The 576716-nt window shown below is 38.9% G+C and overlaps 3 protein-coding genes across 21 annotated transcripts; 2 read left to right on the top strand and 1 right to left on the bottom strand.

Annotated features, from left to right (window-relative positions):
* The first annotated feature begins 116037 nt into the window (after positions 1-116037).
* On the top strand, positions 116038-358338 carry SPAG17 (sperm associated antigen 17). Its single transcript, XM_057703738.1, has 49 exons — positions 116038-116124; positions 148846-148986; positions 149586-149669; positions 178111-178242; positions 189989-190175; positions 191693-191887; positions 193612-193793; positions 197861-198022; positions 199188-199311; positions 199492-199604; positions 203686-203823; positions 203915-204028; positions 204629-204779; positions 208161-208388; positions 208484-208699; positions 222801-222862; positions 223419-223532; positions 232053-232207; positions 243796-243977; positions 245556-245659; positions 253975-254211; positions 255721-255832; positions 257809-257967; positions 265099-265212; positions 272049-272224; positions 274123-274246; positions 277438-277610; positions 278190-278349; positions 289804-290021; positions 293795-293939; positions 296265-296419; positions 305351-305539; positions 308046-308191; positions 308293-308423; positions 310196-310323; positions 312065-312247; positions 313160-313273; positions 313799-313844; positions 316068-316167; positions 316416-316463; positions 319054-319153; positions 319880-319982; positions 321642-321773; positions 329090-329226; positions 336711-336895; positions 338893-338953; positions 341622-341766; positions 344480-344626; positions 358272-358338. Exons 1-48 carry the CDS (start codon positions 116038-116040, stop codon positions 344617-344619), a joined length of 6732 nt encoding a protein of 2243 aa, XP_057559721.1. The 3' UTR covers positions 344620-344626; positions 358272-358338.
* WDR3 (WD repeat domain 3) lies at positions 356763-396279 on the bottom strand. 5 transcript variants are annotated; one of them, XM_057720707.1, is made up of 27 exons: positions 396243-396279; positions 386597-386804; positions 385406-385615; positions 382959-383077; positions 381287-381365; positions 380008-380103; positions 378990-379103; positions 378733-378834; positions 378197-378294; positions 377179-377286; positions 376414-376644; positions 373978-374071; positions 372001-372102; positions 370667-370752; positions 370366-370501; positions 369576-369632; positions 368457-368557; positions 368123-368234; positions 367843-367977; positions 367506-367556; positions 366907-366972; positions 361361-361453; positions 360848-360895; positions 360117-360160; positions 358346-358474; positions 357787-357880; positions 356763-357486 (listed from the first exon to the last, which is right to left on the bottom strand). In XM_057720707.1, the coding sequence occupies exons 2-27, from the start codon at positions 386765-386767 to the stop codon at positions 357331-357333; spliced, it is 2832 nt and encodes a 943-aa protein (XP_057576690.1). In that variant the 5' UTR covers positions 386768-386804; positions 396243-396279; the 3' UTR covers positions 356763-357330. The 5 variants fall into 5 exon arrangements, with proteins under 5 accessions (XP_057576690.1, XP_057576683.1, XP_057576686.1 ...); XM_057720700.1 differs by having other exon boundaries at positions 395947-396278; XM_057720703.1 differs by having other exon boundaries at positions 396154-396266.
* Positions 396280-396401: 122 nt separating this feature from the next.
* On the top strand, positions 396402-506923 carry GDAP2 (ganglioside induced differentiation associated protein 2). 15 transcript variants are annotated; one of them, XR_009051223.1, is made up of 16 exons: positions 396411-396576; positions 404972-405214; positions 406627-406766; positions 418824-418977; positions 419351-419439; positions 425507-425583; positions 431452-431611; positions 433665-433821; positions 441290-441366; positions 442126-442202; positions 444780-444919; positions 445220-445274; positions 456293-456436; positions 480354-480404; positions 480501-480575; positions 481279-485447. XR_009051223.1 is itself a non-coding variant. In XM_057720658.1 (15 exons), the coding sequence occupies exons 2-15, from the start codon at positions 405039-405041 to the stop codon at positions 481387-481389; spliced, it is 1608 nt and encodes a 535-aa protein (XP_057576641.1). In that variant the 5' UTR covers positions 396411-396576; positions 404972-405038; the 3' UTR covers positions 481390-485447. The 15 variants fall into 15 exon arrangements, 10 of the variants coding, with proteins under 10 accessions (XP_057576649.1, XP_057576641.1, XP_057576645.1 ...); XR_009051222.1 differs by having other exon boundaries at positions 480354-480575; XR_009051225.1 differs by lacking the exons at positions 480354-480404; positions 480501-480575 and adding an exon at positions 460538-460759.
* Positions 506924-576716: the final 69793 nt, after the last annotated feature.

The following is a 576716-nucleotide window of genomic DNA, read 5'->3' as shown; positions in this document are numbered from 1 at the left end:
GTCGAAACTATTATTCTACAAAGTTGAATGATCTCACACTTTACTTCTACCAAAGTATTCCTCCTTGTTTATGATGTATAATTATGTCCCTGAAGTTTCTTTTCTCTGCACTTTCTGTTCACTTGCCAGAAGGAAGAAGCATTGCCTTTCCCTAAGTTTAGTATCCTATGAATTAACCTCAATTTAAAACAAAGTGACCTTGATGACTCTTTTCTTTTCCATTCATTGTATTCACACCTCCACTGAAAGAATAGACCTTGTATTACCACAAAATATAAAACTTTAGGCTACTTTGTATACTCAAGAAATGCAACTGATTATAATGGTGAAGATTCTTACATAGCTTATCAAAATCAGTAAAATCTAAGGCCAACATCTCTTATCTATTAATATTAGCACTTAGCATCACTTCCAAAAATAAAAAAATTTTACTCTAAACGTCCTGCTTTCTGCAGTTAGAGAGCAAAGTTCTGAGTAATTGGTTGCACTGGTTAAAACAAATTGCATTTTGCAACATCTGAATCACTGATTTTCAGGAAATTGCAATATAACCAAATATTCTTAATACTTAAAGCTGTACTGAAATTTTTAATTTTTATTATCTGTTATAAGTAATTTGGGATCTTGTGGTATCTGAAAGTATTATGAATTTTAGTTGCCATCTTTCTGGGTAGTAGATAAGAGTACCATCATGTCAGTCAGAAGACCAGGAGTTCTAGGCCTAAGTTGGCCAACTAACAGCTCTCCCTCTGAGCCTTCACTTCCTGAGCTGTAAAATGAGACAATTAGACTAGATGATCCCTTAGCTTAGGTCCACTCTAGCTCTAACAGTCTATGCACATGTTATTACATACTGGGAGAAGTAATTGTTTAACCTATTTCCAACTAATGGAATGCCAGATTACTTAAATAACCCCAAAGATCATAACATATGTAATCTCTTAAAATATAAATCATTAACAATAATAGTAAAAAATCTAGGTACTTGAAGCCAAACTGCTTTGAAAAAGCTTTGAATCAAAGACTATCTGCATGACATACAGACTTCTATTTGAAGAAAAAGTAAGTTCTATTCAACATCTAATATTTACATACATAATTGAAAATTATTCACTAGAATCCAAGGAAAACTGGATTCTTAAAGCATATTAATGAGAGATGTTGTTATGATCATCCCTGGAGAAGTAGGTCTGTCTAGACATCCATTCAGACCAGCTATGCTGTTGAGCAAAAGACTGAAGGACTTCAAACCTGAAAAGAACCTTAAAGATCACCAAACCCAGCCCTGACTTTAACAGATGTTTGTGTCTGAAGTCTAGAAAGATGGAGTTTTTATTCATTTTATTTAATAAAGACATATACAGAAAGTTTCATTCTAGTGCTTTACAAATTCTAAATCATTCTTATAGGAACCCTATACACAGATACTGCTATCATCTTCGTTGTACCGATGAGAAAGCTAAGGCACAGATATTTAAGGCACAGAAAGGTTAAGCAACTTGCCCAAGATCACACAGTTAGTAAGTTGGCAAAGCCAGAGTTTGAATTCAGTACTAGAATTTTGCTTATGATTATGGGTAATGCATTTTGATAGAGAGAAAATAAAGTCTTCAGTAGCTTTCCAATAAACTTCAAAGTTAAGATTGTGAAAATATCTTAAGACCTCTGGTGACCATGATCTTTTTTTTTCCTCTATTGAGGTATAGTTGATTTACAATATTATATTAGTTTCAGCGGTACAACATTATGATTCAAATTTTTATAGCTTATACTCCATTTAAAGATATTATAAACTATTGACTATATTCCCTGTGCTGTACAATATATCCTTGTAGCTTGAGTATTTGATACATAGTAATTTGTACCTCCACTCCTACCACTATCTTGCCCTTCCTCCCTTCCCTCTCTCCATTGGTAACCACTAGTTCTCTATATCAGTGAGTCTGTTGTTTTATATTCATTCTTTTGTTTAGTTTTTTTAAACTTCACATCTAAGTGATAACATACAGTATTTGTCTTTTCTCTGTCTTACTTATTTCACTAAGCATAATACCTTCCAGGTTCATCCATGTTGCTGCAAATGGCAAATTTCATTCTTTTTTTATGGCTTAGTAGCATTCCATTGTATATATAAACCACATCTTCTTTATCCATTCATCTGTTGATGGACATTTAGGTTGCTTTTATTTCTTCGCTATTGTAGATAATGCTGCGAGGAACATTGGGGTGCATATATCTTTTCAGATTAGTGTTTTTGTTTTCTTTACATATCTACTCAGGAGTGGAATTGGTGGATCATATGTAGTTTTATTTTCAGCTTTTTGAGGAACCTCCGTAAGGTTTTCCATAGTGGCTGCACCAATTTATATTCCCACCGCTACTATACAAGAATTCCCTTTTCTCCACATCCTCTCCAGCATTTGTCATTTGTGGTCTTTTTGATGATAGCCATTCTGACAGGTGTGAGGTGACATCTCTTTGTGGTTTTGATTTGCATTTCTCTGATGATTAATGATGTTGAGCATCTTTTCTTGTACCTGTTAGCCATCTGTATATCCTCTTTGGAAAAATGTCTATTCAGGTTTTCTGCCCATTTTTAAATCAGGTTTTTTTTTTTGATATTGAGTTGTATGAGCAATTTACATATTTTGCATATTAACCCCTTATTGGTCATATTATTTGCAAATATTCTCTGCCATTCAGTAGGTGGTCTTTTTGTTTTGCCAATGGTTTCCTTTGCTGTTTAAAAGCTTTTAAGTTTAATGAGGTCCCATTTATTTATTTTTGTTTTTGTTTCCTTTGCCTTATGAGACAGATACAAAAAAATATTGCTCTGATTTATGTCAAAGAGTGTTTTGCCTATGTTTTCTTCTAGGAGTTTTATGGCTTCTGGTCTTACATTTAGGTTTTTAATCCATTTTAAGTTTATTTTTGTATATGGTGTGAGAAAATGCTCTAAGACCTTTGCTGGGGAGTAAACAGCAGACATTGGCTGATTGAGTATATGCATTTACTGTTAACCAAAAGACACAGTGGGTAAGTAATATGAGTACTTCCATGTTCAACATTGTGTATTGAAAAAAAGAGACTAATTGCAATAACACAAAACATGATTTTAAAAAAAAAGGGAAAGGGAGAAGAAAGATGGCAGCAAAGTAGAAGGACATGAAATGCATCCCTCTCTGCAGATGCATCAGGAATACATCAAAAGATGCAATAATTCCCACAGAGAACCAGCTGAACACCAGCAGACGACCTCGGACACCAGAAAGGACCGCGAAGATCCTGACATAACTGCGTGGGACAGAGGGGAAAAAAAAAAGGAGAAATAGGAGGAGAAGAAAGGAAAGGGACGGGTCCCACACCCTGGGGTGGGGGGATCTGAAACAGAGGGGAGATTGCCGAATTTGGGGAGACGTCCCTTATCTGACAGGGAAACCCCTTCTCCAACAGGGAATTTCCCTGGGTCAGAAGGGAAGCATTTGGGACTGTTCAGAGAGGGTGCAGCGGCTGATCTGTGCTGCAGACGGGAAAGAGTGAGAAACACATAGAGGGTCCATACCATGGCTCAGCGTGTCCAGACTGAGACGTCGGTCCACAGCTGAACAGGGGGTCTAGGAGCTGGAACGTGGGAACCGGAGAACTGGTTCAGGATGAGAAACATTGTTGGCAGTGGGGAGACGGACTGAGAGGACAGGAAGGAAGAAATCCACAGTGGAGAGTGCCTGCCATGGAAAGCTGCGCGTCCATAGTGGCGGCTCAATACTGCTGATTCACAAGCAGTGGGGAGGAGCCACAGGTGTAGCCTCTCTCTCGGTGCCTGCGATGGACCAAGGAAGGACCACTCTGGGCCTGGCTAATGCACTCAGGGATAACAAAGGCCCCCAGGCGGGGCTGGCCTAGAGTGCCTGCAGCTGAGAGCCAAAAGTCTGCAGAGTGGCCCAGCTCTGGAGACTTCCTGTTTACACCTGAGTTGCCGGCATCCCTCTGCAACAGACACTGCCATGGCCAACTGAGCCACCGTTACCCAGGCAGGGCACCCCAGCGGAGTCATAGCAGTGGGGAGGAGCCGCAGTTGTAGTCGTTCTCTCAGCCTGAGCCACCGGTGTCCCTCTGCAACAGGCACCGCCTGAGCTGCCCGAGCTGCTGTGACCTAGGCAGGATGCCACTGCTCACTCACTCCCAGGGGAAGGAGCCACTTTTGTACCCTTTCTCTCCCCACACACCGGAGCTTACAGACTAACAGTGAAGGAAGCTCTGCTGGTTTCAGAGTAACACAAAAAGCCCAAGGTGGGTAGAAGGACACTTACAACTGATACCCCAAGGAAACAGAAATATTATTATTAATTCTATTGATCTGGTCCATTCTGGGTATTTGTTAGGCTCAAAATTCTACCATTAGTCTGGGGCTTGGACAGTCTTCTTTAAACCCCTTTATTGCTGGGACAAGCAACCTCTGAAGTCTGGACTACTCCACCAGAAGTCAAGTAGGAGGCTCTGGGGAGGCAGCACTGAATCCAGGATGCTAGACTACTAGGGAGTCCTCACACACAGGGAAGATTAACTGCAGAGAACTCTCACAGAGCCCTGTATCAGAGTCTAAGACCCGACTTTGTCCAACTGTTTGCAACTGCCAGTGCTGGACACCTCACACCAAACTGCAAACAAGAGAGGAACACAAACCCACCCATCAGCACACAGACTACCTAAAGCCATATTAACCTCACAGATACCCTAAACCACACCACCTGACCCAGCCCTGCTCATCAGAGAGAAAAGGCACAGAGCCACACACCAGAAAGCAGACACCAGATCCCCCCACCAGGAAGCGTACTCAAGACACTGGACAAACCCCACCACAGGGGGCAAGGGCAGAAACAAGAGGCATTACTACTAGGCAGCATAGGGAAAGGAGACAGCAAATCCTATAAAGTAGACAAAATGAGAAAACAGAGAAACCATGCAGGCAAAGGAACAGGAAAAAAACCCACAGGACCAAATAAATGAAGAGGAAATAGGAAAGTTGCCTGCAAAAGAATTCAGAGTAATGATAGTAAAGCCGATCCAAAATCTCGACAACAAAATAGAGAAAATACAAGAAACAGTTAATAAGGGCTCAGAAGAACTAAAGAGCAAACAAACAGTAATGGACAACAAAATAACTGAAATTAAAAACACTCTAGATGGTATAAACAGCAGAATAACTGAGGCAGAAGAATGAGTAAGTGAGTTGGAAGATAGAATGGGGGAAATAACTGCCACGGAGCAGTAAAGAGAAAAAAAGGATAAAAAGAATGGAAGACAGTCTCAGAGACCTTGCTGTCAACATTAAGCACACCAACATTTGAATCATAGGCATTCCAGAAGAAGAAGAAAAGAAAGGGTCTGAGAAAATATTTGAAGAGGTTATAGAGGAAAACTTCCCCAACGTGGGAAAGGAAATAATTAATCAAGTCCAAGAAGTGCAGAGAGTCCCATACAGAATAAACCCAAGGAGAAATACACCAAGACACATATTAATCCAACTAACAAAAATTAAACACAAAGAAAAAATATTAAAAGCAGCAAGAGAAAAGCAACAAATAAATATAAGGGAAAACCCATGAAGATAACAGCTGATCTTTCTGCAGAAACTCTGCAGGCCAGAAGGGAATGGCAGGATATACTGGAAGTCCTGAAAGAGAAAAACCTACAGCCAAGAATACTCTACCCAGCAAGAATCTCATTCAGATGTGACAGAGAAATCAAAAGCTTTCCAGACAAGCAAAAGGTAAGAGAATTGAGCACCACCAAACCAGCCTTACAACAGTTGCTAAAGGAACTTTTCTAAGTAGGAAACACAAGAGAAGGAAAAGACCTACAAAAACAAACCAAAAACAATTAAGAAAATGGTAATCGGAGCACACATGTCAATAATCACCTTAAATGTAAATTGATTAAATGCTCCAACCAAAAGACACAGACTGACTGAATGGATACAAAAACAAGACCCTACTATATGCTGCCTACAAGAAACCCATTTCAGACCAAGGGATACATATAGACTGAAAGTAGAGGGATGGAAAAAGATATTCCATGCAAACAGAAGTCAAAACAAAGCTGGAGTAGCAATACTCATATCAGACACATTAGACATTCAAGTAAAGACTATTACAAGACACAAGGAAGGACACTACATAATGATCAAGGGATCCATCCAAGAAGAACATATCCCAATTGTAAATATCAAATGCACCCAACAGAGGAGCACCTCAACACATAAGGCAAATGCTAACAGCTATAAAAGGGGACATCGACAGTAACACAATAATAGTGGGAGACTTGAACACCCCACTTTCATCAATGGACAGATCATCCAAACAGAAAATAAATAAAGACACACAAGCTTTAAATGACACATTAGACCATCTTGACTTGATTGATATTTATAGGACATTCCATCCAAAAACGACAGACTACACTTTCTTCTCAAGTGCACACAGAACATTTTCCAGGATAGATCACATCTTGGGTCACAAATAAAACCTCGGTAAATTCAAGAAAATTGAAATTATATCAAGCATCTTCTCTGACCACAATGCCATGAGATGAGATATCAATTATAGGAAAGAAACTGTAAAAAACACAACCACGTAGAGGCTAAAAATATGCTATTAAACAACAAAGAAATCACTGAAGAAATCAAAGAAAAAATCAAAAAATATCTAGAAACAAATGACAAAGAAAACACAACAACCCAAAACCTGTGGGATACAGCAAAAGCAGTTCTATGAGGGAAGTTTATAGCAATACAGTCCTGCTGCAAGAAACAAGAAAAATCTCAAATAAACAACCTAACCTTACACCTAAAACAATTAGAGAAAGAAGAACAAAGAAACCCCAAAGTGAGCAGAAGGAAAGAAATCATAAAGATCAGATCAGAAATAAATGAAAAAGAAATGAAACAGTAGCAAAGATCAGTGAAACTAAAAGCTGGTTCTTTGAGAAGATAAACAAAATTGAGAAACCATTAGCCAGACTCATTTAGGAAAAAAAGGGAGAAGGTGCATATCAACAGAATTAGAAATGAAAAAGAAGTAACAACTGACTCCACAGAAATAGAAAAGATCATGAGAGACTACTACAAGCAACTATGTGCCAATAAATTGGATAACCTGGAAGAAATGGATAAATTCTTACAAAAGTACAATCTTCCAAGACTGAACCAGGAAGAAACAGAAACTATGAACAGACCAATTACAAGTACGGAAATTGAGACAGTGATTAAAAATCTCCCAACAAACAAAAGCCCAGGGCCAGATGGCTTCACAGGCGAATTCTATCAAACATTCAGAGAAGAGCTAACACCTATCCTTCTTAAACTCTTCCAAAATATAGCAGAAGGAGGAACACTCCCAAACTTGTTCTCCGAGGCAACCTCACCCTGATACCAAAACCAGGCAAAGATGTCACAAAAAAAGGAAATGACAGGCCAATATCACTGATGAATATAGATGCAAAAATCCTCAACAAAATACTAACTAACAGAATCCAACAGCACATTAAAAAGATCATACACCATAATCAAGTGGGGTTTATCCCTGGAATGCAAGGATTCTTCAATATACGCAAATCAATCAACGTGATACATCATATCAACATACTGAAGGATAAAAACCATATGATAATCTCAATAGATGCAGAAAAAGCTTTTGACAAAATTCAACATCCATTTATGATAAAAACTCTCCAGGAAATGGGAATAGAAGGAAGTTACCTCAACACAATAAAAGCCATATGTGAGAAACCAAATGCCAACATCGTTCTAAATGGTGAAAAACTGAAAGAATTCCCTCTAAGAACAGGATCAGGACAAGATTGCCTAGTCTCACCATTATTATTCAAGATAGTTTTGGAAGTTTTAGCCACAGCAATCAGAGAAGAAAATGAAATAAAAGGAATACAAATTGGAAAAGAAGAAGTAAAATTGTCACAATTTGCAGATGGCATGATATTATACATAGAAAACCCTAAAGACTGTACCAGAAAACTGCTAGCACTAATTGATGAATTTAGTAATGTAGCAGGAAACAAAATTAATGCACAGAATTCTCTGGCATTCCTATACACTAACAACAGAAGAACAGAAAGAGAAATTAAGGAAACTCTCCCATTCACCATTGCAACAAAAAGAATAAAATACCTAGGAATAAACCTGCCTAAGGAGGCAAAAGATCTGTATGCAGAAAACTTTAAGACATTGATGAAAGAAATCAAAGATGACACAAACAGATGGAGGGACATACCATGTTCCTGGATTGGAAGAATCAACATTGTGAAAATGACTGTACTACCCAAAGCAATTTACAGATTCAATGCAATCCCCATCAAATTACCAATGGCATTTTTCACAGAACTAGAGCAAGAAATCTTATGATTTGTATGGAAACGCAAAAGACCCCGAATAGCCAAAGCAATCTTGAGAAGGAAAAATGGAGTTGGTGGAATCAGGCTTCCTGACTTCAAACTATACTACAAGGCCATAGTGATCAAGACAGTATGGTACTGGCTCAAAAATAGAAAGGAAGATCAATGGAACAGAGTAGAGAACCCAGAGGTAAACCCAAGCACATATGAGCACCTTATCTTTGATAAGGGAGGCAAGAATATTCAATGGAAAAAAGACAGCCTCTTCAATAACTGGTGCTGGGAAAATTGGACAGCAACGTGTAAAAGACTAAAATTAGAACACTTCCTAACACCATACACAAAAATAAACTCAAAATGTATTAAAGACCTAAACGTAAGGCCAGACAGTATAAAACTCCTAGAGGAAAACATAAGCAGAACACTCTATGACATCCATCAAAGCAAGATCCTTTTGGACCCACCTCCTAGAATCATGGAAATAAATTCAAGAATAAACAAATGGGACCTTATGAAACTTAAAAGCTTTTGCACAGCTAAAGAAACCACAAACAAGACAAGAAGACAACCCTCAGAATGGGAGAAAATACTTGCCAATGAAGCAACAAACAAAGAATTAACCTCCAAAATATACAAGCAGCTCATGCAGCTTAATACCAAAAAAGCAAATAACCCAATCCACAAATGGGCAGAAGGCCTAAATAGATATTTCTCTAAAGAAGTCATACAGATGGCCAACAAACACATGAAAAGATGCTCAACATCACTAATCATTAGAGAAATGCAAGTCAAAGCCACAATGAGGTATCACCTCAACCAGTCCAAAAATCTGGAAACAACAAATGTTGGAGAGGGTGTGGAGAAAAGGGAACTCTCCTGCCCTGTTGGTGGGAATGTAAGTTGGTCCAGCGACTGTGGAAAACAGTTTGGAGGTTCCTTAAAAAACTAAAAATAGGACTACCATATGATCCAGTAATCCCACCACTGGGCATATACCCAGAGGAAACTATAATCAAAAAAGAAACATGTACCATAATGTTCATTGCAGCACTGTTTACAATAGCCAGGACATGGAAGCAACCTAAATGCTCATCAACAGATGAATGGATAAAGAAGATGTGACCCATATATACAGTGGAATATTATTCAGCCATAAAAAGGAATGAAATGGAGCTATATGCAATGAGGTGGATAGACCTAGAGTCTGTCATACAGAGTGAAGGAAGCCAGAAAGAGAAAAACAAATACTGTATATATACGGAATCTAAAAAAAAAAAGAAAAGAAAAAGAAAGAAAAAAAAGGTACTTATGAGCCCAGTGATAGGGCAGGAATAAGGATGCAGATGCACAGAATGGACTGCAGGACATGGGGGTGTGGGGGTGGGGGGGGCGAAGGAGAATCTGGGACGAAGTGAGAGAGTAACATAGACATATATACACTACCAACTGTAAAATAGATAGCTAGTGGGAAGTTGCTGTATAACAAAGGGAGATGAACTCGATGATGGGTGATGCCTTAGAGGGCCAGGACAGGGAGGGTGGGAGGGTTTTTCAGGAGGGAGGGGATATGGGGATATATGTATAAATACAGCTGATTTACTTTGGTGTACCTATGAAGCTGGTAGAAAAGTGTAAAGCAATTATATTCCAATAAAGAGCTTAAAAAAATAGGAAAAACAATAAGACAGAAAAAATGGTTCTAGCAGGGTGAGAAACAAAAGCATAGACATTAATGTAATTATTTCCTAGAAACTGATTTTTAAATCCCAGACTTGGTCTGTATAAGAAACAGCACAGACAATAAGGCTAAAAGTGATATAAATTTACATTGGAAAGGGAACTGGGTGATAAAAGAAGCACAGAGTACCTTGTAGCTCTGCCCTTTCTTATAAGGGTGGGCCCTTATATGAGTCACCTGATCTGTCTGGACCTCTGTTTTCAAAGCTATGTACTCTGAGGACAATGGTATTTACATTACTTCTAACACAAGTTGTCTAAAGCTTTAGCTCTCATCTGTACATGGCATCAGAAGTAATTTATAGTGTCCACCTCATTGGCAGCTGATTGACTTGATCAATAAAAGTTGTACACAAATATGAGATGATAATTACAATAGCAGAATTATTGAACTTTTTCTCAAGATTAACAAACATTCTTTATTTTGGATGCCACTTATGGTAATAATCCTACTCATGTAAACATTTTGTGAAAGGGTGCTCTCCAATCTCTTACCCTCAAACACACCTTCACCAAGCCATTCTTTTCTTTCCCCAACACTGATAAAGTCATTTGAATGCTAAAATGCTAAGTTTAGGCCAAGAAAATCATATACTTTTGTGACCATGTTATTGAAAGTTATTGTCCAAAGAGCCTGGATTGGCTGGCCTACTAATTTATTCTCATAGCATAATTGTATGATGCTTTATAATTTGAAAAAGATAATTTTTTAATATATGGCTCCATTTTAATAACACAAGGATTCCATAAAATAGATATAATCCACTCTATTTTACCTTTGAAGAATGTAACGTTCAGAGAGATTTAGTCGTTTGTCCAGCTTTCTCATCAGTCAGCCAGACTCCCACATCAAACTCATTGAATTCCCCACTCACCAAATTGTCCCCAAGGACAATTAAATACAAAATCAAGAAATGAAAATCCCCAGGTGCCAGAAATAATGAGAAAATTTCTTGATTGTCTTAAATTTTAAAAGTGGTACAAATGCTGAGGGGCTTGCGAAATTCACAAAGAAATGCACAGAATAGAAGAGTTCAGGAGTCTGGCCCAGGGAGGGAATGAGCAACAGGGGAGTTTAGAATCCACTTAGAACCGTAAGTAGGAAATATATGAGAACTGGAAACCCAGGCTTATATAGTATGTAGGCATGAGGTTCATGGAACCATATGGCTAAATTTACCCAAAAATGAGAAATTAACTTGAAAACTAGAGTGAGTCCAGGGAAGCCATAGGGCTCCTGCTGAATAGTTTATAGAAGCATTCCCACATCCCCAGACACACTGAACTCCAATAGAAAGCATTTCCTGAAGATGATGTTAAAGTACAATTGCAAATCTTGTGATTAAGTAAACTAGCATTCAGGAGAGACAACAGACACTGCAAGAGGGGAAATCTGCACACCATAAACTAGAGACCATATAACATTCTGAAGGGAACTCTAAGTATATGTTAAATGGTCACAGATATAAAGAAGTGAATGCAACATAAAGTTGAAACAGAATATTTTAAAAAGAAAGAAAAAGTTAATTTGAGAAAAAAGTAAAAAGATTTCTATAAAAGAGAAATATAGTCATTGATATGAAAAGCAGAATGTATGGCTTAAATAACAACTCAATACAACTGAAGATAAAATTGGTGCTTTAGAAAGCAGATCTAAGGGCAACACATAGAAAATCAGCAGGGAAAGAATAATGGGATAGAAAATATAAAGGAGAAATTGAGACAAAGAAGAAAGAAGACAAATTGAAATTCTGTGTTTTATGCAAGTTCCAGAAGGAAACAAGAGAAAGAATAAAGAGAAAACTTTGGAAAAGACAATGGATATGATTTGCCAGAATTAAAGAAAGATGTAATTCCATAGATTGAAGAAGCACACTGAGTTTTGAGCATGATAAATAACTCCACACCTAGATAGGTGTAGAGCATTACAACCCTCAAAAGTCTATCAGAGACAAACAACAAAGGAATGGCAATAGAGGGACAGCAGAATTCTCATCAGCGACAGCAGATGCAAGTTTGAAGTGGAATAAGTGTATCAGAGGGGCTGAGAAAGAGTATAATCCACCAAGAATTCCATAAACAGCTTAAACATCCTTAATGAGCACAAAAATGGCATTCTCAGACATAAAAAGCTGCAGCTACTATTCCCATATCCATGCTAAGAGAATTATAAGCGGATATAGTTTAACAAAATGAAAATTGAATGTGAAAGGAAAGAATAGAAAAAAATAAGATGTACAAGTAAGCAAAGAAATTGCTAAACATGCTGCTAAATTGAAATATTTGGTATCTGTTTTAAAAATTATAATCGTCAATGGGGATTAGGTTTAAATCAATTTGGAACTAAAATTCTAGGCAGTAATAATATGAAAGAGTTAAACTGTCCTAAAGTTCTTCTGTTGTTTAAAAACACATGTAAAGATATTGGTTAACTTTATTCACGTTTAAAATGTAAAGGCATAAATGTGCCAAGATATATGCATCCAGTTTATTGTTGATAGATATTTAGGTTGTTTCCTGTTTGGGGATGTCATGAATAACACTGCTGTGAGTATTCTTGTGCATCTCTTTGGATGCACATATGACACTATATGGCAGTGGGAATGAATGGAATACATTTCACAACAATGTAGATTAACCTCACAAGAAAGAATATACACTCTACTATCTCATTTTTTAAAAAGTGCTAAAACTATCAAAACGAATTTGTTAGTTTTTTGGAAGTTACAGGTGGTTACCTTTGAGGAGGAAGGAAGGGGTAGTCCCTTGGAGGGGTGCCTAGGGGACTTGTAGGGTATGAGGAATGTTCTATTCCTTGATGATAGTTACTTGACTATTACATGGCTGTATTCATTTTATAATACTTCATTTCTTGTATAATTAGGACATGCATTTTTCTGTATGTGTATTATAGTTCAGTAAAAAAGTAGTTTATGTTTTAATGTAAGTTTACCACCAAAATAATATAAATTGTATAATTTTTAAAACCAGTAAAGGAGGAAAAGGAATAAAAAAAATATGATTAAACAACAGAAAGTGGAAAAGAAGAAATAAAAATAGGATAGAAAAAGAGAGAATACTATGGCAGAAATAGTTCACATAGATCAAGAATCACAAGAAATGTGAATGGAATTACATAGCTACTAAAAGACAAAAATTATGAAATTGATTTTAAGAAATTAAGTATTGTTTACAAGAAACAGTTAAGATGAACAGAATGGTTCAAAATGAAGTTGTTAATAAGATATATATTTGTTCTCTGTTGCTGCTGTAACAAACTACCACAAATTTAGTGGCTTAAAGGAAAATGACTTTATTATCTAACAGTTCTGTAGATTAAAAGTTCAACATGCATCTTAGCTAAAATCAAGGTGTAGGCAGGGCTACATTCCTTTCTGGAGGCTCCTTGCATTTTCCAGCTTCTAGAGGCTACTCACACTCCTTTGGTCATGGCCCTCCCTCCCTGTCCTCAAAGACAGCATGGGTGGGATAGGGAGGGTGGGAAGAGGCTCAAGAGAGAGGGGATATGGGGATATGTGTATAAATACAGCTGATTTGCTTTGTTGTACAGTGGAAACTGGCACAGCAGTGTAAAGCTATGATACTCCAATAAAGATCAAAAATAAATAAATAAAGCAGCAACACTGGTTGAGTCCTTTTATTATCCCATTATGATGACTTTACTTCTGTCATTACATCTCTTTCTCTGACTCTCTTCCTTGGCCTCCCACTTCTATACTTAAGGGTCATTGTGATTATACTACCCAGGATACTCTCACTATTTTAAGGTCATCTAATTAGCAGTCATAATTTGATCTGCTACCTTAATTTTTCTTTGACTTGTAATATAACATATTCACGGGTTCCAGGGATTAGGACAGAGACATCTTTGGGAGATCATTGTTCCTCCTACCACAGATATATTTGGCAGATAGCAAAGAAAACTGGTATCGTGATAGTTATTACTATCTGGCATAATAGTATATAAGTCAAAATATGTTAGTAGGGAAAAGGGAGAAACTACATAATGATAAATCTACCAAAAAGATATACAGTGTGATTGGTCCAGTAAGGATTAAACCCAGGACTTAGACTCAAGTTCTGTGTCTGCTGGTCCAGTGTTCCTACTAACAAAAAGTCTCTAAAGAACACAGACCAATAGAAGGTTGTATTTGAAGCCCACTGTGCAAGTACTGGTAAATTTCTTGCCCCAAATGAAAATAATAATTACGACCTAGACCACAGGGCTGTTGTAAGAAATACCTTAGGATTGAGGCACACTGCAGCTATCATATAAATGTTAAATAAAAATAATATTTCCTATATCCTTACTAGGGTTGGGCAATCCAGATGTATATTGTACTTTTCCCATATTTCAAAATATTTTCAAATGTTTTGGTTTGGGTTCAATAAAAACCTCAAGTACATTTTGCCAAGTGCTTTTTCCATTAATTATTCAATCCATTTGTATTTCAAGGGAAATTCAGTCCACATGTTTCTAATTCATTTAGCACTAACTCATCAAAATATTGTTTCTCTCAGTGCTATTTTCTGTCCAAAAGGCTTTTCAAGCCCTCTCCTCCTTTTTTTTTTTTTAAATTTCTTAGAAACAAAAAGATACAGTTTTCCAAGGGCAAATCCTAGTAAACTATCAAAAGATTTACTAAACATTGCAGCTAGAATTCTTTGAGTTTCAAAGTCCTCTGTCAGTCTGCCCTGGTCCATGTCACCTCTCTCAGCTATTCCCTGATTTCCTTGCCTTTTTCTTTCCTTTGATCAGGTTTTTCTTTGTTCACATTGACCCTCCACAGATTTCAGGTTTTCTATCACCAAAGTCCATAGGTCTCCAGACACCTTAATCCTCTTGGTGAACCCCTCCCTTTTAATGAAAACCTTCCAAGGCTGGAGCCAGTGAAATAATGGATTCATACTGCTTTCCAGAATATCCTCGTGGGATCTGTGGCAAACTTTAAAAATAGACTCATTTTAAAAATCTGATCTTTTTGAGTGTGTACTTTGTGTGTGTTTGTGTATGTGTGTGTGATATCTTATGTGCAATTAATGTTGTCTTAACAGTGCCTAAAGGGTGAGGAACTTGATTCTGTGTTCATTGTGAGTGCTCCAAAAACAGCAAGAGCTGTGCTTTAGAGTGAGTTCCCACATCACTGGTGGAGCCTTCGTACCAAAAAGGTTTCACCTGAATCTAATCATAAGGAGATTGTGGGGCATTCTACAAGACAGCTTCTCTGGATTCTTCAAATATGTGAATGCTATGAAAGATAAATAAAAGCTATCAGGAAATTCTTCTAGATTAAAGGAAATTAAAGAGACATTACAGCTAAATGTAGGATGTTATAGTTGATTGAATTCTGGAATTGAGATAAATATCTATAGGGACATTCTGAGCCAGCTGTAGAAATTTCAATATATCACATTTCTTGGGTGTGATGATGTCGTGGTTATATAGAAGTGTTCATATTCATATGTTTATACACACATTTGTGTGTATATGAAGAGAGAGTAAATATAGTAAAATGTTATACTTGATAAATCTATATACACCTGCCCACATACACATACCCACCTACCCACACCCACAGCTGTACATATACACACCCAGATACCCACACACACAGGAAATATATAGAAGACTCCTCTCTGCAAATTTGTCCATCTCAAACCAGAAGTCCATTTTTTTTTAAATGCTCCTTTTTAAAAAAATGAAGTATCGTTGATTTACAATATTCTGTTAGCTCCAGGTATATGACAAAGTGACTCAATTATATATATGTATTTTCAGATTCTTCTCCATTGTGGGTTATTATAAGATATTGAATATAGTTCCTTGTGCTATGCAGTAAATTCTTGTTGTTTTTCTCTCTTCTGTATAGTAGTGTGTAATCCGTTAAGTTTTCTATGAGTCTGTTTCCATTTTGTAAATAAATTCATTTGTATTTTTTTTTAGCATCAGCATATAAGTGATATCATAAAATATTTGTCTTTTTTCCATCTGACCTACTTCACTTAGTATGATATTCTCTAGGTTCATCCATGTTGCTGCAAATGGTATTTCATTCTTTTTATGGCTGAGTAATATTCCATTGGGTGTGTGTGTATGTATATATTCCCTACATCTTCTTTATCCATTCATTTGTTGATGGACATTTAGGTTACTTCCATGTCTTGGCTATTGTAAATAGTACTGCTCTGAACATTGGGGGTGAATGTACCTTTTCTAATTAGAGCTTTCATCTTTTCCAGATATATTCCCAGGAGTGGGATTGCTGGATCATATGGGAACCCTATTTTTAGTTTTTTAAGGAACCTCTATGCTGTTTTCCACAGTGGCTGTACCAATTTACACGCCCACCAACAGTGTAGGAGGGTTCTCTTTTCTCCAAACCTTCTCCAGCATTTATTGTTTGTAGACTTTTTGATGATGGCCATTATGACTGATGTGAGGTGATAACCTTACCATGGTTTTGATTGACATTTCTCTAATAAATAGCAATGTTGAACATCTTTTTTCACATGCCTATTGGCCAGTCTTCTTTGGATAAATGTCTGTTTAGGTCATCTGCCCATTTTTTGACTGGGTGGTTTGTTTTTTTTTTTTTTGATATTGAGTTGTATGAGCTGTTTATATATTTTGGAAATTAACCCCTTGTCAGTCGCATCATTTGTAAATGTTTCTTCCAATCTGTTGGTTGTCTTTTCATTTTGTTTATGGTTTCCTTTGCTGTGCAAAAGCTTTTAAGTTTGATTAGTTCCCATTTATTTTTGTTTGACTTTTTAAAAAAATATAAACATTTATATCTTTGAGGTTGAATGTTTCACCACATTATGCCAATTTTAATATGTGTATATGTTATTTATAATTTTGCAAATGTGTATTCTTGCTCTGTGTACAGCAGGAAGTCTCAGTGGTCAATGGAGTGATGTGCTTTCAAAAGACTAAAGACCACCTGAAAACATGTGTACATACATTTTTCCTGTTAGAGTATGCATAATTTTGATCAGATGTATAAAGGAAACTTTAAGAGAGTTTTAACTGCTTTAAGAAGTAGCTAATTGAGAATTTTGCTTAAGACAGACCTCAGACAAACCACTAATTTGTCATTGCTGATAATGCCTGTGGTATTTTATACCATGAAATTCACAGTAGCTAGTAGAAGTCCATCAGTAAAATTAAAGTCTCTTCACCAGCTACACACATTAGGTGTCAACATGCATAAAGACTGCTTCTTGAAAAGCTCAACACATTGGTAAGATATTTAAATAATCACTTTATGAGCTAGAAAAAGGAAAGAAAGATAGTGGAAAGTTAAGTGGCCAAGCAGTGGCTGGGCTTGTACATTTTAAAGATTGCAGCATGCAGCCCCCCAGAGTATGAAAGGAGAACTGACTGTGCCTTCTAATTAGAACAGAATTAACTTCAGCAGTGTGACTTTTGTTTTGGAAGGGGATTTGGGACATCACTGGTTTATGGGACACAATTGTACACCAGGTGGTCCTAGTTAGGTGAGAGACTTTATGTGAAAATAATCCTTCTTTGGATTTATTCAACACAATAAAACCACTAAGACGTTTTCCCATATGAAGTATTTCTACAAGCACATTCAAAATGTTAATCCCCATTTTTATATGCATTTTTCATGACTCCTAAGAAGTTTACCAGGTTAGGAAATTTGCAAAAAGTGGTCCCTTGACAAACTCATGGGATGCTTTTTACCATAACAGGTTTGTTTTGTTTTCATGTGAGCCCGAAGTACTTTCGTAACACCTCTCACTGTGGCATCACAAATAGGATCAAATATTGTTATCCTACCCTTACAAATGAAGGCAAGGGTCTCATGGTGACTTTTAAAGGCTATCAAATTCTGAGTTAGTACTGCACCTTCATTCACCTGGGATGAGCAGTCTAGGATTTTATCCATGCTGAAAGTTCTTTGTAATGCAAATTCTATTAACAAAAGTAAATAATAAGTAGTTATGCTGCAAATATAAAATCATACAATCCATATTATACATATCGATGTACATGTGAATGTATTTGTAATACAATGCTTGACATTTGGAGCAGTCACCTGAGGTCCTGAGCATTTCTAAACTGTCTGCAGAATCTTCACTGAAAGATAAAAGCCACGCCCAGGAGAGTTTAACTTTCACAGAGCTTGGTGGGGTAAAAAAAAATTCAGACTGGATTTGAATTCTGAAGTCATCTTTATTATTTATGTGACCTTGAGAAAAGTTATTTAGTCTCTCTGAGCTTTATCTGTTTCCTTCCCATGTTTTTCTGAGGACTAAGAGAGACATCTTTGGATTGCTCTTACTCAATTAGATTATTCAGTTAATCTTTTTCCTAACATGCCTCACAGTAGAGTTCACCTACATCCTGGCCATTTAAAATAGAAATATATATTGATACTTTCTTCTCTATTTCACATGCCAATTATCTGTACGAGTATATATGGGTATTTTAGGCACAGCAAAAAGAATGAAACTACAGCTTTTGTCCATGTCCTATACCACATTAGTAAAAGTGTCAGGAAACGGTACATATGATTAATGCTGCTGAAATAGGCAGGAAATTATTCAGGTGGATTCAATCAACTCAGCCAAACATATAGGTAGCTTATTAAAATTTAGACAAAAGTCTACAGGCACTTAATACATAACGATGACTCTAGACCTAAATTAAGAGTGCTCCCCACCCCCATATACCCCAGCCACTTCAACTTACTACCTAGGAGCAGCCACTCCTCTTACAGCTGAGTTATTGACCTGCTTTTCAGCTTTTTACCCCTCGCTGAAAGTAAGACACGTGACCCTTCTAAGCCTTAACCCAAAGCCCTTGCGGAGACTCTGTGCCATTAAGTTCGCCCTTGAGGCTGTCTCTTACCAAAGCAAAGCAGTGTGAGACTGACATGCTGCTGCTCTCAGCTACCCCCTCAGACCTGTGAGCTCTTCCACACTGACCAGGGTTTTGAAGAAAAAGAGACACAATATGGACTTAATGGGGCTGGAAAATGATAGTTTTCTAGACAAAGGATCCCGCATCTGGCTCACTGTAGTGAAACTACACCTTGGATATTTAAAGTAGTCACTTGAGATAACACAAGTTAAAGTGCTTTTTCAAAGTTAAACTTATCGTGGTTACGGTTATTGCAGCAATGGTATGGCCTCTTCCCTTCCCACTCTATAGGATCACTTCACCTAGGTTTAAGAGAGACAGGCCTCCTCTCCTAGCTAACCCCAGCCTGAAATTCCCTTAATTACCACAAAGGGGTTCACTGCTTTTAAAATCAGCTCAGAAAGAAAACTTAATGTGTCAGTAAAAGTTCTGTCTCAAGTCCCAGTTCTGTGATTTACCTGCCATAGGGCCTTAATAATAATAATAAAATAACCTGTCTGTAGAAAGCACCTCCCATTCAAAGAGTAACAAATATGTTTGTGGCAGGTAGGACTTTTGAGAACTCCAGAAGACTAAAGATTTTAACTAGAAAATTCAAGAATAATAGTAACAATATTGATGGACACACCCATTGTAGATGTAATGACACATCTATTGTAGATTCTGTGTAACAATAGACAGAGTCTGTGTGAGAAGATAGACACAGTCTGGTGCTATGGGAAAATGCAATAGAGTTCTAGCCCCAGTTCTTGCACTTACCAACTGGTTGCTCTTGGGCAAGTTATTAGAACACCCTAGGTCTCTTATCACACTAGATCAGTGTTTCCCAGAGTGTGTTCCTTGGAGCATTCTATATGTTTTGCTCCCCTACCCCCACTTACTCCCACCTCCAAAAAAAGGAACAATCTGCAGTGAAATCCATTCAAAAACAGTCTTTGTTGTACAAATTTATTTTGTGAACCTCCAAAAGGGGTATTTATTGTTCCGCATTTTCCAAAATATTTTCCCACAGTATTATTTTCTGAAAAGGAAAGAAAAAAGTATTTAACCAGCAACATACCTATATCTAGAGTGAGACATTTTAAACTGGGTTTATTGTAGCATTATTTGGTTGCCAGGTATACTGAAAGTAGAAAAAGGGGCAGTTTCAGCTGACTGCATTAGTTATTTTTTCCTCGGTTAATAGCAAGTCCTATTCCTCCAAGCTGCCATTTGGCTTCAGAGGTCTTCCTGAGTCATTCACCAATTGTCTCTGTTAAAAATAGGACCGTGTCATGTGGGCAAGATCACCAGCAAGAGCAAGGATGACCTTATTTAACATGACTCTCTCGCCTCAGACGCTTCTTTCTCCTAGATGTCTTTGCAAAGTCCACCAAGATCTAGATATCAGTCTTGGTAGTATATATATGTCGTTTTCAAGTAAGACCGGAAAAGACCTTCCAAAAGACAAAACCAAACAGACATTTTAAAAACCTCTTCTAAGTCCTGTAGAAAATGGTGAGGAGGAGAAATAAGGTTGTCTGGGGAATTTTTTCTTTTTAATTTGTTTCTTGTTTGGTTTTGTTTTTAAACTCAGAAGGAGTTTGTATAACAAAAACCAAATGCCATTCTTTCATAAAATAGTGTGGTGGTCCCTGAAGGATGGAGGAAGGGGGCTTGTATTCTGCTGGCTTATCTAGATTCCTGCCTCAATTTTACTACTTGTTCACCGGGTGACTGTGATCCAATCACCTACTTTAGTGTGTGTTTGTGAATATGTATACATTTTAATTTTAAAGTGAAAGTACCACAAACAACCTGTGAAGTTTAGGAATGAGAGGAAAGAATAACTCATAATACCACCATCTGCACACTGGAAATATTTTTGTGGACGTGCCTCCAGTCTGTTATAAACATGCTTCTTATTTATGGAGTGGTAATTCTAATGTATAAAAAATTTTTCATTTAACTTGTTTTTTTTACATTACTTCATAAGCTTTTTCCCATGATGGTACCAAACTTCACATCATTTTTTAATGGCTATCTAAAATTTCATCAGTTTATTTACTTCACTGTTCCTTTATTGTAGGACTTCTAGTTACTTCATATTTATAAATTACTCTGCAATAAACATCTTTGTGAAGTTATCATTTTTTCAAATTTCAGATAATTTTTAAGATATATTCACAGGCGTGAAATCACTGAGTCAAATGAATTGTTTAGGGGTCTTGATATAAAATACTAAACTGCTTTTCAAAATGGTTGGGTGATTGTGATCTCATCAAGTGTTAATAGTCTTAGTTCTTAACATTAAAAAAATTTTTTATTAACTTAAAATTATCTTTATTTTCATTCTCATTTCTTAATTACTAATAAAGATATACTAACTTTGGAAACCAGACTGTAATCCTCTCACTGAAAAAAAAAAAAAAAAACAGTTCTCTGATAATACCTGCTTTCTCCTTAATATTTTAATAATTTTCAAGTTGGTAGACTCAGTGCTCTAACCCTTAGGTCAAAGTCAGGCCTCAAGTTACAGGGCAATCAATCATGGAAAGTGCCACTCTAGGCTTCCAGCCCTGCCCCCTGCCAGAACAGAAGCAGAAATTGCTCTTTTCAGAGATTGCCCTGGGTTCCCAGCTGGGTGTTATGCAGCTATTATTTCCCTAAATTTGAGTGTCTCTCTCTGCCCTTGTTATAACACTTCTGTTCTATGGGCTAAATATTCATGGGACACCTATTTGAGGCTAAATAATGTCCTACAGACTCAAAAATGAATAAAAAACAGGCTTGTTGAACAAGTTTAAAACTATCACGGTGGTTCTGGAACCTGGCTGATCATACAATCATCTGGGGAACTTTCAGGAAAAGAAGTTTCCTGGATTCACCTGAGACCTACCAAATCAGAGGTTTCAGGCTTCTATATTTCCAATAAGCCACCTGAGGTAAGCCAGGCTCAATTACCAGTGGCCGAGAGTCTGCTTCTTGGTGGTCTTCTCCAGATGACAAAGTTATAAAGCAGTAATGTAAACAAGCAATTGTCTGTGGGGAGATATGTGAAGTGAAGAAGGGGGAAATCAGCCTAACCCTGCGGGAATGAATCACCCCATCAGCACAAAGAGCATATTGAACAAAGTCCATTAAACTTTACCTTCAAAAACAGCCCTTTCAAGCCAAAGGTGATATGTTCTTATTTTTCTATAGTGAAAAGAGCCCTGGGCTTACCTTTTGACTGGGTTATTAGAATTCCCTGCATTTAATTTCTTCCCTTCACTTATAATCCAGCTTCCACATCAATAGAATAATCCCCTAAAATACAGACATGCTCCCCATTGTCAACCAAATACCACCCCCCAGCTTCTTAACATGACAGTCTAGGTCCTTTATCAGCTCTCCCAGACTACCTTTCTATCTCACAGTGGTGAAATCAATTGGAGTATTATTGGGTAACTTATCATTTCCAAACTGTGTACCCTACATTGCAGCCCCTCAGTCTGAGTCTCAGTTTCTAAAGGTGCCCAGCGTTCTCTCATCCCATTCCATACCACTGATCATGCCGTCTCTCTCCATACCTAGTCCAGCTCAAATCTTACATCTCTCCGAAGTCAAGTACCTCTTTACTCCCCCCCCTTTAATTTTACCTGCCACTGTTAGCTATCATTTATTGAATATTTGCTCTGTGCTAGGCACTCTACTAGAAGTTTTACACATACAGTTTCACCTGTATACCATAAGTTAGGTATGCCATTTGTCAGATAAGGCAAGTAAAGCTCAGAGAAATTAAATATAGTATATAAGTTACCTAGCTAATGGGGGACAGAGCATGGAACCAAAACCAAATCTAACAACAAAGCCTAAACTGTATTTCCTCTTTGACACCTCAGGCCCTGAGACCTCCCACCGCTTGTTATTTCTTTGAGAATCATCACTTTCTGCCTTGTGTTACAGCTAATTCTAAATGAGTTGAGCTCTATCACTGGGGAGCAGTTTCTCAAGAGCAGGGATCTAACAGGTGATTAGTGCTTTAGTATCTTAAGTTGTGTATTTCAGTAAATTCTTAATGAACATGTATAAAAACCAAATGAATGTAGTTGTCGTCTCACTGATGAATATTTGTTATGAAATAGACTAATTTTCTATGGAATCTCACTATTATATGTCTAGTTTATCACACTGACTCAGACATTCTAGATATATTTGCCCTTAAAATACGCAAAGCCAGAGGCAAAGTCTGACACCAGAGTCAGCTTGCAGGTGGTTGTTAGTCTTATCCCTTAACATTGTAAACCCACTGGAGTAGCACTTAAAATGTCAGGCATTTAAAGCACTTTAATACTTTTTAAAAAGAGGCCTTGGCCATGATACCACATACATTATGGTTAATAAATAGGAAAATAACTATGTAAACCACATGTGAATATTATCTGCTATGAACACTGGCATGAAATTGAACAAAATAAGTTATGTTTTCTCTCCCAAATTAAGGACTCATATCTCATCCTCTGCATGTCAAATGTGCCTTGAAGGTGCAAGATGATAGACTCCCAGGGCATTTCAGGGTCGTCTCATTCTCAGAGTGGCCCCTTATTCTGTGTTCTCCCAAGTACAATGCTTTCAAATGTTTTAAAATTTTGTGTCGTGTGTTTCTGAACCATAAACATGACTTTGCTTTTGTAAGAAAATAACTAAGAGAGTCTGTTTTTAAAAAATCCAATTCTCAGAGTCAAAGAAAATTCCATCAGTACAGGGGTTTCTTATGAAGGGAATACTGTTAGGGCCAAGATGGGGTTAACCCTGAGTCACTCTCCTCCCACCTTTTCTCGCAGCCTCCCAGATACCATACAGCTGTTGAAAAGTATCTGTCAACAAAACTATTACTGTCTTTCCTGGGATCAACACTATGTCCTGGACCCTCAAGGTCAGCAGAGCTGCCTTCAGAGCAGGGAGAGGCGACAAGCAGAAAGCTTGCAAAACCAGTGAAACCCCAAGCGACACTGGCAGGTGAAGGGCTTTCCCCAACTGCAGCGAATTCTAGAGGGAAAGGTCGGGTTCAAAGGGTAGAGGCTGCCTAACAAGATAAAGACATATTTCCACACCCTAAAAACTTTTCTGGAATAGCCTAAGTCCTTCATCTCCCTTTCTACCTTCTCGCCCCACCTCACACTTCCGTTCACCGTTAGGAAAAAGAGTTGTAAGGAACAAATGACAAGATGTAGTATAATAAAAAAATTGGCTAATGGTTAAAAAAAAAAGCTACTATATGTCTGCTGCTATGTTAAGCCCTATCTGTATATCACCTTCATGAAAAAGACAAAAACACCCTGCAAGGTAGAATCTGTCATTTTACAGATGAGGAATCAAGTTAGGAGAAGTTAAGTAACTCACTCAAAGTTGTTGAACTAGTAGGTGGTGGAGTCAGAGTTTGAACCAAATTCTAATTCTTAAGTCTGCATTTAATGAATGAGTGTGCCTCCTGCCTTCCTTTAATTCTCTTCCACCGTAGGAGGAGAGACTGTCCTAGAGAGGATCTAACACAGGCAACCCTAGTCTCCTGGGAGTTCTCATGTGACAGATTTAAGTTGCCAGAAAGTCGTCATCAAGAGTCATGGTATTACTGCTGGTAGGATATAAATTATACAATCTTTCTGAAAGGCAGTCTCTCAGTAGCCATCAAAATCCTGAAAAATGTGACACACTTTGACTTCCCAATTTAAATAGATGAGCATATTCACAAAAAAGTGGGCAGATATATTCATTGATGCTAACATTAAAAATTAGGGGAAAAAACCCTTGTGTTAAAAATCAGGATCTTGGTTAAATTATGAAATACATTAGAATACTATAAATCCATTGAAAACAAAATTATGGAATAAACTGACATGGAAATGCAGTCATGATTAAAATGTTTACAAACAGCATTTAAATATGATTCTATTTAAATGCACATGTGTATATAATATATTTATATTAAAATTATATACCAACCTAACAGCAAAAATGAGTGGGTGTAGAATTTATGACCATAGAATCATAAAATCTTGTGATTGGAAGGACTCTTAAGAAGTGTTTTTTTCCAGAAGGGCCTATCCCAACGTGCCTGACAGATAATACCCAGCGTCTGATCCTGGGCGTCTGCTGTCAGGGAGCTCATTAACACTTCCTTTGCCCAGTGTCAATGAATGTTTGTACAGCAGGTGTAGTTAAAAAAATCTTCTATCTGCACATCTCAGACCTGTGTCAGCTTGCTTTAGTAGAAACAGGAGGGGGCACATTTGATCATTAGAAATGATTCTCCGCTATGAAGCATTTTCTAACATAACTTCCTCTTCAGGGGAAAGATGTTATGTAAATCCAACTCGTAAAGCATATAAAATAATTTGAGCTTTTCCCAATCACCAGTGATAACAGCTCCAACATGTATAGCCAGCATCGGAATCTGTAACTAGTTCTGATAAGTGCTTCCAGAAGGTTTTATTTGTTTATGTTAGTGGTACTTCTGGAAAATTCTGCCAGTGAAAGCCAGGGTCCACAGGAGAAACAGAATGCAAAAGTGAGAAACTTACTGCATTGTATGTAAAACCAACAGCTGAGCTAGGTATTCAGGGTATGTTTGAATGTTCTTGAATTTTCTAACTTTTCTTGGCTTACCTTCTAGGCATCAGCAGAATGTAGCAGAGTGTTAGCCAAAGTCAAGAGGTTTTTCTGAAACTGGACATCCATGTGATGAGGCAGAGAATTATTTAATTTGGAATAGTAAGTTAGCCATGGAAAGAGTGTGTGTGTGTGTGTGTTTATGTGTGTGCTGGAGGGTGTTGGTAGATGTAATTCATTCACTTACCCATTATTCATCCATCCATCTCTGTGCCAGGCATTTAACTAGGTGCTAAGCAATAGGGCACACGACCAACAGTTCCTCACTGCATGGAGGTTCCAGTGTAGCCCAGTAACTACTATGATAGCAAAGCCCCGAAGGATGGAATGATACATCAGAGAGAAAAGAGGGGGACTGTGAGTATTCCAGGAAGAGGAAAGAGTATATGTAAAGAATCAGTAACCTGAAGTAACAGTTGAATAGCCAGAAGTATAGTCTCGCTGCAGAGAGAGAAACTAGCCAGCTAAGCAAAGATCAGATCATGAAATTTCTTTTAGGTCAAGCTTGATGTCTGGATTTTATGTTCAAGCAAGGAGAATTACCTGGCAACACAGTACTTATAGCATCGTGGTTAAGAGCCTCAATTTTATTTTATTTTATTTTATTTATTTTTATGTAACCATTGCTTTAAGTTACTCAGTGTTGTACCCTGGTAATGCACAGTTGAAGAGCCTCAATTTTAAAATTGACTCCTGAGTTTGAAAACTATCTCTGCCTTTACACTTATCTCGAACAACGTGAAATTGCCAATTCAAGCACTCTTGACCTTCAGAAATGGCAGTTTCATATGGTTCAGCCTAATAAAAAATAGAAGAATTGGTTCTCCTCTCTGAAGTATTCAGCTGAAGCCTGCTGAGGTCCCATTCATTACCGCAGGGAGTGAGAGAGCCCGTAAGGAGTCCAGCCAAAGGCCCGGCAGGTCTGCTGACTCCTGTGAGAAGTGACACCTGCCTCAGCTGGCAGCACGGGGCAGGCCGCGCCCGGGGAAGGCACCGGTCTTCAGCTTGCACTCAGTGTCCTCAAGCCCACCTCCCCTGCAGGGCCTGGCCCTCGCCTCTCCTTTCCCTGGTTTTGGTCAGAAAATGTATCATGCGCAGGGCCTGGCGCTGGTGTCCCCCCTCTGCTGTCTGACGACGCCGGAGGAGTCCCTGGCACACCAGGCCCTGTGCACGCACGGGCCTCTCTTGCTCTTGCTTATTTGCTCCTCTTCTTTGGCTCAGGAATCTGCCTCCTCTGGTAAGGCAGGGATGAGCTTTCTGAATTGTGTTTATTTGTTGGCACTCGGGTGTGAAAGCGCTCCCCGTCAACTGCATATTAATCTTGTCAGCAGTTTGTGTCTATTTTCCTCTGCCTCGCTCCCCTGGCCTAATTTATGGCTTTCCTTTCCCTTGCTTCCTATTGTCACAGTGGCAGGGAGCGCTCCGTTAGGGGTGCTCAGGCCTTGGACAGGAGCAAGGCCTGTCCTTATAAATGAGCTGCAGAGTGACGCGCTATCCCACAACTTGTAGGGCAGGGATAAAAGTAGACCAAGTCTTCCCTCATTTATGGACGTCCTGCCACATGCTGCATGCTGTGCTTAGTGCAGTCAGCAAAGAGAAGAACTAGGAAAGCCGGCCCCTGACTTCTAGTGGAGAGGGCGCCTGGGGCGGCAGGCAGACAGTGCAGCCAGTATGTGTGTTTTCATTGCTCAGCCACAGGTAGTCGTAGCACAGACTTGAGCATTCAGACAAAATGGGTTTAAATTCCCGTTCAGACACTTTACATGTGTGTGACCATCTGTGTGTCCATTTGTAATGAACATGTTAATTATCTTTCTTTAAACCTCAGTTTCCTTGTCTCTGAAATCAAGGAAATAATATCCACTCCGTAGCACAGTTATGTGAGTTATATGATAGAGTGAGCCTTAGCTCCTGTTATAATGGGTGGCAAATACTAAGCATTCAACTTATGAGATATATTTTTATGTATTATTACTTAAAAGGAGCAGGGATGGAGAGGCAGGAGAAGAAAAAGAAATTCATGAAATGGTGAACTTGTATGATTAGGAAAGAGTTCTAATAACATTGTTTTTGAAGCCCTGTCAATTAGCCTTGAGCCTTATGTTAATACTGAGTTTCTTATATAATTAGACCCTTAGTAATAGACTGTATGCCTGAAATCTCGATAAACCTAAAGCTGGTCCATCTCATCCTGACACTGCCCCTGGTATAAGACCAGGGCTCAAACATTTAGTGCCTCTAAATCCTCAGGTGCTGTCTTTGAAGACTGTATATCCGGAGTTGCAATTTCTTTATAATGTTAAGTGGCTAAAATGAGCTGTCATGAGCTAAATCTTATTCCATGCCTGAATCATGGCTGCTCTTATCATCAAAGTCAACCTGTGGCTATTTTTCTAATCCTCTTCTATGGCAGAGGTCATAGTCACAGCCCTGAATTAGACTCAGCCTGACATGCTGAGTGCTTTGCTTTTATTGAAGAAAAAAGTGTAGCCCAATGTGGTACAGAATAAAACCTCACCACATAGCCTTTCCTGCGGTGGGCCCCAAGATCCTTCCAGAAACTTGGTGTTCCATCCCCCCCAGATAGCAATTCCAAGCTGAGGTTTCTTATTCCTCTGTGGAATTTCCCCTTTCCTCAGTGTTTTTGTGAAATTCTTAGAGACCATAGGAATTCTGATATTCCTTGAATTCTGATACTTCTTAATTTAAAAAGTAAAAAAAAAAAGTTAAAAGCAAACCCAATAGATCCTCTGCTACACTCGTGTACAAGTGGTGGACAGACAATAAGACAGCTAAGCTGGGTATAGCACGCCTCCCTCTGTGGAAGGTCTCTTTTTAAGTTTAGATGTATTTTGGTCAAGGAAACCTTCACTGACCAAATTTGTGCCCCTGAGCACCCTCTGCTTTCCTGATCCCATCACTTACCACATTGTATCTTAATTCCTCCTTTGTCTCTTTCTCCCAGTGGCAGCAGGCACCATGCTTGCTGTGTTCATTATTTCCTGCTGTTCCCTAGCTTGGTGCCTGGCCTTAGGTGTGTATTTACTGAAGAAAGGAAGAGGGAGGAAAGGATGCAGTATTACTGGATACACAATGATCTGGCCTAAATAAATACAAAATCAGCTTCTTCAAATTCTGGTCTGGAATGCTAACACCAAGTGATGGTTCCTTTCAAATCAGAGAAGCAATGGAATCAAAGGGTCTGAGCATGAGCTCTGCTGGACAGTGACGTGAAGGACTTTTGAAGTTTCTTTGTTTGTTGTACGTTTATCGTTAATCTTAGGTTGCTCCTAATTTGCATATGAGCTTTTCTGTTGTCCTGAGGCCAGAAGTCTCATTTTGTTTTCTAGCCAAAATTTTAGTCTCAAAAATTACCATTATTTTTGATCCAGTTCCCACTTGTAGCAGGACTCACTTATGACAGAGACAAATAAGAACTAAGATAGATAATTTTTTTGATGTGTTGAAGAGAAATATTTGAGAAATAAACTAGTGCCCAGGAAATAGGTGCAATTTAGAAACACTCAAACTCAAAAATATGTCTCTCTCATTCACATGTACACACAACACACACACACAAAGTGGTATATTAGAAGCTGAAAGCCTTCACAGGAAGGACAGAAGCAGACATCTAGTTTCAAACTTACTAATTTTATGCCTCTGGCAAGTTACTAGATCATACTGTGTCTCAATTCCATCGTCTATAAAATTGGGGTAATAATGCCTATCCGATAGGATTGTGTAGCAGATTAAAAATAATATCTGTAAAGCACCTCACACATAGTAGGCACTCAATAAAAGACACTGATGATGATGATGTCTCTGGTACTTACAGGGGAGGAGTGAGGGGACACCGAGTTCCCTGGGAAACCCAAACCCCTTGCAGCTTACAGGAAAATCCTAGGCTGGATTCCTGGGATGGTATCGTGCAAACACCATGGAGACAGCTGATTACATGACTTAACACAGATTTATGGAACTTGCAGGCTATCCAGGACCTGAGGGCCATCTCCAGTCCAGGGCATACCTGGCTGAGCACATTGGTGGAAGCTTCTCTGTATGGTGACATTTCAGGAAGCAAATCAGCTCTGAATGCACCTTATTAAGTGGTAAATCATACATTTCCAGGGAATTCTCAGCTCCGGCCAAATACTTTGGTCTGCTCCATTTTGTCAACCTGTATATTAAAAACTGGTGGCTTTTATCATCACACCTAGCCAAGGATGCAGTAACATTTTCTCTTTCAAATCCTTGACTCCAGGGATTGTTGGCCTGCCAAGTCTCTGAGCCATGAAGAGAGGCAGTCTCTGTCCTTTTCTCCTCTCAGGAACAGGATGCACCTAACCGAGGTCTCTAGAGTCCTCAGTCAGGTGCATCCTGTTCCTGAGATCCTCTCTCTCATTTTCGTATGCCCTCCAAGAGCAATCTCTCAGGCTCGGTTGATTTTAATCTATCCTGCCAAATGTCTGTCTATATAAATATTTACAAAGTTGAAGTCAGAGTGTATGTACCTATTTGAATTCTACTGTTTTCATTTAATATTATATGAAACATACAGTAAACATCTGTATCTTTAAAATAACTTTTTTGGTAGATTCTATTTTTATGGCAGCATAATATTTCATCCTATGAAGGATCAAAATCTACTCAGTGTTTCTCTACTGCTATATATCTAGATTGTCTCTCCCCCCCTTTTTTTTCTCCAATATGCTTAACAAAATGGTAACTCCACCTAGAAGAGGTAAAGGGGGAAAACTCACAAGGGTCCCTGCAGTTGAGGGGCCTGTCTCTGGCCAAGGCTTCGGGTCTCACTTGCTCCCAGCTTTGACAGATGATTCCCTGGAAGAATGTGCCCCCTACATGCCTGATCACAGGAAACAAATAAATGGACTATCAAGAAGACTGTGTTGAGCAGCATTTCTTTCCACCTGGAGAGTCTGATGAGAGAAGCAAAGGAGGCATCTCCCATTCAGGTGTCCAAGTGAAAGCACTAAGACCTCTCCCCAGTAACTGCAGGACTCACCCCTAGCTCTAACCAGTTCCATCTCTATCCACGTTGAACATACTGTTGCTGTTCCTACCTCTCTGTGCCTTAGTTCATGCTATGCTTCTGTGTCAGGAACACTTTTCCTCCACTCTCTACCTATCCATTCTTCAGGTTCCAAGTTGTTTTCCATGCAGCTCCTTGAATCTGTTTCTACTGCATTAGTCATCACCAAGATCTTGCCTCTCTGAACTCTTCCTGAAAGCAGAAAATCAAAATTTTGTACTCAGTCGTCCTAGGCAGTCTTCATACAGAATTATCTTCCCCCTTTACGTAGGTCACAAGCTCCTTAATAAATCTCACCTTCATTTTTGAAAAACCCACAGCTATTGTGGTTAATATCATAACTGGGGACTTGATGGGTTGCAAAGACCAAGTGTACTGGTGGGTCTGAAGATGTGTGAGACCAAGGATGTATTAATTCGAGGACATAAAAATGGGAAACCAAGTCCCAGAAGATATGGAGATCTGAAGGAAGAGGAGAGGTGGGGACTCTGCAAGGCTTTGAGAGCAGGGGAGACATAAGTGAGGGAGGGTCAATAGGTGAACAGACAAGTGCTGTTAGAGAGGTTAGGTAACAGCTGGCAGGAAACTGAGGAGTAAATACATCACGTATTTCCACGGTCATGGCCGATAGGAGGGATCAGGATGTCAGACCCTGGAGACCTGGTTGATTACAGGGAGCATGTGGCCAGGCTGAGACTGAGTCCAGAAACTACCTAAGAAGTGTCCTGGCCTACTTGGGGGCAGTCACTCAGCAGAAGCTTTTACAGTAAAGGCTAAAGATCCCTTTTTCTTATTTAATACTAAAAGAGAGACCTACTAAAGCAGTTCTTGTATGCCCTCTCATCCCAGGCCAGATTTGTCTCAAGTATGGAGCAAGGTCTCATCTACAGATGAATCCTAAGTAGAAAAAGTTATATTTAGAGGCTTTTCACGGAGGGGAGGCAGACAAAACTGTTGTTGCTATTCATATACCAGGTACTCAATAAATAATTACTGCCTGATTAGCAAAAAAAGTTTTTGATGTTTTTTCTTCGTTTTTTTCCTTTTGGTAGTTGTGGTTGCTATTTACATGATGACAATGGCTATTCTTCTAGAGCCTTGAAACCATGACAGAGGGGACAGTTGCGGAAGGCGGCCGAAGAAAGGCTGGTAAAATAATAAAAATCCTTAAGTACAGCTAAAACCACTGGCTCCAATCTCCTTCCTGCTGAGAACTCTAGACAACCACAGCAAATAAGGAATTGCACAGACAGGAGAATGGCAAGTTGGCTTTTGAGATCTCCCAAGAGATTCTAACCCTCTGAATAAGGATCCTAAAATAATGTTGGCGTAACTTGCAAGATCTGAGACAGTCATTTCAGGCTTCTGTCCCCCAGCCCAGTGTTTCTAAGCTGACCACAAAGTCTCTGCAGAGAACAAAGGGGTCATGAAATAAACACTGGTGTGTAAGCACCGAGCAGGAAAGGATTTCTCAAGGAAGACAACTGATTTTGTAAAAACTCAGATAAAGTCTTGAATGCCCTAAGTTTACCTCCCTGTTATATAAAAATCAAGGGTCATTTGATGAAGTGAAGAGAACCCCAAAATTAAAATAATTAAATAAGTCAAGCAAGCTCGAGTCAGCTGATGTGATTTGCTGCCACTGGGGAAGTCCAAGTAAAACACTGTACTAGAGTTTGAAAACAACGGGGTCATTTAAAGACCATTCCTTGCATTCATCTCCGGTCAAAAGAGGATAAAGATTAGAGCAGTCAGGGCTGAAGTTTCAGGACATGATGTGATTACGATGGTGTTCACTCTGTCATGTACAGCCTTCCCAGCTGCCATGGGGCATTTTGAAATTCCCTGCCCTGGGCATGTGGAACCTTCGCCACATGAGAGATTGGTGGGGACATCCCCACTGCGTGACCTATTACTCTGTGTTCTCATAAAATCAGGATGGAGTTCAACAGGCCCCCTCCCCTTGGCAGAAGGAAAGTCTCACCCAGACACTACCGGGGCTGCAAGGTACTGAAGGGTGCAAAACAGAGATCTGATGTGCAGTTTAGAATAGTCTCCTACCAAATTCCTTAAACAAATTAGGACTGGTTCTGGCCCAGATCTCTCTCTGCCAGAAGCAGTAGAAAGAGAAAATAAAAAAACTAAGCCTGCTAATCCTACCCAGAACTGCCCAAGACTACTTTGGGCTGGGGACACACACGCTCAGCCTTCAGAGCTGCATATGGATGCATTTTGTTAATCCCCATCACTGCGTGTCAGGGATAACTGATCTATGACTAAAAATAGTGTGAGGACAGCAATACCAGCCATTTGGGGCTGAACTGAGGACACGGTGGAAAACTTGACGGCAGCACAGTAGAACCTTCCTGGCCCAAGGCCACAGGCTCAAGGGCAAGTGCTCTGGGCTCATCTGCTGGGTGAGCTTGATTGACAGGCTCGCCTCCCAAGAGTGAGTTTCAATGGTTGTAATCTTCTCACATTATTGGGCACCTCCTGAGTGCAGGACAAAGTGCTAGGAATGGGGGATGTAATGGTAGAAGACATGGTTCTTCTCTGGAAAAAGCTTACAACTGGGTGATACCTAAGAAGGATAGGTAGAATAAGACGAAAACGGTTCTGCTTCACTGCACTGACTTTAGTCTGAAACTGTCTCCAGCAGCCACACTAACCAAGGAAGAAGTTGAGACTGTAAGAGCAGAGGTTCAAGCCCATTCTTGGCCCGGGTATGATTCATTGGGTGGAGGGAGAAGGAGAGAGGCAGAAAGAGACCTTAAGGTCACATTTACCAGTTTATTCAAATTAGTTGCATGTAGTTAGTATCAAGTGTTACTGGTAATGCTTTCTGTATCCTAAGGAAATCTGTCTCCAAACATTAACTTTTTAAATTATAGAGTCACTGAATCTCAGAATTTTTCCCCTACATAATTATCACATGCCTACTGTAAGCCAAACATGCAAAGAAGCTTTTTAAAGATTGCGTTAAACACTTGTTATTGTCATCTTGTCTAAAGTATATTTCATAGAAGAGTAGTTCTGAGGAAAATGGCCAGGTACTGTTGAAAAAGCCACATGCTATGTGCCATTAGGGTGTCAGTTGCCACCCGTGACACAAGGTCTCATCAGCACGCTCTTTATCTCCTTCAGAGAGCCAGACATTATCGATAGTGACCAAGACATTCATTTCATTTCTTAGCAGATGCAATGCTGCATTCTTAAAGGAAGCATTCAGTGGAACTTTTATCTCCTTTACTGGCTTCAGGCCACAGGCTTTGTAGAGTGGACTGATAGCTTACTTAAACAAGTTCAAATTCAATTAAATGAAAAATGGCACTTTTCAGTCACCAGTCAAACATCAGGGGAGAATTGTAATAAAGCGTGACTCCATTTTGTAATGTTGGACTGCTGACAGCATTTAAGCCTCACTTCCACCTCTCCCCCTGTGTCCCACTTCTGGGCAAGCTGATAAGAAAGCTGGGTGCCTCCTCCTTTGGCACCAGTGGGAGATGCAAGCTAGGCAACCCCCCGTCTGAACACAGGAACCCTCATTTGGGGCCCCACCCCACAACCACCTATTTTACTTATGAGAATTTACCCATGGGAGGCACGTAACACAGCTCCTGGTGAATGTTAAGGGCTACGTAGGTATTAGTCGTTGTAATTGCTGTCATTGTTGGTGGTATCATCACTAGAGAAAAGGACTGCAAATCCTCCTAACTTGTGGCTTTCACTTCAACTCTGTCCTGGAAAGAACCCAGAGTGATTTACCTTCCCAACCTCTACTTTTCCCTAAAGATGAGTCCCTTATATTTGATGTGGTTGGTCACTGATTCTTCTTGGGGACAACAAATTCCTAAACCTCTTGGAAACAAGGGCCTAACTCCATGCCAAGCCCTCTGTGAAACTTTTCCCAATTTGCCCATGTAGAGTTCATCACAAGCACCACTTCCAATCTGTCCTACGGCCTCACTCCATCAAAAGCATCTGCCACACTGTACTGGAGTCTTTATGTACGTGTCTGTTGTTCCCACCAACCTGTGAGCTTCTTATGGGCAGGACCTGTGCTGGCTCATCTCTGTAAGCCCTTCCTTTTTTTTCACTGTAAAGGAAAGCAAAGAAACAGAAAATTTTATTTTTATGCATGTTGAAACTGAAAGTTTTAAAACGTGAATATATATATATTCACGTTTATATATATTTATATATATAATACATATTATGTATATATATTCATCAGAAGTTGTTAAATCAGCTAGAGTATGGAGAAGGTCAGGGCTAGAGATACACATTTAAGGGTCATTTGCACATACTGATATATGAAATGATGAGAGTGCATAAGGTGAAATTTTACAGAGAGAAGAGGAGGAAGACAACGAAACAAACTTGGGGGATTTGTACTTTAAAAATTTTTGCCCTTCAAGTGGAGAATTCGCCCCCCACCCCCCCACCAGAGATAAACCCAAGACACGTCATAATTAAACTTCCGAAAACTAACTACAAGAAAATTCTTGAAAGCAGCCAGAGATAAATGACACATTACTTATAGGGGAACACTAATCTGAGTAACAGAGTATTTATCATCTGAAATCACAGAGGGCGGAAGGAAGTGGCACAGCATTTTTCAAGTGCTGAAAGAAATGAGTTGTCAACTATGAATTCTATGCCTAGTGAAAACGTCCTTCAGGAATGAAGAAAAAGACATTTTTAGATGAAGTAAAACTAGAAATTTTATTCTAGCAAGCTTATCCTTAAAAATGGCTAAAGGAGTTCTTTAATCAGAAAAGAAATTAGAGAAAGGCTTAGAACCTGAGAAAGGAAAGAACATCCAAATGGGTAAAAATAGGGATTAAATATAATAGACTATCCGATTTTTTGTGAGTTTCTTAAATCATATTTGATGGTTGAAGCAAAAATTATAACACCATCTGATGTGGTGGTTATATATGTAAAGGAAATATTTAAGACAATTACATTTAAAAACTGGGCAGTGTATAGGGACGTAAATGGAAGTAAGGTTCCTATGCTTCACTCAAAGTAAACTTTGGTAAGTTACCTATGTATATTGTAGTTCCTAGAGCAATCATTTAAAAAAAGTATAAAAAGTGACATATTAAAAAACATTATAGATCAACTCAGTGCTTGGTGACGACCTAGAGGGGTGGGACAGGGAGGGTGGGAGGGAGGCTCAAGATGGCGGGGATATGGGGATATATGTATAAATACAGCTGATTCACTTTGTTGTACAGCAGAAACTGGCACAACTGTGTAAAGTGATTATACTCCAATAAAGAGCTTAAAAAATGGTAGAGATGAATGGAGAAAAAGACAAAAATAAATAAATAAATAAATAAATAAATAAATAAATAAACAAACAAACATTCTTGCCCTTTATCTCCACCGTAGAGCCAACTGCTCCTTTCTCCCATTTCCAACAGGTTCAATCCTTCTCTAAGCTCTGGGACCAGTTTTGGCTTTAGGGAAATTTAAGGAGCACTGGATCTTTTCTAAGCTTTCATTCACCTCTGCAGTTAATCCAGGATATAAACCAGGCCTGAGAAGTGGGTCTGTGCCTTTTCATCAAGGCTTCATCTTATGATAATCTTCCCAGAATCTCAGTTCTAGTCTATCGTGTCCATGAGCTACACATCAGTCACAATAAGTGTGCAGGGTTGAGATAAGAGTAACTAAATGAGATGAAGGATAGATTGGTGATCCAAAAAATAAATAAAATATTAACATGATATCAAACCTTAATACGTGAATCAAAAGCAAGGTCATGGGTATAGAAAGCAGTGGCTGATATCAGTTCCTGAGTTACCACAACAGAAGGAACAAAGTGCAAGTGTAAGAGCGCATGGGAGCTCGCAAAGTCAAGAGCCAGCAGAATTTACCAGTATTAACAAAAACCTGAGAAACCAGGCACTCATTCCCTACTAGAGGAAGTATATCTTGATATCAACCATCTTGGAGGACAATTGGGAAATATATTTCAAAAGCTTTAAAGAAAAGATACATATGTACTCCTTGACCCTGTTGTTCTACATCCAACCATTTAATCCATGGAAATAAAGAATCTTCATCATGGATACTGAATTTATAGGAATGATGACAGAAGATAAAATGGAGAGGAAAATGCAGCCTCCCCATTAGTAAGCTTCCAGAATTATATGCACATGTAAATTATGATTCTGAGGCTAAACTTTTGTTAAAATCTTGGTAAACAACTGTTGTAGTTCTGTAGAAGAAACTCCAACAATCTGTGTAGAGAAATAATCCCCATGTAGGGAAAGCCTAGTTGGTTGACCATTCAGTCTTGTCTTTTATGCTTCCTATTTTGTGTGGAGGCATTAAGAGCTTTAAGGTGGGTGTTTACAACTTTGTTAGAAGCAGAGGTCTTTAGGGTCCATTTACTCTTTTTTTAATTATTTGTTGGTTTTTTGTTTTTTTTATTGCTGCATTGGGTCTTTGCTGCTGCTCACAGGCTTTCCCTAGTTGTGGCGAATGGGGGCTACTCTTCATTGCTGTGCTTGGATTTCTCATTGCAGTGGCTTCTCTTGTTGCAGAGCGCAGGCTCTAGGCATGTGGGCTTCAGTAGTTGCAGCGAATAGGCTCAGTAGTTGTGGCACATGGGCTTAGTTGCTCCGCAGCATGTACAGTCTTCCTGGACCAGGGATTGAACCCATGTCCCCTGCATTGGCAGGTGGATTCTTAACCATTGCGCCACCAGGAAAGCCCCCATTTGTTCTTGAATGTCCAGAACCTAATGGATTGACCTTCTAAAAAGATCAATTCAAGCCCTGGCTGACCCACCCAGTTCAGGCATCAGGTGACTGAAATAACCAGACCTTAAACTGTATCATAGCCATCTCAGCAGTAAATTTAGATCATCCAACCATTCATTGCTCTGCAGTTGCCCATCACAGAGGCTTTGTAAAAATGATGCAGTTTACTCACCTGGGGTCAATTAAATCATGGCACACCATATGTGTAGTGATACGTTATTTCCCAGTAATCAGTGATACATACGAAAAATTCAGTTTACCTGCTGTGCTTCTAAAATATTAAGAGGCACAGAAAAGCCTAGGTGATCAGTTTGACATGCAAGTTTGCTGGAGAAAGGCAGAATTTTACAGATCTGAATAATGTCAATTTGTACTTGCCTGTCATCAAAATTGGTCCCAGAGAAAGACACATCAGAATGTGTCAGCACTCCATGTAAGAAGACTGCCAGCTGCCCAGAAGGAAGAGAGAGGATGAAAATTGCTCTAAGAATAGTGCTTTACACCTTCTTTGGTGTTTCCATCTGGAAAATCTCAAAACATTTGACTAATTTAATTATATATCTGTAATTATGCTTTTCTAGTTTCCTTAGAAAGAAGGAAATGAGCATTTATTGAGTGCTTTTCTGTGCCAGACACTGTGGTAGCTATTTGATAAATATAACAGGATGGTAAAATGGAGCTTGATACTGAGACATCAAGAAACAATTAATTCCAATTTGCACAATTGGCAAAGGATATCTTCAAAAACTCTTATAGGATTCAGTCACTCACCCACATCAAGGATATAAAAGGTCAAGAGGTACACATTTGAAGAGATTTTCTTTGGAGTGAGCAGTATTGTGTGTCTCCAACCCTGCCGCTCCAAGGGAGAGAGGGATGAGAGTACCACCTCCTAAACTCAAATCCTGAGAGAGGAATTTTGAAGAGACCAATTCAAGATCCTAATATAATTCCTATGAACTTTGGGGGACATAATGGTTTGGTGTTTGAGCCACATCTGAAAAGTATAAACAAGCAGAGGCTGGCTAAAACAGAGTAGGGGGCTGAAGTATGAGAATTGAATACGCTCCCAGAGTCAGGGCAAAGGCTTTGTGCATTTCCTGTGAACCAGATGTTTGGAGAGAACTTCCTGGAGGGGCAAGAGGACCTGCGGCAGGGAAGCTGGAGGTAGCTCCTGGATGCCTAGAGGCTATGCCAGAAGTCAAGTATTGATGCACAAGAGAACTTCAGGTGAGAGAACCCTAGTGATGGCTGAGGGTGCGGTCACCAGAGACTTCCCAGAAGCCTCCAGGAAAGGAAGAATCATTTAAATATCTATCAGGTCCACAGACTGCTGACTCTAGACCACACCATACTTCCTGTTTTCCTTACCTCTGCCTTCTTCCCCCTGCTGTAACCCTGGGGAAATCAGAAACACTGATTAGAAAATAAGAAGACTACAATGAGGAAAGAGAAAAGTAGCCAGTTGTACCTTCTTTCTAGGACTAAGTGCAAACTTCTGCTCAAAGAGGCACTACAGACAGAAGAGCAGAAGCATCAAGTTTAAATAAAATTCAGCTTTATTACACAAAAGTACATTTTTTAATCCCTGAATTGAAATTATATTTGTGACATGAAACAATGTAGCACATATATTACCTGAGAGCAACTGGAGAAGTAATGGGATATGGTAGGGTGAATGGCCTCCCAAAGATGTTCACATCCTAATCCCTAGAACCTGCGAATCCATTTCCTTAAATGGCAGAAGGGACTTTGGAGATGCGATTAAGTTAAAATTCTTGAAATGGGGAGATTAATCTGGAGTTTCCAGGTTGGCCTGATGTCATCCCAAGGGTCCTTATAAGAGAGAGGTAAGAGGGTCACAGACACAGAAGGCAATGTGATTATGGAAGCAGAGGGACACAGAGAGAGAGAGGGGTCAGAAGATGCTACACTGCTGGCTTTGAAGACAGAGCATGGGACCAGGAGCCAAGGAATTAGGCAGCCTCTGGAAGCTAGAAATAGTGAGGAAACAGATTTCTCCCCCCAGGGCTTCCAGATGGAACACAGGCCTGCTGACCTGTGAGGACGTCTAACCTCCAGAACTATAGGATAATAAATGTGTTGTTTTAAACCACCATGTCTGAGGTAATTTATTGCAGCAGCAATAGCAGACTAATACATAGGATGTGTTCAAGTTTTCGTAGAGGGGCGGGGGGAATCTTGCCTCACTCATTAAAATTAAAGAGACCAGAGAAAACAAGGGGGAAAGGGGCTGCTTTTTGATTTTGTATGTTACAAGGCAAGCTTGTTCATGGTTATACTTTGTTATCTTGATTAATATGCACAATAACTTTATGAATAGCTATTATAGCCCCCATTTTAAAATGAAGAAACTGAACATCAGAGGTTAAGAAACTTGCCAAAGGTGACACAGTAGGCAAGTGAGGCCAAAATAGGGAATGAGTCTGGGCTACAGGTGACAGGCCACTTGGTACAAGGCTTCTCATCTACCTGGCTGCAAAGCACTGCACCATCTTTTGTGTGTATCCCTCTCATTTTGAGATGGGTCATAAACTGAAACACCTTTCATATGTTTTGTGCCTCCTACATGATGAGCTCCCCCCGGGGATTCAATGCCAGGTTCATCCTAGTTAGCCTCCCTGACACTCTTGAGTTGATGGTGTTCCAAGTCTAACTCTATTTCTGACCTCTTGTGACCAGACTGCATTTGCTAAGATGCTTCCCTGATTCAATCTTCCTGAAAAGAATCTTGTCATTTAGGAGTTAGGTCATCATCTGGACCTGCTTCTCTTGATTTCTAATTTCGCTTAACATTACTACCATTTCCCCAATCTTTCAGACTGAAAATTTAGGACTTATCTTAGGCTTGTCTATCTCATTCTTTAACCATGAGGTTAAAGAATGGTCACAGGTGATGTATTCTATCCAGAATGAAACTCAGAGAGAAAAAATGATTGAAACAATGAACAGAATATCAGGGATCAGTAGGATGAATTCAGGTAGCTTCATATTGGAGTGATGGCTATGTTCGTGATCTTGACTACAGTCTTGACGACAGTGATGGTTCCATGGATATACGCATATACCAAAACTTTTAAAATTGAGAACTTTATGGGCAGTTTGCTATGTCAGCTGTACCTCAATAAAACTTGAAAATGAAGAAAAGTATATATTCAAGGGTAATCCAACACCAGTCCCTCTGTCTTCTCCTTTCCCTGCCCTATAGTCCCACCCTCAGGCACCTCCTGCTCTAGGATTGACAGCCCACTCCGAGCTGTGTGTTTGCTCTTTTCTCAGTCTTTTTCACTGCAGAAGATCCCTTTAATATGCCCTCGCTCCCGCCAGCTACAGCCAGGGACTTGGCCAGGAACAAATTGAACATTCCCCAGCACACTCCTACAAGCACAGAATAAAACTCGATGTGGATGGCCAAGAGGCACATGAAAAGCTGCTCAACATCGCTAATTATTAGAGAAATGCAAATCAAAACTACAGTGAGGTATCACCTCACACCGGTCAGAATGGCCATCATCAGAAAATCTACAAACAGTAAACGCTACAAACTCTTTTGCACTGTTGGTGGGAATGTAAATTGATACAGCCACTATGGAAAACAGTCTGGAGGTTCCTTGAAAAACTAAAAATAGAGTTACCATATGACCCAGCAGTCCCACTCCTGGGCATATACCCAGAGGAAACCATAATTCAAAAAGACACATGCACTCCAGTGTTCATTGCAGCACTATTTACAATAGCCAGGATATGGAAGCAACCTAGATGTCCATCAACAGATGAATGGATAAAGATGTGGCACATATATACAATGGAATATTACTCAGCTGTAAAAAGGAATGAAATTGGGACATTTGTAGAGACATGGATGGACCTAGAGACTCATACAGAGTGAAGTGAGTCAGACAGAGAAAAACAAATATCGTATGTTAACAGATATATGTGGAATATAGAAAAATGGTACAAATCAGCCGGTTTGCAAGGCAGAAATAGAGACACAGATGCAGAGGACAAACATGTGGACATCAAGTGGGGAAAGCGGGGGCCGGGGGGATGAATTGGGAGATTGGGATTGCCATATATACATTAGTAATAAGAAAAAAAATATCAAATTGTACACTTCAAATATATGCAGTTTATTATATGTCAGCTGTATCTCAAAAGTTCTTAAAAACTCAAAAAAAAAATCTTCAAAGAAATTTCCAAAAGCTGTTATGAATTACTATAAATATTATAAATAGGTTTTAAAAGCCAATAAATCTAGTTAATTAGCAATTCTGTGAATTAGCCACTTGGCTAATTGGTTTTCAGGGAATTGTCCTATGGTGAATTGACTTTAAGCTGCCTGACATCAACGTCTTTCCTTTATTGAGGGAACCAGATGGACCAGAAAAAGTATTGTTCTTACATAAAATACAATAAGAATCGGTGTGTCCTTTCTAGAGGACACACTGTACATTTACAGAGGAGAAGAGAATATATAATTGTCTGCAACATTCACTTGCTTAGAAATTATGCTTTCTTGATTTTTAAAGTTTCTGTCTTTAAAGCTTTGACTGGAGAGCCAAAGTACAGAAATTCACAAATCAGTGGAATGATATTAGAGTTCTGGCCAGAGCTAAATATAAAGACATTAAAATGTCTTTATAATTATGACCATAACTGGTCAAGAAGATGAAAAGAATGAAGAATTCAAGTATACATCAAATAAATTAATTGAAAACAGTCTGGGTGGGGCTTTTGGAATTCTGTCTACCTAAATCAGGTAATAAACTTTGAATATAGTTACAAAACTAGGGAGAAAGCTAATTTGAACCTAGGGACACAAGACATGAAATTGACTCCATCTAAGAATATAGACTTGAAGTCTTGTTGAGTAAGAGTCCATAAAGGAGGCCCAGCAGCCCATCAGTGCCTGTGGTAGTATCATCTTACACATCATAGTACAGAGGTCCTATGTACAGAGGCCTCATTTTTCTGCTCAAAAAATCACTGTAACTTGGTTTCATGTGCTTTGATCCAGTCATGGCTAATCTCCCAATATGGCAAAATGATGACGTCCTATAGTTTGTTCAAGATCACCTGTGGCACCAGTAGACTCATTCTAGGTATTTACAACCCTAAGTCCCATATTCTTCTCTTGAATCTGACCCAGTTTTGAAACTTCAGCTTGCTTAAGATAGAAAAACTGTTCCTTATCATAGTGAAAGTGCCTGTTCAATTCTGGGAATTATTAGAATTTAATGTAGAAATGATGAAGTAAATCAATGCACATATTAATATTTTGTTATGTTTATGAATACTATGATAGGTATTTATTATTTAAAGTCTTAATATTCAAGAAAATCTGACACATTAGTCAAACAAAAATCTAATTACATGACAAAGTAGTAGTACTTTTAATAATAACTCTTCATACTGCTTAGACAGTTTGCAAGTGCAAACACAAGTCCTATTTAACTTTTCACACAATGGGCGATTAAAGATGAATTATACCACACTATTGCTTTATTCTTCTGCCAGGAGATTTTGGGTCTTATACAGCTAACAACATAGTAAATCTAATTGAAGAAGTAATTATAGACTGAGAAAATGTCATACAATTGTCACTGACAATGGAACAATCAGGTGAAGCAGTTTAGGAGTCACAAACATAGGATGTTTTATTCACACCCTTCAACAGGGTGTTCAGACAGAAATTACAGCAGAGCGTAATGTAACAGAATCACAGACTGACCCAGAAAGACAGTGGGTCACTGTTATCAGCTAATTGATTTGATAAGTACCTTGTAATATTAAAACATGTTGAAATAAAATGAAATCACAAGTACAAGTTAAGAAATCTGTTCCAATAACAACACAAGCCTGAACTTCGTAATTTGTAAATGGCAGTACTTACATAGCAGAACTTAGCAAAAACGAAGGTTGCTTAAAGAAAGTAGTTTGTGGGAGCCTGCTGCAAACTCATTGACTGATGTGCCTTGAGTGTTCAGTATTTCTTTCATGAGCCTCCTATCACCCAGCTCAACTGTGATTTTAACATTTGTATGCATGCCAAGAAAGCAGGTATAGGTGAAAAGGCAGAGCCATGAGATTATCCTGAAATCTAGTTATACAGCTCCATTGCTACAATAATAGATCAAAAGAAAAAAATCTTAAGTAATTGGGAAAAGCAGTAAGTGATTGCAGAAGTATTAGAGTTAAAATGAAAAACAAGAAGAACAATTTAAGTCTACTCCTGAAAATATTCAGGAAGTATCTTCAAGCAGTGCACAAAGCTTCTGCTGGAGAGTGCTTCAACAAGTCTGTGTTCTAATCATGGGCCAAATCTTCAAGTTCAGGAGATAAAGAAAAGGTAAGTTTCATCTTAGTTACTATTAGAAAGATAGAAAATATTTCTTAACATGAGCTTGGCAAACAATATTTTGCTTTTCCAACTGACCTTAGTTAATAGTGGTTACCTATATAATGTCACAAATGAGCAGTATTACCTCGGGAGTAATCTAACAGCAAATATCTCCAAAAATAGGTTGTTCTTACATTATAATGTCAAACTTTTAACTCCCAACATTTTTTATCATTTAGAATGTTTATTTATGCTTATTAAAATCAATTTTAGAACAATTTAGACATAGTTTTATTGCCGTCACAGCGGTGCTTACATAAAAAGGAAAAAAGCAAAATAAATTGTCACCCATGACTTTCGGAGTCCGACTCCTGTATATAATTTTTCATCCAAATTTTTGCAGACAATATCATCTTTTACACCAAGAGTGTATATAATACACTATTTCTTAAAAGAATGCTTCATGATGCTCTTCTGTTCAGTCAGCAGGAAGTTTATGACAAATTGATGTTTGATGCCTTAATGACAGGTTTGTTCCAAGCATGAAATAGTTAACCATCCATCATCTTGTTGCTTTGAATTTTCTATCCTCTATTCCAAGGATCTGGAGACTTCTCCTTCAATTCCACTGCTTCGAAAGTCAGAGGCAATCCTTTTGCACATATCTGTTTAACAAATGTAATGCTCCCTTCACCTTCTTGTGGGTATGAGCCAGTAATACTGTAAATAATAAATCACAATAATCTTTGAAGTTTTTCAATTTATTCTTATCCCAAAAGTCAATTTTATAATGGCAACATTTGACTTAAGCCTTGATTTTAACCAAATATCTACTTTAACTCCTGACCATTTGGCATTCTGTTAAAATGTGTATTTGGTCCAGCTCCACTTTTTAGGGACCCTCTTGTTTGCCATCTCAGTAGCTCCAGAGTATCTATTTTCACCACTCTCTTTTATTTATTCCTAACTAACTAACTGACTCTATATACACATGAACTAGGTTGAAGTCTTTCTCCCTCGTGCTGCTAATAAGACTTAGGGGAAGCAGTCTCCACTGTTAGTTTCAAGGATGGGTCTGATGCCCTTGCCAGTGACTGATTCAGAAATGAATATAGTACCTAATTCTAGCCAATGAGATGTGCTGAAAGGCTAATTTGCTGAAAGTTTGGGGAAATTTTTTTCTTCTGTCTTAAAAGAAAGCCAATGAGGCCTTTCTTTCTCAGCCACTAGATGTGGAAAGGAAAGTAGACTCAATTGCTACCAGCAGCCATTCCATTGCCATGAAAGAAACTAGACTTAAGATGAAACTGACATGGCCAATAGTTCAGCAGAAGAGAATGCCCAGAATTCTTCATGACAACTTTGAGCGATTGGATGAACCAACTGCGAAATCCGCACTATAATTGCTCTTCCATTTATGTGAGCTAATATATTTCCTTAATAATACACAGATATTAATATACTTGTGGCTGAACACATTCTAATTGATATAAATCTATTATTGTTGGCTGATCAGAATGAAACTTTGGACTAAGTCCCTTCATTGACTCCTGTACACTAAAAAAAGTGAAATTGTCAGCAAGACATCTTAATCAAAAATTTATCTGATGTCTTCTCTAGTTTTAGCAGGATGAGATCTAGCAGACATCTGGATTACTGACATCTGCCATCAGTATTTTATCTTGGCTTTGCCAATTAGATGATCTTATTCAATACAGCAAATTAGTCCCTCGGTCAGGGTGACAGGCTTAGCCTAAACATGCTTTGAATTTGAGAAGTTTATCTTCACCTGGTGAAACCGTTTGCACTACGCTGCAAGTTGTTGTGGCTCTGACTCCAGAGATGTCTGTGTGTAGCTTAAATAGTTGTATGAGGTGATACTGCCTTATCAACTTTCAGATCCAAAAGCATTATGTCTTTCCTTATAATACATGCAAAATCAGCTTTTACTTTCTGATTAACTTTGAAGCAAACATAGCCCTGTGATGGAAATAATTTTTCATTCTTTTGTCTCTTTTCCTCTGCCTTCCTTTTCTTCTCTCTCTAGTTGTTTCATAAAGCAAATAGTTACTGATATTCTACTGTGTGTCAGACATTCACTGGGTGAAGGAAATTCAACGGTGAACAAGCCCCATAACCTACTCTCAGAGCTCTCATGCCCGAGGAGTGTCAGGCAGGCCAGGAGAAAAGCACAGTGAGAGGGTGTAGGCCATGTGCTGTAGAGGAGGAGGGAGCAAGTCATTCTTCCTTATCCCATATAAAGTGTTTCCATAAGTCACTAAACTCCTGCTTTAAGATGGGTTTTGTTTTGTTTTGTTTTGTTTTGTTTTGTTTTGTTTTGTTTTGTTTTGTTTGATTGAGGGTTTATTTACATATTGTCCATCTTCCCACACCAGTTCATTTTGCAGTTAGACAATCTCAAAAATGACTCCTGCAAAAATGACATGAACACATAATAAGGATTGTGATTCTGTCTTGAGAAAGAACTCCCTTCGTCTCTTGGCCTTCTTCCAGAGGCTGGGGGTGTGGGGTTCGGTAAGAAGGTAGAAAGTGGTCAGAGAACTCTGAAATTATGAATCCTTAGTGTTTCCTGGGCCAGTCTCATAGGAGTGGACTTCTCTGCTTTATGGCCATGACCATGTCTTTTTTTCTTTTTTCATCTTGAAGATGAAAACTATGAGAGACCAATTCATGCTCTCAATACAGGCAAAGCCAGTGTTTGATTTTCTTCTGCGCTGTTCTCAGAGTTTCCTCAACTGAAATAAAGACATGGAGTTTTGATTTCTGCTCTATACAAAAGTGCATGAAAATTAATTACTCTTCCTGGTAGAATCTTATTCTGACAAACATAATGGGGAGATGATTCTTGTTTTAATAGGGACCGTATATCTTGTCCTAGTAAATGGCCTGGCCTCCAGAATCCTTTGAGCTTTAACAGTAACTAATTCTTACTTGCTCTTTTAAAATGAGTCCTATGCTTTGGGACGCTGCTTCACCTTCTATTCTATGTGCCTGTCCTTCATTGCAGTAACATTTCTCTAGTTGCCTTACCCAGGAGTGAGCAGTCTCCGCAGCACATGTGCTTTGCTAGCCAGCAATATTAGTGCCCACTTCACATAACAGGATACGTTGCTCACTCCGGAAAGATGGGACGATCTAGTGACCAAGCATAAGCAAGTGTTCTAGTAAGCAAGAAGGGGTGATCATGGGGTGCACATTGCCCTGGCGGATACAGAAGACCAGATTGATAAGGGGCTCTGGATGCTGTGTCATTATAGTTTCTGACCTCCTGGGACTACGATGGCCTTCTGAACTGATGAGAAAAGCACGGATTTCCCTAACTGCATAAAGGAGAGAAAAAAACAAAAAAACGCAGCTAACATTAATGAGCCCCGCACTATGTGACATTTTACGTATTTATTCATCCTCGAGGGCTCCAAGGGCTCCAAAATGCTTCCCAGCTAGTTACTGGCAGAACTGGGAATCAACCCAGAGCCCTCTGACACCAAACTTACCTCTCAATTGGCCTTCCTAAAGTGCACCTCTCTGCTTGTTTATCCTTTTCCTGAACCTCAGGCAGCCATGTTTATCCAGACCCCGCAAGTGTAAAACTGATGACATAATCATGCGATGGTGTCTATGGGACTATTACAGGAGGATTAGGCTATTATCAACAAATCGGGGACTAGTATTGTTTTATCAGCGTGGGAGTGTTTTCAATTAACTTGTAATTAAATAAAGGAAGCAATTTACTGACTCTTGGAAGAGTCAGGGCTGGGGAAGGCTTATCTCATCAGTCTCAGCTGTGCATTCCTCTTGCACCGGCTCATTGTTTAGATCACAGCAGTGATACATGATCTGACCTATAGGAGTAATTCAATAAAACATCAATATTTTCCTTCCTTTAACCCACGGTGCTGTGACTGGAGAAATCTGCCTGGAATGGCCTCCACCATGAGCCCATCAAGAGCTACACCTTTGGCTTTACTGTTCGTTCAGCTATTCCTGCCAAAGAGCCTGTCTGTGTCAGAAATGACCAAGTTAGTTTTGTCCAGGTGGAAGACAAGTGGCCTTCATGGATTCAAACATGTTTTAAATGTCTTTGCATCTAGATGTTGTTAGCACTGTGTTGGCCTCTTTACAACTATGGTCTGATATAATCCCTTTTTAACCATCTTGCAAAGTAGGCACTGTTGTCCCCATTTTATTGAAAAAGCAAATTGAGGTTAGCTGGTGGCCGAGTCACGAGAAGCATATAGTTCCATGGTATTCTCAGGGCCCAGAGCTTCTCCGCCTACACTACTCAGCCCAGGCTCATGCAGACTGTGAAAAGTCAAAAAGTGGCTGGTCCTCCCGCACAGCCAGGGGATATTTCTTGATAGGCTTTTCTTTCATTCCTAGTTTCTTAATCATCATCCAGGTGTCTGCAGGACTTGGCACAGGTATTTCAGTAAATGTGTGCTAAAAATAATTATTATAATAATAACAATGGCAATAGGAACAATAAATACAGACTTTGTTGCTTAGTAGGTTTTAGGGACTCTAAATGCTTAACTCATTAAAGCCTTATAAAAATGCTATGAGCTAGATGCCTGTTATCATGTATATGTCACAGGTGAAGAGACAGTGACAAAAGAATTAACGTACCATGGTTTTACTCTTACTTGTGATGGAATAGGATCTCAAAACCAGGACGATTGCAGTTGTGTATAGTAAAGTGGGATATTACTAGAAAGTATTAAAATGCATCATTACATTTATTATTTATCTAAAAGGTATTATTATATTTATTACTTTTATTATTTTTAACATTGGCACCTACAATTCCAATATGTAAAGGTTTTTCCCCACACCAAACAATTTTCCAATACCAGCTGGGTGTCCTGAAATTCATCTCACTTTTAGCGCTGCCTACCTGGAGATAGTGTAAGATCCCACTGGTTAAGGGCTTAGTCCTACAAGATCACTGCCTGCCCCCCACTTCAGATGCCAGTCATGATCCAGGTTATGACCTGTGCTTCGGACCTACCTGCAATAGTTTGGAGGTTCCAGCAGCCCCCTCTTGGGGTTCCAATAATGTGCTAAAGAGGCTCACAGAACTCAGAGAAACATTGTATTTACTAGATTATCAGTTTATTATAAAGGAATAGAACTCAGGAACAGCCAGATGGAAGAGATGCACAGAGCAAGGTGTAGGGGAAGGGCACAGAGCTTCTGTGCCCTCTCCCAGCATGCCACCCCAATCCCCAAATCTCCATGTATTCTCCAACCTGGAAAATCTCAGAACCCTGTCTTTGTGGGTTTTTATGGAGACTGTTACATAGGCATGATTGATCAGATCATTGGCTAGGTGATTTAACTCCCTCTTTAGCCTCTCTCCCTGTGGCAGAATCTGAGAATAAGGAGTCTAGGTCTACCAAATCCATCCCAACTTACTTTAATAAAATAATAATATGTCATTGAAAAAAAGAAAAATCTAGGATAACTGCTAGCCCAGATAGATGCTAAACAAAAGGTGTCACCTGGGACTGTCCCAGGCAAACCTGGATGCACAGTCACATTCCTTTTAAAGCCCCTTCCAAGCCCCCGTGACTCCAATCTGATGATAAATGCTCACCTCACTGTAATCCCAAGACCTGATGTCTACAGTTGTTGAGTCTCACTCATAGCCAGCTTCCATTTGTTCTTTCAATATTTATTAAGCACTTGATAAGTGAGAGACACAGCTATTTTCTAGCCGTCAAGAAACTCATAGCAGAGTAGGAAAATCAGGAAACAAAGCCAGCAATTAGAGTATAGCTCGCTGGATATCATCACCAATTCTCCTTCCATGTATATATATATATATACGTGATGTCTGCAAGACTCAGCATAGTACCTGGTATCTGATAGTCATTCAGTGATATTAATTTAAGAAATGAATGAACAAAGTGCTGTGAAAGAGGTAAACCTGAGTGTCATAGGATTACATGGACAGGCTCTAACTGAGAAAGGAGGTCAAAGAAAACTTCTCAAGGAACGAAAAGGTGAGCTGAACTTGAAGGGCAAGGAGGGCCCAGCAAGTTGGGTAGGACAGGAAAGGGCCTTCTTGGCATGGAGGGAAATAGGAAAATATATGGAAATGAATAGGCATGGGAAACAGCAGATGCTTGGAGCACTTCAAGTTGCTCTGAAGGATTGGGGGGTAGGGTGGAGGCATGGCAAGAAATGAGGCTGTGGGTGGGGCCAGCTAAAGTTTAGGAATATGGGTCACCCTTAGTGGTGAGAAAATTGGGGTTGTTTTAGGACACCTCTCAGAAGTTTAAATTGCCTTTCTAAGGGTCTGAAGCTCCAGTTACACCTAAGATTCCCTGGTCCTGCATAACAGTGACACAATCAGGAGTGGAATCCAGAATCAACTTGGCTATTAACTCTTGGGAAAGAAAGGATCAGTCTCTTCCCAAGTGCAATGGTAGTAAACCTTTTATAGGAGCTCAAGGCCACATTCACCTCAGCACTGCTATTGCATTTGGATCAGGGTCATGGAGGGCCTGCTTCACAGTACTCAGCCTCTGTCTATAAAAAAGGAAAGAGTTGAAGTGATTAAGTGACTTATTAAATTTAGAAGTAATAAAAATGTATCTGAATTCTTTAGATTTTTCCCCAACATATTCCCTGCATAAATACTTTGATTTTCCACTTTACTTTGGGAATAACCATCACTTCCAAGGAAGAAAGTTTGGCAGCTTGCGAGCAACTAGCTTCATTGCTGATTACAGGCAATGGGAATTATTTGCAAGTTTGTGTGAAAGTGTACGTGGGGATGGAAGAGATGCGGAGGAGGTAGCATAAGGCAGAGACTGAAAATGTCTGATTTTTTGACAATACCTTCGTTCACATTTCTCTGAAATATTGCTAGCATGTTTTCCTAGAGTTTTCCTTGCTTAGACTATTATGGTAGTTCCTTTGTTAGAATTTCCATCTCTAGTGTCTAACCATCGTTATGGGGTCAGTTCCCATAAAGCACAATCCCATTACCAATCCCACTTTCAGCCTTATCCTCTATCTTCTTTCATCTTCACCCAACTTCCACCCAGCCAGACTGACCTAATTACTGTTCTCCAAACCTGCACTTAAACACTTCTATAGCTTTGCCCTTGCAGTTCCCTCTGCCTGTATGGTCCAAATTTGGCCCACTTCAGGATGCAGTTAAAACATTTTGAAAGTTTCTCTGATCTTTTTGCTAAAAGGAACCCTTCCCTCTTCTCAACTCCTATAGCAGTTTACTTATGCTTTTTTTAAGCACTTAACACTTTCACCTTCTATTAGGGCTATTTATGTATCAGGCTTATTTTGCTTACCTTGAAGTCTGTGTATCACCCACGTTTATATTTCTTAGACTTCCTATCACAATGCCTGACTCATGGTGGGAAGCCAGTTAATGAATGAATGAGCCCAAGGTGTCTGGAGACTTCCCTATGCCAAAGAGGTGTTTAAAGCTGATGGCATTTCTCAGCAGAGATAGTCAAGCTACAGTGTCTCTTTCTCCCCAGCTGCTGACTTATGTGGTACTCAAGTCCCCAGCTGGGGACAGCTGTGCCAGTTAGGACCAGCTGAGCATTTAGCTACATCCATAGAATGAAAACACCCAGGCAGGGGTGGGGCTTGTCTTACTACTAACTTTGCCTTAAGTAGTTGTAACCCTGGGAAGTCTACCCACATTTCTCAGGATTCTGGGTGGGCTTCTGGGTATTTGTACCACTTATTAGTTACAGTCTGCAGAAGTGCTTTGGTCTTGTTTCTTTGTTCCGTCAGTAAGGGAAATCCTGCATCTCTAGGCCCTTGGATTTTCTGGATTCTCTGCAGATAGTGGCTGGTGTTGTGATAAGCATAGGGGGAACACCTGTTATAGTAAAGGATTATTATTTATTTAAACTCTGCCCTATTCTAAAAGGATTTTAGGAAGACCATAAAAAGATAGTTTTTAAAGTGAGAAAATGAATGAGAAAGCAAAAGGGATGTAGAACAAGTAATGATTAATGATTAACATAGAAAATAATATAGAACATGAAGACTATAAGATCCTGTATATTTGCTGCAAATCTGACTCTCACCTTCCTAGAAACCAGAAGGAAAATAAAAGAGGGAAAGATAATGAATTACAGGCATCACAGTGTCTGTAAGATCAAAACAAATCAATTGCCCAAGAGGAGCATCTCTCTCTCTGTGCCCTAAGAAATTTTACTCTGTGCATTCTATAGAGATGTATCCTGCATGATGCAAACAACAGTGTCCTTAAGAACACTGAAACACAACAGCAGAGTCTGGGCTTTATATAATCCGGTGATAGGCAGCATATCCATATGATAAGGAACTGCTGTACTAATCAGTGATTTTCTCCTACACCTTACAACTTGAGCCCGACAAAGCTTTCTAGAGCTAATACTCAATGTCAGCCAGGAGTAAATGTTTCTAGGAGACAGGCAACAGCACAATATACTGAAATCTAGCAGATCTGTGGTCCTTGTCCATCTGATATCAAAAAAGGAAGGAATCTCAGTCAAAATCTTGGCTATTATCACTGGAACCAGAAAATCAGTGCAATTCAAACATAACAGGTAAGGAAGGAAGTCTTGTAAAAGCTGTTTCTTAAACAGCTCTAGTCGATGTAGCCACCATTCTGGTTATCAAGGCCAGGCCAGGCGCACTGTGCTTCCTGTTCCCTCCTTCTCCTTGAATAGAGGAAGTGGGCTTTGCTAACAAGAATGAGATTCTTAGATGTGGAGCATCTGAGAAAGCCATGGGAAGACTGTATCTTACCCCAGGCAGAGCTGTATGGCCACGATGGCTTTGGCGGAGTTTCCCAACTGCCCCTAACAGACTGTGAGCTTTCTAACACTGATACACAGGTTCAGTGCTTTTGTCCACCATTCCCCTCCTCTTCCCAGTTTGTGCACAAGAGCTCATAAATGTTTGTTGGGAAAGTAATGATGTTATTGCTAGATAGAGGGACTGCCCTATTTTGTCACAGTGTAACTACCTTTTAATAAAAGCCTTTCTTAATTTTACTTTGGATTCAATCATTTGGAGACTACCAAGTGTGGTTCAAAGTATAACAACCACTGTCATTGTATTTGCACTACAACAAGATGGTACCCTTTTCCTCTGTGTGATCAGAATGTACCTCAGTCTTGGGCAAAGGGCCAGAGTGCATTGTTGAGGCTGTAGTTTTGGGTCTCCAGGATAAATTCAAGGTGCGCCTGGCCTGGCCTTTGTGGCTGGAAGAGAGTGAGGGGGGCAGAGAGATGAGAAATGAAGCCAGAGAGATGGCTGGGCCAGATCACAGGGGCCATGGAGGTGAGTATAAGGACGTTTACCCTCAGTGAGATTGGAAACCACTGGAGGATTTGGAGCTAAGGAGAAATACCTAAGTGTTATTACTAAAGGGTGCCTCTGTGATATCTGAGGCTACTGTTTTGAGTATTCACTGTAGGAAGATAAGGGCAGGATCAGGGAGGGTGGTTGGGAGTGATTTGGGATAATTCTGGTGAGACTTGAGAGAGGTTAGGGTGGCCATGGTAAGGTACAGTGAGAAGGAAGAGTGCAAAGGATGTGGGCACAGAAATGATCAGAATTGGGCTTCAAGAAAATTGATCTGGCAGTAGAGATGGAAAAAGGAACTATTGATAGTAGGAAGAAATTGGAAATCCTGAGACAATATTTCTCGAAGGTGGGCCACAAACCACCTACATTTGAATCATCTGTAGAGCTTGTTAAAATACAGATTCTTGAGTCCCTGACCAGATCTAAAGAATTAAAATCTTGCAGGAACCTTTGTGAGGTCTTCACTAGGTTATTCTTTCCAATACTAGAGTTTAGGAGCTACAAAGAATCTAAGTCCTTAAAATTGAAAATAAACAGAATTTCAAGCCCAAAGAAAACAGATGAATGAGTATTAGAGGTTTTTTTCCTCTAAAATAATATTACTTAATAGCAATGCTAGAATCTACCATTTTGGTACATGTACTGTGTGCTAGATACAATCCTAAATAATTTACCCATGTGTCAGGGAAAAATTGTTTGTGTCTAGGAAAGTGTTTTGCAAGCAACAACCCCATGCCCACTCCCATCCCTCCCATGGAAGATGAGTGGACCCTAAGAAGGGTCCTTAGCTTGCAGTGAGCAGCCATGGGTAAGGAGTTGCCAATTAGAAGCTGAGAAGATATGGCAATGCTCTGTATAAGAAAAGGATGGGGAGAAAACCTGGGATGGTCCAGGGTAGGGTTGGAGCCTTGGCTGAGAGTAGGAGCCAGGGAGGAAAGGGAGAGGTAGATGCTGGCCCTGAGGAGGACTGCAGAGAGAGGAAAGAGGAACTGACAAAGGCCCAGAGGGGACTCTTGGGAATTGGCTGAGATGTTTAAATGGGATTTTATGAAGCTTTGTCAGATAGTCTGTGACGCAAACTCTCTTTCCCACCACCTCCCCCATCACGTCTTTACCAATATTATCCATTGGATTTCTCCGGGGCCATGCTGTGATTTTCTGGGCTCTGCTGTGAGGGGGCACAGAATAAGAAAAGAGGCTGCCCAGTCACCTCCAGTTTGCACCCTCATCACCTCATTCAAGCTAATGGCGCATCACAGAGGTTGTCCGCTTTGCCACCCAAGACCATCTTGCTCGCCTTCAGTCTCTCTCCCACATGAACCCCTTGGGCTTTTACAGAATCTGTGTGGTAATTTATTGTCTTGGTGTTTTCCAGGCAGAGAATCTGGAATTAGAGTGACCTTTCGCCCACAGCAGCTGCTGATTTATTACAGGATCTATTAGAGTCTTGTCCAGATGTTGATGTTCCTGACATGAAACTATTTAATTTGAAATTGGCTCAGCTGGAAAATTAGGTTAAGGGTTTTTATAGCCATAGTACAAGGCAGAAATTTTACTCTTTTTTATAAACCCAGGGTGCTAGTGGTACAAACCACAATTCAAAGAAGTTTCAACTCTGGACCAGGCAGTGTTACACTGTACCTGGAGAAAGGCTAAAAGGTGGGAGGAAAGTTCAGTGTTCTTACCCAGGGAGTCACCACTGGGGCCTCAAGAATGGCTGCTGGAAGCTGTAAAGAAACTACAGATGTGTGGGAGCCTCAGCGAAGCTCAGGTGAGAAAAGGGGGCAAACTCCCCCCCCCCCCCACCACAAAGAGGGAGCACGGACATTTGCTTCTCAACTCTGCCCTCGGCGCCAGGATCATTGCTGCTGATTAACTGCCTGCCAGGTCAAACTTTCCATCATTAGGTGGTCCAGGTACCTGTCAGAGCCCCTGACCTATTTAGTGCTGTGTAAAAGTTTCAGAGCCCTCACCTTGTGCTGGAGCCCTGCCAGGAGAGGCTGGGTGGTAGTGGTGGCTGCTGTCTGAGGAGCAGTTAACTGTGGTGGAGGGAGGCAGTACTCAAGTTTCTGCCCGTCTCAGAAACTCAGGCCTGAGGATGAACTCGGAAGTGAAACAGAGACCCGGGTGGAAGCCATCTCCATCTGGCCAGTGAGGCCGCCTCCCACCTTGGTGGTGTGCTGCCGGACTCCAGGCAGGCAGTCAGTGGCTGGGGGAGGGAAGCCTCGGGGAAGCTCAGCCCTGCCTGTGTTTAGTGCTTTACAGGAAACACAAACAAACTGGAAAACATTCCGGGAAAAACCTCAGACATCATGATAGGAGGGGCAGAGATGGCTGGAGAAGAGAAATCTTGGTTGAAGTTTCAGGACAAGTGGGTGGTCAGGGGTAAAGGATGAGACAAATTATTTCAGAAATCAATGATGTAAAAAAGACAGCCTGATTTGTCCCGGGGCTTCAAGGAGGAAGTCAGGGTTTGGGAAATGGAAGCCACAGAGAGAGAGATTCTTGGGAAAATTGAAAATAATAATAAGGACATTCCCTGTTTCTAGAACTGCCTGGATACCCCTCAACAAATGTGCCAGATAGGGAGCAGGTTGAAGCATTGGATGGGGATTTTCCTTAAAAGCCCTTTAAAGTCCCTGAAATCTATAATCCTAGACTCAGGTCTAGTCTTCAAATGTTTTCTACCTTTTGTGTGAAACTGTCTAAGCCTCACTCTAGTCATTTGATCAATTAAGATAATAAAACTCTTCACTGGAATATTAAGAGAATGTAAAAATTTTCAGAATGACAGTGTCTAAGTGTGAATATGTGTTTCTTATTTAATTATATTAAGGGACAAGTTAGTCAAGTTATGCAAACTAAAAGAATTGGATAGTGTGGATATCTAGAAGTATTTACCACAGTTTTACAGCCAAGGAAGATTCAAGTTCCTGATTCTTTCTACATTGAATTTTTTTTTTTTGCATCTGGACTTATTTATGCTGGGATAGATGCCCACTTTCTAACCCACAATTCTTCATGGTAACAATCCCGTTGCATCCACGCAGGACAAGCGACTTCATCCCAATCTGGACAGACTAGTGAGTCAGAAGTTCTTTTCACACAGGGACTGAGTCTACCAGAAACTACCATTCTCTACAGAGTACACATAGTCAAGCTATGTCTTTATTTATTAAAGCATTAATAGGAAAATGTTGACTCTAGGGGGAATCACTCATTATCTAGAAGTATCATCCACACTCGCCAAACATCTGGATTTGGTGGATAAACATCTGAGTGGTTCAATTGAATTTTTGTTTTTCATTTGGTTGTTTTGGTGTTATGTAGACTCAGCCTCAGTCAAGACTTGGAGGAAAAAAATTGGCAGAAAAAAAATCAGAATGGCTTAATGCTAGTATAACCGTCTAAAAAAAATGAAGACTTTTCATTTATGATTGTCATGTTGTGAAAAGACACTGGGAAAAAAACCAACATTTTTCTAAATAAGTCAGTGAATAATGACCAGGCAACAGAAAATAATGAACTAAACTCTTAGAGCTCTTGCACAACAGGCAAATGATTGATAAGCTAGGAAGCCAAAAAGTGGTTCAAAATAAGATGAATTGTAAATCATTTTTGCGGGTTATTTGGAAATCCTGAAAGCACAAAGATTAGCAGAAAACAATAAACTACAATGTGAGGCATGGAAACGTGTATGAAAGAAACAACTTATAATATTTTGAAGGCTAATGAAGAATGGAGAAGAATCCCAAGAATCTTTCTAAAAATAAGTACGATTAGACCAAGCTGGGAAAGGAAGAAAGGGATTTTAAGCATTATTTCTCATTAGAACATGGCTCTGTAACTGTCGAGGATGGATAAGCCCCACCCTGCTGCAGGCCTCTTAGAGGCTCCTGGAAAGGGAGAGGGCATAAATGCATGCACCATGAATGCATCTTGGGGTGAATGGGACTCCCAGGGCTCAAGAATTAAATTGGCACCACAGCTGTGAAGCTCTACTCAGAGTAAGGGAATGTACAATGTTATTCCTTCTTCATTTGTCCCTCTTTCCTTGTCTTTTCTCCCTCACCTTCAGGATAGTGTGGTCCTTTATGTGTGCTCTCCACTCTTGGTCTGGAAGATAGGAACCTTAAGCGCTGGTTTCTTCCATACCCTGCCCTGCCAAATGCACATTTAAATTCTTTGGGCCTGTTTCTTCATCTGTAAAGTGGAGGTATTGAATAATATTGTTTTAATAATGTCATCCAACTACAAGGTGTTAAAATCCACAGGAACTGAGTAATTATTAGATAAAGAAGCAGCATTTAAATTTTTAAGTGCACTTGCAAAGTGATGCTTCTCACTAAAAGGCAAAGGCAACCTTGGATCTGAGTGCCAGAGTAGGCATTTGCCTGTGAGGTAATAGGTAAAAGACATGGGGAAAAGTATTAGACCCAGTGTTCTTTAAAAAAGATTAATAGAGCATGCAGATGGTACCAAGCTAGAAGAAGCAGACCCTGGTGTGGGTAGGCACTGAACACATGAATGATATTAAGAGATTATAGAAATATGGGTAGAAAACAGTAAAATAGGATTCAACTTTGAAAAATGCAAAGTAATGCATTTGGGAGCAAGTAACCAGAAACACATGAGTTTGCAATGTTTTGTGGCAACCAAATTAACTCGAGACAGAATCATCATGCCAGTGAATAGAAGATGGATGATCTCTGTACCCCTACGGGAGGCCACACTTGGAATTCTGAGTTCAAGTCTGTCTTTGAAAGTAAAGGATGAGAAAGAAAAATGAAGAAGAGGTCAGAAAAGTGCAAAACTAATAATTAGGTAATTAAAGGTGGGTGATTTAAGATAAAGATTTTAAAATTTCCTAGAATGGGCTGACTGGTACCCAGCTCTGATAGGAACATAAAGCATGGTAGATCCCAGTTTATAAATTTTCATGGAATCAGGGAATTTAGAGGAGGAGGGGTCTTAGAAACCTACTCATCCCTCCCCCATTTTACAAATGAAGCCAAGACTCAAATAGTTCAAAAAAGGGTGTAGTTGATTAAAGTTATTTCTCAAGTGGTAGAAGTAAATTTGAAACCTCAGGAGCTCTTGGTTATTAAGCCCTTAACCCAGCCATCTCTGAATGTGGCATCACTTTTAATGTCTTTTTGTCTTTGAGCATAAATTCATTCTTTGTTCTGGTGCCTTTCCCCCAGGTTCCTCTTCCTGGTCTAATGAGTACCCTCCCCCAGCCCACATTGCTACTTATAATATGTACCTCTTCTTTCCTCACAGGGGAGATATAGAGTCAGCCCCACTTCCAGAAACCTCTCTCCATCAAACATAATTAGTTCTCCCTCCTGTCTGTCCTCTTGGGCCTTTCATTTCTAAGCTTCCACTAAGGCAGTGATCATACCATATTACAAGCCCCTGTACTCAGCTCCTGCAGTCATATCACTACATTGGATAGAAGAGGCAGCGCCTTAGTCATCTTTATGTCTCTGTTGCTTATCACAAGACCTAAGATAAACAAATGTCTTTCCATGAATGTTAAATGAAGAAATGTTTTGTTTTCTCTCCACCCCTCACTTCCAAAGTTTCTGTCTGTTTCAAGGCAGAGTGATTTGGGGAGGTGATGTATATGGTCTCTCCACACTGTTAGTATTGGTGTTAAAATGCCTCACTTGCTTCACTAAGACACGTGATGCTTTATCAGTAGAAGTCTTTTCCAGAAATCAGATCTACCCAGCCCATCAAAATGTAACCACTCTCCCATCAGCACAACTAATTGGCTGATTCTGTCATTCAGCTTTTACTCAAATGTGTTTTGTGTGACACTATATTTCATTATATCTCTCTGCTAAAGGAGGATTCCATGGTGAAATAAATGGGAAATATTTGGTTAAACAAAAGTAACTTTCAGAGTACCAATACTCATATCAGACAAATTCGACTGTAAAGTAAAGACAATTACAAGAGACAAGGAAGGACACTATATAATGATCAAGGGATCAACCCAAAAAGAAGATATAACAATTGTAGATATCTGTGCAGCTGACATAGAGCACCTCAATACATAAGGCAAATGCTAACAGCCATAAAAGGGGAAATTGACAGTAACACAATAATTGTGAGCGACTTTAACACCTCACTTACACCAATGGACAGATCATCCAAGCAGAAAATAAACAAGGAAACACAAACTTTAAATGACACAATAGATCAAATGAACTAAATTGATATTTATAGGACATTCCATCCAAAAACAACAGAATGCACTTTCTTTTCAAGTGCACATGGAACATTCTCCAGGAAAGATCACATCTTGGGTCACAAATCAAGCCTTAGTAAATTTAAGAAAATTGGAATCATATCAAGCATCTTTTCTAACCACAGTGCTATGAGACTAGATATCAATTACAGGAAAAAGCTGTAAACAATACAAACACACGGAGGCTAAACAATATGCTACTAAACAACTAATAAATCACTGAAGAAATCAAAGAGGAAATCAAAAAATAGCTAGAAACAAATGACAATGAAAACACAATGACCTATGGGACGCAGCAAAAGTAGTTCTAAGAAGGAATTTTATAGCAATACAATCCTACCTCAAGAAACAAGAAAAATCTCAAATAAACAACCTAAACTTACACCTAAAGCAATTAGAGAAAGAAGAACCCCAAAACCCCAAAGTTAGCAGAAGGAAAGAAATCATAAAGATCAAATCAGAAATAAATGAAAAAGAAATGGAGACAATAGCAAAGATCAATAAAACTAAAAGCTGGTTCTTTGAGAAGATAAACAAAATTGATAAACCATTAGCCAGACTCATATCAGGAAAAAAAGGGAGAAGACTCAAATCAACAGAATTAGAGTGAAAAAGGAGAAGTAACAACTGACACTGCAGGAATACAAAGGATCATGAGAGACTACTACAAGTAACTATATGTCAATAAAATGGATAACCTGGAAGAAATGGACAAATTCTTAGGAAAGTACAACCTTCCAAGACTGAACCAGGAAGAAATACAAAATATGACCAGACCAATCACAAGCACTGAAATTGAAATCATGATTAAAAATCTCCCAAGAAACAAAAGCCCAGGGCCAGATGGCATCATAGGCGAATTCTATCAAACATTTAGAGAAGAGCTAACACCTGTTCTTCTCAAACTCTTCCAAAATATGGCAGGAGGAGGAATATCCCAAATTCATTCTATGAGGCCACCATCACCCTGTTACCAAAACCAAAGATGTCACAAAAATAGAAAATTACAGGCCAGTATCACAGATGAACATAGATGCAAAAATACTCAAGAAAATACTAGCAAACAGAATCCAATAGCACATTAAAAGGATCATACACCATGATCAAGTGGGGTTTATCCCAGGGATGCAAAAATTCTTCAATATACACAAATCAATCAATGTGATATACCATATTAACAAATTGAAGGATAAAAACCATATTATAATCTCAGTAGATGCTGAAAAAGCTTTTGACAAAATTCAACACCCATTTATGATAAAAACTCTCCAAAAAGTGGATATAGAAGGAAACTACCTCAACATAATAAAAGCTATATACGACAAACCAACAGCCAACATCATTCTCAATGGTGAAAAACTGAAAACATTCCCTCTAACAATAGGAACAAGACTAGAGGGCCCACTCTCACCGCTATTATTCAACATAGTTTTGGAAGTTTTAGCCACAGCAGTCAGAGAAGAAAAAGAAGGAATCCAGACTGGAAAAGAAGTAGAACTGTCACTGTTTGCAAATGACATGATACTACACATAGAAAATCCTAAAAATGCCACCAGAAAACTACTAGAGCTAATTGATGAATTTAGTAAAGTAGCAGGATACAAAATTAATGCACAGAAATCTCTTGCATTCCTATACACTAACAATAAAAAATCAGAGAAATTAAGGAAACAATCCCGTTCACCATTGCAACAAAAAGAATAAAATACCTAAGAATAAACCTACCTAAGGAGGTAAAAGACCTTTATGCAAAAAACTATAAGACATGGATGAAAGAAATCAAAGACTATACAAACAAATGGAGAAATATACTATCTTCTTACATTGGAAGAATCAACATTGTGAAAATGACAGTACTAGCCAAAGCAATCTACAGATTCAATGCAATCCCAATCAAATTACCAATGGCATTTTTCACAGAACTAGAACAACAAATTTTACAATTTGTATGGAAACACAGAAGACCCCGAATAGCCAAAGCAATCTTGAGAAGGAAAAATGGAGATGGAAGAATCAGGCTCGCTGACTTCAGACTATACTACAAGGCTACTATGATCAAGAGAGTATGATTCTGTCACAAAAACAGAAATATAGATCAATGGAACAGGATAGAGGGCCCAGAAATAAACCCATGCATATACCAGCACCTTATCTTTGACAAAGGAGGCACGAGTATACAATGGAGAAAAGACAGCCTCTTCAATAAGTGGTGCTGGGAAAATTGAACAGCTAGCTACATGTAAAAGAATGAAATTAGAACACTTCCTGACACCATACACAAAAATAAACTCAAAATAGATTAAAGATCTAAATGTAAGGCCAGACACTACAAAACTCTTAGAGGAAAACATAGGCAGAACATTCTATGACATAAATCACAGCAAGATCCTTTCTGACCCACCTCCTAGAATAATGAAAATAAAAACAAAAATAAACAAATGGGACCTAATGAAACTTAAAAGCTTTTGCACAGCAAAAGAAACCATAAACAAGACAAAAAAGACAATCTTGAGACTAGGAGAAAATATTTGCCAACAAAGCAATTGTCAAAGGATTAATCTCCAAAATATACAAGCAGCTCATGCAGCTCAATATCAAAAAAACAACCCAATCCAAAAATGGGCAGAAGACTTAGACATTTCTCTAAAGAAGAGATACAGATGGCCAACAAACACATGAAAAGATGCTCAACATCACTAATCATTAGAGAAATGCAAGTCAAGGCCACAATGAGTCAAAATGGCCATCATCAAAAAATCTAGAAACATTAAATGCTAGAGAAGGTGTGGAGAAAAGGGAACCCTCCTGCACTGTTGGTGGGAATGTAAATTGATATAGCCACTATGAAGAACAGTATGGAGATTCCTTAAAAAACTAAAAATAGAACTACCATATGACCCTGCAATCCCACTACTGGGCATATACCCAGAGGAAACCATAATTCAAAAAGATACATGTACCACAATGTTCATTGCAGCACTATTTACAATAGCCAGGACATGGTCACACCCTAAATGTCCATCAACAGATGAATGGATAAAGAAGATGTGGCACATATAGACAATGGAATATTACTCAGCCATAAAAAGGAACAAAACTGAGTTATTTGTAGTGAGGTGAATGGACCTAGAGTCTGTCATACAGAGTGAAGTAAGCCAGAAAGAGAAAATACCGTATGCTAACGCATACATATGGAATCTAAAGAAACGGTACTGATGAACCTAGTGTCAACATAAGAATAAAGACGCAAACATTGAGGATGGACTTGAGGACACAGCGGGGAAGGGGAGGCTGGGACAAAGTGAGAAAGTAGCATTGACATATATATACTACTAGATGTAAACTAGAAGGCTCGTGGGAGGCTGCAGCATAGCACAGGGAGATCAACTCCATGCTGGGTTATGACCTAGAGGGCTGGGATAGGGAGGGTGAGAGGGAGGCTCAAGAGGGAGGGGATATGGGGATATATGTATAAATACAGCTGAATCACTTTGTTGTACAGCAGAAATTGGCATACCATTGTAAAGCAATTATACTCCAATACAGATCTGAAGAAAAAAAGAAAGTAACTTGCATTCTCTTACTGTCCTGTGTATCATGAATCTCAAGGTTGGGGATCTACCAATTTGATTTCAGAACACTTTTATCATGAGGCACCTTCAAGGAATCATGTTTTGTGGAAAATTCTTTGAGATATGTTGAGCTTCCAGACAAGGTGATCATGCCACATAGTCTTGTAGTGCTATAAACAGCCAGTGCTTACTGTGTGTCGGACACTGTTGCAATGCTCTGTATGTATTAACTCACTTAATTCTCACAACCCCATAAGGTACAATTATTATTCCCACTTTACAGATGAGAAAATTGAGGTATAGAGACGCTAAGAAATTTGTCCACCATCAAACAGCTAACAAGTGGCAGAAGCAGAATTCATTCCCAGACCTGACTCCAGTGTCCTGCTCATGAAGCTAAAACCCCACTCTCTGTAATTGCAATCCCATGTTGACTTCTGAGTGCTACAGTGTGAGTCCCAGTTCTTACAGCATGCAGACTCTTGAACTATTTGAAAACAACTAACAGTCTTTCTGAGGCCTCTCTTCTCTGAATCTTCCAATTCTTCAACCATTCTTCAAGTGACAAGGTCTTAAAGTTCTTTTACCTTCTTGATGAGTGGCCTCTGCACCACCTCTGTGATTCTATGTCCTCATTAACTTATGCCTCAGAAGTAATCCAGCCAGCCTGATGTCGTTCAACCAAGAACAGCAAACTATTGTCCCTCCCTAGAAAGACATTTCATTTGGGGAGTTTTATTTGGTGTGTTTATTTGGGGTATCCATACTGTGCCAGTGGTCCATGTTTAGCTAAATAATAACTAAACCTCAGAAAGCATGGGTTTGGGGAATATTTCATGAGATCCTCTTATAATTGACAGAAACAATAAGAAAAGAATGCCCTCCGCTAAAACTGTCCCCAAATCTGCAAATATCACGTTGGCCCCACACAGGGCATTTCCTAAACCTCCCATTTGCACAGTGAGGAACCTTCATTGACCAACTGGCAGCTGCAGCCAGCCTTTCAGAAGGGAGTCATGAGGAGGTTCCAGTGACAGCCTAGGAAGTGTGCCTTAGGAAGAGGCACTTCTTTTAATAATGTTTCCATTGACAATATTAAACGCAGTGTGGGAAAGAAGACAAGAAGGGAAGAAAGGATTTTTAAAGTTATGCATCAAACTGTATTGATGCAGAGAGATATGTGTCCAGCCAACTGGACACTTGGGAAGGTAGCTCTCTCATTCCCTTAGAATTGCTTAGTTCAGAAGAGCAGACCATAAGGGGTCTGTCACCTAGATGGAGTGGTCAGGTCTCACTTGAATGGGAATTTCCTCACTTGACAGATGGGGATTGAGTGTCTGTTAGCTAACATTTTTCCTCTGATTACTAATTATACCAGAGAAAGGGGCTTTATGGCCAGAGTCCTGGAAATGTGAAATTTGATCAGTAGAGATTTGCAGTAAAGATGGAAGATTGATGTGTGACGTCAGACAGCTGGCACGGAGGCCCATCAGGCCAGGAGGCCAGCAGCTGCTCCCAGCGGATTTGAAAGGGCTGGGGGAGGACCCAGGAAGGGGGGATCAGAAAAGGATCTGGGAGAGGAGAGAGAAGGAGAACCATGTTAGCAGTTTTGCTTCCCCCTCCTCCTCTTTCTGTCATTTCAGATAAGAACATATTAATCCCTTGAGTGCGAGGCCATAGCCAACAGGTGGCAAGGCCCAGCTCTGCACAGAAGGCAGCTGCTGGGAGCGAGAAAGGGTGCCAGGAAAAGGGAGCTTCAGGTGGGAATCCGCACAGAGCGATTAACCTTCACCCTGAAACATGCCCCACTCCGCTTGCACCACTCGCATAGGAGACCACGACCCCATGGATCATACACTCAGAACATTCCCTAGAGCAGTGATGCTAAAAGGGTCATCCAGGGACCAGCTGCAGTGGAATCTCCTGACCTCTGGTTAACAACACAGATGCCTGCACCCTACCCCCAGCTGCCAGAGTCTGAATCTCTATGTAGAATAGTCTACTTTCTCTCACATTATCCCGTGTATGGTCTTCTTTGCACATAAGCAATGATCTGAAATGGTACCCTCCATTTATTTGTTTCTCGTCTTCCCCATGATAGATGTTCCAAAGGAGCAGGGGTTCCCTGCTCAGGACAGTGTCTGGACCATAGCAGGGGCTTCATAAATATTTGTTGAGGTGAACGGAAGGCAGATGGGGAGAAAGAAAGAAGGTTTAGAATGCCTTCCCTGGTGAAGAAGCCCAGCTGAGTCTAGTTCCTGTGTCTGAGATTCTCAGGCAGTATCAGTGAGGGTGGCAGCCAGGGGACAGAGAGGTTTCTCCCCACTGGGGTTAAAACAAAAAGACAATGACTGAGGCTCTAACAAAAGCAATGAGCCATGCTGAGCTCACATGTAACAATCTCATGCAGGCAAACATCTCCCCACAGCCAAACATATGGACCCCACCAGCCCTCAGAACAGAGCATGGACCATCCCTTTGCACCTTTATCTCAGAAAAGCCCTTAATGCACACCTGTCATTATTCTTAAATTGTCCCTACAATATCAATATGAGGACAGCATTGCCACCCCTACTTTTAGAGGCACAGAAATAAAGGCCATGTAAGTAATGGCAACATGCTGTAAGTCACAAAACAGTCAGAAAGGGGGAGAAGAAAAAAAAAACTAAAACCTGATCTTTCTGCCTCATAAACCAACAGTATCTCCCAATTCAGCTGCTTCCTACATTTTCTTTGATGCTTATTCCTGAAGCCACTGTGGTTTTTCCATCAGGTAAGAAGGGAAGACATTAGTATATACCATTCTGAGTAAAGCACATTGTACTTAATTTACCTGTGACCCCCATTTTTCCCACTTTGTGAATAGTGATAATACTGTCTATGAAGATGACTAGAGTACTCACCACTATAGCCTATTGAATGTAACACCTTTTTTATATATGCTTTCTTAAAATCATGTTCTATTAAATCAGTCTTTAAAATCCCCATTCCACATAATAACCACAGTCTTCTCCTGGTTTGAATCTTACATACATTGTTAAGTTAGAGAATCACAGACTTTAGATCTAGCTCTGAAAAATCATGTAATCTAAGCCCTCTCCTCCTTATCACATCATAAATAAGGAAGCAGAAGCTGAGGGATTTCACATGGCATGGGGTACGTTGTGGGCAGCATTCCCATTTCTTGCTTGCAAGGCTTTGTGGGAACCCCAGCGCTTAGCATAGCTTTGAATACCACAGCAGGGCCTAGCTGGCATTACCTGATATTTGCTCTTTTCACTATTCACTGATTAGACACAAAATCTCTCTAGCTCTGAGGCTTTGGATGGCCTTAATACTGTCTGCATGTTCTTTTGCCACTACACCGTTGTGCCCTTGATCCTCAGGGCAGCTATGCCACACTGAGGCAGTGAGTGTCATGGCACCTGTAAGTTCATGAGGGCTATATGGGGGACTCTCACTGGGGAGGGTGTTTAGAGCTAACTGAGCAGCCCAGCGCACTTCTAGTAAGAAAATCCTACTCAGTGCTCTATAGTGGCCTATATGGAAAAAGAATCTAAAAAAAGATGGATAGATGTATAACAGATTCACTTTGCTATATACCTGAAACTAACGCAATATTGTAAATCAACTATACCCCAATAAAATTTTTTTTAAAAGGCCTCCCACTATAATGGTGGGAGAAGGAGGCCCCAGCCTCGCTCCTGGGAGGGAGGTGCTCACCCCTTCGGCGCTGCACAGGTCTCTCCCACAGCAGCTCTGAGAGCCATCGTTGCCACAATCTGTGTCAGTCCCAGCGGCAGCATGAGCCAGGAGAGGATGAAGAAGCGGGCTGTGAGCGGGTCTTCTTTCCCTGGCCAAGGGAAAAAAGATTAACCAGCATTTCCTGGCACAGGGTAGAGAAACCTCCAGAAGTTCTAAAGACTAATATGGCATCATTTTTCTGGTGGGGCTTGAGTGCTTTGGCATTCATGGAGGAGTTGGACTCCCAAGTCTTCTGTGTTTTATGTATCTGTTGTCAATATATCTCTGAGAGGTAAGCAGAATCAGACTATCATCCCTTTTCAAGGATAGAACAAAGAGTGTCTGTCCCCCTTCTCCACGCAGGGAATTCCTCATCCCTCAAAATTCGGCTCCCCGGTAATACCTCTTGGACATCGTGTCAAACTCCCCTGCATAGTCTTCCAGACGCAATGAGTCTCCTTCCTGTGGGCTCCTGCAGTATCCTGCACACCCCTCAGTGACAGGGGCCATGGGGCTCTAATTATTGACGGTAAAGTCTATTTCCACAGTAGATTGTACTCCTCTTCAGAGCAGGGGGCAGGTTTTCTTTATCTTTGTAGACCCTGCTCCTCCCCACCTATCTATACTCTACCCCACCCCAAGTCCAGTGTTAAAGATTGGCACATCAAAGATACTAAAAGAACAGAAAAGAGAAAATAAAAGGAGGAAAGTTAAGTGGCTTACCCAAAGTCACACAGCAATTCAGCATCAGAGTTCTGACATTTAGTGCAGTATTCAATTCTAAATTAGGCTGTCATCATGCTTATTTGGTTGTCCACAAAGAGTGACACATGTTTTTAAGAATAATTTTACTGCTAAAGGAATGAAGAACATGCAGCCCAGGCCAGTTAACTCAAGTATGATTAGACGATGGCTTATGGGCTCCATCTATGTTTTAAATCAGGATCATTTTCAGGTCTAATGGAAATTACATGGTGGTTTAAGCTTCACAGGGAAGGAACTCCAAGCTAATCAGCCTTGGGAATGCCACCATCTAAGATGCCAAGGCAAAAACAAAGGAATGCAATCGATTAAGAGTCTCCCTTCAAGAACGTTCTAAGGCTGCAGGCTGCTGAGATGAGATGGGACTGGAATGCTAGCCACAGGCTTAATTGCTTCACAAGAGGCCACAGCTGTTGCTGTGAGGAAGAGCTGGGTAAAATCCTGTTTTCTTACTTTCAACTTTCTGCTGACCTTGTTAGAGATTGTTTCTGAGCTGCCTGGTGCCCATGCCTGTCCCAAAAGGTCCTTTCTCTAGTATTCTGTGTCGTCTTTGCTTTTCATTATATTCCCAACAAAGTCCCTGGAATATGGTAATTGCTCAAGTAATATCTGTTTGGCTAATTAAGGCACCAAAAGTAGAGCCTTAGTAGGAAATGACAGTTCTCCGGGACACAAGAGAGATGCCCCTTCACTTTTTCAACCAAGCTTTCCTTTGTGCCTTTCACTAGAGTTTAGAAACATGAAGAAAAGAGAAATAGTATGAAAAATATTTTAATTTTGTCCAGCCTATGACTATGTCTACTCAAATGTTCCCATTAATATTCCATGACCAAATCAGCTATTGGGGGCCTGTTTCCTTGTTTTTTTTTTTTTTTTTTTCTATAATGACAACCAATTTCTGAGTAATTAATGACTCACCACACATTTGCAACCTCTTCTGTCCTCTGAAATAGCTAAAATGGCCTAAAGCCTAGCAGAAGAGTGGCACACATGGGTTTTGCCAGAAGTTGGGCCCATGGGGTAAGATCTAGAGAGTTATTGGCTTAAGTGGTGTTAGGCAGTGCCTGTGATTGGAAAATGAAAGGAAATAGAATCCCCTCAGAGAATCAAGAATAGATAGGCCTCGCCCTAAAATAAACAGGCTAAAGAAGCATGGGTGGCCATGGGTTAATCCGCAAACCTGTTCTCCCCTTTTATTTCACGTAACGTTTTCAAACATTTGTCTCTGCCTCCTCTCTGCAGCCTTAGACCCAAATATGTTTTTAAGACTTTAAGCAATGTAGATTTGTCGACTTTTTCATCTTCAGAGAAGAAATGTGGTTTCTGTATGTAGTTCATAAATTTTGGCAATGAAAAAGCCCAGGAAGTTAACCCCCTGACTGACCACCGTCAGTCTTTCTTATTAGTGTCTACAAATTAGACCCTCTCCTAGTGACCACTTAGTTTCCAAAGTCAAAGCCTTAGGGTTGCCCATGCTTTTTTGTGAACACTTTACTGATTACAACCAAGGGGTTACTTTATCCCTAGGAATAAGTTTAGGTTCTTTCCATGTTCTTCAGATTGTTTTCCCTTGGTTTTTGGATCATTTGAAACTTATGTGCTTCAGACTCATTTACACTCAACTCGTAGGTCACTCAATAGGGGCCAGTTGATGTCCACCAAGTCATTTTAGGAAGAGCGATTTGCCTTTTTGCCAAGAGTATGCAAACCAGAATACCAGAAGGTTTGAAATACAAAGCACGAGCAAAACTAAGCAAAATTTCTCTCCTGCTTTGCTTACTCTCTTCCCCTCCTCCACACTTGCAATAACTTATAGTCATGAGGCTGTTTATCTTGTGCCATCTACTCCCAAGCTAAAATATGGGTGTGATATTTTAGCCTCGAAACAGCCATTCAGCACCCAGAGTGAAGACACAGCTATAGGTGCGTATCTACCAGGTGTTCTGAAATATTCATCTGCTCAGTTGCCTAGGGCCAGTGTCTTTCAGAGTGAGGAGAAAAACAGCTCAAGGAAGTGAAGTTGAAATTGATTGAAGTAAATTACTCCTAAAGCCTTGATTCTCCCCTCCTTTGAAGGCAGTGGTAAATTTGGTTTCCTTCATGCAGGTGGTCCTCAGATGTCCTAAATTAAAACATAGTGAGAACGGGTTTTTCACAACAACTCTACCCTGACCAGTCTACGCAGGTCGCAGTCCCTGTGTTGTGTTTCACCCAGTGGAAACTACGGGGGCAAGCCTGCAATGTTGAAGCACAGTTTCTTTCTCCCTGTTGGAAATAGGCCAAGACTGTGAATGTTAATCACCCAATTCTTGTAAAAGGTACCAGGGGGCCTTTAATAAGCACAAATGGCCGGAGCCTCCCTTTTACACTTCATCTGTGAGGCTTTGTCAGAGGGAGGTGGAAGTTCTAAACGAATATTTATACAGTACCACAAGCTAGAAGTAGAAAGTCAGAGCTCTGCAGTTGTTGATCTCAGAGACTAGAAACTTGATGAAAGACAGGATCTGAGCAATGGTATTCTATCACTTTTGAGGTCAGATCTAAAAATCAAACATTTCGGAGAGCAAATACTTGTCTTTAAATATCTTCCCTGCCCAATTCATCCTCTTTGCTCTCATGCTGCTGTTACCCCAGGATTTGCAGTTCCCATCTGGGCTTCTGTCTCCAGAATAAAGTCTTTCTTTTCCTTCTACTTCCTGCCTACTTTGAACACATTGATGGAAACATAGGCCTAGGACTTATAATTTCTTGAGCTACTTTACAGTAGGTGGGAAAATTATAGGAGTACAACCTCCACAGGTAAACAGAATAAGTATAGACCGTAACGTTGATCTTCTTAGTTGTGTTTCTCTAACAAGTAGTTTAAGCTTGCAGAACTTATATTTCGTTGTCTGTAAAATGTATCTAAGCCATACATCATATAATTCTTATGAAGATCAGTTGACAAAAAGTGAATGATGGACTTTGTAAATTATAAATATTGTATGAATGTAAGTTATGTATTATTATTATAGCAATTTATTATTATTTATTATGCAGAAGAATTCTAGGAGAGTATACTTTTAAGGAAGGTATTCCTTTTTTCCAAGTTTCTATTGTTATTATGTCCAAGAAAGGATTAGGTGCCATTGCAGTTTCTGCAGCATTCAGAGGAGCTTGGTGAATATAAAATATTCTTGTATTGTTGGTGAAGTGATGGTGAAAACACTATTTATGCATTATAATAAAAATTTTAAATATTTTTTATTTACAAGGAAAATGTGACCCCAAATTCCAAATTTTTTAAGGGGCAGAAATCTTTTAGCAACAATAATCAAAGTCATCAAATTTTTTTTTTATGAACCAGAGCTTTATCCTACTCTATAGCGTTTTAAATAGGAATTCTGGAGGTTGGTTACTATTAATGTTTTATTAAAAAGCACATTAAATCCTAAGGTTTTTCCTTTTTTACAGTTTTATTGAGGTATAATTGATGTAAAAAACTCTGTACATATTTAATGTATACAATTTGATGAGTTTGGACATAGGCATACAACTTTGGAAAATAAATGGTTACTAGATGAAATTTCAATTTGGTTTTTCAATAAAAAGACAGTAAAAATGACTAATGGTGATTAGTCATAAGGTTAATCCTGGGCTTTTTTTGTCACTAATATTTATGACATACGTACACCAGGCTCATTTCTTCTCTAAAGATAAAGTGGACAAGTCCACATTGATTTTATCTCCATTAACAGCAGTTTTTGAGAAATCCCTTAGGAGATGATATCTACTTTCCTCTATAAGTAATTTTGTTCCCTTACTTAGTAATTTCTTCATTTTGTTATGAACCCCCAACTTGAAATGTTCCTTCAAGTCACTTTGCAGTGAGTTTTCACCAAGCCTACAAAAATGATATTCACTAATTTTATTTTGGCCTTGCCTACATTCACCTGTAGTAGCTGTTGCTACTACTACCACTACTACTATAAATTTCTACTCCCCTGTCCAGTTTTTTAAATTGCAGATCTAACAAAAGCAAGCATCTATCTATAAAACATTCCCTATAGTTATAGATTCATAGTAAAAACAAATCCAGGAAGATTTAGAAAGCAGTGTAGAAAATATTGAGCAGCCGAATGAATCCTAGGAGACATTACTGTTATATTTCGTTTTCACTATAGACTGAATAAAGGTCTAAAGATTCCAGTTGTTTCCTGAATATCGTTAGACCTAGTCTTCTTTCTGCATCAATGTAAGCCTTTAGCTTTATATTCCTTGTCATTCAAGTCAGTGTTAAATGTGTAGGAGTTTGGCCATAAAGAAGGAGCTGTGTCCCCTTTATATTTCAAAATAATGTTTTTACTAAAGTTGGGGAGTGCATCCAGGGGCTATTTTTCCAAGCACAAAATTCTCAGCAAACATTAACTAAGGGAAATAAGAGTGCAGGAAATTTTTCTTCTGTTTATAAAGTCATCTGAAATAAAGATACCAAAATTATTTACATAAATATCTATGTTTTTTATTTAGTCAATAAATACATACATTAAAAGTTTGATGATGATGGGTCCTATGAAGACAGAGAAGGGTAGAAAGAGAGAGGGAAGGAGGGAGGGAGTAAGAGGGAGAGAAAAGAGAGAGGAGAGCAATTTTAGACACAGAGTATAGGGAAGATCTCTCTTCTAAGGACACAGTTGAAAAATAAAGACCTGAAAGAAAGGTAATCAGCACAAGAGCATTAGAGGGAGATGAAGTAGCACCTGCAACAGCCCTGCAGCAGGAGGGTTTGTGGCATGTTGTAGAAATAGAAAGAGTCCATGCAAAGGGGAGCCTGGGAGACAGGGAGTCAGAGAGGTGTCAAGGGGCCAGATCACATCACATCTTTAGATTGTGGTAAAGATTTTGGATCTTCTCTGAGTGAGCTGAGATGATAGTCAAGGATTTGCCAGGGCATGGGGGGAGACAGACCGACAAGTTTTAAAAGTACCATTTTGGTTACAGAACTGATCATTAGGGGCAAGGATGGAAGCAAGGCAAGCTGATAGAAGACAACCTCTGTAGTCCAAGGGACAGAGGATGATGGCTTGGACCAGAGGGGATGCCGTGGAGGTGCTGAGGTATTATTGGGTTCCAGGTATATTTGAAGGAAGAAAATTTAGGAAATTGCTTTGAATTAGATGTGAGATGTGATTGAAAGAGAGAAGATAAACATGATTCTGAGGTTTCTCCCTGAGAAACTGGAACAATATTTATGAGATAAGGAATAATCTAGGAGAAACAAGATTAGAGGGAAGTTCAAAAATCAAGGTTCTGTTTTAAGCAACTCAGGTTCAAAATGTTATGGACACCCAAATTGAGAAGTCCATAGTTCAGGGAAGAGTCCAAGTTACAGTTACAAGTTTGGGAGTCATCAGCATAGAAATGGCTTTTGAGGCTAAGACAGTAGGATGACATTTTACCTAAGAGTGAGTGTAGTCAGAGAAGATATCTAAGGACTGGGCCTTGGAAACCATAACATAAAAAGAGGAAGCAAATTTAGAAGAAACAAGCAAAAATACAGAAAAGAGCAACTGGATAGAGACCAGAATAACCAGACCAGGGAAAAAAAAAAAAAGTACCAGAAGCCAAGAGAATTCTTTCAAAAGAAATCATGTCAGATATACTGATAAGCGATAAAGATGAGGATTGAGAAGAGTCCACTTATTTTGGCAAGGTGAGGTCACAGCTGAACTTGGAAGAGACTGTTTTGGTGCAGTGATGGGGCTGAAAGCCCAACTAGAGTTGGTTGAGTGGAGTCCGAGAGGAGAATAAATGGAGGAATTGAATAGGACAACTCCTTTGAGGAGTTTTCCTGTAAAGCAGCAGAGCTGGAAGTCAGTGTGAAGGATTTTGTTTTGTTTTTGACAATGGAGTACAGTATTTAGATGGTTTGCGATGTGAATAGTTTAGTAGAAAGGAAAAAGTTAATGATATAGAAACATACAAAGGATTTCAGGAGGGATGCTGTATTACTTTGCCAGGGCTGCCATAACAAAGTATCCAGACTGGGTGGCTGACAACAGAAATTTACTGTCTCATTTATGGAGGCTAGAAGTCTGAAATCAAGGTGTTGGTAGGACTAGTTTCTGCTGAGGACCTCTTTTCTTGGCTTGTAGATGGCTGTCTTCTTCTATTGTCTCCACATGATCTTCCCTCTGTGCCTGTCTGTGTCCTAATCTTCTCTTATAAGGACACCAGTCTGATTGGATTAGGTTCTATCCATATGATATCCCTTAAACTTAATTACCTCTTTAAAGACCTTATTTCCAAATACAGTCACATTCTGAGGTACTGGGGGTTAGGACTTCAACATCTGAACTTCAGCAAAACACAGTTTAGCCCATAACAGATGCCTTTGGATAGGTGAGAGGGGATGAGCTCAAGTGCATATATAGAAGGTTGTAGCATGTCCATAGTAAGAGGCTGGAAGGGAGAAATTGTGGGAACAGATATACAGAGTTTCCTTGGTTTAGTGTTTTCTTCATGAAATAAGAAGCCACATAATGGCCAAGAGGGAAGTTGCGGGAGATGTTGGAGGTTCGAGAAGAATGGAAAAGAAGTAAAGCAGTCATCTGGGAGAGTGGTGGAGTGACCAACCGTAAAGGGAAATGGAGTAGACTTGCTGGGCAGCACCAGGGCCCACCTGAACTAAGTGGCCATGGCTTAAATGTGAGCTCCATCCATAAGGTTGAGTGCTTTTTTCCCCAGTTATGTTCAGCTTCTTGGGAATGATGTGGAGCAGTCAAAAGATTTTGGTTTAATTAAAGTTGTGGTTTTGCTAGATGAGTATGGTGATGGGAGAGAGGAATGAAAGAGCTGAGTTTGTGTACAAGATTGTGATTATGATGATGAACCATGGGATCAGAGGTGGGAGGAAAAAGAGGAGATAAGGAAGGATGACTGATAGTGCAAATGGAGTAGGAGCCATAGATTTGTAGCTTTCTGTGGAGTTGGGGAACTATTGGAGACAGGAGACTAGATAGGATGAGTTTAAAAGATAGGAAATGCTAGTCATGGAGAGGAACGCTTGAAATGAGATCTGGAGTAGCTGCAGTTCTTGGTCATGACTCAACTGGGGTAGAACTCCAGAATGAGAGTAGAACTAAGAATGAGTGGTTTAGTAAGAGTAGGAGGAGCCAAAGAACAGATCGTTCAGGGCATTCATCACCCCTAGGGATTTGAAAACATCATGAATTATTACAGGAATTGTTTTATAGAGTAGGGCATCAGCAAGGTGCTGAAATATTCAAGGGATAAAGGGGAGTGACCTAAAGGTCTGTAGCTGACTGCGGCAAGAAAAAGTAGTAGACAGTAGAGCCTAAGAGCACGACAATAAGCTGTGCAGGGAAGGGGTTAGAGAGGGGGCGGGAGAATGGTCTGGAGGAGACAATGAAGGCCAATGAATGAAGAGTAACACGAACACCTCAAGTGCTCCACGTAGGGGAAAGAAACAAGCGCTGCCTGAGAGGGCTATAGAGAAAGTACCCTCAGGGAAGAGCCACGTTTGGGTTAAGATAAGAGCAGGAAAGAGATGAGGATTGGAGGTTTTTGCTGAAGGCAGACAGTGAGTTCCTGGTGAATATGTCGGGGGTTGAAGAAAGCTGTGCCAATGGGTCAGTTTAGGGGAAGAGAGTCCAGTGACAAGGAATGACCTGGGAATCTTGGACACCCCATCTGACTGGCACATTAAAATGATGTTATGAAACAAAATCATAGATGGATGAACTTTCAACTTAGAGATGGATAATACTAGTTGAGAGGTTAAACTTCACTTTGCCCAGCCTAGGAACCCATTGCTAAGTGGTCACTCTGTCCCTCAGCTGGGAGACCTCCAAGACTAGCTGGATCGGCTTTCATCCAGTAGAGGGCAGTCATGAGGGGCACATGTTAGGTACCTTGGGATTTATGAATAGGAGAATTTAAGCTGCTCTTCTGCAGCATCTTCCAAGAAAGGTCCCCTCTAAGAACTGACTTTTCTCTAGACGTCTTGTTATATGTGATAATGAACATTTGAATTGGTTTTTTAAAAGATAGCATCAATCAGGTGCTTCCCTCAAGTTGGATTCCTTTAGTGGGACTACCTTAGCAAGCTGTTGCACACATGCATGCATGTGTGTGCTTGTGTGTGTCCGTGTGAAACACACAACTACTACTCAAGCAGCTCTGACAGTCCTTGGAACTCTTAAATGAAAGCGTCCCTCTAGGAAGTATTTCTCAGGCAAATGGGTGTGAGGAACACTGATAATTTAACCTTTGCCTCACCTTAAATGATCAGCAAAGTATAGAGTGTTACTTCTGTATAGAATTGGTTTTGGAATGATTGTGATCCACCTTTTGATATTCTGCTTGATGTTTTTCTCCTACAGCCGAGAACCGGGAATTCTAAGCACCAAGGAGAGAGAGGGAACTTCGATTCTCCTTCAAAATTGTTCTCTAGAACAGGCCTCTCTTAGTGTAGCTACGTCCTACAAACCTCCCCAACATCCAACAGCTCTCCCTGAAAAAGGAAAAAAATGAAGTGATTTAGATGCTTATTCTGTGTTCTTGGATATCCTGCTAAAATAAATTCATTGAAAGCATAAAAGACACATTAGTGTTTTTGAAACCCCCACATGAAATGCTTAATAAGTATTTCTACAATATGATCCACTGTAAAATGTTGGTCTATCAATAGAGAATCCTTTCTGTTCTTATCTCCCTAAAGAAAGCAGTGGAAATCTATAGGGCCAAAATTGAAACAAGCCAAGTGTTAATTCCTCACAAACCCCTGGCTCCTATAGATTCCAGAACCTGCTGTCGACCAACTTTGGCTATTAAGCTTTCCCAGTGGAGGCTTCAAAAACACTAATGAGTCTCTTTTGCTTTCAGTGAGTTCATATTTTAGCAGAAAATCCAAGAGCACAAAATAAGCATCTAAATCACCACATTTTTTTTCTTATTTTTTGGTGGGGAGGGCAACATCGGATGTGGGGGGAGCTTTGCAGGATGTAGCCTTGAGTGGATACGTTGAGCCATGAACAGTTAAGAGAACTGCAGGTATGTATTCAAACAGATATTTGAATAATGCTTATTAATTTCCCAAGTTTAATAACACACACTCACACATACAAATATACAATGAATATACATGCTTCTTATGTCCTCAAAACCTGGGAAGCAGGTTGCTGTAATGTAATCAGTCACCTGTGGTTGCTTTGTGGACACAAACTACCACACTTCACAAGAACTCACTGGACATATCTAAAAGTGTCAGAACTGAGAGTCACAACTAGGAGCCTTGAATGTTTAGCCACCGGTAAAGACGGCTCATTTCAACCCCACACTCACCCCACCCCGTGCCACGTCCCTGGAAGGTGCGATGAATTTCATGCAGATGTCCATGTCAGCAGCTCTCTGTGGGCCCTGCTGTCTGTCTGAACAAGGGGCAGAAATTCTACCGTCTTCTTCCAAACAGGCCAACCCTATCCCTCATCACAACTGGTATGGGGCTGCCCCCTGGAGGTTTAAGAAAGCCTGTTCCCTTAAAGGCAGGCCAGAAGAGGCATTTCAGATATTGAATCTGGAAGAGATCATCTGACCCGTCACATTGAAGATAGAAGGGTTCAACACTGGGAATCAACTAGCAGATGCAATTATTTTCAGAGATCCCTTCCAGCAAGGCAAGACAGTGGCATTCACAGTCAATTTCTCATCAGGGAACTTACTTCAGCTTTTGAAACTGGGAAAAAGTGCTTTAAGTTTATCCCTTAGTATCCAGATTATTCAGGAAGATAATTCATGTGTTGATGGCTCTTACTGGGTATCTGCTGCAGACGAGACAGTGAGCATTACCCATTAGCATTATCCATTAGTCATTTGCTTTTCCATCCCTGTAACTAACCTGTTAATCCCAATGTACCTAAATTCAGAAAATAAATTATCCAAAGTAGCTGATCAACTTTCTGGTGCTATGAAAATGATTGTATTTAAGAGCAGTAATCCTCTGACCTCTTTATTAGCAGGCAAATGCAAGTAAACAGGCTATGCTTTCTGTGTCTCTGCATAATCAATTGCAGTTCATTAGAACTGGATCCCCCAAACTACACACCGTGGGGTCAAACAGCTCGTGCTGAATATGTAGGAATGAGTGTGTGAGACTGAGAGAGTAAATAGTGATGAGCATGGACCAGCCTGAGTTATCTCAGTCCAGGTGAAAATCTGTGCAATTTGGGGAGGAGCATGTGGAAGCCCTCCTCATTATAGCTTCCTGCTAGTGATAGAGATAGTTAGGAGTCAATTAAACGTGACACAAAGAGGTGATCACACTATGTTATTTATTAGGAGAAAAGCAGGTCACAAAGCCGTCTGATAATATTTGAGAAAGTAAAAATATGTGTCTAAGCCTAAAGAAGCTGGTTTGTTGGGATATTAGTGATTGTCTCTGGCTGGTAGGATAACGATGGATTTTTCTTTTCTCTGAGAAAATTAATTAAAGAAAAAGAAAAGGAAAAGAAATACAATGCTCTTGGAGTTCTAGGAGGCAGATTCCAATTCTTCTCAATTGGTGAGTTTGAAATCAAAACAAGCATGAAAGCACAGGGAAAAAAAAGAAGTGCCAGCCTGTAACTGGTGCATGTAAGATTTTTGCTCCCCTACAGAGGAAAAAAATGATTAAAGATTTGTTATCATTTCTTTTCTAAGCAACAAGCATACTCTTGAAGCAGTTTGGAAATAGCAAAAATGTTTTTCAAGGTGTAAGCTGCTGAACTCTATTTCATATTGACTAAGCTGAAAGTTGTCCAAACTCCTTTGAATAAGAGATTTAAGGAAGAGGGCCATACCACTTTCAGAGGGAGATTTCCCTTCTCAGTGGAGCTCAGCGGTGTTTCTAAAATATCTGGCTAGATCTTAAAAGTCATTCGTGACAGGTGATAATTGATTACATATTGAGTTTTGCCAGAAACTCTAATGTCATTGGCATATAGAGGCATAGCATTACCACAGTGTGTATGTGCAGAGAACTGGAACACAAATAGAGAGCTTCATAAATTAAATTTAATGTTTCGTAGCTCTTCTCTAACTAAACAAAGTAGGTGTGGAAATTATTTTAAGTTAAAATTTATTTCTGTGCAAAATAAAAACCAGCCTCCGGGTGTATATGTGGGACAAGAAAGCAGAATTTAAGATCGTGTGTAGCCCTAATTGAACATTAAAAAAAAGAGAAGATATTTTCATATCATAAGGACAAACTCAAATACTGAAATTTCACATATTTTCTAACATGAGCTGTAGACAAAATAATAATGATGATGACAACAGCAGTTAGATCCACACACCGTTGAATGGGAAAGTTGTCAGTGAGTAGCTTTTAATTGGATAAATTGATCTGTGCATCTCATTGAAAACAATAGTCATTTCTGTTTTATTAAAAGGTCCTATTCCTTTGATCACTGCTAATGTGCCTGAGGAAGCAATTGAAAGTAGGTGAGGAAACTCAATGACTGAGTGAAATTAAACCCTCACATTTAAGACACGTGTGATTTGTTTAAAATTTCTGAAACTGCACGCTACCTTCTAGAGCAAAAAGTGACAAATCAACTGACCATTGGTCCCGTTAGGCCAGACTAGCTTTCTTTGGCTTACACAGTACATTGTGTTTTATTTTGCACTTGTTTTGCTGTGGTTATGGTGGTTCCTATCTTTAAGATATTTTAAATATCCTTACAAGGGTCATACATTATATCAATGTATCCACAGGCTAGCTATTGTCATACCCGGGCAAATTAACACATTTATAGTAACTGGTTTATTTTATTTGTTTTGTTTTATTTTGTTTTTGCTTTGATCTCTATTCCAGAGCAGTTTGTTTCTTAAAATGCCAGTCTCCAGTCATGAGAGGCTTTGAACTCTATTCAGTGGTTCTGGGATCAGCATTGTTTTCCACAGACTAGAAGAGATAGGAATTAGCAGTGCCTCACAGGTATAAAGGTAAGCCTGTTTTATAAAACTTCCACCTGTGTGCGTGCCTGTGTGTGCACGTGTATGTGAGTGTGCGTGCATGCACGTGCGTGGACTACATGTACATATTTCAAATGCGCTTGTTGTGGTGGGAGTCCAGAAAGTCTGGAAAACACTGCGCTAGGGAGTATCTCAGAAGGATTAAGATCTTCCTTAAGATTATATTCAGATTACACATTCCACAAACATAATTTATGTCACCTACTATATCTGTTCCACAAATGCAGATTATATTCATTTGACAACTGTTTATTTTCTGCTACTGTATGTATCAAGAATTTTTCAAATTCCTCTGCCTTCAAGGAGCTTACATGTATAATGTTGAGGACACAGGCTTAAAATATTTGATTACCTAAAGAATCCTTTAGATCTTTTCTCTTCCCCAGTCCAAACTCAATCCACTTCCTACTTACCTGCCCGTCAATTCTTTCTTGATCACCCTGGCTGGAAGTGAAGAACTAAATCTCTTGCTACCCGCCTAGGCCACCCATTTGGCACTAATTGTGTAGGATTTTGTGGCATTTCTTCTGTTGTTTTAATAAGCAACATTTTTAATGTTGTAGATGAACACAAAAAACCCCTCAGTATTGAGAATATTTCCCTCCCCTCCCATCCCTTCCTCTCCCTCTCTCCCCTCCCCTCCCCTTCCTAGGAGGATCCTTAATTGCATTGCTTGACTGTTGAGCCCTTACTGTGCTGAGCACTGTCACAACAGAACTTAAAAAGCGGAGAGATGCTATTGGTCACGCTACATAGGAAAAAGCGTTGTTGCAGAAATTGGTCCGTCGAGAAACCAAGCACCATACTTGGAAGGTTGCAGAACTCAGGTTTATTAAGCTGGTGGCCCCAGACAAGCTAACGCTCCAAAGTTCTGGGCCCTGAGCTCAGGGTGAGCTTTACTTTTATAGTGCACATGTTTACAGAGCATGGAAGTTTCCAAACAGAAACTTACAAGAGCAAGTGCAGAACATTCCATTTTTTTAGCAAAACATCTTAAAGTTACATTGGATTGTTAGGTCATCCTGTTTTTCTCCGCGCAGCAAGCATATTTCACAAAAGCAAAACAAGCATGGAATTATTTTTAGCTGAGTGTAAGTTTCTAACTTTCCTCTTCACATTATTATACCCTGAGGACACAGGGAAGATTCAAAAAGTGGGAAAAAGAGGGTGAGAAAGAGGGGCTGGTGATAAGTTAAATAGGAGAGCCAGCTGGTCTAAAGTTTGATAGAGATAAGTAAAGGAGGTTTTAGGAAGTTTTCTGAAATTTAAAAAGCAATCTCCTTTGCTCCTGTTCAAGAAATCTTTGGTAGAAGCCTCCTGCTATATTTCAGTGTTTTATGGGATCTTATTTGTGGCATTTAGGGATATTGCACTGTGCCTCTGGGTACCCAAGTTTACTTGGATTACAGCTATATTATTTAATACTTCCTAGGACAGTGCTCAGCCTTCCCAGTCAGATTGTGACATTTGAAGAAGGAGCTCTAGACTCTTTTGCTAACCCCATGACACTGAACTTGCAAGATTCACTCTGAAGGGCTGGCTTTTATTTGTCCTCAGCAGTGACGACTCAGTGCCTTTGAAGCTAATTTTCCACCTACCCAAAGTTCAGGGTTTGGACCTTTTGTCACCTTTAAAATCATCAGAAGAACGATATCACACCTATGTACTTGTTGCATAACTTGCCTATAAAGATTTCAGAAAGAATCTATAAAGGTCATCAATAAGATATTAGAGAAACTACTCACAGCAGCGGGCACACTACCCTTTCCTGTCTTGCAGTTTGTCAAAGAAAACTAATATATTTGGATGTTGTATCAATAAAACTGAAGTCCTCTTATTATTCTGACCAATTTTCTGACCTCAGACTTGAAGGTCTTTAACTCTGCCTTACATGACATCAGACAGAATCACTCTGAGAATAAGGCTATTCCACTGCTCCCTGCATTAAAAAGTGGCATGTCGCATGATCACTTTCCCTCTGCAATCCCATGGATCCATAGTTGTGTGTACACAAATGTGCTGGGTCATCACCACATGTTACCTATCAACTCAGGAACAGTAATTTACCCAGTGTGTGCCGTGCTATGTGAGAAAATCTCAGAGAGCTGCTCTTATCTCCACATTTGAGGAAACTGTTTTCCTGTACACAGAACCAAACGTTTAGTATTTCTGTGTCTTAAATGCATTTTCTATGGATGCCCTTTATTAATCTGAGCACTAACTACCTACATTGTAGTCATTTATTGTTTAAATAATATGTCTTGCTTTGAGGATATATTTTATATGAGCTGACACCTCTGGACCATTAATTTCCATTTCTATAAGTTGTTTATATTATGCAAGACTAGTCAGTCACTAAGATAATGAGCTTTTCTTTGATGTACCTCAATCTGCACATCTGCTTCAGTTCCTCTACCAGATGTTCATACTTATTTATATTCTTTGCTTAAGTTTTTGAGATATTTCTGCTCTGGGGAAAGACATGTTAGTACAATAAACTATGTTACAAGCAATGTCAAAATAGTGTTCTCACCAGAATTGAACATAACAAAAAAAAGTGATATGTTCTATAATTTCTTAAATACGTACTTATAATGAATACTTAAATCCTTTCTTATTTCATATTCTAAGTCTTAGTAGTCTTGAAGTATCCATTGGCACAATGCAAAGTAGCCTTTTAAAAATTGTTTCATTCCTGCAAGTTGTCTAATATAGTTAAACCAATTGTATCTATCTGTGGCCATTTAGTGCCTGTAACGACAGTCCTCACTCAGTATCCAGAGAGATTGGTTCCAAGACCCGTCATGGATACCAAAACTCTCAGATGCTTAAGTCCATCTTATAAAATGTGGTATTTGCACATAACCCTTCCCACACCCTCCTGTGTACTTTAAATCCTCCCTCAATTACTTATGACACCTAATACAATGTAAATGTTAACTAAATAGAAGCTGGTATGCAGTAAATCCAAGGGTTTTGTTTTTTGGGTTTTTTTTTTTTTTTTGAACTTTCTGGATTTTTTCCAAATATTTTTGATCCAAAATTGGTTGAATCTGTGGATATGATCCCTGAAGATACAGAGACCAGGCTATATGTCTGAATTACCTCTAAAATGATTTCCATGGCATAATTGTTTATATATTGAACTCTTACTATGTGACAGGCATATGCTGAATACTTTACAGACCTCCCGTTGAATCCTCACAGCAACCCCAGGAGTTAATTGTCACTATAATGCCCATCTTACAGATGAGGAAACAGAAACTGCATGAGGTTATATACTTGGTAAATAACAGGGTAAGTGATCAAGGATAGGACTGCTTAACTCTCTCCTAACTTCTGTGCTACACCACATTAATATCAAATAGAATGATTTCATCTATAAATCAGATATATTAATAGACACAATCAGAAAATAAAGACCTCACCATGTGTCCATGTAGGAACTTGCTTTAGGTTAATGTGTAGAATTTCAAGTAGAAGGAGACTGGTTGAAGATTCCTCCAGGGCCCAGTTTCATTGGAGACAAAATGGTGCATCTTCCTGGGGAGCATTATTTTTTACTCAATGACAAGCAGTTTAAAACAATAATTTTTATTAAAACAAACATGAGTGTATTATGGAATGAATCCAAAAAGTTCCGTTGAAGTTTTAAATTAAAAGTGAGATTTACCCTTTCTGGGAGAATTGCCCCAAGTCTCCTGAGAGTCAGGCATGTCCTCTCTTCTGCATTCAAGGTATATAAACCCATAGCAGTAGGAGCAGGGGAGCCCTGGCAAAGTCTGGAGCAGGTTCTGAGGGGCATTTCATTCTGGCAACAGCTTGGAAAGTGGATGTGAAAGAAGCAAGACGAGAGGGAGGGGAAAATTTAGAAAGCCTGATCATAAGGGCAAAACACAGGTAAAGGATAAGGAGCAACACACGGCATTTCACACACACACGCGTGCACACACACACACTCAGAGCCTGCAAAATGAAGATGTAAATGATTTAAAGGGCGTGTGTCCAAATATCTCCCTCCACTTCCCCTTCCCAGCCGCTCTCTCTTCACGTGAAACGTTGGCCACATCTGTATATGCTTGGCCTGGTTTGCTCATTCAAACTGCTTTACCCAGCAGAGCCCTTCCAGCAATGACCCTGACTAAACATTTTCACACTCTGGGCAGTTTGCCATGGTCATTTGGTCACAGCCAATTATGTTTCTGGGCAAGTCCTGAAGAAGTCTGAGATATCTGCATAATGGTGCTCTCTATAGTCCGTTAGGGACACGTTTTTGGAGAAAGAGGGTTTCATGGTGGGAAGGAATGCTTTATTTTTTTCTCCTTTTCAGCTGACGAGTGTTGTTTCAGGATGTAGCGCCTTCCATTGGTGAGAGAGATTTATTACTTACTTCCTGGAGAGAGCAATTTTCTCTCAAGTGTGAACATTTCGACGGGGGCATCCAAAAAAGTCACTAATTTTGTGCTTTTGCAACTTAGAGGGAAAGAGAAATTTAAATCTACCCAATTTCCCCCCTCTCCTCAGGAATGAGCAGTGCTGTGCTCTCCAAAACCACAAGACAGAGAGGGCCCCCCGTGCTCCTTCTTTGCAGGGAGAGCACAGAATCACCAGCTGCAGCAAACGGTCTCTATCTACAAACTAGCACCACATTTTTAGTGGCTTTGGAAACCCACTGCAGCAAGGGCACAGCAACACAACTGGTTTCGTGACCTGTCCTCCCTCACATCCCAATAATGGCTCCGAAGATGCGCTTTTATCAGTAGTTTGTAATGGTTTTCCTGAAGGGTGGCAGGGAGGTCTCAACACCCGCTAGGCCTAATTTTCTCCCTCTACCTTCCCTCCCTGGGCAATTTCATCCATTCCCATTGCTCTCCTTATCACTATGAGCAAATGACTGATCAGTCTCTATCCACACCCATGTCTGTCTGCTGAGCGCCAACCCGTACAGCAACCACCTAAGCTCCTCTCCTCCCCTCAGATGTCAAACCCCACAAGTCAAAGCCCGAGCTCATCACCTTCCCTCTCAACCCAGTTCATTCTGGTATACTCCATATTTCAGTGACCAGCGCCATTTTACACTCACTTTCTCACACCAGAAACCCTGAGCATCCTATGTCTCTCCCTCTTTCGACACACAGCTTATACCATCAATCATCAGTTCCAGGTGTTTCTAACTCGTAAGCGCCTCTAGAAGCTACTTGGTTTATTTCTCTCCATCCTCTCCTCTGCCACCACCCAAATGGTCCGTCTGCCCCCTGGTCTTTTCCCCTAATTCTCCATCCCTGTTTCCATGCTGCTGCCCAAGAGCATATTCTAAAAAGCATGTCTAGTCATATTAATCCTTTTCTTTAAAATTCCCTGATGGATATCTGTTCACCTAAGAAGAAAGCTTCAAGTACATTAACATATTCTGTTGATACAAGATACTTCATGAGCTGGCCATGTCTACCCCTTGTCTCTCACATCTACAACTCTTACATCTAAAACTCTCCTCCCAAATCCAGACACACTAAGGCATTTGCAGTTCCCTATATTTCTGTCTCTTGCCCCTAAGCCTTTGCACATGCTGTTCGCTTTGGCTGGAACAGCTTCTACTGTCTTCCCATGGCTAAACTCAGGCATACTGTCAGAGCGAGTGCGTGTGTGTGACCCCAAGAGTGGGCACCTGCTTTAATTTTACACCATAGGTGCCTTTCTTGCCCCACCCTAGTTCCAGCCCTACATATGCTTAATGTCACTTTCTTCCTGATCCCTTTTATCTTCTTTCCTCAAAATGGATTAGGTGCCTCTCCTGTTTTCTGTTTGCATCCACTGTTCCCCCCTACTGTAGCATTTATTCTGCTGTATTGCAGTTGCTTTTTGCTTGTTTTTCTTCCCCATTAAGCTCTAAGTGCGTTGAGGGCAGGGACATTTCATAACTTTCCTTGTCACCGTGCTTGCCAATAGTAGGCAGTTAATGTGTTTTGCATAAATGAGTATACTTTCAGCCCCATATGTCTCTGATATGAGAGAATACCTATAGAACCAAAGAAAATTTGTTGAGAGGAACCCCATAAATCATCAGGTCAAATCCTTCATTTTACAAGTGAAGTTGAGGTCAAGAAACTCAGGGCAAGACTGTTTCTCAGAATGACATAAGCTGGAAAAGTATTCTAGTGTTTTATTTTTAGCAGATATGAGTTGCTAGTGCAGTGAAGCATAAGCTATTCACTAATGATATTTAATATTCAAGCCAAATAATGTAATATGGTGATCAAAATGATCTTATAATTCCTTATAAAATAAAATAAATCAAGTTTTCATGAGATATTTTTCTTAAGTCAGTATGTTAGCTGCCACCCTCCAAAGCACCCACATTTCACAGTTGAACAACTGAGAAAATGCCAGAAAGAATAAGTAGAAATGCAACTGGAAAGAAAAGTGTTTACTAATTTGTGGTACTATGTAGCTTACTAAGCAAGACCTTTCCCTCAACTTCTGAAGAGGAGGGGACAGATGGCGTTGCCAATCTCCTGAACACCTCCACTAGAAAGTTCTTAGAGCCATGAGCATTGTAAGGAGTGGGGATTGTCTTGAATGGGCAGTCAAGGCAAGGAGTTTTTTTAGGTGGTACTTATTTCTGTACATGACATTATAGATAATATATTGAGGAATTCTTCATACTTGGAGCCCTCAAGCAATTACGCTAAACACCATTTAATAAAATGATAATTCATTATGTTTTGAAGTTTAATAGCAAACTCCAAACAAATCAAACTTGAATTTGTTTTGTATTCATGAAGAAGGAGAGCAGTGAGAAAGAAGGAAGAAATACACAAAAAGTACATGAAAGAAAAAAAGGTAAGACAGAATGCTGGAGAAAAAATAATGCTGAATTGCGAACCTTCTCCAGGGTACATGCCAGTAATTAGCAAAGCCATGATAGAAACTTCTTTACCAGCTGCTTCACTTGAAAATCTGAAAGACAGGATCCTGCTATGTGTTGTTGATTAATGGTAAGAGATGACCTTGGCATTTCTACCCTGTGCAAAGGGAGCTGTGGATATAAAATGAGCTCAGGATTTTTATGCTGACAAAAACTTTATTTTACTGTTTATTATATGATTTGGAGAAAACCGTATCTAGCAGAGTATCTCTCTACCAAGTTTTCCCTTTACAGAAAGTGTGAAACAAATAAGGACCTTATTTACTGATCTTCCTGTTCCGTGTCCTACTCCCATCTTGAATCTCTCTGTAGAGACTCGAAACCAGGGGTGTGATGGTAAATGTTTAACAGCCAGTTTACCAGGGGGAAGAAAATGCTATGATGTGTAGTATTTGCCAATTTCCGTGGTGTAAATACTCCCACCACGGCCCATTACAAGTTGCCAAGGTGATGTCATTGATCACAGAGTTGGAAAAACGTGTGCACAGTCAGCTTTTCAAAGCCAGTGTAAGGCAACTTCACCGCACCACTGCTTGAAACCCTAGGGCTGCCTGATCTCAAGAGAAGCCTTCTGTGTCGCTCCTGCCAGAGCAGGTCTTCAGGGCCTCCTTGCTTCCAACCCAAGTTCCTGCATATGAGCCATGGTTAGCAAGGTTATACTGCCCAACAGATTAGCCCTGAAATCCCAGTGGCTTAAAACAGCAAAGGTTCATGATGCCATAGGTCCCAAAGTGGGAGGGTACTTTGCTTATCAAAATTATGCAGGTTCCAGACTGATGGGGCTTCACCATCTGGACAGTGCTGGTGGCAGTGAAGGAAAGCCTGGAGATTTGCACTGGGCTTTCATCATCTGGGCTCATGTTTCATTAGAACTAGTCTCACAGCGGCACCTACATGCAAGGGATTTGGCAAGCGTGAGGGAGCAGATGGTATGCTTGGTGAGTACCACAGTCTCATCACACCCATGGTGGTTTCCGCAGGCATCAGTGTTTCTTGATTGTTCAGGACATACCATACTCAGGGGACCCAGGAGGGTTAAGGAGAAATAAAGGACCTGACTTGAATGCCTTGGGAAAATCACAAGCTCAACGAGAATCTTCAAACAATTTTTTTATTGTTAGTAAATACTAATGTGCCAAACCAATAGTTCTTCTGTGACCAGGGAGGACACTTACAGCTCAACAAAATCCCCAGGCAGGCTTTGCTCTGTCCTCTTACACTTGAGAGATGCGGCAGGTTGTTATGAATTTGTCCAAACAATAAACTAGCAATTTGAGGTTTTTCTGCCAAGTCTGAAGCCCATATCCAGGAGCACAGAGCATTCCTGGGAGGAGGTGGGTCCTCAGAGTCCAAGTCTCCTGGAGAAAGGGAACATCTAAGACTAGGGGGACCCCCAGGGATCCCTTGCCTAAAACCACAGCGTCTCACTTTGCTTCAACAGATGGGGATTTTGTGCCCAGGGAAAACCAGGGGTGGAGGTCTCCCCCAGGGCTTCTACAAAGGGGAGGGTGTCAGGTTTCTGGAACCTCCCACTCCTTCCTGGATCTGTCTGAGCTGATCTGATGCAAGACCACTTTAACCACCTCTCAAATATCTGTGCATCTAGGGCTGGGAAAGAACACTGAAATGGGTACCAGAAGAATGTGATTTCAACCCTAACTCAACCCCTAGTGAATTACCGGCACTGAGCAACTCTCCTCATCTCTAGCTCTCCATTTCCTCATCCACACATTGAAGGAGTCAGGCTGGAACTACAGTGCTCACACTTTCTTTGTGAAGCCTTCCAGGACTGATTTGCACAAGGGGAGTGCCGCTAGTGGGCAGGGCCCCAGGACCCCATTCTCACTTCCAACCAGAGCAGATATATATTTTTTTAATGTATCAGATTTTAGAGCAGATTTTTGGCTTTCTTTCCCAAAGGGGTGCCATCACTTCATAAAAGTTCTTAAAGATGTTTCTAATACTTTTTTTTTTTAACTTTTCAAAACTACTGGCCTCATCTGACTACCTGAGTGAGCTGGAGAAAGTAACATGGGCGGATGACACTTCTGTCCCCGGAGGTAAGCCTGTGTGATGGCCCGAGTGCCACTTGGCTAGGATGCTTCTCTCCCTCACAGGTTGTTAGCCAGCCTTCTCTAACTGCTGCCTCTCCCTCTAAGCTGCCAGGACATTGCAAAAAGCTCAGAATAAGTAAGCCATATGCAGAGTCGTGGAGAGTAGGACTTCCCTGAAATGAAGGTAAAAGACCGCAGCCTGTTCAGAGAGTATGTGGTTTGGCGTATTTCCAGAGAATATTGAATCATACAAGAATTTTCACTCATCTTCATATTGGAGGTCACAACATGACTCTCCTCTAATGAATTCTTTATATTGGCAGCTCTTCTGTTTTTCTCCCTTCATCTCCTGGTTCCTCACTCCCGCCTCCACCCTCCTCCCCACCTTGCCACGAGCAGCCCTCTCTCCTTTAGTCCCTGTGTGGGAACATGTGGTAATACTTTTCCTTGATGTAGGCCTTGACTTTGGGCTACACCTGTGTAGGCCTTCAAGGAACGGCTCAGCGGGTGGTTGGGCAAGGTTTGCGCTCTGTGCAAACACTTGGTCGCTTCCCTGGCAGGCCGACCAGCACCTCTCCTTCCCCCAGCTGCAGGGACCTCCAGATGGTGCTCCCAATATGCTGGTTTACTGGTCAAGGTCCCTGTGATATGAGATCCCGCCTGAGGGTATCCTTTCTCATGAAGCAGAGGGTTAACGTACAAAAGCATGCAGCCTCAAAAGAAAGAGAACAAAGAGTGAGAGAGAGAGAGAGAGAAATCATTTGTACTGGGAACTTTTTTAATGGCAAGCACTATCCTACCTTAATATGTGGGTGTTATTGTTTCCCTTTTATAAGTGAGAACACAGGCTCAGAGAAGTCAAGTGAGGTACTCAAGGTCACAGAGCCAGGAAGTGGCAGAACCAAGATTTAATATTTATTTATCTACTTGGTTGCACTGTGTCTTAGTTGTGGCACGCGTGTGGGATCTATTTCCCTGACCAGGGATCGAACCTGGGCCCTCTGCATTGGGAGCACAGAGTCTTTTTATATATATATGTATATATAAATATACATATATATATTTAATTATTATTTTTTTTATTTTTATAAATTTATTTATTTATTTAATTTATTTATTGGCTGCATTGGGTCTTCGTTGCTGCACATGGGCTTTCTCTAGTTGCTGCGAGCGGGGGCTACTCTTCATTGTGGTGCACAGGCTCCTCGTTGCAGGGGCTTCTCTTGTTGTGGATCACGGGCCCTAGGTGCTTGAGCTTCAATTGTTGTGGCTCATGGGCTCAGTAGTTGTGGCTCATGGGCTCTAGAGCACAGGCTCAATAGTTGTGGCGCACGGGCTTCGTTGCTCCGTGGCATGTGGAATCTCCCCAGGGCAGGGCTCGAACCCGTGTCCCCTGCATTGGCAGGTGGGCTCTACCACTGTGCCACCTAGGAAGTCCAGAGCACAGAGTCTTATCCACTGTGCCACCAAGGAAGTCCCGAGAACCAGTATTAAAAGGCAGATTCTTATTTCAAGCCCAGCATTCTCCCTGATTCATCAAGCCCTCATTTTTTGTTTTTGGAGCTATGCACCACATTATAAGTATGAACCTGGGCACTATACTAGGTGCCCCATGGACATTCTCTCATTTTTACAGTTGCCCAGCAAGGTAGGTTTTAGTATGGTTACCTTGCAGATTTACAAGCCTCATTACAGAAATGAGGCTCATAAAGGTTACATTGCCCAAAATCCCATAGTCAAACCCAGAAATGATTCTGATGCTTTTTGCCCCAAATCTGTCAGTTACTTTCCATGACTTCCCAGGATAAAGAGCTCCTCAGACATTTCCATGCTTTCAGAATAAAAGTGAATCCTCATCGTCACACACCAGGCGCATCATGGTGTGGCTCCTGCCCCCCTTTCTTACTGCTCCTCCATGGACACCAATCTCTCCTACCATGTGGAGCTTTTCCAGTTCTTCAAGCCACTGTCTCAGCCCTGTGTGCATCATTTCTGCAGTTCACTCCTCCCGTCTTCATCTACTTTTACCTTCCCACAACTCAGTTTGTGGCCCCTTTTCTGGGAAGCACCCCACCCCAACATGTCCCACCACCAACCCCCTCATCACAAAATCAGGTTTAGTTATCAGTCCTCTTGCTCTTGCAACACCTGATGAATTTCTAAACCAAAGCACTGAGCACACCATCGTGTTATTGTCTATTAGGTAACTATTGCCACCAACAGACCCTATCCTTCTTGAAGGTACACAACTTATTTTATATAATCTTGTATTCCCAAAGTTAGCCATAATACCTAAAACAAAACAGCTGAGAAAGTGTGTTGAATAAGTGAAAGAATGAGAAAAGTAAAAGAGAAGGGGAGGGGAGAGGAGAGAAGGAGTGAGGAGAATAAAGGGAGAGGGTAATAAGGGCTGAGCTCAGATCTTTCTGATTCCAAAGTAGACAAGACTTGTACCATCCATACTCAATCCAAGATGCTCCCCACTCTGTCGAAGATGTGATTGGGCTTTCGTTCTCCCTTTTTTTTTAAAAATCGAAGTTTAGTTGATATACCATATCATGTGAGTCTCTTCTCTTTTTACTCAGGCACTGAGAGCCTCATTCTCTTCTATGGCTGCCACCTGGCTCTGCTCATGACACCAAATAGCTCCCTGCTAGGATTCTTCAGAGTTCTCCATGACTTCTCTCTGTGTATTTGTCTATTTGAATAGCTAATACGTCCTCCATAAATGCTGTGAGCAAACACTGTTCTAAGCACTTTATGTGGATGAATTTTAACCCTCCAGTCTCATGAGATTGGCATAATTATTATCGCCACTTAACATATGGGGAAACTGAGGCAGGAGAGGCTGACTTGCCCAAGGCCACACATATATTAAGTGGTAGAGCTGGGATTTGAACCAAAGCAGCCTCTTTTTTCTTTTCTTATTTACTCAGAACTTGTCAGCGTGCTAGTTTACATGACAAAGATTAATTGTTTGCAGATGGAATTAAGGTTGCTAACAGATCACCTTTAAAAGGATAGGAAAAACATACCAAGTAAATAATATTTCAAAGAAAATTAGACTGAGTATATTAATACACACAAGATTTCTATTTTTTTATTTTTATAAATTTATTTATTTAATTTTGGCTGTGTTGGGTCTTCGTTGCTGTGCCCATGCTTTCTCTAGTTGCGGCAAGTGGGGACTACACTTTGTGGCAGTGCTCAGGCTTCTCATTGTTGTGGCTTCTTGTTGCAGAGCACAAGCTCTAGGCGAGCGAGCTTCAGTAGTTGCAGCATACAGGCTCAGTAGTTGTGGCTCACGGGCTGAAGGGCACAGGCTCAGTAGTTGTGGCACGTGGGCTTAGTTGCTCTGCGGCATGTGGGATCTTCCCAGACCAGGGCTTGAACCTGTGTCCCCTGCATTGGCAGGTGGATTCTTAACCACTGCACCACCAGGGAAGTCCCACACAAGATTTTTAGAGTACAGAAAAGTATCAGTGAAAAAGAAATATTTTGTAACCTAATTTTATAAAAGAGTTAAATCATCAAAATTAGAGAAATCTTAAATACAGATATGCCTAATATCAGAGCTTCAAAATGCATAAAAGAAAAGCACAGCAGCCTAACTCTTAAGAATGTGCTTTAAGATGTACTGCTTCGCCCACACATAAACTTGAGATCAGATTGTACAGTGTTAGTAACTTGCTTTTTCGTAGTTAATAATATACCTAGAGAAGTTTTCATGTAATTTAATACTCTTGTGAAACATCATTTTAATAGGTGCATAATAGTTCATCATGTTGATGAACCATTATCAATGAATTAATCAATTTCCTATTGGCATAAATTTAGATTATTTTCCAACCTACTATAAACATACTGTGATGAACATCATAACTGGTTTTTCGTTTACAACTTAGAATTGAAGTCACTTGGCCAAAAGGTAAGACACTTACACATATCCGCCATCCACACCCTCTAGTGTAGCTCAGACATAAAAGGATTGCACAGTAGATCCCCCCTCATCCGTGGTTTTGATTTCCAGGGTTTCAGTTACCTGCGGTCAACTGAGGTCCGAAAACATTACATGGAAAATTCCAGAGGTAAATAATTCATAAGTTTAAAATCGTGGGCTGTTCTGAGTAGCGCAGTGAAATCTCATACCCTCCCTCCTGGGGTGTGAACCATCCTTTTGTCCCATATATCCCACTCATTAGTCACTTGGTATCCATCTTGGTTATCAGATCAACTTTCCTGTATCACAGTGTTTGTTTTCAAGTCACCCTTATTTTACTTAATAAGAGCCCCAAAGCACTAGAGTTGTGATGTCAGCAACTTAGATTTGCCAAAGAGAAGCTGTAAAGTGTTTCCTGTAAGTGAAAAGGTGGAAGTTCTTGACCTTAAAAGGAAGAGAAAAAAAAGTCATATGCTATGGTTGCTTAAGGTTAGTTAGGCTTGAGATTAGTTAATATGGAAAAGGCAGTAAATTTGTACAAAAAGGTATTTTGAGAGAGAGAGACCATATTCACATAACTTTTATTACAGTATATTGTTGTAATTGTTCTATTTTATTATTAGTTATTGTTGTTAATCTCTTACTGTGCCTAATTTATAAATTAAACATCATAGATGTGGATGTCTAGGAAAAAGCATAGGATATGCAGGGTTTGGTATGACTCATGGTTTCAGGCATCCACTCAGAGTCTTGTAATGTATCCCCCCATGGATAACAGAGGACTGCTGTATCTCAGTTGTTGATCGTTAGAGATATTAAGTAGAACAGCTTGCCCTCTGGGGCTTTTCTGCCAAGTTCTTCCCTATTCTTAGACCTGATCATAATAAATGGAGGAAAAACAAACAAACATCTTAAGCCAGGCATGTGCTGTTGTCAAAGATTATCCAGATACTTCTCCTTGAACCAGTGCCACCACCTATTGCTCAGGTGCACGGCTCCCTCAGCCTTTCTCCTCTATCAACACCACATCAGAATGAGTCACCATTTGCAGTTCAGCAGTTGGTCTCACTAACGTGGGACCCTTCCCATTTGGGATTCCTACCAAAGGAATGACAGCAGGACAAGGGAGGTGCAGAAAAGTCCTGTAGGGAGAGGTGTAAGAGGGACCCCTATAAACTAACCTGCTCATTAACCTACATAGCATCTCCCTGGAGAATTCAGGAGAGTTGATAAGCAAAACTGCTCTTAGAAGGTGCTGAACCTCACTTAGGTTAGGGAGACCATGTAAAATAATCCAAGTAAGAAAAAAATAGAGATAAACAGGAAAGTAAGCCTTAACTGTTTATTAACATAATGAAGATAGCTGGAGAACCCTTCATATGCTACTTAAAGTGAAGAAGAAAGAAATTTAGAAAATACATTAAGGACTGCGAGAAAGAACGCAGCAAATACAGATGACGTGGCTGGTATCCTGTGAGTTTTCTGTCCAACCGTTTTGTCGTGAAGTTCAGAGCCTCCTCATCTGGGTACCACACGAGGAATGATGAGTCATTCTCTGACACATTCATTCAAGCATGTTTTATTGAGCCCCTAAAATGAACTAATATTTACCAAGTACTTTATAGTTTATAAAACTCTGTTTGTACACATATCACATCTTATCCTCAATCGTGTGGAGCAATTATTATTATTACTTTATTACTATTTGTGAGTAAATTGAAGCTAACGAACTTAAGTAGCTCACCCAACATCATACACTGTGATGGTTAATTTTATGTGTCAACCTGACAGGGTCATGGAATGCCCAGATATTTGATTAAACATTATTTCTAGATGTGTCTGTGAACACATTTCTGAAAGAGATTAGCATTTAAATCAGCAGACTGAGTAAAGCAGATTGCTCTCCCCAGTGTGGCTACCATTTATTGATGTTTACATGTGCCAATCATTGTGCTCACATTGATTTTACGAAGACTTCTTATGCTCTGCTGTTGGTACCATCGAGTACATGACATTTTTCAGAGTATTTGTGGGAATAATTACAGAAGCAAGAGTAATGTTGTCTCATTTTTGGTGATTGTATCCCTCTGCCAACACAAAAACGTCTCCTCATTGTAACTATCAACCATGATCAAAATTATTATTTTAATCAGAATCATGGTGACACTATGTAACGCATGGGGAGGGGATGACTCACTCTTGATTTCAGAGCCACAGCATTCTAGATTGGATATTTGAGCTGAACGTAAATATTCTGAATTTCTGCTAAGTTTCAGTACATGTATTTATTTCAGCTTGAATTCCAGTCAACAAGGATCATGTTGTGTAAAGTACATGTCATCTCTTCAGACAGATGCCTATCTTAAGGTTCCAATGAAAATGAAAAAGATAAGTAACATAAGAACAAAATTCTACTTCATGTAAAACTGAGAACATTCTGAATTTTAACTTAGGAGATCTGGAAAATATCTACCCCTTCTCCTTTCCTAGGCTGCTAAATAGAATTTAATTAGCATAAAACTCTTCTTACTATACTTGTGATTTTCACGTAGATTATTTCCCGAACAGACCCTTTCACATCAGCCTTTCAGTGGGCATTGGAAATGTAACTCATTCAGAAAAGTCATATTTTTTCTTTAAGGAAGTTTGACAGGAAGTTAAATGTAAAGATCTTCCATTATTCCATATTGTCACTGGATATAAACGTGAGGGCGGTTGCCATTATAAAGGGGCTCTGAATCGAGCCAAAATTTCTTTCCCTTTATTGAACCAAAGAAAATCCAAACAAGCTCCCCAGACGTCTCTCCATCTGGCTGCCACAACTAGTCTTTCTGTTGAAAACCTAAGCCTTGTGCCTTCTTCCTCGTGTTCTTTGTGCTTTCCTCTTCTGCTCCCTCCCACTCCAGAATGCTCAAGAAATGCAATTCACAGAGCCGTTATACTGCCAGCAGCCCACTCCATCTGTTTCCATCCATAAAACCCCTCCTTAATATTTCTTAGTGCATTGTTCATTTCCCAAGGGCAATATAGGGCCTCGTACACCAGGAAAAGAGGAGTAAATGCAGGGTGTGGTTCCATTCAAATCTGCATTTTATATCTATGCTGTTCCCCCCAGTAAGTGATTTTGTACAGTTTGTTGCCTATTAATGTGTAACCTTTGACTAGAGGATTTCCTATGCTCTGCATATGTGCATGGTATCCCTCTCATGTGGTAGACAATGCCTTTGATTGCAATGACATTTATTCCATGCTTGGAAGATTTATTCAATCTCACTCTCAGAAGATCCTTCTGTTGCATTTTTGGCTTACGCTAGTTTGCAAAGTCTTTGGCGGGGGTTGGGGGGGTGGATTAGGGTAAAGGACATTATCTTTGGCTCTTCCTGAGAATATTCCAGTGGTCATATTTTTGAGAGATTTTACTACCTCACATAGGTTCTCTCCTTTATATTCAAGTGTTTCTATCATTGAATAGGTTTAGTTTGTTTTTGGTACATAATAACAAAGATTAAGTACCAATTTAAGGAAAATAAATTCTTAAAACTTGTTCACATAAAAAATATTCTCCCTGGAAGATACTAGTGAAGCTGCATATGTTGAAGCAGAATTACCAGACGTCCACCAGCTGATCAGACAGGAGTGCTTAAGTGTGGGGATAATTTAAGAGGAAAGAGGTTACCTGTTGCACTTTCACTTTGAGAGCTGCCTTGTCTAAAATAGACATTATTTGAAAGTGAATTATAATACTTCTGACAGTACGATACACTAAATACAATGAACAACCTTCTTCTTACAAAAAACTTAAAGTTATGACTAAAGTTGTATTTTAAAATATATTAAAGTATGCTATTGAGCTGATAGGAATGTACGAGAAATCCTCAGAGGCCAAAAACAAAGCATCAATAAAAGCAGGAAACCAGGAAGGTAAGGAAGCAGCAAAGTGTCCATGTGTTTCCATTCTGACATCCCTTGAGGAGTGGAAGGACTAGAGAGAATGCCTAGGGCTTGCTCGAGGTGGGTCATTGATATAGTAGGCCCCCACATGAAGCTGGACACAAAACTTCAAATCTAGAAATAGCGTACACATGCTTATGAGAGAGAGATACCTTCAACCCAGGCCTTAAGTATTTCAGTAATGTGTACACAAAGAAAGTAAAATGCACAAAGAAACAATGCTCCAAAGTGACAAAAGAGGTATTCAGAAACACTAATTCAAATGGTAGAATTATCAGGTAAGAATATAATATAAGCATGCTTACTATGTTAAAAGAAATAAGAGTATTGAATAGCTCAAGGAATAAATAAAACACCAGAAAAAAATTACCAGGCCCTATTTGAAAAAAAAATTCACATAGATTTTTTTAATGAAAAAAAAGCATAATTTTTTTCATTTTCATAAAAATGAAATATTAAGCAGCAAGTTAGACATGGGTGAAGAGAAAACTAGTATATTACAGATATATCTGAATGAATTACAGAAAATTTAGTGCAGGTATACCTTGTTTTATTGTTCTTTGCTTAATTGTGCTTCTCCAATACTGTGTATTTTACAAAATGACAGTTTGTGTCCACCCTGTGTTGAGCAAGTAAGTGTGTTGGCACCATTTTTCCAACAGCATTTGTTCACTTCCTGTCTCTGTGTCACATTTTGGTAATTCTCACAATATTTCAAACTCTTTTTTTATCATCTTATTGTTTTGATGACCTGTGATCAATGATCTCTGATGCTACTATTGCAAAAAATTACAAATCACTGAAGGTTCAGATGATGGTTAGCATTTTTTAGCAATGAAGTATTTTTAATTTTTATTGGAGTAGAGTTGATTTACAATGTTGTGTTAATTTCAGGTATACAGAAAAATGAATTCGTTATACCTGTACATATATCCACTCTTCTTTAGATTCTTTTCCCATGTGTGTCATTACAGAGTACTGAGTAGAGTTCCCTGTACCTTACAGTAGGTCCCTATTAGTTATCAATTTTATATAGAGTGGTGTGTATATGTCAATCCCAGTTTCCCAATCTGTCCTTCTCCTGCCTTTCCCCTCAGTAACCTTAATTTTGTTTTCTACATCTGTGACTCTGTTTTTGTTCTGTAAATAAGTTCATTTGTACCATTTTTTAGATTCCACATATAAGTGATAACATATGATATTTGTTTTTCTCTGACTTACTTCACTCAGTATGGCAATCTCTAGGTCCTTCCATATTGCTGCAAATGGTATTATTTCGTTCTTTTTTCATGGCTGAGTAATATTCCATTGTGCATATGTACCACATCTTCTTTATCCATTCCTCCATCAATGGGCATTTAGGTTGCTTCCACGTTCTGGCTATTGTAAAGAGTGCTGCAATAAACATTGGGGTGCACAGATCTTTTCGAATTATGGTTTTTGCCAAATAAATGCTCAGGAGTGGGATTGCTGGATCATGTGGTAGCTCAATTTTTTCTTTTTTAAATTTTTTATTTAAAGAAAATTATTTATTTATTATTTATTTATTTAGCTGTGTCGGGTCTTGGTTGCAGAACACTGAATCTTCATTGCGGCATATGGGTGCTTTGTTGCGGCTCACGGGCTTCTCTCTAGTTGTGGCATGTGGGCTCTAGAGTGTGAAAGCTCAGTAGTTGTGGTGCACCAGCTCCAGAGCACATTGGCTCAGTAGTTGCGGTGTGTGGGCTAAGTTGCCCCACGGCATGTGGGATCTTAGTTTCCTGACCAAGGATCAAACCTGCATCTCCTGCATTGGAAGGCAGATTCATAACCACTGCACACCAGGGAAGTCCTGGTAGTTCTATTTTTAATTAAGGTATGTAAATTGTGTTTTAGACATAATGCTACTGCACACTTACTAGATTACAGTATAGTGTGAGCACAACATTTATATGCATTGGGAGATTTTAAAATTCATATGACTCACTTATTGCAATATTTGCTTTATTGTGGTGGTGTGGAACTGAACCCACAATATCTCTGAGGTATGCCTGCAAAGAGAAACAAAGATATGGAAAATATAAGACAAGTAATAAATGTAACGATAGAGTAAGAAGATCAAACATACATCTTGGAATTTCATATGACAACAATACAAAAAATGAATGAGAGGAAATATGTGAAGTCATACCTGCTGAGAAAATTTCCATAATTTATTAAAGACATTAATTGACAGATTCAGGAAGCAGAATGAATCCAAAGCAGAATAAATAAAAAGCAATCATTACTATATACATCATAATGACACTGTAGAAAACCAAAGATGAGAAGATCCTGATAAAAACAGAGAGAACATAACAGCTATGCACAAAGAAACAAATAATCTTACTGCCAATTTGTCAGCAGCTGCGGAAACCAGAAAACTGTAGAATAATTTCTTCAACATTCTGAAAGGACGTTATCATCAGCTTAGAATTATATGTCAAGTGAAATTATCTTTTAAGAATTTAGTAACGTAGGGGCTTCCCTGGGGGCACAGTGGTTAAGAATCCGCCTGCCAATGCAGGGGACACGGATTCGATCCCTGGGCTGGGAAGATCCCACATGCCACGGAGCAACTAAGCCCTTGCGCCACAACTACTACTGAGCCTGTGCTCTAGAGCCCACGAGCCACAACTATTGAGCCCATGTGCCACAACTACTGAAGTTTGCGTGGCTAGAGCCCGTGCTCTGCAACAAGAGAAACCATAGCAATGATAAACCTGTGCACCACAGCAAAGAACAGCCCCTGCTCGCCACAACTATAGAAAGCCCATGTGCAACAAGGACCCAGTGAAGCCAAAAATAAAATAAATAAATAATAAAATAAATCTAAAAAAATAATTTAGTAACATAAATATTTTTTCATACAAATAAAATCTAAAATATTTTATCTCCAACAGATTATCAATAAAATAAATTATAGGGGTTGAACTGCACAAAGAAGGGAAATTATAGAAGAGGAAAGGTCTGAATTGAAAGAAGAAATGATGGGCAAAGAATAACCCAAATAGCAGATAAATCTAAGTATCTAAGCAGACAAACATTGACTATCTCATTGGGCAGAGGATAAAATGGAATGAAATACCGCCCAACAGTAATGTACAAGTGGCAAGGTGTTGGTGAAATTTAAAGCGGTCTAAAATCCTTGTTTTGCTAGGGAGGAGACTTTGATAATTCAAGCATGCGTGTGAAAATTTTTAAGGTGACCTTTAAAAGAATAAAAATGGAGTGTATAACTTGCAAACTAGTAGAGGGTAGAAATGAAACAGTCAAGAAAAGCCTCAGCAAATAAACATAATAATAATAAAATGGCAAGAAAGGAGGAAAAAAAAAACACAGCTAGAAAAGCAGGACAAAGAGAAATACAAAATAATATGGTAGGGCTTGCCTGGTGGTGTAGTGGTTAAGAATCCGCCTGCCAATGCAGGGGACATGGGTTCAAGCCCTGGTCTGGGAAGATCCCACATGCCACAGAGCAACTAAGTCCGTGTGCCACAACTACTGAGCCTGTGCTCTAGAGCCTGCAAGCCACAACTGTTGAGCCCATGTGCCACAACTACTGAAGCCCACACGCCTACCGCCCATGCTCTGCAACAAGAGAAGCCACTACAATGAGAAGCCTGCGCACCACAACAAAGAGTAGCCCCAGCTCACCACAACTAGAGAAAGCCCATGCACAGCAACAAAGACCCAACACAGCCACAAACAAACAAATAAATAAATAAATAAAATACAGTAAAAATAAACCTAAATAAATCTATAGTAATATTCAGTGTGTATGCTCTAAAATTAGAGACTTCTAGACTGAACTTCTTAAATGATTATTTGCTCTAAAACAAAAAGAATACAAAAAGCTTGAAAAGGGTGAAAATAGATAAACCAGGCAAACACTATCCAAATGAATGTTTGAGTAGAATTACTAATAAGAAATAATAGACTTTAAGGCAAAAATCATTCTCTGAAAGCAACAGATTCACTACGTGATGATAGAAAGTTTCATATCACTAATATGAAAATAATAAGATATAATAATTCTAAACTTGTATGTCAAATGACATAACATATAAAGCAAAATTTGATAAAGCTTCAAGGATGAATTTATGAATTTACCTTTAAGGAGAGAGATTTTAACATCTTTCTAAACAATTGATAGATTAACCAGGCAAAAATATCAGCAGGAATTTTGAAACAAAATGAAAATACAAGCTTAATCTTATCTTTACATAGGATATTATTTCCATCAGTTGAGGAATTTAACTACACAAAACATTTGCAAAAATAAAACAGATTTGACTGTTAAATGTGTCAATAAATTTCAAAGGATAAATATCATTTAGTACAGAATAATCTTTATACAATTCAGTTAAAAATAAATATTAAAGAGAAAAATTCCATACATTTGGAAATATAAAGTCACATTTCTAGTAACTTATGGGTCAAAAAGAAATTACAGTGAAAATTAGAAAATATAACACAGCAATAAGATACTAGTCAAAACATGATATAAATCTAAAATAATACTTAGATGGAGATATAAGGGCTTAAATTATTATATTAGTAAGTAGAAAAGGTTAAATTAATGTACTACACACTGAACTTTATAAATTTGAGAATAACAGCATACAACATAGAAAATAGAGGAAATAACAGAGCAAAAATAAAAAAGAAAACAAATACAATAGAAAGAATAAAAAATCTCAGAGTTGTTCTTAGAAAAGACTAATAAAGTTGGCAAACCTCTGGAAAGATTACTCAAGACAAAAGAAAGCAGGCATGGGACTTCCTAGGTGGCACAGTGGTTAAGAATCCGCCTGTCACTGGACACAGGTTCAATCCCTCCAGTAAGATCCCACATGTCGTGGAGCAACTAAGCCCATGAGCCACAGCTATGGAGCCTGTGTGCGACAACTACTGAAGCCCACATGCCTAGAGCCTGTGCTCTGCAAACAAGAAGCCACTGCAATGAGGAGCCCTCACACCACAATGAAGAGTAGCCCCCACTCACTGCAACTAGAGAAAGCCCATGTGCAGCATTGAAGACCCAACACAGCCAATAAATTAATTAATTAATTAATTTAAAAAAAGCAAGCATACCTATACAACCTTAAAAATGAAGGAAGAAATATAATTTCTTTCAGTAATAAAAATAATGGAGAATATTATAACAACTTTATATCATTTATTTTATTCTATTTATATTCAGTTTTTTTTATGTTATAGGGGAAAATGTGATTTTTTAAAATCTTTTTAAACATTTTTAAATGCAGACAACCTAATCTTAACTGATATATAACAAATAGAATGTAAGTTTCTTGAAAGAAGAGGTCTTTTCCATTTTGTTTAAAGCTTAAGATATAGGCAAGTGCCTAATAGAGGCTAAAAAATATTTGTTAAATCTGAACAACTAAATCTAACCCTTTTCTTTGTGTATTGTTGGAATAACCCTCCTATCTCCTCTTTTCTACTTTTCCTACATAATTTCCCAAATTATTTCCTCTATTGTCTTTTCATTTACTCTTCCACCAATCTTTGTTCCTAAAATTGACCACTATAGTTATCTTGTCACTTCTTGTTTAGATAATAGTCTGTCCCAATGAGAAATGAGCAAAATATAAATCCAAAGGACATAACAATTCTTTGTTATTTTCTTTCAAATTTGGTTTAAATAGAGATCAGGATGATGGGCCACTGTATCATTCTTTTTTTTTTAACCTTTATTTTATATTGGAGTATAGTTGATTTACAGTGTTGTGTTAGTTTCAGATGTACAGCAAAGTAATTCAGTTATACATATACATATATCCATTCTTCTTTATATTCTTTTCTCATAGGTTATCACAGAATATTGGGTAGAGTTCCCTGTGCTATATAGTAGACCCTTGTTGGTTATCTATCTTATATGTAGTAGTGTGTGTATGTTCATCCCAAGGTCCTAATTTATCCCTCCTCCCCCATGTTTTCCCTTTGTTAACCATGTTTGTTTTTGAGATCTGTAAGTCTGTTTTTGTTTTGCAAATAAGTTCATTTGTATCTTTTTTGTTAAATTAGATTTCACATATGAGTGATATCATGTGATATTTATCTTTCTCTGTCTTACTTCACTTAGTATGATTATCTCTAGATTCATCCATGTTGCTGCAAATGGCATTATTTCATTCTTTTTTATGACTAATATCCCATTGTTCATATGTACCACATCTTCTTTATCCATTCCTCTGACAATGGACATTTAGTTTGCTTCCATGTCTTGGCTATTGTAAATAGCACTGCTACATTGGAGAAGCAGATTATGGTTTTCTCTGGATATATGCCCAGGAGCAGGATCATGTGGTAGTTCCATTTTTGTTTTTACTGTTTGTTTTATTTTTGACTGCACTGTAGAGCATGTGGGATCTTAGTTCAATGGCCAGGGATCACCTGTGCCCCCTGCACTGGCAGTGTGGATTCTTAACCACTGTACCACCAGGGAAGTCCCTATTTTTTAGTTTTTTAAGGAATCTCCATACTGTTCGCTATAGTGGTTGTACAAATTTACATTCCCACCAACAGTATAGAAGGGTTCCCTTTTCTCCACACCCTCTCCAGCACTTACTATTTGTAGACTTTTTGATGATGGCCATTCTGACTGGTGTGAGGTGATACCTCATTGTGGTTTTGATTTGCATTTCTCTAACAATTAGCAATGTTGAGCATCTTTTCACTCACCTTTTGGCCATCTGTATGTCTTCTTTGGAGAAATATATATTTAGATCTTCTGCCCATTTTTTGATTAGGTTGTTTGTTTGTTTTTTTTGACATAGAACCACATGAGCTGTTTGTAAATTTTGGAGGTTAACCCCTTGTCAGTCACTTCATTTGCAAATATTTTCTCCCATTCTGTGGGTTGTCTTTTCATTTTGTTTATGGTTTCCTTTGCTGTGCAGAAATTTTAAGTTTAATTATGTCCCATTTGTTTATTTTTTATTTTTTTAATTTATTTTTAATTTTTTTTAATTTTATTTATTTTTATTTTATTTATTTTGGCTATGTTGGGTCTTTGTTGCTGTGCAGGGCTTTCTCTAGTTGCGGCGAGTAGGGGCTACTCTTTGTTGTGGTGCACAGGCTTCTCATTGTGGTGGCTTCTCTTGTTGCAGAGCACAGGGTCTAGGCATGTGGGCTTCAGTAGTAGTAGCACATGGACTCAGTAGTTGTGGCTCACGGGCTTTGTTGCTCCACAGCATGTGGGATCTTCCCAGTCCAGGGCTTGAACCTGTGTCCCCTGCATTGGAAGGAGGATTCTTAACCCCTGTGCCACTAGGAAAGCCCCTATTTGTTTATTTTTGTTTTTATTTTCATTACTTTAAGAGGGGGATCAAAAAAGATATTGCTGAGATTTATGTCAAAGAATGTTCTCTCTCTGTTTTCCTCTAAGCGTTTCATAGCATCTGGCCTTACACTTAGGTCTTTGATCCATTTTGAGTTTATTTTTGTGTATGGTGTTAGAGAATGTTCTAACTTCATTCTTTTACCTGTAGCTATCTAGTTTTCCCAGCACCACTTATTGAAGAGACTATCTTTTCTCCATTGTATATCCTTGCCTCCTTTGTCATAGATTAGTTAACCATAGTTTATCTCTGGGGTTTCTATCCTGTTCTGTGATCTATATTTCTGTTTTTGTGCCAGTACCATACTCTTTTGATTACTGTAGCTTTGTAGTATAGTCTGAAGTCTGGGCGTTTGCTTCTTCCATCTCCATTTTTCTTTCTCAGGATTGCTTTGACTATTTGGGGTCTTTTGTGTTTCCATATAAATTTTAAAATTATTTGTCCTAGTTCTATGAAAAATGCCATTGGTAATTTGATAGGGATTGCATTGAATCTGTAGATTGCCTTGGGTATTACAGTCATTTGGACAATATCAATTCTTCTAATCAAAGAATATGGTGTATCCTTCCACCTGTTTGTGTCATGTTTGATTTCTTTCATCAATGTGTTATAGTTTTCAGAGTAGGAGGTCTTTTGTCTCCTTAGGTAGGTTTATTCCTAGGTATTTTATTCATTTTATGCAGTGGTAAATGAAATTGTTTCCTTAATTTCTCTTTCTGACATTTTGTTGTTAGTGTATAGGAATGCAAGAGATTTCTGTGTATTAATTTTGTATCCTGCAAATTTACCAAATTCATTGATTAGCTCAAGTAGTTTTCTGGTAGCATCTTTAGGGTTTTCTCTAGATAGTATCATGTCATCTGCAAACAGTGACAGTTTTACTTCTTCTTTTCCAATTGGGATTCCTTTTATTTCTTTTTCTTTTCTTATTGCCATGGCTAGGACTTGCAAAACTGTGTTGAATAAAAGAGGTGACAAGGGATATCCTTGTATCATTAATTATAAGACAAAAGAAATAAAAACATTTTTATAAAAGTATAACTGGATAAAACTAGCTCAAGAATAACTAGAAAACCTAAATAATGTTAAAACCACTAAGGAAATCAAATCAGTAGTTAAATAATTTTTAACAAAAAAAATTAAAATCACTGGGCCCATATAGTTTTGTAGGTGATCTCTTCTAAATAATAGAGGAATTGTTCACTCCAATCTTATATAAGCTCCATCAGGAAATGGAAAAAGAGATTATACTGTTCAGTCCATTTTACAGGCTAGCATAAATTTCTTATCCAAGTGAAACTAGGACAGTATGAGAAAGAAAATTACAAGTAAGCTTCCTTCATGGATAGAGATATCTTAGTTTCCTTCAAGTGTTAATGAGGATTGGGTTGAATTTAACATAAAAGAATTAAAATATTTACTGAATATAACAATGTGTATAAATGTCAATGACTTTTTTTTTTAGTAAGCAGCAAAGAAAACCACTAAAATCAGCAAGCTATAATGTTCTGCATGAGTAGAGATCCTCTACCTGCACAGTAGAATAACTCATGGCCTCCAGTTTCTGATACCAATAGATGACATGTGGGGCCTCCTCTGTGAAGCATCCCATACAAGTTCATACATGCCAGTAGCAATCAGGAGTTTCCACTATAGACAAAGCACCTCAGCAATAACCTTATCTTCTTCAAGGATTTCTTTTTTTTTTTTCAATTGGAATATAATTGCTTTACACTGTTGTACCAGTTTTTGAGGTACACCAAGGTCAATCATCTGTATTTCTTGTAGTCAAAAATGAGATGTGAAAGAGCTTTGGAATGGAGGTAATAATATGCTTATCATATTACAGTCAGTTGTCTGCTGGAATGTGTTTTACAAGAGATGAAAAATCCCAGAGGACAAGGAGTTGAGGGAAGAGAAATGAGGGTAGAGAGGGAAATAGATGGTCAATAGAAGGTAGCACTGTCTTGGAAGTGGGGAAATGAAGTTTGGTGGAAAGAAACAGGGATATGAAAATAGACCACTATAAGTGATGTCAATCCTTAGTAGTACCAAAGAACTAAAGTAAAAATTTAAGCTGTCACCTAAATTCTAAGCCACATGAGAGTAGGGAGAGCATCCACTATATTCTCTGTTCCCCAGTCCTGAGCATAAGGCCCGGCATATAATAGACATTCAATAACATTTGTTGAATGAATGAATGAGTAGCTAATAAAATATTAGCAGGCTAGAAGGAACCGTGTGGTATTGGATTTGAGTGGTAAACATCAGTATGAACTTATTTACCTTAACAGAGACACATATGTATTTACAGAAATAATTGTGTACATATACATGTGCTATTTCTTAATTCTTTCTACTGAGAGAGCCTAGAAACAAAAGACATTCCAGTAGCAAAGAGTATGCCAAGTGCCCAAATCTGGGTTTTTAATAATATAATTCTTCAATAAAAGGAACCAGGGCTCTTTAAAGAAATGGCTGATTCTAGGGCTGGGGCAGGAATATGCAACATGAGCCTGGAGCATCTTGTAATGCCAGGAAGTAAGGAAGTACTCAAAGGAAAAAGCAAAACAATGAGGGGGTATGCCAAGGGGACCCAGGAGCCAATTGAAAGCGCACCCAGTGGTCAAAGCTGGAACAACTGAGTTAAGTGCCAAAATAAATACAGTAGTATTGGATTATAACCCAAAAGATAAAATAAGTATTTATGATCCTTACTAATATAAATAAATGATTGATTGAATAAATAAGTAAATGAGGGAGAGTAGAAATTTTCTGATATGGAAGAATTTCAAATATTTATGTAGATACTGTCCCCCTCAAGGAGGTGGAACATAACTTCCCATATTTTAAATGTGGTTTGGGGCTGCACATAGTGACTTCCTTGCAAAGAATATAGTATGGAAAGTTGAAGGAGGGAACACTTTATAGTGGAGAAACCTGAGCCAAGTGATCAAGGTTAACATCCTCAATGAGAAAGCATATTGAGAGCAGGTACTCTTGATGTGATGTGATTCTCACGAATGGCACCCGATGTCTTCAGTCTTTCTCCCCAGTCCCATGACTCTTGTCTAAGTATACGAAAAACATCAGACAACCCAAAATTCGGGGACATTCTGCAAAATATCTTACCACCCCAAATTGTCAAGGTCTTCAAAAACAAGGAAAGTTTGAGAAATTGTCACAGTTTAGAGGAGCCTAAGGAGACATGGCATCTCAATGGAATGCAGTCTCCTGGGTAGAATCCTGCAACAGAAAAAGGACAATTAGGTTAAAACTCATTAGTTAATAGTAGCACATCAATGTTGATTCATTAGTTGTGACAAATTTAACATGCTAATTTAAGATGTTAACAGTAGGGAAAGCTGGGTACAGGGTAGTACACAGATAGTACAGTGTGCACTATCTGTGAAACTTTTCTGTGACTCTAAAACCACTTTAGAATAAAAAGTTTATTTGAAAATTACTAGCTACCATATATTGAGGGCACAGTATATGCCATGAACTGTGCTAAGCTGTTACATATACTGTTTTAATCTTCACAACAATCCTATAATGCAAACATGATTATCCTCATTTCAGAAAGAAACTGAGGCAAAGAAGGGTTAAGTAATTTGGTCAAGGTTGTCACACAGCCAGGAAGGAGTGGAGCAGGGAATTGAACCAGGAGAAAGAATGTTGTGCTCTCAGTACAAGATGATCTCTGGAAGTGCCTCTCAGCATTATAATTTGATTCTCTGATTTGTAATAAGCCTGTGTTGTATTGAGGAAGGAGGGTGTGGCAAGTCAGAAAGCTCACGTGGAGGAGTTTGGGAAACTATAATAATGAATAGATTAATAGGGTTTCAGACTTCCATCAGAGTGAAGGGGGAGGGAGAAGAGACTATGGGCATACATGTAAGTAACTTAAGCTTTATAAAAACAGTTTCAATAAAATGAGGAATTTATTTAGTGGGATAAATTGGCAATGGTTATTACCCAAAAGTGTAGTAGAGAAAAACGGTCACACTCTAAAGGATTAAGACAGCTGGCTCAGGTGGAGTGCATACCATTAGGCAAAAATAATCATAAAAGTTTTAAAATGTGGATGATTGACAAATTGTATAACTTGATTGTGAACACAAATAGAAGTTTAGATATTAATAGCCAGCCTAAAGGGGGAAAAAAACTATGGGAACATAAAGAAGGCACTGCTATGCACAAAAGAAAAAGTGAAGTGTAACAATCAAAGCATAACAAAGAATGAGGTTTTGTTTTGTTTAATATAGCAAAGAGTTGAAATATAAGAAAGAGTCAATGAAACCATTATTTTGGTAGGTGAACTTAGACGTGGTTGATTCCCGTAAAGGAAATGGTGGAAGAACTGAATAGATTCATTCAGAAATGGAGTGAGGCAGAGAAAGCAGCCCCTAATATGACCCTTAAAAGCAATATTTGTTCTGCTGATTGACTTGCGCATCGGCTGAAATTATTTTATTTTTGAATATTTTCTTATCGTCTTCCTTTTCTTCCTAATACCTGACTTCAAATGTTTTCTTTTTCCTCATATTCTTTCCTTATATCCACTTCCATCAGCCATATGGTGGAGCTTTCATTGGAAGTGTTCTGAGAATATGTACTTGGAAGAGAATAGAAATTGAGTGTAGGACCTTTTCCTTAATATCAAAGCATCCTCCTTCCTTTTTCAGACTGACATCTTCCCAAAACATAGTTAAAGTAGATTTCAGTCAGATGGTGTTCTTTCTATTAAATTGTTTTTTTTTAATTTTGTGGGGGTTGAATTTTATTTATTTTTATACATCTTTATTAGAGATTCACAGCAAAGTGAATCAGCTATATGTATACATATATCCCCATTTTCCCTCCCCTCTATTAATTTCTTATTAGAAAGAATCTTTAGGTTTCAATGAAATCCCCTTTTAAACTTCTTAAAAACACCAAAGATGCCAGTGATGTAAAGATTTCTTTATACTTCACATAGAAGCCAGTCCTAATCAATATCAAAAAAGAGGTCAAATAAAATGCACACAATAAAAGCTGTGTATTGATATGTACTTTTAAAGAACTCTATGCATATAAAACTATAGGAAATATAACTTTTAAAAATGCACTCTTAAAGGTTAATATATTAGGGTTCTTTAGAGAAACAGAACCAATAGATGTATATCTATAGATAGATAGGTAGATAGATAGATGATAGATAGATATATAGATAGATAGATAGATAGATAGATAGATATAGATAATTAAAAAATGAGAGATTGGTTCATGAGATTTTAGAGGCTGAAAAGTCCCATGATCTGCTGTTTGAAATCTGGAAGCCCAGGAAAGCCAGTGGTGTATAGTTTCAGTACAAAACCAGACTGAGAACCAGGAGCACTGACATTTGAGGACAGAAGATGGATGTCCCAACGCAGGCAGAGAGCAAAGCTGTCTTTTGTCTGCTTTTTCTTCTATGTAGGCCCTCAATCAAGTGGATGATGCCCACAGCATTGGTGAGGACAGCCTTCTTTACTCAGTCTACCGATTCAAATGCTAATCTCTTCCAGAAATAGTCTGACAGACACAGTCAGAAATAGTATTTTACCAGCTCTCTGGGTATCCCTTAGTCCAGTCAAGTTGACATATGAAATCAACCACCATAAATAGTTTGACCCAAGAACAGTAAGAAAAATTACCTGCATAGGAATTGCAATCAAATGAACACTGCTGCTAAATATTTTCTTGTTTTATATTGTGATATAATTGACATACCATATTATGTTAGTTTCAGGTGCACTACATAGTGATTTGATGTTTGCATATATTATAGAATGATTACCATGATGTCTAGTCACCATCTGTCCCCAGACAAATTATTACAATATTATTGACCATATTCCTTATGTTGTATATTATATCCCTCTGGCTTATTTTATAATCGGAGGTTGATACCTCTTAACCACCCCTTCAGCTGTTTCACCCCCTCACCTTCCTCCTCTCTGGCAACCACCTGTTTGTTCTCTGTATCTGCTAGTGTGTTTTTGTTTTGTTTGTTTTTTTAGACTCCACACATAATTAAGATCATAAGGTATTTGTCTTTCGCTGACTTACTTCACTTAGCATAATACCCTCTAGGTCCATCCATGTTGTTGCAAATAGCAAGATTTCATTTTTTTATGTCTGAGTAATATTCCATTGTATCTACCACATCTTCTTTATCCATCCCTTTGTCTATCAATGGACTTTTCCAAAGACTTCAAAGTAAAGCAGGTAACCTCTTTGTTCCTACAACCAGCAAGCATTTTTCAGACTTTCCTACCTTACTTCTCCGTAGCATTCAGGACTACTGGGCACTTCCATTCTGGAAATACCCCACCCTTTGGCTCCAGTGACACGAGCCCCGCTGGTATTTCCTCCTCCCTCTCTAGCCACACCTCGACTCCCAGGCCTATACTCTTCCTCACAGCCATTGACTGTTGGACTTCTAAAGCTCAGCCCTAGGCCTTGCTCCCCTGTTCACTGGGTGGTCTCTCCAGGCAGACTCAGCCACTCAAGCTTAATTGCTACATATAAGTAAATGACTCTCTATCCCTGCTCTGAGCACCAGGCCCACATATCCAGTTGCCTGCTTTACGTGTATGGATGTCTCAAGTGTATACAAACTGAATTTATCTAGAAACCAAAGTCCTAATTTGCTCACCAGCCCACTCTCAGACCCTTCTTCTGGTATTCCCTATCCCTATAAATAACAACACCATTCAGCCAGGGAAACAAAATGATATTTAATCAGAGAAATTCATGTTCTTTCACAGAGATGGATATGGTATAAAATACTACATTTGGAGGGCTGAAAAAACCTGGCACACTGAAAGTCATTGAATAAACAAATGATCTACGAGTTTGAAATATAAGAGGAAATGAAGCAGCTTTGTCGCACTGAACAGCATCCTTTTTCTCAGTTAGTGGAGCAGTATGGTATCCTACAGATAGTCTTAATTTGGGTTCGTTTGACACCAGAATGTTACACAAAAGTTGGAAGCCAGCAAAAGCAAAATTTTAATTCATGGAAACAAGGATTGGCATATATGAAATAGAAAAAGGCAACTCTGTATAGTTGCATTTAAGATGTACAAGATCAAAGTCAGAGACAAACGTCCTTGGAAATCATTCAGACAACTTCCCAGTGGTACCCTGCAGTTTTTAGGAAGGTTGAAGGAGAGTGTCAGACTGGAAAAGAGAAAGATATAAGTTGAGGAGGGGTAAGAAAGGTAGCAGACACCGCTGTTTGTCTAAACCACCATATATAATGCTCCCAGCTCCTCATAACCCCGTGACCAATCATCTTTTCTCCCCAGAAGATTGCTCCATGGTTTGGCATAATACACTTTGATGTAGGTTCCCCTCAGAGATTTTGAACCTTGTACACAATTTTAAAAAGTTATTATTTAACAGTGCAAATGTATAAGTAACAGACATCTGATAAAACATTAAAAAATCAAACATTTAGCTAAGCATTTAGAGAAATGACTTACCAAGAGTTATGGATTTTGAAATAGTCCCCAAAGGATTTACAGCAAATCCCTTCACTGAAGGCATTTAAAATTAGATTCAAAGACTAACTTGAGTGAGAGAATACTCGAGTGAAAACTCCCACACTAACAAATATGAAACAGATGAATTTTAGCTTTTTCTATTTTTAATATATACAACTGTTATTTATCGGATTCATTAAAAAGTAGATTGATATTCTAAACTCTTGGCCACAAATTACATAAAATAGCATAAAAATTAAATCAACAGCACTTAATTATGGTTTCAGAGACCTGTAGTTATATGACAAGACATTCAAAGCCAAAACTGTAAACTTTGAATATTGCTTTTATCATTGACAGAAACAGGGTTTCTAGGGAAGTTCTTCTTTAGAAAGTGATCTACTCCCAGATTTCCCACAATTCACTGGGGATTATGAACTGCAAGCACTGCAGCTGATTTTAATTGCCATGATGATGCATAAGGAGAGATGTGATATCTGGAGTAACTGGCTTCTAAACAATGAGGGGCTTTAAAGATTACAGTCAACACTTTAAATTGCACTCAGGACTGAATAGGAAGCTAATGCTGACCATTGAATGCAGGTGTAATATTCTCCATATGTTTTGGACCTTGTAGCTGAGAGATGAAGCCCTCTGCATCACACACAGTAAAACCTCCAGGACAATGCACTATAACATTCTATTTGGAAGGTTAGAAACACACTGGTCATGAGGGTAAATAGCACAACCAGATAGTGAAAGGTATTCTTAGATGCAGGATGCCAATCTGAGAAACCAGAGGACATCCACGAGGCCTTCTGAGCCAAAGGCAAGCAGGTTGATGTAGCTAAGTGTACTTTGAATACCTGCAGTCTTGGCCTAGAAGTGAATTGGTCCATAGCTTCTGATGTTACCTGGTAACAGTGGCAACAATGAACACATCAATAGTTGGCAAGAACCTTTCACATATGAGAAGTCATGCCTCAGACTTTACACGTAAATAAGAGTTCACTGAGCTTACTATAAGATCAAAGTATAACACTTGAAAAGAGTAACTATTCTATAATCATAGTATCCTAAACAAACAGTGCATCCCTAAAAGTAGACAATCCTTGGTGAGCTAAATAATGCAAAACCTTACCAGAAAAACTAAAACAAACCAGGAGTAACTCTACCAATGAGAAAGAAAATTCTCCAAATAGTGTAGTTTTGGTTCAGCCACTGACATATGGGAAAATTTATGTAGTAAAGTATATGCTTATAAAGTTTCAACTTATATTTAGTGGGGGAAACAATTTATTATACCAAAAGAGCATAAATGTATGACAGATGGTAATGCTTTTTTTTCTCTTCTTGGCAGGGTCCCCTTTGAGCTGAATGGCTTTTGCTTCTTAAAACTATGAACATTGTCATTCACACCTATTTTCTGAAATTAAACAGACCAATTCTAAGATGCAACTCCCTATAAATTTGGTTACTATATAATGTCTTCCCCTTTTGTATCATAAATTATCTAGAGTACCACTTTCTCTAGAATAATGAAACAGGCCAAAACTAGGCAGAAAGCATGCTGTAATAAAACCCTTATTTTCAATTCTCTAAATCAGTTTTGGAAAACCTATATTTAAATTTATCCTGGTAGGACTTTACAAAGGGATCTATAAAAGATTATACTGGATGTGCATTCTTCCAGCCTGAAATCTTTATTGTTTGAACTTTAAAATGTTCAATTCTTTAAAATCATTTGCTAAATTACAATTTGTGTGTATAGATGTGTAGCAGTGGATCTTGAAGGTTTATTTTCTGAAAAATGGGCAAATACTTTCATGTGTGTGTGTGACACGGGCAGACTAGTCTATTATATTACTCTAATATGCAAATTACTTTTTCCAAGTAAGAAAGGTATCTACTTGATAAAGAAGTGAAAGAATGTACTGTGTAAGCATGTGGAAGTCAAGGTTAAAGGGTGAGATCTAGTTGGTAATACTAGATGCAGTTTCCCAAACAGCAGGGATTAGAACTTTGTGCTACTCACAGTAGCCAGTTTGCATCCTGCCTACTTGAAAGTAACAAGGCTATTTTCTCACGCATTTAGGGAAAGCTAGCTACAGCTAGATTCATGAAAAGCTGATTCTCAAATAAAAGTAATCAAAAATGTTAGAGTAGTTAGGGTAACTTTAGCTGCTACAGTAAACCCCATTTCATCAGCTTTAGAAAATAAAAGCCTATTTCTCATCTCCTCAATAGTCTCAAGCAAATGGCTCTGGTGGAGAAAGTAGGGTGAAAGTCAGGGGAAAGGAAGACTTCGGAACCTTTGTGCCACAGCAATCATTCAGAGATTCAAGGCTTTCATTCTCACGCCAATATCCAGGCAAGTAGGGGAAGGGAATGAACAATGCTTGGAAGATGTAACTTACAACTATTAAGTCGTAAATTGTAACTTGTAAGGCAAAGCTAGTGATACTTTCTCTGCAATTATAAAATAACAATTTTACTTTTTTCTCCTTATTCCATTTTTTCTCCTTTGTTTTTCTTTCTTATCTGCAACCTATTTTGTTAATCATGTGCTAGTGAGTTGGCTGAACTGATTGTACATATGTTTTATTTTGAAATATGCATTCACATTCAAGAAGAAAGAAAACTGGTAACATAGGATGACATGGATAAACATCTAGTTAAATTTTTTATGAAGCATAACTGGAAGGCCGACAAACTTTTACTGCTTTTCTAGTAAGAAACATAGGACTTTTTTTTCCTAAACAGTATAAACATATAGGAAAAATTATGATCAAAATTCAGAATGATGTAATCAATGATTACTTAAATTTTTTTGTCTGTAAGAGATTCATCTTTATATTCAAGACATAATCCAAAGATAATTTTCATCTTATAAAGAAAATTTTAGTGAAGAACCAAATTTTGGAGGAAATTCTATGATAATGAGTCCATGGCAGCCTAAGTGGTTGCCATGGAGACCCTCAGGAAAACCCCTTTCTGGCATGATCCCTGGCATGGCTATGCATCAGACGTTTTACTCTCATGATAAGAAGAGAGGGCTTCGAGATGTGACGTGTGACTGCATGGATCTATTCTCTCCAGAAGATAAACCATTCATACTGCAACAAGAAAGGAAAAGTTGAATTTTTTGGTAAATTTCCTGTGAAAAGACTGTTTCTAGAAATTATGCTTTCTCTTTAATATCTGTTTTAAAGAATTGGGGTAGGAGGAGAAATTTTCCCTTCATTGGTCCAAATTATGAACAACAGTTGAGAAGAAGCATCATCTTTAAACCTGTCCCCCAGATGAATTAAGACAGTAGTGAATGGGTATCATTATCCCACTTGAACACAGTTTCTTCCTCAAAAAAGTAATAAAAAGAATCAGAACACTTCCTCCCTATGGAAGATCATCTGGAAGGTTGTGCTGAATGAAGTTAAGCTGCAGGTCACATGCATCACCTTAGCCACCCTGGCCCACTGGGATAATTGAAACACAACTCCAGGCAACATGCAGGGCTGGGAGGAATGGGTAAGCACTGGTCAGCACTGCATTATACAGGGATTAAAGAGATAGCAAGATACCTTTGGCTGAGCTCTGCTTCTAGTTGTCCTCAAATTTGTCTCATTGCAATAAAAAATAAAGTAAGTCTAACCCTAAAAGAGGGTGATCTCGCATTTTAACAGGCCTAACACAATGGTAGTAGTAGTGTAGAATTTAAGCACACTGGCGTTGGGAATCAGATAATCCTGGGTTCCAGTTCTGATACCATCAGTGATACACCGTGGGACTTGGAACAAGGTTGTTTTAAGAATTAAATAATGTAACTATGTACAGCATCTAACCAGTGCTCAAGAAACAAGAGCTGTTATAACCATTTTTATCATTACTATCATTATTTGGGAACTCTGTCTGATCAGGATATTTTAGATTATTGGTGCTGCAGGTGGGCAAAGAGGGAAAAGACCCTACTTAGCCCTGGAGGACAGTGTAAAAGAACTGGGGCTAATCAGGCAGAGGAAACGGTTTAGATAGACACTAATTCCAACTACAGACATATAATGGATCCTGTGGAAGAGTGACTGGACTTGTTCATTAAGGCCCTGGGTGGCAGAACCGAGACCAAAGCAGAGGATGGAGGTCGGGAGACAAATTTGGCTCACATAGTGCAGCACCTTGGGCAGGTTAGAACGGAAGAGAAAACTGACATGGGTTGTCTTCTGAAGAGAGTCAGTTCTTCATTCTAGGTTACCTAGGGTGGGAGAAATCTTGGTGAAGAAGTCCTGGAAGGGATTCCAGGGATTTTGAATTTCTAGACAATGCCTCGGGCCAGAGAAGGCTCTAAGGAGAAGCAGAGGTAGAAGTGAGTAAAAGAAAGTAGCTTGACCAGCTCAAGGCCAGCCGCATCCAACCCCCGCCCCGCCCCCGGCACATTTCTCCTGCTGGGAAATCCTAAAATTTAACCAAGGGGACTGGAGTCCCGCCCACAAGTTGCCGCTAAAACTCTGGGAAATTAGGTTGCCATGGCGACGGAAGCGGTTGACCGGAGGAAGAACAGGTTTGGCCGAGGGGAGCCAATTCCTTCAGGAACTGGGCGTGGCTTCGGTTACTATGGCAGCGGGGACGCTTAGTGCGGGCCTGAGGCCAGGTTAGAGGCCGCTGCTCCTGCCGTTCTTTGCATGGCACCCAAGAAAGAGAAAGGCGGGACAGCGACCATCAGTTCTAAGATATGGGAACCTTCGCTCATCGCCACACCCTTCAACCAGGTATGCCCAGAACCCCATAAATCCTCTCTGCCCCCCGGCAATGCTTAAAGCCCGACCAAGACTGTCCAGGCAACGCTGCCAGGCTCTCCTCCTCTTCCAGACGCCACCACTCTCGTCTCCGAAAATTGTACTTGGTACCACTCTTCCAGGTCTGACGGTTTGGCACAGAAGGACCCACGGTCCCATCCCCAGGGAGTGCTTGACCGAGTGAGCGCTAAGGGAAGAAGGAAGGGCCGCGGATTTCAAATGGTGAAAGGTGCGGTGAGGATGAGATGAGGTGTCGCTTTTCAGTGAAGTCATCCAGATGGCACTCCACAGCTTTACTGGAGTTCTTTATGAACTGCTCGCTCCCTCCCGACTTCTGGCACATAGTAAGGCTTCACTAAATGCTGTATGAAAACAGACATGTAGTACCTAAGGTATCAACATATTTAATGCAAGTGAGCATTCTACAGATAGGAAAGGATGAGTTTCTTATGCAATGCTTTGATACCACAATATCAAAAGTTTCGATGTATTTTGAAGGTTCTGTAGGAGAGCAGAGTAGTGAGGGGTTGGCTGCTAGACTCATCTACAGGCTGACACAAAGGCAGTCTGTAGCTCACCTGCCACGTGACTTCAAATTGCCATCCCTGAACTGACTAGCTCCCTACCTCACTCACAAGCACCCACCTCCAGTGAGCTGGGCAGCCCAATAGCTCCTGTCATCTGCTGCCGGAAACTCACATCAACACTACGTTGTTTCTAAGTCTAAGGTAACATTTGGAGGGAGGACGCTAGATTCTGGGAATTCCAGCCTGCCATTCCAAAACACTTTAAAAACTAGAAATTTTTTTTTCATTTTCTGTGTGTGTGTATGTTGTACTAGAGAGTTAATATCTAAAGGAAAAATACATCTAAAGTCTTATATGCCCTCATGAGAAATTTCTACCTATTTGTCCTTATTTTCCACAGTAATTGTTTTTGCCCTATGAACAGTAATTCTGTCTGATATGAAATTCTACCAGTTGAAGAATTTCATGAAAATAGTTAAGATACTGCCGATGCTGACATGATGTCATGGAATTTGGGGGTTATTTCTATAACCTTAGGAATGAAGGATGTCAACTCAGTAATTCCCAGTTACATTCTCAAATTCTCAAAGGTGTTTTTTGAAATACTCTATAAAAGCACCCTGTCTTTTGCTTTCATAAGTTAGCACTAGCCAAAATAATTTTTTCTTCATTTTTTTTGAGAGGGTGTAGGCCAAGTTTGGGCTTGGAGTGAACATTTCTGCTTGAATTATAAACTGCTGAACAACAGAGTTTGATGGAGCTGCTGACGTTGCATTAGCTTTAGTGTTGCAAATATGAAGCTATAATTTTCCCAGTTGAGTGAAAAACCTAAAGGCACTATTTTTCCTTATGGCTTGAAAACCTGAAATAATATTCAGCTTTCTTGTTCCTGCTTAAACAATATAATTTCAATAAATCTTGTATATTAACAGAAAGAATTTGAACTCAAAGCAACATGTAGTTTTAACTACAACGAGTAAACTTCTTCAGTTTGTTGAAATACGGGTTCTTTATTGCAGGGGGAAGACAACTACCCTCCACCTTCTCTTGTACTTTTTTCTCAGCTTGATATCATGTCTTATGCAAGAGGAAAATTCCCAGATTAAGCCCCAAGTCGAATGCCCAGAGGCATGCCCTAACCACCAGTGTAATAGACTGAATTTCGGTTAAAGATGACTGTAGATGTGTGAATTACTTATTCATAGGACTCAGCAAAGTGCTTTGCACATATTGGGTGCTCAAAAAATGTTACTGCCTTAGTTTCCAGAGTTTCTTTCCATAGAGTTGCTACTTCTGTGCAAATTGTGCTCCAGTATATGTGGTTGAGTATGTGTGTGCTACAGGGCGTGGGTGTGTGTGTGTGTGTGTTGAGTGTGTATTGGGGGTTGGGGAGAGGAAAGTTTTCCTCCCAGTCTTCCATAATCCAGTTTAGTAATCCTAATCAATAGTGGTTTTGAACTCATGTTTGTACTGAGCTGCACTACAATTTACAGAGGATAAACAAGTTCACAATTTGGTTTTAGTGAATTTACCATGTGTCACTGTTTTGGGCTGTCCTTTCAGGCAAGAATAATCATCAATTTTTCAGTACATTTCAGTTGGTTCTAAAACATAAAATGATAGCAAATAATACAAGTCAGTCTATTACTAAGCACTAAATGATTTATATAGAGTCTGGAGGTTAGGAAGATGAAAGTGGGTTGGGATAGCCAGTAAATGCTATATAAAATACTTTCCTTTAGCTGAGCTCTAAAGAATAGGTAGAATTTGAGTGGGTAGAAGGAAGGAGGACAATTATTTTAGGAAAGGAGACCAGTATGTCTCTTAAATAAATCTGAGACACTTAAATTGAGAGAGAGAGAGAGAAATGTAGGTTAGACAGCTCTTGGGGGTACATTGCTCATAAATTAATTCTGTCAATCAAATGATCGTTTACTAACTTTACTATCCACGGACCACATATTTAGCTTATTATTGTGTATGTGAATATATAATATTATTATATGTGAATATATTGTATTATTAATATATGTAAAATATCCCCTCAAATTAGATAGGAAATATTTAGGGTACAAGATTATAAAAATGCATCTTAGTGTGGGCTTTATATGACATAGACATTGTATTTATGACATCTAGCAGCATCAAGAAGTTAAGGATGCTGTGGTGTCATATAAATGAAAGTCTTTTCATGAAACTGTCCAGGCAGCTTCTGTTGGCCACAGTGAGAGGAAGCAGTATTAACCCAGGTGCTCAGTGACAGAAGATGCTATATGGAATCATTTTGGTGTAAGATATTTTTATTTGTATTTTTGTACCGTGGTAAAATATTCAGAACATGAAATTTACCATTTTAAACACTTTTAAATATACCATTCAGTGGCATTAAGTATCTTTACACTGTTGTGCAACCCTCACCACCTTCCATCTTCAGAACTCTTTCATCTTCCCCAAATGAAATTATATCTATTATATAATCCCCCCCACCTCCCTCCCCTAGCACCTGGCAACTCCCACTCTACTTTCTGTCTCCACAAATTGAACTACTCTAGGTACCTCATGTAAAATGTAAGCATACACAATTTGTCTTCTGATGACTGGGCTTATTTCACTTAGCATAATGTCCTCAAGCTTCATTTAGGTTATAGCATGTATTAGAATTTCCTTGTTTTGAAGGCTGAATACTATTTCATTGTATGTATAGACCACATTTTATTTATCCATTCATTCATGGATGGCCATTTGGGTTGCTTACAACTCTTGGCTATGGTGAGTAATGCTGCTGTTAACACGAATGTGCAAAAACCTGTCTGAGTCCCTGCTTGCAATTTTTTGAGTGTATACCCGTAAGTGGAATTGCCAAATCATATGGTAATTTTATGTTTAACTTTTTGAGAAACAGCCATACCATTTTCCATAGCAGCTATACCCTTTTTATATTCCCACCAGCAAAGCACAAGGATTCCAGTTTCTCCACATCCTCACCAAATGCTTTTAAAAGTCTATATTTTTTGTTTAGATTATATATAACAGCCATCCTAATAGGTGTGAAGTAGTATTTCATTGTGGTTTTGATTTGCATTTCCCTAATTATTTTTGATGTTGAATATCTTTCTGTGTACTTTTAGGCCATTTGTGTATCTTCTTTTGCCGTTTTTTTGTTTGTTTGTTTGTTTGGCGCACGGGCTTAATTGCTCCGCGGCATGTGGGTTCTCCCTGGAGCAGGGATCAAACCCATGTCCTCTGTATTGGCAGGCTGATTCTTAACCACTGCGCCACCTAGGGAGTCCCTTTTGCCCATTTTTAATCAAGTTGTTTGGTTTTTTATTGTTAAATTGTAGGATTTTTAAAATATATTCTGGATATTAATCCCTTATCAGATACATGATTTGCAAATATTTTATCCTGTTCCATGGGTTGCCTTTTTACTCTTTGTGTACAATGATGTGCAAAGTTTTTCATTTTGATGAAGTTCAGTTTATCTAAGTTATCTTATGTTGCCTATGCATTTGGTGTCATGTCCAAGAAATCATTGCCAAACCCAATGTCATAAAGATTTTCCCCTATGTTTTCTTCTAAGAGTTTCCTAATTTTCTGCCTTCCATTTAGATCTTTGGCCCATTTTGAGTTAATTTTTATTTATGGTATGAGGTAGGAGTCCAACTTCATTCTTTTGCATGTAGATATCCAGTTTTCCCAGCATGAATTATTGAAAAGACTGTCCTTTCTCCAGAGAAAGGGTGAGGCAAGGGGGAGTAGAAGTGCCACAAAATTTCCTACCATATTGAATGTAGCTTTTTCTTGATTGGGCATTCATTTGGTTGCTTTAGATGTTTGACTAGTTTCAGAGCTCCTGTAAAGTTATTTTAGTCAGTCTCTGGTTGTCTTTCTAATGTTTCTATGAAGGACAGAGGGCCTAGAGCTTCCTAGTTGGCCATCTTGCTGATGTTACTGTGGTCTGAGATTTTGTAATCAGTTCTGATTTTTTCCATTTCTTACCAGCCCATATGACAGGTTATGCTGGGAAAGGGGAGATTAGTAGAAGCTTTGCTCGTGAAAATTTAGGAAAAGTTACCAAAATTGTTTAAACAGCATAGCCATTCCTTCTAGGAGCATACAGCTTGTCACGTGGTTTCACAGTGAGTGAACTGTGCTTCAAATGGAATTTTGTGTTATGATCAAGACTTTTGTGTTCACACAGTGGGGAAAATCCTCACAATGTTATCTATGTTGAGTGACAGCATGATACCAGTATAGAGAATATTCGGAAGCCAGATACAAATCCCTTTCTTTTTCTTTAAGGTATTACGGACTTTTGTTCCCAAATATGTTGTTCAGAATTTGAGAGTTCTCCAAAAGTTTGTTTGAGTTGATTTGGTTTGGGATTGTATTAGTTTTAATTCTTAAATATTTCCATATTTTCAGATTATCCAAGATGGTTATTTCTTTTCATTTGTTCCAAGTTTAAGGACTCATTTTTAGGTGTAGCAAGAAAGCAGCCATAACTTGTGAGACCAACTATTGGCATAGCAATTATTTCATTTGCTTACTGTGTCCCACCATAGAAAACATTAAAAAAAAAAAAAAAAAGAAGAAGAAAATTTATGGCCATGTACACATTCCTTAACTCAGCCAGCCTCACTATTCCAATTCGCTGATTTCATTTTGTAATGATGATTTTAGGTCCCTAATACCCAACTTAAGGGAACGGATATTTATTTTCATTTTCATTTGCTGTGTATTTATCATTAAGATTTTGCTTCTTGATTAAGCCTTCAACTCTTCTCTAAATATAAATATCCACATATTTTTAAATATTTAAAAACATCCAGTGTGATATATTGAAGTCTTTACTGAGACTCATGAGGTCTTGCTTTTCATTTCTGTATTTTCATTTTCAATGCATGTTTACCTCTTTCAAATAAATAGTAATATTTGCATCAAAGACACAAATTAATAATATATATGGTCATGCTGCCCTTCACCATACCCATTCAGAGGTGGAGACTCCCAGGGTATCTGGGATAACCTGCTTCTTTTGTAGAACTGGAGATCCAAGCATTTTAAGGTCTGGTCCAAAATCATGCAATGATTTGGCACATGAGGGACCAGACTGAAGATTTTCTCACTAGTCCATCCTTCCTCCTTAATAGAACTATAAGTTATAATAATTATAGCATTTTTATATAGACATTGTAATTTAAAAAATACATATTTTAAACCAAAATTTTAAAACAAGTTTAAAACAAGTATTTTGTCTAAATTTCAAGGTCTATATAAAATGCTGTTTTTTTTAAAGTGCAGAAGAAGGCTCCTTCTGCTACCTGGAAGTGTGCTGCATTACCTGGTTGTGCCTTTCAAAATTTGTGTCATCAGTGTCTCAGACCACCTCTGTCTCTCAGCTTCCCAGCTTCTGTCAAAGTCACTATCATTCTCACAGTCACTAAAGTTCACTGAGTCATTGGTCTTGGTATTCAGCTGGCCTCAAAGTCCTCTTAATTTTTCCTTTAATATTTTCTCACTTTCATCTTTTCTTTCCTGTTCTCATGCCTTCATTCTAGCTCTGGCCTGTATCTTTAGATCCCTGAATTTTTACATGTGCCCCTTACCTCTAGTTATTATAAAATCATCTATTCCTGTTTGTCAAACCAATGACCAACATCTCCTTCCCGAAGACTGCTCACACCATGTTCACTAGCCCCTCAAAAACTATCAGTGGCCCTCTATAATCTCAAAACCTAATCATCCTGGCTTCTTCAGCTCTCTTTAAACTGGCCCCCATTTAACCATCAAATGGAATTGCTACAGGAAAGGCAGTCTCCTCCTTAAAACACAGACACATAAAGGAGGCAGTGAGCTGCTGGAGAAAGCCCCAGCTCTCGGGCTGATTGGACCTAGATATCGAATCCTGACTTTAAAAGGCATAGTGGGTGGCCTAGAGCAAATGTCTTACTGTCTCTGAGTCTCACTCTCCTTTTGTCATATGGAGATAATAATATGCACCTCAAAGACTTGCTGTGAGGAGTAAATGATATTGATTTCATTTCATAAATATTTCATCGCACCTGGCATCTAATAACCCTTCAGTAAGAGAGTTCACTCCCCTGCATCCTGCTTTTTCACTCATATTTGTCTCTTTGCTTGAAATGAACTTCCACATCCCCTCTCCTTGTCAGATGCATTCTTTGAGGATCTCATAAAGCCACGTCTTGCAGTAAGCTTTCCTAACTACCCTAACCCACATTTACCTTCCTTCAGACTTGGCTCTAGGCTCTGTCTTTTACAACTCACTCCTTGGTTGCAAGAATGCCTTGAATTATTTGCTATCATTTCATGTTTTATAGAGAAAAATCATATCTTATACTCCTTATATCTACTCCACAATGACTAGCATGTTTCTAGGCATGCAGAACCACACTCATACTCTGTATGAAATTAATTCACTGATTTACTTTGAAATATGAAGAAACCTTTATTGTAGAAACCATGACAGTTAGTAGACTGAGGAGATGTTTTCTAAGAGAAGAGGAAGACACAGAAAACATCTGTATAAAAAAGCGTCATAGCAGATAAATGAGCTGATCGTAACAGTACCCCCAGAAGAACTATGCAATGATTCCATTTCACTTCACAGAGATATTTCATCTGCCAACCAGGAGGCATTTAAGTGAAAGCTCTTTGGAACATGTAGTTATCAGTTTCTCCACATCATTATACTTCAGCTGAGTAATAATGTTTTTCTCTTATTAAATGTAGCTTAGTGACAATAGCTGAGTTGTAACACGCTTGAAAACTAGTAATAGAATTTCCTTGGAGTCTTGAACCAAGGTTGTATGTTATAAAGGTTTGGAAAGTAGATAAGGGTTCCAGATAGGTATTGCTGAAATATTAATATTCCAGACCTCTTAAATAAAGTTGTAAAGTATATAGATACTAGGATTATAATAAACAGTCTAAGTAGGTTTGGGAAGAAAAACGTTCAATTGCATTGAAACCACTATAAATGCAGTTTATCAAAAGAGAATTACATTTTATCAGACAGAACCCTTGAATAATTTTTGAGAGGCAGTGAAGGATTTTTCAACTTTTTTGATCTTAAACAGTAAGCTATTTCTCATATTAATGTGTATTTAAGACTTACTGGAAATACTTGTAATATGAGCTGAAGACTGATGTCTGGCAGCAAGCGTATTTCTGAAATTGGGTTGGTTTTTATTACTATATTTTCTGAAATATGCTTTCATTGATATTTACAAAACAAATTGCCAGTTCACACAAAGGTTGTTTTAATAAAAGCCAATGAAAACAACTGAGTTCCTAGGAAGAATGTTAAGAGGGAAGTGGACTTTTCATAACCTCACATTATAATTTCTCTTTTTGGACAAAAATGTGTTGTTTGAATGAGTTTGGAACCAAAGGGAGCTTGCATGTCAAAATATCTGCCTAGATGTTATATGTGATCATTTTTATTGCAAATGAAAAATATTAAATACAAGTAAAATGTAAGTGTTGCCAGTATGAGCTTGGCAACATACTAGGAAAATGTTAGTTAAGAAATGGTGAATGTTGGCCATGTTTCAGCTCTAGCCATAGAGACCATCGTTGGCTCCCAGTTACCCACAGGATAAAATCCAAGACGTTCTGCCTGGCTTTCATGGCCCTGCCTAATTTGCTCTTTCTCTGCCCATCCGTCTTTATCTTCCTTTACGCCAGCGGAGTGGCCTCTGTAGCATCCCCAGGCACATTCTGACTTTCCCCATCTCAGGCCAGTTTCCTGGCCTGAAGATCCCCCTGCCTGCATCCAGCTCCTTCTCATTAAAACCCTCTCTTATATCTTCCAGAAGGGAGCTTAATCACATTATTCTGGTCCTTACTGACTTTTCTCCTTCCACTAAATTACTTCAGTGATTATCTTTAATGCCATCCTACTTTGAGCTGTGGTTCAACAATTTCAGTGTTACGTACTATATCCATATTCTCTTGCAGTCTGCAAATTCCTGGAGGGTAGCAAAAGGTTAATATTTTTAATTCCCTCGCTCTTGCTCACAGCACCTAATAGTGATTAGTGTATAGTGGTCTTCAACAAAGAACTACTGAATTAAATTCATTGACTGTGTTTTACTGCCTTAATTTCCCAGCCTGTTTTCTTTTTTGAGCTCCAGAATTAGTCCCAACCCATTGGTCATGAGAAACTCTCAAAGCCTTAGTTTTGGTATCTGTAAAACAGAGTGGTCATACATCCTTTGCAGATATTAAAAAGATTGTTGAGAGGATGTAAAGACATCTAACACATGTTATCTCAGGCTTCACACATCCAAACCCAAACTCTGAATTTTCCCTTTCAAACCTGCTCTCTGCCAAGTCTTCACCTTCTCATTGAAGGTTGCCACCATTGACTCAGCGAGTCAATAGGACCAAAAACTGCATTCGTTCTTTTATCCTCCTTTCCTGTATCCCATAATCAAGCTTTACTGAATCCTGTTGGCTCTGCCTTTGAAATAGATCTAACGTCTATTCTCTTGGCTACCCCCAATACAGGGGGGGTACCCACTGCTACCCCATAATACAAGCCGTCATCGTCATCTCTTGCTTAGCTACAAACAGCTCAAGAGCTTCGGAACTTAGCCTTTCTCCCATTCTTGCTGTTCTGGAGTCTTATCTCCATAGAGCAGCCAGAGTGGTTCTTTTCATACACAAGACTTTGAGTAAAATTCACATGCTCTATCACAGCCTGTGTATCCAGCCTCCGCCAACCACTTCACCTATTCATATGACTCACCCTTCCACTCAGTCTTCTGTAACCATGCTGGCCTTTAGCCAATCTTCAAGTCCATCAGAAAGCACACTGCCACCTTAGAGCCGCTGCTCTTGTTGTGCCTTCTACCTAGAATGACCCTTCTCAAGATGTTCACATGAGCCACTCCCACTGTCCTTCAGGGTTCTGCTCAAATATTGTCTTCCCTGACCTCCCTGTGTAAAGTGCATCATCATCTTTATCTACTTACTCTGATTCGGTTCCCTACTTCACATTTATTTATCTCAATGTTGTCTGTTTCCCCCCCGTGTGAATGTAAGCTCCATGAGGGCAGGGATTTACCTCACTTGCTGATATATCACCAGCACCTGACATATAGAGGGGCTCAAATACCATTGAGGAACGAATAAAGAACTAGTAGGTGCTCAGTAAGGAGAAGCTCTTAGCAGGAGTGGTATTACTGTGTTTATTAGAGTGGTGTGAAAATCAAATGAAGTATATGAAAGAGTGTGGAATGCTGTTTAGTCTGATGTAATAGTTATTATTATTACTCTTGTATGTATTTCCATATGGATGTTACTCATGGTCTTCAAATTCTGCACGTTCAAAACTGCAGCTCTCCTGTTCATTGAAGTTTGGCATCGTCTTTAACTCTCCCGACATCCAATTTGTCAGCAGTTCCTATGACTCCTACCTCTTTACTTTGGTTCCTTCTTTTGCACGTCCTGTAATTTCTAACACCATTACAATAGCCTTGTAACCTCTCCTTTTGTATCCTTCAACCAGGGGTGAAAATTTAAAATATGTTAATAACTCTCACAGTTATGTGTAAATCAACATATAAATCAAAAATTGTAATCACCTTTTTTATTCACAAACAAAACCATGTGTACCTTATAAAACTCCTTGCTAGATGATATAATTTTTAGTACATATCATTCATCAAATTTTTCTAATGGTTCCAAAATCGTTTGTTGGTTTCGTGTTGATTTCGTGTGTGGTTTTCACTCTCTAAGTGTTGCCCTTGTCTGAGCCACGAGGTGACGTGGGGAATGTCCATAGGCTCTTCCCATAACTTTCCTTTTAAACTTAGTCATCATGTAATTTGTAGTTCTCTATACATAGAGAAATTCTCTTAATATCAATAATATTGTTCACTATACTAAAAGCTCTTTTAGCTTTTGAACTTTTAATGATTATTGAAAAATTTTCTAGCCTTCATAATAGTGCATGAAATTTTTATATATATATCTTTATTAACAATTAAGCCACAAAACCATTTCTTAGAACATCATATTTATTTAGTTGGCTTCATTTTACTAATTTTTGATCACTCTAAATCCACTTTGTTTATAAACATAATGTGACTAAACTTTAGGATTAAGTAGAAAGAAGTTAACAATTCTTTTCATTTTTGTCATAAAATAACCCATTTCTACATAATTTATTAGACATCTAAAATTTTTTTCCTATAATTGATACTTTTTTGTTTTACTTCAAACTGTACCATTTATTTCTTTGTTTCTATACATCTTCTGCTTCTCTTTCTTAGTTTGCTTTATTAATTTTAAATGGGCAACATATTTTCATTTATTTCTTATAAAGCTAAAGAAAGTTGACATTTCTGTTAGAATAGCTCATTAAAGCCAAATCCCTAAAAGTTAATTTCATTTTCCAAATGCTTAGCTTCTCCCACCTCACAATTCACATTAAAAGGAACATACAAGGCTTGGTATGGTTTCTATTCAGTGGCTGCCGTCCTACGATACAGATTGCCCGTTGGGATCCTAATATTTTTCCCGTGTTCAATCCCGAGGTCCCTTCAGATGAATTACTTAATTGTCTCTGGTGTATATTTAATATATGGTAATGAATAGAAAATTTATCAAGAAAATATTTATATTGATTTGATATACATCTTTTATTGCATTAGCTGGAAATATTGAATACAGTGAGTTAGAACCAAAACAAAACATTTGGAACTTTTTTCAAAACTGTGGGCTTTAACTCCAGACTCTCCATGTCACCACTCTAGCACTGTTTTCATGTAAGTACTTCTCAGGGAAGCCATCTTTCTTGGTACCGATTCAAATATTATAGTTTCAGCTATCACAGGTGCTGTTCTACCTAGTGCCACCAGATCAACAAAAAAACATTTAACTATCTTCAGCATGTCGAATTTTGCAACTAAGGTTTTATTAAAACACTTTGACATGAAACATTTAAAATTTTATCAATAGTGGTTAAATTTTGCTACTTTGACTTATATGTTTTCCAAAAGGTTGCTTTCTCGTTTCAGTAGATAAATGCTTTGCCATAGTCAAAGGTATAAATCTACTGTGCAGTGGTACACCCATATATTATTTTTTGAAATTCAACCACGTATTTTATGTCTAAAAATGCTCACTTATGTTTAACTACATAATAGGTTATGTTAAAAGCTCTGATATATTTAAATGTTTTGCAGTTACTTTATTGACACATTTTGATAGAAAGTTTTTATTTCAGATATTTTAATGCACGAAACTGATTATATTATGTTCTTCAAATTTTCCATCATTAATGATTGCACAATTTCTTTATTGGATTCATGAGCTTTAGCAAAACATATTTGCCATTCTGATTAAAAAGTGTGTTTGCCTGTTCAACTTTTAACAACACAGACTTTGAGCTCCACTTCCATCCAACATTTATATCACTTGCAATAATAATCAAATTTAATTAATCAAATTTTTCTGTGGAATTATGTTGCTTTGCATTTTAGAAATACAAACTTATTAATGTCATAATGATTTTTGCACAGTATCAGAACATATTGATTATACTTTTCTTCTTTGACCTCCTGAAAATTCAGAATACTTATCTATTCATGATAGTTGGAAAAAAAAATTTAGAAATATATCCAAACTTGAAGTCTCCTCACTGTCAATTTCCATTTTGCACATTTTATATTATAAATTTATATAAGCATAATTTGTATCTTATAAGTATTAAAAAATTACACACACAGGAAGTGGACTGCACTATAATTAAAATAAAAGTAAAAACTAAACAAGTCAGAAGTAATAGTTTGAGCTTGAGGAAGATGATTCACTGGGGATACTCTGGAAGCCCAGAGTGCTTAGGAGAAGATGAGCAATGAACCTTTGCAGCCTATCAGGACACAGACTAGACCACAACCCATCCTGCAAAAGTTCCCTCGATGCTACAATGCCAGGAAGCCCAGGTATCAATGATCAAAGCAACGTCTTATAGTGATCAGTTTGTACTAACAAGTTTATATTAGATTTTTCATTCCTAACTTAACCAGTTTTATTCTGTCTACCAGCCAGCGTGCATTTCAGTCCAGCCACCAGATTGGCATACCTGTGTGTATCCAATGACTATCAGAACAGCCTCCTCCCCTCCCCTCTATGTACCCTTTGCATGGCCACCTGGCTTGTCCTTCTATAACACCCATGCAATCATGTCACTTCCTGCTTCAGTCTCAATGCTTACGATTATTTACTTGGCCCTTCACAATCTTCCTAGCTCCATTCCAGCCTCATCTTCCCTCCCCTATCCCAGCCCCTGCCACACCTAACGACTCAACTCAAACCTGCTAGGTAATTTTGTGCCTTCATGTATATAGGGGTTTTTTTAGAATGCCCTTCAAAAAAAAAGTCATATACAAATCAGATGTACTTCCTCTGTGGGACTAAGCCTGACTTTCCATTTCCTGTGTTCAACTCACCATGTTTCCACAGTACTTATACATACCATGATGATGGTACTTACCACGTTTTTTAGCGTTTCTGGTGGATCTGCTCTCACTTGACTGTACACTTCTCAAGGACAAGTAGTGAGTCATGTTGTCTTTGGATCCCCTCTCTGGAATATACTCAGTCAGTCATAATTGGAAGAATGATGAAAACAAATGCAGTTGTTCTTCCTGCTGTTTGTACCAAAACCACCCTCCTTTAAATCATGTCCATCCTACCCTCCATATTTTTTATTGAGGTAAAACAAACAGTAATATTAAATGTTTAGTCTCGTGTATTTTGATATGTACACACCCAGATGAAGATACAGAACCTTTCAGCCCTACAGAAGGTTCCTCAAGTCTTTCCCAAACAAGACCTACCCCGCCGCAGGGAATTAACACTATTCTGACCTCTACCATTATCGGTTACTTTGCCCATTCTTGAACTTTATTTAAACAATACATGTACTCTTTTTGCTTAACACAAAGTCTGTGAAATTCATACATATTGTTGCATTATAAATAGTGTGTTCTTTTTCATGACTTTGTAGTATTCCACTGTATGAATGTACCATGATTTATTTACGTATTCTCTTCTGATTGACATTTGGGTCATCCCCAGTTGGAGATATTACAAAATTCTTATACGGATTTTTCCCTTGGACAATATGTACTCACTTTCTTGAGTATATGACTAGGAATGGAAATGGGCAGGCATGTGTTTAGCTTTAGTAGCTATAAGCAAGGAGTTTTCCAAAGAGGTTGCACCGATTCACACCCCATCAGTAATGTATGTAAATACAAGTCACTTATCAGTCTTTTTAATTCCATGATTTTTTTTGTTTTATATTGCTACTGTATTCAACCCCCCAAAGTTATATTTTGAAACCAAATTCCTAATGTGATGGTATAGGAGGTAGGGTCTTTGAGAGGTGATTATGTCACGAGAGTGGAGCCCTCATGGATGGGATTAGTGCCCTTAAAAGGACACCCTAAAGAGAGCCCTCACTCCTTCTACCATATTAGGTGATAGTGAGGAGAGGACCATCTATGAACCAAGAAATGAACTCTTACTAGACACCAAATCTGCAGGTGCCTTGATATTGGACTTTTACCTCCAGAACTATAAGAAATAAAATTCTGTTGTTGAAAAGCCACTAAGTCTGTGGTATATTATTATCAGCCCAAACAGATCAAGACATACTGTAATAGTTCCCCCTCTCTATCCTAAATTTGTTTTAGTCGGTCCTCCCATTGAAGTCCCTCCTTCCCTATGACCTATTTATTTGCCATTTTGTGGCTCTTGCCAGCTATTCAATCCCTTTTTAGGTTTCGTGCCTAAAACGCAGCACAGTTTTCCAAGTACAAAGACACTCTGGTTTTGTACAGTTGTAGGATTATGTTTTCTATTTTATTCCTATTTTTTTTGTAGATCTGGTGAGCTAAGGCCTTTCAGTGAACTGCAGCACATTAAGCTGATGGTTATGGGAAGCATTACATATAGGCACCTTTCCTATAATTGACCATCAAAGCCTCTAAACTTCTTTTTTAATTGAAGCATAGTTGACTTACAAGGTTGTGTTAGTTTCTGGTGTACCACAAAGTGGTTCAGTTATGTATCTGTACTCTTTTTCATATTCTTTTCCATTATGGTTCACTACAGTATATTGAATATAGTTCCCTGTGCTGTATAGTAGGACCTTGTTGTTTATCTATTTTTTATATAGTAGTTTGTATCTGCTACTCCCAAGCTCCTAATGTCTCCCTCCCCCACCCCTTTTCCCCTTTGGTAACCATAAGTTTGTTTTCTATGTCTATGAGTCTGTTTCTGTTTTGTAAATAGGTTCCTTTGTATTATAGTTTAGATTCCACACATAGGTGACATCATATGATATTTGTCTTTCTCTGTCTGACTTACTTCACTTAGTATGACAATCTCTAAATCCATCCATACTGCTGCAAATGGCATTATTTCATTCTTTTTATGGCTGAGTAGTATTCCATTATATATATGTACCACATCTTCTTACCCGTTCATCTGTCGATGGACATTTAAGTTGCTTCCATGTCTTGGCTATTGTAAATAGTGCTGCAGTGAACATTGGTGTGCGTGTATCTTTTCGACTTAAGAGTTTTCTCTGGTTATGTGCCTAGGAGTGGGATTGCTGGATCACATAAAGCCTCTAAACTTGTGACTAGAGTTTAGATTGTTTTCTTGAATTCATTTATGTATACCTTCCACACTGAATCTCATCTGACATACATGCTTGCTCAACTCAGAAAGCTTTGTAACGTCTCCCTGCAGGTTAATTATCCTCTTGGCCCAGTTGTCATTGTCACAATAGCTGCCAAAGAAGGCAAGGCAGGGCGGCAGAGGAAGGCCCACTGTCTGGGAATCAGGACATGCCTCTTGCTATCTGTGTAACCTTGACCAAGTCTCCATGTCACAGATTTTCTTTCCCATCTGCAAAATGAAAGAATTGGACTAAATGGCAATGTAAGAAATCGCCTAGCAGTAAATTCTGAAATTTTAGGTTTCTCTGTAATCTATTTACATATCTTGTATAAAGACAGGTAAATAAGACGTATACAAGGAAGGTTCCCAGGGCTCCCCACTGGTAACACTTCTCCATCCAGAGACGCGTCCACTTAACCTCACCTTTGTTTTTTAGCCAGTTCTCTAACCGCGACAAAACATTTCCTCTACTTCCATGGTAACTCAATATTTTCAGCATGAAAACTTGTGAAATCCTTTCTAAAATTAAACAAAGTCTGTTTCCTGGCTTCCCCTTGTCCTCACACCTCACAGTCATGTGTCTTTGTGTTGTTCTTTTTGTATTTCTGCTAAATATGACTGTAGTGTGTGGCCTCGAGGGGTACAGACAACATCACAGTTTCTCAGGCAAGGTATGTTGAATAGAAATGGAGAGGAAACCCCCCAAATTATATAAACACCAGTGAAAAATCGTGTGATCTCTAAAATTATATATGACTCCATGTATATATTTCATATTTGAGTTTTGGTTAAACTAGTTTAAGGTTAGGAATATTGACTTCATCTCTTTTTTTAAATTTTTTTGAACAGATAACTTCTTTTTAATATTTATTTATGTATTTGGCTGCACTGGCTCTTAGTTGCAGCACACGGATCTTTAGTTGCAGCATGTGGGATCCAGTTCCCTGACCAGGGCTCGAACCTGGGCCCCCTGCATCAGGAATGCGGAGTCTTAACCGGTGGACAACCACGAAAGTCCTTTTTTTAAAAGAAAAATTTTTATTGAAGTATAATTGATTTGCAGTGTTGTGTTGATTACTGCTGTACAGCAGAGTGACTCAGCTATACATATGTATATATTCTTTTTCATATTCTTTTCCATTATGTCAACCACCTCTGTCTCCACATCAAGTATTTAGACAAGTGAGCAAGGATAGAGAGTTTCATTATTCCCACTTGTTATTGTAATCATAAAGGTGAAGCATTAGAGAATGTGTATTGTTTAACTTGTCATGCATATCTTATAAACTTAGCACCAACCTAGGAAAATGTTTGTGAAAAGATGATTTATTAGGACCATATTTTCAACCTTTGCAATAAAAATAACTGTGGTGTGTTATTTTATTCTTTGATGAAGGTGTCACTTTTGCTCAGAAGGGTATATGCTTTAAAATATATTTAAAGCAATGATGATCTGTTTTTCTGAAGAAACTTTTTTTGGTTAGTTCCTCTTGTGTTGAGTAATTAAAAGCAATCATGTCTAGAGACTAAAGGTTTTGGTCGTGTGGAGCAGAATTTGGGGTCACGTGAAGTCCATATGGGAACTGGACCCTGGCTTATTAGTACTGTCTTCAAAGCAGCTGAGGAAATCCGCTCATCCTACACGGTGTATACCACACGGAGTCCATTGGTGGCTTCCCTGGAAGTTTGCTCTCAGCCTTCTTGACAGCATTCTTTCTTTAGCTTTATCTCCTTGTTGACCTCATCAGAATCTCTAATTACTTTTATTTTATAGAAGCCAGTGTTCCTCCAAAATCAAGGAGGTTGAAAGTTTCCTCTCTACTTTGAATTTTAGCTGCTAGAAAAAATATTTAAAATCACCCCACTTAATTTGGTCAGTGGAAATTTTCGGTCAAACGAAGAAGCATCTTGAAACAAAAAAATTGTACCCGACAGTGTTTTAAATGAATTCAGTACAAAAGATTGTTCATCTTGGATTGTTTAGTTTAGATTGGAAAAAGTGGGATTAAAATAAAATCAAGCTAGGAAAGGTGGATGCCTTCCTATTGTCTTCTTTATGTAAGTCTTTATAACAGACATTCCCCGCCGGTCAGTTCAAGCCCTAAACATGAGCAGCTGTGAAGCAGGAGCCTCTTTCAGCAAAAGTCTTTAGCCCAGGAATAGTTGAGTCGTGGGAGAGATAGGGGGAGAGTAGGCAATTACTGAGTCACCAGCCCTTATCTCCCCTAGGTTTGGGAATGAAATTATCCTTTTAATATCTTCTGAAAGTTCTCCCTATTTTTCATCCTCTGTCTTGTTTCGTTATGGACACCTTCCTTCTAATCCCCCTCACCCCCAATTCATCTCTAGGCTTCAGAGGAGGCAGAGAGTGGTCCTTGACACAGAAACATACTTTAATAGGGGAATTACTTAAAGCATTACACGTTTCCAGAATGTAAGATGGGCCCATCCCAAAATATAACTTTAAAAATGCATTCCACATATGGACACTAAGTGGGGAAAGTGGGGGAGGTTGGGGGGGGATGAATAAGGAGATTACAATTGCCATATATACATTACTAATAAGAAAAAAATATCAAATTATACACTTTAAATATATGCAGTGTATTGTATGTCAATTGTACCTCAATAAAAGTTCTTAAAGAAAAAAATGCATTCTAGAGGAAAATAGAAACAATTTCCGTATACCTCTCTACTAACATGAAGAATTGAAGCTTGAGGCTATATCTATTATACTAGCGTGTTTTTTTATACACAAATAATGTGTTATTTACCTGCCATCACTAAGACATTCTCTTTTAGTAGTTTTTTAAATATTGGAAATGGTTTAAGACTGAGTACAACCAGCTAGTGAACATGAGGTCTGACCATAGCTTCAGTAAGTGATTAAATCCAATTGAGAAACACTTGCTGCTTTTGTATTAAACTACTGCCCTGCATCTACCTGGGATGTATAGAAAGGGGAGGATGGGTCAGTGGAAAAAGGAACAATACAGCTTTTCTGCCACCTAGAGCTAATCTGAGAAAACATACACACCAGTGATTCTAAAAGTGTAATCCCTGAACCAGAAGCAACAGCATCACCTGGGAACTTAAGAAATGCAGATTCCAAGGTTCTACCCTAGACTTACGGAATCGGAAACTCGGAGGGGAGACTAGTTTGTACTTAGATTTGTACTTTAACAAGCATGTTCTGGTGCACACTAAAGCTCAAGACACACTGATATCATCACCTCAATGTAGGTACTATATTACTAGTTTAGTGCTGATAATGAGTTTTCACAGGCAAGCAGAGGACACTGTTGGGCTGGGATGTGTAGTGAAAGAGCCACAGATGAAGCAGGAATTTCACCTGGAAGCAAAGGGATTCTGCATAAAAGGACCATGCTGAGCAAACAGAGAGCTGAGAAAACACACCACATGTTTGTGATACACGATTAACCACCAGATGCTGGATCAGGTGCTTTACACACACTATCACGGTTCACCCTCACAACAGCTCTAAAAATATTATTCCCATTTACATGGCAACGTTAAGGCTCAAGAATTTACACAGTGCAATTTGAGAGCTGTGAGAGTTTAGAGGTAATGGGAGATACAGTGTTTAAAATATGTGGGGAAGAGAATGTAAAGGATTTTGAATTCTAGTGAGATAAAGTTTGGACTCTATCTTATCCCATTAGAATCTGAGACAATTAAAATACTTTCTGTGAGGGAAGCATGAAATGATTAAATTAATGTCTTAGAAGAAATTAATAGGTTAGAGATGGAAGAAGCTGGAGGCTCGAATAGACCCTGTAGAAGGTATTTTCAATGGTCCAGGTATGAGGTAGTTATAGGTTGAACTAGAAGAATCACCACGAGAATAAAAAGGAAATGACAGATTCAAAAAATTCTAGAAAGAAAGTAACTGTAATCGTATATACAAAAGGAGAAACGGGGAGGATTTGAAGTATGATGACTGGGAAAAATGGAAAGTCTCAGAAACTGACAAATTCAGCTAAATGGACTTAGATGATTTTTATTGTTTGTGGTGGGGGATTTTTGTTTTGTTTTTAGGGTATATACTGAGGTAAAGAACTCAGCTTTTAGACATTCTGAGTTTGAGATGATGGTAGAACATCAAAGTAGAAATTCATCAGGAAGTCCAAAATATGGACCATAACTCACAGTCCGTGGTTGGAGACGTCGACTTAGGGATTGTCAGTAGAGGTGTGTAGTGGATGCCATGGGAGTGGCTAGAATATCCAATAGAGAGAATGTGCCAGGAGAAGAACAGAAGCTTGAGCACAGAGTTCTATGGAATATCTACAGGTCCTCGTTTATGAGATAGAAAGAAAGGAAAGAGCCTGCCGGTCAGAGAAGAAACAGCCAAAGGAATAAAGACACAATGAGAACAGGGTGGTGTCACAGAAATCAGGTTAGGGAGAAGGGCACAAGATGGCATTTGAAGTCCCCACCTGTGAAGATCTAGGGAGAACAGGCAAGGCAACTATATTTGGTGGTGAGGATGCCATGAGTGATCTTCAGGGATGCAGTTTCAATAGAGTGCATGGTAGTGGTGGTGGGGGGGGGCGGTGAGAGCAAGACTGTAGGCATGTGGCTCATCAGGATGCAGGGCCTCAAGTTTGAGGAGTTTGACTATGACGTAAAGAAGATCGTGTGGAATTGGTTAGTGGGGAGACTGGGATTAGGTGGATACAGCTATGCATTTGTGAAGTGGGATAGAGAGGAAAGGGGAGGAAGGGATTGAAAACTGGAGGGGGATAGATAGGATTGAAGGAACAAAGCTCGAAAAACAGGTCAAAGAAAGCAGATCATTTGCTCTAGAACAAAAGAGAAAGGATCAGAATCTTTCCCTCAGCGCAAGAAAAAGGAGCAAGTTCTTGAGACTGGTGAAGGACGGACTGAGACGAAAATGTGAAAATGCGAAAAGAAGCCGAAGCAAGAGAGCACTGCTCTTGTGAGGAGGTGGAAGTGGGGCCACTGTGTAGACAGAAGGTTGTGACGAGCAAGAGACATAAACAAGGAATTCCTTCTGCTGTTGATCTTCAAGTGGCCTCTGCCCATGAGGCAGGGAGATAAGACACAGGGAGAGGTGTGGTCTGTAGGAAAACCCATGTCATTTTACATTATGACTGTTCACACATCCGCCTCCCTTACTAGAATGTGGGTCTTCTGAGAGCAGAGACTTCTTTCTTTCTTAATGCAGGAAAACACAAAGGGTAATATAACAAGGACATTTGTAGCATCATGACAATTGCTAGTTTCTTTTTTTAAAAAATAAACACTGGAAAAAAAAATGGAAGAACACTTTGTGCTTACCCCCAGCCCCTGTTCCATTCCTTTCTCTGCCTTCCTAGAAACAAACACTATCATGAATGCATTTCCTCTCAGCCTATCTATGTATCTATTTATTTATATCCATGAGTATTACGTAGTACTGTTTGCTGTGTGATTTTTTAAATTTAGACAATGGTTCCGTATTGTCCGTACCAGTTCTGCCATTTATCTTTTTTTTTAATTCAGCATTATGTTTTGAAGTTTCACCATGTTGAGAAATACAGATTTAGTTCATTTCCTTTAATTTCCCTTGTCCTATTAATCTTTGCATCCTTCATTTCCAGGTAGCATAGATACCCAGGTAGCAAATGTTATTAGTGAGTAAATTAGGATAAACAATATAATAAAAGAAATAGATACTTTGTACAGCACTTTCTTATGAAATACTCTTAACTATACTCTCTCTTCTCTGTTATTTGTGGATTTTTCTTCCCCAGGCTGATGCTATTTCAGGGTAGTGATTATGCCATATGTCTATGCATTCTATTCCTAATGCCCATTTCAGGGCATATTTAAATATACCCTCATAAATATTTATTAAATGAATGAATGACTCTCTACTGTAAGGATTATTTTGTTAAGGTCCAGGTTCTGAGTACATGAGTGTTTTTCCAAGACCATGTGGTTGGAATCAGGACTAATAATCAGGTTTTCTGATACTAAATCCAGTGGTCTTTTCATTATACCATTGAAAGAGCTATTGTAAGGACTATATCAGGGAATCAATAGGAAAGGAATAATTATAATGAATTATTGCCCTGATGTAACCAATAAATAGACTCCATGTACCTATGTAATTGGGAAAAATTAATAACCATAACCAGGTCTAGGGCTTGAAATTTATCATAATCATTAACTTAGAATATTTTGTCATGTGGTCCTTAAACCATGTGAGGTTCATATAGTAAAGGAGATACGTGAATTATGAGGGTGTATAGGATTGCAGGAGTAAAGGAATGAGGAGGAAGCAGTTTCACTCAAGTAAAACTGCATTTGCTAGGGTCACTGGTAACTTTCTAGTTGCCTTTGACGACATACACCACTGCTCTTCTGGCTTCAGTGACACCTCCCCTCCTGGTTCTCCTCCACCTCACCTTGTTTACCTCCTAAGAAACCTTTCCCTAAAACAGGGACAGTTGAGTGGAGATCTGAAGGAAATTATAAGCATTCTTGGAAAAAGATCTCAGGAACTGCCTCAGATACCCAGGCCACACTCCAATCTGCCCTCCGGCTAGGGTTGATTGATATTGATCAATACTTTTAACGTTTCACTTGGCAATTTGGAGGTTTTACCCCAGTTTCCTCACTCAGAGGCAGGTGTCTATCACCTCTTGCCTTGCTGGAACAACTCTTGGGTCCTGGACAGCTAGAAAAGTCAGGAGTGCTGCACAGAACAACGCGCTGTAACTCCTTTGACAGGCCAGGCATAGCAACTGGGTAGTCAAGTAGCCTGCACAATGAAAAGGCCTTTTAAAGAAATTATTTTGAAGTATAAGTACTGTTTGCTCACTTTCAAACTCCTATCTTCGTCATTTTTGTGTATCCTTTACAATTTGTTACATCATAGACATTTAACCATAGTAATTTAATAAATGCTTGTCGAGTTGAACTAACCTCTTTTTTTGGTTGAATGGAGGTAGGGCACAGAATCTCTACCACACTTCTTGCTCAAGGTACATACACTCTCATAGTTTTTCTGACACCCTCAGGGAGTGTTTGGATGGGCTCATCATTCCCTACTAACATGACACAAACTCAGGTGTCTAGAAGGTCTGGTACTGTCCAGCCTCATCCTTGGATGTCCCTTCTTTCCCACATCATAATTTGAAGACCATAGTTTTATTTTTGTTGCTGTTGACATGCTTATTTATTTATCTCATAGAAATGTAACCATTCTGTATAAAGTTTACAAAATGCTTTTTTCACATAATTTATCATGACTATAGTTCCATGATAATAATGGCAGCATTATCTTAAATTATAAATTTGCCTATCCTAACATTAGATTAACATTTTCTGCTCCTATTGGCACTGAAACATAATTAGGTATCAGAAATAAATTTAAGGTAAACCTCTTTTGTTTATTAAAAAAAAAGTTGTATAAACCTAAAAGTAGATAAAGAAAGAATAATGGCAGCAGTAGATTTTCTCGAAAAGGTTACATGCAAACCTGATTAATAGATAATAATGGTGAAACAAACTTCTCATGATTTTAAAACCAGCCATTTCAAAAATCATGTATCAAGTTCAGTGTTTATTGTAGTGATTCTCAACAAGACTACATTTCTTTTAATTAATGAAATGTTAAATATAGTTATTTTCTGTACTTTTTTTCAAGGCATTATGTAATCTGTATCTTTGCTTTTATTGATTTTTTTTTTCTCTTTTTAGTCTTCATTACTCTCTCCTTTCTCTCAATCTGGTCCATTTGCTCTACTTTTCTCCATTTGGTTCTGCCCTGAATTCTCAACCACTATTTCCAAAAGGCTTCTGAGGACCATAGTTTTAGACCAAAAAATCAGAGTGGGTTGTCAGACAAAGAATTTTTGTTCTGCTTTCAGGTATTAGAGATTGTATGGGGAAATGAAATTTGATTACCAAAATATTGGCATTTTTTAGACATTTTATTGAATTTTGGGGCAAATAGGATAGAGTGCTTGTAATCAGGACAGTCTTATATCCTTGTGGGAGTCAGAAGTATTCTTGGGTGTTCTGCGCTCACTCAAGCTGGATGTAGAAATTAAACTGTAACAGTGGCTTTGTAGTGAACAAGTGATAAGTAACTAATCAAGCAACAGCTATGGGGCATGGCTGGCTCATTAGAAAGAGCATTGGTTGGTTATTTTGTTTCCTTTGTGTAGCCCTAGTGCCAGAGCCATACAAGTTCATGGACTACATCACAATGCTTAGAGAATAAATGGCATTTAATTAGACAAAGGGGGGGGGGAGGAAAAGAAAATGGCTAAACTAGTTTAACTAATGAACTCATATTGAGTCTTGAAAATACATCTTAATTTTTAATGTGGAAGATAGTAATTCAACACTGAAGAGACTCGAGGAAGGCACAAAAGGGTCTCATGTCTGAAGAGGGAGTTGATGAAAGGTTGTAGCCTTTAATATCTGATGATGAAAAGAGATCTCCTTTCTTTGGGATGAGTCCCTGATTCCAATTTTACATTCGTGGAGCAATTAGCAGGACTCCTCTTGGCTTTGCTTGGTCCCCTCCGTTAGAAGAATGCCTCTTATATTGTAATGTTTGTTTGAAAGCCCAAAGAAGCTTGTTTCCTTTTGAGGTTTGCCTTACTTTTTATGTTCTGAAGTTCATTTTGGACCTCAGATTTTGCTCCAAGCAATAAAACTGGTTGGATTGTACTAACATAATGGAGCTGTAATTTTAGCCAACTCTGGGGGGTGGGGAGATAGTTAAGGTGTGTAGTGGTTTCTGTGGTTTCTCTGTGGAGTAGAATTCCCTGCAAAGCTTTTCCATGTGGCGGTTTAATAGCTGTCTTAAAACTCTCTGATGCATGGAGCAAAACTGAATTAGACTCATGTGCTAGATTGCTGGGATGGGCCAAGAACCCCGAAAAACAAAAGAGAAACAATCAAACAGCCTAAGCTCTGAGGTGAAACTGTCCAAAGGAGATCCTCAGGACATATCCAAATTCAAAATTACAGAAATAATCCCCTGTTTTAACCCATTTTCGCAGAACTTTCTAAGGAAAATTGGAATCTTTTCTTTGCATGTATTAATATTTTACCTTTGCATGTAGCTTTACAGTTTACAAAGTGCTTCAATATATATATTTATTCATTGGAACTTGCAACAACCTGTGGAAGTTTGTATTATTAGACCCAATTATATAAATGAGAAAACTGAGTCACAAAGATAGATCCAAGGTCATTTGGCCAAGAAACTACAGAGGCAGAATTTGATCCCACTTCAGAGCTCTGCATCTTTACACCAGAAATTCAGTAATTTTAATTATAGATCACGTTTAATATTCATGAAGACAAGGACCACCAGACAGGTAGTGTGTGCATACGTGGTAAAGATGTTTCTAGGCTGCTGAGTTCTCATCAATGAATATAAGACATTACAGTGTTGTCTGAACATCAAGAGAATATGCTTTTCCCTTCGTTCAAATGCTCAGTGATTCAGAGGCATGGTTCCTTCCAAAGCGCTGAGTGTAGCTGATAAAATGCCACATACTTAGTTGGCGTTCTCATACTAAGCATGTGTAAAAATTCTCTTTAGTGTGTGGTTTTGGCTGCTAAGTTCCAGAAACATTTATTGAATACTACTGTATGCCAGGCACACGGGCAAAGTAGGAAGTGATGGAGGTGGTATGATCTGGGGGAGCCTTTTCCACTGGCCCAGTCCACTGCCTGTAATACCCTCCTTAGCAGGGCATCCCTTTGAGTTAGTCCAGGAGTCACTGGGATTCCTTGTTGAAAATGAAAATAGCTTGGAAAGAAAAAAAAATACTTTTTAATTTTAAAAATACTTTAAAAAGTATTTTAGTAATTTTTTTAAATACTAAATTTCACTAAAGCCTTGGGATGTATTTATCCATCCAGTTAGCAAAATCAACTATGAAGGCCATGAGTTGAATAGGAGGTGATGTGAGTAAATTTTATTCTACCCAGGAGAAGGGGATGGTGAATTCCAGAAATTCACCTGTAAGGGCCCAGGGGAGCCAGAATATAGCAGCAGCAGGTCAGGGAGCCCATCTTATCTGGAAAAGAGGGGCGCACTAGGGCTCTCTGTCAAGAATAAACTTCAGTCACTTTGCTTTTGTTTTTAAGAACTAGCCCTACTTGATATATTTCAGATCTGGATCTATAAAAGTAACCAGATCAATTTTTGCAATCGAATTAGCAAACACCCGATCCAAGTTCTTATTTTTTTTTAAAACCAAGTAAGCAGGTCCCTGTCTCTAATGAAAATGAGCCTGATAGCCAGTCCTCTGTGTGGCTGCCTCAGAACTCATCTCTCCTTAGTCAGCTTCTGTACTCCTCATTTAACTCTAATCAGTGTCTTTTCGCAGTTGGTGATGGGTTGACGTCTATGACAAACCTGCACCAAGTGCAAAATGATTTAAAGTTCCCTCCTGCCTCATTCTCACATTCTCTCCCCTAGCTCTGATCCTGTGTTCATGATTTTTGGCTTCTCTTCCAAAGACCTAAAATATTTTAAAAATATATTAGTCAACAAGTTTATTGTTACCAAAGAGAAAATTATTTTACAAATTGACTGTAACTCATGAAGCAGCTATTGATATTCTGTTTGATTTTTTTTCTTCGTTTCACCCATAAGCTTTTCACACTTGAAACAGCGTGTATAGGACAATCATTTTTGTTCTAATGACTAACACAAGGAGAAGTCGCCAAAATAATATCCATCGTGATGGGTATGATTGTTGCTAAGTGCTGTGCCCAGAAAGCCTCTCTATAGATTTTCTCATTCAGTCTTCACAACAACCCCAAAAAGTAGGTACTGTAGTTATCCTCATTATATACATGGGGCACAGAGAAGTTAAGTGACTTTCCCAAGGACACACAGCTGGTTCGTTGAGATTCAAAAACAAGCATTCTGTCTCCTGGGTCCAGGCTCTTGATCACTATGCCACAATGACCTGTGCTTCTCCAAGGGGCCACCAAAATATGAGGGCGCCTCGTCACCTATGGGCAAGGGGTGCTGGGGACCTCCCACGGCAATGCCTCCAGTGCTCAGATGCTGAGTGTGGAAGTAGAACCCTGAGATGGCCAAGAGGAAAGGAGAACCTTGGAGTAGGTTGGCCCTGCTCCTCCCACAGTGGCCTCTCTGTCCTTACCTTGTCACCCGTTTTTAGAGAGCCCATTTTGAAGGATAGTGCTTAAAGCTGGGCCACACCTGAAACAGCATCAGCAGATGCTTAATTATGAATTTGCACAGCACACCGCTGCACAGTGTGTATTGGGGGTGGGAGGGAAAATAGATGGAGAGAATCTGCTTTGCCCTCAGTATTTTCACAGAGACAGCCTTGGACTTTTAAATCAAATTTGTCTCTAAGTCAGCCTTAGACCCACAGGCCTTCCTAGGACGGGGGCCCTGAATGTACTCGTAAACTTTTAATAACCTCCTCTCCAGGAGGAAAGCTCTTATTGGTAGCATTTGCCATTGCCTTGTTTAAATGCTCCCACCGCAGCAAATTTCGGTTATCAACACAGCCCCGCTGAATAGAGTCAGGAAGAGCTGTGGGCAGTTAGATACAGCACACTCCTGGACAAGGTCAGAAGATCAGGATGGACGGACCTGGTGGTGGTGTTGCTGCAGGAGGCAAGTGTCAGGTTCAGATTCTGGACCTAGATGACTCATTCTTTTGTGTGGTTCCTTCTCTCCCCACCCTACCCTGATATCTTCCACCATAAAATCAAGCTCTAAGAATTTGAAAGGCATCTTGAAAGAGAAAGGAATCATAGAATTTGCAGCCCGCAGGCAGTAGGTGGAGGGGAAGAGGGAGCAGGCCATCATCTCTTGATGGGAAATGGGAGAATGAAGGAAGAAGGGAAGAAATGGGAGGAATGGTTTTATAACCAACACGTGTGTATGTGAGTCTTTGGCTTTTCCCTACTACCAGGAAGAGCTGTCTCCTTCCGCCGGTTGCCAGTCTGGTTGCTAGTCTGAGTCACTGCCAGGAAACATGTCTTAGAGGAATGGCTTAGCAGGGTCTGAGTCCTCACACCCTTGTTACTGACCCCTGATGTGAATCATGTTAGATCAGATACAGTCTGTTTCCCTCTCAAAGGACTTCAAGGCTATGGACTGTATGCCGTGCTCGGTTTCCTGACATCCTAGTGCTTTATGATTCCCAGGGTCAAAATTGTCATCCTAAGCATCTTCTCTGCAGCTCAACAGATGTTTACATAGAGAGCCCTGCTGTTTTCCATTCACTGTTGGACACTATGAGCTGCAAAACACATAAAACAATCTTTCCAACCTAAAGAGCTTACAATCTCGTTGAGAAAATGTGACAGCCATGTGAACTAATTCCTAAATAAGGAGCGCTTACAACAGCATGAGCATGATATGTCAAAGTATAGTCTTCATAATAAATTGTGAGGAACCTATAATTAAAGAAGAGTCTATAATGAGAACTTATTTAGTAAAGACAGTCAAACTGCATATCCTGGTCCTGTATATTGTTCTTGTTTGTTATGTAACAATGTGTACCCATTTTTTAAACTTATATTTCCAACTCATTTTACAGTTAGAATCCCTTTTTAACAAATACGATTATAGCAGCCAGTTCAATGTAATAAAAATATTTCTTCTGCTGGCCAACAGCCCATACTAACACTCCTTTGCTGATGGAGATCCAAGACTCCTTTTGAAGGAAAAACCTGGTATGAGAAAGACATTCACAAATCCCTGTCCATTTGGCAGTAAATCTACTTAACAAAAAGGTTATCCTTTCAGTAGAGAATTGACATAAAGTACGGGTTTGCATATCTGCACGGTATTAAATAACTCTTGACAAAACCTGACTTTTTCAACATTGCATTGATTTTATGTGGGGCTTTTATAAGGGTTTTTGCCTCCTAGAGCTCCATAGGCTCTGATCAGTTCAGGGTAGAGAACGGTGGGAATCTCACCTCTGATCAACCAGGGCAACAGACCTCCGCCACGCCAGCAAAGGCAGCAGAGGAGAGCACGCATGCGTGCCTGCCTTTGTCGTTCCCTGCACCAGCTGATTATTTGTGCTAATATAAGGAAGCAATCTCACTCTCATCACCCGAAAGCTACTTTTCACTTGTTTTTTTCTCAATTTACTTTATTGAAGTATATTTGATTCACGATGTTGTGTTGTAATTTCTGCTGTACAACAAAGTGATTCAGTCATACATTTATATACATTCTTTTTCATATTCTTTTCCATTATGGTTTAATCACAGGGTCTTGAATAAATCTCCCTGTGCTATACAGCTTTTCACTTATTTTTCAGGGGGTGTTGGTAATTATATTAGAATACAGGAATGCCTAAGTAAAATTTGGAGAATTTGCAATATATGAAAGAAAAATAGTTATGAATCTACCCTGTGTCTCTGGGACAGTGGGCTTATGTGAGCCAGCCAGATTCTCTGCACTTACATGAGTACTTTCTTGCCGTAGAAGCCTAGTGTGTAAGTGTTTGGGTTAGGTCGCCCTCCTGCCAGGCTTCAAATTAGGTGAGGCTGATAAAGTAAATAAAAGGTAATGGATTGTGTCCATACATGACTTCACTCCATCCTTTGAATGACTTTATCAATAACTGCTGGAGGGCAAGACTCAGCAATAACCACATACAGTAGATGTCTGCAGGTAACAGAAAGCTGATTTTGTATCCTAAGGTGTTTGAGGCGTGCCAGACTAAAGCCCTCTTCCTTCACGGATACATCTAGTGTAGTTTTCCTGACATGATTAATGTTTCCTTTCTCTAGGCTTATGCTCCTAATTACACCCAAGCTTCTTGAACTGTCTTAAACAAATTCGCACACAGGTAGGAGCCCTACAGGACTCATGAGTGTGATGAATCAGGTTCTGCGCCATATGCTTTCCTTTTTCCCCTCTGGTCAACATTTGTTTTCTCTGTACTCATTTCTCTTGCTGCCCTGTGAAGTCAGATTTAAGGGCTGTGCTTAGCTGCATGTTGGGGTGAGATATGGGTGGAAGGGTGTATTTTAATCATATTTTGCCAAATTTAAATTGAGTTGAATGTTTGCCAAAATAATTTCCTATTTCTAAAACTGCTGCCAGTTAGGAAAGATTTGGAATCTACCGTTATCCTGAAATACTAAGAAAAAAGTTCAAGAGTTATATTTGCAGAGCGTCATTTATTTAATGAGTCTCCCTAATCGGACACAGAGAAGTGACTTTGCTCTCCGTTATGAGGATGTTGTGCATTTCCTGGCATCTCACTGCCCCCTAGCGCAGCATGCCAGTGAGCACATCCCTCTCTGCAAGCAGTCTTTGCATTATTCCTGTCTGATCAGTCCATTTCATACTTTCCTGAATTCTGGCAATGTGATTAAATACTAATCCATGACTCCAACAAAGTCCTCCATGGGTCCTGTTTTGCCAAATAGATCCAATTTTTGGAGCAGGACTTTAATGGGCTAGAGAGTACAGATGGGAAAGTGGGCTGGGCTCTTCAGACTCCTTCCAATGAAAAGACATGGCCCAGCTCCCAATGGGCCTTGTAGAGAGCTCTGAACAGCTCTGCAAATCCTGACCTGCTCTAACTCGGGCAAACTGTCTCAGGATGATCGCAGGGAGCCCAGAAGTTTCAGTACAGTGCCAAGAATCAGAGGAACAGATCTTGTGTTAAGATGCACTCCTAGAGTACCAAGTAACAAGAGCAACGGACTTGAAGAGAGAGACAACCTTGGGAGATTTCCTCAAACTCTTTTAGCCTTTGTAAAACGATCATTGATAAAAAGTAATCTTAGACAGTTTTAAGGTTTTAATACATCATCTATTTCTGAAGGCTCTATACACTTTAACATGTGATATAAATCTTCATCTGTTAGGTTCACTGTGGCCAAAATACCTATTAGGTGCAATTTAAGGATTACGGAAAGGCATTCTGACCCTAAAGTCTTGCTCTCAAAACTATTCTGAAGTGATCACAAAATTGTGAGCCATGTATGTGGTCTCCATGAAGTTCTGCCAAAATGACTTTGAACAAGTTGTTTAACTTTGTTGGGCCTCTGTTTTTCCATCTATAAAGTATTAGTGCCCCTATTTAAAGGGATTACTTAGGGATTCAATGAGATAACATATGCCTGGCACATGGCAGATTTCAATAATTATTAGTTCCTCCCTCCTCCCTCCCCCTCTCTTTTTCTTGTCTGAAATAGTCAACACCTGTCTTGGATACCAGATACTGATGGGTAAATGGTGGGTTACAATGCCCTGTTTCTGAATTGTCCTCCAAAGAGCTGAGAGGCAGTCATTTCTGGTCACCATTAGCTTTTGAATATTGGCAAGGAAATCTGCAAGAAGGGGTGGAATAAGCGGATAGAGAGGTGGTCATTAACGTCTTCAGTGCTGGAGACTGTAACTGACAGGATCCTCAAGGTATTCCCTGGTCGGGAACCACACCTACTTTATTGTGGAATGAAAGATGTTTCTTCTTTAATGATGATTATAATCGCAGTTGTTTTTTTAGCTCTTTATTGGAGTATAATTGCTTTACACTGTTGTGCCAGTTTCTGCTGTACAACAAAGTGAATCAGCTGTATTTATACATATATCCCCATATGCCCTCCCTCCAGAGCCTCCCTTCCACGCTCCCTGTCCCACCTCTCTGAGTCATCACCCAGCATCGAGTTGATCTCCCTGTGTTGTGCTGCAGCCTCCCACGAGCTATTTTACGTTTGGTAGAGTATATGTATATATCAGTGCTACCTTCTCACTTTGTCCCAGCTATAATTGCCGTTTTGACTGAGGGAGCAGACAAGAGAAAAGAAAGGCATCCAGTGTAGAGAAAGGTCATTTTGTGATCGAGGAATTTTTTTTCAGAAGAACGTGTTATAAATATCATACTTGCTTTTCAGAATCAGGCTCTTTGAGAAACAGATGCTCCGTCTTCCTATGGCAAATTAGTAAACAAAAGAAGATTTTAAACTCAGTATAACAAAGGGAAACACAGAGCCACACCTACAAGCATGCGTGTACATGTGTGGAAACACAAACACATATTTGTAGATTAAATGACATTTTTATGCTTTTATGTGTGTTTTTTGTCTTGGTGATAGCATTGAAAATTGTGTGGGTTTTATTAGGTAGGTAAGGTTAGTGAGTTTCCATGGAGAGGAGTAAGAGAAGTTTAAGGACAGTCACTCTTTGATGGTAAGGAAGAATTTGTGCTAAGGCCTTTTCTCCCATCTATACTCTAGTTCTGTCATTACACTGACTGTGAATTGGACAGAAACCAGAGAGAACCACATAAAATTATGCATTTAATTAAATTTGTGTAAAATCTTTCCACATCTTCTCAGACATTGTTTTGCAATCGATCAAGGGGGAGTTTGACTCCATTTGTATCAGCTCTCTGGAGTGGAACTAGAGGGAAGCTTCCATATTGCCGTGCCCAACCCCTTTATTTTTTAAATGGAGAACCTAAGGTCTGAAGAGGCCACAGGGCCAGCGTGCCCCCCTTACTCTTATCTCTCTTTCTTGACATCTGTATCATATTTGCTTGGCCCACCTCCCCATAAGGTGGTGAATGTTCAAAAGCACTAGACCTGATTTGCATGAGTTTGGCCCTCCTCAGCACCACACAATGGGAGAATCAGTAAACTCCATTCTTAATCTCCTCCAAAGAACTGCTTCTTCCCAACAGAGATTATAATAGAGAGAAAGGGATTACTGAATAAGAATATTGTTTGTTAGTAACTTATTTCTTTACATTATTTGATAAAGAATTTCATGTTCAGGCTTAATATTGCAGCCTATTTCTTGAGGGTGGAATGGACTCGTTATGTGAATTAGCAATGAGAATCTTGTGTTACATTAGGAGGAAAAGATGTTCTAGTTCTGTGCTTTACAAAAACTCTGAGATTGAATTTTACCTCATATATAAAAGCCCATTTGGCAACTGGTTCAATATTACCCAACAATCAACAAATATTTATCAAACTGCTATTATGTTCCTAGAAGTATTTAGAGTCTTAAGATGTATCAGGGAACAAAACAAAGATTCCTGCCTTGGAGGTTGTATTTTCATGTACATTTGTATACACTTGTAACATATGAATGAACTATTGCTTTCCAACACCAAATTATTCTTGCACAGCATTCTAGCAAAAGTGGCATTTTTTTTAATTGTCTTCCTTAAAAGACCTCTCAAGAAAATTGCTTTTGGGGCAAGTTGCATGAAATTTGGCACAATACTGCCTCCTTGCGGCTACTTGAATCAGAAACCCACACACACTATAATGTCAACTCTGTCTTTAAAGGTAAGGTTTATAAGACAGTTCTCCTGTTTTTCAGTGGAAGGCTTTGATACAAAATTACCTAGCCAGGAGTACTTAGACTAGAATCTAATTCCTTCTGATTTTGCCACAGAATGACTGGAAGAGCTCCATCGCTTTTGTCGTTGGAAACCGAATTGAGGATGAACTTCTCATTCGTGCCCTCACCCTCGCTGTCCAAGTCCCTCAGCGCAGACTCTTCAGTATGGTTTCCTGGCAAGACATTCTCCAGCAGGTATCTGTCTCTTCCTGCCTCTAAGCCCCTTGGAGACTTTTTTCTTAACATAATAGAATAAAATAATGAAATAAATAAAACCATTATCTTCTTGGGCTGTTTGGTAAGTTTTGGTGCATTACTTTGCACAAGCACTTAGCTAGAATAAAGTTGAATCTTCTAATCTGGAAGGGTTATTTTTTGCCAGTGAATGTTGCCCTTTCAACATTCATTCAACAAAAATGCCTGAGGTCATACTAGGCTCCGTGCTAGGTTCTGTGAGGAATTATTTAATAAAAGACTCGGGAACAATAAAAGACAAAACTATTTAATGTTCCAAGGAAGCCCATAACTAACTGGAAAAATGAAGCCTCCAGAGAATCCTAGCCGTCAGAGGTTAGAGGGGAATGATAACACAGAAAAGTTCTGTCAGATGCCACATCCTCTTACAATTACTAACAGCTTAAAAAGTGGCTATAAATATTTGAACTAATTGATGGCTATCTCTTCCTTGCTAGGTTCCCCGACCCCTCAAGTCACCTAGGTACTTGAAAGTTACATATATATAAGTATTCTTTAAGTAAGCCTTTCTTTTTCATTATACATGAATTTTCTTACAGATCAACGGAACAAGTGCACTTTTTGGAAGTACATCTAAAAAGGCAAAGAAGCCTCTAGGCGGTGGTACTCCCTTATATTATGAGGTAGGTGAATGTATTGATTGAAGAGATTTTTGTAATGTTTAGAAAACAAGAATTGAAGTAATAATTTTATAGTCACTTTAAAAAATTTAATTCATTCTTTGAAAGCAAATCACCCACTGCTCACTGTTGGAGCTGTTTTTTCCTGATGGCGGGCACGTAAAAAATCTGCTTCCCTTTTAACAAGATCCCCCTTTAGGACCAAAATTGTCCCAGATTGTCCACACCATCACTGTATTCAACTGAAGAATATAAATCAGAAATGTGTATGTACGAAAGTGTTGGGTCATACTTTTTCACGGTAATTACTGAGTATGTGATGCTATTAAAGGGGGTTGTGTTATTAGCGTATTACAAAGTGTTAGTTTCACCAAAGAAACAATATAAAAATGCCCCAGAAAGTGCTTCCTGCACCTGACAGAGAAACAACTGGGATAATTTTCCATCCACTTGTGAACTTTGTGTACATTTTACTTTCTGCTTTAATCAGTGTGAAAACAAGGATAATCTTCAGATTAATTGTCCACACCGTTTCTAGCAGATGCAGAAGTCTGGCGAGGCTGACCAGTGGGTTTGTGCAAAGGCCTTAGAACTCAGGCTCGGTACAGGGGCTTTCCTCTTGCCCTGTCTTGTTACTATCCAACTTACAGCTTACAAGAAACCATAAAAATCCAGTGATTAATTAGAATATCACTTAAAATTTGTCAGGCACTATTTTATGAATCTGCAGACTGAAAGCATAAAGATTTTGGGATCTTTCAAGACGAACTTGTTTGCACTTTATTCCAGTGATGTCTAATAAAGTTTTTATGTGTCTCGGTTCTTGGATGATTTCATAACGGGCTCTGTAGTGTTGCCCGAGTACTATCTGAACAAGTTCCATTGGATATATTTACAACGGCCAACACTGTGGATTTTATAACGTTAACTCTTGCTTACACTACTCTCGCTATCATGGAAAAGTCATCCTGCACTGTTGAAGTCACATAGTGTGCCTTCTAGCTTCTGCTATGACGTCCTGCATGTGTGTGCCCTAGTTGAAACACTACGTGATACCTGGATTTAAAATACTGGAAGTTTTCTTCTGAAGTACCCATTCTGGAAATCCACGTCCAATTCTCAGGCCTGGGATCAATTAGCCCCCGCCCCTGCAAAGGACTCTTTCTTCTTCAGAGATGCTCAGTGAAAAATCAGAGATGATAAGGGGCCAGTTTGGACGTCTGAGGTGGACAGGCATTTTGACTAGGATGTGGGGTAGGCCGATGTTGCAAGTCCAGAGTTCGGTTAGAAAGCCGTTCCTCTCCAGTCTGTGCTGTGACTCCTCATATGCTTCACTCAGGGGAGGTCCACTGCACATCCAGCTCCCCTGCATTCTTCCAGTGGAGCTTTTGGGCAGCAAGCCTCCCACACCCACTCACATACCCTTTTCTGAATGGTTCCAGAAGACAAGGGAAGGCAGAATGAGCACCATGGAGGTGGAGCTGAGGTTCACCAGCCGTGCATTAATGTCAATCACTGTAGCAAAAATGGATCAAAAACATAAAACAGATTTGGGCTCCTGGGCAGCATCAGGCAAGGCCAGAATGCACATCTGGAGCAGAAGGGCGTGTTTCCAACCTCAGTCCCTCCACACTGAGGATCTGTGCTGGTCCCTCTTCCCGAGGGAAGTGAAAAGCTACCAGCAGTGCCTACTGAGAGCCCCAAGGCAGTTAGGAGTGTGGCCATGAAAGAGGCCCAGAAGCCAAACTCTTCGGGGACCTCTGGACTTTCCAGGCACGCAGGCAGCCTGCTCTTAACTCTGTTTCTGCTCAACAGTCTTGCATGGTCTGCAGCAGCTAGGACAGTGGCCACAGGTGAATTCCTCAGGAGCCTGTTTAGGAAGTCCGATATCTTCCTTCTCAAAACTGTGCGATGGGGGAAGAAAAGATAATCCAACGAACTTTCTTATGTTACGTGGGAAATTCATAGAGTTCTGTTTTTTTTTAGACCTCTGTTTTGGAGGAGAGAGGACTCAAAATAGATACTATAAAGCCCGTGCATTTACACTGACTTCTATTTGTAGGATACCCTCATTGGCCTTGAATCAGAGCGCATCATTCTTACTTTAAACACAATTCTAACCGATTTGGCTTTCTGGCTTCCCAGTCTGCGGTGGATTAGGAGCAGAGAATTCAAGTGAAACTTCACTCTAGTGCAGTTGATCCATGAGTAGTAAAAGAATGTCAGAACCACGTTACATATTTCCAATAACGACTTGAAATGTCTGGGCTAGCAAAGACCACATTCCACAATGATTTGCTCAAGCTTTCATTTGGTTGGCTTAGTGCTGTGTACACACAGCCTCATTTTGAAATTGTGTAATTTCCCCTGAAACTTTAGAATTTCAGCTAGCCATGGTATTGAATATATGAGAGTCTTTATTTATAAATGACAATTCTTTGAAAGCCTGCTTAGATTTGCGCTAATGTGATTCCACAGAGACATAGCTACCCATGTGTTCATTCACCTTCTCTTTTTGGAAGCAAGTTTTGCTCTAGCAGGAACTACTCCAAGGACCTATGTGGGAATGGGAAGAGGATTTTCCCCTTTGCATATAGCCTCAGGAATGTTAGCTACCACTTTATTATTCTCGTAGTAGTAGCAGTAGTAGTAGTAGTATTTAATAATGAGGGTGAATACGATATGATCCCATATGCTGGCATCACTTATAAGCATGATTTCCACCCTGTAGTCCTTTTTGAAGATGCGTACATCTATAAGAAGGAATATACAGATACTGCCTGAATTATTAGTGACCCGTTTTACCAAATACCAAACAATCGGCAAGTCCATTCTTGTTCAAGCACTAGGTGTCAAACACCATCTAGACAATGGAGGGAGGGGAATATAAATATTATAAAGACTATAACCTCAAGAAGCTTAAGGACTAGTTAGGAAAAAAAAAGAAAAAACGTGTAAATGCCTGACACGTAGTAGGTATTCAATAAATGTTTGTTAAATTGAGTAACACAACACAGAAAATAGTCAGTGAAGTCTATGAGAGAGAGGTGGCGTGTTCTGGGCGTTTAAAGGAAGGTGAGGTTACTGTTAGCCTGGATGGGTTGGGGAGGGGTGAGATCTAGAGGCGCTTTTAGAGAAGGTGGCATTGGAAAGGAAGAGGAGCTGACAGTTTTTATCTTTTAAATATATTATCCCAATTGACCCATATCACAATTCTGAAAGGAAATATACATATATATGTACATAGATATAGACATATATACATTTATGTATATATACACATATATATATCCTCACTTTATGCAGAGGGAGATGGAGACATAGAGAAGGTAGGATGCTTACTAATTAGAAAATTAAAAAACTTGGATTTAACCATAAATACATAGCGTCAGATTTTTCCACTTTACCGCAAACCCAGTACTCTTTCACTGGGCTCAAAGCTGTCCACCCTTGGACGGATAGGTATTGACTTTCAAATGTGGGAGAGGGCATTCTCTGAGAAGAGAACAGCTCAAGCAAAGGCATAGGATGGGAGAGAAGGCTGAATGCATATGCACTAAATTTGTAGTTACGTGGTACAATACGTACGAAATAGGAAAGGTAAACCCCGTATGTATCTTAATTACAACTTTAAGATCCTAAAGCTGGAAATCTGTGAGAGACCATTTCAAACACTGGGGAAAAGTCCATGCTTTCAGATTCATGCCTGCACTTAAATTTATTCACTAAACATGCACACGTATTTGTGTGTGTGCTTTATGGTCCACATAGAGAACCTCACCTGTTCATCTGCAGGTATACTCAGTCCTGACTAAAACCAAAAAGGAAAATATTAATGGTGATTCAAAGCCAACTGAAGTGTTACCTATGAGAGAGGTCTATATACATCATACATGCAAAGACTGTCCCGCTTGTGATTAAATCTGAGGCACGGTATACGAGCATTATAAGAGAAATGTAAAATTTTCAGACTTTGACACTGTGACTTTGATAAGTTAGACAGAAAAAACTGGGCAAGGGGGTTGTTTATCCAACTTATCTGAAATCAGAGTCAAGTATCTTCAAAGTTGTATATTCCATTCCATAAGGGTGATCATCAGGCCTCCCTGTCAGGAAATGAGCCTCTGTCCGCACGTAGGCTGTGGTTTATGTGCCTGTCTGTGACTTATTCGGAAAAGACAAATTGGGTCACTATACAAACGAAAACCCAATAGTCTGCTGAAACAAAAATCATCTATAAAGAATAAAGGTTTTTATGTCCTCATTTATGTCTCACTTACTTCAAAGAATAGTCAATTCTATACAATAAAGAACTTGGACAACCCTAAAGATCATGTGATACACTTCAATTTTACAAATACAAGTAATTATTAATTTTCCTCTTTATTCCTATCAGTAAAAAATAAAACTTTGTATTAAAATATTAAAATATTATATTAAAATGGGCTTTTCCATTGGGATAATTCTGGGAGACCATTAAATGCTGAAAGATGTTTGTGGTATTAGATATGAGAGTAATAAACCAAATGCAGTTAAAACAGAGACAGGATGCAAATTTTATACCTTCAGATCTAATTAGTTTCACCACATTTTAAAAACACTTTGCTAGTACATTGGATTAGAATTCCCAGATGTAATAGTTCCATTTTGGGTTCCTATTCCTGGGTGTGTAGACATATTTCTCACCTCTTTCCCCCAAATGTATTTATTATAACTCACAAGTAAGAACACAGACTTAATTGTTATCTGGTTGCCTCCCTTTTCCAGATTTCTAATATGAAACGTTTCTTAAACAGTGCCTCGAATTAATAATCTATTCCGTAGAATTGTAAGCCCTTATTTTGGGGGGTGGCCCTTGTCAAAATGAAAAATGGACAACTCATGCTTCAGAGATAGGAAATAATATGTGAACACATTTAAGAGGCTTGAAGTTATTAAAATGGCAGATCTACTGGGAACAGAAAGAGCAGGATGTCATGGAAGGAACGAAGGGAAAGCGAGACAGGAAGCATTCTCTGGCCTTTTCAAGCCTGTGTTTTAAAACAAAACAAAAAAATTTGGGAAGAATTGGAAGGTAGCCAACCTAATGCCGTTATTTCATAGAGCTTAGGGACACACCAGGAAATTACAGGCCAGTTAGTTTAACTTCACTTGTAGGGAAAGTATTAAAAACTGCTGCAGGAGATCAAGTAAAAGGATGCTTAGAAAAGCACAGCTTGATTAAGGCAAGCCTGGCCAACGTGGTTTTCGGAAAGGGAAGGTCATGTCTTAGGAACTTGTTGAAATTCTTTGAAGCTATTATGGCCAGTACAGTCTTCAAAGAACACAGCGAGGCCCAGGGTCTGTGTATCTCTTCTGTTCCACATCAGTCCTTCAGGGATGCTTGCAGAACGTGGTCCACATCAGGGCCTTGGCGCTCCAGGTTTAGAAACCACTATCAAAATAGGAGAAAATAACCTCTGATGGAACATTTTTAAAGCTGGAACCAATTAATACAATGTGATATTTATAAATGTAAAATAATGACTTGGAACAAAATTTAGGAATATTGAGCTGTAACAAAGAAGTACTACATTGGGACTATAAAAACAATCTAGGAGTTATTGTGCCAAAATCTGGGCTTTGGAGGCATTTCTCACCCAAAGAAGGGAAAACGAGGAGAAATCACTGTGCTAGAAATGTTCGTAAAGGGTTATGAAGAGTTGCAAGCGAATGAATTTTGTCAAAATGGGAAAAAGAGAGTCAGATGGGTTATCAACCCTGAGCCTCCACCTTCTGCAGGAGGCCAGAGCAGCGCAGCAGAGAAAGTAAGGTCAAGCTAGTCACTGAGGAGCAGAAGGGCAGGGCTCCTGGGAGGCAGTATGTTTACTTCTCACGTCAGAAACCTGCAGTTCTGTTTTCAAAGAAAAGCACAGCTCAAGCAAAGGCACTCAAAGGCATTCAGAGACATCCAAATCATACCCCCCAGCTCTTTTCCACCCTGGGGTACAGGCCCACGTGGCAAGTAGTCAATAGTCCAGGAGGAGGCAGGTAGTCACTGGGAAAGAGTGGTACCCAAAGATGAGGACTCTGGGATTCATCAGCACAAAGTGTCCTCCATGCAAGGATTGGGGTGCTGGCTAGGACCTTTGACCAGTGGGAGAACTGCTGGGCAAGGCAGGAATCTAGTCAAGAATTCCAGGACACAGAGATAGCAGTGGAGAAGCAGCCACAAGAATAGAGCAAGTTTCAGCCAGTGAAGAGTGGCCATCACTGCCTGAGCTGGGGTGAGTTTGGAGCCTCTCATGTGCCATATTACACTACACACTCACCAAGATTGGGAGGATATTCGAGAAGGAATCATGAGGACGATCTCATCCTATTCCTGTATCTAAGACTGTGAATAACCCCTCTTTATAGATGGTAATAATAGTTACCATTCATTGAACACTTAGTTTAGTCCAAGTTTTGTGTGCTGGGTGCTTTGTATGTATTAGCTAACTTAATCTTCTCACCAACTTGCCAGTAGATAATTAACAAATGCTGAAAGTGAAGCTCAGGCAGGTTAAGTAATGCCTTCATTTGGAAGCCTTTGTTCCTCTTGCTTCTCTTACACAAAAATTAAGAATAGTTTAGATTCTACAAGTAGTGGTTGTGGTTTCACATTTTTTGAATACACGCTACTGTTAGTAATTAGAATTAAGCTTGAAACCCCTGAATAGTTCTGTGATGTGTTTATTACTTTTCCTACTACTCAGGCGACAGCAATGAAGGTGTAGCAGCAGATAATGAAGGCGATGAACAATTTTAGTTATTTTTGAGCCACGTTCATGAGTGGCTTCTGCTCAAATGTTTGGATCAACGGGACTTTTTAATTATTACAGTTAAGATTTATATGGTTAAGGTGACTTAGTCTTTTCCTTGGGAGAAGGAAGAGAGAAAGATGGGAAATGAGAGGGAAGTTAGTATATATTCATCAGAGATGAAGGTGTAGAAAGAAAGATCTATCTGAAATCCTAAGCTAGTCAGTGAGAGCTTAAATTCATCTCCAGAGTCCTTCTGCTAGTTCGACGAGACCTAGACCCAGGAGTTAGATGTGCTGATCCAAACCAGACTGCCTGGGCTCATACAGTGATTCTACTACTTACTAGCTGTGTAATCTTAGACAAATTACATAACTCTGCTGTACTTCAGTTCTCTTTGTAAACTCAGCATTGATAATACTATCTACTTCATAAAGCTCTAATGCTGATTAAATGAAACAGTAAATACTATAAAATACTTAGCATAGTACTTGATCTAGAGTAAGTATCCAATAAGGTTTAGCTATTATTGTTATTTTTATTACTTTTAATTTCTATTCTCAGTCTCAGTGATTGTTGCAGTTTTGTATTTTAGGAAGCATGAAAGAATAGAAATGTCTGTGAGCAGGGTTTTTTATTTTTAATTTTTTATTGTGGTAAAAAATACATAAAATTTACCATCTTAACAATTTCAAAGTGTGCAGCTCAGTAGTATTAAGTATATTCACATTATTGTGCAGCAAATCTTCACAACATTTTTATCTTACAAAACTGAAACTCTGTCTTCAGTAAACAATTCCTCATTCCCCACCCCCCAGCCCCTGATAACCATCATTCTACCTTCTGTTTCTAAAAATTAGACAACTCTAAATACTTCCTAGAGGTAGAGTCACACAGTATGTGTCCTTTAGTGACTGACTTATTTCACTAAGCATAATGTCTTCAAGGATCATCCACCTTATAATACACATAAATTTCCTTCTCCTTTAAGGCTGAGTAATATTCCATTGTATGTATCTACCCCATTTTGTTTATCTATTCAGTCATCAGTGCACAAGTACACAGATTTGGCTAAATGATCAAGTGACAATAACTAAGGTTTAAGAAATGCTTAATTTTCATGCATTATACAAATATCTGAATGTCTATCACATACCAAATCTATGGTTGAGTTTATCTTAGTGTATAAAAGAGATATAGAGACATCCCTGGTAGTGCAATGGTTAAGACTCTGCTCCCAGTGCAGGGGGCCCGGGTTTGATCCCTGGTCAGGGAACTAGATCCCACATGCATGCCTCAACTAAGGAGCCCGTGAGCCACAACTAAGAAGCCTGCCTGCCGCAACTAAGAGCTGGCACAACCAGATTTAAAAAAAATTTTTTTTTAAACCACAGTTATAATTTCCTGCCCTCATAGAGTTTATTTTGAATGGGGAAAGCAGACATTAAGCAAAAATCAGATAAGCAAACAAATATATACACAATTATATAGTGCAATAATTGCTTTAAATCAGAAGGAACTACATGGGAAAATACTTTAGACTGAGTGTTTGGAGATAAACTGAAAGATGGAAAAAAGCCAAGTGAGAAAAGTGGGGGAAAACATTCGGGATGAAGGAACAGCATGTGCGAAGAATCTGAGGCAGGGAGGGAAGGACGTCAGCCTCTCAGAAGAATGAAAAAAGCCAGTGTGCCTACAATTTAATTAAAGAGAGAGTGTGAGACAGAGCTGGGCAGAGGCCAGATCTGCAGCAATTGCTAGGTCCTTGTTAAGAAAGAGTTTGCATTTTTACTTCCTAGTAAATAGGAAGACATCAAGGCTTTTAAAAGGGAAAGTGACAATCTGAGTTCTCTTTCAGAATGTTTTCCTACTGCAGAGAGAAGTATAAATTTGGATGGGGGCAAGAGGCAAACATGGAAGTGAGGGGACTAGCTAGGAGGTCGTTGGGGTAGCCGAGTGGAGAAAGATAGAGGAAGCAGATTCAGAGCATATTAAGCAGGAAGAATCAGCAGACGCGCGCCACTGTGAGATGTGAGGGCTGAGGGAGAAGAAGAGAGTTTCAGGAGTGATTCTAAAATTCTAACTTGAGAAACTGAATACAAATATCTGCCAATAGAAAAAAACTGAAGAAGATTAAATTTGGAGGAAGTGCAGAAGTACAGTTTGGGATGGATTAAATTTGATATGTCTGAGACACACTAAGAGGAGATGTCAAAAAGGAAATCAGATTTTTTAATCTTTTTCATTGTTTGTATCTTTATGTGCCTGGTGTGGTGGTGGTGCATAATAAGTATTGAAGAGGTGTTTGTTGTCTGAAAAAACTAACTTATGAACAAAGGACTAGTGAGAGTTACTGATAAAGGCCACAAACAGGACACATCAAACCATTTCAACAATAGCAGTTCATACTATTTCCTGGGTACTAGCAGTTTTGGTTCCTTCCATTTTCTCTTTTTTGGTTCCATATCCCCTACGGTGGTTTTCTTTTAATTTTACTTATTTATTTTATTTTTCGGCTGCGTTGGGTCTTTGTTGCTACACGCAGGCTTTCTCTAGTTGTGGAGAGTGGAGGATACTCTTCGTTGTGGTGCACGGGCTTCTCGTTGCGGTGGCTTCTCTTGTTGCCAAGCACAGGCTCTGGGCGTGCAGGCTTCAGTAGTTGTAGCACATGGGCTCAGTAGTTGTGGCTTGCGGGCTCTAGAGTGCAGGCTCAGTAGTTGTGGCACACGGGCTTAGTTGCTCCATGTGGGATCTTCCCAGACCAGGGCTCAAACCCATGTTGCCTGCACTGACAGGTGGATTCTTAACCACTGCGCCACCCGGGAAGCTCTACGGTCATTTTCTGATTGTGGGTAACAACCCAGTGGTTTACACAGATATTTAGTTGGTGGCAACTGTGTTTGTATATTTAACATTTTTTGCTACAAATATAGGTCCAAAAAGGTTTGAAAAACCAGTACCTTAGAGTCCTCTAAACCTATTTTGTGTCATCTTCCTTTTACATTTCCCTGGACTAAAGGATATCGTAGACAACTCATCCCAGCTCAGTCCTCACTCAGCAGACATTTACGGAGTTTCTGTTACAGGCTGGATAACGGGCACCAGATTCAGTTAGACCTGGTCTCTGCCCTCAAAAGCTGGTAGTCCATTCTGTTGTAAACAGTATGTTTGTTTCCTGCTATTTCATGACATTTTAGTACCTTGTAGCAAGTCTGATATAAAAGGTATAGATTTAATCCGTGGTTATAATTGAGTCTGTTCTTCATTGAGCCCTGTGGCTGACCTCACTTATTGTTCACAACTTTCGGCCAAAAGGGTAATGGTCCCCAGACAGGGTATGTTGGAAAGAGGAGAGAGGGAGGGGTAGAGCCGTCACCAAAACAGTCAAAGATGCAACAAAGATATAGAAGGCCTTGCTTCCTTAGAGGGAGAGAATGTGTAGCTGGAATTGAAGTATGGTAACAATTTTCATGCTTCTACATATTTTTAGTGTGACCTCTATTTCTGAAATTCTAACTCATTCCTTGATCTTTGGTAGCAAGGAAAGGAAAACCAAATGCCAAACTAAAGGTGAGAGAATTGGCTCTTAGATACAAATTCATTTATATTTACTGAGCAGCTACTGCGCATATGAATTCACAGAATATTAATTTGAATAAGTGAATTTCAGATAGATATTTTTTATTAACATCCATCCACGTTTCTATTTCGCAAACGTGATTGGCCGAAAAACCCCTCAAACCCCGTTAAGTAGCCTGATGATGTAAGTTAACTAAAACAATATGATCTCTATATTGCTTCCAAAATATACTAAAATATATAATTACAGGTTTAGAGGTTTGAAAAATAGAAAATCAGTCCTATAAAAATTCTTACCCAGAACCAGGGACGTTTTCAGTTCAATAAAACCCAGCCTTTAAAATCGCATCTTTCAGCTGCGTACTTATTTGGATCACAATGCTCATGACCATCTGAGATCCTTAGAGGGCCGACAGTGAGCAAGGCCAAGAGGATGCCCTGCGGAGTGCCCTGCACTACATCAGACATTCCCAAACGGACCCGTTTAGCGTTCTCCGTGCTAGCCTTTATCAAGAATTTGTATGGAAAAGACAGACTCACGCTGGGCTCACTCACTCGTTGGGAAATATTTAATCAGATTATCTTCTCCAGCGGAAGGAACCTGTAATTAGTTTAGGTATTCTCAAGTCTTAGAATATTATCCTTGATCGCTGGAGCTGCAGAGAAGCAGAGCAGAGGCTAATAACATGTAACATAGTCACAGGCCACCACTGCTAAGTCCTGCGAATTTATGAAGAGCTAGTCTTGTATTACATTCTCGAAGATTCATTTTAAGAATATCATTGAGAGGGGTAAAAAAAAAGAATAGATCCTATCTGGATTTAATGCAAGGGGCTAATATATTACTTTTTGTAACTAATAAAATTTCAAGGACTGACAGCAAATTTCTGATTTGCTTTTCCCCTAGTAAAATGTCTGCTTTGAATTATGCAGAAAGAATTCTTCTTCCTGCCAACTTGTTTCAATTCCCTGTGCAAAACCATCCACAGAACATTGTCAGGGGTTTCCTATAGAGGTTCATTTCAGGATTCCTCAGTCACTGGAGGAAGACACACACACACACACACACACACACACACACACACACACACACACACACACACATTCTTTCCCCTCTTTTTTGGAGAAAGCAAAGGAAAATAGAATGTCTTGAATTGGTAAAATCTGTGTATGGTGCTTTCCCTTTCTGAAAGCAGAGACAAGGATTAGTCATCAGATGAGAGAAAAGTTTTTAGCCTCCTGTTTTATGTATGCAGGCCCGCCCGTGTGTAGGTGGAGCAGGCAGTTGCCATGTGATGTGATTTAAGAGGTGCTGGAAGTTCTGCCTGTCCAAAAATAGCCCCCGCAATGCCTGAGTTCAGGCACAGTGTCCGTAAGACCCTGGTTCAAATGAAATGAGACTGCATTTTCAGAATGTTAACCCGTTATATTGTTATCCTATCAGCATGTGTCTATTTATCAGAAATAAAAGCTGGACCCTAGAGGGGCTGTTCTTTTGTATAGGGAGAGTGGGGGAAGGAGTTAGCAAGATCCAGGGCTTGGGGTAACGATGCGATTCCCCGGAAGCAATTTCTGCATCACCGTTGAGTGAGTTTGTTGAAACTAAACCTCTTCCACATTCACTCACTCGGTCAGTCTTTTTGGAATCAATATTTTATGGTACATGACATTTTCTCAAACAGGCAGTGCTTTTTGCTGGGACTTTATTAAGAAGAAGAATAACAATGACAACTCACATTTGGAAGATGCCTCTTAGAGTATAAACTACTTTCACACACAATGTCAGATTTAATCCCAACACCCTTGGGAGGGTGACTTACATCTTATTATTCTCATGGAGCAAACAAGCAGAGAGTCTCACAGAGGTTAAGTGACTTGCCTTGCACCCACAGCCGATAATGTCAGAGCCCCATGTTGGAACCCAGGCTACAAATTCAGGGTTCACCCTATTACTTCAGGCTCTTTGAGTTACAGTCTCTATAGTCAAGTTTAAAAAGTTAAGTTTAACCCGCTTAGTAATTCATCTAAACAAAAGAGCAAGCTCTCTGGGAGTTTTCTATTACCAAGGAAGCATTTCCACTGGTCTTAAAGTTTGTAGAAGAACTGTGTCAAACACAGGCTTCTGCAGGCACACATTTGGCCTCAGACTCTGGGTTAGGCTTTATCAGCCATTCACATCATTCCCAGGGCTAAAGACATTCCCCACTTAGAATACTGACCCCTCTGCCCAAAGTTGTAAAATACAGTAAACAAAATTAGGGAAAATAAAAATACAAATTGGCAGATATGAACTTGGGATTTTCTCTAGAGCCCTTGGGACCTGGGGATTTTTGAGGGGATAACAAGTTGAGGTGGAACTTGATCAACATGATGAAGTGACTGTGGATCTAGAATTTCTATGTCAAATTGCATCTGCCTTGCACCGTAAGTAAACACACAGCTCCATCCCTTTAAGATGAGGAAGCCACAGTTTTGTAGCAGCTCTAGCTCATCCCTTTTTACCCCTTTTGCACTTCACTCACTTTATACTCCTTCCTCAGTAAGTGCAAAGTGCAGGGAGTGAAATAGAACTCTGTAAAACTTAGACTTAATGTTCCCATTTAGCAGCCAAATAACCCTGTTCAAATGCCATCTCTTTTGTGAAATCTTCCTGGATCCCCTTAGGCAAAGGTCATCTTGCTGTTACATTGTGGTGGTTTGTATCTGCCTCCCCCTACTTTGTAGTGAATGGCATGAGCATTAGAGGACATGTGTTATTCATCACTAAACCCCCAGTGCTCTAGGCTAGCAATCCCAAGTTATTTTGATCACATATCCCATCAGTTAAAAAAAAAAAATTGAGCATTTATTTTGTGTACGTTGTGTATGTGTGTACACAGAGAGAGAAGTATGTACAAAAATACAAACATATTACAAATCATAGGACATCCTCAAAAATAAGAATTAAAAAGGACAAAATAAAGGCAAATGTCAACAGGGGTTTTGATATGTCCCCCCTCCTGGTGGATGGTCTTGTGCGTGCTCAGGGGTGCATTTGGAGACCAAAACCACTGATCTTTGCACTTTGGCAGGACACAGTAAATGTTTGTGCAATGGGTCTGTGGAATGAGTTCCTGGCACATCAGGCACTTCCCCTGACACCAGTCACTTTCTCAATTAGTGAACTAGCGCCAAGTGTTTTCCCCACCTCTGAGCACACTGGCTTGGCGAGAAGAAGGCTGGCTGGATGTCAGCCACACTGGCTGTCGCAGGGTGCCCTTTCACAAGGGACAACCCGCCTGCTATTTGTGAAGGGCTGTGTGATTTGTGTGCTGATTCTCTCATTCAGCATGTATTGTACTGGTTGTTTACCATGTGCCCATCACAAAGTTAAGTCCAACCTTCATCCTAAAAGACAGATATGGAAATGAGCAATTCCATTACCATGTGATAACCGAGAAGTTGTTACAAGTGCATTGAGTGCATGGAGCAATGCCTAAATCTTTCTAAAGTTTTGAGGGAAAAGGTTTTAGGAATATGGCTGGAAAGCTGAATGGGGGAATTTAGGAAGTAATGAAGGAGGAGGGGAAATTCTAGGGAGAGGAATCAGTCCAGGCAAAATCAGGTAGACATAGACAGCACGGCATAACCAAGGAACTCCAAACAGTAGGCATCCCTGAGGAATAGGCGGGAAAGTGGAAGAAGCAGCTAGGAAGCGAGGACAGGTGTGTGCAGGCCAGGTCATAGCGGACTTGGTGTGCCCTGCTAAGTGAACACTTTATCCTTTTGGTATCGGAACCATTGAGGAATTCTGAGCTGGAAAGTAATATGAGAGGTGAATGGATTAGAACCAGCATGCAGGAAAAATTCCGAGGGAGGATGGAGGGGGTGGCACTGTTAAAAACAGTCCATTGCTGTGTAGCATTTACATTGTATATTTCATTTATTAGCTGTTTTATTATAAAACAAATACATGTTAATTGTAGAAAATTTGGGAAATGTAGAAAAAGCATATCCCATATAGTAGAAGTACTTAAGTATCTGTAAACTATTCCACCATTCAGAGATGTATGCTTCTTTTTAAAAAATAGGAATTACATTATATATGCTTTCTATCATATCCTTTTTACATATTATGACATTAGCCTTTTTCTAACTCCATATCCAGTGCCTATATAATAGAAAGCATGTCTCTATTCAATTATTCATTTAACGACTCCTTTTGCTAAATTTAGACTGTTTACCAATAGTTAGGACCCTGATTGTTTCCTTATGAAAAATTTCAAGAAGTGGAATTACTGAGTCAAAGTATATAAATCTTTGTAAAGCTCTTGACACACATTGTCAAAATGCATTCAAGATAATTTGTGCCAATTTACATTCCTTCTAACAGTTTCAGTTTAACCACACCCTCTTCAACATTGTATTTTTTTTATCTTCGTCAATTTATAGCAAAAATTGTAAGGTTGAATGTTTAATCATATTTTTATTGGCTATGTTTTGTGATTATGGAATTCATTAAAGCAAAATGATTATGTAATTTTGTTTTCAGATTTCTCATGATATTGGGAGGGGATCCGCTGTTGTCTAAATTCAGAACGGGGAATATTTGCTTTAAGTGATTTCAAAGCAGATTGTAGATGCTGTGAGGGATACAGGAAAGAAGAAGCCATCATCAGGGCCCCGCACAAGCTCAAGGTGCATTGCAGGAGAAGGACACACGTGCAAGACTGCTAATACTGGCGCACCTGTGGGAGGGGCCAAGGGCCAGGGAGTGGGACCAGGGAGAATGGTCTTAGACAGGGAAGAGTTGTTGCAGGAAGGTCTTTGGTGTGAAGCCTTCCTTCCTCCTTGTGTCAGTGGTCCTCACAGTGGCAAGTCTCAAAATCACCTGCAGAGCTCATTTTAAAATGCCTATGTGAGGTCCCAGCCACAGTGATGGCTATCAGGGGTGTCTTCGGAAAAGTGCAGGAGCACACCTCCTCCACAAGCATCCAGGCACTTCCAAGCCTGCACTTGGAGAGACGCAGCCACACCTATGTCCACGCGCTGCTCACAGGGCCAGGAGAGGGGCCATCTGCCCCAGAGGTGACCTCTCCACCTGTACGCTGGCTCCCCTTCACACCACCCAGAACTGGACAGTGGCCCCATGTACTCTCACGCCTCCTCACCTTCTCCATTGCCCTGTGTTCATCCACCATCCATTCTTCCATTTTTGAGCACTTGTGTCAGGCACTGTTCTAGGAGCTGGAGGGACAGTAGGACCATCAAAGGCCCTTGCCTTCAGGATATTTACATTCTCCAGTCTGTTGAGCTCTGCCAAAGTAACAGTGATCTGAGAAGGGCCAGAGAATCTTCATGCTTTGCTCCTTCCCCTGCTCTTCAGGGCAGACGGTACTGCCTACCTGCTCACTTCTCTGTCTGTAGCCTCTGAGCAAATCTGAATACCTTTGGTCAGCGTACATGCCTCCAGCACTAGGGGCAAATGACAGTCAAACAAAGCTGGAGGGGCGGGTACAGAGTGTAAGCCCTGAAATACACATCCAAGGCTTTTAAGGTTTGCCATGCGTTACCAAGACATCTAAGAAAGCCTGGGGGTTTTGCTGCATAAGAACAGTCACTGAAGATAAATGAAATGCCAGGACTCAGAAGGAGACCTCGTCATGACTCTTACCTGCTTAAAACTCTGTGTTGCCTTATCACTTGCAAGATAAAATCCAAATTCCTTTAATATGTTACTTAAGAACCTGGTAGCCTCACCCCTGGTTACTTCTTCAATGTCAAGTTTCCCCCAATTCTCTCCCCTTCCCTGTCCCCCCACTCACCACTCTTGGCCCCCCACACCATTGAGTGCTTTCAGTCCCTCTCAGTTCCTGAATACACCACGCTTCTATGGGCTTGAAGGACTGGGGAGAGCAAATCAAGGGATAAAGTCAGACTAATGACACGATCACCTTAGCTCTGGCAGCCTCAAAATGGTTCACCTGGAGAACGTGCTATCTTAGGGTGACCAGCTGTCACCCTAAGAGACTTGCAGTTTTAGCACTGAAAGTACCAAGCCCTGGGACACCCCTCAATTAGTCATTCCAGGGCCAATATGTAAATAACCTTTGTCATAGTCCTTAAACTCAAGGAATCCCTAGAATGCTTGTCAAAACTTTATACTCCTAGGACCTCACCTCCAGAGGTTGATTTGGTGGTTCCGGGGGTAGAGCCCAGGTAATCTGTATCTGTAATTAGGGTCCCAGTGATTCTGGGGCAGGTGGTCACACAGAGGAACTCTTACGGGAAACTACACAAGAGTTTGCTCACAAAGGGCTCTCCCAGTAGCCAGCCAGGAGACCTCATACCCTGTATGCTTCCTCTATAACTAACGAGTCTAGGAGATTAGGAGAGGACACGGGAAACTTAAAAAGCAAGCCTCCTTATGGGACAGGTTTGGAATAGATGGAAAGTTAGGAGGTAACAATAGCCTTGAAGAATACTGTCCACAACCAAGCTAGAGAAACACTCCAGCTTTTTTATAATTGTGGAGGAATAGAGTATTGTGGGGGAAGGAGGAGAGAGCTGACACACTGAACACAGTCTTTACCCAGCAGGACATTAGCAGAAATCCCATTCCAGGCTGTCCTCTGAAATGAACTGCTCGGTTACGCTATAAAATAGATGTAAAAAATGAAGCAATATAGATGCACATAACTAGGAACAAGGGACACAGGGATGCTGATAATATGTGAGTTAAGTATGTACGTATGAAAGGCCACCAAAGAAAACTGAAAGCAGTGGCTCTCAAAACTCAAGTGCATCACAATCACCTGAGAGCTTGTTAAACCACAGACTGCTGGACCCACCCCCAGAGCCTCAGATTCAGCAGGTCTGGGCCGAGCCCAAGAATTCGCGTAACTAACAAGTTCCCAGGTGATGTCGTTGCTGCTGATCTGAGAGACATAATCACTGGGTTTTGTTTTTTTTTTAAGTCCATTAATTTGAAGGCATGAATCTCACCATATTGGTACCAGCTTGGTCACCTTACTTCTAACTTCAAGAGAAAAAAAATTAAAACTGGCTTAAACAAAAGGGAGTATACTGGCTTGTATAACTAGAAGTCTAGACAGATTTTGGGGTCAGCTTAGCCCCCAGGCTTCAGCCCCACTTTCTCCATCTGTGTGGCGGCTCCAGCTTCTGATGGAGGTGGGAATGCTGCAGCCTCTTTCCAAAGCTCAGTCATGACTGAGGAGGTGGGATCTGGCAGCCCCAGGAAACCACTCCTCACATACCACTGGCCTGAACTAGGTCACAAGCTCATCTTGAACCAATCCCGGACCAGGGAGGTTAGGATTATTTCTAATGTAAAGGGGTCCACCCCTGTAGCTGCAAGTCCCTGGAGGCACATGAGCCAATTGGGAGAGAGGTGAATGCCTGAAAAAGGTCAGATTCTCCTAGAAAGGAGGGAAGGTGATGGGTGGCCACCCAGCAACCTCCAGACTGGGAGGTGGAACATAGAATCCTAACTAAATGGCAAATGATTATTCTGGTGGTCTGGTGTTGGGGTGCGGGGAGATCGGGGACCAGCTGTATTCAGATATCTGGGCCAATCAGCGACAAGCAGGGTATCAGTCACTGGACTCCAACTGAAGCAGAATTTTCGGAGAATGGTTTAGGTTTGAAGGAGAAGAAGACTAGGATAGGAAGGTGGCTGTCAGTCGAAGTTTCTAAGTTTCTAAGACACGTGTTCAGGACACGGGACAAAAGACAGATGAAGCTCTAGGGGAGGTAACTTTTAACCTTTCCCCTTTTAGGGTTCTTCTCGGCTGGGTCTGCAAATTAAATTGGCGTTGGACAGACGGACAGGAGAAAAGCATACAAATTTGCGTACCTTTTACCTCATACGGAAGCCCTCCTAAGGAAACGAAACCCCACTCCCAAAGCAATGGCAAAAACCATGGGTCTTTGTATTGGGTTGAACAGAGAAAGGCAGTATGGAAAAGTCGCTAAACTGTGGGGAGGCTAAAAGAAGTTAAGAATTATGTTAGCAAGGTCTTCCTGTACAGAATTCTCTGTGTCAACTTGTGGTCCTCAGTGACGATATTAATTTCCTCCTGGTGCAGGGAGGACCTCTTTCACATGGAAGCCTTTTATCTCGTTTTCATGAAAGGGAGATTAGAATGCCCTTCTTACATCTGCTGTTTTTTAAGTGCCTTTAGTTCAAAATAATCCTTGTGCCATAGTGCATATTCTGCCACCCTTCAGCGTTATTTTAGGACTGAGGGTTCTCAGATCCCCAGTAGGTCTCAGGATAAAAAATAAAAAAGCAGCACAGCTCTTTAGAGTGGAGGTACCAGGTAAAGACAAAACTAGTAAGTCAAGAGTATTTAAACGTTTTTTAAAAAAAGCTAAAAAGCTCTATATCCTTCCAGCCAAGATGGGGACAGGGTATAGAGACTGGGGAAGGGCTGGGATACTAGATGGGAGTCCAGTACTCCAGCTCAGGGGTGAAAAGGCTTCTGTGAGGCCACAGAATATGGTGAAGAGGAGCAGGACCTTGGAACCAGGTGGCCTGAGTTTATATCCCACAGCTACTACTTACTTGTGCTCGCCATGCCTCTGTTTCTTTATCTATCAAATGGGATGATGAACCTCACCTCAAAGGGAAGGTGAGAGTTAAATGAGTTAGACTAAAGTGCAATCCTTAGATTATTTTAGTGCCACTGTTGGAATCATCCTTACCTGGCACGTAGTGTGTGCTGTGTAGCCATCTGTGTGTTACTTATTTGGCCTGAGAACCTACTGCGACTTGCAATCTACTCCTAGAGCTTTGTGATGGTAGCAATGAACATTTGAAAACACTCCCCTTCAAGTCAAAAAAAAAAAAAAATAACTCCAAAGACACCCTTTTAAATTTGTTGAGTGACATGTGCATTGGATTCTGTGAGGGGATGGAGAAAGATGATTCAGATCAGAATCTGCCCTTCCAAGCGAGAGATTAATTACAAAGCCTGCACACAAATAATTCCAATACAAAAGAGCCGACTCCTTTAGGGAAGATTCAAAAAAGTGGTAGGGTTGTTCAGCTGTCGCTTTCACAACTGGCTGAAAGAAGCAAGAATGACTTCAGAGGGGTGGGGGCATCTTGGGACTAAGGAAAAGATCTGGATCTTAAAAAAAAAAGATTACCATGATAATAGAATCATATGTCACTAATACACACCTAAAGTGAATACATATCTGAACTTTCTATCTCATCCTTCCCCATATTATCACATTCATCTTCATGCACCTTTATTTTGCAGGGATACAAAAAACCCAAACACTCCTTAATAAAAAAGGAAAGCTTTGCTTTTCCCTCCCTCGGAAGAGTAACTCCAACAACCATTTCTAAGTTAAGTCCTGTTCTTTTTGACATGTGCATATTGGATGTTCAAAATGCACCTCTCCCCGGGGAAATTCATCACATTTCAAATTATACACGTCTGTTAAAGCATAGATCTGTTCTCCCTTCCGTGTATTTGTTATTGCTGCTTCTGAAACTTCCTTACTGCCCCAAAGAGGTCTTAATCCCTGTCAAATGTTATTATGTTACCGACTTTTATGTAGTCTTGAAAGGGGTTGTTTATTTAGTTTCAGTGACTCCTTGTTACTGCCAAATATTATTTCATTTCAGCACAGATGTAAGGGGTCCAGTGACTGGAGTGATTTTACAGCCCTGACACTGTCAAGAGATGGGTACCAGTTTAATTACCGGCAGCTGAAAATGCTCCAGGAGGCACCTGCTACGGATATTCACCATCATTTAAGCACGCCTCACCATGCCGTGGTCCCAGCCCTCTCACAACGTGCCATTTACGTTAGACAGACAGGATGATCTATATGGAACCTAGATCTTCCATCACCTTGAAATTTATGTAGGGACAGCTTCATATTGCTTGATTATTTTCTTTTCCTCTGCTCCAAGTGAGAAAATATGTTTCAGTCATTCCTATTTTTTCTCTTTCCTCTTTTTCTGTCTCTCTCCCTTGCCTTCTCTCACTGCTACCCAGCTCCTTCCAGCTGTTTTTCCAATTATGCCTCATTGGAAATGATTCATTACTTAAAGAATGTGAACTGGATAGACTAGACACGTAATCAAGTAATGCAATGACTGCAGTATAGCTGGCGCCCAGTAAATGCAGGAGGGAAGAAGGAGGGAAGAGAGCAGAGGGAACAGGCGCGGGAGACCGAGGAGTTGCAGAACACTTAGATCGTTCCTCTGTCTCCTTTAGAAGAAATTAAGAATAACAGACTCCCTCCTCTCTCCGTCTCTTTATATGCTGCACCATAACGGAATCTGTTTTTACACCTTTTTATCTCTGCTTTCCCTAAGTGGATCTTGATCTGTCCTTGTCTGAGCAGAGAAAGGGTTAAATGAAAGGAGCGACCAGGTTACCAGCAGCTGATAATAAAGGTTCCCCTTCTGCCTGCCCAGATGCACATTGCTCCATTGCTTTGTTCTTTCCCCCAACCTGAGCTGAAAGGTCTTCAAGAATTCCAGTCCTGCCCAGGATGTAAGCATATCAACAATAAGAGCTCATTTTAGTGAGGGTTTACCGGGCATATACCATTCACCACGCTAAGTCTTTTTATGTGTTTTTTCATTCAGTGCTCGATACAGTCTTGTGAGATCAGCACTATTCATATTCTCTTTCTGTACATCAGTGGTTCTCAACCAGGGACAGTTTTGTCCCCCAGGGAAATTTGGCAATGTCTGGAGATACCTTTGGTTGTCACGGCGGGGTAGCCAGGGATGTGTTAAAAACATCCTCCAGTGCATGCGAAAACCTCCTGCAACAAAGAATTAGCTGGCTCAAAATGTCAATAGTGCCACTGTTGAGAAGCCCTGCTGTAACTTAAAAAGCTGAGGTTTAAAGGAGTTGAGTAACTTTCTGAAGGCTACCCAGTGGCATTTGAGAAGACTGGAACACAAACATAGCCTTGCTTCTGCGTTACGCTGCCCGTGAGGAGTTATGGCTTCAGCAGCTGGTTCATCATCCCTTGTACCAAAGGAGCTAAAATTCCCAACAGGAATCTTTTCTTATGAGGGCACCTCCATATAAGTGGCCCTTTGCAGTCATTTGCAAATCACCTGCTCGTCCATCCTCTTCATCAAATATGCAGAATCTGTCCCACCTAAAGCAGCCCTTCACTCTAAGCATTGAAAATTTTGTGAAATGCACACACATACATACACACACACACTGGGCCAATACTCCCTCTGACTTTGTCATTTTATAAGCGGATATAGCATATATGACAAAAACAGAATGCATAAGCAACAGACTTTGAAAATGGCACATCTACAGTTTACTTTGATGAATAAATAATACACATTTAACCTGACATGTGTTTAATAACATAAGAACTTGTGTTCTGCAGGATAATTAGCTAAAAGTGGTAAATAGCAGTATTACTTTTAAGGTGCCAATCAAAGATGTTGCCGAAAAATATCTTCTCTTTTTATTGGTTCTTCAGTATCTGCAGTCTCAGGTTTGTCAATGTTTTTAGAAACTGAGTATCTTTTAATAATCTTAATCATCCCCAAAGGCAGCTGCGCACCTAAACACACGTACTCTTGTGGAGACATGCACACACAGGCACATGCATGCACGCAGACCGTGCATGCACAGACCCATGTACACGCACACCGTCACACACCACATGTCCACACATACTCAGACACAGTCACACACAGACAAGTCCCAGGTCTTACTCCCCAGAGTGGTTTCCTTTGCCTTTATTCCTCCCTCACAATACGGAGCTGCTGTCTCAGCAGTTTTCTGCCCTACCCACTCAGTCACCCTCCCTGATGCTTCTCTGACCGTGATCTGAGGGGTGTTTCCATGTTCCCTTCAGAGCCCTTCCCCTGACTGACCTAGTCCTGGAGTATAGGAGCAGCTCCAGGCAGTGAAACTTGAGGGTGGGTGCATGGGAAACCAGTCATGGCCGCAAGGCTGCTGTCAGCCTGTAGCCTCCCAGCTCCACAAAGGCGAAACTATACTTGTCTTCAGAGGCAGCCTTGGGCATTGCAAGGCTTTCAGGTTAGAAAGAATAGCTACCTCCCACCCTAAATTCTCAACTGCCACACCTATTACTTGTCGCTTGAAATTATATCATCAGTTGCTAGTCACTTTCATTCTATAAATAAGGGATAAAATCTTGTAATGCAGCTTACTCACTGGTATGAGTAAAATTCATTCAAAGTGAGTTGGCACGTTAAATCTTTTCTATGTTAGTGGCAGAAGGGATTTAGAAAGCAAAAATGCACTCCGTATCTTTCCGAATTTTGCCTCAGACCAGGTGTTTATCCTCACCTGTACAAGGGCACCTTTCTTAAATGACCAGAAAAAATGTCTTAGCCTGGAAGTCATAGAATTCCATTGCCTTTCACTGTGTAATATCTGAGTGCACCATTAGTATTTAATAATGTGTATAAGCATGTCCTACATTAATAAACTTTGCTAAGGATGGTGCCTAATAGGAAACCTTTCCCAGTGTTGGGGTAAAATCAAAGGGACAAAGTGATGGGATGATTAAGTAAGCATAATTTTATTTTGTTTTATTTATTGAGGTATAGTTGATTTACAATATTGTGTTAGTTTCAGGTGCACAGAAAAGTTATTCTGTTATACTGGGTTGGCCAAAATGTTCATTCAGGATCTTAAGAATACGAACAAACATATTGGCCAACCCAATGTGTGTATATATATATTTTTTCTTTTTTTTTCAATTTTTTTCCGTTATAGCTTATTACAAGATATTGAATATAGTTCTCTGTGCTATACAGTAAATCTTTGGTGTTTTAAACAAGCATAATTTTAAATGAAATACTAATTTTTCCAGTATTCACTGTCACACTGACCTGTCCTGACAGAAAGAGTAGCCACATGTGGCTATTTAAATTGTAATTAATTAAAAAATAAAATTAAAAATTCAGTTCCTCAGTTACACTAGCAATATTCAAGTGCTCCATAACCACGAGTGGCCAGTGGCTACTCTGTTGTACAGATAGAGAACATTTCCATGATCACAGAAAGATCTGTCAGTATTGATATAGACAAAGAAAAGTTGGAGGCTATCCAGTGTTAATGAGGGCAGTGGGGAAACAGACCCTTTCGTAGAGTGGTGGTGGAGACAAAACTGCTGCTGACTTTTCAGATGTCAGTTTGGAAGTATAAACACATATTTAAAATACGCATGCACTTCATAGGAGAAAACCCTGAAATTGCCTAAATGTACCCCAACAGAAAAACTGGTAAAATAAATGACCAAACACTCATACAATAGAAGGTTATATGAATAATTTAAAAATCCATATGTAAGTAAGACATGTCACCAAAAAAACTGTCCTGGATAACTTTGGATGTAAAAACACAAACCAGTTGACAATATGAAAGTGTGATGTTACTTGTATTAAAATATAAAAAGATATAATTGTATGTCTATATATGTATAGGAAATTACATAAGGATACACAAGAATTGGTTAATGGAATGGAGGAAATTGGGGAAGCATTTTCTTTTCCTTGTACGTCCTTCTGGTACTGTTTGGACTTTTTACCATGATGAGGAACTATTGCACTTAGTCATAGATTAAGGAAATGAGAGAAACAAAAGAATGCGATACCAAATGAACAAACCAGTGAATGAACAGACTAACAGAATTAGATCTGCACGTCAAAAACCTGTTTGCTCAGCCATGGGCTAGTCTGGAGTGAGCCAAGTTTCTGGATTCTGCTCCTATTTGCTGAGGTCTTTACATATCCAAACCAACCCTAAGTCACTGACCCAAGAATAATGGGTTAAATGTGAAATCATAGTGTATGCATTTTTACAGCTACTGTAACAAATACCATGGACCCTCAAGGAGGGCCCTGAAACCAAAACATTTTTAGGAGAAATGGTGACTATTTGGAGCTCCTGGAGGGAAAGACTTCCCTCAGCTCATCCCTTTCCCATCACCCCTCCCTTCTCTGCCCCACATAACCACACCTTTCCCTCTCCTCCACCACCTCCTTCCCCTGGTTTGTTCCAGGCAAGAGAAATGCAGATCCAAAATCTTTACCCTTCCTCGGAACTCACCTGGATTGAACATGCAGCAAGTTAAGCAAAGATTCAAGCTGTTCCTTGTGCCTCCTTGTAAGCACACCAGGGAAGCCAGGCAGCAGACCTGCAGACCTCACGGAAGTCCTGCCTCTCTGTCTGTCTGTCTGTCTGTCTGTGTATCTATCATCTATCTATCATCTATCATATACACACATGCATGTATGTGTTTATATGTGTCTGTGTCTCCATGCACTTGCACACACACACACATTTGGTTTTCATGGGACTTGGTGGAGCAGTTCTAAGTGTTTGTCCCGACCGATGCGTGCTTACCACCAATGTGGGGAGGATCCACAGAGAGGAGGGATGGAAGAGGGGAAGGGAGGGCACTCGTGTCTGTGGGTGGGCCTGCTCCCCAGGCAAGGAAAGAATTTGGCTCATTTGGTGTATTTTTGTTGCATCAGATCATCAGATAGTAAATATGACATAAGTCTTTGAATCAGGTCAATGATAAAGAGAGAAATGTTTTTGTTAGTGTGCTCAGAATCACAAACTTCCTAACAGACAAAGGGCATCCACCCTCAAAATAAGATCTTCACACAGGAAAACACAGACATGTCTTCCTGCCTCAGCTGCACTCTTCGAAGCTAAATTTCCTCCACTAGTCCTTCCCAGAACCGAGCACCTCGGGTAGCTTGGCCTGGACGTGTCCTCACCCCCACCCCCGCCCTGGCAGGCCCCGACGCCTGGCCTAAGTAGGTCCAGGAGACACGTACAGGCCTTGTCTGGCAACAGTTTTTCTCCATTTAATAAGTCTCATTCGCCCATAAGACTCATTTTTTAAGTTTCTGACTCATGCCAGGCTCATTTATTTGGTATTTTGGCTTGATGAGTACCCAGGTTTTTAACCCACTTAGAACTGTTTTTCTGCCTAGTTCTGGAAACTAAGGGTTTTGTCTAATTACTCCTCAACCCTGATCAGCTCATTGCCCCATTTTTCTCTTGTATCCCTCATCCTCCCAAGACCTGCAGCCCTTGTTGGCTTGCCTCCTCAGTGCGCGCGCACGCGCGCGCACACACACACACACACACACACACACACACACACACACACACAGATACACGCACAGACACACAGATATACACACACAGACACACAAATACACACACAGAGACACACACATTGACTAGATACTGGACAAGGAACACTTACAATGCTGGAAGGTTGAAGATTTGATTATTATTTCAGTTAATACAAGTGAAGCAAGGGAAAGGAAGCCTTTCTGGAATGTTACGTGAGAAACTGCACGACCTCTTAAAATCTGTGTCTTCTGCAGATTTTTTTCCTTCCCTCAAAGTCTTATCCTTCAGACAAAGGTCCTCTAAGGATTTGTTTCTCATCTGAGACCAAACTCCTGACTGCTGATTGGGTGGAAGTGTGAACTATGAGGTGTGAGAAGAAAGACTTTTCAGTAGAAATTCACTTATAAACATTTTTTCTTTTTCTGCTTCTCCTGGGGAAGACCCACTTACCATACACATTTTCAGTCTAAGATGTTTTTCAGCAGAGACTTTCATTTACATTAATTCTCCCAAGGGGTCACACCACCATTCCCTTTGGGGGAAGCACAGAAACCTGGCTCGTGTAGGAGCCGGATCTCCTCCGAGCAACACCCTCTGGGAAGGACAGGCGTGCCGGTTTCTGCCCTTGCCGACAGTGCCACGTGCCCTGCTGTCGCCTTCTCCGGGAGCGCTGGCATCAGCACTGAGTCTGCCTCCGATTGGGCTGTCCTGGGCTGTTCAGGGAGGGGGACGCCTCCTCCGGGCTGGCCCTGCCACTGCTCTTATTGGCTCTGTGTCCATGAGAACACGGGTGCCCAGCTATTGCTAATCTCCCCATTTCATAGTAGGATATCATTCTTATTTTGAGGCTGTGCCAGACTTTTGTTTTAAACCCAGATCTCTACAGACAGTTTTTGATGGACCAGAAATAACGTTTACGGCCTGCAAAATACCTTCCTCTTGGGACGTTTTGTCGTGCTTTGAGTACATTTTAACACAGTGAGGTAACATTCGTAGCCTCGTAGGGACACGGGGAGAGAAAGCAACCCCAGAGACATCCCATCCATCACCATGACGCCAATCCGGCTTCACCCACACCACCCCAGACATAGGTAAATATCCTGTTTTCACAGGTCATCAGGAAAAGAGACCCAGTTCAGTGTTGACGTCCCTTCAACGCTGTCATTATATTTGTATCACAGGGAAACGCCCCATACTAGACTGCTATGAGCTTTAAAAACCCACAGTTGTATGTTTTGAACCAGATGTCCCAAAGAAGCCTGATTTTCGGCACACCTTTTAGCTGGTATTGAAAAGTACCATTTCAGACCGAATACACCTACCCTTTGAGGCTGGACCCAATCGGACAGCTTTCATTTTACGTGGGACTGTCCGTCCCCTTAGGATTTCCTTCTCTCTCGAGTCTGGTCATCATTAAATGGTGAGGTTCTGCAGGTGTACCCTTATGTTTTCCAGCTCCCAGAAATCACAGTCATATCGTCCCTTTCCCTAAATCGTGTTAGCAGGAGCAGAACTGCCATAAAAAGCAAAGAGCTCTGTTTCATGGAGGGTGTTTGCTTTGACACATGCAGAGCTTTCTGACATTTGGTTTGCTCCTTTGGTTTTTGGAAACAGCAGCTTTAAAGGAGTCCTTTCCCTGGCTTTCCCCTCCTGCGTTGCAATGCAGGAAACCCCGATGTGGTCTCAATTACATTTTGGCCTATGATAATCCACAGGGCCATCTGCAGTTGGAAGCAAAATAGCCATCCTCCTTTCTTTCAGCTATTTCCCTTGGCAAAGTGAAAAGTCATAAGGAACCGGATCGGTCAGGAAAGCCCTGACCAAGGTCTGGTATGAACCTCAGACACGATGCAGCCTGATGAGATGCTGTGTGCGCCATCATTGTCTGAGAGGGAGGCTCTGAAATTGACACCATATGCGCCCGGAGGAGTAATTGCACCAAGGGGGGAGAAAAGCAACATGTCAGAACATTTTAGTAACACCTAATTCATCCGGAGGTTATAAATAAATCTGATGCTTGCTTAAAAACAAAAGTCAAAAAACACTTTGACTAGATTACTTTTGTGACAGTGCTTCCGGCTGAGGTGAACTTTATTAGGGAGACAACATGAAGAAAGAGAAACACATAACAACTTTTTATGGTATATTTTACATGATTTTATTTTTTTTGCAGTAAATAAAGTGGTTATAGGGCTCCAAGGAAAAGGGCCCAGATGTTAGAGAGTTGTGTGAAATTTAGGGGAAACAAGCTGTAAAAAGCGTAGTTATAAAACAGGCTGTCAGTGCCACACATCTGGACAATACAGCTGTATGTTCCTAGTGGCTGTCGTCACCCAAAGAAAACTCAATCACCTTATTTCACCCCAATTAGGCTGCATACCAACAGGATCAACATTAAATTGCAAGAGGGTGGGGTGGGGGTGGGGGAGCCACAGTTGCATGGCGCCTCTGTGTCACACAGCTTTTATCTTCCATTCGCATTTAGTCACCAAGAAATAAAAGACTGCTCATGTAGCCATTTCCGTTATTATAAAACCCTCTTTAATTTATAGCGTCCTCATAAGTCAAGGTTGGACAGTTTGGACGATTGGCTGTGCTAAACCATAGACTTTCTGTAGCATGAAACTGACCGATCGGTCATCCTAACACGGAGCCCCGCCTGTCTTTCCTCCACCTCTGTTTGGGAGTCTGAGTCTAGCACCATCGTGGGAAGCACTTATTGGAAAAAGTTCATTTTCAGACAACCCAATCTATTTAGAGTAGAGGGTAAATGCCTCACTTTATGGCATTGGGGCATTTTTCCGTAATTTTTTTGGCCAGCAATGAGGCACCTTTGCAGTAAGACAAATATTACAAAACTCAAAATACCATTTCATCTTTTCATCACTGAGAGACACGCCAAAGGTTATAAAATGCCACTTTCCTAATAATTGTGTTTCTTCATAGGTGTTAACGGCAGCAAAAGCAATTATGGACAGCGGAGAGAAATTAACCTTACCACTGATAGGGAAACTCTTGAAATTTCAGCTTCTCCAGGTTAAATTGAAGGACCAACTGCGACGGGAAAACGAGAAGAAGGTACTAGGCGGGTGATGGTGGGTTTTCTAAAGACGGCAAGAAGTGTGTGAACTGCAGCCAGGTTCTCTGGGGCACTTCCTCTCTCCATAAGCCTGCCATGAAGTGTTACCTAGCACATTTAACTGTCGCCTCAACTTTTTAAGGAAAAGCCTATTCAAAGAGCTAATGGAGGAATTACATTTTCTCAAAGACAAACCCATTAAAAATTAGTTCCCCTATGCAGAAATGCGACAATATCCCAGGGCTTGTGGCTGAGATTGTTTTTATGGTAGTCGATTTATATGCTAGAAACAAATTAGGGAACCAAAGGAGAGACACAGAGTCAGGAGAAGTAAATATTAGAAGGTGAGAAAACCCCACAAAGTCAGGGTCTAACTGTTTTAAATATTTTACATGATATTCAGTAGGAGTACCTATGAAAATAATAGGCTACATCTGCACCTTCCTAATAATCTAAATATTTCAGCAGCAGTCCATCACTTCTACTCCCATATTATACACATGATTATTTCTTCACGTGTAGATTTTTCATTTAATTTGGAAATCAATCTGTGTGTTTTCCAAAGGTATGTATTTTTCATCTGAAAAAAATATTTTAAAATACTTTTAGCAAATTGATGCCAGTTTGAAGTCCATTTGCTATTTAACCTTAATCAAAATGAGAGATGTTTTTCTTATTTTCCAAATCTTGCTGAAATATTTTCGGAAAGCCAAATGCTTCTGTACGTACATGTGTAATGTGTATTGTGCACGTGTATGTATGAAATAGATTTATAAGTAAATTGTTTCTTTATGCCTCTAAGTGGGAGAGGCAAAACCAAGTTCATGGAATAAGAAAAAGTGAGCATGTTCCAATAATACCTACTTCCCCTTTGTAAGACCCCCCAAATCTGGCTTTCCTATTCGAATTGAACTCTTGACAGGATAATTGTAGAAAAAATAATAATGCCACCTTATATTTGTAATATAGGTCTTTATGTTTTTCAAAGAGATTCCGCATTTAGCATCTTACTAGGGTGGTGTATATTGTCCCCAGAAAAATTCTACTTATATGAACACTGTTGATGGTATAGTTTTCCATCTATATGAAGCTCTTTCCATCGTGTACAGGAGATTTGTACCTTAAAAATTACTCAGGGACGTTAAGACTTGGCAGAAGGAAAATTGGAAAATTTGAAACTAGTATAGAAACATCTTTTCTTGTCTTTTTAAAATTCCAATGTCACATGGCAATCAGAATTATAAAAAGTAGACTGTGAGTCCTGCAAAAATTCTTGCACCTTCTGTTTGCTTTGTACTTTCCCACAGCACCTACAAATACACGTAACACGCTAAGTGTCAATTCACTTCTTTGCCAGCTTTTTTAAGTCAGTAATTGTTTGTAATAGGAGTAGGTTTTAGATTTCAGTTAACAAATTTTAAGTAGCAATATATGGAATACCCTGGCACCCGAGGAAGAGTTTTTAAAACTAACAGTATAAAGATATTTCTGAACGGTTAACTTTGCTCAGTATTTTTTTTGAAATGTGAACAATATAATAATACAGTTATGAGATTTTGATGATATGGAAATAATCTTTATTTGTTGGAAATTCAAGAGTCTTAAGGAACTGAGGGGTTGAATTTTAGGTTTATAAAAATAAAAATGTAATAGATGCATAAGAGAACTCTTTGCGCAATTAAAAGCCAGCAAGTACATAATATAGTTTGATGTCTTCATTAGATTGGGTTCCCAAAACACCAGCCCCAAATCTCTGAGTCGCAACCACACGCGTCAGTGCTAAATAAATTGATGAAAACTGATTGGAAGGGAGTACTCTCCAGAAAAATATTCTTGGTAAAGGCAAGACTAAGGGAGTTGCTGGAGGGATGATATAATCTATGTTCATTTCAACAACACTGCCCAGCAGGTCATTTGGAACAACTGAAGTTAAGGCTTGTTGGCCAGGGAGTTTAGCAGAAAGCAAAACAAGTATAGAGTATGTAAAACTGACACCACGTTGTGGATTAGAAAATGAAAAAAAGGAAAGAGGACTTTACCCAGTTTCTTCTTCTTTCTGAACCCCGGGTAAGAGGCTGAGGTTCCTGCAAGGGGAGTGATGTCTCTTCAGCTTCTTAACATCAGCATGCAATACATGTAGCTGCTTTCTCTCAAATGCTAGTTACATGTTTACATCTACACAACCCCAAATGTCTTGTATCTATGTTGAATTTTTGGAATTGCATTTTACAAAATGAATACTTGAAAAATATTCGTAGCCGTAATTATAGAAAATACTAGGGAGATGGTGTGGACAAAAACAGCTAATATAGTTATGTCCCTGTCGTTTTTCCCCAATGGAAAAAAATGTAATGTATACTACATATTTGATTCTGTTTTAATCATCAAACGTTTCTTAATAATATAGTTCTCTAATAGCCAGATACAGTAAAAAATCATTATTTTAGATTCCACTAATTTTAATAATTTATAACGCTTTAGTCTGGGCTGTGCTTAACATTGCATTTGCTTTGCCCGTGAAGAAAGTTTGCTGGATAATTAATATTATAGAAAATAACACAAGGAAGATATTTCTTAGAAGTACAGTTTAAAAGCCTTTAGCGTGTGAATTTCTGGGAGGCAAACTCCTGCCTCTAATTGTAATGTATACTTCAAAACTTTTATATATTTGGAAACATCTAGTTAATTACTTCCAAATATACATATCATGAAGAAAATACACTTTACTTCTAGAAATGTATTTTAGCGTTTCAGAACTTCTCAATATGATTTTTTCAGATAATTAATCCCAAATTAGATTTTATTGTATCTTAAAATCTGAATAAGGGAGTGTTTTGTTTAGAAATGAATTTTCCTTGCACACATCATTATCTCAACATTTATTCTGCATTTTTAGTTATATCATTATCAGTTTGTTATTAATTCATTAACTTAAACATTGAAGCAAACATTTAGAGAAACAATGTATTGGGAAAACATATTTTCACAATTTTAGTTATAATTTTAAAATAAATTGCTTGGTTTCTATTCTGACCCGTGTTTTAATGCAGTCATTATCTGCATATTACAGTATTATTCACATTTTTACTTCTTTTTAAGTCCAACTTTTATGTTATATATTAATTATAGACATTTTTTAAAACCAAAACACTTCATTGTGAATCAAAATATGTAAACTATATTGAGAATTCAGCTAAAAGAAAACATTTAATCATCAAAAAATTTAAAATGACTATACTACCAACAAAATTAACCCCTTTAAATAATCAGCTAAACTAAATCTAGTCTGTACCTCTGAGTTGAGTTCAGAACATTTGGATAGGTTTTAGGGAAAAGATCCAAATATATTCTAACTGTGTTTTTAATTTGTGAATTCAAATCACTAGTCCATATTTTCTTGGATATTTTTAGCACAGCTTTTGTATAAAAGTAGAACAGTTCTTTCTCTTTCTGGCTTATATACTCAGTGCAAGTTGCCTTATGTTTCAATGTCCTAGAATTGAAGAGAAGGAAGATATGGACAGGTGGTGTTGGTAAACTTTTCTTAAAACATCTCAAAATTAAAAGCACCTAAATTTGATAAGATATAATGATGAAGCCCAAACAACCGAGAGCCTGCTCCAAAGGACCGACGAAGAGAAATTAGGGTAACTTTCACAGACATTTTCCAGCTTACTCCAGTTAAAACCCTGAAACACTGGAAACCAGCCAATGTAATGCCATTTTGTATGTGTGTTTTGTTTTAAAAGAAAGGCCATAGGGACATACCAGGAAATTACAGGCTGGTTAGTTTTGATTCAGTTGTGGTTAAAATCTTCAGAAACTATTTTAAGAAATCAAACAGAGGAAGAGCAGAAACTCAGTTTAGAGGGACCCATGTGGTTTCAGAAAAGGAATAACTTGCTTCACTAACTGGATGGAATTTTTTGAGGCTGGATTATTGAAATGAGGATACTATCAGCAAAACTGTTGGATCAGAAGAGCTAAGAAATTCAACAATTCAGGGTAAATCACAAGTGATTCCCTGGCTGGCTTATCTGTAAACTTGAGCAGTGCTTCCCTAATTGGGATGCTATCAATTAATAAAACCTTTTTATCGACTTCGGGGGAAATATAAAGAAACACATATTTAAAATAGAGTAGTATTTTGAAATACAAATAGCTACAGTCACAGCAGCTAATAATAGTAGTGAGCTGCCATTACTGACTGCTTGGCACTATACTAAGCTCGTCACATATGTTATAACACTTAATGCTTTAAATGACTTCGTGAGGTTCAGAGTATTAGTCTCGATTTGCAGATGGGGAAACTGAGGGTGTGAAAAGCTAAGTAACTTTCCCAAGGCTAGATAGCTACTCTGGGTTTAAATCCAGAACTGTCAGACTCTAAGATCATATTCTTAACCACTGTACATACCCCTTCTGAGTGCATCTCAACAATTGTGCACAACAGCACTCTTCTCACCATCAGTAGACAACTTCCCAGAGCTGCTTCCTCCGACTCACTGATTACATTGCATACAATATCCTTAGGTTAAGTGGTGGGGGTGGGGAACGACTGGTCAAGGAAAGGAACAAAGCTCACCAAAGACAAAGGCCACTGAGCTAACCAACCACCAATTCCCAGGGGAATCCTGACTTCTTATCCAGTCCCACCCTGCCCTGCCCAGAAATGAGCTGGTCTCTGGGGGGAATCTCTTAGAATTGGACTTCCTGGGATTATTTCAAACCATCCTCAGCCCTTCTCTCTGCCCTCCTGGATGTTGAGGTAGAATAGCATTGGCTGATCCAGTGCTAAAACCTTTAAGTCACATAGGATCCTGCAGGAGACAGACATCAGACCCACTCCCTCACCACCACCACCGCATACAGACATGGCCACGTTCTGATTCTGTGGATGAGGAATTGCACCCTGAAGATGGCAATGTGGCACCCCAGGACTTTGTGCAATCTTTCTTTAGATTGCATCATTTGGTCAAGTGAAAACAAATCTCTTTAATATTGTTTAATCTTTTATCTCTCAAACTTATTTGACACCATACATTTCTTTGAGTCCATCTATTGTCCTCTCGTCATCTGTGACCAATAGATTGTTTATGAGATAGAGTAAAATCTTGAAAGAGAACTGAGTAACACACAGAAGATAGACCGTTTCTCATAAGCCACATGATGGTGGAGTGACTTAGTCACCTAACTTCGATGACATCTATATCCTTAATAATATTATTGTGGGAATCTTATGATAGAACATATATGAAACACAAAGTTATACACAAATATGTAGATGTGCTATTATCTATAACAGTAAGATGAAATATAGGTATTCACCATCATTTCCACTGACTTTTACCACTTACTTTCCTTTCGTTGTCAAGAACAACAGAATGAATACCCGTTGAGGTATTTGAATTTTAGTATTAAGAAGTAATTTAGAAATAAAATACAGTCTAAAATATTTTTGAAGTGTCAAATAACTAGATTGCCCAATTCAAGAGAGGGAGAATTTTGTATTTTTCCCTTAAGAAGTGAGAATAACAAGATTAAGGATTCTAGGTAGATGTCACTTGAAACTCAACTGCATGTGTGAAACCCTAATACTTTTTTTGGTTGTTGCTAAGACAAGAGCCTCACATATGCTATGTAGCTTAACTGGTAAGAAATCTCTATGCCTACCCAAAGCCTTCTCACAGTAGGAGGCATCCAGATGCTTTTGTTACACACTGCATTTTAGAGAAAATGTACTCTGTAACGAACTCAACTCTCCCTTCACATGCTGGGGAGCATGAGTTCCCCAAACGCGGTAGAAAGAGGGGCCTGTTGGATACACCCCCTCCTAAAGTTTTGTCTTGAATTGGCAAGAGTTTCCTCTGAGTTCTTTAAGTTGTTAGCAGATGACCATAGAATGGGAACATGCACGTTATGTTATCCAAAAGCAAGAAAGGCCAAAGAGGTTGGTGTGAACAACTTCTAGCTTATGATTTAGGAGGGGGCTCAGCAAACCTGGTTCACTTCTGCCCACTCCCACCCTCAAATCCAAAGACATAAACCCATAGTGGGGAGGGGCTTATTCAGAATGTGAGAGAAGAAAAGAAAAGGGAAAGAGATAGGAGGTGATTTTCCTGTGATTGGGGCTTGGTAGAAAAGGATGGACTTTTTGACCAAGTAGACTTCTAAGGGGCCAAGTAGTCAATCATTGTTCAGAACCAGAGGGACAAAGGGACCGTCCTGGTTCAGCTCAGGTGTGGAGGGTGGGAGATACAGACTGGATACTGGAGAGCAGTAGGTAGACCACCACTAGAGTCAGTCATGGGGGAGCAGTAGAGACTGGGTAGGGCAAAGAACACGTTCAGAAATTTACCAAGGACTTCTCTGCCTGCCCCTGGCACCCAGGAGGACTCAGGCGCTTCCATTTGCTTCTGTTCTCTACAATTTAGTGTCTCTGCACACCAGGAAATAGCATATATAGTTGCTATGAGAAATAGTTTACATAGCAATACTTCTCAGTATTCTACCAAGTGAAGATACGTCACTGTTAAATGGAAAATGCAGAACACTAGGTTGTATAGAGGCAACAATATAATTACATTAAAATGATACCTAAACAATTTGAAAGAATGCATTAATAGCCTCTTCACTCATCTTCTCTAGATGGTGGAATTATGGTGATTTTTTGTAAATTCTCTATGTTTTTTCCAATTTTTCAATGATTATTTTTATAATTTAAAAACATTACTTAAAGAAATAAATCAGGATTTAGAAGTACTTTTTAAATACTTTTGTGAAAGGAAGGAGATCAATATTGGTAATTTCAGTGTTAGTGGAAATTAGTATAAAAGATGCTTGTCTTCAGGGTACAAAGTTTGGCCTTGCTAAGGGAATGCAAAGGCAAAAAGAAAGAAAGAGAAAGAAGAGGGCACTGAGCAGAAACAGGAGCTGAGGGAGGTGAATCAGGCAGAGAAACAAAAGAGCATTCAGCTAGTATTATTCAGTTGTTGGAAAGATGGAGTAGAGAGAGGGCAGGCAAGCATGGAAAAGAAAGTGTGAGGGTATCAAAGGTTGAGGCTACAGGAGAACCATGGAAATAAAATGAGTTTAAGGTTTGAAGTCAAACCACCTTGTGTCTCTACCACAGCTGTGTGTATGAGGGCAAGCTGTGGGTCTTAATTTATACAATGGGGACAAAATTTTGGCAAGTTGCTTTGTGAGAACAAATTAAAGACGGTGACGTATAGAAAGCACGTATCATACTATATAATTCTGTCTCTGCTAAGTTACCACTTATTTTGAACTTTGGGTTGTAATCAACCTTGCTTTCTCTAGGATCCTAAGAAACCTTACAGGAGAAAGCTCTCAGGGAGTTCCCTACCTTATAAAACCCCAACGTTTGCCAGAGGGACTCCAAAGGGATAAGAGCTATGTGTCTGCACAGGTTCTACACGCCACCTAGGAGAGCCTGCAGGGCTAGAGGGCCCTTTTACTGTCTTCAGGGGACACAAATGTCCACTACACTCAGGAAGTGATTTTGGAATCATAGAATATGAGTGCATATGTAAAGGTGGATGAAATGAATGAAGGTGAACTTCAGAATAATTTAACCTTAAGCAGTTTTTTCAGTTCTAAAGATCACTCTACAATTTTATTTAAAATGATAGTTAGAGAAGTTTCTGGTGGATTTTGATGGCCAAGTTGGGACTTCTCTGTGATGAGGCTAGCTGTCCACCTCAGAGCTGCACAGGAGTTTTTCACTCTAGTGGACTCACCAAGATCCAAGGCGTGGCTGGGAGAGCGCCTGCTTGCATGAGTCTAACCAGTGCCTCCGAGCTGATTGGACTCAGGGGCGCTGATTTGGGCTCTGATTTCATTTTAAACGAACATTCTCAAAGTTTCCAATAATCTCTCCACATTGGCAGAGAGTTCTACCGTATTCCTTCATAGCTTGCTCCCCTGTTTTCTGAGATGACTCACATTATCTTCTCTAGTCCAACCTCCTACCTCGTACCTGCCCATCCTGAGTTGATAAACTTGCCTCATCCTTCACTTGAAAACACTGAAACATTCTGCTAACACCATCAAGACCTCTCTTTCTTGAACCCACACCCAGCCACTCATCCCCTCTTTGCTCCTTTTATTAAACTGAGAAATTGCCTTTCTTCCTATCAAAGTCCAGTTATTGACCCATTCTCTTGATCTTATCCTATCTTGCCTCCTCAAGGACTTTAGTCTCCCCCATGTCTTCAGTGTCTCCCTCTCTGCTGGATCATTCCAAGAGCCTGCAAACACATCTCCTGACTTTACATACACACATATATACATGCCTACCTTGACGTTATACTCCCCTTCTATCCACTCATCCACTGAACAGTCTCAAAGCTCCAGTTCCCCTTCAGAAGCAAGCTTCTTTTTATTAGGCTGTTCTCTTTTTCTTTTTCTTTTTTTATGCATTTACAATAGTTTTATTTTTTACTTTTTTATTGAAGTATAGTTGGTTTATAATGCTGTGTTAATTTCTGCTGTACAGCAAAGGGATTCTGTTACACATACATATATACATTTTAAAATATTTTTTCCATTACGATTTATCATAGGATATTGAATCTAGTTCCCTGTGCTATACAGTAGGACCTTGTTGTTTATCCGTTCTATATATAATAGCTTACATCTGCTAACCCCAACCTCCCACTCTATCCCTCCCCATTGGCAACCACAAGTCTGTTCTCTACATCCGTGAGTCTGTTTCTGCTTCATAGATAGGTTCATTTGTGTCATATTTTAGATTCCACATATACGTGTAGCACATGGCATTTGTCTTTCTCTTTCTGACTTCCTTCACTTAGTATGGTAATCTCTAGGTCCATCTGTGTTGCCACAAATGGCATTATTTCATTCTTCCTTACGGCTGAGTAATATTCCATTGTGTATATGTACCACATCTTCTTTATCCAGTCATCTGTTGATAGACATTTAGGTTGTTTCCATGTCTTGGCTATTGTGAATAGTGCTCACAAGGAAACTTCTTGAAATAGTTGTCCACACAAGTGGTCACCCTACTGTTCCTGCCTTTCTGTTCCCTGCCCCCACACTCCACCATAACTGCTCCCATAATTTCACCTGCCCATACTTTTCAGTCCCTTGGTCCTCTAGCTGCACAGTCTGTATTTTTTCCTGCCTTTTAAGCCATTTCTTTCTCTCTTTCACCAACATCCCCTGCTATACCCAGTTGGTAAGTATTAGAGTTTCCAGTATGATCCCAGGTTCAATTCTCATATTTCTTGGGACCTCTTTTCCTAGGGGGTCTTATCTCTTCCCATACAGTTACCCACATCTGAATTCATAACTCCAGCCAACTCTCTCTTCTGAGGGAGAATGTGTGTATTCAGCTGTCTCCTTGTCGTCTCAGGAGCATCTCAGATTTCACAAGATCATTCTGAATATGTTGTCTGCCCACCTTAAGCAAAAATCATGTCTCACCCCAACACTTCTGTCTCTGTGAGTGGCACCATCAACCACCCTGTGATTCAAACTAAATCCAGGCCATCATCTTTGTTGTTGCCTCCTCCTTCACACCTCGTCTCTGATCTTTCAACCCCTGTAATTTCAACATCCACAATAGATCTTAAATTCATCTACTTTTCTCCATTCTGCCAACACCTTAAACTGAGTCACTGTTGCGTCTTATCTAGACTATTGCTAGAGTTTCTTTACTGGTCTTCTGATTTCCTATCTTGCAAAATCACAGTAGTCCTCCATTTAAGATGCTTCATGGTCTTTCCAGTGCATTTTAATAAAATATAAACTTGTGACCCAACCCCCCCACACACACACACAAAGCCCTGGATGACCTGACCCATGCCCTGCCTTCCCAACCTCATCCTGGCCACTGTCTCCCTTGCCGACTAGTTTCCTGCTATACTCACCTCCCTTTCAATCCCTTGAGCACACCCGTCTCCTTTATGACTCAGGACCTTTGCCACACACACATCACCTTTTCCCTTCTTGTCACATGGATGACTCCTCACGCAGCAGGTCTTCACTCCTTCACCCCCTCAGAGGCCTTCCGTCACCAGCTTACTAGAGAGTGGTGAATTGTGTGTCTATTACTACGTTGGGTTTTATCCTTCATAAAATTCGTGAAAATTTTCAGTTATACTTGTATCTCTCTGTTCATGTGCTTTTTTTCTCTTTTTCCCCCAGTAGAGTAGGAGCTCAAGGGGATAGAGCCCAGCTCTATTTAATGGGCCAGTTTATATCTGGTGCAGAGAGAAACGCTGGGGCTTTTCATACCTCTGTACTCTACCTTGTGCTTTCCTTGCTGCCTCTCCCCAAGGCTCTTAGTGACATCAGCAGCCTCTGCTGATGTTTCCCTCTGCGGAGGAGCAGGTGGTGCAGAGGTCGAGATCCCCACTGCTGGAGCCACAGATGCTAGGCATGCACGGAGAGTCCGTGGGCACCTCTGACACCTCCGGGTGCTAAAGCTCAACTGGGTTCAGGACTTCCCTGGCGGTCCAGTGGTTAAGACCCCACGCTTCTACTGCAGGGGGCGTAGTTTTGATCCCTGGTCGAGGAACGAAGATGCCACACATGCCACATGGCATGGCTGAAAAGATGAAAACAAAAACAAAAAACAAAAACTGGGTTCTCTGGAACCATCAACATCCAGAAGCCACGTAAAGGAGGCAGATGCTCCTGTCCCCTCCTGTGCTACCTTCTGTTAGCTGGGTGCCAAGGTAATATGTCTTTCAATTTCCTTGTCTCTAATGTCTTAGGACAGAGTTCTTCAAGTATGGTTTCGCAACCTCAGGAAAATACAGAGCCCCCAATAATTTGTTTAGTTATTTTTGTGTCCAATTTTGTTGAACACAAGATAAATAAATAACATAAGCATATACCAGATCTTCCGTGTGATCTGATACTACCACACTATTTCAACAAACTCAATCTATTTGTATTTATAACACAGGAAAGGAAAGTGTAATTACACGATGAAATAATGTACAAAGCTTTTGGCAATTGTTTGAAAAGAAAAAAAAAATGGTAGAACAATTGGGTCTTTACTTGGTATTTGACAGTCTTAGCACACCCCAGAGCAGCGTGTAAAGAACTAGCATTGCCAACTGATGTTTTGTGTTGATCCCTTCTTTGAACATATTAAATAGCAACCATCGATTATATCTATACATTTTTGGTGGCATTATTCTAAAAATAATTTGTTAGTGCTAGGTTCCCAAAAGAATCTTTTAATCATTAAAAATGGTTCATACAGTACTTAAACCTGGAAAAATTTATATCAAGGAGATTCCAGAGAAAAGTGTTCTTTCTGTTTTTTATTTTAAGTTTTTATTTTGTTTTGTTAACATCCCCACCTCTCTGTAAGACCCAGATAGAGACCCCTGGGTTAGGTGACTTGATAAACCCTCGTCCCTGCCATCACAATGTACACAGAATCCACCACTCGCCCTGCCCACCACCATCTGAGGTTGGTTATTAGGCCAAGCTTGGCTCTTTTAAGATGAATTCCCTTCCAGAAGGATGTGTGTGTGACAGTCGCCTAGCATCCACCCCTCTAGTCTTTGGCTTGATGTGCCTTCTCACAGCTAAGGCTCAACCTGGAATCTCTGCTATCCTGGCTGGAAGAATGTATACATGAGTAAAGGAGTGATTGAATGAAATAAGGACTTAATTTACCTGACAGTAGAAAAGCCAGTGCCTGCTCACTATGTGGTTTTATGAAAAACATTGTCTTTCCAGGTGATAGAAGACAGGTTTAAGATAGAAAATGATAAAGGGAAAGCAAAATCTCCCAAGGAGAAGAAGTCCCCAGTTGCCAAAGTTGCCAAAGGAAAAGGAAAGGACCAGCCCGAGGCAAACACAGCAGTAAAGAAGACCACCCAGTTAGTAAGAAGAGGAGAAGAGGATGACACCAAACATTACATTGGTCAGTAAGATACTCCTTTCACTTCTTGCGTTATGACCTACAAACTTGAGAAATCATTCCAATCACTATGCTTAGTCTTCCCCAGCCTTTTCACTTTTTTAAATCCATAAATCCCATACTCCGCACGACACCCTAATAGAAAAATATTTCTATTTGCAATTCATTTATGTTTTCAGCCCATATTTCTTTAGCATGTGTCTTGCTATAGGCACATTTTCATAGTGCAGATAAAAGATGAAGTAACTAGCTGATTGTGCCACCGAGGAGCTTACTATCTTCTGGGGAATGTTTGAGAAAGTCAGAAACACAAGGCAAAGTAAAAAGTGATTATTGTCACGACTGAAATACAGTGGTGATAAAGTCAGACCCATTAATTTGTGACTCACGCAGAGCACGTAGCTTCCTGACCTCAGCTTCTCCCACTCTCTGTTTGTCCTAGATAGAACAACCAGAATTTTCTTTCATTTAGATTATTGATATAAAAACTGTTCAATTGGGCAGCTGTAAGTAATTCATTGCCACCTTCCGATGAACCCAAGTGGAGCTGCTGGTGTTATTTGCATCATATGTAAATGGGATGGCAGCTCTTCACATCCTTTACCAATTTGACCCCCCTAGTATATCTCTGCTCTAAACCCACTAGACTTAGAAGCAATTATTTATGGATTCCATGGGCAGTATCAATACCGATTTGTTTCAGTAACTGAAGAAAAATCACTACTTAAAGATCAAAAGTTTGTGTGTCTGTTGCTCTATTTTTAAATTGATCTTGATGAACCATGGTGAGATGTAATGTTTTCATGTACCATCTAGTATTGATATTAAAGTACAACGATTATTCTCACCCCTTAGAACCTCACGTTCTATTATAAACTCATGTTTTAACACTTATAGAGCAGTATAGCCAGGAAAAAATCAAGGAGAAAAATTTTAGAAAAGTGCACAATATACATTTTTTAAATTGAATGCAATAAATATGTAGTTGCTACATAACCCATACTCAGCATCCACACCTATTGACATAAACACACAGAATGCTTTGGTAAGGAGTATGTTCATATTCAATATTTCCCTCTCCTGTAAACACCTCTCCTTATAAAATATCACAAAGCTGCAGCTACTCGTAATTCAGGAGTAAAGCCAGATGTTGCTCAGAAGAGATTAAAACCAAGAAAAATTACAGCCTAGACTTTCTTTTTTTTTTTTCTTCTTTTCTTTACAAAAACCCAAGCACACATTTTCCATGACGACAGGCCCTCTGTATGTTTGTCCTCCTATTACGCCTATGTCTCATTTGCAAAAGTGATTTAATATTTTGTAAAATGGCCACAGCCTTCTTCCTGGAAGGGCAATAATGAAAACCAGTCAACACAACTGCATTCCAGCCAACTGGACTGCTTTTGGAAAGCCTGAGGGATGATAAACGTATGCATAATGTATAGAGCCATTGAACTGGCTGAGTGCAACCTGTTCTCTTTTAAAATGACGGCTGCTCTTCTCTACGGTATTTTGCACAGACGATGAGCCAGATGACGGTGCCCAGCATTACATTATAGTTGTGGGCTTCAACAATCCTCAGCTATTAGCGATCATGACTGAGCTTGGCGTTCCCATAAGCAGTGTGATTAAAATATCTTCAGAGAATTATGAACCTCTGCAGACACACCTGGCAGCAGTTAGCCAGCAGCAGGAAAGTTTTCTTCAGCCAGAAGGTATGCAGTCTGCTACACAACTTACTGAATCCTTCAATATTACCCTCTGTCCTTAAAGTACAAATACAATCTTCTGTCCAAAACATAGTCATACAATACATACATCATTAAATCCTTTCGAGATTTTGATTTGCTATTTATGCTGCTTGCACTAGCCAGGTGTTGTAAATTTTGCAAATTCAATTCATACCTTGTGTTTCTAGCCCCGTGTAGCCACAGAGAACATAGACTTAGTTATCCAACTACATTTCTCAGGAATTTTGATCTATGACTTTTACCTAAAGCATGAGCTGGATGGATCCCCTGTAGATAATCTGTTCTTCCAGAAGCCACAGTCACCAAATGGCCCAAGGGAGGTCATAGCCTTGGATTCTTGCTCAGCTTTGCTACTGGTTTATTGTGATAAATCAGAGGGGACACTTATGTTCGAGGCCTTAGACCAGGAAGCTGTGGGATGAAGTCCCAACTACACTGCTACTCAGCCATTTGGAGCCTCAGGGTCTTCATCTAAGGGAATTGTTGTAGACAACCTCTGTGGGATGGGAACAAAACTCTACTGTCTACTTTAGTTAGTAAAATTAGGATTCACTATAAGCCCACGTGACCTGGAAGTCCAAGCTCTCTTTGCCATATGCTGTTGTGCTTTTTTGTTATTTATTAGTAATATCCTTTGCACAGGGCTTTGTAACCTATACAGCCACATCCCAGTTTCTGTAACACACATTTTTAAAATTGCTGTTTCAGGTTAGAAATGGCTAGCCCTGATAATAATAATAGCTACCATTTATTGGGCACAGGCCTTAGGGCTAGGCTCAATACTAAGGGCTTTAAGTGTGTTGGTTCAGGTAGTTTCCATGACAACTCTCGGAAGTATGTTTTATTATTTCCATTTTACCAAAAATAACTCTGTCTAGAGGCAGCTATTAAGTAAAAGAGTTGAGATTCAAACCTAGCTCCTCCTATCTCAAAGGCTAGTTGTAACATTAAATAACTTATCATTGAAGCCAATGAGAAAATGCTATATAAGCTTCCATAGTTTCTCTATTAAAAATACTTAACTTACAAAAATAAAATCGTAGGAAAAGAAACTTTACCGTAGAATAAGGAGATCTTAGTAGTAGAACCTATTTAATTACAGATGGGAAAACCAAACTATGGCAGACAAATTTTCAAGTGTAACTTTGTGGAAAACTGTCATTAGTTTACAGTCAGAGCACAAATGCCCAGGGAAGCCAGTAGCTATTTCAATGTGACCAAAAGTTAACTGAAGCAGAAATCATGGATCCAGTCTATTTTTAGCCATGTGGGAAGGAGAACTGATCAACTGCATTTCTAACCAGTTATGCGGTAAACAAATGCAAAAATAGTCAAAAAGTGATTTGGCAGAAAAACTGCTCCTATATATTTACAGCCTAAGGGTGATGGAAATATTGACCATATTTAGCTCCCAAAATGTGTGACATTATCATAATCTTTCTGGACCTCAATTATAAAATAAAGGGGGTGGGAAAAGCTCATATTTAATAACACTTTCAGAAGTAAAATCCTCTGATATTTAATTACATAGTCCAGGTCCAAACACTTCTCAAAATTACGATTTCTTTACTTGCATTTCCTGATAACCATACCGATATTGTGCAATACATATGACTTACCACAATTACTTAAAGTGGAAAGAAATTCGATACTCTCATTTTGTAGTATAAACCCGTTGCTCTTATTAGATATAGAAGCTGAAAAATTGAAGAAAGAGAATGGCATAAAAGAACTTGAAATCTTCTGGAAGTACTTGGAACCAATTCTGAATAATGAGAAACTGGAAACAAATCTCTTTGATGTCGCTCGGCTTGCATATACAGTCAAGGCTGACAACTTTCCTTCCGACTGGTCAGACAGTGAGATGTTGGTTAGTACACTCAGTAGTGAGAGTGACTGGTTTGAACATGTGATATTGTGCTTCCATTTACCCCATTCATTTATCCCATAGATATTTTATTGGTTACTGTCTACAGAGAAGACTTTGTGCTAGGTTCCTTTATCTTCAAGACAGTGATCACACTGAATGTCCAATAATGGCTATAGCCTGATTCTTCAACTTTTAGTGTATGAATTAATGACAGAAAAATAAGATGTAGATGAAGGTAAAGGGTGGTAATTATTTTATTTGGTGACATGTGGCTTTGCTTCATACCTTGATGTTCTAGGCAGTAGAGTCTTAATATATTTTGTTATGAAAATAGTAAATTTTACAGTTTGTCAAATTACATTGTCTTTTTATATATCAGGTCAAAACATTGCTCTTCTAGACCCTTGCTTTTATTGCCAGAATAGTATTTTTAATGTATTTTCCTAACAAGGCCTATCTTAATAGAATGACTTGACCCCAGCCCAATGATCAGTAGGCATTTCCTGAGAGTATTTATTGGCCCCTGCTATTGAAGTGCTTGCAGAGAGGCAAGACCAAAACCATGAAACAGAGAAGCAGTGTTCAAGGTGCCATGCACCCATATGCTGTTATGTGAAACACCCTAAATTTCCTATTAATTCAGAAAAAAGAAGAAATGGGATGGTTTGAAAAGCAACAAATGCTAAATACATGAGGGTGTTTGTAAAAAGAATGCTGAGTAACTACTTATCACTGATGTTGGGGAAGATATCCAGGGGTACCTGTTATGAAAAAGGAGACCTCTCAGGTCTCTTTCTGGTTGACCCCCTGTCCCAATAAACAGGAGCCCAAGAGTGTTGAATCCCTTGCAGGGCAATATATATCAGCATTAAAAGGAGTTGAACTGCAAGCAGAGTCCTGGAGATGGACCACATCAGGTATGCCCTGAAGGGAGCTGGGAAAAGCAGGATAGAGGAGGAGGGTGGGTGTCTGTGGACAGTGACTGTGGGCAGCTGCCAAACAAACAGCCAAACCTGACTGTCTAAGAGGAAGAGAGTGACATCAAAGCCTGGAACAGGTTCTGCACCAAAGGGTAGGCTGCCCATGGCCATGGACTGGAGCGTGGACAGTTCTCACTATGAGAGTCCCTGATCTTGTTACCTTCACATGGATGTGCACTGGGTGAAGTGAGTAAACACTGAGGAGGGAAGCCTAGATCTGAACCTTGAAGGATGGACAGGATTTGAATAAGTAGCAATGCATAGATCAGTTTAAGTTACAAAGACTGTCAACATAAGGCATTAGATGTCACCATGTAGAAACAGAACTCTTAAGTCTGATACCTGGGCAACAGTAAGAATAAATATTAGCCTTGACCTGTATGTGGAAACAGTGCTGAACATAGAAAAGCTGTGGCTGAAGGCAGAGCTTGTTGTAGGCAAAACTGGTTACTGTGGACTCCCTTTGCTCTGCATCATCCCACTCCTTCATCTAGATATCTTCGTCTTTCCTGCTTTGTCTTTCACTCCCCTGTCTCCTAAACCTGAGCTCGGAAAGGAGTCCATCTGTCCTCTACTACTTGGTGTTAAGTTGGACCATGTTTCTCTATCCTGGAGATACTGGCATTCCAGGTACTCTGGTGCTATGAATATTCCATCCTATTTTATTGGAATTCTAGATTATGCCCAGCAAATGTGAGATGTGTTTGGAAAAGAGGTTATATCCCTGGGATCCTGAAATACCATCTCAAAGACAGCTTTCTACTCTTTCTCTACAGTAGACCAGCTCTTCTCCCAAGAACATTAAAGAATCTATGCCTAACTGAAAACCCACATCCACAAATTTAAGTTTTGTGGAAACAATCCTCATCTCACTTGGGCCAAGTTCTGGCCACATACCCTGAAAAGAATTTGTGTGCAATTTTGGTTCAATAGGGCGTAGGAGATCCCAGCCATATAGATCTTGACTCATAACTCAGAGGAGGCAATACCAAGAGTCTTAAAGACAGCCTCAAACCAAGAACCTTTTGCTCCTGCTCTGGCTAGAACTCCCTTCCGTGTGTCTTATTTACTCCCCAGGCATAGGCTGAGAAGAGCTGATGCGCATTGAGCCCAAGGTAAAAGAAGTTGCATTGCATCATCAGTACATAGATGTGACAGCAAGGCACGCAGTTGCAGCTCCAAGAGACCCAGCACCATTCCCAGCATCCTGTTTCTTCCTCCAGTGTTAACAACTCTCTGTTCATCAGAAGATTTTAATCACTCCATTTTTAAATAAAGTGGATGTGACTGTATTTTCCTTTTCAAAAATGTAGAGTGGAAGAGTTTAAATGGCAATTAAAGTTCGGAAATTTCCTGTTGAAAAAAAATAGTTATTGACTTAGTTGAAATACTGACTTCAGAACTAGAGGATTAATGTCTAGGGTCTCTAGTTGGATCATGAAGGTAAGTGAGGAATGAGAACATTTAGCTGTGCTGCCCAACTGGACACACCGATCTTCCATCAGTCACTTTGCGAGTATTTATTGAACATCTTCATGCCAGGACTGCGGTCTGGGTCCAACTGCAGGAAACATTTAGAGCCAAGGCATGCCTCTGTAAGGTACAGTTTGTGAGTGAACAACCTAGCACCGAGGATGATGGGGAAAGCAAGCCTTGAAAGCAGTTCAGTTGTAGAGTTGGGTTCCAGAAGAAAAGGCCATTGGATTTAATACTGAAGATCAAAATTCATTTTAAACTTGGAATGACTTAAGAAATATAAAAGGAATAAACCTATTTCTAATACCAGTAGCCTAAATACATGGTGTAGATACATGGTATCCCACTCTCAGCTGTATCTGTAAGTTGATGATGGCCTCATATCCAAGCCAGAAGCCAGCCAAGTAGTCGTCTTCCTCTCTGGAAGAAGGAAAGCATTAGTACCTTTGGCTGAAAACAAGCAAGCTGTATTTCTGCTGAACCCAGGTAATGAAAGCTTTATATCAAATAAATTCCCATCAAGAAGTGCTAACTGCCTATGAACATCTGCAACATCTCAAGTTAAGCCCTTGGTTGCTGAAATAATTTTCTGGCCTTTAGCATGCGAGTTGCTATTTGATTTAAAAAGAAATTAGCGTGTTAAGCTAAGGGATAATTGGGCAAAAGTTTTTACTATATTTCTTATAAATACAAACAAACAAAAATGTGTTTATATGCCAGAATGTGGGCAAAGAATATCAGGTTGAAGCTTAATTGAAGAATTCTCAGTCTTAGAGGGGACACGTGAAGCCCAGACTGACAGCTGTACTGTGAGGATGGGCGAGGCTTGTCCCTTCCCTGGACTCCTGCCAGACTGATTCACTGGCTCCCACCAGCAGCTTTCTCACTCTACCTTAGCACTTCAACTCGGACATGGGAGGAGCCTGTTTACTCCTTTGCTTTCAAGCAGACACACCTAGTGCTAACAGTGCTTTTCCACTTCTGGAAATGAAAGCCCAGGAAACAGAGGTATTCGACCTGTAACCTGCTTGCCACATCATAAAACTTGTGGGTATTATAGTAGTACTAGTCTATCAGATGTCTTAGGGTTTTTTCCTTAAAGGCGGCACAGGTGAGGAAAGGAAGAAATCCTGATTGCACGCATACCGCGTGTACCTGTGTGGATGGTGTGCAAAGCCAAGTGGGTGATGTCCATTGCAATTCTTCTGTCACCAAGCAAGAGCTCATCCCCAGCTTGTCTTGGGCTGGGGATACGGAAATTACCTTTCTAATGAGTTGCTTTAGGAATGGAGACACCTAGCAAACAGGCCACACTGCTGAAACAAATGAATAGGGTATTTTTCACCTCGTTGAAGCATTAATTAGGCTCTTACAATGCTAGGCAGCCCTCCAAACCGAACAGTCTGCTTTGTAGTGAACAAGAAGGGCCAAAAGGGTTCAACAAATGAAGACTCAGTCACCACGGTGGGGATTCAGTGATTTGGGGACCAGCTGGGGACAGGCTTCCCTGTAAAAAGTGACAGGTTTGGCTATAAGGGAGAAACAAATAATACATCCGATTCCAACAGTATGAAAATGGGAACTAATTGTCATGAATTCTCTCACCTGTAGCTGAAATTGGGCTCCGAAATTTTTGAGAATATTGCCTGTTTGATGTACGACAGCCTGGATTGGAAAAGGCAGCACCAGCACTACTTGGAAAGCATGCAGCTTATTAACCTCCCGCAGGTGGTTAGTGAGAAACCTATCTTAGAAGCAACGTTGATTTCGGAGGTAGGCACACGTCTTTAGTTGGCTGAATGATTCACTGAACAACTTAATTTTCATGTTTATAAAACATATAAAGAAAAAATCATGTAAATACTGCTAGCAAGGGAACACTACTCATTGGGATTTAATGGCTGAGGGTGGGGTCAAAGCCCCCAGGCATAGCATTAAAGGGCATCCATGTGGTGGGGGCTTTATGAAACTCCCCAACTCCCTGCCACACACAGAGGGGATGAGAGAACCCACTTTTCAGCCATGGTGCAATAAATAATATCTGGAACAAAGAGGGCTGTTGCTAACTTAATCAGTATGTTTATTTAGCACCTACCGTGTGCTGGCACTGTACCAGGTGCTGACAATACTGTAATGAACAAGACCCGTTCCCCTGTCCTCCTGATGGAGGTTAACCTTCAAAGGGGATGGCAGTCAAGTCATTTAGCATGAGGAGGACTATGAGGACAGTCAGCTGAGATTGCAGGAGAAGCTATAAATGTGGCCCTTAGCCTGCCCCTGAGCAGAGGAAGGTGAAGAGACGGGAGTCAGGAAGACCTTATCAGGCAGGGTAAGTGATGTGCTGAAGGCTGAGGATGAATTGCCTGGGCAAAGCCTGACTGGGGAGCTGGAGGGACGGTGTGGCATTCTCAAGAAAGGGGCAAAGACATAGAAAGACGTGGATGTCAAAGAAAAGAAGTATCATGGCCAGGACCACACCACGGGGTAGGGCAGTGCTCCCGGGCCATACGTACAAAGTAGAGAGCAGCAACAGGTGCTGGGAAGGTGGGAGACAGAATATTCTTTGCTTCTGAGCTCAGGAGTTTGGGTTTTATCCTGAAGGCAATAGGGAAGCATTGAAGGATTCTCAGAGAGAGAATGGCATGATTCTGAGTCACCCTGGGGAAGAAATTCTTTTTGATTTTTGTGCCCCATCTTCCCATCCCTTTCCTGGCAATTTCTCAGTGGGCTCGGTTATGAAAAACTGAAAAGTGTCCTGACCCATTTACTTCTTTCCTTCCTCAGACAAAACTCGTTTATTTGATCCTAATATTAGCAAATAATTTTGTGGTGTGAACAATCTCAGAATCCTGTCAAGAGTCCCATCATATCAGCATTGGATGAAAGCATCGCTCAGCTGGATATTTCAATTGTTTCCTTTTAATTTTTCTTATTTTAGCCCCCACAAACTGTTGCCGCAACCCTTGGAAAGAAGAAAACACAACAATACGAAGAGCCGCAAGTTCCAGCTCCACCAACACCACCACCACCAGGCATGTATGAAACCTATTGCTGGAGGATCAGTGCCGGGAACTGGTGCTTTAAGGAATAACTGTCCTCGGTGTTGCTTTCACATCTCTCTCCACCCCCAGATCCTACATTTATCAGTGCATGATCAGAGTTTGAATCTGTGGATGAAATTTTGATGGAAGAAATGGAGAACACATCTTAATTGAAAAGCGATTATTTTGTATATTTTGCAGTGGCTTCTGTCATCACAAATGAAGTAGACATGCGATATTACAATGACTTGCTGAATCCAATTCCAGAAGAATTCATTTCTGTGCCCTTGATACTGCATTGTATGCTGGAACAGGTAGGTGGATACACGCTGAAGCTTTCTTCCCAGGTGGGCAACCTTGAATCAATCACTTCATCTCTCTTTGCTTCCTTTTTTTTAAAACTATTTTAAAATTATGTCATAATACCTGTATGCATTCTCCTTTATAAAGATTAGAACATTTGGATAAAGCTAAAATTTGCTTTATCAGCTTCAGTCCTCTCTTTTGCTGTGTTTTGGAATGATCTATGTAACATTCGCTGAAGTTTTGGTAGGCATGTCTTTAAAACTATCAGGTGTTTTAATGAAGGACAAAGGAGTTGGGCAGGTGGATGGGGTGGTTAATGGTCTTCAACTGCATTTAAAATTTCTTTTACACTTCTGGATTTAATCAGATTTTTCTATTTCTGAGGCCAGTTTTAGTCATTCATATTTTAAAATAAATATGTCCATTTTATTTGTGTTTTCAGTGTTATAAAAGTTCTCCATTCACTAATATACATTTAAAATTTTTTCCTCTGTATCTAGTTATGTTCCTTTCCTATGACTGATGTTATTTATTGGTGCGCTTTTTTCTTGATCATGGATGTCAGTAGTATATCCATTGTGGGTCTTTTCAAAAAAACAGCATTTTGTTTCATTGATCCACTCCTTTTTACTTTTTATTTATTAATTTCTTTATTTACCTTTATTATTTACTTCTTTCTACTTGGTTTGAGTTTATTTCATATTTCAGTTTAATTGAAAGCTCACTTTGGTTTATTTTCAGTCTATTTCACTTTACCTAAGGCTGTGCGTTTCCTTTTGAGTATTTCTTCGGGTGAATCATGACGCTTTCAATGTATTCAGTTCTGCTGATAAATCTTTTATTTTAATTTCTACTTTTTATTGTCCATTTCTAATTTTATTGCATTATGGTCAATAAACATGGTCTGGATGTTAAAAATATTTTTTAATTTCCTGGGCTTCATGTGTGACCTGGTACACATAGTCAGTTCTTGTGGGTGCTGTGTATGCATTTGAAAAGAGTTTGCTATTAATTAACTCATTTAATCCTTAGAACAACCCTATGGAGCAGGAACTATTTTTTTATTCCTCATTTCACAGATAAGGAAACTGAGGCAGGAAAAGGTTAAGTAATTTGCCCAAATAGTAAGTGACAGAAACCGCTTTTGAACCTTGTCAATCTAAGTGGAAAAGTATTTTGATAGTGTTGCTCTATTGTGGTCTCCCTTCTAATGTTGCTGATGAGAAGTCTGATGTCAATCTGATGCTTTTTCCTTTGCAGGTAATCTATTTTTTTCTTTCTGGCAGTTATTAGAGTTTTTTCTTTATAATTGATCACAAGGCTACATATAGATATGGCTTTGTTTTATCATTGCCTTTGTGATCTAAAGGATTACAATCTGGGTTCTGATCACATTCTGAGTTAAGTTGAAATTCCTTATGCTGCTCCGCAAAGACCCTAAAAATATGGTTCTGAGGTGTTTGTCACCTCATCTCCTGCCCCCACCTCTCCCTCTCTCCCTCTCACACACACACACACACACACACACACACAGAAACACACACACACACAGACACACGCAGACACAGACATGCACAGACATGCACACACAGACACGCACACACAGACACACACACACACACACTCGTACTCTTGGTCATCTACGTAGACCTGGTTTTTCCTCACATGCACTAATTACATCTTAGTGTTTTACTCCAGCTTCTCTTCCTGTCATTCAGGCCCCAGTGCAAGTGGCGTTCCTGAGACAGGCTTTCTCTGACCACCTGACCTGAAGAAGGCCCACAGCAACACAGAGTGCTCTCTACTACTTCACCTTGTTTTATTTTCTTGTCAACAACTGCTTTTTTAAAAAAAAAAATGTTTATTTACTTCATGTCTTACCTTCTTCTCACTAGAATGTAAGCTCCATGCAAGCAGGGACCTAATCCAGTCATGTTCCTTGCTCTCTGCTCAGGACACAATAGCCATACCTAACCCAGGGTAGACCCTGGATATGTATGTGTTAATTAAATTATATCTTCAAATATATTTCTTTTGGTTTATCCTAATTATTATTAGATGTTGGAATTTCTGGGTGTTTTCCTCCATGTATTTTAAATTTTCTTTCCACTTTACCCCTTTGGGAATTTCAGCTTAACTTGCAGTTAATTTATTCTTTGATGGCGTCCAGTCTGCTATTGAAGTTTTGTTTCAACAATAAAATTTTTAATTTATAATTATCTAATTTTTTTTTTATAACTGCCAGTTCTTCATGTTTCATGTATGTAACACATTCCTTTATCTCACTGAATATTAAAAGTTTTAGACTCTATCATCTGTTACCTCCAGCATACATTTTTGTTTGTTGACTGCTTTAGTTTTCTAACCAATTAGATAAGCACACTCATATTTGCCTTTAGTTACCCTGTAAGGCTTTTGGAAGCTCAGTAGTTTTATTATATTAATAAATATGTAAAAGTTTAACAGACCTATATGGCTTAGAGTATCATTTTATTTATCTGTCTTACTTGTTTTTTTCAACTCAAAGTAACAGGTGTTTATTAAGCATCTACTATTTTCTGGATACCACAAGGGACAGTTGATGAGCTCAGTGCCTGACACATAGAAGGCTCCAATAAGAGATGCATGTTGACTGAATAAGTGCTTAATAATAAAGGGATGAAAAATTGAAATATAAGAGGAATCGGGTGGGATTTTGCAGGAGGGGATATTAGAGTTTAACATTTCAGAGATGGAGCAGTTCTGCATGGTCTCTTGTGATTGGAGTGCATCCAAGGGATGGTAGGAAGAGAGAAAGTGGAGACAGGAGTGACTCTTTAAAAAGTAAGGTGTTGATAAACAATAAAGAGTATACAACTATTTTGTTATTGTTCTCAACAGGGAGGTTTGCCTCCCGGGGTACATTTGGCAATGTCTGGAGATACTTTTGGCTGCCACAATTGGAGGGGTACTACTGGCATCTAATGGGTAGAGGTCAGGGTTGCTGTTAAACATTCTGTAGGGCAGAAGATAGCCCCCATGACAAAAATCATCTAGTCCAAATGTCTTAAGTTTCAAGGTTGAGAACTCCTGTAGAGGGGTGTGAAATCATAAAGGGTGATTTCAGTATTTAGGATGAAGAGAACACTTATAAACTAGGTGCATATCTTGATTATATTGCAACTCTTTCTTTTTTTTAAACTCTTTATTGGAATATGTTTGCTTTACACTCTTGTACCCATCTCTGAGGTACACCAAAGTGAATCAGCTGCATCTACACACATATCCCCATATCCCCTCCCTCCCGCGACTCCCCCCAACCCTCCCCGTCCTGGCCCTCCAAGGCATCTCCCATAAAGTTGATCTTTTGTTATACAGCAACTTCCCACTATCTATCTATTTTACAGCTGGTAGTGTAAATATGTCTATGCTTCTCTCTATCAACTCTTTTTGTTTACCATGTAAAATTGAACAAGGCAGTTCATCTTTCTAGACTTCACTTTCCCCATATAAGGGGGAATATAACCCTTTACTGATCTCACCATATATAACTTTTCTGTCTGAAGAATTTGATCTGAACCCCAGTTGCTCCCACTAAGTAGCCTTGGAATTGGGCCAGTCACCTAATTTCACTCACCCTAGCTCCATTTCTGTAAAACGGGAAATAGTATCTAGTCGGCAATATTGCTGTGAGGCTTAAGTGAGATAGTATGTGTGAGGGTACCCCACTCAGTGCTTGCCATGTGATAGGCACTCAATAAATATTTATTGAATCCAAAGATATGAGAGCAAGATTTTGCGTGCTTTAAGAGAAAGAGTAAAGAAAAATTATAGTTATTTTGATTTCTACCTTGGTAAGTTTTCCTGTTTACCATTTGCATTTTGTGTTACCTAGTCTAACACATGTATTAAAATTACATATATTTTAATGAATGGATTATAAACTTTTTCCCTTCTATTTTAGTAGTCACTGGTAATTATACTGCTACTTTGTATAATCACCATAGTTTTGGTGGAAACTGCCTTGTTTTTACTAAAATCAATGGAAATATATGACTATCAGTACAGAGCTGACCATGAAAGTGATTCCTCTCAACTCTATTTCAACAGGTTGTGGCAAGTGAAGAAGACCTTGTCCCACCAAGTCTGGCGGTGCCACCTCCCAGAGCAGATGGGTTGGACCACAGAATCGCAGCTCACATTGTGTCCATCCTGCCCTCTCTCTGTCTGACAGAGAGGGAGAAAAAGGTCAGATGGTATACAAAAATCCAAAATGTGTGCATGCTTTGAAAAGTATGAATTCTCTTTTTTAAATCAATACTATTTTAATTTTGAATAGAATCTCCATGAAATATTCTTATCTGAAGAAGAAAATGAAAGCAAACCAGTGCCCAAAGGCCCTCTGCTACTGAACTATCACGATGCCCTTGCCCACAAGAAATACATGCTAAAGGTAATAATTAACCAGGTTACGCTGAGGATCACTGATGCAAGAAAGCTGATTAGTAATTATTCAGTTGAAGAAAGCTTAATTAGATAGCTTTATCAATGCTAATTAAAAGTAATGTGCAAAGTAGATACCTGCTTGCAAAGTGAGATCTCAGAAAATGGAAACGAATAAAGGAGAAATTACATCAGCAAAGAAAACTGGCCTAAGTATAGAGGTCCAGTGAACCATTAAATTGATTGTGACTATACCACATTTGCACTAAAACCTTATAGTTATTTGCTTTATATATCAGCTAATATGAGAAAACTAGTGGAGGCCAGAAAAGGATCTCAGAAGGGAGGGAGGAATATATTTGAGCCTTTGGCAGTTTGTCACTGTGAATGAGGAATCCATCATTTCTGTGCACCAGGAACCTCTGGCAAAGTGAGAACTAGCTTTTTTGACCTTCAGCAAAATACCAACAGTTTGCCTTCCCCAATTACCATTGATTTCCCCTGTTCCCAAATAACGGGAGTGAAGGTATCGTGTTTTGCCTTCTCCATATGCATAAGGCACTTGACAGCTTATTTTAATGTCTTCTGTCATGTTGCTCCTTTTCATCAGGACCTAAAGAATTTTGACCCCGTTCAAATTGAGCACGAGATGCAGTCCAAGTTGCCACTGTGGGAATTCCTTAAATTCCCTCTGCCCCCACCATGGAACAACACGAAACGTCTAGCTACAGTTCATGAGCTCATGCACTTTTGTACAAGTGGTAAGTACATTGTCATAGCTTAAACTCATTCGTCTGTGGTCACGTGTGCCTCTAACGCGTACACCCCCATCTGCAAAAAGTTTTTTGATTTTTGACTTTTCAGAGGCTGGGGTGGGTATTTTGACTGACTGCAGTTTTCTTATCTTGAATAATGTCATTAGTAGTAGGGGGATAGCTATGATGCATAACATTCTTCAATTTGATGCCCTGGGTTTTCTTTCCACTGTGTTTTCACGACAAAAGTAATCCCCTTCCTTCTTCCTCCTTCCCGCCTCCCAACCCCATATCCCCTCATTGTTGGAGCTGACATGGTAGTTCCCATCCTGGTTAAGAGGAGAACTTAGAGCACCCCTGTGGGTGTGGTACTGAAACTGTTAATACCAGTTCACCTCTTCTCACAACAGGAAGGGCCATTTTCTGCTCTTTGAGGACAGTGGAAAAAGAAGGGTCATTAAAAGTATCTAAAATCAGCTTCTCATTGCAGAGTTCACTGGGATTTTAGACAATAATTTTCTAAAACAAATCCTCTTTCCTCTTGAGGCAATATGTAGTTACATTCCTGCTTATAAGAAGAAATATGAAATTACGTAGACATCTTGATTAGACCTAGAAAAGAAAAAAAATGTGCAGATTCTTCCTTCTCCTTTCATTTCTCACTCTAAGCAAATTATGAAATATTTTCATCTTGATTTCTTTTTTCATTTTTTTAGTAGGCATGGTAATAGAAAAACACAAAATTTTTGATACTGTCATGCCTTCACCTTATGGAAATGTGTGATGTAACCTCGTGGGCCTGGGTCTGTTGTGTCTGTTGTTTACATAGTCACCCTCTTCCTGGTGTCCTGAGACCATCTGGCCTTTACCTCTGTCCTGCCACACTCCTCTTCCTTCTCTCTCCAGCTCAGTTCTACACACAGCACAGGATTCTCGTTATTTTCTTTAAATATGAACAAGTACGTTTGTTGAATCATTTTTCACAGTAGCAAAATACTGGAAACAAATTGAATGTCCATCAAGATCTCATTAAAATAGCAGACACCCATGTGGTACAAAATCATGCAAGTTAACAACAAAGTGGTGTATCTATATCATGATATGGAACAGTCTCCCAGATAATTAAGTTAAAAAAGAAAAGGAAACAAAAGATAAAAAGAGGATGATTAGTATGCTCACATTTGCTTTTGTCTTTTATGGGAAAATATGCACAAAATTTCTTTTTATACCATTTTTAAAGGTCACACTCCTCTATAGTTATTACAAAATATTGGCTATATTCCCTGTGTTGTATAATAAACAAGATTCTTGTTTTTGTTGCCACCACTGAAACTGCCCGCATATCCTGCTCACACGACCCGTTTCAAACCCTTGTTCCTCTGCCTTTCCTTCCTCTTTTCTCTTTCCTCACGCTTAACAGGTCCAAAACCAACCTCTTGATTTCCTCGAAATTTGTCCCTTCGTAGTCCTCCTTATTTCAGTAAATGGTGACTATTTTCTACCAATACCTTGGAGTCATCTCTGGTTCCTCTTTTTGTCTTATGCCCCACAGGCAATCCCACCACATCTCTCACTACCAGCCCAGCCCAGTCCAGCACCATCTCTCACTTGGACGACTTCAGTAGCTTTCCAGTTGGTCTCCAGGCTTTCTGCTTTTTACCTACAGTCTTTTCTTCACACAGTAACAGGAATCACCCTTCTAAAATGTTAGTCAGATCATGTGTCTTCTTAACTCAAAACCTGCTAACGATCTCCCGTTTCCCTCAAAATATTAATAAAATCTAAACTGTTCTGCCGCCCACATTTTGAGCTCATCTGTCAAGCTCTCATTGTTCTACTCCACTCTTTCTAGTTGACCTCACTGTGATTCCTCAGACAAGTCAGTCACACCCCTGTCTTCATCTTTGCACTTGCTATTTCCTCTAACTTGTCCCTCTTCTCCCAGATATTGGTATGGCTCCCGTACTTCTTTCACATTTTTGCTTTACTTGTTCAGAGGGCTTTTCTCTGACTACCTTATATGAAATAGAAGCCCCTCCCCCAGCCATTACCACTTACCCCTCACCTGGCTTTATTCTTCTCATTGTCTCTGATACACTGTACACTTTCCCATTTATTCTGTTTCCAACTGCTGCAGTGGATACTCCATAAAATCAGGAGTTCACTGATTTGTTTCCCACTGTGGTTCTTTTACTAAAGTCACTGACAGCTAGTAGGTGCTCAAGAAATATTTGTGAAATGAATGAATGAACAAACTCAGTTCTGTCACTTTTATCTCCTTCCTTTCTTTCTTCTGAATGTCCCTGTGTTTTTTCCATAAGGAACCTTCCCGCTGTCCTCATCTCTGTTGGAAAGGAAGTGGACATGACCTCTGATTCATTGATCTGTCACTATCATTTCACTTTCCCTCACTGAATTCCATGATTATTTGTTAATGCCTACCTCCCATCTCCCTATCTGGAACTTCTAAAGCACAAGAACCAGATCTTTTCTTTGTATCTCAGGCAAAGAGAAGAACAGAGTACAAAGCCTCATACATAGAAATCAAAAACGAGTGAGTTAGTGAGTGAACGCATGCTATAAAAGAATAAATCCACAAATTAATATAGCCTCTTGAAGGCTGATAACCTGTGAAGTAAAAAAGTACCACACCAGTTCATTGGGTGGAAAGAGACCTTTTCTAAGCCTGAGTGAACAGAAAAGCCTACCCAGCATAACAGCCTATGTTAGACATGAGTGAGTGATTTCTCTGTTTTATATTACAATAGCAGCAAAAGGTGCTTTTGCTTAAAAATGTTCTCTTTATTTATTGAAGTATAGTTGACATAAAGTGTTAATTTCTGCTATACAACAAAGTGACTCAGTTATACACATACATACATTTTTTTTACTTTCTTTTCCATTATGGTTGATCCCAGGATATTGAGTATAGTTCCCTGTGCTGTGCAGTAGAACTGTGTTGTTTATCCATTCTATATGTAATAGTTTGCTTCTACTAACCCCGAACTCCCAGTGCATCCCTCCCCCACCCCGTCCCTCTTGGCAACCACAAGTCTGTTCTCTATGAAAACTGACAATTTTAAATATATTCAACCAATATGGTACCCTGGAAAGTCCATTGGGCACCTTATATTCATTCAGCTGTGAAGCAGTTTGTGGGCATTATCTTGACAAATTTTATCTTGATTGTGTAGCTTTCTTATTATTTGTTACCTTTGGTATTTGTTGTGGAATTGTGGAGCCCATGTGTAAAGTCAGGTCAACAACCATCATGGCGTGACTCCTTTGTCATTTTAGTGGACTGACCCCCTCGTTGCCCCTCTGTTAGCCCTGTACCATGTGGTAATAAAGAGCATTCCTAGCAGCACTGGTCCTGCTTTCTTACAGAAGTCTTGAGCTGGAATGAAGTAGAACGAGCCTTCAAAGTATTTACTTTCGAGAGCCTGAAACTCTCTGAGGTTGATGAAGAAGGGAAACTAAAGCGTTCTAGGATGATGTATGGGACAGATTCTGAGATGTTCAACATACCATGGGACAACCCTGCCAGATTTGCTAAACAGATAAGGCAACAATACATCACGAAAATGAATTCCCAAGAGATCAAACAGCAAACAGGTACACTGCCTGGAAGGAACAAAAGGCATTCTTGCATTGTATGATTTTCCATTTGTCTAGCATTATATCTCATGGATCCTCTTTACACTGCCTAGATAATGGAACCAAGGACAGAATTTTATTTCTGCATCAGAAGTGGTCAACATCTATGCAAGATGATATTAATGATGAACCTTCAGATCCTCGTCAGTCTGATACTAGCAATATGAAGTATTCTAACCTGGATAATAGGAAATCCTTAGACTCTGATTGTAGAGAACCATCAGAGCAGGAGAGCAGCTTGAAGTCTCAGCTCCACCCTGAGCCTTTGGGTAAGTATGCGTGTATATGTGTGTGTGTGTGTGTATAGACACTGTTAGAGAATGTATAGATGAGAAAAAAAGATTCAAGATGCGTCATTTAAATGCCTCCCTATTCCAATTGAAAAGGTGTTTAATATCTAAATATTTGGTTAATTCAACTTTGTTACTGAGTGTTATTCAGTAAGTCTTCATTATTTAAAAAAAATTTATTGAAGTAGAGTTGATTTACAATGCTTCTGATATACAGCAAAGTGATTCAGTTTATATATATATATATATATATATTCTCTTTTGTATTCTTTTCTGTTATAGGTTATTACAAGATATTGAATATAGTTAGTAGTGAGTATCTGTTGATCCCACACTCCTAATTTATATTCCTCCCCTCTCAAGGTTTGTTTTCTATGTCTGTGAGTCAGTTTCTGTTTTGTAAATAAGTTCATTTGTACCATTTTTTAAAGATTCCACATAGAAGTGATATCATATGATATTTGTCTTTCTCTGTCTGACTGACTCCACTTAGTATGATAATCTCTAGGTCCATCCATGTTGCTGCAAATGGCATTATTTCATTCATTTTAATGGTTAATATTCCATTGTATATATATACACACATATACATATACCATGTCTTGTTTATCCATTAATCTTTTGATGGACATTTAGGTTGCTTCCATGTCTTGGCTATTGTAAATAGTGTTGCTGTGAACATAGGGGTGCAGGTATCTCTTTGAATTATAGTTTTGTCCAGATACAGTAGATGTCCAGGAGTGGGATTGCTGGATCGTATGGTAACTCTATTTTTAGTTTTTTGAGGAACCTCCATATTATTTCCTATAGTGGCTGTACCAATTTCCATTCCCACCAACAGTATAGGAGGGTTCCCTTTTCTCCACACCCTCCCTAGCATATATTATTTGTAGAGTAAGCCTGCATTATTTCAACCCTTGTTTTTTAAAATATCATAAGCCTTCTTAGTCCACTCTTAACTTCATAAATGTAGTACAGTGAACATAATTAAAACTTTCATCATTAGTATTTCACAGGGTTATTTGATTATATACAAAAATTATTAAAAATTACCTGCAATGGCATAATGAACTGCCCAGTACAAAGATTGGTACAAAAATCAATGCTCAGTGAATATCAGTTCCCTTCCCTCTTCCTCATGGCTTAGGTAATTACCCTCATTCTAGAATAGAGCATAATAAATATTATCATATTGGGAGATATAGAAGCATAGAAGCATATTAGGCTGAATTTTTATTAAGCTCTCTTACACACAGCTCTCAGATTAATTATTTAAAATACAGTTCTGTTATTTCCCTGCTTGTAACTGTCAATGGCTCCCTATTACCTACAAAATAGAACCCAACTTCTTGTCCTGATTTATATGCTTCTTCAGCAGTACCAAATTACTTTTCCCAAACCCTTTCCACTTTCCCCCTTTTGCTCGCTTATCCCATGCTCTAGCCAAACAGAATTAGGCCCTATTTCCTCTAGGCAGCCTGCTCTTTTCAATCTCTGTTACTTTTCCCCACAATACCCTCCAAGTAGAGTTCTGTTTTTGATTATTATTAGGTTCGAATGGCACCTCCATGAAGTTTGTTAGATGTGTTCATCTGGAAATGCTTCCCTTACCACTTCCATGGTCATAATTAATCTATGGCATCAGTTATCGTTTCTGACTACTTATTAGAATTGTTCATATGCGTATACCTCCTTAATACTATAGCTTCTTAGAGGTCGTAAGTATGTTTACCTTAAAAGTATTAATCATGTACTACATCAGGAAACAAGTCCTAAAACAAATTTTCACAGAACAAAACTACAGAGTATGTTCTCAAACCACAAAGAAATTATGAAAAATATAGATGCAATAGGTAGAACAAATAAAATGAAAAAGTTTAGTTCTTTGAAAAGATTTTTAAAATTGAGAAATTTTTTTTTACAAAACACTGATCACAAAAAGAAGCATGAATAACCATATTGGAAATAAAACCATATCAGGAATAAAAATCATGAGGAATAAAGAAATGGACTTCCCTTTGATCCTATAGAAATGTAGATGATAGTAAAAAAAATATAAACAACTGTATTCCACCAAGTCTATAAATGAAAATAGCAAATTACTAGAAGAGTGTAACTTACCAACATTCACTCAAGAAGAAATAGAAAATCTGAATAGTATTATAACTATTTAAATTATTGATTTAATTTATTTAAAATCTTCCCAAATAGGACATGCTAAACCCAAATAATCTCATTGACTAGTTATATTAAACAATGAAAAAAAGAAATCATTCTAATCTTTTTTTTTTATTTTTTTTTATTTTTTGGGGGTTACACTAAATTCAATCATCTTCTTTTTTTTAATTTATTTTAATTTATTTGTTATTTTGGGGGGGTACAACAAGTTCAATCATATGTTTTTTTTTGTTTGTTTTTTTATTTTTTTTGGGGGGTACACCAAGTTCAGTCATCTGTTTTTATACACATATCCCCGTATTCCCTCCCTCCTTCGACTCCCCTCCACTCTCCCTCGAGTCCCCCCCACCCTCCCCGTCCCAGTCCTCTAAGGCATCTTCCATCCTCAAGTTGAACTCCCTTTGTTATACAACAACTTCCCACTGGCTATCTATTTTACAGTTGGTAGTATATATATGTCTGTGCTACTCTCTTGCTTCGTCTCAGCTTCCCCTTCACCCCCTGCCGCCCCCAAACCTCGAGTTCTCCAGTCAATTCTCTGCATCTGCATCCTTGTTCTTGTCACTGAGTTCATCAGTACCATTTTTAGATTCCGTATATGTGAGTTAGCATACAATATTTGTCTTTCTCTTTCTGACTTACTTCACTCTGTATGACAGACTCTAGGTCTATCCACCTCATGACATATAGCTCCATCTCATTCCTTTTTATAGCTGAGTAACATTCCATTGTATATATGTGCCACATCTTCTTTATCCATTCGTTTGTTGATGGGCATTTAGGTTGCTTCCATGTCCTGGCTATTGTAAATAGTGCTGCAATAAACATTATGGTACATGTTTCTTCTGGGATTATGGTTTTCTTTGGGTATATGCCCAGGAGTGGGATTACTGGATCATATGGTAGTTCTATTTGTAGTTTTTTAAGGAACCTCCAAATTGTTTTCCATAGTGGCTGTACCAACTTACAATCCCACCAACAGTGCAGGAGAGTTCCCTTTTCTCCACACCCTCTCCAACATCTGTTGTTTCCACATTTTGTGATGATGGCCATTCTGATCGGTGTGAGGTGATACCTCATTGTGGCTTTGACTTGCATTTCTCTGATGATTAGTGATGTTGAGCATCTTTTCATGTGTTTGTTGGCCATCTGTATGTCTTCTTTGGAGAAATCTCTATTTAGGTATTCCACCCATTTGTGGATTGGGTTATTTGCTTTTTTGGTATGAAGCTGCATGAGCTGCTTGTATATTTTGGAGGTTAATCCTTTGTCCCTTGTTTCATAGGCAACTATTTTTTCACATTCTGAGGGTTGCCTTCTAGTCTTGTTTATGGTTTCTTTCGCTGTGCAAAAGCTTTTAAGTTTCATGAGGTCCCATTTGTTTATTCTTGATTTTATGTCCATGATTCTAGGAGGTGGGTCCAAAAGGATCTTGCTTTGAAGTATGTCATAGAGTGTTCTGCCTATGTTTTCCTCTAGGAGTTTTATAGTGTCTGGCCTTATATGTAGGTCTTTAATCCATTTGGAGTTGATTTTTGTGTATGGTGTTAGGAAGTGTTCTAACTTCATTCTTTTACATGTAGCTGTCCAATTTTCCCAGCACCACTTATTGAAGAGGCTGTCTTTTTTCCATTGTATATTCGTGCCTCCTTTGTCAAAGATAAGGTGCCCATATGTATTTGGGCTTACTTCTGAGTTCTCTATTCTATTCCATTGATCTTCCTTTCTGTTTTTGTGCCAGTACCATACTGTCTTGATCACTATGGCCTTGTAGTATAGTTTGAAGTCAGGAAGCCTGATTCCACCAACTCCATTTTTCCTTCTCAAGATTGCTTTGGCTATTTGGGGTCTTTTGCATTTCCATACAAATCGTAAGATTTCTTGCTCTAGTTCTGTGAAAAATGCCATTGGTAATTTGATCGGGATTGCATTGAATCTGTAAATTGCTTTGGGTAGTACAGTCATTTTCACAATGTTGATTCTTCCAATCCAGGAACATGGTATGTCCCTCCATCTGTTTGTGTCGTCTTTGATTTCTTTCATCAATGTCTTAAAGTTTTCTGCATACAGATCTTTTGCCTCCTTAGGCAGGTTTATTCCTAGGTATTTTATTCTTTTTGTTGCAATGGTGAATGGGAGAGTTTCCTTAATTTCTCTTTCTGCTCTTCCATTGTTAGTGTATAGGAATGCAAGTGATTTCTGTGCATTAATTTTGTATCCTGCTGCTTTACTAAACTCATCAATTAGTACTAGCAGTTTTCTGGTAGAGTCTTTAGGGTTTTCTATGTATAATATCATGTCATCTGCAAAGAGTGACAACTTTACTTCTCTTTTCCAATCTGGATTCCTTTTATTTCTTTTTCTTCTCTGATTGCTGTGGCTAACACTTCCAAAACTATGTTGAATAATAATGGTGAGAGTGGACACCCTTGTCTTGTTCCTGTTCTTACGAGGAAATTCTTTCAGTTTTTCCCCATTGAGAACGATGTTGGCTTTTGGTTTCTCATATATGGCTTTAATTATGTTGAGGTAATTTCCTTCTGTGCCCATTTTCTGGAGAGCTTTTATCATAAATCAATGTTGAACATTGTCAAAAGCTTTTTCTGCATCTATTGAGATTATCATATGGTTTTTATCCTTCAATTTGTTGATATGATGTATCACGTTGATTGATTTGCGTATATTGAAGAATCCTTGCATCCCGGGGGTAAACCCAACTTGATCATGGTGTATGATTTTTTTAATGTGCTGTTGGATTCTGTTAGCTAGTATTTTATTGAGGATTTTTGCATCTATAGTCATCAGTGATATTGGTCTGTAATTTTCTTTTTTTGTGACATCTTTGCCTGGTTTTGGTATCAGGGTGATGGTGGCCTCATAGAATGAGTTTGGGAGTGTTCCTCCTCCTGCAATATTTTGGAAGAGTTTGAGAAGGATAGGTGTTAACTCTTCTCGAAATGTTTGATAGCATTCGCCCGTGAATCCATCTGGTCCTGGGCTTTTGTGTGTTGGGAGATTTTTAATCACTGCCTCAATTTCTGTACTTGTGATTGGTCTGTTCATAGTTTCTATTTCTTCCTGGTTCAGTCTTGGAAGATTGTATTTTTCTAAGAATGTATCCATTTCTTCCAGGTTATCCAATTGATTGGCATATAGTTGCTTGTAGTAGTCTCTCATGATCCTTTGTATTTCTGAGGTGTCCATTGTTACTTCTCCTTTTTCATTTCTAATTCTGTTGATTTGCATCTTCTCCCTTCTTTTCTTGATGAGTCTGGCTAATGGTTTATCAATTTTGTTAATCTTCTCAAAGAACCAGCTTTCAGTTTTATTAATTTTTGCTATTGCTTCCTTCCTTTCTTTTTCATTTATTTCTGCTCTGATCTTTATGATTTCTTTCCTTCTGCTCACTTTGGGGTTTCTTTGTTCTTCTTTCTCTAATTGTTTTAGGTGTAAGGTTAGGTTGTTTATTCAATAATTTTCTTGTTTCTTCAGGTAGGACTGTATTGCTATAAACTTCCCTCTTAGAACTGCTTTTGCTGCATCCCATAGGTTTTGGGTTGTTGTGTTTTCATTGTCATTTGTTTCTAGATATTTTTTGATTTCCTCTTTGATTTCTTTGATGATTTCTTGGTTGTTTATTAGTGTGTTGTTTAGCCTCCATGTGTTTGTATTGTTTGCAGTTTTTTTCCTGTAATTGATATCTAGTTTCATGGTGTTGTGGTCAGAGAAGATGCTTGATATGATTTCAATTTTCTTGAATTTGCCAAGGTTTGATTTGTGACCCAAGATGTGTTGTATCCTGGAAAATGTTCCGTGTGCACTTGAAAGTGTATTCTGTCACTTTTGGATGGAATGTCCTATAAATATCAATGAAGTCGAGATGGTCTAATGTGTCATTTAAAGCTTGTGTGTCTTTATTTATTTTCTGTTTGGATGATCTGTCCATTGATGTAAGTGGGGTGTTCAAGTCTCCTACTATTATTGTGTTACTGTCAATGTCCTCTTTTATAGCTGTTAGCATGTGCCTTATGTATTGAGGTGCACCTATGTTGGGGGCGTAGATATTTACCATTGTGATATGTTCTTCTTGAATGGATCCCTTGATCATTATGTAATGTCCTTCCTTGTCTCTTTTAATAGTCTTTACTTTAAAGTCTAATGTGTCTGATATGAGTGTTGCTACTCCAGCTTTCTTTTGACTTCCATTTGCATGGAATATCTTTTTCCATCCCTTTCCTTTCAGTCTATATGTATCCCTTGGTCTGAAGTGGGTTTCTTGTAGGCAGCATATAGAAGGGTCTTGTTTTTGTCTCCATTCAGCTAGTCTGTGTCTTTTGGTTGGAGCATTTAATCCATTTACATTTAAAGTGATTATTGACATGTGTGTTCCAATTACCATTTTCTTAATTGTTTTGAGTTTGTATTTGTAGGTGTTTTCCTTTTCTTGTGTGTCCTACTTAGAGAAGTTCCTTTAGCACTTGTTGTAAGGCTGGTTTGGTGGTGCTGAATTCTCTTAACTTTGCTTGTCTGGAAAGCTTTTGATTTCTCCCTCAAATCTGAATGAGATTCTTGCTGGGTAGAGTATTCTTGGCTGTAGGTTTCTCTCTTTCAGGACTTTCAGTATATCCTGGCATTCCCTTCTGGCCTGCAGAGTTTCTGTAGAAAGGTCAGCTGTTATCCTTATGGGTTTTCCCTTATATGTTGTTTGTTGCTTTTCTCTTGCTGCTTTTAATATATTTTCTTTGTGTTTAATTGTCGTTAGTTAGATTAATATGTGTCTTGGTGTATTTCTCCTTGGGTTTATTCTGTATGGGACTCTCTGTGCTTCTTGGACTTGGTTAATTATTTCCTTTCCCATGTTGGGGAAGTTCTTCATTATAGCCTCTTCAGATATTTTCTCAGACCCTTTCTTTTTTTCTTCTTCTTCTGGGATGCCTATAATTCGAATGTTGGTATGCTTAATGTTATCACCGAGGTCTCTGAGACTGTCTTCTATTGTTTTTATTCTTTTTTCTTTTTCCTGCTCTGTGGCAGTTATTTCCCCCATTCTATCTTCCAACTCACTTATTCATTCTTCTGCCTCAGTTATTCTACTGGTTATACCATCTAGAGTATTTTTAATTTCAGTTATTTTGTTATCCATTGCTGTTTGTTTTTCTGAGTTCTTATTAACTGTTTCTTGTATTTTCTCTATTTTGTTATTGAGATTTTGTATCATTTTTACTATCATTACTCTGAATTCTTTTTCAGGCATTTTTCCTATTTCTTCCTCATTTATTTGATCTTGTGGGTTTTTTTCCTGCTCCTTTGCCTGCATGGTGTTTCTTTGTTTCCTCATGGTTGTCCAAACTTTTGGGGTTGCTTGATCCGGCGATAGAGGTGTTTATAGAAGACTGTCCAAGCCTCAGACTAATGTCCGAGTGTTGGGTTAAAGAAATACTACGTCTAGGAAATGCATACACGTATAAGACGCACAATAACTGAATCCATTAGGACATAAGGCTCTGGAAAGACCTGACAGAAGAACCCCAGTATGCTATCAGATATTCAAAGAGAAACCCAACAGAAATTGACAACCAAAGCAGAACAAATCAGAAACAAAAGGAAAAACAAACAAACAAACAAATAACACCTTACACATACAAACACTAATCCAGGGAGATTTTGTAAGCTAGGATCAAATATAGAAAAGAGCTAGAGTACCACCAGACAGAATGGAGATTCTCAGAATGAAATTATACAATTGTACTAAGAACTAAGATAAAGACAAAAACCTAATATTAAATACCAAGGCGGTGTGTCATCTGGAGAATAGAGCAAGGAGTCTGAGCAGATCAATAGTGTTGCTTATAATTATGTTAAGATAAAATAAACTAAAAATGGATGGAAGAAAGAGGAACAGAAGAGCATAGTGTGATTGGAAATATGCAAATAAAAAGAAAGGAATAGAAATGTATAAAAGATAGTGATGAAAGGAAAGTATGAGAAATATATTGTCCATACTACCAAAAACTTAGCTAGAAATAGTAGTATATAAAAAGGCAAAAAAATAAGAATAGAATAAAAAATAGCATTAAAAAATTATGTTATAAAACTTGTAGATCCCTTAGAACTAAGACCGTAATTAATTAAGGAAAAAAGAAAAAAAAACATCCAGAACTGATCCAAGAATGGACCAGTTCAATAGGATTGATACTAATATTTCTGTTTCCTTAGAGTCTCAGCTGTAAGTGTCCTCCTACTCGCCTTGGGTTTTTTTTCATTATTCTGTGGCCAGCAGAGCTTCCTTTATTGTTCATCCATAAGTGTTGGTGTGTGGGGAGGGAGAGGGTACAATAGTGTCTCCTTCCCCTGGGGGTGAGTGAGCAGTGGCACCCTGTTGTTTCAGTCGTGTTTGGAGGTGCCTGTTGCAGAGGGATGTCGGTGGCTCAGGTGTAAACAGAAAGTCTCAGAGTTGGGCCTCTCTTGGGTTTTTTTTTTTCTTTTTTCTTGGCAGCCTCCCTGCTGCCAGCATTCCAAGGGGTTTTAATCGAGCCCCGCCCGAGGGCCTGAGCGTACTTGTTATCCCTGAGCGCCTTAGGTGGCCCGCAGGGCATCTCTCCACTCCCCCTTGCAGGCACAGAGAGAGAGAGAGAGAGAGAGAGAGGCTATGCCCGTGGATTCTCCCCACCGCCCGCGAGCCTGCAGCTTCTAGCCGCCTTTATGGCCAGGCAGCTCTCAAGGGTGGGCACTCCTCTCCACGGACCTCTTCCCTCCTGTCCTCTCGGTCCGTCACCTTACTGGCAACAATTTTTCTCACCCTGAACCAGCTCTCTGGTTCCCATGCTCCCACTCCCAGACCCTCTGTTCAGCTGTGAATTGACGTCTTGGTCCACGAACTCTGAGCTGTGGTGCGGACCCTCCGTATGTTTCTCACTCCCTCCCATCTGCCACAGCTCCGCCGCTTCACCCTCTTTGAGCCGTCGTAGATGCCTCCCTACCGGTTATGTCGGGATCCTTGTGTCGTTTTTGGTGTCCAAGGCTGTCTGCTGGTGTTCAGCTTGTTCTCTGTGGGAATTATTGTGTCTTTCTGTGCATTCCCAATGCATCTGTGGAGAGGGATGCATTCCACATCCCTCTACTTTGCTGCCATCTTTTTCTCTCCCCTCATTCTAATCTTAACAAAAGTTAATTCCAGGAAATATAGAAGAGATATTCTCTCCCACTCATTTTATGAAAATAACATCAGCCTTATAATAAAAACTGTAAAGGACAGTACAACAAAAGAAAATTATAAATCAAAGTTATTCATGAACATACAGACCAAAATCTTGAATAAGCAAACTGATCTAGCAATATACAAGATGATAATCAAAAGCAAGTTTTTATACCAATATTGAAGGAAAAAACATACATTGTAAAACCAATCTAATTTATTGATTAACACACTGAGAAAATATTTCAATAGATGCAGAAAAAGTACTTAAAATTCTATAGCAATTTATGAAATCAATTTAGCAAACTAGCAAAAAGAAAGAAAATTTCTCTGCCTTATAAAGGTTATTTTTTAAAATATTATAAACATATATCAAGATGAAAAGTTGAAAGATTTCCCTTGATCAGGAGGCTATCCACTATCACTCATATTTAGGATTACATTGGAGATGCTAGCCAACTCAGTAAGGCAAGAAAAAGAGATAAAATTGTAAAGGTTGAAAAGGAAGAAACCAAACTGCTATTATTTATAAATAGTGTATATGTAGAAAACCCAAAGTAATCCACAAAAAAAGCAGGAATAATGTGAAAGTTTAATAAAGAAGTATGATTGTGAAAGAACATGCATAAGATGGCTGGCGTGCTGGGACTTCTCTTTATCGTTATTCATTATACCAAGCATTTATGTTCTTTGTACTTTTCTGTATTGTTATATTTCATAATTTTAAGAAGATTTAAAAAATGGTCAGTGCAACAAAAGAATAGATGTTAAGTCAGTATCGACTAAATGGTCATCTTACCATTTTCATTTACTTAAATGAGGGTAGAAGAGGTAGTCATCAATGGAGTGGAATTAGGGAAAATCTGCTTGCCTGTTAGTAGAGCAGATAAGTGAGGGTGAGGGGGACAGAGAAGGGAAGGAGACAACATTTATTTAATGTTGCCTACCATATTCCAAGCACTATGCTATTTTACCTATATTAACTAAACTTCATATAAACATCAAGCCTATGAGGAAGTTACTATTAGCCTAACTCTGAAGAGAAGGAAACAAAGACTCAGAGGGGTTAAGTAACTTGTTCAACCACGTACAAGCAGGAAGTCAGGATTCCAAAGAGGGCTGTCTAACTGCAAACAAGTGCTTCCTCCACTGTGTCTTGTGGCTTCCTCAGTTCCAGAAATTCCTTGCGATGCATCTAATGGTTTAGCCATATTCATAGTCTCTTCTTCATGATGATACTTACCCTGATTTTGTTGCCTTCATGTCTTCCTAGGGCTGGTTCCCTACCATTAGGGCTGGTTCCCTATTTCTCTGTTCTAAATACCCTTACGTATTAGCCTAGCTCACAGAAAATTAAGCCAAATAAGTTAGCCTGAGATGTTATGGCATTCGTGAGTCATATGGGAATATAAGTGTATGACAAAGAAGTCATTTAAAAATTATGTTTATTTATGTATTTACTTATTTATTTATTTATTTGGCTGGGCTGAGTCTTAGATGTCGCATGCGGGTTCTTTGTTGTGGCATGTGTCTCTTTAGTTGTAGCATGTGAACTCTTAGTTGCAGCATGTGGGATCTAGTTCCCTGACCAGGGATTGAACCCAGGCCCCCTGCATTGGGAGTGTGGAGTCTTAGGCACTGGACCACCAGGGAAGTCCCAAAGAAGTCATTTTGAGCTAATGTAGAGCCAGAATAAGCCAGGAGAAATATAAGACCTGAGGGGTTTGTTTTTTGTTTTCTGTTTTATTTTGCTTTTTTTTTTTTTTTTTTTTAAAGAGCAGTTGGTATATAGTTTTCCTCAGGCAACTTTTGCCACCTGGTGGTCAAACCACATAAATTGGTGTTCTGGATCCTGGTGCAAAGTAAATGTTTATAGCAACTCCCTATAGCAGCTCCCTAAATCGTGGAGGCTGAAAGTGCTATAATGGACAATGTATCCTAGAGCCCAAGCAATCTTGAGAGCTGAACCCATGGCCTGTAAGGGATTCTACGGGGTATAAGCTGGCCTACATCAAGGAACTGTTACATTTGGATGGAGGAGGGCAGCTGAGCCTTGGTACCTCACTGTAGCTGTTATATGTAAGGGAATTTGTTGTTGTTGCTGCTAATTTTTTTTTTTTTTTTGCATTTTTCCCCTAACCCTGAGTCACGCTTCTAAAGCAGCCACTTTAAATCTCTTTAAACAAAGCAGAAATTGTTCATGTATTTCCTGCACAACCATCTTAGCATCAAATACATGCAAAAGCCTGTTCCTTGGACATGAAGGGCTGAATATTTGTGCTTTTCTCAACCAAACACTAGATTTCCATCTGAGACTGTTTTTGAACTTGACAAGCCCTATTGGATATTTATGAAAAACCTGAGAGTTGATAACCGTGAGGCTATAGGTTTAGATATGCCCTTTATGCTTGTTGGGTGTTTTTTTAATAAAGTAACTGCTTTGCAGAGGGATCTTGTTATCTCTAAAGTAAAACAGATTAGGAAAGCTGTTTTTCAAAGGGATGAGAATGCATCCATTTCCAGATGTGTCAGAAACTACTGAATCACACTGTCAAGGGATTATGTGCTTGAAGGAAGAAATCAGGAAGAAAGAAAAAGTGACTTTTACTCTACTATTAAATAGAGAGTTCAGATCAGTCTTAGAATGTTCTCTCCTTTGACAAAATAACCGATACACAATGTTTTAGAACATATTTTCTAAACTGGAGACTTTTTTTTCTGCTGGATCCTTAGACACAAGAGGGAATATCAAATCTCCCGGAAATCTGGCAGCCCACAGAATAGAATAATTTTTATTCCACAGATTTCATATCAGTTGCTTCAAGGACGCATGGGACATCATGGTCTATTTAGAGTTATAGTTGGCCTGAGTTTTCTCTTGAGTGGCTGTATTTATATAATTACTGAACTGAATTGTCTTTATAGTTTTTTTCTAAATCAAAATGGAACATTCATGCTGTCACCCTCACCAGTCCAAGGCGAGATGGAACTAGTAGCAAAAATATAAGTAGCTATGCTCCTAAAAGCAAGGAAAACATTGGTCTATCCTGCTTAGACGGAATTATTCCCTCTAGAAGCCCAGATATGGTTCTCTTTGCCACAGAATGAAAACTTAAATCTTATAGTTACCCCCAAATAAGCTTTTCTTGGAGGATTTCTTCCACATTTCTGCTCTCTATGGCTCTATATTTATTTCCAGTTTCAATATATGGTGTAGAGTTCTCCCATTCAATCAAAAAAATATATATTTACTGAGTGCCTACCATGTGTTGGGTGCTCAGAGTACAGTTAGAGAAAATAAGATAAAATTCTTATTCTCCAGGAATTCACATTTGAGATGGAGAGACAGACATAAACAAATATTATTAGGCACTGATAAATGCTATGAACAAAACTAAACCAGGATAAGAAGCAGAAGGCTCTTGGGGAGGTGACATTTGAACAGCAATACAAACGAAGTAAGGGTTTAAACGAGATAACTATCTAAAGCAAAGTATGCCAGACAGAGAGAAAAGCAAGTTCAAAAACTTAAGACACAACAAGCAAGCCAGTGAGTCTGGAGTGGGATGAGCAAGGGAGAGCGGAAGGAGATGTGATTGGAGAGTTAAGCTGGAGCCATTTCATATATGACTTTGTAGGGATTAATTGGCTATTATTCTAAGGGTGATAAAAAGTCCAGCTGGCTATTATTCAGCAGCATGACAGACATGTTACGAGATTCATCCCTCCACTCTATTACTTTGGTCAAAGTTGGAATATGCTGTGTACTTTGTCCATTTCTTTGTTAGAGATTCACAAGAGCATGTTACAAATTCTGAGACATTTACAGTAAATATGTCTGTCCACGTGAAACTCATATATCATGGAACTCTTCTATGTAACATTCGTTAACTTTAGGAATTACTTAAAGCATGGTAATTCAGAAATCAACAGCATGATTCTGTTTCCTTTCTGTCCTTTTATACAGCTGTTTGCTTGGTACTCGAGGAGGATATCACAATCCCAGTTATCATATAAGTATACTCTTTGGTCACAGGGAGAGCTAGTGTGCATGACTTACATTGGTCCATGGTATCAGACTGTGAAGTCCAGCTCCGGATTCATTTAACTAACTTTTTAAAAGTCTGTAAATCTGCAGATGTCCATTAAATGGGTTTAAAATTAATACATGATTAATGAGTGGAAAAGCTTTACAGGATGGTGTATAGTATTATTTTTCTAGTAGGAGTTGCCTTTATCTAGTAGTTATCCATCCCATACATCCCCTGCCCCAGTCCTAGTCTGTCACCCACAAGATATGACCATCAACTTTGAAAAGGCTTTGTGATAGTTGCCAGCATGACAAGACACAGCAGCATGTAGTGAGCAGTTGACATAGTGTAAGCAGTAAATATTTGCAGCTTGTAAGGTAAAGGTACATTATTGGAAGTGAGCCATGCAGTCTGAAGGCAGAATATCTAACATATGATTTAGGAATATATTGTATAGGAAGCTGGGTTCTTTTCAAAGGACTTAGCGTAACTTTTCTAGGTAGACACTATTTAAAATTATTGACACAAACACCTTTTTGGAGGCATGAAACATGCCTTTCAGGAATTACCTTTTCAGCACAGAAACATAGATCATATGGCAACAAAAAGGCATAGCATTGACCAAAGCGAGAACAAAGCCCAAACACAAATGGATGTTGGTGTCTTTGATTTACAGAGCATACCATGAACAATGAGATCAAAGATGAAGCGGTCACAAATGCTGAGCCTCTTGAAAAGGTAGGAAATTATTATCCTAAAAGTGGAGATGCAAGTAAGACGATCTGAGAAAAACCATGAATTAAAAAAAGAGAGAGAAGCTTAACAGGAGAATGATGATACTAGAGGAGGAGGGATTATTCAGACATCCCCAGACCAGCCCCAACTGGAGAGAAAGGAGTTAATTTCACTATCCGCTCAAGCAAAACCTCCAAGTTCCATGCTCCTCTCTAGACAGTGTGGCTTGGCAACCTCACGAACACCTGCTGACCATACAGCCATGTAGAGCTAATGCTGTCTTGAAGTGAGTTCAGAAAACCTGCCTGTAATTGCTAACAGGACTCAGAAGAGTATAACCTAACAATAAAAATATTTAGATTATGTTGCCCATAAAAAAAAAAGTCAAAGGCATATTCTTTCTGGGAGCAGTTCTCTTAAAATGTTGCCATATGGATTTATACATATGCAGATTTCCCCAATTAGATGGAGTGCATGCTGGTTAGTTGATGGAGTCCAAGAGGGCTCCATTTGGACTTAAACAGATTAAAGCTGAAATTGTATTCCGGTGATTTTGTAGAAGCCCAAGAAGATGACTGCGGAAGCAGAGTTAGAAGACATAAAGAAAACGCAACAACGCAATCTAATGGACTGGAGTTTTACTGAACATTTTAAGCCAAAAGTTCTGCTTCAGGTATTAATGGGCTGCGAGTCTCTGGAAGATGGCTGGATGGGTCTGGGGAGGCACAGTGTGATTTAGAACAGTTCACTTCTGGGTCACTCTCAGATCTAGTTCAGATCATTATTCCCATATATTTCAGCTAAAAAGGGGAGTTTATTCCCAGATTGAGCTATGCATGCCCAAAATAGTTTAAAATATACTTTCTAAAAGGATGTTTTTTATAAAGTCTTTTAAGGAAGAAAAAAAGATATGAGCATGACTGTTGCACATGTTTTAAAAAAAAAAAACATAGTAATAAAAGTAAGACATTGGGAAGCAACTTTATTTTCCCCCATATTGCCTGTCAGTTCTCTTCACTTTTCACAGCTTTTTCCTAAGTATTTTTTGATGCAATTAACGGGTCAATGGAAGCTGTGATAGCTAACATTTATTGAGCACTCACTATATACTAGTCAATGATTAATATGTATTTTTGGCTTATTTAATCTCTTCAATGATCCTATGAAGTAGGAACTGTTTAAATAGTAGGAAACTGAGACACCTTGACCAATAGTAACTTTTGTCCAAGGTCACATGGCTGATGAGTGAGAGACGCAAGATGCGAACCCAAGAAATCCGGCCCCAGAACCTGTGCCCTTAACCACTATGCAAAATAATGAGTAATACTAAAATGAACTCTTTTTTTTTTTTGCTTTTACATTTTATGCAAAAAACTGTACTCCTTTTTGTTTTATCTTTTTAATTTCAATTTTACTTTTATCAAAGTTTTACGTCCACACATTGTTAAAGCCAAAAAGTTGTAGAAAGAGTGTTTCAAAAAGTAGCAACTCCCTCCCACACCCATGCCACAATTCCCAGAGGTAAAAATCTTCAAGGTATCTACCTGTTTCTTTTGTTACTTAACTCAATTATCTCTAAATAACAAGTATATTTAGTTTTAGCTTAGGGTATCATCATTGACTCCCTCTTGAGAAAACAGCCTGCCCACCCCCCACATAACACACTTAGACACATACACACACGTGCACATATACTTGCTCATGTGCTCCTACACTCACAGAAGCATTTCTCTTTGCCATTCTCCAACACTATTAATTATATCAGAATTTTTGGTTCGATTTCAAGATTTACATTATTTCAATTACATAAATACTATTCACAACTGAACTGTGTAGTACTCTATGATTACATTTCCTTTTCATTTGTTTAGTTTGCTATGCATTTATCACTACTCACCCCCAGACTCTCTACCAAAGAGTAAATCTCCTCTCAGTACATTCAAACCTAACCAGGTATTCTGTCAATTTTGTTGTCTAAGCAATGCCTTTCCTGTGTGCTCTGAAACTTTGCTTGCCCTCTACTTGTTTTCTGTGTTCATAGGGTCACACATGATAGGAATTTTGCCCAAGGAAGGACCAGAAACTGAGTCTTACCCATAACTGATTTAGAAGATATTTAGATAAAATTTGGGACTTAAAGTTGATGCTGGAAAGGGTTAAAATTGTGGGGGATGTTGGGATTGGGTGAATATATTTTACACATGGGAAAGATATAATTTGAGAAGACACAATGTGGACTATTGAATAGTGTTGAACGGTGTCCCTGAAAAGATTTTTTTAGAATCTTTACACCCAGGATCCGAAAGTGTTACCTTGTTTGGAATTAGGATATCTAAAAGACGTAATCAGGTTAAGATGAGGTCATTATGGTGGGCTCCAATCAAATATGACCAATGTCCTTGTAAGAAGAATAAAATCCCAAGTAAAGGCAAAGACACACGGGGAGACTGTTTTGTGACCAGAGAGGTGGAGATTAGAATGATGCAAATGCAAGCTGAAATACACCAAGGATTGATGGCCACTGCCAGAAGCTGCAAAGCAGCAAAGAAAATGCTCCCAGTTCTCAGAGAGAGCCTGCTGCTCTCTCTGTGGTCCTACCATCTCCCTTCACTATCATGGCCACATCTTTGGCCTCTATTTCCAGTTAGATACTCTGCCTTCTGAATCCCATGTTGTCCTTGGGTTACTCTCTTTTTGTAGGGGACCATCTCTTCAAGTTGCTTCCTGAATCAAGATAAATGGCAGGTAAATTTTTGAGGCATTGGATGTTTGACAGTATCTTAATTCTGTCTTTACATTTGACTGCCAATTTGGCTTTATACAAAAAGCTAAGTTAAGAAGTATTTTCCTTCAACATTTTGAAGGCATTCCTCAATAGTCTTCTAGTTTTCCAGATTGTCCTTGAGAAAAAACAATGAAATTCTGATTCCTGATCAGTTGAGTCTGGTTTTTTGTTTGTTTGTTTGTTTGTTTTCCTCTTTGTAAGGTTTTTAAGGTTTTCTCAGGGTATGTGCCAAGTAGTGGGATTACTGTGTCATATGGTAGTTCCATTTTTAGTTTTTTAAGGAACCTCCAAACTGTTTTCCACAGTGGCTGTACCAATTTACATCCCCACCAACAGTGCAGGGGGGTTCCCTTTTCTCCGCACCCTCTCCAGCATTTATTGTTTCTAGATTTTTTGATGATGGCCATTCTGACTGGTGTGAGGTGGTACCTCATTGTGGCTTTGACTTGCATTTCTCTGATGATTAGTGATGTTGAGCATCTTTTCATGTGTTTGTTAGCCATCTGCATGTCTTCTTTGGAGAAATGTCTATTTAGGTCTTCCGTCCATTTGTGAATTGGGTTATTTGCTTTTTTGGCATTAAGCTGCAAAAGCTGCTTGTATGTTTTGGAAATTAATCCTTTGTTCGTTGCTTCGTTGGCAAATATTTTCTCCCATTCTGAGGGTTGTCGTCTTGTCTTGTTTATGGTTTCTTTTGCTGTGCAAAAGCTTTTAAGTTTCATTAGGTCCCATTTATTTATTTTTGATTTTATTTCCATTATTCTAGGTGGAGGGTCAAAAAGGATTTTGCTTTGGTTTATGTCATAGGGTGTTCTGCCTGTGTTTTCCTCTAAGAGTTTTATAGTGTCTGGCCTTCCATTTAGGTCTTTAATCCATTTTGAGTTTATTTTTGTGTATGGTGTTAGGAAGTGTTCTAATTTCATTCTTTTACATGTAGTTGACCCAGCAATCCCACTACTGGGCATATACCCTGAGAAAACCATAATCCAAAAAGAAACCTGTACCATAATGTTCATTGCAGCACTATTTACAATAGCCAGGATGTGGAAGCAACCTAAATGCCCACCAACAGATGAATGAGTAAAGAAGATGTGGCACATACGTACAATGGAATAATACTCAGCCATAAAAAAAGAATCAAATTGAGTTATTTGTAATGAGGTGGATAGACCTAGAGTCTGTCATACAAAGAGAAGTAAGCCAGAAAGAGAAAAACAAATACTGTATGCCAACTCATATATATGGAATCTAAAAAAAAATAGTACTGATGAACCCAGTGACAGGGCAAGAATAAACATGCAGATGCAGAGAACGGACTTGAGGACACGGAGGGGGTGGGCAAAGGGGAAGCTGGGACGAAGTGAGAGAGTAACACTGACATATATACACTACCAGCTGTAAAATAGATAGCTTGTGGGAAGTTCCTGCATAACATAGGGAGATAAACTCGATGATGGGGGATGCCTTAGAGGGCCAGGATAGGGAGGGTGGGAGGGAGTCGCGGGAGGGAGTCGCGGGAGGGAGAGGATATGGGGATATATGTATAAATACAGCTGATTCTGGGGGGGACTCGAGGGGGGGAGTCAAGGAAGGGAGGGAATATGGGGATATGTGTATAAAAACAGATGATTGAACTTGGTGTACCCCCCCCAAAAAAAATAAATAAATAATACAGCTGATTCACTTTGTTGTACACAAAAACTGGCACAACGGTGTAAAGCAATTATATTCCAATAAAGAGCTTTAAAAAAAAAAAAAGATCTGACACAGAGCTTGCCAGTTGATGGTGAACATCAGATGGTGAACAGTCAAAGTTCACATAGCGTAGTGGTTAAAGGTACAGACTCTGGAGCCAGACTGACTGGGTTTGAATTCTGCTTAAAAGTTATGTCATCTTAATGTTTCTTTGCCTCAGTTTCTTCATATATGAAAGGAGTACATTACTAGCACGTACTTAATAGAGTTTTTGTGAGGATTAGTTTAGACCAGTCCCTGGTACATAATGTGTCCAATAAAGTTGCTTATTATTATAAAAAAAAAAAAAGATTTTCTCTTTGTTAGAATGTTCTGGATTTCCTGTTGATGTACCTTGGTGTATGGTTATATTCCTAATATTGTACTGGGGAGCCCAGTATAATCCAGAAACTCCTGTCTTTATATTCTGGGAAACGTTATATAATCATCACTCTAATAATCATCTCCCCTTCATTTTCTTCAGTCTTTCTTCCTGAAACTCCTGTTATTCTGGTATTGGACTTCTTGGACTGAACTTCCAATTTCCTTATCTTTTTCCTCCTAGTTTCCAATACCTTTTCTTCTTATTCTAGAAATATTGCTCTGCTTTCATCCAATTTTTCTATTGAGTCTTCTATGTCTGTTATAATGTTAATTTCCTAAAGTTCTATTTATATTTACAAATTACCTTTATGGAGCACACTGTTCACATTCTCTGATACCATATCTTCTCTTACCTCTGTGAGGATATTAAAGTCCTTTGAAGTCTTAGTATCTTCTTCCTGCATCGTCTCTTTTCCTCAAATTTTTTTTAATTTGTTTTTTTGGGGGGGTCTTCATTTTTCATATTGGAGAATAATATCTAGTGATACTTGCCTCTTTGTTCATATTAGTAATGAGATACTGAAAATATGATAGGAAGTGCTACAGGAGGTCAGGGTGAGGGGAAGTTGTCAATAACTGGACTTCATTGTTGGATCATCTGGCTAGGGGTTTTCTTGGGAGACCCATCAGTGTTGATGTATTAGTTCTGTACTCTTGGGCCATTTAGAGTCTCCAGGAAAAAAAAAATCTAATCTCCTATCTTCAAGATATAACTTAACATTCAGGGTTTTAGAAGCTGAGTGATGGAGGGAAGGAGTTTAAGGTTTCTTACCACTTAGTCTCTAGATCTGCATCGTCCAATGTGGTAGTCACTAGTCACATGTAGCTTCTGAGTACTTGAAGTGTAGCAAGTTAGAATGAGATGGGCTATAAGTATGCTATACACTTTATAAGTATAATTATATAAATGCTATGCACACCAGATTTCAAGGACTTAGTTGAAAAAGAAGGTGATATATTTCATTAGCAATTTTTATATTGATTACATATTGAAATGATAATATATTTTTGACATATTAAGTTAAATAAAATATATAGTTACAATTAATTTTATATTTTTTTAACTTAAAATATGGCTACTATAAAATTTTAAATTACACATGTGGCTCACATTTGTGGCTTACCTTATATTTCTATTGGACCATGCCAATTTAGACTTTTACAGAAGTCTTTTTTTTCTGTGGTATAGCTCCCCCTCAGTGGTGCCTAGGGTCCCTCTTCTTAGAAGCCACAGGGTCACCTTCTGTAGGTAATAATCCTCCCTTCTGCTGAGGAGGGAGATAGACAGTCCCCTGACTGCTCAGAACTATTGAGGCTTCTTAAAAGACTGATGTTCCTATTTTCAAATCCATTTTCACTCCACTTCAGAAAAACCTCGCTTTGCCATTTCCTGAGCCTTTCTGTATTTCTGCACACAAAGTTCTGTCTGGTCTCTCTTAAAACTAATCGTAGGATTTGGCTTTACATGTTCTGCTAAATGAGTTACCACTTATCCTTCTGCTTTCTAGCTTCTAAAATGTTGTTGCTTTTGTCTCCTATTCTGTAGCCTTCAACTTTGTGACATTAAAACTCAAAATTTTTACTATTCCTTTAATGAGGGGTTATAGAGTGCATGTGTTTAATCTTCCATTTTTAACTGGAAGTTCATTTCAGACTTTTTTTTTAATAAATTTATTTACTTTATTGCCTGTGTTGGGTCTTTTTTGCTGTGCGTGAGCTTTCTTTAGTTGTGGTGAGTGGGGGCTTCTCTTCGTTGTGGTGTGCGGGCTCCTCATTGCCGTGGCTTCTCTTGTTGTGGAGCATGGGCTCTAGGTGCATGGGGTTCAGTAGTTGCAGCACATGGGCTCAATAGTTGTGGCTCACAGGCTCTAAAGCGCAGGCTCAATAGTTGTGGCACACAGGCTTTGTTGCTCCGCAGCATGTGGGATCTTCCTGGAGCAGGGATTGAACCCATGTCCCCTGCATTGGCAGGCGGATTCTCAACCACTGCACCACCTAGGAAGCCCTCATTTCGGACTTTATTTCGATTTAGCTCTGTCCTCCCCACTGCATGAAGCTTCACTTTTCAAGGTCACACATAATTGTCCTGCCAAACCTAATGAACACTTATCTTTGTTCATCTTCCTTACCTTTTCATCACAAAGCTGATCACTTCCCCATGAAACGCTCTTCTCTCTTGGTTTCCAAGGCACCATACTGGATTCCTCCTCAGCACTCCATTTGGAATTTTGTTGAGTACTTCTCACCTAATATCTAAATACTGAAATGCTTCGTCTCAGTCCTTAATTGTCTTCTCTCCTCTGTAAACTTTCTTTTAATGACTTCATCTATTATATATGTCTAATTCTAATGACTTATAAAATTTTATCTTCCAAATTATCTCTATCTTGAGCTCCACATTAGTGTACCTACCTCCAAATTCTACTTGAATTATTGATATGCATCTTAAATATTTAGTGTCCCACATGAAGAAAATAGTTTTCCCACCTATGCATGTTTCTACCCTCATCTATCTCAGAAATTATCACCATCAAGTCAAAAAGCTGAGTCATTCCTTACTTCAGCTTTTCCCTTGTCCATCATGTCTGAACCATCATCAAGTTTTGAGGTTATAACCTCACTATATATCTTCAAGCTCTCCACCATCTCCACTGCTGCTACTTTAATCCAACTACCATCCTCTCCATCTACTGCAATATCCTCCTAGTCACCAGCCTGTTCCACTCTCAGCCCACTCTAATGCATTCTCTCCATCTCAGATGTTCCATCAACTGCATCTTCTTAGACACGTCTCTGAACTCCAGAATCCTCTATAAAAATCTTAATCAGATTTTAGAGAAAAATTTTACCTATATTATTCATTTTATTTTTCCAGAACCTACACAGTGCCTGGAACATAGTAGGTCTTCATTTTTAATAAAAAATTAACTAGTTAATGAGAACAACAATATTAGTACAGAATAACAGGTAAAAGCCAAGTTTTGAAAATTTATTGAAGTATAGTTGATTTGCAGTGTTGTGGCCAAGTTCTTAAAAAGAAGAAATAAATTGTATGAAAGTTTATTAAATATTGATTGAGAACAACTACAGCTCTGAGAGACTTAAGTGCTGTCTATCCCAGTAGCCAAAATAAATGTGAAAATACAAAGATTGTGGAGCTCTCTAATAGAAGGAAGGATGCATGTTCATCAGAATTAAAAAATATTTGTTTTTTAGATTTAAAATCTGAAAGGAATTTGCCAAAAAAGTAAAATAATGGATAGCAATCTACATAGCAAAAATTTTAAATGCAAAAATATTTACCATGTGTGTGTTTCTTGTATTGGCTTTCAGGGAACAGATGTAAAAATTTGAATGCCACTTCATAAAGACACTCATACAGGGGACTAGACTGGGGAAGTACATGTATTATTTTGGTTATGCTACCAGTGTGAAATTTAAAGCAAAAATAAAGCAGTCCTTTCCTGACATAATATGCAATTCCATGCCTTCAGATCATCTGAATGGTAGAGAACAGAAAGCTGCCTCCATTGAACTGATATGGACAAGGAAAACAAAAACAGAAACCCACAGCTGACTAAAAAGCTTTCCCTATGGACATATTTATTTATGTTGATTGGCATAAGGCAATAGGACAGTGAGCTGCCCACTGTGCCCCTCTATTTGTGGCTGCAATTGCAGTGCTAAGGATAGAATGTTTTGGAAAGGGCCAGGGATAGAACTTGTGTAGAAACACTATGTTATCAAGAAGGCCACTCAGCGCATGTCTCTGTACTACAGCGTGGTGTAGTGGAGAGCACTATGTGGAGTATGAAATGTGATATGCAGAGTCAAAAGACTGATATGAGCCCTGGCACCAGAACTTAGGGACTCCATATTCTTGGACAAGTCTCTTATCCTCTCTTGGCCACACCTGGTGCTGAAAAATGCCGCTTTTAATGTTTTGAAATGGGAAAAATAATCCTACCTATTTATCTGGGGTTTTTATGATGATAAAATGAGATGATCTATATGAAGGCATGGAAAATGTTAAATAAATAACTGCTAGACCTATTATCTCCCAGTGTGGACGAAAATCACTTGAGCAAATGCCTCTATGCCTGGAGCCTAGGATTTGGTTTTTTTTGAGTTGTTAAAGTGCTTCTGAAAATGTCTGCCATCTCTGCTCTCACTTTGACTAATGCCATGGAGATAAGTGGAGAAAAAGAAAGGGGTAGAGAAATGCCCTAGCAGGAGACCCTTCTCTTGGGGAAAAAAAGACACAACAATGGATTTGTTTTCATTTTTCAGGTTCTTCAAGAAGCCAGTCAGCAATACAGGTGTATTGATTCTTATTACCATACCCAAGATAACTCCTTACTGTTGGTCTTTCATAATCCAATGAATTTACAACGTCTGCACTGTGAACATTGGAACATTTCTCTTCACTCCAATGTTGGATTCAGGTAATCAACTTAGATAGTTTAGTTAGTTAGTTGTCTTAGCTTAGTTAGCTTGTTACTTAGTTTTTAGTTCCTTAGCCTAAGCTGGGTGGTTCAACTTGATAAAACCATCTGTGGGATCTGTAGACTCAACTCAGCTCACCAAGTTAAATGCTGTGAGCCAGGCACTGTGATAAAACGTTGAAACTATTCCCCTAAAGAAGACAGACACCATTCTTTATCCCATTGAATCTAGTGGGGATATTATTAAATTACATTTGATTCATTTAGGCTCCAGTAAAACAGCCTCTGAAAGATTTAAAGTAGGCAGTACAAAACATAACATTCTGCATGCTGGTTTGGGATAACTCCAGTTGATCTAGAGAAGCCTCTAAAGTAGGGCAACTGAGTAACATATGCAGTCAGGTTCCTAGCAAACTGAGACCTCTAGAAATCAGCGATTTTTTTTTCTCCCCAGTATTGCTATCTTAAAATTTTGCTCTCTCTTCTCATTAATAATGAGGACTTTTCATTGTTTTTCAATACTGGTCAATGTATACTCAGTATTCGTTGTTTATATAGAATTGTTTTAGTCCTAAGGGATACAGAAAGAGAGGATGAACATGGACTTACAGAATAATTGGGGAAACAGGTTGTGTCCATACATATACACATATACAGGAACACACAATTTAAAGTCATAGGATGATTTTTTAAATTAAGGCATGTAATAGGTGTACCAAGATAATATCGTAAACTGTGCTTTTCTTTGTTTTGTTTTTCATTGCCAGTAATTATACTTTTCATTTCTTTGCTCACTAGGACTTCCAATACAATTTTGAGAACATCTTTGTCTTGTTCTAGGTTTTGAATATTTATCAATTAAGTATGTCTGTGTTTTTGTTTTTGTTTTTTTTGCTGTAGGGTTTATGTAAATACTCCTTATTAGGTTAGAAAAGTTCCTCCTGTTATTAGTTTGCTCTAAGTTCTTAATCATAAGTGACTATTAAATTGTATCAAGTGATTTTTTTGCATCAATTTAGGTGTTCTTTTTATTATTTAATCTGTTAAAGTGCTAAATTTTATTAATAGATATTCTAGTGTTCAATCTTACATCCCTGTGAAAATCCAATTTGTCCATATGTTATCTTTTTTATAAATTGCTGCATTTGATTTCCTAATATATTGTTTAGAATATTTGCATCTGTATTCATGGGTAAGACTCAGCTATAATTTTCCCTTCTTTAAATGTTCCTGTCTGGCTTTGGTATTGAGATTTTATTGGCCTCATAAATTAATGGGTGTATGTTCTCCCTTTTAATTTCTATGTTTTGATTTTCTGAAAGAATTTGTGCAAGGCTAAGATAATGTTCCTTTGGCATGTAGTAAAACTTGCAAATAAAAACATCTGGACCTGGAAAGATGTTTAATTACTGATTCAATGTCTGTCATCGTTATCAGATTCTTGGGTTTTCTATTTATTTTTGAATTAGATTTGATAATTTATACTCTAGGAATTTGATCATTTCACCTGTTTTCAGAATTATTGGCATAAGATTGATTACAATATGCTCTTGCCTCTTTGTTTTACGCATATATGTATTCCTTTTAATTGCTGCTATTCTTTTTGTTTTTTGTTTTTAAAATTTTTATTTTATGTTGGAGTTCTGTTGGTTAATAATGTTGTGATAGTTTCAGATGTACAGCAAATTGATTCAGTTATACGTATACATGTATCCTTTTTCAAATTCTTTTCCCACTTAGGTTATTAAAGAATATTGAGCAGAGTTCCCTGTACTATATGGTAGGTCCCTGTTAGTTATCTATTTTAAATATAACAGTGTTTACATGTCAATTCAAAACTGCCAATCTATCCTTCCCCCCACCCTTCCCCCCTGGTAACCATAAGTTTATTCCCTAAGGCTGTAAGTCTGCTTCTGTTTTATAAATAAGTTCATTTGTATCATTGTTTTTAGATTCTGCATATAAGTATGATATTTGTCTTTCTCTGTCTGCCTTACTTCACTTAGTATGATAATCTCCAGGTCCATCCATGTTGCTGCAAATGGCATTGTTTCATTTGTTTTAATGGCTGAGTAATATTCCATTGTATATATGTATCATATCTTTTTTATCCATTCATCCATCCATGGACATTTAGGTTGCTTCCATGTCTTGGCTATTGTAAACAGTGCTGCAGTGAACATTGAGGTGCGTGTATCCTTTCGCAGAAAGGGTGAACTTTACATCACTTTGCTTTCACTTCCTCGGGATAGGCAAGGTCAGTAGGGGATGGCCCGGGCAATGCCTCAGTTTCCTTTGTTGTGGGAAGACATTCGGGAACCTTTCTGAAATCTTGAAAATGTTAAAGTATGTGGGCCGAGCGATGGGATTCAGAATGTCCTGCTTGAGCAGTGGAGGAACTGAGGGTGTGGGGCGTGAAGACTAATATTACCCTGTTTGGTCCTGAAGGATGGCTGGTTAGCCAAAGACGGGTAAGATTCCTCAGAGGAGGAACAACCTAAGACAGGCACAGCCGCAGAGGGGCCAACAGGGGTGGTGCATAGAGCCTTCCTTATATCACCCTGTTTGGCCCTGGAGGATGACTGGTTAGCCAGAGACGGGTAAGATTCCTCAAGGGAGGAACAACCTAAGACAGGCACAGTCACAGAGGGGCCAACACGGGTGGGGCACAGACCCCCAATATCTGAGAGAGGTCTCCTGCCCCCAGGGCTGTTTTGCTCTCCAGGCCCAGCTCAAATCCACACCTGCTCAACTCCGACCCAGGAAGCAAACAAAGATAATTGCCTCAGTCATGTGAGGCCTTTGATTGTTTATGGGTGTAACCTGAGAATGTTAGTGGAGAACTCAATAAAAGCAACCTGGGATGAGTCAGCAGGGCTCTTGATCCGAGAGGTCTTGAGCCCCCCGGTCCCACTTTTCTCTTCAGTCTGTGTCTGTGTCTTCAAGCTTGCGGCACCCGTCACTCACCTCGAGTCGCCGAGCTGGTCTTGGCCCTTTGTTGCCTTTTCTTCCATGGGATTCCTACTGTTTTTAATCTGTAATTTCTGTATATTTCTCAGGACCAGTCTTGCCAAAGGTTTACTGATTTTGTTAAATTTTTTAAAAAATCAACTATTGCTTTTGATCTTTTCTCCTTTTTATTTTTTAAAAATATGCTCTCACCTTTATTATCTTTTTTATTTCCTTTCTTTTAATTTCTTTGGATTATTCTGAGGTTCTTTAACTTTATAAATTAGAAACTTATCTCAAGATTTTGAGTTGTTTGTTGCTTTATAAGCATTTAAGGCAAAATCTGTTTCTAAATATCAGCAGCACTGCAAAATATCTGATTGATAGAATATTATCTTTCATTTCTAATTTCCATCATTCTTTCTTATTTGACCAATAGAGTTTTTTTACATAACTTTATTCATTTATTTATTGGCTACATTGGGTCTTCATTGCTGCCCAAGGGTTTTCTCTAGTTATGGAGAGTGGGGGCTGCTGTTAGTTGTGGTGCACGGGCTTCTCATTGCAGTGTCTTCTCTTGTTGTGGAGCACAGGCTGTAGGCACGTGGGCTTCAGTAGTTGTGGCATGCGGGCTCAACAGTTGTGGCTTACGGGCTCTATAGCTCAGGCTCAGTAGTTGTGGCACATGGGCTTAGTTGCTCCCTGGCTTATGGGATCTTCCTGGACCAGGGATCGAACCCATGCCCCCGGCATTGACAGGCAGATTCTTAACCACTGCGCCACCAGGGAAGTGCTGACCCATAGATTGCATAGAAATGTGAGTTTTAATTTTAAACATTTGGCTGTGAGTTACATTTTTCCAATAGTTTATAATTTCACGATATAGTAGTCAGATGACATGTTCTATAAAATACTTATGCTATAAAATTTATTGATCTGCTTTATTGCTTAATATGTGGTCAGTTTTTATAAATACTCTTAAGTTTGCTTGATAAGAAAGTATATTCTTCAGTTTTTGATACAGGGTTGTATTTTTTAATCTTCAGTATTCTTTCTGATTTGTAAAAGCTTAGTCAATTAATGAGAAAATGATTTATTAAAAAAACTCACTACGTAATGTAAATTTGTCAATTTCTTCCTATAACTTTATCAATTTTTGATTCATGCATGTTAAGATTATGTTACAAGGCAAGACAAGAATAGAATTGTCTTCCTGATTAAGCTTTGACCAATATGCAATGTCTCTCTCTATCTCTAGGATTGCTCTCTGCTTTCAAGTTCATTTTGTCCAATATTGATATATCTGAACAGATTTTATCATACTTTTTTTGTCTGATAGTGATAAACTTTACAAGCCTCTTTAATATTTTAACCAGTATATCCTTTTCTATCCATTTTACCTCCTGTAAAATGTACATAGCTGGATTTTTAAAATTCGTCTGATAATATTTACCTCTTAGTTGAGCATCTAGTCCATTTATTTGGATTAATTTCAACCATTTAATTTTGTCCTTTTATTTGCGCTTTTTTCAGTTTCCTTATTTCTCCTTATTTGGTCTGAATTAATTTCATTTTTATTACTACTACCAGAATGACAGTTATATACTAGATCTCTTAACTCATCCTCTAGAAATTGTGATATACACTTTTAAATTAACTAAGTCTGAAGTCAGTGCCTTTACCTTCCTACCAATCATATAAGCAAAGCAGAATGCTTCAATTTCTTATATCTCCATTTTATATTTTCTATTATTGTAGTCTAAGACTTTAGTTCTATCTTGATGTTTTTACCCTACAAATCAGTATCATTATTATTTGCTTTTATATCCAATGTTTGTATAAGTTAACATATGCTTGCTATTTTCCCTTCTTCCTAAAGAGCTTTAAACATTCTTATAGTGAGGATCTTTGGTAGTAAAATCAGTTTTATTTATTGAAAATGTCTGCATTTTAGCCTTGTCCATGAAAGGTAATTTTGCTCAGGGTATAGTTCTTGATTAACAGGTAAATTATCAGCACATTGAAGAAAATTATCCCATTGTCTTCTGAATGCCTTTGAAGTTATTAAGATGTAAACATCGTTCTTAATGAAAAATGTTACAAGCATGCTCTGTAAAATAGGAAACAAAACAGAGATAACCGCTATCACCAATTCTAAACAACATTTAATAAAGATCTAAATCAGAAAAATTATTTAATAAAAGTATCTTAAAGATATAAGAATTGAAACGGAAGAGATGAAAATGTCATTATTGACAGTTGAGGTTATTGTCTACACAGGAAAATCCCAAATGATCTATAAAAAAATGTGAATTAATAGGAGAAATTACCTGGAGATCATATCCTTTAACTGCATTTTTGTTCACCACAAGAAATTGTTAGAAAATATCATGCTTAAAAAAGGAAATGATAGGGGGCTTCCTAGGTGGCGCAGTGGTTAAAAATCCACTTGCCAATGCAGAGGACATGGGTTCAATCCCTGCTCCGGGAAGATCCCACGTGCCACGGAGCAACTAAGCCCGTGTGCCAAAAAAAAAAAAGGAAATGATACCACTGACAACAGAAACAGAAACTATAGAGTACCCAAGAAAGCCAAACCCTAGGGTTTGTTATTTACACCTATACTTTTACCAAAGAAAACCGTGCCTTTTCCCTTTCCTCACCCAAATACAAATGTTAGATACACTTTGCTTCAGAGTTCACAAATTAAGTAATAAAACCCAACGTATTGATTTACTACGGAGATTTTATAACTTAATTACTATCTACAATTTTTTTCTCTCTCAGTAACCTGTTTTATAAGAAGTGCTCTGTAATTTACTTGTCAGTGATGTTTATATTTTTCTCCCAGATGTGCAAACTATGTCACTTAGAGATGTATCAGTGCTCTGCTAACCTTGTGGATAACATTGACAATTATGTATATTTTTTATGACCTAATTCTCCAGGATGATTGTAGGTTCAAGTCAACAACCAGAATCACGTGATAAGTAGGCTTTAATCCAATTCTGTGTTTACTTAACTTTATGAAAGAATACAGGGCAGGAAATACAGCATGACCAGCGTCTTCATGTTATTAGGGGACTCAGCAGCTACCCCGAGGCACCTCTTCTTTTGCTTCTCTCCCCACACTGGTTATATATGCCTGCTGAAATGAGCAGCAGGGTACTGTGTTTCTCCCCTTCACCCAGAGAAGCCACAGCCTCCATTTGCCACCAAGACCTACATGCCAACTCCCAGCTGCCTCATTAAGGTGCAAGCCCACAGATCTCAGGTTTCACAGCACATAAGGCAGACAAAACGTTCCATCTTTTTATTAATTCTGCAGTTTCCAAAAAAATTAAACAATACCGTTAGAAGTTGGACTACAAGTTCATTTTCCAAGGCTCTGTTGCTAACCCTTTGCTTATACATACAGTAGCTTCCATAGGGTGGTACCTGATTTTGCGAAGGGTAAGAATACTTCACGTGGAAAACTAGAGTTAGTGGATCCCTAGGGGCTGGATGGCAGGGCCCAGTGGGAGAGAGAGCAGGGCAGAAGGATGAAGAATAGATTATCTAAAACCTGTTCAGTCCTTCTGAAATGAATTCTCTATTCAGATTTTCTATTTCTTCTTCAGTTACTTTTGGTAATTTTTATTTTTCTATGGAATCATGCATGAAATCTAAATTTTCCAGTCTGCTAGGATACAATTAAACAGTATTCTCATAATAAATGTCCATTTCTGAGAGAGATGTATTAATGTCTGCCTTTATGATTTTAGTTCTATTTCTCCTTCCTGTTAGTTCTGCATGTGCACTGGGTGTATATGCATAAAGTTATTTTCGAATCTCTGTTTTTAGGAGCATCCTTCTTAGAGGACTATAACTTATCAACATGATCATATATCTCTCTGTGTTCCCTTTAGTGGTTTTCACCTTGAATTTAACCATGTTTGATAATATTATTGGAAATTCTCTTTTATATAACAATTTACTGATAGAACTTTCTTAGTCATTTTACATGTCAACTAAGCATGGCGTTTCACTACATTCATGGAAACTGACTACAATGGTTAAACTAATAAGGGAATTATTTTTCTCCTGTAGCAAAAAAATCTATAGTTGGGCACTGTCTCAAGGATAGTGCAGCTACTCACAAAAATCATCAAGGATCTAGACTTCTTCTGGCTTCCCAGACAACTGTTTGCCATCTTTATATTTTTCTGCATCAGTTTGATTTTTAGACATATCTCTTAAACATCAGCTTGAATTTTTTTCAGCTGCTCAGAGAACTTCTGTCTTTTAAAATATTCTAATAATAATAACAATGTTAAAATTGTTATGTTTTAATTAATTTAATCTATTCACTTTTATTGATAATATGTTTGGCCTCATTCTTACCATTAAATTTATATATACACATTTTTACTTCAGGATTAATCCCTTTCCTTCCTTTTGTTAGATTCAGTTTTCTTAGTTCATTCTTAGCATGTGATTTGTGAAAAGTCATACATTCTCTTTATATTATTCTAGAAGTTACATGTATCCTTTTAAATCACATATTTAAACATTTTTACATAATAGCTAGTGTTAATGAATATTAATAGCATTTCACAGAAAATGTTAAAACCTTTAGCATATTTTCACTTACTCCCAATGAACAGCCTACCTCCCATTTAGAAATTGCCTATAAATTTTATTTCCAATTGTAAAGCAATATTTTTAATAACAAATACATAGCATAAATAGTTACCTACATTTAATTGTAAATTGTATTGTTTCTCAACTCTTACTTATATCCCATGTTGTCTTTCTTGGATTTATTTTTAATGCAGCTGGAATATATTTGTGAGTAATTCTTTCAGAAAGAATGAGTGGGTGGCAAACTTCCTGAATCATTGCATGCTGCAGTATTCCTTATTTTGTGATCTCATTTGAAATATACATATCTGTGTTCCCTCATCACAGATCAATAGTAAGGATTCTGGGTTTTGTTTGAAGCAGATTTATTGAAGATCCTGAGCATGAGAGGCATAATCTGACTTAAGGATGAAAGGGCTCTTCCTAGTTGCTGTGTTGAGAATAAACTACAAGGGGTCGAGGGCAGGAACAAGGAGACTTGTTGGGAGGCTATGGCCGCAGTCCTAGTAAAAGGTGGTAGTGACAGACCAGGACGACAGTGGTAAAGGGGGTGAGAAGTGATCAGATTTTAAATATATGTTTTAAAAAAATCATTTGGATTTCCTGACAGATTGGAACAAGAACATGAAAAACAAGAGTAGTCAGCGATGACTTTAGGGTATTTGAGCTGTTCAACTCAACCTGATGTCAGATGTAGACTTGCCATCAGCTAAGAGACCAAAGGCAGTTGAAGAGGCAGTTTGGAGTGGAAGATCAGGAGTTTGTTTTGGGGCATGTTGAGTTTGAGATATCTTTTACCTTCCAGATGAAGCTGTTGTGTATCAATAATTCATAGTCTACAATTTTCAGTTTATTTCTTTTTTTTTAGGCTGATAGGATATCTTATTTATTTTTTAAAGTTTTATTGAAAAATAGTTGATTTACAGTGTTGCATTATTTTCATATATACAGCAAACTGATTCAATTATGCATATATATATTATTTTTAGATTCTTTTCCATTATACATTATACAAGATATTGAGTAGAGTTCCCTGTGCCTTACGGTAGGTCCTTGTTGGTTATCTGTTTTACATATAGTAGTGTGTATATGTTCATCTCAAACTCTGATTTATCCCTCCCTTGCTCCTTCCCCTTTTAGCAACCAGAGGTTTGTTTTCTAAGTCTGTGAGTCTATTTCTGTTTTGTAAATAAGTTATTTGTATCATTTTTTAGATTCCACATATAACTGATATCATATGATACTTGTCTTTCTCTGTCTGACTTACTTCTCATAGTATGATAATCTCTGGGTCCATCCATGTTGCTCCAAATGGCATTATTTCATCTTTTTTATGGCTGAGTAATATTACACTGTATATGTGCACCATATCTTCTTTATCCATTCCTCTGTCAGCAGACATTTAGGTTGCTTCCATGTCTTGACTACTGTAAATAATGCTTCAGTGAACACTGGGGTGCATATATCTTTTCAAAGTATGGTTTTCTCCAGATATATGCCCAGGAATGAGATTGCTGAATCATATGATAACTTTATTTTTAGGTTTTTAAAAAATACTTATTTATTCATTTATTTATTTATTTTGGCTGTGCCAGGTCTTGGTTGTGGCACATGGGCATGCAGACTTTTTTTAGCTGCAGCATACAGACTTCTTAGTTGCAGCGTGCAGACTTCTTAGTTGTGGCACGCATGTGGTATTCACTTCCCCAACCAGGGATCGAACCTGGGCCCCCTGCATTGGAAGCTCAGAGTCCTACCCACTGGACGACCAGGAAAGTCCCTCCATTTTTAGTTTTTTATGGAAACTCCATACTGTTCTCCATAGTGGCTGTACCAGTTTACACTCCCACAAACAGTGTAGGAGGGTTCCTTTTCTCCACACCTTGTCCAGCATTTATTATTTGTACACTTTTTGATGATGCCCATTCTGATTGATGTGAGGTGATATCTAATTGTAGTTTTGATTTGTATTTCTCTAGTAATTAGCAACATTGAGCATCTTTTCATGTGCTTATTGGCCACCTGTATGTCTTCTTTGGAGAAATATCTATTTAGATCTTTTGCCCATTTTTTGATTGAATTGTATTTTTTCATATTAAACTATATGAGCTGTTTGTGTACTTTTAAAATTAATCCCTCTTCCATAGCATCATTTGCAAATATTTTTTCCCATTCCATAGGTTGTCTTTTTGTTTTGTTTATGGTTTCCTTTGCTGTGCAAAAGCTTTTAAATTTCATTAGGCCCCATCTGTCTATTTTTGTTTTTATTTCCTTTACTCTAGGAGAAGGATACAAAAAAATATTGCTGCAATTTATGTCACAGACTGTTCTGACTATGTTTTCCTCTAGGAGATTCATAGTATCTAGTCTTACATTTAGGTCTTTAATCCATTTTCAGTTTATTTTTGTATATCGTGTTAGAGAATGTTCTAATTTCATTCTTTTACATGTAGCTGTCCAGTTTTCCCAGCACCACTTATAGAAGAGACTATCTTTTCTCCATTGTTATGTATATTCTTTCCTCCTTTGTCATAGATTAATTAACCATAAGTGTGTGGGTTTATTTGTGGGCTTTCTATCCTGTTCCATTGATCTATATGTCTGTTTTTGTGCCAGTACCATAGTATAGTCTGAAGTCAGAGAGCCTGATTCCTCCAGCTCCATTCTTCTTTATCAAGATTGCTTTGGCTGTTCGGGATCTTTTGTATTTCCATACAAATTTTAAAAAATTTGTTCTAGTGTGAAAAATGCCACTGGGCATTTGATAGGGATTGCACTGAATCTGTAGATTGTCTTGCTTAGTATAGTCATTTTAACAAAATTGATTCCTCCAATCCAAGAACATGGTATATCTCTCCATCTGTTTGTGCCCTCTTCAGTTTCTTTCATCAATGTCTTATAAGTTTTTGGAGTACAGTTCTTTTGCCTTCTTAGGTAGGTTTATTCCTAGGTATTTTATTCTTTTTGATGCATTGGTAAGTGGGATTGTTTACTTAATTTCTGTTTCTGTTATTTTGTTGTTAGGGTATAGAAATGCAATAGATTTTTGTGTATTAATTTTGTAACCTGCAACTTTACTGAATTCATTGGTGAGGTCTAGTATTTTCTGGTAGCATCTTTAGGATTTTCTATGTATAGTATCATGTCATCTGCGTAGTAAAACAGTAACAGTTTTACTTCTTCTTTTCCAATTTGGGTTCCTTTTATTTAAAAGGGATCAAGAATTAAAGAAAATTGTGAAGCAACTTCAGTATAGAATTCATCTAACTTTATTTTTTCAAAACTTTAATTCTCACTTTCACACAATTTGACAATAACTAATCTATATTGTCAAACATAAATATTTCAACATTTTTCCCCAGCAACAACTTTCTTTGGGTAGTCATATGTTGTAAGTATATGTAATATTTAGTTAAAATAATTATAATAATGAGTATAAATAGAATAAATGGAATTGGGGGCAAATATTACTGAATCCTGGTAAGCAATAAGATGCTGATGTATACATAAATGTACAATACCCACATAAATAAATACGTGGGTATTCATAAGGCCAGTAAGTTTTATAGCAGGACTGCAGTGTTTCAGCTAATCCAGTGAGTCAATTAGCTGGTGGTCAATTAAGATAGTTCTTATTGTGCTATAAAATTGCCCTCAAAAGAGATTTTATCATATTACTCTCCAATTAACAATGTTGACAATGACTGTTTCTCCAAACTGTCATCAACTCTTCACATTATCAAGCATTCTAATCTTTGGTTTGGGTGGAAATATCTAATTTTTAATTTTACACGTCTTTAATTGTGATGGAAGTTGAACATTTTTTGTATGTTCATTGAATATATATGACTACTTTGTACAAAATATATTCTAGGATCTATCTCTATTACATTTGTTACATGGGCAATTTATAATCAGTTCATTTTTCAAAAGTTCACTTGCATCATCAGTATCTTAAACACTTGTTGACTTTAATATTGACTCAATTGTCACCTGCTGTTCCTCGCTTTTTTTAGGAATTATTTGGAACTTGTTGCAAAATCCATTCAAGATTGGATCACAAAAGAAGAAGCTCTGTATCAGGAAGCTAAAATGATTGAGGAAATCAGTAGGACCAAGAATGAGCTGGAAATAAAATCCTCTGCTGGTACCAAAATTTCTTCTAGTAGCAAAATTTATTCTATTAAAAAAACTAAAAGTAAGTAACCGATTGAACTTATACATAAAGTCCAAAGACATTGTGCTATTTATTAATTTAATCATGAAAGTGAATATTTCAGGACTAAAAAGAGTTGTCAACAAAATTTCTGTGACTCTTCACTTTCCCTAAAAAATAGAATAGCTGCATTCTAAATATGATGAGAATATTTGTCTGATATTGATTGATATTTGCCTTATAATGATTCGACTTGCTGGCAGATCTGAAAGATTCAGTCTTTTCAGATCAAGTGTTATGTTAGGGAAATGCCAAATGCTTTGTATTTTGGTGGGATTGGTAGGTTCACCTATCTAAGATTTGTTGGCAATATACGAGGTAAATTCAGAATCAGTATGTCTCCATAAGAATAATTATGGCTTCCAAGGTGAGATTAAAACAAGACTTTCCTTAGAAGAGTAAACAGAAGAGTCCTGAGACTAACTGGGTGTTAGAATCAAAAAATGAAGGAGAAAGGGATTCTTGGGGGCCTGTGACATGGACTCAACAGGATGTTGGGTCAATGCATAGTTTTAATTTTATTGTTGTTAATTTTTATGGCTTTGATGCTGTCAGGCAGAGAGAAGAGGGTGACAAAAAGAGGAAGGATACTTGATAAATAAGTGAAATGTTGAGGTAATTAATCTGGAAAATAAAGATATTTTCACTGGGTTCATACAAAGGGAATGAACTCTGTGTGAATAATATTCATTATTTCTGATAACCAAGTTGAGAGTAATTCTTGTAAAGAAGCAAAACTATGTAATTTCCAAAGTTTTTGCAACCTTTATAAGCTACTAAAGGAATTTGTGCTTGGCTTGATTCTAAAATAAAACTTGGAAAACCAAGTCAATGATGAAGCATTCACCTTTCATCAAAATAGTTACATAATCCATCCATCAACTCGACCTTCCTCCTGATGGGGTGCAGCAGGACAGCACTAGGTAGCTGGACTACTAGATGGGACTGTATAAAAAGACAGGTAGGGGGTGCCATCTCACAATTGTGTCTAGGCCATGTTTGCCTGTTAGTAGGAAAAATTGTGAGTTGACTGCCTTTTCTTTATTCTGCTTCTGAGCAGAACCAAAAGCTTAGTACTTATCTGGGTGTTTGTAGACCAAATTCAGAAAATGGTTGATTTGGAATTGGGATTGGAATACACCTGGTAAGTATTGCATTTAGTTTGAGGCCTTTCAAGTCAGGACAAATGTAAATCTTCACAACAGAATAACTATAATGGCAAGAGGAGGGCTTCAGTATGGGAGGAAGTTAAACTTGTTCTGTGTGGTCTTAATGGGTTAAATTAGGATTAATTGGGTTAAAGCCCTAGTGAGAGAGAGTCCAGTTCAATAAAAGCTTCAAAATTTCAACACGTTGAGAATGGAATGCATCGCCTCCACTGCTGGTGAGTTGTTCATCCCTGAAAGAGCTCAGTTCCTCTTCAGATGTCCACTCTAGAGATGGCAGAAAAGGAATTCAAAGGTGAGTGAGTGGGGATCCCCTACAACCCAGAGGTTTGGTCTTCTATGAAACTTTATTTTAGAGAATTTTACTAAGAAGTTTCATTTTCTCTGGCTGTAGGTAACAAAGGAATGAGCAAAACAGAGATATCAGATCAAGAAAAAGAAAAAGAAAAAGAAAAAGAGAAGGAAAAGATTCCTTTTATTTTAGAAGGCTCTCTCAAGGTAATTGAAGGAAAGACAAATGGCGTTGACAAATCACACACTGAAAATTATTTTGTGCCAGAGAGTTTTTGTGGTATAACAGGAAATTATCTTTTTTGCTAAACTTTTGGAGGTAATCAAACCTGCAGTGAAATGATAGTCTCTCCACCAAGCTGTCTCCTCCACCAGATGATAAACCTTTAAGGAACTCTGCCAAAATCCAGGGCAGTGTCTTGTTCATAGTTTGTATACTCTCTGCTTCTGCTGCCAGGGTTTGGTTTTATTTGCATTTTTATTGGGATTTTTAATTTACAAATCTAATACATGATTTTATAAGAAATCAAACTTAACCTGGCTGTCCTAAGCCCCTGAAATCAGAAATATTAACAATTTGGTATGTTCTATGCTCATACAAGCATACATGCACAAATATAAAGAGTTTTCATGTTTGGTTTTGGTTTCGGTTTGCTGTGTTTCTTTTTAACTCTGCCATATGCTTTTTTCTCTTAGTAGCATACCATGAATATCACTTCCAGACAATATCTAGAGATCTAACTTATTTTCATAGCATTATATTAGTCTATGATTTGGTCTTAATTAGTCTTAATTTATTAAATAACTTCCTTATTAATAAGTACCATTTATTTTTTTCTATTTATACAGAAATATTTAATGTTTATGTAGTCAAATCAATCACTTTGGGCCAAAATTTAAAAGACACAATGCCAGATTTTGGCAAGGATGTAAAGTAAAGCAAATTCTCATACACTGCTGACTGAAGTATAAGTTGGTACTTCCACTATAGAAAACTGAACATACTTACTAAAGTTAAGCATATGATTTCTCTTTAACCGAATAATTCCACTGCTAATTATATACCTAATATAGTTACGCATGCATGTGTTCACCAAGACACGTGGACACAGTTGTTCTTGCAGCATTATTTTTAATTCTCCCAAATTGGAAACAATTCAAATATTCATCAGTAGAATGGCTAGAATAGTTTACTCATCCAATGAAAGGCTGCAGCTCTGGAAATAACTGACCTATAGTTACACACAGAAATATGGATGAATCTCACAAACAACATGTTAAGCAAAAGAAGAGAAAGTTAAAAGACTATATATCTTATGTAGGATTCCATTTACATAAGTTTTTAAATAGGCAAAGCTAAACTAATATATTAAAGATTACGATGATATTTGCATTTGGTGCAGTGCAAGTGGGCAGTAATTGAGCATGAGGAGGACTCCCGGGGAGCTGGAGATCATCTATTTCTCAACCTGGTGGTAGTTTTACAGGAGTGTTTACTTGGTGGTAATTCATTCAGCTGTTCACTTAGGACTTGTGCTCTGTTTGCATATATGTTACAGCTTGTCAAAAAAAGAGTTTTAAAAAATCTGTCACTTTTTTTAATGTTTTAGAGCTTCTGTGTTTTTGGTTCCATCAAGTTGATTCCACCTTGAGTTTATATGCTACTTTTCCTGCACTCTCTTAGAATATTTTCATAGATATGCTTTTTATATTCAGAGATCTAATCTACCTGAAATACATTTTTTGTAACATAATGTAAGGGTCTTACTTTTCCTTTGCCCAGAGGGACTGTCATTTTACTAGTACCATTCAAATAAATGTAATATTAATCCCTACCCCTTAAACTAAATTGGAATATTGATATGTCACATATTAGGTACCCAGTTATTTTTTAATCCATTTTTAAAGATCCCTATAAAAATGATAAAAGAGATATTCTGAACTCTTCTGAACACTATAGTGTTTACCGAGTGTCTGTGTCCTTCAGTATTCATATGTTGAAAACCTAATCCCAATGTGATGGCATTTTAATCCATTTTTGAATGCTGATTCTGTTTCAGTCACCCACTTAATTCTTCCTATACAAGTACCATACTATTTTAATTACAGTAGATTTGTTGTAAGCTTATATATTGGGTAGGCAGGAGCTGATTTCCCCACCTCCATTAGTATACAATAACCCTCAAAACAGTGTTGGTTAATATTGGTGAGACTCCCTGTCTTCTTGGTATTAATGGTAAAGATAATTACACGGCAACTCTTTAAGTTTATTATTATTTGCTGCTTAATCTTATTAATTTTTAAAGTGTCTGTTGGTATTGAAACTAATATCTATTTTCCCTTTATTTGGGAGATATATTGAATTATGGAAATTGATTTAACAATATGAATAACCTCTGTATTTCTACAACAAACTTCTCAGCGTTTCCTAAAGTTTAGTCCTTTTCACACAAAACCACATATGCCGTGATTGCTTAGGTATCTCTGGGGGAAGGAGAGACTTAAAATATATATGTTTTCATTCCATCCTAACTGATCTTTGGAAATAGAACCTAGGAATTTTAATTTTTAGTAAGCTCCTGGGTCCATCTTTATGTACATTATTGATGAAAAATTATAGCACCATTTTTTCATGGTATGTTATTCTTTTAATAAACAAATGGGTTTGATCAGATAGTATTTTATCTAGAATTTTTGTGTCTGTGATGAAAGAAATGATAGGCTTTTGTGTTGTTCTTTTTTTAATAAATTCATTTATTTATTGGCTGCATTGGGTCTTCATTGCTGTGTGCGGGCTTTCTCTGGTTGCAGCAAGTGAGGGCTAGTCTTCATTGCAGTTGCTTCTCCTGTTGTGGAGCACAGGCTCTAGGCATGCGGGCTTCAGTAGTTGTGGCACATGGGCTCAATAGTTGTGGCCCATGGGCTCTAGAGCACAGGCTCAGTAGTTGTGGTGCATGGGCTTAGTTGCTCCACGGCATGTGGAATCTTACTGGACCAGGGCTCGAACCCATGTCCCCTGCGTTGACAGGTGGAGTCTTAACCACTGTGCCACCAGGAAAGTCCTTTTTTTGTTGTTCTTAACAAGCATCACTATTAAGGTTAGGTTGGCTATTTTTTTAACTGAAGTATAGTTGATGTACAGTATTATATATGTTATAGGTGTTCAATATAATGATTCAATATAATGTTCCATATAAATAATAGAAAATTTTAAAAAGACAGTGATGGCTGCTGCAAAGCCTCCCACAAAAGCAACACCTAAGAAAAAGATTGTGGAGCCTGTGAAAGTTTCTGTGCCTTGAATTGGTGGAAAACGCTAAGTTGGCAGATCAGATTTTTAAATAAAGATCTGACTATAACTAAAAAAGAATCACTACATTTATAGCTGTTACAAAATATTGGCTATATTCTTCTGTGTTGTATAATATATCCTTGTGGCTTATTTTATATCTAACACTTTGTATCTCTTAATCTCCTAATGCTATATTTCCCCTCCCCCCTTCCTCTCCGCACTGGTCACCACTAATTTGTTCTGTATATCTGTGAGTCTGTTTCTTCTTATAATAAACACTAGGGTTTTTTTTTTCGTATTTTTTAGATTCTACATAAATGTGATATTATACAGTATTTGTTTTTCTCTGACTTATTTCACTTAGCATAATACCCTCCAAGTCTATCCATGTTGTTGCAAATGGCAAAATTTCATTCTTTTTATGGCTGAGTAGTATTCCATTGTATGTATGTGTATGTGTGTGTATGTATATATATCTATCATATATATATGTGTGTGTATATATATATCACATCTACTTTATTTATCTGTTGATAGGTTGCTTCCATATCTTGGCTATTGTAAATAATGCTGCTATGGAATTGGGGTGCATGTTGGCTTTTAAAATGAATTAAGGAAGTGCAGCAAGGTTGCTGTATACAAGATTAACGCAGAAAAAAAGCACTGGAGTTCCTATTCACCAGCAATAACCAATTAGAAAATATTATAGAAAACCAGCATCATTCATAAGAGCAAAAAAAAACTATAAGGTGTGAAGAAAAATAAATTGATAAAAGATTTTTCTTTATGGAGAAAATTGCAATATATTATTGAAGGACAATAAACACCTAAATAAGTGGGAAAATATACCATGGTCATGGATGGAAAGACTCAATTTAGGATATGAAATATACTATAACCTTGGAAAGCTCATTCTAAAATTAATAAAGAAAAATAAAGGGATAAGAGCTTTCTATCAGATAGTATTTTACTGGCAAATTCCATCTCTTTATTTTCACCTTTCTGTGGCTTTATAATTTGTGTGTCTCTTGTAAGCAGGGACTATAAACTAGATTTTTTTAAAAAATAATGACTGATTTTTCTTTTAGTAGAAGAGTTGAATCCATTTATATCTATTCTGATAAACTGTGTATTAAGATATGTAGTTTATTTTCTATTTTCAATCTATTTTCCTACCATTTCTATGATCATTTTTTTCTTTTTTCTTATTTTCTTTTGTATTGAGGGTTTTTTGTTTGTTTGTTTTTTACTTGCAATCAGTCTGATGATAGGGAACACTAATTTTAACTCTAATTAGGTCAAATTCCATCCTCCCTACCCCACCCCCAAAGAATTCTATTTTTCTTATTAGTAGACTGTATTATGGGGGGAAATTTTACTCAATGGTTTGTTAGTAAAATATTTGCAGAAATTACTTTTTTTTTGCTTGTTACATAAACACCTACACAATGTCCTTGATATTGTCCTTTGACCCCAAAAGCCTAAAATATTTACTATCTGGCCCTTAATAGGAACAGTTTATAATGTATACATTCTATTTCTATTCTATTAGTGGTTGCTCTAGAGTTTCAACTTGTATATATAATTTAATGAAGTCTCAATAAAATATATTTCTTCCAATACAAAAAACTATTAAAATTATTTAAAATTGCTTCCTCTCTTCGAGCTTTGTTTTATCTTGATTTTCCTTATTCCCATAAATTGTGCATCATTGTTGTCCTTGCTTTATACAGTCAGTGCTGTTGAGATTTAGCCCCTTGCTTACCATTTGTTTTGTTGAGCATTTCTTCTCACATCTTCTATTTGGGGAGTATTGCCTTTTATTTATTTATTTATATATTTATTTATATATTTATTTATTTACAACAAGCTAAAATATTTTCTATTGAAGTATGATTGATTTGCAATATAATATTTGTTCCAGGTATAAAACATAGTGATTCAATAGTTTTATAATTATACTCCATTTAAAGTTATTACAAAACAATGCCTATATTTGCATATGCTATGCAATACATCCCTGTAGCTTATTTTTTTTTAAGCTCTTTATTGGAATATAATTGCTTTACACTCTTGTACCAGTTTTTGAGGTACACCAATGTCAATCAGCTGTATTTATACACATATCCCCACATTCCCTCCCTCCCATGACTCCCCCCGCCACCTTCCCTGTCCTGGCCCTCTAAGGCATCATCCATCATTGAGTTGATCTCCCTTTGTTATACAGCAACTTCCTGCTGGTTATCTATTTTACAGTTGGTAGTATTTATATGTCTGTGCTACTCTCTCACTCGTCTCAGCTTCCCCTTCTCCCCCCGCCCCCCCAAACTTGTGTCCTCCATTCTATTCTCTGCATCTGCATCCTTATTCTTGTCTTGTCACTGGGTTCATCAGCACCTTTTGTTTTGTTTTGTTTAGTTTCCATATATATGAGTTAGCATACAATATTTGTTTTTCTCTTTCTGGCTTAGTTCACTCTGTATGACAGACTCTAGGTCTGTCCACCTTATTACATATAGCTCCATTTCATTCCTTTTTATAGCTGAGTAATATTCCATTGTATATATATGCCACACCTTCTTTATCCATTCATTTGTTGATGGGCATTTGGGTTGCTTCCACGTCCTGGCTATTGTAAATAGTGTTGCAATAAACATTATGGTACATGTTTCTTTTTGGATTATGGTTTTCTCTGAGTATATGCCCAGTAGTGGGATTACTGGATCATATGGTAGTTCTATTTTTAGTTTTTTAAGGAAACTCCAAACTGAGTATTGCCTTTAGAACTTCCTTTAGTGGGGCTTTGTTGCTGTTAAACCTCAGTTTTACATGTCTGAAAAATGGTTTTATTTTACCCTTATTCATTAAACATAGTTTTAATTTATAAAATTCTTGGCTGACTTTTTTGTGTTCTATTAGTACTCTCAAGATCTTGTTCCACATTTTCCTAGCTGACGTTGTAGTTGTTAATACTGGGTTGGCCAAAATTTCGTTCAGGTTTTTCCATAGGATGTTTTGGAATGAATTTTTGGGCCAAACCAATAAATTGTGTCAGTCAAATTTGTCATTCTTTTATAGACAGTTCATCTTTTCTCTCTAGCTGCTTTGAAAACACTCAGTAGTGTGCTGGTAAATGTTTAGCATGAGCTCTCTAGGAAGAGTGTGTATAGATAGGTAAGTAGATAAAGTTTATTCTAAATTTTACTGATACATGGTATGTATAGCACACAATTCACAAATAATAAAACGTGTAATACTCTATTGCAAATTCCATTTAGCCAGTTGAGTCTCACAGAAATTGCTTTCATTGATTTTTACTAAGCTCTTACATCCTTAGCCAGCCTGCAGTTACAACTGACAAACGTGCAGTTCCACAGTGAATGCTGATTGATATTTTCATTTACATGAACGAGTAAGACAAAAGTGAGCAACAGAGGGATATGTCTCACTTATTCATCAATGACATTAGCAACTTATTTGCTGAATCAGATAATAGTTTTTAAATACTGGAAGAATATTTTCTTAATTTCTTTTTGTTCTAGTTACAGTGTAACAGCTCCAAACACAACACACTGCATTATTAATTAACATCTTCTCCATCACTTTTTAAAGTGTAGATAATCAACCAGTAGGCAACAAATCCCTAACTTGTAGCATTTGCTGATCTCTGTAGTGTAAATACTCCCATCATGGCTGACTTCAAGCTACTGATATGATGTCACTGAATGCGGAGTTGGAAACAATAGCAGTAGCACACCATTATAGCTCTACCATACAGAAACAATTTACATAGATAACCCCGAGGGCATAGATAATAATTAAATGCAACAAAATAATTAGGAAAGTGGTGCATCTTAGTATTTATTGCCTTTGTTTTTAATGTTATTTAATTGTGCATATATATCATTTGATTTTAATAATGGATGTGGTTAACAACTGGCTTGCAAAATTCCTGAAAATTTAACAATGAACTCTTCCAAGTCAATGTAACTCAGGTCCAGCACACCACTGTCATTTCTTGGTTTTGATTCACTGGACTTCCTAAATCTTAGGATTGGTGTCTTTCATCAACTCCAGAAGTGTCTCATACATTATCTATTCACATACTGCCTTTTCAAAAATCCTATTCCATTTCCAAGAGGGCTTTCAAACTCACTAAGTTTTGATACTCTCTTGTTTCTTACTGATACTTATGATGCCTCCTTTTCTTTCTTTAAGCATATTAAAATCCTTATTTTATATTCTCTGTTTGATAATTCCAATATCTGCAGTCTTTGCAAATATAATTTCACAATTTATTTCTTGAGGCTTTTGATTTTGACTCAGTTCCTCACGTTTTGTGATTTTCCTTTGTGAGCTTACATTAATGCACAGTTTTTTCAGAATACTTTTAAGGTGATGTACATTTTGGCCACAGATCTACATCTTGTGGTTAGGAGTTCTCAGAGCCAATGTCCCCACACCCTCTCTGCTCGTATTTTAACTCAGGGCCAGGCAAACAGACTAGAATTCATGATCTTATTCTATGGGGCAAGATTTTTTTTTCTAGTTCCCTCAGTTAAGGTGTCATTTAGGAAAAATGTCTGTGCTAAGCAGAGGCCTCTGATCTCCTGGGTTCTGGCTCTGGTCCCTGTAACTCCCCAAAATCCAGGTTCTTGGCTGCCAGGGATGGGCAGATAACCCTGGGAAGCTACTATTTTCAGTGCTTCCTTCCCTCATTGGATTAGTGCTTTCTTGTATTTTTTACTTTGCTGCCAGCCCTGCTACATATTTATAATGATGATTCGATATTTTATCCATTATTTTTTGGAATACTTGATGTCGGGAATGTTTCTTTGGACATCTAGTCTACCATGCTGCTGATTAACTGTGTTTAGAACCTCAATTGGGGATTGGACTCATGTGGAAAAGTATGGGAGGCAGGGAGACTAGCTAAGAGGCTGATGCAATAGTTTAGGTTAAAGATAAAAAGACCTGAAGTAAAGAAAATTTCCACAGAAGGTGAGAGAAAAAGCTGCAGTGAAGAGAAATCTCTGAAGAGGATTGGCAGTGTTTAGTATACAGAAGTTGGGAGAAAGAGAATCAAGGATGACACCAGATTTCTAGCTCAGTGTTTTAATCCATCAGAGATACAGCTTATAAAAATCATGTTAAACATTCTCCAAAGTGAACCTGAATGGGATCAGATTTGTTTTAAAATCCTATTACATTTTTTAAAATGTGTTTACAGGCGTGGAAAGAAGAACAAGATCGGTTAGCTGAAGAGGAACACTTAAAGGAAGAAAAAAGAGAAAAGAAGAGTAAGGAATCTGGTAAAAAGAAAGGCAAGGAGAAACTAGAGAAAGAAGATAGTAGGACTTTCAAGAGAAAATCTTTTTTAAAGGAGAAATCGAAAGAAGAGCAAATAAACATCCCAGACATAACAGAGGAGCCCCTCCAGGAACCAGAACCTGAGGCAGTTTACCCGGTAAAATCAATTTTGTAAATGCCCCTTTGGGTCATTCCTAATTGTTTGGGGAAAAACACAGCTTCTGTGGAAACATGAGGTTTTCAGTCTTCGCTGCCACCACAGAGGCCGTGGGGTTTCTTCTAGTATAGATGATCTCAGACCTGCAATCCACCCTCTGATTCCTAGGACCTTCTTTGCAGCTGATCACCAGGATAGGAACCCCCTCAGGCCAGTTTTTCTTGAGTATACCTAGCTAGGTTTCTAGGGGTGGTAAACATGGAAATTTGACACAAGAACATTCACTTAGGTATATGTAAATAACCAACTATGATAGGTCAAAATGTTACGAAACCAAAGCTGGATCTGCTTGCCTGCACACAGTAAAGCCAATCTACTGACCCTGGGTTGTAGTGAAGGAAAGTGCAGCATTTATCACAAGGCACCAAGCAAGGAGTCCTGGGCAGTGAGTGCTCAAAACAATCGACTTCCTGGTAGGTTTCAGGAAAGCATTTTTACAGGCCAGGTGAGGGAGGGGAGTTGCAAGGCAGTGACCAGCTCCTGCAGAATTCTCTGATTGGTTGACGGTGAGGTAACAGGGTGGTGTCACAGGGGTTAACATTATCAATCCTCAGGCGCCAGTCGGTCTGGGGGCTACAGATTTCATGGTCATCACATATAACGGTTCATTTCTTCTATTTGGTGGTGGTTTTAGCACCTGTAAAGCAACTCAGGAAACCTGCATCAGATACTATTATCTAGGTACTTCAGAGGAGTTAAAGCAGAGGATATGGGGGAGGGGGTCTGTCCAGGGAAAGCCCCATAGTGTCCTGCTCAGTTGCAATAGTGGACACAGAGGCTGGCTTTATCTGTCTCAGATGATGGGACTTGCTGAGTACATTGGGTTGTCTCTCTGTAGGCACCCATGCTTCTTGCCTGTATGCTTCTGTGAAAACTTCCATTTGCCAGTCTCCCTCTTAAGCAGTTTTATCAGAAAAACCTAATGGGAAAAAAATAACAGCCCTTGTCCTTTCTACTTACTGCTCCGAGCCAGTAGTTCTCAAGCTTTGACATGCATCAGTATCACTCAGAGCTCTATTAGTGACACTTAGTGAAAAAAGAAAAAGAAAAAAAAAGAAAAAAGGTTTTTTAACACATGACCTTCTAAAGTGTAAAGTATCAGTACTCCTCAATATATCAGTTCACTTTAAACAGAAAATTAACAGCCAATGAAAGAGAAATAGATTTCTTCTCGCACTGCCTTGGCAATAGTCCAATGATTTGATTTGCACTGGATTATGAGGATGCTTCAGTGAACGGAGTTTAAGGTCACGGACCTCCTTTAATTCTGCCTGTCACTGTAACACCACAGGAGGTGCCAAAGATCAGATGGACACTAGCCTCTGAGTCTACAAAGTGACAGACAAATCATTTAGCAGAAATTAGGCTTATGGCAACTTTGGCTCACACAATGACCTAATTTTTGTCAATTACCTTTTCACACTCAAGGCATGATGTTTTCTCTTCTAGTTTCATGGATACAACATGGGAGAAACACCTGTCCAAATCTCAGGAACAAATTATTATCTGTATCCTTCTGATGGAGGGCAGATTGAAGTAGAAAAGACAACATTTGAAAAAGGTACGTTTTGAAAGTGGCTGCTTAATGGCTTAGAAGATACTAATACATATCAGATCATCTTGGGAACTTGTACTCCTTAGTGTGATGGGTGAGAGTAGTAATGTGTCCCCAGTGATTCACTTGTGCACCATGTCCACCATTTTCAGACTTCACACTCTTCTATTATAATAGACTCTGCAAGGCACAGGCCAGCTGCAAGGTTAGCTGGGCATACCAAGACAAACATTCCAAAATATGAAAATATTCCTATAGGATTGGAAAATAGTATGATAGTAACTGCAATAAGCAAATTGTTACTTAATAATGTTAATTACAACACATAATGTTATCTCAGAAACCAAGCACACACTGTGGATTTAGAGCAAATTCCTGGTTTGGTTTCTGGAGCACAGAGCTTGGGAGCTTGCTGCCGATATCCAGTTATTTTAGTTATAGAGAAATTGCCTCTGGAATCAGAAGTTGTTAAGTGGGAGGGAGGTCTTGCAGATGAGCTGAGGAGGACCTAGTCTGGAAAAAGGAAATGCTTCATTCTCCCAAAGGGAAGAGCAGATCTGGGCTCTAGGGAACTTATCGGGGACATCTTGTAGAGCTTCTCTTTTCACTAAGCTTTAAAGATTTCTTAGGATGGGTTTGAGGACCTGGGCTTTATTTGACAGCTTATTGTCTAGTAAGGAGCAGTGGTCGCTGAGAACTGGGAAGACTCAGTAGGGATGGAATATGAACAGGATCCTGTTTAATGTGCACAAGATTATGCAACCCAACAAACGACACCAGGGCTCCTCCCACCCACACTCTGCCTGTGACATCAGCAACCCCCTCTCACTCCCTACCTTCCTCCAACCCTCCCTTCCTCTCTTAACTTTCCTCCCTCCCTCTCTTCCTTCCTTCCTTCCTGTCATTGAATGACCATCAATTTAATGAGGAAATCATTACAGGAGTGAAAATGCTATTCCCTATGTGGAATTATGGCTCAAGCATCATTAGACAGTAACTGCCACAGCAAACAAAAGATGATACCAATGATTTTTAAAATAAAAAGACCTGCAAGTTATATGGTTTGTGGTGCAATTTATATCAAATGCTAGGCTGTTTTATTATATAAGGTTTTTTAATTTAAAATATTAAAGGGATTTTTATTAAAAGATACATATGCATATGTATTTATATTACCATGTTTTAATATTTAATATTTTGAATATCATCCCTGGGTGTAGGATACAATTAGTAGTAATTAAAAATGAAACTCAGAATCACATAACTGAGAAAAGCACTGGATTCAAGTTTTATAATGCTATGTTCTATGTTCAATAACTATTCTTCATTCTTATCAATATTTGCATATGCATATAATGTATATGTTTCAGATGGTTCATAGTAAGTATAATATTTTCATCTTAATCCTATCAACTTTGAGAGATGATCGTTCAATGAAAGTTGAAAAGAAAAGGCTGGATTAAAAAGAAAAAAGCTGGAAGACGAGGTGAAGAATGAGTCAGAACACTAGAAGAAAGAATCTGGGAAATTCTTATGTGTTCCTTCTTACAATAATAACTACTGTAACATTTATGCAATTCTTTATAAATTACAATATCTTTTCACATTAATCATTGCATGTAATTGATCATAAAGTTGAGTATAAGTATACCTTAGCTCAGCCAATTTATTCTCCCTTCTGTAATTTGATTTTAGGTGTGAGCAGAAAGTCTGCAAACATCTCCCTGATCCACCTGCTATTTCTTCCCAGAATTCCACCATCACTTTATTCCTTTAGGTCTCTTTTTATACAAATGGTGACATCCCTAGGTATTTCTAGTCCCAGGCTTAAATTCTATGCTGCATTCTTTTTTTTTTTTTAATTAATTTATTATTTTTTTGGTGGGGTACACCAAGTTATGCTGCATTCTTTAGGGGTCTTATTATGGAGCTTAATGGGGCATCACAGTCAGCCCATTTTCTATCCCATGATTCTTCCCCAGGCCCAACTTTTATCAAAGTAAAAGTGAAAAAGGACAAGCACAGTTTTTTAATTCATTTAAGAGACCCTGAGAAAATTGTGAAAAAGGAGAAAAAAGAAGAGGATTATCCTTCAGAAGATGAGAAAGAAGAAAGAGAAGGAGAACAACATTTTGAAACAGGTAAGCAGCTGCATCTTTGTGGTAGTGGGTATCAGTACTTCAGCAATAGGTCAAACCCATCCACCTAACGGAAACACATGCATCCCTGGCAGGTAGCATGTGTAATTTTTCCAGATGATAACTGAAGTGTTTTGCCATCCTGTTTATACACATTTTTCCTAATGTAATGTGTGTATGCATTGTATACATAGCCCATGCATAGTGGGCTGCTTACTTGGTTTTTGCCTCCCTTGAAACCCAGCTCTTGATTACAGCTCACCTGCAGAGTCTACCTCACCTGCCTACCCTTATGTAGCAATGTTGAGTTTGCAGTGTCCCTTCTGGCCTGAATTTTGCTTTATGCACTATACCAAGTGCAATCTCTAAGACTTAGGTCCTCAATAATTGATTCCTACTGAAGGTTTGGCTTCTCTCCAATATTGACTGCAAATGATGGGGTTTCCATCTATGCTCTATCACTTATATCTCCATGTAATATCAATTTTCTTAAGTTGCAAGAACAAGAAAAAAGTCCTAAATTTGGCCATGAGCATCTCTACCTGCTTGTAGATGAGAATTCCAAGTGGATGTCCATTGAACATACACCATAAAACTTCCTGATAACACCATTTAACATCTCCCAGCAATATCAGCTGGAGAAATTAATTGCTTCTTGCCCAGTGTGAGTTATACCTGCAAATAGAGATAAGTTAATTAATAATATCTTTGGACTCAGTTAGTAATGTGATCAATAACTAAATCTTACTAATAGATTTAGTTATGGTCACAGTGTTTTCTTTTTTTTAAGAATTTTATTGAAATATAATTGACATACAATAAACTGCATATGTTTACAGTATACAATTTGATTTTTTTCTTATTACTAATGTATATATGGCAATCCCAATCTCCCAATTCATCCCACCCCAACCCCCACCCCTGCTATCCCCCCTTGGTGTCCATATGTTTGTTCTCTACATCTGTGTCTCTATTTCTGCCTTGCAAGCAAGTAGATCTGTACCATTTTTTTAGATTGCGCATATATGCATTAATATACGATATTTGTTATTCTTTTTCTGACTTACTTCCCTCCGTATGACAGACTGTAGGTCCAACCACCTCACTACAAATATCTCAATTTCATTCCTTTTTATGGCTGAGTAATAATCCATTGTATATATGTACCGCATCTTCTTTATCGATTCATCTGCTGATGGACATTTATGTTGCTTCCATGACCTGGCTATTGTAAATCATGCTGCAGTGAACACTGTGGTATATGTGTCTTTTTGCATTATGGTGTTCTCTGGGTATATGCCCAGTAGTGGGATTTCTGGGTCATATGATAATTCCATTCTGAGTTTTTCAAGGAACCTCCATACCGTTCTCCATAGTGACTGTATCAATTTACATTCCCACCAACAGTGCAGGAGGGTTCCCTTTTCTCCAGGATTTATTGTTTGTAGATTTTCTGAGGATACCCATTCTGACTGGTGTAAGGTAATACCTCATATAGTTTAGATTTGCATTTCTCTATTAATTAGTGATGTTGAGCAGCTTTTCATGTGCCTCTTGTCCATCTAGCTGTCTTCTTTGAAGAAATGCCATTTAGGTCTTCTGCCCATTTTTTGATTGGGTTGTTTGTTTTTTTTTTGATATTGAGCTGCATGAACTGTTTATATATTTTGGAGATTAATCCTTTGTCTGTTGATTCATTTGCAAATATTATCTCCCATTCTGAGGGTTCTCTTTTTATCTTGTTTATAGTTTCCTTTGCTGTGCAAAAGATTTTGTTTCATTAGGTCCCACTTGTTTATTTTTGTTTTTATTTCCATTAGTCTAAGAGGTGGGTCAAAAAAGATCTGGCTGTGATTTATGTCAAAGAGTGTTCTTCCTGTGTTATCCTCTAGGAGTTTTAAAGTGTCTGGGCTTACATTTAGGTCTTTAATCCATTTTGAGTTTATTTTTGTGTATGGTGTTAGGGAATGTTCTAATTTCATTCTTGTACACGTAGCTGTCCAGTTTTCCCGGCACCACTGATTGAAGAGGCTGTCTTTTCTCCATTGTATATTCTTGCCTCTTTTGTCATAGATTAGCTGACCGTAGGTGCATGGGTTTAACTCTGGGCTTTCTATCCTGCTCCATTGAGCTATATTTCTGTTTTTGTGCCAGTACCATACTGTCTTGATTACTGTAGCTTTGTAGTATTGTTTGAAGTCAGGGTGCCTGATTCCTCCAGCTCCATTTTTTGTTTTTGTTTTTGTTTTTTCTTCAAGATTGCTTTGGCTATTTGGGGTCTTCTGTGTCTCCATACAAATTTTAGGATTTCTTGTTCTAGTTCTGCAAAAAATGCCATTGGTAATTTGATAGTGATTGCATTGACTCTGTAGATTGCTTTGGGTAGTACAGTCATTTTCACAATATTGACTCTTCCGATCCAAGAATATGGTGTATCTCTACATCTGTTTGTGTCATCTTTGATTTCCTTCATCAGTGTCTTATAGTTTTCTGAATACAGGTCTTGTACCTCCTTAGTTAGGTTTATTCCTAGATATTTTATTCTTTTTGTTGCAATGGTGAATGGGATTGTTTCCTTAATTTCTCTTTTTGATCCTTCATTGTTTGTGTATAGGAATGCAAGGGATTTCTGTGTGTTAATTTTGTATCCTGCAATGTTACCAAGTTTATTGATTAGCTCAAGTAGTTTTCTGGTGGCATCTTTAGGATTTTCTATGTATAGTATCATGTCATCTGCAAACAGTGACAGTTTTACTTCTTCTTTTCCAATTTGGATTCCTTTTATTTCTTTTTCTTCTCTGATTGCTGTGGCAAAGACTTCCAAAACTATGTTGAATAGTAGTGGCAAGAGTGGACATCCTTGTCTTGTTCCTGATCTTAGAGGGAATGCTTTCAGTTTTTCACCATTGAGAGTGATGTTTGCTGTGGGTTTTTCATATATGGCCTTTTTTATGTTGAGGTTGGTTCCTTGTATGCCCACTTTATGGATAGTTTTTATCATAAATGAGTGTTGGATTTTGTCAAAAACGTTTTCTGCATCTATTGAGATGACCATGTGGTTTTTCTTCTTCAATTTGTTAATATGGTGTATCATATTGATAGCTTTGCATATATTGAAGAATCCTTGCATCCCTTGGATAAATCCCACTTGATCATGGTGTATGATCCTTTTAATGTGTTGTTGGATTCTGTTTGCTAGTATTTTGTTGAAGATTTTTGCATCTAAATTCATCAGTGATATTGGGCTGTAATTTTCTTTTTTTATGGCATCTTTGTCTGGTTTTGGTATTAGGGTGATGGTGGCCTCATAAAATGAGTTTGGGAGTGTTCCTTCCTCTGCAATTTTTTGGAAATGTTTAAGAAGGTTGGGTGTTAGCTCTTCTCTAAATGTTTGATAGAATTTACCTGTGAAGCCATCTGGTCCTGGACTTTTGTTTGTTGGAAGATTTTTAGTCACAGTTTCAATGTCATTACTTGTTATTGGTCTGTTCATATTTTCTCTTTCTTTCTGATTCAGTCTTGGAAGGATATACCTTTCTAAGAATTTGTCCATTTAATTCATGTTGTCCATTTTATTGGCATATAGTTGTTTGTACCAGTCTCTTATGATGCTTTTTATTTCTGCAGTGTCCATTGTAACTTCTCCTGTTTCATTTCTAATTTTATTGATTTGAGTCCTCTCTCTCTTTTTCTTGATGAGTCTGGCTAAAGGTTTATCAATTTTGTTTATCTTCTCAGAGAACCAGCTTTTAGTTTTATTGATTTTTGGTATTGTTTTCTTTGTTTCTATTTCATTTATTTCTGCTCTGATCTTTATGATTTCTCTCCTTCTACTAACTTTGGATTTTGTTTGCTCTTCTTTCTCTAGTTTCTTTAGGTATAAGATTAGATTGTTTATTTGGAATTTTTGTTGTTTCTTGAGGTAGGATTGTACTGCTATAAATTTCCCTCTTAAAACTGCTTTTGCTGCATCCCATAGGTTTTGGATCATTGTGTTTTCATTGTTAATTGTCTCTAGGTACTTTTTGATTACCTCTTTGATTTCTTCAGTGATCTCTTGGTTATTTAGTAGCATATTGTTTGTCTCCATGTGTTTGTGTTTTTTACAGTTTTTTTCCTGTAATTTATTTCTAATTGCATAGCGTTGTGGTCAGAAAAGATGCTTGATATGATTTCAATTTTCTTAAATTTACTGAGGCTTGATTTGTGACCCAAGATATGATCTATTCTGGAGAATTCCATGTGCACTTGAAAAGAAAGTGTAATCTGCTATTTTTGAATGGAGTGTCCTATAAAATATCAATTAAATCTGTCTGGTCCATTGTGTCATTTAAAGCTTGTGTTTCCTTCTTAATTTTCTGTCTGGATGATCTGTGCATTGGTGTAAGTGGGGTGTTAAATTCCCCCACTATTATTGTTTTACTGTTGATTTCCTCTTTTATAGTTGTTAACATTTTCCTTATGTATTGAGGTGCTCCTATATTAGGTACATATATATTTATGATTGGTATATCTTCTTGGATTAATCCTTTGATCATTACACAGTGTCCTTCCTTATCTCTTACAACATTCTTTATTTTTAAGTCTATTTTATCTGATATGAGTATTGCTACTTAGCTTTCTTTTGATTTCCATTTGCATGGAATACCTTTTTCCATCCCCTCAGTTTCAGTCTCTGTGTGTCCCTATGTCTGAAATGGGTCTCTTGTAGACAGCCTATATGTATATACACACATATATATATGTGTGTGTGTGTGTGTGTATATATATATATCTTGTTTTTGTATCCATTCAGCCAGTGTGTATCTTTTGGTTGGAGCATTTAATCCATTTACATTCAAGGTAATTATTGATATGTCTGTTCCTATTATCATTTTCTTAACTGTTTTGGGTTTGTTTTTGTAGGTCCTTTTCTTCTCTTGTGTTTCCCACTTAGAGAAGTTCCTTTAGCATTTGTTGTAGGGCTGGTTTGGTGGTGCTGAATTCTCTTAGCTGTTGCTTGTCTGTAAAGCTTTTGATTTCTCCATTGAATCTGAATGAGATCCTTGCTGGGTAGAGTATTCTTGTAGCTTCTTCCCTTTCATCACTTTAAATATATATATATCATACCACTCCCTTCTGGCTTGCAGAGTTTCTACTGAGAAATCAGCTGTTAACCTTATGGGAGTTCCCTTGTATGTCATTTGTCATTTTTCCCTTGTTGCTTTTAATAATTTTTCTTTGTCTTTAATTTTTGTCAATTTGATTACTATGTGTCTTGGCATGTTTCTCCTTGGGTTTATCCTGCCTGGGACTCTCTGTACTTCCTGGTCTTGGGTGGCTATTTCCTTTCCCATGTTAGGGAAGTTTTTGACTATAATCTTTTCCAATATTTTCTCAGGTCCTTTCTCTCTCTCTTCTTCTTCTGGGACCCCTATAATGCAAATTTTGGTGCATTTAATGTTGTCCCAGAGGTCTCTTAGGTTGCCTATATTTCTTTTCATTCTTTTTTATGTTTTGCATCAGTGATTTCCACCATTCTGTCTTCCAGGTCACTTATCCATTTTTCTGCCTGAGTTATTCTGCTATTGGTTCCTTCTAGTGTATTTTTCATTTCACTTATTGTATTGTTCATCTCTGCTTGTTCTTTAATTCTCCTAAGTCTTTGTTAAACATTTCTTGCATCTGCTCCATTCTTTTTCCAAGGTCCTGGATCATCTTCATTGTCATTATTCTGAATCCTTTTTTGGAAGGTTGCCTACCTCCACTTTATTTAGTTGTTTTTCTGGGGTTTTGTCTTGTTCCTTTATCTGGTACAAAGTCCTCTGCCTTTTCATTTTCTCTATCTTTCTGTGGCTGTGGTTTTCATTCTGCAGGCTGCAGGATTATAGTTCTTCTTGCTACTGCTGTCTTCCCTCTAGTGGATGAGGCTATCTAAGAGGCTTGTGCATGCTTCCTGATGGGAAGGACTGGTGGTGGGTAAAACTGGGTGTTGCTCTGGTGGGTAGAGTTCAGTAAAACTTTAATCTGCTTGTCTACTGATGGGTGGGACTGAGTTCCCTCCCTGTTGGTTGTTTGGCCTGAGGTGACCCAGCACTGGAGCTTACAGGCTCTTTGGTGGGGCTCATGGCAGAGTCCAGGAGGGATCTCACCAATGAGTACTTCCCAGAACTTCTGCTGCCAGTGTCCTTGTCCCCACAGTGAACTACAACTGCCCCCTGCCTCTGCAGGAGACCCTCCAAAACTAGCAGATAGGTCTGGTTCAGTTTCCTGTGGGGTCAGTGCTCCTTCCCCCTGAGTCCTGGTGCACACACCACTTTGTGTGTGCCCCCAAGAGTGGGGTCTCTGTTTCCACCAGTTCTATGGAAGCCCTGCAATCAAATCCCGCTGGCCTTCAAAGTCTGATTCTCTGGGGATTTCTCCTCCCATTGCCGGACCCCCCAGGTTGGGAAGCCTGACGTGGCACTCAGAACCCTCACTCCAGTGGGTGGGCTTCTGTGGTATAATTGTTCTGCAATTTGTGAGTCACCCACCCAGCAGTTATGGGATTTAATTTTATTGCTATTGCTCCCCTCCTGCTGTGTCATTGCGGCTTTTCCTTTGTCTTTGGATGTGGGGTTTCTTTTTTGGTGAGTTCCAGTGTCTTCCTGTTGATGATTGTTCAGCAGTTAGTTGTGATTCCAGTGCTCTTGCAAGAGAGAGTGAGCGCTGGTCACAGTGTTTTCTAAGCTCAAGGTAAGAATACGTTTAACAAGTTTGAATTAACCCAAAAACTTAAAAACAGAAGTTTAAAAATTACTTTTCTTTGTTTTACTGATATAAAAATATATAGTTTATTATAAAAATTAGGAAATATAGGAGTACTTTAAAAAGATGTCAGTTGTCCATAATTGTACCACCCCAGCAGTAACCACTGTTCCCAGTGTATTTCTTTCTTACTTTATCATGATGAGCAGTTTTGTATTCATTAAATATTCTTTAAAAACAAGATTTTTTAAAGATTTCATAATAATTCATTGGTATATGTATGTATCATAATTTACTTAATCATATCCACGTTTTCACATATTTGGGTGATTTCCGCTTCATGCTGAGTTTTGCTTGCATTTCTTTTTGATAAAATGAAAATGTCCTGGATTTGATTTTATCTTTTAGAAGAGTCAAATGCAGAGACTAAAGCTGTCAGCAAGTTTGGATCTTTTTCTGCCACCTTGGAAAATGGAATCTGCCTCTCAATAAGTTACTATGGATCCAGTGGAATGGCACCAGGTGAATTAAACACAACAGAAACGATAAGTGTCCCGTGACCAAGGGCAGCTGCTCATCCTCCATCTGCTTACTTGTTGGTAAACATGTTCTAATTCAATGCCCCTCAATTCCTGAGCAGTGGGAATATATGTGTTTATATATATGTGTGTGTACATATGTAACTTTTCATACATAGAAAATAACAATAGTTTTCCATTTTAAACAGCATTTTTCATACATATAATCTCATATATAACCACATGTACATACATATACGTTATCTTTGTTAACTAACCCATGAAAATAAGTCTGTTAGTTGGTGCCAAAAAAAGCATGATTTGCCAAAGAATCCGCTTGATTTTCTACGGAATAATATTTCTATGAATCCTGCGTTTGTGGAACTCCTCAATGTGCTTCAGAACATTAATCTTAAAGGAGCCATTCATTGCACATCTTGAAGGATTTGTTTACCCTACTCTTAATAAACAAATTCTCCAACTGGAAGCTATTTCCTTACAAACCACAAAATAACCTGTCACTTTACCAAGAACCAATTAGGAAAGTTTTTGGGTTCTTATGCATTTTACAGGGATCTAACCACAAGAGGTTAAAAAAAAAAACTTTATAAAACCAAAAGGTTATTCCCATGCTGTGTTGCCTTATACTGTGTGTGAATCATGGTGATCAAATTATGTGTCCTACAACGCAGTTCCTTTTCTCTACAGACAGCATTCCCATGGGTCATTAATCCATGTTTCTTACCTTTTGCCAGATATTGTAGTACTTTAGTGAGCTAGAGAGCCCATTAAATTTGTTAGTAGTTTTGCTTTATTTGGGGTTTTGACTTTTAATTTTGTATTTGATTTATTTTTAATCCAGCACTTGGAAAAATCATTTGGTGTCTAACAAATTAAGTATTAAATTCCATGATCACACACAATCACTAACAAACCATATCCCTACTGAACAAGGTTATCATTATTTTACATTAACATATTTACACTCTACTCTCTGTGTTGCTGCTGCTTCCTAAGTGATTTCCTTATTCTTGATCTAATCCTTAAATTAATATGTAATCTTTCCATTTAATACAGATGTTCCTAATTTCAGTTTATAGGTACTGCATTTGAAAATGTTTATAGTGTAGATAATAAGTAATGTTTTACTTCCTGTATACTAAAGAAAAGTTGAAAGCATGAGTCTTTGTAAAAAAAAAAAATATATTATAAATTCCTTAAGGAGGCGTATGACATTAATATTTAAGAACTTTTAACTGCTAATGGCTAAACAAATTTCCAATCCAATTCTCCCCTCTTAATTCAGTAGGTACAGCTCTCTGGAGCTTATTGATCTTGCTTAACTGAAACCTATACCTATTGATTATGATATTACTTTATGCTTCTGATTTCCTTCTCTCCCCAGCCCCTGGCAACCACTGTTCTATTCTTTGATTCTATGAATTCAGCCATTTTAGATCCCTCACATAAGTGGAATCATGCAGTGTTTGCCTTTCTGTGACTGGCTTATTTCACTTAGCACAATGTGCTCAAAGATCATCCACATTGTTGCACGTTACAGAATTTCCTTTTTTTTTAAAGACTAAACGGTATTCCGTTGTATGTATACAGCACATTTTATTTATCCATTCATCTGTCAGTGGGCGTTTAGGTTATCTCCAGCTCTTGGCTACCCTTTTCTTTTTGTGCCTTTCAGTTCCTTGATGAACTGTGCTGTGTCTCCTCTCTGACCATTTGCCCACGCTCTGCTCCTTGCTCAGAACTCTTTCTCTTGCTACATAAGCGAGCACTTTCAACAGTGAACTTCCTCCCACCCTTCAGGACTCAGCTTACAGGTTACTTGCTCTGAGAAATGTTTCACCCGTGTGAACTGGGTCTTTGGAGGTGAGTGGAAGGGAATTCTATACCAGAAATAACATGCACAAAAGCTCAGTAGTATAAAAGCATGACATGTTTGTGGAAAAGCAAACTGCACAGTACAGTTGGTCCCCTGTATCCCATATCCATGGGTTCTGAGTTCACAGATTCAACCAACCTTGGATTGAAAATATTCTTAAAAATTCCAGAAAGTTCCAAAAAGCAAAATTTTGCCCCTAAATTGCCACATGCGAAGCATTGTGCTGAATCCACATGAATGGAGTGATGTGTGGGCACATTCTGCTTTGGCCTCCTGTGATGTCACAGACCCACGCTCTCGCCAGCGCTCATTGTCTGAGCATTGTTTGTCCAGCATCTCATTCATTTGCTACTTGTGTTGTGTGTGCATGCTTGGTTTCTGTGAGAAACGGCTCCCAAAAAAGCAGTTAAGTGGCCAAAACAATCCCTCAAAGGCCAAGAGAGAGTAGAAAGTGCTATCTATTGACAATAGAATACAAATCTTAGATCTTTTGAAAAGTGGCATGTAAGGTCACTAAGAACAAATGAAACATTCTCACAGTAAAGCAGAAAGAAGCTGAAATTTGTGCAAGTGTTAGAGCTGCCCCTACAATGGCAAAAATGGTATTGCAGGTTCATGACAAAGTACTTGCAAGAGACTGAGAAAGTATTTTGTATGTGGCTAGGGGACATTTCCCTGTGGATGGCAAAATTATGCATAAAAGAGCACTTAGCCTCTGTGAGCACTACTATGAGGGGGTGAGGACAGTGAGAGGAAGGAGTTTAAGGGTACTTAGAGGCGGCTGGTTAGCTAGTAAAGAGCTACACCTTCAAGAACTTAAAGGTCGTGGGAGAATCGACATTGGCCGATGCCGAGGCAACATCGGTGTTCCCAGAAGAGCTCAAGAAGAGAAGGGCTACCTTCCAGAGCAAGTCTTCCATTGTGATAAGACAGGCTTGTTCTGAAAGAAGATGCCCAATCATGTGTACATCTGTAAGAGTGCCAAGCAGACCCTGGGGTTCAAGGCCTGGAAAGCTTGCCTTACTCTGGGGCTGTGTGGCAATGTAGCAGGTCACATGATCAAGCCTAGTCTATGAGCAAACAATTCCCAGGCCAGAAGGAACAAAAACAAAACTTGCCTGCCCGTGTTCTGGCGGTAAAACAGGAAAGCTAGGGTGATGCCATGTTGTTCTTGGAATGGCTCTACCAGTGTTTCATTCCCGAAGTGAAGAAATACCTCAAAGAGAAGGGGCTGCCCTTCAAGGTGCTCCTCATAACTGACAGTGCTCCCAGCCACTCCCAGTTTCTCTGCCTCATCGGCGAGAAAATGGAAGCAGTGTTCCTGGCCCCTGACACGGCGCCACTGCTGTAGCCACTCAGTCATGGCATTGAGTACGTTAAGGCAACTTAGACCCGCCTCACCTTCAGGGAGATTCGTGCCGCTCCTGGTGTTATGACTGCAGCACTGTGGATTTATGGAAGAGCTTCACAGTTGTGGTCGGAACTGTGCTTACTGCAGAGGCTGTAAATGCCCTGAAGCCAAGATAGTGGATGCGTGTTGGAAGCCATCATGGAGTGAGGTAGTCAGTGATCTCAGGGGTTTCCCCACTATTGGTGCAGAAATCAAGACTTTGTCGAGTGTTGCAAGGGAAGTTGTGGGGGGAAGGCTTCTCTGACATGATCTAGGATGACATCGAGGAACACATAGAAGACTGCAGAGGAATCCTCACCAACAAGGAACTTAAAGATCTGCCGAAGTTGTCTACAGATGATTATGATGACACAGAAAATTTAGAGGAGGCAGAGCCATCATTTGGACACTTGAAAACAGGGCAGTGGTTTTTCAATAGGCACAAGCGTTAAAGGATATGATCCTCAAGTACAGTCCTTTGATGGACTGAAGCCTCTGTGGCCCCCAAGGTATAACAGCATGCCTACAACCCCTGCAAGACTTGTTTGATGATGCAAAGAAAAGGAAGAAACAGCTTCCTATAACAGTGTTTCTAACTAAAGCATCTGTAGTTGTGAAGCTTAGAGCTTCAACTGAAGATCCTCAGCCCTTGATCTCCAGAAATCTTAACATTAGTATTATTAAGCCTCCTCCAAAGTGTCAGCATCTGCAGTTGGAACCCAATAATCCTTCTGATATCCTGTGAGAAGGCTTAATTCAGCCTGATGTCTCACCACTTACCTGCAGTGCCACACATTTTATCGCCTCACCACATCAGTACTGTAGACACCACATAGCAACTGTCGTCATTATCATCCTCTAAGGGTAATCAAGACAGGAGAACCAGGGTTTTGGTTAGTGTTAACACTGTGTGTGTATATGTGTGAGAGAGAGAGAATTAATATTTTCTCTATTTATAATTATATTTACTATATGTACTTGTATTTTAAATATTCTGTGTTTTAGTCTATGTAGTTTTCTGAGTCATTAAACAAAGGCACTCTGTAAGTGTTGAAAGAAAATGTTGTATTGTTGCTGACGTGTACCACGTAGTTAAGTCTGTGATGGTTGCATGGTTGCGTCTGTACTGAGCAGGTACAGACTTTTTTTTTTGTCATTATTCCCTAAGTTATACAATATAATAACTATTTACATAACATTTATGTTGTATTAGGTATTATAAGTAATCTAGAAATGATTTAAAGTATATGGGAGAACGTCCATAGCTTATATGCTAATAAAGACTACAGCATTTTATATAAGTGACTTTGAGTATCCACGGATTTTGGTATCCATGGGGTGTCCTGAAACCAACCCGCTGTGGATACTGAAGGATGACTGTATAAAGTACAGCTTGCATGGAAGTGTTTTGAGTCAAATGCCGTTCTTCTGGGTTCCCATGGCGCTCTGTACTTTCCCTATCACAGACTTAACACACAACACTGAATACCTGAGGTTCTCTTCATCTGAACTGCCCATTACAAGTTCCTATTGTCTCATTCATCACTGGTTACCCAATTCGTTGTACATAGTAGTAGGTACTCAATAAATATTTACTGATTGAGTAAATGGATGGGGATGAGAGGGAGGAGTTTCCAGCTGCCTCTAACTAAATGCCATTCACTGTATTTTGTTCTTCCTATGAGTCAGACATCCTGCTGGCACTCAGTCACTAAGATGAATAAAACCATGTTACATCTACTCAAAGAACTCATTGTCTAATGGGAAGAGAAACCATAAATAGTGAAATAACTGCATAAGTGCTAGAAATTATATACAAACCAAGTACTGGGGACAGCCAGAAAATACTTGAGAGAGAAGGCATAGCATCTGAGATGAGACTTTATAGATGAGTAGGAACTATCCTGACAAAGCAACAAGGAAAGGGAATTCTGGACGGTAAGACCCATTTGTATAAATACACAGTTGTGTAAAAGCATGACATCTTTATAGAAAGATAAGAAGTTGAGTGTGGCTGGAGTGGAGGAGGGTGAGCATTGTGTGCCCTACAAGATTAGTGAGCTCCAGAGGTTTTTAAGTAACAAAAGAGAAGTTACATGAAAAGATTTTATTTTAGGACTATAATCACAGCGATAGTTTGCAAAGTATACTGAGGTGGTGCTATTAGGAAACAGCTACAAAAAAATCAAGCATGCGAATGAGAATATGAACTAAGGTGGCAGGAATAGGTAGGAGAGGCATGATTTAAGAGAAATTTCTGAGGGCTCCGTGACTGGTTGGACGCATAGGGTGAGTCAAAAAGCGAAAATGCAAATGATCTCAATGTCTAATTTGAGAAACAAAGTGCGTGATTGGTCATGGCATTGACTGAAGTTGAGAATGTAGGAGGGAGGTTAATCTGCTTGGAAGAGGAGAAACTTACTGATTTTGAAATGTCTTTAGTACCATAAGCAGGGGGAGATGTCTAAAAGCAGTTGGACATGTGCATCTGCGGCTGAGAAGAAAGCTCGTGCCTGGAGATGTAAATTTTGGAGTCATTAGCATGTAGATGACAGCTGGAGTCCCAGCAGTGAACAAGATACTCAGATCTAATATAGATAATAAAGATTCTCAGCCCTGACTGTATATCACAATCACATGTGGTGTTTCACAACCATAAATGCCTTGGCCTCATCCCCAGAGAGTCTGACTCAGTAGGTCAAGGTGGGAGCCTGAGACTTTTTTTTAATTCTGTGAATAATTATTATGGGCAGCCAGAGTTGAGAACATCTGTTGTGTAATGAGAAGTGGGAAAAAAACTGGGACCTACCAACATTTAACAAAGAGGAAGAGTTAGTAAAGGAGACTGAGAAAAATGATCAAAGAGGTAAGAGGAGATCCAGGTTGGAGTGTTAAACCCTGGAACCAAGAAGACAATATAACTTAAGACATAAGGGATGCTCGGAAGTTTCCAACATAATTCCTCCATGGATTGGCTCTCCTATTGGAATTCTGACAAGCCATTAAACCCAGAATAAAATCAGTGTTCTATAAGAAAACTTATCATCCCAGCCAGAAATAATCTATTTCTTTTCTAAATTTCCTTGTTTATATCCCTTATTATGTTCCTATTTAATACCTCCTTGTATTGAAGCTATTTGAATATTTAGATCTTTAAATATGTAGACTATTTTGACTTTATAAGGTCCTTTATATTTTGTTCATTATTGTCTACTGCTCCACATGTTTTACCTGTAAGAGCCTCTCAATAAATATTTCTCAAATACATGAAGAGAGGGTTACTACCCTGTCATTAGGAGTTTACAGTCTAAATGTGAAATGATGACTCAATCAAATATATCAAAATATCAATATTAAGTGCCTCAAATTTTTTAACTACAATTCTGATTTCCAAATCAACTACATTACCCCTGAAACCTGTCCGACTGATAAATCCTACTCAGCAAGGTAAAAATTACCAAGTTGTATAAATGTTTAAGATGTAAATTTTATTTAACAAACATATCAAATATAAATGTCTAATTTACTTGTTTTCTCCTCTTTCTCTTTATAGAGGATAAGGATCCTTACTTGGAAGCAATGCTAAATATCCCATCAGTGCATACTCCAACAGTAATTCCTGTTATAGTGAGTATTCCTCAAGGCAAAGGAAAAGGGAAAACAAAAGGCAAAGAAAAACCCAAAGACTCTCTTAAAGAAGAGGAGCATCCAAAGGAAGAAGAGAAAAAGGTAAGTGGACCTTGCCATGGATTCCCAAACTCTGCTTCTGCCTCAACATTAACTTTTTTTAATCATGAGTTATGTCAACAATGTTATTCACAGTGCATATATTTTACAGTGCAGATTCAATAACATTCATTGTCCTTTCAATTTTGAATGGACAAGAAGAGGTCTGCACACAGGAGTTGAACTCCCACACCGGAAGACATATTGTCATAAACAAACTGCCTCGGGCCATTCATTCCAAACTCAGAATAATTAGTTCAACCATTTTCCCACATTGGATCTTGGGTGTTCTTTGCTTTTGGATGGTCAAGTTCCTACCATTCCTTAATTTCAATGCTGTGTTTAGTTCCATTGAGATAGAAGAGGAAGATCGCTAACTAAATAGTGAAAACACTTCTATTTGGTATATTTGGGTGTAGATATTGATGTGCTAAGAATTCAGCAAGGCTAAAGGAAAACCCACTTCCAGTTAAAGAGTAGCCCACGCTCTACCTCCAACCCTTCACCATATGCAAGCGCATGCTCACGCACACACAAGTGCACTTGAGAGCTCTTTGACTCAACACTTTCCTGATAGAAGTATACAGATCAAAACTACTGATCAAATCTTGACCCTTTTGGTTTTAGTAGTACAGTTGTACAATTTGTCTCAACTTATTACAGAAAAAAGGTGTTAAAGAGTGATCAGGGACCTGAATTTCAGAGCCTGACCCTTTGAAAGTTACGGGGTTTGAATATTACTTAGCCTCTGCACCATATTTACACAGCTTTGTTAGATGAGTTTTCTCAAGCTAGGACACTTGACCCTTAAGTAAAAACATTCAAGTATTGAGCATAATAGCCCTAGGTAAGTCATTAATTTAGCTGAAAGCACCTTGGTGGCAAACCAATCAGTCCACCCAATTTTTTTTTTAATTAATGATAATGAAAGGGTGGAAGATAATTACTGGTTCTGAGTGTAATGATAGATTTGTCATGGCATGTTTGTGTCTCTGAGCAGTATTGTTCATTTTACAAGATTTCATAAGCTTTTTCCTCTTAATTTTGCTTTGTGCTTTTAACTGATGTTCGGCCAACGATCCAGATTTTATTCTCTATTGGTAACAAAGAAAGAACAACCTGAATGATCAACAATAGAAAACTAGGGAGAATAAATTGAAAATCCAAGACTGGGGGATCAGTTGAAATGATTTCAGCGGTGAGCCACTAAGTGAATCCATTGGAAAAACTGAAATGATTATTGTTAGGGATGGGTTGGAAGTAACTAAATAATTTTCATCCTGGAGTACACGTAACCAAGCAAGGGATTCAGGCACAGTTAGCATAAAATTATTTAGAATTTGTTAAGTTGACATACCCAAACCCTCATTAAAACTTATAATCTTTTTTATTGTCTTTTATTTTCTTTTATTTTTTTTTAACTTACTACAATGCATGCTCATTATAGAAAACTAAAGACACATTATGCTAATAGTATAATGTGTCTAGCATCCAAACTGTAAGAATCACACCAGGAAGGTGGTGGAGATGTTGGGTCAGTCCTTACACCTACATGTCCAAACTGAGGCATCTTTCAAGGCCTAGTTCAAGCCCCAACTCCTCCGTGATCCTTTCCTAATTAGTCTCATAACTTTGATATCTCCTTTTTCTGAGGAAAGATGTGCCAACCATTTGGTACTATTATTTAGCTCTACCACATGTCTGTGTGCCATTCTAGAGCAAACTATCTACCACACAAAGGTAGAGACCCATGCATAGGCCCTTATAGGCTCCATTGCAGGACCCACTAGTCTTGGGCAAGTCGTAGTCTAAGTATGCAGCAAGTCCTTGTTTAGTCATAATAAGTCAATAAGTCATTTCGAAAATGACAGGAAATTATTCACACGTTGAATTATTTGCAGGAAGAAGTAGTACCAGAACCTGTTTTACAAGAGACTCTTTATGTTCCCACCTTCCAAAACCTGAACGTGTCTTGCCCCAATGGGCTCCAAGTGACCTTCATTGGGCAAGAGTCCCCAGGTGAGTGCTGGCCAGCGGGCTCAAGGAGGCGGGGGGAAAAAGTCGTATAGAAAACAGTTAAATCACCATTGAAATTGTGTACTTTCCTACCAGTTAAATAAACTTGTTGATAATGAATAATAGGCTTATGGTAATAATGTCCACCATTTTTGAGCACTTACTACGGGCCAAGCACTATCTAAATACTTAACATACATGACAAAATACAACTACTGTAAGCTAAGTCCTAATAATTTCATTTCACAAAATAAAGAAATCGAGGCATCGGATGGTTCAGTAACTTGCCCAGGTCACTCAATTCCTAAGTGGCAGAGATGAAATGCCATTCTTCATCCAGTGGTGGCAAAGCCAATGCTCTTAATAACTACTGTGTGGCCCTGTGTTCCTGCCTCTACAAAGGGCCACAGGTACAGAACTTTGCTGGTCTGATCAAAAAAAGGATAGTGAGCACAGAGTAGGTAAAGATAAGTGCAGGTCAAATGGATGAAGAAAGCCAGTCTCATTCCCATGTGTCAGTATATACTTTTATACGGTCTGTTACTTCTATTGATTCTGTACACAGCTCCTAACCTATTAAGACGAGTAAATAAATACAGTAGGACTCCTTTAATTAACCTGATGCAGGGGGGACATCCACATTGGTGATTGATTTGAATATCATTTAAATGGAGACCCACTCTTGCAGTAGAATTAGGAGAGGCTGGGACTTGAGTTCTAATTAACTGTGTGACCCTTTCAATAACTTACTGCCTCTGGATCATTTTCTTCATCTGATAAATGAGGAAAATTTATATACATTATATCAATGAATCCTATTTTCACAACCGAATATTCTCTTCATTATAGTTTCCTTATGTACCCCATATTTAAAAAGTGTATCAAAGAAAAAGAGTATACTTATTGAAAAATAATTCAGTGTTGTATTCACTTGCCAGCCAAATGAGAAGAAACTTAATGTCATAGTTGATCCATTTTGTTTCAATTTTCTTTTCATTGGGCTTTCTGAATTATTAAAAATAGACCATGAACACTTTTTTTCTATTTCCATGGATTCCTAGTGGTCCAGATTTTCCATGATGGGACCAACTGTGTGTGCTACTAAGACTGAAGGCCGCTGAGAGTCTTCCAAAGTCAAAGATGCTATGAGTGAACTGAGAGGAATATTATTTTCAAGGACAAGGACCTATTTGTTTGCGTGCTTATTTTCTTGATTCTGCTAGCAAAACACAGCTTAATACTTGTTTTACCTGTATTTTCTGTTTCATTTCCTAGTCTGATGTTTTCATCTTTATGTCAGGGTAGCAATGTGGTAAATAATAACTCTGCCTGGAACACATAATCTTTTAAAAACCTTCCATATATTCTGAGTTTCCTAATTCAAGTCTCAACATACTTACAACATAAATATCAAACTAGCACCGTCTTCATCGGGTCAGCCTTGGACAAGGGAGAGAAGTTCACATAGTATAAGAAGAAAGAGCCTAGATTTGAGGTCTTTCCAGCATGACCTTGGACAAGTCATAACCCCTTCCCACCTGAATTTCTTCGTTTATAAAATTATGTCATCTACTAAACAGAGCTGTTGTTCATATTAAATGAGAAAGTATTTTCTAATCTGGAAAATATTATTCCAATGTTAGGTTTTTGTTTCTGTTTTTTTGCTCGTGGTAGTAGTGGTTGTTATTACAGCATAAGGAAATAGTTAAGCACAGAGAATTGGTTCAAATCCCAGCTCTGCTCTTAGCAGCTATGTGACCTTGGAGAAGTTAGCCTCCATTTATTCATCTGAAAACTCTGGCAAATGAAAGTATCTATCTTAAAAGGTTGTTGAGGTGAGCTGAATAAAATACATATACAAAGCTTTTAACATACAGGGATATCTCAACAAATGTTTATTATTTTATTATTACTTCTGTGACTTGAAGGGTGCCATGAAGTGTGCTTATTCCAAAATATTTTCCCATCAGCCTGATGTAGTTCTTTAACTACCATCATCTCATGTTACTAAACCACTTTTTTTCCTCCTGAACCAATACCATTTTACTTTAACTTTTAATACAGAAAAATATAATACATAATATAACAAGTATTGATGTGCTGGACAGACAAAATAAAGATTTCTTTTCATCGTACTTTAATCAAAAATTTTTTTTAAATTACACAGTTGGAACCCCAAATTTCCTTCTACAGTCTATTCCCTCTCTTTCTCCTGTAGTGAACACTAACAAGATTTAGATTTTTGTGCAAATAGGTTTGTACAAATGTACTATATGTATGCCTTCAAAATAAAGAAAAAATTATGTTGTGGATAATGCAAAATTTACATAAATTATATTTTATTATAAATCATTTTTTGCAGATAGCCTTTTTATTCAATCTCTGTTTTGGATATTCAAGATGATACACATTTATCAAGTGTATTTCTTTTAAAATCTAGATAGCATCTCATCAGATGAATAGACTGTAATTTTTAATAGGCTCCATCACTGATAGACATTGGATTTTATGTTAATAAACCACTTTTTAGATGGAAAAGAGGAAATTATTCAGTTAGCAAAACCTGAGTAGCTGCTGTGTACCAGAAATTCTCCAGCTATTATTGAACTCTCTTTTGGAGGAATTTGTTAGGTACTTTTCTCCTTGATTGCCAGCTAAGAATAGAACTCTGAAAAAAAATCTGGACTTAGTTAGAGATGAGGGGGTTGTGTTAACTTTGAAAGATGATAAATGATTTAAGAAGGCCAAGCCTGAGTGAGTGACTTCTCCAGGGCTCCAGGGTACTGGAGGATCCCAGGAGAACATCATGCATCCAGGGTGAGAGAAAAATACCAACAGGGAGAAAAGGCAACACCTAAGACAGCATAACTCTCTCCTAATTTTGCCCTGAAATGTCCTGGACATCATTAGAGAAAATGGATTATACATGGAGAAAGTACCTATTAAGTAGCTGTAGATGACCTTATTAACTACATGTGACTGTAAGAAAGGCAGCAAAGAACCAGTGCTCTGGGCCATCTGTCATGACATGAAAACTGCCCTAGTGTCCAGATGTAGACAAAAGAATTAAAACAATTAAGCAAGAAGATAAAATCCCAGCCACGCAGCATTGTGGTTCCCAGTAAGCCTTTTCTTTTTATTTATTTTTTCTTTTTTTTTTAAGAACTTTTATTGAGCCTTTGTTTCTTTTTAAGATCAAGACGTAATAGATGAGGAACCCACTTGGGACATCATGGTCCGACAGAGCTACCCCCAGAAGGTGAAGCACTATGAGTTCTACAAAACGGTGATGCCACTGCTGGAGCAGGAGGCATCGAGAGTTATCACCAGCCAAGGCACCGTCGTCAAATACATGTTGGATGGATCCACACAGGTAAAAGAATGTGTTAGGTAAATTACTCTTTCCTGCTGCAAAGTAAAATACAAACAAGCTAAAGGTGAGGAACAGTACTATGACAGGGAAGAGAAACAACTCATTTGAAAATGAATGATGCCTTAAAATGACAGAATAATGTAGTTGGAAGAAAAAACACTATCTTAGATGCTATACATACTATACATACTAGATAGATATTGATAGAAAGTAAGCATTTGAATATGTGATAACGTTTTAAATGTAGTCATTAGAAAAATGGAAATAGGGTGAATAATTTCCTAATTACATAGGGAGAGGGTGAAGAGTGGGAAAACATAAAACAAGTCAATCTTATAAAAGGCAGGAAATGAACAGAAACAAAGTAAATGGAAAACAAAGTAATATTATCGTGCTGGTTATTAATCTATTGTCTCTGAGCTCCAGATCTACTCTTTATAGCATGTTTTATGCTGCTGAGTGTGATAGCCTGCAAATAGCATTTTTTTGAATTATTTGTAACCTATCTCAGTTTGACACAGTGTTATTAACCAGTTCTTCCCCGTTTCTGAGAATGCTGAACTTTTGCTTTTTCTTCAGATTCTCTTCGCAGATGGTACTGTGAGCAGTAGTCCCGATTCAGGTCCTGTTGGTCTTGCTGCTGACGTGCCAGCAAGCCTCCACAGTGGGGACTTGATGGACACAGTTTCTCAGCAAAAATCAGAAACAGCACTGTCGGAGACTGTCATCACAAAGAAAGGTAATAACGGAAGCCTCTCAATTTATAACGGGTTTAGTAAATCCAAGGGCTTAATAAATGCTCAGTGTTATTATTATTACACTTTTCATTGAATATATGCAAATTTCAATGGAAGTCACAGCATTACACATTGTTTAATGAGTTGCTTTTACCTCTTTGTAATAAATAGCAAACATTTTCCTATGTTATCATGTACTCTGACATGACATGAGCTCTAACACCTGGGCTACTGTTTTAGGCTTAGATGAATGATCAGTGATATCAAGGTTCTGTGTTGGCTTCTCTGTCCTTCTCTATTCCTCGAAATCGCATGAAGGCCACCTCAGCTCCAGGCATAAGGTCCTCATGTCGTAACTTCCAAAGCAGAAGGGAAAGAGGGTGAACACAAGAGCTGTCATGTGTCTCTCTTTATCAGGGAGGAAAATAGCCCCAGATTCCACCGGTCTCCCCCACCCCCAGGGAGTCTCCTCTTATATCTCATTGACTAGACCTGGCTGGGGACCTAGGCTGGGAAAACAGCATCTGGCACTTCTGGCTTTTTTTCTCGGGAAATGAGCACTACTAGAAGGGAAAAGGGAAGGTGGAGAAGAGTTGAGTAAGCAATCAACAGCATCTGCCATAACCTAAATTACAGACTTGCTCCCCTCTGAGACACTTGCAATTTATACCCCTACCTCCAGCACAGTATGAAAATGTCTGCTTCCTCATACCCTTGCCAGTGCTGGGTACTGTCATTCTCTTCATCTTACGCAACTTGATAGACAATTAATGCATCTTATTATTATATTAATTTGCATTTCATTGATTACTGGTGAGATGAAACATGAAAGATGTTTGTTGCTTTTTTTTCTTTTTGTTAATTTTCTATTCACATCTTCTTTTTGGTTTACTACTGGGATGTTCCTCACTTTCATTTTAAGAGATTTTTATATATAGGAGATGTGTGTTTGTGTCCCGGGCACAATTATGACTACTTTAACGTATTAAATCAGTTAATCCTCACAGCAACCCTATGAGATACATATCTTAATAATCTCAATTTACAGATGAGGAAATTGAGACACAGAGAGGTTACATAACTTCCTTGAGGTCTCTCAGCTACTAAGTGGTAGAGCTGGGATTTGAGTCTGAGCAATTGACCCTTAAACTCTACTCTCATGCATTACAAATTTTTCTCAGTTTCTCATATACCTTTAATGATCTGAGACCAAGACTCAATCTTTTTTTCTCACTTTCACACATCTCACCACAGTACGCAGTAACTTTGTATGGAGGCAAAGTGAATTCCTTTTTTGGTAACTCAAAATTCAGTGAAATACTGGGTCATATGGTAGTTTTAGTTTCTTGAGAAACCTCTGTACTATTTTCCACAGTGGCTGCACCAATTTACATTCCTGCCAACAGTGTGCAAGGGTTCCCTTTTCTCCATATCCCCTCCAACATTTGTTATTTGTGTTGTTTTTGATGATAGCCATTCTTACAGTTATGAGGTAGTATCTCATGACGGTTTTGATTTGCACTTCTCTGTTGATTAGAGGTTGAGCATCTTTTCATATGGCTATTGTCCATCTGCATTTCCTCTTTGGAAAAATGTCTGTTTAGTTCTTCTGCCCATTTTCTAATCAGGTTGTTTTTTTTGATGTTGAGTTGTATGAGCTGTTTATATATGTTGGATATTAATCCTTTATCAGTCATATATATCATTTGCAAATATTTTCTCCCACTCAGTAGGTTGTCTTTTTGTTTTATCAATGGTTTCCTTTGTTGTGCAAAATCCAAAAAAGAAAAAAATACGAAAAAAAACAAAAACACTAATTCAAAAAGTTACAGGCACCCCAACGTTCATAGCAGAATTATTTACAATTGCCAAATTATGGAAGCAACCAAAATGTCCATCAACAGATGAATGGATAAAGAAGATGTGGTGTGCATATGCAGTGGAATACTACTCAGCCATGAAAAAGAACGAAATTTTGCCACTTACAACAACATGGATGGACTTGGAGGGCATTATGCTAAGTGAAATAAGTCAGACAGAGGAAGACAAATACTCTATGATGTCACTTATATGTGGAATCTAAAACATATAACAGACTAGTGAATTCAACAGAAAAGAAGCAGACTTACAGATACAGAGAACAAACTAGTGGTTACCAGTGGGGAGAGGGAAGGGGAGGAGGGGAAACAAGGGTAGAGGATTAAGGGGTACAAACTATTATGTATAAAATAAGCTACAAGGATATATTGTACAACACAGGAAATATAGTCAATATTTTATAATAACTATAAATGGAGTATAACCTTTAAAAATTGTGAATCAGTATGTTATACACCTGTAACTTATGTAATATTGTACAGCAACTATACTTCAATTTAAAAAATTTAATGCAATAGATTTTCCTTGGGTAGTAGCATAAAGTTCCTGGTTGGAGAAGTGAATGAAAGTATCCCTATAGCTTTCCAAACTTCGCAGCTCAATGGCACTCTCTCTTGTTGATTACAAGAGGACTTGATGTAAGGGTGGTCTTCATAGCTGCCTCTGTAATTTCCTAACCTGATTCCAAAGGGCTTATGCTGCCTGCATGGTGTGTCCAGATTTCTTCACAGCCCTTGCCTCTAAGGTGATGTAGTCTCTTCTTTTTAAACTAACAGACTTTACTTTTTAGAGCAATTTTAGTTTTACAGGGAAAAAAATAGCAGAATGAGAGAATTCCCATAGTCTCCCTTCCTTCAAGGCCCACAGTTTTCCCTATTTTTACCATCTTGAAAGTGTGGTACATTTGTTACAATTGGTATGTTACATTAATACATTATCATTAACTCAAGTGCATAGTTTACATTAAGGTTCGCTTTTTGTGTTGTACAGTTCTGTGAATTTTGCCAAATGTCTGATGTCATGAGTCCACCATTGCCATATTATACAGGATAGTTTCACCATCTTAAAAAGACCCTACGCTCCACTTACTGATCCTTCTCCTCTCCCCTACCCTGAACCATCCCCACCTAGAACACCTGGCAGCTGCTGATTTATTTATTGTCCCCACAGTTTTGCCATTTTGAGAATATCACATCATTGAAATCAGTAGACAGCCTTTTTAGATTGTCTTCTTTCACTTAGTAATATGCATCTAAGAGTCCCCCATTCTTTTCATGGCTTGGTAGCTCATTTTTTATCATAGAATAATATTCCATTGTATGTATGCGCAACAGTTCATTTATCCATTCCCCTACTGAGGAATATATTGGTTGCTTCCAGGTTTCTGTCAATTATGAATAAAGCTGCTTATGAATGAACATTTGCATGTAGGTTCTTGTACTGACATGTTTTCAGTTCACTTAAATAAATACTTAGGAGCATGATTGCTGGAATATATATGTTCAACGTTGTAAGAAACCGCCAGACTGTCTTCCAAAGAGGCTGTACCATTTTGCACTCCCACCAGCAATGAATGAGAGTTCCTGTTGCTCCACATCCTTGTCAGCATTTTGTATTGTCAGTTTTTGGATTTCAGGCATTCTAATCGGTGTGTCATGGTATCTTGTTGTTTTAGTTTTAATCCCTAATGATACATGATATCGAGAATCTGTTTTTCATATGCGTATTTACCAACTATATATCTTCTTTGATGAGGTATTGATATCTTTTTGCCCATGTTAAAATTGGGTTGTTTTCTTAGATGCATTCACTTTTAAAGGTTGTATTTTACTAGTGCTTTCTGAACCTGCCATGAAAGGACCACCCCTAATCTTATCCCTGGCACAGTCTAAGCCTTCCCTCCCCATTTCATTCGGGATTCTACTCTATTCATTTTAGAGACTGCCCACACAAGTTTCTTCCAAAATAGAATCCTGTCCTTTGGGAGGATTTTTCTAGTGGAAAATTCTGAGGTCTCTGAACAGCTACATTTACCTACATCCTGTTCCTTCCAGTAGCACTTTTAAATCTATCCCCATGAGCCTGTTCTTCAGCTCTGCTTTTGGCAGCACCAATGTTCAGTTGGAGCTTGAGAATTTCCCTAGTTTTTCTGCAAATGGGATTTCTGGATTTTTTTTGTTGCTGTTATTACATCATATGATTTCCATAATGAGAAGCGGGTGTTATTACATCATATGATTTCCGTAATGAGAAGAGGGTGTTGTTACATCATATGATTTCCATAATGCGAAGAGCCACAACTATGTTGCTGCTACCTACCTGGCAAAAGCAGAAAGTCTCTCATGTGTTTTTATAATTGCTATTCTTTTTTATCTAAGATGGTTCACTAATTTTTAGGCTTTCTTCTTTCCTAATATAAGCGTTTGTAGCTATAAATCTCCTTCAAAGCAGTGTGTTAACTTCATTTCCTAAGTTTTATTTTAATGCCAGATTTATTGAGATACAGCTCACATACCATAATATTCAAACCTCCAAGTAATCAATTTTAGTATATTTACATAGTTGTGCTACCGTCTCCATCATCCAATTCTGGACTATTTTCATCACTCCCCTCCCCAAAACCAGTACCCATTAGCAGTCACTCCCCATTACCCCTTCCCCCCAAACCAGTACTTTAGAACCACTAATCTACCTTTTGATTCTATGAATTTACATATTCTGGACATTTCATGTAAATGAAAACATACAATATGTGGCCTTTGGTGACTGGCTTCTTTCATTCAGCATAATGTTTTTAAGGTTCATCTATGCTGTAACATTTATTGGTGCTTGGTTTTTATGGTCAAATAGTGTTTCCTTGTATGGATATGCCACATTTTGTCTATCTTTTCATCAAGTGATAGACATTTGAGTTGTTTCTACTTTTTAAAAATTACAAATAAAGTTGCTATGAATATTTTTGTACCAATTTTTATGTGGACATATATTTTCATCTCTCTTGAGTAGATGCCTAGGACTAGAATCATTGGGTCAGATAGTAACTCCATGTTTAGCATTTTGAGGACCTCACAAACTGTTTTCCAAAGAAGCTAAACTATTTGACATTCTCACCAGCAATGTATGAGAGTTCCAATCTCTTCATATATTTGCCAACACTGCTATTGTCTGTCTGTAGACATTCCACTGGGTGTGAAGTAGTGTCTCATTTTGATTTTGATTTGCATTTCTTTAATAGTTAATGATGTTGACCATCTTTTCAAGTGCTTGGTGGCCACTTGTATGTGTTCTCTGGAGAAACATCTATTTAAATTCTTTCCCCATTTTTTAATTGGGTTATTTGTCATTTTATTGTTGAGTTGTACGTGTATGTTGTATATTTTGGATACAAGCTCCTTATCAGATCTATGATTTGTGACTATTTTCTTCCATTCTGTGGATTGTCTCTCCACTTTCTTGGTGATGTCCTTTGATGGTATCCATTTTTATGAAGTCCAGTTTACTTATTTTTTCATTTGGTTGCTTGTGCTTTTGGTATCATATCTAAGAAACCATTGCAAAATCTAAAGTCACAAATATTTATTCCTATTTATTCTTCTAAGACATAGTTTTAGCTCTTACATTTGTTTTTGTTAATCCACTTTGATTTAATTTTTGTAGCTGGTGTGAGATAAGGGTTTGAATTTGTTCTTTTGCATTTGTTAAAATGACAATTATTTCCATTAAATTGATTGACACCCCAGTCAAAAATCAATTGAGCGTAAATGGAAGGGTTTACTTATGGAATTTCAATTCTATTCCACTGATCTGTATGTATATCCTTATGCCAACAGCTCACTGTCCTGGTTACAGTAGCTTTGTAGTAAGTTTGAAATTGGAAAGTGTGATTCATCCAACTTTGTTTTTGTGTTTGTTTTGGTTCTTTTTAAGCTCTTTATTGGAATATAATTGCTTTACACTCTTGTGCCAGTTTTTGAGGTACATCAAAGTGAATCAGCTGTATTTATACATATATCCTCATATCCCCTCCCTCCCATGACTCCTTCCCACCCTCCTTATCCTGGCCATCTTAGTCATCACCTGTCATCAAGTAGATCTCCCTGTGTTATGTAGCAACTTCCCATTAGCTATCTATTTTACATTTGGTAGTGTATATATGTCAGTGCTACTCTCTCACTTTGTCCCAGCTTCCCCTTCACCCCCTCTCAATCCTGTGTCCTCAAGTCTGTTCTCTACATCTGCATCTTTATTCTTGCCCTGTCACTGGGTACATCAGTACCATTTTTTTAGATTCCATATATATGAGTTAGCATACGGTATTTTTCTCTTTCTCCAACTTTGTTTTACTTCTTAAATATTGTTTTGATTATTCTGGGTCCCTTGCATTCTTGTATGAATTTTTGGATCAGCTTGTAAATTTCTGCAAAAGAGGCAGCTGGAATTTTTATACGATTCCATTGAATATGTAGGTAAATTTTGAGTCTGTTGCCATCTTAATGATATTGTCTCTCAACTCATAGTAAGTATGGGATATCTTTCCATTTACTTAGGCCTTCTTTATTTTTTTTTTCCAGTGCTGTTTTGTAGTTTTCAGTGTACAATTATTCACTTGTTAAATTTTTCCTAAGCATTTTCTTCTCAATGCTGTCATATACAAAATTTTCTTAATTTTATTTTTTGATCATTCATTGATACCAATACAATTGATTTTTTTTGTATATTGAACTTGTACCCTGAAACCTCTCTGAACTTTTAAATTCTTATTGTTTTTGTTTTGTGGCAACTCTGGAAATAAGATCCCCACCTCCAGGGTTTGTTGTTGTTGCTGTTATGGCTATTTGTTTAGTGACGTTCCTAAATAAAGTCTGTTTCCTTTGTCCTGTGTGGTCAGTGAGGTCTATGCACAGTTAGCTTAGTGGTCAGCTAAGGATTGGACAGAGATTTCCTTAAATGCCTCAAACCAGAAAGTCTCCCAGCATTTGCCAAGGGGCTCTGTGTGCTTTTGGGGGCACACCTTTATTGCTTTGGTAGTTTAGAGCCTAGCCTTAGCCTCAAAGTCAACCAGAAGTGAGAGATTCTGTAATTCTCAGATCTTTCCTGGGCATGAATATAGTCCTGCATGTACATGTGGCCTTCTAGATTCTCAGACAAATGTCAGAGTTTTTCAGAGATCTCTATGGATGTATCATGCTCTAGCTTTGCCTGTTAAATTTTTTGGTCAGCCTCTTGTTTGCCCCCACTATTGTTACTGCCATAGGCAGACACATTATAAACCAGTGGTCCCCAACCTTTTTGGCACCGGGATGGGTTTCGTGGAAGACAGTTTTTCCACAGACTGGGGGGTAGGGTTGGGAGCAGGAGGAATGGTTCTGGCAGTCATGCTAGCGATGGGGAGTGGCAGATGAAGCTTTGTTCTCTTGCCCACTGCGCATCTCCTGCTGTGTGGCCCCGGTTCCTGGCAGGCTGCAGATCCAGTACTAGTCCTCGGCCCAGGGGTTGGGGACCGCTGATGTACATGATGGTCCCAGATTGTTTCACACCCAGGTCCTAGAAAAAGATTATTCACAAGTGAGTTCTGACTCGGGTCAGTGCGAGGATTTCCAGGGAGTTTTCAGACAAGGGGAACAATGACAGTTCTCTGGGAATAGGGATTTTAGGGAGAGTTCCAAACCCATCTGCTCCCTCCAGTGGCTGCTAGGCTGTTCATTTTCATAGCTACTTGAGTTCAAGGCCATTGTTTTTCAAGGTTCCTGTGGACCTGGTGATGGGGAAGGTTGGAGGATGGGAATAGGCTAAGTTATAACACCGCAAAGCAGTTGTTCTTATTGCAATTCAGCCATTTTCCTTGAATCGTTCCTCAAATTGTTGCAATTCTTTGGTTTATTTCCAGAGTTCTGAAAAAGTTGATTTTGAATTTTTTTCCAGTGTTCTCACTGATTTTATAGAGGAGTAGATTTTCAAAGATGCTGACTTGCCATCCTAGAAGTGCTTTTGCCATCTCACAGTAAATAATATTTAGTATTTTCATTATTTTTCACTTCTAAATATTTTCTAATTTCCATTATAACTTCTCTTCTGACCCACAAATTATTTGAACTCGTTTCTAAATTTCCAGACCTATAAAGTTTTTCTAGTTTTTTTTATAATTGAATTTTAACTGATCTTTTGAAATCTGTTGAAACATGATACATAGCCAAATTACTGACCAAATTACTTTTCCTTTTTTGAAATTCAATTTTTATTTCATATTGGAATATAGTTGATTTACAGTGTTGTGTTAGTTTCAGATGTACAGCAAAGTGATTCAGTTATACATACACATATATCCATTCTTTTTCAGATTCTTTTCCCATTAGGTTATTACAGAATATTAAGTAGAATTCCCTGTGCTATACAGTAGGTCCTTATTTGTTATCTCTTTTCTATATAGTACTGTGTATATGTTAATCCCAAACTCCTAATTTATACACCCTCTAGCCACATTTCCCCTTTGGTAACCATAAGTTTGTTTTCCAAGAGTGTAAGTCTGTTTCTGTTTTGTAAATAAGTTCATTTATATCATTTTTTTTAGATCCCACATACAGGTGACATCATATGATAGTAGTCTTTCTCTGTCTGACTTAAATCACTTACTTTGATAATCTCTAGGTCCATCCATGTTTTTGCAAATGGCATTATTTCATTCTTTTTTATGGCTATTTAATATTCCACTGTGTATATGTACCACATCTTCACACCAGTCAGAATGGCCATCATCAAAAAGTCTACAAATAATACGTGCTGGAGAGGGTGTGGAGAAAAGGGAACCCTCCTGCACTGTCAGTGGGAGTGTAAATTGATAAAACCGCTATAGAGAACACTATGGAGGTTCCTTAAAAAACTAAAAATAGAATTACCATATGATGCAGTAACCCCACCCCTGGGCATATATCTGGAGAAAACCATAATTTGAAAAGATACATGCACCCAGTGTTCAATGCAGCACTATTTATAATAGCCAAGACATGGAAGCAAGTTAAATGTCCATTAACAGGGGAATGGATATGGTCAAATTTTTTTAAAAGTTCTGTGTTTGAAAAGTTGAAAAGTGCATATGTCTTGCAGTTATAGAGTACAGAGTTCTCTTTATATCTATTAGATCACATTTGTTAGTTGTGTTATCCAATTTATATCCAAGTTCAGCAAACTTCTCTGTAAAGGGCAAGGTATGAAATATTTTAGACTTTGGGGGCCCCATGGCCTCTGTCACAACTACATAAAAGTAGCCTTAGACAATATATAATCAAATGAGCATGCTGTGTTGTGTTCCAATAAAACTTTATATATGGTCACTAAAATTTGAATTTAATCTAATTTTCATACATAACAAAATATTATTCTTTTGATTTTTAAATTACATAGAAATGTATAAAGAATTATTACTTCACAGCTTGTACAAAAACAGACAGTAGGCCATATTTGCCCCACATTCGAACTTTGACAATTCTTATTCTATATCATTACGGACTTTTTAATGTACAATGTCAATTGATTCAGCAGAGGTATGTTTAAATTTCCTGAAGGAGTAAAATAGCCTCTTCACTCCTTATAATTTAATCCTTATTTCTTTTTTATGAAATAATTATGTCTTTTTTATAGTTCTCAGATTTGCCTTTATATATTTTGAGGATATGATTTTAGAAACTTACAAATTTAGAATTGTTTTATCTTCAGGGGGAATTTAACTTTTTATCAGTGCACAATGACTTTTTTCTTGGACTCTTTTTTGCCCTAATGTTGATATTACTTATATTATTATAGCTACATCAACTATCGTTTAATACTTTCCCAGTATAATTTTTTCCACAGTTTATTTTGCTTTCTGTGGTTTACATTTAAAAGAACAGCATGTAAGTGTATGTTTGAAAAATTAGACAATTTTGTGTTTTAACTGGAAGTTTTAGGCTATTTATTGCACAACAGATATTTTCCAAAAATGTCTTTATGTTGTCCTCATTCTTGAAAGATAATTTCACTTGATATAGAATTTTAGATTGACAGGTGTTTTTTCTCAGTATGTTGACAAAATAATTCTTCATACTGTTCTTTCTTCCACTGTTGCTGTTGAAAAGTTGGCTGTCAGTCTGATTGTTGTTGCTTAGAAGACAATCTAACTGCCTTTAAAATATTTTCTTTTTTTTATTACAATATCAATATGATTTAGCTAGGTGTGGATTTCTCTTTATTTACCCAAATGGGAATACATTGGGCTTCTTGAATCTGTAGATTAGTATCTTTCATTGGATTAGTATCTTTCATTGGTTCTAGAATTTTCCCAATAATTATCTGTTCAAATGTTGTTTCTGATCCATCTCTTTCTCTCTTCTTCTAGAATTCCAATTAGATGTGTATTAGAGAGCTTTTACTTCTCTTTCATTACTTCTGTCACATTGGCTCTTAGAGTTTCATGCTAAATAATTTCTACAGATCCACTTTTCAGTTCTCTTTTAATGCTCTGGAAATACAGATAGGTCCAAATTAAATCTTAGGGCAAAAAAAAAAAAGTAAAAAAAAAAAATCTTAGGGCAATGGAAAAACTTAACTAAATATATCTGTATTCTTTAGTTCCCCCCAATTAGTTGAATCCACATCTTACACCAAGATCCATGCACATTTCATGGTCTGAATCTAAAGGAGCTTCCTGGAGGCAACAATCCTTTACTGTCTTTTTTGCAATTTTTTTCTCAGTCTGAGTTTGTTTCATCACTGAGGCTTGACAACACTGGCAAATCTTGTCTACAGATTACTCATTATTATTCATACAAATGAAGCAAATCTACCTTGATAGAGGGATTGAGATAATATTTACAGGATTCCATGTTGGTTTTCTTCAGTTCTATCTTCCTGTTTCACTTGAATGCTGGTGGGGAGGGGTTGTGAGGGGGATGTGTATCAGATGATTATCAGTGTAGCAATTAGACTGTACAAATCCTCTCCATATGAGAGGCCAAGCACATGCTTGATTGGTGATGTTCTCCAGATATATGGCTGAAGAAAGATGTTTCCTGTGACTGAAAAAATGACAAAATCAGGGGAATGAAGAGTTAAAATTATACTCTATTATACTAGAGTATATTAAGTCAAAAAAAGGAATCTGAAAGTTTGACAGATACACAGGAGAAGATGTAGGCTTTAAAAACCAGGGTACAGGACCCCAAATCTGGAATCTAGGGAGATGTAAGCAAGACTTTAAAGTGTACAGAAGTTGACAAGGATGGGTACTGTGCCACAGAGAATGAGCTGTGTGTGCATGTGTATGTTTGTGGGAGGTGATGGGAATCCTTCTAAGGTTCAAGTGCCAAGATTAAAATATTCATAACCTGATATTTCCCCTTATTGAGAAATAATTGATGAATACCACTTAGAATTTCTGTCACGGTTTCTGAGGTAGCCTATACTGTATTAAATCTTAATGAATAATTCTATATAAGTGATATTATAAGTTATATTGCTGTATTTGATTTTTTAATTTAAAAAAAATTTTAAATTTTTATTGGAGTATAGTTGATTTGTTGTATTTGATTTTACTTTTACTTCCACAGGGAAAAGTCAGAAAAATCAGTCATCAATGGCACATAAAAATGAAAGCCATGACCCTCCTCCAGAAACAGTTCAAACAGTAACTCCTGTGGAGGTTCACGTAGGCACCTGGTTTACAACTACACCTCAAGGAAATCGGATTGGCACCAAAGGATTAGAAAGAATAGCAGACTTGGCCCCGTTTTTATCCTTTACAGCCACAGATCCTGTCAATGGAACGGTATGGGAATCTATTGTGCATTGCAAATTTTTCTAAATCATTAGAGTTCTGAAACAAATATGGAGGAATGCCTGCAAATAATAAATTTTCAATAACTATTTGTTAAGTAGTGGATGTATGGATGAATGGATGGGTCCATCTTTCCAAATCTAAAAATACTGTGCGGTTTATTTGACCAGCGTAGTATATCATGAAATACTAGTTCTCAAAGTGAAAGACAGATCATGAATTTTCTATTCCACTTTTAAGACATATGATTAACAATATCCTATGTTTCTTTATGTTGAATGCATTTGTTTATATATCTTATCTTCTGGAAGTGAGGGGCTCTGCCTTATTCCTACTTCTTGTGTGTACCTGACATGAATTATAGAAATTTGTTCATAATCCTTGACTTCAAATAATTTATGATATATTTAATGAGATGTCCACATTAAATAACTCAAAAATTCAATGACACCACAAAGCAACTACAAAAAGCTTTTATTTATAACCTAAGAAAAAGTGACGCACGAGTGGTATAGAAAAGAGTGGTTTTGTTTATCTGTGAAGCAGGTGTGAAATTGAAAATCCTGGGATGCACAATAGCATTTTCTATGTGCCAGGCTTTCTGTTAGGGGTTTTGTGTACATTCTCTCATTCAGGCCTCACACTAATGTATATTATTCAGATGAGGAAGCTGGGCCTCAGAAAGTGAAGAAATGTGGCCAGGATGTACTAGAGCCAGGTTTAGAACCAGTCATTGGGACTAAAAACTGGAGTCTTTCCATTCCTCAGCTATTCCTCTAACATCTCATGTGGAGCTTTGTAGCACCCTCTAAATCTAAATAAGACAAAGAATTTCCTTCATGCCTTATCTCTGGTTTTTGAACTTCCCACACTTGTTTACAACCACATGCTGCTAGTTGAAAGCAAAATGTCTGCTTGTTATTGAGATGAATTCCATTGGCTAACCAAATGTGTTTTCCTATCTTCTTCAGCCTACTTAATTTCATAATCTCTTACCTTGTTTGCTAGTTCTTTTTTGTGAAACTCAAAATACAAATCATCTCAGGATGGTTTTTTTGGTCACTTCAAGTAACTCTTTTTAGTTCTGCCCTGATACAGATTATTTGACTTCATATGCAACTTTGATCAATATTTCCTCATTAATGACACTCAGTTTCCTTTACTGATACCTAGCACCATTACGGAAGCACAAACCAAGACCCAGGAGCCTGGATTCAAGCACAGACACCCAATAGTCAAATAGCAACGATAGTAATAATATTTATTGAATGTTCACTGTGTGCTAGGCCCTGTTCCCAGTGCTTTCCACATCCTAACTCATTTCATTCTCACAGCAAACTATTGTTTCCATTTTATGTATGAGACAACTAAGCTATAGACATGCTAAGCAATTTTTCCAATATCACACAGCAGGTGGTAGATTCAGAATGTGGACCCGAGGTTGTATTCTAGGTCTCACGTGCTTAACCATTTTGCAAATAAGGGGCAATGATCATATGAAACACAATTGAGAATGGCTATGTGTTTTCATGATATCTGACATGAAGTATCACATTTTAGAGGAGTGGGACTGACCTTGTTGTGAGACAGTCATGGATTTGAACCCCAGCCACACTTCTTTTTAGATATGTGACTTTGGATGTTTCTGATCTAGGGGTTAGGTTTCTTTACTTCTAAGATGGAAATAATAGTTGTTACCTAAAGTAGTTGGGAAGATTAGTACCAGGTTTATTAGCACCATCAGGTGTTCAGTGAATATTCTTGCTATTATATTCTTGCCACCACTAAGAATAATGATTATCCCACCCTATGGTGACCAGAAAATGTCAGTGTTATGTAGTCTTATAAAATGTTTGAGTAATTCTAAATAATAATATGTAAATATACTAAAGAACTAATATTTATCATTGCTAACTTGATGACCAATGAAGTGTTAATCACTTTACCAGCATTATCTCATGTAATCCATATAACATCTCTGAAGATACACTAGTGTTGGCTCCATTTTGCAGATGAGGAGACCAGGGCCCAGAGAAAATAAGCAACTTGCGTAAATCACCCAGCCAGCTGTGGAACCAGGGCTTGAACTCAGGCAGCTTAACTGCAGAGTTCATGCTTTCAGTCACTGCATTCTACAGCAGTATTTCTCATTATACATATTCATTAGATAGATAGGTAGGTAGATAGATGGATATGGATATAGATAGATATACATATCTATATCTATCATTGGCTGAGAGTGCCAGAGATAAGAACTTAAAATAATGCTCAACATGCACTTCTCTCTTAAATGTAGTGATTTCTGTTCACTATAAAAAGATAAAAATGTAATTATCACCTACTGCCAGAAGCCCAAGACACTTGAGTCAAAAAACAGCTAGCAAACTCACTCTCATATCCGTATGGACACTTCAGTGAAAATTGTGTCCCTTACAGTTAAGACAGTACAAGTTAGAAAATACTCAATGATTTAAAAATATGCATTATATAATTGTAATACATTGTAATACATTGTTGCCAGTGGGGGCCTCCAGAAGCAAGCACTGAAATGAAGTCTGTGGTACAAGGTGTTTGTAAGGGACACCATTTGTGGAAGGAAGGGGGAGAACGTAGGAATGGCCAGGGGGAGAAGCAGAGCTGTGGTGCAGAGCCCACCGTGCCTCAGTCAGCTGGCAGGCGCTCAGAAGCCAGTATCGTCTGTCCCCAGTGTCCCGAGCCTGGGAGCAGGAGCCAGAGCCGTGTACCCCTGCCTCACTTAGTCCCTGGACGCGGCTCAGCTGGAACGGTGTGAGTCAGGCAAAGCATCTCTCTGCAGCTGAGGCAGACGCTGAAAGGGCAGACATCTGGAGGCTGTGGGCCAATGTCCCTCCCCACAGCTGAGGAACAAGTCCTGTCTTGAAGGGAGATCTGGGCCGTGCATCAACATGCCCGCCACACCTTCACACACACACAGGCAGCTAGGGGTTTAGAGCTTTACAGGTGAACCATTTAGCTACAGGATACAAAGGTCTGATTGTTCTTTCAGACTGAAGCATTTGCTAGGACTAACTGAATTTTTTCTGTGATTCCTACTCTAGTCTGCATTCTTAAAACCCTTCGCTGCTGCTTTTCCCCACCCCGCCTCGGGATAAATACTGAGTCCTTAGCATGGCTTAACAGTCTTCCCAGTTTGCTTCCACCTTCTAGCCTTGCTGTCACCACTCTGCCTGTTGCTCGCTGGGGTCCCTTGTGACTAGCACAGCTTTCACCCACATTGCTCCCCTGCACCGACACACAAAATCCAAGCTCTGGCATTGCCTCCTCAGGGGAAGCCAGACCACATCAGAACCCTCACCACGGACACCAGTGGTCCCTTGCTTGTCTTAAATATGTAGTTTCCAAGGGAGCAGGACTCGGGGTCATTTTCCTGGACATACCTGGGTCAGGTCAGTCCTGACGTTAACTTTTTACTCACAAATGTGTGACCATGGAAGGAGCATCAGTTCTGAAGTCAGGCAGTCTTCGTCCAGCATCAGCTCTGGCACGTGCTGAGTGACCTTGAGCAAGTTCCTTAACTTCTCTAAGCCTGAATTTCGTCATCCATAAAATGGGGATATCATTTCCTGCCTCCCAGGATTGTTATAAAGATTAGATCAAGTAGATGAGATAGAACTTTTACTTCTGAATAACTCAGGATTTTGATGGTAATCAATGGGGTGTAAAAACAAGCACACTGGGGATTAACCACCTGACCAAACAATGGTGCTCTACCTTCATATGTTCAGGTTATGACAACTCGGGAAGACAAGGTGATTATCGTTGAAAAGAAAGATGGTACTCGGATAGTGGATCATGCTGATGGTACCAGAATCACAACCTTTTATCAAATTTATGAAGATCAAATTATTTCTCTGGATGATCAAGAGACAGGTAAAATTTTTCTTTTATATTGGAGTATAGTTAATTAACAATGTTGTGTTAGCTTCAGGTGTACAGCAGAGTGATTCAGTTGTACATATACATGTATCTATTCTTTTTCAAATTCTTTTTCAGGTAGATGACAATATTCTGTGTCTTTTAATAAGATAGCTAGACACATCACTCATTTTTGAAAATACACATAAGAAAAATAATTTTTTGAAGAACTCAGGTCAACCAAAGAATACTCATGCTGTCCAAATGAAGCCCTTTATCATAATCTTTATCTTCAGTTGGCATGGGAGTGGTAACAGCTCTAGTTGGCCGATGGATAGTAATAGTGTCTTTTCCATTTTTACCGCTAAAAACCTACAGCCTGGATTGGTAGCACCTAGAAGTTAATAATTATGACTCAGCTGTCCTGCACATTAGATCTCAGACCTGTTCTCTTTGATGCTTAAGGAATCTAATTTGCATACGTAGGTGAGCTCAGGTAGGTCCTCCTTCAGTTCTTTCTGACAATTCTCACTATCAGAAAGGTGGTGTAAGAGAAAAGCAAGTGGTGGCTGCTGATGAAGCAGAGTCTGTTCATACTATCTAAAAGCCTACCACCCATCCTAAACTACATTTAAATAGGAATTTTAAATAAAAATTATTTCCTGACTCATTTTCTTGAATTCCAGAGTTTGTTTAATGCATTAAACACTTTGCCAAATTAAGGGCAACAAAATGAGCATATGATTGGAAAAAGAGGAACCTTTCCACCCTGCTAGTTACAGTGAAAATTAAAAGAGCCACTTGGGGGGGCAACTTTTAAATATCTGGTAAATTGAAAATGTACGTATCATATGATACACTCAGTCTATTTCTGGGTATATATGGAAAGATGCTCTTATACATTCACACAAAGAAACAGGTATGGGGTGCTACTTGCAACACCAAATTTCATATTAAAATATTGCAAAAACATAAATGTCCATTTGAGACGGAGACAGATGGGCCTCCAGGGCAAACAGTCTGAGTTTTTTCCCTGTGGACCGATACTCTGAGACAGGAATATTAGGACAATTGGGAGAGGAGGCTGGGCCCTGCCCAGATAGAAGATAAGAGACCACATATTCCTCATTCTCAAAGTCAGGGGACCTCCCCTGACTACGCATGCACAGAAAGGCTCCTTGGAGGTCAAAAGGGGAGTGATGTCGAGTGGCCAAACCTAACCCTAGGCCTCGTCGGTGGAATCCATCTCGGCTAAGAGATGCGCATGCACACATGAGAAAATCCTGAGATACACCAAATACGGACACTGAACCAGGCAAATCAAAATGGTCAAAGGAAACATGGAAGAAATGCCCCATACAAGTGATTCAAACTGCCACATGGGCGCGACTCTCTCTAAGCCTACCCATGTGTCTATCCACACATATTCTACTCTTTTTTTCCTAATAAATATTTTACTTGTTTCACTACTTTCCATCTTTTTGGGAATTCTTTTCTGCAAAGCCATAGGGCCGGGCCTTGTCACTCACCACTGGTCTAGTGACTAGGATTCGGTACTCTCACGTCCTCAACCCGACCTCAGTCACTAGGTGGGAACCGAAACCCTGCTTCAAGCCACTGTGGGCCCAGGCCACCCGAAATCACATCAGCAGTAAAATAGAAAAATAAAATGTGGTATATTCTTACAAAGGAATACTATTGATATATAGCAATTAAAAGGAATGCCATATACACACACATGCACCTATTCACACACACACACATATGTGTCAAGATGGCTAAAGGTCTCAAAACATTGTTACATTAAAAATTCAGGTGTAGAATGATAGATAGAGTAATATATAACTTACACAAATTTAAAGCACACAAAATATTGTACGTTGTTTTGATACATACATTTATATAAAAGCATAGAAATGGATTGTGAGAAAAAGGAATAAACCCAGAGATAAGCAGAGAAGTGCACTTCAGCTTTATCTGTGATTTTTTTCTTATGTACATATTAAAAATGAAGCAAATATGGCAAAATATTAACAAGTGTAAATTTTGATTGGAGAGCATGAATGAATTATATTTTGTGCTTTTCCGGTTGTGTTCAATTTCTCAAAATAAAAAGAATGGTGAGAACAAAAGAGGACACTAAATTAAGAGAGATTCTGGAAGAATGACTCTGCGTTGACATAGAGAGTAGCCCATACGCCAGCCCCGTGGAGTGAGTTCTCAGCACTGGACCTCGACTTCGAGTCCAGGCAGCCAGGAGGCAGGAGCACAGTCAGCAGGCAGGTGTGTTCCCCAGGCGTGCGTCCTATCAGACCTGCTTCCCTTGCATTTGCCCCACAGCCGAAGGTCCTCAGAGGATCACCAGGCAGGTGAAGTGCATGCGGATCGAAAGTTCGCGCTACGCCACTGTCATCACCAACTGCGAGGACAGTAGCTGCTGCACCACCTTTGGGGATGGGACGTCCATCATCGCAAAGCCACAGGGAACTTACCAGGTAGGTCTGGGGGAAGTAAGGGGCACCAAAGGTAAGTGTCCTTTCGACTAAGAAAACCCACTCCTGGGGGGCCGTGCACCGTCCTGCCACGTGCATGGCTGTTACTGTCTTGTCTCAGCTGATCTCAGAACACACTTCTCAATCTCTTTTCATTTATTCACTTTCTTTTTAAAATCCATTCCAGAAAAACATTGTCCTACTTGTCTTTCAATTCTTTGGTGTTTGGGGATCAAGGTTGTAAACCTTGGGGATCCTTTATGTGGTAGATGATGGGCGCTGTGGGTGTTAGAAGCACTCAGTGCTGGCCTGTCCCAACCAGACCAGCTTCACCTCCTGCCACCTCTTATTCATTCTCACTCTCCTGTCCTTCCCACCTCCAGTCTGTCCCCACTATAGCTCATGTCCCTACAGGATGGAAGGGCGCATATGCTCTGTGTGGTCCTGGGAGGGCAGCTAGCCCAGCTGAAGCACAGCTTTGTCTTCGGAGGTTCAGGGAGGAACACTGTTAGCAACTCTTCTGCCTCCTTGCATTTCCCCATTAAACACAAAACACTGGTTCAGCCTGTAGTCCTTTTAGTCTTACAAGGATTTGCCTTTGCCTTTCCATTTGCTGGAGAAGGAACACAAGTGCCAAGGTGTCACATCTAAGGTCACAGGATACTGAGAGCTCAAAGCCAGAAGATGATGGACGAAGGCCTCAGTGATAAATGTTTGTTACTGTGAAAACTGCTGAAGCCAGTTTATCCCTCCCATCTCTCCTGATAATGTTATCCTACCCCCTCTTTACCCTGTGCAGATCCTTGTGAGGCAAGGAAGATGCTGGAACTGAGAGATGACTGTGAAATATTGCCGTTGGATAAAGGGGTGCTTTTTTTCCTCAATAGCATTCAGAATGTCCAATTTTTGCGCAGCCGCAACATGCTGGTACCATGTGTCCTGCAGATATGATGAGACTCTCCTAAGATGCTGTGATGAGGCCTATTTTTATCTTAGCCCCAAATTCTGATGGTTACAACACGGGGGCAAAGGAATTTTAGCACCAATGACAGTGATCACTGAACGGAGAGACATAACAGAAAAGAGATCCAACTTGGAGACATTCAGTGTCTGCCACTGTTGTAAAGCCGCTTTTGACCCAATCTCCTGAAACACAGACCAAGGAAGGATCAACCTTGATTGCTTCTTACTGAGAAATATACATATCTTAGTTCCCAACTAGAAAAAAAAGAAAAAAGAAACCTCTAAATAAGTTGAGCTGCACCTATTTTGTAGTTCTGTGGTTTTGCAGAATTGAAAGCTGGCATTCAAAAATACATTCTGCCTGTCCTCTTTTGGCCTTGCCACATTTGTCATTACTTCCTCGCTCACCAGCATGAGAACATTGGGCAGTGTGATGAGGGAGGCTGGATTGTAGGCAATGTATGGGCCACTGTTGTACCTCGGTAGCACTAGAAAGATTAATTGAAACATCAAAGAGGATGCGGGTATAACCCTTGTTATCTTTTATGCTGATAATGTGTTACAGGTGAGGGTAGGAGCATCTACCCAGGTAGAGAGTTTCAGGAAGACAAGATGACAAATAATGAGTCCGTTATCTCCCATGGGAAATCTTTCTCTGTCCCTGGGTTTGGGAACTAAAACCTGTTTGCCTAAACCAGACCTACTGTCTCTCTGGAGTAGGCTGTGTGTGTGCATGTGTGCGTGTGCGTGCTAGAATAAGCTTTTGACTACTCTTCTATACCAGTCTGATCCTGACTGCTTTGGGGGAAGATATAGAAATGTAAGAAGCATTCTTAGGAATACTACTGAAAAGGACTTTGAAAGTCCTTGTCTTTATCAGTAGTAGCATAAACAAACATCATTACGGAGGGTGCCTTGTCCTCTACTCAGTGTGTGAAAGGTCATTTGAAAGGTGCAAATTTTACAGTGAACTCTGAGCAGTACAGGAATGTAAAATCATGAGAATTCTATTTGCTAACACACTTCCATATATACATATAGGTCACTGCTATATTTGTCGTGTTGAGTCTCTATGCGTCAGCATAGCTGTTTCTCCAATTAACTTCCTAGAAGGCAAGCCATCTCCTTTTGTTTTTGGCTCTTCTAGATGGTTGCTTTCCCTATGGTATGGGTCTTAATTCTGGAAGTTATAGGCCATCTTTTTCTGTCCAGAGCTGCTTTCAGTAAATTACAAAATCAATCTGACTTGACAGTTTGGATCCATTTTGATGAGGACCTGTGGAGGCTGGGGAAATTGCAACTGTAACCAGCCACGAATGCCTGCTCTAAAATGTGCCTGCAACCACAGAGAAGCCTCAGAACTCATCAGGGTCCAGTGGAGTTCTCTGGGCCTGAGGAGTGGTGAAGAATCAATCTGAGAAACTTCCAGAGGGTGGAGTAAGGACTTCTGAAAATCTACTGCTCCCAAAAAGCAACTAGAAACCTGGAAGTATCATCAAAACCAACTTTTTCAGAAGTCTAGAAATTAACCAAAGGACTACAATACTCTGAGAACTGTGTCTTTAAAGACAAAGAAAAAAGAAGACTGAATCTCGGGAAGAACCGCCAGAACCGCGGTGATTTCACTTGCCGTATTCCCTCCCCTTCCTCAGCTCCATGGTAGCCTTAAAAATCAACACTCTCACATGCAAAATAGCAGTGAAAGCCAGCAGACCAACAGCCACTGAAAGGAGAAGAACAGATTTAGAGCTCCCCAAAAGCTCTGTCACAAAGTATTATCAGTGTTTGACCTGTCTGGCCATTCCCTGGAAACCGCCACTCACAGGGATTGTCTTTATTTGATCTGACTCTGAGCTCACTCTCTACTGACAGCCTTTTCCCCAAACCGAGGTAATTATTTTACATTATAGCTATCAAAGTAGCAATAACAAACAAGAGGCTGAACAAGAGAGTTAAAAGGAAAAGAAGGGGAACGAGAAGTCCATAGAGGGCTTTGAAAAGTGCTGACATATTCCCTGAAATCTGGAAAGCCACCCTCACGTGCAGGGCTGTGTGCATGCCCATGAAAGAACTCAGAAAGCCCTGATCTTTCACTCTTGCTGCTCAAGACACTCTGCACAAACAGAGAGTGAAGCTAAGGTGAATTACAGACTTAGAGCATTAAAAAAAAATACCCCAATATGCAAACAGGGCCCCCAGTAGAGGCTGAAAGACCTGTTAGTGTAAAGTACTTAAGAAAATATCTGCCCAGTTATGAGCAGGCCTCTAAGCAATCAAACCAACACGTTAGGCCCACTCATGACAATAAATGTAAACTTTAAAGAAATAGTTCAGGGAAATCACTGAACAAACAACAACAACAAAAGCGACAATAGCAAGCCCTGGAGCAAGGATCTAATTTCCAAGGTCATACATTATAGTATTTAAAATGTCCAAGTTTTAACAAAAACTTATGGGACATGGGGGAAAAAACGGAAATTATGACCCATAAACAGGGATGGAGAAGGAGGAAGCAATCAATAGAAACTATCCCTAAGGAAACCCAGACTTTGCACTTAAATAGACAAAGAGATTTAAGTCAGTTGTTATGTTTGAAAAACTAAGAGAAACCTTGTATAAAGAACTAAAGCCAAGCATGAGAGTGATGCTTCACTAAGAATAGAATATCAATACATAGAAATTATTTTTTAAGAAAGAAAGAACCACATAGAAATTCTGGAGTTGGAAAGCATAGCTGTAATGAAAATCTAATGAGGCTCAACATCAAATTTTAGCTACAGAGAAAATAGTCAGCAAACTTGAAAATAGGTCAGTTGAGACTAACCAATCTAAGGAAGAGAGAGGAAAAAGAATGAAGAAAAATGAACAGAGCCTCAGAGACCTGTAGGATACCATCAGGCATACCAACATAATACGTAATGAGAGTCTGAGAAGGAAAATAGAAAAGGGTAGAAAGATCGTTTGAAGAAATAATGGCTTAGGGCTTCCCAGGTGGCACAGTGGGTAAGAATCTGCCTGCCAATGCAGGGGACATGGGTTCAATCCCTGCTCCAGGAAGATCCCACATGCCATGGAGCAACTAAGCCTGTGTGCTACAACAGTTGAGCCTGCGCTTTAGAGCCCGTGAGCCACAATTATTGAACCCATGTGCCACAACTACTGAAGCCCACACACCTAGAGCCCATGCTCTGCAACAAGAGAAGCCACGGCAATGAGGAGCCCGTGCACCACAATGCAGAGTAGCCCTCACTCACCACAACTAGAGAAAGCCCGTGTGCAGCAACGAAGACCCAGCACAGCCAATTAATTAATTAATTAAAAAAAAAACTAAGGCATTATTTGTCTTTAAAAAAAAAGAAAGATATAATGGCTTAAAACTTCCCAAATTTGATGAAAACTATCTATGAATGCAAGAATCTCAACAAACTTCAAGTAGGATAAACTCAAAGAGATCCACACCTAGACGCATCATAATCAAACTGTCTAAAGACAGGAACAAGGAAAGAATCTTGAAAGCAACGAGAAAAGACTCATCAAATATGAAGGATCTCCAATAAGATTAATAGCTGATTTCTCATCAGAAACCATGGAGTCTAGAAGGCAGTGAGATGACATATTCAAAGTGCTTAAAGAAAAAGATCATCATCAACCAAAAATTCATTGTTCAGTAAAATTATCCTAAAATGAAGAAATTAAGATAGTGCCAGAAAAACAAAAACTGAGAGAATTCATTGCTCTTAGACATTCCCTAGAAGAAAACCTAAAGGGAATCCTTCAGGCTGAAATGAAAGAACATTATACAGTAACTCAAATATACACAAATAAACAAAGAGCACTAGTAAAGGTAACTACATAGGTAAATATAAAAGACAACATAAATGTATTTTTGTGACTTTTTTTTTCTTTTTGACTTAGAAGGCAATTGCATAAAGCAACAATTATAAAAGTATATTTATATGCTTATAATGTATAAAGATGAAATTTTTTTTAAAAAAGATGAAATTTTTGATGATAATAGCATGAAGGGAGGAGGAATAGAGGCATATGGAGCAAAGATTTTGTATGATATTGAAATTCTTAATATTAATCCAATCTAAATAGTTATAAATTAAGATGTGACTTTACCCAAGAAATACTAAGAAAATAACTCAAAAAAATACATAAAAGAAATAACAAGAGAATCAAAATGGCATACTTGAAAATATCTATTTAAAACAAAAGAAGGCAGTAATGGATGAATAGAGGGGAAACCAGAGACATAAGACATATAGAAAACAAATAGAAAATTGGACTGTGCAAATCTGACTTAATCAGTAATTACGTTAAATATAAATGGATTAAACAACCCAGTAAAAATGCAGATATTGGAAGAATGGATTACAAAGCATGATGCAACTATATGCTGTCAACAAGAGATATACCTTATGGTCAAAGATACACATAGGTTGAAAGTAAGAAGATAAAAAAGATATAGCTGCAATAAGTAATTGGAAGGGAACTCAAGGGGCTATACAAATATCAGAAAAAATACTTTACATCAAAATATTACCAGAGACAAAGAGGGTATATTATGATAATAAAAAGATTACTCCATCAAGAAGACACAACAGCTATAAACGTATTATACACCTAAAAACAGAGCCCCCAAACACGTGCATATTTCTAGAGTTATGCACATGCAATTTAAAATGTCTAGTTTTAAATAGTAAAAACTGACATAGTTAGAAGGAGAAATAGACAACTCAACAATAATATTTGGAGACATTAGTACCCCACTTTCAGTAATGGATAGAACATAGATAAGGTCAAGAAAATAAAAGACTTAAACAGCAGAATAAACAATGTAGCCCTCCTAGACAAGAATAGAACACCCCACTCAACAATAGAATACATTATGCTCAAGTGTGCATGGAACATTCTCCAGGAAAGACCATGGGTTACACCACAAAACAAATCTCAGTGGATTAAAAAGGACTGAAATCATTTAAAATATGTTCTCCTACCACAATGGAATGAAACTAGAAATCAGTAACAAAAGGAAATTTGGGAAATGCACAAATATGTGAAAAATAACACAAAGAATAAATCACAAGAAAATTTAAAAATACTTTGAGATGACTAAAAATAAAATTAACATACCAAAACTTATGGGATGTGGCAAAAGCAATAAATAGAGCAATATATATGTGTGTGTGAATATATATACACACACACATATATACATAGATATAGCTGTAAATGTCTAAATGCCCATATTAAAAAATGAAGATCTTGCATCAGTAACCTAACTTTCCATCCTAAGAAACTAGAAAAAGAAGGCAAACTAAACCCAAAGCAAACATATGGAAGTAAATAGTAAAGATTAGAACAGAAATAAATGAAAAAGTAGAAAAGAATAGAGCAAAATCCACAAAACCAGAAGTTGGTTTTTTGATTAATCTTTAGCTAGATTTACAGGGAGAGACAGACAGACAAGCAGAAGGAGAAAGAGGGGGTGGGGAGAGAGGAGACTCAAATTACCAAAATCAGAAATGAAAGAGAAAACACTACTACTAACCTTACAGAAATAGAAGGGATTATAAGGAAATACTATGAACAATTATACATCAACAAATTAGATAACCTAGATTAAATGGGTACATTTCTGGAAAGGCACAACCTACCTAACCTAACTCAAGAAGAAATAAAAGATCAGAATAGACCTAAAACAAGTAAAGAGATTGAATTAGTAATTTTAAAACTTAGCAGACGGCAAAGCCCAGGCCCAGATGGCTTCATTGGTGAATTATACCAAACATCTATTGAAGAATTAATACTGAACAGTCTTTCACAAAGTCTTCCAAAATATAGAAGAGACCAACAATAAGTGTCAGTGAGGATGTGAAGAAATTAAAAACCCTTATTAATTGCTGATGAGAATGTATAATGTTGCAGTCACTTTGGAAAACAGTTTGGCAGTTCCTCCAAAAAAGAGAAACAGTTATCATATGACCCAGCAATTCTACTCCTGGGTGGATATCCAAAGGAAATTAAAACATTTATCCAGGGACTTCCCAGGTGGCGCAGTGGTTAAGAATCTGCCTGCCAATGCAGGGAACACGGGTTTGATCCCTGGTCCGGGAAGATCCCACATGTCGCAGAGCAACTAGGCCTGTGCACCACAACTACTGAGCCTGTGCTCTAGAGCCTGCGAGCCACAACTACTGAGCCCACATGCTGCAACTACTGAAGCCCACATGCCTAGAGCCTGTGCTCCACAACAAGAGAAGCCACCACAATGAGAAGGCCAAGCACCGCAACGAAGAGTGGCCCCCGCTCTCCACAACTAGAAAAAGCCCGTGTGCAGCTACAGAGACCCAATACAGCCAATAAATAAATTAAAAAGAAAAATAGGCAAAGGACAAAAAAAAAATATCCACACAAAACTTATACACAGATGTTGATTGCAGCATTTTTAGTAATAGCAAGACTGTAAAAACAACTCAAATGGGCCTCAACTCATGAATAAACAAAATTTGATATATCCATACAGCAGACTATTATTTATCCATAACCAGAGTGAAGTTTTTCTTAGATTTTATTTATTTTAATTTAAATTTTATTTTTTATTTTCTATTGGAGTATAGTTGATTTAAAATATTGTGTTACAAGGAGATTAGCTCAGTGCTGTGTAATAACCTAGAGGGGTGGGATAGGGATGGTGGGAGGGAGGCTTAAGAGGGAGGCGATATGGGGTTATGTGTATACATATAGCTGATTCATATGTATATATGTATACATATATTGCTGTATAGCAGAAACTAACACAACACTGTAAAGCAGTTATACTCCAATAAAAATGTATAAAAAATAATAAAATATTGTGTTAGTTTCAGGTGTATAGCAAAGTGATTGTTATACATATACATATATCCATTCTTTCTCAGATTCTTTTCCCATATAGGTTATTACAGAATCCTAAGTAGAGTTCCTTGTGCTATACAGTAGGTCCTCAGTTTAATATATGTAGGCTTGATTTCAGTTTTAAATCTCCCTAAACTGCCTAAATTGAAAAAAGCTTGAGCTCAGTGACAACAGAATCTATGGCGGTCTGGATATGTTAGCAGAAAAACTTTCAAATCTCACACATCTAAACTTAAGTGGAAATAAACAGAATGAAGTATTGATACACACTACAACATAGATGAATCTTGAAAACGTTATGGTAAGTGAAAGAAGCCAGACACAGGAGGCAACATATCACATGCTTCCATTTATGTGAAATGTCTGAAATAGTCAAATCCATAGGGACAGCAGATCAGTGGTTGCCAGGGACAGGAGTGATGCAGAGTGACTGCTAATGGCATCAGGGTTTCTTTGGGGGATGATAAAAATGTTCTGGAATTAGCGATAATGTTTACACAAGTTTTTGAATATATTAAAACCCACTGAATGTACACTTTAAAGTAGTGAATTTATGGCATGTAAATTATATCTCAAAAAAAGTCTATCTGAACCACAAGTCATTATACAAAAGCTATTACTTAAGGACTGTGTCAGCCACCAGAAAAATGAGGATAAATAAAAGCTTTCAAAAACATTTGTCCCATAGTTTTTAGCCCCTTGGAGATGCTTCTTGCCCAAGAAACGTAAAAGGATTCCAAACATTTTGAATAGGGCCAAGTGTGTTTACTTAAGTTAAAATATATTTTTAGTATTTTGTTTTCAATATCTGAAATAAGAAGGCACAAAGCAATTACTTGGTAGAAGTATTAAGTGAGTAGATAAAATATGAGACACAGGAGCAATTATATCCTAATCATTGTTTAGGATCAAGTAGTCCTTCCAAAACTGAATCCTCTCTTGTTTTCTTCCTGGAAACACAGTTTATGTCTGGGATTTCCGGATAATTTTTTTCTTTAAATGATTTTCTGTATCCCTCAAATCAAAAAGAAAAATTCAATAATTTCTCTCTTGCTGTTACCCTTCCAGGTGTTACCTCCGAACACAGGCTGTCTTCATATCGACAGGGACTGTTCAGCTGTGTATTGCCATGAATCAAGCAGTGATATATACCATCCTTTTCAAAAACGTGAGCAGCTGAGAGCTAGCAGGTACATCATGAAACACACATCGGAAGTTATCTGTGAGGTCATGGATCCCGAAGGAAACACCTTTCAGGTAAAGTGCATCATTAGTATGGAGAGAGAGGTGATGCCTTTGCTTTTGAGATATTTCACCCAAGAGAGCTCCACATAGCGTTTTATCTTAACTGCCTTGGGATTACTTATCTACTTACTGCCAGTACTTTGGGCAGCAGCAATAAATGTCAATATCTTTAACTCTCAGGCATACTTCATTAGGGATAGCCAGCCCAACAGTGAGTATGGTTGAAATGTTAAAGCCAAATACATCATTAGAACAAAAGGGAAAAAAGTTACTAACCATCTAAAAATGATGCCATCAAAGAGGAATGAGAGAAGAATGCGCTGTATCTGGGTTCAAGTGAGATAAAACACATGGGGCAGCAGGCGAGTCTGCTTGACTAGGCAGAGAATCCACAGAGAGAATTATCGTTTAGTGTGAGGGTTCCAGGAGGGCTGAGGATGCTGGGGTGGGAAGCCTGGAGAGGTGCTTAGCTATTCAGTGGTAGAGCTCCATCTTCTGTTTCTCTGTCCTTCCTCTTATCTCTAAGCCAGGCATTGGCAAACCATGGCCGCTTGTTTGCATGGGCCCGTGAGCTAAAAATGAAGAGTGACTATATTTTACAATTTTATTTTTTATTTTTTTAATTAATTAATTTATTATTTTTTGGAGGGTACACCAAGTTCAATCATCTGTTTTTATACACATATCCCCATATTCCCGCCCTTCCTCAACTCCCCCCCACCCTCCCCATCCCAGTCCTCTAAGGCATCATCCATCCTCAAGTTGAACTCCCTTTGTTATACAGCAACTTCCCACTGGCTATCTATTTTACAGTTGGTAGTACATATATGTCTATGCTACTCTCTCACTTCATCTCAGCTTCCCCTTCACCCCCCGCCCCCCCAAACCTGGAGTTCTCCAGTCCATTCTCTGCATCTGCATCCTTATTCTTGTCTTGTCACTGAGTTCATCAGTACCTTTTTTAGATTCCGTATATGTGAGTTAGCATACAATATTTGTCTTTCTCTTTCTGACTTACTTCACTCTGTATGACAGACTCTAGGTCTGTCCACCTTATTACATATAGCTCCATCTCATCCCTTTTTATAGCTGAGTAATATTCCATTGTATATATATGCCACATCTTCTGTATCCATTCGTTTGTTGATGGGCATTTCGGTTGCTTCCATGTCCTGGCTATTATAAATAATGCTGCAATAAACATTATGGTACATGTTTCTTTTGGGATTATGGTTTTCTTTGGGTATATGCCCAGTAGTGGGATGACTGGATCATATGGTAGTTCTATTTGTAGTTTTTTAAGGAACCTCCAACCTGTTTTCCATAGTGACGTATTTTACAATTTTAAATGGCTGGAAATAAATCAAAAGGAGAAGAATATTTCATAACACATAAAAATTATAGGCAGCTTATCTAAAAAACAGAAACAGAATTACAGATGTAGAAAACGAACATGGTTACCAGAGGGTAACGGGGGAGGGAATGGATCAATAGGGAGATTGGGACTGGCACATACACACTACTGTATATAAAATAGATCACTAATAAGGACCTACTGTATAGCACAGGGAACTCTACTCAATACCCTGTAATGACCTATATGGGAAATGAATCTAAAAATAGTGGCTATATGTATAACTGATTCACTTTGCTGTACACGTGAAACTAACACAGCATTGTAAATTAACTATACTCCAATAAAAAAATGGAAATGTGAAAATTAAAAAAAAATTATAGGAAATTCAAATTTCAGTGTCATTATATACAGTTTTATTGGAACATAGCCATGCTCATTTGTTTACACATTATCTATGGCTGCTTTTGCATATAATGGCAGAGTTGAGTAGTTGCAAGAGAAACTCTATGGCCTACAAACCCTAAAATATTTACGATGTGGCCCTTGACAAAAAGAGGTTTGCCAACCCCTTCCCTAGGCATTTTTTCTTTTTCACTCCTCACCCAGCGGTGGAATTTCATGTGTTGGCTAGCGGGTGGCAAAGCTACTTTTTAGATTTGGAACCCTACCACAGAGTCCCCCGCTTTGTTTGGGATGCAAACAAGCCCTGATCCAACTTCGTTTTTCTATGCTAAGTGAGACTCTTCACAGCATGAGTTCAGGCTGCTGAGAGATTTCAATTTGCAATGAATTGAAATCGAAACCTAAAGCCCACTCACATAAACAGCCTTTCCTCCATGTGTATATTCCCAGTTCCTTGAACTTATCCTCAGAAGATATGGTTGTGAGTCCCCTTCCATCCCAGTCACATTCCTCTGAATGTATTTTGGTTTGTCTTCCTGTTTATTTTCATAGTGTAAGTGTGCTTTGTAAGTGGAGATGTGCTGCTAGGTTTTCACTTTTATTAATGCAATCTATATTTAGTGCACAATACCTTACAGAGAAATATCCCTGATTTTCTGAGTATCCAAAACATCACCTGCTTTCTCAAATGAGATCAACAGAAATGTAAGCTTTCGGGCATTTTTTTTCTTTTAGTTGCTTATATACTGTGTCCCTTAGGTCATGGCTGACGGTAGCGTGTCAACTATCCTACCTGAAAACAACTTGGAAGATGATTTAAATGCAAAAGTTGAAGGCTATGACACATTATCATCCACTCACCTTTGTAAGAATCATCTGCAAATCTATGGTGAACATGTCCCCAGGTAATGTGATAATAACATCATGACTTTTCTTTTCAATTCCAAGTTCAAGGAGCGTTTTAGCTGACTATGTCAAGGCATTAGATTTTTATTTCTTCAAATAGGTTTTTTGTTATCTATGCTGATGGATCAGGAGTGGAACTTCTTCGGGACAATGACATAGAAGAATATCTCTCCTTGGCATATGGAGAATCAACTACCGTAGTTCTTCAAGAGCCAGTACAGGAACAGCCAGGTAGAGAATCCAGACTGGAACTCGCTGTGTCCTTTTACCAGCTCTCAGCCACCTTGTCCAATCTACCCCAGTGTCATCTCTGCTTTTTTCCCTTTGCTTGCTTTTCAACTCTACTTTTCACCTGGCCATATCAACCTATTTATACAGTGATTTATGTTTGTACCACGCTTTATCTAAGCATCAACCTTTATAAATTGTGTGGTCCCCCTCCTACCTATAAGCAGATTTGTATCTGTGTTTAGGTCTGTTAGGTATGTTTGGTTATGTACCTAGGTTCCTATTTATGTGTTTGTTTCATCTTCTTAGGAAAAACCAAAAGTGAGGTATCTTTTGTAAGTTCATTTTTTTATCATTTTGAATGTGTTGCCTTGGTGAATTTAGTACAACAGAAGAAAGTACATTTGATGCGTCAGTTAGAAATCCAACCTGAAATACAGGATAAGTTATATATTATATTCATTGAGCATTTACATGTTTTCATCAATTTCAATTAGTGTGTGACTAAAGGTTAGAGACATATATTGTGTTAAGTAAAAGCCATTGTATATGTAACACATATATTTAAACACTGAAAAAAAACTTTCATGTTATCTGTGCACCAAAACAATGTGCCGTGTCTAGGTCTATGTGTGTGTTTCCTTTTCATCTTTTCTCTGGTTGGTGGGATGTATTTTGTGCTCATTTATGAATATGCCTGCGTCTATGTGCAATTGTATCTTTGAATGTATCAATGTACATGTGTGTAACGTAGTAAATTTGCTCTTTCTCTGTGAATATGGAGAGTGGGTAGCTCTGACTGGTTGCGCAGTGTGTGTATGGAACTGTAAGAGAATTAATCTCAAATTGCTTTGTTAATAGTTTAACAAGCATCTACATGAAAACCCCCCATGTGCCAAACACTGGCTGGGTGTTAGGAGTATAATGGTGAGCTAAGACAGCAATGGACCCTGCTTTCACAGAGCTTTGACTTTGACAGAGATGGGCATTAATTTTATAGTCACACAAATAACCGTATCATTATAAACTGGGGTAAGATCTATGAAGTAAAGGAATATGGTTCCATGAGAGCATCTAACAGAGGAGCCTGACATAGTCTAGAAGGCTTCCCTGAAAACCCTGGAGCCAAGAGCTGCTGGATAAGTAGGCATTAATTAAAATAGGAGGAGGAGCTTTCTTGGAAGAGAGAATACAAAGCAGGAAGCTTGAAGCTTTGGAGAACAGGGGAATAAAAGGGTACAGTAGCCAAAGTACAGAAGGGAAAATAGCACAAGTTGAGGCAGGGGTGAGAAAACATAAAGGCCTCTGTTTTATCCCATAAGCAACGGGACGTCCAAGAAGAGTTTACATCCTGGGCTAACGTCATCAGTCACCCTGCCTGCGGAGGGAGGTTCATTCACAGAGCAGATGTGGGCAGCATAGTTAGTCGTCGCTGTGGTCCAAAACAGCATCACTCTGAGGAGAATAGTCTAAGGTGGGGTCACTCGCGGGGAAAGAGGTAGGTGAACTCAAGAAATGCTTAGTGGTGGAACTGGCAGGACTTGGGTGTGGTTTCTGAAGGACAGTGAAGTGTCAGTGAATGCTTTCAGGGGATCTAAATGCAGCTTTTAGGTGTTACAGTGACTAAGGACTTTCCTGTTAGACTGTGAGGTCCACAAGCATTATCGCTGTGTCTGGCTTATCAGAAGTGTTGGTTGGCTTTGGTGAATTCCTGTTGAATTTCTCAGAATACTTCTGATGGAGAAATGATCCTCTGATAACTCTCTGTGAACCAGGTGCCCTGAGCATCACTGTCCTTCGCCCTTTCCGTGAAGCGTCACCGTGGCTAATGAAGAAAGAATTAGATACGATTGTTCCTCCTAATCTCCAGTCAAGGACATGGGAGACATTTCCCTCAGTTGAGGTATAAATTTTTCTGCTATAAAGTAACTATGTTTGCTTATCCATCCATCCCTGGACTGGATTTCAGGTCTTCTGTATATTTACATATTTTCATTCTTATGTAAATTGGTAATGGGGTCAAGTGGTTTTGTATTGGAAGATTTTAACCATTTGTAGATCTTAGAGAAATATACCCGACTAGTTAATCTCCGTTTTATTTCTTTTTGCCTAGACTGCAGGCTTGAACACCTTCCTGTAAGATAAAAACACCCGCTTTGAGTAACCCATTACTGATATTATGCAATACAGAAGCTTTCCCTTCTCCCAATATTTGTTAGTTTTAACACCCACTCTTAGGTCTTCCACTTTCCCTTTATTCTTAATTTATTAATGCACAAACTGAGTGTGTAAGCATAATGTGAAATATTAAATACAGGGACGTGCAACTGCAGTGTTACAAAGTAAGCACTGTATTGAAATAATTGTGTCAGCTTAGAGAGGCCCCACCTAAGGTTTTTTTTAAAGAATGGAAGAAAATATCTTGAGCAAGCATCATAACATCCGGCATCTTCCCAGAATTGCCATTTCATTTTGAAAGTAGTTTGTGTAATATGTCCAGCACATCATCGTATGTTAAATTATTAAATCAGCGAAGGTGTTGGTAACATGATCAGAGAGACAGTAGTGTTAAGTGAGGAGGATCGTGTTTTTGAGTTATGATGGTCTTTTCTTCACATAATCTCATAACAGCGGAGGCACAGATAATGAACGCTTATGATAACAAAGATGTCCTAGCCCTGTATTTCAGTCTGGTGCCTGTAATCAACATGGTGAATGAAGATGATCTGAATTTTAGTCTTGACTCCGTTGATTATTAATGTGGGATATGAGACAAGTCACACTGGATCTCTACCTCCTTATCTGAAAAATGAAAAGGCCACACCAAATGGTTTACTAAGGCTATCTCCAAGTTGAAAGTACTGCATTATGAGAAATAGTATACCACACCTGAGATTAATGAAGGAAGTTCATTCTCTTCCTCCACAACTCCTATAGCTATGACCTTCTATGCCCAGTGGAGTATACGGCCCAGGCAAGCCCCTGAGTAACACTGCCCAGGTATTTGACATTGAAGAGCAATTAAAAATGAAACACATCAAAGCACACCACTCCCGACAATCAATTACAAGGAGAACACAGAGATGTGAGTCTACTGAAGGCACACATTTCTGCCTAGGAGATCCTGGGAAGATTCTGGTGGCATGCTTAATCTAGAGTGAGCTCAGAGACTACCCAGAAATCATCATGGGATGATTTCTCTCTCGAAGAATCTCTCCAGGTCAACATGAACGTGGAACCAGAAAGTTAAAGCTTGCTTCATCCCAAATGTCTTAGGCTCCCTGTGGGTGTTAAGGAATGGTCGCATGCATTTGGCATAAATGAGGCTGCTGCTGCACCACCATGGCAACAGCATGGTTTAGCATCCCCCTAAATGCTATCCAGTGGGACATCAGGCAACAGGATTTTAAAATATCCTTATTCTTGGTAACATATATAAGGAGGGAGACTTGCCCAATTCTGTTCCCAGTTTTCCTTATATTTGCAAAATCTTTTGCCAGCAGGGATCATTTTTTTCAGTTGTTTTCCCTAACGAGCAGTTCCTAGCATATAGTGTCTACATAAGTGCTCAGTGAAAAAAAAAATTCTAATGGTAAAGTGTTCTCATTACTTTAGCGGTTGTTTTGCTTTGTTTTTTCTAACAGAAAAAAACGCCAGGGCCTCCATTTGGCACTCAGATTTGGAAGGGCCTTGACATTGGGTCCAGACAGTTAGTGAGTGCCCCAGCCCCCATCCTGAAGAGCCCCAGTGTGCTGCAGACACGCCAGTTCATTCAGCACGAGGTCATACGGAATGAGGTGAAACTGAAGCTGCAGATTTCCCTGAAGGTAATGGAATTCAGGTAACCTGACCCAAAAGAATCAGGAATAGGGCAATCATTCCTCTTGGTTTCCTGAGGAACCTGAAATTATGTAATTCTACCAATATTTATCTAATGCAGCGCATGAATGTCAATCTTCCAGAGGGCAAGAGGTTGAAAGGCAGAAAGTACTTAATGGTTCCCATAAGGTCTGGGAAATACTGAGGCCCCACAGACATTGAGAAGATAAGTAACCTTTATATGTGATTGCAACATCGTCCTCCTGCTTTCTCACTATATGGAAAACTGATCTAGTCACCTCTGGAAAAAGGTAGAACTGCATATTAGCCTGATACCTGTCAATGGAAGAAAAGCATTGTTAACTGTATAAGCATATCTATAACATCTCGCTGTCAAGTGTGTCAACTCTCTCAGAACAGGTATCACATGTGTTTTGTTTATGGTTATGTACCCATTACCTGGCATACGGCAGGGGACAACTATGTATGGAAACAGATCAAATATTTATGGAAAAAGTAAAGTATGTTTCTCTTGGAAGCAAAGGCACAAACTGAGCAACTTACATTCATAGATCTCATCATAAAGGCTATACCTGGAAAGGACTCTAGAAATCATCTAACCCCACTCTGTCCATTTTATTGATGAGGACACTGGAGCACTGAGTGAGAAGCTGGGCCTCTCTGAGGTCCTCAGACAGTTCTCATGTCCTGTGGCTCTTAAAGCTTTGCTTTTGGACTTTTCAGGTCTTTTTTATTAACATATTAAGGAAAATCCTTTCCAGGTTGCTTGACCAGTAACGGGCTGTTGAGTGAACTTACATATTCTTAACCTTTTTGCAATATTTCAAGTTGACGTTGACTATTTTGTGTCTCTACCACATTTTTGCATTTTATTGATTTCTTTTATTCTACTGATTTAGGATTATATAAACCATATTCTAAAGAAAGAAGATGAGCTACAGAAAATGACAGTTAAAGATTCCAGAACCGAGGAGGAGAGAGGCAATGCTGCAGATCTCCTCAAGCTAGTGATGGTGAGAAGGAAATGATTTTACCCCAGCGTTTTTACTATAGTTTCAACATTAAATGCTTCAAGACAAAATATATTAAATAATAGCTGTCTCTGCCACTTCTATTCTCCTCCCTATAATTTCTCATTTCTGTAGAACTCTGATTCCTTATATATATTGAATTTTCCAATTGCTTTATAGGTACTTCCTTAAATCATAAATAATTCTGAAGGCTCTTAAATAAAAGTTTTTATTGTCTTCAGAGAAACTGACACTCATTGAAATGTTGTATGAGTTAATGAGTGAAATAGGAAGAAGGAAAAAAAAGCAATTTCTACCCTTAAAATGATTTCCATTTTTAGAAATTTGCTGAGTGAAAGAAACAACTGAAAAAAATCAAATCATTTTAAGTATTGGCATTAAAAAACTAATTCATTTTATAGTAATTTCCATCAAAGATCAATCTGAGCTCATAAAGAATCCTCTAAACAAAGTAAATTTTGTATGTAACATAATCATCATCATTAAGGAATTCTATCTTCATTTCAGTCTTTCCCTAAAATGGAGGAAACTACAAAAAGTCATGTTACTGAAGGTAATTACATTTAATGTTTTTCTGCAAAATACTTACAGATTTCAGAGGAACAATCTTAAGTACACCTCTCAGTTGTTCTCTCATCTGATAGCAAAGTACCCTGCTTGCTATTGGCCATGTTATATTGTAATGATTTATTTATATATTTTTTCCTGCCTAAATTGTGATACCCTTGAAACCATTATTGCCTCTAATTTGTCTTTAACTATCACATGTTGAATGAAGAAAGTTGACATTGTGTTTAGAACATAGCAAACATATAGGAAGGAAACAGTCAACCAACCAACACTGTACCCCCAACACACACACACTCATGCCCGCACCACGTGCACGCACGCGGGCACACAGAACTTTGGAACAACTACACAGGTATCACCAAAACCTTGAACTGTTTTGCACTATATGTAACCCAAGCAGTCTACTCTTGGAAAGCATGTTTCTTTGGGAATATATGCAGCCCCAACAAACTTGGTTATATGGTTTCACAGTTCACAGAAGACAAGCAGTGGGGGATTTAATTTGGGGTTTTCTTTTCTATTTTGGTCATATGACAAAAGTCAGAAACTGGCAGCCCCAGGCTCCATTCAGCCCACAGATGTGTTTTGTGTGTCCCCTACCATGTTGGCTTGCACAGTTGTTTCTGTTGTTTTTTTATCAATATATCTGAATTTTCCTTATCGTGACATGTCCCACTACCCCACAGTGACATGTCGCTGAAGACGATTAGCAGCTGCCCCTTTAAAACTGCCATGAAGGAAAGAGTCCATCACAGCCCCAATGTCTCCCTCGCCTTACACTCTGTCGTCACTCTTTCATCTGGGTGGCCTCTTCCGTTAGGGTTGTCAGATTTAGCAAATAAAAATACAGAAGGCCTAGTTAAATTTGAGTTTCAGACAAACAACAAATTTTTTTTATTATAACTGTCCCAAACTAACATGGATCATACTTATACTAAAAAAATGTGTGCTGTGTATCTGAAATTCAAGTTTAACTAGATGCCTTACACTTTATCTGGTGACCCTACATTGTAGCATTTGAATTTTTAACCTCTGATGTGAGGGAACAATCACTGTACAGGTAAATGCACAGGTTGCCCATTAGTGAAGGACAAACCAAATGTATTTTTCAAACAGACGAACAAACAGATGCAGGAATTAAACTGGGGCTTGCATGTTTACTGCTGCCCTGACACATTAATAGTGGTGGTCCTAAGTCAATGCTCCCCAAAGTACTTCCTAAAACACTAGTCTATGAGATGGCTCCAGAAAAAAAGATGTTTTATGATAAAATAAGTTTGGATACTGCTGCATATTGCTTTATTTTCTTAGACAGCCTCAAGGTACGTGAAAAGTCCTACAGTAATGAAACATATTTAACCTTGTGAAAATCAGTGTTTCTCAAACTCATGTAACCATGGAACATGGAACCTTCTTTATTATTTTTTTTTATCTTCTGTTAACATCCCACTGAGACCATGATGTTCTGTGGAATAACCTCTGAGAATCACTGCCTGAATTATTAAATAACCATAGTATTATATTCATATCCTTAGATTCAGATCTTTAGATATCTTTTTTAGAAAAATAATTTTGGTAAAATGTTTTATTTTTTTGAGCTTTGGTGCTTCAGATGTGAAGAAATTCAGTTGGTAGAACACTGACTCCCCTGATAATGAGGGACAGATGAGGTGTCAAATTTTACATTTTTTAAAATTAATTTGGCTGCGTTGGGTCTTCATTGCTGCACATAGGCTTTCTCTAGTTGTGGAGAGGGGGTGCTACTCTTTGCTGCGGTGTGTGGGCTTCTCATTGTGGTGGCTTCTCTTGTTGCAGAGGACGGGCTCCAGGCATGTGGGCTTCAGTAGTTGCAGCATGCAGGCTCAATAGTTGTGGCTCATGGGCTTAGTTGCTCTGCGGCATGTGGGATCTTCCTGGAGCAGGGATTGAACCCATGTCCCCTGCGCTGGCAGGCAGATTTTTAACAACTCTGCAACCTAGGAAGTGCCTACATTTTACATTTTGACACTAAGATGTATGTTCTCTAGAAGAATATTTCATAGAGATGCTTGTTTTCCTGTTATAGCTTGGTCGTGGAAATTCTAGTAAACACTTGACAGACTCGATATAGACACTTAAAAAACATCTCAGATGAGTAATTGGGTACTGATTGTGTGTTGTGCTGTCAAGAAGTGAGGATAAAAGTTAAATGCATCTATTTTTAAAGTTGCAGCCCACCTAACTGATTTATTCAAGCAGTCTTTGGCTAATACTGCACAACGTCCACCAGAGAACTTTGAGACAGATTTCTTTGAAAAGAAATGCAGGTAAGCTGATCCAATAATGTATTAGTATGTAATTAGTAGCAATTTACTAATGTAAATCAGTATTAAGGAAATTATGAGACATGGAAAGGTGTGGGTGTCATACAGTGAGTGACTACATCAAGGAATTCTTAGCCTTTCATCTTCCACGATTTTAACAATTTATCACATAGGGGTGGGTTTTCTTTTATCGTGTGTAAGCTGAGAGCATTGCTCTTTTTCGTCATATTTTTTCCTTTCCTTTTACATAGGCAAACAGAAACAACAAAGCACTGGAAGGAAAAGTTAGCTCAAAAGAGGTAATCTTATCCTGAATTATACTTTAAATAAGCATGTGAAAGGCCCAGTTTTGTGGAGTTATACAATTTTAGAATGGGACAGGTTGCAAAGTCCTACCATCCAGGCTCCCCACTGTTCTTTAAATTCTGCTCCTTTTGTGCCCAGCAGTCATTCATCTTTTGTGCAATGACGTTATTTTTTGATGAAGGCCATTTGACCATTAGGTAGATCCCCTCTCTCTCATAAGCAAGAAAGCTCTCAGGTATTCTCTGTGCTTTGGTAATTCTAATATACTATTAAATATTCTAGAACTTAATGCAGAGCATGGTCATAAACATGCAAGGATTCTTATATTGCCCATGAGGAACGTGCTGTACACGTTATGTGCTCTGGTTTCCTTTCAGTCCTAGCTGAGGATTCCAACCCTAGCTCTCTTGCTGTAAAGAAAGAAGTCAGATATATTTATTGAGTGTATAGCAGTACATATGGTACCACTGTACACATTGCATGGCTCCTCTCCAGAACGACTCCCAGGATGGATATGCTTCTTAATAAAAACGTCTGTGTTACCTTGTGGAATGTGTTAGAGAAGTGGTGAGATAAGACCTTAGGTCTCATGGGCCATCTCTCTATACAAGGTCAAACTAGAAGGTACATACTGTCCTAAAGAATATCCCTGAAAGGATTTCCAAGAACCTGGTGACAGTGAGTGCCTGTGGGGAAGGAGACTGTGAGGTTAGGGGCAGTGTGAGGTGGACTTCCTTTTCACTATGTGCTCTTTTCTGCTTTTTGAATTACGTACATGTGCATGTGTTACCCATTCACGTTTTAAAAATTTTTGAAACATTCACAATTTTGAATTTGAACCCATCGGTAGGTAATGGCAAGACGACAAAAGTTTTTGAAGAAGAAAGGGAAACACTTCATTAGATATGTGTCCTAGAAGAAGGGCTGGCAACATGGAAAATGGATGGGGGAGGAGGACTAAGGAAGGAGAAAGTTTCAAGGAAATAGAAGGTGGACCACAGGTGTCAGATGCGGTGGAAGAATCAGAAAGGAGAATGAAAAGAGGAATGTGTGCTTATCAATGGGAAGGCTTCTTGGTTTCTTTTGTGAGAGCAGTTTTAGGAGAGTGGTAGGCAGTAGCCAGACAGCCATAGATTGATGAATGACTCCAGTGAGGCAATAGAGATATTTTAGTGAGAAATTCAAGTTGCTTAAATAAGACAGTTTTCATTCAGCCAGCATTTCCAGAGAGGCCATCTAGTATAAGAGAAAGAGCACTGGTCTTAGAGCCAACAGTGCTAGAATCAGCTCCAATTTGATTAATTGCAGACTGAATGATTTCAGCTGGTTGTTTTACTTCAGTAAAATTTTCTTCAGGAATTCAGTTTGCTTATCTATAATGTGAGGATAATTGGACCACTTAGTATCCAAGATCTCTGTCAGTTCACTAACAGCTGACTTGTATATGCACTTCTCAAGATCACGGACGTGGGGGCAGGCAACCTGGGTTTTAATTCAGACTTCACCTCTTACTAGTTATGTGATTTAGGGTAGGTTACTTAACTTCTCTATGCCTTGATTTTTTTGACCAATAAAGTGGGGATAATACTAGTAACTCATAGAGTTATTGTAAGATTAAATGTAAAGTTTTCCTGGCGAGCAATAAGCACTTGAAAATTACTTCAGACAGGGTTAGGTTCAGCTACATTTAACAGACAACCCCCAAATCAGTGCTTTTACAAGAAAGAAGTTTATTTTTCCTAGTGTAAAGGAAGTCAGAAGTGGGCAGTCCTTGACCAGCAGTGCTGAAGCATCATCAAGAACTAAGATTCCTTCCTTTTTTCTGTTCCATCATTCTTAGCACATGATTTCCAGCCTCAAGGTCTCTTCATAGTTGCAAAATGACTGCTGCAGCTATGGCCATTTCATTCATATTTTAGGGAATAGGAAAAGAGATGAGGCAAGGACAAAGGGAAAGCCTTCCAGCTGACTTAGCCCTCTCTAAAAGCTTTTTGAAGTCTTACCCAATGACTTCAGTTTGCATCTTACTGGCTATCCCTATATATAGGGAAGGCTGGGAAGTGTAGTTTTTAGCTGGACTATTGCCTCCCCAGTGCAGGTTCTAATATTGGAAAAACAGCCTAGCAGGATTATTATGGTTGTTTTTATTTTACTTTGTGATCATTAATCGCATTATTCATAAGCCATTCATTCCCTGGGTTTTAGTGTTCGTTACCACTGCTACTGAAATTTTGGAAATCAGTAGAATCTAGCTGGCAATTAAACCTCAGAGAAATGGAAAGACATGCAAAAAGGTCAGCCGTGTGCTTTGTAGCCTTTTGAGATCAACTGTAAAACGAAATTACCACCAGGGATCATTATTTCCTATCTTGTATGAAAGTCTACTTTCTGAAGTAGGAAATGTGACTGATTCTAGAAGGAGCAGAAAATGAACAAAACAAGATGACAAAAAAATGCCCAATTCTTAGCAGTTTTGGTGTTAGTGATCCCCATTTTCTATGGGATTTAGAGCTAAAACACAAGCAAATAACATTTTAAAATGTTCTGTGTCTTCTTTTGCATTGTTATGGAAATATCCACCAGGATGGAAATTGAAAAAACACAAAACTATCTAAAGGAAATTAGGAACAAAGTAATATCACCCTACTTCAAATCTGAACTGAGCAAGTTATATCAGTCTCAGGTAATTGAATGTAATTAACAAAAATTGAATAAGAGTCTTCATAAAAGTTGACACAGTGCCTATGCTATTAATGTAACCTACCTATCCTGATGTTGTTTCTATCCTGCTTCAACCATCAATCCAGCTGACTAACCCATACTCTTCAAATCCATGTCCTCACAAGCATATGAGAGGGAAATTCTTTGCCAGTGTATTCCTACAGCTCCACCTCCCTACCATGCATATCACTATTAATTACCATCCTCCATCTATTTTAACCCATTTTAGGGGGTCAGATTCTCTCTATTGATGACTATCCTCTGATAAATCCCATTTTGAAGTTTTTATTCTATTAAAATGTCCTCACCCATCAGCTGCTGAGGCAACACTGAGAGATTGTGAGTTCTTGGAAGCCCATGAAAGGAGAGCATGCCTCTCCTTTTCTATGAAACGTTGAACTCTCAAGCAAAGGAAGTATTTTCATGTGTTCAGAACTCTCTGTGCTTCTGTGAAAATTCCAGGTGCTGTTATTGACTGGAGGCTCCCTGATAAGAAATTATGGAAAGTATGACTAATTAACAAAATCTAGAATTGAGTTAATCTCTTGAAAAACTTATACTTTGCAGACTTTCTTTTCAGGGCCTTAAAAAATATGCTTTTATCACTGATCACCAACTTAGCATGCTTGTAGCAGTTGCCTTTCAGTCACGTGTAAGTCTAAAATAAGTCTTTGGTTTTTCCTTTAAGTTTAATTATCTGGACACCCTTTCCAAAAACTTGCCTCCTCTTACAAAGAAAGACGAGGATGCAAGCAAAACAGATGTTCAAAGTACATCCAGTCTTCCTCCAGGTAATGTGTTCATGTAGCTCTTATTCCTGTTAATGTAGAACATAACTAGTTCCTACCACTTTTTGTCTCAGAAATAGCTAATGACAAACCACTGTGACCTATATATTATAGATTTGGCTGTTATATGAGGAAACTAAGATATAAATAAAATTTAGTTTTCATCCTGAATGCTTAAAATTTACCTAAAGGCATTCAGAAGACCTAGTTTAAAAATGAAGGGAGTAATGAAAGGTTGTTGGAGAACAGGGCATTCACGTGGTTTCTAAGTATCACCTCACATATTACCTGCTAATTATGAGGAGGAGAATATGCCTTTACAATGGAGGGAGATGGCATTTTCCACCTTAACCAAGTGATCAAACTTCTACCATGTGTGAGACAACCTAGCATTAGGTGTTTTCTCATATAATGCAATATGAATATTGTTTCTAGGACCTGTGTGGAATTCTTGCCCAAAATCCTTAACCTGAATTTAATCAAAAGGAAACAATAGACAATTTCAGAATATAGACATTTTATAAGACAACTGGCCTGCATTGTTCAGAAAAGTCAATATCTTTAAAAAAATTTTTAAAGATGTGATCGTTCTATACTAAAAAAGATAAAAGAGGTATTAAAACTACTTAAAATACAAACATTTGGGATGCTGAATTGAGAAAAAAACAGCTACAGATGATATTTTAGAGCAATTACATGAGTCTTATTTGGGGACTATATATTAGAGGGCATTAGGGAATTACTATAAGTTTTTTTGGATGTGATGATGGTGTTATGGGTGTGTAGGGGAATGTCTTCATTTCAGGAGATGCATGTTGAAGAATATAGGGTTGAAATGGAATTTACTGCTTCTCTTTAATAAACTGGGTAGTTAAAATGCCCAGAAAGAGGGACTTTCTACTGCACAGCACCATACCACAAGTTCAGCTGCCTGGAATGAGCACAGCCAATGACCATACAGTTTACAAAGCAAAGACTGAGGCTGGAACAATGACTTGTAGATGTGATGGGGCCAAATCAGGGATGAAGGCTGATGCTGCTGTGCTGCTACCTGCACCCTGGGCAGATGACACTAACCAATCAAGCCTACTGGCCCCTCGACAGGGGGCGGCGCCACAGTGTTTTCAGCACAGTCCTCCAGGCAGCCACCATCGTTTAACCAGGGTGGGCGTACACACAAGTTGAAATGTATAGTGCATCCCCAGCCCTTGATATATTTATTTAAAATTTGTTTCATATTGCACTGATTTCTTAGAGTACATTTTAATAAACCATTACGTTTTCATAGTAATAAATGGATTTAAGAATGGGAACTTTAAAAATCACATTTCAGTTACTCTTGCCGGGTAAAAGTACGTAGGCCACATTACCTGGTCTCTGTTTCATAACCCAGCAAAATCACAGCTACTATGTGGTCATTAGGCCGGGGAAAGAAACAGCTAGCTCCTTGGGAGTGTGAGTCTTACAGATACTATCCTGTTCATTAATGGCAAACGTATCATATGATGAAGAATCCGGGTCTCTTAATGGCTTGCTTCTATTTAGTCTTTCTAAAGAGGGTTGTGGGGAAAGGCAACTTGTTCATTGTAATACAAACATTAGCAGTCATTGTATCATCCAGAATATCACTTTAAAATATTTGTTTTGGGTTTTTTTTTTTAGATTCCCAGAAAAATAAAGTTCCAGAACAGGAATCCTCAGATACGCTTAGTCTCCCAAAATCGGAGAACTTTGTAGATACCAAGGAGTCTGCTATCCAGAAACAAACTGAAAATTTAACAGTATCTCCCAAAGGTATGGCAGTCATTTGCTTTAATTCACTGTTTCTCAAAACTGAACATCATGCCTTTTTGGAGTACGGGAGATGGCCCTGGGGGCTGAGGGCATGGTTGGCAATTACAGAAAAAATCCTAGAGAGTCATGGGTCATGAACCTATGGGACTTTGTAAGACTTCTTAGCATGTCAAAGTATCTCAATAAATATTTTGAGAATGACTACAAGTCCCAGATAAAAGGAAAGAAACGACAAAAATTTTTTTAGATTTGTTATTTCGTTATTTTGTTTCTTCATTTTATTTTATTTTGACTCATTTATTATTTTATTTTATCCCTCATGGTTCTAAGAGCTTGTATGATTTACTGAAAGTCAGGAACCTGGTCGCTTTGTTTGAGTAGCCAGTGATTTGGTAGTTGGACTTAGATCCACATATTATCTCAGTACTTCCTTGGTCTGCAGGTTCTGGAAGAGAAACATAAGATGTAGTCTCTGTCTTACATAGCACATCATCTTATTGGGGTAGCAGAAACTGAAGCGTGGAATACTACAGAATGATACCTAGTTCTCACATGGAGTCACATTACAGTGATTCCACTGAAGCTGATTCAACTAAATGTGGTTGGTGAAGGGAGAGAGGGAGGGAGGGTAATTTGAGTTGTGTAGATACATTTGCACCCCTTGATTCCTGTGGGCATGTTCCATATTGGAAGTGAGATGGAATCTGCTGGTGGGTCTTAGTTACCTCTTATAGAGGGAGCATCTTGCCACACTTAAGGGTGAATTAAGAGATGTACCTTGTACAAGCCTTTTGCCTTCCTGACTTTAATCTTATCTCTCCTATAAGGTTTATTCATTTAGAGGGTGATTTACTCAATGCCAGGCATTGTTCTAGGCATGGAAATACAGCAATTAAGAAGCCAAAGTCATATGCAGCTGAACATGCTACTGGCAGACCTAGACAATAAGTAAGAAACAAATAAGCTCAGATTATAAAAAATGGTGTCACATAATGTAACAGTGTAATGTGTGGGGAGTGTCTTGGGGAGAGAGATAGCACTCCATTAGGGGGTTCGAAGGTCCCTCTGTGAAGGGACATTTGAGCTGGGACAAGAAGGACAAGAAGGAGGCAGCCATGCAAAGACCGGGGGGAAGGAATATTCCAGGTAGTGGGAACAGCGAGCATGAAGGCCCTGAGGGGAGAAGAAATAGGAAGAAAAGGCATGGAGCTGGAAGAAGATGGGCGTCAGAACAACTAGAAGAGGATGAGGCCAGAAAGAGGGGCCACAGGGAGATCCCTTGATGCTGCATAGGGAGCTATGGGTTTTATTCTAAGTGGAGTTGTAGTCAGACTCCTCCGGAAGGTTTTGAGCAGCAGGGTCATTGCATGACCGATATATATTTGAAAAAGGTCCCTCTGGTAGCTGTGTGGACAGTAGCTCGTGGCAAGGGAGGGAGGAGTGGGGAGAGAGGAAGCAGGGAGGAAGCAACAGAAGATACTTGTGAGCGTGGACAGAGACCTGGACTAAGGGGCTGGAGGTGGAGATGGTGAGAAGCAAATTAATTGGAAATATGTCCTGGAGGTAGAGCCAACAGGGCTTTCTGGGTGTGAGAAATGAGAGGAATCAAGGGTGATTCCTAGGTTAACTAATGTGACCAGTTGTGGGGCTGAGAATTGGGAGTTGTAACAAGTTTCCAGGTGGCGCTGATGTCGCTGATACAGGGTCATGCTTTGAGAACCACTGCTCTAAGGCAAACTCTAGAATGTAAAAACCAGGCAGAAGAGGAGCCAGTAAAGGCAACTAAGAAGAAAAAGCCAGCCAGGTAGGTGAAAAACGGGAGTGTGAAAATCATTGAGTGTATCAAGTGTATCAGATGCTCCTGGAAGGTCAAGTAAGATGAAGAATAATCATGGAATTGGGTAAGATAGTGACCACTGGTGATCTAGGCGGGAGCCATTCCGGGGCACGGAGGAGACCGAAGCCAGCTGACGCGGCTTATGTATACAGTGGCTAAAGAGGAATCAGCAGCAGCAGCAGCAGGAATACACAGCTGTAACCAAGAGTTTTGCTGAAAAGAATAAAGAAGTAGGACTGCAGCTGGAGGGAGATGTTATGACCAAGTGAGAGGTTTTTTTCAAATTAGACGCACTAGAGCATGTTGATGTCCAAATGATGATAATTTTTGTAGCAAGAGAGAACTTGGGATGCAGGAGAAGGGAGCCTGATCACAGGATAGCAAAGTGTTAAAGAAGGCGAGAGAACATGACATTCGGGGCAGACCCTGAGTGGCACAGTTGACCCTGAGTGTGAGTAGGGTCAGCTCATCCCCAGTGACAGGGGAAAGGAGAAGGAATACAGACACATGGGCAGGTGGGTTGATATGTTTGGTACTGGGGAGATGAGCGAGGGTGATGGCAAAGGAGTGGCTATAACGACAGGATATAAAATCCATTCTGGAGAAGCAGGACGTCAAAACAGGAAGGGGTGACTGATTGTTTACAGTGACAGTGTCAGTTGATTAGAGGTCTCAAGGAGGTCAAATAATTGCTTGACAAATATGACAGAGTAATAAGCTAGAAGAGTAGAAGGTGCGGTGATCGGCAGGGAAGCTTGAAACGGAGATTTGAAAAGTGGTAAAATTATTGGTGTTGGTAAGGCAAAGATACGACCATGGGAGTTTCTGAGGTGGAGAAGAGGAAGAGATGAAGAAACAGGGTGATGGAAAAATCAGAGAGGACAGGGTGATGGATGGGTCATCCGGAGATATCACCGAGAGAGCTGAAGTGGAAGGCCATCCAAGGTGACACGGTCTGCAGTGAATCAAGGGGATGACTGGGAAGGTCAGTAAATGACAGCTACTTGGAGACGTCGTAGGTAAAACTGTCCGATGGCATGAGATTCAAAGCAATGGTTATGTTTGAAGGAGGAAAAAAAATGGTTTTGAAACAAGAGGGACACCTATAGCACCCCTACACACTGAAATACTTGAGCTAATAAGAGACAATAATGTGATTCTACTATGAGGTAAATTTTGATATAAACAATAGAGTTTAAAGAAGTTCAGAATAGGAAAAGATTAACACAAGCATTTGGGAAAGCTTCATGGGAGAGGTGGTCTTAAAGAATAAATACAATTGCATAGATTTTAAGGTTTAAGATTGGATCACCTGAGAACCCTCATTTCACCTGAGGAAACTGAAACCTAGAGAAAATCAAGCAACATCTAAAATCATACAGCAAATTTGGGACTGTACCAGGGCCAGAAAATGAGTTTTTGACTCTGAATTCTCTATAGTTTATTACACTGCCCTCCAGATGTAGGGAAAAGAAAAGAGTATTTTATACAATAATAATAATAATTTTAAAAAAGAAAAAAAAAGAAAAGAATGTGTTCAAAATCTTGAGTAGAAATGGACTGGAAACCAGTATAAGTAGATCAGAGTATTCTTATTTGGTGACAGTACAAAAAATGCTTGGAAAATACAATGAGTCAGCTAAAGGAGGTTTGGATTTGGTGAAATAAACATGAACTTAGCGTTCACTGCGATAACAGTGCATACATCCTACAGTGGCATAAACAACCAGTTTGGGGGGCTGTGTGCCTACTGGGCAGCCCTCCCCAGACTGCAGGCAGCACGTCTGCAGCACCGGGGTGGGCACCAGGCCCCTGAGATCTGATGGTGCTGTCTCTTCCCAGCCCCATGTTGAGTGACACCACAGTCAGAGCGTGAGTCCGCCACGGTGAGAAATCAGCGAATGCCACACATGTCCAAAGGGTACCAACCAAGGCAGTCTTTCTCCAGAGAGGCGGGTGTTGAGTTTTTTCCCAGCACACTGGCCACAGGCAGAGCTCAGTGTTCCGCTGGGCACTGGAGGTGCCCCACCCTTGGCGGCTGGCTGCCCTCAGGGCAGGGGGTCGGAGCTCAGGAGAGGTGGATCAGGAGGACCAGGAGAGATGGATCTCGGGCTGCTGCTCTCAGCCTCTGCTCAGAACTGGCGTGGCCACTTCCACATACATTTATTCGTGGGTCAGAGCAAGTCCTAAGGCTGAGCTCAGAGTTAACGTGGCAGAGAAATACACTCCATCTACAGGGAAGCCATGCTCAGAGACAGGTAAATAAAGATGCTCTGAGAGGAAGTAAAAAAAACAAAAACAAAACATTATTGTGCATAAATAGTACAGACAACCTCAGCGTAGAAACTGGGGACCATTACTGGTTCTTCAGTTGTGTTGGGTCCAGCAGTAATTTCAGATGATACCACTAGTTGGACCATCCCAGTTGTGAAAATATTAAAATACTTCTGTATCAGCTGGTGACCAGCTGCTGCTCCAAGCCCCTCAAGGACTCCCTCCGCCACCCACCATCCCTGGGGAAGCCCTGGGTAGGCTCAGTGGGTAATAATCCATCTATTATGGCAGGCAGTATGATGAAGAGCAGAGCTAAGGCTCTACCTGACTCCTTATGTAATAGCTTATGACTTATATAATGACATGTAATGACATATATATGTATATAATATGACATATAAATTATGTAAGGCTCTACCTGACTCCTCATATAATAACTATGTTACAGTGGGCATGCTCTTTAACCCCCCTATATCTTCCTGTTTCCTCTTCTATAAAGGGGATATAATGGTATATACATCATAAGGTTGTGAGGACTAAATTAGTATATATAAAATGCTTACAGCAGTGCCTGGCACATGAGAAACTCCATATCAGCATTTACTATTAATAGTATAAGCAATTATTTGGTACCCATTAGACTGATAAAATGTATTCATATAAGACAGTAATATGCACACGGTAAGAATACAAACAAAAAGACACATCAAGCCATTAGAATTGTTGCCTATGTAGGCAACAGTGACCAAAGAGAATAAATACATTAGAACACTGATCACTGAGCTCCATCCCCAGAGATTCTGATTCTGTTCTGGTTTGAAAAACGGCTAATCTGGCATGTGGCTAGGAAATCTCTATTTTTCCAGAGTCAGCCCAGGGGATTAAGATGCACAGATGAATTTGGGACACACTGGGTAGTTGTCTAGGAAAAACTCACTACTCATATAGAACACTTCTGTGGCCAGATGTGCATGGGTTTTTCTCACATCAAGTAATTCTGCAACTCCAGCTGTGTCCTACAATTCAATTCAATTCTGACACTAACCAGAGTTAGTACAGACTCTACAGATTAAGGACTCAGTCTCACAAGGGTGCCCCCCACCCACTTCAGATGCCAATAGCAGGTCCAGTTGTCAGTTGTGCTTCTGACCAATCAGCTATAAAGTGGGGTTCCCATGACCTCCTCTTATGGTTCCACAATTTGCTAGAACAATTCATAGGTCTCATATATTATTATATAGTAAGGGACATGATAAACAGCACAGATGAATAGCCAGAGGAAGAGGTACACAGGGCAAGGTCTGGAAGGGGTTAGCACAGTAACTTCTGTCCCTGTGGAGCTGGGGTGCACCACTCTCCCGGCACATGGATGTGCTCACGCACTTGGAAGCTCTCCGAACCCTGTACTGTAGGGATTTTTGTGGAGGCTTCATTGTGTAGGCATGATTACCTCCAGCCCTATGTCCCCTCTGCTTCCCAGAGGATGGGAGGTGGGGCTGAAATTTCCAAGCTTCTAATCATGGCTTGGTTTTACTGATGACCAGCCCCCATCCTGAAGTTATCCAGGAGCCCACCAAGAATCCCTTCATTCAGGTCAAAAGACACTCCTATTACCCAAGAAATTCCAAGGGATTTAGGAGCTCTGTGTCAGGAGTCAGGGTCAAAGACCAAATATTAAAAGACACTCCCAACACTCTTATCACTTGGGAAATTCTAAGAGATTTAGGAGTGCTATGCCAGGAACCAGGGGCAGAGACCTCACAACCCTACGATGTATATACACCTTCTGTTATCTCACACTGTCAGGAGTGTGCTTCTTGTGGAATCTGACACACCTGGTATATATCCAACCTTGCCACTTTTCAGTTTGTTGGACAAGTTTTTTAACTTTAGTTTCCTCATCTGTTAAAAAAAAAAAAAGAGAGATACTACTATGATATTAGTCAGGACTCTTCAATGTGAGAACTGAAACTCAAAGTCACTGAACAATAACAAAAACCCAGGGAGCTGGGTGGTGTTTATTGATGCTCAAAAGCAAATCACAGAACAGTGGCGATGGTGCTAGCCCAGGGATGACTGGATGCAGGCACTCAGGCTTTTCAGGGGAGTGTTTGTATCTATTGTCTGTCTCTCTGGGCATCCTCCCTGACTCTGTGCTGTCACATCCCGACTTGTCTCTGTTTGGTTTTATCCTCTCCTATAAAGAACAGGCTATGTCCATGTGGCAGGGACATGACCAAAGAGGTCCAAGATTCTGATTCTTCCAGACCCATAACCCAGTGGACAACATGGGATCACCCCTGTCAGCTTCGGGAGTGGACCTGCATTGGCTTTGCGTGGGTTGTGTACCATCCTGATGGCCAGGGCCAGGGATGTTGTGGCATTAGAAGTATGTGTGGCAGGAGTGGGTGTGGGGGGAGGCAATGGGGAGAATCCTGAGCATACAAAGATTACAATTACCATAGCCTTCGGCTCAGAGGACTTTATGAGAACTAGTGAAATGCTGTATGTAAAAACATACATGTGGTACTCGCCTGCACAGTGGACCATCAAATATTGGTTCCCTTCTCTTTCCTCTCTTGATGATTTAAATTCAAGAAAGGATGTTTAAATGTGCTGATGTAAAACACAATTCTTATTAAGCCTCCTGGATGTTTGAAGAAATATATACAACTGCAGCTATGTATATTATTTACTTTTGCTCACTCCTTCACCAGATTTAGTGATCTGGGGATTTAATTCCCTGGCTTAATTTATCTATAATTACTACACCACTTTTCAAACTATAAATTTACTAGTTGAAACAAAGAAATTCTTAAGATTTTTTTTGCTCATTTTAAGTTTTAAGAAATCTTTGAGAGTCAACGTTTTATTGATCTATACCTTGTTGATTTACAGGCAAGTCACTCGATTTCTTAGAATCTGATTTCTCATTTACTTAAAAAAGGTGATGCTAATAGCATCTGCCCTGCCCATCTCATGGGATTGTTGTGAGGACTAATTTTAGGCAAAAACTTCTTTGTAAAATGTAAAGATAAAACACTAGAATTAATAAAAAAGCCCTTTATTCCTATAAATAAGCTCTTTCAGGAGGAAAGAAGAAAATTTCCCAAGTTGGTTCTATGTTCTGCTATGCTTTGGCATGACCTTGAATGTCTTTGGAAGCAATGTCCACATGGGGTAATTTCAACATTCTCTCTAACAGAACCAGAATCGTGTGTGCCTCTGAAAATTCCAACCCAGTCATTGCTGCAGGATGTGGCGGGACAAGCAAGAAAAGAGAAAGTGAGGCTACCTCACTATTTGCTGAGTTCCAGGCCCACGTCTCAACCTCTCAAAAAGGTAAAAGAGACATGGGAACAAATTTCTCAGAACCAGGTAGTGTTTTATGTATCCCTGGTTGATTGATGTTAGTGATTTCCAGCCGCTGTGTCCTACTATTTAATACACGAACTGTCTCAACGTGAAGGCCTTCAGGTCACACAGAGATGAGCCAGGGCAGCACTTTGCTGGAGCCAGCTCGTATATGCTCATGAGAGAAATTTCATGAGCCAGCTGTTAAACCATCACTAGCTTGCAGTCAGCCATGCTGGGAGATCTCATGCCGTAGAAATCGGCAAATGCTGCTGCTGAAGGTTCTTTCCTGAGAGCCAGTTTACCAGCACACTGCTGGCTAAGGGATCATTGGGTGCCCTTCTCATGACTCTTAGGATAAAACCCAGATGACCTAGCATGACTGCAAGGTGTGGCTCCATTTGCTTCTCTACCTTCACTTTGTCTCAAACGCACTACACTTCACCCATTGTGGGCTTCCCTTAGTTCTTTAAAAGCACCAGGCTCCCTTCTCAGAGCCTCTAAGGTTAAGATTCTATCTCAGCTCTGCTGGAAAGGTTTCCTTGAAGCCACCAATCAAGTGTTGGTCGTTGTCCTTTAGAAATTTCACGGCGCACTGTGTTCATTGCCATCAGAGAATGTATTGCAGTGTATTTAAGTGACATATGATAGGAGCGCTTCTCAGACTTTAATGCGCATGTGAGTTATTTAAGGACTTTGTTAAAATATAGATCCTGACTCATTGGGTCTGGTGTGGGCCCCGAGATTCTGCAGTTTTAACAGGCTCCCAGATGAGGTCAGTGCTGTGGACCTGGGAAAGAACAGCATAGGGCAATGGTTCTCAAAGCGTGATTACCTGACTGGCAGCATTGGCAACACCTGAGAACTCATTATAACTGCAAATTCACGGGCCCCATGCCAGATGTACTGATGGAGAAACTCTGGGGGTGGAGTCAGCAGTTTGTGTCTTAAGGAGTCCTCAGTAGACTGCTCCTCTCCAGAGCAGGTTTTCTTTATCTTTGTAGATGCTTCCCCCCACAACCCCACCTACCTACTCTCTGCCCCACCCCATCCCACACTTACAGATGGAGAAACTCTGGGAGTGGAGTCAGCAATTGGTGTCTTAACCAGTCCTCCAGGTGATTCTGATGGGAGCTAAATTTGATTATCACTGGCACAAAGGAAAGCACACAAACTTAGAATCAGGCAAACTTGAGTTTGAAACTTTGCCACTTACCACTTGAGCAAGTTATCTGTCTTTCAGTTCTCTGAACTCAAGCTTCTTTATCCTTAGAGCAAAGCCTAAAATACTTCCTTACAGTGCTGTGGTAAGGATTACGTAGACAAAAAGTGTTCATTTCCTCTCCCAGTCAAGCAGTTATTTTCCTCTGGTGACAAGAGCCTTTTTTTTTTTAATTGAAATATAGTTGACATACAATATTGTGTTAGTTTCAGAAGTGCTACATAGAGATTTGATATTTGCATATGTTATGAAATGATTACCACCATAAGTCTAGTAACCATCTATCCCATACAAAGTACAGTATTATTGACCATATTCCTTATATTACATCCCTGTGCCTTATTTATTTTATAACTGGATATTTTGTACCTCTTAATCCCCTTCACCTATTTTGTCCTCCCCAATCTCCTCCCTTCTGGCAACCACCCATTTGTTCTTTGTATCTATGAATCTGTTTTCATGTTGTTTTTGTTTTGTTTTTTAGACTCCACATATAAGTGAGATCATACAGTATTGCCTTTTCTCTGAATTATTTCACTTAGTATAATTTCCTCTAGATGATCCATGTTGTTTCAAATGACAAGATTTAATATATATCACATGTGATATATATATATATATATGATATATATGTGATACATATCTATCACATCCTCCTTACCCATTCATCTATTGAACACTTAGACGTATAGTTTTCTTCCATAGCTTGGCTATTGTAAACAATTCTGCAATGAATATTGGTGTGGGTATATTTTTTCTATTTAGTATTTTTGTTTTCTTTGGGTAAATACCCAGAAGTGAAGTTGCTGGATCATATGGTAGTTTCTGTTAATTTTTTTGAGGACCCTTCAGACTGTTTTCTGTAATGGCTGCACCAATTTACAATCCCATTAACAGTGCATGAGGGTTCCCTTTTCTCCACATCATCTCCAACACTTGTTATTTGTTGCCTTTTTGATGATAGCCATTCTGACAGGCATGAGACGATATTGTGGTTTTGGTTGGCTTTTACCTGATGATTAGTGATGCTGAGCATTTTTTCATATGTCTGTTGACCATCTGTATGTCTTCTTTGAAAAAAGTCTACTCAGGTCCTCTGTTCATTTTTAATTGGGTTGTTTGGCTTTTTGATGTTGTTTGCTTTTTTTTTTTTTTTTAATTTATTTTGGATATTAACCCCTTATCAGATGTATTGTTTGCAACTATCTTTTCCCACTCAGTAGTCTGCCTTTTCATTTTATTGATAGTTTCCTTCATGGTGCAAAAAGTTTTTTAGTTTGATGTAGTCTCATTTGTTTATTTTTGCTCGTTTCCCTTGTGCAAGGAAACAGATAAAAAAAAAGTTACTGAGATTGATGGCAAAGAGTATACTGCTTATGGTTTCAGGTCTTACACTTAAGTATTTAACACATTTTGATTATTTTTATATATGGTGTGAGAACATAGTGCAGTTTGATTATTTTGCATGGAGCTGTCCCGTTTTCCCAACAGCATTTATTGAAGATGCTATCTTTTCCCCATTGTAATTCTTGCCTCCTTTGTCATAGATTGGCTAACCATAAAAGCATGGGTTTATTTCTGAGCTCTCTATTCTGTTCCATTGATCTATGTGTCTCTTTTTTGTGCCAGTACCATACTGCTTTGATTTACCATAGCTCTGTGGTATAGTTTGAAATCAGAGAGCATGATACCTCCAGCTCTGTTCTTTCTCAGGATTGCTTTTGTGTTTCCATACAAATTTTAGAATTGTCTCATCTAGTTATATTTGATCTGTTCTGTTAAAAATGCCTTTTGTATTTTGATTGGGATTGCATTGAATCTGTAGATTGTCTTGGATACTATGGTCATTTTAACAATATTCTCTCAATCCATGAATGTGGTGTATCTTTCCATTTATTTGTGTCATCTTTCAATTTCTTTCATCAATGTCATAGTTTTCACAGTACAAGTCTTTTACCTCTTTGTTTAGATTTATTCCTGGGTATTTTATTCTTTTTGATACAATTGTAAATGGGATGGTTTTCTTAATTTCTCTTTCTGATAGTTCATTATTAGTGTATAAAAATGCAACATATACAGATATCTGTATGTTTTGTATCTTTCAACTTCACTGAATTAAGTTATCAGTCCTAATAGTATGTGTTTTTTTCTAGATTTTACCAGCAATATTTTATTATAGTTGCTTTATCACATATCTATCCTTATATCTATCCATTAATTTATCTTGTTTTTGGTGCACTTCAAAGTAAATTGCATACATTTCTACACTTATCCCTAAATACTCTAACATGCATATCATTAAGTAGAGTTTAATATTTTTTTATATTTTTCCTTTGATATACTATATATATGCAATAAAATGCACAAATTTTAAGCATGTATTTGCTGAGTTTTGATAAATGCATGCACTCATATAACTCAAAATTTTTTTAAGATATGGATCATTACCAAGTTCTAATAGTTTTTTGGTAACATCTTTAGGATTCTTTTCATATAGTATCATGTCATCTGTAAATAGTGACAGTTTTACTGCTTCTATTCCAATTTGGAGTCCTTTTATTTTGTTTTCTTGTCTGACTGCTGTGGCTAAAACTTCCAATACTATGTTGAATCAAAGTGGCAAGAGTGGGCATCCTTTTCTTGTTCCTGATCTTAGAGGAAATGCTTTCAACTTTTTATCATTAAGTATGATGTTAACTGTGGGCTTGTTATATGTGGCCTTTATTATGTTAAGGCATGTTCCCTCTATACCTACTTTGTTGACAGTTTTTATCAAAAATGTAGATGTTGAATTTTATCAAAAGCGTTTCCTGCAGACTTTTGTCAAAAGTTTTGAGATGTTCATATAATTTGATATACCACTTGATCATGATGTATGAGTGTTTTAATGTACTTTTGAATTTGGTTTTCCAATACTTTGTTGAGGATTTTTGTATCTATATTTATCAGTGATATTGATATGTAATTTTCTTTTTGTGGTATCTTTGTCTGGTTTTGGCATCATATTGATGCCAGACTCATAGAATGATTTCAGAATCATTCCTTCCTCTTCAGTTTTTTGGAATAATTTGAGAATGATAGGTGTTAGCTCTTCTTTAAATGTGTGGTAGAATTCACCTGTGAAGCCATCTGGTCCTGGAGTTTTATGTGTTGGGGTTTTTTAAATTACTGATTAAGTTTCATTACTGGCAATCAATCTGTTCACATTTTTTATTTCTTCTTAATTCAGTCTTGGGAGATTATATATTTCTAGAAATTTATCCATTTCTTCCCTTTCATTGGCATATAATTGTTTGTAGTAATCTCTCATGGCCCTTTTTATTTCTTTGGTGTTGGTTGTAACTTCTCTTTCATTTCTGATTTTATTTGGGCTTTTTTTCTTGATGAGTCTGGCTGAAGGCTTGTTTTGTTTATCTTTTCAAAGAACTCTTAGTTTCATTAGTCTTTGTATTTGGGGGGGGTCTCTATTTCATGTATTTCCATTCTCATCTATATTATTTCTTTCCTTCTCCTAACTTTTTTGTGTTTTGTTTCTTTTTCTAGTTCATTTAGGTGTAAGGTTAGGTTGTTTGAGATTTTTCTTATTTCCTGAGTTAGGCTTGTATAGCTATAAACTTCCCTCTTAGAATGGCTTTTGCTGTATCCCATAAGTTTGGAATCATTGTGTTGTCATTATCTGTCTCTAGGTATTTTTTCCTCTTTGATTTCTGCTGTGATCCATTGGTTGTTTAGTAGCATGTTGTTTAGCTTCTACATATTTGTGGTTTTTTCAGTTTTTTCCCTTGGAGTTCATTTCTAATCTCATAGTGTTGTGGTTGGAAAAGATGTTTGATATGATTTGAGTCTTCTCAATTTTATTGAGACTTGTTTTGTGGCCTATTGTGTGATCTACCCTGGAGAAGGTTCCACATGCACTTGAAAAGAATGTGTATTCTACTGTTCGGGGATGAAATTTCTATATGTGTCTATTAAGTCCATCTGCTATAATGTGTTATCTAGGCCCAGTGCTTCCTTGTTGATTTTCTGTCTGGATGATCTGTTCATTGATGTAAGCGGGGTATTAAAGTTGCCTACTATTATTGTATATTATTATGTTACTGTGAATTTCTCCCTTTATGTCCACTAATATTTGGTTTACGTATATAGGTGCTCCTATATTGTGTTCATACGTATTTACAGTTGTTATATCTTCTTGTTGGATTGATCCCTTCATCATTATATAATGTTCTTCTTTGTCTGTTGTTACAGTCTTTGTTTTAATATCTGTTTTTCTTGATATAAGTATTGCTACCCAGGCTTTTTGTTTTCATTTACATGGAATGCCTTTTTCCATCCCTTCACTTTCAGTTTGTGTGTGTCTTTAGATCTGAAGTGCATCTCTTGTAGGCAGCATATATGTGGGTCTTAATTTTTGATTGGAACATTTAGACCATTTACATTAAAGTAATTATTGATAAGTATGTACTTATAGACCTTTTGTTAATTGTTTTCAGATTGCTTTTGTAGTTCTTTTTTGTTCCTTCTTCTTTTAGATTCTTCCCTTGTAATTTGATTACTATCTTTAGTGTTATGTTTGGATTCCTTTCCCTTTTTTGTTTGCATATCTATTATAGGTTTTTGGTTTGTGGTTATCATAAGGTTCATATATAACAACATATAATCATATACATGATTATTTTAAGTTGATAATCTCCTAGGTTTGAATGTATTCTAACAACTCTTCATCTCTCCCCCCAAACATTTAATGTTTTTGATGTCATATTTTACATCTTTTTGTTTTGAGTATCCCTTAACTACTCATTTTGGATATATGTAATTTTACTGCATTTGTCTTTTAACCTTCTGTCCTGCTGGCTTTATAAGTAGTTGATCTGCTACCTTTACTATATGTTTGTCTTTACCAGTGAAATTTTTCCTTGCATAATTTTTGTATTTCTAGTTGTGGCCTTTTTTTTTCTGCTTAGAAAAGTCCCTTTAGCATTTCTTGTAAAGCCAGTTTAGTGGTGCTGAACTATTTAGGATTTTACTTGTCTGTAAAACTCTTTATCTCTCTTTTAAACCTTAATGGTAGCCTTACCAGGTAGAGTATTCTTGATTATAGATTTTTCCCTTTCATTACTTTGAATATATCATGCCATTCCCTTCTATTCTGCCAAATTACTGCTGAAAAGTCAGCTGATAGTCTTATGGTAATTCCCTTGTATGTAACTTGTTGCTATTCTCTTGCTTCTTTAAGATTCTGCCTTTAATTTTTGCCATTTTAATTGCCATTTAATTTAGTGTGTCATGCTGTGGACCTTTTTGTGTTAATCTTGTGTCAGACTCTATGTGCTTCCTGGACCTGAATGTCTGTTTTCTTTCCCAGTTTAGGGACATTTTTAGCTATTATTTCTTCAAGTAACTTCTCTGCCCCTTTCTCTCTCTCTTCTCCATCTGGGTCCCTGATTTGCAAATGTTAGTATGCTTGATATTGTCCCAGAGGTCTCTTAAACTGTCTTCACTTTTTTAATTGTCTCTTATTTTTTCTGTTCAGCTTAGGTGATTTTTACTATTTTCTGATCCATTCCTCTGTATCATCTAATATACTGTTGATTCCTTCTAGTGCAATTTTTATTTCAGTTATTGCATTCTTCAGCTGTTTTGTTTTTCTTTATTTTTCTAAATCTGTTGAAATTTTCACCATATTCATTCATTCTTCTCCTGAGTTCAGTGAGCATTTTTATGATCATTATCTTGAACACTTTATTGGCTGGATTGCTTACCTCCACTTTGTTCTTTTTCTGAGGTTATGTGTTGTTCCTTTTTTGGAACATAGTCCTTTCTCCCCTCATTTTGCCCAGTTCTCTGTGCTTATTTCTATGTGTTAGGTAGATAGGTTACATTGCCCAATCTTGGAGAAGCAGCCTTATGTAGGAGATGTCCCATGGGCCCAGAGGCATGCTCCCCTCTGGTCACCAGAGCTGTGTAGTCAAGGGGTGCCCTTATGTGGGCAGCATGTGCCTTTCTGTTGTGGTAGGGCCTACTACTGTGGGCACGCTGGGGGCAAAGCTGGCCTTGGCTCAGTTGGCTGCAACGTCATGCCTTGTGCAGTGGCTGTAGGCTGGCTGGAGGGCAGGGTAAGCTTCTTGCATGTTTTGCTGCATGGCCGGGGGGGGGGGGCGGAATGTGTGAGGGCAGAGTCTTTTTATTATCTTGAGAATGTAAAATAGAACCATTTTATTATGTTGTATTGCTTCTTTCTCAATGCAAGGTGCAAGATTCTGTTGGAGGAAGAGTGAGAACGTCCTCTGTTGCATCTGCTGCCATTAATAATGTAAATTCATCCCCCTTTGGATTCCATCTTCTCCCACCCTCAGTGAAGTTTGGAGTGCTCAAAGAAGGACAAACCTATGCAACCACTGTAAAGCTCAAGAATGTTGGAGTGGACTTCTGCAGGTGAGGCCAAGCAAGGCTCCACGTGTATGCTCAGATTACCTTCCCCTACTCTGTGACTTTTCTTTGGCTGCCTACATCAGTAAATGTTTGTTGAACTGAATTGGAATTACACCTGAACTCTTGAATCTTAACATCATTCATTCAATCATTTACTCACTAATTCATCCACTCATTCATTATCCAACAAATCAGTACTTACCAAGCCCCAGCTATATAGTAGGTATTTCTTTGCCTTCCGGTTAATTATTATCAATACTTTGGTAGAAGCACCTCAAGACCTGATCTGTACTAGCAAAAAATGAAAGGGAAGTTGTACAACTGTTACAGTAACTAATACACAAAACAATAACTAATACACCATACTTGAAAGTCTATCTCTTAAATCCACCACCAACTATAATACCAGCTAACATTTGTTGGCACTTTGTGATCTAAACGTGATTTTTATTACATTAATTCTGCATAATTGAGGCAAAAAGGAAAAAAAAAAAAAACAACCCTTAATCATCAGGGTCATTTTGACTCTGATGATGTGACTTGGAATTAATAACAAAGACCTTAACTCACAATCAGTACTCCCAATAGAAAATATATTGTATTTGGCATTAAGTGACAAGAAAGTCACTTTAGTCCTTCATTTTCAGATCAAAACCAACAGAATTTTAGAGTATGTAGAGACCTTAGAGACTATTATAAAAGAACAAACTGAGTCCCTGGTTTTAAGGTCTTGTAGGCTACAGCAAGGGTAGATCTCAGATGTCCTGAGTACCAGTTCATTGGAGCACCTTGCTTTATCTACACAACTGTGGTCACTGCTTCTTGTGAGAGATTGGTCCTTCCCATTGGGTCAATATACCATATATCTATACCAAGACAACTTGCAATTACAAAATCTACTTTATACTATTTTGAATTCAGCTTCAGGGTTATGTGGGTTTTTCCCACCATAAAAATGGGATACATGTTTATTTCAGTTGCAGAGTTATTCTCAATGTCAGTAGCAAGTCCTTCAAGAATGTTTGTGATTCTAGACTCAAGACTGAAAATCAGATGGAGCAAAGCAACAGGAGCATCTGATTGAAAAGATCACCATCCCATTTTAGTTAAGGGAAATTCTCAACTTCAGGAATCACATTCACTTCCTCAGAAACAACCTGATGAGGGACCCAAGCCACCAGATCAGACATTATTGTTTTTTAGGTTGTTGCCACAAAGTGAGTGGGGAGAAAAGGAGAGTCAACCTCAAATGAATTAAACTCACCCATGCAGACCCTGTGTGTCCAGTACAGAATTTCAGCTTTATAGATTTCATTCCTCAGCTTGTTCAGTTCAGCCACTACAGGGCAGATAGCAAAGTGGATGGCAGAGGGAATGGAGTTGGGGGTCTGCGTGGGGGTAGGTTTCCTTTGGCATTTTAATTTACTCCAGGTCTTTAACCTTCAGGCAGAGCCCACAAACCACAGGAAGGGGAAGAGATCAATAGGCACCACGTGTGAGCACAGTGCTTTTCAAGTTCTCCAACATTTTCTGAGCCTTTTCTGTTTCTCTTCTCCCCAAACATGCAAACCCCACACCACGACAGAGCAAGACTGGCTCCCATGCTCTGCTGCTTTCCAAAAGAGCCTTTATTCTTCAGCTTAATGATCTGGTAGTCAGCATTTGTGTGCACACTGGCGGCTACGCTGCAATGCACATGCCAGCCAAACATTTGCAACCTTCTGCCCAAGCCTGAGCTGCTCGTCAGCATCCGATAACAAAGGATTGAAACTCAGGTTGGAGTCAGTTTGACGCCGATGAAAACTGTTTGGAAAGGCAGTTGTGAAACATGCCCAAGATTCTTCTTCCAACTGGATACTGGGTTGTTTTTCTACTAGTCTGGACCCCCTGCTCCTGTGTAGCGAATATTAACACCTTCCTGATTTTATTACTTCCCAGTTCATTCGTGCTCATGTTTTTCATTATGGCATCAATTTATTTCCATCTTTTTTTCCTGGTAGGTTTAGGGTGAAGCAGCCCCCACCCAGCACAGGACTGAAAGTGACTTATAAACCTGGGCCTGTAAGTCCTATGTACTGCGTTATGTGTGTCCTTGTGTGTGCAAACAGATACGTTTCCAGTGAAGCGAGTTTTAAGACGTTCTACCCATTCAGTTTAAACCATGTTTAAGTCTTTTTCTAGTACAAACAAAAGATTCCTGGTTTTGGTACAGTATCTGGCTTGATGTCACTTACTTCATGTAGTAACCATGAGCAGATCCTATAGGTAAATAGAGTTAAACTTCCAGATGTGGAACCATCTCTGAGGTTCACTTCACTTGTCCCAATACTGCAGTTCTATACAGTTGACTCAAAATACCTTTTAGAGAATTAAATATGATTTAACACACACTTGGTAAACTGATTACCTAAAGATAGCCTGTGACAAATCCTTCTGCAAAGTGAAAAATCACTTAAAAAAATATTTCATTCTTTACATTTTATATAAATCTGGTTTGTTCTCTTGGTATTTGTCAGAGAATATTATTTAATGGCATATTAAGAAATAGTAGTATATTTAAATTCACCATCTGTCTCATTTTTCCAAAAATCTCTGAAAATACAAATTTTAAAATGTTAACCTGCTCTGATTTTAGTTGATACATTCCCCCAAATAGGGTGTTTAGTATAAAATATGTATATTGCCACTTACTTCAGATTAGAATTTCGTAAGTGTAGTATGATGTAAACAAAAGTTTTTCTCCAAATGTAATAAAATCACATTTTTCAACCTTAACTTTTATTTCTTGGTCAGTATATCATCTTGCTGCTTTAACACTCCTTTCATTTCACTCAACAAACTTTGAGTTCCTCCCATATGCCAGTGATAGTGCCGGGGTACAGGGGATGTTAAAAATGAGTGAGACACATAAGGAGCTTACAGAACAGGGCACATGGGGGCATTCAAGGGATATGTGATTGACAGATGATGTGAGGAAGTCTGGTGAGTCCATGAACCATTTATCACAGACGCGGACTGCATAGGCTCATGGGAGCTCTGAGCAAGGGCATGCAGTCCCACTGAATCCCAAGATCTTAAAGCAGCCACGCTTGTTACAGGCTGACACAGAAGCACCGGCTGGCTATAGTGCAAAGTCAGTTGGCTTCTTGTCATGACTATGTTACCAAGCAGCTCAGTGACAATTTTGGTTAATTAATCTTCTCCACCTTGCTTTCCTCATCTAGAAAAGAAGGAGTTTAGATTGATTTCTTAGCCCTCTTCCAGCTCCAATATCTTATGACCTATAAAACCGTAGTATGCAGGCTGCAAATTCCAAACAGAAATACATTTTGGGATTAGATCCACTAATTCGTGAGTACCTCTCTGAAACGGTTCATCACTGTAATGTGTCAAAATTTCAAAATCTTCACAACATAAAGCAAAAACACAGTTAAAGCGAGCTTTTCTCCCACTGTTCTGGGAAGTTAGCAAATCTTTTTCATTTAAAGTAGGGATTATGCCGAAAGCCAAAACGACTGCTGGATCAACCTTTATAAATACAAAAAACCCAGCTTGTATTCTTTGAAGCTCACTCTATACTGTTTTTTGTTTTTTTTGTGTTTTTTTTTTTTTCTTCTTCTTTTTTCTTTTGGATGGTAGGTTTTGGCTCTGGCAAAGAAATGTAACCTGTAGACTTCTCCATATCTAAATCTCAGCACTGTTCAGCTTGGTTCACTGCCAGCACTAAATGAATGTACTCCAAGCCTGGGTAGACCTGTGTGATGGCAGCCCTCCAGCTCCCCTCGTGCAGAATGTCGTCATTCCCCAGTCCTGCTCTGGTTGTTGGGCTTGGAGGTCTAAGGGCCTGGGTCTCAGAAACAGAGCTGTTGGATACCCTCCAGTGTGCAGATGCTCACAAGCGCATTGTTGAAAAAAACTGAAACATTTTTCATTTCTATTATTTATAAAACTCTATTGAAGAAAGAAATTCCATTCGTATCTAATTGCTTTCCATGTGGTAGTTTCTTCTATTTTTTCCAGGTAACTGTTCTCAAGTCTGCTTTTTAACCCACCTCCTAGAGAGGCAGCTTAGAAACATAAACAGCTCTTTCTTTCCTGGCTAGTGTTCTTTTCAAGGAACAAGGCAAGAAGCCTATTCCTTGCTGTGTTTCTTCTTCATTATATATCAGGTTTCTTTTCTGTTGGTACAGACCTCTTCCATGTAGCTTTCAGATCTAAGCAGTGTGGCATTTAAACTAATTCTGTCTCCCTCTACTGGCTTTGCCATGTTACAGGTCCTACATTAAGCATACTGTAAACCAAGGGGCAGTGCAGGGAATTGTGGGATTCACTCAGTCTCTTAGATTAAATTTAAGATTAAATTTATCTTTGTCTACAAGGATGACAAGTAGAATTTTGCTACTGATATTCAAGAAATAGCACAGTTACAGACATCATAAAAGTTTGCCCTCCAGCATCCTGGCATTTAGTTTCCTTATACTTTTTCCTAAATAGCACCTGATTTTCTCCTTCAGCAATTTATCCTGGGTCCCACTTACTCAATAGACTTCTAGCTAACTAATCCATGAAGTAATTCTTTTAAATGCCAGAACAGCAATCATTCATTTGTGCCAAATTTATAGATGAGGAAACAAGATTAGAGAGTTTGAGTAACTTGCCCAATGTCATGTTAAAAATCAAGATTTGAACTCATGTATGTCTGATTCTAAAGCTACATTGTGTCTCACAGGTGGCGGCTGGTTTGCAGGCAGAGCTGCAAGTGGAGTTATTTGCCATGGCTGTTGGAGAAGATGGTGCCAAGGGATCGGCACACATCTCTCACAATATAGAGATTATGACTGAGCATGACGTCCTGTTCTTACCTGTGGAAGCAAATATCCTTTAAAGTTCAATTTGAATAGTCACATACAGTGCAAAAATTACATTTGAGCAAGGAGAACACAAAAGTCAAAATGCTATTTTCTAATCCCCTCACATCTGCACTCTAACTTCATTTATTCTATTTATAAAGCCATACAGTTAAATTTCTTAGGACAAAGACTTGTGTCTTCATTCATCTTTGAAAGCATCTAGCAAAGTGCCTGACACATAGTACATATAACTGTAAGTTGGATAAATCTCAATATTACTGGCTGTCTATAGGGAATTAGACAATCAGAACTTTTTAAAAAGCAGGTCCTTGTCATTAACAACAACAACAAAAAAAACTTGTAAAGTTGTCGGGGAATAGGAGATACCTTATTATAGAAGTTCAATGGATATACACTGAATTACAATTCATTCCTTCATATTGGTGTCTCATATATAGAATATACAGATATCGAGAACCTGCTATATGCAAGGTACTGTATGAAATATTTTATCAAATATAAAAATGAAAATTGAACTCTATCTTAAAAGACTTACATAATCTGGTAGGAGAAATAAAGTTTTCACACTTGATTCCTATTTTGTGGTCCAGTGACATGAATCATATGCTACTTTGTGTTATATCTATTTGATATTTGAGCTGGGCCTTATAGAATGTGAAAACTTTTGATGAAATCAGACAAAATAGGAAGAATGAGCAAAACTGTAGCAATAGGAAAGCTCCAGGTGTCAGGATGGGAAGCAGGGAGTTCATTTTGTTGAGAACTTAGAGCATTAGTAATATAGTGGGAAAGTTGGTTGGAATCAAGTTATGGGAGATTTTGAATCCTTGGCTTGACTTTACTATATAAGCAACAGTGAAACACTGAAATTCTGATCCAGTGGGTGATATAATCAGCATATCTTTATCCAAATGAATCTAGCGTTATTGTGCAGGATATGTTGAAAGAGAAGAACTACTGGATATGCAAAGTACCACTGGAAGGCTACCTCAACAGGCCAAGTGTAAGGACAAGAAGTATAGTGTGGCAACTACAGTTGGGAAAAAGGGAGGTGGATGAAAGACATTTGGCAGGGGGCACTGTAAAATCCAAGGTGGAACCCATTGAGAAAAGGAAGTAAGAAGACATGAGTTCACCTGCAAGGTTTGGGGCTCAGGTAATGAAACATGGAGATTCAGGACTGGATCTCAGTTGAGGAGTCAGAGCTGCAGATATAATAATTTTCAGTGTCAGCTACAGAGGTGATGATCGAAGGTATGGGAAAGGAGCAGAAATTTGGGGTTTAGGGAGCAGGAGAAAAAAAGAGGAGCCAGTGGAGACAGAACAAGCAGTTAGCAAAACGTGAAATATCTCAAAGAATTTCAAGGAAAATGTGGACATAGTTGACAGATGCTATACAGATGTCAAGGAGAATCTGGATTTAAACAGGACCACTAGATTTGGTTGGGACAAAAACTAAACCGCAAAACATAAAGAATGGCTGGATGTTAAGAAAGCAGAAATATCGAGTATGGATACATTTTCAAGAAAATTTATTATTGAAGAAAAGAGCAAGAGTATATGGTATCTCAGGTTCAGGGAGGCAACAGAGAGAGATTTTCAGTTTAGTGTAGTATGTTTAGTATGTTTTTGGCTGAAAAGAATGGATCAGTAGAGAAACATTAAAAATATGAATGAGAGAACTGAACCAGCAGTATCCGAAAGAGGGCAAGAGAATAATTAAGAACAGAGCTGAAGGGTTAGTCTTGGCATGGGAGAGGGCGAAGATAGCTAAGGACCCAAACTTTCTGAGGTGAGAGAGAAATTTAGGGGAACTTGTGTCAGAGGACCTTGATTTCAGTAGAAATGGAGTTGGATTCATTTGTTCATTCTTTCAAAGATCATGTTTCTCTAATGTGCTAGGCATTGGGGATACAGCAATGAACGAGACAAAATCTCTGCCTTTACGTAGCTCACATTCCAGTGGGAGGACAGACAATAGACAAGATAAGTGACATATAGACTGTAATGGCAATAAGTACAATGGCGAAAATGCAAGGAAAGGAAGTGTAGGGAGGGTTAAGGACTGCAGTTGAAAACAGGGTGGTCAGCAAAGCCCTCACTGGGAACAATTTTCCCCACTCTGGGAATTAAATCAAGTCCTCTTACATCCTCTTCACACAAGCTGTTAGATGCTGATTCAGACTGACTGAATCCCTGTTGCTGATCACAGCAATTAAATAATTTTGCACTTATGTTAATAACATTTCTATTTCCTTGCTTCTAGATTAGAGACCACCTGTCAGACACAAAGAGATGGGGAAAAGAGTTTTATTAAATCTTTAATTTACTTCCAATGTCAGCAATGATAGTTCATAGCCCATTTCCCAAGACCTATTCCCCTCCCTTCCCCTTCCCTTCCCCACTAAAAAACACGAAATCTGGAGTTGATGTGGTCTGCAATCTGGTTATGGTTACTGATGGCGCCCATAGAAAGGCTAGTTACATGTAGCAGAGAAACACACACTAGGGAGAACAGAGGACGCCCAGAACAGAGGAAATTCGAGATCAATATCCATCCTTCATCTCCTATGCCTGGGGTGTAGAATTTGCATTAGACAGAAAATACCTAAAATTGAGCTAATGATGCTAGAGATTCTAATTCTAAAATGTTATCTGTGTTTGTGTACACAAATCACTTGGTCATGCAAATAATAGTCCTTAATGGTTATTTTACCAGTTTTAACAAGCAGTATTTATGATAAGAGACCGAAAGACTTTCCCCAGGGAAAAGAAAATCCCATGGTCCAGCAGATTTCTACAATTTCTTCCTCTGCACTTGGAGTCTTCATGTCCCGTAAAGCTTCTCCACATTAGGTGTCAGGTAAAGTAATAAATTTGTAATTTCATTGTCATCAATTCAAACTGGAGGCTTTAGACCTCGCATTTGTTCCCCTCTTCATACAGCCAGCAACCAATGAGCCACTTAGACTGGTGAAATGAAAATATTTGTTTTTAATAATTATAATAGCTACCCCTTTATAATCATGATCTATCTACTCCTCATACTATCTATAAGACAGATAATTCTTCCACTTTATAACTAGGAAACTGAGGTTCAGAGAATCTTAAAGTAAAAATAAAAACCAAACCTATTTCAAAGTGATTCTAAAGTTCCTTCTCTCAAATGCTATTTTTGATGTTGATCTGACTCCCCAAAATTTACATTTAGGCCAATGGTTCTTAAATTTTTTGGACTCAAGTCTCCTTATATATTCTTAGAAATGATTGAGGAGCCCAAAAAGCTTTTGTTTATGTGGGTCACATTTATCAATATTTACCAAATTAGAATTAAAACTGGGAAAAACTTAAAATTTATTAAAAAAATAATAAACCCAGTACATTATCATAAATACTTCATGAAAAATAACTTTTCCAAACAAACATTAATAAGGGGAGTATTACATTTTTGCAAATCTTTTTTTTTTAAGCTCTTTATTGGAATATAATTGCTTTACACTTTTTAACCAGCTTTTGCTGTACACCAAAGTGAATCAGCTGTATTTATACATATATCCTCATATCCCCTCCCTCCCACGACTACCTCTCTGTCCTGGCCCTCTAAGGCATCACCCATCATCGAGTTGATCTCCCTTTGTTATACAGCAACTTCCCACTAGCTATCTATTTTACAGTTGGTAGTGTATATGTCTATGCTACTCTATCACTTCGTCCCAGCTTCCCCTTCACGCCCCCACCCCAAATCCTGTGTCCTACAGTCCATTCTTTGCATCTGCATCCTTATTCTTGCCCTGTCACTGGGTTGCTCAGTACCATTTTTTTTTTTAGTATTCCATATATATGAGTTAGCATACAGTATTTGTTTTTCTCTTTCTGGCTTACTTCACTCTGTATGACAGACTCTGGGTCTGTCCACCTCATTACATATAGTTCCATTTCATTCCTTTTTATGGCTGAGTAATATTCCATTGTATATATGTGCCCCATCTTCTTTATCCATTCATCTGTTGATGGGCATTTAGGTTGCTTCCGTGGCCTGGCTATTGTAAATAATGCTGCAGTGAACATTATGGTACGTTTCTTTTTGGATTATGGTTTTCTCTGGGCATATGCCCAGTAGTGGGATTACTGGATCATATAGTAGTTCTATTTTTAGTTTTTTAAGGAACCTCCAAACTTTTCCATAGTGGCTGTACCAACTTACATTCCCACCAACAGTGCAGGAGAGTTTCCTTTTCTCCACACCCTCTCCAACATTTGTTGTTTCTAGATGTTTTCATGATGGCCATTCAAACCAGTGTGAGATGATACCTCATTGTGGCTTTGATTTGCATTTCTCTAATGATTAGTCATGTTGAGCATCTTTTCATGTGTTTGTTGGCCACCTGCATGTCTTCTTTGGAGGAATCTCTATTAAGGACTTGCGTCCATTTGTGGATTGGGTTATTTGCTTTTCTGGTATTAAGCTGCATGAGCTGCTTGTATATTTTGGAGCTTAATACTTTGTCCATTGCTTCACTGGCAAGTATTTTCTCCCATTCTGAGGGTTGTCTTCTTGTCTTGTTTATGGTTTCTTTGGCTGGCAAAAGTTTTTAAGTTTCATTAGGACCCATTTGTTTATTCCTGATTTTATGTCCATTATTCTAGGAGGTGGGTCCAAAAGGATCTTGCTCTGATTTATATCATAGTGTTCTGCCTGTTTCCCTCTAGGAGTTTTATAGTGTCTGGCCTTACATTTAGGTCTTTAATCTATTTTGAGTTCATTTTTGTATATGGTGTTAGGGAATGTTCTAATTTCATTCTTTTACGTGTTGCTGTCCAATTTTCCCAGCACCACTTATTGAAGAGTCTGTCTTTTTTCCATTGTATATTCTTGCCTCCTTTGTCAAAGATAAACTGCCCATATGTGCTTGGGTTTACTTCTGGGTTCTCTATTCTGTTCCATTGATCTTCCTTTCTGTTTTTGTGACACTACCATACCGTCTTGATCACTGTGGCCTTGTAGTATAGTTTGAAGTCAGGAAGCCTGATTCCACCAACTCCATTTTTCCTTCTCAAGATTGCTTTGGCTATTCGGAGTCTTTTGCATTTCTATACAAATCGTAAGATTTCTTGTTCTAGTTCTGTGAAAAATGCCATTGTTAATTTGATAGGGATTGCGTTGAATCTGTAAATTGTTTTGGGTAGTATAGTCATTTTCACGATGTTGATTCTTCCAATCCAAGAACATGGTATGTCTCTCCATCTGTTTGTATCATCTTTGATTTCTTTCATCAGTGTCTTATACTTTTCTGCATACATATCTTTTGCCTCCTTAGGCAGGTTTATTCCTAGGTATTTTATTCTTTTCGTTGCAGTGGTAAATGGGAGACTTTCCTTAATTTCCCTTTCTGCTTTTCCATTGTTAGTGTATAGGAATGCAAGCGATTTCTGCGCATTAGTTTTGTATCCTGCTACTTTACTAAATTCATCAATTAGTGCTAGCAGTTTCCTGGTAGCATCTTTAGGGTTTTCTATGTATAATATCATGTCATCTGCAAACAGTAACAATTTTACTTCTTTTCCAATTTGGACTCCTTTTATTTCATTTTCTTCTCTGATTGCTGTGGCTAAAACTTCCAAAACTATCTTGAATAATAATGGTGAGAGTGGGCACCCTTGTCTTGTTCCTGTCCTTAGAGGGAATGCTTTCAGTTTTTCACCATTTAGAATGATGTTGGGTTTCGGTTTCTCATATATGGCTTTTATTATATTGAGGTAATTTCCTTCTATTCCCATTATCTGGAGAGTTTTTATCATAAATGGATGTTGAATTTTGTCAAAAGCTTTTTCTGCATCTATTGAGATTATCATATAGTTTTTATCCTTCAATTTGTATCACATTGATTGATTTGTGTATATTGAAGAATCCTTGCATTCCAGGGATAAATCCCACTTGATCATGGTGTATGATCTTTTTAATGTGCTGTTGGATTCTGTTAGCTAGTATTTTGTTGAGGATTTTTGCATCTATATTCATCAGTGATATTGGTCTGTAATTTTCTTTTTTTGTGACATCTTTGCCTGGTTTAGGTATCAGGTTGATAGTGGCCTCATAGAATGAATTTGGGAGTGTTCCTCCTTCTGCTATATTTTGGAAGAGTTTGAGAAGGATAGTGTTAGCTCTTCTCTAAATGTTTGATAGAATTTGCCTGTGAAGCCATCTGGCCCTGGGCTTTTGTTTGTTGGGAGATTTTTAATCACAATCTCAATTTCCATACTTGTGATTGGTCTGTTCATATGTTCTATTTCTTCCTGGTTCAGTCTTGGAAGATTGTACTTTTGTAAGAATGTATCCATTTCTTCCAGGTTATCCAATTGATTGGCATATAGTTGCTTGTAGTAGTCTCTCATGATCTTTTGTATTTCTGAGGTGTCCATTGTTACTTCTTTTTCATTTCTAATTCTGTTGATTTGCATCTTCTCCCTTTTTTTCCTGATGAGTCTGGCTAATGGTTTATCAATTTTGTTAATCTCAAAGAACCAACTTTAAGTTTCATTGATCTTTGCTACCTTCATTTCTTTTTCATTTATTTCTGCTCTGATCTTTATGATTTCTTTCCTTCTGCTTACTTGGGGATTTTTGTTCTTCTTCTCTAATTGTTTTAAGTGTAAGGTTAGGTTGTTTGATATTTTTCTTGTTTCTTAAGGTAGGACTGTATTGCTATAAACTTCCCTCTTTTGCTGCGTCCCATAGGTTTTAGGTTGTTATGTTTTCACTGTCATTTGTTTTCCGATATTTTTAGATTTCCTCTTTGATTTATTTAGTGCTTTCTTGGTTGTTTAATAGAGTATTGTTTAGCTTCCATGTGTTTGTATTGTTTGCAGTTTTTTTCCTGTAATTGATATCTCGTCTCTTGGCATTGTGGTCAGAGAAGATGCTTGATATGATTTCAATTTTCTTGAATTTTCCGAGGCTTGATTTGTGACCCAAGATGTGATCTATCCTGGAGAATGTTCCGTGTGCACTTGAGAAGAAAGTGTAGTCTGTCGTTTTTGGATGCAATGTCCTATAAGTATCAATTAAGTCGAGATGGTCTAATGTGTCATTTAAAGCTTGTGTGTCTTTATTTTCCATTTGGATGATCTGTCCATTGATGTAAGTGGGGTGTTCAAGTCTCCTACTATTATTGTGTTACTGTTGATTTCCCTTTTTCTGGCCGTTAGCATTTGCCTTATGTATTGAGGTGCTCCTATATTGGGGGCATAGATATTTACCATTGTGATATGTTCTTCTTGGATGGATCCCTTGATCATTATGTAGTGTCCTTCCTTGTCTCTTTTAATAGTCTTTACTTTCAAGTCTAATTTGTCTGATATGAGTATTGCTACTCCAGCTTTCTTTTGACTTCCATTTGCATGGAATATCTTTTTCCATCCCTTTACTTTCAGTCTGTGTGTGTCCCTTGGTCTGAAGTGGGTTTCTTATAGGCAGCATATAGAAGGGTCTTGTTTTTGTATCCATTCAGCCAGTCTGTCTTTTGGTTGGAGAATTTAATCCATTTACATTTAAGGTGATTCCTGACATGCGTGTTCCTATTACCATTTTCTTAATTGTTTTGCATTTGTTTTTGTAGGTCTTTTCCTTCTCTTGTGTTTCCTACTTAGAAAAGTTCCTTTAGCACTTGTTGTAAGGCTGGTTTGGTGGTGCTGAATTCTCTTAACTTTTGCTTGTCTGGAAAGCTTTTGATTTCTCTATCAAATCTGAATGAGATTCTTGCTGGGTAGAGTATTCTTGGCTGTAGGTTTCTCTCTTTCAGGACTTTCAGTATATCCTGCCATTCCCTTCTGGCCTGCAGAGTTTCTGCAGAAAGATCAGTTGTTATCCTTATGGGTTTTCCCTTATATGTTATTTGTTGCTTTTCTCTTGCTGCTTTTAATATTTTTTCTTTAATTTTTGTTAGCTTGATTAATATGTGCCTCGGTGTATTTCTCCTTGGGTTTATTCTGTATGGGACTCTCTGTGCTTCTTGGGCTTGATTATTTCCTTTCCCATGTTGGGGAAGTTTTCCACTATAACCTCTTCAAATATTTTCTCAGACCCTTTCTTGTTTTCTCCTTCTTCTGGGATGCTCATGATTCAAATGTTGGTGTGCTTAATGTTGTCACCAAGGTCTCTGAGACTCTTCCATTCTTTTATTCTCTTTTCTCTTTCCTGCTCTGTGGCAGTCATTTTCCCCATTCTGTCTTCCAACTTGCTTATTCGTACTTCTGCCTCAGTTATTCTGCTGTTTATACCATCTAGAGTGCTTTTAATTTCAGTTATTTTGTTGTCCATTACTGTTTATTTGCTCTTTAGTTCTTCTGAGTCTTTATTAACTGTTTCTTGTATTTTCTCTATTTTGCTGTCAAGATTTTGGATCATCTTTACTATCATTACTCTGAATTCTTTTGCAGGCAATTTTCCTATTTCCTCTTCATTTACTTGGTCTTCTGGGTTTTCTTCCTTCTCCTTTGCCTGCATGGTGTTTCTTTGTTTTCTCATTTTGTCTAATTCATAGGATTTGCTGTCTCCTTTCCCTATGCTGCCTAGTAGTAATTCCTCTTGTTTCTGCCCTCTGCTCCCTGTGGTGGGGTTTGTCCAGTGTCTTGAGCAGGCTTCCTGCTGGGGGGGTCTGGTGTCTGCTTTCTGGTGTATGACTCTGTCTTTCCTTTCTGATGAGCAGGGCCATGTCAGGTGGTGTGTTTTAGGGTATCTGTGAGGTTAAAATGGCTTTAGGTAGTCTGTGTGCTGATGGGTGGATTTGTGTTCCTGTCTTGTTTGCAGTTTGGTGTGAGGTGTCAAGCACTGGCAGTTGCAGACAGTCAGACGAAGCCGGGTCTTAGACTCTGATACAGGGTTCTGTGAGAGTTCTCTGCAGTTAATCTTCCCTGTGTGTGAGGACTCCCTAGTAGTCTAGCATCCTGGATTCAGTGCTCCCTCCCCAGAGCCTCCTACTTGACTTCTGATGGAGTAGGCCAGACCTCAGAGGTTGCTTGTCCTGGCAATAAAGGGGTTTAAAGAAGACTGTCCAAGCCCCAGACTAATGGCAGAGTGTTGAGTCAAACAAATAACAGCAGTAATTTGAAGATAGCCGTAGCTTAGTTTCTGATGATGTAAATGCCAGTGATGATGACAAAAAAATGCCAGGTAATTCTCAAGATCACATAGCCATTGGGTGGAGGGACTGACATTAGAACTTCAGTGTTCTGCCTCTTAGTCCAGGGCTCTTTCTTTTATCATATGTCCTTGCCTTTGGGAGGAAATTCTGCCACTGTGGGTGTTTCCAAGACAAATACCATATGATGGAATAGCTCCTCCAGAGGGTTGGTTCCAGGCCATGCAATTTACATTTTTATTTTAAGGATGATAGATTCTTCTGCAAATCTTTTTAATGTCTGGCTTCATAGAGCATAGCTGGATTCTCACAGCTGCTCTGTATTCAATCAGTCACCATATCACACATCACATAGTCTCTGGAAAACTCCACTGTATGCTCATGAGAGAAAAAGACAAACATCTTGCATTAGTTTCCTAGGGCTGCTGTAACAAATCTGTATTTGTTTCCTAAGGTTGCCATAACAAAGTACCACAGACCAAGTGGCTTAAAGCAATAGATATTTATTCTCTTGCAGTTTGGGAGGCCAGATGTTTGGAATCAAGGTGTCAGCAGGGTTTGTTCCTTCAGGAGGCTGAGGGAGAATCTGTTCTATGCTTCTTTCCTAACTTATGATGGTTGCCAGCAGTCCTTGGTGTTCCTTAACTTATAACTCACCACTCTGATCTCTGCCTCTGTCTCCAATGGCATTCTTCCCTGTGTAGTTCTACATGTCTCTCCTTATAAGAGTAACAGGCCTTGGATTTAGGGGCTACCCTAATTTTGAATGACCTCATCTTAACTTGACTGCATTTGTCAAGACCCTATTTACAAATAGGTCACATTCATAGGTCCTGGTATACATGAGTTTTCTGGGGACAAATTCAGTACAGTCTACCCTCTGGTTCCCCAAATTCACATCCATCTCACATGCAAACTACCCTCACTCCATCCCAATATTCCCCGAAGTCTTCACCTATCCTGGTGTCCGCTCCATCTGTGAAACTAGAAAACAAGTTGTCAGCTTGCAAATTGCAATGGTGAGATAAGAAGACATTGCCATTCTAAAAGGAGAAAATGGAAAGAATAAAGGTGTCTGTTTGCATGCAGCAGGGCAGATTTCCAAAGGTTTCAAAGCCCGAGCATAATCATCTGTGTCCTGATCTGCCCTCTGGCCCAGAGGCTTCACCAGCCTCACCCTCTAGACCCTCAGACGGCTTGTGAGCCCCACTCTCTGTCCTTAGCCTGGGACACAGTCTTACCCTTTGGGCAGCCCATTTCCTGCTTATAGAACCCCAGAAGTCTGGCACCTTCCTTCATTTCCTCTTTCCCCCAGGCCAAGCAGGCAGTGTTTCTGCTGCTAGAATATTCTCAAAAGCTGTCAGTCTTCATGGATGTCAAGGGGATCCATGCCATTAGACATTAGGGTTCTCCACTGGTCCTTCCTGGATAGTCTCACCCCTGTTTCTGGCTTCTGCCAAGATGGTTGATTGTATTCATGGTCACAAACCTAATTTCTCCACTAGGTGTTCTAGCTGCACCCTTGATGAACTCTTCAGAGCATGCCTTATCATATCTTGCAGTAGTGACAGGCTGTGAATTTTCCAAATCATCATGTTTGAGTTTCTTTTGCTGACCATTTCCTTCCTCAATTTATCTCTTTCCTCTTATATTTTACTATAAGCAGCAAGAAACCAGGACACATCTTCCATATTTTGCTTGGAAACTTCAGCTAAAAATCGAATTTCATTGTTTATAAAAGTTCTACTTTTTACCCAAATGCAGAACACAATTCAGCCACGTTTTCTGCCACTTTGTAACAAGGATCACTTTTCCCCAACTGTCCAATTGGTTCCATCTGAGGTCTTACCAAAAAGCACCTTTAATGTTCATATTGCTACCAACATTCTGTTCATGATATAGAACTTCTCTAAGATGCCTTAAGTGTTCTTTACTCTCCTCATCACTTCCTTCTGAACCCTCACCAAAAACTGCTTTTAATGTCCATTATTTCTACTAACAGTCTCTTTAAGGTCATCTAGACCTATTCCATCATGCAGCTCAAAATTCTTCCAGCTTCCACCCATTACTTGATTCCAAAGCCACTTTCAGATTTTTAGATATTTGTTATAGCAGCACCTCACTTCCTGGTAGCAAAATCTGTTATTAGTTTCCTGAGGCTTCCATAACAAATGACCACACTGGGTGGCTTAAAACAATGGCTATTTATTCTCTTGCAGTTCAGGAGGTCTGAAACCAAGGTACTTGAGAGTTGGTTTCTTCTGGAAGCACTGAGGTAATTTGTTCCATGTCTCTCTCCTAGTTTCTGGTGGTAGCCAGAATCCTTGGTGTTCCTAGGGTTGTAGCTGCCATCACTCCAATCCCAGTCTCTGCCCCTGCTGTCCTGTGGCCTACTTCCCTATTTGTCCTCACATGGCTTTTTTTTAATTTTAAATTTTATTGGAGTATAGTTGATTAACAATGTTGTGTTAGTTTCAAGTGTGCAGCAAAGTGATAAAGTTATACATATACATATATTCATAGATTCTTTTCTCATATTGGTCATCACAGAACAGTGAGTAGGGTTCCCTGTGCTATATAGAAGGTCCTCATTGACGTTACATATAGTAGTGTATGTAGGTTCATCCCAAGCTCCTGATTTATCCCTCCCCCCACCCAACGTTTCCCCTTTGGTAACCATAAGTCTGTTTCTGTTTTGTAAATAAGTTCATTTGTAACATTTGTTTAAAATTAGTTTCCACATATGAGTGATATTATAATTGTCTTTCTCTGTCTGACTTACCTAGTATAATAATCTCTAGATTCATCTATGTTGCTGCAAATGCCATTATTTCATTCTTTTTTATGGCTGAGTTAACATTCCATTCTAAGTATGTACCACATCTTCTCTATCCATTTCTCTGTCAATGGACATTTAGGTTGCTTTCATGTCTTGACTATTGTCAATAGTGCTGTAATGAACACTGGGGTACATGTGTCTTTTGGAATTACGGTTTTCTCTGGATATATGCCCAGGAGTGGGATTGCTGGATCATATGGTAGTTCTAGTTTTAGATTTTAAAGGAACCGCCATACTGTTCTCCATAGTGGCTGTATCAATTTACATTCCCACCAACAGTGTAGGAGGGTTCCCTTTTCTCCACACCCTTTCCAGTATTTATTGTTTGTAGACTTTTTGATGATAGTCACTGTGACTGGTGTGAGGTGATATCTCATTGTAGTTTTGATATGCATTTCTCTGATAATTAGTGATGTTGAGCATCTTTTCACGTGTCTCTTGGGTTGTTTTTTTGACATAGAGCTTCAGGAGCTGTTTGTATAGTTTAGAGATTAATCCTTTGTTGGTAGCTTCATTTGCAAATATTTTCTCCCATTCTGCGGGTTGTCTTTTTGTTTTGTTTATGGTTTCCTTTGCCATGCAGAAGCTTGTAAGTTGAATTAGGTCCCATTTATTTTTGTTTTTATTTTCATTACTCTAAAAAAGATATTGCTGTGATTTATGTCAAAGAGTGTTCTGTGTTTTCCTCTAAGAGCTTTATAATGTCCAGCCTTACATTTAGGTCTTTGATCCATTTTAAGTCTATTTTTATGTATGGTATTATTTTATTTTCCTAATTTCATTATTTTACATGTAGCTGTCCACCACATGGCATTCTTATAAAAGCAAATCACTGGATTTAATCTTATCTAGTATGACCTCATTTTAACTAATTATATTTGTAAAGACCCTGATTCCAAATGAGGTCACATCTATAGGTTGTGGGTGGACATGAATTTCTGGAGGACACTATTAAACTTATTATCATTTTGAAATATTTTTGACTTTGCAGACTCCTCAAAAGGGTCTTTGGACCCCTAGGGGTCTTGGAATATACTTTGGGAACCACTGATTAAGGTGTGGTTTATCTCGGTTCTAGTCCATGCCTTTCAGGAGTTATCCCAAACTAAGAAGTGGTAAAGCTTGAAACTCCAGCTGAACAAATCTGAAAACTAAAGAATAGCTTTCAGATATTCATAATGCCTATTGGCACCAATCTATGAAAAGTAATGACATGAACATGCCTAATAGAAATGTCTTAAGTGATGTTATCTTTATGCCTCTTTGTTCATATTATCAGAGATAATGAGATTAAAAGATGCCCATTGTACTTATATGTATTAAACATCTGTTGTAAAGATTCCCTGTAATATCTGACAGATAATAATTTTAGTCTATTTCTTTCCAATCTTTTCTATCTATGTATATATTGGAATCATTCTATAGTTTTATATCTTCTATCTCAAAACTCAGGATCTTAGATTATGAGGAAAGGGGATGGACTGTATAACAGATACTGTTTATAGGCCAGGTGGCTTCCTCCTATGCTCCCTGCCTGGTCTGGCCTGGAAAGGCTGCAATGATAGGTGAGTGTAACCCTAGATGCCAGTGACAGACACCACTGTCCCCTTGGTCACTGTCCTACATGCTCTGCTAGATTTCTTTGGGATGAGATATGACTTATGATACCTGTCATCGAGAAACACTTTGATTAATACAATTAGTATGCTAAGCATCTAGCTTCTAGCCAGGTAATCTCTAATTGTTAAGCATATACTTCTTATTAGGAGTATACCATCTAAGTTTATTTGAAATAAATATATATAGACATATGGAGACATATATTTATATTTTAAGTAAGCTTAGATGGTATACTCCTAATAAACCATTCATGAGCCTCCTCTTTATGGCATTACAGGCTTCTGTAGGTAACACTGCATCATTTGCAAGAGATTATTCATTAAATGGTTTCGGTACAAAGGACTGTGTGTAGCCAGTAGCTGGCTAAACCAATATATGCTGACTTAATGACCAGAAATTGGCTTGGCTTAGAATTTGCTTTTAAACTCACCTGTTAACCTCAAACTTTTAGGGTTAAGGAGTTTCGAATATTGTGACCAAAAGCTATAGCTCAGTTACTTATTGTATGTTACACTTCATCTGCTGTTAAGTCCCCCCTCTCTTTGATTAGTATAACACCAGACAGAAGCATCTTTAAATCCCCTAGTACTGTCACTCTGATCCACCTTATTTAAAAAGTGGCAAAACTATAGGAAAGCAGCACTTTTAAAACAAAATAATTATTGATGATATATACATCTAGAGTACCCTCCTCGAACTTGTTTTGGTTTGCAAACCATCAGAAATGTTAATGGAAAATGTTGTAATTTCTTTTTGTTTCAATGAACAATTCCAAGAAGCACAAACCAGATATGGATTCAGCCTTTGTTCTCAAGGTATCTTTTGAAAATTAAGTAACTCCTCTCCCTGGTGGCAGGAATAACTGCCTAAAAAGGTTGATTTTACAGCCTGGAAAGCACCTAGAATCCCCCATACTGTCTATTCTCTTGCCTTTTCATAGGTAAGCCTCAGGAACTCTATGCCTAAATTCTTTTTACTCTCATTCTGTTCAAAAAATACTACTACTCAATTCCTTACTTCAGTTTAGTAACTGTGTTACGCTTAGGAACAATAATAGACTTGTGGTTTGGGACAGATAAGAACTGCAGCTCTGAGACTGGCAAGGAAATGGTAGCACTACAACACAGTAACTTAGATGAAAGGACAAATTCAACAGAAACACAAACTACTGAAACGGACTCAAGAAGATATGGGAAATCTGCACAGATCTGTAACAAGGAGATCGAATTAGTGATTTAAAAACTTCCCACAAAGAAAAGCCTAGTCCCAAAGGTGTGTGTCAATTTCCTTTTCTAAAACATTCCCACCTCCTCAAATCCCTATCACGTAGATATATACAGTGTATTAATCACCCAGAAACCACAGCATCTCAGCCTGACTACTCTTTAATTAGAAACAACTACTTAGGGAAGTATAAACAGCAATTAGGATCTTTTAATATACAGATAAAACAACCTGCAAGAGGTTACGTTTAAGGCGGCTGTTCTAGGTAACTTTTATGGTCCCTTTCAGCTCTGTAAGTCCAGGACTCTGCATTTATGGGCAGAGGGCAATCAGTTACATACCTCATAGTCTCAGTAGGTGGTAAAACCTAATACAGAGAGGTAACAAATTACACAACAAATCTTCTGACATAAAAGAAATAAGGAAAATTTTTGGAATGCTAATTTCAACTCTAGTGAAACAAATAATTTTAAAAAGTTCTTTGCTTCCTGCTAGAATATAAAGGGAACAAGTCCTGCAGGGCTCACCATTCAGAGCACAGATTTTCAACTAGTCAGTGTTTCAGTCCAAGAAATGGAGCCCATACTCCTATGCTCGAATTCCCTCTGGCAAAGTTGGGAAACACATTCTATGATCTTCTGCAACATGATAACCTCTTATTTATTGCAAAGATTACACCAACTCTACTGCTGCTTAGTTTGGAAGTCCTTTTCAAGAAAAAGTTGAAAATGGTACCACATTTCAGTTCTAAGTCAATGTTAAAATCATCTTCTCCCTCTTTTTCCTCTTCCTCTTCTTTTCTTCCAAATGGCTGGTAGCATCAGCAAAAAACATAACTTCGCTTTTTGCCTCGCATTCTCTCTTGAGATAATCAAGACCTGCCATGTTGAAGCCAATGACATCCTGAGAAAGAATACAAGAGAGATTAAATAAACTTCCTCTCACTTCAGTTCAATATCGCAGCATATGTGAGTCAGGGGAACCAAAGCTTCATGTGTTGTAATTCATCCTTCCCTGTCCAAGGTCTTTCCTTTTTTTTTTTTTTTTTTCCTTATGTCTACCAGCTCCAACAAAAACCTCATCTTAAATACGCGTGTATGTCAGGTCAATATCACGAAAGACAGGGAAGAGCATATGCCACTCATAAGTCACACACACACTAGAATTTTCCCTGCCTTGTTCTATCTCTACAAAGATACCTACCCGGACTTGGCTGACTTTTGAAATAGTTGTTTCCTTTAATTTTTCAATCACTGGCACAAGCATCTGGTTGCTAGTGATCTGGCCGAAGTGAATCCTAACAGAAAAATAAAACCAGGCATGTCACAAAGGAAGATAGTGGTTCCAGCTCTACCTATCCCTTCTAGAACTAGCAAACAAACAAAATGTCAAATGTTAACTATGGAGTCAAAAAGAAATAACACAGGCAGACTGGCCCTTGAGGGATGAGCTTTCAGCAAACTGCCTAGCACTGGTGCCACTACCTTAGACAGCAACCTGGAGACTTGCGGCTGCCTGAGCATCCTGAACAACGTAGTAACCTCATATGACTTAAACAGGTGGGGCATCACTATCTGCGTTTTATGAGCAAGACTGATTCCAAAGGATAAGAAATAATCTATGTCAGGCAGCACTGAAATTTTCACAGTTTCTGAAACTGAAACATCACATTTCTTAATCCCAAATAGGGGCAGCTTCAGGTGAGGCACTACTGGAGCAGTTATGCGGGTAAGACATGATATTCTTCGGGAAAGGACATTACCTGAGGAGAAAGAAGAGGCACCTACATACAAGTTCAACATCAGAGCCCAGCTGGATGAACTCATTAAAGAGCTTAAGAATGTCTGGGACATAGGAGAAAGGCAGCACAAGTAGAGATTCTTCCAGCTCACTGAAGAGGAAAAAATAAACGTTAAAAATGCCACATTTTGTAACATGGTCAATTTAAAGATCTGTTCCTCTCCTATTTTCCTTCTACTTTTATACTAGAGTAGACTTTACCCACCCAGAGTTATTCATCTGTATTATGCGTGATTCTCTCTTTTCAATGTTTGGTTTTTCATATTTAGTATTTTAATCTACTTGATGACTTTTGCTCCATGGCGTGGTAGGAGAATCTTTTTTTCTTTCAGATAACCAATTTCTTCAAAGCCTTTTGTTGAATATCCCATTTTTATATGATACTTCTTTTACCATTTATTGAGTCCTTCTATATAATAGAGTCTGTTTGGAGCTTTACAGTCTGGTTTGATAATTGATTATGACAACAATCCTGTACTGTTTTAATTCTATATTTTTATAGTTTTTTAATCTAGGAGAATAGCTCCCTTTTGTTCTGCTTTTGGTTTGTTTTACTTTTCTTGAGCTAGTTCTATTATCATTTCATCAATTCCAATTAGAACTCTCAAGAGGATTTCAATTGGGATCATAAACCTATAGATTAAGAAAAACCAAAATCTTTAAAACACAGAATCTTCCCACTTAGGAATGCACCGTACCTCCTTAACCTAAATTTTCTTTTACATTTCTATAGCAAAGTTTCATTATCTTAGATAGGTCCTGTTTATTTCTTGTATGGGATATGTTCAGATATTGTGATTTATTATAAAAAATAACTCTCAGTAGATCAAACTCAAATAAAATCACAAGATAAATCACAAACAAGAAACATTATTCCAAAAATGAATGACAAAAGATATAAGAAAATTCTGAAACAGTAAGAGAAACAACTATGAACCACAAGAAAGGGAAAGTAAAAATTCACAGGAAAAAATACAAAAGGCTAACAAATACAATAAAATTTTAACTTTGTTAATTAAAAATGAAAATAATACAATACCACCTTTTGCCTCTCAAACTGGCAAAGAATTTTTAAAAACATGGTAAAAGTCATTACAGGCACTCTGGAAAGTAATTAATTAGCATAAGCCTTTAAAAGCTCATGTCCATTGATGAGTTAATAGACTACTGGGACCCTTAAGAAAAATAATCAATGACGATGACAAAGATTTATATATGAAGGTATTTACTGAAGCAGTATTGATAATAGCAAAACACATATGCAACACCCAATAGCAACTATATGTACACTGGAATACTCTGAATTCAATGATGTGTTTTTGAAGAATTTTACTGAAGTGAGGAAGTGCTCAGGAAATATTCTGTGAAACAGGACAGGATATAAAAATGTATACATATGATCCCAACTGTGTATGTGCACAGGAAATAAGCCAAAGGAAATATACAACAAATAATGTTAACAGTTGGTACCTCTGACTGAATTATAGATGATTTCATCAACCTACGATGTAAAGTATCACTGCCCTTCATTTGTCCTTAAAAGTATTCAATATCTCCCTTCATATTTTAGAAGGAACCTTCAAGTTCTAATCCACAAAGATTATACTGAATTATCTTCCATCAAAATTTTGACACAGTTAAACCTCTAAAGAAAATAACCATCAATTGTAATGTCTATTTATCTCATGTTTGGTAAATAGTAGTAGGTGTGATAACTGTGCACCGGTACTCACCTTGACTTGATTCCTTTAAAAACCTCCAACACATAAGCTGAAGGCTATAAAGGAAGCGTGACAGCATTAGTATACTCTCGATTTCTTAACTGAAGCTAACTTCCGTCTCCTGAAAACCAGGGATCTCTCTCCTTCTCACAAGAAACCGTGTTCTAGAAGTGGCCTTACATGCATGGGCTCAGACTGAGTCAGATCTGGGTTCACAATCCAGCTCTGCCACTTACTAACTACGCCGCCTTCAATCTGTAAGTCAGGACACTTTCCTGCCTATAAAATGAAGACACACTGACTCACATCACTATTGTGATGAATGAAACATGCAAGTAAAGTACTGAGTAATTAAAGATCACTGGAAGCATACACTGTCCGATTATTCTCCCTCTCTCCTCTTTTATCTGACTGATTTGTATCAACTTTTCCTCCAAAAAATTCAATTTCAACGAGTAGAATCTTCAGAGGGCTGTGGATACGAAACATAAATAAGCACTAAAGAAAGAAGAATGTCAGTCCAGTCCAACCAAAAAGGATGACCTGAAGTTCCACTAAAATGGTCCTTTTGAAATATAAAATATTTTAGAAGATTCCAGCATTCAAGAGAGATTTTTAACGACAAAGTATTTCCCAATACCCCTATTCTCAAATCATAACACCTCTTCACTTCCTCTCTTGTGCCTGAAAGTAGCCTTAGAATAACCAAGTAACCTCAGAATGACCAAGGTTAGTCTACTCACAGAGATACTGCCATAAGCCATCAGGATGGGGTTGATGGGAAGAGGAACCTATGAAGAAATGATTAAATCAAGTCGTTATGACAGTGCTTATCACAGGCAGGGTCATAACAGTATTTTACAGTTTTGAAAAGGGAGACCCTGAAAACTGACCCTAAAGAATTGTTAAATTATTTAATAATGCCTCTTAGTTTCAACAGTGCTTATGAATGAGTCTAGGCAATACACTTCATCTAGAAATCCCAAATGGTCACCCTGCCTCCCAAACTAAAGCAGGAATCTGAGTTTCTAACTCAATGCAATAATCACCTCGATCTCAAATTAACTATCTTTGGCTTTTTACTAAGACAAAGCTTCTCAGTCCCTTCTTTCTAATGTCTGAATTAGAGAAGATTCTGTTACATTTATCTCATTTCCTGACCTGAGTGAATACATCCCCAAATGATGTTTTTTCCCCTCAGGAATTGTCTCCATTTATAAATGTTTCTCAGAAGGTAACTTAATGGACTGTCTTACCTCCTTCCCTGCAGCTTTACAAATGGCTTTGTGTTCTCTCATTTTTGCAGTTTCTCCTCGGTATAGTTCAACAGCCTCCATGATCCTCTCAGCCTACACAGATGATGACAAAGGACAGAGACCATCACAACACACTCATCACCCCACAACACTGCAAGTGGAAGGCCTGACGAAAAGTTACCAAACGAAATTGCTTGAATCGGTTTAATAAAGATGTGCCAATAATGTGCCAGACAGCATTCAAAGATGTCTTTGGTTTCTGTTTTGTTTTTTTTAATTTACAAGGAGAAGACTAAGTGTTGTGGATTCAGGTGAGACTATAAGTGGGCACACTGAGTAAGGCAGCTCCCAGGAACACCTGAGAGGTGCCACTTTCAGGAGCTCAGACCTTCCTTTCCAGAAACCCTGCAATGATCAAACAGATTCAGCACTACTCTTGTCCTTGGTTACAAGGGAGGAAAACAGGTTATGATCTCCATCTATAAATTTCATCAACAGTTTGCTAGAAAGGGCTATTTGGTTGGGATCCTATTTAAAAATGAGATACAGGGACGCAATCAAGATGGAGGAGGAGTAGACGTGAAGCTCACCTCCTCCCACAAATACATCAAAAACACATCTACACGTTGAATGCTTCTCACAGAGTATCTATTGGATACTGGCAGGACGCCTCAGACCTCTGAAAAGGCAAGCCAACCTTCATGTAACCGGGTCGGACAAAAGAAAAAAGAAAAAAAAATCAGTGAGAAAGGAATTGGGTTGAGACCTGCATCCCAGGGAGGGAGCTGTGAAAAAAGAAAGGTTCCTGCACCTTGGGACGTCCCCTCCCTGGCAGGGAGATCACCAGGACAGAGGGAGAGCCTTGGAGGAGAACACAGCAACCAATGTGCAGCAGCTACAATAGAGACCTATACAGAGGGTCAGGGACACTGCTCTGCACTCCCCAGCTTGAGATGTATGTCCACCATGCAGGTGAGGGCTGGGCGTGGAGGCTCAGGCTTTGTAGATACACCCAGGGAGAGGACTGGGGTGGGCTGCGTGAAAACAGACTGAAGGGTCTGGAGTCTGGCACGACTGCACCGGAGAGCGTGTGCCGAGGACGCCTGGGCCGCCTTACAGGCCGGGCGCTGTTGTGTGGGCGGTGTGCAAGGGGAGGCGTGGGACCCGCCCTACAGCCTTTTCCCTGAGCAAGCTCTCAGGTGGCAGGACACTGCCTACGTGAGCCCCAGGAGTGGTCGTGAGCCGCTGAGGCTCCCACCGTGTGCTCCAGGGGCACGTGTGAGCCACCACTGCTGCTGAGAACCCCATGGCCGGGCACCAGCCACTGCATCTGCACACCCTCTATTGAGGGGATAACTGGCCAGCACATGCTAAGAAAAGCGGCAACAGGCATCTATACTATAAACAGCCCTTGCACCAAAAATATTAAACCCACACAGGCTACACAGGGACGCTCCCTCATATAAACAGCCCTCCAAGACCACAGCAGATAGACCTCCTCAGTCTAACAGACACCAATTTCAAAAAGGAGATAATGAGACTACTGAAGGAATTAAGAAAGGCTATGGACAAAAATGCAGAGTACTATAAAAAGGAACTAGAAACTGTAAAGAAGAACCAAGAAAAACTAGGAAACTCGTTTGTCGAGATAAAAGCTGAGCTAAAGGTGATGGACAGCAGAAAGAACAATGTGGAACGAGTAAGTGGCCTGCAATATAGAATGATGGGAACCACCCACTCAGGGCAGCAGACAAAGCCAGATGAGAAAAAGTGAAAGCAACAGAAGAGACCTATGGGGTAATACAAAGTGTGCCAATCTTCACATAATACGGATTCTAGAAGGGGAAGAAAGAGAAAAGGTGATTGAAAATGTATTTGAAGAAATTAGGGCTGAAAACTTCCCAAAACTAAAGAAGGAAACAGATATAGGTGTAGGAAGCACAGACAGTCCCAAATAAGGTAAACCCAAACAGACCTAACCAAGACATATTATGATAAAAATGGCAAAAGTTAAAGGTAGGATTCTCAAGGCAGCAAGAAAAAAAACAACAGTTAATTACAAGGGAACACCCATTAGGCTATCAGCTGGTTTCTCTATAGAAACACTGCAGGCCAGAAGGCAAGGTATATTCAAAGTCCTGAAAGGGAAAAATCTGCATCTGAGGATACTCTACCCAGCAAGATTATCATTTAGAACAGAAGGAAAGATAAAGAATTTCTCATACAAGCAAAAACTAAAAGAATACAGCAATACTAAACCTATCCTAAAGCAAATATTGAAAGGGCTTCTCTAAATAGAAAAGTAGTGAGAATATATAGGAAAGAGAAAAATCATAATTGGAAAGCAACTTGCCTAAATAAGCCAGTACACAGATTTTAAAAAAAATTTAAAAACTGGCTGTGAAAGTGATGATAACCGCTACAAGCAGCAAAAGGATGAGCACGCAGATGTGAAAGGACAGCAACATCATAACATGTGGGAGAGGAGAGTAAGAAAATGTAGATTTTTTTTTTTTTTTCATTTCCTAGAATGTGTTTGAGCCTATATGACTACCAGTCTAAGGCAAGTAGATATAGGATAGGGTTAAAATACTTGAAAAACAGGATAACTACAAATTAAAAACACACAATAGGTTCACAAAAGCTAAAGAGAAGAGAACATAATACAAAAGAAAATCATCAAACCACAAAAGGAAAAACACAAAGAGAAAGGGACAAAGAAGGAATATAAAATCAACACAAAAACAAAGTTAAAATGGCAATAAACACATATCTATCAATAATTACCTTAAATGTCAATGGACTAAATGCTCCAATCAAAAGACACAGAGTGGCAGATTGGATAAAAAAACAAGAGCCTACAAAACGCTGCCTGCAAGAGACTCACTTCAGGGCAAACGATACACATAGATTGAAAGTGAGGGGATGTACAAAGATATTTCACGCAAACAGAAATGACAAGAAAGCTGGGGTTGCAATACTCATATCAGATAAAATAAACTTTAAAACAAAGGCCATAAAGAAAGATAAAGAAGGACACTATAATGATAAAAGGATCAATACAAGAAGAGGGTTTTACACTCATCAACATAGATGAACCCAATATAGGAGCACCCAAATACATAAATACTAACAGACATAAAGGGAGAAACTGACAAGAATACGTTAATAGTAGGAGACTTTGACACCGCACTCACATCGATGGACAGATCTCCTAGACAGAAAATAAGGCAACAGAGTTCCTAAATACAATAGACACAATAGAACAATTAGACTTAATTGATATTTTCAGGACATCACATTGAAAAAAACCAGAACAGCTTTCAAAATCGCAACCCCAGAATGAAATACTTAGCAATAGACCTGACCAAGGAAGTGAAAGACTTATACACTGAGAACTATAAAACATTAATAAAGAAAACTGAGGATGATTCAAAGAAATGGAAAGATATTCCACATGCTTGGATTAGAAGAATTAATATTGTTAAAATGGCCATACCACCCAAGGCAATCTACAGATTTAATGCAATCCCTATCAAATTACTCATGACATTTTTCACAGAACTAGAACAAATAATCCTAAAATTTATATGGGGCCATAAAAGATCCAGAATTGTCAAAGTAATCCTGAAGAAAAAGAACAAACCAGGAGGCATAACCCTCCCAGATTTCAGACAATACTACAAAGCTACAGTAATCAAAACAGCATGGTTTTGGCACAAAAAAAGACATATGGATCAATGGAATAGAATAGACAGCTCAGAAATAAACCACACACCTACAGTCAATTAATCTTCAACAAAGGAGGCAAGAACATACAATGGGAAAAAGACAGTCTCTCCGGCAAGTGGTGTTAGGAAAGTTGACAGCTGCATGTAAATTGAAGTTAGAACACACCCTCTCATCATATACAAAAATAAACTCAAAATGGCTTAAAGACTTAAACATAGGACATGACACCATAAAACTCCTAGAAGAGATCATAGGCAAAACATTCTGACATAAATTGTACCAGTGTTTTCTTAGGTCAGTCTCCCAAGGCAATGGAAATAAAAGCAAAAATAATGAAATGGGACATAATTAAACTTACAAGCTTTTGCAAAGGAGACCATAAAAAAAAAAAAAAACGAAAAGACAACCTACAGAATGGGAGAAAGTATTTGCAAATGATGTAACTGACAAGGACTTAATTTCCAAAATACACAAACAGTTCATACAGCTCTACAACAAAAAAACAAACAACCCAACTGAAAAATGGGCAGAAGACCTAAATAGATATTTCTCCAAAGAATTACAGATGGCCAATAGGCATAGAAAGATGCTCAACATCGCTAATTATTAGAGAAAAGCAAGTCAAAACTACAGTGAGGTACCACCTCATGCTGCTCAGAATGGCCATCATTAAAAACTCTGCAAATAACAAACACTGGAGAGGACATGGAGAAAAGGGAAACCTTCTACATTGTTGGTGAAAATATAAGTTGGTACAGCCACTATGGAAAAGAGTATGGAGGTTCCTCAGAAAACTAAAAGAGAATTACCGTATGATCCAGCAATCCCACTCCTGGGCATATATCCAGACAAAACTCTAATCCAAAAAGATACGTGCACCTCTATGTTCATAGCAGCACTATTCACAATAGGCAAGACACGGAAACAACCTAAATGTCCATCAACAGGTAAATGAATAAATATACTGTGGCACATATATACAATGGAACACTACTCAGCCATAAAAAAAAAACACACACACAAAATAATGCCATTTGCAACAACATGGATGCAACTAGAGACTATCATACTAAGTGAAGTCAGAAAGACAAAAACAAATACCATACAATATCACTTATACATGGAATCTAAAACATGACACAAATGAACCTATCTACAAAACAGAAACAGATTCATGGACATAGAGAACAGACTTGTGGTTGCCTCAGAGGGATGAGTGGGAGGTTGGGGTTAGTAGATGTTAAGTTATTATATATATGGAATGGATAAACAAGTTCCTAGCAGAGGGAACTATACTCAGTATCCTATGATAAAGCATAATGGAAAAGAATATAAAAAGAATGTGTGTGTGTGTGTGTATACACACACACACACATTCTTATATATATAACTGAACCATTTGGCTGTACATCAGAAATTAACACAACATTGTAAATCAACTATAATTTAAAAAAAGAGTTTATAATCAAAACAGCAAGCAAACAAACAAACAAAAAACCCCCCCACCCCTGTGGTTCAGATTCAGATTGGGCTAGGGCCTGGAAATTTCCTTTTCTAACAAGTTCTCAGGGGATGCTGATGCTTCTGGTCTGGGGACTCCACCTTGAGAACTACTGCCATAAAGTAAAGAGATCAGAATAGGGTCTCTTAACGCTTACTTGGTGATTTCAGGCTCAAATATGGGAACAGCACAATTTCGTGCTGTTTTTATTTCTTGTAATTATTTCCTTTGTGTTTTTCTTTAGATTTTAATAAAATATTTTTTGAAAATAAAAACAATAAAAGTGAGATACTACATTCAAGTATCAACTTACTGCTTTGACAGTTTCAATAGTTTTCTTTCCAGTAAAGTAATTGTCACCTTGAGTCTCTCCAGGAACCTGCCAGAAACAGAGAGATCCTTTAACAATATCATTGACAAGTGTTAAAGAGCCAATAAATTAATCTTACATCCAGAAAAGAACAGACATTACTGTGTTATGAGGACTCTTACATGGCATTATCCGCTACCATTAACTGAGTACTCAGTAAGCACCAGACACTCTGTTAAATGTGTTATATCCATTATCATGAGACTATGCTACTCTACAACACACTTAAACAGAATGACCAATTTATCAAATTTTTTCTGATGTTTGATTTACAGTGAGATAATTACCTGAAGCCTCTTTAAAAAAAAAAAAAAAGCCAGAATGATAATCATTCAATACCAAATCTGGCCAATCATTTGTCTCATAAAATCAGGATATACAGCTGAATTAAGAAGGACTACAAAGATTCCTTCCCACATGAGCTGCTGATGACCCTGGCATCTAGCCCCAATTCTAATTCCATTAGAAATTCTTGAAATTACAGTAAATTCCAATAAGATAATTATAGGGCACAGTCTGAGGGTCCCAGAAGATTTACGTACTGCTGGTTGGTCTTCTTTGGCCACACTCTCCTCATATTCTGCTTCCCTTTGCTGCCAAAGAGATAGATATAGATTAATTTCAAAGAAAAACATAACCCCTACGTGAAGTGAAATGAGACAGTGAGAAGCTGCTTCTTTCACAATCTAACCCATTAATGGCATCTCTGTCTCCCCTTGGCTGCCAAAGTGGTGTCAGCAGTCTTGGAAACATCCTTTGGAGGTCAATGGACTTGCAGTGACTGAGGTGTGACAGCACTAGATAGGAAACTCAAGCTGAGACAGTGTGTCAGATACTGATATCCACCAGCACATTTGTAACCAAGCCTGAAGCGCTTACCATCTCCCTTTCTTCCTCAAGAATAAGAGGCTCCCTCGTTCTCTCCCAGAGTCTCAGAGATTTGTCATGGGATGATGATACAACATAGTCTCCACTGGGGCTTACGGCCAAGCACCATATTTCCTGGTGGTGCCCCTGCAGAGAGAAAGGACAAAAACAAAAATCCTCAGTAAGAATACCTTATTCATAGACCACTGCTTGCTTACATCTGTGGGAAATCAACACTCAATCTTAAAAGAAGTTCTTAAGTACTAAGCAAGTGAAGCAGGCAAGAGGTTACCTCCAGAGTTTGTATGTGTTCAAATTTGTCTGCATCCCACTGCTTAATCTTATGGTCTTTCCCAGCAGTGAAGAAGAGATGAGACTTGGGTACAAACTTTAGGTACATCACACTGAAAAGTGAGAGAAGTACTCAAATGTCATCAAATGCCTCATCATTGAAAAGTCTTATACATATAAATAGCTTTTGAACAGCCAGTTCTAGAGTGTCTGACTATTTATGTTTTAGAATTTTTAATTTCTGACTGAGAACACTAAATAATAGATACAGATGCTCCCGGGAAATGACACTTACAGGTGACTCAAAGGAAGGTCTTTGAAAAGACGACACCTACCTGTCATCATGTGCAAACAGAGACTTGTGGCAGTCCCCAAAGTCCAGACCCCAGATTTTCACATTCCTGTCAGCAGAGCCAGTAGCTATCAGTACTCCATCCTAGGAGGAAGAGAAGTAAAACATTATTCGCTTATCTGAACCTCTGATTGGAGAAAAGCTAACCAGAACATGTATCCCATTTCTTTCAAAAACATTAATATCAGTACCCAAAAGTTAATTTCATCTCTTTACCAAGAGCACCTACATCCTTGCTTTTACCTACAGATCTACTTAAAAAGCTTGTTAACTGAGCAAGAACTCTGTGCCTTAGATGTTTTGGTCCTGCTACAGGGCAGTGTTGTACCTTATCTGTTTACTTTGTTAAATTGATAGAATAAAGAATCTCTAATCTCTGTCATTGAGTTTTGGGGGAGAGAAGAGGGAAAGAAGAATGAGGCTACTATGTAGAATGTTTATGACCTAGCCCTGTTTATGCCACGTCTTCTATCACTGTTTCTCTTCTCTTTCCTATTTTAGCACCTAGTTCAAATGGCTGTCAACATAACAAGAAAACTGAAAATATTTTCTGACACCAATTTATTCTGTTAATGCACTGAGTGCAGACAGCTAGAGGAGGGGTCCAATGCCTTTCACATGGACTAGACGTTGTTTTTAAATATATACTGCTACTCCTAATCATAACTAAACACTGCAAAAAATATGGTTTTGGTCAAGAGACTAGAAGTATACATAGAACAATATACCATAAATATTGCCAAGTTCCACTTTCTTTATGAACACTATACTTCAGAACAAAGGGGGATGCCTTTTTGAAAGTCCTTCATATTTTAGGGTGTTCTACCAATTATATTATTTTAGACAAGAAAATACTATTTGGGGAATCCAAAACAGGCAGTTGGTTATGAGGATTAATTCAGGTATCTGTGAAAATATTCTAAAAGCATTAAAGAAAAATATATATTTAAGGTATGATTGTAATATATATTTTTATATTTTTTTTTAAGGATAGTCAGTTACACAACAAACTGAGAAACACTAAAATGAAGCCATCAAGCCAAGAACTAAGACGGCACTTTAGAAAAGACAACTTGTTACTGAGACGCTAAATTTTACTTACATAAGAGATATCCATGCATATGACAGGCAGTTTGTGTCCATACAGTGAGAGAAAAAACTAAACATTAAAAAAAAAAAAGAAAAAAAAGAGTATAAATAACTCATGTCTATAAAATACAGGCATAACTTATTATATGTAGACCTAAAATATAACTTTAAATACAATGCTGAACACTGTTCTTGGTTGCCTTATGCCCATAATTTCAAAGAAGACAGTCAAACCACTGAATGCAACTTGTACTCAGGTCTGGCATACAAACCCTGCATGCGCCCGCCAAGAACGTGCAACACAGTGGAGCCAGGGCTGCCACAGACGCCCACTCCCTCAGTCAGGATATGGCACAGACGTGTGCTCTGGACTGCTCAGCTGAAAAGTCTCTGGAGCACTTGTTTCACAACAATATTTCCAGGCCCAATCCAGTCCCACTGAGACTCCAGGCGTAGAGCCCAGGAATCTATATTTTTAAAAGCAACCCAAATGCCCCTGATGTACAGCCAAGTGTGGAATCACTGCCTAGGACACCTAGCAATGCTCTTAAAACTCCTGGCTACAGCAGGATTCTCTGTCCACAGATTTTCTGAACATATGAAATATAACTTGCTTTAAACAAAATTTATGAACTAAAGGATTCTTTTAAAACTTTAGCCTTCCTAGTGCACTTGCAATGTTTTGATTCACACAAATTTTTAGAAAGATACTACTGCTGGGAACAGTCAAAGTCACTTTTTTATAGTCTCAACCCAAGGTCAGTCAGAAAGAAAGCAAATATCCATAGGCATAACCATTGTACCTTTAAAGTATCAACATAGAAAATTTTCACAGTACAGTCCAGCAAAGACACAGCCAACAGCTTCTGATTAGGAGAGTAACTGACACACAGAACTTCTTCATCGAGTTGCAAGGTTCGCGTTTGTTTCACAGAAAGCCTAGCATCACAGAGAGCATCAAGAAAAATAATAAGTACTCTACAAAGGCAGAAAAAAATTCCCAAAACCCTCTGGAGCGCAACAGAAATACACATCAAAAACCCATTCAATGGTTCCCCATTTACGCTCCAAAAAAATGGACACAAATAAAAAATGTCTACTCACCTCTTCTGGGTACCGTTTTCATCTTTCACCAACTCAAAATCCCAGAACTTGACAGATTTATCTGCACCACCTGTCACAAAGCCACGCTGAAAATCAAATGACATTTCCATTAAAAAATATCTTAGTACAGAAACTTTGATAAGACACCTCAAAATAGTATAAAAGACCATTTTTATTTAATGGCATAGGATAAGAATCAAGATACGCAGTTTTTCCTTAACTCCCTTCATTGTTCTCTTGGGGCTGCCGCCACAGATCCTATTGAAGAACTCCCAGCAGGGACTAACGCAGTCAGATGATGACTACTGTAAAGTTCTAGTTATAATTTCATTCAGCATCAGGAAGAAAGACTCAAACACTGCAGGGTAAGGCAACAGTCAAAAGAATTTGCTATGAAGTGATAAACTGATCTTATCACACTGTAGTGTTAGTGTAAAGTATAAGGAACACGGAATCAGAAAACTAGATCTCAAATGTCTATTCTGCCATTTCAGTGATCTGTAAGTAGGAAAACAACCTTATAATAATCCTTAGTGTTGCTGTAGTGATGAAGACTAGCTAGTTTATAAAACCATTGTGAAAATAACAATAAGCGACATGATGGATGTGAAAACACTTTGGAAAAGAGGACACTCTACAAACAGAAGATGTTACCACTATTTAAATTTTAAATACTGTTTCATTTCTGACCCCAAATGGCATTACCCAATCTAAATTCCAGGTTCTGTTTTTTCCCAAAGATATCTACTTTCACTGAATGAAGATTTGCCACCATTGAGAATATGCAAATAAATGGGCCACAATCCCTTAAGGTATTGTCAAAAAATATCTCAAAATGTCCTCAGCAACAGCACCATTACTGGAATAAGTACACAGCTCTCCAAGGTGACTCCTCTGAAAGGAAACACACTGTTATTGACTTGAAAGGGTTCACATATTCACTAAAAATCACTAGCTTTATATAGTCATAGATGTATGGACTAAAAGGGGAGCAGAAAAGCCTATTCTATCCTCCGCACTGCGTTGCCCAAGGAAGTAGTTCCTCTTAAGAAGCATCCAAAACCACTGGTAAAAGTCAGGAGGGTGAGCAATGTGATGTCATGGAGCTGATGATCAAGAGCAGCTGAACAAGAATTCAAACCATAACGACAGCTATTCATATTCTCAGGCACAAGATGTGGCACCATATATAAAGTCTAGAGGTTAGACAAAAGGGGCTTTCTTTAAAGAAACCCTGTGAGAAATCTCTGTTAGACAGCAGCAGAACTTGATATAAGAAATGAGAAATGCAGCCAGAGTACTGAAGCCCAGATCTTAACATCTGGTTTAGTTACCTGATCTGGAGAGAGAGACAAGGACCATAAAGCTCCATCGTGTGCATCTATTGTCTCCAGCAGATTTCCTGAGGCCAAGTCATAAAGCTGCAGCTTTCCCGTCTATGGAAGACATGAAATGAACACACCTACAACCTCCACAATTCACGTTTACACAGTTTCATAACCAAGCAGCAACAACGTGGCCAACTGCTCAGGAAATGGCTACCACCGTCCATGCTCTACTTCCTCCATGAATAAATGTTGTTAAATCCCCTACTGACATAGGGCTGCTATACTATACAACTAGGGAACAGTACAACCTTGTAGGACAGGACTACTGTCACTTCCACTCGTTCTCCCAACTTCAAAAGGGAAATATCATGGCCACAGGCATATCAGAATAAACATAAGAGCAAATGGGGAACTTAAAAATCTTTAAAAATTTAGTCAGTCCTTTAAGTGGACTATAGTTGGCTTAACCAACTCTTGATTTCCCCTCTAGAATACACTGACAATGAGAAATACTACCTACAATGCTATGGAGGGCAATGAACTTGAAAAAAAAATTGCAGTAGCTGAGAAAACTATCAGCCACACTTCCTGTTCAGACCCTGTACATGCTGCGGTCATGGGGCCAGTGCAGAACACACACAGCGGCAAAGCCTGCCCCATGACGAGCCTGTGCACGTGTGGTGGAAAGAATGTAAGTGGAAGACTTGAGTCCCAGGGCTGCCTCTCTCTAACTCTGACTGTGGGTAAATTCATCTCCATGAGCCTGTTTTTCCATCTGAAAAATGGACTTTATATCACCAACCTCTCTGAAGCTGTTGTGGGGATTAAATGAGATAATGTATGTTAATAGCCTAGCACAGAGACTAGGCTAGGGATTCTGAGTCATACAAATAGTCTTTGTAGCAATTTGCAAAATGTTTTCCCTATAGCAAACAGTGGATGGACATTTGCTAAAAGGATGAATGAAAAATGAGGAAAACTTTTAACTGAAATTTAATGTTTTTTCCCTGACATTGACCCTAAAATCTCTCCAGCTTATTTTACACTTTTTTGCGGGGCCAAAAACATCCATTATGATAACACAGGTTTTCCAATAAAATAATCATGCACATATGACATTGGTTTAGGGGGGTAATAATGACAAATACAAAGCACTTTTCAAAATATTCCACAGACCTTATCCCACTTTATTCCCACTACCACCCCTACTACTATCATTCGTGCTACTTCTGCTATCAGCTCTTATTAGTTATTTGCTGGGATCCAGTCTCTGTGCTGAGTACTTTGAAGACTGTGAGGCAGGTTATTTACATCATTTTACATGAAAAAAAAAAAGGCTCACAGGGTTGAGTAACTTGCTCAAAAGGTCTCATAGCCTGTGAGTGGAAGAGCTGGCATTCAAACCTAGGCTCATCTGGCACAAAAGGCTCTGTCAAAAAGCAAGTGTCATCATTCCATTATATAGATAAGGAAACACAGTTATGTGACTTGCTCCAAATCACCCATTTCATAAGGGGAAGACTCTGAATCGGAATCCACGTCTGCTTACTCCCTCCTCATGGTTCTCCCACTGTAACTGGCAGCTGAGGACTTTGTCAGTCGGATTGTCTTTACTGAATGCTTCTGCTGGCCATGCATGATGCTGGTACTTACTGTATTTTGTCATTAGTCTTAGAACACAATTACATGTGTGCTCATAAAAAAGATGCATGAAAGGCTGATCACCAAAATGTTAGTGACAGTTACCTCAGGGTCGTGATTCTAATTTTCTTCGTAATTTGACATAAAGTTTGGTTTAAAAACAAAACAAAACCCAAAAAAAACAAAGAAAACAAAAACTTAAAAGGGCAATGAACTAACACCCTTTCATATTATCTGGCTCTAATACATTTCCCATATGCTAAAAAAAGAAGCAGATTTCTCAAAAAACTTTAAGAATACTGAGTAGAAAAGTCCCCCAAATGCACGGAGAAGCCTGTTTACCTTTGTTCCTATGACCACCTGCCGATCGCCAGGCACAAAGAATGAGCAAAGTGCGTATTCGCAGGTCATCGTGCGAATACATTGCAGTGTAGACCTGTGAGAAAGAAGGAATAAAGAACTTGTATGTTAAGAGAACCTGCTTCTCCATCTGAGGGCTCAGCATGTATGTTTAATACACACTTAGCCACAGAGAGTGATCAACATGACGGAGGACAATGTCTGAATAAGCCTGGCTTCTCATACTCAAGGGAGAAAATAGTAAATGGCACCTAACTTTGTTTCTTTCATGGGGGCTCCCAATCCTAAGGAACAGGTTCTACAAAAGCAGGGCTGGGAAGAGCATCTGCTGGGCTCAACAGAGCCCGGTCTGTTGCTATGAGCCCAGAGGACGGGAAGTCGCATTAGCATGTTATATCCTTATAAGTCAGGTTCATTTTATTGGACCATGAACATTCATCCACGCAACAAACAGATATCAAATGCCCACTTCCTTCAACATTCACTGAATGCCAGGTACTGTTCTAGGTGCTGCAGATGTAACAGTGAATTAAACAGAAGAGGCCCCAGATCTCATAAAGCTTAACGTCCTCTGGAAAGGAGACAAATATTGGTGTAGCAAGTGCTATGGAGAAACACGGCACTGGGGGAAGGGGACCAAGAGTACAAGGATGGGAAGGGAACAGCAGGATGGCCACCTGATGAGAAGAGAGGGAGAAAGCCTTAGCCAAATGGGGAAGATGGTTCCAGGCAGAAAGAAGAGGGAGCACAACAGGCACGACACAGGCACGTTCTTGTTGCCTGTAGCATGTGAGGGATGATGAAAAGGCCAGGGGCTCCAGTGCAGAAGGGGAGAGTAGTAAGGGATGACGTCTGTAAGGACTCTGGCTTCTAGTTAGCATGAGATGGAACTCCCGGAAGTGATATAACTTCCATTATAAAAAGATTACACAGAGTGCTGCGCTGAGAATAGATCACAGTGGGGCAAGTAAGGGAGCATGAAGACTGGTCAGGAAGCTACTACAATCCAGATGAGAGATGATGGTGGTTTGAACCAGGTCGTGGCAGTGCAGGGTGATGAGGTGCAGTTGGATTCCAGGTAAGTTTTGAAGGGAGAGCTGATAGGATTTGCTAATGCACTGGATATGGGATATGAGAGAATGAAGAATGGCTACAAGGATTTGGGCTAGAAAAACCACAGGAAGTAACTGTTTACTAAGATGGGGCAGTCTGTAGGAACAGAAGGTGGGGAGACTATTGAAGAAAAGAAGATCACAAGTATGGTTTGGACATACAAAAATTCAAGATACCTAATTAGACATCCAAGAGGTTATACAAACAAAGGAGTTGGCTATATGTGTCTGAAGTTCAGGGAGAGGCTAAGGCTAGAGATAGAAATTTACGCGTCATCAGCATAGAGGAAGCCAAACTGCCTGGAGATCACAGAAAGTGAGTGTAGACAGAGAAAAGGTTCAAAGACTCTGCCCCGAAGTATTCCAACATTCAGAGGTCAGCAAAGTAAGAAGGATCTAGCCAAGACTGAGAAATGACAGCCAGCAGAGAAAGAGGAAGTAATGAAATTCAAAGTAAGTGTTTCAAAGAGGAGAAAAGTTATCAATTCAAGGAGCATGTCAAATGAAGCTTATAGGTCATTGGATTTAGAAACATGAAGACCACTGATGAGATGCCAAGAGCTGTTTTGGTGAAATGGTGGGGATAAAGGCCTGATGGAGAAAAGAAGTCAGAGGATGGGGCAGATAACTGGAGAGAGAGACAAAGATGAGAAAGAATTATTTCCTTTAAGATGGGAGATATTGTAGCATATCTGTATGCTGATGGGAATGACCCAACAGAGGTAGAAAATTAATGATACAAGAGAGGGAGGAAAACTGCTAGAACGAGAAATACAGCTTGTGATTAACTTTTGGTTAGGAGCACCAACAGTCATAAGAAGACAGGTTATGTGGATACAGATGCAGCTAAGTTGGGAGCATTTTCTAGGTGATTCTATTTCTTCAGTGAACTAGGAAGCAAGGTCATCAGCTTAAAGGGGCTAGAGGTGTGAGGAGCGGTAAGAACATGTGAAAACAGTCATCTGTGAAAGTGAGGAATGAGAAATCATGGTAAAATTACCAGAAGTCACTAAGAGCCTATTTAAATTTAGAGTAGGAAGTATTACATGTTTGTGTTTTTCTCTAGCCAAGTACAGCAATAAGCTTCAGACATGGAATAAACCTACATTTTTTTGTACCAAATCTAAACAGGCAATTTTTCCTGCTCTAAACTCCACAGACCTACAGTCGAAATGCACTGAAGATACATTTTGAGGGAACTGTACTTAGGGCCCTAAGAATAACTAACCAACACGAGTACCAAAAACTAACTCAAAGGGAAGAAAGCACTGTTGGAGAAAGCTGTAGAAAGCAGCATTTCACAAACCTGTTCCATATCTTAATGGAATCAGCTGCAGCTGAAAGGACAGCGATATTGTCTGAGCTGAATGACAAAGTCCGCACATCGCTGCGATGACCCCCGAGGGTAATTCTGTTTGTCCTGGCGGGCTGAGGAGCTGGCAGGGATGGATGCAGTGAATATAATTCCACCAAGTTGTTCTGCAGCAGGAAGACAGCCTTTAACTCTCCTTGAGGAGTATGGATCAAGTCAAAGGATCTGCATGAGAAAATATTCATCAGTGTTCCAGCAACCATCTTAGCTCACAGGGTTAACTTTTTCTAGGAGAAAAGCTTTGCAATGCCCTCCATCTATATAAGGTTTGAGCAAGTATAAAGGATTTTACAAATAGGAGTGCTCTGAGTATTGGACAATAGTCAAGGATAGGCTGGTAAGTCCAAGAAACCTGAGCTCAGACACTGGATTTGATTTGTTTCTGTGCATGTATTCTTTTTATAAGTGATCTCAAATCCTTTTGGAACATGGGGTGCATATTTTCCTTTTTAATTGGCAGCAGGAAAGAACTGTAAATGAAAAGATAAAAGGCTATTACCATAAAACAAATATGAGATGATGCATAAGTGAGCCCATGGTGAGCAGCAGGAGCTGAGTCCCACGATCACTGTTTCCAGATATATAATTCATACAGACTGCTTATGAAGAGCATGAAAAGCTGATATGACTCTGTAGCTTACTATTTCTACAGCACTTCAGATACTTCTCTTATACTTCAGCGACTACATCTGCACTCACTTGATTTTGGCAGCAGTTTTGATATTAGTCACCCTTTGGATTTCATCTTGCAGGATCATTTCAACACTGACTTCAAGGTCTTCCTCCTCCTCCCTGCAAGAATTTAATCTAGAGGAAAAAAAAAAAAAACTTCACGCTATCACTTTTCTAGAAGAAGCTTTGCTATTACTTGAGGCAAGTTCTGGTCTGAGACCCATAACCTGTGTGAACCTGGAAGAGTCACTTAACCACACAGATTACCATGAGAATTAAACAATGTAGTGTACGTATCAACACTTTGTGAACCACAATGCAATTAATATAAAGTATTATTCCATCCAATGGGTACCCTCAATAACTGAATTCTGAATGCAATGGCCCATAAAATTTCTGGAGACAAGTCTTTGTAGTTCAAACTATTCCTGTGAAGTGTTTCTGGTAAACGTCTCTAACTTCAGGACTTTTTAGAAAATCCATTGACCTGCACTTTTCAACCCAACCATGCCAAATAAACCAGAGGTCTCAAAAGATTTGTTTCGGCAAAGAGTAAAATAAAAACAGGTGACTTTTTATTTCTTTGAAACTTGACAAATTTCAACCCCTGAGAAACTGATTTCTATAGCTATAATGACCTATTTATGGTAAGGTTATATTGCCCCCAAACTTCAGTTATGTAACTGTCCAACCAGTCTTCCTTCTCACAATCCCAAAGGTCAGCCCTAAGCAACCCAGATTCCCTCTGTATAGGCTGTTGTCATTGAAGACACACTGCTAGCCTCTCAGAATGAAATCACTTAGAAGCTATGTTAAATATCTGTACTGCCTTTTTAGTGCTAAGTGCAAGACCTAAGAATATGACAGTTATGATGTTGTATTCAGAAATTAAAAACTCGGACTACCAACACTTCATAAAATCTTCCTTAGCATTTAATGGTAATTGGAAACAGCGTAAATACTTTAAAGAAGCCATAGTTTTCCCTTCAGTACTATGCGGCCCACCCAGAATACTTTACTAGTAGTAAATATCAAGAAAACACACTTGGCTTTCTTTTTAGCTTTCTTCATCTTCTTGTCCATTTTCTTCTGAATTTCCTCCTTGGAAAGGATACGAAATACTTCTAGCACAGAATCAGTTCCCTAGAAAGGCAAAAGGTTGATGTGAGTCCAGGAGAGGCAATTTGTAATTTAGCTTTTTCTCTGTAAGAATATTTCTTTTTCTTCCCTGACTAGTTGCATTGCCATGGACAACTTAATCTCTCTGGGATTGTTGCCTCACCTGCAAAGTGGAAATTTACCACTTTTTACAATGTGCTCTGAGACTGAATAAGAAGTTAACGCTTTTAAATTATTTAGAAAAGCAGGGATTTAATAAATGTTTGCTAATAATAAAAACAATAATAGCACTTATTGTTGTTATGCTAACAGAAGCTAAGGATTATAGGTCTACACAATACCATATAAGGAATTTTAACAGGACCATAGAAAAATTCACCTCCACAATGAATATGAAAGAAGAACGAGTCTCTGAAAGGTAGAGCCGAGCCCTTGTTATTTTCTCCTAAGCCTGGTACTCACATGGCAAGCAAGAATCCTGCCTGTCCTGTCAACTGCAAGGTTCACAACTCTGTCCCTTCCTTCCCGCATTATGGAACCGGCTTTCCTGCACGTAAGGATGCGCTGCAGAAGAAGCAAGAGAAAAGATGAAGGTTAACAGTTCTGCTGACCCCTGAAAAGACACGATTCCAAGAAATGCAGGTGACAAAAATCTTCCCTAAAATCAATACTTTCCCACCACTCAACGCAACTGAAGGTAAGAAACAAAAATGAATTACATCCTCAGGAGCTTCATCCATCTCAAGGGTACCATCCTCTGCTTCATGTGTGTCCTGTACTCCAGGGGAAGACCCTTTGATTTTCTTGGGCTCTGGTTCTTCTGGGTCTTCAATCTGTTTTATAAAAATGGGAAAACAAAAGCTGAAACAATTTGTTCCAGGAGGTGATTTTCACCCCTAATGACTTAGAAACCTATCCTTATGGCCACTGATAACTTCCATTTAGTGAGCTCTCTGATCAAACCTCTTCAATGACAGCACATTAATCAGAATATATTAAAAACTGACTACACACACAAACAAAACACTATTCATTATACTAGCTCCAATAACTTTCCATAGTATAAGGACTATTGTTTCATAACAATGTGCAAATATGATTACCTCATTAATTTTAAAACGTTCTTGGGTGAAAGAACTACCATATTCTTGAGGGAAAGATTCAAACTGGCATTACAAATTACAAAGGCATTGCAAGAGAGATTACATTTTCTCTTTAAATCAAGGAAAGATAAACCCTAGCCTACTAATGTAGAACCTATCAAAATGGCTACTGAACACACCTAACTCCAGCTACATCTAAGGTCTATAATCTTTTTTCCACGCAAAATCCTTGACGATTGGGAAAAAGTTATAGATCTTCTTGGAATATACATATTTATGTATACATATACAAATTTTACATAATTTTTGTTTGAGGGAAGAGGGTCACAGATATTTTGAAGTCCATCAGTGGACACCCAAAGGTTAAGGAATAGCAAGCTAAGAACCCTACAATCGAAAACATTAACATTACTAAGAGCTGAAAACCTAAAGCTATCCTTCTTCCAAGTGCAAATAAGGGCAACGGCACACAGAATGAAAAAAACAATTGTTTAGAAACTGCAGGTTATCAGTAAGAGAAAATTCCAATACTATATGAAGTACTCAATAATTACATCTAATTCTAAATTCAACAAGCCTATAAAACTGGTAAAAGATGACATTGCTCACAATCATAAAAAAAGAAAACAATTACCTCTTGCAGATAAGCTATGTCCCAAGCCCTCAGTTCACTGTCGGAAGCCCCGGTGATGAGTCGCTTTTCTTCCGACACCAGGACCAACCCCCACACCTACAGAGTATAAAAAGATTCAACTAATATAATTTTTAAGCGACTCCAGGATGTATGACGTGACATTCCGAAAGTCTAAGTACACTGTAGTGAAATTTCTTTGGCACTGCAAAGTCTAATATTAAGACAACCCTCTTAAAATACACTGAGAAAGCGCACTTTTAGAAAGAAAATGATCTGTGATAGAACTGTTGTTTATGTGGTAACTAGCAGTTTCTCTGTAATTTCCTATCCTTGAATTTAGTTGATGGCTGTTCAGAATAAACCCTAACTAGAACCCATTCAAATGATAATTCCAAGTCTGGCATGTCTTTGCTTTCAGCAGTGCCTTGTAAATAAGAGGTGCTCCATTAATGTCTATCAGAGCATAATTTTTAGCCTCAAACATCCACGAACTAAACAATGAAAATACAGTATTGTTGCAAATCAACAAAATCTGATTTGCTTTTCCTCCTCATTAATTCTAGGGTTGTATATTTCTCATATAGTCTAGGGAATAATATACAAAAATATATATAATTAAGTTATAATTAACATACACTATTATATTAGTTTAAGGTATACAACACCGTGATTCAATATTTTTATACATTATGAAATGATCACCACAATAAGACCAGTTACCATCCATCGCCATACAAAGTTGTTACAATATTATTGACTGTATATATCCTATGTGTACATTACATCCCATGACTTACGTATTTTATAGCTGGAAGTTTGTACCCCTTAATCACCTTCCCCTATACCTGGTATGAACAAAGCACAAAGGAGGATGCAAAGATGTAAAATATTCCCTGATTTCTACTGAACAGATCTATGTTCAGGTAATTATGATAATGGTTACAATTTGCTATTTACATGTCCCTGGGCCAGGCACTGCACACATGGTATCATTAAACTTCCCTACGATCATAAAGGTGGACACTTACAATTTAAAAGTGATAAAACCCATGTTCATGAATTAAAAACTTATCCAAGGCCAATTTTTACTAAATGCCAGCGCAGCTGTATGCTCCAACAGCTGGCACTATGTCCACCACACCAACTTCTCTCTCTCAAGACAGTACATGCTGATTATTGTTAGCAGCAAAAACAAAGAGCAATGAGAGGGCCAGAGAAGAAACCACCTCTTCCTTTCTGCCTTGCCATTCTTTTCCTGGGCCCATGACCCTACGTGTACCTCAGTTCGGTGGCCAACCATTGTTTTGAAGCAGTGCTGGGTATCAAGGTCCCACCATTTCACCATGGTATCTTTCCCACTAGAAGAAATAGGAAAAAAAAAAATCTTATTAGGAAGAATCACTGAACTAATAGGAAAATCAAGGACTCATTTGTTGCCTTAAAACGATAATACAAAGCAACGATGTCTAATGCTACTATTTACCTGAACTTCCTTTTAAAAAGTAAAGAATCCTAACTCTATATGGCTATTCTCAGGTAGAAAAATAAAATGTGCCATCTGCAAGCACAAAACTAACCTTGAATTCAGAGTGCTACAGAACATAGAACTTGACCTGTCACCCATCATTTCCATTGCCACAGCATCCACACTCCATACTGTCTAACACAGAAACATCTTAGTCTTTTCCTGCTCCTTGTCTCCCATGTCCAGCTAGTCTCTAGATCCTGAAAATGCCTCCTCTGGGAAGTCACTGAGCCTCGATTCCTTCCAATCCATTTCTGTACACAAACCTGAATTTAAGTCCTACTGCCAGAATTATTTTAATAATTTATCTGGTGTCTTTGTTCCTGTTCCCTCATCACATCCAATACACTACTGTCAGATAACCTCACTTTTCTAAATTTGCACCAGCTCAAGGTTTTCTATGCATTCAAAATCAAGCTCTTCAGCACCATTCCCAAGACCTGCCATTAACTGGCTCTTAATCTCCCTGCTGACATGCTCTACTCTTCCTGCCTCAAATGCCTGTTCCCTGCTTCTTCACCAAAATAAATCTAATATAATCCTGCTTCATGACAAAACTGGAAAAAAACAAGAACCCAATTTACAAAGTCACTCCTACATAATCCCACCTCACAGTGTTATTTCCTTTTTCTTACATCCCCTAAGCTATAAGGTGTATGTATATTCTCACAGAACTGTAGAGTCAGTGCCTCACAGAATGTGTGTTATCTGAACAAGACAAACCAACGTCCCTGTATCCTACCCCACAGGAAGAAATCCACTACTGGTATAGCATTCGGTGCTGCTCCTGTACACCATCTTCTGGTTCTTCTATGGTTCCAACTACAATGGTTCTTCTAATTACTGCCTGGTGAAACTTAAGATCCCAAACTTTCCTGGGTGGCCATTCCTTAGGAATGATAATTATTATATTAGGTTGCACTATATGAAATTACTGACATCTGACCTATCATTTTTAACCCATACAAATGGAAATTTCAAATGGTTCAATATATTAGGTGTTCAGATGGCGTAAGTATGGGGTATGTCTCTTCTCAAGAGGCAGGCTAAAACAAACATTTGGTATTCACATCTGCCCACTGCTCCCTATTCGGCTTTCCTGACTTTCTAGGGATCCAGAAAGTAGAGAGCTCATCCTATACAACGTCTGTCAGAGTTAAGGAACATGGAAAAGCTGATATCAGGGGGAAATAATGACAAATCAGAAAAGGGAATTAAAAAATGCTATAAATAACTCTGGATAGCAACCATGAGACTGTTTGGGAGGGGAGAGAAGGAGAGAGGAAAGCAGAGAGAAGAGGAAACTAGCACATGAGCTTGAGTATAGTGCAGAGATATGAGCAAGGAATGAAACAAATTCCCTCTTGAAACCTTCTCCAATGAATTCACCTAAAAAAGAAGTGGAAACGAGACATTATTTCTTTACCTAGTAACTAGCAGATTCTTGTCTCGGAGAAACAAGGCCTGTGTGATGGCGTCCTTGTGCCCCTTTAGACGGTAGAGGCCACTTTCATTGATCACATCCCACACAATAACATCTGTGTCCTAAAGGAACCAAATAATTTAGAAGAATTTTCTTTACCACATAAGGCCTAACTTGACAAACAACAATATTTTTATTACGAAGTTGATATGTATTCCTTACAGAAAATTTGGAAAGCATACATAAAAGTACAGAGGAACCGAACACCAGTTGATTTCACCATCCAGATATAATCGCCATAGATACTTTGTTGTATACTGTTCTAGTCTTTATGTACACACATATGTTAACTGAGATCATGCTATTCCTATCATTTTGTCAATATAACCCTCCTCCTTTTTCTCATTTAATATATTTCCATCTCCTTCCAGACTGTTTTCATTTTTAAGGGTCACATAATAACGAACCTTAAGGATATATCATAATTTATTTGAAACTTTTTCTATTTCAGCCATTTAAGTAGTTTCCAATTTTCTGCTATTATAAATATGTGGAAATGAACATCTTGTACATCTATTTTTGTACATATCTCTGATCAGAATAAAGGCTAAATAGGGAAATTCTTGGGTTAAAAGGTAATTTCTGTTTTAGGTCTGCAATTGAGTGTGATTTCCAGAAAGGCTGCACCAGTCTAAAGGTCCACCAGGGATATGTATGACAAGGCCAGTTTTCTCATCCCTTCAGCTCTGGATATTATCAGTTGCTCAAAAACCATTGCCAATTTCACAAGTTGAAAGGCTGTCTCAGTATTTATTTGATTTGCATTTCTGAATACCAATGAGGAGTATACACACTCTATCGTGATTACCGGCCGTTTTGTATCTCCTTTGGACTGCCAAGTCATGTCTTTCATTTTCCTTTGGGTCTTATTTTTTACTTGTTTGTTGGTTATTAAGACATGATATTAATCCTTCCCTTTTATACTGGAACTATTAAATACTTCTCTTTTTTCACTGTCCTTTATTTTTTCCAGTTTTATTGAAAAAATAATTGACATACATCACTGTATAAGTTTAAGGCATACAGCATAATGGTTTAATTTACATATATTATGAAACGATTATCATAATAGTTTCAGCTAACACCCATCTTCTCATGTAGATACAATAAAAAGAAAAAAAAAGAAGAAAAAAAGGAAAAATTTCTCCTTGTGATGAGAACTCAGGATTTATTCTTAATAACTTCCTTATTGTGTTTTAATGTACAGATGTTTTAAATATTCAAATATCAAGCATTCAAATTTATCAGTCTTTTCCTTTATAATTTATTTCCTTGGTGATATGCTTGAAAGTCTTTTTCCATCTTGATATCAGATAAATATTTATCTATACAGTATATCTTCTAGTTTGCTTAAAATATCATTGTTTAATATTTAAGTCTTCAATGACTCTTTTCGGTACACGGTATGTGGTAGTTTTAACTTAAAATCCCCCCCACATAGTTAGCCAATTGTCTAAGTACTGCTTCATAAGTAATCCATCATTTCTCTACTCATCAAAAATGTCATCTTTAAAGTACACTAATTAGGTATATCAAATGGATTTGTTCCTTGGATTCCCATTTGGTTGCACTAATCTATCTATTTTATGTTAATGCCAGGTTAACACAGCACATTATAAATTATGACTTCATAATACATTTTAACATCTGAAACCTCTTAAAAACATCTAACCCTGGGAGGAAAAAATCTGAGACCCTTTTATTATTTTTTCCCCAAACTGTGCTCTTTATTATTCATTTGCTTTTCCATATATGCTTTTAAATCATTTGGTCATGTTCTAAAAAAACAACAAGCTTTGGGATATTTAAATTGTTTTACCTATATAAACTAATTAGAACATACTAGCATCTTTTCAATATTTTGTCTTGTCATTCAAGAACATGGTTTGTGTCTCTACTCACTCGAGTCTTCTGTTAATTCTTTGGTAAAGTTTCACAGTATTTTTGTGTCCATTAATTAACATACTATTATAAATAGAATCATTTACATTCTATTTTCTAACTGATGACTGAAATATAGGAAAGCTACCGATTTTATCAAAATAAACGGTCAAGAATCATCATTTTGACTCTCCTTTTCCAATTTGTTCTGTTCCCCCCACTTGGGTACTGTTTCAGGTAGCGTATCCACAGTGATGTTACATAGTAATTATCATGGGCATCCTCGTCTTGTTCCTGTGTTTAATAGGCTTTTATCAGAGAATCTGACAGGAAACAAAATGAACCATCCAATTTGTATCCATCCTTCTCACTCTATCTTACCATCTATACTATTTTGTACACCGAGTACCCACTGTTTCACCCAACAATGTTTCTGAACAACCAGCCTCAGCAGTAACCTTACAGTCCTTTACTAGATCAAAGTCTGGGCACCTAATTCAAGGTCTCACCTTGGACCCAGATGCCAGCCTGCCTCCTAGCTGATCATACTTCAAGGAAGTGATGGCTGCTTTGTGTCCATTGAAGGTCACATTTCCTTCCCCACTCAGGAGACTGAAGATTCGGATAGACCCATCCTCATAACCAACAGCTAAGTGCAGTCCATCTGGGGAGGGGCACAAGCAAGTGACTTCGTGTTTAAGCCCCTGAAGGATGAGGATCTGAAATAATAATAAGGATTAAAAACAACACAGAGGAGTTAAGCATGTCATCAAGGAAAAGTGTGGGAATAATCAGGCACAGTATAATTAAGAGCATCAATAATTCCGAATTGTTCTTATGAATAACAATGAGACTGCCCTCTATCTCAAGGTCTTTAATATAGAAATTATTATTTGTACTGGGTAATGAAACATTCAAGAAAAGGTAAAGCTATACTAAACTATTTCTCCAAAGCTCTACATTAGCATAATACTTTCAAAATTTCCCAGGCAATGGAATAAATTACTGAGTCCTTATTCTATGTCAACATCAAATGATTTTCTATAAAGGGTTATCAACACATTCTCACTTTAACTGAGCCCCATCTCAGAAATCAACCCGCATGGCACTAGAGTGCTGCAGCGGTTTATCCCCAAGGGACTCTGGGAGCCCATAAGTATCAAAGTATTAACCCTTGGGGGGGGGGTGTCACAAAGTGAGTGGACACGATCAAAATGCCTGTATGTCGTTTGGCAGAAGTGGTTTAGGAATTCAGAGTCACACAAAATACCAAGGCTAGTTTAACAACCCTTGGGCCTCATCTGCATAAGGAAAAGATTCAGTCAACATAGCAATATTCCTTTAAAATGCCTGATATTCTATAACTAGTTGCAATGGCAAGTAGAAGAACTTGAAAAATGGAGAACTGGTAAAATGGAGAAAAACAAACATGTCAGGAACAATGATTACAAATAATTACCTGTAAATATCACTATAAATAAATATCTGAGAGGTAATCTCCTATTTGGTTGTGGTTTTCAGAATTTAGTGTAGAAGAACACAATCGAATCTAATACTTGGCTATCCAGACACAAAGGAAGAAAAATTTTCTAGAAGCACACGTAAAAAAAAAAAATTGTGCATGATAAAGCAGAGCTCTCCCACTTCTGCTTCCTCAAATACCCATGAATCAGTATCAACCCAGGTGATTTCTGGCTTACCTTCTCTCCTTTCCTTAAGTCCCAGATGAAAACATGTTCACAGGCTGGTACTGCCACATAGCGTCCTTTTTCACCACGAAGTGTCACAAAGACAATATTACCTTTTTGGCTGCCAATAAGGCCAAAAACTGCACTGGCAACATAGCGTAGGTACTGCTTGGTGAGCCCCATGTTCTAATAACTGATACCACAATTAAGGCAGCTGCACCTGCAAACAAAGAAAATTTAGTTCTTTGGCTACTTTGGTTCTGCTAGACTAGCAAACACCAACTGTTTATCATATGGTTAAAAGCATATGGCCTGTGGTCGTTTAACCTTCATTTATTTTGAATAAATCAATGATATAAAATACCCAGACATCTTCATTTTTTATTCACTGCTGACTCAACGTGTAATCTCTCATTCCTCAAGTTTCAAATTGGTCACACTGTCATGGTCACCTCACAAATTCTGACATTTGGCTGCCCTGGAGCTAAACAATTTGCTTCTGCCAGTTCAACTACCATCAAAGTTTTTACACTGAGATTGACAGCCTGAGACTGAAAATATTTATTGGTGAGCATTCGTAAACCTACTAATAATTAGACAGGCCCACTGACCTGGACACTAGAGATAGGGTGCTGAGTAAAACAAAATCCCTGGTCTTGCGGCACTTACCTTCTAGCACAGTGGTTCTCAAACTCCAGAATATATCTAAATCACCCAGGGGATTATGAAAACAAATAGCTAGGAACCACGTCCACCTCACCTCCCCACTGCCTATTTCAGATTCAGTAGATCTGGGGTGGGGCCCAAGATTTTTCATTTCTAACAAGTTCTCAAGTGATGCTGCCGCTGTGGTTCCTCACCTTGAGAACTACTGCAACTAATACGTGCAGGTCTGTCCTTGATCTCCAAATCAGGGCAGCCACCTCCCCTTAGCACAAAAAAATAATACTACAACTTGGCACACTATTTTTGAAAGATGCCATAGTTCCTGTGTAACCGAGTAGGACACTACGTGGCCTTCCCAGGTCAGACACCTGCCCCCCCTACCCCCTTGTCCCCTCCCCACCGCCCCCTGTCCTCCACCTGCCAACTGTTTGTAGAAAAACTTTAGCTTTCTAAGCCTTCTCTGAGTTCCAAAGAGTAAATTTAATAAGAGAAGTGAGAAAATGCAAAAACAAAGGAATCAAGCAAGACAAAATAATAATGGTTTAGCCATTAAACAAAATCAAGTTATTTTTAGTTCCTCCTCAAGGGCTACACAGATAATATTCTGAGCCATATCTTTGAGCTATTCTGCAGATAATGAACCCCCACCAGGTGGAAGCAGTTAACTGTATGCGGACCACCAGCATGCAGACCCCAGACCTGTTGGAACTAGGTTGATGGTGTTGACTCTCAATTACCGCACCACCAACCAATCAGAAGAATGTCCACCAGCTGATCACACACCCCACCCCCTCTCCCTCACCCTGTCTTTAAAAACCTTTCCCTGCAAGACATTGCCGGGAGAAGTGTCTTTTGAGCATTAGCCCCCATGCCCATTCCCCTTGCTCGGCCTTGCAATAAATGCTGCATTTTCCTTCACCACAACCCAGTGTCAGTAGATTGGCTTGATGGCTCACAGGCGAGCGGACGCACGCCTGGTTTGGTAACAACTGCACTAAATCAAATTCACTGAAAACACTTGGTTATGGATAAAAGAGCTAACTGGTGAAGGAGATAAGTTAAGCTTATCTGCTTTTTATACGGAAATGTGAAAAGTATTCCCCCAAACACCTGTGCAACTTAAAAAACAAGAATACTATACAACAAAAAATATAGCATAGAGAGGAAAAGATGGCGGCGAAGTAGAGAGACGTGGAGTGCATCCCTCCCCACAGATGCATTGGGAATGCACGGAAGGACGCAGTAATTCTCACAGAGAACCAGCTGAACACCAGCAGACGGCCTCGGACACCGGATGGGACTGCGGGGAGCCCAACATAGCCGGTAGGGAGGCATCTACGAGGGCTCAAAGAGGGTGAAGCGGCGGAGCTGTGGCAGACGGGAGGGAGTGAGAAACATTCGGAGGGTCCGCAGCGCAGCTCAGCGTTCCCAGACCCAGACATCGATCCGCGGCTGAACGGAGGGTCCAGGAGCGGGAGTGTGGGAGCAGGAGAGCTGGTTCAGTGTGGGAAACATTGTTGCCGGTAGGGTGACGGACCGAGAGGACAGGAGGGAGGAGGCCCGCGGAGAGGAGTGCCCGTTCCTGAGAGCTGCCCGGCCATGATGGCGGCTGGAGGCTGCAGGCTCACTGGCGGCTGGGAGGAGCCACGCGCATAGCCTCTCTCTCTCTTTCCGCGCCTCTGCAACAGGCAGTGGAGAGACGCCCTGCGGGGCAACCTAAGGGGCTCAGGGATAACAAGTACCCTCAGGCACTCGGGTGGGGCTCGATTAAAACCCCTTGCAACGCCAGCAGCAGGGAGGCTGCCGAGAGGAAAAAAAAAAAAAAAAAGAAAAGAAAAAAACCCCCGAGAGAGGCCCAACTCTAAGACTTTCTGTTTACGCCTGAGCCACCGGCGCCCTCTGCAACAGGCACCTCCAAGCCTGACTGAGACATCAGTGCGCCACTGCTCACTCCCTCCCAGGAGAAAGAGCCACTGTTGTACCCTCTCCCTCCCCACACACCGACGCTTACAGACGAACAATAAAGGAACCTCTGCTGGTCACAGAATAACGCAAAAAAACCCAAGGACAAGCAACCCCAAAAGTTTGGACAACCATGAGGAAACAAAGAAACACCATGCAGGCAAAGGAGCAGGAAAAAAACCCACAAGACCAAATAAATGAGGAGGAAATAGGAAAAATGCCTGAAAAGGAATTTAGAGTAATGATAGTAAAAATGATACAAAATCTCGATAACAAAATAGAGAAAGTACAAGAAACAGTTCATAAGAACTCAGAAAAACAAACAGCAATGGATAACAAAATAACTGAAATTAAAAATACTCTAGATGCTATAACCAGCAGAATGACTGAGGCAGAAGAACGAATAAGTGAGTTGGAAGATAGAATGGGGGAAATAACTGCCACAGAGCAGGAAAAAGAAAAAATAATAAAAAGATTAGAAGACAGTCTCAGAGACCTCACTGATAACATTAAGCGTACCAACATTCGAATTATAGGCATCCCAGAAGAAGAAGAAAACAAGAAAGGGTCTGAGAAAATATTTGAAGAGGTTCTAGTGGAAAACTTCCCCAACATGGGAAAGGAAATAATGAACCAAGTCCAAGAAGCACAGAGAGTCCCATACAGAATAAACCCAAGGAGAAATACACCGAGACACATATTAATCAAACTAACGACAACTAAACACAAAGAAAAAATATTAAAAGCAGCAAGAGAAAGGCAACAAACAACATATAAGGGAAAACCCATCAGGATAACAGCTGACCTTTCCACAGAAACTCTGCAGGCCAGAAGGGAATGGCAGGATATCCTGAAAGTCCTGAAAGAGAGAAACCTACAGCCAAGAATACTCTACCCAGCAAGAATCTCATTCAGATTTGAGGGAGAAATCAAAAGCTTTCCAGACAAGCAAAAGTTAAGAGAATTCAGCACCACCAAACCAGCCTTACAACAAGTGCTAAAGGAACTTCTCTAAGTAGGAAACACAAGAAAAGGAAAACACCTACAAATACAAACTCAAAACAATTAAGAAAATGGTAATTGGAACACACATGTCAATAATCACCTTAAATGTAAATGGATTAAATGCTCCAACCAAAAGACACAGACTGGCTGAATGGATACAAAAACAAGACCCTTCTATATGCTGCCTACAAGAAACCCACTTCAGACCAAGGGATACATATAGACTGAAAGTTAAGGGATGGAAAAAGATATTCCATGCAAATGGAAGTCAAAAGAAAGCTGGAGTAGCAATACTCATATCAGACAAATTAGACTTGAAAGTAAAGACTATTAAAAGAGACAAGGAAGGACACTACATAATGATCAAGGGATCCATCCAAGAAGAACATATCACAATGGTAAATATCTATGCCCCCAATATAGGAGCACCTCAATACATAAGGCAAATGCTAAGAGCTATAAAAGGGGACATCGACAGGAACACAATAATAGTGGGAGACTTGAACACCCCACTTACATCAATGGACAGATCATCCAAACAGAAAATAAATAAAGACACACAAGCTTTAAATGACACATTAGACCATCTCGACTTCATTGATATTTATAGGACATTCCATCCAAAAACGACAGAATACACGTTCTTCTCAAGTGCACACGGAACATTTTCCAGGATAGATCACATCTTGGGTCACAAATCAAACCTCAGCAAATTCAAGAAAATTGAAATCATATCAAGCATCTTCTCAGACCACAACGCCATGAGACTAGATATCAATTACAGGAAAAAAACTGCAAAAAAGACAAACACATGGAGGCTAAACAATTCACTCCTAAACAACCAAGGAATCACTAAAGAAATCAAAGAGGAAATCAAAAAATATCTAGAAACAAATGACAACAAAAACACAACAACCCAAAACCTATGGGATGCAGCAAAAGCAGTTCTAAGGGGGAAGTTTATAGCAATACAGTCCTACCTTAAGAAACAAGAAAATGATCGAATAAACAACCTAACCTTACACCTCAAACAACTAGAGAAAGAAGAACAAAGAAACCCTAAAGTGAGCAGAAGAAAAGAAATCATAAAGATCAGAGCAGAAATAAATGAAAAAGAAAGGAAAGAAACCATAAGAAAAATAAATAAAACTAAAAGCTGGTTCTTTGAGAAGATTAACAAAATTGATAAACCATTAGCCAGACTCATCAAGAAAAAAAGGGAGAAGATGCAAATCAACAGAATTAGAAATGAAAAAGGAGAAGTCACAACGGACACCTCAGAAATACAAAACAACATGAGAGACTACTACAAGCAACTATATGCCAATCAATTGGATAACCTGGAAGAAATGGATACATTCTTAGAAAAATACAATCTTCCAAGACTGAACCAGGAAGAAATAGAAACCACGAACAGACCAATCACAAGTACGGAAATTGAGGCAGTGATTAAAAATCTCCCAACACACAAAAGCCCAGGACCAGATGGGTTCACAGGCGAATTCTATCAAACATTTCAAGAAGAGTTAACACCTATCCTTCTCAAACTCTTCCAAAATATTGCAGAAGGCGGAGCACTCCCAAACTCATTCTACGAGGCTACCATCACCCTGATACCAAAACCAGGCAAAGATGTCACAAAAAAAGAAAACTATAGACCAATATCACTGATGAATATAGATGCAAAAATCCTCAACAAAATACTAGCTAACAGACTGCAACAGCACATTAAAAAAATCATACACCATGATCAAGTGGGGTTTATCCCTGGGATGCAAGGATTCTTCAATATACGCAAATCAATCAATGTGATACATCATATCAACAAATTGAAGGATAAAAACCATATGATCATTTCAATAGATGCAGAAAAAGCCTTTGACAAAGTTCAACATCCATTTATGATAAAAGCTCTCCAGAAAATGGGCATAGAAGGAAATTACCTCAACATAATAAAAGCCATATATGCAAAACCAAAAGCCAACATTGTTCTCAATGGAGAAAAACTGGAAGAATTCCCCCTAAAAACAGGAACAAGACAAGGGTGTCCACTCTCACCACTATTATTCAACATAGTTTTGGAAGTTTTAGCCACAGCAATCAGAGAAGAAAAAGAAATTAAAGGAATCCAAATTGGAAAAGAAGAAGTAAAATTGTCACTCTTTGCAGATGACATGATATTATATATAGAAAACCCTAAAGACTCTACCAGAAAACTGCTAGCACTAATTGATGAGTTTAGTAAAGTAGCAGGATACAAAATTAATGCACAGAAATCTCTTGCATTCCTATACACTAACAACGGAAGAGCAGAAAGAGAAATTAAGGAAACTCTCCCATTCACCATTGCAACCAAAAGAATAAAATACCTAGGAATAAACGTGCCTAAGGAGGCAAAAGATCTGTGTGCAGAAAACTTTAAGACATTGATGAAAGAAATCAAAGACGACACAAACAGATGGAGGGACATACCATGTTCCTGGATTGGAAGAATCAACATCGTGAAAATGTCTGTTCTACCCAAAGCAATTTACAGATTCAATGCAATCCCGATCAAATTACCAATGGCATTTTTCACAGAACTAGAGCAAGAAATCTTAAGATTTATATGGAAATGCAAAAGACCCCGAATAGCCAAAGCAATCTTGAGAAGGAAAAATGGAGTTGGTGGAATCAGGCTTCCTGACTTCAAACTATACTACAAGGCCATAGTGATCAAGACAGTATGGTACTGGCACAAAAATAGAAAGGAAGATCAATGGAATAGAATAGAGAACTCAGAAGTAAGCCCAAACACATATGGGCACCTTATCTTTGACAAAGGAGGCAAGAATATACAGTGGAAAAAAGACAGCCTCTTCCATAAGTGGTGCTGGGAGAACTGGGCAGCAACATGCAAAAGAATGAAATTAGAACACTTCCTAACACCATACACAAAAGTAAACTCCAAATGGATTAAAGACCTGCATGTAAGACCAGACACTATCAAACTCCTAGAGGAAAACATAGGCAGAACACTATATGACATCCATCAAAGCGCCATCCTTTTTGACCCACCTCCTAGAATCATGGAAATAAAATCAAGAATAAATGAATGGGACCTCATGAAACTTAAAAGCTTTTGCACAGCAAAAGAAACCATAAACAAGACTAAAAGGCAACCCTCAGAGTGGGAAAAAATAATTGCCTATGAAACAACGGACAAAGGATTAACCTCCAAAATATACAAGCAGCTCATGAAGCTTAATACCAAAAAAGCAAATAACCCAATCCACAAATGGGCAGAAGACCTAAACAGACATTTCTCCAAAGAAGACATACAGATGGCCAACAAACACATGAAAAGATGCTCCACATCACTAATCATCAGAGAAATGCAAGTCAAAGCCACAATGAGGTATCACCTCACACCAGTCAGAATGGCCATCATCACAAAGTCTGGAAACAACAAATGTTGGAGAGGGTGTGGAGAAAAAGGAACTCTCCTGCACTGCTGGTGGGACTGTAAGTTGGTACAGCCACTATGGAAAACAATTTGGAGGTTCCTTAAAAAACTACAAATAGAACTACCATATGATCCAGTAATCCCACTCCTGGGCATATACCCAAAGAAAACCATAATCCCAAAAGAAACGTGTACCATAATGTTTATTGCAGCACTATTTACAATAGCCAGGACATGGAAGCAACCGAAATGCCCATCAACAAATGAATGGATACAGAAGATGTGGCATATATATACAATGGAATATTACTCAGCTATAAAAAGGGATGAGATGGAGCTATATGTAATGAGGTGGATAGAACTACAGTCTGTCATACAGAGTGAAGTAAGTCAGAAAGAGAAAGACAAATATTGTATGCTAACTCACATATACGGAATCTAAAAATGGTACTGTTGGACTCAGTGACCAGAACAAGGATGCAGATACAGAGAATGGACTGGAGAACTCGAGGCATGGGAGGGGGCGGGGGGTGAAGGGGAAACTGAGACGAAGCGAGAGAGTAACACAGACATATATATACTACCAACTGTAAAATAGTCAGTGGGAAGTTGTTGTATAACAAAGGGAGTCCAACTCGAGGATGGAAGATGCCTTTGAGGACTGGGGCGGGGAGGGTGGGGGGGGGCGTCAAGGAAGGGAGGGAAGATGGGGATATGTGTATAAAAACGGATGATTGAACCTGGTGTACCCCCCCAAAAAATAAATAAATAAAAATAAAAAAAAATAAAAAAAAAAAAGAATACTATACAAAAGTTACAGACTTTTTTTGGAGCAGTTTTTTGTTGTTGGTTGTGGCTCAGTTAGTTTAACGCTACAGAGTCTCTTTCTGATTACAACCTAATGTTTTATTCTACTTTAACAGGAAAATATTCAATGCCTTCGCTAGTTTTTTTTTAATGACCATTTACTGGCCTCATTTTCTTCTAAGAACCAATAAAGTCAGTAAAAAATGAAGGAAAGATAATATTAACATGGCAATAATGCTCTTAACCTAAACCATTTGATCAATTCTTTCCTAATTGATCTTATTCCTCCAGTCCCAGCCCCTTAACTGTAATTGTTTTCATGGTAGTCTTTGGCCATCTACCACAGTATTTTCCTTGGAGACTTCATATAGCATGCCTATGCCCACGGACTCCCACATCTCTATTTCCAGTCCTGCCCACATACATAAATACCAACTATAAAGCTCCAAGAACTTATTAGACGTCCCCATCTGAATACCTTGCAGTATCACATTTTAACATGTGTAATACCAAACCTACCTTGCTTCCTGAATCCTACTCATTTTTTTCTGCCTCTAAGACACACAACTCTCCAAGCCAATCAGGTCACTACAGATAGTAGTTGAATTAAGTGGGTTAATCATGTAAAGCACTTAAAAAAATTCTTGACAATTACCATGCAAGATTGGTACTATTCTCATCCCCATTTTACAGACAAGGAAACTAGGCACAGAGATGCAAAACTGCTAGCACAAGGTCATTCAGCTGGTTTTAAGTGCCAAAGCCAGATTACAATCCAAACTCCAAAATTTCTTCTTTTAACCACTAAACTATTTCTCTTTGCCTCTCTCCTCTCTTTTGTCAGAAACTTCTACCTAATTGTTTCTCTGAAGTAGGATCCTTTTCTCTCTTTCCACTGCTTTCTGTTCCAGCTGTTTATCACTGGGTTTCTGCACCAGTTTTCTATGCAGCACCTCCACCTCCATGTTTTTCATTCTTCTCTTTAAAAAGTCACTAGTATTCCTGACTAATCTTTTCGAACGCACTGATCCTACCCCAAAGCCCTTTAAGAGCTAAACTGTTTGCAGTTCCTAAAAAGTGATCCTATCTATCCCTCTTTATTCTCACATAACCTTCTGTCAGGCTAGCTGGTTTCCCTCCTGTCCTGTCACCCTGCCTTCTTCAAACTGTTCCTCTCCGTTAGAATAACATGCATTCTTCCGTCTACCTGAGTGTTACCCTGTAAGGCTCACTTCCTTTCGGGCTAGTCCCATTTCTCGAAGCCTCTTCCACTGCCTCAACACTTCAACGATCTTCCATACAACTTAGTACTGGTCACTTGTGTGTTACACGCATGTATCTCGACGCTTTCTGGAGAGAGCTCACGACCCGACCTTCCTTCTATGCCCCTACATCCCTGCTTCCTAACCCACAGACCGCACCCCACCCCCAAACATGCTTCTACGATGCGCTGAAAGGCTGGACCGCGGTAACAGACCTGTCAGACGTCCCTAAACCAAGTCTTCAGTCAGGAGTGGGTGAGGTGGGAGTTCCGCACACCCACCACGCTGTCAGAGCATCCTCAGGTGAGCCAGGTCCTCACTGCACGCGCCCGCACCCTCCCGGGACGGCAGTGACGCTCTCTCAATAAATGGCCCAGGTTCCCCTCCACCCTAAAGACCGGCCCCAAATTCCCCTGCCTCGCCTGCTGCTGGCACCACGAAGGCCTCCGCCGGGACGGAACAAACCCGAGGAGCGGAGCAAAAGCATTCAGCTGCCGCGGGCCCACGGTACCTGCCTAGGCCTCCACGAGGCTCCGGGTTGATTAGGCCCGCCCACCGAACCCACCCCTTCCGGATCCGCCCAAGCACCCTCTTCCGCCCGACGTTCCCTTTGCCTTCTGGGGGAAATGACGTCAGGGGCTCTGATTGGCGAGCGCCGGCCGGGAGCGGAAGGCGGTGTTTCGCAACCCAGGGCTGCTACGGCTGGTCATCCCAGCCTCCTGGGACTTCGGTTTGCCCGAGCGACGGAGCACCTGGCGAGGGTTCTCTGGGGATGTCGCTCGGCCACTTTCCACCAGGAACTTAACCCGCCGTGCCTGCAGCCCGGATGGGACCGCCGGAATGCTGTGAGAGGCGGGCCGGAGCGGGCCGGGAGGGAAGGCGGGGTGGAGCGGGCCGGGGGCGCGGTGGGAGGCGCGCGGGACCCGGCCCCGGCTGCGGGTGCGGGCAGGGACGGCTGGGTTTGCCCGTTCCCCGCAAAAATGAACCTGGCGCTTCTCCGCGGCTGTTGGGTTCCTCTCGCCCGAGGCGCTGTCGGGGACAGGTTGCCCAGCGGAAGATAGAGGGTAGGCATACCCGGGTACAAGGGACCCCTGGGCAGGCGCGCGCCCTGAGGCGCAGGTGAAAATAGGGCGGCCGGGAGTCCTGCGGGTTATAGCCCAGCGTGGAGTGTGTGTGGTCCCCTGTGTGGACTGGGCGTTCCCAGGACCGAGAGCTGCTCGAATCAGGGCTGGATAGGTGCTGAGCCCAGGATGCTGAGTTGTCTCTATCCCCGCAGTCCCTGGAGTGACATTGGTCTGGCATTTGGTTTCCGCTCCTTGACCGCTGGAGGGGGAAGTGACCAGGGCTGACTCCTTGCTTGGTCATTGAGGCTTTAGGTGCTCTGTCCCGAAGTGGGAATTAGCTGTTCTTTCTTGCAGTTCTGTCCGATATTATTCTTGGGCTGCATAAAAATGTTTAGAAAGGAGTTCTGATGTCTGTAGCTATGGAAGGTTAAAGCTAACATATAGGTATATAAAAGAAATAAGCCTGTGTCTTCACGTACCGTACAAGATAGTTGCAGCCAGCCTAGAAATTAGACTTTTATGTCTATGATCTGATTTTCTTCAGGCATCTCTTGAGTTTTTAAGACATGTTCGCCTAGTCTACCATATTCAAGAAAATTACGGTAGTAGAGAATGGATATAATCAGGCTGTACTTAGATGTAGCAGTATAAGTGATTGAAACAAGCTTATTGTGGGCTGGATGAGAAGGGAGGAAATTGTGGCAACAGACTGTTATTTCAGTGAATTTGATGGGGAATGGAGCATTTAGGGGAGAGTGTATGGCTTATATCTCTTACAGATAATGTGCATTATATTATTACATATGTGAGAAACGCGTATGTTATATGAGAAAAAAATGTGCTTCAGTAGTCTCGATTCAATCTCAGTGACACCCCTGGATTATCTGATTCTGAGAAAGCTATTTTACAGCTCTATAAACTGTAGGTAACTAATGTGAACACTAAGTAATTTTGTCTGTGGACATGAAAAGTCTGTCCGTTCAGAGGTTCAGTGGAAGTTTTACCTCATGTACATTCATTTCAGTATTCCTTATCTATTAATGTGCCAGATTTGGGACTCCCTGTATCAACCATCTGGCTGGTTCCTTTGTGAGTTAAATAAAATCTTGAACCATGTTCATTTTTGTGTTTGAATGAGTCATTTTACCTTTTAAAAAATTAATTTAACAGTACTCAATATTATGGGAAGGGACAACCACAAATGGAAAAAATAATTTTATTTTATTTATTATTATTTTTTGGCTGCACCTTGCTGCTTGCGGGATCTTAGTTCCCCAACTAGGGATCGAACCTGCGCCCTCTGCAGTGACTACTCCGAAGTCCTAACGACTGGACCACCAGGGAATTCCCAGGAAAAATAATTTTAATAAAAGCTATTGTAAGAGCAACTACAATTGAGTGCTAAGATAATGCATCTTATAAATGCCCAATGCACTACTTAAAGAGCATAACCCTAGTTTGTTTCAGAATTGCCCAACATATTAATATTATAATTGAAACACAGCAAAGTTCTTTTAATATGAAGGTGGTACAACTAACTCACCATTAGAGCATGTGCTCTGGCTGGTTTTGAATGATGGTGTTAAATTTGACCTGGGCCATTGACAAAACTTAGAAATCTTTTTGTTATACTGTATTTATTGTTGACATATTTGCTTCCATTTTTTTTCCATCTAAGTAACTTTCTAAAAAGAAAAAGTCATTCTATTTACATAGAATGATTCTTAAATATAATAGATTTGGTGTTGGGGTGGGGTATTGTACAGAAGTATCCAAAGTACCTTGAAGTTTTAAGTATTGAAATACAAAGACAAAGTCATAGTGGTAAACCTACAATTTATGCAAAAACAGTGAAATAGAGCTGGTAACTAATGGAGGTCAAAAGCATGGGCCAGCTCTCTTCGTACTTTTATCCAGGCCTATCTAATCAATGTAGGCATTTTGAAAAACAAGAACAGATTTAAAGTTCTTTTCTCTTTTAAATGGTATTATTTTCTTTTTATTCAGACAAAAAAATCAGGGTTTTTTGAGATGGTGATCCAAGATGTTCTGCCTGATTTTGTCCTGTCTTGAACAATAAAAATCTAATCCCTCTAGCCAATCCAATTATTCATGTAAAGCACTATTTGGAGGACTTCTTAAACTAAAAGATGACAAGATTTTGAGAAAAAAGACAAGCTACAGTGTAATAAGAGCTATTTATACTCATTACAGATTTGAATTATATAAGATACATAGTGGGTTTTCTTTATCCTCATCTAGGCAGATACTGACAATAACCCTTAAGATAGTATGGCTGAGGAAATCTGATTCTGGAATCTTCTGTTTGTTCCATGTAAACTTTCAGATCCTGGGTGTAAATGTCTTGCTTCAGGAACCTTTTTACTAAGGTTTTGTGTTTGTTTATGAACCTGTTCAAAATACAGAACTGATCAATTGATTTTCAGTAGAAAGGCCTGCTCCTCTTTAATGTTATCCAAAATTCTGGCTATAGCTGTAGATTATTGTAGCCTTCCCCTCCTCCTTTCCTCACCTGAGCACTCTGTGTTCTTCCAATCAGTGAGATTCCTAATTTGAGTCTGGGAAACCCTTCAGATTTATTTCCAGATCTGTGCTTGTATGAGCTCATGTACTCACAGTTTAGGTGGTGAGAGGGTTTTTATCTTTCATGTAATTTTAAAAGGGATCTGTGACCACAAGAATGTTAAGAACCATGTTCCTTAAGGGTCAGGGATCAGATTTTCCTGCCTAGCCTGGCTTCCCTCCACTTGCTTTATTGCCAAGGTGTGTGTGTTGGGGAAGGGGGAGATTTAAATCTCTTTTTGATGAGAAAAATACATTTCTGTTTAGAGATGGAGCCGAAAAAGAATTCACCCTTTGTTAAATGCCATAACACTTTCATATAATGCCATTAAATTTTGCTCTACAATAAGAGCTCTGAATATTACTTATTACTCATTCAACACCCAGTATCTCGTGGGTCACAGTGACTTTTAAGATCTGGGAAGAAGATCCAGCAAACTATACTGACAAGAAGTAGTTGCATAGATAGGAGAACCACCAGAGTGTACTGTCAAAGAAGATAATAGAATTTCAAGGAGGGAATAGACGCAGCTAAAATTTGATTCACTCTCAGACTGGACGTCTGGAGAATTATTGTTGACCTTGAAAAAGCAGTTTTAGTATTGTTATAGAGATGGAAGCAGAACTGCAGTGGGTTGAATACATGGAGGAAAAGGGAGTAGAGCTGTGAAACAGATTACTCTTAAAAAGTTAAATGGTGGAAAGAGGAGTTTATTGGTACTCTGAAGAAATGGGGTCAGAAAAAAATTTGAGAGTAGGAGACTTAGGGGAAGGAGAGATCAGATGTAGTGAAGGGAGACTTGATGTTATTGCATTCTCTTAGAGGAGAGCTAGTCAGGTGCAGTATAATGCTTAAATGAAGGTGATTTGGCAGGCTTAAAATTGTGAAATACACCCGAAAATCACTTGGAAGTTGGAAAGAGTGAATGAAGATAGAGACATTTTGAATTGGAGAGAAATTAAGGTAATTTGAACAATGACTTCTCTTAGAGCATCAGGAAAAGAAGGGAGGCAATGTGATATGATGTAATGGAAATGGCGTGGGTTTTAGTGCCAGCTGGTCTTCGATTTGGATCTCAAGATACCACTTACTAGTTCTGTTACCTTGAGCTGGTAATTGAACTTCTGGGTCTTGGTGCCCTCACTGTAAAATAAGAGTTCTAATACCTACTTTGTGGGATCATTGTAAGGGTTAGAAAGCATATTGGTAACATGCCTAATGCCCTGTGGGTCACTGTACCTTCCACAGTGGCCTTCTTTTGTTCCTTTAGTGTCTTAGGCTCTTTCCTACCTTAAGGTGTCCAGATGTACCCTTTCTGCTGTCTGTAAAACTTGTACTACTTTTAGTCTCCACTCTCACTTTCTGCAGGAGACATTCTCTTCTTCCTCAATCTAAATAGCTTCCCCCTTCTTTGTTGCAGCACACTTATCACAGATTTTAACTGTGTGTTTATTTCTAAGGTTATATGTTTGTGTGATTTTTGTGGGGCTGTCTCTTCCACTAGATAGAGACTCAGCACTTAACAGTGCTTGAAAGAATGAATGCCTGGGACATCATAGGCAAATAAACATTTATTATGTGACAGTTTTTATGGGTCAGGAATTCAAAAGTTGCTTGGTCGTGTGGTTCTGGCTCAGGGTTTCTCATGAGGTTGTGGTCAAGATGTCAGCTGGGGCTGGAGGATCCGAGGTGATTCATTCCCATGTCTGGCAGTTGATGCTGGTTATTGGCAGGAACTCTCAGTTTCTCCCCACAGGGGCCTTTCCATGGGCTGCCTGAGCGTCCCCACATCATGGGGTCTCACTTTGCCAGAACAAGCAGTCCAAGAGAGCATGGCAGAAGCCACAATGTCTTTTATGATCCAACCTTGGAAGCCACACACTGTCATTTCTGCAGTACCCAGTTGGGTACGTTGGCCAGCCTTACTCATTATGGGAGGCATCTACACAAGGGCATGAATATCAGGAGGTAGGGATCGTTGAAGGACGTCTTGGAGGCTATCTACCACAGATGCTGTGTGGGATAGCATAGTCATCCAAGAATGACTCAAACAATTTTCTATTAGTGTTGATGGAGGGCCCAGCTAACATAGGAAGCCCTGCATTTGTTTTGGCAGCAGAGAGGAGAATTTCTGATTTTTTTTGCCCTGGTGGCACAGGAGCAGAATCAGAGAAAACATATTGGGTTGATCTAGGTGTTAGGGATTAACAAGTCATTACAAGGGCAGACACTGAGATAAATAAGAGTGTATCTTAATTCAGCAATTTGTGTTTGGTTTATCTGATGCTCGTTAGAGAGTCTTTGACAGTGAGTGTCTTGGTCTTTGCCAAATATGAAAACATCTCTGTATCTCAACAATGGTGCAGGTGACTTTCACATTGGCTATGAGAAAGTTATGACATAATTTTTATTGTTCCTTGCTTTGTGCCAGGTGCTCTGCTATGCAATTTTAATACAGATTTTATCATTTAATCCTCACAATAACCATAGTACTATCTTACTCCTATTTTGGAAATAAGAAAACTGGTTTAGAGTCAAGGGTATATAGTAGTCAAGGATATATTATGGTCAATATAACTATTAGGTGGTAGGTCCTAGACCCAAACTCAGCCCTTCTGATAACAGAGTCCAAGCTCTTACCATCCTGCTTCTGCCTCAACGTGTAATCGCATATGGAAATATTTAGCTTAAAATACTAAAGAAACTGGATTCAAAATTGTACATACCTTATGATTTTACCTATCACAGAAAAAGGTTAGAAACTGCATCAAATTTTGAAAGTTTCTCCCCTTATTTTTTTGGTATTTTTCAAGTGTTCTGTAAGTGAGTGTTGCTTAGAATTGGAAAGAAAAGTTATATTAAAGAAGTGATTTTGTCCTGTGATTAGACATTCATGTTTGCAAAATGAAAACTAAGTTTGTTTTCAACGGACTTTTTAATATTATGGTTAAGACGTTTCAGCATGAGTCATTGTCAACAAAAATCTGTGGATAATTTTTTGAAATTATGAATTTCTGCAGGGTGTCATTCCATTGAGCTCGAGGCAGTTCAGCTATAGACAGTGAGTGTAGCCTCCACGTCTCCTCTATTCAGCTTGTCCAGTTCCAGGCTGAATAGTTGTGAACAGACCAACAGGACTTGTGGTTGCCTCTAGTTTCAAAGGCCAAGTGGATGTTCTAAACATCAACTTTTAGATAAAATTAATTTATTTCAAAATAATACCAAAGGAGTACTTACTAACAAATAAGAATAACACTCTGATACAATTTTATCCTGGTATAATCTACAAGGCCTTTCTGAAATTGTTACATAAATGAGCACATATCCTACCACACAGTGTTGGTGCAGGAATTAGAATATTATGTCAGATCCATGGTTCATTCCAGTTAATATCCCATGTCTCTCAGCAATAAACACCAAGAAATTAGGTGTAGAAGGGCCTGCTTGTTCTCCTTGACTCTTAACATTAGGATCATACAGAAAACCTCAGGAAGTTCACACACCAGCTGTCATTCCCTAATCATCTGTCTGCTCTCATGAATGTTCAGTGTTACCAGTGATCTCCAACTTACTAAACCCACTGATTAGTTCTTAGTCCTGTTACTTATCCTTTCGGTACCAAATGGTAGATGATCCTTCTTGAGCATTCCGTCTAAAATTACTTTCTTCACTTGGCTTCTAGGTTATCACACTTTCCAGATCTTCCTTCCATTCTTATTAATCCTTTTCTCTCTCTCTCTCTTTTTTTTTTTTTTTTTTTTTTTACTTTTCCTCTTTCCAACCTCTAAATTTTGCCTTAGGACTGAGTCCTTGGATCTGTTCTCTACTTGCATTTCCTCTCTTGGTGGTCTTGCCCAGTTCCCATAGCTTTAAATACCATCCGTATGCTGAGACTTCCAAATTTATATGTTTAGCCTTACCTCTCCTCTGAGCTCTAGACTCATGTAGCCAATTGCATGTTTGATATAAATACCTGGGCATGTAATGGACACCTTATGTTTAAAACATGCAAAAACATAAGGAAAAAAAACCTTGATTATTACTCCACCTGCAGCCTACTCCAGTCTTCTTCTCTATAAATAGCATTACCATCTATTTACTTGCTTAAGCAGGGAATCTAAGAGTAATCTTTGATTCTGTTCTTTCCCCTCATCCCTCACGTGCTTTTAGAAGGTCTTGTTGACCCTGCCTTCAAAATTCATTTCAATTCTAACCGTTCCTCACCACCTTCATCACCATCACCTAGATTACTCCAGTTGTTCTCTACTGGTCTCTGCATTTATTCTTGCCCCTGCTCAGTTTCACTGTAGCTAATCTTTTCAAATATTATTTGTATTGTCATTATCTTTATAGGGATCCTCTTGCCGTTGTGAATAAGCTTGCCCTTATTTACATTAAGATCTAAACTTAATCTTGGCTTACAAGGTTAAACCGTGGCTTACAAACTGGATCATCTGGCCTTTCCTTCGCTCTCCAACTTCATCACCTGCTGTTCATTACCTAGCTCATTCTATTCTAGTCAAACCAGCCTCCACGCTCTTGCTGTAATAGAGCAAGTTCCTCCCTGCCCTTTTGGCCTTTGTACTTGCTGTTCCCTCTGCCTGACACGCCCGCCAGAGCTTCACGTGGCTTGCTCCCTTGCTTTATTTAGCTGCTCTCGGCTCAGATATCCTTTTTCTCATAATACTTATTGCCTCCAGTCATTCTATTAAATACCTACTTGCTTGTTTGTTTATTGATTTTCATCTTTCAAGGAAGCATGAGCTCTCTAAGGGTAGGGACTTGCTCTGTCTTATTCACCAGTGTATCCCCAGTGACTAGAACAATACCTGACACATTATAGATGCTTACAAAGATTTATTGAATGTATGAATCTACCGTTTTACTGAAACAGCTGTCTGACTTATTGGCAAATGAAGTATCCTTTTCTCCAGCCAAATTTCCCATGAGTTTCTGTGGCACTTGACACTATGTGTCTTCCTATCACCCTTCTCCTAATTTCTGCATTTCTGTACAACCAACCTCATACCACATCAATGTCTCATACACTATATTCTATACCTTGTCAGATCCTGTGAATTCTTCCTTTGTGTATTGCCTCACAAATCTGTACCTTCCTCTCCATCTCTCTCTACATACTTCACACCTTTGTTATCTCTTACTACCTGATTGCAATAACCTCCCTGCTTGTCATCCTCTGTATTCGATTGAACTCTAAGTTGTACACATTATTTATCTTTGTGTCTCCTGCAGCACCTAACACTCCCTGCTACCCTGCCAGTAGCAGACGCTCAATGAATGTTGAATGAATAGTCCTGTGTTTCTGGAAAGTAGAATTGGTGGGCCATGTGATTATTTAAATGACTGTAATTCTTTGAAAATAATTTGTGTTTCAGTAATCCCTCTTTCTTCCTGTTTTAAAAAAGCTGTAGTAATTCATTATTGTACGTTTGATTTTTTAATGGACTATTTGACTGTAATCACACAGTGTATTGTTGGAGCATTGCACAGTAGAGTTTTGTTTTTTGCTCTAATAGAAATAATGTAGTATCTGTGCTTCTCTGTTAAAATGATTCTTTCTTTTCTCTTAAGCTGAAGTCTCCAGTGAATATTGAATTGCTGAGGAATTTGGTAAAAGGCAAGCTGAAGTTCCCAGTCCATGGATCCCTTGGGTGCACCTTCCCAGTTTGTGGATGTGGATACACTACCAAGCTGGGGCAACTCTTGTGAAGATCAGTTACATGCTTCTGATACTACAGCCGAAACGTATCAGGAGGAGCCTATTCGATCACCATTTCTTTATAATAAGGATATCAATGGAAAAGTGGTTCTTTGGTAACTCCTTGTTTAAATCATATCATGATATAATAATACTTTCTCATTTCTTCTAAATTCTTTTTTTCATAATTTTTTTCTAAACTTTTTTTGGTAAACCTTCACATTATTGAAGTATTACTTTGCATATACATTTACAGCTTTATTGAGACATAATTGACATACAATAAACTGCACATGTCTAAAGTATACAGTTTGGTAAATTTTGACATGTGTATACCCATGAACCCATTGCCATAATCAAGATAGTGAATATATTTATCACGCCAAAAGTGTTTTTGTGTGTCCCGCGATAATCCCTCTCTCCTGCCTCTCCCTGCCTCCAATCCCCAAGTAACCATTCATCTTTCTGTCATTATAGAGTAGTTTGCATTTTTCTAGAGTTTTATATAAATGGAATCATATACTCTTTTTTTAGCCTGGCCTCTTTGATTCAGCATAATTATTTGAAAGTTCATCTGTGTTGTTGCATGTATTTGTAGTACATTTCTGTTTTTAAAAAAGCTTTATTGCGATGTAATTCATATACCGTACAATTCACCAGTTTAAATTGTACAAGTCAGTTTTTAGTATGTTCAGAAAGTTGTACAACCATCACCATGGTCAATTTTAGAACATTTTCATCAACCCAAAGTCCTGTACCTGTTAGCTATCACTCTCCATCTCACACACATCTCTTATAAAAGAAACAAAGGAATGACATGATGTTTTTGTATTTCAAGGTTGTAGCACTTGTATTCAAGATCTGAGATGCTATATTAGTCTTTCTGAGTCAGGAACAACTTTTTTACTATCACTTAAGCTTGTGAGCTAATAAATGCATCTGCCCCCAACTCTCTGCTCTAGCAAACTGCTAATCTATCAATATTTTCTATCTTTACAGACCTCTGATATTTCATATAAATGGAATCAATTGTGACTTAGCATAATGTTCTTAAGATTTATCTATGTTGTAGTATGAATCAGTACGTCATTCCTTTTTATGACCAAGTAATATTCCATTGTGTGGATATACCACTTTTAGTTCATCAGTTCATTAGTTGATGAATATTTAGGTTGTTTCTACCTTTTGGCTATTATGAATGATGTTGCTGTGTTTAAACTCTTTAAACCACCTGCTTTCAGCTCTATAAGGCTTCTGTTACAATGTAAGAGGAATGTGAAAGAAGCAAAGGAATGACATGATGGTTTTGTGGGTTTCAGGATTGTAGCAGTTGCTTTCAAGAACTATCTGTGGTGCCATATTAGCCTTTCTGAATCAGGAACAATTTTTTACTATTGCTTAAGCTTGTGAACTAGTAAAACCAATGTGAAGGGAATGAAGAGAGAATGTTTTGAAAGAATTAGAAACTAGCTTTCTTATATGCCTCCTCTTCCCCACACTTGCTTCTATTTATTTATTGTTTCCTCAGGAAAGGAGATGTGGCATTACTGAACTGTACAGCTATTGTTAATACCAGCAATGAAAGTCTTACAGATAAGAATCCTGTGTCAGAAAGTATCTTCATGCTTGCAGGGCCTGATTTGAAGGAGGACCTCCAGAAACTTAGAGGTGAGTGAATTTTCTTAGGTACGTTAGTGCTTAGGAAACATTTATTTTGATGTTTGATTTATTCTGCATTTAAGTGAGAAACTAAGTATATGTAGCTCTTTTGTTGTTGTTAAAACTAAATAAAAGCGGCCTTTGAAAAACCCACAATGTTTTAGAAGCTGAGTGCTGAGACTACTCAGTAAAACTCCTCTGTAGTGTTTCTGAATTTTAAAATGACATTCATCGTAGCCAGTTAGGTCTTTGGTAGCATTTTCTTGGCTGTATATTGTCTTGCACTGATAAGCCTTATAAAAGAACTGTTCTTTGTCTAAACTGAAAAATTTTTATTAAGTTTTTGTATTGATAGAGAAATTCTTTTATATGCCTCCTGGACATAGAGTGTTGCACTTCTGAAATGAAATTGACTTACTGATAAAAACCAAAGTGCATTGTAAGAGCAAATACATTCTAGGTTAATTCTGGATTTTTGTTTATTTATTTTGTTTTGTTTTTAACCAGAACATTCTTCTTCTGGGAATATTTATTTGGTATTGGAGACAGGCAGAGTCCTGGTTGTTCAGAATCTTCTTTACCTTATTTGCATTTGTTTTCTTAAATTACCAACCTGGCAAGTTTTTGTTATTGTTATTTGAGGGCAAAGGGAATATTGTAAAATTCAATCCCATTTTATAAAAAATATTCATGAAATACAGCAATTTTTCTTAAAAAGTAAACAGCAAATCTCACCTGTATAAAAATCTTTATTTCTTAGACCTCTACCATTTAACACTGAGAATCAGTTTCTAACCTAATAAGGATAATTAGAATTTGAACAGGAACATTTATAATGCTGACCATGAAAGAGGGATAGAGAGAGAAGAATTGTATTATCTGATCAAGAAGCTGAACTTTGACTGTGAGGGCAGAAGTGGGAGAAAGCCCTCACTTTAACTAAAAACATGATGCCATGAAGAACGTGTAGAAATTACAAAATGTATTAAAGATAATACTGAGAAGTTCTTTGATATAAGTAACAGAGAAACTGGTCTGGAAGGATTCCTAATGGCGAGCACGTGTGTGTGTGTGTGTGTGTGTGTGTGTGTGTGTGTGTGTGTGTGTGTGTGTATGTATTCACACTTACTCGTTAGAGCTGGGCGTATAAATTAAAACAAGAAAATAATAAAATTTAAGTATACAAAATGAAAGCTCAATTTTTAACAGAGTCTCCAAGCTGAGATTTATATTATAACTCTGTCCTTTATTAACTGTGTGACTTAAGACCAGTTACTTCACCTCTGAGCTGGAGCTTCCTTATCTCTAAAATGGGGATGGTGATAATAGTCCCTTACCTCAGTTCCTGACACGTGACAAGAGCTCAATGAGTATTTGAGAATGGAAAAATTAATATCATGAGGGATAAATTAAATAAGGGACATTAAGTGCTAGGCACATCCAGAGTGTTCAGTGTTATTGCTGGTGCTAGCCACACACCTCAGCTGTATTGCTTAATGAATCAGTGCCAACCTGAAGAGAGATTATTTATGGTGAACTGAAGGGCTGAATACTTAATTCTGTCCTCTTTTTACATTTTTAATAACAACTTAGTAAGTGATTACAAAGTATGACTTACCAAATTGGTAGATGAGTAACAGGAGACATTGGATGATAGACTAAAGATTTTTAAATATCTGAACTGACTGGAAAAAGTATGAGCCAAAAAATGAAGACATTGACAGGGATGAACATAAGTCTTGCATTATAAACTGACGTTTATAACATTAATTACCCAGGCTTAGGATGGGGAAGCCCAGGTTAACAGTTCTTCTTAAAGTATTTGCTATCTCAGTAAAATGGCATTGTCATCCACTCCATTTTTCATGTAAAAAACTTTAGGGTTAACACTTCCCTCTTCCTTATTCCCCACATAAAGTCTGTCATCAAGCCCTGAATAGATCTTGAATCTCTCTGTCCATCTCTCACCGCTGCCTCCAACCCAGCCTGTGCTGCCATCATCCCCTGCCTGGACTACAGCCATTGCCTCCCTCCCAGTTGGTCTCCCTACATCCATTCTTTTCTTGAATCTGTTTTCCACACACAGTAAGCATTTGCTTTTTAAATTGTAAATCCCTTCTTATTGCTCCCTTGCTTCAAACCATTTAGTGGCCTCTCATTACACTTAAAATAAAATCCTAACTCCTTAAACTGGTCTCCAAGGCCTTGTAAGATCTCACTCACTTATTTCCAGGTCCCCTTTTACCTTCATCAATGTACTTGAACCAAACTAATCTCTTATTGCTTTGTCATCAGCTCCTTTTCAGTTTTGTGTGTGCTATTGTCCTTTTTCTCAATTCTTAACTCTTATTCTTAAGTCTTTGCTTACATCTCTTCCTTAAAAGCACTATTTCCTTTTACTTTAGAATTGATCATTCTTCCCATGGTATATGCTCCCAGCCTGAAGTACTTCTCTTTGGTGCTCTTAATACAGTTTTAGTTTTGTAAATTGTTTATATAATGATTATGTCCCCATTAAACTTTGAATTCCGTGAGGACAGGAACTGTATATCTTATTGGCCTCTAAGTTCCTAGTACCAAGAATACTAAAGGCATCCTTTCAGTAGCTGATGAATGAGAAGTTCCCTGAGATTTTAACTGACTAGCCTCAGAGGTGATAATGTATCATTTCTGCTGAAAACACCAACAATGTCAGATACATTATTACACAACATCACAAGTGAGGGTTTGTTATCAGCTAAAATAGACTGTTATATCTATAAGATGTTTAATGTAAGCCTCATGGTAACCACAAAGAAAAAAAACATATGATAGATACACAAAAGCTGAAGAGAAAGGAATTAAAGCATACCAGTTTAAAAAAATAAAATAAAGACAGCAAGAGAGGAATAAAGGATAAAAGACTAAAAAAAAGAAAAAGAACACTCAGGAAACAGTTAACGAAATGACAGTAATTACCTGTCAATAATTATTTTAAATGCAGAAGGACAAAATTCTCCAACCACAAGACACAGAGTGGCTGAAGGATTTAAAAAAAAAAAAAAAATCCAACAATATGCTGCCTACAAGAAGCTCACTTTAACTTTAAAGACACATACAGGCTGAAAGTGAAGGGATAAAAAAAGATATTCTAAGACTTCCCAGGTGGCGCAGTGGTTAAGAATCTGCCTGCCGTTGCAGGGAACATGGGTTTGATTCTTGCTCTGGGAAGATTCCACATGCCGTGGAGCAACTAAGCTCATGTGCCACAACTACTGAGCCTGTGCTCTAGAGCCCGCAAGTCACAACTGCTGAGCCCATGTGCCGCAACTACTGAAGCCTATGCACCTAGAGTCCGTGCTCCAAGGCAAGAGAAGCGACCACACTGAGAAGCCCATGCACTGCAACGAAGGGTATCCCCCGCTCTCCGCAGCTAGAGAAAGCCCACCCACAGCAACAAAGACCCAACGCAGCCAAAAATAAAAATAAATTAATTTTTTTTAAAATGTGGTTTAAAAAAAAAAGATATTCCATGCAAATGGAAACCAAAGAAAGTAGGAGTAGTTACACTTACATCAGATAAAATAGACTTTCAGTCAGAATCGGTCACAAGATACAGAGATCACTAAATGGTGGTAAAGGGGTCAGTTCATCAAGAGGATATTACGGTTGTAAATGTATGTGAATATTGGAGCACCTAAGTATTTAAGGTAAATATTAATAGAACTGAATAGAGAAATAGACAGCAATACAATAATAATTGGGGACCTCAGTACCCCACTTTAAATGTTAGATAGATCATCCAGACAGAAAATTAATATGGAAACAGCAGGCCTGAATAACACTAGTCCAAATGAACCTTACAGACATATACAGAATATTCCATCCAACAACACCAGAATACACATTCTTCTCAAGCATACATGGGACATTCTCCAGGATAAATCATGTATTGGACCACAAAGCAAATCTTATCAAATTTAAGAAGATTGAGATCATGTCAAGATCTTTTCTAACCACAATGTTGTGAAACTAGAAATCAATAACAGAAGATGAAAAATTCACAAATACGTGGAAATTAAACAACATGTTCCTGAAAAACTATTGGGTCAAAGAAGAAATCATAAGGGAAATCAGAAGTTATCTTCTTACAAATGAAAAGAAAATACAATAAGCCAAAACCTAGGGGATGTTAAAAAAATTTTTAAAACCCAGTTCTAAGAGAAATTTATAGCAATAAATGTCTACACAGGGCTTCCCTGGTGGTGAAGTGGTTAAGAATCTGCCTGCCAGTAGAGGGGACACGGGTTCAATCCCTGGTCCAGGAAGATTCCACGTGCTGCGGAGCAACTAAGCCCATGCTCCACAACTACTGAGCCTGTGCTCTAGAGCCTGCAAGCCACAGCTACTGAGCCCATGAGCTGCAACTACTGAAGCCCATGCACCTAGAGCCTGTGCTGCACCACAAGAGAAGCCACCACAATAAGAAGCCTGCGCATTGCAGTGAAGAGTAGCTCCCACTCTCCACAACTACAGAAAGCCTGCACGCAGCAATGAAGACCCAACGCAGGAAAGAAATAAAGAAGGAAGGAAGGGAAAGGAAGGAAGAAAGAAAAAGAAAGTTTTTAAAAAAAGGTCTACAGGAAGAGAAAAGAACGATCTCAAATAAACAACCTAATTTGAACCTCAAGGAATTAGAAAAAAAAATTAGCAGAGGGAAGTAAATAGTAAATGTTAGAGCAGAAATAGAAGAAATAGAAACTAGAAAGACAATAGGAAAATAGCAACAAAAAGAGTTGACTTTAAAAACAACCAAAAAAAGTCAAATGTTTAGCTAGACTAACCAAGGGGAAAGAAAGAACTCAAATTCTAAATGAAAGTGGAGATATTGCAGCTAACACTGTAGAATGAAAAAGGAATTTAAGAGACTACTATGAACAGTTATTTGTCAACATATTGGATAACCTAGAAGAAACATAACTTCCTAGCAAACATGCAACCTACCAAGACTGAACGATGAAGGGACAGAAAATCTGAGCAGATGAAAGGATTAAGGAGGCTGAATCAGCAATCAAAAACCTCCCAACAAAGATATGACCAGATGGCTTCCCTGGGGTGAATACTACCATGCATAAACATATAGAGAAGAATTAATACCAGTTCTTCTCAAACTCTGTCAAAAAGTTGAAGAGAAATAAACAGTTCCAAACTCATTTTACAACGTCAGCACTACCCTGATACCAAAGCCAGGTAAGAACACTATAAGAAAAGAAAACTACGGGCCTATATCCCTGGTGTATATTGACGCAAGAATTCTCAACAAAATAGTAGCAAATGGAATACAGCAGCAGGATAAAAGGATCACACACCAAGATCAAGTGCGATTTATCCTTGGGATGAAAGGATGGTTCAACATATGCAAACCAATGAATGTGATACACCACATTAATAGGATGAAGAATGAAAATTATATAATCCTCTCAATAGATGAAGAAAAAGCATTTGACAAAATTCAACACCTTTTTCATGATAAAAATTCTTAACAAATCCAATGTAGAGGAAACATACCTCAACATAGCCAGAGCAATTAGGCAAGAAAATGAAACAGAAGGCATCCAAATCAGAAAAGAAGTAAAATTGTTACTGTTTGCAGATGACTTGATCTTGTATAGAGAAAATTATCTATAAAAATTCCATTAAAAACCTATTAGTACTGATGAACAAATCTAGTAAAGTTGCAGGATACAAAATCAACATGCAAAAATCAGTTGCATTTCTGTACAATAACAATGAACCACCTGAAAATGAAATTATGAAAACAACCCAATTTTACAATAGCATTAAAAAAAATAAAATTCTTAGTAATAAATTTAATGTGTAGGTGAAAGATCTGTACACTGAGAACTATAAAATATTGATGAAAGTAATTGAAGACATAAGAAATAGGAAAATGGAAAGATAGCTTATGTTCATTGATTGAAAGAATTAATACTGTTGAAATATCTGTACTACTCAAAGCTATCTATAAATTCAGTGCAATCCCTACCAAAATTCCAATGGTATTTTTCACAGAAATAGATAAAACAATTCTAAAATTTGTATGGGACTGCAGAAGACTCCAAATAGCTAAAGCAATCTTGAGAAAGAAGAGCAAAGATAGAGGCAACACACTTCCTGATTTCAAACTATACTACAAAGCTATAATAATCAGAGCAGAACAAGTGGGGCTACATCAAACTGAAAAGCTTCTATACAGCAAAGAAAAAACAAAAAGAAGAGGCAACCTGCAGAATGGGAGAAAATATTTGTGAACTATATATTTGAAAATACGTCAGATAAGGGGTTAATATCTGAAATATATAAGGGAACTCATACAACTTAATAGTAAAACAACGTGTAATCTGATGAAAAATGGACAAAGGGCCAAAATAGACATTTTCCCAAATAAGACTTACAGATGGCCAACAAGTACATTACAAAGATGCTCAATAAAAACCACAGTAAAATATCACCATACACCTGTTAGAATGGCTGTTTAAAAGATGAGATAACATGCTGTTAAGGATGTGGAGAAAAGGGAACCCTTGTGCACTCATGGTGAGAATGTAAACTGGGGTAGCCACTATGGAAAACAGTATGGAGGTTCCTCAAAAAATTTTAAGTGGAACTACTGTATGGTCCAGAAATTCCACTTCTGCATATAAGTCCAAAGGAAATGAAATCATTATCTCAGAGAGGTATCTGCACCCCAGTGTTCATTGCAGCATTATTTACAATAGCCAAGACATGGAAACAAGCTAAAAGTTCATTGACAGATGAATGAATGAAGAAAATGTGGTGGTGGTATGTGTATGTATAAAATGTGTGTGTGCACATATTATATGTAATATACACAGTGGAATATTATTCAGCGATAAGAAAGGAAATCCTGCTATTTGCAGCAACAAGCATGGACTTTGATGGTGTTACATAAGTCAGACAAAGACAGCTTTGATCTCATTTATGTGTGGAATCTGAAAAAACGTCATAGAAACAGAATAGAATGGTGGTTGATGGGGTGAGGGAAATGAGATGTTGGTCAAAGGAACAAGTTTCAAGTTATAACATGCTGAAGATGTAATGTACAGCTTGGTGATTGTAATTAATAACACTGTATTACATACTTGAAAGTTGTTAAGAGAGTAGATCTGAAATGTTCTCACTAAAGAAAAGTAGTTATTTGAGGTGATAGATGCATTAACTAACCTTATTGTAGTTATCATTTCACAATGTATACTTACATCAAATCACCATGTTGTACACCTTAAACTTGTATGGTGTTATATGTCAATTATGCCTCAATAAAGCTGGGGGGGAAAGTACAGCATCAAAGTCAAGAGAGGCAGTTATTTATTCTGTCCTGTTTGGAGCCCATGATGCATAGTGTTCATCTTATTTTTATTATTACTTTTTAAGAGTGATAAACTGGAATATGCCTAAAAGAAAATGATTAGCATGGTAGACATTGTGGAAACCATATTATTTAAAGGAATAGTTTAAAGAGCTATTCCACAGAGAAAAGTTTTGGGAGAAATACGACTTGTTTGAGTGAATTAGGCCAAGATGCTTTTAATATCCCACCTTCTGGATTTGTCTGATTCACCTTATGTGCCATTTAGTTTGTTTCTTTATCCCTTGTATTTCCTGTAAACTGGAAGTTATGTCTAATGGAATTAAGTTTGACTAAAATATTTCATAGGTGATGTTGTAGTGTATTTAATATTGTATCATGTTAGAAGATACATAAAATCTGATTGACCTCTTAGTGGACCACTACTAAGAGGCTCTCCAGATCAGAGTGAGGACAGTTTGATCCTTCCATTTGTACAGTTATATTGTAACCTTTGTGGCTGAAAAGTAATCCATATGGTGTTGTTTAGGCTCTAAAAATATCCAGTTCCTCATTGTACATTCACATAATGGTTTTAGCAACAATTTATAGTTCTTGTCTGGATCAATAATTTCATTAAGATTATGAGGTTATGTTTTTCTAAAATCCATCATCCCATCCACGCTTATGAGCTGGCATTCTTTCTGTGGAGTAGAACCTTTCCTCATTAACTGACGTGTAGTGAGTCTGAATTATAGTTTCTATTGGGGGGTAGGATAAATGCTTGATTCTTTTAGTTGCCATTTTTCAAAATAAAGAATTGGTTTAATAGCTGTCTCAAATAGTGACAAATGAGTTTTTTCTGCCTTTCTCTTTTCTGAGTGTCATTTTTTGCTTATAGCTGTTCATTGACCAATGTTTGTAGTTTTAAAAGTCAAAGAATTTTATGTCAAAATGTGTAAAGGAAAGCCACAGTCCTCTGCCCTGCCCTTCCCAGTTTTGATTCCTGTTCCCCAGGATCAGATACTCAAACCTTTAAGTTCCTTATCTTATTTACCTTCTATTTGCAGACAGTATGTTAAAACGACTGTAATTCTTTTTTCCTTTTTTTCACTGACTGCTGACTTTTTTTTTTTTCAGTCTTTATTGGAGTATAATAGCTTTACACTGTTGTGCCAGTTTCCGCTGTACAACAAAGCAAATCAGCTGTATTTATACATATATCCTCATATCCCCTTCCAAGCATCCCTCCCACCCTCCCTATCCCAGCCCTCTAGGTCATCAGCAGTCGTCAAACTGATCTCCCTGTGTTAGGCAGTTGCTTCCCAGTAGCTATTTATTTTACATTTGGTAGTATATAAATGTCAGTACTACTCTTTCACTTTGTCCCAGCTTCTCCTTCCCCACCTCCCCATGTCCTCAAGTCTGTTCTCTACCTCTGCGTCTTTATTCTTCCTCTGCCACTAAGTTCATCAGTAGCATTTTTTTAGATTCCATATATATGTGTTAGCATACAGTATTTGTTCTTCTCTTTCTGACTGACTACACTCTGTGTGACAGACTCTAGGTCCATCCACCACACTACAAATAACTCAGTTTCATTCCTTTTTATTGCTGAGTAATAGTCCATTGTATATATATGCCACATCTTCTTTATCCATTCATCTGTTAATGGACATTTAGGTTGCTTCCATGGCCTGGCTATTGTAAATAATGCTGCAGTGAACATTGTGGTACGTGTATATTTTTGAATTATGGTTTTCTCTGGGTATATGCCCAGTAGTGGGATTGCTGGGTCATATGGTAGTTCTATTTTTAGTTTTTTAAGGAACCTACATACTGTTTTCCATAGTGGCTGTATCAATTTACATTCCCACTAAACAGTGCAGATGAAACTCTTTCATCCACTCCCCTCTTTTACTTATACTTGCAACACTCATATTTTCTTCCCCTTTCACCACCTTTCCAAACTGGTCTGTCAGATTTTTATTAAATCATTATTCAGCATTAACATTGTGACTATATAAATATTGCTCTCAGTTGATTAGAAAACAGATTAGTATTCTTTTTGAACAGCTATTTTTCATCTAGATTATTGATTGATTTGATTATTTAATTAATTTTCTATGTACCTATCGTGGATTCAGTCTTTTAAATGTAACTAGAAGCCTCCTCTCCATAAAGTCAAACACTTCTGTTTATCCTTCAGCTCTGTAGTTTTCTTTTTTTTTTTTATAAATTTGTTTATTTATTTATTGGCTGTGTTGAGTCTTTGTTGCTGCACATGGGCTTTCTCTAGTTGTGGTGAGTGGGGGCCTCTCTCTGTTGTGGTGCGTGGGCTTCTCATTGTGGTGGCTTCTCTTGTTGCAGAGCCCAGGCTGTAGGCACACGGGCTTCAGTAGTTGTGGCACATGGGCTGTAGAGCACAGGCTCAATAGTTGTGTCACATGGGCTTAGTTGGTCCTCAGCATGTGGGATCTAACCAGAGCAGGACTTGAATCCGTGTCCTCTGCGTTGGCAGGTGGATTCTTAACCACTGCGCCACCAGGGAAGCCCTTTGTAGTTTTCTTGATAAGGGACTTTCAGGAACACCCCCTCTCCTCCCATCCTTTCCTCCCATCGTCTCCTCCCTGTCTAGAGTGCACAGTTATCTTCCTGGCAAATCCTTTTTTCTATTTAATGGATTGGATCCCCCCATTTCCTAGATCTTATGCCTTTCTCTGATGTACTCCTTCATTTTTGTGAATAAATCTACCATGAGATTTCTGAGAAAGCTGAAAGGGGGTAAAATTGTTGAGATCTTACTTCTACCTTCACAATTAATTGGTAGTTTGGGTGGAAATAAAATTCTAGGCTAGAAATTATTTTCTAAATTTTTGAAGGCATTGTTCCATTGTTTTCTGTTTTCATTATTGCTCTTGAAAAATCCTCTGTTATTTATTCCTGATTTTTCGTATGTTACTGGTTTCTTTTCTGGAAACTTTATGATCTCATCTTTATTTCTGATGTTCTTTTAGTTGATATTTAAGCGACTTAAGTAATTTAAGTGATGTGGCTTGGGCTAGTTTGGTTATTCTGTGGGCTCTTTGAGTCTAGAAACATATCTTTCCATTATGGGGCATTTCTTGTTTTATTTCTTCAGTAATTTCCTTCCCTCTGTGTTCTCTGTTCTGTCTTTGAAGAAACCTTATTGGGTGCTGCACCTCCCATTTCATCCTCCAAGTTCTATCTGTTACCTCTTATTTTCCATCTATTTATTTTCTGGAAGATTTCCTCAACTTTAGCTTTAACCCATCTATTGAACTTTTTATTTCTGCTGTCATATTTTTCACTTGGCTGTAACAATTAGATAAGTGCTTTTTCCTGTTCTCTGAATATTCTTTTTTTTTTTTATAACATTCTGGTTTTGTTTCAGATGTACTATGTCTTCTCTTACCTCTCGGACAGTAGTAATTATGGTATTGGGAGTTTGGGGCTTGTTTTTTAAGTTTCGTTCCCTAGATTGTCTGTTTTTTTAGCATTTGTCCCCCCCACCCTCCACCCCACAGTGTGCCCCGTTTATGAGAGGCTTTCCTCACTTCCTGATGATCCCCGAGCATCAGCTTATTTAAGAGAGAGGAATTGAGAAGGTACTGGGGAAGCTTTGTGTGCATGGGCAGGGGTAATTGCTTGGTGGATCTTGAAGCAGATGATGAGCAGGAACCCTGTTGTTTCACTGGGGGAACGTCCCTCATTTATCAGAATCTATAGGTCCTTTGGTTTGAGCCTCTTAGTTTCCTGGAAGGGAATCTTCCAGGGGTATAAGCATGGATGTCTGTGTTTTGGAAGCCAGTTAGGAGCAGAGATCTAGAGTTATTGCTGTTGAGTATAACACTTTAATTAAATTCCCCTCTTTTCAGCTGTGCCTGGGGTTCTGGAGTCCAGAAACTCTAGTTCAGCATCTCCTGAGAATAAACCTTCCTGTTGCTGTGGTGGTAAAGAAATCATCACCTTGCTGTGCTGGCTGGCGGGGAGGGGTTGTTGCAGATTTGAATGTTTTTATGCAAACTTTTAACTCAGCCTCCTCTTTTTAGTCCCACTTCACATCATAGCCTTTAGAAGTTCTTAGGACCTCCAGTTTCTGAGCCTTTTAAGTGTTCTGCAGTAATAACAACAACAATAATAGCTAATGCATGAATGCACTTTGCATATATTAACATTTAATCCTGTGAAGTAAGTACTACTAGTATCCCCCTCATATAGGAAATTGAAGCATGGAGAGGTCAAGCACTTGTTCAGAGGGTCACAGCAGGAACATGGTGGACTCAGGAGTTGAATCAAAGCAGTCTGTCTTCAATCCAGCACTGCCCTTCAGAACAGGCCAGCTTGCTTCACATCGGTCACTCCATTTCTCCAAGCAGTTATGTTTCTCTGCTTTGCTAAATCGGTTGCTACTAGTCCATTGACTTTATTCCTTCCAAAATTTTGATGATGCTTTTCTTCTTCATGTTCTCTCCCATCCTCCTTGTCTCTGTTTTTATACCTATTGTATTGCTTCACTGTCATTTTGGGATCAGAGACAAATGTTTGTGTGCAATCCATATTTTTAACTGGAATTTCTCAGAGTTCTTAAAATTTTCTCTGTTTCATGCATTGTTCTGTTGGTTTGTTAGGGGTTTTTTTTGTTTGTTTTTTCTCCCTAACAGCTCTGTGACTTATATATTCTCCATTGTTCCCAGGTTGCCGGACAGGTGAAGCAAAATTGACGAAAGGATTTAACCTAGCTGCCCGGTTCATCATTCACACAGTGGGACCTAAATACAAGAGCCGCTATCGCACAGCCGCTGAGAGTTCCCTGTACAGCTGCTACAGAAATGTGCTTCAGCTGGCAAAGTACGGCTAACTCGGTTGCTACATGTAGCATGCCATACATTGTTGAAGGCCCTGGTTTTAAAATTAAACCTAGCTATGAAAGTCAAATTTTGAGGAATTTAAATAATTTAGGAGGACCCTAAAGACTGAATTATCTTCTCAAACTCGGAAGAATAAAAGGAATGGATTTGGGTGACTTGAGAATTTAACCTGTTCCCATTTTACTTGGTGCAGTGAAATTATATATTAGTTTAATTATTACATAGTGCAATTGGGTTAACCATTATAGTAGATTTGTTGAAGGAACAGAGAAGGAGAAGTTCAGCTGTATTTTTTATTTAGTTATGTATTGTGAATGTTTGTAGTATGATTTTTGTGTTTTGTTTGATTGCAGAGAGCAGTCCATGTCTTCTGTTGGATTCTGTGTCATCAATTCTGCAAAACGAGGTTACCCTTTAGAGGATGCAACACACATAGCACTTCGTAAGTAATGTTGGAGGTACTGTACATAAATTGACATAGCACTTTGTAAGTAGGATTGGGGATGCTGTACATGAATTAAAAGTTTTTTATCGCTAGTTAAATAATTACAGCCAAAGAAGATTTGTTGATTAACCGATCATGGCACCCTGGTGGGAAGCTTGTATTCACAAGTTGCAGAGCTCTCAGTTTACTTTCTAGGTTTGACGTTTTTATTCATTTGAATAAAGGCTTAGAAAATTTGCCTATTAAGTTTGAAAATGATACCGCTGAGAACTATGGCCAGTGCATTGGGTATTTGAATCATAATTCAGAATAATCTTAGCAGGCTGCAACAACGAAGTCAAAACAGATTTTATAATATCAGGTTGATATAGCACTATACATTTTAAGCAGTAGCTTTCACATGTGCGGTTTGAATATAAAACCCTTCATTTAGGTTTTAAAAAGACTGGGCTCAATCATTTTGTAGTATCTTTGTCTGGTTTTGGTATCAGGGTGATGGTGGCCTCGTAGAATGAGTTTGGGAGTGTTCCTTCTTCTGAAACTTTCTGGAAGAGTTTGAGAAGGATGGGTGTTAGCTCGTCTGTAAATGTTTGATAGAATTCACCTGTGAACCCATCTGGTCCTGGACTTTTGTTTGTTGGAGGATTTTTAATCACAGTTTCAATTTCATTACTTGTGATTGGTCTGTTCATATTTTCTATGTCTTCCTGATTCAGTCTTGGAAGCTTATACCTTTCTAAGAATCTGTCCATTTCACCCAGGTTGTCCATTTTATTGGCATATAGTTGCTTGTAGTAGTCCCTTATGATGCTTTTTCTTTCTGCAGTGTCCGTTGTAACTTCTTCTGTTTCATTTCTAATTTTATTGATTTGAGTCCTCTCCCTCTTCTTCTTGATGAGTCTGGCTAAAGGTTTATCAATTTTGTTTATCTTCTCAGAGAACCAGCTTTTAGTTTTATTGATTTTTGCTATTGTTTTCTTTGTTTCTATTTCATTTATTTCTGCTCTGTTCTTTATGATTTCTCTCCTTCTACTAACTTTGGGTTTTGTTTTTTCTTCTTTAGTTTCTTTAGGTGTAAAGTTAGATTGTTTATTTGGGATTTCTCTTGCTTTTTAAGATAGGATTGTATTGCTATAAACTTACCTCTTAGAACTGCTTTTGCTGCATCCCATAGGTTTTGGATCATTGTGTTTTCATTGTTATTTGTCTCTAGGTATTTTCTGATTTCCTCTTTGATTTCTTCAGTGATCTCTTGGTTATTTAGTAGCATATTGTTTATGGGCTCAATCATTTTGAGCCAGAATGTTGTATATGTAATATGAAAATATGATGCTCAGCTAGAGGGAGTCCCTGATCTCCCTGTATTATATACAAGTTCAGACTGCATCTAGAATTTTGTATATAGTTCTGGGTATCATATCTCATGAGACTGACAAACTGGAGGGCAAACAGTTTGAAATATTAGTGGTATTTCACCTAAAGAAGAGCATGCTTTTAGCATATATGGTGCCCAAATATCTGGACTCATCTCATGTGGACTTATTCTGTGCTGCATTTTTAGAGCAATAGTTCTTAACCTCTTTGGAAGTCATCGTAAACTATATCGAGCATCTGATGAAAGAAAGCTGTGGACCTTTTTCCCAGAGGAGTGCACATACGTGGGGAATTTACATGCTATTTCAGGAAGTTCACAGGTCCTTGTAAAGGTTGTAGATGAGATCTCCAACGATAGAAGACAGGTCTAAGACCAAGTGACAAGGAAGAAGATTTGATCCCATTTGAGATAGGACTATCTGTAATAGAAAGGTATTTTCAGTGAACTTCTTATCATCAGCAATATTCATACACAGGCTAAATGACCATCTCATTTGGGAGAGAAACTATACTGTATCATCTTTAAGACCCCTTTCTGTCTCTAGAATTTGAAGATGAGGAGCTGAAAGTCTTACATTCACCAAAAAATTACAAAAATATTTGAATGTATAAAATTATTATGATTATTATTATTACTGTTATTACATTTCTAAGCTATATGTCTAGAATTTAGGGTGAGGGCATGCCCAATCTTAAATAGTCTTATTTAATAATTAGCTATTTTAAAAACTGAAATTCTTATTACTCAAGGGTTTTATAGTAAATTTATATATTTTATAGTTACAGTTTATATACATGATATTTACATCAAGCTTCTTGAAGAGCAGAGATCTTTTCACCTCTGTATTTCCAATGGTACCATGTGTTAGGAATGCTTTACATATGGTCCTTGCTAAAGAAATGTGTATTTTAAAAAGGGATAAAGAAATTCCATTTCATTTCTTCAACAACCCTGTGTTTTAGGTAGTCTAGTATCTGTTTTACAGATAAAGAGGCTTAGAAATTTATCATGTTCTTAGGGTTATGCAGACTTGGAACATATATCCAGGCCTTCTGACTCCCAAGTCTAGTAACCTGTGTGTGATACTAGATAATATTATGCTTGAATTAGGACTGCTTAGGTGGGAAACTACTGTGTTATAGCTAGCCTGCATGTATTCTGAATGGTCCCTTATCAAAGCAAAGTTCCTACCTTTATATAATTTTTCCTGGCGAGGGTTTTGGCAGTTCTCAACTTTCTCTGGTTTTGGTTAGCCCCATATCTTGTAACTTGAGGTAGGTTTTTTTTGTCTCTTTTTTTTTTTAAAGTAATCATATGGATTAGAATTTAAAGAGGCACCACCATTTTGTAGAAAAGCCTCTGAAAAGGGAGTCAAGAAAACTGTTTTTTGGTCCCAGTTCTGCCAGTCTAACTCTAGCTCTGTGGCCCTCAGATAAATCACTTTATACCATACCATAGAGGAGTCAGCTTTGAGCAGTAATTGTAGTAACAGCAGATAAATATCATAAGTAGGTAGAAGGGACTTTGATGAAGCAATTTCTAGAAATTTAATTAGCACAAAGGAATGTAGAACTTTAAGATAAGCAGGTTAACTTGTATTTTATAAGACCTACTTGACTTATTACACTTTAAATCTAATAGCTAAACTTAGATTAAAAATGCACTAATAGTACACTATAAATATATGCAGTTTATTGTATGTTAACTGTATCTCAATAAAAGTTCTTTAAAAAATGCATTAAAAATATACACACACACACAATTGTGCACTTTGCTCACACACTTTATGAGCATCTGGGAAATAAATGGCTTTTAGGCTTTTGTAGCATATATGGGCCAAAAACAAATCTAAGGATGTAACTCTAAATCCTTAGTTCCAACAGCTTTCATACTTACTAAACTATTAGGGAAATTTATTTCATTCAAAATCTAAGTAATATCTTCTTGATAAATGTACCAAGGCGATTTATCTTTTTTTTTTTTTCTTAGTTCACATGCGGTTCAGTTCTTCTCCAGAGGAAATCTAAAGAAACATCTGCATTTAGATAAATTTGGTTATTTATTCATTCAGCAGAACTGAGTGACTACTATGTGCTAGACCCTGTGCTGTGTAGAAGAGGATACAGTTGTAAGAAAAAAGGCAACGGTGTTGTTCTTATTGTGTTTCCAGGTTGGAAATTTTGATGTCCCACATGTCATTCTCACCAGTTAAAGAGTTTTTACTAAATGTTAGGCACATGGCATCCTGGTCAGTTACAGAGACTAGTACACAATACTGAAACCTTATAGCCATGATATCACTCTTTTTTTTTCTCTCTCTCTCTCCTTTTTGCAAAATTACTTTCCTGAGTGAACTCTGCTGCTGAGTGAATTTAGCTTGGGTTACTAGTTGACATCAAATTTTGTCTTCCAAAGAGAATGCCACAGTTATACGCTGGGAGACTATTTTGTGTAAACATTAAAACTTGGTGTCAAAGTAAATAGAGAAGGAAATCTTTTTTTTTTTTTAATTTCATTTTTTAAAAAATTATTAAAGCAGAATAGTAAGGATATGGGCACAAAGTAGGCGTGCCATAAATGCCTATCAGGTTAAACTTTGTGGTTTTTGAATGCATTGCTAGTGCTGAGCTATCTTAGCTGCATCCTAAACATTGGTGAGATTGAAGGATGATGGTATTTAGGCTCAAAAGAACTTTGAGAGAAGTGGTGGGTTGCAAATTATAAAACTCTGTGTATAAAAGCTCTTTCCTTTCTTTGGATTTCAGCCTATTAAATTGTATATTTTTGGAGGAAAAAAATTCTTAAGGCAGAATAGAGGGAGAAATGAAAAAAATTGTCACCTGACAGAGAGAGAATTAGGAAGATTTGTTCAGTTCTTCAACAAATGGATCTCCTCTATTAGGTTCTGGAGATACAGTAGTGAAGAAGGCAGGCAATAGGTCAGTAACCAGAGCCATATAATGTTCATCCAGTTACTAGTTACTTTTGAATGATTGCTTGCCATATTCCTAAGGTGTGCTAGGACCTAGTAATACTAATGTTAAGTTTACTTGGCCTTCAGAAAGCTCATAGTCTAGCTGTAAAATGCTATGAGAAGTTCACAAATGGAGGGCTGTTCAAAAGGTTATAGGAGGAACACAAGGAAGGATGGAGTTCTGTACAAAGGATATGGCTTTTGGCTGGGTCGTGAAAAATGAGTAGGAGTTCACCAAGAGAGAGTCATGATGGATGAAGGATATTCTAGGCAAAGGTAACCATACGAAACAGAGGTAGGGTAGCATCAAAGTAAGTGGCATATTGTGAGTACAGCAGTGAAGCCAATGGCTAAAGCATAAGATATGTGGGAAGGATAGTTGGAAATAGGACTAATGGGCAGGGGTGGAGGAGTGGTTAGTTGTCAGGGTGTGGAGAACCATGCTGTGGGGACTTTGGATCTTAACCTATTAGCAATGCAGAGCAATCAAAATGTTTAGTAAGGAGGCTAACATAAGATAACTCGGGCAATGGTGAATATGTAGACTTGGAGAAAAGAAACGAGAGAACAGCTGAGACCTTAATTGCCAGTGTTTTTGTAAGCATTGAGAGCAGCTGGAAGAGAAAATGAATGGCTGTTAGAAATATTAGCAATGTAATTTAAAGAACATGATAATCCACTGAAAATGCAGGATGAAGGGAGAAGTGAAGGAAGTGTCAAAAAAATTCAGAATTCTAGCTTAGGGGAGTGGTCTGTTTAACTGACCGCTTCGATGCGATGTAGCTAGGAACTGAAGTAAGGAGTACAGGTAAAGGCACAGGTATGGGAGAGATGGAAGTCAGGTTCGGACCTGCTGGAATCAGGTTTGGGTATGTCGAGTTGGAGATCTTGCTTCTCTGGGCAATTATGGTCAGTAGGCAGTAGGAAATTTCAGGTCTTCTGTTAAGAAAACAATATAAAAATTTGGGAGCCATCAGCATTTGGAGTATTATCTAACCATCAAGTGAATATATGTATCAAGAAAATAAAAAATATGGAGGACAGAACCTGGAGAGGACGATGTTTTTAAAAGGTGGGATGTGGGTGTCTAGAGAGAGATCATTGATAAGTTAAGGACTGAGAAAAGGCCACTAGGTCTCATGATTAGGAAGTTGATAGAAGAAGAATAAGGATAAGATAGAAATGAAGAAAAAATAATTCAGTTTTGGTTTGATGGGATATTGAAAGGGGTAAAGGGCTGAGCAGGACATCTAATACTATAACTTAAAAGTAGAAAGACACTTGTGTTAGACCATCCTGGTCAGAGCGGAGGCCCCAGAGAATAGAAAGGATATACTGGATAACAGAGAATTGTCTGGAGTCAGCATCTTCTATGGCCAGGCACTATTTACTGGCAATAAAGCAGTAAATAAAATAAAGCTCTTGCTATTGTGGAGCTGTCATTCTAATGAATTTGGGGGGTGGAGGGGAGGATATACAATAAAGAGAAAACTCCACAAAATGTCTAGCATAGTTGCTCTGGAGGAAAGCAAGTCAGGGAAGAGTTTTTAAATGGGGTGACCTGGGGAGGCTTTACTGATAAGGTGTCATTGAGCACAGACCTGAATGATATGAGGAGTGATCAGTTACAAAAATAAAACTTGGAAGGGTTTGATTTTTCTTCACACATAAGTAATTTCTCATGTATTGAATACTCTTTGTATTCTTTTCCTTAGGCACTGTAAGGAGATTTCTCGAAATTCACGGAGAGACTATTGAAAAAGTAGTGTTTGCTGTCTCTGAACTTGAAGAGGTATTTTGCTAATTATCTTGCATTGTTTATATCTTTGTTTTACTTGTGTTTACCTTTGTCTCTTCATTATCTGTTAACTGAATTGCCAGCAGGCAGATCCTAATTATCTGTGCATATATTTGGCAGTGGGGCTTACCATCATTTGTTGAAAAAGACGATACTGGAGACTTAAAAACAAGTCAAGAAGGAGCGTTTTGCTCATATTTTCCACTGGTAAACTGATATCATGTAGTGAAATCTTACAAGATGGAGTTGTTCGGATTTATTCACTATGTTAGCTCTCAAGACATCTCAAGTCATCACCTTATGACCTCAGCACTGGGTGCCTGGGCTGCAGAAATGAAAAACCACCAATGCCGGAAAAGCCCTGGTGTCTCATGACCTGGAAACAGGTGACAGCCTAGCCTAATGGATAGTTGGAGTAAGTTGCGAGGTTTATGTTTTGTTGTATGTGGCTAGGTTTAGTATGTTTCAATTTAAATTAGAGCCATTTTAGGACATTAGTTCTTTTTTAAATCTTATTAAGCTTTATTTAGCTTTAGTGTGCTCTGTCCCATTCAGCTTGTACTATTTCTGAGTTTTGTGTATTTGGGCAAGTTACTTAACTTCTCTGTGCTTTGTTAAAATGTGAATACTAACAGTACTTATATCACAGGAGTTTTGTGATAAATGAATTAATACATGTGAAATATCCATTCAGACTACGCATATGTACATATATGAGATGTAAACCATTTTGAATTTGCTAAAGTAAGACACATTTACCATGTTTGCTGTCTCTTCTTGTTTCACCTGATTTACCTATTCATTCATTCTGTCAGTGACCTGTTATTGAGTGTCCAGCAAATGTCAGGTTTACTGTACCGGGTTCTGGGAATACACCAGTGAACAAGTCATGGTCATTGTCCTGAAGGAACCCGTTGTCTGTTGGTGGGGACAGACAAGTCAGATAAGTTATGATAATTGTGGTAAGGGCATTTTAATGGAGGCATGAGAAGGACAGGAGCACACAATTCCAGCCTGGCATGGGGTTAGGAAATGCTTCCCATAGGGGATGACATGTAAGCTGAAATCATTGTAAAAGATATCTAAGGTTTTCCAAAGAAAGGGCAAATGACAGTAGTCATACAAGCATAAACGCAAGCATATTAGTAAGAAATTGCAGAAAGGGTATAGTGTATGGCATAAAATGTGAGGCTAGGAGTGGCAAAAATGAAAGTTAGGCAGGGGCCAGGTCGCTCAAGGCCTGGTATCTCATACTGTGGAACTTGGACTTTATCACTTATACAGTGGAGAACATAGAATAGCTCCAAGCAGATTAATGATGTGACCTAACTTCTTTATTAGCTGTGTAGAGGAGGATTTTGAAGGAGAAAGACAAGTGACAAGAAGAGATAATAGGCGGTGGTTATACTCCAAGTGAGAAATGATCAGCCTGAACAAGGGCACTGGTGGTGTTTAAAATTAAAAAAAAATATTTAGTAAACAAATTCAGATGGAGTTGGAGGTCACACATATGTAGGGGAATAGAGAAAGGGAAGTTAAGGATAACTCCTAGGCTTCTGGCTTGGATGACTGGTTAAGTTCTGTTCTGAACATGTTGAATCCTAGGGGATCAGTAGATTCAACTGATGATCAGTAAGCCATTGTGCTTGTCAGTCTAAAGCTGAGGAGTGAAGTCTGGGCTAGAAATTTGGCCATGTCATAGAATAAGATAGGAGTTAAGATACCAAGATAAGATATCCTGTTCTCTGGGAGTTTGCAGGCTAACAGTTAGATAGCCAGACAAAGACCACCTTGAAGTGTGGCAGGTGCCGTGCTGGGAGTGTATGTCACAGTGCTGGCAGTCTTTCGGGGCACCTAAGCCAGACCCAAGGGAACGGAGAAAAATTATTCACCTGTAGTGTACCTGAAGAAAGTAGTCATTAACATTTATCATCTAGATGCAATGGACTTTTAAAGTCATTTATGAATAATTTATTGAATAATAAAGGGATAATGAAAAACAATTTTATAACAGATTTCAATAAGAATTGAAAGATAACCAACCTTTTAAAAATATCAAGTAAATTTTGTTGCACAAACATTGTAAAAGATGAAAGAATACTGTCACATCTTTTTAGTAAAATGTTCTTATCACAAAATCCTGTATGGTCAAGTTCTTCTTATAGTGACTAACTGAATGAGAATGCCATTTTTCTCCTTTGCCCTTAGAAATATGTTGTTGAGTCATAGGTTCTTGAATTTGAGAAGATGAATCTAGGATATTGTCATCTGGAGACTCAGTGTCTGAGATTCGCTTCATATGATCAGTCTTAACCTCATCACTTATAAAGTGCTGCTGTGTCTTTACATTCATCTTTGATTCCTTTTAATAATTCTGAAATGTCATCTTTGTTCACTTGTCTTCTCTTTGCTATTTTGGGCTGAAAATGAAAAAGTCTGAATTCTCAAATCTTTCCAATGAAAGTTAAAAACAGATTACAGACTACACATAAGAATAGAGATGAAAAAATTCTTAAAATATTAGCAAACTGAATCCAGCAATGTGTAAAAGGATTAGTGGGACTTATCCCAGGAATGTTGGCTATGTTTTTGTATATAAAAAAATCCTAAGAAGTCCACAAAAAAGCTATTAGAACTAAGAGAGTTCAGCAGGGTTACAGGACATAAGATCAACATAAAAAATAGTGTTTCTACACACTAGCAAAGAATAATCCAAAAATGAAATTAAGAAAACAGTTGTATTTACAGTAGCATTAAGAAGAATCAGATGTCTAAGACTAAACTTAACAAAAAAAGTGTTTGTCTTGTACATTGAAAACTGCAAAATATATTTGAAAGAAAATTAAAAAGACCTAAATAAATAGAAAGATATCCTGTTTATGGACTGGAGAACAATGTTGTTAATATGGCAGTATTCCCCAAATTGTTCTACAGATTCAGCAAAATCCCTATGAAAATCCCAACTGACATTTTTGTAGAAATTGACGAGTTGATCCTAGATTTCACATGGATATGCAAGGGACCCAAGATTGTCAAAACAACCTTGGAAAAAGGGAACAGAGTTGGAGGATTCACACTTAACCTACTTAGAAACTTACTCCAAGTACAGTAAGCAAGACTGTGTTGTACTCACATAAGAATAAACATATAGATCAATGTAATAGAATTTTTAGAAGTCTGCCAAGACAGTCCAATGAAGAAAGAATAAATAGTCTTATCAACAAATGGTATTGGAGCAACTGGATATCCACATTCAAAAGAATGAAGTTGAACCCCTGCTTCACCCATATAAAGGAAATTAGCTCAAAATGGATCTAGGGACTAAGTGTAAGAGCTAAAACTATAAAACTGTTAGAAGAAAACATAGGTATAAATCTTCACGGCCTTGGCTTAGGCAGTGGTTTCTTAGATATGATGTCAAAGACACAAGCAGCCAAAATAAAAATAGGTAAATTGGTCACTCTTATAATTCAACAGTGAAAAGACAAATAACCCAATTTTAAAATGGACAAAAGTTGGTATTTACCCAAAGGAGTTGACAATTTATGTCCTCACAAAAAACTACAAAGGATGTTTATAGCAGCTTTATTAATATTTGCCAGAACTTGGAAGCACCAATATGTCGGTAGGTGAATGGGTAAATAAACTGTGATACATCCAGATAATGGAATATTATTCAACACTAAGAGCAAGGGAACTATCAAGCCATAAAAAGATATGAAGGGACCGTAAGTGCATATTACTAAGTGAAAGAAGCCAATCTGAAAAGGCTGCATGCTGTATGATTCCAACAGTGAAGAGGTCAGTGGTTGCCAGGGGATGGGGGAGAGATGAATCTAGCACAGAGGATTGTTAGGGCAGTGAAAATACTCTGTGTGGTGCTATAATGATGAATACAAGTCAGTTACGTTTGTGCAAACCTGTAGAATGTGCAACACCAAGAGTGAACCCTAATATAAACTATGGGTGATTAGACACGCCTGTGTAGATTCATCAGTTACAACAAACGTACCACTCTGGTGGGGGTTGGTGATAGTGAGGGAGGCTGTGCATGTGTGAGGGCTGTGGGGACATGAGAAATCTCTGTAGCTTCTTCCCAGATTTGTTGTGAGCCTTAAATTGCTATGAAAAAATAAAATCTTAAAAAATGGGCAAAAGTTTTGAATAGACCTTTTTTCAGAAAAGATATAAGCACATGGAAAGATGCTCTGTAACATTAACCATTAAGGAAATATAAATCAAAATCACAGTGAGTTACCACTTCACGCTCACTAGTGTGGATATAATTGCAAAGACACATAATAATAAGAGTTAGGATGTGGAGAAATTGGAACCCTCATACATAGCTAGTGAGAATGTAAAATTGTGCCGTTGCTTTGGAAAACAGCCTGGCAGTTCCTCAAAAAGTTAAACAGATTCCACTCTTAAGTATGTGAGAATAGAATTGAAAACATACGTCCACACAAAAACTTGTACACAAATATTCATATCAGCATTATTCATAATAGCCAAAAAGTAGAAACAATCTAAATGTCTGACTGATAGATGGATAAACAAAATATGGTATACACATGTGATGGAATATTATTAACCTATAAAAAGGAATGAAGTACTGATATATCCTGCAGCATGGGTGAACCTTAGAAACATTTTGCTAAGTGAAGAAAGACCATATACTGTATTCCATTTTAATGAAATGTCTAGAATAGGCAAGTCCATACAGACAGGTTAGTGGTTGCTAGGGGCTGGGTGAGGGAGGGATGGAGAATAACCTAGTTAATGAGATTAGATTTTCTTTTTGAAATGATGAAATGTTCTGGAATCAGATAGTGGTAATGATTCCACAACTTCATGAATATACTAAAAATCAGTGAATCGTATACTTTAAAATGTGAATTGTATGGTATGTGAATTATAACTTTTTTTAAAAGGCTACAAAGATGATGTCTCCAGTCTTTTTTTTTTTTAACTGAAGTGCAGTTGACTTACATCTTCTTATATCTTACATCTTCTTACATCTTCTTACAGTCTTCTTATATACCTCATTTATGTATACTTATATACATGAAAGATGATGCAATATTGCAGGTGACACAATAAGAAAACTGATGGATAATGATTTGAATGATTTCAGTGTTCTTCTAGGCCATTGCATCGTTCTTTTGGTTTCTTATTATTCTATTTAAGTCTTTTTTGGTATAGTTGGGAATAATTGATGAATAATGATAAAAGAATTCTAAGATGATGAAAAAGCAAAATGCTTCAAGATATAGGAAAAATAAGAGCACTAAGTATCTGTAATGTATCATGAATTTAGTATTGAGTCCAATGGACCAAGCCATATGGAAATTATAAGATAGAATGTTTTATTCTGTTTTTTTTTTTTAAGTAAGATATATCTTTATTCTTTGGGAAACCGCTAAGAAAATAAAAGTCATGAAATAGTAATCCTTCACAAAGAGTTAGAACTGTTTAAAAAAACAATCTAAAAGACTAAACCTGGGTCAAATGGACCCTGATGGATGAGGATTAAGGAAGTAGCATCTGAGCTGAATCTTGAAAGGCAAATATCATTAGTGGGGGGATGGAGGGGTTGGGGACAGGAGTTGCAGGACTTTTCATTCCAGGTTCAGTGACCTGGAACTGCCAGGATGGGAATCACGCTTGACTTGAGTGACTAACGAATCCTGATGTTTAACTGATTGAAAGTCCCAAGCAGCATGCAGCCTGAGTGTAGAAGTGGTATGGCCTTTCTTTGTGATGGAGGCTGGCTTCACAGTGTATGGAACAGCACTAAGCACTGCTGATGTCTGCTTCAGTACTGCGTTATTTTTCACAGAATGTTTGGCTTTTCTTACACAGGCTACTTACCAAAAGCTGCTACCTCTGTACTTCCCAAGGTCATTAAAGGAGGAGAGTCACTCCTTGCCATACATACCTGCAGATATTGGAAATGCCGAAGGGGAGCCTGTGGTACCTGAACGGCAGATAAGAATAAGTGAAAAACCTGGTGCCCCGGAGGGTGAGTTCTCCTTTTCTTAACTTCCCTCTTAAGGAAGCAAAGGTTCTGATAAACGTCAACCACCGAAGAAGTAGGAAGTTCAGCCTGACCTTTGGGAGGTTGTTAGTGTGACACCAACTTAGGTGTTTTTAGAGTCTTATTCTCGTTAAGATTTACTCTTTAAATTAAAAAAAAATTATATATATGTAAATTTATATGCGTGTATATGTATATATAATGTCAAATCTGTTGTAGGCAGTAGAGATTCAGAGGTGGATGTAACAATGTTTTTATCCTCATGAAGTTTATAGTTTCATGCAGGACACTGTTGAGGAAGCAGGCAAGTATATTATCATCTGAAATTTTCAACAGCTTCAACTATGTCCTCTGAAAGCCATACCTAACATGAAATACTAAAACAAGAATGCTATAACCATTTGTTTTGTTTCTTTAGGTTACATACCCCTGTAGACTGAGGTGATAGTAGAGCGGAGTAGGGTGGGAGCCCCTGTGAAACTGTTCTGTATAACAGCTTGTACTGATCTTGAATACATGTTTAAAGTTGTTATTGGAGACATGCCTCACAAGCATCATTGCTGGAACTTGATCTCAGGGTTCAGCAGTTTAAGAATTACTATGAGATTCCTACTGTGAACACTTTTAAGTGAGCATTGAGTTAAAATCTATAGAAAGCTACTCATCTCTTTTTCATCACCAATACACAGATTTAAATTAAATGGAGGTAATTATAAATGGTTTAGCATCAGAAAATGTCTGTGAACCAAGCTTTGCTGAAAGGGTACTCGTGTACTTTTAGGGAGCCTCCAATAGAGTACAGCCTTGAAATGTGCCCAGCATCATTTGGAAATCCTCATAGTTGTGACTGCAATAGAGTATAATTTTTCTTAAATGCATAACATGCATTTTGTATGACTAGGGGTAATGAAAAGCAAAACCAGTTGAGATGGCAGTGCTGGGCAGTCATTATCCAAAGGGTTCCCTCCTATCCACCATCCTCAAAGACTGCTGGATTTGCATCCATATCTCAGAAAATACTGTTACCTCACAGGCTCTAGTGATCATAAATATTTTCAGTTAGAATATTGAATCCGTTAAAATAGATGTAAAATCAGCTTTACTTGAAAGATTGAAAGAAGATTCATTTATGGGTTTTTTTTTTTTTTTTTTTTTACTAAAGGCAGACTCTTCTAAGCTCTTGCTTGTTGCAGTTTGAGGAGCGGTGGTATAGATGTGAGGAAGTCCCAGCTGAACAGCTGTGGGTGGTGGCACTGCCTTGGGACGCCCCACCATGGTCCAAGGATTTTGTTTGTTTTTCTTTCTTTCTTTAAAAAAAAAAAGTTTTTTTTTAAAGCAGAGCTAGTGAGGCAGTGGGGAGCACACTAAGAAATGATCCATTCCCAAGGCCTTGGCTGCTAGCGAAACGTAAAATGATCATATGGATAAATCAGAAAGGTGACGTTAATTTGTAGTGAAGACTGTAACTCTTATGTACCAGGATGGTTATGTAGGCATGACCCACGTAGAAAATCAGAATGCTGGTCAAAACGTATCGTAGTGGGTGTGGCTCATACCCTCAAATTCTGACCCATCCATCTTCCTTCAGGGGTCACCTGACTAAAGGACTGAAGATTGTGTGCCAGCCAGTCAAGTGCTCCCTTCTTAAACAATTCTAGATAAATGACCCCAAGCATTTTTGCTTTCTATTTCTCTTTCGTTAAATGCTGTGCTACAGCTCATCTTTAAACCCACAGACAGTATAATTGCTTCTGTCTTTTTGTTATTACATTCTGCTCTTCTCTTCCTATGGTTACACCCAGGTCCCCTTGTTTGATTTCATGTGTTCCTAAAACTTCCATCCTTCATGGACAGGTTGTTTCTTTCATTATCTCAGGTCTTCAAATGCCTGAATCTGATTTTAGTTTCATTCTCAAAAAATAACCTTAACCCCAGTTTTTTGAGTTTCCACACAGTCATCTCTGTTGCTGCATTCACAGTCTGTTTATAGCATTTACATCAAGTTTTGCCATCTCTGTTGATAGTATTTTCGTTACAGACAACCAAGAAGAGGAGGAAGAAGGCTTGGGAGTTGATCTCTCTTTCATCGGCTCTCATGCTTTTGCTCGAATGGAAGGTGATATTGATAAGCAGAGAAGACTGATCCTTCAAGGACAGTTATCAGAGGCAGCCCTGCAGAAGCAGCATCAAAGAAAGTAAGGCAACCCCCTTTGGACTGACAGACATAAGGACATGAGAAAAAAGAAAGGACCTACTTCTGCTAAATGATCTCCATATAACGTGGTCTCATTTATTCTTCATAACAATCCAGTAAGGAAGATGTGTCCCCACTTTGTAGTTGTAGAAATTCAAAGTTAGTTTATCAGTTGTCACAGTTTATATGTGATGAAGTCAGTGTTCAGATGCATCTCTGATTTCAGAGCTCCTAGTCTCTCTACTGCAATTTTAGTGCCTCTAGGTGAGATTATATTCTAAAAGCAGAAAATAGGGAAAGGGGAAAGCTGAGTTACAAAGTCTTTACTTAACATTACTATATTTATAATTAAAGCATAATCTATGGTTGTATTAATGTTAAAAGAGCTTTATTTCCCCCTGATTTATCCCAGGGAACTTATAAATCCATTCCATTTTTTAGGTGTTTTCTAAAGCAATTCTGAATAAATCCTTTTTGAAACATAAAGAAAAGCAGCTTTTGTACTTCTGGGTAAGCTTGTCCAAGGATTAACAGACAGTCCTTGGAAAGCTAGCTGCTTTTCAAAAAATGTTAAAGGAAAGGAAAAATCATAAACCATAATTGGTTAATATTCATCATCTTGTAGGGTTGGTTGAGGTGATAGCATCTCATAGGGTTGTCATGACTATTAAATAAGATAATATAATGAGCTGAGCACAATACCTGGTACTTAGCAAGCTGTTAAAGTAGGTCACTGCTATGCTCTTTAATACTGAGCAAACTATGGTCCATTTTACCTTTGAGCTTTGGTACTTGCCATCCCTTTTGACTGGATTACTCTTGTACTTCAATTCCTGGCTCATTCTCCAGGTTTCATCTCAGACGTGATTGCCTCTAGAAACTTATCTCCCTGGAGATAAGTTGAAATAGATGGGATAGAAATCTGGAATTGATGCCTCCTCCGTATGCCTTTTTTGTTTGTTTACACACCCTGTACTTAACCAAAGCATAGCCTAGCACTTTTCACACTGTACCGTAATGGTGTGTGGTTATTGTTAGTCTCCATGTATAAAATGGGAGTTGGACTAGATGACCTCTGGAGTCCCTTGTAGAATTAGAATTTTGTTTTTCCTGAATTCCTGATCTTCACTTTATTCTCCTTTTATTTTCATAAACAAAAGCAAATTAGCCACTAGGGGGCACCAGTGAACAGCTCTTCCAAAGGCAAGCACAATCAAATGATAGTTTCAGTGGTTTCTGAACTTGGCCATATGTATGAATCATCTGGCAAACATTTTTCTCTAAATACAGTGACTGGACTCTCCCTCACATGACTGGGACTTTGGCCTATATATATTTTTTAAAACTTTTTCATATCATGATTCATGCACTACTGGATTTGGGTACCGCATATTGGACTAGGGCAGTGGTTTTTGGTCCCAGGTCCCCTTTGCATTCTTAAAAATTATTGAAGACCCCAAAGAGCTTTTGTTTTTACAGGCTTATACCCACTAATATTTATCATATGATAAATTGTTAATTCAATTAAAAAAATAACCCATTACATTTTTATGAAAAAATAACTTTTTTAACTTAGTGAGAAATGCAGTGTTTTACATTTTTGCAGATATTTTAATGTTTGACTTAATAGAAGACAGCTGGATTCTTATATCAGCCTTCAGACTGTTGAAATATGTTGTTTTGGGTGAAGTATGTGAAGAAAATTTGACCTCACTCAGATACGTAATAGGAAAACGAGGAGCATTTCAATAGCCTTTTCAAATTGTTGGGGATTTTCTTTGATATATACCATAACTCAACAAATGGTAGCTTTATAATGTTTAATTGTCATATGGAATCTCAAACCATATTTATGAATTTTTGTATTGTTATATTAAAATGTGTTGTTTTATCCTGCACTTTGAGTAGATTTTATAATAGGAATTTATAGCATGAATTTATAACATGATGCACTGGTCTTTTGGAGAATATTGACTCACTGAATTATTCAGTTGCTCCAAATATTGACACATTACATTACACAATATCAAAAAATTATATTTGTTAATATAAAAAAAGTGTATTTGTTAGTATCACTGCTGATCTCATCAGAGAAGTCCTTAAGTATTAGAAACTATTAGCTTCTGGTGATGGATACAAATTTTCCAACATTACATATGTGTGTGTGTGTGTGTGTGTGTGTGTATATATTTTTTTTAAATCTCAAGTTTTACCACTGGTAACAAATACTGTTGGTTGTTTTTCTTGAAATGACAGGATCACTTTATTCATTTTTGAGAAAACATCTGCCAAATCCTCATGTTGAATAACCACAGTTTGTCTGCCAGTCATTAGTTGAAGAAAAACAGTGTTCCATGAAAAAACTAGTTCAGCTTGCAAGTCAAACACTTAGTTCTTTTCTTCAGGACAGCCTCATGCTTTGTGTGTTCTTCCCATTTTGTGACACATTAATATTAAAAAGATGTATTCCCAAGGGTTGATGTAATAAAATTAATAATATTTTCTTCCTCATCAAAGACATTCTTAAATGAAACTGGCTTTTTTTTCCTGTGAATATTTTGGCAATTAAGAACAAAATGACTACTAGTACAATCTGGTGCTTCCACCTGGATTCATGCTAAAGCAGCAGTGGTTTTACCCAACTGTTCCTTGTGTACCATCAGTGCAAATGTCAACACAGTGGTAAAACAAATGATGTTTCGGTATTATTATGAAAATAGTTTTTACCTTGCAAAGGCCCTGAAGAAGTCTTGGGACTGTGGACCACACTTTGAAAACCATTGGTCTGTGGTCTCTCAGCAGTACTCTGTAGTTGAAAGGAGTTTTGGTAACTATCTGATATAGTTTTCTGAAATGTAGTGTGCAGTCTGTAAGCATTAGAATCACCAGAGGTGGTTGCTAAAAGTACATAGGCCCCACACCAAACTTTCTGAATCAGAACCTTTGTGGGAAGGGCTCAGGAATCATCCTTCTGAGGTTTCTTAGGTGATTTCTTAGATGCTTTTGTACCTGATCTGGTCTGATCCCTTTAATTTACAGAAGGGTAAGTTGATCACCAAGAGTGACTTGACCAGAGTTACAGCTAATTGAGGACAAGCCTTCAAGGTGGCTACTGCAGCTCATCTCCCTTCTCTACTACCATCTCCAGCCACCTACACAGACCAGCTTCAGAGAAGCTGGGAAAGGGCCAGACATGTTTTGTATTCATATACAAAGAACTACATTGTTACCACCTTTCTCAAATCAGTCACCCTATCCTCTCCTCTCTCTTCTCCTCTCTCTCTCTCTCTCTCTCTCTGTCTCTATCTCTCTCACACACACACACCTTTTTCATTTCTGCATCGGTGATACAGATAAAGTGGCATTTGTTTGTGTCTGGACTGGATGCTTGCCTGTCTGTATCTCTCTCTCTTTTTAATGAGGAGATTTTTTTCAGTTAATAATGACTAGTTCAAGCCAGTATTAAAATGAATCTGCATTTGCTGGGTCCATGCTTTCTGGAAAGGGATCCTCAGCAAAGGCGTAGGTTCTAGGAAGGAATATGAATACACCATGTAAAGCATTGTCCTTCTTATTGGTAGAAGGCCATGATCTTGAGATTCAAGTTAGTCACATGATTAACAGTTTCCAGTCGGTTCAAACGTTGGATATTTACTCTGTACAAGATAATATTCTAGAGCTGAAATATATACAGATAAAGAAGGTAGTCTCTTGTGTAAAATTCATGAGTGAGCCACACTACCTTTACGTGTTAGGGTGTGTTCTGTATGGGCTCAGGTTGTTGTGCATATCCAGTTAACACAGTTACAGCCTCGGGGAAGAGCACAGCCTGTGGTTCCCAAAGCCTGAACCAACAAACAAAGGTTTGGTACCTCTGCCACTCACTTCCCTTGAACGATAAGTTACATCTGAATCAAAAGGTTTTCAGATTTCCTATTCATGTACCCCATGTCTGTGATAATTAAAGATGAGGTCTTGTCAGCAGCTCAGAAGTGTGACCCAGGGAGCCTAGACCCTTTCAGGGAGCCTGTGAGGGCAAAACTGTTTTTATAATCTTACCAAGACTTATGTACCCTTCTCATTCTCATAGTGTTCTTTGGAGTTCCAAAGACTACTTAACGTGTGATATTGCGGTAGGTTAAATGCAGCAGCAGATGTAAGAATCTCGCAGAAATTAAAGAGATTTGCACAAATGTAAGAGTGTAACTCTTCTCCCTAAATACAGCTTTTTTTAAAATAAAAAGTCACTTATGTTCACATAATAGGTTTTTATTATTTGTGAATTAATAAATATTTTAAATATCTCTCTTTTTATTTCTAATATGGTAAATATTGGTAGTTACAAGGGTGAGTCAAAAATTATCCGCACTCTGGCTGTAGAATTTATAGAAGTTTTAATATGACTGGAGTGCGGATAATTTTTGACACGCTCTCGTATAACTGGCATAAACATGAAAGGATCCTGAGTCTCAGAAGTTCGAGAATTGGTGACTGATCGTTCAGGAGTTTCCCATATAACTGAGCTGTAAGTCCTCTGTTTACATACCCTGCCATGTGCTAAATGTTTAATACTGTTTCTAAGTCAGGCTTTTATTTACACAGGTTGAGTTTGGTTTCTGTTATATTAGTTGATCAAATTGAACAAATGATAATTTTTTTTTATCTCTTAGGAAGTAAGTAGATCTTTAGTTAGTAATATCTTTTTGAAAGCCTTCAATTCTTCCTGCAGTAACAAAACTAATGGTCACATCTGTCAGCTATAGGGTTACATCATGCCTTTCATAGCATTGCCTTGCCTCTGTGTAATAATTCGCTTTAACATCTAAAATAATTAGAAATGTTGTCTAGTTCTTGATTAATATTTCCAGGTCTTCCACCCACTTGTGACACTAATTTGGGTGTGTCGTAAGATGGGAGTTGGCTTACTTAGAAAAATTAGCAAGCAATCTAGATACTCTTTTTTTAAAGATACAGCTTTTAAATCTCTTAAAATTATTTTACAAGAACTTTTTTCTTTTTCATTAGCATTCCTTGGTTGGCTTAAGATCCAGTTGCCTGTAGCTCTTATGTCATTTCTCACAGTAAAAACTTTATCTCATTCATTATTAAATATTTATTGAGCCCTTACTAATGTGCCAAGCTAGAAACATAATAAAGTGACACACGAGGCAGATACAGCCCTGGGCCTCGTTGAGCTTAGGGTCTTGCAGAGGAGAGAATGTTAAACTAACTGTTATATGAAAAATGTATTTAAATTACAGGGTGCAATAAGAGTGTATAGCAAGGGTTTTAACTAAGTCCAGTGTGGAATAGCTGCGTGAAGTCAGGAAAAGCTTCCGTTAATTAATTCTATTTTGTGCATCTGAGTTCCAGCATAATAACTTTTTTTTTCTTCAGAGTTCATTGAATATATAGTTACTGAGTGTCAGGAACTACCCTAGAGATTTGCTAAAAATATAGAGACAACTAAGACATAGTCCCTATCTTTAGATCTAACAGTAGAAGCAAGTATTGCAGTAAATGGGTAAAGCCTTGTGCTGATCTTTGTGATACAAAGAAGGGAGCAGTTAGTTCTGCAGCAGGTCTGGACCTTGCCCCCACTCCCCCTCACTCCACCCCGACCCCTACTCCTACCCCTGCCAGTCCCCCTCTTAGTGTACATATGTGATTGATACAGTATTTAGATGTCTGCTGTATTGCTTGTCTCATTTGGTCTTATTACAATGTTAGTTGTCTTTGTAATATGTCTATCTCGTGTATTTAACCTTAAACTCTAAAGCCAAGGGCCTTTTATTATTCTTCTCAGGCCTCCAAAATACCTTGAATAATACTCATGTTTGTTATTTCATGCAACAAATATTTGAGTCCATGCTATGATGCAGGCATTGCATTTGTGCAGTAAATCTTTGAAAATGAGCCATTGAATACACAGAGTATAGAAATTAACAGGTATTTACTGAATTCCTGTTACATGTTTTGTGCTAAGACCTGTGGTGCTCGTAAGACATTTAAGACGTATTATTCTGTTTAATCTTGATGTGGAGATGGCTTAATCATACAACAATTAGGAAGCAGGACAATTGGGGAGTTAGTGTAAATAACCTAGGAAATAGCTCTGTGTGAAGACATGGAATACTACATATGAATAGGGAGAAGTACAATAAAATAGACTTGCAAATTCTATCTTAAACTAAAATTAAAAGCTGTTGTCTTTGAATTCAATTTGCACAGGTGGACACATTTCTAAATTTAAAAAGGGAGACGATAGAATTAAGCAATACTAAGTGTATTTTTCGTAAACAGTAATTTCTTTGAAACTAGAGGGCATATCACTTGTTGATTACAATCCATATGCAGTAGACTTCCTATTAAATATCCTTAGCTGTGTGATTGTACTTTATAACTGAAAGGTGTCCTACGTAAACACTGTTTTGCAAATAAGGAAACTGAGGTCCATAGAGGTGAAATGTTAAGGTTGCGTACAAAGTGATGGCATGAGGACCCAAGTGTCCTCCCTCTCCTGGCTTAGTGTTTTGTTTTGTTTTGTTTTTTTATTTTGTGAGATGTTGTCATATGTGAACTAGATATTTTAAAGTTGCTTTTCATGCATTTAGGTACCTTGAAAGCTTTTTTCACAATCAAATAAGTGACACTTTGAATTTTAAGAAAGCAAGTATGAAATAGTAGAAAAAGTACTGACCTTTCAAGCAGACTGGAGACCTGAGTGCAGCTTCCAATTCAACTCTGCCATTAACTGGTAACTCTAAGATTAATTCAGCCTTTTGCAGATCACTTCCGCTCTTTGAGATCTTTAACGTTTCTTCCAGTTTTAATATCCTCCTAGCCAAAGCCAAACTACAATCTCTATGATCTGGTATATGGGGTATCAGTAGAGCTACTTTGATTAGCCAGTCATTAAATAAGCCTGGACTTCCCAGGAAAAATTACCTACTTTCTTTGTGGTCCGACATAACATGTACAACACTTACCTGTTTTTCTTTTGAAAAGTAAACTCCTTGAGGGTCCAACCATGTCTGTTCACTAGAGTATTCTCAATAGCTCTCGTGTAGTAAGCGCTTAATAAGTCTTTGTTGAATGAGTGAACATCTGTTGTGGAGATCCGCTATTGCTTTAGGCCTTCTTTGCATTTTTTTTTTCCTTAGTAGAGGAAGATAATAGAATTTAAAAGCAAGTTTAGTTTGGGTACTTGGTATCTTAGCCAACTGTATGAGTAACCTTCATTTGCTCATAAAGAATTTTTAAAAATCATCTACTGTGAATACTTTCCTTTCTCAGTAACACATTTTTTTAAATCAATAACAGAGTAGAGATTCTACATAGTATAACAGACTCTTTAACTCCTTTTTCATTATAATAAAACATCATTCTTTAGGAACAGAGAGAAAAACAGGTCTCATGTATAAATTTACAACTGTTTATTATAATAATTATATCCTTTATGTCTCTAGTTATAATCGCTGGTTGTGTCAAGCAAGATCTGAGGATCTTTCTGATATTGCTTCTTTAAAAGCCTTATACCAAACAGGTGAGCTCAAGGATGTGGTAATTTATCCTTTTACTGATTAAGGACCTCCCTTCGCATGCTGTTAGAGGTTTCGTTTTTCTGTGATTTTGTCTGGTCTGTCTACGAATAGTTTCTCTTGTACAATGAACATAGTTTTTGCTCATCACCAAGATCTTAAAAATATCATCTCAGCCTGTGAGAGTTTCAGCTAGTAATTCTGCATGAGCCAACTCCATTTCTTCTCAGTGCCCTTTTTCTTACCTTTTAATTTCTTTTTCTACTTTTGAAAGCCCCATAATCTTGCCATACAAAATTCAAACCTTACATAAATATATAATGGAGACAGTGAAAGTTATCAGACTCCCCCTTTATGTTTCTTTCCCAGACAATACTTGTTAATTTTCAGATTTGAGTTCCATTTAGTTTTTCCTGAATCACTAATGTTATTAAAAGTTGTAGTGAGCTTAAATAAAAAGCTATTTATTAAAAGAGCATCACCCTGAAACCTTACCTTTGGCTGTCCCTTATTTAAAACCTGTAAGGTGGCTTATCTTAAAAGTAAGGGCAGTCATCAAAACTTCATGAAGTTGTGGGGGGGGGGGAGGGAAGGTGATGTTTTCCACATAGTAAAAGAAATCTGAAGATGAAGTTCGGAAAACTTATGTTCCTGGCTCTAAGTCTTTTACATTTGTGTAGAATATTTTTATAAGGTCAGAGCCCAGGATAAATATTACTCTCGGAATAAAACTTCTGGGTGCTGATGACATTTCCTCTTTGTAGGTGTTGATAACTGTGGTCGCACAGTGATGGTGGTAGTTGGAAGAAACATTCCTGTAACATTAATAGATATGGACAAGGTAAGTCATAAAAAGGCTTTGGTTTATAAATAATGTTGATTTCAAAAATAAGTAGGATATGAATTTGGAATCAGGGCTCAGAATGTGAGATGAGACAATCGTGTATCTGTGGTAGAGTAGCAGCCCTGGTTCTGCACGTTGGCACATGTCACATCAGTAAGTTTGGGGTTTGCTTTTGTGCTCTAGGAGAAACAAAGACTGAGTTGCCATACTGAGATCTCCAGAAACACAGCTACTTTGTTTTGGATGTGATGTAACTGGCAAGTTTTTTATGGGACTCATGCTGTATGATAACTGTGCTAGTAATCAGACTCTGCCTTTCTTGAAAAAAGAAGCATTAACCCTTGAGTATCTATCTGAAGAGAAGAAAACAGAGATGTAGTTAACCCGAGATGTCATAATTTTGTAATCCCTTCTTTTGGAGGTAAAGGACAGATGGTTCATAGCAGAAGAAATGATATTACTAGTAAATAGGAAAATGTTCAACCCGATTAGTAGTGAAAAAAGAAAAAAAGAAAAGAATTAAAATGAGGTATCTTTTTCATCTTCAAAATTAGCCATTACTTTTAAATAATAATCAGTCATCAAAGATGAATTGAAACTATCAAAGTGGTCACACTCATTGACCCAGTAATTCCGTTTCTGAGAATTTGTACTAAGGAAGTAATCCTACGTATCAAAGTAGCTATAGGCTCAGAAACTGCCCAAATTGGAATACTTGGGCAAGGGACAGTTGAATCCACAGGATAAATACATAAATCTTCCTAGAACATCAGTTGTAATAGAAACTGACTGCAAAGGAGGAGAATTAATAAATAATTCTTAACCAAGTAAGTAAAAAAAAAATGTACTCAAAAGTGTAAAAATTACATACAATTTTAAGATAAAACACAGTTGTGGAAAAGCGGATAATTGCCTCTGGCTAAGCCCTTAGACTCCTGGTCACTGGTGTTTGGGTAAAAAAATACTGTGAAAACCTGGATCTGGCGTGTTACTCACAGGCTCATTTGTGGCACAAAATTATAACTTAAATTCCTAACAGGTAATTATTATGCATCCACAAATGGAATTTCTGTGACCCTGAAACATTATGGTTATAGAGGTAAGTACTGTAGAGAAATGTTTATGATATAATATCAATAGGCGAAAAAGTGATAAATTTTGTATATACATTGACCTTTCTGTGGGGGAGGGGGACAGAGTGCGAGTTTAAGCATAAAGGTAAAAACTGGAAGTCAGTATCTCCAAATGCATTTCACAGTTTTAAGAAGAATTTGTTGTCTACATGTTTCTGTCACGTGGCTATACTTCCTTACAATGAAAAAGATTCAAGTTAAAGATGGGGAATTTGAAGCTGAAAATGGGTATCTTAATTGGCCTGGAAAGAGGTGGTGAGTGGATAGAAAGAGGACCAGAAGCAGTCTGGTAAGAGCAGAAATAATCTTAAAAACACACACACACATACACACACACACACACACACACACACACACACACACACACACACGAAAAACCCAGCTGATAATCAGTAAGACATTCATTCTCAACCTTAATAATAAAATTGACACAAATAAAAGCATAAACCCCTGCATTTGATTCTGTTGTGTACTTGCATGGTGTTCTGGATGTTCATGATGTATCATTTCATATATATTGTGAGGGCCAGACCAGGTAAAAACTGGAGAGATACTGTGTTTCCTTAGTGCCCTCCTGTCTGCGCTGCTAGCAGTTGGACCCATGCTAACTAATCCATGTTAGTCCATTCCTGTTAACGCCAAGGACTCCCCTGAGGAGGAATGGAGAAATCGCCTGTTTGATAGCAATCCTTCAGTTGTTACCTCCTAGCGTCCTCTTTGTCATGGTTTATAGCTACACCACTGGGTCATGCTGGCCCTGCCCGTGTTGTGTCTCTGCTTTGTGTTTAATGTTTCTCTTAAATTTCATCCTTCTTCCAATGGCATATTCCAGGTCACATTAAGTTTGAGTCAGAGCCGGAGAAATGCTGCCCAGCCCATTGCCATCTGCTCACTAAACCTGTTCTCATTTTCCTCATTCAGTTCAACGTTAAAGATGCTAGGAAAATTAGCCCTCTAAGTGAGCCATGTGAGGCATCACTTCTAATGTCCTTTTATAGTAATTCTTAGTTACATGAGAGCCATGAGTCCGTATCTCAGTGGAGACTGCAAAGACTTTCACCGAATTCAGGTAGAACGTTCAAGAATGATTAAAAGTCTAGAAATTCTCCCTCTAATGGTTTTGATACCGCTGTCCCAGAGAGAGAAAACCCGGTAGTTGACTGAAGAGCTCTTTTGAGTATATGAAGAGTTGTTTGAGAGGATGAAGACTAGTGGTTCTCCTCCATCACTGAGAACAAGACAGAAAGGGACCATACTCTAGCATTATGGAAACTACTAAACACTGGCATGAGACGCCTGAATATCTTTTAACAGAGGTACTCATTAATCTGAGATGTCTGTCTGCAGTGCTTGGGGCATAGATTAGATTAATCTTCTGGGTTTTTTCTCTCTTGGCATCTGTGAAATAGACTACTGTACACAATATTCCTTTTTCTTCTAGGCTCTCTTATATTTTATCCATGTAATGGATCACATTGCTGTGAAGGAATATGTGTTAGTGTATTTTCACACACTGACCAGCGAATACAATCACCTGGACTCTGACTTCCTGAAGAAACTCTACGATGTTGTTGATGTCAAGTTAGTTATTTCCTCAAATTATGCAGGGGGGAAACAGCTCTTTTCTTTCCTAGTATTAAGCAATAGCAGACACTGTGTATTTTGTGAAAGGATAGTTCATGTAACAAAGATTTTATTATATGTATGTTGGTTATTTTAATAATAGGAGGTCCTCCTTAACTCCAGTTTATTTTGTATCAAAGTAAATTCATATGTAAACTTTTTCCTGCTTTAAAACACCTGGAAAAAGAGTTAATTGTTCATGATGGTGACCGGTTTTAGGCATGGCTTATACTGACCCTTTTTTTGATTTCAAATCAGGTACAAGAGGAATTTGAAGGCTGTTTATTTTGTTCATCCAACATTTCGCTCAAAGGTATGGTATTTTTCTTGTTAGCTAAATGTTGAATTCAATGCACCACATGCCTGCATATTAAGATACAGTTCATCATCTTCATTCTTGCTGACACCTTCCTTTTTAAGTGATCCCGAGTCGTGGTCCTGATGTTTTGGTCCCGTGTCACTCTAGTATCTTTGTAAGCCCCTCAGCCCTTGCCTCTTTGTGCTCTTTGTTAATCTGGGCTTTTTCCTGCCCTTGCTCCTGGCTCACTCCTATTTATCTTTCAGATCTCAGCTCAACAATTACTTTCTATAAAAAAAAAAAAACCTCTCTGACCAATCCTGCCACTAGTAGGTACTCCTGCATTGTACCTCCTTAAGACTTTATAGTCTTCTTTCATTGCTGTTTTTAATTCTAATCACTAGTTGAATTCTCTACCTTATGTGTTAGCCTGCCAGATCTATGAGAACTCGAATACAGCTGTCTTGCTTACAATTACATTACTAGTATCTAATCCTGAATCTTGATTTCATCAAGACATCTAGTCCTTTGGTCCTTTTACTTTTTCTAAAAATATCTTCTTTTTTTTTATCTTTGTTTTCTTCCCTCTCCAGCCTAAAACTCATGTTCCATCTCTTCAGCCACTCTTGTCAATGCCTAAAATAACCTATGACTGTTCATCATAGTTGCCCATCCAAACCTAATCTTGAACTATTCCATCATTCTGCTTTCTTCACTCCCGCATCTGGGTTGCTGAGCAGTGATGGAGAAATCATAGAGCCATGTGAATTTGGGCTTCTCAGCAGACTCATGGGGCATTCACTGCTGAAGGTCTTTTGATACTTCATTGAACGGTGTCCCATCATGGCTGTCTGCTCTCCTCAAGCCCTCTTCTACCAGCAACTCCTCACTCCAACAGGTGGCCTTGCCTCATTCTTAACTGAAAACATAGAGAACATCACTGAGGAGCAACCTGTCTTCTGCCTCCCACCCCAGACTTACATGCCATCTCTTCCTATCACTGCCTCCTTTTATTCAGAAATGTGTTCCTTCTTAATGAGGTGTAGTCCCTCTGCCTGTGCTCTGGATCCCATAGTAATAACAATAGCTAATGTTTACTGAGCACTTACTGTGTGCCAGTTCTTCCCATGAGTTATCTTGTCTAAGCCTTAGAATATATCTATGAAATAGATGAATATTATTCCCATTTTGTAGGCAAATAAATTGATGCTTAGATTAGATAATTTGTGCAGACTAGGCAACTGCAAAGTAGCAAAGACTGGGTTTGAATCTAGGCATTTTAATTCCAGAGCCTACACTCTTATCTGCACATATATTTTTCCCTGTCCTCAGGAACCTGTCTTTAGCAATTATTCTCTTTATCTCCTATTTTTCTGGCTCTAACTCATCAGTTGTTAAGCATGCTAAGCCTCCACTTACCACTCTTCCCCTTTGCAACCAGAATGTTTTAGTGTTATCTGTGCTCTCTGCTCACCATCTCCATTTGTCATACACCTGAAATTGCTCCAGTCTGGTTCAGTTCCCACTATGGCAACTAAAGCTGCTCACACTAAAAACACCGATAATTTCTGTTTTCCCTATAGCCTTAAGCACAGTTATCATTCTTCCTTGAAACACTTTGTCCTGGCTTCTTTGAAACTTACCCTCCCTAGTTTTTTTTCTACTTCTAGCTACTCCTTCTCAGTCTTCTTTGCGGTCCCCTCTTTCTTTGCTCATTGTTTGAGTGTTAGGGTCCTTAAATCCTCTGTCTTCTTTCATTCTCTACTTTTTTTTTCATTCCTGTGTTTTCAGCAACCCTCCAAGATATGTGCAGTTCTCAAATATACGTCTGGAGAGGCAGTAAAATCTGATGTTTGAAAGCATGGGTTTGAAATTCAGGTAATGTAGGTTCTAATCCCAGCTCTACCAGTTACCAGCTTATTATCTCGGGCAAGTTATGTAACCTCTCTGTGCCTTAATTTCGTCTTCTACAAAGTGGGGGTAATAATAGCACCTACCTTGTAGAGTTGTCGGAAGGATGAAATTAGTTAATGCACATAAAATGCTTAAAACATTACCTGACATACAGTGAACACTCAGTAAATGTTAGCCATCGTCATCATCACCATTCCTGTGCTTCAACCTGCATGTCGAACTACTGATTAGATGTCTTCACTTAGATGTCTTACAGGCCCCCGAAGTTCAGCGTTCTGAAAACAGAACTACTCGTGTCCTCCTCTCCCACTCCCCCTCAGACGCCGCTTTTTGTATTATTTACCTTTGTAAATGGGACCGCTGTCTACCCAGGTGTGTAAGTCAGACACCAGGGAGACATCCTTGGGTACTTGCCTTACCGCACTCGCACCATATTGCATCAGTTCTGTGTGCTTACAGTTGTCTAACCCTATGCCTGTGTCTTTAGTCCCACTGCCTCTACTTTAGTTCATCCCACCATCGTCTCTTACCTGAAAGGATACAGCAGCATTCTAATCAATATTCATGTTACCCAGCTTCCAGTATACCACTGTTCCAAGTGCCTTCTGGCCTGCCTGGTTAAATTTTCTTATAATATTAATATAAGAAGCCAGAAATGTTTACTGTTTACTATAGTGTCCTTTGCAAAAGTGTGCCAACCTCTGGTCTAGGTTTAAAAAAAAAAGGAAAAGAAAAAGGAATTTGAAGGAATCTGAATATATCAGTGCAGTTTGGAGAAAAGGTGATTTATTTGGGTATAAACACCCAGGATTTAGTGACTTATTAGATGAGTAAGTGTGAGAGAAAAGACTGTGTCATCCATGACTCCCTGGGTCACCGGATGTAGGGATCATGGATTGGAATATACATTTGAGTGTCATCACCAAGTAAATAGAGCTTTAACTCTTTAAAAGTGTTAATGAATAAAATCACAGGCTTAGACCAAAGAGGACAGCTAAAGCCAGAGCCCTGGTATCGGGAAGGAGACCAAGAAGCAGTAACCACAAAAGCAGCAGGAGAACAAAGGTTGACTAATGCTGTGGAAACCAGTGGATGGGAAAAGCATCAGAGATGGTAGAAATAGTTATTATTTTAAAGCACTGTGAAGAAATTAAGATAAGTAGTGAAAATTCCTCATTATATTTCATAATTAAGATGAGTGAAGACTTCAGTGGGAACATTTTCCACCTTGGGATTTGTCATTGTTTACAAAAGTGTTGTTTCTCATTGAAATACCATCTTTAAAATTTGCATGAAGTATTTTAAGTAACTCTTTTAAAAATTGCAAATTTCCTTTTGGTCCCCCAGTGTTAGAGCAGCACAGTAGTAAGTGCTATGCTTATGGAAACACTGCTTGGCCAGGCAGGAAAAAAAAAGTAAAACATGTGAGTAGTCAATCAAATGACTTTGTCTTTCCTACTCTTCTTTCAGTTGATTTCTGATTACATGGTCTTATCAGATAATATATTATTAACTTTCCAGCTATTGGGAAAGTTAATTTTGTTATGCTCAGCACGTGGCTAATTTTTTTCTTTCTGTAGCACTTAAGGAAGTACTGCTTGATTGTTTCCCAAAATCTCATCACCCATTCATTTTTTTATTCATCCAGTAGCTACTGACATTTTTTCTTTCATGGAGACAAACAGAAGGATTAGCTTGGTCTTTAGTATGTCTTAACAAGAATGTCTGCTATCCACACTTATATTCAGTATTGTACTGGAGGTTCTAGCCAGTGTAACATTGCAAGAAAAAGAAAGAAAATGCATCTAGATTTAGAAAGGAGTACATAAAACTGTCTTGATTGACAGTGACATGATCAACTATGTAGAAAACTCTGTGGTATCCTCAGAAAAGCTGCTAGAACTAATAAGTAACTTTTAGCAAGGTTTCAGGGCTTAAGATCAATATTCAGAAATCTATTATATACATTAATATATTTGAAATTGAAGTTTAAAAAGCAATACAATTTACAGTAGCATCAAAAAATATTAAGTGCTTAGGGATAAATATGGCAAAAGATATGAAAGACTTTACAGTGTACAAGTTATATATACTGCAGAACATTGATAAGAGAATTTAAAGGAGACCAAAATAAACGAAGGCAAATCCTGTATTTGTGGATTAGAAAACTTAATATTGTTAAATTGTCAGTTCTTGCTAAAGCTGTAGATTAAATTCAGTCCCAACCAAAATTTCGGCAAGCTTTTTTTGTAGAAATTGAGCCAATCAAAATGCAAGGAACCTAAAATAGCCAAAACAACTTTGGAAAAGAGCAGAGTTGGAGGACCAACACTGCCTGCTTTCAATGCTTTTTCTAAAGCTACAGTACTCAAGACAGTGAGGTGTTGGCATGAAGATAGACAGATCAATGGGACAGAATTAAGAATATAGGAATAGATTCGTGCATATATAAGTAACTGATTTTTTACAGACGTGTAGTCAGGTCAGTGGAAAAAGGATAGTCCGTTCAACAAACGATACTGAAACAAGTAGATATCCATATGCAAATAAAAAATGAACTTTGATCCACATCTTGCATCACATACAGAATTAACTGAAAATGGATCAAGGACCTAAATGTAAAACATGAAAATTTTAAACTTCTAGAAGAAAGTGTAGTAGAAAAAGCTTTGTGTGACCTTGAGTGAAATAAAGATTTCTTAGATACAGCACCAAAAGCACAATTCATGAAAGAAATTGAACTATATTAAAATTAAAAACTTCTGCTTTTTTAAAGATAGGAGAATGAAAAGATCAACCACAGCCTGAGAGAAGATCTTTGTAAATAAAACATTTATCTGATAAAGGACGTATCTTTAGAATATGTAAAGAAATCTCGAAACTCAGTAATAAGGAAATTAGAAATGGACAAAAGATTTGTACAAAAATACTTCACCAGGGACTTCCGTGGTGGTGCAGTGGTTAAGAATCCGCCTGCCAATGCAGGGAACATGGGTTCAATCCCTGGTCCAGGAAGATCCCACATGCCATGGAGCAGCTAAGCCCATGTGCCACAACTACTGAGCCTGCCCTCTAGGGCCCGCAAGCCACAGCTACTGAAGCCTGTGCACCTAGAGCCGTGCTCCGCAACAAGAGAAGCTGTGGACTGAGAAGCCTGAGCACCACAACAAAGAGTAGCCCTCACTCGCCACAACTAGAGAAAGCCCATGCACAGCAACGAAGACCCCACACAGGCAAAAATGGATAAATCTTTAAAAAAAGAAAAAAAACTTCACCAAAGAAGATACACAGACGGCATACAAGCACATGAAAAGATATTCAACACAATTAGTTATTAGGATAGTACAAATGAAACCAAAATGAGATATTACATTCCTATTAGAATGGCTAAAATTTGAACAACCGACTATATCAAATATTGGTGAGAATGTGGAAGAACTGGAACTCCCATATAGTGCTGATCAGAACGTAAAATGGTACAGAAAGTTTGGAACACAGTTTGGCAGCTTAAAGAGTTAAATACACACCTACTTATGATCCAGCCATTCCACTCCTAGATATTTACCCAAAACCAATGAAAGCGTATCCATTGCTTGTACACAAATGCTCATAGCAGTTTTGCTGTAACCCAAAACTAGAAAGGGCTCAAATGCTCGTCTCTGGGAACACTGATAACCAGTCTGTGGTATATCCACGCAACGGAACACTACTCAGCAGTAAAAAAGAGTGAACTGTTGATATATGCAACAACACAAATGAATCTCAGAATATTTATGCTGAGTAAAAGAAGCATGTGCACCCTGTAATTCCCTTCATATAAAGTTCTAGGGAATACAAACTAATGTATAATTTTTTACAGAAAGTAGAGCAGTGGACAGAGAGGAGGGGTGGGGAGGATGGAATTACAAAGTACTCTGAGAACCTTTAGGAGTGATGAGTATTTTCATTTTCTTTCTTTCTTTCTTTTTTTGGTGGTGGTTGTTGGCTGTGCTGCGCAGCTTGTGGAATCTCAGTTCCCTGACCAGGGATTGAACCCAGGCCACGGCAGTGAAAGCCCAGACTCCTAACCATTAGGCCGCCAGGGAACTCCCAATGTTCATTTTTTTTATTGTGATGATGGTATCATGGGTTTATATGTAATGTCAAAACTTAACAGATTTTATGCTTTAAATATGTGCAGTTTATTGTCAGTTATATTTTAATAAAACTGGTTTTTGTTTTGTTTTGTTTAACTGCATAAGATATCACTACACAGCCACCAGAATGGAATGGTGGACAGCCAGTTGTTTTGCATATGGATATCAAATTGTTCCAGTATCTTTTGTTGAACAGATAGTAAAAACTGTTAAAAAAAAAAAAAATAGGAATGTAGTATCTCAGATAAAAGACTGACAATGCCAGATATTACCAGTGATGTGGGCTAACTAGAATTCTCCTGTTATAAGTCAGAATGTGAATTTGTGCAACCACTTTGAAAAAAGTTATGACAATTTCTTATAAACTAAATATATACCTAGTCTGTGACTGAGCAGTTCCACTGCTAGGTACTTACCGAGTGAAATGAGACGTATGTGCATAAAAAGCCTTCCACAGGAGTGTTCGCTGCAGCTTTAGTCACAGCAGCCAGTGACTGCCAGCCCAGGTGTCCATCAGTAGAGTCATGAATAGTTAAACTCTGCTCTGTTCTTGTAATGGAATATTTGTTGGCAATAGAAGAGAACATAGGTATTACTGATACACACAGCAGCATGAAGGAATCTTAACGTTATGCTGAGTGAAAGAAGCCTTACATAAAAGAGCTATACTGTATAATTCCACTTGCATGAGATTCTCAAGCAGGCAAAACGAATGCATGGTAGAAAAAAATCAAAACAGTGTTTGCCTCTGGGAAAAGGAGCATGAGGGAACTTTCTGGATTGATGAAAATGATTTATATCTTAATAGGAGCTGTGCTAATACAAGTGTGTACATGTGTCTAACCAGTAAAAGTATGCTTAAAATCTCAGCATTTTATTGAATGTAAATTTTATAACAAAGTGAGGAAGCATAAAGAGATGAATGCTGTATTTGGGGAAAGTGTACTGATGTCTGCAGTTTACTTTGAAATGCAGCGGAAAAAAGTGAAATGGATTACTAAATCCGTAGAGGGATGGGTAGATGTGTAATGAAAACACGGAAGGAAAATGTTAATGGCTGTCTGAGTGGTTTTTGTACCAATGTTCCATGTAAAATTCTTTCAACTTTAGTGAATGTTGGAACATTTTCATAATTTTTTAATGGAAAAAAAATTTTTTTTTTTTTACTTCTGTCACAAAGACTTATCCGAAGTGTTCCTCTGTACCAGGCTTATGATAATATATAGCCGCTGTTTGCTAAGATCTGACTGTCACCCCTCCTCCCCAACACGAGAGAGTCAGTGAATAGCTGTCCTTCCCCACTGTGACACCAATGGATAGATATCACCAGAAATTTCAGTGTTAGAGCCACTCGCCTTGGCTGTTACACCATTGGAATTGCTTCAGGTAGGAGTCAGCGCGAATGGCCGAGGCTGAAGAGCGGATGCATGAAGTGAAAAGCCATTATGTTACCTTTCCATGATATTTTGAGATGGAGAAAATGATGGAGGATTGAGAGAATAAAACCCATGTGTAATGAAATCCACTATTTCATACTAAATCAAAAACTGTTAATGGAGTATTTGTAATTATAAAAATAATGAGATGAAATCAAGGGATAATGAAACAATAGAATCACGCTGTTCTGATTTCCATACTTCTCAGATCTTTCCAGGGCACTCCACCCAAAGTGGTAATAAGTTGACTAATATAACTCACTACTCTTTTTCTTTTTTGGAGTTTACTAATAGAATGCAAACTAGTAGTATTTAAACCCACTGTAGATTCTGGCTCTAGAAGATGACTTAAGTGCACACACGTGTGAACAATCTTTTTCTAGTTTATGTTGTTTTGTGATCCCATGTTCTTGGCTCTGCATTTGAGAACAATTGGGTGAAAGAATTTCTAGCCCTGACAGAATATCATAGTAGTCTTTTTTTCAACTTTTTAGTTTTCTTCAGCTTTTTAGAATAGTAGATACTGAGTAATGAAAGTTTACCTAAATAAATGTATGTTTATGACATATGTTGTAAATAATTGAAAATTAAAAGCTGAGCTATGTAAAAATAAAAGGAGAAAAAGGAAACAAAAACAAAAAAAACTGAAGACAATGTTCCTGGGTCTCCCTGAACAGAAGACTTTTAACTGGGTTTCCGCTTCTGTCTACTTTGAGTAATTTTCTCTTGCTAATGCCTGAAGAATGTAAAGGAGGTAATGGGAAAAAACGCAACAGAGAAATGTGTTTGTCTTTCAAAGATTCGCTGCCTGAGATCACTGCCCGTTCTTGCCCAACCCAGCCTTCTCTTTGAATTTTCCACCGTCACCTCACCGTGTCAGTACGTGCAGCATAGTCAAGAGCCCTTTCACAGAACTGTATAACCAAGAGAGACTTTAAAAATCATTTAAGTCTGACTTCCGCATTTCATAGATGAAGAGACTGAGGCCCAGATTGAAGTACAATTTATTTTTATTGTAGAACGAAGGAATGTTAGACCATCCCTAAACAGTATTAAAGTAATAAATCCAGAAACTGTGAATTTTTCTAACACATATTGAGTTCCTTACTTTCCATGTTGGGCATTAATTAGGCCCTATAAGTATGGGATTAAAGAAGACAGCCCCCACACAGGGGAATTGAGTGTACTGGGAGAATCAGCTACTGCCACACAGAATGTGAGTCAGGCAGGAATACGAGTAAACGCAGTGCTGTTGGAACACTTAGAGGGAAGCTGCTCCTCCAGCTGCGGGTGGAGGGTGGTCGGTGAAAGTGAATTCTGACCTGAGGTCAAATGACAGTTCTTAGCCAGGCAAAGAATTGAGGGAAAGTGCTTCAGGACTAAACTAGCAGCGTGTAAAAAGGTCCTGAGGTAAGAGACAGTGGAACACAAGTTCCCTGCGTAGTTCCTTCTAGCTCCGTAATTTTATACCTTTTTTACTAGTAGCACAGCTCCTTGCCTGTGGTAGGTATTCATGTGTTTCTTTGGGCTATTCATTGCATTTCGTACTTTTTGCCTTATGAAGCTGTTATCATGCTTATAAGCTGGCCCCTTTAGTAGAGTCTAAGCCCCCATTAGAGGAATGGCCACGTCACTGTTACCCTGTATCACCCAAGCACGATGCTTAGCACATAGTAGATTCCCAGCAGGTGTGTAACTCCTTACATAAATGTGTCTTCTAGCATATCCTTGAGGTTCTTCTCTGTTCTAACTCTACAATCTTATTTTTTTAAATTCTTCTTAGAATCTCTAAAATCTCCATGGTCTCTCCATAGCTCTTACTAGTTTATCAGCTAACTCTTGGCTGGTTGTAGAGCTCCTAATCTAGAATTTTCACTAATCTAGTTTGTAGAAGTTTGTATCATTTAGGTATATAACAGCATGTGCTTTAAAAAAATAAAAAACTGATGTAAAAAACTGGGGATTGGTTTGTAATTAAGTGGCTGTCTGATTTAAATTAACTCACTTGGTTCTAGAAAGGCTGAGGGCCTCCTCCTCCCCTCCACTGCCCTCCAATTAAGCTTGGTAAGATGAGAGGGTAGAGAGGGTAATGTTAATATTTGAGGCTTTACATCAGTCATTGGTAGTATAGCCAAAATAGAATAGTGACCCAGGCCATAAAACTTGTTATGAAATAGGCCTTATCTTTATTCATTCATTCTTTTTCAAATACTTGAGAATGCATAATCCTGTCTGTACCTTATAAAACTTTAGACCATTCTATGTTTGTCTGCCAAGTACTAGGGAAATTATAGAAGTGAATATGGGAAACTACTAATATACTATGAAGTAGGAGCAAGTGCTATAAATGATATTTAAGCATAAGGTTATGTGCATTCAACAGAGGGGATAATCTGTTGGGAGCTGTAAGGGAGGAATCATGGTGGAGACGAGTCTCTGCTGAGTCTGGAAGTTTGGGTAAGATTCTGACAGAGATAAGTTCAGTGTTGTCTCTGTTATTCCGTGCCTTTTCTCATAAGTAGGTATGAAGACAGTATGTTGTATTAGGGACTGGGAATATATGAACGGCTTGGAACAACCACTTAAAACATGATATGGTATCAAAGAGAAATTAATAAAAGCATTGGCAAGTGGCCAAAGTGGCATGTACTTCTGTATTTGTAACGTACCCAGTTACATACCTGAGTGTACTGTGCCAGTGCACTGAGAATTAATATGCATGTGTTACCTTCTTCTGTAAATAAAATGGGGATAACAGGAACATCGTGCCTACCTCATAGAACTGTTGTATGGCCGTTGGTAAACGTGACTAATTAGGACTGTCAGTGTGGACACATGAACGATAATTTGTAAGTTCTAACTGTCGCCTAGCTCACGCCAGTATTGTTTACTATCAAGAATTCTCTCTCTTTTGGGAACCAACGAATTTTGCAGACTAACTTTTATAAAAAGATTGCATGTTGTGAAGGGAAATGAGCAAAGGCTCCACGTCCACAGAAGATTCGCTTTCAGAAAGAGACTGTATGCCAAGCGTCAAATGAAAAATAAATGTCTCAAAACTTGGCAACAATTTTCAATCTCATTTGAAATGATGAAAAGAGTTTATGAGTTTGGAGATGTTAACCTTCTTCAGACTACCAGTGAATCAGCTATTCCATCAAATAATGCAGTGGGTTTGACCACAACCCACAGTAAGAGGCATAGTACCTTACATGACAACACACTGCGTGCACTGGAGCACATAGACGTGTGACAGAAACTGAAGCCTCATGAGACGAAGCTCATTCTTACTGCATTCCCTAGTCATTGTTGCTCCAGCTTGTTTCTTTTTGTTGTTTTTAATACTGTTCACAATCCACTAAACTGATTGCATAATTCACTGACACACTGCAGCCTGCACTTTGAAAACCACTGCTTGTTACAGGATGTTTTTGCTGTCAGTTTCAATTTTGAAATAATTTTTATCTAGCATAAATTTTCAAAATCATGTGTGTATTTCTAATTCTAGCCACTGGCTTAAATTATTTTTTTTCCTTCTGTTAATCAGGTATCAACATGGTTTTTTACCACCTTTTCTGTCTCAGGACTGAAGGACAAAATCCACCACGTGGACAGCCTCCACCAGCTATTTTCTGCCATCTCACCAGAACAGATCGACTTTCCTCCTTTCGTCCTTGAATATGATGCCAGGGTAAGAAGTACCAGGAATTCTCTCTCACCTGGTGTGTTATCTTAACTGTTTTATAGTGTAGTGCATCTGAGCATGTCATCGTTTTACTATAAGATGATGTTAATGCAATTAATGTGTTTTAGTAAACTTGATAGTATCATTTGACATTCTTTTCTTATGGTAACTTTAGGAAAATGCTTGGTTCTAAGGCAGGGCCTTGCCCTCAGTTAACTTTTCAATGGGAAATATTTCTGCTATAGGTTTAAAGCCAATGCTTGCTTGTATTGTCAGTTTTCTACCACCTTTGAGACATACCTCTGCCTCGTTTTGTTAAGACAGATGGCTTTTCATCTACGTAAATAAAGCCAGAAGAATCTGTTGGTGTCTGACATTTTCAGCACTAATTGTAAGCCAGGTTGCCTATCTTAGTCTTTACCCTACTGAAAGTTTCATTTTGGTAAAAGTTTGTATAATGTTTGTAAGAGTGTCAACCAATAATATTAACATTATTACTTACAGATACATTTATAAACCTGTTAAACACTAAGAAAGGGCTACTCTAGAATTTCATCAAAGCTCTATCCCATTATGCTTATTCACACTATTACTTTAGTAGTTAAAAAACAAAAACAAAAAAGTAACATGCTTGCCCCAAAGGTTGTCAGTTGCCTTATTTAATTATTACTGATTGCATATTTTATGTGTGAATCAGAATATATTTGAAGGTTATGTTAAGATTGAAGTGAGTTGTTCTGCCCAAATTATTGTATAGCACATATACAGCAAAGTAAATATCCTACAAGACGTTTTCTCTCTAACACTTCTCCAACTTCAGTTATGATTTCTCTTCCCCTTTATGTGAAGAGCAAAGCATTTAATGTGTTCTAGTGGCTCATAAAATCTCATGTTTTGCTTTTGCACAGAGAGGATTTGTAATTGGAGTAGCTGGATCGTAAATACAAAGATTGTTGAATACATGGGAGGGCAAAGAAGAGCATCAGTTTTTATTTCTTGCAGATTGCTGGAGTAGAAAATTGCCTTATTGTTTTTTTGAACTATATATCACTCATCTTAATATTTAAAAAATGGATCGCTGGAAATGTGAAAGGCAGTGAAAGACATTTTGGTACCAGAAATTTGGAATGATACTTCAGAACTAATGTCATTTATCATTTATTTTCTGAGGTAAAAATATATAAGCTAGGTTGTATTGGTTAGAAAACCCAAAAGACCAATTTTTAAACCAACAATTTTCTATATACTTAAGGGCCTACAAAGCAGGCTTTCATTAAATATCAACATCACAGTCGAGCTTGATTTCGTTTTTTTGTTTTGTGTGTGAGTGTTTTTAGTTTGGTTTTTTTTTTATATTTTATATATCAAATACAGGCCTAATTAGTAATATGATTAACCACAGTTGAATAAACTTTGTGTTATTTATGTTTATAAATATAATCTAACACTTGGGTCACTGGATCATCTCTCTGTGCCTGTACTGGAGCTTTCTAAAATTGAGATATTAGGCCATCTGTATATAAAGGCCAAAGAGAGGAATAAAAAGAGGGAAGAAGCAAAAGAAGGTGTCCGGAGATGATGTGGAAAGGGCAGACAGCGGGCAGATCCCTGGATACTGGAGCTTTTCACATTATGCTGCAAGTACTTTGGCTCCTTTGTAGTCAGTGGAGTGTGTAGTGCAGGGGAGAACTGCCACTGTGTTCCTGTTTAGAAAGATGGCTATAGAAACAGTGTCGAGAAGGACTAGACAAGGATAAGACTATAGGCCAGGAGACAAGTAAGCGCCTGTTAGGAAAGCTGGAGGAGAAATGAGACTAGAGCTAGGCAGTGGTAGTGATGATGGCAAGGTCGGAAGATCTTAGAGACAGGGAGAAGTAGACATTTTCGGGAAGAAAATCCACAGCTTTATGGGGACTGAGCAGCCAGCCTATGGGAGGAATGAAGGAGGAAAGAAGCCCAAGGTGACTACCAAGGTTTCCGCTTTGGGAGACTTGGAGAATGGTGTTGCCCCCATCCCAGAGAGGCAGTTTGGAGGAACAGCACTGGGGGGCTTGCAGAGAAGAGACAGGTGGCCTGTTCAGTTTGTGACACATTAGGTTTGGGGTGCCCCATGGGATGTAGAGGTGAAAGGCTAGAAGGTGGTTGGATGTTACCTTGTAAAAAAATTTTTTTCCTTTGCTAGGAAGAATTAAAAATATGATTGGAGAAAGGGAAGTGATCGTAGAGTCGTTTGGTTTTATTGTCATGTTCAGGTGTACTTTGCACATAGTAGTTTCTTTATTTGGTGAAGGTATGGTATGGTATTGGTTGTTGGTCTTGAGCTTCTATTTTTCTGGGTCTCATGTGACTTAGAAGAGTGACATAAGTTTTATAGGATTAAAAGGAACCTTTGACGGTAGTTAGAGGGTAATTTTTGTCTATCAAGATCAAAATGACACTGAGACCATTTCAGAAAGGGAGCTAGTCAGCCTTCTTACAGTCAAAGAAGAGAGTGTAGAGATTGACCTGGTAACAGTTCTTAAAAGTTCTGTGATTGCTTCCAGAAGCAGAGAGAACGTTTGATTGCTTGGCAGTCTCTTCCACATTGTGAAACTAGGATAAAAGCTGTATTTCATAGCACTAAGAATTAGATTTTCCCTTCTTACTTTATCACATTTAATGTAGATATGAGAAGCCTAGAAAAATATTGTAATGGAACGGAATGGAGAAACCTGAAAGATGAATAGTGAACGATTTCTTTTCAGTTGAACTTGAGGATAGATTTCTCTCTTCAGACATTTTTCTTAAGCATAGCTTCTGTGCATATTGAGGATACTGGAGTGATTAGTATGACAGATCTTGGTAGGAAATTCTAAAATACAAAAGAAATTTTTTTTCATCAATTTCTTTCAAGTATCCTAAAATGTAGCCAATCTTCGGATTTGTTTCTGCTGAATTTTTTTTTAATCTTTTTGCTTCCTGGTCAGATTTATAATCAGAAATTTTTTTTAAAAAAAAGTAAGTTTTCCTAGATATTCTCTTGTTTTCCTGCTTATGGTCCCAGGATCAGTCTGTGCTGTAGGGCGTCTGCTGTGAAGAATGGCATATCTTTTGATTCACTTAATTGCTCAGATAACATTTAACTGCCTACTGTGTTCAGGATGGATTTAATGCTGTGTAATTATACTGTAAACATACCATCAAGCAATGCTGTTTTCATCCTACCTCTCATTCTCCATATCTAACTATTATCTCACATTAATGTTAAGCATTTTTTGTTTATGGTTTAGTGAAAAACAAGTTACTTGTCAAAGACATACTTTTCTTAATAACCAGAAGCGAATCTTAAATGTCATAAATCTGATTTAGGGTCCATTAACCGTAAAGCTAACTGTCTCGATTTTTATTAAGATCAAGTTAGCCAAACTAAGGTCAAAAAATTTCCCGTTACACTGATTTGTTGCTTTCTATGTTTGACATTAAAGTTCTGGCATTTGCTTCTCCATCTTGATCTTGAACGCCCTTAAAAGAAACTGTCATTGTTGAAAGCCTTGCCACTCAGGCATGTCATGGAGAAGACTCATTTCTGCCAACACAGTTATAATTATTAAATTCCTTGGTGATGATTTTTGTTTCATAACTCAAAGATTCGGCACACAGCGAGACAACACAGTCTAACAAAAAAGAATCTGGGCTTTAGATTTGGATAGACATGCATTTAAATTCAGGCTCTTCTGGTTGCCAGCTAGATGACCTGAGGTTAGTCATGCAATCTCTGTGATCCTTAGTTTCTTGTTCTGTAAAATGCAGTGTTACCTACTTCCTGGCTTTATGTGGGAATATAAAAGGATAATGAAAGAAAAGTGCCCAGTGTCTGGCATACAGAATGTTCAGTAAATGGTAATATTTTTAAATATTATCATCCTGATTACGTCTGCCTACATTATACCAACTCTGACTGACTCCAGTGGAACTACTCTGTTGACTGAGGGCCTGCTTAGGGCCAGGCATGTGCTAGATACTTTACACACCTTATATTTATATCATTGACTCTAAATCCCTCTCTTTTACATTCCCAATTCCATTGATCTTACTGTTTAACATTCTTGTCTTTTTTTCTTTCTGCAGGAAAATGGGCCTTATTATACATCTTATCCCCCATCACCAGATTTGTGACCTGCTATCTTTCAGTGCTACTGGTTTCTAAGGACACCACTTTCTCCACAGATCACTACCTATTGAAGTGATATTCATTTTTGCTGTACAGCTCCAGAGAGCCTTTTTGTCCCCACCTCTCTGGTATTTTTTTATTGACTGTATATTTTCTGGCACATAAGCAATCTGAAAATGGTAGGCCATTCTGAACTGTACACTTATTTTAAATTTGTATATTTGTATCAAATGAAAATGTACACTTTTAGAGGGTTGTTAATAGAAACTGGGGAGCAACTTTTGAGTATCTTCAGTTTCCTGAAAGGACACTGGATTCTCCGTTAGACAAGCCACAATATCGTTCACATCATCCCTTCAGCATTGCACGCTTTCTTTGTGTACTCAAGTGTTTCTCAAAATATATAGAACCAGTGTGTGCTGCCCTGATGCATTGTTTGCTTCAGATCCTGGCATTACGTTTTATACAGACAATTTGGTTATGATAAAAGAGCATTGTCTGGGATCAAGGATGTAGAAATGTATCTGATCAAAAACATCAAAATCATTAGCAAAATACAGGTCTTAGAATTTTACTACACCAGTTAAGACCAAGACTTAAGACTAAAGTTCCTTAGATTGTATGATTTAAGATTGTCACTGTTCTGGTCTCAGCAGTGGGGGAAAACAAGAAGACTGTTTCTTCAGCCTTTTTCCTATCATCATAGGAGGTTTGGTCTCCTTACTCAACAGGACTGCGCGTGTTGGTACTCTTAAGTGGAGGGCATCTCCTAGGACGCCGTCAGTGAGCGTTAGAGAGAATGCCGCTTTCCCAGAGTCATGATGATTTTGTTTAGCTCTTAGGTTTACTTTCTCTAAGGAATTTCCTAGCAGTGTGTCTTGAGTTGCCTACATCAAAATGAAGGAAGTGTGTTGCAGTGAATAAAATTCCAGACCACTTTTGCAACTCAGGCTCTATTTGTGCCTTAGCTTGAATAAAAATTAGAATTATGCTACCTACCTCACAGAGGTAACATGAGGATAGCATTTAGAAAGGGCTTTGGATGTCTTTGAATGAAAAATGCTAGGAGAGTTTGTGTGGTGGGGTGTCTTCATTAGGTTTTCAATAATAATAGATATCCTTGAACGAGTACTACAAGGTACTCCTCTTGTCCTTGGCACCTTTTGAGTGATTTCCCTTTTCTTGGGACAAGAGCTATTAGCGCAAAATCCCAACTCTTAGAACCTCCTTCCTACTTTGTCCAGAATGTCCTCTGGCCTACTCCTCTTCCAGTGCTACACTTTAAGGAGAGGCATCTGTTAGCCATTTTAAACATTACTTCTTGAATTAAGGTCAAACCATTATCATTTCCATCTGGGTTTCTTCATATTCCTTTTGATTCCTGCATTCACTCCCCATCTCCCTCACCCCATCATGTACACTGGCAGTTCAGAGAAGAAATAGTAGAACTCTTCTGTTCTAATGTGCTCAGGATTGGTGCTTCCAAGGGTCCCAACTCCCCGTATCCAAATTAATTCTTCAGTGGAGATAAAAGAAACATATTTCTTCATTTCTTATTGAGAAACCCCCCTGTAGTTGTGTTAACCGCATCCTCTAATTTTCCATATGAACAGGAAAGGGCTTTACATTTCTCAGATAAGCAGTCTTATCTTTTGCATGTAATGGACACATTTGCTTTGTGCCAGAAATCAAAACCACTTGTTCCTTATGTATGCTTATTTGTTAAGGACTTCCTGTTATGTTCCCTAGGTCATCAGGTCTAGACAGCCAGTCAAGTGTCTGGTATTAAGCTTCATCTCAAATAGTACTCCTTTAATCCCTTGAGCCTTGACCTTTAGAAATCTGAAAAATTAGCTTCATCTTCTCCAGGCAATTGTTAGATCATATTTGAGGTATCACTTCACTAGGAGCAGTTATAAATATATGCCAGCTTTTCTCTGTTAAAGCTGAACTTGGCTACCTCCTATTGGCATCTGGCCTGAATCATTTCCTCTATAGATAATAGAGGGTGCAAGCTACCTTGCTATTTGAAAGGGAGCAAATTTTGAAATTTCTTATAGGCAATAATTTTGTAAGCATGTCCCTTTGCAATATTCACAGCAGGATATTAATGATTAGTAACACAAGTGAAGAATGTTCAATTGATGTCCTAGGGTGTAAAGGTGGTATGGGACTTTACATATATCAACTTCATTTTATAATTTAATGGTGACTGAAGATAAGATTGCTCTTCTCAGTGAAGCTGAATTTGGTATGGGACCAAGTTCATGGCTTTATAGCTGTCTGAAGTGTTATGTAATGAAGGTCTTTCAACATACTAAATCCTAGGAGGGGAACGTGGTGACCTTGATACTGAAATGATAAAGTAATGGTCAGTATGTATCTGCCTTTGTCAGAAGGTTGAATAGCCTGGGTAACACATGCCACTTTCAAGGGCACGTTAGAGGATAAAGGGTGGAGATGACCACTAGCATCTGATGTTAATTCCAAGCACCACCATGTCCTTAATTTAATTAAACTTTGGTCATGCCAAGTGCTATTGAACTGAGAAAGAAACTACTTGCAAAATTTTAAGTTAATTCATGAATTAGTTCTTGCAAGGCACAATATGATTTTCAAAACAAGTCTGTTTCTTGGTTCAGCATATATTTGGATTCTTAATTCATCTATATTTATTTCATTATTTCTTGATAGCAAAAATGACCTCTTGAAAAAAGCTCAGTCTTTAGTAGACTCTTAAGGCTTAGAGACCAAATGGTTCGTATTCTAAAGATTTTCTTTTCTTTATATATATCTTATTTCATTGGCTGGTGCTTTATTATGTTTATTTTTTCCAAAGTAATCCATTTACAGTAGTGTGAGACTAGTTAACAGAGGATTTTTAGAGGATTTTTGGTAGGATAAATGGATGTAGATTTTTGCTCAAATATCTGGTTTAAAATGATTAAAATATCTGCCATTTCTAGAGAGATGAGTGCAATCGCTGTAGTAGAAAAATGTGGCTTGCCCACTTCTCCCTGTCTTCTATCTACTTAGATATTATTTAATGAATTCAACTGTAGGTAATGGTTTAATCTTTTCTTTGCAGCAGTTAATAGGAAAGTGAGAAAATGTAGATTCAGTATATGCTAAAATTCACTCTTTGTGTTTCCCTTGGTACATTGTGTATGTATCAATATGTATATAGAGTTTAAATTGTTTAATATATGAACAGAAATTATTGGAATTTGAAGTACTGGAAAGAGAAGAATTGTAAAGTTCTAGGAACAGAGATTGATTGTATTAAGGACCGGAAGGACTACAAGGTAGCATGTAAACCTCTAAAACTGGAGTTAGCCACTGAGTTTCAGATTGTGGTTCTCTTAAGTTAGGGTCATCGTAGTCAACATGCACTAGAGTGTTTCACCTGTTCTGGCACTAATATACCTCATGGGATGGGTTGGACTCTTAGTTTGCGACTGCCTGAGACCATGAAGGGTAAAGCAGGGTTCTGCCTGTAATCTAGGCCATATCATAAACCCAGAAATTAAAAGGATTGCCTAGGAGGGCTAACCATATATATACACATATTTACATACATATTTATGTTTACACACAATAATCTGCTTTGCTTTGCATTCTTTGAATGTGGTTTAAACGGCCCATGTGTAGAGAACATAAAGCAGTAAATAGCCTAGTTTAAGCTTTGATTCTACCAAAATAGCCCTTGAACAGATGGTATCAAGATCATTTTAGATATTAGTGACTCTCTTGGATATTAGTTGTTGACTTTGTTTTCTGTGCTTCCAAGAACAGTATCTTTGAATCTTTTTAAGCACAACATGACTTAAATGTATAGGGCCTCTGAGTTCAAGAAGAAAGCATAGGTACGCTCTAGGTGAATTACACTGACAAAATCATAACTGCTGAATGCGATCTAATATTTTTGTTGAACAGTTAAAACTAATACATTTTGTAAATACAATCTTCCTTTTTTTTTCTTTTTTTTTCTGTGGTAATGTGTTTTGTTAGTATAAGCACATGGTCATCATACACTGAGCCAAGGCTTTGTCACACCAGATGCTGTGGACCAAAATATTTAAATAAGAGCTTAACATATGTAAATGATTTTAATTACTGTTGGGCAAAGGAGACCTAACAAAGTTTTGATCAATGTGATCTTAAAGTTTGTTTATTCAGAATTCAGAAAGTTTTTATGAATATTTTACATTTAAAAATGTTTTGTTCTTTCTGAATTAGAAGCTAGATTCCTTTTAAAGAGAATCCCACTCTTTATAAACATAGCCATTAAGAACCAGTTAGTAAAATGGCACTGTTTATATTGAACCCCAGGGTAGGACAGTCTCTTATGGCCATTTCCACCTGGAATTTCTCTAATCACCAAAATTAACCTACAGAGCAGTACAAAATCAGTGAATTTTGTTGTCAGCCCTTTCTATGGAGACCTAGACTAGTGCTTCTCAAACTTTAATGTGCATATATTAAACTAGCTGGGGATATGTTAAAATGAGGGTTCCAATATAGTAGGTCGGGAAGGAGCCTGGGATTCTCAGTTTCTAGTAAGCTCTTAGGTGATATCAATGGTCCTGGTTCCAAGACCATACTAAAGCAGTAAAAGAACCTAGCCCATATTTAGCGTCCATATTTTCCCTGTTTCCGGTAACGGGGTCAGAACTACCATTGTAATGCCTTCTGTGGGTCCGGCACTCATACATTCCTTATCTCATTTAATCTCCTACAAATCCTGTGAGGTAGATGGTGACAGAGGTTAAGTGCTGCTGAAGCCCAAACACACAAGCAGTGAGTATAGAGCAGCGTTTCTCAGACTTGCATAATGCACATCCCCTTTTAGCACAGAAAAATCCTCTTAGCTCCTCACTTTTTACTGTATTTATTATAATGTTATTTAAGTATGTATAAACATAAAATTACATATAAATGCCTTATGCTTATAGCTCTTGCACAAGTATAAAACCAAAAGAAGTTTACAGATCAGACACAAGCAAACGAATAGAATTTAAAATAACATTCACTAAGTATGATGGATGGTGATGTTTTGTCCAAACGAAGCAGTAATGTGATTATGGTACTCAGTACTGTAATATGGGTTCTTCCGTGTTCAGCACGCACCTACTACCATGTGCTGTGGTGGTGACTCAGTTCTCCCACTCTTTTTCTCTGTTCAGACTATGACTTTCCTTCGTTTAGCACATAGTGATGTTATTTGGTCTTCATCTAGCTTGAATGCATCATTTCCCTATTAATGTAGCCTCTGTTCTCCATAAGCCTTCCACAACCAAAGCAGAACCCAGCTTTAACATGCAAGTAAAGACCAATGCAAACCTAGGCACTGAAACATTCTGGCAATATTTGGTTTTCAAGCAGTTATCCAGATAATTCAGAAGATGAATATTAATTATCTTTTTAGAATTTTCAACATGAAAAATGTCTGATTCTCATAGTAAATTCATGGATCTCCCACTAGAACACAAGCAGGCTCTTAATTCGCCTTTCTCCTTCCCTCTCTCCCTCTCTCTCTTTCTCTACCAACAAGAATTTTTCGTGACGGTTAACAGCATTGGTGCTTTGGCTTCTGACACACCTAAGTTCAGACCTTGGACATGTTTCTCAACATTTTCTGAAATTCACTGTTTTCATGTATTAAACAGAAATAATAATACTCATTGAATAATTAAGAGAAATAAATGCAGTCATGTTCGTAAAGCATGCATAGTAAGTGTTTATAAATGGTAGCTACCATAGCTTTGATTAGAAATAATAATAATTAACATTTGAGAACTTACTATGTGCCTTCAATTTTGCTAAAGTCTTTATATATGTTATCTTATATATTGAATTGTAGGATTGGTGTTCAAATCCAAGCCTGACTCCAGAGCTCATGCCCTTATAAAAATAACCTAATATAGAACATCAATGTTAAGTTGCTTATTTAAAAAGTTATTTAATGTTAAATTGTATTTTCTCAAAATTGTTATAAAATTAATGATGTTTCCCTGGAGGGGAAATGACTGAGGGCCCTTTTAACGATTGTGTGATGTACTAATAATCAAATTGACACAGAATAAATGTCAGTTTCTTTTAAAGGCTGTCATGCTAGGTTGTGGTCCAGTGAAGAGGTATTAGAACCATTAGGCTCCACTTGTGCATTGTTCTCTTGCACATTTAAGATCTGTAACTAATGGTAGCATGAGATTCTCACTGAATCTCAATGTAGCTTTTTTGCAGAAAAATGATTTTCCCCCCCACCAGTAGTATCCTGTTACTCCTTGATAGTCTGAGAAATAATATGCAAACATCTTAATTTTCACCTGTGAAACATATTTTTAAAAATTGTTCTCATGTCCTTAAATGACACACTTAATGTTTCTAGTAAGTCTGTCATTTCCTAGTTTTCTGTAAAAACAAAAACAAAAATCTGGAGTTTTGAAAAATGAACCGGCATACTTGTTGGCTGTTTTTTGGTTTTGTTTTTTTGTTTGTTTTTTTTTAATTGTTTTGCTTTTTTCTATAATTAGGTGTTGGGAGAAAATACCAGGAGGGAGTTGTAAGAGGGAACTCATTTATTAACAAAGATAGTATGTATCAAATTAAAATTCTTTCCCTACTTACTAAAACATTAGCAGAAATTATGAGAGTTAGTGGAGACACATGAAATGTGAGGCTGTCATTGAATTTTTATTAAAATCTGTCGCGAAGATACTTCCCTTTATGCCATCCTATATAGCAGCATGATAATAATCTATGTTGTGGAAATTATTGATTATTTTTCCAGTCCAGCCTCTTTCCCCTACCAGCAAGATCCTTAGATTGAACATGCATGCTTGCTTCTCCATACATGTCAATTGTCAAGATAGAAGATATGTTTTCTGTGTTACTGCCTCATCCCATATCACAGCATAAGAAAATTTTTGTGGTTTCACATTATAGATATGGCCCAGTTCTACCTGATTTTCTCCATTTTAGCAGTCTGTGATTTGATTTGAGTTGTGGGAGCCCTACTTCAGTTCAAGTTATTTTCCTCTTATTCATTTTAAGACAGGTTCATTTTACTTTTATTATTGAGAGATGTAGTGCTCTCTGTTTTTGCTGCTTTAAAATCCAAATTTATTCTTTGTAAGTAGGTATATAAAGCATTTGATGATATCATTATGTCTTCTAGTTCACATGTGTCTGGCATTTTCATTTTGAAATACTATTTAGAAATTATAACATCATTGGTTGTTTTTAAAATAAGGTGGGTCATGTTTTCTTTGAGTTTTGTTTCTTATAGTAAAGTAGGTGTTAAAATTTATTATGAAAGCGGGCATTGGTTCTCAAACAGTGGAGAACCACTGACCCCTCTCATTTCACTGATGGAGAAATGGAGGCCCAGGCAGGTTGAGGCAGCTGGACTCATAGCCAGATCAGGGGGTTGTAGGCCATCTGAGGATGACCTTGCCGTTTATAGCTAGAGCCCTTTGGTTTAATTATGTCTCTGCAGCTGCTCGACTTTCACATTCCCTCTTTTGTCCTCCAAAGTAGGGTTTTGTTTTTGGTTTTGTTTTTTAATCATTTATTTTTAATTTACATTGCCCTTGTCTCAGCCAAGTTCCAGGGGAGGACCAAGTTCAGGAATTAAGAGCAGAGGTTATTAGTCATCATCCAGAGACTGTGAAAATGTTTGGGGCTGGGAAGTAAATGTTCATTTGAAGTTATAGGTGTGAGATTTTAGTTTTTTACCCAACTATCCATTCACTCCCATTCACTATTCCCCTCTTAAATAAAAATTCCTCCTTCCAACAAAGTTGAACAAGAAAGCAGCATTTAAAACCACCTCTTTGGAAGTCAACACTGAGAAAATACTGATCCAAATATGATGAATTTACACCACCTAGAAAACTGCACAGACTTTGGCAGTGCTACCCCATCAAGTGCCAAAAGCATGCCAAAATAAGCTCTATATTAAAATTAGGGAAACTCTTGGAGGAGAAACTAAATTCTTATCTATGAGCCTGTATTCTGACATTTAGTTTTATAGCATAGAAATTCTTTATTTGTTCCTGAATCAAGGAGCAAGATCACAATACAGAGAAACACTTACTGAGTAGTTACTAAGGATATATGCATTAAAGCAATGCTAGCCGCTATAACAAATACACTGAACGTGCATAATGGCTTAAACACAATAGAAATGTAATTCTCACATAAAACCTGAACAGATACTACCAGTGAGCAAGCACTCTTCTTCAAGTCCTGGTTCAGAGACCTAAACTCCTTCAATTTTGTGGCTCCATCATCTTCAGCATGTGAAGGATACACACTTTTCCACTTCAAGCTGGCAGATGGGAAAGAACCTAGCGGACTTGCCCACAAGGTTTTTTTATGCCAGACCTGGATGTGACTCACATCACTTCCATTCACATGCCACTATTTAGAACTTAATCATCGGCTACACCTAACTAACTGCAAGCCCAGGAGGTAGGGAATGTGGACTAACTGTGGGCCCAGGAAGAGAAGGATAGGAATTTAGTGCCTAGCTTTTGACAATAATCCAGGCAGTCTACTACATGCTAGGTGGGTGGGATTGGGGGAGGTGGTGTGGAGGGAGGTCCAAGAGGGAGGGGATATATGTATACGTGTAGCTGATTCACTTTGTTGTACGGCAGAAACTAACACAACGTTGTAGAGCAATTATACCCCGGTTTAAATATTGTGTATCCCAGCCAAGTAGAAGTAAATTACTCTGTAATGAAAGAAATGCTCCACTAGAGAGATGTCAAATGTCAGAGAAGGGCATTGGCACACGATCACAGCTTTGCCTGGGACGAAGTCCCATGGTATAGCTTAGGACATGTCTATAAACTGAAGCTTCTAGTATCCAGAACCTCTGTCACCAAATGTGCATATGCTCTAGAGCAGACAGAATGGGGGTGGGGTGGCGTCGAGAGGCCCTTTACTGAATCTTGTACTATCTTACTACTGCAAGTCTGTGTTGGTCAGGAGTATTGACCTGTTAGAAATGCAGACTCTCAAGCCTCACCCCAGAACTATGGAATCAGACTGTGCATTTTATCAAGGTTCCCTCAGGTGATTGGCATCTGCATTAATTTTGAGAGTCACTGTTGTAATCCTGGCTCTGTTGCTTCCCAGTGTGACTTTAGCCAGATTGCTCCATCTCTCTGTCCCTTCACTTCTTCATCTATATATAGGGGGTGATTGGATATCAGGGTATCTCTCTAGAGATAGTGTACACAAATGTTAAATAACACCTGACACTTAGCAAGCATCGGATCTTTTCTTTCGCTATGTATTTACTTTTAAAAATAACTGTAAGGAGAAACAGCTCTTTGAACTGTAACTATTTGAACTCATTCTCTTTCAAGCCTTATTTATGTCACACTAAGGACTTTAGCCCTTTGAAATGTTGAAAGGGTTTTTTTTTATGCATATGGTTTAATGTTCCTTAGAAATGAGGAAGCACAGAAAAAAATAAACATTTCCAAAGTCAACAAATGGTATGTCCTAGTAAGTCCTAATACAGACAGCAGCCATGATTTCAGTGAATGAATTATCAAGCTATAAACGTTAAAGTACACACAAAAATGATGTACTAATATGCCAAACCTTGAGAGACACTGAATTCCTAAAGGACCTTAGTCATAACGTGTATAGTAACCTTAGATTAATTGAAATAGGAGAAACCAGATATTTATATATCGAATACTTTTGTTCAACCAGAAAATAACTTGGTTTTCAACCTTTTGGAAATGTGTTTTAGTAGTATAATCTTTGTGCCTCATTTCGTCAATATAATATATGCACATTAACGTTAATTTTTGCTTAATGTAATGATTTAGAAAGCATATCTAGATCTTTCAGTGCCTTGGGTTTATCTTTTTAATACTGTTTCTCTTAATCCTATGTGGTTAGTTTAGAAAGTTCATCAGAGATAGGGCTGAATATGTACTGCCCTAAGAATACAATCTGGGACTTAAAAGCATTGTTGAAATCAGTTCCTAACATAGTTTGACTTTTTCCTCTTTCTCTTAAAGTAAATCACAATTTTAAAATTCCAGTTTAATTAAGGTATATTTACTGATGTTATGTGTGGTTTACTTTAGCTCATCAAATTCTTTAAAATTGGGAAATAAATTGAAAGACTTTAATTATCATGGCTTTCACTCAAGGAAAGGAACAAGCCAAGAACCAGTCGCATTTTAGTTCATGTAGGAGTATCTGAGTCTGAATTTGTATATGCCCCTATGCATTTAGACCTGGCTTCCCAATTCATAAAGAAATCAGCCTTAACATTTGACAAGTGAAGTCCAAAATGCTGCATGTTGTTTTCTTTGTACAGCACTTAGTACAAGACCAGGACTAAGAGGTGCTAACACTTTCTTGTTGAATCCATCTTGTTGGTATGTTGTCCAAGCAAATCCAAGTTTGAACCTTACCTGACCCCCATGGGAGTTATACAAGAAGCAGGAAAAAGGCAAAAATCCCATTTTCTTAGTCACAGCAGTGAAATGGCACAGTGTGAGACCACTCTGCATCTAGGATTTTTTGTTTTATTTTTATGTTTATAATTTATTGTCAGATGTACCAAAATCAAATTATAATATAATACAGTCCTACATTATATTCTTTTTAAATATATAAAGGCTTCTATTTCTATTCTAATTTTATGGAGTATATCCTGTTTTGGTATGTTTATTTTCTTTTTCCCTTTTTTTTAGCAGTTTTAATGAGATATAATTCACAAATCATAAAATTCAACTATTTGAAGTGTACAGTTCAGTGGTTTTTAGTACATTCGGAGTTGCACAACCATCACCATTGTCTACTTTTAGAACATCTTCAACATCCTAAAAGGAAACCCCACACCTATTCACTGGCATTCCCCATTCCCAGTCTCCTCCAGCCTCCCTCGTGTGTCTGGGTCTTCCTACAGTGTGTCCTCCCTCTAAGACACTTCATGTTGCACTCATTGGTAAAACAGTGTCTCAGTAAATATTCATTGAATAAAATAATGCCCACAGAAGCCACCAGCCAGGGGTGGCAACTAAGGAGTAATTGAAAGGGCAGTGGAATCCGTGTCAAATGGCTGGATTCAAATCCTGACTGGTGCTCACAAGCAGTGCGGTTCTGGGTTTAGAGCCACTTAGCCCTTCTAACCCTCAGTTTTCACATCCACAAAATGTAGATGGCAATATCTACTTCACAGGATGGTTGTGAGAATCACTGGCGAAAATACAGTCACAGCACTTGGCACAGTGCCTGACCCATACTAGGAAGGCAATTAATATTCATCAATGAGAAAGAAACCTGTAGGCTGATGACCAGGGGAAATACCTACCACCAGTTGGCTCTGATCTGGTAGCAGATATGAGTACCACTTACAGTTACTTTCCTTACCTCACAGCTGCTGCCTCTCCTGTTTCAGGATTGACAGCTGTTTCCTCTCCACGTGCTGATGTGGAGTCTCATGGAGGGCCCATACTTAGCATAGAAGCAAGCAGTGCCCATCAGCCGTGAAGAGCTGACCTTCCAAGGTGGGTTACCACCCCCTCATCCCAACTTCAGCAGCATTTATCACTCCTTTCCTTGGCCAAGGGTTCAGAAACCCTCTCCAGGAGGATAAGCTGCCAAATTTAGGCAACTGGCAACCTAGGGCTGATTGACAGGCCTTTTAGAGACTAGAGGACATAGTTAACTGTCTTTTCCTCTCTTACAGCAACCACCTCCCTCTGCCCCCAGAGTTGCCTCTGTAGATTTGCTGTGCATGCATCTTACGAAAATGCTTCCTACATGATAGTCATGAAATACTAGCAGCTATCATCTACAGGATACCAGGCATTGTAAATATATTATCTCTCATCCTTAAAATAACATTGCAAGCTAGGTATTTCCCCTATTTTACAGGGAGGGAAAAGATTCTTGAAGTAAAGAAGCTAGCCATAGGTAAAATCAGGGAATAGTTTTGGAAGGGCAGAGAAGATTGGGTAACTCTACCAATACAAAGCTTCTTACTTAAACTCTTGGGCTATCCATTAGTGGCTTTGGTCTGCTATATAGAAGCATAGGCTTCTATTCAAATCGCATCTCAGTCATTTACTAGCTCTGTGACCTTGGACTCATTTCCCAACCTCTTTGAATTTCAGTTCTTTCATGTAGAACATATAAAAAGTACTTCCCTCTTAGAGTTGTTTTGAGGATCAAATGACTTAATAGTTCTAAAATTCTCGTAAATATTAGCTGTTGTCTTATTTAAATATTCTAATTGTTAAGATCAAAGTGTCTTACTTTGCAGACTTATCACATGCACTTGGCTCCTTAATTTTAAGTCGTGTCATATTACCAATTCAGACGTGTGATATATTTGGTATGTCTCTCCTTCCAGAGGAAATGACATTTAAAATCAGGGGTTGGCAAACATTTTTGGTAAAGGACCGGATAGTGAATATTTTAGGCTTTTCAGGCCATATGGTGTCTTGTCCCAGCTGTGCTGCTCTGGTGTGAAAGCAGCCATAGACCATGCTTAAGCAAATGGGTGTGCCCATGTTCCAATAAGACTTTATTTACGGAGGCTAGAATTTAAATTTAAATAATTTTCAAGTATATTAAAATACGATTTCTCTTTATTTTCAACAGTTTAAAAATGTAAAAGTCACACTTAGCTTGAAGGCCATATAAAAACAGGCAGTGGGCCTTAGTTTTCCATTCCCTTTGTAAGTAATTCAGCGATTCGTTAAAGCTGATGAGTCCAGCAGAATTCTCATTAGTCAAAAGCAATGTGGAGGAAGAAAATTAAGAGCCAGCTGAACCATCAACTAGCTAGCCCAGATCATAGCTGTATTAACCACTCCCTGATCTAACACAATCATGCAACCCCTTTGAGCTGAATCTTTATCTACAAACTAGTAATAGCTCTCTGACCTATACCTATTTCTTCCTGGGGAAGGGAGTTCAATAATAATGATCAATTATTGAATTTATACCTTTGTGCTAAATATTTGAATCATTTTAGTTCCAATCTTCTTCTTATCCATACTTTACAGATGAAGAAATGGAGGCTCAGAGGCAAATAACCTGCTCAAGGTTACAATACCAGTGCCTAGACTAGCACCTGGTGTATAATAGACATTGCATAAATGCTGATTGAATTAATGAATGAATGGATTTTTTTTTTCCATTATGCCAGTGGTCCTTAATCTTTTTTAAGATCAGGGATACCTTTGGGAAATAAAAGTTTTGGACCATCTCTCCAGATAAATTAAATTTCAGACCAAGAAACCTTGCCTTAAATATTTGGCTAACTACTAAAAGAAGATGCTGTTCACATACTCTGAATAATACTGATTATAATTCTTACCATAAGTTTGGAAACAGGATTTGGAGGTGTTTTGTTTCTTTCTGTTCTTGAAATCATTATATTAAAGGCATTAAGCAAGGCCTAAAGTGTTTTCTTCTGTACAGTTGCTCATAGCTCCCCGGCACACTTTTTAAAACTCTCGATTCCCTTAAAAATCACGGTTTCTCAAAAAATGTTATTTAAAAATCACTTTTTTGGGTCCAAGTTGCTTCAACATGAAAAGTGCGAAGCCAAAGCCTATTAAGACTAATGCAGCTTTTTTGCCTTCAGAAATAGAGCTGTGAGGGTATTATCTATTCATTACTACCCAAAGGCCAACCAAATCTGAATCCAGTATGTTACTCAAAACAGGCCTCCTGCTGCTTCTGCTTCTTCTCATTTACTTACAACTTTACTCTCTACCGCATGGCCTCCTGTTAAGCCAATGAGAAGGGGTTATTAATGTTCCAACATTATTAAATTCAGATGTTACCGATTTTGTCTCTCCTATAAAGCATCTGTTCCTTATATACCCTTATCATTTACATCAGGACCTTGAGAGCATGACTCACTCCAGGAAAATAGTAAGATTAAGGATATTTTGTTTTCACAGAACGTTATAAAAACAAAATCTGTTGCTTATAGAGACAAGGTACTACATTCACCTACTACTTCCTTCCCGCTTTCTTTCATTGCATTCCGCCAAAGAAGTCCCATTGTGAAACTTGAGTATCTTCTTTGTTTCTGGGACGTCGTGCTAGTCATACTTTGGTCATGTCATGCCATTTAGTTTTTCCCCATAGTACTTATTACCAGGGCTCATATTCAGCCACATCAGTTGTTAAAAAATACTGGAATACCGCATATGAATTGGTAAATAGCTGCTGTCCTGAGCTGTCCAAATGTCCTTTGTTATCCCATCCCTCCCCCAGTCTCCCTGGATCTCCTCACATTCTAGCAACTAAAGGGTTAACACCACTTGCCTTTCTGGAACCCCACTCCCAAACTATGGCTAGCATCTCTTCTGACTGGTCAGTGCCAGGGCCAGACCAGTTTAAATGTCACACTTATTACTTATATATGTAGTGTATATGAATATGTATAGATATGAATGAATGACTAGGGGCATAAACATTTCCGTTTTGTTCACTGCAGTGTTCCCAGTGTCTCCTTGAGCAGTCCCTGATGTGTAGCAGGCTTTTAAATAATTGTTAAGAGAAAAAAATAGGGACTTCCCTGGCAGTCCAGTGGTTAAGACTCCTCACTGCCACTGCAGGGAGCACGGGTTCCATCCCTGGTCAGGGACCTGCGATCCCGCCTGCTGCTCAGCACAACCAAAGAGAGAGAGAGAGAGAAAAGAAAAAAGAAAGTGTTTTGTGCTCATGATATCAAAGAAGTTAGATCCAAGGCAGGAGAAGCCCTTGATCAGCCAGGATTTGGGAATGATTTGTTGAGTCACAGGAGCGGGAAAGACGAACGTCAAGTGGATGCCTACGTGGTAGGTTTTTGTGAACAGCCAAGTGATCTTTCCTTCGGTGAGCAGCCTAGCTTCACAGCATTAACTCTTAATAATTTGCTTTTCTCCAGGAAACGTGAATGTGAGAGAGGATTGGGTTTCAGGTCCCAACTTGCCTCATTAATGACCAAGTACCAGACCTGAAGATAGCAGCTGACTGTCTTACACCAAGCTAAGAATGCACAGAAGCCTGAGGGAAGGCTCTGAGGTGATGAGGCAGGCTGGCCAAGGAGTTTGGTGCAGCCTTCCGTGATGGTGGAGACTGAGGTACCCAGAATAACTAAAATGAGCCGTAAAGCCTACACGGCCAGAGCTGCTCCCACCCTTCCTGACAGCTGGGTCTCTACACACACACAGAGTGAGCACTGTCTCCCCATGGAGCTACTCTCAAGTGAAGCTCACCTGCACAGACCTGGGCACCACACCAGCATGTGTCTCCTGTCAGGCTAGGAATCGGAGCAGGGATGTGCCTTTCACATCACTTTAGCAGAATCCAAAAAATTCAGTGTGGTACACCGAGTTCTCTAATACTTCCTGCCTGTCCTTACAAGCCACCTCTGAATGTCCCTGAGCGTCTTCTGAAGCTGTTTCCAACCTATGCTGTCTCTTACTTTTTATTTTTACTCTGTGATAGATAATTTTCTGTTCTTTTTTCCGAAATATGTGCTTTTTAAGGTTTGAGAAGTACCTGCTAAACATAGCATTTGACAGTTTGGTTTAAATTGTAAACCAAATTGTTCCATACTCATCTTCCTAAGGTCTCCTGTCTCATGTGATCATCCCCAGATGAAAATAGCTCTTGATCAGGCCCCATGTTCTTGGGGAACTTCTGGGCACCCAGTGGTAACCACAAACTACCTTTTGGGTCCGTGACTCTTCTTAATCACACCAAAGAGGTTCTGTGTTTTCCTCCTCAGGACAGCAAAATAATTGAAGTGGAACAAGGTGCTGCTTCTGCCTTCTCATTTCAGGTCTCATACTGTAAACACATTTCCTTTCTGTGTTCTATTTGGTGCCCTGTGTTTTGCGTTTTTGCTCTTTGTTGATTTCTCTGTTTAAAATGGCTCCCAGAGTGGTGCAGAAGTACTGTCTCGTGTTCCTAAATGCAGGAAGGCTGTGATGTGCTTTATGGAGAAGATACGTGTTAAACTTCACCCAGGCGTCAGTTATAGTGCTGTTGGCCATGAGTTCAGTGTTACTGCATCACTGATGTATATATCATACAGAGGGGTCTGTAAACAGAAACACACAGAAAACAAAGTTGTAGATGGATTGGTTGATGAAAATGTTGTGACCAGAGGCTCAAATGAACTTCATCTTGTTTTCTTCCCAGGGGCAATGTTTCAGGATTTGCTAATTTAGTGTTGGCAGCAACTTTACAGAACGTAACTCCCATAAGTAATAAGAATCAATTGTAGTTGTGAGCCAGGGAACCCACGCTACTGTGTCCTACTAAAGAGTTAGACACACGTTTACTACCTACTCAAACAAGTAACTTGTCAAACAGCAGCCACGCCCAAGCTCCAGGAATAGTCTTGTACACGAGGGCTGTAGTTCTTAACGGCATGCATCTTATAACCTGGTAGGGATACTAAGTTTCTAAAATTTCTTGTAAACATTCAGGACAAGTATGAATCTGATATTAATAACCAGTTCTCTTACAACAGGAGATGGACAAAATCCCTAGCCAGAGGGACTAAGGAAATGTCTGTTTTGTCTGTTCTTGCCCACCTATTCTGTCAGCGCTTCTCCTTTCCGCACTAAAAGGTGATCAGCTACCTGAAAGCTCCTCTTCACAGTCCTGCATCCGACGAGAATCTTGATAAGCAACAAGTTTGTAGGTCCTTCCCCACTCGTAAGAGATGTCTGGGAAAAGCCTAGTCCAGGTGTTGCAAGAAGGTTATGTTTTAGATACTAACTCTAACCACAGCTACTTGCATCACTATGGTGAAAATGACCATGACACCCTCCTGGGCTGAGCAGGAGAAAGCGCTAAAGTTTAAGAGTAACAGCTGGTGTGCCCATATATTTGCCCAATTTTCCACGACTGCCATATACCTGATATTTGAATGTCATGAATCACATAGAATCATTGACCCACTTACCATACAGTGAAACATAAAGACTTTCTACTCAATCAAGGCTAGATCATGATTCTAGACTCTCTTGCTGTGCATTTCACTACTTTCCATATCATTCTGAGAATCTTCCTTGTCTAGAACCTCCGGTATCACCTCTGAGATCTTTCTTTAAATACTAACATCTGTCCTTTGAATGTGTTGGGACCACTTGCCCCTCCTCAGAAGGGGAACCACCACCTCCCCACTTGTATTTGTGATGATTTGGTCCCTGATGACCCCTTTCTCTCCCAGCAGAATGTCATCACCAGGAGGCTAATACCTCATTCATGAGAGCCCTGTTTTTATCTAGATTCTTTCTCACCGTGCTGGTCTGCAGCATGTGTCTACTTGTGGGATCTAGGTGGTCTGTTAGAGACTGGTGACCTTCCTGTCACATAGCAACAAATTTCAGAGAGTTGTCACTGCAAGCAGTTGCTCTTAGTTCAAGCTTGAAAGTGTGGAATCTTTAGCAGCTTTATTTCTATTGCTGCAGCCATCTCTCTGCATATTGGCTACTTGGGAAATCCTTGCTATAATGCGATTTGCCAAGCTTTGTCAAGTCTGGAAATAGGCTTTTGGGTGCTGCGTGCCACAAAATGTTTTCTTCACATTGCTGCAGTAACAAAAGGAGTTTTATTAAGCTTCCGCATGGGTTTTGGTGAAAGACAGCAGCTTCCCACGTGGACTGTACCCTGCAGCAGGGCAAACGATGCAGGACCTGTTTTGAACACCCCAGTATCCACAGTGCTGAGCACAACACCTGCACTAACTATGTATTTTTTTCACTGACTGATTGGTCTAAGTGCCGCCTTGGAGTCTCACATTAATCAGAAGCCCTGCCCTTTATAGTTAATTCTGGACATGACAGTATAAATATGCACTCCTTGACTACTCTATATTTTGAAAATAGCCTACTTGTTGCCAGGCATATGGGCGGTATTAAAATGTTTCACACCCATTTTTATGTTTTTCTTGACTTTATACTGTAATACTATCATGAAAAACAATTAGGCATGTATCTACAAAGCCACGCACTGTAACGGGGGTGGTGGGGGGGGGGGGGGGGCGGGTTGGAGAAGGTAGGAAGAAGAGGAGACAGGAAAATCAGTGTCTTGCTCTGTTTAAATATCTAAATGGCTTTTGGTATTGTGTGAGTTATTTGTAGAGACATAAAGGTTGGATATCTTTTCACCAACAGTGCATTCTTTGGAAAGTGAGATAGGGCCTGTCCCTGTTTAGAAAGGCTTAATTGTATCCTATGTTTTAAGAGCTGAAGATTCTTTTTCTTCTTGTCTTCCTTGTTTATAGCACTTAACTTGGTAGAATGTTGCCGAAAGAACGTGGGCTCTGAAACTGGAAGACCTGGGTTTGAACCTCAGCCTCTCAGTTTTTCTTATCTATCTGGTCTTTATCTCTAGACCTTATTCTCTTTTCATAATTATGTTCATCACTCAAAATGTAGCTGAAGATAAATTGTAAACTGTAAAGCACAATATCTAACTAGTAAAGTATCATCATCACCTCCCTTATAAAGTCAAGACCAACCTTTTGATACTGGATAGTGTAAGGATTTGCTCGAATTATATCTTTTAGCAAAGGCCTCTGCCCACCCACATCTAATATAATAAATGCAAGGACTTTGCCAAGGCAAATTCCTGAAAAGAACACAGTGCAAGAGAAGCAGTTCACAAAGTTCTGTGAGTTTTGATCAACGATTACATCCTGCTGCAGTGTTAGCAAGAGCTGGCAACCAACCTGAAATAGAGAAAAGAAGTGACGAAAATGTCAAGATTCCTCAAGCAGATATGTCACAGAATGAGTCGGAGCAGACAAGGACGTTGCGTTCAGTGATAAAGGCCAGGAGATCTGGCCATCTCTGTACCAAATTATCGCTATCTTATTTGAAGAATCTCACTTTGCTGTGAAGGCTTGAAAACAAACACATTCCAGCAGAGAATTGTCAGTCCTGACCTTTGTTCTGAGTGACCTACGGACAGGAATAGTATACTGTACTTTCGTGTCTTATAGTTTTAATACTTTTTTTCAAATAAACTTTTGGGAATATGCGATATGACAGTTGCAAGTGAGCATTTGCGAAGACTAGAACTTTATTTGAATTTGAGGCTGTTCCAGAGAGACTACGTGATAATAACGGTACATAGGATGTCCTTGTTTGGTCATCGTACTGGTGAGGTGTGACCTTGCAGAGATTTTCCAGAAAGTGTCAGATCTGGGAGTATGTTGAACTCGATCGAATTTTTAACATGTCTTAAGAGCATTCCTGTGGGCAATTCTGAGTTGGATTTTTTTTAATTCTCTTATAGCTGCAAGTGTGAAGAAAGCGCACAGGAATAGAAAATGCATGTTCTCCATATTTTCCAGAGGAAATTTTGTTGCGGAAAATCTCCTACATGGTTCCCAAAGCAGTTTTTTTCACTGGGTAAACCAAGAAGCTCTGCACTCTTTTCTCAACCTTTTATGAGAGAGTCTGATATTCTAACCCAAGTTATCAGGCTTTAACCTCTGGTACATTTGCTCTGATGTCCTTATATCTGCAAAAGCACACTTAAAAAATGGGCTATGCAGGAAAGAAAAGAGAAACTGATATCAGTGAACCAACCAAAGGAAGAAAGGGAAAGGAACTAACGACACTGAAGAAGGCACAGAGGGAAATGGATTATACAGTGGGTTGGGGAGGAGTTTTCCTGAAGAACATCTTGTATCAGAGGATGATTATGACCATGTCAAAGGAAAAATTCTTACAGAACTTCTTTCTTTCTTCCTAGGGGTCTCTGATCATAGGATACACACCAGTGAGTCTGGGGGAAGAAGTGGAGGTATAAGGTCACATTTCTGACAATCCTGAATTCTGTTTTACAATCATTTGAGTTTACTGAAACTATGTTCCTGCCGTTTGTATTTAAAATCTTCAGTAAGCCTCAGAGAGAAGCTGAAACAGCATGGTGAAGTGATAATAACGGCCAGTGCATATAATCCCTTACCATGTGGTAGGCATTGTTCTATATATGAACACATTTGATTCTCCCAAGAATCCTGTGAGGCTAGAACTTTTATTATCCCCACTCTACAGATGAGGAAATTGAGGTGCAATGAGAATTAAGACTGAGTCATTAGCAGAAGGGCCAGGATTTGAACCTAGTATTGAAGTCTCCAGGTTTCCAATTTTCCAACTAATAGTAAGAGGAGTTCCTTCCCTGAGGACACCCTGTGAATTGGTGGTGGGGTCGATGGGAATTCAGGCTCTCAGGCTCCCCATGTGGCTTTATGGGCCTCACGACTGGCACCAGCGTTAAAGGCTGTTAGGCACTGAAGTGTTTAATGTTGAGCTTTATACAAAGTGAACAAAAATATGCTAGCAACTAAATGGGAATGTGTATTTGATTTTAGGATTGAGTATTTTGTCCTATCATTAAATATTTGCCCTTTCTATGAGAAGACTTGTCTCGTCCACCACCCAAATAAGTGCATGACCCAGTAGGAAACAAGAAATTGGTATTCTCCTGTGGTCACTTGGGAAAGAATGTTTTTGATATGGCGAGACTAAGTTCCAGAATTCAGCATGTAGTTACAATCAGTAAAATATACATATATTGTATAATAATACTTTGTTTACTTATTTATCCTCTTCTGATAGTTTCCAACTGTGTTTTGACCAAATTAATCAGAAGGATGATTTTCTTTTTGTTCCAGCCCCATTCACTCCAAGACTGGAAGCTTAGGGAAGTCCCTGGTGGTCCAGTGGTTAAGACTCTGCGCTTTCACTGCCGAGGGCGTGGATTCGATCCCTGGTCGGAGAACTAAGATCCCACAAGCTGCGCAGCCCCCCCAAAAAGAGACTGGAACCTTAGTTACAGAATTTTACGTTGACTGTAGGGCTGTAGGACTCAAGCTGCATTGCACACATGTTTGCTTCCATCATCTTTAGTTTTCCCAGAATTCATCTCCATGAAGCAAGTAAGGAATACAAGCTTTTCATCCAGACCTCAAGATCCTGACAACATGGCTCCAGCCTGTTTTTGCAGCCTCATCTTCTGCCCTCTACTTTCCTTTCCTTAACCTTCAAATGTCTGGGCTGAATCTCACCCAGAGTTTCTCCATCTCTTTTGTGATGGAGTCAGAATCATTTGTGTTCTTGTCTCCAGGCCCCCACACTTTCTCAGGTGGAAAAGTATGTGTCTTACCCATCCCTGTGCTGCTTCCTTAGCCTGACACTTTTCTTAAACAGCCTGGTTTTGCTCTGTGCCTTGCCAGATATGTACATTGTGAAGTGATATGTCATAGATGTCAGATGTTAACCAGGGAAGGGACCTTAGAGATTAAGTAGTATCACCTTTTCATTTTATAGATGGGAAAACTGACACGTGCAGAGGTCAGCCATCCAAGGTCATTGGTGAGATGATGACAGAGCCAGGTCACGTGACTCCCTGAAAACTACCACCTTCTAAAATGTAGAGGGGAACATGATGTCAGGGGAAAATATTTGGGGGTTATGAAATTATATGGGTTATTTAATCCTGATGGGAATAGTAGAGCAGAGAGGGGGAAATTGATGATATAAGGATTGCAGGAGGGAAGTTGCTGAGTGAGAGGGGATGGAATCTAGTATGCAGAGAGAGCACTTAGAAAATGGCCTGGACAGTTTACCCACAGTGTCCTGTAGGGGGCACTGAATATGTGGGTATAGATGTAGGTATATTGGTAGATATCAAGAGCATGTGGAAGTTTTTTCCTGAACTCCTCTATTTTTTCTATTGAGTAAGAAATCTGGTTTTCAGCTGAAAATGAGGAGGGAAAATGTGTTGGAGGTTTGAAGTGAGAAGAGAGAAAAGTTGTCCAGGGGAGTGGGAAAGGGAATCGATGAGAAAATCATAGTATGATTATGAAAGCACTTACACTTGAGGTTGGTGGTCAAGCAGTGTTTTTCAGTGGAGATGCTTTTGGCCGCTTGGGCAGGCATGTTGCTTGGCATTTAACATTCCTGGACCATAGTAGTACCCCTCATTGGTCGTGATGACCAAAAATGCTCCCCACTGCATTTCCAAATACCCCCTAGGGAGCAGAACCATTCCTGATTGAGAAGCACTGGGGACCACTCACAAGGTGGCATGCTTTTCGTCAGTTGCATTCAGCGATTTCTGTGCTGGCAGGAAACAGGCAGAAATCTGGATTGATGCATGTTGGGTTTGACAGATAAGAACACTGACAGGAGAGAGGGGCAGGGGAACCAGGGGGGTATGCCATGGGATGATTATGACAGTCAGATTTACTGAGCAACAAAGTACCTCTGCTGGCCCACGGCAACTCAGGAACCCAACAGTGGTGGAGGATTCCTGGCTACTATTCACAGACATTTGGAAATATGACTGACTTCTGGCTACTGTGAATAAAGTGCTGTGAATATTCTTGTACATATTTTGGGGCAGACATATGCATTCATTTCTCTTGGGAATATACCCAAGGTAGATTTGATGGGTTACAGGGAATATGTATGTTTAGTTCAGTTAAAAACTTCTCGAACTTCCCTGGTTGCGCAGTGGTTAAGAATCCGCCTGCCAGTGCAGGGGACACAGGTTTGAAGCCTGATCCGGGAAGATCCCACATGCCGCAGAGCAACTAGGCCCATGCGCCACAACTGCTGAGCCTGTGTGCCCCAACTACTGAAGCCCATGAGCCTAGAGCCCGTGCTCTGCAACAAGAGAAGCCATCGCAATGAGGATCCCACACACTGCGACAAAGAGTAGCCCCCACTTACCACAACTAGGGAAAGCCCGCGCGCAGCAACGAAGACCCAACGCAGCCAAAAATAAATTAATAAAGTTAGTTTTTTAAAAAAAAGGAAACAAAAACTTCTCATTTCTTTAAAAGTTGCACATCCATCAGCCTATGACTCTGCCATTCCGTTCCAAGTATTTACCCCAGAGAACACAGGCATCTGTCCACACAAAGACTTGTACATTAGCTTTCTCTGTAATAGCAAAAAACTGGCAACAACCCAAATGTTCATCAACAGATGAATACAGCAACAAGCTGAGGCATAGCCGTACAATGGAACACCACCCAGCAGTAACAGACACAGTACTGAGACAGGACAACATGGATGAATCTCAAAATGATTGAGTAAAAGAAGTTAGATACAAAATACTATATGATTCCATGTACAACCTTCTAGAAAAGGCAGACTAATTCATAGTGATAGAAAATAGATCAGTGGTTGCCTGAGGATGGAGTGGGGGATTAGAGAGGAAACTTCTGAGGGTGATGGACATGCTCATTTTCTTGACGGTGGTAATCATTTCATGGTTGCATACATATGGCAAAACTCATCCATCAAATTATATACATTAAAAATATGCAACTTGGGAATTCCCTGGCAGTCCAGTGGTTAGGACTTGGGGCTTTCACTGCTGAGGCCTGGGTTCAATCCATGGTCGGGGAACTGAGATCCCACAAGCTGCTCAATGTGGCAAAAAAAAAAAAAAAGTGTGCAATTTATTGTACATGAATTATACCTCAGAGCTATTAAAAAATGAAAAGCCTACTGAACAATTTTCCAAAGTGGTTACACTAACTTATACTCCATCAGAAATATGTGAGAATTCTAGTTGTCTAGCGTATCTTTGCCAACATTTGGTCTTAATCAGTACTTTGGATTTTGACATTATTGTGGTATGACATTATGGTTCTCATTTGCATTTTTCTGATCAGATGACATTGAGCACTTTTTCGTATACTTATTGGTCATTTGAACATCCTTTTTTGTTAAGTGCCTACTTCAGATGTTTTCCCATTTTTCTATTGGATTCTAAGTCTTTTTCCTTTGACTTGTAGTTATTTCCGTATTCTGCATGAGTCCCTTGTCATGGGGGGTGGGGGGGCAGGATGTCACAGAGAGAGAAGTTATCTTCTCCCAGTCTGTCACTTGCCTTTTCAGTCTCTTACGGGTGTCTTTTGATGAATAGTTCTTAATTTTAATGAGATCCAATGCATTAAGCTTTTCTCTTGTTTAGTGGTTTTTACACCTTGTTTTAAAATTTTTTGTTTACCTTAAATCATGGAGATATTCCCCTGTGGGTTTTTTAAGAAACTTATAGCCTTAGGACTTATATAGGCCGATGGGTCATCACAAAATTTTTTTTTTGGTGTGGTGTGAACTAGAGGATCAATGTTTCTTTTTTATTTTAACGGATTCTAATTGACCCAACACCATTTATTGAAAAGACTACACTTTCCTGCACTGAAGTGCAATGGCATCTTTGTCACAAATCAGGTGGCCACATGAAAACCATTTCTTATGACTTGTTTATAGTTTTATTCTGCCATCTTTACAGGTTTCGTATCAAGATTGTGCTAATCTCATAAAATAGGGAAGACCAGAGGATCTCTTTTCTATGCTCTGAAAAATATGGAAATTATTTGTTCCAAGTTACATGCGTTTGAAATACTTCATCAGTAAAGCCATCTGTATTAGTCAGTGTCCAATCGGGAAAACAGAAACCACTCAGAGTATTTAAGAAGACGGAAATTAATTACACAGGTAATGGAAACAGCCAGAAAACCAAAAAAGGGAAATTAGCAATAGTAGGAAACAACTGTTAACCCTAATCCAGGGGGAACAAAGGGAGGAGGAGGTGTTTCTGGAGTCCAAGGGCCAAAGTCAAGAGGTGGAAGCGGGAATCACGCTGATGTAACTAGCAGGAGCTTGAGCTCCAGAAAAGAGGTATCCAGTGTGGCAGCCTCCGAGAGGCGCACAGTAGAACAGACAAAACCCTGGCTTCTCTCCTCCCCCTAACTTCGGACTCCTACCTACCTCTCAGGTCCTCTCACTGCCTGAATGTACCAGAAGCCTGCTGACACAGGAGCTGGGGAGCACAGCCCGCAGAGGTGAGCCTCCCAAGGATGGTGTGTTCCTCTGGTCCCTGTGCACCCTTTAACTGATACATAGGTCTAGAAGCTGATCCAATTCAGGATCACTTATTTTGGCATGAATCCTTCGTAGGCAGTGGTGTGTACTTCCATCGGGCATCCAAATATAAATGTCCTTTTGGAGTTAATAGCTATTGATCCACAGACACCATAGGAGTTGCAAATGCTGATAAAATCATTTTATCCTTCTTTCTTTGTCTGTCAGCTGAAAGATTTCTATAAAGAGAAACTATCCCTCATCACTATTTGGTCACTTTTGGCTACCTTTTGGCTTTCATTTTTACCCTTTCGCCCTTTCACATATCTGACTTCCTTCACTGGAATAGTGATCTTTCCTCTGAAGGTACAGACCTCAGCATTTTTGCAGAGACGCTCATATAACTTTAAATTCACTTTTTTGGTATATAAGACAAAATTCAAAAGATTCAAGAGGGCATAGAGTAAAAAGCAAGCCTTCTTCTCCTGCCTTTAGTCACTCAGTTCCCTCCTTGGAGGCAGCCAGTGTTTCTTATGGTAGCTTCCAGAAACATTAAAACTGTGTGTATATATATAATCAAATGATAAAGCAAACGGGGTAAAATGTTAAGGATAGGTGAATCTGGGAAAAGGGTATATGGGTGTCATTTATACTATATTTTTACAACTTTTGTAAGTTTTAAAGTATTTCTGAGTAAAAAGGAATATGCATATTATGTAATAAATATATTTTCTGTTTAATAACTCAAATGGTTCTATACTATACACACTGTCTTGCCCCTGTCTTTTTTTTATTAAACAATGTATCTTGAAGATCTATTCATGCTCGTACATATAGAGAGGCCTCCATCTTTTTAAAGATTGCTATGATTGCATCGTATGGAAATATACTATACCATAATTTATTTAAATAACAATATGTAGGTGGACATTTAAGTTGCTTTAAATCCATTGATACCACAAAAATGCTTCAGTGAATGCTCTTTTACACAGGTTGCTTCTCAAATGTGTGAGTATATCTGTAGGATAAATACCTAGGAGCAGAATAGCCACATTGAAGGGTATGTGAACTTTTCATTTTAATAGTAATTACCAAATTGTCCTCCCTGGAGGATATTCCAATATATACTCCCACTGCGTTTTGAGAGTGCTGGCTTCCCCACACTCAGCAGCACAGTGTGTTGTGGAACTCTGATTATTTCCAATCTGATAGTTGAAAACATTGAATTTCTTTGTAGTTTGAACTTGCATTGGTCTTTTTGTTTAAAAGTTGCCTATGTTTTCTTTTCTGTTAACTGTCTGCTTATATCCTTCACCCTCTCTGTTAGGTTACTGGCTTTTTAAATTTCATTTGTAGGAGGTCTTTATATGTTAAAAAGGCCAGCCTCTTGTCTGTGATTTCATAATATTTTTGAAGTAGAAATAATAACCTGACAGTAATCTAGTTCAGCCTATCATGTTACACATTTTTAAACTGACTTAAAGATGTTGAATGACTTACAAATCTGCACCCCAGGATTTTGACTCCTGGTTTGGTAATTTTTACACTTTGCCATGCCACCCCTAAAAAAGAAAGAACCAATATCCATCCTCTCAAAACGTAAGCATTGGGATTTGGGGACTCTGCGCCTCTCCATGGCCCCATTATTTCTCACTAATCCATTTAAGGACATATCTTCCCAACTTAATTTGCACTTTCTGGGTTCACCAGACTTTTCTTCATTAAATATCTTACTCTCCATAAGAAAAATGACTTCTTGACTTTCCCCACAAATTCTCATTCTTGAGTCAGTCCTTCACCCTGAAGTTATTGAGCGCCTGGTAAATGAAGATCCCTGCATTGGGCAAGATAAGAGGATAAAACAGAAATAGAAAATTCAGTCCCTGGCTTGGTGAATAGTCCATTTGAAGAGACAAAGCAAACACCCGATTTATTTGAAAATGAGCACATAATTACTTGCTAATGCTCAAGGCGTATAAATCAAGTGATTATATGTGTTTGTGTCAATCGGAAAAGGATTCCTGCAAGTTTTTACTTCAGATCTAGAAAGAAAGCTACGTATTTAGATTATAACAATCCCAACAACATACATAGCACTTTCTAGTCCTCAGAGAGCATCACAGACATCATCCTTCTTCCGAAACTGGGACTTTTTTCTTCATTTTATACATGAATAAACTGTAGAATAATTGAGAGACCAAATGACTTGTTCAGACAGCCTGCAAGGGCCCAGGGCTTCTCTCTCCAGGACCTATGATCTGTCCAGTACACCAGACTGCTTCAGTTTGGCAGAGGAAGAGAAGGGGTAGGGAGGGGGTTCAGGGGGAATGAGTCACTGATTTGATTTCTTTTAAGAGGCCCTGTGGTATAGTGAGATGACTATAATTTTGGAGTCAGACAAGATTTGAATCTGTCTTGCTATTTACAAGCTGTGCCTTGGCAAGTTGCTTATCCTCCAAACCTCTGTTTTCTCAACTGAAAATGGGAGTTAATAATTCTACTCTTTAAGGTTTCCTGACATCTGATGAATGGTAGCTACTTTAGCTATTGGTGGGCTGGAGTGAGAATGTGGATTGGTTTTTCCATTGCATGTATTGTTGATTGACTTAGTTGAAGCAAAGAGGGTAGTGGGCAAAAGACCCAACAAACAAAAGTGTATTGAATCCTAGGGAAAATGATTCCCTAGGGTACACTTCTTCCTCAGATTCTTCTCTTCTTGCTCCACTTTTGCAGTAGGATGATTTTGTAAATGTAAGGAACAACTTCCAGAGAGAAGAGTTGAGAGGATTCTTATCTCTTTGGATGCAGTCCTACCAGGCATACAGATGAGATAATGTGTGCACAGAGTGCACTGAAAATTGTTGAAGCAAGCTCTAGACTCAATGGGGGAAGAGTGGGCTTGATTTGCCTTTGCCCCTTTCCAGCTCTATGTTCTTAAATATAGAGCTGGAAAGTTAACCTCCTTGCTCCAGAGACATCTGTGAAGTGGGGCTGGTAATCCCTACATCCCAGAATTTCCAAGTATCAAATTAGATAATTCAATTAGAAGCAGCTATACAATACCCACAGTGAGGCTTAATTTTATGTGTCAACTTGAAGAATGTTTTGGGATGAGATTACCATCTGAATTGGTGAACTCTGAGTAAGCAGGTTGCCCACGGTGATGTGGGTGGGTCTCATTCAATCAGCTGAAGGCCTGAATAGAACAAAAAGACCCGCCTCCCCCAGCAAGAGGGAATCCTCTGGCAGATTGCCTTCAGACTTCATCTGTACCAGCGGCTCTCCTGGGTCTTCAGCTTGTCAGCCCACCCTGCAGATTTTGGACTTGCCAGCCTTCATAGTTACGTGAGCCAATCCCTTATAATAGGCCACCTACTATGAGTCAAGCATGGTTCTGGCCCTGGGGATACAGTGTTGAAGGAGACAAACAACAAATAGGCAAACAAGGCAATATCAAGTAGCGATGTGAGTAAAATACAAAACAGGGAGCTGATAGTGAGTGGTGAGGCTCTTTTGCATTGACTGTATCTGGGTGAAGCATAACTATAGACGGGGAATGCAGAGGTTCTTAGGAATGACCGCAGTGTGCTTGGGCAGAGGGGGAATCGGTGTGCCTGGGAACACAGCAGCTGTGATAAAGAGTGGCAGGAGAGGAGGCAGGTCAGGTTGCAAGGCCCATCAGGGACGCCTAGTATTCTCATGGTAAAGAATTTGAATTTTATTCTAAGTGTAGTGGGAAACTATTGAAGGGTTTTTCTGCCAGCATATGACATACTCTGATTTATACACAGACACACACACACACACACTATTTAATGGAAGTGAAAGTCACATAACATAAAATTAACCATTCTAAAGAGAACATTTCAGTGGCATTCACAATGTTGAACAATCACCACCAATTTTTATTTTAAAAGATCATTCTAGTTGCCTCAGAATGGGAGAAAATATTTGCAAACGAATCAACAGACAAAGGATTAATCCCCAAAATATATAAACAGTTCATCCAGCTCAATATCAAAAAAACAAACAACCCAATCAAAAAATGGGCAGAAGACCTAAATAGGCATTTCTCCAAAGACATACGGATGGCCAAGAGGCACATGAAAAGCTGCTCAGCATCACTAATTATTAGAGAAATGCAAATCAAAACGACAATGAGGTATCACCTCACACTGGTTAGAATGGGCATCATCAGAAAATCTACAAACAGTAAATGCTGGAGCAAGGGTGTGGAGAAAAGGGAACCCTCTTGCACTGTTGGTGGGAATGTAAATTGATACAGCCACTATGGAGAACAGTATGGAGGTTCCTTGCAAAACTAAAAATAGAGTTACCATATGACCCAGCAATCCCACTACTGGGCATATACCCAGAGAACACCATAATTCAAAAAGGCACATGCACTGCAGCACTATTTACAATAGCCAGGACATGGAAGCAACCTAAATGTCCACCAACAGATGAATGGATAAAAAAGATGTGGTACATATATACAATGGAATATTACTCAGATATAAAAAGGAATGAAACTGGGACATTTGTAGAGACATGGATGGACCTAGAGACTGTCATATAGAGTGAAGTGAGTCAGAGAAAAACAAATATCGTACATTAACACATATATATGGAATATAGAAAAATGATACAAATCAACTGGTCTGCAAGGCAGAAATAGAGACACAGATGTAGAGAACAAACATGGACACCGAGTGGGGAAAGCGGGGAGGGTTGGAGGGGAATGAATTGGGAGATTGGAATTGCCATATATACATTACTAATAAGAAAAAAAATACCAAATTGTACACTCTAAATTTATGCAGTTTATTGTATGTTAACTGTATCTCAATAAAAGTTCTTAAAAAATAAAATAAAAATAAAAAGAAGTATAATGCTCTGAAAAATAAATAAATAAATAAATAAATAAATAAATAAATAAATAAATATTATGTAAAAAAAAAGATCATTCTGGTTGCTGTGTGGGAAATTGGTGGTGGAGGAGCAAGAGTGCAAAAGGAGAAACATGTTTGGAGGCTGGTGCTGAAGAGATACTGATGGCTAGATTGGTAGCTGGAAAGATGAAGAAGTGGACAGATCAGTGGGACCTATTTTTGAGGAAGAGTCAACAGGGCTTTCTAACAGAGTCAGTGCAGCATGTGAGGAAAGACATAATATATATGGAAGCACTTTGTAAATTTTGTCAACTGTAAAATGTTATCATCATTATTATGAGTAGGATTTTATGATTATTAAGGAGAGCTGGACCGCATGGTCTCTGAAGGTCCCTCAGAGTCCTGAGATCCTCTGATGCTTTAACGATAGGTAAACTGTCTTTGAGGAGAAATGAAAGATTTAGCTGAAGATTTTCCTGATCCCATGCAACACCTAAGTGCTTCCAGAGGACAGTTCCAGGGCGCTGTCCACCCAAAAACACTCGGTGAGAACAGGCAAAGCCTGCCTTCCTGCAGCCAGCAGGGCTACGTCATGACCTGGAGGCATGCATGGGAACTGGCAGGCCTGGGTTCAGCATCCCAGACACCACACTCCTAAGAAGGAAGTGCCCTGACGCCTGGGCTCTCAGACCTCCAAGATGTCCAGTAAAAACAAACTGGGTGGTGAGGCCTCAGGCCAGAGAAGGGAGAGCACTTCCAGCAGTGTAGACCTACGTGGATGACTCTTGCTGGTACTGAGCACACCCTAGAAGGCTATAGCACTTGCCCCAGAATCCCAGAGGCTGGAATCTGAGGTCTTGCTCACACGTGAGGCTCAGCCTCAGACGCTGTCAGCATCCCAGATTGTGTGTGCTCAGGCGGGCAAGGGTCTTCAAGAAAGAATTCCCTCCCTCCCTCTCTTCTCCTGCTTGGAGGAACTTGCCATAAAACCAAATCTATTTGGTTAATGATCTTTGCAGTCTCCTCTGGAAAAAGTGATCTCTTTTTCACATAAGATTTAGCTTTAGATAGGCCTCTACTGGGCTGGGAACATTTTTTCTTTGACAGAGAGATTCTCACCAAGCAAATAAGCGGAATTAACTCTTTTAAAGTCACTTGAGTAATAATGCCAGTATGGTACAATGTGTGAAATGGTCCTTCTTCCATCTGAGAGAACAGACAGCCCTTACCATGCCATTAGAGCTGTAGTTCTCAAAGTGTGGACCCCAGACTGACAGGGTTATCTTCTGCACCACCGGGAACTGTAGATTCTCAGGCCTCACTCCTGACCTACTGAAAGAGAAACTCTGGAAGTGGGACCCAACAATCCGTGTTTTAAGTCTTTCAAGAGGTTTTGATGCATGTTCAAGTGTGAGAACTACTGCTTTAGAAAAACAGAGAAAGGTAGAACCATAGAAAATGTGAGCAGAGCAGTCAGGTGGTCACGTGACCATATGATGGATGAAGGAAGTGAGGCCCAGAGAAAGAAGGTGACTTGTCTAGAAGATGTAGAAGACAGGTAACCTTTTGTTCCCTCTGGGTCCTCCCTCTTTTCCCACAGGGAAACTCAATTTTTTTCTTTTGAATTATTGTCCTTTCCCAGATGTTCTAGCTGCTCACCAATCCTCACACTATCAAGTAACTTTTAACAATTTAATCTATGCATCAATATAAATCTGGTCATTTTATAAAGTAAAAGGCATATGACACTATGTGCATAAAATGCTAAAGAGACCTCAAAGAGAGTGTGGCTTAGATTGGGTTCCCTGGAAGTAGATTTGGTAACAGAAAATTGCACGCAAAAGTTTTATGGGGTGTGTTTCCATATAAAGATTGGTCAAAGGGAGAAACTGACCCCTAATATGGTTGTAACTGGGGCCTTAGACAATCCTACAGGGAGCTCTGGAGCTGGGATAAGTTTTCAGAATTATTTCAAATTAAAGTTAGGGGGCCTGACCTTTCTATCGCTGTATCAGCCAGTCATTGGCTGCGAGCTGTCCCTGGGAGGGGCCTTCATTCTGTGCCAGGCAGTTATCTGCCAAGGGCATTGCCTTGGCAGCAGCTGGGACCTGAGTGGATCAACCCTGAAGAAGGGATCTGGAGAGAATATAAAAGTATTCTCTACAGAAGGCATTTCAGATTTGAAGGATGGGTGGCAGGGTCAGAGAAATTCATCAGCCAAAAATAAACCAGAACACCCCAGGACACAGCATGAAAAGAATCAGCTCCTAAAAGAAGGTGTGTTGCTGATGAGGCTAGAGTACTTACCATCTCTATTAAATACTCACAAATGTAGTGAAGAAGATTGTGGTATGTACCAGAGCTTTCCAACGGATGTGCTAAGGCCCACTGATGGGCAACAGTGAGTCAAAGATGTGCAGGGGTTTTTACTTCCTTTGACCCTTAGGACTTGGGATGACTGGAGTCCCTTTATCAGTTTTGTCCAGTGTGTCATACAGACTTTGCTGTTGTGTGTGGGTGCAATGATGCTCAAAAAGGTGGAAAGCACTAACTTCTAAAGAAAGTCGTTATCTACTCAATTGTACCATATTATGTTGAGGTAATGCTGGCATCACAGAAGGAGGTGGCTCTGTGTGCCCAAGTGGGAGTCCTCTAATTCAGAGAAGCAGCACTGTTTATCCAGAAACATCTCCAGACTGCCAAAGGGCAGTTTATCCAAGTACTCTAGAATGATGAAACGGTCCTTAAAAACAAGAACATTCTTGAAGCTTTGCTCTACTTTCATCCTCTTGGAAAATATCTGCTTTATGTTTCAGCACCCACAGTGGGATTATCCTCAGGAGTGCTCTAAAGAAAGGCTGGGTACCAGTGATCCTACCTGATACCCCTCATTAATAAGTCTGTGTCTCATTCGTCATTCAGGTTCTTATCTAGAGAACCAGCCTGCTTATCTTTGAAAAACTGATGGAATTAAGTTCCCAAACGAGCAAAGCTAACCTCTGGATGGTGGTGACCAGGTATGGATACCCTGGGCAAATCTCTCTCCCAGAGGCATCATTTAATGAGTACACTAAGGAAACATCTCACACAGAGGGGACTGACCGTTGAAGAAGTGATATTTTGCCATATGAGAATTCTGGGACTACACGCTCTGTCTAGAACTGGGCAGGATGGAAAGGAGTTTGAGAAGTCTCGATGGCTGACCTCAGATCAGTGAGCCTTGGGTTGGCTCCCTGTGGCACGAATATTTAAATGGCATGCTCTGTAGCCTCTGGTCACAGGGGCAGGTGGAGAGACACTAGAACCATGCTCATCTTCCTATTCCATCTCTCACATTTTTGTAAGGAGGAAATACCAGGTGTTTTCCCTGTGCAGTTGTGAGCTTTGAATCAAATCCTTGGGTGACCTGGCCCTAGAGCTGCCCCAGAATTAGATCTCAGGTGGATTTCAAGCTAGTTTTGCCTACCCACTGGGCCATAGGAAATATGACCCTCTTGATTTCCTTCCTGGGGGGAGAAGGAAGAGGTAGCTGTGGCCAGAAAACCTGGCACATGCCCAGAGGAGTCCTGCTCCTGCAGGGCGTCATTGGCATAGGGTCTCCCCACTGCCCCCAGCACACACACAGTGGGTTCATCCTCTAATGCTAGAGGAAAGTGTGCTGTGGGCTTCCTTCCAGGTGACACACCATGGAGGTTTCTCTGACGGGACAGGTCTGGCCAATGTTTCACCTGCACTGTTGGCTGAGGGGCCAGCGAGCTGAGGGCTGGAGAAGCAGAAGGGGAGCTCACCAGGCCTGACCACTGTATTCAGCGTGAGTGCTGGTCTCCAAGAAAGGTTTTCTGCTCTCCTCTAGTACTATTCCAGCTAGCTTCAGGGAGATGGGTGTCATCTCTGGAGTCAGCCAGAACCCACTCCCTAGTGCTTCGGAGCAGCCAGCTGGACTCTGGCATCTCCTTCTCGCTAATGTGTTTTAGTACCACGCCAGTGGGCTCCACCCTAGTCCTGCTGCAAGATGGAGCAGACACTGCCAAAGGCTTTGTCTTTCTTGACCACAGGCCCTAGAACATCAGAGGCCTCCAGCTCTCTCGGTCCCACCAAATCCCCAGGCCTCCCTGGTACGCTGCCAGAGGTTTGCTGCCACTGCTTTGACAGAGACTTAGTTACAAGCTGTTGCTCTCACCTCTCTCTGTGTTCTCCTTTTTAAGGACAGGGGTGATGACCTCTTCATTTCTTCACGCCTCATGGCACCTAACATCATACTGTTTGCAAAGTAAGGTCTCAGGAAATGTCTGGAAGATGAACAAGTAAATGCATAAATGAATACATGCGTTTATGAAGATTTATGAAAGCCCTGATGCCACCAACCAGTTGAGTTGGGAGCTGAGCTAGAGCATCTCATCCTAGAGTAGATGTGGAAGATGGGATATTGACATCCTCAACTCCTGGCAAATGCTCTGCCCACTCACAGACCATGTTCTTTTCCACTGACATTAAGATGAAATAAGGGTTGGGGTGGAATGAATCGGGAGATTGGGATTGCCATACACACATTACTAACGGGAAAAAAAAATATCAAATTGTACGCTTTAAATATATGCAGTTTATTGTATGTCAATTGTATCTCAATAAAAGTTCTTAAAGAAAAAGAAAAAAGTAAAAAAAAAAAAAAAAAAAGATGAAACAAGGCCCCCGAGGGATGAAAGGATAAAAAAGACATTGTAAATAGGATCCTATGGGGGTAGGCTATATGAGGAAAAAGTGGCTGTGCCCCATGCCCACCCTGCTGCTGTGGCCATCAGGAATGTGTCCTTGGGCAAGATTCTCACGGATGGCCTTTGAGGCTCTAGGCTTTTCAGAGCGTCCCCCGCAGGCCGCATTTCTTTCCCACACATCCACTGTCTCCCTGAGCCGCTGCCCACGTCAGCATCCACCCCTCAGAATCGGGTCTTCCCAAGCCTGAGGCAGTTAGTGCTGCTAATGTGCAGGCCACCCTCCCTGCGTTCAGCAGCTGTGGCTACTCCTTGGGTCAGCGTGAAGGCCTCTTGCCTGTCCCCTGCACCTCTTCTCTGCGTGAGGTCTTCGGTCTCCTTTGAAGGAAGCTGCCAGCCCACTGCTTTGGCCTCCCAGGTTCAAGGACCCAGCCAGTGCAAGGCTCTCACCAGCCACCCCAGAAGCACTCCGGCTGGGGGAGCAGCTCAATACCTTTCTTTGTCAACCAAGACCTCTTAGTAGTATTCCTGCAAGTCCCAGTCTTAGGTGGAATGGGGTGTGTAATAGGAGAAATAGAAATGTAGCAGGAAAATCGATATAAAGCGCAGTGTTTGCAAGCATCCTCCCCCGGGGGCTTCTGAGGGTTAAAGAGCTTCCGTTTCCCTTGGGCTGACCAGGTATACTAGTTAAGGAACTAGTATACCTGGTCAGCTTCTGTAATAAGCAAATCCTCCAACTGTCAACAGCATAACCAGAATAGTTTTATTCCTTGCTCTTCCATCAGTCCCAATCAGGTATTTGATAGACAGTCTCCCTTGTGGTGATTCATGGGCCCGTGTTCCTTGCTTGAGGCTTAACTATCCCCTTGGGTCTTGGAGTCCTTGGCCTTTACTTGGCAGACAAGGAAAGGGACGGTAGAGAAGAGATACCCATGTGTTAATCACCTTAGCCTAGAAGTGACATGCGTGATTTCTGCTCACCTCCCAGCGATGAGGACTAGTCTACCTAGTCCACAGGGCTCCATCCAGATGCAAGGGGGGTTGAGAAATGTAGCTCTGGCCTGAGAGCCCTCTGCAAGACCTCCTGGTTGTGAGAGGGGAGCACGGATCTCAGAAAAACAGCTAGTCATCCCCGACACAGCAAAGTCATAATCGGCAGTGGTAAACTGAAGAAGCTGAGTGGATACATCGTTCGATGGGAAAAAGCACATGGAAGTTATCAGGGAAGGATTACAAAAGCTCTGAGAGAGGGAGAGGGGTGAGGAGGAGAGCTGGCCAAGATGGAGTTCCGGAGGACAGAGACTAGACTGGAGCAGCTGCTGTCCTGTTGAGGCTTTGGAGAGAAACTATTAAGAAAGTGCAATAACTCTTGGTACAGAGTGTTGTGTGGTGTGATCTGTCCCTTGTCAAGCCTCATTTAATAAAGCCTTCTGCGGATTGTGAGAGGGCAGAGACCGACCTCAGGGTTATTAAGTCAAATGAGTTAAAAAATCATAGCTAGTCTGAAATTAGATAGTGATGATGCTTGTGCAGCGTTGTGAATATACTAAACAATGACAGAATTGTACACTTTGAAAGGGTGAGTTTTACGATATGTGAATATAGCTCAATAAAAAATTATATGAAAAAGATAATAAGTCCCACTTTTTGAGCACTTTTTTGTGCCAGCACTTTACATATTTTTATAAACCCTAAATCCTTAGTGTACCCTGAAAGATGGAGTATTAGTGTCTCTGTTTTACAGATAAAGAAGCTCAGGCTCACAGAGGTTTAAATAGCCTAACGTCACACAAGTAGTGGAGTCAGAGTTCGAACTCAAGTCTGCCTGGCTGCAGCCATGGTGTTCTCTCCCCGGGCCAGCTGCTCTCAGTAATCACTGTCATCTGTGGGGTGCTGGGTACTGAGGTAGGAACTTTGTGTGTGTGATTCGAATTCCCTCACCAGTCCTGGGAAGTTGGTGATATCCTTGCCTTCATAGACGAAGTCACAAAAAATAGTCAATGATGGCCCCAACTCAGCTAAGAAGTGACAACGCCAGGTTTCAAATCCTGTCTAATTCCAAAGCCCCTCAATGTGCCTTCACTCAGGGGTCCTTCAGCACTACTCTGTGAACAGTGGCAAAAGCACTTCTCTTTATCTATTTAACAAATAAAGCTTGCTTTTCCCTACCTGATTCAAATCCATCTCACTTTACTAAATGTTATTTAAGTGGCAAGTATTTATTTATGTATTTATTGGCTGCATTGGGTCTTCGTTGCTGCACACGGGCTTTCTCTGGTTGCAGTGAGCCGGGGCTACTCTCTGTTGCAGTGCACAGCCTTCTCATTGCAGTAGCTTCTCTTGTTGCAGAGCACAGGCTCTAGGTACGTGGGCTTCAGTAGTTGTGACACGTGGGCTCTAGAGCGCAGGCTCAGTAGTTGTGGTGCATGAGCTTAGTTGCTCTGTGGCATGTAGGATCTTCCTGGACCAGGGATCGAACCCGTGTCCCCTGCATTGACAAGCAGATTCTTAACCACTGCACCACCAGGGAAGTCCCCTTAAGTGGCACGTATTAGGCTAAGCTGCCTTGTCTTTCTTTCTTGGCCTATCAAGGCCCATTACCTTTTTCAAAGTTGCACTCGAAGGTTGTCTCTCTACAAAGTTTACACCAAGTAATTAATCTGATTCTGTTCCTTTATCCCTTAAATAGAAAAATTATGATGATTTTCCAGTACAACTCAAGGTATAGTCTGGATGTGTCTAGTCTTGAGATATTTGCTGCCAGTTCATGAAAGATAAGTAAAGAAATTGATTTTAAGTATTCAGAAACTTTGACAGCAATTTGACATCACTGTGACAACCAGTTTCATAATCAGTGGGCTTACATTTTGTCTTTTTAATTTCACTTTTGTTATAGTTCCCCTTCATTGTATTTTATAAAATAATTGGTCTACCACAGACTGGAAATTTTTATAAAATAATGATCCTATACCACAGATAGTTTGAGAAGCATTGATCCAGAGCAGAGGTCAGCAACCTATGGCCCATGAGCCAGGCCCAGCCTACCATCTAATTTGTAAATAAAGTTTTATTGAAACACAGGCACACCCTTTCATTTACACATTGTCTATGGCTGCTTTCACATTACAATGGTAGCGCTGAGTACTTGTGATAGAGACCACCTAGCCCCCAAAGCAAAAAATATTTACTACATGGACCTTACAGAAAAAGCTTACTGACCCCTGATCTAGGCCACTGGTTCTCAGCCATGACTGCTCCTTGGGAGCACCTGGGAGAGATGTTTGACTACCCATGGTCGGGTTCTATTCCCAGAGATCCTGGTGTCATTGGTCTGGGGTGCACCTTGTGCAGGTCATTTTAATGTACAGCCAAGTTTTAGAACTGCTGATTTAGATCAGAAACTTTCAACTCTAGTTTGAGAATCAGAATCACTGTGGATGCCAGAGATCCACCCTGAAGCTACTGAATCAGAGTTCTGGAGTGTGGGGCCGAGGTATACTTGACTGTATTTTGTTAAGTAGACCCCACAGGTACTCTAGATATTTGGCTGGGGTTCCGAACCACTGGTGTAGACTCTGGAGCAATGATTTTCAAAGCTGCAACATATCAGAATTGCATAAGGAATGTGTTAGGAATACGGATTCCCTGACCCCACATCTCATGAGTCTAATTAAGTAGGTCTCAGGTGGATGTGAGCCAGGAATGTGTATTTCTTAACTAAGTCTCCAAAATTCTGGACCAGGGAGCATCCTTGGACCACACTCTGAGAAACTCTCTTCTAGTGCAATAAGCACTTGGTTTCCGTCCAGGATCCCTCAGAATGACTTAGGTTCTGTGACTCATTTTTCCCTTGGTAAAATGAGGAGAATGATTCCTCCCTAGCCTTACTTTTCCAAGACTGTATGAGCACTGAACATGGTAATGTATTTGAAAGTGTTTCATGAAAATGAAGAAAAAAATGCAGAAAGGAACATCTCAGCTCTCCCTGAGATATAAATGGCTGGTAATGACATATCTTGTTTTATCTCTAGACAGATTTACCTTTAATCCAAAACAGTCTCCAGTGGAGAATTCATGTAGCTAGAACAGGCTCAGAGCAGGAGGTCTGGGGGTTTTATGGGAATATCTCTGCATCCTTTGATTCATGTCCATGCAAAACTAACAAGAAGGCGAAGAAGAAGAAAAAGAAGCACTTATTATCTTAAGCAATCCACACAGAATATTTCAATTAATCCTCACATCAGTCCTTTAAGTTAGATATCAGGAGTATGCTCATTTTAAAGATGAGAGAAATGCAGCTCAGAGGGGTTAAATGATTTGCGTAAAGTCACTGACAGCTAGAGCGTGTCAAGGTAGGGATTTAGGGTCCAGGTCATCACACTCTACAGCCCACATTCTTAAGCACTCTGCTATTCTTCCCTATGTCTGTGTGAAAACAACCTTGACCAGGAGAGTGAAGAAAAGGCTCTCCAAAGGTCACTCAGTCTCCTATATGCTTACTTCCAGGGCAATATTTGTTCAAAATTTCTAACCCTGGAGCCACACGCCCCATGCATCCCTCCACCAAGTCCTCATGCAGGCATCCTTGGAAGGACCTGCTCTTTGTCACTGAGCTGACTGCCATTTCTGAAGTCATCCCATGACCTTACCATTCATTATTTGGGAGCTGTCAACAGCAAACAGAACAGAATCCTCAGCATTCTAAGAAGTAGAAGCACAAGAAAGAAAACAATTACTGAGTATTTCCTCCCACCCAACAGGGAGTCCATAACAATCCTGAGGGCTCAATACCTCTAAAGATGAACTCTGCAGTGGTGGAGAGCAGAAGCAGACCTGGGAAAAGAGGATCTGCCCTGGGACACCTCTGACCACATCATCTATTTCATCACATTCAGTTGAAAGTAAATATGTGTTCGTGAGTTTGCGGGGAGAGGGATGCGAGAACTGAGATGGCAGAAAGAATGGACCAGGTCTTTACCCCTCAAAACCATGGGCCAGGTGAAGGTTGACCCAGCTTCAGCTGTTGGAGGTTTTATGCAGAAGCTGCTGGGAGAAGTCAGCTGTGGCCCAGAGCAATGGCGTTTTCCAGGCCCAGCCCCAGAGAAAGGGGCTTGGCTAAAGCAGAGCTCCCCATCCACCCACTTGTCTTACTCTCCACCAGCTTCTCCCCTATCCTTCCTCTGTCCCACTCTTTCAGATCCAGGGCACAGAGTTCCTTTCTCACCATGCATTCTAACTTTCCCTCTCCTGCTTCCCCTCGTGCCCCAACAAGGCCCCCCTCCTCTCGCTCCCTTCAGCAGGATGGCCTTGAGAACAATAGCCAGTCCAGGACTATTAACCTGCTGTTTACCTCCTGCCCTCCACGTCAACCGTCCTCAGCCTCGTTCCCCAGAAGAACACAGAACACTCCGGTAACCTGCCACAATGTGGAAGAACCATTTCAGCAATGACAGCAGAACACTCCGGTAACCTGCCACAATGTGGAAGAACCATTTCAGCAATGACAGCCTTCTGTTGACCTAACTCAGGGGTCAGCAAACTGAGGTCCGTGGGTCAAATCTGGCCCACCATTTTGTAAATAAAACTTTATTGAAACATAACTACACCGTTCACTTACATAGTGTCTATGGCTACTTTCATGCTTCAAGGGCAGGGTGGAGTAGTCGTGACAGAGACGACACGGTCTGCAGAAAGCCTAAAATATGTCCTCTTTTGCTACTTACAGAAAACATGTGCCAGCCTCTGACCTAGACTATCCCCTGCCTAGTCTGAGGCTTGTTCGAATAAGGTCCCTGGATGGTTTCTGCTGTGTTGAAGTGGTCGGTGGGTGTTTTCTTCAGAAGTTGCTCAAGCCTTTGACAGACATTAGTGACTGCCATACAAGAGAAGGCTGGGGACAAAAGGAGACACAATTGCCTGGTTGCTCCCACAAAGAAGCATCACACCCCATAGGGATGAGGATATCCCTGCTCCAGGAGAGAGAGCTAGCGGGGAGCCCTTATCTGCTGGTTGAAGCATGGCAACAGTTCCCCAGGGCAAAGCTTTCAAGCCCTTTTCTTACCACTCCTCTCAGTGAGAGCTTCTTGGTGCCACAGGGACGGAAACAAAAAAGCGTAACGGAAGCTAAGCCATCATCCATTCGCGTACGTGTATGTGATATTTGTCTAACACGACACATACCAACTGGTAAAATGCAAGATTCCCACAGCCCTTTGATGCCCAAGCCTAGGAGGGTTCATGGCTTCTACTCACTCCCTATTCCTTTCATCTCACAGTGAAACCACTTGAGCCTTAAACAGTCAACCCCTCCACCCACAGAAAATCGGCCATTTAGTGTTAGAGTCATTTTCATCTGGGGCTTGATCGTAATAATGGTATAATTGCTGCTATGACTCTCCCATATACGGGGTTTACTCTGCCAGGAATTCTGTGCTTTATGTCACGCATGGCACCTCGACTGACTCAAAAGGGAGCCGGATCCCACGCGTTGCTTTTTCACGTCAAGGCCCCGCACCATCGTGACTATCCCCAGGGCTGCCCGGATGCTGCCCTGTATCTGGTAACAGAACACAGGTCAATGGGGGCTCCTACTGGTCCTGCTCTGGAAGCGTCTCTGGGGCAATGTCACATTCAGATGTCGCAGGGGGCCCCTCCCAATGCTGTTTTGAGGCACTTCATAACTTAAAACAGGCCTTCATCATCAGTGCTCTGGAAGTAGCCTCTGAACTGCTACACCACTCTGCCTATTCAATTCTAATACTGTCATGGTCACCAAGCCACCCCTGGGGCTCCACTCTCTTTCCCATTCGTGACTCTGGTGATGATGGGAACCACTGGTCTTCAGGTCCCTGGGAGAAGCCTCGCTACTCCCTCCTGATGACACACTCTCTTTAGGGTAACACTGCTACTATTGCTGCTGCTCCCCAGAATCCCAGGATGCCATTCCTTTATTTGTTCATTGAAATAACAGTGCTGAGTACCTCCTATAGGGACAGAGTGGGCAAAACGCAGGCCTGACTTCAGAGGAGCCTGCAGGTTGGGTGGGAGAGAGAAAAAAACACAATCATGGAGTTATCGGAACTTGGAAGTGATGGTTCAGGAAGACTTCTCAGATGGGTGACATAGAGAACAACTTTAAAGGATGGGTAGAAGCCAGACAAAGGGATCTACTACAGGGCTGCAGTTCCAGGCAGGAGGAGTAGCATGCACATTGACTCAGAGGCATAGCAGTGTGTTAGAGATTTGAAACAAGAATATCTTTGTCTTAACTTATGGGGCCTGAAGATGTACCTGCAATGCCCACGGCTCCAAGCCCTATCAGAAGCCTAGCACTGCAGGTGACAGCTTCCCCCATGGGAACTCAGACTAGACCCTACATGGGAAAACAGATTCCTGGTGTTGTGCCACCGTGGCACTATCCTTTCCTCCCCTAATGCCTCTGAAATGGGCTGTGGTTCTACCCAACCCTGACATGGGTTGGCCCTTGCATTAAGTGAGGGATATTTTCCTGTGCCACCCTGTGTCAGTTTCATTATCTTTAGGTAAGAAAACAAGCCTCAGAATGTCTTTTTTGTCACTTTTCTAGAAGCTCAATGGCCTCTAGGCCAATCAGACCACAGTCCCACTTGTGCTGAGCAGCAATGAAGCAAATCCCTCAGTATCCTCTCTGCAACCCTTCGTAGCATTCACTAGGCTCTCCTGGACCCTACGCTCTTCTTACACAATCATGATTAACAACTGGTTGAAAACTGTGACTTTCACTTGTCCCCACATAGCTTTCACTTGAAAGAGGCATGAAGAAGATTGAGACTCCTGTCCCAGTTCTTGGAAAGAAAAAACGTCTCAAACATTTAATCTTGGGTTTGTGCTTGCCTTTATGGTTTTCATGAGGTCTGTTCAGCTGATGCCAGCAACATCTGGAACTGGGAGTGTATCCAGTCACATTGCAATAAAAGGAGTCTCACTTGGCTGGGTTTCCTTGCAGGAAGAGGCCCAGGAGGCACAGCAGTAGAGAGGATGCGAGAGTATCAGAGGCAGTGGGAGTGGGCAGGGTATGTGGGTTTTGCCTAAGGAGAAAGCAGCCATTCCTCCTGGTTGAGGCAGGACCTGGCAAGGAGAGAATCACCGCCCAAAAGCAGGTACTTTGCACTGTTCTGGGCCTTAACCAGCCAGTTCCTTTCCTCCTTCAGCCTACCCAGCCCTTTCCTTCTAGGCTCTTGGAGCTCTTCTACTCTAAGCAAGGCTGCTGACTTTTAACTCTAAATCTATTCCCCCAACCTTTTCCCATCAAAATGTGTCTACCACTATGTTCCCCCCCAAAAAAAGGAAAATAAAAGAAAGGAGGGAAGGAAGGAAGGAAAAGAGGGAGGAAGGGTGGGGGAGAGAGAGAGAGAAAGAAAGAAAGAAAGGAAAGAAAGAAAAAAGAAAGAAAGAAAGAAGGAAAGAAAGAAAGAAAGAAAGAAAGAAAGAAAGAAAGAAGAAAGAAAGAAAAAAAAAAAAAGGAAGGAAGGGGACTTCCTAGGTGGTGCAGTGGTTAAGAATCCGCCTGCCAATGCAGGGGACACAGGTTCGAGCCCTGCCTTAGGAAGATACCATATGCCACGGAGCAACTAACCCCTTGTGCCACAGCTATTGAGCCTGCGCTCTAGAGCCCTGAGCCACAACCATTGAACCCATGTGCCACAACTACTGAAGCCCACGCGCCTAGAGCCTGTGCTCCGCAGCAAGAGAAGCCACTGCAATGAGAAGCCCAAGCACTGCAACGGAGAGTAGTTCCTGCTCGCCGCAACTAGAGAAGGCCTGCGTGCAGCCAATAAATAAATAAATAAATTTATAATAAAATAAAATAAAACAATAGGGCAAGGATGACTTCTTTTCCTGCCATAAAAATTCCTTTACAGTTATTATGATCATATTTTGTTAATGAAAAGTAATATTTTTTTTGTTCCTCTCTCTTTCCCTGCAGAGTTTTAAGGCTGCTATATTGCCAGTCTTTGACATATTAGGTTGGGGTTATGTGCTAATTGCTTAAAGCTTGCTACTCCCAGAAACAATTGCACTTTTAGTCAACTGATAGTCATAGTGTTTTTCTAATATCATCTCAGTAGCATGGTTGAGGGGTTTTGGTGAGGGGTAGGTATAGAATCCCTGAACTTTAACGGCTGGTAAAGATCTTGATGGCCATGTGCTAAAACCTTCCATCCAGTGGTGGAATTCTCCCTAAAACACCCAGAACTGCTTGATCACTTCCAGTTATGGGAACTCACTTCAGTGAGAGGCAGCTATTCAACCCTTGGATGGTTTTGTTAGAAAGTTCTCTTTCTTCCTCTCTCTCTCTCTGTCTCTCTCTCTTTTTCCCCACTGAAAGAAAATCTGCTTTCCTGAAGATTCATTTTACCAAACCAAGTTAGATTTTTCTGGGGCCTAAATAAGTCTAATCCCTTTCCCTAACATGATAGTAGGTTAAGTATTTAAAAGTAGCCATCACATACAGAGTGAAGTAAGTCAGAAAGAGAAAAACAAATATCGTATATTAACACAAATATGCATAATCTAGAAAAATGGTACAAATCAACCGGTTTGCAAGGCAGAAATAGAGACACAGATGTAGAGAACAAACATATGGACACCAAGTGGGGAAAGTGGGGGGGCAGGGGTTGGGGAGGAATGAATTGGGAGATTGGAATTGCCATATATACATTACTAATAAGAAAAAAAATCAAATTGTACACTTTAAATATGTGCAGTTTATTGTATGTCAATTGTATCTCAATAAAAGTTCTTAAAGAAAAAACAAACAAAAAAAGTAGCCATCACAGCCCAGGGCTTTTATTTTCTAAGCAAAAAATCCTAAAATCCTTTCAACCCTTTCTGATATGACTCATACACAGTCACCCTGCTCTCCATGGGATTCTTTCTAGTTGGTCAATGTGCCTCTTAAAATATGGTGCCCAAAATTGGGCCTGAACTCCAAATGCACTCTAACCATTAGCAAAACAGAGTGTGAGTCTTACAGCTCTTTTCTCTCTTATAGCAGACCATTTCCTCATGTTGAACTTGGACTAAATACCTCGTCTCTGCCTCTTCCCATCTCATTTCAGTCAACGGCTGCTAATTCAGCTCTTCCTCAAAACCATGTTTTTCCAAGTACATTTTCAGCATAAATTGACAGCTTTGTTTTGAAATTATGTCCCTTCTATCTTGTCCAGGTCTTTCTCAGTCTTGGTTCTGGCACTCAGTTTATTAGCTCTCCTTCACATTTCAGGTTTGCATAAAAAGACAAGCGGGCCAGAGGCAGAGCTCACTTGTACCTCCACTCAGGCTGATACTGACCAATATCCTTTGGATTGTTCAATCAGGGGCATATCCCCAACACTGTGCTGCTTTTTTTTTTTTTTTCTCTCACTGTACTGCTTTTAACCCGTAGCTCCCGATCTTGTCTGCAAAAGCCTTACTAAGGCCATGTTACACTATGTTCATGCCTACTCTAATCGTGCTGCAGGTTCAACCGCCCAACCACAACAGGAAATTACATTTGTTAATAACCCATGAAGCTCCTGGTGAACACATGATTTTTTCCTAAATGCCAACATATCATCAGTTAGAAATTTGTGACAGAAATCAATAATATGTTGATTGCAATAATTTTTCAAAATCTACCTTTCCTAGCTTCTAGAAATTCAGGATGTTTATTTAACTGTAAATAAATAATTTGCTATCATGTCTCCCATACATGATTTTCCTAAAGATTTTTAACAACCATGTCTGCAAAATTCTTTTAACATTCTAGGGCAGAAATTTAGCTCATTTAAATTGACTAGATACTTTCTTTTTAGTCCCTATCCTATCTCACCCTTTCATTTCTTTATTCATTTTTCAAATGTTCCACTCGTGTTTAAGAAAATACTTGGTATTTTCAAAAGAGTGTTTATGAAAAATGGGCAAACTAGAAACAGATATTTACATACATAATAATGTATAGTAATATAACCAGCACCTGAAAACCTACCAACCAGTATAAAATCCAGAACTCTTCAATAACACACAGCTTCCTATTTTCTCTTCCCATTTCATCATTTTGCCTCCTCCTTCTCCCCACTTAGATAAAGGGCTACTCTGATTTTTATATTATTCTCTTCTAAAAGATAATATTTTGTCATTGATATAAATATATGCTTAAACTATATATTATTTATTTTTATTTTACTTTGGGCTTTCTGAACATATTACACTTAATGTAATCTTCTGGGACTGCTTTTTTCCCCACTCAAATTATATTTCAAGAATTTATCCATATCATGGCAGGTAGCTACATTTCATTTATATTCACGATTACATATAATATTCAATTGTTAAAATATTTTATCTTTTCTTCTGTTACAGGACAAGTGGTGGTTTTTAAAACATATTTGCAAATTCTTTGATACTCCTCCTATCAAAAAGTAATTCTCTTTCTCTTGCATAGGGACTGACTTTAATAACTTGCCTTTGATGAATATATTTGATGAATGCAGCAGACATGAGTATGATTTCTGAAGCTAGGTCAAAAGCTGTTTATTATATAATTTTCTCTCTTTCCTTCCTCCCTCTCTCTCTTCCCTTACTCCTCTCTCCCTCCCCTCTTTTCTCTCTCTCCCTTTCTCCCTCTATTTTTCTCTCTCTTTCTCCCCTTTACTTCCTCCCCCTACTGGGAACTCAGTCACAATGTTATGAGGAAGCCAACCTATCACTGGAAAAGTCTCTCCTAGGTGAAAAGGAGCAGCACTAAATGAGGTCTCAGCAAACAGCCCGCATCAACCACCAGACACGTAAGTGTGCCTTCAAATGATTCCAACGACTAGTCTTCCAATTGCCCTAGCTGATTCTTGGTGGAGAGAGACTAAGCTGTTCCTTCTGGGCCCTCCTAAAATTGCAGGCTCATGTTATTGTCATTTTAAATGACTAAACTTTGAGGCTCTTTGTTACACAAGCAAAGGATAACTGCAGCAGGATGCTTGGATGGTTGTGGGCTTTTGCTCTTACACGTAGTGCCCCTATGAATCTTATACTTGTTTCCTAGTGCACAAAAGCAAGAGTGCAATTGCTAAACCACAGGATAAATAGATGTTCAGCTAATTAGAAGAGTCAAATTATTTTTCAAAATAGTGTGTCATTCTCTACTACCAGTGTGTGGTTTGTGTTTTCACTTTGTTTTATTTTTTACTGTTTTTTGATGAAGAGAAAATTTTAATTTTAATGTAATCTTTTCTTTTATGACTATCTTATTTTGTCTTCCTTAAGACTTTCTTTCTTACCCCAAGGTTAGAAAGACATTCACCATATTTTATTTTGCATTTTTAAAGCCTTTCAGATTTCATTTTGTTACACATCTGGAATTGACTTTATGTATGGAGTGCGTTGGGGATCCAATGTAACTTTTTCCTCTACATGAATAATCAACTTCCCCAGTACTGTTTGTTGAATGGTCCTTCCTTCCCCCTGCTGCTTTGCAATGCTACCTCTATTATGTATCAAAGTTCCATGTGTGTGTAAGCTTATTCTATTTTTATCTAGTGATCAATTTATCTGTTTGTCTATTCCCATAACTTTGTAATAAGTCTTTGTAACTGGTAAGGCAAAGATCCCAGCGTATTCTTTTTCTTCCTCATTCCCTTGCTCTTAAATATACATTTTTAGAATAAATTTGTTGCTTTCCAAACCACTTGGAAGTGTGATTGAACCTGCATGGAATCAATTGGTTAACTTGGAGATATTGATAGCTGACATATTTATGATACTGAATCCTTCTACTCATAGAGAAAGAAAATCTCTCCATTGATTTGTCTCCTTTCTTCTAATAGAAACTTTTAAATTTCTACAGATGTCTTCCACATTTTTTGTTAAATTTATTCTTAAATTCTTCACTTTTATTGCTATTACAAATTATTTCCTTTTTAAATTGGTTTTGATTCTTGCTGGCATAAAAATACAAGTTTATCTTTTTTCTTGCTCATTTAGTCAGTCAACTTGGCAAATTCTATTACTATTTCTAATTCTATTGCTTGCAACTTTCAGTATAGACAAACATGTATCTGGAAATATCAGTTTTGTTTCTTTTTTCCTCCTATTCTTATGCCTCTAGTTGCTTTTGTTGTCTTATCATGTTGGCTAGAATTTTCAGTACAATGTTGAATAGAAGTCTTAATGGAAGACATCTTTGTCTTCTTTTGAATTTTAAAGATAATGTTTTTAAATTTTCTTATTAGGAATGATACTTGATGTAAACTTCTGGTAGACAGTCTTTTATCAGAGGAAGAATGTTGTCTTTTATTCATGTAATTTACAAAATTTTTTATCATGAAATAGTATGGCATTCTATAAAATCCCTTTTATTTTTAAAAAATTTTAAATTTTTTTTATTTTTATTTTTTTGGCTGTGTTGGGTCTTAGTTGTGGCATGGGGGATCTTTTGCTGTGGCACATGGGTTTCTCTCTAGTTGTGGCATGTGGGTTTTCTCTTCTCTGATTGTGGCATGCAGGCTCCAGGATGCGTGGGCTCTGCAGCTGTGGCACGTGGGTTCCAGAATGCGTGGGTTTTGTATTTGCAGCACGCAGGCTCTCTAGTTGATGCGCATGAGCTCAGTAGTTGTGGCATGTGGGTTTAGTTGCGCCGTGGCACGTGGGATCTTAATTCTCCAACCAGGGATCGAACCTGCGTCCCCTGCATTACAAGGCAGATTCTTTACTGCTGGACCACCAGGGAGGTCCCTATACAATCTCTTTAAAAGAAAAGAAAAAAGGCTATTGAGGCATAATTTACATAAAATGAAATTCACCTACTAGGGTATATAGTTCAATGAACTTGAAAAAATATGTGCAGTCATTAACCGTTACTGCCATGAACTTACAGATCTTTTCTGTCACCATAAAATTCTCTCATGTCCTTTGTAGTCAATTCCCATGTTCTCTTTTTAAAAAAACAGATGAATTTAGTTTAATATTTTTGTGTATAAATTCATGAATGGTTTTGTCCTATTATTTTACTTCTTTTACTGTCCTTGTCTAGTTTTGGTGTTAAGATTATTCTTGCCTAGTAGGATTTATTGGGGGAATGTTTCTTTTCCTTCTACTTTGTAGAAAGTCTTCGATAAGATTGGAATGATCTGTCCCTTGAAAACTTGGTAGAATTCATTTGTATAGCTAGTCTTTATTATTGAAAGAATTTAAAATATTGCTTCAATTTATTTTATGAGGATAGGACCATTAAGGCTTTCTATTTCTTTCAGAGTCAGTTTCAAGTTCTAGAAATGTGTCCATTTTGTCTACATTTTCAAATTTACTGGCATAAAGTTCATAATATCTTTTCCTCTTAATCACTGCTGTATGTAATATTATTTAATTGTGCATTTGCTTTTTCTTCCTTATCAATGTTAACAGAAGTTTAGCAGTTTTATTAGCCTTTTCAAAGATTTAATTTTTGGCTTTCTTGATGTTCTCTATTGTATCTTTGTTTCCTATTTCATTGATTTATACTCTTCATTACCTCCTTTTTTTTCCCATTTGTGTTTATTCCCCTGTTCTTTTCCATTTTCTTAAGCTCATTGTATTCACATTTCTTCTTTTCCGAAATAAACATTTAAAGCTATAAATTACGCTCTAAGTTCTGCTTTAACTGCATGCCACACGTTTTGATATGTATTATTTTTATTATTATTCAGATCTAATTAATTAAATATCCAATATGATTTGTTCTTTGACTCATGATTTATTTAGAAGTTTTTTTTAATTTTCAAATATATGAAGATTTTAACAATTTTTGTACTGACTCTTAGCAAATTATACTCTTGTCAGAGAATTTTGTCTTCTATGTACCAATTTTAAAATTTATTTTAGTTTGCTTTACATGTTTATAATCAGCTTTTGTGAGTATTGAGGAAAAAGATGATTCTCTAGTCTTGAAAAGTAGAGTTTATATATGATCTATATATTAGGTCAAGTTCATTAATTGTGTTCAAATCATCTACATTACTATATTCTTTTGGCATGTGTATTCTATAATATTTGCAAGGGGTGTGTTAAAATCTACTTCGATGACAGATTTATCAATTTTGTTTTTAAATGTTGTCAATGTAAGTGATTTACTCACTATAGAATTTTAAATAAAGATCATAAAATAGTCATTAAAGTCAAGTGAACAATGTGTAAACAAAGTGAAAATTATAACAAAGGGATAGAAAATATTTTAAAAGTACCAAAGATAAATCATAGAGCTGAGTAATACAATAACTGAACATAAAAATTTAATAGAGAGGTTCAACAGCAAACTAGAAGAAAGGATTGGTGAACTCAAAGAAAGGTCTGTGGAAATCACCAATCAGAAGAGCAAAAAGTAATAGAATGAAAAACAGTGAATATAGCTTAAGGAACTTAAGAAACACTATCATGTGGACCAATATATGCCTTATGGCAGTACAAGAAGGAGAAAAGAGAGGGAGAGAGGCACAACACTTATTCAAAGAAATAATGGCTGAAAACTTCCTAAATTGGAGTGGGGAGTGGGGATGGATGGGATAATATAGTCAAATTGCTGAGGGGAAAAAAACCTGTGAACTAAGAATATTTTACCTGACAACATTCTTCAAATTGAAGGGGAGAGAAAGATATTCCCAGGCAGACAAAAGCTGAAGAAGTTCATCACTAGTAGACCTGACTTACAAGAAGTGATAAAGGGATTTCTTCAAGGTGAAAGAAAAGGACACTAATTAGTAACATGAAAACATATGAAAGTGTAAAGCTTATTGGGAAAGGTAAATATAGAGTCACATTCAGACTACTATTATATTGTAATGGTGCTGTGTAAATTCCTTACAACCCTAGTGTAAAAATAAAAGATCCTAACTATTAAAAATGACTATAGCTAAATACAATAATTTGTAAATAAATATACAATATAAAAAGATGTGAATTATGATATTAAAAACATAAAATATGCGGAGGAGAGTAAAAATGTTGTGCTTTTGTATATAATCAAAGTTAAGTTGTTATTAGCTCAAAATAGGCTGACATCCTATAAGGTGTTTTATGTAAAACTCATGGTAACTACAAAGCAAAAACCTATAGTAGATGCACAAAAGATAATTACTAAGGAGTTATACCACTACAGAATATCATCAAATTACAAAGAAAGACATTAGGAGAGGAAGAAAGAAATACATGATCTACAAAACACCCAGAAAATAATTAAATGGCAACAGTAAGCGCTTATGCATCAATAATTACTTTAAATACGAACAGATTAAATTCTCCAATTAAAAGACTTAGAGTAGCTGAATAGATTAAAACAAGACCCAACTATATGTTGCCTACTAGAGATTCATTTCATCTTTAAGAATACATATACTGAATGTGAAGGAATAGGAAAAGATGTTTCATGCTAATAGAAACCAAAGGTGAGCAAGCGTACCTATACTTATATCAGACAAAATAAACTTTAATTCAAAAGCTATAACAAGAGACAAAGTCATTATGTGATGATAAAGGGATCAATACATTAAAAGAATATAACAATTGTAAATATATGTGTAGCCAATATTGGAGCATCTAAATATATTCAGCAAATATTAACAGATTTGAAGGGGAAAAACAGACAACAATACAATAACAATAGGGGACAAATACCCTACTTTCAACAATGAATAGATTATCCAGACAGAGTCAATTAGGAAACATTGGACTTAAACTATTAAATATTTTTAAATTTTTATTTATTTATTTATTTATTGGCTGCATTGGGTCTTTTTTGCTGCATGTGGCCTTTCTTTAGTTGTGGTGAACAGGGGCTACTCTTTTTTGCAGTGTGCAGGCTTCTCATTGCAGTGGCCTCTCTTGTGGAGAATGAGCTCTAGCTGCTTGGGCTTCAGTAGTTGCAGCACACAGGCTCAGTAGTTGTGGCACACGGGCTTAGTTGCTCCACAGCATGTGGAATCTTCCTGGACCAGGTATCAAACCCATGTCCCCTGCATTGGCAGGCAGATTCTTAACCACTGCACCACCAGGGAAGTCCCAAACTATCATATTTTAAATCAAAGGGACCTAACAGACTATACTTATTGCATCCCATCCAACAGCACTAGAATACATATTCTGCAGCGCACACAGAATGATAGATCACTGGGCGATAACGCAAGTCAACAAATTTAAGAAGATTGAAATCACATGAAGCATCTTTCCTGACCACAATGGTATGAAATGAGAAATCAATAACGAGAGGAAAACTGGAATATTCACAAATATTTGGAATTAAACAACATGCTCCAACACAACCAGTGAGTTACAGAAATCAAAACAGAAATCAAAAATATCATGAGAAAAATGAAAATGGAAACACAATATACCAAAACTTATGGGACACAGCAAAAGCAGTTCTAAGAGGCATGTTCATTTAGAACAATAAATGGTTTCATTGCTTGAGCAAATTAACATGTTCCCTGTTACCTGATATGCAGCTATAGCTCTAGCAAACGCCTTTTTCTCCATACCTGTCCGTAAGGTCCACCAGAAGCACTGTATTTTCAGCTGGCAAGGCCAGCAATGCACCTTCACTGTGCTACCTCGGGGTATGTCAACTCCCTAGCCCTATGTCATAGTTCAGTTCACAGAGGCCTTGATTACCTTTCCCTCCCATAAGATATCACACTGGTCCACTATGTGGATGACATTATGCTGATTGGACCTCATGGGCAAGAAGTAGCAACGACTCTAGGTTTATTGGTAAGACATTTGCATGTCAGAGTGTGGGAAAGAAATCTGACTAAAATCCAGGGGTGTTCAACTTCAGTGAAATTTCTAGGCTTTTGGTGGTGCGGGGCATGTTGGGATTACCTTCTAAAGTAAAGGAGACGTTGTTATAGCTGGCCCTGTCTACCACCGAGAAAGAGGCATGATGTCTAGTGGGCCTCTTTTGGAGGCAACTTATTCCTCACGGGTATGTGTTACTTTGGTCCGTTTACCACGTGACTTGAAAAGCTGCTAGTCCAGAACCAGAGAAGGTGCCGCTGGCTTGACAGAACGACGAAAGGGCCTTTCGAAGATTCGGGCTAGGTGGCAATACCTGGCAAGGCTGGAGCGAGGTTCTCCAGTCGACCGAATGGGCTGTGACTCAGTGTGCAATATTTGGTGCTGTTTTTCAGCCAGGTTTCATAGATCCGGGAATCAAGGGGATAAATGAGAGTACAACCCTTGCTGTAACTCCTGGTGACTCAGTAGTCAAATTTTTGCTTCCTGTTCCTGCAATTTTATGCTTTGCTGGCCTAGAGGTCTTAATTTCAGGGGAAGGAGTGCTTCCACCAGGAGACACAACAATGACTCCACTGAACTGGAAGATAAGACTACCACTGTCTACTTCAGGCTTCTCCTGCCACAGAGTCAACAGACAAATGGAGATACGGTGTTGGCCGGGATGACTGATCCTGCATACATATTGAACAACTATTCCACAAGGGAGGTAAGGAACAGTATATCTAGAATATAGAAAACCCTGTAGGGCATCTCATAGTATTACCATGCCCTGTGAGGAAAGTCAGTGCATAGCTACAGCCCAATCCAGGCAGGACAACTAATGGCCCAGACCCTTCAGGAATGAAACTTTGGGTCTCCTCACCAGGTAAAGAATCAGCTGAAGTGCTTACTGAAGGCACAGGGAATACAGAATGGGCAGTGCAAGAAGGTAATAATAAACACCAGTGACAACCATGGAACCAGGTACAGAAATGAGGACTAAAATCGTCGTATTTCCTCCTTATTTTGTAATGAATATATTCGTGCGTGTTTGCGTGTGTGTGTGTGCGTGCGCATGATATAGATGTACAGTCAACCTGCCACCAGGTAGTTGGCTGATCATTCTGAGGATGCCGCCTTATCAGGGCCTCTGTGTTTGTCTCTGCTGCTGCTGCTGTATTGGGCAGCAGTGGCCACAGCCAGATTGGCCTTGGGGAGTGGAGATCCATGATGTTGACATACTTATTATATATAGTAATTGCAGGATATTAAAGTTTTGATGGCCAAGGTATCCATTTCGAAGACATTCATCTTGAATAAACCTATTGCCAGCTGTATGACACAGCTGCTAGCAAAGCAATGAGGTAAGGAACAAGGCTGCCCCTACCCATGAAGCCCCCCTTTTAGAAGGCCCTGAGAAACCTGACTGCTTGAGTGACCCTGCTTCTCTCTTCTCCTGTCCTAATTCCCATTCTTATGCTTTAAATTCACTAATACACTAACTCACTAATACAGAGTGAACGTGTAAAACTTTAGAGGCTCCTCCCTCAGCCCCTAGTAAAAGGCGGAGCTCCAAGTCCATGCTTCCTCCCTCTCGCTCTACCCCTGAACTCGCTGTTCAGCCATCAGGTGTACCACGTACCTCCTAGGGCCTGCGAGTAGTAAATCTTGTTCTTCAAAGTTCCATGCTAGTTTCTTGCTGAGGTGTATCCCGTGATGGTAAGAACCATAAGGGCTGGCCCAGCCACAGCATCAGCCTTTGTGGGCGGTGCAGTGAATGTCTGCGGGGCTCTCTGTGAGTAAAAGCTGCCAGAGTGAGTGTCTCGGGCATTCCTAGCCAAGAACATCACTACCAGTAGGCTGGGACCAAAACAATTAGATAGATAGATAGATGATAGATAGATAGATATAGATAGATGATTGATAGATAGATAGATAGATAGATAGATTAGATAGATGATTGATAGATAGACAGGTAATCTTTGTTTTCTTTCCTCTCTTATTCCCTTAGCATATAACGTAAGATGTATTGACTTTATATCATTGTGTCTAAGTATTGTTAATTTTACATCGTTGTGTTCATCATGGGATACCAAGAAGAAGAGCAAATATCACTCAAGGACTTTACCTCCCTTTCTGGAAAGAAGGCATTAGCAGATTTTCAGTGGGATGCAGGATAGTTGTATCATGTTGGGTGAAATTATGACCTGTTATTGTCTTAATTTGCAGATTTGTGGTTTGATTTAAGTAGAAGAGTATCAGTGCCAAGCCGACCAAGGGTGGACTTGTGTTGGTTACTTTTTTGTGTCAATTTTAGAAGGCTATGGTGTGCCATATTAAACATTGTTTCTGTTTGTGTCTGTGACAGTGTTGGTGTTTCTGGATAAGACTAATCAGCATTTGAGTCAGTGGACTCAGTAGATTACCCTCCCTAGGATGGTGGGCACCGTCCAATCCACTGAGGGCCTGAACAGAACAAAAGGCAAAGGAAAGAAGAATTTGCCCCTTTTTTCCTGCCTCACTGCTGAGCTGGGACATCTCATTTCATCTTTTCCTGCCCTCAGACTGGGATTTACACCATCAGCTCCCCTGGTTCTCAGGCCCTGAGACTCACTCTGAATTACACCACTGCCTTTCCTGGGCCTCTAGCTTGCAGATGGCAGACCATGGAACTTCTCAGCCACCAAGTCCTCATGATAAATCTATCACGTACACTTCTCCTTTTAAATATGTAATCTCTCTCTCTCTCTCTCTCTGTACATATGTGTACACAAATGCAGAGACTAATGCAGAGTACTAGTAGCCATAATTCTAGAAGCAAATATCTCTTAGATGGCTTTATTACCATTTCAATTCCATTATTTAAAGCATTTTCTTAAGGAAAGGATGAAATCAATAAAGGAGTTGACATGTTTGCTCTGTGACGATGCTGACTGCATGTGTTGCACATCAGGGTTACGCAGGCATTTGTGTGTCCCACAGCACAATGTACTTATTATTTTTCCATCCCCATTTGAGGTTCTCTCAAGTCACCACAACAGCTGTTGTGCCAGCTCTTCTCTGGTTCCTATAGCATCCCAGGCTCCTTCCTCCCAGCTGATACCCTCACCACCTACTTTACGTTCAAAGGACAATGTTCGCTTCATTCCTCTCCAAGCTGCTCTCCTGTCTGCTAGGAAGATGTGTTCTTTCTTGTCTCCAGTGCTAAGTCCCCTTATGCTCTTGATCGCACCCATTCCTGTTTCCTCCTGCTCTCTTCGTTTTCCCTTTTTCAACCTCTCTGATACTTTCTTCCCTTCAGCTCACAAACATTGTCATATGGTCCTAATCCTCTAACCATCCCATTTTCACCCAGTCTGTTACCTCCCTTGGCCCCTTCACATATAGAAACAGAAATGGCTTTTCATTTTTATTAGACTTTGGGTGACTTGACACTCCTCTTTGGTTTCCTTAACCTGGCCCACACATCCCTGGAAGTGGTCCATTTATTACCATATCTTTCATTTGAACATCTGAGTGAAATTTTCCCTTCTGCTAGGACCCTGTCTGGCACAAGAGTTAAGGATTTTGGATGAATAGCTAAACCACTCTGAACACAAGACTCTTAATCTGTAAAATGTATATGATCGTATAGGATTCTTGTTAGAGTTACATAAAAAGAGACAATTAAGAATGTTACCTGATGAATTTTTTTTAAAATTTTATTTATTTATTTATTTTTTTGGGGGGTACACCAAGTTCAATCATCTGTTTTTATACACATATCCCTGTATTCCCTCCCTCCCTCGACTCCCCCCCCCCCTCGAGTCCCCCCATCCTCCCCATCCCAGTCCTCTAAGGTATCTTCCATCCTCGAGTTGAACTCCCTTTGTTATACAACAACTTCCCACTGGCTATCTATTTTACAGTTGGTAGTATATATATGTCTGTGCTACTCTCTCGCTTAAGAATGTAGCCTGATGAATTTTAGTGATGATTATTATGACATAATCTATATTCTGCCACTTCTACTGAAATTGTGCTTTCAAAGCTCACTATTCACCAAATCCACTGACATGCCTACTTAGGTTGGGAAGCAATTTAGGGAGTTGTTGAAAAAATTTTAAATAAGAGAAAATGAGGATGTGAACCATGAAATCATTAGAAGTGGATTCAAGAACAGAAAGACGTTATACAGAAAGTAACACAACATGGTAAATCAACTATACTCCCATAAAATTTTTTTTAAAAAGATGTTATATATAACAGAATGCTAGCGTTGACTACTTCACAGAGGTTACTTCATGAATCCAGTCACACCCATCTAGAACAGGTATTCCATGTAAATCTGCACTGCATCCTTCTCTGACCATGCAGGACAGTGTCCTCATCCCTGCTCACCCCACCTGGAGTAGTTGCTTTCCTTTCCTTTTCTTTTTTCTTTTCTTTTCTTGTCTTGTCTTGTCTTGTCTTTTTTTCTTTTCTTTTCTTCTTTTCCTTTTTTCTTTTTTATGTTCTGTTTTCTTTCTCCTTTATAAGTCAGTTTTATTGAGATATGACTAATATAAAACAAATTGCACCAATATAAAATATGTAATATCATATGTTTAAAAACATTTTTAACAGGGGTAAAATACACATAACATAAAATTTACCATTTTAATTATTTTGAAGTATACACTTAAGTAGTGTTATGCATATTCACATTGCTGTGCAACCAATCTCCAAAACTCTTTTCATCTTACAAAATTGAAACTCTAGGGACTTCCTAGGTGGCACAGTGGTTAAGAATCCACCTGTCAATGCAGGGGGACATGGGTTCAATCCCTGTTCCAGGAGGACCCCACATGCCGCGGAGCAACTAAACCCGTGTGCCACAACTACTGAGCCTGTGCTCTAGAGCCCGTGAGCCATCTCTATTGAGCCCATGTGCTGCAACTGCTGAAGCCCGTGCGCCTGAAGCCCGTGCGCCTGGAGCCCATGCGCCTGGAGCCCGTGCTCCACAACAAAAGAAGCCACCACAATGAGGAGCCCTGCACCACAATGAAGAGTAGCCCCTGCTCGCCCATGTGCAGCAACGAGACCCAACACAGCCAATAAATAAATAAAGATGGGTGATGCCTCAGAGGGCCAGGATGGGGAGGGTGGGGGGGAGTTGCAGGAGGGAGGGGATATGGGAATATGTATATAAACAGAGCTGATTGGCTTTGGCATACCTCATAAGCTGGTACAAGAGTGTAAAGCAATTATATTCCAATAAAGAGCTTAAAATAAATAAATTTATTTAAAAAACAAACAAACCAATAACTCCCATGTCTTAGTACATTTGGGCTGCTATAACAAAAACACCATAGACTGGGTGGAGTGGCTTAAATAAAAAACATTTATTTCTCACAGTTCTGGAGGCTGGGAAGTCCAAGATCAAGGTGCCAGCAGATTCCATGTGTGGTGAGAGCCCATTTCCTGGTCTATAGATAGCTGTCTTCTAGCTGTGTCCTCACATAGTGGGAGGGGAGAGCATGTGTTGTAGCATATGTCAGAGTTTCCTTCCTTTATAAGGCTGAATAATACTCCATTGCATGCACAAACCACATTTTGCGTATCCCTTCATCCATCAGTGAGTACTTGAGTTGCTTTCACCTTCTGGAGAGGGTTTGAGTTAGCACCTATTTGCCTTGGTCCTTACTCTAGACTGACCTTTATCAACGAAACATAGCATGTATCATCCACAGAACTTTGATAAGAATTGACCAAAATATTGTGTTCATTTCCTACCGCCTACCTACTGTGCCATTTGTTAAGTCTTATGGGTGTGTCAGTCCTCAATAAATCTTGAATTCTTTTGTCATGATGAGTCTCACTGTCTTCAGCATGATAATGCTAGCCTCAGGAAACCTCTCTGAGAGGTTAACTCTTGCTCTTCCACACCAATTTATTTATAAGTCTGAAAACAGCTCAGAACTGGTAGATACTTCTCTGATTAGGTCTTTGTGGGTCAAATGATTCCCCCTTCCCACTGAGTTGGCAGGTTCTATTATATTTCAGAATTGGAATGCTATTTCTTTCTAGCCAAACTTATATATGTCTTCGTACATTTCCTTTTAATTAATAGTGACTTGGGATCTTTTCTTTCTTTGGAGGAATCCTTCCCATCAAGAGTTGTTACAACTCACTTGGGAAAGCAAGCTGAAAATTTATGTTGCTCATAAATGTTTGAAAAGAAGCCACCTCATATTCCAGGATAGGAAGTCATGGGCTTGCCATGTGGATGATCTATTTGAAGCCTCTTGGTTTTGATATAAATATATATCCAGTTTAGCATCAGTGTGAGCAGCATTTGCATGCATGCCACTAGGTAGGACCATGTGTGAGCTCAGCTCTGCAGAACACTGCTGCACCCTCCTCGCTGGACTGATGGAGTGTCACATGGTCACCTCAAACAGACCGAGTTGGTTTGGATTTTTAGTTCTCCACTTCTTTGTGGCTTTTGCCATACCACAAGAATCTAAATTCTAAATTCTATGATAATAGAAGCTTATATAATGCCAAATGCGAGAGCATATTTTGTATTTCCCTGGTTTAAGTTTAGTTTGGGTAGCTAGCAATTTTGGGTTGCATGACTAAGCCAGTTGTCCTGCTATGAACCTATCTCTTGCAGTCCTGAGTGTAGATGGAGGGCAAGAGTTTCCTCCTCGAGTAGGGAGGAGACACAAATGTCCTGGAGTACGCAAGGACGTTTTGCAAATAGAAACAAAAGGAAGAATTGTACCAGTCTCCTCTAGAGGCTTCAGCTGAACAGAAAGGTCTGGAAATGCCTAAAGCTACCATCACTGAGAGGCAAGAGCAAGAACAAAATTTTACTGCAAGGTTCTGAAGGACTTGATTTAGAAACCTTTGAAAAACTTAGAATTTATTTAATTCAGGCCAAGACCTCAACCTGAGAGGGGTCTGACATACAAAGAACATAGTGAGGCTGGGACTTCCCTGGCAGTCCAGTGGGTAAGATTCCACACTCCCAATGAAGGGGGCCCGGGTTCTATCCCTTGTCAGGGAACTAGATCCCACATGCATGCTACAACTAAGAGTTTCCATGCTGCAACTAAGAGTCTGCATGCTGCAATTAAGAAGTTTGCATGCCGCAACTAGGAAGTCCACATGCTGCAACTATGAGACTGCATGCTACAACTAAAAGATCCCGTGTGCCGCAACAAAGATCTAGTGCAGCCAAAATTAAATAAATAAATAAATAAATAAAAGTAGTCAGGCTGCTTTACCCATTGCTGCAGCTGGCTTTGATGTGGCTGCAAGAGCAGTCCTCTTTCTAAAGACTTAAAAGTTCCCGACATGTACCATCTTTATAAAAACTTTCTAACATTTTTAGAGTATACCTCGGTCTTCCCAGTGCTTAATTATTTGATTTCCATCCTCTCTCCTTAGATGAAAGTCATTCCCTTTTCCCTCTTACAAAGGATCTGTTGATAAACTGGGTCCAGCCTTGTCTGCTTCATTCTTGCCCAAGCTTGTCTTCATCTCTCAGTTCCTGATTCGACAAGAATGTTAGGAAGCCAAAAGAAAAACAAACCATAAGCTCCACCTGAATGTACTGACTCATAAACGAGAACAAGGTACAGGGTTCCCTTTCTATAACCCATGAACTGATCGAATTTAAATCTCATTATAAACGCATTGCCTCCAGAAAACCTGGGTGTAATAAACACTTGCAAGAGGTCACAGATCTGGTTTTGTAACCATAAATGAGAATATATTTAAGGTCATGGTCCACAGCATGGTTCTGTTTGAAAGAGGCCCTGGAAATACAGATACAAGTCTATGCCCAGGAGGCCTGTTTCTCTCAGCTCTGAAGTTCTAGGGTTGTTGCCTTGACTCACAAACATTTCTTTATATAGGTTAACTTGCTTAAAATATTAAATAATCAGAACAAGTTTTTCCTCTAACACTACTCAAAGTTTGTATTAACTGGGCTCTGATTCTTTCCATTAAGCTTAACTCCACAGGTTTGAAGCTAACTCTACAAAACAAGAGCATCATCTATTGTACTTTTTAAAAATGGACAGTCTTCTGTAGATTACTAGCTTGTCTGATATTTCAAACAAGTTGCATGCAAGTTTACTCTTTGACAAATTGTAGGTGTTGATTTATCAATCTGATATTTTATCGCACAAGAGAAGCAGAATCTGTTAAAGATAGTATAAGACTGTTTTCAGGCCACTATCAACTTTTGCCTTGAACACTATAATAAGTCCAGTCTCCACACAGCAATCAGAGTTGATTTTTCTAAAACTCACCTCTGATTATGTCATTCTTCTTAAAATCATTCAGTGTTTTCCACTGCCCTCAGGGTAAAGTCCAAACTCCTTAATATGGAATTGCTGAAGAACAATTGCACCAGCTTAGCCAAATACCCCATGGCATACTCATAAGTTTCAAATAAATTAAACATTCTTTAGGCCACACACTAAAAACGAAGGAGGGGATTCACTTATTCATTGGGTGGTATTAATCCAAGAGAAGGAAGTGGCACCCTCACCCTCGTTCCCTTTCCCACAATGCCAAGGCAAGATGATTTCAAGGTTTGGGCATTCTTTCCCTCCCAATGAATTGGGCTGCCTTCAGATGCCATGCTAATGGCTCTTCCCAGACAGTGGATCAGCTGCAAGGTCCCCAAATGTTCATCCCAGGAGAATTAAGGAAGTAAGGTTGAGTCGTGATGTGATCCACGTAGAATATGTGTTACACCAGAGACCAAGAGCCTGGTCTGTGTCCAGGCCTCAGACTTGCATCATGTTTCTTCTCCCTATTTCTACTGTCCTCCAGCAGGGCTTGGTCTTTCTGGACATTCTTCTATAAGGCCGCACCCTCACAAATAGGCTTTATCTTTCATTGGATGATTTCCAATTATGATATAGCCAAGTCTCCAGGGGTCTAATTAGGATTCGCTCAATGATCAATATTAGGAAGTCAGAATCAGTAATTAGATTCTTCTGACTAGATGTTATTGACCCACTTAAAATTATTTTTGATTTATTATGTATTTTATACCAAAACAATAGTCATCTTCTGAACCTAAATGTGGTCAAAATGACTTTTATAATGTTTTCCCTGTTTTGCTTTTGCTAGTTTGAGTTGGGTTTCTGTCAGTTACAACCAGAGTCTGGACAGATTGTAAATTTTTTTTTTTTTCTGCATTGGGTCTTCTTGCTGCGCATGGACTTTCTCTAGTTGTGGCAAGTGGGGGCTACTCTTCATTGTGGTGTGTGGTCTTCTCAGTGCAGTGGCTTCTCTTGCTGTGGAGCATGGGCTCTAAGTGTGGTCTTCAGTAGTTGCAGCACGCGGGCTCAGTAGTTGTGGCGCATGGGCTTTGTTGCTCCACGGCATGTGAGAATCTTCCCGTACCAGGGATCGAATCCATGTCCCCTGCGTTGGCAGGCAGATTCTTAACCACTGCACCACCGGGGAAGTCTCAGATTGCAATTTTGTAAAGCAAATTTCGGGTGACCTCAGTGCAGGCACACTGCCACAGAAAGTTAGTGGATATGTGTTCTCCTTTATACTGGCCTCTGCACACAACTGGACCTTTTACCTAACTATTGCCAGAAAATAAATGCTACTTTAAAATTTTGATCATACTTTTGAGCAGAGGGTCACCAAATGTTAATTAATTCATCCTGTAGGAAGTGTGTCATTTATAGGACAACAAATAAAAGTGTAATTAATTAATTGCGTAAGCACACAGTTTGCTACTAATTTCATCCTAATGGCTTCACTGGAAAGCTATGTTGTCCCCAACTAGTCCTTCCACTGGAGTGTTTTTGAGATTTCTCTCTTGGCCAACTCTGTAGGAGCTGATGTGGGTATCCCGCACCATTGAAGTCTTAGCTTCTGTGTTTTGCATAAAAGCACATGACCTTCTAAGGCTGTGATTCTCGAATTTTAGCCTGCATCAGAATCACTAGAAGGGTTTAGTAAATCACAGATTACTGGGCTTTCTACGCCTGAGATTCTGATTCAGTAGTTATGGCATGGGGCCCCCAAATTTGGACTCCTAACAAGTTTCAGGTGATCTGATGCACTCATCTGGGGACCACACTTCAGTATCACAGACTACCCACAAGAGAGTAGACCCTTGATAGACACAAGTTGTCTTCTGCTTGGGTCTTTCATAAAGATCTTGTTAGGAGAGGTGCTCTAAATGGAGGACTGTCAATCAGCTACACAGCACAACCATTCTGCTAGATTAGGGTCTCAAATTCAAATGCAAACTGGCCAGGAAGACAACTTGAAGGGGTTCAGGGTAAGGCGTGGGGAGATAGAAGAGGAATACGTATATGATGTGTAAATGACAAGTACTGTGGTGAACAAAAGTGTGTGCCCCACTTTATAGCATGACAGTTGAGGTCATAGACCCCAGAGCAGGCTCCACCACTTACTAGTTATATAACAAGGTTAGGCATATTACCTAACCTCTCTGTGCCTCAGTTTCCTCACTCCTGAAATCTGGATCTTAATAGAACCTACCTCATAGGGTTTTTATGAAGATCGGGTAAGTTAACACATGTAAATCATTTAAATGCAAAAGTAATAAGTACTTATAAGTATTATGCTATAGTAATAGCAAGTGCTTATGTAATACTGACTATTTACCTGGCACTACTTGAAGCACAGTACACTTATTAATTTGTTTGGTCTTTACAACAACCTATGAGATAAGCACAATTACTAGCCTCATCTAACCAGTGAGTAAACTGAGGCACAAAGAAGTTAAGAAATAGGCCCAAGTTCACACAAATAATAAGTGGTGACATTGGACTGCAAACCTAAGCAGGCTGGCTCTAGAATCCCACTTTCATCACCACACACTACAGCACAAAGCATTGCTTTTGCTCTCCAAAGGAGCATTGGCCACTGAACTCTGGCCAACGGTACTGTGTAGAATATGAGTTCAGCTTTAGCTGCTCACTCTTTTTTCATTTCCTTTAAGAGAAACTTGAAGTCTAAATTCGTGTGTGTGTGTGTGTGTGTGTGTGTGTGTTCCTTTAATGTGCTCAATTTTTAAAAATCACTTAGTGGGTCAAAGAGGACACATCTCTGGGCCACTTTTGGCCTGCAGGCCACATACCTACAAGCTCTGCATCCACCCTGGAGGTGAGGAGAGGGTAGTGTGGTGGCTAGTTATCCTGGTGGACAGGGGGCAGAACTGGCCCTTCTGGCATGCTGGGTGTTGTGCCTGACTCATGGCAGGGCAACTTACTTCATGGCATCTTATAGCTCACTGCTCCTTCAGCTGCTGCTCTTTGTACTGGTAGCCTCCCAGCTCTTCTCTTTCTTTCATGTTTGCTCAGACCGAGACCATAGAAAGGCCTCACTTGCACAGGTTACTGAGTGCTTCTCTACTGAAACTCTGATCCCTCCCTCCCCAGGATGGAGCATTATTTCTAAAGGTACAAAGGATGCTACTGCCATTAAACCCATCATTTGTCACTTAAAAATTACTTCTGATTCTGATCTCTTTTCATGTCAAATAAGCAGCCTCCCTAAATTTCCAGTACTTGAAATTTGAAATTCTTGATAGTGCAGTTACGTAATACAAAGCACACCTGAAGAGTAAGACCATGAAAACAGCTAAACCCATCTTCCAGCAGAAAAGCTCTGTCTGGCTAGAGTTACTGCTCACATATCTGGCCTGTTCAGTCGGAAACACAAGAGTTAGATATGTGTCATGATGACATAACATTATTTTCCCAAAATAAATAGAGGTTATTTGTTCCAGCTGGATCTTATTTGTGGTTTTCTATTTTGCTCTTGGTCAGCCCCCAGGCCAACCTCCCAGGATGAGCTTCTTGTAAGGCCAAAAAAGGCTTTTGCATGCACCGAGCCTGCTGGGACAGTTGATCATGACCACAGAGCAGCAGTCAGCCACGTGGTGGAGGGTGAAGGTTTCCTTTCACAGATGAGGTGTAAACAAGCAATGCTGGCCTGGCGTCTGATCCTGAAGCAAAGTTCTCAGCATATGCTGAATTAAACAACTCTTTTTTTGTTCATTTGTTTCTATGGTTAGACAGGCACTTTCATTTATAAATTTCAATCTTATTCCTACATGTGGAATTATTGCCACATTCAAGAGTTGCATTTCATTCTATGCAATATCTGTATTGCCTTTCTGAGTGTTTAAGGACACCAGCTAAAGCCCTCCTCGTGGAAGAGCAATTCCATTTGTTCATGACAGGAAACTTATGACTTTCACTTCAGTTTAACCCTTCAGAACCAAATCTAATCATTCGTGTCAAAGAGTTTAAAGACATTTATTGTTATGGAAGTGTTCACGATAGTTGAGAGAAAGAAGGAAAGGGAAGTAAGAAGACTAGGGAAAGAGAGAGGGCAGTTATTTTTATGGTCTTAGAAAGGTCTAGAAATATAGAAGTAATGACTTTGAAAATCCCAGCTGTTGGTGGCTTTTATTCCATTTGTATGTATAATAATTACTTGGTTCTAGATACCCTACCATAGAAAATATAATTACAGGTTATTAATTTTCACAAGTTACTATAATGTAGCCAAGTTTAACACAAAGGCACAGGCACAGCTACATTATTTAATTTAATGTATTCTTTAATTATTTAATCTCTTCCTGGGCTAGGGTACACATGGATGTTGAAGTTAGTGTGAAGACCCAAAATGTAGTTGAAGAGGCTTGCTATGTCTTGCTGTAGTAATCATAATCCAGGTCTGTTTCTCAGCTTTGCAAGGTTCAAACTTGAAGCTTTTTGATTCACACAAAGGTGATTAGACTTAGAGAGACTGATGTCAAACAACCCACAAAAAAAGCAGGTGCCTATGTATATAGTTAGAAATGAAAACCAGATATCCATCTTAGCAGAATCTCTCCTCTGTTGGAAAGTCTACATGGAAAGCCAAACTATTATCAGAAAGTGACTTGATGAGCATGCAATTCAAGCCAGGGAGTGAGCCTGGGAACACTAATGCCTGCTGCATCCATCTCCTCAGGAGGCTGAGTGCTGGGAATGCAGTGGCAGAGGTGGCTTTTTTTCCCTCTTCCCCCAGACTTTGTGCTTTCCCTAGACTCTGATAAAAAAAAATTCAACTGAGTACATTTAAAAGATGTGATGGGCCTTATTGAGCAATTCATGAATAAGGCAGCATCCCTTCTAGCACGCAGAGAGAAGATGTAGAAAAGAAAAGGTTTTTAAAGGCAGACAAGGAGCTGAAAGAAGGAAGTTATTAGCAAAGAAAGCATTGTTTTAAGCAAGGCTGCCCTCCTAAGGAGAATGATCAGCAGATTTCCTAATGCTAACCAGGATATTCCAGGTTGTCTGATTAAAGGTCACATTCCTGGGGAAGGTTGAAACTATAATTAGGTTAGGTGTTAAGTCTTGGTTTGCTGATATTGGATCTACCAAAAGTGGCTCCATTTTGGACCTGTTGTCTCTTTTTAATAATTTCCCCCTTTTGATCAGATTCTCAGCTTAACTGAGAGATGTGATCAAAATTTAAGGCATTAGCACCACTTTTACCTACTTCTCTGTAGTTCTTACAGCTTGTGTCCATCCTTTGTGTGGTATTCACAGTTAAGGGCATTTTTTGCTTGATGTCTAGCATATTCACAGGGCACGACTTCAGGCTCACAATTTTTAAGTCAGTTATTCACTCTGTTCCTTTTCTCACATTCCAAAGTTAGGGAGATCATTTGCTTGGCAGTTGGTGGCTATGAATGTGCATTTAAAGCTTTTGAGAAAATACAGTGCATGAGGGAGATTATTATGTTTGTAATAAGCAGGATAATTCCCAATGTTTGGAGTGTACTTTGCAACCATGCTTACCAAGACCCAAACCAATCAAAATAAATCAAATAAGTCAAAGGAAGACTCTGCTGAAGGAGTCACCTTTTAAAGCCAAGTGGCTTGCTAGTGATCTTATATGATTCAGTTCCAACTTCCCCAGAAGTATTAATCCAGGTGCAGCAGGTAGTGTTGGTCAGAGCACAAACGCCTCATTGTTCAGCTAAAAGATAATCAAGAGCTACCCTATTATCAAGAATTACTTTGGCCAGAGAGTCTAATGATTTTTGTTGGACACTTAATGCTTTTGCAGCAGATTCTGCAATACTTTCAAGAGCTAAGGAGAGGTTTCTGATCATAGCCTCACATTTACTCCTAACCAGAGAAGTAGGGTCCTGCCAAAGGAAATAATCCCAAATCACGAATGCCACCTGGTAATTTATTTTTAACTTGATATTGTAAATTCAGGGAAGTCAACCACTGAGGTGTCTCAGTCTGTTTGTGGGCAGTTAGGGGCACACTTAGATAACCTAAAAAGTATTGCCCAACTGTGTGCCAGCTACCTAGACATTGATTGCCCTAAGAAGAATGATAACCAGCACAGACAAAGATGAACCCTGTAAAGGCACAAGCCATTCACATTAAAGTGGCACTGTTAATGGACAGATCAGAGTTGATGACAAATCTAGCAGTTTGAAAGATCTCCAGCATTTGTACAGGATCAGATGTCAGGTGGAGTGTTCTTAAGCTATGAATCTATTCCCAAGGCTTGAATCCCTGAAGTTTTTCTGCCCCTGGGTAGTGAGGAGGAACTGGTATAGTCTCTTCCAAGGAGATTTAAGGGCAGTCTTTGTTTCTATCGATTCCAAATTAGAAGGGTGGGGGAAAATTGGAAGCATTAGTTTTGTAAATCGTAGCCAGATATTTGAGAAAACTTAGAAGAATTCAGTATCCAGTGCAATTTACAGGTATGTAACAAAACCTCAGACAATTAATAGGACTAGAATCTAACATTTACAACAGTGCAAACATACTTTTTCTCCCTAAATACCAATTTTTTTCCTAAGGATAATCACAATAAAATTAATTTGTTTGCATTAAGCTTGGCCTTATTATTTACATAAATGCAGCAAGAACAGTGATATACCATGTAAGTTCCTTTGAGACTATTTGCTGGAACTTTTTATAAGGAACCTGTGATTGAACTTCTTAAAAAATTCTCAAGGCCAGGAAGCCAAGCCAAAGTTCAAGTATTTCCTTGAAACTATCTGATTCTGTCTAAGTCTATGTATATCCCTTGCAAATCATTCCAGTCAAAGCCTTGGTGATAGAGCCAATGTTTCCAATTGTGTCCTTTTATAAGGAGAACAGATTCTCATTGAACTTATGCAAATAACTAACTATATTGACATGAAAAGAATACTTAAATCTCCAAATTCTGGAGGGATCAGGTAGGGAATATTTCATTCCTGTTTTTAAAACTATATTTTTTATCAAAATCATATGTCATAAATAGCTTGAGAGAAAAGTTTCCTTAAAACAAATGATCAGCAATGTTTCAAACAAAAATAATCATCCTCAATTTACTTAGTCCCATGTTATTAATTTTTGTTGATCTTGATCTTTTGTTAGCAATCTTATGAAGCCATCAGTTTTTCCACTAGAGTTCTGTAATTTCTTACCCAGTTCAATTTTATGATCTAAAGTAATCAGAAACCTGTACTTGTCAAAAGTCCTTTCCATGAATCTCCTTGAGGATGAAATACTTTTGCAGGAACATTTTTGTAAAAGTATCTGAGTAAAACAATAACTGTCTAAAGATGGGAAAGACTTAAAAAATGCCCATTATTAAAGATCTGATGATAATTCATTATAATGGAGTTGACAAGGAAATGTGGTTATTTCTGTGATACACAATATTTTAAGATAATAACTGGAATTATAACTGATAATACTATTACCAGGACATATCAGATTTCCAGTAATTTCACAGAATTTCTGAAACACTTATAGCATATACCTATAGAAACACAACATAGGGATTTCCCTGGTTGTTCAGTGGTTAAGAATCAGCCTGCCAATGCAGGGGATACGGGTTTGATCCCTGGGCCAGGAAGATCCCACATGCACGGAGCATCTAAGCCCATGTTCCACAACTACTGAGCCTGTGCTCTAGAGCTTGCGAGTCACAAGTATTGAGCCCACATGCCACAATTACTGAAGCCCACATGCCTAGAGCCTGTGCTCCACAAGAAGAGAAGCCACCACACTGAGAAGCCCATGTACTGCAATGAAGAGTAGCCCATGCTTGCTGCAATTAGAGAAAGCCCACGCACAGCAATGAAGACCCAACACAGCCAATAAATAAATAAATAAATAAATAAATAAATAAATAAATAAATTTATATATATATAAAAAGAAAGCATTGTATTCTTGTTTGACAATGCTTGCTATGTAATTTAACACTTCGAATTAGCCTAATTAGTTTAATATCTCCCTTTTTATAAGAAGAAAGAACAAATCTTTTGAAATATTCCAGGGGCCCCCTGGAAAATTTCAGAGTTAGTTTGAGGTGAAAAAGACTTCATTTAGAATTTTATTTTGAGGAAGTTTGTTTAAAAAATATCGGAAAGTTTTAAAACACTTGGTTAAGTAGGATCATAGGTAACTGTGACATAATATTATACTTAGTAAGCTATTTAATCAAAATGACATGAAGATGTTAAAGGAAATACAGAAAAGTAAATAGTTGTAAAAAAAGTAGCTTTTTGTTGTTGTTTTCTGTTTAGAAGATTTAGCCTTCTGAACACAGGAAATTATTTTGACAAAACACAGAACCCTTGCTTTCTAGGCATGTTATTTTAAAAGGTTAAAAAAAAAAACCTTTTACAATTTCTTATCAAGAGCAGACCAATAGTCCAATAAAACTTTCATTTGTTTAACAAAGAGAAAACCAAATTTTAATTTTGCACCAGCTTACTGTTGATATTAGTATTCACTGACTCAATTAAATTTATTCTGATTTTATCCAGTCCTGACTATGTGTAAAATTTCTTCCCAAGACTCTTTTTTCTATACACCTTAAATATTTTCCTTTTTTTTTTACATCAGGTTTTGTCCTATGTTTTCCCCTCTTAGCCACTCCTTAGGACTAAGTTACTTTCTTTTCCCTCAACAAAGAATGCTTCTTTATTCCTCATACTTTCTTTTTGTTTTGTTTTGTTTTTGTTTTTGTTTTGTTTTTTTGGCCACACTGCACAACATGCAGGATCCTTGTTCACTGACCAGGAACTGAACCTGTGCCCTCCCACAGTGGATGCTCAGAGTCCTAACCACTGGAGGAGGAATTCCCTACTCATACCTTCTTTAGCTGAAAACATACATTCTACTCTCCTTGCATACAGAGATATTTTCCTTACTATTTCTAGTAGCTTTAATCACATATATTAGACTATTTTTTTTAAGTGAAGGGCCTTAGAAACCCTTAATTTCTAGTGAAAGTTAAGAAGTAAGCATTTGTGAACTGTTCTTTATAATAGGCTTCTGTGGCTTGGCAAATTTATAAATATTTTTTTAAAAATCATTTTTAGAAACATATGCCTTTTTACAGAAAATTGCATAGTACATTTTTATTGATATACCCAAATATCTTTAATTACTCTGCAAAAGGAAGCCAAAACTAGATAAACCTATGTTCAATAATTCATGTTTCAGCATTTTATCATGTTTAGAAAGGATCTAGATATTCAGTGAACTTCTATCATTTAATTTAACTTAGCAAAACTCTTAACAGTGGAAGTCACCAAAGAGATTTGTGTGACAATTTTTAAGTAGGCATAGCATAAAACAATCATTGTTTAAAAAAAAAAAATTCACCTAAAAACCTTTATCCCACTTGCATCTATTTATTTGTTTTCAACAATTAGATTTAGAGTACTTATGAAAATTTTATCATACCAAGGTACTTTTCTTGTTGACAGATTTTGGAACATGAACTTATTTGCTTAGTAAACCCAAGTAGTATAGAAGTTGTATGTTTGCATTGTATTCAATGTTGATAACTCTAAGAAAATGCCTGTTTTTATTAAACCAACAACTTTAAATTAGCTTTAATTTACTAAAGCTTAATTCTAGATTACATGAACTTGGAAAGCATTTGGATTAGTGTCTATTATATTTTAACTGATTTTAAAACTAATTTAATAGAGCTCTTGAATATTTACACCTCAAAGTCACAAGGGAAAGAATGCAAGTTCCTGAAAGAAAGACTTTGGTTTCCCAACATTTGCAAGCCTTTTGAAATAAAAAGGAGAGGTTTGGGGATTGGTAAAAAGGAATAGGTAAATTTTGAACTGTGGAGCTGCATTTCTGGTTTTGCAAAGATTTGTAAGATAAAGACAGTTGCTTTTAATGTCTCAAAGAATTGGGTTGCAACCTAAATGACATCATAGGTTGATCCACCCATAAATCCTTTTATAAGAGCTTTAGAAATTTTTTCTATCTCTCTGAGCACATTTAGTTTAGGAGAGGAGGCCTAATTTTTTCTATCAAGCTCTGAATATCAGCTTCCAATTGGGCCAAATTTCTGATCACAGAATTATTAAATCCTTTAAAATATCTTGTCAGGTTTCAGCTGGGACAGATAGCAAATATTTCTGGCAATGTTGAACAACCTCTTGGATTCAAGAGGTGTCCCCAAGGAGGGTGCAAAGTTTACTACCTTCCCAAGATCCAGAGTCACTTCCAAAGATAGCCAAAAGAAAGAACTGACAGCCTACATGTCCCAGGCAGGCAGAAAGCCAAGCCAAGCTCATAGGACACAAAATGAGGCAAGCAAGAAGGCAATAGCTATCCCTGGGAGAGAAAGGATCAAAAACCAATGGGTCTGGATTTGGAAAGAAAGGGACAATGTGAAATTTTATTTCCCTCTCTTGACTAGGTATTCGAGACAGAGATTTAGGAGGGCTAACTCTGGTTAAGAATGCTCACCCTTCAATGGTTTTTGCAAGCTCTCTCAGGCTTTTATCTGCAGGCTCTGAGTTACAGTGAAGAGCACAGCTCTGATATGTGCCAGAAATTGGCAAGATTTTTTAAAAATTAATTTTAATTTTAGTTTCCCCTTGGCTGTGCAAGGGAATAACATAGCTGTTAGCTTACCAAAAAATTCCTCAGAGTCCCATCATCTCTGGCAAGAGTCCACATGGGGGCCCTTCCTTGAAGGTAGACATCAGGGTGTCTGTAAGGCCATTAACTTGGTGTGTTACCAAGTCCAAGCTTGCTCTGCTCACTGCACGACAGGCCAATAAATTGGGGATGAAGTGTTGAGGCAAGGAATATGACTTTATTTGGAAAGCCGGCAGGCCAACAAGGTGGCAAACTAGTGTCTCCAAAAGACCACCTTATTGGGGTCTGGATGCCAGTTTCTTTTATAGAATCAGAGAGGGAGAGGCTGTGAGGAAGTAAAGTAAAAGGGTAGAATAGAGAGGGAGAGGCAGTGGGGAAGTAATGTAAAAGGGCCAGCAATTTTGCAAAACATTTCTGAGAATGACCAGCCTCTGTAAGGGGATGTGTTAATTTCTCCTTTCTTGCAGCCATTCACAGTTGAACAGGGCAGATTGTCTGCCTGTGAGCTGAACAGAAGCACTTTAACATTCAGGCAGAAGGGCAGGATTCCCTGAGGTAGGCCATCATGTATAATTATAATAACAAAAGCAGTGAAAAGCAAAGGTTAAAGTGAAAGAAACAGATTTAACATGGAGTCTGATTTAGCTCTTCCCTGTTACAGGTGGGCTTTTGTTTATAACCTGTGTCTTAAAATTTTCATAGCCTTTTGCAATGAATTTTTTTTTAAGCTCTTTATTGGAATATAATTGCTTTACACTCTGTACCAGCTTATGAGGTACACAAAAGTCAATCAGCTGTGTTTATACACATATCCCCATATTGCAATGAATTTTTAATGAAGATATTTTGGAATTTCGAAGATTTTCAGAAGCTTTTGTATACCAATAAAATACATAGCTTATTCTGCTTGTTTAATTTGGCAATTCTTACTTTTAAATGCACTTCTTAAATGATCTTATCTAATTGGAATGTTCCTTCTAATGGTCATCATAATTCTAGATTGTTTTCAGTAAGACTTTTGCCATTTTTGTAGGTATTTATTACTTCCAGGACCCACAGTTCTTAGACATAAAATAAGCAGGTGTGCTGGAAGGTGGTGCACTTTAATTCTTTAGAATTTAGTGATTTCATTTGCTAAGCCTTTGGGTTTCTTGGAGCTGAACTAATACCTAAATGGGATGTGCCACTTGGTTGGGGATTGTGTGGTATTTAACAACATACCTCATTGCACAGGAATCTTCTTGAAGTTGGCAGGTGACCTAGTGTCAATTCAACCCATTCTGTGACCCAACTTATCCCCACATGGGAGTCTTTGGGTTAGGTGGCAAGCAGTCTGTTGGGTCTTAAATGTTTGACTCACGCTCACCAATTTTTGTGGCTTTTTTTCCCCTTTGATAGTCCCATTAGCAATTAGCCTTTATCTACATAAACAAGACAAAACAAACATGTGCACCTTAATATATTGGCAGTAGCAAAGAGATATTACTGAATCCCAGCCAAGAAAAGTCCCTGTGTGTACCACTAATTCCTACAGAACCTTGGACTGGGGAAAGGGTTGAACCAGCAGACCTCAACAAATGGGGACTGTGGACTGGGGGCTCCACACGGATAGGAACTTCACACTGCTTCTAAAAGTTCCCATGTGGACCTTTAAACAGAATCAGGGGCTTGGAATTTCCACTCAAAAAACTGATAATTTAAATTCCAGTTTTTTGAGTGGAAATTCCAAGCCCCTAGTCTACAAGGCTAGGGGCTTAGCTCCACGTGGAATCACCTTCCAGCTCATGCTGACCTTTCCTGTATTGGAAAGCAATTGGATAGGGATCTTGTTACAAAGAGAGTGAAGCTCAGAACTGAGAGGAACTTCCTCTCAGCCCTCAAAAACAATGAGAAAGACAGTGAATTCAAAGAAAGGGATTTGCAGGTATCACACCAATGTTTCTCATCGTCCCTGAATGTTGTCAAAAGCTCACTTCAGATCCCACTGCTGCCACCAAATCTGTTAAAGAATGAATTCAACTGAGTAAATTTAAAAGAGTTGATTGGATTTATTGAGCAATTAATGAATCAGGCAGTATCCCATCTAGTAAGTATAGGGGAGCTCCATCAAGATGCAGGAAATAAAATGTTTTTAAAGGCAGAGAGGGAGGTGAAAAAAAGAAAACTATCAACAAAGAATGCATTATTTTAGGCAAGGTTACCCTCCTAAGGAAAAAGAAAGGAGTCTATCTGTAGATTTGCTAGTGCTAACCAGAATATTCCAGGTTGGCTGGTTAAAGGTCACATTCCTGGGGAAGGTTGAAACTGTAATTAAGTTAGGTATTAAGTCTTGATCTGCTGATGTGAGACCTAACAAAAGTGATACTATTTTGGGCCTGTTGTCCCTTTTTAAATAACTCCTCTGGTAACCTTTCTTATCTCAGATTGGTAAATATCATTAATAGGTTAACAATTGTCTTCCATACTGTTATGTGTTCATTAGATTTCCAGGTCTGTTTCTACCTGTTTAAATTGGGAAATAACTAATAATAATTTCTGAATTTATTATTCCTTATGATGCATTTTTTTACAAGTTTACTCTGGTTAGGGGGAAACACTGCTTTCCCACTCATCAGGTTTTTATGCAGAAGGATTTCCATTATGATAACACTCCTGACTTCCCCTCAAGGAGGAGAAGTGACTTATATGAGTTTGAGAAATGGTCCTGAATATGGGTAATTCTGCCTCTTCCAAAATCCCTCTTTAGAACTGGAGGCTAGCAAAAAAGTTACATTCTAATGCTCTCTCCTACCATTCAGCAAAGGTCCTGTCCCTAAGAGACAAGGCCCCTTGTGTCAGTGACTAGGTACATAAATCTGTTTAATTCAGAGGAAGAAAGGGGTGTACCTAAAGAAAGATGGGCTACCATATATAGCCCCCTATATTGGCTACAAGGGATGTGCAGCAAGCACACAGTGCTGGATTGATAGATGTTGGAGAGCTTCAATTGCTTTCTCAACTCCTGAAGAACCAGTCACTTGTTAGCATTCAAGTTGCAGTGAGAACTCTATTGTTGTTTCCACATCATTTAATTTTTGTTAAACAATGCAGAACACCTTGACCTGAACAGGAATCAACTTAATGTTTGATATAAATAAATAAATTATTTCATTACTATCTGACTTTTTCCTATACCCATTTTGTCTGCTTTATGACATCAAGACCCTAAGAAACTCCAAAGTTCCTTTCAAAATCCTAAAGATGCTTAATTCCATCTTGACACTTTTGGTTTCCTTTTCTACTGTCTTTTTTCCTCATTCTAGTTGCTGCCTGAGTTCATCTCCCTCAGACCATCTACTCACACTCACATTCAGCTCAGTTCTTCTTCACACTCTTTCCTCCTGGGTTTCCTCCCATCAGGGACCTCCCTTAGAGTCCTTTCCATTCCACTCTTTCAATACTTTCTTTCACTATAAGTCTCTCACTTTTTTTTTTTTTTGGCTGTACCATGCAGCTTGTGGAATCTTAGATCCCCAACCAGGGATCGAAACCAGGCCATGGCAGTGGAAGTGCTGAGTCCTAACCACTGGACCGCCAGGGAATTCTCTGTAAATCTCTTCTTGATAATCCTCAAACATCCCTCTGCCCTACCCTGAACCCCCAGCCATCTTCAGGGAGAGGCTCCTGGGCTCTCAGAGCAGGGAATCAGAACTGGTACACCTTATCTTCTGGTTGCTCCTTCTAAATTAGTGCTCTTCCAAGCCTGATTTAAAACCCATGTGAAGCTCATACTATCCTGTCTTTCTGTTTAGACCCTGAACTATAAAGCCAAGCAGGCCATTTATTGTTATTTGTTGTCATTTTTTATAATGTTCATTTATTATTTTTGCTTTGGGTGCTTCTTCATGGTTATATTTCAACAGGAAGTTGGCAAGAGACAACTTGCCATCTCAGGACATGAACTCTAGCACTACGTTCACCTCATATCACAGTCACCATCCTGACAGCATTCTTCTTTTCCACACCCAATCTTCAACCCACCCCTGGCATACAACATGGCAGTAAGTAAAGAGAAATGAAAAAAGACTGAATTGTCAGCTGGCATATTTAGTAACTAAGAAAGTATAGTGTAAACTGAACAGTGCATTCTATAAAGTCTTTCCAACTGAAAAGTGCATCTGACACTCTAGTTGGCCCAAAACTAAGAGTGTGATAGCTAGGGAAGATCTTCTCTCAGTCTAACAGACTTCACTAGATGAATTATGATCAGGCAGTGTAAACTCAACTGGGCTTGATGAACATCAACTTCACATTCACGTTTAAACTGGAAAGAGAGAAGCTGCCAGCTACCAAGTAGACAGCGAGGAAAATAAAATACTATACTTTACAAAAAGTTACTGCATCATAGGGACAAATACAGCATAATCCTGAAGGCTCAGGTGAAGAGAATTTTTCTCAGAAAAAAATCCTAGAAGTCCTTCAAAACACATAATGTGATGTAGCTTCTATAAAATAGAGGCAATAAAACAAAAGGAAAATAGGCTAAAATGAAGGAAGAGATTGGAAGAGAGTTGGTTAATATAAATCATAGTTGTAAGAAAAGAAAAAAATACAAGATCAGAGTTCCACTTATTGTTGAGATGAAGAGGGTTGTATCACTCCCAGTGTAACTAGAGAAAATATAAGATAAATAGAAAAAAAGAAATCCATACTTTTATTTATAACTATCAAAGAGCTGTGGGTGCAAAGAAGTCCTAGTTAATTAAATGCCAGAGGGGAATGTGGCTTTCCTAGGTGAGCAGAGGCTGATACTGCTTTCATCCTTGGAGGCATTCACTCTACCTGGGGGTACAGGTAGGCTAAACAGCAAGCTGCCCTGGGCAAAGGAATTTTCCTGGGTCAGGGATAAACTAGTTCATCTGATAACAGTGCACATGGGCTGGCATAGTAGATTGAAACCTGGAAGAGTCAGAATACACTACCCACCAATTATTCCCACCAGATATCTGTTGAGTAGGCAGTGACAAGGCCAGGCTGGAAGTGAAAGAATAAGAAAGGCATCATAGTTTTGCAGTACTTATATCCCAAAGCCCTGACATTTAAAACAGCAGGTGAACTGAAATCATCATAAATCAGAACATCAGTAAGATGAAGGAATAGGAGTTTTCTACCATCACCCCGCTCCAGAAGCATCATCAATTTGGCAACTACTCATGGATGAGAGTACCTTGATGGGATTCTAGGAGTCCAGTAGAGAAATTACAACACACTGTTGGAGCAAAAAATCTGAGAATAGATGCATAAAAGAGGGTAAGAAGAACAGTTTCACTTTACCTGCATAACTTCTCTTTCAAGGTGGTACAACTCAGCCAAGAAAGACCCCCTCAGGCCATCATGTCTCCCATAGGGAAAGTGAGAACATAATGAGTAAGCACCTGACTCTCCCAATTATGTGGGATGCTGCCCAGGAAGCCCACATTTTTCTCACTTCACCCAGATTACTAAGGTGACCAGCACAGCTGAGTGGTTAGAAGAGGCTAGAGCAAGGAAGACAGGCCACAAACCCCATGAATTGCTCGGCAGACTCCATCAGGAAGCTCACACAAAAAAGTTGCTTGGGCACTTTTCCTACAGACCCCCCAACTGACCCATGGGCACCCCAAATGCTCCATGTGTCTGACCTTCTCCCTCCCCAAGACTGGCTCCTCAAATATACACCTGCAGACAACAAGTGAATTATCTCATGCAGACAGCTGACTCAACTCTGGGATTGAGAAAGGCACACAAACTTGAATTTCAGGGCACTGCCCTAGAGAAAACAGTCTCTCAGCACCCAACCTGGCTTTGAAGTATTGGAAAAAGGCATGCCTTCTTAAGAATATCCCCCCCCCCCCCACCGCGGCCCAAAGAGGAAACAAGAGTGTGGAGTGGGTCTATCCATAGAAAAGGTCTGTGAGATCCTCAGAATTGCCAGCTGGGATGACTGGTGAAGCCATTTCTCTCCTGACACCAATCAGCAAAGACTAGAGGAGGTGACTCATTCTTCAAATGTGAAGATAGCAACACAAGACTTCAAGGAACACAAAGAAAATCATGGGAACATACCATGACCAAAGGATCACAATGATATTCTAGTAATCTGATGCCAAAGAAATGGAGATCTACAGATTATTTTCAGGTTTACAAGACTATTACAATTACAAGATGTTTTATGTAAGATCCATGGTCTAAAGAAGACAAAGAAAAAAGTAGACACAAAGAACAGAGCCAGAGAAATAACATCAAATTATATAAAAATGTGTAGTTAAAATCATGAAAAGGGAAGGGGGAGAGAGAGAGAGAGAGAGAGAGATAGAAAGAGAGGGATAAGGAGGCAGAAGAAATATTTGAAGAGAAGATAGATGAGAATTTTCCAAAATTGATAAAACTCATCAACACCCAGATATAGAAAAGTTCAGTAAAACCTGAAGCAGAATAACTATAAGTAAGACCATTCCAAGCTAACCAAAGGTAAGAAGAAAATATTTAAAGCAGTCAGAACACACACACACACACACACACACACACACACACACACCCCCACAGGCCCAGAAGCCTTTACTAGTGAATTCTATCAAACAAAGCAGAAATAGTACGAATTCTATCCAAACTCTTCCAGAAAATAGAAGAGGAGAGGGAGCTTCCTAACTCCTATTATAAGGCCAGTATTACTGTGATACAAAACCAGTGAAAGACATTATAAGAAAACTACATACCAATATCCCTCATGAACACAAATGAAAATTCTTAATAAAATTTTAGCAATAGTGTATAAAATGATACCATAACTATGTGGGGTTTATCCTAGGATTACAGAGTTGATTTAACATTTGAAAATCAATCAATGTAATTCACCATATTAACATACTAAAACAAATTCATGTTTTTATCTCAACAGATGCAGAGAATGCATTTGAAAAAATTTAGCATCCATCTATGATTAGAATTCTCAACAGACTAGAAATATGAGAGAATGTCCTTATCTTGATAAAGGACTTCTACAAACATGTACAGCAAAACATCATACTTAATGGTGAAAGATTGAATGCTTCTCTCCTGAAGTTGGGAAAAAGGTAAGAATGTCCACTCAGCTTTTCTCTTCAGCATTGTACTGGAGATCCTAGCCAGTGCAATAAGAGAAGAAAAAAGTTAAAAGACATGGAGTTGGAAAGACAGATATAAAACTGTATTCACTAACGACATGATTACCCATGTACAGAATCTTAAGGAATCTACAAAGAAAGCTACTGGAACATATAATTGAGTTTAGCAAGCTTGCAGGATACGAAGTTAGTTTACAAAAAATATTTGTATTTCCATATACTACAAACAAAATCAAATTGAAATTGATACCATTTATAATAGCACCAATGAAACAGGAATAAACCTGATAAAAGATGTGCAGATCTGCAAACTGAAAACTACAAAACATTGCTGAGCAAAATTAAAGACCTAAATAAGTGAAGAGATATACCATGTTCATGGATTGGAAGACTCAATATTATGAAGATGTCAATTCTTCCCAAATTGGTCTGTAAGATTCAACACCATATCAAACAAAATCCCAGCATGATTTGTTGTAGAAATTGACAGAATGAGTTGAAAATTGATATAAATGTACCAAATCAACACATCATACACCTTTAGCTTACACGGTGTTATATGTCAGTTATATCTTAATTTTAAAAAAACAATTAAAAATTGATATGCAACATTTTTCTCCTCTACATTCCTGCCACTAACTCAGATCACAAGTTTTGTTGTTTTTTTTTTTTTCTTTAATTTTCATTTTCCTTTCTATCTAATAGGGAGTTATACTGCTTCTCATTATCCTCCTTCCTAAGGTAGCATTTAACCCTCTCCTCTCCCTCAAACTGTAATGGTATCAGTAGTTGCAAAGAAACATGATTATGTATGACTGAAATGAAAAATACATCAATTTATCAGTTTCAAAATATTTTCCCCATGAAAATGAATGTTAAAAACACAGGATGGGCTGCTTTAGAAGACACTTGAAATCTCAGACTCTGGAAGCATGCAAGAGAGACTGAACTATCTTCATTCAATGCTCATTCACAGAACATCAACCATGAACCAGGCACTGAGAATACAGTATAGTACATAAGGCATATGTAGTCTCTGTCCTTATGGGTCTTAAAATCTGGCAGCATGTCCAGGATACTGGGGATTTCAGTATAGGTTTGAACTAGGTGACCTCAGAGTTCTCTTCTGGAGGTCTGTAAATCTGTATTTCCAGGTTAAAAACAAAACAAAACAAAACAACAACAAAACACACAAAACAAACTTTGTCTTTTAGTGAGGCAAATGCCCTCTCTGTTTGGAGTTTGAGCATGGTAGAATGAGTACAGAGGAATAAAGAACCTAACACCTATGAAAGCAACCCTCCAGCCTAAAACAAAAGAATTTGCCTGGCTCTTTCATTAATCAAATCCATTTTGTACATGAGTGCTCTTGCAGGTCCCTGCCAGAGGGAAATGTCAAACACATGGTCTCAGGCCGTTCCTACCCCTGGGAAAGTGTGGAAGAGACTATGTCAGAAAAATGCAAATCCATTTCCAGGAAAGTTTACCTTCTGGCGTTGTCCCCTTCCCCTGGCTCTGGGTGCTGCTTCAGGGACACTGCTGCAGGAAAGTAAGGCAGCCAGTGAGCCAATCCAAGCCAGAGTGAGCAGATGGCCTAGTGTTCTGGGAACATTCTGGGTATATTCCTCCAAGTACTACCACAGAAATGAGGGACAGTTCCAGGAAAACAAGGAGTCGTAACTAGACTCATGGATTAGGCACACAAGGCCAGCAAAGAGTTGCCAAGAGCAGACTTGCTGGAGTCAGGGTGGAGGAGACAGTTGGCTTCTCCTGCAAACAAATCAGTTTGATTCTCCCCACTTTATTGGACACGATCACTGCTCCCTTCCAAAGACACCTCTTGGGTCTGCAGGCCAATGTCCAGTCACAGCTCTAATATCTGGGAGCAGGTTTGAAGTGTTTCAGAAAAGAAAGTGAATGGATACCAAATAATCATTCCATTAATGGTTTTACCCAAGTGCTTTTTTGCAGCCTCCAAACTGTGTTCATGCTTTTTCTTCTTCCTGGGTTATTCTCTGTTTTCTTCCCTGTCAGTGTCCTACTTTTTTTTCCAGGGTTATCTCAAGTACTACTTCTTTCATGAACTTTCCTGTATTTGTTCAGCTCCAAGTAAGCTCCTTTTTCATAGTGTTCTAAATTTTCTTATAGCAAATATTATACCTTATATTACAGCATTTTTGCATGCCTTACCTTTTCAAAAATTAAATTCTAAGTATCTTATGGACAGAGATTTCATTCTTCTTTACATCTCATCCTGCCCCTAAAGCAGCATGCATTTCCCCGCAACCACCCTGCATTTGCATATGGTAGGATTAAGAAAAGCTTGAGAAAATAGAGTTGAGAAAACAGTCTTTACCACAGAAATCATTGGTAATTGTCAGAAACTTCCCAGTCCTGCAAAGGGCAAGATCATGACTCTCCTACAATGCCTTTGAAGTCGACAATGACCCTTTCTGTCCAATAACCTAAAAAATTAAAAAACTAAATTCACTCTCAGTGATGCCTAATTCACCCTGAATCATTGGGAAATGAGCAGTTCCATCTAAGTCAATTTTCCAGATCATTAGAGTTTACTCATTATAATCCAAAGTTTTAAAAATGATTTATAAAACTTGCTTTTCTAAAGCCATTTAGAACACCTCTGGAAAGCAAAGTCCAAAAGTGAATGGTTAAGTGGTTGTATCCATGGAGGATAACTTGGAGACTAGGGAGTAGAAGTAGATGGAAACTTGCTTTTCACTATGTATCTTTTGTACCTTTTGAATTTTGAATGATGTACATCTATTACCTATTAATTTAAAACTAATGACACACTTCCTTACTTCTTTCAATGTAGTTGCTGAACCTCATGTAACTTTTCTTTCTGAATCAAGGTCATTATTAGAAATATTATTTATTTCCTTGTTGCTAAATAGCATTACTTCAAAAAAAGGATATTAAAGTTATATGGAGTTATTTGCCCCTATACTAAATGGCTCCAAAATGTCTAAGCCTCCAGAGGTGTGGCGTTTGGTTTACTTTTTAGATTTTCTCTCTCTTCTCTGGCAGCTATCACTGTTTGTTGTTATGACAGTAACTACTTACAGCAACCATTGCCCTCCTGCCATTCTGACTTGCTCATTTTTCTGATGTGACTTGGAAATCAAGTGATCTCAGGTGGTAAATAGAATTCATCAAGTGGTGATGAGAAGTAAATTCCAGGAGTTAGAAAAAATGCTATCAGCTACGAGGGCTATGGCTTTACAGAGTGGATTGTACTGAATGGTGTTCTAACCTAACTCAAATTTACTTCTCTCTCACCGAAAATCATACAGTGCTGAGCCTTCAGATAGCAGGTCCTTGTGGTAGGCAGGCCTGATGGACACCAAAGTAGTTACCTGGTACCAGAGTGCTGCTAGAGGCAATGCCTAAGAAATCAAGAGATAACATATCTTACTGTCCATGGAGGATGCAGGAAGACTACTAAGATAATTCCTAGGAACTCAAAAAGTGATGAAAATTGGCATCGTTCAATATGTGGATTTAATGACATCTATTTTGGCCTTGTAGTGGTTTTTTGGACTCTTTCTGTGTTTTGTTTTAGATTTTTGTATGTTTTTTGCTTTTTTTCCCCCTGTAATTCTAGATACCTAAGTGACTAGATAAGTGGCTTCTGGGTAAGTAGAATTACTATTAATATCACCATTAAAATTATTCTTTTCTTTCTTTTATCTGAGTGATGTTTTTTAGAAAATCCTGGACAATTAACTTGGCAAAAGAGATTTAAGCAACAATAGCTCCAAATTCAGCTTAAGCCACACCTCCATTAATGCTCAAATCTGTCACCAGGAATGGAGTTCTGAGCATCACCATCCTGGGTTAAAGTGTAAAGAGTTTGAAAAATTGTTGGAGAACTAAAAAGAGAGTCGAAAATCAACGGCAGAGAATGAGGAGAGGCCATAAATATGGTGTTAACGTTCAAAAAAGAAAGCTAATTGTGGAAATTACTGGCCAGTAAATTGGATAGTCATGGTAATAAAACAGATGTTAACAGTGAAAATCCATCAACATCTGGAAAAGATAAAGTCACAAAGGATTTATGTAAAGGAGTGAGTTCAAGAGACTCAGCAGAAGAGAAAATCCAAGTGAGGCCAGGTCTTTAGTAAAGGATTTGGAACTTGGGTGAAGGATTTTGCTCAGCCTGCCACGCCATTTCTCCTCTAAGGCCAGTTCAGATTGCTTTGGATGAGAACGTAGTCACATGGACTCCACCACTGGCTGGGAGACCATAAATGAAGGATAATGATATAAACACCCAGGAACAGCTCCAGTGGAGGGAGTGGGGGGCTGAGGGCACTTCCCAAGAGAACAGGGTCAGAGCTGGCTTTATTTAACTTCTTTGCTAATGATTTCAAAGCAGGAACAAACAAATGTCAAGAAAATGTGCAAAGCACATCAACTACAGACAAGATACACACACCGACGAGCAAGGAGTTTACCCAGCAGGACCAAGGACAATCACCAAAGGGAGGTGGAAATTACCTAGGTCATAGTAGCCTAGGAAAATGATCTGAAACAAAAAATCAGTCACTCTTCAGGGATGGGTGGGGAAAGGGGGCAAGGAGTTGGGGATAGGAGTTAGAGAGACAGAGTAGGAAATAAGTGTGGCCAAAAGCAGTCCCAGGCGACAAATAATATTTAACAACATAACATGGGAATGAGGAAGCCCAACATGACAGAGGTCCAGTTTTGTGGGTTTAAAATATATGGTTGCATTTCAACAAATGTGAAATGATAACTGACCCATTTATTCAGGGTTATAGGGGAGAGAAGGAAGGGTAAGAGTGTGCATATTGGACTTCAGACATTTACTCAGAATGTTCAAGTCCTAAGGGTGCATATCTCTGCACTCCTAGGTCAGACTTCTAGAATATTTAAAGTCCCATCACTTAGAACAGTACCTGATAGAGTCAGTGGTAGTAGTAAGAAACTTCTCATTCCTGCAAAGGGCAAGACCGGGTCTCTTCCACAGTCTCTCTGAAGCGGACAGTGGCCCCTTCTGACACATAGTAGACGCTCAGTGATTGTGGGACAAATGCAGAAAGCCTGTAGAATTCTTAGTATATCTATGATCTTTGAGTGGTAATGAGGTGAGAGTTGGCACTAAAGGCCCTCCTAGCTTTAAGATCTGGGAACTCTGTGATTGGAAGAAAAAGAGCCAGGAGCACCCAGCCAGGTGTTTAAGCGAACAGTGATGACAGTCCCAGCCTGCGTTCTGGGGCCCTGGCCTGCCCGCCCCGCACCACCGCCTATGAAAATGGAATTGTGGTGTATTCACCACCCCACCTGGTTCTGCCACTCCTACTCCTGACCTTGGCTAAGTGACTGGTCACCTGTGGCTGAACCTCAATTTCTTGTGTTCTGCACCTACCTCCACAGTGTTCTAGCTCTATCCAGGACCCAGCTTGGATTCATTTTGCTTTCCCTACGGATTTAATTTCATGTTGGCAGCTCAGAGGAAAGACCATGTCTCTTGTCCTGATATGCAATGCTAAATCCCCCCCGTACCTCAAAATCTATTCTGTAGCTGTTTCTAGACTGTCTAGGCAAGTACTTCTCAAACTTTCATGTGCATAAAGACCCCTGGGAGGGGAGACTATGCATTTCTAAAAAGCTTCAGGATAATGCAGTATTGATCCACTGACCACACATTTGAAAAGCAAGCCTCCAGCAGTGTCCAACAGAACTTTCTGCAATGATGGAAATGTTTTTTATCTGCACTGTCCAATACAGGAGCCACTAGTTGCATGTGGCTGTGAACACTAGCATGACTCATGAACTAATTTAAAATTTTAATTAATTTTAATTTAAATAGGCACATGTGGCTAGTGGCTCCTGTGCTGGACAGCACAGCTCTAAAGCAATGCAGATGCACATTAAATTTTGAGAAGTACTGGTCTGGAGAATGCCAGGTCACGCACTTTCTTCCCACAATAAACAACTAATCACACAGGCATCTGAGCTATACTATACTACACATTCAGATGGACTGACAACCAGTTCGACTGGAAACAAGGATTTAGTTTTTATGGTGGTTACTTTTACTACAAAATTGTGCTGTGAAGGAAACAAAACTACCATATAATCCAGAAATTCCACTCCTGAGTTCATATCCAAAGAAAATAAAAACACTAATTTGAAAAGATATATGCATCCCAATGTTCATAGCAGCATTATGTACAATAGCCAAGATGTGGATGCAACCTAAGTCCATCAACAGATGGATGATAAAGAAGATGTGGTATATATAGATATACACAATGAAATATTACTCAGCCATTAAAAAGAATGAAAATTTGCCATTCACAATAATATGGGTGGACCTGGAGGGTATTATGCTTACTGAAATAAGCCAGACAGAGAAAGAAAAATACTGTACATTTTCACTTGTATATGGAGTCTGAAAAATAAGACAAATGAATGAATATAACAAGACAGAGACAAACTCACAGAAGCAGAGAACAAACTATTGATGCTTGGAATTGTTTGGGGAGATGAGTTGGGGAGGGGCAAAAGAGGAGAAGGAGATTAAGAGATATAAACTATTAGATATAAAATAAATAAGATACAAGGTTGTAATGTACAGCACAGGTAATACAGCCAATACTTTATAATAACTTTAAATGGAGTATAATCTATAAAAATACTGAATCACTGTTGTACACCTGGAACTAATACTGTAAATCAATTATACTTCAATAAAAAAAATTGTGCTCTGCTTACAGACAATAAAAAGAAAGGTGATAAGACATTTAAACAAAGAAATTAAGAGATTTGCTACTTTTGAGTTTTGTTAAACAGTATTATGGAATTTCATTTGGCATACAATAAGCTGTATATATTGAAAGTGTAAAATTTGACCATTTTTGGCATATCCCATCACTATGATCAAGAAAATGAACATATCTATTACCTGAAAAAGTCTTCCTTCACCCTTTGTAATCCCTCCATCCTGCACTACCCTCCTCTGTTTCATCAATAGGCAGCTACTGATCTGTACTCTGTTGCTATACATTAGTTTGCATTTCCTAGAATTTCATATAAATGAATTCATATAGTATGTACTATTTTATTCACCTGGCTTCTTTTACTCAGTGTAATTATATTGGGATTCATCCATATTGTTGTGTGCATCAATAGTCCATGCCTTTTTATTGATGAGTTGTATACCGCAATGTGTTTATCCAGTTACCTGTTAATGAGTATATTTGTTTCCGATTTGGGGCTATCACAAATAGTGCTGCAATGAACATTGGTACACAAGTCTTTCTATGAACATATGCTTTCTTTTCTCCTGGGTAAATACCTAGAAGGGTAATGGCTGGGTCATAAGTGGGCATGTATTTAAATCTTTAAGAAACTGCCAAATTGTTTACCCAAGTTGTACCATTTTTACATTCCAACCAGTAGCATATGAGAGTTCTAGTTCCTCCACATTCTCACCAACACATTGGTGACATTGTATGGTCAGACTTTCAAATTTTAGCCATTCTAATAGGGGAGCAATTATATCTCATTGTAATTTTAATTTGCATTTCTCTAATGATTAGTAATATTAAGTATATTTTCATGTGCCATTTGTATATCTTTGGTAAAGTGTCTATTCAAAAATTTTTGCTTATTTTTTCCTATTTGTTGTTATTTTCTTATTGAGTTTTGAGAATTTCTTATATTCTATAAATTTATTTATTTGTTTATTTTTATTGGCTGCTTTGTGTCTTCGTTGCTGCACACGGGCTTTCTCTGGTTGCAGCGAGCGGGGGCTACTCTTCATTGCGGTGCACGGGCTCCTCATTGTAGTGGCTTCTCTTGTTGTAGAGTATGGGCTCTAGACATGTGGGCTTCAGTAGTTGCAGCACATGGGCTCATTAGTTGTGGCTCATGGGCTCTAGAGCGCAGGCTAAGTAGTTGTGGCATATGGGCTTAGTTGCTCCGCAGTACGTGGGATCTTCCTGGAGCAGAGATCGAACCTGTGTCCCCTGCATTGGCAGGCAGATTCTTAACCACTGCACCACCTAGGAAGTCCCTTTCTTATATTTTAGACCAAGTACTTTTTGCAGATATTTTCCTCCCAATCTGTGGCTTGTCTTGCATTCTTTTAAAAGTATCTTTCAAAGAGCAAATTCTTAATACTTGACCAAGCCCAATTGATCAATTATTTCTTTTATTTTGGTGTTGTAGCTAAGAAATATTTGGCTAACCCAAGATCACAATTTTCTATTGTTTCCTTCTATAAAACTTCTGAAAGTTTTATAGATTTATAACTATTTGAGTTAATTTTTGGACATGGTGTTAGTTATGAGTTAGTGTTCATTTTTCTGCATATAGATACTAATTATTTCAATATCAACTATTGAAAAGACTATCCTTTCTCTACTAAATTATTTTTCATCTGTGTTGCAACTCAATTGACCGCATGCATGTGGGTCTATTTCTGGACTTTATTCTTTCCATTGATTTACTTGTCTGTCTTGACACCAATATCATTACAGTCTTGATTACCATAAATTTTTAAATAAATCTGACAGTCAAGTAGTGCTAGTCCAAATTTTTTCTTCTTTTTCAAAATTGCTTTAGCTATTCCAGACCCTTTGCATTTCCAAATGAATTTTAGAATCATCTTGTCAATTTCTAAAAAAAGCCTACTGGTATTGTGGTTGGGCTTGCTTTAAATCTACAGATTAATTTTGAGAAAATTGATGTCTTTGCAATGTTGAATCTCTGGTCCATAAACACAGTGTCTGTCTGCATTTATTTAGATCTTCTTTAATTTCTCTCAGCAATGATTTTTAGTATTCAGTGTGCAGTATTTCTCAGATTTATCCGTAAATATTTCATATTTCTTTTATTGTAAGTGGTATTTTAAAAATTTCAGTTTTGATTATTCATTGCTGGTATACAACTGATTTTTTTTTAATGTTAATCTTACATCTTATATCCTTGATAAACTCATTGGTTAATTTTAGTGGCTTTTTTTGTAGATTCTATCAGATACTCTACATAGACAATCACACTACTTGTAAATAAAGGCAATTCTACTTCTTCCTTTCCAATTCATGGTGCCTCTGATTTGTGTGTAAATATAGACACAGATGTGGGCACCAAAATCCTGTATGTACTTGGCCGTGAAGAGCCAGCATAGTGACCCAGAATATGCCTATGTTAATTTGTTAAATTATCAACAAAATAAACACAACATTTGAAAATCCTCATCGAGAACTTATGTACCCTCAAGAGGACCCCAGGGGTCTGTGATCCATACTGAAAACCACTGATGTGATGGGAAACACCCAGGACTCAGAGTCAAAGACCTGGATTTGAACCCTGGCTCTCTGCTTCCTGCTCTGCAATCTTGGACAAAGATTTACTTTCTCTGGAACCTGTTTCCTCATCTCTAACAGAGAGACTGATTCACTTGGAAAACACTGACGAGTTATCGGCTATGGTCCAAAACTATAACGTCTTCCTTCCCAACTTGAAAGAGTTGTCTTGAGGATCAAATGAGATTATTTAGGGGGAAGCGTTGCATGAAACAGAAACATACTACAGTTAGTTATTTTCTTTTTGTGCACTTAGCTCTCTCCTTCCAAGCTCAAAAAGCTCCCCTGAGCCCTTTAAGATCTCTCTTAGAGATCCTTCTCAGGCGTCCCCACTGGGTTCTCATAGCGCCTTCTCCACAATCCTCTAACAGTCATCTCACTGTCTGCTTATCTGGCTGCCTCTCCTCCCTGGCCAAGAGATGGGCCAGGTCAGGGTTGGTGCCCAGCACAGTGCCTGGTAAACAAAGTGTATGTTTGCTAATGCATGGACCTGAGGCTCTAGGTGACCAGGTGAGGATGATGAGGCCTGAGAAGACAGGACAAGGAAGGCAGACATTCCTTCCCACTTGATGATGTTGTCTGAGCCTGCTTCTGTTGGCACTGCCCATTGCTAGCCACCACCAAAACCCACATGTCAATCCACTTAAAAGCACAATAACAACAAGTGCAACAGCAAGGCATTTGATTGTTCTGTAAGCTGTGACTGAGTCAGGGCTTTTCTTCCACAAGAAATTCATCCCTGGGAGTGATTGGGGAAGTTGATGCCACTTTCTTCTTTGGGGCCACCAATCCCAGTGCCAAGGTCCAGCCCGGTGACAGGGGTGGCTTCCTGGCCCTTTTCAGGACCACTGAGAGGGTCTGTTCCTCGGCTGGCTTTATCCATTGAGAGAAGGAGGGCTGGAGGCCTGGGTTAGCAGCAGCCATGCCAGGAAGAGTGGGAAGTGAGAAAAGGGCTAGGTTTTCTAAATCTCACTGGCCTGGTCCCTGAGCCAGGGTGGGGTAGGGTGGAGAGAGAGCGAGCCACTCCACACTTTGTTGAGCCCAGATGGCGGGTTCATGAGAACCATTTAATCGTCCACAGAGAGAGGACATCTCACTTTGGCAGAAGACATGGGCTAATCAGAAGCAGCCCCCAGCCTCTCCTTATTTCTTCCCTCCCTTCCACTGTGAATTCCGTTTGATGGGTACAAAGTGAAGTTCCAGGGCTTTGATCCCTGGCCACGCTGCCTAGCCTCAAGTATGGGAGGTTCAGAAATAACTGAAGGAGTCTTCTGATTGGGAGTTGGGAGGGGAGTATCTTGTGAGCCCACCTTGGCCAGGGCTCTCCCATGAACTATCAGCAAGCCCAGCTCATCCTTCTTCCAGCCAGAGAACTTTCTCTCTTTGTGCCAGAAGCCTTCTTTCTGAGGATGCTTGGAAAAAGGCAAGAGGGAGTGGAGACAAGGGTTTTGGAGGTAAACAGATTAGGGTGCCAATGAAATAATTTAGGGCTCTTCCATTTCCCATCTCATAGAGTGACTTAATCGTGTAATAGCTGCATGACCTCAGGAAAATCAAATAACCCCATGAGCCTTAGTTTCCTCCTCTACAAAATGAAGATCAAAATACCTACCTGATAGTATGTTATGCAACAACCTATGAAATGCCTGGTGCTCATCAGGGCACATCAGTGGCAATTATTTTCTCTCCCATGCTGATGGGAGAGAAAAATGCTCAGACCAAAGCTTAGGCTCAACCTTGTACTCCTCTGCCCAAAGCTGTTGTTGTTTAATACATTGATTTTTTCTCCCAGTTCCTTAACTATCTAGTTCTTGTGTTTTTTTACTATGTCAATCAAATTAGCCTTATTGTGTCTATGATTTTTATTGTAAAGTCTAAAAAATCTATTCTGCATTGGCTTCTGGGTATAAAACAAGCATATATATATATATATATGTGCTGATATATACATATATATCTGATATATATCTGGATATAAAACAAGCACATATATATATGCTGATATATATAAATATAGCTGCTATATATATGTGTGTGTATATATATATATATATACACACATTTACAAAATATAAAATATGTACAGGCATCATGCAGTAGGACCACACATACACACAGTGACATAGGAGGTTTACTAAGGATAGTGGATTGCATGGCTTTATCACAGTACAGGTTGAAACATTAGTGGGTTTCACAACCCCAGATGGGCTTCTGAAACATGTCGCATGTAAATGGTTGGCTTAAATAGAGAATCCTATTTGAATGCACTTTTTGGGACATTCAGCAGCTGACAGGTGTTTTCAGAGGCCTCTAGCCCTGTCCCTGAGCTACTCTCCTTTGCCTGTGGCTCTGGGGCTCTTCCACCCCCATCTATTCCTCAGGAAGTACTTGGATGAAGAGCCCACTCCCCTTCTCTGTTTGAGATGCTGGCTTCCAATGCCTGAAGCATATAGTCTCTATCCATCCAGAACCTCACCAGCCACCTTTTTCTCCTTGCTAATAGAGATTTGAAGCCTGGACTGGTAGGTGTGGGGTGCGGAGAATATATCCTCTTTTCTCTCCAGCTCAACTACTTACTCCCATGTTCCTTCCCTCTTAAAGTGTTCCCATCCCACCAAAGCCTGAGATGAGGGTGTTAAGCACACTCCAGAGGCAGCCACCAGGTTGAGTCTCACCGAACCTTCAGCCTAAGCCTGCCAGAGCCAGAGTGTGTCTGGGGGCAAACTAGATCACACCCAGGCTGGTCCTGGATTCGCAAGAGCTGGACTCTATTCTAGCGCCGGCTCTCACAAACTCTGCACTCCCAGAGGAGCCGCTTATCACTGTTTTAAGTCCACTGTTTCCTCAACTCTTCAATCAGTGGGAAGATGGAGATGACTCCTAGTCTGCATCCAGGCTCGAGATTTTCCAAGGAAACATGGGTGTTGAGGATGGCCACTAGGTGGCAGTACTCGGAAGGACGTGGAGCTGGAGTCCCTGACTCACCAAGGGCTCTGGAGGACTTAGGGCCTCTGAGAGGCCCAGGTGCATCCCGAGGAGAAAGCTGCCAAGATCGCTCACTCAGCTCATCCCCACATATTTACTGAGCACTGGTGTCTGCTCATCTTCTCCTGCCTCTGCCCTCCCTGCACGCGGGGTTCCACCATAGGAATAGGTGCACACCCTTCCTCCTGCCTCTCCAGGCAAGTTCCTATGCATCTTGTGGGACCCAGTTCAAACAGGTCTCTTGTGAAGCTTTCCCTGGCATATCCTCTCCCCTGCTTCTCAGACAAAGGTCATTCTTGTCACCTTTGTCTCCCTACCACCCTTAATCCACACCTTGATCATGACACTTACTGCCCAGATAGTGATCATGCCTCTGTCTGTCTCCATTACTGGTTGATGAAGTCTTTGAGGGTAGAGACCAGGTTTTCTTTACCTCTATTTCCTCAGTGCCCAACATGGGACTGGTACAATGATTGCTGCTATATATTCATTTTTTAGATGAGTTTTGGAAAACCAAATGAACCCCTTTATTCAATGTCTTTTTGGTAATTTTTATTTTTTTTAATTTTATTTTTAAACTTTATTTTTTGGCTGCATTGGGTCTTCGTTGCTGTGTGCGGGCTTTCTCTAGTTGTGGTGAGTGGGGTCTACTCTCCGTTCCACTGCACGTGCATGGGCTTCTCATTCCAGTGGCTTCTCTTGTTGTGGAGCACAGGATCTAGGTGCACGAGCTTCAGTAGTTGCGGAGTGTGGTCCGTCATTAGTTGTGGCTCACGGGCTTTAGAGTGCAGGCTCAGTAGTCATGGCACACAGGCTTAGTTGCTCTGTGCCATGTGGGATCTTCCTGGACCAGGGATAGAACCCGTGTCCCCTGCATTGGCAGGTGGATTCTTAATCACTGTGCTGCCAGGGTAATTTTTAGAATTAAGATGTATGCCTTTCCTTATAACCTTCCAAGACTGAATCAAGAAGAAATAGAAAATATGAACAGACCAATCACAAGTAATGAAATTGAAACTGTGATTAAAAATCTTCCAGGGCTTCCTAGGTGGTGGAGTGGTTGAGAATCCGCCTGCCAATGCAGGGGACATAGGTTCGATCCCTGTTCCAGGAAGATCCCACGTACCGTGGAGCAACTAAGCCAGTGTGCCACAACTATTGAGCCTGTGCTTTAGAGCCCGTAAGCCACAACTATTGAGCCCATGTGCTGCAACTACTGAAGCCCACGTGCCTAGAGCCCGAGCTTCGCAGCAACAGAAGCCACGGCAATGAGGAGCCCGCGCACCACAATGAAGAGTAGCCCCCACTCACCACAACTAAAAAGAAAGCCCGGGCACAGCAAAAAAGAACCAACACAGCCAATAAAATAATAAATAAATAAATTTATTAAAAAAAAAAATCTTCCAACAAACAAAAGTCCAGGACCAGGTGGCTTCACAGGTGAATTCTATCAAACACTTAGAGAAGAGCTAACACCCATCCTTCTCAAACTCTTCCAAAAAATTGCAGAGGAAGGAACAGTCCCAAACTCATTCTATGAGGCCACCATCACCCTGATACCAAAACCAGACAAAGATACTACAAAAAAAGAAAATTGCAGCCCACTATCACTAATGAATTTAGACCCAAAAATCCTCAACAAAATACTAGCAAACAGAATCCAACAACACATTAAAAGAATTATACACCATTATCAACTGGGATTTATCCCAGAGATGCAAGGATTCTTTAATAGGCACAAATCAATCAATGTGATACACCACATTAACAAATCAAAGAATAAAAACCGTATGATAATCTCAATAGATGCAGACAAAGCTTTTGACAAAATTCAACATCCATTTATGATTAAAAAACTCTCCAGAAAGTGGGCATAGAGGGAACCTAGCTCGACATAATAAAGGCCATATATGACAAACCCACAGCAAATATCATCCTCAATGGTGAAAAACTGGAAGCATTCCCTCTAAGATCAGGAACAAGACAAGGATGTCCACTCTCACCACTATTATTCAGCATAGTTTTGGAAGTCCTTACCACAGCAATCAGAGAAGAAAAAGAAATAAAAGGAATCCAAATTGGAAAAGAAGTAAAACTGTCACTGTTTGCAGATGACATGATACTATACATAGAAAATCCTAAAGATGTCACCAGAAAACTACTTGAGCTAATCAATGAATTTGGTAAAGTTGCAGGATACAAAATTAACACACAGAAATCTCTTGCATTCCTATACACCAACAATGAAAGATCAGAAAGAGAAATTAAGGAAGCAATCCCATTCACCATTGCAACAAAAAGAATAAAATACCTAGGAATACACCTAACTAAGGAGGTAAAAGACCTGTACTCAGAAAACTATAAGACACTAATGAAAGAAATCAGAGATGACACAAACAGGTGGAGAGATATACTGTGTTCTTGGATAGGAAGAATCAACATTGTGAAAATGACTATACTACCCAAAGCAATCTACAGATTCACTGTAATCCTTATCAAATTACCTGTGGCATTTTTTACAGAACTAGAACAAAAAATTCTAAAATTTGTGTGGAGACATAAAAGACCCCAAATAGTCAAAGCAATCTTGAGAAAGAAAAATGGAGCTGGAGGAATCAGACTCCCTGACTTCAGACTATGCTACAAAGCTACAGTAATCAAGATAATATGGTACTGGCACAAAACAGAAATAAAGATCAATGGAACAGGATAGAAAGCCCAGAGACAAACTATGGCCAACTAATCTATGACAAAGGAGGCAAGGATATACAATGGAGAAAGGACAGCCTCTTCAATAAGTGATACTGGGAAAACTGGACAGCTACATGTAAAAGAATGAAATTAGAACACTTCCTAACACCATACACAAAAATAAACTCGAAGTGGATTAAAGACCTAAATGTAAGGCCAGACACTATAAAGTTCCTAGAGGAAAACAAAAGAACACTCCTTGACAGAATCACAGCAAGATCTTTTTTGACCCACCTCCTAGAGTAACGGAAATAGAAACAAAAATAAACAAGTGGGACATAGTGAAACTTAACAGTTTTTGCACAGCAAAGGAAACTATATACAAGATGAAAAGACAACCATCAGAATGGGAGAAGATATTTGCAAACGAAACAACATCACTAATTATTAGAGAAATGCAAATCAAAACTACTATCACCTCACACCAGTTAGAATGGGCATCATCAGAAAATCTACAAACAGTAAATGCTGGAGCAAGGGTGTGGAGAAAAGGGAACCCTCTTGCACTGTTGGTGGGAATGTAAATTGATACAGCCACTATGGAGAACAGTATGGAGGTTCCTTGCACAACTAAAAGTAGAGTTACCATATGACCTAGCAATCCCACTACTGGGCATATACCCAGAGAACACCATAATTCAAAAGGACACCTGCCCTCCAATGTTCACTGCAGCACTATTTACAATAGCCAGGTCATGGTAGCAACCTAAATGTCCATCAACAGATGAATGGATGAAGAAGATGTGGTACATATATACAATGGAATATTACTCAGCTGTAAAAAGGAATGAAATTGGGACATTTGTAGGGACATGGATGGACCTAGAGACTGTCATACAGAGTGAAGTAAGTCTGAAAGAGAAAAACAAATATCATATATTAAGGTGCATATGCGGAATCTAGAAAAACGGTACAGAGCAACCGGTTTGCAAGGCAGAAATAGAGACACAGATGTAGAAAACAGGGAAGGGGTGTTGGGGTGGCACGAATTTGGAGTTTTGGATTGCCATATATACATTACTAATAAGAAAAAGATCGAACTGTTTTAATATTTGCAGTTTACTGTATGTCAATTATATTTCAATAAAAGTTCTTAAAAAAAAGATTTATGCCCTTCTTGATTTTGATTAACAAGCATGACTTTGGTGTGGTTTTAAGCTTCTGTTAGCAATGGAACTCTTGGTTCAAACAAAAACCTATGACAACTGAGTATATAAAACAAAGGAAAGTAGAGCTGCTTTAGTTGAAGCTGGAATGGTGAGGCCTGGAGTCTGTGCTTCCCCTCCCTCCATCTCCTTAGAATGACCTCTAAGGAGGTCAGGGAGCACCTCCTTAGAATCTAAGGGCTTTGTAAACATACTTCAAATAACACTCCCCTGACTGTCATAATAATTTCTCTTCTATTTACCTCCAATTTGCAGGAAAGATGAATGATTGGAGGACTGCATTTCTGGGGGCAGAAAACCTATTCCTGTCATCACACAACCTTAGCAAACAGTACACACTCAATGCATGTTTGCTTAATTGAATTGAGTTGAGTTGAACTTAAATGACAACTAGACTTTGAAGCCAAATACTGCTTTAGAAGTTGGAGAGAAGTGGCCTTGCCTGGCTTTTCCCCAAGGTAGATGTGAGAAGGTAGTCAGGGAGATGGTTGGCCTGACAATCACCTCTACCCTGAATGAATTCATTGTAACCTCTGAATCACAGGAGGCTGCGAGTGGCCAAGAGGGCCAAGTGGTCCTCCTGCAGAACTGGCTGATTCAATCCATGATGCGGCTTCAGTCTATCTGAATGTGCCACCTGGGTCAGTGTGCAGAATACAAATACAAACAGATCAATACATCACTGTCACACTGAAGAATCTACAGGTTAGAATGTATCATTGGGTCAGCTAGGCTGATCAAAGGCAAAGTCCTTTCTGTAGCATCCCTGACAGCGGATCTGCTCTACTCGTGTCCCTTTGAGGGGGGTATGGCCACTGCGAGAGAGGGCTCCCTCACATCCAGCCTCTATCTTCAACCTCTCCCTCTCTGATGGCTCCTCTCCTCTCCATATAAACGTGCACAGGTTTCTCAATGGTTTTTAAATTTAAAAAAATAGTAAAAAAAAATTCTCCCTCAACTCCCCAGCATCTCTTTAAATCTGTCCTTTTCTTCATGGCTGAGCCTCTTGAGAGAGCAACCTATGTCCTGTCTCTCTCTACTTCCTCATCTCCCACTCACCCCTCATCCCACTGCAATCTGGCTTGTGTCCCTCCCACCCCACTGACACTACTCCTGACTAGAGCAGACTATGCCGCTTTATTGCTAAGTCCAATACTAAGACACTGTTGACGTCCCACGTGAAACCGTTGCCTTTCTTGATGTTTTGGTAACTCTCTCTCCTGGTTTGCTTCCTACTTCTCTGGCTGTTTCTTTTCCACTTCCTTCTTGGTTTGCTCCTCAGCCAGTCCTCCATCATCTTTTTATCTTATCCTGCCTCCTCTACCTGGGCTGTCTCATCTACTCTCCTGTCTTCACCCACCAACATTATCCCTTATGTTATCATTAGCACGAGGCCCTTTTGCTTATCTTCTATATACAATCCATAGCAGAAGCATTCTACCTCCTAATGTAATTCAAATCCACTCCCACCCCCCATCCTCTTGCCACTCCCTGTTTTATTTCTCATCTTTTTTTAATTTCTGCCACTGATCTCTCTCGGTTCAGCTTTTTTTTTTTTTTTAAGCTCTTTATTGGAATATAATTGCTTTACACTTTTGTACCAGCTTTTGAGGTACACCAAAGTGAATCAGCTGTATTTATACATATATCCCCATATCCCCTCCCTCCCACGACTCCCTCCCACCCTCCCTGTCCTGGCCCTCTAAGGCATCACCCATCATCGAGTTGATCTCCCTTTGTTATACAGCAACTTCCCACTGGCTATCTATTTTACAGCTGGTAGTGTATATATGTCCATCCTACTCTCTCACTTCGTCCCAGCTTCCCCTTCACCCCCAGCCCCCCCTTCACCCCCAGCCCCCCAACCCCAAGTCCTTATTAACTGTTTCTTGTATTTTCTGTATTTTGTTGTTGAAATTTTGGATCATCTTTACTATCATTACTCTGAATTCTTTTGCAGGCAATTTTCCTATTTCCTCTTCATTTATTTGGTCTTGTGGGTTTTTTCCCTGTTCCTTTGCCTGCATGGTGTTTCTTTGTTTTCTCATTTTGTCTAATTCATAGGATTTGCTGTCTCCTTTCCCTATGCTGCCTAGTAGTAATTCCTCTTGTTTCTGCCCTCTGCTCCCTGTGGTGGGGTTTGTCCAGTGTCTTGAGTAGGCTTCCTGCTGGGGGGGTCTGGTGTCTGCTTTCCGGTGTGTGGCTCTATGTCTTTTCTCTCTGATGAGCAGGGCCATGTCAGGTGGTGTGTTTTAGGGTATCTGTGAGGTTAATATGGCTTTAGGTAGTCTGTGTGCTGATGGGTGGGTTTGTGTTCCTCTTTTGTTTGCAGTTTGGTGTGAGGTGTCCAACACTGGCAGTTGCAGGCAGTCGGATGAAGCTGGGTCTTAGACTCTGATGCAGGGCTCCATAAGAGTTCTCTGCAGTTAATCTTCCCTATGTGTGAGGACTCCCTAGTAGTCTAGCATCCTGGATTCAGTGCTCCCTCCCCAGAGCCTCCTACTTGACTTCTGATGGAGTAGTCCAGACCTCAGAGGTTGCTTCTCCTGGCAATAAAGGGGTTTAAAGAAGACTGTCCAAGCCCCAGACTAATGGCAGAGTGTTGAGTCAAACAAATACCAGTTATGTTGGGATCTTTGCAGTCCTTTCTGGCGTCCGAGGTCATCTGCTGGTGTTCAGCTGGTCCACTGCGGGAATTATTGCATCTTTTGATGTATTCCTGATGCATCTGTGGAGAGGGATGCATTCCACATCCTTCTACTTCACCGTCATCTTTCTTCCCCCTCGGTTCAGCTTTGATTCTGTAAAATCCACCCTACACAATGCCACAGATTTAAAATATAATTTAGACCATAGCATTCCCTTGATTCAAACTTTTCTGTGATGTCCTGTTAGCCTGCAGGATAACATCCAAGTTCATTGACAAGGTCCTATACAAGGCTCTCCTTATACAAGGGCCACCATGACCTGCACCTCTGTCTATATCTGCAGTCCCCATCTCCCTTTATGCCATAATTCAAATTCAGTTTTAGAGAAATGCCATGTTGTTCCCAGGTTCCACTATGCTCTCTTACAGACATTCTATTTCTTCAGAATAGAACCTCCTTCTTACCTGTACTTTTTACTGTACTTCTACCCATCCTTCAAAACTCAGCTCCCACCTTGCCTGGGGAGCTTTCTCTCACCCCTCCCAGTCTAGCTAGGGGCCCCTCACAGGTTGTCCACAGCAGCCTGTGCACACTTCCATCTGCACAGCACTGAAACTGTACTGGAATTTATGGATGGCATCTCCATAAATTACACTCTGCAAGCTTGTGGGCTCCTTTGGGGCAATGGCTTTTTAAAAACATTTCTGTCTCCCCAGTATATAGCATAGAACATGGAAGGTAGTAGGTGCTCAGTAATACCTGGAGTAACCTAAATGGGAAGGAAATCCAAAACAGAGGGGATATATGTATACGTAAGGTGATGTACTTTGCTGTACGGCAGAAACTAACACAACATTGTAAAGCAACTATACTCCAATAAAAATTAATTTGGAGTAAATATCTGGAGTAAATTTATGCCACCAGAACACTCCTACTAGTTTCTTCTTCATAAGTATAGTTTGTAGTTGTAGAATTCCATTTTCAAAGTCACCACTATTTGGAGTACTGTCTGATATGTTAGCATTCCTGTCCCTTATAACTTCTCCCAAAGTTCCTCCCATTTTTACAGCACCAACCTGTTCCTCTTTGATGGTGAAAATGAAGTCTATGCATTATTACATTTGCTGATACATTCCTACTCAACACAATAAAAATGCCAGTGAAGTAGGTTAAAAACTTACCAGACGCTCTCCTTTTAGAAGAACAAGAAATCCAGCGAAGAATTTAGAGCACATGCCTCCCAATAATGTCTAATATCTTAGTTTCTGAGCTGGATTTTAAATGTACTGAAAAATATCATAGATATCTATCTTCTGGGTAGGCAGTATGTAGTCTATCCCCTGTTTCTCTGTCCATTTATCATTAAATCGGTGCTCCGTCTCTGTGTTTATAGCATCCTAGCACATTGCTGCTTTTCAGAGGGCGGCCCTGGAGAATGATGTTTTTGTGCCCATGGAGCCCTGCCCTCTCTTCTTTTTGATTTTTCTACATAAGGCGAAGACTTAGTAACTAACAGGAAGACTTTAGAAGTCAGCTTCTTCATGTCACTAATGTGAAAACGTGGGCCTATAGAGATAAAATGACTTGCCTAGTGGGAATAATATTACAGCTAACATTTATTGTGCATTTCCTATGCTAAGCACTTTATTTATGTTACCTTATTTTATCTTCATGGCAATTCTATAGGGAAACTATTATTAGTATTTCTAGTTCACAGAGAAGGAAACCAAGGCTTGGGGAGATGAATTAACATGCCTGAAGTCACAAAGCTAGTGAGAAGCAAAGCCAGGTTTCCAACAAAGGCAGTTTGACTCAAGAGCCATTTCTTTTAACTACCAAGCTCTGCTGCCTAATACTACAAGGCTACTTATTTCCCCACTGGTTTAAAATAGATTTTATTTTTATTTCTGGTTGCTCTTCATTTGGCAGTAGCTGAAGAATGCTGGCCAAACAGTTAATGGGCTTAATGGTTCATAAACAAACTCTGCAGTGTACAAAGGACTACCTATTTCAAACATTAAGAATTTTTATGTAATTCGGATTATCTCTACTGTGAGCATGGGTTTTCACATACTGACGTTCTTAGAACAAGACCCACCTGTTTTGGAAATGAGCAACCAGAAGATAGGAAGCACTGTTTTTAATTAAGTGGAAAATTCCCCCATGGCTCTGAAGTTAAATTAGAAAGGGACTGATTAAGAAAAGTAAAGAGAGTACTGTTAGTCCTTTTAGTGCAAACTCTTTATTTGTCCAAGCCAAACAGTGGCCATTTCTAACAGAAGTAAAACACCTGTTGCTTCAGGAAGGAAAATTTCAGACCTGGCTCTTTAGAGCTGTGGCCGATAAGGGCTGATAAAAAAAGTTTCCAAAAATTGACATCTAGGCCCCAAAGTTTATCTTCTCCTCTGCTTATTTTCTGTATCTGTATGTGTGCCTTAGCTGGAAAGGTAGATTGTGACTCCAGGCCAGGCCTCACTCCCCTCTTCATTTCTGGAAGGAGCATTGATCTGGGTGTGGCTGCTCTAGGCAAGTGATGAGGCCCTCCTTGGCCTGGTGAGCTTTGGTCTCTGGGCTCCTCTGCTTCCTTCCCTGCTGTGGTCCGGTCAAGGGTCCTGTCACTTGGATTCTGTGGACCCTTCACTATGTTTAGTGGACAGTGGTTACTCAGAGAAAAAACATTTGCATAAGCCGGTTCATGTCCAGCCTCAGGCCAGGTGCTGCTGGGCGGAATCCGTCCTTTCAAAGGGCTGCGGTGACCATGGTCTCCTGCAGCCTGGGGTAGCGGTATGCGAGTACATAGTCCTGACTCGAGAGCAACCCATCTGATATACAAACCTGATCACTCTCCCGCCTGTAGATGGTACCTCATCCCCTAAGCTCTCTTAACCCCAGTAGATTTTGATTCATCAGGAGTGGCATCAGGATGCTATATTTTTAAACAGCCTTCCTATGTAGGATAACCAACTCTTCTGCTTACCTAGGTAGGCTTGGGAGATTGAGGCATTTCCCAGGCTGTGGGACCTTCAGTGCTAAAATAAGGGAAGTCCTGGGCAACTCGGGGTGAGTTGGTCAGCCTATTTCTGCATGATTATGATTTATAGCAAGGCTCAACAAATATCGGCCCACAAGCTAATCCAGGCTACTGCCTACTTTAGTAAATAAAGTTTTATTGGAACATAGCCATGCGCATTTATTTAGGTACTGTCTATGGCTACTTTTATGCTACAGGTGGAGAGTTGAGTAGTTGTGACAGAGACTACAAGACCTGTGAAATATAAAATATGTATTATTGTTCCTTTACAGAAAACATTTGCTGACTCCTGATTTATAGGCTAGACTCCAGCAACCTAATCCCTCCACCATGAGCCGCCTACCCTCCATTCCAACCTCATGTTGCCTCTTTCCTTCCTTTATCTGATCTCTCAAGTCATACTGTCTATTTATAGCTCCAGAAAAGTGCCAAATGCTCTCCCTTTCCTTTTATTTACTTCTTTTTTTTCACATGCTGTTCCCTCTACCTTGAATGCCCTTCTCCCACTCTGCTCAGCTAATCCCTTTTGGTCCGACAGGACCCAGTGCAGGCAGACCCACCTCCAGGAAGTGTTCCCTGACTCTTCATCACACCCCTCCTCATTTCCCCCGCAACCCCGCCACCCCCACAGGTTCAGTGCAGGTGGAGCCTCCTGTGTACACCTCAACCATTGCTGATTTGCTTGTTGGTTTCTCCCATCGGGCTGTAAGCGCCTCAGGGAGAGCACTGTGGCTCCTTCACCTGTGTACCTCCATTCCTTTGTTTGACTCCTGGCATGGAAGAAGCCTAGTAAATGATTGTTGAATTATACATCTATGCAATAGGCATAAGAATTTCCTGGGAGAGTTATCTATACATGTGTCTTAGCTAGAAACTTAGATTATGACTCCTGTTCAGGACAACTCTCTTCATTCTTACAAGATGCACTGGTTTGGGTGTGGTTGTCCTAGACAAACAGTAAGCGCCCCCCACCCCCTTGGCCTGATGAACCCTTTAGGGGTGGAATATTCCCGCTAGTGTGGAATATATGGTAGGTATTGACCAGCAGAGATGGCTTTTGTGAGTATATTTTTCTGGATCACAGAGTTGGGTCACAATGAAATCTGAGGGAATTTTTTTTTTTTCTGAGAAAATCTTTTGTTTTCTTAGAAAACTCAAAGGGAAATATGGGAATCCCCTTTTCTCTCCTGCATTTTTCCATTATCCCCCAAGCTTGCTTGTCTCCAAATATACCAGATGTGACAGTTTTTGGAGCAAACTGAGTTGTATGTTTTATGGCCCTAAATTAATAAAAATGACTTTAGATCAGCCATGACATCCCCCAAGTACTTGAAGGTTTAATCATTTTTCCAAAAATTTGTTTTTTATTTTAAGAGGATTTTTTTTGGCTTGTTGCTTTTATATTTCCAGATACGTTACGTCTCCAGATGAATAATTCTACTCCCAGAATTCGGGAAAGAGTCCCAAGTGCAGCTCAGCTCAGAGGGCTGGGTCCCCATTTGCCAGGACCTTCCAGGGGAAACCAAGGAGACTCCTTGAGCTGCTGCTTTGCCAGTGGCTGGAGAGAAGCCTGGTAAACTTCTGAGAAGGCTAGGCTAGTCAGGGGGCCAGCCCTGAAGCAAGATCCACAGGCAGTTATCATGCAGACTGAGAGGTAGTGCCAAGGGAGAGATTCCTGCAAGAGATAGATTTGTAGACCTTGCCCTCACCCTCCTCCGAAAAGTGGGTTTGGCAAGAGTTGGCAACTGGTTAATATCAAGCTCTGTCCTCAGGACCTTTTGTTCCTACAGGTCCTGTGGACAGATCTGCTCTCCCTCTCTTTATGGCACAAAACTGTGATGAAGGGGAAGCCTGAAATGTGGGAAGATCATGGTGCCGGAGTTTTGGCCTGAGCATGTCCCAGATGTCAGATCCAGGGCAAGTTTTTTACCTTCTCAACCCCTGATCCTTTTTCTGTAATAGTTTTTATCTCAGAAGGTTAAAGATTACATGAGATCACATATGGAAAAGGTTTCAAAGTTCCTGGCAAGTGTCAGATACCTTAAGACTGTCCTGGATGGAGGATCAGAGTTTGGAGCAGACAGACAGAGGCTATGTGTAGGTGGGAAGACCTGCCTTGCTCTAGAGGGCACTGATCTGCCAAAAAGGTCAAGGAGCATGGACTCAGCCTTACACCTCCTTCTTTCCAGAGACTCCCCAAAACCTAGGACTAAACTTCTTGGCCAGTAGCTCTTGTGGCCCAGCTAGAAGCCAGGAATTAGCTAGACCCTGAGAACCACTGAACAGCTCTGGATTTAGGCCAGCCTGAAGGGTTGTTCCTCAGGGCCCTCTCAGTCACTAGGTCTCTCCCACATTTCATCTTCTCCTGGGAGGATCTCATCTGCCCCCAAACTTCTAATGCTCCCTATTATCTCAGGCCTCCCAAATCAGATCTCCAACCTGTCCTCTCTCCTAAGCTGGAGACAGATAACCTCCCTATGTGCTGGAAAGTTCCACTGTGCCATGGGTACTGGAGAACCTCAAACTCATGTCCAAAACCTAACTCATGTTCTTCCTCCCCATGTTAACTCCTCCTCATATGTTCTCAAAATGAGTCAGTGATATCATCCTCCACCCTCTTGGTGATGCCAGACAATGTGGAGTTATCCTAAGCTTCCTCCCTTTCTGGTCCCCCTTCATATCTAGTCCATCACAGAGTCATTTATTCATTCATTAATTCAAAAAATATTTATTGAGTGCTTGCTATGGATAAAGCACTACACTGAATGCTGGATAAAAAGTGAACAAAATAAACATGGTTTCTATTACATATGGGGAGTCAGACATTAGACAAATAAACCTACAAATGAGTACATGCTTATATATTCTGATAAGTGTTCTGAAGGAAAACAAGAGGACTCGTTAAGGAGTATACCAAGAGGACTAAATTTAGATTGGGATGTCAAAGAATGTGTAGTCGTCAGGAATCTTTCAATTACAAATAACAGAAACCCAATTTGAACTAGTTTAAGCAAAAAGGAACAATGCATTGAGGAGATTTTGGGGTCTCTCATGGAAGCCTGGAAGAGCTGACAATCCAGGCCTGGAGAAAGGCCTCGGGGGCTGATGAGCTCCAGAGACTGGCATGGCATCTGGGCTCTCTCTTTGTTCCCCTTCTCCACATCTCTCTGAGCTGGCCTCATTCTCTCCTGTTCCAGACAAGCTTTCTTCACACATCAGAGAACATGGTTCACGACCAAGGAGCTCTGTGACCTAAGGGCAAAAGAGCCAAGGAAGGCTCTTTGGTAAGGAAACCAACCCAGATAGGAAAATCTGAGGAGAGGACTTATATTGACCCGAAGAATGAGAAACTGTGAAGTTGGTCCAGTCAGGCTCAGTATCTATCCCTGTAGCCAAAGAGTGATGGCTGTTGCCTCACGAAAGGAAGGGTAAGGTGAGGGGTGGTCATCAGAAGATGTCTTTGAGGAATTGATATATAAATGATATGAGACCTAAAAGATAGATAAGATTTAACCAGGTAATAAATGAGGGAAGAACATTCTAAATAAGGGAAACATCATTCATTTGTTCATTTATGTAGTAAATATTTATTGTCTATTTACACATGTTTGGGTGCACAACTGAGAACCAGATACAATCCCTGACCTCTTGGAGTTTATCAGTACAAAGATGTTAGGCAGGAAGGACTGGGCCTCTCAGAGAACTACAAAAAGGTCCAGCTGGCTAGAGGAGAGTGAGTGAGAGACTAGCAGCACGAGATAAAGGTGGAGAGGGAAGAAGAAGTCACAGCAGTCAGATTCTTCAAGGCCATTCTGAGGTTTTAGATTTTTCTCATAGTGCAAAGAGAGGTCACTGAAGGGACACTAAGGAGTAACAGGATCTGGCTTATATTTCTAAAATAGCGCTTTAACTGCTTTGTCAAAGGGATTGTAAAGGAATGAATAAGAATGCCAGTTAGAAGACGATTGCTATAGGTCAGTCAAGAACGGATAGTAGCTTAGACTAAAAAGACATGAAGAAACAAGGGAAGATGGGGATGTAGCTAGAAGTTAAAATAAATAATGCCTGGTAATAGATTCAATTTGGGGGATGAATAAGAGTGCGAAGAGATAAGATGACTCCCAGATTTCTGTTTTGAGCAACTGGAAGTGCCATTTGCTGAGATGGGGGGACTACAGGAGGATTGCATTAGTGTAGGGAAGGTAAAGAGTTTAGTCTTGAACATGTTAAGTTTGAGATGTCTTTGTGACATCTAAGCATAGTGTCAAGTTGGCTGGGGTGTGTGTGTGTGTGTGTGTGTGTATTGGACAGATGGCATATAGAGACATGGAGTGGATGACCTCAATTAAGGAGACTGTAGAGTGAAGAAGAGACACAGGATGGAGCCCAGGAGAGCATCAACATTTAGAGGACAGATAGATGTTAAGAAAAGAATACCTGAGAAGAAGCAGTCAGATATACAGAAGGATAGTGTGTATGTGAGAGCCAAAAGAAGAGAGTGTTTCAGGGATAGACATGATCGATGATGCCAATGCAACTGAGGTCAAACTATCATTTTAAATTGTCTTTTGAATTTAGCAATATAGAGGTCATTGGTGGACTTAGCAAGATCAGTTTCAGTGGAGTGAGGTGTGGAGGTAGGAGAGAATGAATGCGACCCTTTAAAATCAGGAATAAGTTGCCTGCTCATAGTATATCAATTCACCATTGTATCAGAGGTTGTAATCAGTGAAACAACACAAGAATAATAAATAGAAGGTATAAAACTTCTAAATGAAAAAAAAATCAAATTGGTTAGTATTTGCAGACAACATGATTGTCTATATGGAAAATTGAAAATAATTTTCTTTATTACTGGAATGAAGAAAATTTAGCAAAGTAGCTGAATATAAGATCAATATACGAGAGTGTCTTGTATTTTTCTACCTAGCCCAAATAGGAATAATCATTTCTTTAAGTTAATATCTGTAATAGCAACAGCAACAACCCAAAGCAGAAGGTATCCAAACATGCGTTAAGGTCTTTGTGGAAAAAAAAACCCATTAAATTTTACTAAAAGACAATAAAGAAGATCCAAATGAGTGGATACCTATACCATGTTAATCATGAAAAATTCAATATCAGAAATATGTCAGTTTCCCTAAGGGATACTTACTCCACCTTAAAAAAGGGATTAAACAATAAAATAAAATGGACACAGATGTAGGTATATATGTAGATCTGGTGAGAGCCAATAGATATTCCCTAAAATTCCTTGTGATCACAACCATATTCATTTTTACAGGCTATTTTCACTGTTTGGAATCTTCTTCCACTTCATATATTTGACAAATGTCTTTAAAAACGCTTCTTTCAAAACCCTGGGCAGCCCTGATCACCCCTACTTTTTCTGGCCTTCAAAAACAGAATCATTCATTCTCCCTTATGAGCTGCTCCTGAATCTTGTGTTTACTTCAGTTATTTCTTGGGACACAATGCATTCTATCTGTGCGTTTGTAGGTCTACCTAAAGCTAGATTTTCAATAGCAGAGTTCATGTCTTGGGAAATGAGCAGAAGGAAAGGTCAGCTATGGAGTCTCCTAAAGGCGTCAGTTCTCAATAAATATCTTTTGAATAACAGAGTACTCAGAGTTAGACTAAGTCCATGGGGAGGATCCTGAGCAGATCATTTACTCTCTGCCTGTTCTTCCCCCCGCCATCCTGATGTGGCCCCTGGGAGACTCTGGAAATAAGCTGAGAACCTGAGGGTCTGGCTGTTGGGAACCCAGGCACAGGAGCACTCCCAGGGGCAGAAGTTATAGGATATCCTGTTGCAAAGCCAGGTGCTTCGATGCTCCTTTTATACCAAACAGATGGTGCAGAGAATGACCATCTTCTTCCCCAAAGACCCGCTGGCCTTCATACAGGATTCCTTTCTGAGAGGAGTGATCAGAACATATTTCTGTGCTTGTTAACTACGTAAAGAAGTTTGGGTCTGGCAAAGAACTTAGAGCTAGAGGCCCAGGAACTGCCGTCAAGTTAGCATAAATCAGAAATACAGGAAAGAAATCTCTGAGCTAGCAGCATTAAGCAATGAGGGTTTATGATTTATCTGACAACAAATCTAATTTCTGGTTTTGTTTTCAGAAAACCCATGAATTTTATCAAGGCAGAGGCATATATACACCCTCTGAAGTTTTTCTTCTTCCAGTTTTATTGAGATATAATTGACATACAGCACTGTATAAGTTTGTTGTACAGCATAATGATTTGACTTACATACATCATGAAATGATGACCACAGAGAGCTTACTGAGCACCTATCAGCTCATATAGATATGAAATTAAAGAAATAGAAAAAAAATGTTTTCCTTGTGATGAAAACTCAGGATTAACAACTTTCATATATGATTTACATCAGTGTTAATCATATGTACCATGTTATACATTATATCCTTTGGGCTCATTTATCTTATAACTGGAAGTTTGTACATTTTTACTGTCTTCATCCAATTCCTCCTTCCCCCCACCCCCACCTTTAGTAACTACAAATCTGATCCCTTTTTTTGAGGGCAATTTACAATATCCTTGAGGATAGGGTCATTATTTATAAAGTTATGCATTTATACAGAGTTTTGCACATCATAGAACCCACTAAAAACAAATTTATGGATGGAGGAGTGAAGCAAATGATACATACAAGGTTAAAAACCTAATGTTTAAGTAAAGAGGGAGAGGATTCTCCCAGGCATGTCCAATAGCGTTTTCTGGTATCACTTTCTTTAACATACAATGGGAATCTAAATGTATAATGGGCATTTTGCCTTAAAATGACCCTGATGAGACTCTCTCTGCTCTGGTTCCAAGGGCTGGGAGACAGTTGATGATGAGATGCTGAGCAGAACTGCTCTCCAAAGTGATAACAAGATCTGTGTTTATAAAGCAAATATTCCCTGAACATCTACATGTGCCAGGTTATTGTTCAAGGCATTGGAGGTCAAAGCAACCTACATTCTGATTGTCAAAATAAACATGCACAAAGATAAAACCGGAAAGGGATAGAAGAGGAAATTAGACACGCTGAGTGAGAACTGAGCCTGTAACTCCCAGGCCTGAGTTTCCAAAACAGCCCCTATATTTCAAAATATTCATGAAGGGCCTAACTGGAGAGAAAAAAACAGAACAGATGGAGAGGCCACAGATTTGTTTTATTTTGTTGTTTTTTGCTAAATTTGTATTAAATACGTGGATGTGGCTAAAATAGTAAGGAGAGGTTCATAATGAAATAAAAAGCAATGGGGGCTTCTGCAAGCACCAAGATGGCTCCGTGTAGAAGGTCTGTTCCCGATTTTTTTTGACCTTCAACTGACTGCTCTCAATGCTGATGGCTTGGCTCCATGTGCATGGAATAGAAGATTTTTACACTGGTAAATTTACAGCTAACAATGAGTATCTTCTTCAGATCTGCTAATATCCTGTGGCCTTTCTCAAGATCACATAGCTAGTTAATGGTCAACCAGGGACAATCCAGTGTTGTTTCCAGTAGACCAATGATCCCCTACACTGACCTGAGCATTAAACATCTGGGGAGTTTGAAAAAATGCTGATGTACTTTAAAAAATCAGGATCAGAGAAGAATCAAGATGGCGGAGTAGGAGGACATGCGCTCACTCCCTCTTGCAAGAGCACCAGAATTGCAACTAACTGCTGAACAACCATTGACAGAAAGACACTGGAACTCACCAAAAAAACCCACCCCACATCCAGAGACAAAGGAGAAGCCGCAATGAGATGGTAGGAGGGGTGCAATCGCATTAAAATCAAATCCCATAAATGCTGGGTGGGTGACTCACAAGCTGCAGAACAGTTATACCACAGAAGTCCTGAGGGTTCTGAGCCCCACGTCAGGCTTCGTAACCTGGGGGTCCAGCAATGGGAGGAGAAATCCCCAGAGAATCACACTTTGAAAGCCAGCGGGATTTGATTGCAGGACCTCCACAGGACTGCCGGAAACAGAGACTTCACTCTTGGAGGGCACAAAAAATGTGTGCTTGCCAGGACCCAGGGGGAAGGAGCAGTGACCCCATAGGAGACAGAACCAGACCTACCTGCTGGTGTTGGAGTGTTGCCTGCAGAGGTGGGGGACAGCTGTTTCTCACTGAGGAGGCAGGGGCACTGGTGGCAGGGGTTCTGAGAGGTGTTCATTGGCGTGAGCCCTTCCAGAGTCCACCATTAGCTCCACCAAAGAGCCTGTAAGCTCCAGGGCTGGGTTGCCTCAGGCCAAATGACCACCAGGGTGGGAACACAGCCCCATCCATTGGCAGACAAGCAGATTAAAGTGTTACTGAGTTCCACCCAACAAATCAGATTAAAGTTTTACTGAGCTCCACCCACCCAGCCCAACCCACCATCAGTCCCTCCCAACAGGAAGCACCCATGAGCCTCCTAGACAGCTTCCTCCACAAGAGGACAGACAGCAGAATCAAGCAGTATCAGCAGTATTTCATCTTGTGGAACTGAAAATCACAGCCACAGAAAGAAAGAGAAAATGAAAATGCAAAAGACTTTGTACCAGATGAAGGGACAAGATAAAACCCCAGAAAAACAACTAAATGAAGAGGAGATAGGCACTCTTCTGGGAAAAGAATTCAGAATAATGATGGTGAAGATGATCCAGGACTTTGAAAAAAGATTGGGTGCAAAGATTGAAAAGTTGCAAGAAAAGTTTACCAAAGACCTAGAAGAATTAAAGAACAAACAAACAGAGACATGCAACACAATAACTGCAATGAAAAATACACTAGAAGGAATCAATAGCAGATTAACTGAGGCAGAAGGGCGAATAAGTGAGCTGGAAGACAGAATGGTGATAATCACTGATGTGGAAAAGAGTAAGGAAAAAAGAATGAAAAGAACTGAAGACAGCCTAAGAGACCTTTGGGGCAACATTACAAACACCAACATTTGCATTATAGGGGTCCCAGAAGGAGACGAGAGAGAGAAAGGACCCGAGAAGATATTGGAAGAGATTATAATTGAAAACTTCCCTAACATGGGAAAGGAAATAGCTACTCAAGTCCAGGAAGCACAGAGAGACCCAGGCAGGATAAACCCAAGGAGAAACATGCCAAGACATGTAGTAGTCAAATTGACAAAAATTAAAGACAGAGAAAAGTTATTAAAAGCAACAAGGGTAAAATTCTTGTACTTTCTCTATTTTGTTATCGAGATTTTGTATCATTTTTACTATCATTACTCTAAATTCCTTTTCAGGCATTTTTCCTATTTCCTCCTCATTTATTTGGTCTTGTGGGTTTTTTTCTTGCTCCTTTGCCTGCATGATGTTTCTTTGTTTCCTCATGGTTGTCCAAACTTTTGGGGTTGCTTGTCCTTGGGTTTTTTTTGCGTTATTCTGTGACCAGCAGAGGTTCCTTTATTGTTCTTCTGTAAGCGTCGGTGTGTGGGGAGGGAGAGGGTACAACAGTGGCTCCTTCTCCTGGGAGGGAGTGAGCAGTGGCGCACTGATGTCTCAGTCAGGCTTGGAGGTGCCTGTTGCAGAGGGCGCCGGTGGCTCAGGCGTAAACAGAAACAGATACTCATATCAGACAAATTAGACTTGAAAGTAAAGACTATTAAAAGAGACAAGGAAGGGCACTACATAATGATCAAGGGATCCATTCAAGAAGAACATATCACAATGGTAAATATCTATGCCCCCAATATAGGAGCACCTCAATACATAAGGCAAATGCTAACAGCTATAAAAGGGGACATCGACAGGAACACAATAATAGTGGGAGACTTGAACACCCCACTTACATCAATGGACAGATCATCCAAACAGAAAATAAATAAAGACACACAAGCTTTAAATGACACATTAGACCATCTCGACTTCATTGATATTTATAGGACATTCCATCCAAAAACGACAGACTACACTTTCTTCTCAAGTGCACACGGAACATTTTCCAGGATAGATCACATCTTGGGTCACAAATCAAACCTCAGCAAATTCAAGAAAATTGAAATCATATCAAGCATCTTCTCAGACCACAACGCCATGAGACTAGATATCAATTACAGGAAAAAAACTGCAAAAAATACAAACACATGGAGGCTAAACAATTCACTATTAAACAACCAAGGAATCACTAAAGAAATCAAAGAGGAAATCAAAAAATATCTAGAAACAAATGACAACGAAAACACAACAACCCAAAACCTATGGGATGCAGCAAAAGCAGTTCTAAGGGGGAAGTTTATAGCAATACAGTCCTACCTTAAGAAACAAGAAAATGATCGAATAAACAACCTAACCTTACACCTAAAACAACTAGAGAAAGAAGAACAAAGAAACCCTAAAGTGAGCAGAAGAAAAGAAATCATAAAGATCAGAGCAGAAATAAATGAAAAAGAAAGGAAAGAAACCATAAGAAAAATAAATAAAACTAAAAGCTGGTTCTTTGAGAAGATTAACAAAATTGATAAACCATTAGCCAGACTCATCAAGAAAAAAAGGGAGAAGATGCAAATCAACAGAATTAGAAATGAAAAAGGAGAAGTCACAACGGACACCTCAGAAATACAAAACATCATGAGAGACTACTACAAGCAACTATATGCCAATCAATTGGATAACCTGGAAGAAATGGATACATTCTTAGAAAAATACAATCTTCCAAGACTGAACCAGGAAGAAATAGAAACCATGAACAGACCAATCACAAGTATGGAAATTGAGGCAGTGATTAAAAATCTCCCAACACACAAAAGCCCAGGACCAGATGGGTTCACAGGTGAATTCTATCAAACATTTCGAGAAGAGTTAACACCTATCCTTCTCAAACTCTTCCAAAATATTGCAGAAGGCGGAGCACTCCCAAACTCATTCTACGAGGCTACCATCACCCTGATACCAAAACCAGGCAAAGATGTCACAAAAAAAGAAAACTATAGACCAATATCACTGATGAATATAGATGCAAAAATCCTCAACAAAATACTAGCTAACAGACTGCAACAGCGCATTAAAAAAATCATACACCATGATCAAGTGGGGTTTATCCCTGGGATGCAAGGATTCTTCAATATACGCAAATCAATCAATGTGATACATCATATCAACAAATTGAAGGATAAAAACCATATGATCATTTCAATAGATGCAGAAAAAGCTTTTGACAAAGTTCAACATCCATTTATGATAAAAGCTCTCCAGAAAATGGGCATAGAAGGAAATTACCTCAACATAATAAAAGCCATATATGCAAAACCAAAAGCCAACATTGTTCTCAATGGAGAAAAACTGGAAGAATTCCCCCTAAAAACAGAAACAAGACAAGGGTGTCCACTCTCACCACTATTATTCAACATAGTTTTGGAAGTTTTAGCCACAGCAATCAGAGAAGAAAAAGAAATCAAAGGAATCCAAATTGGAAAAGAAGAAGTAAAATTGTCACTCTTTGCAGATGACATGATATTATATATAGAAAACCCTAAAGACTCTACCAGAAAACTGCTAGCACTCATTGATGAGTTTAGTAAAGTAGCAGGATACAAAATTAATGCACAGAAATCTCTTGCATTCCTATACACTAACAACGGAAGAGCAGAAAGAGAAATTAAGGAAACTCTCCCATTCACCATTGCAACCAAAAGAATAAAATACCTAGGAATAAACCTGCCTAAGGAGGCAAAAGATCTGTATGCAGAAAACTTTAAGACATTGATGAAAGAAATCAAAGACGACACAAACAGATGGAGGGACATACCATGTTCCTGGATTGGAAGAATCAACATCGTGAAAATGTCTGTACTACCCAAAGCAACTTACAGATTCAATGCAATCCCGATCAAATTACCAATGGCATTTTTCACAGAACTAGAGCAAGAAATCTTACGATTTGTATGGAAACGCAAAAGACCCCGAATAGCCAAAGCAATCTTGAGAAGGAAAAATGGAGTTGGTGGAATCAGGCTTCCTGACTTCAAACTATACTACAAGGCCATAGTGATCAAGACAGTATGGTACTGGCACAAAAAGAGAAAGGAAGATCAATGGAATAGAATAGAGAACCCAGAAGTAAGCCCAAACACATATGGGCACCTTATCTTTGACAAAGGAGGCAAGAATATACAATGGAAAAAAGACAGCCTCTTCCATAAGTGGTGCTGGGAGAACTGGGCAGCAACATGCAAAAGAATGAAATTAGAACACTTCCTAACACCATACACAGAAATAAACTCCAAATGGATTAAAGACCTACATGTAAGGCCAGACACTATCAAACTCCTAGAGGAAAACATAGGCAGAACACTCTATGACATCCATCAAAGCGCCATCCTTTTTGACCCACCTCCTAGAATCATGGAAATAAAATCAAGAATAAATGAATGGGACCTCATGAAACTTAAAAGCTTTTGCACAGCAAAAGAAACCATAAACAAGACTAAAAGGCAACCCTCAGAGTGGGAAAAAATAATTGCCTATGAAACAACGGACAAAGGATTAACCTTCAAAATATACAAGCAGCTCATGAAGCTTAATACCAAAAAAGCAAATAACCCAATACACAAATGGGCAGAAGACCTAAATAGACATTTCTCCAAAGAAGACATACAGATGGCCAACAAACACATGAAAAGATGCTCCACATCACTAATCATCAGAGAAATGCAAGTCAAAGCCACAATGAGGTATCACCTCACACCAGTCAGAATGGCCATCATCACAAAGTCTGGAAACAACAAATGTTGGAGAGGGTGTGGAGAAAAAGGAACTCTCCTGCACTGTTGGTGGGACTGTAAATTGGTACAGCCACTATGGAAAACAATTTGGAGGTTCCTTCAAAAACTACAAATAGAACTACCATATGATCCAGTAATCCCACTCCTGGGCATATACCCAAAGAAAACCATAATCCCAAAAGAAACGTGTACCATAATGTTTATTGCAGCACTATTTACAATAGCCAGGACATGGAAGCAACCGAAATGCCCATCAACAAATGAATGGATACAGAAGATGTGGCATATATATACAATGGAATATTACTCAGCTATAAAAAGGGATGAGATGGAGCTATATGTAATGAGGTGGATAGAACTACAGTCTGTCATACAGAGTGAAGTAAGTCAGAAAGAGAAGGACAAATATTGTATGCTAACTCACATATACGGAATCTAAAAATGGTACTGTTGGACTCAGTGACCAGAACAAGGATGCAGATACAGAGAATGGACTGGAGAACTCGAGGTATGGGAGGGGGCGGGGGGTGAAGGGGAAACTGAGACGAAGCGAGAGAGTAACACAGACATATATATACTACCAACTGTAAAATAGTCAGTGGGAAGTTGTTGTATAACAAAGGGAGTCCAACTCGAGGATGGAAGATGCCTTTGAGGACTGGGGCGGGGAGGGTGGGGGGGGCTTGGGGGGGGGCGTCAAGGAAGGGAGGGAAGATGGGGATATGTGTATAAAAACGGATGATTGAACCTGGTGTACCCCCCCCAAAAATAAATAAATAAATAAATAAAAATATAAAACTCAAAAAAAAAAAAAAAAAGATTGAGGGATCAATCCAAGAAGAGGAGATAACAATTATAAATATATATGCACCCAATATAGGAGCACCTCAATACATAAGGCAAATGCTAACAACTATGAAAGAGGAAATTGACAGTAACACAATCATAGTGGGGGACTTTAACACCCCACTTACGCCAATGGACAGATCATCCACATAGGAAATTAATAAGGAAACACAAGTTTTAAATGACACAATAAAACAGCTTGATTTAATAGATATCTATAGGACATTATATCCAAAAACAGCAGATTACACATTCTTCTCAAGTGCACATGGAACATTCTCCAGGATAGATCACATTTTGGGTCACAAATCAAGCCTTGGTAAATTCAAGAAAATTGAAATTGTATCAAGCATCTTTCCTGACCACAACTCTATGAGATTAGAAATGAATTACAAGAAAAAAAGTGTAAAAAACACAAACACATGGAGGCTAAACAATACACTATTAAAAAACCAAGAGATCACTGAAGAAATCAAAGAGGAAATCAAAAAATACCTAGAGACAAATGACAATGAAAACACAATGATCCAAAACCTATGGGATGCAGCAAAGGCAGTTTTAAGAGGGAAGTTTATAGTGATACAATCCTACCTCAAGAAACAAGAAAAATCTCAAATAAACAATCTAACCTTACACCTAAGGAAACTGGAGAAAGAAGAGCAAACAAAACCCAAAGTGAGTAGACGGAGAGAAATCATAAAGATCAGAGCAGAAATAAATGAAATAGCGACAAAGAAAACAATAGCAAAAATCAATAAAACTAAAAGCTATTTCTTTGAGAAGATAAATAAAATTGATAAACCTCTAGCAAGACTCATCAAGAAAAAGAGGAAGAGGACTCAAATCAATAAAATTAGAAATGAAACAGGAGAAGTTACAACGGACACCACAAAAATAAAAAGCACCATAAGAGATTACTACAAGCAACTCTATGCCAATAAAATGGACAACCTGGATGAAATGGACAGGTTCTTAGAAAGGTATAACCTTCCAAGACTGAATCAGGAAGACCTAGAAAATATGAACAGACCAATCACAAAGAATGAAAATGAAACTGTGATTAAAAATCTTCCAACATACAAAAGCCCAGGACCAGGTGGCTTCACAGGTGAATTTTATCAAACATTTAGAGAACAGCTAACACCCATCCTTCTCAAGCTCTTCCAAAACATTGCAGAGGAAGGAACACTTCCAAACTCATTTCATGAAGCCACCATCACCCTAGTACCAAAACCAGACAAAGATACTATGAAAAAAGAAAACTACAGACCAATATCACTGATGAATTTAAATGCAAAAATCCTCAACAAAATACTAGCAAACAGAATCCAACAACACATTAAAAGGATCATACACCATGATCAAGTGGGGTTTATCCATGGAATGCAAGGATTCTTCAATATACACAAATCAATCAATATGATACACCACATTAACACACTGAAGGATAAAAACCACATGATCATCTCAATAGATGCAGAAAAATCTTTTGACAAAATTCAATACCTATTTATGATAAAAACTCTCCAGAAGGTGGGCATACAGGGAACCTAGCTCGACATAATAAAGATCATATATGACAAACCCACAGCAAATATCATCCTCAATGGTGAAAAACTGGAAGCATTCCCTCTAAGATCAGGAACAAGACAAGGATGTCCACTCTCGCCACTACTATTCAACATAGTTTTGGAAGTCCTTGCCACAGCAATCAGAGAAGAAAAGGAAATAAAAGAAATCCAAATGGAAAGGAAGTAAAACTGTCACTGTTTGCAGATGACATGATACTATACATAGAAAATCCTAAAGATGCCACTAGAAAGCTACTCGAGCTAATCAGTGAATTTGGTAACATTGCAGGATACAAAATTAACACACAGAAATCTCTTGCATTTCTATGCACCAACAATGAAAGATCAGAAAGAGAAATTAAGGAAACAATCCCATTCACCATTGCAACAAAAAGAATAAAATACCTAGGAATAAACCTAACCAAGGAGGTAAAAGACCTGTACTCAGAAAACTATAAGACATTAATGAAGGAAATCAAAGAAGACACAAACAGATGGAGGGACATACCATGTTCTTGGATTGGAAGAATCAACATTGTGAAAATGACTATATTACTGAAAGCAATTTACAGATTCAATGGAATCCCGATCAAATTACGAATGGCATTTTTCAGAGAACTAGAACAAGAAATTTTACGATTTGTATGGAAACGCAAAAGACCCCAAATAGCCAAAGCAATCTTGAGAAGGAAAGACGGAGTTGGTGGAATCAGGCTTCCTGACTTCAGGCTATACTACAAGGCTACAG

The sequence above is a fragment of the Hippopotamus amphibius genome, chromosome 1 (assembly GCF_030028045.1).
Source record: "Hippopotamus amphibius kiboko isolate mHipAmp2 chromosome 1, mHipAmp2.hap2, whole genome shotgun sequence".
In the NCBI taxonomy this organism is placed as follows: Eukaryota; Metazoa; Chordata; class Mammalia; order Artiodactyla; family Hippopotamidae; genus Hippopotamus; species Hippopotamus amphibius.
Note: the sequence above shows the minus strand (reverse complement) of the source record. Positions and strands in the feature narration are given on the sequence as shown.

What these genes read in the sequence shown, in the direction of transcription:
- WDR3 (XM_057720707.1), bottom strand. Translation starts at nt 386,767, where the DNA reads ATGGGGCTCACCAAGCAGTACCTACGCTATGTTGCCAGTGCAGTTTTT. An exon ending in GGCTGGCATCTGGGTCCAAG is followed by an intron (nt 383,078 to 385,405) that starts GTGAGACCTTGA and finishes TGGTTCCTTTAG; the next exon opens with GACACAGATGTTATTGTGTG. An exon ending in CCAAAGAAGACCAACCAGCA is followed by an intron (nt 366,973 to 367,505) that starts GTACGTAAATCT and finishes TGTTTCTGGCAG; the next exon opens with GTTCCTGGAGAGACTCAAGG.
- SPAG17 (XM_057703738.1), top strand. Translation starts at nt 116,038, where the DNA reads ATGGCACCCAAGAAAGAGAAAGGCGGGACAGCGACCATCAGTTCTAAG. An exon ending in ACAAGAAATACATGCTAAAG is followed by an intron (nt 204,029 to 204,628) that starts GTAATAATTAAC and finishes CCTTTTCATCAG; the next exon opens with GACCTAAAGAATTTTGACCC. An exon ending in CACTCCAATGTTGGATTCAG is followed by an intron (nt 232,208 to 243,795) that starts GTAATCAACTTA and finishes CGCTTTTTTTAG; the next exon opens with GAATTATTTGGAACTTGTTG.
- GDAP2 (XM_057720658.1), top strand. Translation starts at nt 405,039, where the DNA reads ATGGATCCCTTGGGTGCACCTTCCCAGTTTGTGGATGTGGATACACTA. An exon ending in CTGTCTCTGAACTTGAAGAG is followed by an intron (nt 425,584 to 431,451) that starts GTATTTTGCTAA and finishes TTTCTTACACAG; the next exon opens with GCTACTTACCAAAAGCTGCT. An exon ending in ATCCAACATTTCGCTCAAAG is followed by an intron (nt 445,275 to 456,292) that starts GTATGGTATTTT and finishes TCTGTTAATCAG; the next exon opens with GTATCAACATGGTTTTTTAC.